General features: G+C 39.1%; 3 protein-coding genes and 1 pseudogene across 9 annotated transcripts; 2 read left to right on the forward strand and 2 right to left on the reverse strand.

Annotated features, from left to right (window-relative positions):
- Nucleotides 1-15,234: 15,234 nt before the first annotated feature.
- Nucleotides 15,235-98,534, reverse strand: LOC118670320. The gene is made up of 3 exons (XM_036337379.1): nt 98,047-98,534; nt 15,651-15,747; nt 15,235-15,288 (listed from the first exon to the last, which is right to left on the reverse strand). Exons 1-3 carry the CDS (start codon nt 98,520-98,522, stop codon nt 15,235-15,237), a joined length of 627 nt encoding a protein of 208 aa, XP_036193272.1. The 5' UTR covers nt 98,523-98,534.
- On the forward strand, nt 98,389-133,515 carry PHYHIPL (phytanoyl-CoA 2-hydroxylase interacting protein like). The gene is made up of 5 exons (XM_036336805.1): nt 98,389-98,706; nt 124,668-124,864; nt 125,998-126,172; nt 130,236-130,353; nt 132,370-133,515. The coding sequence occupies exons 1-5, from the start codon at nt 98,601-98,603 to the stop codon at nt 132,902-132,904; spliced, it is 1,131 nt and encodes a 376-aa protein (XP_036192698.1). The 5' UTR covers nt 98,389-98,600; the 3' UTR covers nt 132,905-133,515.
- LOC118670029 lies at nt 121,948-122,532 on the forward strand (annotated as a pseudogene).
- Nucleotides 133,516-133,705: 190 nt separating the features above from the next.
- FAM13C (family with sequence similarity 13 member C) lies at nt 133,706-260,693 on the reverse strand. 7 transcript variants are annotated; one of them, XM_036336804.1, is made up of 16 exons: nt 260,554-260,693; nt 260,377-260,415; nt 253,515-253,571; nt 247,527-247,722; nt 211,869-211,987; nt 190,472-190,535; nt 173,018-173,102; nt 154,985-155,195; nt 153,740-153,878; nt 149,620-149,661; nt 148,352-148,433; nt 146,680-146,885; nt 141,812-141,907; nt 139,837-140,033; nt 138,018-138,119; nt 133,706-134,935 (listed from the first exon to the last, which is right to left on the reverse strand). In XM_036336804.1, the coding sequence occupies exons 4-16, from the start codon at nt 247,599-247,601 to the stop codon at nt 134,812-134,814; spliced, it is 1,542 nt and encodes a 513-aa protein (XP_036192697.1). In that variant the 5' UTR covers nt 247,602-247,722; nt 253,515-253,571; nt 260,377-260,415; nt 260,554-260,693; the 3' UTR covers nt 133,706-134,811. The 7 variants fall into 7 exon arrangements, with proteins under 7 accessions (XP_036192697.1, XP_036192691.1, XP_036192690.1 ...); XM_036336798.1 differs by lacking the exon at nt 260,554-260,693 and having other exon boundaries at nt 139,837-140,030; nt 260,377-260,512; XM_036336797.1 differs by lacking the exon at nt 260,554-260,693 and having other exon boundaries at nt 260,377-260,512.
- Nucleotides 260,694-427,454: the final 166,761 nt, after the last annotated feature.

Consider the following 427,454-nt stretch of genomic DNA (forward strand, 5'->3'; position numbering starts at 1 on the left):
GTGAATTGGACCCACTTTATTTGACTTTGTATCAGATATTCTGGGGGTGTTAGAAGGGACTTGTTGACTACAATGGTTCATTATTAATGCCCAAAGGGCAAGAGTCATCAGCATTCATTTATGATTGACTCCTAAAGGGAAATTATGTGTGTATCCTGCTGAGAGTTCTCACTTTTAGTGAGAACTAGGACTTAATGATGTTTATCAATCCAACCGTTTTTCTCTTGTCCATTCTCACTCCCACACACATAGATGACTAATTTGTACCTTCTCCTTTCTCTTCAGACTTAAACACCTCCTCCACAACTTCTTAGCTAATGACAATGAATTCTTATTTCTCCGAAGAAACCAACACAATGGCAAGAGAATATTGACACATTCCTATAGCCTTACTAATTCACCTACCTGCATCTGTTCCAATTTATTCTGTCTTCTCTTCTGTCAGGATAGATACGGATATCTATATCCAGATATACAAGGAGGATTGGATATATATCACTGTTGTCTATCAAGAGTTATGACTTTAAAGCTAGCTATGGGATAGTGACTCTACAATCTAAGCCTACCCTCTGAAATCCAGATTAATATATCTAACTGCCTATTCCATATCTCCTCTTGAGTGTCTTACAGCCATCTCAAGCCCAGTGGATACAATACAGAATTTCTGATCATCCTGTCCTTAAACCTGTCCCTCTGACATGCTTGCCAATTGCATAAAATGACAACTCTATTATTCTAGTTGATTAGGCCCAAATCCTTGCTTCTGCTCTATCTTTTATATTCCACATTTCATCGGTAGTGAATTCTGTTGGTTCTATCTTCAAAATATATCCAGAAACCAATCACTCTTCACAACCTCTGCTGTTGACAGTTTGGACTAAGCCACCATTATCTCTTCCCAGATTATGATATAAGCCTCCTAAATGGGATATCTGTCTCCACTCATTTCTTTTCAGTCTGTACTCAACACAGAAGATCCTATTAAGACATGTCAGATGGTGTCATTCTTCACACTGAAAACTCTCCAAAGGCTTTCTACATCATTTAGAGAAAAAGCCACAGTCTCTACAGGATCTTTTGTTCCCCATCAAGTCTTGGACTTCAGTTTCTGCTACTTTCCCCCTCTGTTCCCCTGGCCTTCCATTCTTCACTCCAGCTACAATCATACCTTATGTCCTTTGTACTTATGGTGGAACCTCGGTTCTCAAACTTAATTAATTCCAGAAGGCTGTTTGAGAAGAAATTTGTTCGAAAACTGAATCATTTTTTTCCCATTAGAAGAAATGTAAATTGAATTAATCAGTTCCTGACCACAAGTGATTCCCAGTTTTAACTTTTCTTATATATAGTGCATGCCTAATGTACTGTTTAACCTATAATTATTTTCTTAAATTTATCAAACCACCCTCTTCTAACCTTAAACAAATCACTTTCAGCACTTGTTCCAGGGGTGTCTTTCAGGTCAGCATGTGGCATCTTTGCTTGTTCAGATATCACTGCCTCTGAAATGCTGTCACTGGCTAACTGCTTTACATTTATGCAAATCAACACAGTTTTTCTACCTCTTCAATTGCCTGTGATCCTTGTTTCTTTCACACCCTCAGCAACATTAAAACTCATATGGCCCCTTTATGTTTTAAAATTGTGCTAATCTTCTATTTGGCCAGCAACAAAAGCATTCTCTCCTTTGTTGCCTGAGAGACACTTTTTGTTATGTTGAGGCATCAGCATGAAAGGGTTGTCAGGCCAAACCTAAGTTTGGTTCCATAGCTGAGACATTTTTCCATGAACAACTTGGTTGAGAACTGAATTGTTCAAGATGGGAGACGTTTGAGAATTCAGGTTTGACTGTACTCTTCTTTCTGTGCATTTTCTCCCAGATATTCTCCTGGTTCCTTTCCTCATCTCTTTTACATCTTTGCTCTAATGTTAACTGAACAAATAATTGTAAGTGGAAAGCACATGCCCATCCTGAATGCTTCCTATGTACCTTGTAACCTTATTTTGTATCAATAACATTAACTACAATCTGATCTAATGTATACAATTGATTCTTGTCATTCAGGATAGTTAATGTCACTATGAATGCTGAGTTAGCAAATACTGAAAAATTACTTTTAGGGTGAGTCTTGGTCAAAACGTTTTCTTCAACCATCAACACATAACCTTGTTTTATGTGTGCTTCGGTTTAAAGACACTGCTTAATGTGCATTTTTGATTGGTTAACATTGAACTTATAACTTATGCCTGAATAAAGCTTACCTAACACATATTTTCTCCATAAGGGACATCACAAACTTCTTGTACTAAGAAGTACTAGACAGCATGTTAGCACTCTTCTTAGGGGCCATTTTAAACAGCAAAATCATTAAAAGTACCACAAGCATGGCACTAAGTAAACCGAGAAGAGAAGACTTGTCAGTATGAGAGTATGACAGCAGAAACAGGAAGGCAGAGTATTGCCTTGTTTGGCATCACCTGTTGGGAGATTCAAATTTTTCATAGCTCTGAACTGTTTACAAATGACCATGAAGCACTATTTATTTTGGAGTTACAAATAACTTTTAGCAAGCAGGAGGACATGCATATATGGAATCTTCAAATAATGAGAATGGACTGTGTTTGTTACATATATTACTTATGTGTTCATGTATGTAACTGTTATGTTTACTGTGTTTCCTCCAACTAAAATGTAAACATCAGGCTGGGGATTTTTGTCAGTTTATCTCACCCATATATCCCCAATGCCTAGAATAGTACCTGGCATACTCAGTAATGTTGAATAAATAAAGGAAGGTACAGTTTAGTTTCCAGGTTGGAAACTACAGTGCCTTTGAGGATTTCAAAGGCAAGACTGTTGATGCTGGGGGAAAGAGCTTCAGGGTCACCAAAGCCCTGGGAGCATTTACAGCCAATTTCCAGGGAAAATGTGAGGTTGGCATGCCAGAGAGAGAAGTCCAAATAGATCATTAAACCCACAGGGAGAGAAACAGATTTGGAGAAGTAGGGTGAAGCTGGAGGGCAGAGGGACAACAGAAGAGTTGCACTGAGCACTGGACTGAGAGATAAATTGGGTAGCAGTTAGGAAAATCTCTGATATTATAGTGAATGTCTTTGGCTGGATATTTCATAACCATGGTAGTGAGGTTTGTGGGAGGGCCAGATGGTTATAAAAATCCAGAAAGATTAAATATGCAGCTAGCTGTGAGCTGCCTGAAATCATCACATGTGTCTGATCCAACTTTGTACTTCCAGCTTCTGACAGTACCTGGCATACAGTAGGTGCTGAAAATGTTTATTGCACTAAAGAAACCTCTATTACCTATCACAGTCTTCTTGGGCCAGAGAGAAGAAAGCATTTCTGCAAACTCTTGGGTCTAGGAGTCTTATGAAGAAGGCCTCCGTTCCTCCATGCTAACCAGGGCCTTGACTCAGGGGTGAGATTCTTCTTCCCTGTTCTCAGCCCCACTCCAGCTCTCGGAGCCAGATTTCTCTGTATTTCCTTAGCCTTGTTATGTCCTTGTCCTTGGAGAAGACCCATCAAAACAACTTGTTTGAAGTTGATGGACTCAGTTACCTTTTCCAGGCTAGTAGTTCTTAATTTGGAATATATAAATTGGCTTGAAGTCCTTGAAATTCCTGAAATGTAAAATATGTTTATGTGCCTGTGTGAAATTTTCTAGAAGTCATTAAGGGGAACTCATTATTCAGAAAAAAACTGAGAACAATTCATTAGAATGACCCTCATGGTTCCTGCAGATCAGGGAGAGAATAAAATATGATCAGAGACCTCAAGCAGATACCCACATAGGTGACTGACTGCTCATTCATATACAGAGGGGTTCACAAACTTCGGCATGATATATAGAGGGGTTCACAAACTTCGGCATGATATATAGAGGGGTTCACAAACTTCGGCATGATATATAGAGGGGTTCACAAACTTCGGCATGATATTAGAGGGGTTCACAAACTTCGGCATGATATATAGAGGGGTTCACAAACTTCGGCATGATATATAGAGGGGTTCACAAACTTCGGCATGATATATAGAGGGGTTCACAAACTTCGGCATGCATAGACATCTCTTGGGGCCTCTGACAGAAAAGAAATTTCTAAGACTGAGAAATTCAGATTCAGTAAGTACAGGTGAGGGTCCTGGAACTGCTTTTAAATAAGCTTAACAGGAGATTCTAGTGGAGGTGTTCCGCAGAGCACACTTCTGGATTTCTAAAATGTTTGGCCAAGTAAAGACATGGCTATCCTGTCCTCATTGATCAGCTAGAATCACTTCCTTGCTCTTGGCAATGGTTTCCAAACCTGGCTGGGCACAAGAATCACTCAGTGAGATGGTGGTTACTGTTGTTGGTGTGGATGGTTCTAAAATACAAATGCTCAAGACCACGGTGAGGGTGTGAGGGGTAGGGGGTGGGGGGGAAGTGGAAAGAAGAGATCAACCAAAGAACTAGTGTACATATAAGCATAACAAATGGATACAGACAATGGGAAGGGAGGTGAAGGCTGGGGTTGGGGGGCGGGGGCAGGTTGGGAGAGGACAATGGGGGGAAAAGGGGACATATGTAATGCTTTAGACAATACAGAACTAAAACACACACACACACACACACACATACACACACACACACACGCTCAAGGCCATACCCCCATACTGTATTCACTAGAGCTGTGGTAGAGGCTGAAGATAACGCTTGCAAAAATCCCCCAAGTTTATTCCACACACAGCCATAATTTGATCCACTGCAATAGAGACCAGGACCCAAAATATCCATGTTTAAATAATTCTACACAGTGAGTAAAGCTTTCCTTGTGGACCTGTTCCAAGAAATAAACTGAAAGTTAAATATTATAACCAATCTTTGCTGAGGAAACATTTTCATTTATTAACCTTTGGACTCCTCTTAAAAAGTCAGGTAAGCACGTAACAATTTAATACATTAATGTTTTACTTGCACAGAAGTCAGTGAAGGAAAACAGAACTCATGGACTGAATTTCAACATGAAATATTAGCCATGTGAATGCCAAAGTGAGATCTATAGTGGGACATCCTATGGTATTTTCATAGCTCCAAGCAACAGTTTGATTAAAATGAAAATTATTCAATTGAGGAGCTAAGCGAAATTCCAGAAGGTGCAATGGTGCCAGGAATTCCAACTTTTTAGAACAGCATGTTCTCCAAACACCAAGTAAAAACAACTAAAATGCATCATTAATACTGAAAATCACCTCCAGTTATAGAAAAAGTCTTAAGTAATTACTTTTGCTTCTATTACTCTCAAAAGTAGGAAGAGGCACTAAATAGCCAATATCCAATAACAAAAAAAACCCACAACCACTAATTACCACTTATATAAAGGACAGGATGAAACTAAAACTCTGAAGAGAGTTTTTCTATCATATAAGACATTCAGGTTAACTGAATAGATGCTTGTTCAGTACTTATTTACAATGATTCAAATGAGATAATGTATATAGAGCCTTTACCATGGTATCTATTGTATAGCAAATGTTTAATAAGTTATCACCCCTAACACCTTAGGATTCTTGAAGCTTGTGACAAGTCTGATATGCATGAAAGCTCCCAGGTGACCCCGGACGAGACTTTCTGACTGATGGCCGGGCTCCTAAATATCTCAATTCAAATTCCCAGACCAAAGAGAGATGTAGACTTCCCTAATCTCTACCCCAGGAAGATGGAGATCTTTTCTAGAGTATGAGTGAGTTAAGACACATATTACCAATCTTAGAACACAGCTCTAGTGTTGGTAAAAAAAAAAAAAAGGCTCAAGTAGTTTCAGACTATTAGTTCCAAACCCCCAGGAAATGCTGTATGAAGTACCTAAACAGAAATATAAACCATAAAAAGAAAATCCCCCCTCCCCCCCTGGATTTGTCTGAAATAATATCATAGGTGGAGGGAAACATCTCTTGGAAATATCTCCAGGTTTCTTCATCTCTCACTCCTATTTCTCCTGAGAGCCCTCTACTAGCTTTTTAATTACCAACCACCTGACCCCTGGATTTAATGCTTAAGGCTCTTCTTTGCTTTCCTAATTCTCATCACCAAAGAATTGCCATGGCCTTGTTCTGAGCAATGCCATCTCAGAGCTACTGAATCCGAACCACATTTTATCAAGATCCTCAGGTCATTCATATGTATATTAAAGGTTGAGAAGCACTGGCCAAGCTACATGATTTAGTTCCCCTTTGCTTCATGGTGCCCATGGAGAATTTGATATTGCACATTAAGAAGTTCATGGTTAATTCAGTAAATAACAAGGAGAGGGAGTCATGGAAAATTTTTGAGCAGCAGAGTAAAAGAGTACATGCCGGAAATTTGTTCATATTGATAGCCAGATAGTCTTATTGCACTAAAGTTTCTAAATTACTGTACTTTGGCTTAGGAGGCAATATGAATGGAAGCTGAGGACTTTATAGAGTAAATATGATGCACCTTTCAAAAAAATTAACTGGCTTAGAATCTTATAATTGAGAAAGAATAGAGCTATGTCAGGTTACGTGTTCCAATTAAGACAACATCTACCTACCTTCCTGCCAGGGGAAGAATCCTCACTGTAGCATGTTAATCATTTTCAACTGCAACCTGAAGGGGTCATAATAGTTATTTTTTCTGACATGCTTGTGATTTAGCCTTATGAGTCATCCTAAAACAGAAATTGGATCCGGAGCCATGGAATTGTACAGAAATAGCTCATGTTCAACTCCCAGATCTCTCACTCTGCTTTGACTGTTTTTGAAAAGCAAAGTTTATGATTTTTGACCCTAGAAACCACCAAGTATAGGTCCATACCATTTAGCCCCCTTTTCAATGAACTGACCCCACTGATTTAGCAAACAAAAGCAAAACCCACCAACAGCAGACATTAATAGGTGGTAGGAAGAAACAATACGTACAAGCAATGGGAAGAACAAGAAACAAAAGGTGAAGAATTAAATCCAGAAGATAAAGGGGATGAGGACGTTTCCATCCTAGTCAGAAGGGAGAACAGGAGCAGTGGTGATAGTGTAAGCTAAAATTCTAAGCCCCCGCTAACGTAAAATTAGTAGTTATAATTTGTTGCTTAAGTACCAGACACTATATTTCCTAACAAACTTGCAAGGTGGGCATCATTATTTGCTCTTCATAGATGAGCACATCAATGCCCAAAGTTTACCTAACTTTGCCCAAAATTATAGGCATACAGAATCAGGACAGTGTTTCCAGTTTGACTGGCTCTGCAGCCCATGACCTGTCCACTATACCACGATGTCTCTTTTGAGGAAAGGCTCTCCTTCTGTTTTTCTATCTGCTAAGAGAGGAAAGTGTCGAGAGGAAGAGCTCCCGGACCTCCGGAACCAGCATTTCCCACACCACACTCTGCTCAATGGAAAACCAGTCTTGAGAGGTCATTTGTGAAAAAGAGATTACTTTGAGGACCTCAATGCACATTTAAGAAGGCCTTGTGAATTTATTTCTCAAAACATCTGTCATACCTCTATTTAGTATTTAAAGAACACTATAGGAAGTCTTGCCTCAATCTCTTTGAGTCACCCGTGTCTAGGTGATTAAAAAAACAAAACAAAAAAACCTGAAGCATAATGGTAAAACTAGGAGCATTACCCTTGGAGCCAGATAAAGAACTCACACATTTGTGAAGGGCCTTCAAGCTCAAAACTAACTCCGGAACACCTCCCTCTCCCACTTGTCTCCCACTTCCTGAACTTATTTGGACTCTGGATTCTGATCTTTCCATGACCTTCAAATCTGACCTCTTTGACAGGGATAAAGTATCCCTGTTGCTACTGCTTTGTTTCAGAACCTTTATTTCCACATTTCATCTTCCACACTTCATTGTTCAATCAACTTGATTTTCCATACTTCATCTAGAAATCTTTCTAGAAAATTAAATCTTAAAAAACAAATCTGCTTGAGCCAAATTTTGTTTTAACACCTCTACTGTCTGTCTGCTGTTCACTAGATGAAGTTTAAACCTTTTATTGGCACATGAAAATGTCACACTTTGGTTCCAGCATTTATCTTGATATTCTCCAATCAAGCTGAGCCCACCATTGTTCCCATCACATTTCAGGTCCTTCATGATTCCTTAGTGCAGGGTGTACCTCTGTCCAGAATATTCTTTCTTCCCTTCTTTGCATAGCAAACCCCATTCCGCCTTCACACCCAGTTAATTACTATGTCCTTATTTACACTTTTAGCTCTTTGAGGCAAAGTTTTTGTGCTCTTATAGACTTTTGTTATCATCTTTATAGGCTACCAGGTAGTTCTTAATTTTATTGCTTCCTTGTTTCTCCTCCTCACTAGACTGTAAACTTGAAAGTAAGAATTCTTTCTTATTTATTTTGTAGCCTTTTCTTTTTATCAGGTGCTCATTAAATGTAGCAAAAATTTAGAGCTTGTATGGAGCACCCAGAAATAAAGATTCAGCTATAGCAGCCGCTCTGTTTGCTCTCTCATACGTTCTCATTTTGATGTTAAACTTCTTCATACCCTAAATCTCTCAGATTTCTGTGACTTTTCAAGTGTCACAATTATTCCTTTTGGACTCCTGCCTGAAGTGTGACAGTCTATCACACTATTTCTTTGATCATCCAGAGCCTCTTGAACCAGGCTTGTCATTTCTTGCACAAGTGTTTATGATCTAAACCTTGTTTTTCATGTAGAAGAGAAGCTTTTCCTTTTGAGAGGCAGCCAAGCAGTTTTCCAAGAACTTGAAAATCCGTGAATGGGGCACAGCTTCTCCCACAGTGATGCATTTGTCCTATGCTTATCTCAGAAATCTTTGGCAAGATAGCATGGTGTATGTGTAAGACAGCAGTCCTCAAAGTGTGCTCCCGGAAGCAGCATCAGCAGCACCACTTGAGAACTGAGAAAACTCCAAATTCTCTGGCCCCACCTCTCACCTAAAGAATAACATCTCTGTTTTTTAAATTAAATTTATTGGGGCACAATTGGTTAATAAGATTATATAGGTTTTACGTGTACATTTCTAAAATACATGATCTGTATATTGCATTGTGTGCCCACCACCCGAAGTCAAATCTTCTTCTGTCACCATGTATTTGACCCCCTCTACCCTTTACTACCCTCAGCCCCTTCTCTCTGGTAACTGCCAGACTGTTGTCTGTGTCTATGAGTGTCAGTTTTATATCCCACATATGAGTGAATCACATGGTTCTTAGCTTTTTCTGACTGACTTATTTCACTTAGCATAACATTCTCAAGGTCCATCCATGCTGTTGCAAATGGCAGTATTCCATTTTTTCATACAGATGAGTAAAAATAAATAAAGCCCAGGTGAACCTGACGCACACTAATATTTGAGAGCCACTGCTCTCCGAGGTAGGGTTTGGAGTCAGACTACCCAGATTCAAACATTTGTCCTGACTCTGCACGTTGTGGGCTTCCTGACACTTCCTATGGCCCATCTCAAATCCTCCCGGTCTGCGCTGTAACTCCTGTCATGGCTTTGATATACATGTTTGACCACTCTTTACCTTGGCTGCACTCCTCTCTTGCTCTGCTCTGTCACTGCCACATGGGACACCTGTAGGAACCTGTTTAACACTCTATTGCATGTGCAGGGGGTTGGCCACTTATGGAGCAACCTTTAACCAATTGGAGGATGGAAACCACTTATTAAATACTCCTTTATTCTGTCTCTTCTGGTCAATTTTGTGGCTGCTTCTTCTCAGCTCCTTAGAGAGTCCAAGGTGGATTGAAGCCCAGTTGGCCATTCAGTGTCCATGTTAGCTACACAGCTTGGACTGGCTTTTCCTGCTTCCCTTTCTCACTCTCCCTAGTCCCCTATTCCTGTTCCTTGGGATCATTTCCCAAAATGAACTCCTTGGCCAGCAACCCCTGTCTCAGGCTATACTTCAAGGGGATTCTAGGCTAAGACATTAAGGCAAGTTCCTTCACATCTCCAAACAAGCCTTGGCTTCCTAACCTAAATGAGCATAACTATATTTACCTTTTAAATTCAGAGAATTTAATGTGATAATGCAGGTAAAGTGCTTAGAACAGCACCTAGAAAAAAAGTACTAACAGTATTTAGGGTTACTAGTATTTCCTTTAATTTTTCATAATTATTTGTCTCCAATTCTGACACCATTTTTATTTCTTACGTTATAGATAAAACATCTCCAGAAATCATCATTTTATTTGCAGGAAGAAGTCAGCTTTAAGAGCAAATCTCATCTTTTCTCCTTAGTCTCTCAGGGATGCTAAAGTTGAAATGGAAAAGACTAGTTTGTGGAGTTGGAAAGCAGTGAATTCAAATCTTGGCTAGTTATAGTAGCTGAATGAATTTCTGATGCCTTATCTATAGACTTGTGATAAGCTTACCTACCTTTTAAGGTTATCAGGAACAGTAAGTAAGTTAATGCCTGTAAAGTGTCAGGCATATGATAAGTAATAAATGCTGGTTCTTTCCTCACCTCACCTCTTGCTAGATTTTCACAACAGCCTTCGGTTTCTTTTCTCACTGTAATCTTTATAGCCTTTAATCCATACTGTGTACCCCTATGGGTTCCTCTAGAACATTACCAAATTTTACTGCCTTTGACAATCTAGTCCCAACATATGTATGCAATCGTATTTTTCATTACTTCAACTTGTATTTAAATTTTTTTAAAATATATTTTATTGATTTTTTTTACAGAGAGGAAGGGAGAGGGACAGACAGTCAGAAACATCGATGAGAGAGAAACACCGATCGGTCAACTCTTGCACACTCCCTACTGGGGATGTGCCAGCAACCAAGGTACATGCCCTTGACCGGAATCGAACCCGGGACCCTTCAGTCCACAGGCTGACGCTCTATCCACTGAGCCAAACAGGTTAGGGCAAATTTTTTTAAATTTATATTTATTGTTGAAAGTATTATAGATACCCCTTTGTATGGCTTCTCATATTGTATTTTTCATACATTCATTTCCTGTCCGATACCCAAACTGTGTATGCCTCAGTCCCCCCACCCATCCTCACACTCCTCCCAGACACTTGCAGTGGTTCTCAACCTTCCTAATGCCGTGACCCTTTAATACAGTTCCTCATGTTGTGGTGACCCCCAACCATAAAATTATTTTCGTTGCTACTTCATAACTGTAATTTTGCTACTGTTATGAATCGTAATGTAAATATCTGATATGCAGGATGTATTTTCATTGATCGGGACCCACAGGTTGAGAGAACTACTGGAGAGAGAGCGAGAGAGAAAGAGAGAGGAAGAGAGAGAGAGTACATTGATGTGAGAAACATCGATCAGTTGCCTCCTGTACGCACCCCAACCAGAGGGAGACTGAACACTGAACCTGCAATTTGGGCATGTGCCCTGACCAGGAATCAAACTGGTGAGCCACACTGGCCAGGGCCTCTCAGACACTTTATTTCTGATCATTCTTTCCTTCAAACTCCCTCATCAGGAATGTTCTTCCCTTTCTCTCTCAAACTGTATCATCCTCATTTCCCAACTGCCAGCATCTCCAACTGCTTTTGTGTCTTCCTCCTCTGACTCCTCCTGCATTTGTGTGCAGTGACACACAATTGGGTGCCTAAGAGTCCCCACTTCAGGCCCCAGGGTTCAGTGACAGGGCACAGGAACAGTACCAGGAACAACGATAAGAGGTCACCTAAATGTGGGGAAGTTAGAGTAATTTATCTTCACTGTCATTTTGATTTCACACAGCCATTCAGTCTAAAAGCAGGATTTGAAATAAGAAATTATTACTTATCAAGCAGAAACATACAAAGGTAAACTTTCTGGGCTGAAGAACATTCTAACTATTGCTCTCACTTCACTCCTGCTCATCTCAGAAACTGTTTTAAAAACTGTGCAACCGTCTGTATTCATTTAATTTAAGGCAAAGCAAAAGCCACAGTTTTTGGCTTCCCTTGCAGTTAAGATGCACACATTCATGGCTCTCTCTCCCCGGTCACTCTGGGTTATTATATTTAAGCACCACCCAAGGTACAAGTGATTTGTTCACAGGGTAAGAGCTATAGCAGCTTAGTGTTTCCTGGTGCTTTTTCATGGCCACTTTGTTTTGATGGTAGGTAGAATATATGTCCTAGGTATGATTACTGAAATCTTAATGTCAAATATTTATAATTCATGACTATTTTATTTATCATTTATGAACTCCCTTCTTCCAAAAGTAATTTTAAGTATCTTACAATAAAAAATAAATACTCCTACATAGAGTTTAAAATAAATAAGAAAAGGGCATCAAATATCACATAGAGAAAGGCTCCAAGTCTCCACAGACATTACTAAGAGAAGCAAAGCTTCCTAAAAAGATTGCTGCTTTTGGGATCTTGGCTGACTCCCTGCCTCAACCAGATGATCTCTCCATAGATGGCCACTTCCTCCCCAAGAATCATATGGGAAGTTTGGGGGAACAAGATAAAAATTAAAGAATTAAACCAAGGGTGAGCCATTGACAGCAATTAAGTAGTGAGTTAATGCCAAGCTCCTGGAAGGGGGGGGGGGGGGAGAGAGAGAGAGAGAGAGAGAGAGAGAGAGAGAGAGAGAGAGAGAGAGAGAGAGATAGAGATACCTCTCATTCTAATAAAAGGAAAAAATACCTGATTTTCAGAAGAGATGAAGTTTCTTTTTTGACATCAATTTTTGGAGAATTTAGTCATAAGAATAAATATCATAAAAACAAATCATGGGAAATATCTTCAATAGCAATTCTCCAGAGGGTGCATTTTCATGGCCATTTTTCATATAAATTCACTATTTTTTAAAAATACGATATTATAAATGGAAAAGTCCAGAAATAAAAACATATATTAAATTGGACTTCTATAAAAATATTTCTAGTACAGATATGTTTCAATGCCACAGACAGACACTGATTTACAATGACTTGATTTAACGATTTTTCAATTTTATGATAGTGCAAAAGCAATATACATTCAGTAGAAAACATACTTCAAATTTTTAATTTTTATCTAGAATTGTACGTTAAGATACCATATCATGATGCTGGGCAGCTGCAGTGACCTCAGCTCCTAGTCAGCCATGAGATTATGAGAATAAACAGCTGATAGTGTTAGGTGATTTTGCTCAACTATGGGCTAATGTAAGTGTTCTTAGCAGGTTAAGGTAGGCTATGCTATACTATGATGTTCCATTGGTGTATTAAATGCACTTTCAACTTATGATATTTCCAACCTATGATTGGTTTATAAGGCTCGAACCCCATTTAAGTCGAGGAGTATCTATACAATGTTGTGCTTAGCGTATGGGAAATCAAGATGACAGCCCTCAGACAGTCTTTGTGAGAGAACAGGATGCATCAAATTTACAGTCTGATAGTGACTGAGGAAGGCATCGAAGAGTAGCAAGGCATATTTGTCTTCAGAAGCCAGCAAAAACACACAATGAAGCCCTAAAACCATCAGGATCAACACTAAGGCAAACCCATACCCCAATAGGACTTTTCTCCTGAAATCTGCAGGGCACTCCTTTTGGACATTTCCCTCCTCCCCCGCCCCCCCCCCCTTAAATTTATTTTGTACTTAATTTTATCTACATAAGAATGTTGGTGGGGGTTGGAGGGTGGTCATGCAGTGAAATTCTGCCCCAGAGCCACACCCTTATGGAGATGATGCTGAGCCCTTTAAAGCTTAAACCAGTGGATTCCCCAGGATTCACTGTAATACACTTTGTGAAATTTCACTCTGGCTTTTAGAGGCGATTTATCAATACCAGAATATTCTATAGGTTCCTACAGACTTATAGAGGGGAAACAGCTCAGTTGGGGGTACTCTCAACCTGAGAGTGTTCTGGCACAGCTGATTACAAAGTACTTAAGTGGAAATAGTGTTAAGGAAAGCAGTATTTAGTTGGTCAAAAGATATAGTAACTACTTTTATTATCCTGGTTAAGTCCTATTACCCCTTTGGACTCAATCTCCTCAACATTAAAATAAAAGGCTTGAATTATATCATCTGTAAACCCTAGCTGTATTATGACATGATTATTTATAAATTACAGATATGAGCATGGTGTGTGTGTCAGTGGTGGTGGATGGGGGTATGTTGTATGTGATCATGTTACTCCACTATTTAATATCCTTCAGTGTCTCTTGGGATAAAAATCCAAACTCTTTACACTTGGCCTATAAAACTCTTCATGATCAGAATGTGGTTTATGTCTCCATCGCATCTCCTGCCATTTATCTTTTATATACATACTATATGTATACCACATATGCATTCTATATATACCATATATATACATACATATGCAATATATGCACATTATATATGTATATGTATACTATGTATATAGCATATACTATGTACATTTTATGTATATAATAAATGTCCAGTAAGCCCCAACAATGATGTCTCTTGCCTGCAGCCTCTCACACATGCTATTTCATTGTCTAACATGATCTCCATCCTCACCTACACATCCTTTAAGTCCCAAATAATTACAAAAACAATCAGAGTGGTAATATTATACTAGTAATAATAGTTAAGAGTAATAATAATAGAAACAATAGTATCAATTATATCTTTGCAGAGTTTACTATGTCCAGTAACTATACCAAGAACCATATATATATAGTAAGATGATATATATATATAGTAAGATGATATATATATAGTAAGATGATATATATATATATATAGATGATATATATATATCATCATGGAGTAACATGATCACATACATCTTACTTAATCTTCACTTCAAATTTATGAAACAGTAAAAAAAAATTATGAGACAGTAAACGTACTTTATGATACAGTATTATTGCTCCCATTTTAAAGATGAACAGAGGTCCCAAAAAGTGATTTACCTAAAATTATTTCCTCCTGAAAGGCCCTCCTGATCTGATCTCTCAAATCTCCATTAGCTGCCCATCGTATAGACTCCCTTAGCATTAATAATAGCAATTAGCACACTAGATTATGACACTCACAATGTTCCATCAAGGAGTCTTGCTTACTATTACATTTTCAATGTCTGGCATAGTACTTAACAAATACCTATTGAATGAATGAATGAACTAATAAATTCAGAGTGAATTAGGCCTAATGAGGCATTAATGTGTCTCATTCTCTACTCTTTTGCCTATCTTCCCTTTGCTCTGCTGTTCCTAGTTACTTGGTGGATACAGCCATACTTCAGAGGTATTGCAGGTTGGGTTACAGACCAATAATACAGCGAGTCTTAATATTTTTGCTGGTGGAATATCTTGCCTTCGATTTGTAAAATACACAGTATCTGTGAAATGCAATAAAGCAAGGCACAATAAATTGAGGTATGCCTATACTATTCATCAGTTTTTGCTACTCAGCTGTTCAATGGAAGGTAGGGCACTATCTCTAATTATGGATGCCAAAACGCTTGTAAAAATGTTATTTCAACCATGGCTGAACACTGGTTGCCATTGTAGATATAGGATATGGAGCTGTTCCTGGTTATGTTGCTTTGTGAATAATAATTATCTATGTAACATTACTTCCTGAGATATGGAATGGCAGCCGGAGAGAGTCATGTATAGCAGCCTCCCACATGTTCCACTTTGTCCCCTTGTCTACCCCCCAATGAACAGGACAATGTGAAAACTTGAAGACTCTGCTTGCCTTGCCTCTGGAGTGGTCCTCGGTGTGGGCAGAAATGAATATTCCACTTGGCAGAAATACCTCATAAATCAATGTGAGCTGGATACAATGAGTTTCTCTGTAAAGGAATAAAATAACATGCAAGGTTTGTCCTCATTTGAGGTAGTATATCTAACTAATTTCCTTTTTTTTTTTTTTGCAATTGGACTGCAACCAGACCTTTTTTTCCAAAACCCAGAGATCCCACAACTTGATGGGATAATCGATCCCACTGGTCATCAGAAGCCTCAATTAACTGTGCAGTCTGCCACATTCAAAAGGAAAGTTGGCAACCTCTTTAAGCTGAAACTTTAAACATTTTCTTTTTCGGAGATACAGGTGCAACAAAAAAGGGTATTCCAGTTATATTTTCAGAATCTACAGTTTATAAGCATCATTTCACTGGGCATGTAGAATAATTCACTAAGGATTCTACCATAGCAGCTGGTTCATATTATGAAATTGAAGTAAAAAAGAATATCAGAAATAAGAAGGTGCAGTGTAATAGGAACTGGTGGGTGGGATCTGAGATCCTAAATGTTGTTCTTGAGTATGTCGTGGATCTGATGGTTCCTTAGGCCGCCCCCCCCCCCGCCCCACCATTAGCATCTGTTTCCAGATGAAATTGGGCAACGATAAGGGTCCAAGGCAACCCCTGAAAGGCAAATAATTTCCCCAGTGTCATCTGAGAAGTATGGAAGGAGATAAGGCAGCTGCATACCATGTTCTGGTGGTCACAGGCAGAGAGCATTCTTAGCATTATCTGAAGCTCTAGGCAGCCCAAGTGTGTGGTCTGTGAAATGCACCTACCATTCTATCCCCAGGAGAAGCTCTGAGTACCAGTCAACCTTCCTGGGAAAGTGCTTTGGCAAACTAAAGTGAGAAAAACACTGCCTGTGTGAATCTATACTTTCCAGCTCAAAGAGGTAAGTGAAGAGTCCTAAACCCAGATATGTTGTCCCCAGTGTTAAACAGTGAAATATTGGGAAACAGCTGTCTCTTGGATTGATTTGTCTTCCCTAATTTTTAATCCAGATGTGTGCCAACACTAAGATCCAGCTGGGAAATCTGATTGCAGTCTCTCTTCTTCTCATAACTACTCTGCAAATACTGGCAGCGAAGTAAAGCTATGGGAATGGCAAGCCACAGCACTAAGGTGCTTTGAAAAATTGAAACAGGGCACGATCACCTCTGGTCTGCCACGTGACACCTTAAGGAGAGAAAAAGCCTGGGATGCCTGACTCCACTGAGCTTTCTTACTAGAGTCAGTAGCTGTTTGGAACATTTAATCTCAACCACAACATTTGTGAGACACAGTAACCTAGAAGCTCTTGATAAAAACACATATTCCTGGTTCCTGCCCTTAATATATGGAATCAGAAATTCTGTGTAGGGAATCTGCATTTTAAACAACTTCCTGATATGATTCTTACATATGCCAAAGTTGAGGACTTCTGACGCTCACAAGTTTAGGTACTATGTTCCAAACACTGTTCTACTCAACTGCTTGACCATCATAATATTTTTTAAGTCAGAAAATAGTTCCCAAGTCACTCAGTGGGCTCTCCATTCTGCCAGCTCTTGCCCCTAAATTCCAATCTGCTATTGCTGATTCTCATTCACATGTTATTCCTTGGGTCTTGTCCAGCCTTAACTGGTATCCTGGCTTTGCTTTTCACGAACATAAAATCTTAGAATATTAGAGCCAGAAAGAACTTTAGAGATCACTTCTGACATCCACAATTCATGGAGGTTTGGCTTTGGTGGCATCCCACTGAACCTTCTCTTGAGAGAAAATACTATTTAGGGAAAAATCAGTATGTTCTCAATAAAACGCATATTTCTCTAATTTGACAGATAGGTGCTGAGGATCTGGCCTTGTCTTAAAAGGCATATATTGTCCTCTTTTTCTGCTTTCTGCTTCCATTTGTGAATAGTTCTCCCTGGTGCAGGTTTTATTATCAGCATTATATTCCTGAGTACTCACCATAGGCCAGCATATTGTAGGCTCCTGTCAAATATCTGTTTAATGATGGAAAGGAGAGCGAGAAGGAAAGGAGTAATTCTTCTCTAAAACAGAAATTAGAACTGCTTTTGATCAAGAGCTACCATCAGTAGTCTTCATGTGGTAAAGATTGTTGGTATTAATATTCATGTTTTTAAAAGATATATTTTTATTGATTTCAGAGAAGAAGGGAGAGGAAGAGAGAAAGAGAAACATCAATGATGAGAGAGAATCATTGATCGGCTGCCCCCTGCACAACTCAGTCCGCAGGCCAACACTCTTTCCACAGAGCTAACCTGGCTAGGGCTCATGTTCTTTTCTTCATGGTCGCAGAGCAATGCTTTCTAGTCTCTTCTATGGATAGATGTGTTCATCTAAGTGAGTTACAGACAAAGGAATGTGAGTAAAAGTGTGACCACTTCCAGGCTTGGCCCATGAAGACTTCCTACACAGGATTCTTGCTCTCTTTCTCCATCTACCAACTAAATGGAGTCAACTATAAGGTTCTAAAGCAGTGATTTTCATTGTGCAGCAAGAATTTTTAAAACATGCAATACCTGACTATTTAGTCAGGGGCACTGACCTCTTTTCCCTTAGATTGTCAAAAAATAAAAATAAAAATAAAAACAAATGACAACAGCCAACACAACAATAGCCGTCCAGTATGAATGAATTAAAAGCATACCTATTTTTGTCAGATAGGCAAAATATATATTTTGGTGTGCCACAGAATTTTAGTAATTAGTTTATGTGTACCATGAGATGAAAATCGTTTTTCTAAAGTAAGGATGATCAATAAGACTGAAGGGTCTTTGGTCTCTATGTGGAACCAAAGCTTCACAGGTCTTCACTAGACTATGATATGAGCAAGAAACTTCTGTTGCTTCTGCACCCATTGAAATTTTGCTTGTTTGTTGCATCATTTAGCTCATTCAGCTAATCATGCCTGGAAACAATGATGCTTATTCTCACAGTGTTTGCCACTTGCTATCAAGTTTCATTAGTGAGGTGTCATTGAAATCATGTTTCTCTGAGTCTTAAGTTTCCAGGTTCCAGAGAGTCTGTACTTAACAGGTCTATGGTTATCAGCCAAAAAGCCAATTATTTTCCTATCTTTCAAAGTGTATTTATAGGTGAATAATTCAAGTGAGGATCTGGATGAAATAGAGGAAAGTAATACTTAGGACAAGTTTCACCATTACCAAAGTGACCCAGGATCAGGGCCAACTTCATGAGCACATGCTTAAATGTTTACCTGTTGCCACCTTGAAATTCTTAATACTTTGTGAACAAGGGTCCTTACCATTTAATTTTGCATTAAGCCCCCCAAATCATTTAACCAGTCCTGTTCATCATACTTAAGGGAAACAAGGAGTTGCCCTTTGGCCCATCTTGGACTTCTACCTCCTGGATGAATGGAGACTTTTTGAACTATAGAGTGTGGACTTAAAGACTAGACCTGGCCAGGAGTTGTCTATGTGCACAACCTCATCTATCTGCTCTGTAACTTGGACCACTCTCTAAACTCTGACCTTGCCTTTCTTTCTGGAAGGTGCACAGGTGGTGGAGGTGATGACATAGTTCAGTGCAATTTCCCAGCAAGAAAATGGAAGCCCTCCTTTATAAAAACTGGGCATAAGTTACACCACCATTTTAAGGGCTTCCTGTTTCTTGATTTGCCTTGATATAACTTTGTCATCATCTTTAAAGTTTGAATTATCTCCTGTCCTTGTAATGTTACTGGTTTCTGATTCCTGGCCTAGAGACTAACCTGATTTCTCATTACTGATTAGCAGCCTCAAGTACCTGCTTCTTCAAATATTTCAGATTCTCCTCTCTGTGGCAATGTACTTATCCATCTTTGGCTGGCTCCTTATACACTGAGTGTCCAGATTATTATGACTAGCCAGATTATTAAGACCACCCCATCAGTACTTTGTTGGGCCACCTTTTGCCTTCAATACTTTGGCGATTCTTCTTGGCATTGACTCCACGAGATGTTGAAAGGTGATGCGAGGAATCTGACACCATGCCTGATGAATAGCACTGTCCAGTTCTGTGAGATTTGATGGTTGTGGAACCAGCTGCCTGATGGCTCTTTTAACTTCGTCCCACAAATGCTCAATTGGGTTGAGATCTGGTGATTGTGGGGGCCACCCAAGCAAGGGAAAGTCTCCCTCATGTTCTTGAAACCACTCCTGCACAATACGAGCACCATGGCATGGCGCATTGTCTTGTTGGAAGGAGCCATCTCCATTGGGATACGCCATCAACATGATAGGATGAACTTGATCAGCAACAATACTTAGGTATGTTGTGCTATTCAGACATTTATAATGGTCTGGCCCTCTAGCAACTTCAGCATGAAATTATGGCTAATTTTCCAACAAATGTCAGGTAGTTATAATAATCTGGCCACTCAGTGTAGATGTTCTGCTGAACCTTCTAATCTGTCTTTCATTCAGGTCCTAATATATGCCCTCCAGTTCTGTTTTGACTATCAGTCCTTGATACAGGTTTTTTGACTCAAGTCCCACCTTAGTTCTGCCATTACCATTTAAATGGCCTTAACCAGTGGTGCAGCTGAATGTTTAACAACCAGCTCTTTGGGGAGATGGGTGATAAAAGCCTGATTGGTAGTATTTAATGATTTCTATGGTGTAAATACCTACCCCCCTTGACCAATTTCAAGCTACTAATGTGATGTCATTGAACTCAGAGTTAGAAGAGATGTGTGCATTTGACTGGACTTTTCACAAGCTTTGTGAGGCACCTCCAGCACACCACTGGCTGAACGTTTAATTTGCCTTTTTCTGAAGAGTAATTGTACCGTAAGTCACCCAGATGTCCAAGTCAAAATCATCCTGTCATCCAAAGTTCCCTTGAGGATGAACAAGTCATTTTACATAAGGGAAAATAAGGACTATACAAAGACTAAGGACCCGGTGCACAAAGATTCGTGCACTGGGGAGGAAAGTGGGGGGGGGCGTCCCTCAGCCTGACCTGCACCCTCTCTAATCTGGGAGCCCTCAGGGGAGCCCTCTCCAATCCGGGAGTTTCTGTCTTTGCAATCATATGAGCGAATTGTCTGAGACCCCCAACCCAGTTTGGTTTGTTGTTCACAGAATAATAGAGGCATTTTTTTTCTTTGCTCCATTGTTGGAAATTTCCTGGAAATTTTAGGATATCTTCCCTTTAATTTTTCCTAGACACTCTGATTTTACTTATGTCTCTCACCTTTGCTTTCCCTCCATCCCCAACCACAATAGTAACTTGCTCCATGCTCACTTTGCTCTAGTGTCTAGGTCTCTAGGAGATCTGTCTGCCACCAGAACTATGATTCCCAGCATTCTTGTTGCTCCCTGCGCTCTGGGATTCCACTTCTGGTCCTGGAGCTGCAATCAGAACTATGATTCCCAGCATTCCTGGTGCTCCCCACGCTCTGGGCTTCTGCTTCCAGTCCTGGGGCTGCCACCGAAACTACTATTCCCAGAATTCCTGGTGCTCCCCATGCTCTGGGTTTTCCCGGACCGAGGGAGCCAAGTCCCCCCAAGGGAGCAACCAAGGGAGTGACTGAGGGAGCTACGTCCCCCAAAGCTGCCAGCTCTCCCACTTTGCTCTGTGTATGCAAATTACCCGCCATCTTTGTTGGGTTAATTTTCATACTCACTCCTCATTGGTTGGTGGGCGTGGCTTGTGGGTGTGGCTTGAGCATAGCAGAGGGATGGTTAATTTGCATGTTTCTCTTTTATTATATAAAAGAGAAAATTAAATTTGATGGTGGGGTGAAAATTTGACTTCTCTTTCTCCTCATCCTTACATTAATTGCTCACTAAATCATATATAGCTTATTTTCTTAATATCTGATAAATTCACACCATCTTCTCCATTTCTTCTGAGACTGTCATTTTTGGCTACATTATTTTTCACCTGGGTTGCATAGTTGGCACTTTTGACTCTAGTCTTGTGTCCTTTCTAATCTCTTCTCTATATTACTTTCTAAAATGCACTGTGACCATATTATAACCTGAGTTAAAAACCTTTAATAGTATTTCATTGCCTATAGAAAAAAAATCATACATGGTTTTCTGTGAACTGGTTCAAATTCACATCTTCATCCTCCATCTCTTAACTTATGCTCCACCTAGGCTGAAAGATTGAAGTTCCCTCACAATGTATTTATCTTCTCACTTGTGAGCCTTTTACATATGATTCTCTTCTCCCTGAAATGTTCTTTCCCTGCTTTTTAAAAATTGCTAATTCTCATCAATTTCAGGTAGTCGTTTATATACTGCATCCTCCAAAAAGTTTCCCTGACATCCTTCAGGATAGTTTTACTTTATTTTTTAATATGTTTTTATTCATTTCAGAGAGAGGAAGGGAGAGGAGGAGAGGGATAGAAACATCAATGATGAGAATCACTGATTGGCTGCTTCCTGCATGCCCCCAACTGGGGATGGAGCCTGAAACCCAGGCATATGCCCTGACTAGGAATTGAACCCTGACCTCCTGGTTCATAGGTTGACGCTTAACCACTAAGCAACACCAGCTGGGCTGTATAGCTTTATTTTTTGTTCTTTCTCTGATCTCATAGTACCTTACTATCTACACTAATAAGGACATATGTTTATCAGGATCTCATAGAAAACAAATGCCATATATCAGCTGCACAGTTTGACAAGTTTAATAAAACAAAAGTATAAGCAGAGTTTGGAGGAAGCAACAAGTGTGCTAGTGGCATCAGAAAGTGTTATCACTCTAAGTCTGATAAAGGATAGGGAAGAGTCAGTTACCACGACTTTGAGGGAGAATACCTGATGAAGGTACTTCACCCTATGAAGGCTGTGTGTAGAAATAGCCATAGCAACTCCACATGGAGGGAGCTCAGGAAATACATACTCCAACCTCACACCCTTCATACCCTCCAATCTATTGCCAATGACTATAATTGGCTAAATCCAACCAAAGACAAAGAACAAGTAGAGGAAGATGTAATTTGTATGTATAACTTATAATGGTCAGCTTTCTAGTTCATAGAACCAGGTTGATAGAAGTTTATATCCAGAGATACAAACATAAGTTATCTAGCATAGCCAATGCCCACTTATTGAACACTGACTTTACTTGACAAATGGTATTTATAGTTCATAAAAGTGCCCTTCATTATATAGATAGTTGTCTCCATTTTACAAGTGACAAACAGGTTCAGCTGGTTAGGCTAGCAAATAGGTACAGGGTAAGGATGCAAATCCAGTTCTGACTGGGTCTAAAGGCTGTTTTTCCACTTTCCCATACTTTCATTGTTATAATATTTTGCCTCATCCACTGGACTATGGTCTACTTGAGTATAAAGTTAACATTTTATTTATCTTTATATCACCAGTGCCTTGCACAATGGCTTGCCCATAGGAGAGAATAGATATTTGTGGAGTTGATTTACAAAATTCACAGAATGATTCAATAGTTTGAGTGGGGAATGGGGAATGGGAACATGCCATGGGATGTTAGTGAATTATATCTGGCACTAAGGCACCTCTTTGTAATTGTTCTTTATAAATAATTGCCCTCCTGTTAGCATCATAGGGAGGAAGGAAGTTTATCTGATTCCTTAACCATAATGGTGTATAACAAAAACTGACAAGTGGGTTCTTTTTATGCTGATCATTTCCACCTTCCCCCTAATTTGGCTAAGAGTCGTAGTTAACAAACAATGGATTTGTTCTCCCTACTCCTTCCTCTATGACTTTTCTTCTGAGCTTCCATGTCCTTTTCTAATGGTTCACTTAACTTGGCTTTTCCTTTCACTTAACTTAGCTTTTATACATCTGTCTATCACTGACTCTCTACCAGCTAGGATGGCTGGGCATTTTTTAAAGAAAAACTTTCAAAGGAAGCTGCCTGTCCTGAATGTGTGATGCTAGAGAGTGGGTTTTGGTAAGTCCTTAAGAACAGTTGTTTATGTTCTTTCAAAGGTTGCCAAGTAATAAGTAGTTGTTTGAAAGTGAAGGGTGAAGTGGTATTTCATCACGCTGTTCTCGGTGGTTCTTGTGATGGCTCAAATCGTAAAACAGTCTGTTTCAACCTTCATAGGGAGAGCTCGTCAGCCTAGCATTACTGAGTGGGCAGAGACACTCGCTTCCCTACTCAGTGCCCAGAGCACTACTCAATCCCAGCCCAGCTGGAACTCTGTGGGTAGGACCTTTGAAACTCTGAGGCTGACTGAAGCTTGTGAGCCAACAAAAGAGTCAAAGGGCCTTTGTACTTCGGCAAGGAAATGTTCCAGTGCTTTTGCACTTTCCTAATGAAGGCTGGCCCAGCAGCCCTGGTGTCCCTGGCGCACAGAGGGGGGTTGTAAGAAATAAAGACAACTTGACTCTTTGGGGTCACTCCTCTCTTCCCAGGGACTTTCACGGCAGGCCTTCCAGCTGTTGCTGGGTTTGCTACTCATTTGGACTTCACAGCTTTGGATCCGAGTGGGGGGTGGCGGGGAAGAGCTATCTTGTGTATGCTGCATTTCATCAAACAACAATGTGTGAACTCTCGCACATGACTTGTCTCATTTCCATTAGTCCCCACCTAGCTTCATCCATTTAGGTCACCTGACCAACGTGCAGGGATTTCAGTTTGCCATCCTGAATTTAATTTGTAAATTACAGGCCTATGGAGGTATCAATTATTTACTGCTGTCGCTATTGCTGGATTAAATTAAAGTACTCCACAGTACGGATTCAGGTCTTAACCCCAGCACCACATAATGCCTCCAGTGGGCCTAGTGAAGAGAGTCTTCCCTCCTGACACAATTCTAGAAAATGTGAGATTTTAGAAAGCTGAGGACCCAAATTCCAAATTCCATTGTGACCTGTTGTGTTATATAGCTGGATATGGAAATTAAGGAAGCAGAATTGCAAACAGCAGGCCTGAACAGAGCTTCAGAATTGGATCCGCAATCCTTGACTTTATAAATAAGCTATTTGAGACCCAGAGTGATTATTGGATGTGAATTACGGTGTAGGGTGATAACGGTGTTCTACTGCTCATCAATCAGAAATCTTCAACTTTGCAGAACCCATTAGATTAATTATGATATAGCATCTGAACTTACAATGAAAGAATACAATGTAAAAGGTGGTTCCAATACCACTTAGAAACTTTCGCCCTAATCAGATTCCAATTTTAGATCTAGTCCTACCTAAAGTTTCCTATAATTTCTTACATCGGAAGACTCAAAGAGTTATTTTTTATGCAGAGAAAATTGGACTCAAGTAAAAGTTATTTTCATCACTTCATCTAATTATAAAGCTGAGCACAGAACTATGACTATTCAAACATGTTGCAATATTACAAAGAGAGTGAAATAAAAATGAAGGATGATTTTGACTAGCTGCCAGGGTAAGAAAAGGTGGGAGACATGACTCTCATGATTGGAGGGAAAAAGTAAGGAAGCAGTAATTTCTTTTCAGAATGTTTATACACTCTGTTTTGTTAGGTATTTAAAGGTTTTGTGCTAAATACAACAGTGATTATTCCTTAGCAGCATGTAGCTTATCCAAGCAATAAAGGGTGTTTTTATTGCAACTGATTTCAAGTACTATGGTCTTCCATTGAGAAAAAGAGATAGACTTATGGCCTGGCCAGGGAATGTGAATTTGAACAAACATTGTCTAGATTCGGGATAACACAAAACCACATCAACATTAAGGAGAGAAAATTTAGGCAAAAACAATACCTTGAGTTTAAAAGTGAAGCAAAAGAGAACTTAGCATGAGTTAGAAGAGCTCTTAAGTCAGTCAACTATTTTGAATTCTTTAAAAAAAGCAAAGAACCCTATTTGGCCTAGAAAAAAAGAACTTGTAACTGCCTCTCAACTTTCAATTACCTCTGGGGAGATTAACTACATTAACTTATCTAGTTTCCTTCTAATACACTGCTGCTGAGAAACAGTTGGTGTACAAGTTCGAGAGACCCGGAAGTAATTTCAAACCACGTATGCAGTTTACAAAACCAAATCATAATCTCTCTAAACCTCAACTTCCTTATCTGTTAAATAGTATAAATAGCAGCAATTTTTAGGGTGGGCCTGAGAGGTAAGTGCAAAAAGATAAACCTCAATCAATAGTTTTTAATTTCTGATGAACAGATTGTTGTCTAAGACACAGCACTGTCAGTATATTTCCATTGTCTCTGGAAGTGACAATAAGTTATTCTCTTATTCATTTAGTTATTCTTGCTGCCCAGAAACCAAACAATTTAGAAAAAAAAGGGTATTCCTACTCAAGGTGAGAGTTGGTATTGGTCAAAGATATATTACCTCCCAGAAAATGGAAGAGGTTGAAAAGAGGTGGAGAGAGTCATTTTCAGGCTCCTGTGAGCTAAAATGTGTTGTGCTTGCAGCTAGGCAAATTCCCAGGATTTCAGAAGCAGGCACATATATCAATATATTGTAATGCGAACATAAATGCCAGTGTGTGAGAAGTGAAAGGAATCATTTCAAGAGCATGGACATTTTTTTTTATTGATTTCAGAGAAGAAGGGAGAGGCAGAGAGAGATAGAAACACGAATGATGAGAGAGAATCATTGGATAGCTGCCTCCTGCACACCCCCCACTGGGGATCGAGCCCACAACCTGGGCATGTGCCCTTGACTGGAATCGAACCCGGGACCCTTCAGTCCACAGGCTGTTGCTCTATCCACTGAGCCAAACCAGCTAGGCTGGACATTTTGTTTTAAATTCTTATCTATTGAGCATCCACTATGTATTCAACACACATAGTGTTTAGGTACTTTATATATGCCATTTCACTTTATTCTCACCATTATCCTATGGAAACATATTATCCTCATCCTGTACCTGAGGAGACTAACAGAGAGGTTAACCCGGATGAGTAATGTGTATATTGTAAAGCAGAAGTAGGAAGGACAGTTAGGATTCTTTTGCAGTAATCTAATTGAAAGGAATTGTTGGTTGGTGAGAATAGAGAGAAGTAAATCTTTTGAACAGATTTTATGATGTTGTTTTTGCCCCAATGGCTTATTAAAGAAATCAATTACAGTTGACCTTTGAACAACACAGGGGCTAGGGCACTACCTCTGAGTAGTTGAATATCCACATATAATTTTTGATTCCTACAAAACTAACTACTAAGAGTCTACTGTTGAATGGAAGCCTTACCAAAAATAGTCGATTAAACACGTATTTTTGTATGTTATCTGTATTATATACTGTGTTCCTACAATAAAGTAAGCTAGAGAAAATAAAATGTTATTAAGAATTATAAGCTGCCGAAACCGGTTTGGCTCAGTGGATAGAGCGTCGGCCTGCGGACTGAAGGGTCCCGGGTTCGATTCCGGTCAAGGGCACGTACCTGGGTTGCAGGCACATCCCCAGTGGGAGATGTGCAGGAGGCAGCTGATCGATGTTTCTCTCTCATCGATGTTTCTAACTCTATCTCTCTCCCTTCCTCTCTGTAAAAAATCAATAAAATATATTTAAAAAAAAAGAATTATAAGGAAAATAAAATACATTTACAGGATTTATCGAAAAAAAAATCCATGTATAAGTGGACTCATGTAATTCAATCCCAGGTAGTTCAAGGGTCATCTGTAATTCAGTTATAGCAACTAAGTGTTCAAACATGTTCTTATGACTCTTCTGGATCATATCTTATACTTTCTCTTTAATAAATGTGATTTATAAATAAATTAAACGCACTTGAATTTAGAGACAATGTCCAGATCCCCATCTAGTCTCTATTTTAAAGATCTTTAGATAGTAAGGTTGAGAAATCACCCTTGTGAAGTGTTCACAGTCATGATGGCCAGGACCTACTTTCGGGAATCTGACCAATAAAACAGCCTATGGTTTCAAGCATTATGTTGGCCCTGAAAGAATTCCTGTAGTCTCAATAATTTACCCTTTATCATGAACCTATCAAATGAAAATGGCCAATATAGTTTTGTTTTATTTAGCTGTTACTTTCATGCTGCCTCTTTCTTCTCCATGATGAACCATATATACACACAGCTATAAATAAAAACTACCTTTAAAAATATTTTTATGAACTGCACTTTGAATAAATGCATGACTTATCTGTGACCAGGTAAGTTGTATGTTTGGTGACTGAAAACATTTTCTCCACTAACTGGATGCTAAAGTCTTACATTTTATCATCAGAGAAACTTTGCACATCAAAATGCTCATTACTTTAGATCAGGGTTTCTCAAACTTGACATTCGAATTGATATTTTGGAACAGATAATTATTTGCCGTGGGGTGCTGTCCTGTGCACTGTAGGATGTCTAGCAATATCTCTGGTCTCTCCCCACTAAATGCCACTGGCAATGCCCTCTTCCTTTTTACAAAATTGTGATAATCAAAATGTCTCCAGACCCTGTCAAATGAGGAGGCAAAATTGCCTCCAATTGAGAATCACAGCCCCAAAGACAAGATTATGTTACTCTACTTCCAGTCATAGACAAAATGATTTTGTTTGCTTTTCTATGTGGACAATCTATAAGAATAAGCCTCAATAGATATTTTGTCATCAACATTATTAAAAATAAATTTATCATTTTTAAAGAAAATAATATATGTTCAATTGCAGATAAAAGCAGAAAATACAGAAAAAAATAATAGAAAATAATATTTAATCACTCTTATTTTATATTTCAGGGACAACTTATATTATTATTTATGTATTAACCTTGATCACACTCTTTAAAATGAGATTACACTGTACATACTCCTTAGTAACCTGATTATTTTTAAATAATTATCTATCTATAGCATTAATTTTAAATAGCATACCAACATATGGTTTTATGGCTTTACAGTTGTGAATCATTCACTCATTTAATAAACATAGTACACTAAGTGCTAGGGATAAAATAGTGAAGAAGACAAATGGGCAAGAAACTGCTCTCATGAAGTTGAAAAGACCAACAAAGAAAATAAATGCAGCAAGAAAGAATAGGCAATGGCCTAAAATCCTCTAGAAAGACAGGTCTTGGCAGCCAGGGGAGGTTGGTCAAGATAGATGAGGATAGAAAAATAAAGAATACCTAGTGTTGAAGACAAGCTGCTATCCTATTGAGCTATGTTTCCCTCCACACATTCATCACTATAATGCTTAATAAATGATTGAATAATTTAAATTTTTACATTAACTTGAACAATCTTCAATCATTTCTCCTCCTTGATGGTAACCTGTTATTCTTTCTCTCTCTACAATTCCCCAAGATGTGAGGCAAATGTTTGACGTCTTATGGTTGTGTTCTTAACAGGTATGGAAACTCTGACCCTAGTGGAATCATTCAATATGTGAAAATGATGATTTTTTTTTAAAGTATTAGAACTCAAATAGATATGATTTTCTAGACTAAAAGCCTTTTTTTTTTTTTACAGTGTTTCTTCTAAGTGTAACAATAGCCCTAACCCTCCTGATTCATATAAATATCCCTACCAGGATAGTCATTTCTCCTCTTGCCAGCTTGTCCCTTGATAAAAGGAACCTTGGAAGAAGAAGTCTGATGGGACTTTTGCCATTCCCCCTGTAAACCTGCAGAAACCAGAGTTGTGGGAATGGTAAGTAAAACTTTCCTGAGTAGGTCACTAAAAGTGACCTGTTTCCCATCTTATTCCTATTTCTTGGTTCCTGAACCCATGTATTTTACCACTTGAAGATACAGCACTGTATAATAGTCATTGACTTAGAGCTGGGGTGGGGAACGTCCAGCCTGTGGGCCATAGAAGGCACGCAAAATCATTTGTTCTGGCCTTGCCGAGGCATTAGGGGTGAGCTAATTAAATGTTTGATCAAATATAGCAGGCTAATTTTTAAGCTGATAATTTTGTATGGCCTGCAAATAATGTTATAAATATATCATAATAGTCCTTTGTAGAAAAAAGGTTCACCACCCCTGCTAAAGACTATATACTGAATTATTGAAGATAGTGTCCCATCCTTGTTGGGTATCATTTCCAACCTGATATCATAACAGCTATTCATCACTCTTTCAGGCTGGCAGCTTCACAGGTGTTACAGTATGAAACAGGACTAGTAATGTGCCTACTGCTGCACTTCCTTTGCTTTAAATAGTCTCTTGCTCTGTGCAATGTTATGTGGTCAATAGATCAAACAATCGTAAGCCTCTAGCTGTCTGAGGAACTAAAGACAAGAAAAGAAAAACTTATACCAAGAAAAATTGTCAACTCTTATCAAAATGAAACACATCACTCATATTCAACATTGTACTGTAGATTCCAGTCAATGCAATATGACAAGAAAATGAAATAAAGACATTCAAATTAAGTTGGAAGAATTAAACCACTTGCAGAAGACATTCTTATCTATGTAAAAAATGCTAAAGAATCTACAAAAATCTCTATCAGAAATAAGAAGTAAGTTTAAAGAACATAGAATGTGCATATAAACATTTACAAATTAAATAAAAACAAATTATAATAAAAATCAACAGCATCATTTTATTTTATTTTTAATATATTTTTATTGATTTCAGGGAGGAAGGGAGAGGAAGAGAGAAATAGAAACATCAATGATAGAGAATCACTGATCCCCTACTGGGGATTGAGCCCACAACCTAGGCATGCGCCCTGAACGGGAATTGAACTGTGACTTCCTAGTTCATAAGCTGACGCTCAACCACTGAGCAACACTGGTTGGGCAACAGCATCATTTTAGTGTAGTGAGTTCTTTTCTCTGTTTTAACATAAATATGAGATCCACTATAACAATCTACATTGTTTTGGATGAGCATGCCTAACATGATCTTATTTCATGGAATAACTCAAATTCTTCCACTCTTTCTATTTCAACTATTTTTACAGTCTTCTAAAATCAATTTGTTCTTTAATTGGCTTGAATGCTTTATTTATTTGTTAGTTCTTGATAAGTAAGCACAAATAAAAGTGATACAACTTGTACTTCACACAATCATAATCACAACTACCAATATAAACTTTAACACTGAACTATTGTGGCAATACTCAGTTATATGTTATCACCAAAATCATATAGAAAAATAATTTTTAAGTATTTTTACAAAAATTATATAGGGATCCTCCATAATAATACATCTGTGGGCTATAATGAGATTTATGGAACTCAGTTCTGAGAAATATTGATGAACACCACTCATTTGTCAGTAAGCCCTATAAAGTCTGGTATGTCTTGTATTGTGTCCTATACATTAAGGCCAAGAATTTTTCAAGCTTTTATAATACAGAGAGTATACTCAGTGAGGATTTAGATCTTTACTAACACAAAGTGGGTATTCATCTGATAGTTATGGATTAAATTATACCCAAACATTTTTTAATGATTTGAGTGGGCAGCTGTGGCATACTAGTGATGTGCTAAGAGCACTAACATACTTATGTTAGGAACCTGGCATTTTTAGTAAAGAAAGAGATGATTTTGATTTTTTTTTTTAATAATCAAAACTTATCCCTCCCCATTCAAATACCCATTTGGATATAATTAAAGAGTGCACTGTGTGAATATGTTGGTGGTTGCATTGCTGAGGGGAATTCATTTTAATGGAGAGAACAATAGATTTGGAGTCAGGAATTCTGGTTTCTTTCTGGCTTCTGTCACTAATTAGCTTCTCACTCTGTTTTTCTTTTAGCAAAAGAAAAGAACATCTCTTCTGCTACTTCACTGGGTTTGTGATCAAAATACTAAGTCATTTAGAAATCACTGAAGAATGCAGAAGAATCATTCAAAAAGCAGAAATCACTAAAGAATGCAGAAGGTTCTTTTATTATAATACAGAATTTAAACAATGATTGTGTGTGTGTGTGTGTGTGTGTGTGTGTGTTTACAACATTTAAGGTCATACAATAACTAACACTCTTTCTCACTTGTGACTCCTTGATTGGACCAAAGATGGGAGCATGGCATTGTGAAGCTCTAATTCGGAGTCTAGTATTCCTATATCATTTTCCTCAGCCATAGATGATCTCTATCATGCAATTAGAGATTGTCTTTATTTGCAAACTTCCCCTACACTTCTGATTTCCTTCAGGTTTCAGATGTTGAAGTATTCATGCATGTTTGCAGGAATTCAAAATTATTATTGATTCTATACTGGGCTGAGGATTACGAAACAGTCTGAATGAGAGAGAAATAATATCCACAGAGCTTGCGATTAGCCAGTAGTGGCGGGGTGGGGGTGGGGGGTTGGGGGGGAAGACCCGTTTTTCTTAGAGGAAACTTCATCTGGATTAAATAATAGCAGTGTGCAGTTCCCTGAGTCTGGCCCCAGTTTGGAAGTATAGTAACTCTGCACAGAGTTTACATTTAATAAAGATATTTGTGGCCATTCTTATTTCATGGCCAAATATTTGGATATTTGGAATTAGGAGTGTGTACTTAAAAAATGTCAACTGTTCATTAAGCAGCCCTCAGTAGGAGGTGTAAAAAGATTTTGTTTTTCTACTTATATTAGACCAGTCTTGCTCCTTTGGGAAGTCAGAGGAAAACAGACTAAAGCAAAACAAAGAACAAGTGTAAAAACACCAGCACATGAGCACTGAAAAACCAGAAGCATCAATTTTTTTTTCCCCCCTAAACCCACTCTTCCAGGAAACAATCTAATTAAATAGCCGGAAAGCATATTTTCATTAGTTTTCTTTCCCAGCATCAAACTTTAATTTTATATTTGAAAATTTCTTATAAAAAGATTTTAAAGTATTATTACAAAGATAATATGTATTCTCTGTAGAAAAGCTTTATATCTATTGAGAAACAAACAAAAAAAAATGAAATGGGAAAAAAAAAGCAACTTGGTCAACTCATGGGGTTAATTACTATCCTTGCTGAATCAATGAAAATTCAATCAGGTAAGTAATGTGACTGCCCTTCAAAAGTGTCCAGTTGAATACAGAATAGTGAGAGACAGCCCTCACTGAGAGCTTACTGTGTGCCAGACACTATTCTGACCCCTGTGCCAGTGCCCTTTCAACAATCCCAGGAAGGTACTTTTACCCCCATTACAGAGATTAAAAAACAAACAAACTAACAAAACAAAAACTAGATTCTACAGGCCAGTGATTAATCAGATCAACATCAACATGTGTTTATTAAGCCCTGCTTTGAGAGCTATAAAGCAGATATGAGAAAGATAACGTCTCAATTTTTAAGAAGCATACAACCTTGCTGTATTAAAGTTTATTCTCTTCACCCACAGGGTTTCTGGAAAGTACACAATGCACTGTTTAAAGCAGACACTTCCCAGTTATTCCACTCTATGGGGACTTGAGTCTTTCATTACTTTTGAACTATTTTACAACACTGTAAATTATAGGTAACTTAACAGCAGTACAAAAGAATTCTTGTCTATAGATATGCAAATAAATTATGTCCAGTGGAAGTCCAAGACTTCCCTCCTCCATTGTGGAAGCAGCCAGTTTTGGGTCCACTTGCAAATTCATTTAGACATTCCTGACCTATAATCATGTCTGCTCTTTGGATACTCTTTTGAACTGGTTATAACATCTTACCAGTTCTCTCATTATTCAATGAGCTGAATAAAATTGCTGACGTGTTCATTTTATGTTTGTTAAAAAATTATCCTTTAGCATGACCTTAGGCTCTAGAGCAGTGGTTCTCAACCTTGGCTGCACATTAGAATCACCTGGGAATCTTTTTAAAGGCCTCTGAGGATGAGGCTCAGAAATCAGGATTTTAAAAAGATTCCCGGGTGATTCTAATGTGCAGCCAAGGTTGATAACCACTGCTCTAGAGTCAGCCAGGCATAGATCCCAATCCTAGCTTGGCTATTTACCAGCTGTGTAATATCAGGTAAAATCTTAGCCTCTCTATTCATAGTACCTTCCTCATTGAATTTTTGTGGGATATGTGACATGATACTTCTATTCTGAAACTTAGAAGCACTCTACACTTTTTTCCTTTTATTTAAGAACCAGCAGAAACAATGTATAGAAGTACAATCAATGTGACTTTTTTTTTTTACACCTCTAAAGTTCTTGATTTAAGTCTTATGATTCAACTACCTATAATAGGTCAAAATATTTTTCAAAGCCATGTAAGTGAAACAGACTCATGACTTTCAAATTCCAGTTAGGCATATTTAATATGCAAAGGTTAATCAGTGAGTAATCTTTGCAATCATGTTTGTAGAGGAAGACACCCATAATAATCAATTTCATACATTTTCGCTCTAAATACGTTTTCATGAATTTCTTCCTTTCAAATGCAATTCTTATCTAGTGCACTACACAGGCTGTCCTCAAAAGATTAGTAATCCTTAATTTTAATTCCACCTAAATCATGAATATTATCAATTCATTCTAAAATTATACTTTGCCTTTTACATTTAAAAATATTTTTAAAAGCCCCCTTTTCTGAAATTGGAATCATTAAATACTTTTTTAAGTGGTGAAGAACCAGTTGACAAATGCCATTTATGTAAATAGCCATTAACTGCATTTTGAAATCCCTTTCAAAATCCTTCAGAGATTAAGATCTCTAGATTTTAGAAGCTTTATTACCAATCTTCTTAATTTCTGGAACAAACTTATTCCACCCACCCCTTTTGAACATTCCCCATGGACCTAGTGATTTCTATACTTACATATATACAAGTAGTATTTCCGACATAAGAAATATGAGAGTCTCAATAAGCTCTTGGTAAAAGTAACTTTGGAATGTTGTATACGATATACTTCTCAGAGGTTCATGAAATTAGATTGTTAAAGAGCAAAGAAACCTGTTTCATTTTTTTAAATCCAGTGTTTCCAAAATCCCAGGGCTCACTGCACACAATGCTCCTCTTTCCCATCTCCTTCTGACCACATTCACCATCTTTTATTCATATATATACTAGAGGCCCAGTGCATGAATTTGTGCACCAGTGGGGTCCCTCAGCCTGGCCTGCAGGATCGGGCCAAAACTGGCTCTCTGACATCCCCCAAGGGGTCCAGGATTGCAAGAGGGCACAGGCCAGGCCGAGGGACCCCACCGGTGCATGATCAGAGCTGGGGAGGGATCGAGGGAGGGCTCCAGGGTGTGTCTGGCCTGTCTCACTCAGTCCCAATTGGCCAGGCCCCAGCAGCAAGCTAACCTACCAGTCAGAGCATCTGCCCCTTGGTGGTCAGTGCACATCATAGCGACTGGTCAACCAGCTGACTGTCTGCCTCCTGGTGGTCAGTGCATGTCACAGCAAGCAGTTGAGTGGCCTTAGCATATCATTAGTATATTACGCTTTGATAGGTTGAACAGCTGACTGGACGACCAGACACTTTGCATATTAGGCTTTTATTATATAGGATATTACCACAGAGCCCATACAAATGCTGTTTTCCCACTAGACCCACACTAGATCTCAATTCTGGTGCACAATAGAATCCCAATCCCCAGTGTAAAGTGCATCAAGTACCAATATTTAGTTTAAACGCCTCAGGTAATTCATGTTTAGCCAGTGTGAGAACCACTACCCTGACCTCCAAGCTCTACGAAGGTGGGGCCTGCATCTGATTTTGCTTACCCTTATTATTCACATAGTAAATTAAAAAATTGTCAAATAAAGAATAAATAAGTGAATTTTTGAAATAAAGGGATAAATGAATGAAAGGGGCAAATAGTGCGCCTTGGGAAACACTGCCTTAGGAAAACATTTGCTGAGCAACCATATTGCTTGGTACACATTATTTTGTAGGCAGGGAGGGCAAGTCCAATTTTGGCATTTTATGAAGAACTCAACCCTTTGGACTTCTTCCTGCTGAGCAGTTCTAGATTAAGCCACTCAGATTTCAGCTCGAAGTCCAGAGCAAAGTATGATTCTATTTATACTCTGTGGTTGTGGGTTGCTGTCAGAGGAGACCTTGGGTGTTTTCTGCAGCCACTGTTGATCTCATTTCTTTAGGGGCTTCCAAACCATGAAGACTCATGTGATGAGTTTCCCCACACCTAAACCCCTTATTTATATTTGAAATTCTTCCCAGGGCCAGCTGAAATCACACCACCACTGGTGTGACTGCTTTCTTTGCTCATTACATCCACACTGCTCTCTTTGAAATAGAATAAATGCAAAACCTTTGTAAATACTATTTGTTATTTCTCTAAAGTTTCCATTCTCAGACCAGTTCCTGAAGGTAATGCTATTATTTTCAGTTTAAGACACTGACACTTAGAAGAGGTGACAGCTTTAAAGAAGTGTTGTATATCTGCAAGTGCACACTGGACTTGAGAACAGGCAGGTAACCTCTGAGAAACTCATATTCAGACCACTTGCCAACATTGCTTAGAAAAGTCATTCTTCCTTTTGCCTTTTTGGAGTCTTCCTAGGTCACTCAGAAGGGACAAACTTCCCCATAAGTAGCTGGGCAAGCTCTAGTGACCAGGTCCCCTGTCTAGCAGCCGGCAGCCTCCTCTTATTTATTTGCAAGTAGCACTGAAACTAGTCCTTGTGCTGATCTTGGTAAGAACCAGTATAATGTCATCTCTACTCATTTCAACACAGTTTCTTTGCTATTGGACCTAAGAGTTTTATGCAGAAAAAAACCAACCATTGAAATTAATGTACATTTTTGTCTCCTTTCAGGAGTATCTTTTTTATACAGGGAGTTTGAGATATCTGGACTTTCATTTCTGAGAATCACACTTTTGTTACACTTTAGTCAAAAGAAACTCATTAATTTTCTCTAGTGGAAAAGTTAGAGGCCTGACATACTTATTAGAAGCCAAAGTTTTATTCTAACAGAGGACCCTGTACATCATATGCTGTTTGACTTGACATCCTTTTGTGGGGGGGTCTGACCCCAATTACTGGCATTTTTGTGTGCTTCAGTGCTGGTGTTTCAGAATAAAAACCAATAATATAGCCCTATGGAGAAGCTTTATGATCTCCCCCAGTGAGTCTGCAGCTCATTTTCTCTTTTTTTCATGGTCACTGAATTGATTTTTCCTTGTTGGTTGTACATGGCATTCAATTACAGTGAATTGCCAGAAACAGATGACAATCAGGTATCAGAGAAACTTTAGAGCTTGAGGGGAAAACACACATTTTTAAACCTTCTTCCTTGAAAACATCCCAACCTTTGGCTTTCTCATCAGGAGAACTTGCCAACAATTTTAGGTTGCTCTATCAAGTAGTTTTGACTTTTCCTTTTATGAGAACATATCAGTTGCCAATATTAAGGGTAATGTATAAGTTGGTTTAATTTTCTATTTAGGGGTACCTCTACAATATAAATGGAGTAATTATTTTTTTCAGGGGTCCTCTGAAATTTATCTTAAAATCACACCCTTAAAAATGAGTTAGCCTTCACCACCACCACCAACAACATAATAATAATAACACAAAAAGAAGAATGGGCCCTGGTTACAGGATCCAACACAAGGGAATGGCAAAGATTATCCTCTCCCATTCCCCTGCATTGGATCCTGTAATCTTCTTGAAAACCAGTTCAAACTGAAAGAAGAGCCCCAAATTAACTCTAGAAAGAAAGTTGCTAGAAAAAATGGAAATGAAAAATTATCTGACCATTTCTATTTGTGAGCAATTGAAATGCTGGCTGCCAAAGGATAGAGAAAGACATAAGTGTAAATAGAGAAAAAGCCAAATCAATTCTTTAAAAAGTTGCAATGGCCCTAACCGGTTTGGTTCAGTAGATAGAGCGTCAGCCTGTGGACTCAAGGGTCCCAGGTTCGATTCCAGTCAAGGGCATGTACCTTGGTTTCGGGCACATCCCCAGTAGGGGGTATGCAGGAGGCAGCTGATCGATGTTTCTCTCTCATTGATGTTTCTAGCTCTTTATCCCCCTCCCTTCCTCTCTGCAAAAAATATTTTTTTAAAAACGTTGCAATGAATAACTCTTGGAAAAAAACAAAACAAAACAAAAAACTATGTTCAGTGACAGAAATGAAATTATGTGCATTACCTGGCCCAGTAGTGAATTAGATTTACATAGTTAAATAAATTTAATCCTTGAAAACATGGAGATAAATACCGGAAGAACAGATATTTGAAAGTAGTTGCTTTTGGAGAATGGGATTAATGTGGCTGGGGTGGGGAGAAGCTGTCTTTCTTAATATGAGCTACTTAGCACTATTTGACTTCTAAAACATTATACTTGTAAAATTTTAATAAAAATAAATTTTAAACACTTAAAAACACAAGTTTGTATTTCTAGCTAATTTTAGCATAAGCACAAGCTTGACATGCCTTTCCCAATGTTTTTGTGGAGCAATGCTACAGGGGAGATGGCTTTGGTGGGCTTGATGGGAAGGAGGAAGAGCCTTAGGATTGGGGTCTGTCTGAAAGGGCTCTGGTCAAATCTTGTTTAATGACCTCTATGGGCACTGATCCAGCCGTAATGAATAAGTAGAGGGAGTTTGATAAATCTCAGGAGATTGAGCTCTGTGTGCTCATTTGGGCTCTGATTTCTCCTTACCATTACTGACTATTGTCCCAAACATATTTTTCCTTTTAGAAGATGTTCCTCTGGTCTGCTTTGGGCTTGTATTTAAATCCTTGATATATCCTTTCCATGAATATGAAAACAAGAGACTGAGGACTCAGAACACATGTTGAAAAAATGGTCAAGGATTTACCTTGCACAGAAATGCTCTGTCCATCTTACTCATTTTCAGAGCAAAATTTAAAAATAAGTCTGGGTTAATATTTATGTTTTCTTTTTATTTGAATAAGTTTCAAAACCTTACATCAGCTGGCTTTTGTAACATGGCTGATTATATGCAGGAATAAATGTTCTGTCATGCCTTACTCATTCAAACATAGCAAAAATGTTTCTGAGACTAGCACCTGGCCATTTGAACTGAGGTATGTGATTTTTTCCAATTTTAAAAATGTGGAATTGTTTACACTCAGGTTAAGAATTAAGAGAGAAACATATTCTAGTTTAGGCTTAGATTAAGAAGGAACATAGTATGTTTGGGGAAGGAAACTAACATTAGTTAAGCATCTACTACGTACTAGGCACTTTACAATACATTTGTTCATTAATCCCTACCAGAAACCCTGCATTATTCTTATTTTATAGATGAGATACAGCGGTCATATGACTTTTTAAAGGACTTTTAACCAGTAAGTTGTAAAACTGGAATTTTCAATTATAGTTTACATATGAGTTTTAAATGTATAACTCAGTGATGAGACGTTATTAACCTATTTAGTGATCATCCCAATAAAACTCATATCCATCTGACACCATACATAGTTAATAGAGCATTATTGACTATGCCGCATTTTACATTGCCATGACTATTTTGTAACTACCAATTTGTAGTTGTTAATCCCTTCACCTTTTTCACACCAATCCTCAAATCTGGAAACTGTCAAAGTATTCTCTGACTCTATGAGTCTGTTTCTGTTCTGCTTGTTCATTTATTTTGTTTTTTAGATTCAATTGTTGATAGATAAGTATTTATTGCCATTTTATCTTTCTTTTTCTTACTGGTGTGGTGGTGATGAACTCCTTTAGCTTTTTCTTGTTTGGAAAGCTCTTTTTATGTCCTTCAAGGAGTTTGCCAGGCTCTGCTTGTGTTTCTCCTCAGTGGAGAGGCCTAGAAACTCTCAAAAGTAACAAGTTTTGACAATCACAGGGTTTCCTCATTTGTTTGCCATCTCTTAGAGATCACTGTCCTCCATTGCCTGATATCCAATATCCTGAAAATTGTTTCCTCATTTTTTTGTTGTTGTTTCAGCCAAGAGGATAAATTCAATTCCTGTTACATTTTCTTAAACAAAATCAGAAGTCTTCTTCATTTTTTTAACCTGAAAATGCTAAATACAAGTGAGGGTAAGAGCACAGAAACTACTTGGGGAAAAACTTCTATAGCGTTTTGGGAAAATAACCCTAATGAGTCTAATTGAACAAATGTTTGTTTCAATGTATTAATAAAAGAAGTTATTATAGGCTTTTAATCCATTTTGCAAAAAGGTTCAAGAGTATCTTCAAGAAACATATCATTTACAATCATACTTTATAAGTTCCTTCTCAATGTCATTATTTTTATATATTCTCAATGCAAAATATCATTCCAGTCATAAAACTGTGCAGTTTTAAAATATGTGACTATTTCTCTGCCTCAACTTGGCTGTGCTGATTTATTTACTATGCTTTGGGTAACTTGTATCTAAGGACAATGCAGAAGGCAATCAGGTTTTGAATGCTTATATATATATATGATACTCAAGTCTCATCTTTGTAGTATGACGCAAGTGATCATTACTTCTGATGAACTTTAAATAGAGTAATCATTTTGATTGCTCTATAACACAGCACAAACATTTTCCCTATCATCCAGACTCCCCAACAAATATCAAATTTCTGCCATTTTAATGAGAAAATATGAAAAATGTCCAGGGTTTTACATAGGACTGCCAGGTCAATGTGACCCATTTTTCTTTGTCTATGGGCATTAAATGGAAAGAGAAAATAGATTACTAAAGAATAAAGTTAAGGTGATTAAAATAAAACCTCAAATTTCAGAGTTGACTCATACTCTTTTTTTACATTTTACTCTTGTTTTCCTATCTCTTTTGTGCTTTTTTTTTTTTTTTTTTTTAGCTTTTAAAAGTTATTTTTTGTGCATCAAATTCTTTTGGAAAGGAATGGGCAATAATGCATTTCATACATGTGACCAGCAATCTAATTGGTTATGGTAGGTGACTGATCTGCTTGGAGAGCAAACACTTCACATCTTCAGTAAGTAGAGAATCAACTAGAGTCTGATGTGATGCTAGAACTGGAAAGACCTCAGCAATTGTCTGGTCCAGGGATGGCAAGCAGCTGTCATGAGGGCATCATTCCTCTATCCCAAACATACAGCTAATTTATTATAAAACACTCTCCCATTGCATCAAGTTTCAGTTCACCTATCTCAACTCAATACCCCAGGCAGCCACTACCAATCACTCAAAGTAGGACTGTAAGACCAATCCTATTTGCAATTCAACATCTAGTCCATTCCCTTATTTTTGCAGAAATGGGAACTAATCAGTGGCAGGGCTCAAATTGGGACTAGGCTCCTAAAAGAGTACAGTCATTCCAGAATGTTTCCATAGCCCTAGAGAACCAAACATTTTTGTGTGAATACATGATGATAAAGCCGATGTCGTAACATTGCTGACTTGGAAATAAAGATTAAGAGACTTTCAACCTGTTCGGCTTATTGTCAGACTGAGCCCAGGTAGGAAATGGAAACTTTTACCCAAAGAACAAAAATATTTCCCACTGATTTAGAAACTAATCCTGTTTGTCAAGCAACCCCAGAGGTCAATGGGGAAAAAAGGAGACATATGTAAGACTTTCAATATAGATTTTTTTTAAAGAACAGCATGAGATTTTTGTTTGTTTGTTATTTGCTTTTGCCTATCAGCTTATATAGAGCCAGAGAAGAAGAATCTACACGAATAAAAGAGAAACATGCAAATTGGTGTCACTCCACTACGCCCACCAGCCAATCAGGATGAGTATGCAAATTAACCCAACAAAGATGGCAGTTAATTTGCATATGCAGGTGTGGAGTGAAGACTGAAGGCTCCACCCGAGCGAAGACTGAAGACAACTGAAGACTGAAGAGGGCTGGCTTCTCCACTGCGGCCAGAGTGGAGAAGCCTCCAGGCTTGGCCTCTCTGCTGCGGCCAGAGCAAAGGCCTGGGTCCCGGGTGCCAGAGGAAAACTGATTCTGGCAGCCAGGGGAAGGAAGGCCTATTGCATGAATCTCTTCGTGCAACAGGCCTCTAGTATCCTATAAAGTAATTTCAGAGTCATTACTTCAAAACCCATCTCCCATATCAGTTTCTGATAGTGTGAAGTTCCTCTAGTAAATATATAGCCAGCCTATCAGTACCCACTGAATGATTATACTAAAAAATAAATTCCTGTAGAGAGAAAGAAATCTTGATTAAGGTGTCAACAGTATCAACAGATGATTTTTTAAGGGCAGTTTGTAATAAAGAGAGGGGAAAAAAAGAAAGCACATAGCAAGAGAAAGGATGTGGAAAAAGGAGGCTGGGGCAACAACTGGTATTTTATTTTTAACAATATTGAGGATAAGTAAGAATTAATTGAATTGCTCAAGGTCTTTCAGGTGAAATCAAATTTTGATCCTAAATCCCCTGACCTAATTTATATTATATTCTACTGCACTGCACCCATCTCTGGTCATTCCTCAGAGGCCCTGTCCATAACCAAAATTTACCTAATAAAGTTCTAGAGAATTGCTAATGTGACCACCCTGCATCACGTAAGGCTGTCAGTGCCATTTTTCCAACAGCATTATGTCTCTGTGTCACATTGTTGTAATTCTCCAATATTTCAAACATTTTCATTATTATATTTGTTATAGAGATCTATGATTCATGATCTTTGATATTATCATTATAATTGTTTTAGAGTGCCATGAACTACACCCATATGACATCAAATTTAATCAATAAATATGTATGTTCTAACTGCTCCACTGACTGTTTGTTCCTCCATCTGTCTCCCTTTCCTTAGGCCCCCCTATTCCCTGAGAAACTGGAATATTAACATTAGGCCAATTGCCTGGCTGGTGTGGCTCAGTAGTTGAGCTTCGACCCATGAACCAAGAGGTCGCTGGTTCGATTCCCGATTCCCAGTCAGGGCATATGCCTGGGTTGCAGGCTTGATCCCCAATATGAGGTGTGCAGGAGGCAGCCAATCAATGATGTTTCTTTCTCATCAATGTTTTGATCTCCCTATCCCTCTTCCTTCCTCTGTCTAAAAATCAATAAAAACATACTTTAAAAAATTAGGCCAATTAAAAACCCTCTATAATCTCTAAGCGTTCAAGTGAAAGGAAGAGTCTCACATCTCTTACTTTAAACCAAAAACTAGAAATGATCAAGCTTAGTGAGGAAGGCAAGTCAGAAGGTGAGACAGGCTGAAAACTAGGTCTCTTATACTAAACAGTTAGCCAAGTTGTAAATGCAAATGAAAATTTCTTGAGGAAATTAAAAATGCTACTCCAGTGAACACATGAATGATAAGAAATCAAAACACCCTTATTGCTGATATGGAGAGATTTTTAGTGGCCTGGCTAGAAGATCACATCAACTACAATATTCCTTGAAGCCAAAGCCTAATTCAGAGCAAGACCCTAACTCTCCTTAGTTCTCTGAAGACTGAGAGAGGTGAGGAAGCTGCAGAAGAAAAGTTGGAAGCTAGCAGAGATCAGTTCGTGAGGTTAAGGAAAGAAGCCATCGCCATAGCATAGAAGTGCAAGGTGAAGCAAGTGCTTATAAAAAAGTTGCAGCACGTTACACAGAAGATCTAGCCAGAATAACTAATGAAGGTGGCGACACTAAACAGCAGATGTTCAATGTAGACCCCCCAAAAAGCCTTATATTAGAAGAGGATGCCATCTAGGACTCTCATAGCTAGAAAGAAGTCAATTCCTGGCTTCAAAGGACAGGCTAATTCTCTTGTTGGAGGCTAATGCAGTTGGGGACTTTGAGTTGAAGCCAATGCTCATTTGCCATTCTGAAAAGCCTAGGGCTCTTTAGAATTATGCTGAGTCTACCCTGGCTGTGCTCTATAAATGGAACAACACAGCCTGTATGACAGCACACCTGTTTACAACAAGGTTTACTGAATATTTTAAGCCCACCGTTGAGACATACTGCTCAGAAAAAAACAAAAAACAAAACAAAACACAAAAACAACACAAACCGATTCCTTTCAAAATACTGACAATATACCTGGTCACCCAAGAGCTCTGGTGGAGATATACAATGAGATTAATGTTTCCATGCCTGTTAACACAACATCCATTCCGCAGCCCATGGATCAAGGGGCAATTCCCACTTTCAAGTCTTATTATTTAAGAAATACATTTCATAAGGCTATAGTTGTCATTGACAGCGATTCTTCTGATGGATCTGGGCAAGGACTGAAAACCTTCAGATACAGAAAACCTTCCTATAAAGAAAGGATTCACCATTCTAGTTGTCATCAAGAACATTCATGATTCATGGGAAGAGGACAAAATATCAACATTGACAGGAGTTTGGAGAAAGTTGATTCCAATCCTCATGGATGACTTTGAAGGGTTTGAAACTTCAGTGGAGAAAGTAACTGCAAATTTGGTAAAAATAGCAAAAGAAGTATAATTAGTAGTGGAGCCTGAAGATGTGACTTAATTGCTGTAATCTCATGATAAAACTATCATGGATGAGGAGTTGCTCTTTACAGAGGAGCAAAGAAAGTGGTTTCTTGAGATGGGATTTACTCCTGGTAAAGATGCTGTGAAGGCTTGAAATGACAACAAAGGATTTAGAATATTAAATGAACTTAGCTGATAAAGTAGCTGCAGGGTCTGAGAGGACTGACTCCAATTTTAAAACAAGTTCTACTGTGAATAAAATGCTATCAAACAGCATTGCATGATACAGAGAAATTGTTTGTGAAAGGAAGAGTCAGTTGATGTGTCAAACTTCAATGTTGTCATATTTTAAGAAACTGCCACAGCCACCAACCTTCAGCAACCACCCTGATCAGTCGGTAGCAAGACTCACCACCAGCAAAAAAGTTAATGACTTGCTGAAGTTTCAGATGATGATTATGGGTGTGTTTTTTTTAACCAATAAAATATTTTTAATTACAGTATGTACACTGATTTTTAGACATAATGCTATTGCACATTTAACCGACTACAGTGCAGTGTAAACATAACTCTTATATGCACTGGGAAACCAAAAAAATATGACTCGCTTTACTACAATATTCCCTTTATTACAGTGGTCTGGAACCAAACCCACAATATTTCTGAGGTATGCCTGTATATTTATTGCTTCTCATATGTATTAACCTTACTTAGTTCTCATAAAAAACTGGAAAAGTCAACTCTTTCATCATGTTCACTTTATGCATAAGAAAAATGAGTCTTACAGAAAGTAAGCAATTTGCCTAAGGACTGTTGGCTAGAAAGTGACAGAGAAGAGATTTAAAGCAAAGTCTATCTGATTGCTAGTCAAACTTCTAATCACTACACTAATGTACTCCCAGTTTTACTAGAACCTAATAGAAACATCTTAGCCTTGTTTTGTATGTTCCTAAGAATTAAGAATTCAATTATGGAACAATCCTATATAATAAAAGGCCATTAACCATAATGGTGTAATGACCAGAATGACCGAGTGACCAGTAACTATGAGGTGCATTGACCACCCCTTGGTCCCTCCCCCCAGCCCACAGGCTCCGATCACCAGATGGCAAACGGAGAACCATGGGGAACCAGGGTGGGTGTTGGCAGCAGGGCAGGACTGGGGACTGGGAAGCGGGTGGAATGGCCAACCTCTTGGTCTCTCCTCCTGGCCTGCAGGCTCTGATAGATCGCCAGATGGCAAACAGAGAATAGGGGAGGGTGCTGGTGGCGGGGCGGGACTGGAGACTGGTGAATGGGCAGAAGATGGCCCTGATCACAGGCTAGGCCTAGGGACCCTGCCCATGCATGCTTTTGTGCGCTGGGCCTCTAGTATATTACAATTCTAAGGAGTTTAAAAAATTTAAAAGGCCATCTTATGTAAGACTGTGAGACACCTAACTGTAGAACTAATGTCCTTGATTAAAATCATGACTTTTTATACTTAATTCTCTGCTCAATGATACAGTTTATTGTTAAATATATTTGTTATAAATCTCAACCTCATATCTGTTTACACACATATCTATTCACACACATAAGTGTAGTTCCAAAAATAGCCCAAAGGTCTCCTCACGGAATTTCTGGGAGCCTCTTTCTGGCTAGTTGAATGGGCAGAGTTCAGCCTGGGAGCTTTTAAAAGGCTGAGGAAAACATGCACCTAAATGTTTCATTGAAGCTAAAGTCTTTTGAATACTGGTGGTGATTTTCTCTAAATGGAAATTCTCAGCAGGTCAGTTGTTAGAAGCGAGAGGAAGTTGGAAGAACCAAAGTGAAATGAAAAGCAGTATTTGGAAATGAAGAGCTGGAATCTGGGGCTCTACTGTTACAAGAATTAGTGTTATTTTCACTTGTCTGAAGGAAAGGTCAACAATTTCTTAATCTGAGTAACTATCAATAAAGGAAAGCTTTTGAGAAATGTGCCCATTTCTCTGCCCTCGTGGACTTAATCACGTCCTATAGGCTCTAGCTTCAAACCATCACATTGGGGATCAGGATTTCAAAATTTGAACTTTAGGGGGATAGAATATTCAGTCTATAGCAGTCCTACCAGTGGTTCTCAACCTTCCTAATGCCACGACCCTTTAATACAGTTCCTCATGTTGTGGTGACCCCCAACCATAAAATTATTTTCGTTGCTACTTCATAACTGTAATTTTGCTACTGTTATGAATTGTAAATATCTGATATACACAATGTATCCCCAGGGGTCGCGACCCACAGGTTGAGAACCGCTGCAAGCCTTCCAGCACTGTACTGTCTGGTAAGGCAAGAAAGAATATCCATTGAAGGTTTAGGCAGAGGACATGTCTGTTCCTCTGTTCTGGGCAGTGCTCTGAGGAGGATGAAGTCACATGGGAAGGGGAGTGAAGTTACCACCTGATAAGGCATTACTAACTCTGAAAGTTGGTAAGGGCTATTCTTGTGTCTGGGAGAAATATTAAAACCCTAAATTTCTACTTTTACAGAAATATAAACAGGTAAGTTGAATGATCCAAGTCTCTGTTAATTCAAATAAAATAATTTAATATTAATATCTTGATCATTTGTCCCAAGATACTAATGTTGATATAGGACTTCAGGTTCCTTGCAAGATTATTCAAAAACAGTGATGGAAATGTGTGATATTAGATAGTGGTGATAATGAATATACTAAAAGCCACAAGTATACACTTTAAAATAATTAAAATGGTAAATTTTATCTTGAAAAAAATTCCCTCAAAATATTTTCAGAATCCCTAAAACTATGTTTCACAAATGCTTACAAAATCAGTCCAAGACTCCTACTCACTTCTGGCTTCTACTGCATGCCACTGCTTTTTAATTTTTTAAAATATATATATATATATATATATATATATATATATATATATATATATATATAAAATATTTTAAACATGCAGAAAAAATGCACAGAATACAATATCCACAATTCAAAATTATATCATCACCAAGAATCAACAAATATTAACAATTTGCCATATTCAGATTTTCATGAGATTTTTTTCATTATAAATGAAATGTAACACACAGTTAAAGACTTTTTCAATCTCATTTGTCTCTCTCTCCAAGGACAGCAACTCTTCAGAAGCTGTTTTGCTTCCTTTCTGTTAACACATTTAACAATATTTATCGCTCATATTTTTTCATATATTGTACACAACTTTTACAAGTTTAAATGATAAATGGTATCTTATAGTACACAAAATTTTATTCCACACTGTTTCCAAGATTTTTATTGAAACATGTAAATGTGTTTAATTCACTTTAACTACTGTGTACTATTCTATCATATGTGTATACTACAATTATTTCTCCATCCCTTATTAATGGACATGTAGAGTGTTTCCAGATATTTGTTGTTTCAAACAAGATAGCACTCATCATCATTGTTCATATCACCATATACACATTTCTATGAGTTTCTCAAAGATATATAAATATGAAATAAAATTTATATATTACCAAATTCCTCTCCAAAGAGGTTGTTGCTATTTTCTCACATTCCTCCCCTCCCCTACATTTGGTACATTTGCACTCATTTTGTTTCCCACGTGGATAAGAAATAGCATACATTTCATTAATTATTAGTGAGTTCGGCCATTTTTGTCTTAAGGTATTTGGCCATTTGTGTTTCTTGCTCTGCAAATGTGTAGTTCATAACTTTTGCCAGTTTTCTGTCTGTTGTCTCTCTTATTAATTTGTGAATGTTCTTTATATAGCCTGAATTCCACTTCACTGTTGATTATACATCTCTAAGTTTGAGATTACAATAAAAAGATTAAATGTACATAATCAAGTTTATCAATCTCTTCTTTATCGTTTCAACCTTTGCATCTGTTTGAAATTCTTTCCTACCTTGTCACAGACACTATTCTACATTTTATTAAGAATTTTAATTTTTTACTTTTAACATTTAGGCATTTGTTCCTCATGATATTTTTTTTGGCAATCGACCTAGTGTTTTTCTCATGTAAATAGACAATTTTCTGAGCAAGTGTTACAAAATAGTGCATTTTTTTCAATTTAACATGTCATTTCTCACATACATCAAGTTCTGTTTCTGCACTCTTTTTCTGCTTCATGTGTCTATTCATTTATCCTGAAATCAGTACTGCATTATCTTAAGTACTATAGCTTTATTATTAATAGGTTTTGATATCTGAAAGAGAAAGTCCTCAGTCATAGGTTGGATTCCCAAGGGGGAAGTAAACCCTGAGATAGGCATTAGCATGCATGGAGGTTCATTGGGGATTCCTCTTGGGATTAAAATATGTGGAAGAGAAAAGAAGTGGAATTGGGCAGAAGGAGAAGTTGATGCAGTCCCTGTGAAGGTTGCAGCCAACTTCACTGGGACCTCTGGAACTGAGATCACCCAAAAGGGGATGAAGGGCTGGGCCTTGAACCCCAACACTCGTCAGTAAACTACTCTGGACATGGGACATAATCTTGGGTTGGATGGCTCTTTAAACTTTGCTATCCCAAGGCAGTTGACAACTAAATGTCTATCAGCAGCCCTCTCAGCATTTGGAGGCATTGGTTCCTTCATTCCCATAGAGGGACCTGTATGGCACCTCATATCCTCTGATTTTTTTTTCTAATTCAAAATTATTTCAACCATTCTTGGTTGTTCACTGTCAATATAAATTTTACAATCTTATCATAAAATTACACAAAAATAAAATAACACCTGTTGGGGTATGTTTAGAATTCAGAATGCTTAAATTATTTGTGAGATGACGTTTATGATACTGAGTTTACCCATTCATTGACCCATAATCTTTCTATTTATTTGTCTTCTTTTCTGTCCTACAAGAGTATTTCATAATATTTTTATAATGGTTGTGTGTATAATTTATTAAATGTATTCCTAGGTATATCAATGTTTTTGTTGTTGTTTCAAATGTGACTTTTATTTTTATTACATTTTTAAAACTGTTTGAAGTGGTGCATAAGAATTCAACTAATTCTTCTATCTTGAACTCATAGCCTGGCAACCTGAATAACCCATTATTATTTCTGTTTGTCTGTAAATATTCCCTTGGAATTTTTATGTAGAAAAAATACCATCAGTGCTATTTCTTTTTTCTTAGCTAGCTATTGAAAGGAATTTTAGAGATAAAATAGGCAGGTTTAGGGAATAAAGAAGGAATGCATATTGTGAAGGACAGAGGTATCTCTGGCCTGAGTAATTAAAGCAATTATAAGGTAGATCAAAAGCAGTCCTGACCTGAGCAGCTTGGAGATGCCAAAATGCTTATCTTACTTGTACAAAGGATAGAGGAACATTTAAAGATAAGGGGAGAGAAACAGGGGGCACCATGTGGGTTTTGGCCTTTGAAACTGATACTATGCAACAAAATAACCCATGAGGAGAGCATGGGGCTCTAAACTAATGAAAGGTTCAATTAGGAATGGTCAGGTTCAAACAAAGAACTGCGGCATGTATAAACTGGAGACAAAGGGACATGAGGCAGGATTTTTTTTTTTTTAATATTTTTTATTGATTTTTTACAGAGAGGAAGGGAGAGAGATAGAGAGTCAGAAACATCGATGAGAGAGAAACATCGACCAGCCGCCTCCTGCACATCCCCCACCGGGGATGTGCCCGCAACCCAGGTACATGCCCTTGACCGGAATCGAACCTGGGGCCTTTCAGTCCGCAGGCCGACGCTCTATCCACTGAGCCAAACCGGTTTCAGCGAGGCAGGATTTTTTAATTTATTTTTTCCATAAGAGAGAGTGAGCAGGTTTTTCCCACTTGGGGGTCCTTCCTCAGGAGGTCCCCTTTGGGGACACCTCTTCCCAGATGAAGTTTGTATATGCTTCCAATAAACGTCTACATTTTTATTAAAGAAATCCATTAGTCCATGAATTTACTCTTCATCTTCATTGAACAAGAACCCACGAGAAGTCTGTACCCCATACCCAGCGTTTCACTATGACAATCAAGTGCAACCCTGAATGAATGCAATAATACGTGTCATTCTTATTCTGTTCTTGACTTTAAAGAGAATGCTAAGTAATGTTAATGAGGTTAAGTTCCCCTTAAATCCTAACTGCTTTCCTAAAATGGTTTTTAAAATCAATATGCTAAACATTGTAGAGATATTAGTAAGTTAATACTGATGATGCAGGCACTATTATCTAATTTTACCAATGAGAAAATTGAAGTAAATAACTTGTCCAAGATCACACAGCTAGTAAATGGGAGAGCTGGGATTTGAACACCGATGTCTGTTTTCAGAGTACATGTTCTTAAATGGGATACTTACTGCCTCTCTCGAGTTCTCTAGCAAGCTCACCCAACTTCCTTGACATTATTTCATAGTACTTATTTCTACCTTAATGTTCTTCCCAACTTTTTTTTCACCCAGAGTCCCACACCAATGATAAGATGCCTTGCCACTTCCAGACTCAGTTTGATAGAGGGGGCAACCATTTTGACGTCCTACCTGTGAGATTCATGAAAGAATCTCTGTTCCAGCTCTCAGCCTTTGACAGGGGCAGGATACATTCATGGCCTTTGCCTGGGTACTAAAACCCAACTTCTCAGCCATGAGGATTATATTTGGGAAAAATACCTCATTGGTCAGTAGTCATGGCACTAGCTCATGTTTACTATCCTGTTTTCATGTGTTTTTCTTTCCATTTTTTAACTTGTAATATTTTTCTTTTTTATTGATTTCACATACTTTTTTGTTTTACCCAGAATTTCTATGAATTTGAAACCATGAGCTGGGAGGGTCTCTCTCAGTGTCATCCCAGTCTCAATGTTACTGGAATTCCCACTGCCTTTTTTTAAATATATATATTTGTTGTTGTTGTTGTTAATACTCATCCAAGGATATTTTCCACTGATTTTCAGGGAGAATGGAAGAGAGGGAAAGACAGAAATATCGGTGTGACAGAAACACACCGAACGGTTGCCTCCTGCGCGAGCCCAGACCAGGGCCCGGGCTGGGGAGGAGCCTGCAACCTAAGTACATACCCTTGACTGGAATTGAACCTGGGACCCTTCGGTCTGCAGACTGATGCTCTATCCACTGTACCAAACTGGCTAGGCTAGGGCATGAATTTCGTATACCAGGACTCTAGTAAGTAAGTTCTTTGGTTTATCTCTTATCTTCCCCCACTGCTTCTTTAGTCTCTTCTAAGCTCTTAGCATTTCCTGGGGCTCTACCTCCAGTCACTTTGTTAAACTGGCTCAACCACTCCCATTTACTTAATGATACTCAGTTTTGCAGTTACTTGTGAAGTCAGAGGGAGATTCTCTCCTCTGTGTGACACTTAGGTGCTGGTAGAAGGACAAAGCAGGTCCCTAGGCCTAAATGTGGCTCTTTCAGGGTGTTCCTCATTGGAGCAGGCTTCAGCTGTACTCCAACCCACTGCTCCTCTCTTACCAGATTTTTCCTATCTAATGATGAATTGGATATCAGCGGTACTGTCATCTCTTCCACCCATGCTTCTGCTGGCACCTCACCCTCCCACATCCAGAAGACTCAATAGATGCTAATAGGTACTTGAACAGGGACAGAGGTAGGATGGAGAGGACTGCCATTTCACTTTGTATTGTGGACTTGCGCAATTTCATCTCTGGCCCACCAAGGTCTGCTACATACTAAAAACAAAACAATCAAACATGCGATGTGAATTTTAATTTAAGAGAATAAGTTAAAACTTTTGTTTCATATGAAGCTGCTTTCTTTGCAGCAATGAGATTTCCCATCAGTTCTTCCTTCAGAAAAGAGAAGTAGAATGGCCAGAACCGGTTTGGCTCGGTGGATGGAGCGTCGGCCTGCGGACTGAAGGGTCCCGGGTTCGATTCCGGTCAAGGGCATGTACCTGGGTTGCGGGCACATCCCCAGTGGGAGATGTGCAGGAGGCAGCTGATCGATGTTTCTCTCTCATTGATGTTTCTAACTTTCTATCTCTCTCCCTTCCTCTCTGTGAAAAATCAATAAAATATATTAAAAAAAAAAAAGAGAGAGAAGTAGAATGACTACAAAAATGCTGATTCTAGGTCCTACCTTTATAAGTCTTTAAGTCAGCATTTCAAGACAGAAAAGGTAAGCCTAAATAAAGTGTGAATATCTACAATTAAGGAGCTTATCTGAGTGAGGACCAGTTCTACTGATTTGGTAAAGACAAACTTCTTTAATACTTATTTATTTATTTATAATTTGCATTCCTTAAACTCACCTATTTTTGAGGAGGATATGGTTCTGAGTTTTAATACCAGTCTAGATTCATGTAACCATGATCACACGCAGGACAGTTCTACCACTCACCAATTTCCCTTGTGCTGCCTCTTGCAATCATACCCTTCCCTGAACTATAATCCCCAGCAACCACTGATCTGTTTTATTTCTTGTCACTATAGTTTTGCCTTTTCCAGAATGTCATATAAAACAATCATACAGTAAGTAATTTTTTAAGGCTAGTTTGTTTCACTTAGCAGACTTCATCTGAAATCCATCCATGGGTCAATAGCTTGTTCCTGTTTAATGCTGAGTAATATTTCATTGTATGGGTTTACTATAGTTTGTTTAGCATTCACCTATTGAAGGAAGTTTGTTTTTCTGTGTGTGTATAAATGTAAGGGTTCATTTCTCCAGGGAAAATCCAGGAGTGGGATTGCTGGGTCATGTAGTAAGTGTATGTTTAACTTCAAAAGAAACTGTCAAATCATATATTAGAGTAGCTATGCAAAAAACACTATATGAAAGTTCCTTTGACTCCACATTTTTTTGCCAGAAGTATTAATATTTGTGGGTTTTGTTATTATTTTTAAAACTTAGACATTCCATAATAGGCATGAAGCAGTATGGATAGCAAATAAGCACATAAAAAGATGCTGAACATAGTTAATCATGAATAAAATGCAAATGAAGCTCTTTAAAACTGTTATGAAAGGGGTATTAGGTTTCATAATAAAGAGATAAAAAATATTTCCTTTTGGGAGGTATACAGTGTAGCAATGTTAGCAATAAGACTCTCAATTACATATAGCCTATGGGTGGAGGAAGAAAGAAAAAAAGAGTCTCAATAAAGATTCTGGAAGAATGCCTGGTCCCAAAATACGAAAAGTCCACAGTGTCCTGAAAGTACACCGGGTATCTCTAATCTGTTGGAAATTGGTTGTAGAATTGATTTTCTAATAATGGATTTTTGACAGTTGTTTTTCTTTTTAATAAAAGGTATCACATTTGCAGTTGGAAAGTGCAATTCTTCTGTGCTGTCTGTAAACTCAATGGTCCTTTCCATACAGAAAGAATGTATTACAACAGACAGAGGGAAACTGAGTTATTGGGCATCAGTCCCACCAATGGATTTCATAAAATTGAGACCCTTCAGTGGTTTGTATAGTGTTAGAAACTTGAGGTGAAATTACAGCCATAGACTTAAACTCTTGCTAGAAGCCCTTCCCCCCATAAGTTACCTTCTCTAGAAAGTTCCAAGAGCCTCTGTTCTCTTGGCCTTCTCTAGTTTCCCCTCAGCACTATGGAATTCTGGACCTTTCTTTCCTACTTCCTTCTTCCTAAGACTTGAAGGACTCCTAACTCCAGGTCTCCTGGTCTTTGGGTCTCATCTTGCCCCCTGCTCTCCCTAAACTCAGCCCCAGGCTTCTAGCCAGACATCTCACTCTTTTAGCCAGGCAGGCTTCCCAGGGTTGCAGGGGCATTTTCTCTGTGGTTCCTCTGAAGGTTCCCAGAGTCCTCCGATTTTGCCTTGCTACACTGATGATCTCTTCTCCTTTTTTTTTTTTTTTTGTCAGTCCAAATGACATGTTTCTCTATTCTGAGCTTTGGCCTCACTGTTTGCTAAACTCCACAACATATTTGAGTCTTGAGTTACTTTTCTTTTATTTCAGACTGCAGTTAAGTTTTCAGTTAGTTTCTTTCTAACCTTTTTTAACCTTCTCATCAGCTCTTTGACCACCTTGGTGCCCATACACACTGTCGATTAATTATTTAAAGTTATTTAAGTCCAATCCTAAATCAAGGACCCCACTGTTGAATGAATGATTAGCGCTTTAAGAATGCTTATGTTTTTCATTTGCTTTGTTATAGGGCCATTTCGATGGTACACAGGAAGGTACTTTGGAGTCAATTATTTTTATCTATTTATTCTGGAAATAAGAGATAATATTCTTTGAGAGGAAGTATGGCCTGAGAGAATTTATGACAAGAGCTTGGCACTTCAGGCACAAATTCTAGTCCTTATTCTATTTTGACCCATGATAGGCCCTCAAGAAAGCCATTTAGAAGCATACTTATCTGTTAAGTGAGGATAAACCACCTCACAGGTTTCAGATGAGGAAAACATTGCTAAATTACTTTCCTAACACATAGTGTTCTGCAGCTCATCCATTCCCAGGGACCTGAGCCAAGAAGTGGGAAAATGGCTCTCCAGATATCATCACATATCCCTCCCTCATAGGTGAGTCAATTCTTTTAGTCAACAGAACTCACGCACAGAACCTAGAAAAAAAATTTTACCAAAAACACAAATGAGTCAATACTTTCAAGCAACTATCAATTGGTGTGTGCAGACAGATACAGATTTTTAGATGAGTTTAATCTAATTTTTAGTGAGATGGAAGTTTCCTTTTCCGTGTGTGTGTGTGTGTGTGTTTAAGTCTTCTAAGTGGAATTTATTTAATGGCCTACAAATGTTGGACCTGAGCCCTAAAAACATAAAAGGCTATATTTACATGGGAAAATTACATTGGAGGTCTAAATTGGGTTAGGTCCACAGAATTAATCAACAGTGAAAAATGCCTATTTCTATCAACTTGGCTGCTCCCCTCAGTCATGTTTGTGGAAGCACCTAACTTTTTCTAACGTGTACTTGAGTGTATGCAATAAGTACAATCTCTGCCTACCTCCAGGGTTTTCTTGTTATATGCCACTGGAACTACAAAGGATTCTAGCTCTATCTGTTTAGCACCTCTGGGCACAGCTGAGGCTCTGCTGGAGGTTGATCATTAAGCCCCAGGATCAGGCTGCACTTGTTTTAATCTCATTGCTATAGTAGTCACTGACTTGGCAGGTCAGGGAATAACCTCTCTGGTGGTAATCTGCCATGGAAATCCCATATCTCCCATATCAAAGCAGAATCCTCACTTTGTTATGCACTGGTCTCCAAGACGCTCTCTTGCCTTCCTCAAATGCCTTTAGCAAGTTGCTATTTGTCCCTCTGCCAGCCATCATCCCTTTCATCTTCATAATAAGTTTTAATAACTCTTTCAACTCTCTAGTCTAAATGTAATCCATAATTTAAAGATAAAAAATACTCAACACTGCTTCAGATCATAACCTCAAACTCTTGTACATGAGAAAGTGTCATTCATGTTGAGATGGAAGACATGAGTAAAATTAGAGAGGCAAAAGGAAGAGTTGAGAGAGAGGAATACAACTGTCTAAAGGACCAATGAGTGAAAGAGAGTCTAGTTCTTTTAAGGAGCTGAAAGACATGCAACATAGCAAGGTAAAGATGAGGGAGTAGAATCAAGAGTTTAAAGAGGTGGATAGTGAAGGGAATTGGGAACCTTGGAAGCCACAATAAGGAGTTTGGACTTTATTTCAAAGCTATTGAAGGATTTCCAGCAGGGTTGTAACAAGATAAAAAATTTTATTTTGAGACCATCAATCTGACTCACATGCAGAATAGAGATTTGAGGGGGATAAAATATGTAGTCAAGGGACCTGTACGTGTATGTTGTAGAAATCTGGAAAAGCCATGATGTTGGCCAGAAGAGAAATGGATGAATTGGGTAGAATTTCAGGAGAGAGAATTGGCAAGTTTGGGTGATAAGTAGAATCACAGGGTGAAAAGAGAAGAATCTGATAAGACTGCTTCCCAAATATGTAGGTTTAGGCAACTGGATGGTGGAGAAATGTGGTTACTTTTATTTTAGAGAAGTTTGAGGCACTGTCAGGAATCCAGGTAGAAATACTCATTTAAAGAGCTATATCTGCCTATTATAGAAGAACGGTTTAGGTTAGAGATGTAGATCCAGAATTTCTCTGTAAATAGATAATATTTGAAATGAGGGGAGTAGATGAGATTACTAATAGAAGGAAGGAGAGGGCGTAAAGGAGGGAGGAAAGGAGAGAAGAAAAGAGAGAGGTAAGGAAGGAGAGAGAGGAAGGGAACAGAGGAGGAGGAGGAGGAGGAGGAGGAGGAGGATGAGGAGGAAGAGGGAGAAGGGGGAGGAGGATGAGGAGGAGGTTGCTTATATCTTAGCCTCAGTCAGGAACTTGCAGGAGTTGAAAAGGAAATGAGTCAAGAATGAAAGAAGGTCAAATAGGAGTTCACTTTACCCAGCAGGCTCCTGCTTAGTATCAATGGGACTACTTTTCCAGAGACCTTAGCTCAGCACTGTATGGGAGAGGGATCATAAAGGAAGAAGAATATATAAATCATGGTTCCTATTTCCCATGAGTTGGTTTGCCCAGTTAACTTTCATGGATTTCCTTCACTTCTGGGTTGCTCCTTGGATAGGTGACCAGTAAGATCTTCATGATATCTTGTGAGTCATTGGCCATCAGAAAGCCCCACATTGGAAGGCAAGAGGCACATAGTGGGCATAAGGCAAGGCACTGCAGGTTGGACCCATGTTCAGTAGGGCAGCAACTGGTAAAGTCCACCCAGGGTTGGTTACTATAGCTGTGTCAGGGCTGAAAAAAAGTGGGCAAGAACTTCAGACAAAGGTGAAGCCAAGAAGCCTTAAGTTGGTTCATAAAAAGTGTCGATTCACTCTAGAACAGAATGTAGTCAACACTAATACTTAGGGGATAGGCAGAGGAAACAAAGTGGTAAAGGAGACTGAAAAGATTGAAATGAACTGCTAGAAAGATGAATGTGGGAGGGGCTGAAAGTGGGGAGTGGCAAGTAGTAGGTATGCTACATTCCAGCAAAATGAATGATTCTGCAAGTTCTTCTCTCTTTGTACCATTGCTAATGACGGTCCCTCCTTTTATTTTCCCCCCTCAATCGCACTGCTGTCCAGTCTAATCTTGTGATTTAATCCATCTGGCAAGTAATGGATTACTTCTGCACTAAAATGTATTTTATTATCTTTCTCCATCTAAACCAGAGGTCATTTCCCTGCCTCAGCCCACTTATGGCCCTTACAATACCTTCCTTTTTGGCCCTAGCCTGTTTGGCTCAGTGGATAGAGCATTGGCCTACAGACTGAAGGGTCCCAAGTTCGATTCCAGTCAAGGGCACATGGTTGGGTTGTGGGCTCGATCCCCAGTGGGGGTTTGTGCAGGAGGCAGCCAATCTCTCTCTCCTTCTCCCTTCCCCTCTGAAATCAATAAAAAAATATTTTTTTTTTTTAAAAAAAAACACCTTCCTTTTTGGACTATTGCTACCTGTGTATATGTTGTAACCTCCTGGTTATCTTCTTCCTTGCTTTGTCAGTCACAGAGAACCTGGGATACTTGTTGATTGTAAATGATCTAAAGGATAAAATCATTATTGAAAAGCTATACTCAGAAGTGAATAATGCAGTTAATATTTCAACTGAATTAAAAAATGAAAATTCTGCCCTAACCGGTTTGGCTCAGTGGATAGAGTGTTGGCCTGCGGACTGAAGAGTCCCTGGTTCGATTCCGGTCAAGGGATCGATGTACCTTGGTTGAGGGCACATCCCCAGTTGGGGACTGTGCAGGAGGCAGCTGATTGATGTTTCTCTCTTATCGATGTTTCTGACTCTCTATCCCTCTCCCTTCCTCTCTGTAAAAAATCAATAAAATATATTTTTTTTAAAAAAATGAAAATTCTCAAAAGCCCAGATTATGAGTATTTTCTGGGCCAGGAAATGAGAATCAACTGGGCTTCATCCCTTCATCTTCCTCTAACTCATTTTTATCTTTCTCCTTTAGCTTCCTTGTCTACACTTTTCCCACATGCTTACTCATTTCCCATCATTCTTTTTCTTCATTCTTCTTGACTATCTCTCATTCTTTTCATTTCCTCTTTAGCCCATCTGTCATTTCTCCTTTCCCCTTATGCTCCACCTTTTTAAAGGTTATTAAACACAGATTATATAAAAGGCACTTAAAAGGAATCAAATTACTGACCTCAAAGAAAAGAAAAGAAAATCTAATTAGGTAAATGGAACACACACATCTTAATACAATCGTTTAGTCTGGAATGTGCCTTCCTATTCTTACTATTTTTGCTTCTCCTTCTCACTCCCATTGCTACCCTTATTCTTTTTGTTTTTTAAATCCCCACTCAAGGTTATGTTTTTATTGCTTTTTAGAGAGGGAGGGATAGAGGAAAGAAAGAGAGAAAACAAACAAACATCGATGTGAGAGAGAAACATCAACTGTTTGCCTCCCATACAAGCCCTGACTGGGGATCAAACCTGAAGCCTACGTATGTGCCCTGACTGGGAATAAAACCCATAACCTTTTTGTGCACAGGAGGACATTCCAACCAACTGAACTACCTGGCCAGGCTCCACCTTATTCTTGCATGAAATACCTAACAACAGCAGCTTGTTTTCAACTAGTCATTGAAGTGTACTATAGCTTTGGGTCTGTGACTTTGGGCTTTCATCCATATGCAGGCCTTTGTAGAAGACCAGCTGTGCCAATTGCCACTTGGTTAATTGTGGACCAATTAATTAGGCCTCAGAATCCTCATCAGAAAACTGAGAATGATAATAGTGGGTTTTTTTTAGCATTATGGTTAGACTTAGAGATAATGTATGTAAAGTACATAGAGTATCTGATACAGAGATACTGCTCAAAAAAAGAACTACGGTAATAATAATAATCATAATATATTAAGTATTATTGAATCACATTCTGCATTTTATGTTTAAAAACTGGATTTGAAATTAACCCTTTATAGCTATTGAAATAATACACAAGTAAACGAAGTTGCTTATATATCAAATGGCTTTTGACAGGGACAACAGTATGTAGAAGGGTTATCTCACTCTGTGGGAACCAGCATAGAAGCATTTTGCCTGAATATTAAGTGAAAGGCAATATTCCATCTTTCATCCCCTAACCTCACACCTCTCCCTCCCAATGACTAAAGTATGCCTTCTCAAATGAAAAGAAATAATATTTTCTTTATGTTTAAATTTAGTTCCATGTTTTAAAGTTCTTACTCTACACAGGGAAATGGGCTGCTTTCTATTAAGGAATGGGGAACATTCATTCCGTGGGTCATATAGGCTGGGGAAATCATTTGGTCTGGCCCTGTCAAGGCATTAGGGGTGAGTTAATTAAGTGTTTGACCAAATGTGGCAGGCTAATATTTAAGTTGATAATTTTGTATGGCCCATGAATGATGATATAAATATCCAAATGACCCTTCACAGAAAAAAAGGTTCTCCACTCCTGTTAAGAAGATCCCATGAAAGGGTCAAGCTAATTTGTGTGGGTTTGTTTTTTTTTCCAGAATTGCGATCTTAGTATGCTGTTGGCACCGACAGTCCCTATGGTTACACACTCTGTTAGCTAGAGCACTTCCCGCAAGCACGCAGAGGAGTAGGGACCAGAATGGAGGAGGCAGCAGGCAAATGCTCAGCAAGCAATTTTGTCAAGGGAAAGTAATAGGGTAGGAATGATAGATGAAAAAGAATGGTTTGTGAAACAGAGGCAAGCAAAGGCAGGAGGAATAATAATAACCAGGCTGAAAAGGACTCTGGATATAAAGAAAAAAAAAATTTACAGCAAAAGAACATAGGGATAATAAGACAGTAATTATTACTAGAAAGACAGATCAAAATGAACTTTTAAGTTCCTAAATTATTATGTGGAGAAGAAAGAATATTTATTTTGTGAATTTAAAGCATTTAGAATTATTTTACAGCTTCAAGTAGTTTTTGCATTAAACTTCAGAAGTCAAACTTATTTAATGATGCCAATCCTTCCCCCTCCCCCCACCCCTACCACCCCAGATCCAGAGAAATAGTTCTTCAGCTTTTTGAAATCAAGAGATACTTTTATAAAAATACTAGAGGCCCAGTGCATGGATTCATGCATCGATGGGGTCCCTTGGCCTGGCCTGTGGACATCCCCTGAGGGGTCCCGGATTGCAAGAGTGCGGTTCTCAGGTGACGGACCCCAGAATCGGGCTCCCTCCTCTCTAGTTCTGGGTGCATCGCCCAAGAACCACAACTGCCAAGTCACCGCAGCTTGGCAGCTCCTGCATTGAGCGTCTGCCCCATGGTGGTCAGTGTGTGTCATAGCTACCGGTCAGACGGTTGAAGGGTTGGATGGTCACTTAGGCTTTTATATATATAGATTGCACGCATAATTCTATTAATGCAGAGACATGCTAAAACCTTAATGTTATTAAGTCATGGGCTCCACTATTCTCTGATAAAATGACTGACATAAAACCTTTTGCCCTCATTTGAATAATGCCTTAATTAAATGAAATCATATTTTCAGAAAAGAATCATGAGATTCTCAAATGGTAAACAATGAGAAGGACAAAAAGTTATTATTTGGTCCTAAATTCTAAGAAAATATCAAAACCTTCACCCTGCTTATGTTACAATACAAATTAAATATAACATTAACAAAGCTGTCAGATTGATTTGACAACCTCTGCCCATGTGTTTTCTCTAAGGGCCAGAATTATGTAAAAGAAAGTGAAAACTGTACATTTCAGCTGACTTACTTTAGTAGATTGCCTGTCCAGTCAGAGGCAAGGGGTCTTCAGAAATAAAAAGAGGCAGGGCAGAGAGTAAGGGGGCCAAAGAGTAACTGTGTACTGGGGAGAGATTTACAAACCTATTCTGTATGGGGAAACGAATGATGAATGCAACAAGATCAGAGAATTAAAATCAGGAAATGGCCAAAACATACAATAGACATTATATAAGGGCTCTGTACAGCATAAATATTAAGACTCAAAAGTGAAATTTAAGAAACTGTGAATTGCTAAATGGATGTAGAATCCTAGGTTGGAACCTAGAATAGAAATAGTTCATCAGTGGAAAAGCTGGGGAGATCTGAATAATGTCTACGGTTTATTGGCTAGTGTTGTAGTAATGTTAATTTCTTAATTTCCATAAATATTATGGTTATGCATAAGATTGAGATTGGGGGAAGTTTCGTACTATCTTTGCAACAATTCTATAAATCTAAAAATATTCCAAAATAAAAAAGTTAAAACCATTTTTAAAGAATCCTGAATAGAGGAAATGAAACACCTTGAAAACATCAAATGTGATTTTAGAAAAGTGCTGAGCCATCCTACTTTGAAAGAAAGATTCTACCCAGATTCTCAGTAAATTTACCCTCTTATTTCAACTCCCATACTATCAGTCCTACTTTATATTTAACTTGGTCCCTCTAACCAGGCTTCTTTTCATTCACGAGAAAAGGAAAATGCCAGTTGACCACGCTTAGCCTTTCATATTCTTTAATTAGTTCTTCCATTTCCTGGAGCAAAAGGATTCCTCTTTAGCCTTTCCCATAGACAAAAGTTACCCAGCAATTAATCATTTCCATACTGTTCAAATTTGCTTGAAAATTCAGGTCCTCTTAAGATCCTATCTAATGCGTACTCGGTTTAATTAGGTGGAAAAATATCTATTGTGTTCTATTAAGTGGATGCCTTGGAGTGTGAGCAATAGGGGAAGAAAATACTGCTTTTCCAATGTTTAAGCAATATTAGCTGGCTTAGTAAAAACAGATCCGCTGAACATTTTTAATGTAATCCAATACAACAAATGTTAATTGAGAGCCTTTTATGAGCCATGTGCTGTGCTAAATGATGGAAAAAGAAGGCTAAGATTAAATCCCTGACTTTAAAAAGATTCCATTTCTGGAAGGACACAAACAGGGAAAGAGGTAATTTCAGTGCATTAAGTGGTATTAGAGAAGTATGTATAACGTCTTATAGGATTGTATGAGAAAGGCATTGGGACTACAGCCAAATGCATATTTAATCATTCTTTTGCCCAATGTTTAACACCTATAAAACAGACTAAAATGGTGTCTTTCCCATGGCTTAAAAACCCAAACCAGATGCTTTTCCCCTTCACATAAAGGATATTTAGATTGTCCTACTCTAGACACAATACATCTATGCCATGACATTTTCTATGAAACACACTTGCATTTTGTTTAACACGCTATTTTCCCAATGGCTCTATTTATCATCTGCTCTATGTTTGTCTAATGAACAAAAAGTGTGAGGCGACAAAATAAACTTCAGTGTAACAATGAAAAGGCAACCATGCATCATCGATTTAGCAGGGGTAAAAAAGGAACAAATGAAAAGAGCATAGAGACTCAGCTGCTTCTGAATACCAGGAAAAGGCATCTGTGTTTCTGAACAAGCTAATAGCACCAACTGTGCCAACTAGCTGGAATCACTGAGAAAAAAGTCATAGACAAAGCTAGCCAGGATTTCAATACCAAAATAAACCCAACAACTATTCAGCTGTAATGAGGTATTTCAACAGTATCCAGTCAAGCAAAAAGCCAACAAAGCAGCTATAAAATTTCACGTGTCCACACACAGTAATTTCTCTTACCACTACCACTAATTCAACCAAGAGAAATATACCAACATCTAGAACTGCTCATGCACCCAAAGTATGTTGTTACGGCCACTTGGCTCCCATAACAAAATAGCACAGACTAGGAGGCTTAAACAGAAATTTATTTCTCACAGTTATAGAGGCTGGGAAGTCCAAGATCAAAGTACCAGCAAGGGGGGTTTCGTTCTGAGGCCTCTTCTCTTGGCTTGCAGGTGGCTGCCATCTTACTGTGTGCTCACATGGCCCCTTCTTTGTGAATTGGGTTGGGGAGGCAGCCTCTCTGGTATCTCTTCTTATAATGACACTAATCCTATCAGAGCAGGGCCCTACCCTTACCAACTCATTTAACTTTAGTTATTTCGTTATAGGCTCATCTCCAAATAGAGCAGTGGTTCTCAACCTTCCTAATGCCGTGACCCTTTAATACAGTTCCTCATGTTGTGGTGACCCCCAACCATAACATTATTTTTGTTGCTACTTCATAACTGTAATTTTGCTACTGTTATGAATCATAATGTAAATATCTGATATGCAGGATGTATTTTCATTGTTACAAATTGAACATAATTAAAGCATAGTGATTAATCACAAAAACAATATGTAATTATATACGTATTTTCTGATGGTCATAGGCGACCCCTGTGAAAGGATTGTTCAACCCCCAAACGGATTGTGGCCCACAGGTTGAGAATGGCTGAAATAGAGACACACTGGAGGTTAGGGTTTCAACATGTGAATTTGGGGGGAACAAACATTCAGTCTATAACAACTCACAAAAGAAAAGAGAGGTGGGCTGGGGAGTGAAGAATGCAAACCATCAGCTGAAAACTATAAAATTACAGGTTAAAAAGTTAGTCCATGGATACACATCTTCTGAAAGCAATGTCAACTTCAGGAGCACTTTTAGAGATATCAGAGTCTTAGGCATACCTTTCCTGATTGTCAGGATGAATGGAATGTCCTTGGAAACTAGCATATCCCCCATGATAGGAAGTAATATAGTGGTTGGATTAGGGTTAGAAAAAAGGCAGTGGATGAAAAGAAGGTACCTCGTAGGTGAATAATATTCTGCAGGAAAGTATATTTAAAAATTTGAGGAACAGTAACTTTCTAAACTTGTATTTGAATTACAATAATATGTTGATGACTTTCTGAAAGTAGCTCTGAAAGTATGTTTAAATGTTTTGGAAGCATCAGAAGAGAGACTATGGGGGTGGTGTGTGTGTGTGTGTGTGTGTGTGTGTGTGTGTGTGTGCGCGCGTGCACACGCGCGCGTTAGTTCCCCAGTTCTATCCTCAATGTGTCGAGTGCCCTAAGGTAGAACATTTTACCTTCTCTGTGTCTAAGTCTCCATATTTATTCTATAGAATATTACTGCCAAATATTTTCTCATAACTTACCATAGTAAGACAGAGTAACTTTTTTTTTTTTTTTTAATTTGGGGAAAGGAATTCTTAGCACACACACAAACAGATACAGCGCATACATTTGAATAATGCACTGAGCGTCACTAGTCATTAGATTCCTCAATTATAAAACAAGGACATTAAAATAAAATCTGATCTAAGATCCCTGTGAATTTTAAGAGTATGTTTTTTATATGATCTAACTTACAAGTGTAAAAACATACTAGGAGATCTTTATTCTTAGATAAAACTTTACACCTATTTTCTTATGATTTTACTTAAAAATACCATTTTCCCTTTGTGTATATTATAGGCTTTATAAATCATTTCCTCTAATTTTATATTTTTCCTCACTATACTCTGTGAGAAGGAATTCAATCTTCATTTTTCAAACAATAGTCCAGAGACATGAAATTAGTTGCTAAAAGTTATATCCCTAGTAAACAGCAGAGACTCAATTCATCCTTTTGACTCTAAATCCTGTATGCTTTCTACTCACCCTGTTTGTAATACACTTTACTTTACAGGCAACATAAATAACATTTTTCAAGTGGAAAATGGAAAATTATTCTTCAATCAACCATATTATCACATAAATATTCCACTTATTAAATGCTTATCATATACCTGTGCTGGGCTTTGCGTATATATAACAATTAAATCAGAGCCCTTGCAGGATCCTTCTCAACAAAGCAAATATGAATCTAGAGACATGTTTGTAAAACTGAAGTTTCCACCAGTTTAATATTCTCCACGTACCCATCTCACTAATTTTTATTCTTCCTAAATTCTACCCCTTCCATGTGCTATATAAGATATCATCTTGACATTATTTAGAATACAAATGTGCCTTGACTTAAAGATATGGCAAGAGGTAAATACAAAAGGGGAGGGGTAGTGTTACACACTTATTTTCTGTGTGGGTGCTTCTTGGCTCTTAAACATGGGAACTGGCTGCTTTGTGCTATTGGACTAATGTAAAATGATGGAGGATAAAGATAAACTCTTTGTTGCATTGGCAGCCATTCAAATAAGAGTTCTAATGATGGTGGGAATTAGAAGAATTCTGATGAAATGGAGCACTTTCATAAATAAGAATAATTCACTGAAGAAAATTCCATACATTACACTGTCTTGAGGTGATGGAAAGATCTCCTGATCTTTGCATGTTAGAGACCTCAAGGTTGAACACGCAGTGTGCTAGTATAATTACTGTACAGGATTTCTGTTGTCTAAGCTACCAGCAGCTGGGAAAATTTAGAAAGGCAGATCTTAAATGATATTTCTCTATATTATTAATAGACAACTGAAAACATAGGAACTTTGAGAAAATAGCTTGGTAGTTAAGAGCTCTAATAATAGACACAAAGATATTCTGAATGATGGGCTGAGAGTGGAGTTGGATTTGGAAGTGGAGGACTTGTTAAACTGTAGGGAAAGTTAACAAGCTGAGGTGTATGGACACTCTCTAGGTTCTGGACTAGGCTGTGGCTGTGGCTGTAGGGTTGACAGGAAGGAATAGCCTAGACTTGAGATAGAGGTCACCAATTAGGCTAGATAACTGGGAATTCTCATACCTCCTCAATTAAATATAACTGGGAATTCTCATACCTCCTCAATTAATAGCTGATTAACATGTACTAAGATGGGCCACATTCTGTTCAAATATCTCCACATATCCAAAAGAAGCTTTCTAGGAGGACTTCAGGTAAGACAATTACATTCTTATGTTAAATTGGCAAAAGAAGTCAGAGGAATGGTTGCTTGGGTTTTCTTGAGGTCAAGGCATATTTCTAAAGAAGTATTTCACTTTTGGCCCATGGGATCCTTAACATTAAAATGAACTACTAGGTTTCATTTGTACATAAAGATCACATTTATATTGCTGAACCAGAGCAGAGAAGCATTTCTGTCAAATAATTCTTAGGTATGAAAGAAAATATATGAAAAGTGCCCTCAATGAAAGGTAAGGGTTACTTTATTAGTATTCACTCTTTGTAATCATTGGTTCATGGCAAAACTAGAAAAAAAAAATGAGGCAGGGGAAAAGAAACTGCTAGTGGCTATTGTGTTTGTTTTGTGTTTTTATAACACATATTACATATCCCTAACTATACTTAAACTAGTGGCCCCGTGCACGAAATTTTTGCATGGAGGGGGGCTCCCTCAGCCCAGCCACAGGGATCAGGCCTAAACCAGCAGTCAGACATCCCTCTCGCAATCTGGGACCACTGGCTCGTAACCGCTCGCCTGCCTGCCTGATCGCCTCTAACTGCCTCTGTCTGCCTGCCTGATTGCCCCTAACCCCTCTGCCTGCCTGCCTGACCATCCCTAACCTCTCTGCCTGCCTGCCTGATGGCCCCTAACTGCCTCTTCCTGCCTGATAGCCCCTAACTGCCCTCCCCTGCTGGCCTGATCTTGCCCCCAACAGCCCTCCCCTGCTGGCCTGATCCCACCCCCAACTGCTCTCCCCTGCCGGCCTGATGGCCCCTAACTGCCTCTGCCTGCCTGGTCCCCCCTAATTGCCCTCCCCTGCTGGCCTGATCTCACCCCCAACAGCCCTCCCCTGCCGGCCTGATCTGTCCCCCTACTGTCCTCCCCTGCCAGCCAATTTGGTTCTGATTGATTGGTTTCTACGCTAGTCAGCATCAAAAGCTCTGCCTTCTAGGCAGCCATTGGCTCCTCACAGTTCACCCAGATTTGGTTCTGATTGGTCGGTTTCTATGCCAGTCAGCATCTCTGGGCCTATCTCCAGGCCTGATCAGAGAGGCAGGGCTGATCAGCACCCCCACAGATGCCTGGAGAGAAACAGAGGTGCAGCTGCTGACAAAGCTCAGAGAGAAAGAGAGAGGCAACGGCTGATCAACAGCTGCCACAGAGGCTGCGGATCAGATCCTCTCTCTCTCTCTCTACAGGCCTCTCTCCGGGCCTGATCCGCAGCCCCCTTAGCAGTCAGTGCTGGGTCACTACACCTACACTGGCGGCCGTCAGTGCTGGGTTGCAACGGCAACAACCCAGCACTGACTGCAGGACTGACTTCTGGTGTTCAGTCGAGCCTTCGAGCGGTCGTTACGGACCCTGGGTTTTTATATATATTAGGATAATAAAGACCTTATGTAATTTTTAGCCAGGTTAGATAGTCTTATGTTTACCATGGAAATATCTATATTCTGTTCTATGAAATGCTATTTTATGCCTTGAAGGAGGCAAGTAATGAATAGGCTAGAAATAAATTTTAATTTTCTTAGAATTCATAATTGATGATTTGTTGGATGTCCTCAAACTTCTTTGATAAAAGAAACAGTCTGATTAAGGCAACTCCACCCACATAAAAGACATATGTTTCCTCTCTAAAGAAACATTTAAATTTTTTTCTAGTGTGATTAGCATAAATATAAATAACCCTATTTTTTTTAATTTCAGTACATTTATAATTAAACTTTTTGGTTATTAATTGGATTTATCAGAAATTTAAGATTTCTTTGTGCTTATTTGGATTTCTTTTACTGTTTGGACTTACATTTGAAAATATTAAAAGCAAAATGTATTTTGATTTTGCTCTTTACTGTATGTACTTTACTTTGTAAATGTTGAGGTCTTATTTTAGAAACTTGGTAAAATAACCAAGAGCGATATCAATATTTACCATAATTAAGCCATTCTTAGGGAAAGATCCTAAGAATTAGTTACTTAAGTAAATTCTGGAGCAGCCCCTGGAAATAATAAACTAAACTGTTAATGCCATGACCCAGGGAATCTAGCCAAACCTGTGAAGGTGAGCTGTGACCATAGCTTGGTCAGATATTAACTCTTCAGAAGGGTGAATAGGCTCTAGCTTTTATAGGATACTAGAGGCCCGATGCACAAAATTCATGCAAGAGGCTCAGCCCTCACAGCCCAGGCTGCCTCGACCAGCAGTCGCAGCCCCTTGCAGCCTCGGGCAGACCTCACAGCCCCAGCTTCAACTGGAAGGTCGTCTGGATGGTCATTCTGCTGTTTGGTCTAATTAGCAAATTAGCTCTTTATTATATAGGATTTTCTAGACATGAAAAGCAAAATACATGAATGAATCTCATATAATATTTTAGTTCAACTAATGGAACTTGGGTCTTTCAGTGTTAAAAGTGAGAAGGTCCTAAGCAAATCAGGTGGAGTTGGAGGCCCCACCAATTGTCCTTGCCTTTTCTCCTACCTGGAAAATGAATATACTGGTAATGTACAGAGGTATAACTTTCATTTTGAGACTATACAGACAAAATCTTTATGCAGATAAAAGTACAAATAGGTAGGGAAAAACCTAGGTCCCTAATGCCCTATCTGAGCTACTATTTCAGTTTTGAATTGCTCTACATTTCATATTAGATAAGAAAACTTACAGTGGTTTTGTTCAAATCACTGTAGTAGTATTTCCTGCTAAATGCAGCCAAATGCATTCTGAACTCATGGACACATCCAGTTGAATAGAGATTCAGAGATGCTTTTTAGAAAATATAATGACGAAGTTGAGTCATGATCAATATGTAAAAATTAACAAGGTTAAAAAAAAAAAAAAAAACCTTTTAGCTTGAAGTAAAGCCACAGCATACACTTTATGGCCTAAATAAAATTCCAGTAGGAAACCAGTAGTCTCTCTGACATGAAGACCAGAGGACAAAGTCCAGGACAGCTACAGCCATTGGACCGTAACCATGTGTGTGAGGTGAGGGAGGAGGAGTACACAATTCAACAAAAGAGAAAGCCAGAAAACATTAAAGTCAGCTAGAGGAAAATGACCTATCAGCACAGGGAAGCAATGATCAAATGACTACTCACTCCTCCTCAGAAACAGTGGAGACTAGAAGATAGTGGAACAAAATTTTTAAAGTGCTGAAAGGAAAAAACCCACTAACCCAAATGCTATATCAAGTGAAAATATCCCTCAAAAATAAAGGTAAAATAACGAAATTTTCAGATAAGGGAAGACAATTCACTCTCAGAAGATCTATATTACAAGAAATTCTCAAGGAAGCTCTCAGAGTGATGAAAAATGGTATTAGATGGAAGCTCAGAACTTGAATAGAATCTAAAATTGTAAATATATTGGTAAATATAAAAGACTATATCCTCTCTTGTTTATTAAAATAAGTGACTGTTTTAAAAATATAATACCATTGTGTTGTAGGGCTTAATTCTGTATATGTAATAGTCAGAGAAAGATAAATATCATATGATCTCACTCATTTGTGGAATATAATGAACAACATAAACTGATGAATAAAATACAGATTCAGAGACAGAGAAGCATCGATCAGACCATCAAACCTCAGAGGGAGGGCAGGAGAGGGATGGGAAGAGATCAACCAAAGGACTTGTATGCATGCATAGAAGCATAACCAATGGACACAGACACTAGGGGGGTAAGGGCATGAGTGGGGGGGGCAGGAGGCAATGGGGGGATACGGACACATATGTAATGCCTTAATCAATAAAGAAAAAAAATAATAAAAAGAATGACCACAGTATAAATCATGGCGAGTTGCAATATATGGGTCTCTACAGGTACAAGGTTTTTACATTTTCTATTAAATAATGCTAACTCTAAGCATGCTGTTGTGTACTGTGTTTATTTAGAGATATAGCTAAAAAGTCAATAGATACACTAAAATGGAATTCTAAAAAATTTCAAGCAATCCAAAAGAAAATAGTAAAGGAGGAACAAAGAGAAACAGAACAGAGGGGGGAAGCAAAAGTCAAATAAAATATGAAATCTAAATCTAACCATATAAACAATTATAATAAACTAGAGGCCCAGTGCACGAAATTCATGCATTCGGGGGTGGGGGGTTCCTCAGCCTGGCCTGTGCCCCCTCGCAGTCTGGGACCCCTCAGGGGATGTCCACCTGCCAACTTAGGCCCAATCCCCATTGGGCCTAAGCCAGCAGTCAGACATCCCTCTCGCAGTCTGGGGCTCTCACAGTCCTGGATCCCTCGCTCCTTACCACCTGCCTGCAGCAGAGGCAGGAGAGGCTCCCACCACCACCTCTGCACTCGCCAGCTGTGAGCCCAGCTTCTGGCTGAGCAGTGCTCCCCCTGTGGGAGAACACTGACTACCAGGGGGCATCTCCTGCGTTGAGTGTCTGCCCCCTGGTGGTCAGTGCACATCATAGCGACTGGTCATTCCGCCGTTCGGTTGATTTGCATATTAGGGTTTTATTATATAGGATGTTAGTCAACTAAATGCTCCAATTAAAATTAGAGATCATCATAAAGGGTTGACCAAAAAAGACCCAAATATATGCTATCTACAAGAATAACCTTTAAAATACAGATACAAATAGGCTGAAAGTAAATTGACAGAAAAGATATATTATGCAAACAATAAATATAAGAAAGTGGGGGACTTGATAACAGATAAAATAAGACTCAAGACAACCAGAGATAAAAAGGAATATTTCATAAAGTTTAACTCATAAGAGAGAAATAAGTCATAAATATGTATATGCCTAATAATCCGGTTTCAAAACATATGAAACACAAATTGAAAGATTTAAAGGAAGACATAGACAATTTCATTATCATAGTTTGAGATATCAACACCTATGTCTCAGCATTTGATAGATGATATAGACCAGTGGTCAGCAAACTGCGGCTCGCGAGCCACATGTGGCTCTTTGGCCCCTTGAGTGTGGCCACGAAGTTTCAATCACACTGTATGTGCATGCCCACACGTGGTATTTTGTGGAAGAGCCACACTCAAGGGGCCGCAGTTTGCCGACCACTGATATAGGCAAAATTCAGTAAAGGCAAATGATGTGAATGGCACTATACATGATCTGGCCTTAAATGATATTCCCAATAACTATAGAATACACATTATTTTCAAGTGTACATGGCATGTTCACCAACAAAGGACATTATTCATACAAAGTATGTTTTCTCACCACAGTGCAACTAAAAAAAAAAATCAGTAACCATAAGATATCTAAGGATTTTCTAAACAGAGATCGGAAAGATATAACACAAGCAATATGGACTGAAAAGATAGCAGTATTGAAATGTATGATTAAACACTGTCACATAGAATTATTTTTATCAAAAGAATATAAAACAAAATAATTATTTTAAAAGCCCAAACTCCAAATTTGGAGTAATAATCAAAGCCTGCAAAGGATATCTAAGACTTTAAAATTAAAAGTGGAAGGAAAAGAAACAAACTATTAAACAGGTTAAATAGCACTTAGGATAAAAATAAACATTTCTAGGACAGGTCAACAGTGGCCATTTCATTCAGAAACCCTTGTAGAGTGTCTATACTGAGTAAAAGGAGCTTTACAACTCTGGTTCCTGTTCAATTTGGGGAACCCGGAGTGCATCAATTCAACGCTTTGTATTTTAGTTTCCTGTTTATTCTTATCAAACTTGGCCACAGCTCTTAGGAGAATTAATGAATTAACAATCTGAAACCATTTCGGGTTATTTGAGAAGATGGTGTTCATTTAGGTTTAATGTCCTTAGAGTAGAAGTGCTACTGGATGTTTAGCGGTTACTGTATGCTTTTCTTCTAGAGCAGAAGTTTGAGAATACAGTCTGATCACAGACCCTTCTATTTGGTGGTGCATAAAGCTAACATTTATTTTGAGAAGTCTACCAGTACAAGGGGAAACCCTAAGGATTAAAGGCACAGACTTTAATTCTCTTCTGGCTTACAGACTGAGTTATATTTTTGTAGCTGGGCAAGTGGTAGTTCAATTCTCATGTCTACAATGGGTTCCATCCTACCCTGGCCCTATCTCTTCAAGAATCCTTGTTAGCCAGTCCTTGACCAAAGGCTAGAGAGCATAGAATCCTGATCCAATAAATGATGACATTATAGAGACACACAGTGCTGTGCATAGAAATTAAGCCAAGTTTCCATTTCTCCCTTGGAAAACTTATTTAATTACAAAATTGTAAGTGTGGTTTGAAAATGCTTATTGATTCCTTAATGTACAACCATATTTGGGTGAAATAAATTCATAAGACAGATTTAAGCAAGGTAACTGTGCAGTTTGTCTAAAAACCTGTAATCAGAATTACCTGACTAGATCAAATCTTTCTTTCAATGTTTTCATAGTACCATATTCCTTGAATTTGTTGCAGTTTTTCAGTTGCTTTTATGATTATTTTAATAATATTTTTCTCCTCTTCCAGACTATAAGTTATAAGGGCAGATAATATGTTTGTTTTGTGAACAATTATATTTCTAGCACTTAGCATAGTGACATTCAGTAACTATTCAGTAACTATTTTTTCAGTGTACATTCAGTAACTATTTTTCATAGAAAAATAATGAACAAGTTACAATCTTTCAGCCCCATCCATATTTCCTCATCCATATAATGTAGATAATAAAATACCATTAGCTGGTGTTAAAAAGATTAGATAACATATATTATTGTTCCTTATAAACAGCAAATTGATTTGCAAATCTTATATTTTATTGTTTTTGTGATCCTTAGTCCCCATACCCCTTTGTCTTACCAAGAGTTCTTATCATTTCATTCCTTTCTCTATCTCTTCTTCCTTTGCTATGTCCTCCTCTCTGTATCTCTTTTCACTTACTCTAAAGTAGTAATTCCTAAAAACATGAAGATATTTATGGGTAAAAAATTAAGGTAACAAATTACATTAGAACTTGATACATAGACATATTAATTATAAAATAGAATTACCAATATAATTATGAAATATCTTTTACTTTTTTTTTCCTTTCTATCTTAAGGCTCTAACTCCTTGGAATGTACATCCAAATTACTGAGTTTTATAGATACTTGAAAGATTTATTTTTTGTGTGACTAAGCTACCAACCTGATATCTAGTTAGTCTTATTTGTTTGGAATTTTTAAGAGAAACTTGTTTTTCAGATTACTTTGATCAAGGTTGATTATATACACACTGTTTATGTGGTTATGTTTTTAAAACAACTTTGAGATATAATTCACATAACATACAATTCACCTATCTAAAGTGTACAATACAATGCATCTTAGTGTATTCAGTGTTGTCCAACCACCACCATAATTTAAATTTACCTAGAAGTGAAATATACATCTTTAAAAAGTACCTTTTTATTATCATCAAAGAAAATAGTAGTGATGCTATCATTTGCCATGCTATACAAGACCTAATACTAAGGAAAAAGTATCTTACGGAAGTTGTACCCTCTCTCATATTTAGTAGGTGTCCACATCTGCCTCAACTCAGATTTTTTACATGATTTAGCTTTTTACCCACAGCCCAGAAACACTTTTCATGGATAATCATTTGTATATCTTCCTCCTGATTGACCCAAAGTATCAAAGGGTATTTACTTAAGTATGTAGACAAAATGAAGAATCCCATTGTGGAAAAGGTATGTGGCTGAAAATCAAAGATCTGGGTTCGCATCATAATTCTGCAACTCAGTAACAATGTTACCAAGAGTAAATTACTGAACTCTGTGCCTGAGTTCCTTCTCAATAAAAAGAAGACGAATTAACAACACAGACCTTGTTAATCTTGTAAAGGTTAAATTTAAATGTTATAAAGTGTATAGCAGGATGCTTCGCAACATATATTCTATGTACCTGAAAAATACTAGTCATAATTATTTTTATTGCATAATTTCAGTTTGAAAGTAATATAAAGATTTTGTGAAAGGAGTTTAGTAACTGCATTGAATTCTTAATCTCTAGGCTACATAATTTATTATCACCAATTCAACAGAGGTTTAGAACTGGCACGGTAGTGGGTTGTAACACTGGCTGCCTTGACAAGTTATTGTGGGAAAGTTGTAAATATTCTGCTTTCAGTGATTTGTTTTCCTTCCTTTCACATACAATTAATAAAAAACTTGGAAGATTTGAGGGGACAGATGAGAAGAAGGTGTCCTTAAAAATGACTATAGATAAGACTCAAGGAACTTGGCTCCTGCCCAGTGTTTCCTATTAGTTAAATGTAAATACCTCCATTCAGCTTTCTCCACTGAGACTTAAATCTCTCTAGTAATAGCATCTTCTATGCCTATTATCTTTAGGAGAAAAAAAAAAATGAGGGAGAAACCAAGATGGCGGCATAGGTTAACGCTGGAGATCGCTGCCTCAAACAACCACTTCAGAGATATAACTAAAGGACAGAACGGACATCACCCAGAACCACGGGAAGGCTGGCTGAGTGGAAATTCTACAACTAGGAGGAAAGAGAATATCATACCCAGACTCAGAGGAGGCACAGTGCTGAAGTGAAATACTCAGGTGCGGAGTGTTCGCGCGGAGCGGGCTGGCGGCGGAGGGCGCGGTTGTTGTTTTTAATCGGGAGGGAGTTTCAGACTCTGAGCTCCAGATCCGGGCGAGTCTCTGGGGACCGAGACTCAAACGGGAGAAACGGGACTGTCTGGCTGCGGTCGGAACTCAAAGGCAGCTTTCTCTCCGAGGTTTGCAGCCATTGCTGGGGCTCTGAGAGGCAGAGCCCCTGGGGAAGGAACTGAGAGTCGCCATAACTGCTTGTTCCGCCCGCCCTGTAGATCCCCTGGGGACCCGCCCCGCCCAAGCCCTGCACAGAACCATTTGCTGGATAGCCTCAGGCAAACGCTAGATTAGCACCGCCCTAGAGATCCAGCACAGAAGCCCTCCCACTACAGACACAGCCGACTCTCATAGCCAGTTAGCCTGGAGGTCAAATCACCCCGGTATTGCCGACATCAATCAAGGCTTAAAGGCAACAAGACTGTGGACAAAGACCACTAGGGGGTGCACCAAGAAAGCATAAAAAATGCGGAGACAAAGAAACAGGACAAAACTGTCAATGGAGGATATTGAGTTCAGAACCACACTTTTAAGGTCTCTTAAGAACTGTCTAGAAGCTGCCGATAAACTTAGTAAGGCCCTCGAAAAGACTGGTGAGACCGCCGATAAATGTAGTGAGATCCTCAAGAAATCTAATGAGACCCTCGATGTTGTGATAAAGAACCAACTAGAAATTAAGCATACACTGACTGAAATAAAGAATATTATACAGACACCCAACAGCAGACCAGAGGAGCGCAAGAATCAAGTCAAAGATTCGAAATGCGAAGAAGCAAAAAACACCCAACTGGAAAAGCAAAATGAAAAAAGAATCCGAAAATATGAAGAGAGTGTAAGGAGCCTCTGGGACAGCTTCAAGCGCACCAACATCAGAATTATAGGGGTGCCAGAGGATGAGAGAGAGCAAGATATTGAAAACCTATTTAAAGAAATAATGACAGAAAACTCCCCCCACCTGGTGAAAGAAATAGACCTACAGGTCCAGGAAGCGCAGAGAACCCCAAACAAAAGGAATCCAAAGAGGACCACACCAAGACACATCATAATTAAAATGCCAAGAGCAAAAGACAAAGAGAGAATCTTAAAAGCAGCAAGAGAAAGAAACCCAGTTACCTACAAGGGAATACCCATACGACTGTCAGCTGATTTCTCAACAGAAACTTTGCAGGCCAGAAGGGAATGGCAAGAAATATTCAAAGTGATGAATACCAAGAACCTACAACCAAGATTACTTTATCCAGCAAAGCTATCATTCAGAACGGAAGGTCAGATAAAGAGCTTCACAGATAAGGAAAAGCTAAAGGAGTTCATCACCACCAAACCAGTATTATATGAAATGCTGAAAGGTATCCTTTAAGAAGAGGAAGAAGAAAAAAAATAGGTAAAGATACAAATTATGAACAACAAATATGCATCTATCAACAAGTGAATCTAAGAATCAAGTGAATAAATAATCTGGTGATCATAATAGAATCAGGGACATAGAAAGGGAATGGACTGACTATTCTTGGGGGGGAAAGGGGTGTGGGAGATGCGGGAAGAGACTGGACAAAAATCGTGCACCTATGGATGAGGACAGTGGGTGGGGAGTGAGGGCGGAGGGTGGGGCGGGAGCTGGGAGGAGGGGAGTTATGGGGGGAAAAAAAAGAGGAACAAATGTAATAATCTGAACAATAAAGATTTAATTAAAAAAATATATATATAATTTCTCTCTGTTAAGTTCCTATTAACAGCATAATAGGTCCAGGTATCCAATCACTGAATCTAAGTCAGTGTGTCATGACCTAGCCCCATTTGTTTCAAATTATAATTATGTTTGCCAAGTTAAGTTTATTCATAAATCTTCCAGATGTCCAAAGGTCTACACGATGCTCATATAAATTTGTTAAGAATTAAAATGCGAATTTAAGCATAGCATCCTTTTACATTTTATTTTCATTTATTTCATATAACATTGTGCACTGCAGAACTGGCAATAAGCCAAAGTATCTTCCAAATTCTTACAAAATCATTATGTTTTACAAATTTGCTCTCTAGCTGGATTTCCTTGTTTGATAATAGAATAAAAGATTTTAAATAAAATTTATTCTATAGCAATAAACTTTTCAGAGACCTTATCATTGTTTTCATAATAAAAAATATAAAACAATCTGTAATGCCTTATAACTGGTCCATTGACAGAATTATTGCTTATCTCTTACAATAAAATTTCTCATGTAAGAAAATAACATTTTGCAAAGTCAAAATGCATAATTTTAGGTTTTTTGAGGTATAATCAAAATTTTATACATTTTGACATATATATGTAGCCTATGAAACCATCAACACAATAAAAATAATAATAATTATTTCCAATAGTTTTCTCATGCTCCCCCCTTCCACTCCTCTCCCCACTCTCCCACTGCTGCCTCGTCCCTTGGCCATCACTGATTTGCTTTCTGTCCCTATAAATTTGTTCATAATATAAATGTACTATTAAAATGAAATTAAAAAGTACTCTTTTTCGTCTATTTTCTGTTACTTCACATAATTATTTTGAAATTCACCTACGTTATTATATATCACAGTTTCTTTATCTTTTAGCCTATTCATAAATACTTGGATTACTTTCAGTTCAGACTATTACAAATAATGTTGCTATGAACATTTGTCATAGGTCTTTGTAGGATCACACCCTATTTTTCCCCCTTAGGAGGAGCAGAGTGGCTGAATCATATGGTATGTGAATGCTTAACTTAAAAAACAACAACCAGCTGTTTCTCCCAATGGTTGTACCATTTTACATTCCCATTGGCCATGTATCAGAGTTCTAGTATATCCATATACCTTAAAAAAAACACCAATTAGTTTTTTTAAAAAATTTTAGCCATTCTCACAGTGGTTTGAATGTGAATTTCCCTAATTCATAATGTTGAGCATCTTTTTAAGTGCTTATTTGACATCTGTATATCATTATTATGTTTTTGGTTTCCCCAGTATTGAGTTTTGAGAGTTATTTATATGTGCTGGATACAAGTCGTGCATTTTAAGTCTTTTCCCCCAGTCTTTTCATTTGCCTAAGAGTGCCTTTTGAAGAGCTGCTGTTTTCTCATTTTGTTAAAGCTCAATTTTTATGGATTGTGTCTTTGGTGTCATGTTGAAGAAATATTTGCCTAACATGAGATCACAAAGATTTTCTCTATTTTCTTTTATAAGTTTTATAGTTTAGGTCTTATATTTAAATTTATGACCCTTTTTAAATTTTTATTGAATTTAGAGAGGGAGGGAGGGAGGGAGGGAAGAGAGAGAGAAAAAAACCATTTACTTGTTGTTCCACTTATTTATGCATTCATTGGTTGCTTCTTGTATGTGTCCTGACTGGAGATTGAACCCACAATTTTGGCATACTGGGAAGATAGTCTAATCAACTCAGCTACCTTGGCAGGGCCTGACTTGATTTTTGTATATAGTGCAAGGTACAGACTGAAGTTCCTTTGGAGGAATGGATATAAACTTCTAATTGCCCGGTACCATTTGTTAAAAAGACTTTCTCCACTGAATTACCTTTGAACCATAATCTAAAATCAGTTTTCCCAATGCATGTGTCTCACTTTCTATTGGAAAAATGAGATAGTTGCTTCCAGTCAATCCTTTAGCTCATACATTTTCTGATTTCCCACTTGGTCCTCTTTTCCCTAGGTAAACACAGAAGTTTATTTTGATTGCTGTCCCTTATCACGATACAACAATGGATATGTATTTTTTCCTGGCTGGGAGTGAGAAGAATGAGAAAGAAACAGCAATTTATTTATTGTGGACTCTAATTCTGTCCCCTTTAGGTATTGGTTGTTATTTTATTTAATTATTTGTCTGTATGCAACAATTTGGTGTTTCTTGCCCTTATGTGTATGATTATAGCTGGATGCATCATCCTGTGTCAGTGAGATACAAACTGAGCCATCAAACGCCCTCTTGCACACAGATGACATCTCTTCAGAAAAATAAGACTGATATGGCAGGAGGGCACACATTTCACACACTTTTTTACATGTCTGCTTCCTGAACCAGCCATGTAGGTAAGTCCTCCCATATCAGGACAGGACAAACACATGCACAGAACTGAAAGTCTGCAGACAGAGAAATAGGAAAGGAGGTGCAAAAACTAAGACAAAGGCATAGATAGGAAGAGGGCATAGTTAGTAATGTGCCTATTCCTAGACCAGGTGGTTTTATAGATTGTCTCCTAGAGAATCAGCAATCCCTGATATCATATTACTAGTAATATAGTCAACCTTTCACAGGACAATGACAAGATCATGGGTTATTCTAAGACACCACTCAGAGTACTCCTGTGGGTATGTGCACATGTGTGCACCCACGTGCACACCCCCCCCCCCGAGTTTCTGAAACAAACATTTAGCTTTAACTCACAAGAAAGCTGCTGAGTCACCTAAGATTAAAATTGTAATATGTAATGACATTAAATTGATAGCTCTGTGTTTTTTTTCAGGGCCTTTGCCATATCCCTACACAGTATTCATATTTGAAAAATATTTCTCCCTACATTTAAGTGCCTAGTTGATGAAGAGTAAAGAAATAAAGAGAGAACCCTACAGGTGAAACAAATTAAATAATTTATTTAATTCTGATTATGTCTCCGAAATGCCTGGTGGAAGGGAAGAGCCTCCATATAAATAATATAACTAACACCTCCTAAGTCATCCACATGTGCACATGAGTCATACTGGCTGTACTTATAAATCAGCCCCCAAATCATTGACTAAGTGGAGTTTTCCTTATCTATGTTTTTCATTATCCAAGGTATTTTTGCTCCTTACCACAAAAAGTTGAGAGTTGGTATCAGAATAAAAAATCTGTATTATCATTACAAAACAATAATGATAATGAGTTTGCCCACTATTTTCATATCTAAACTTGGTCAGGTGATAGTTATATGATTGGAATAACAATGTATGAGATTTTTGTTTAGTACAACTTAGTGCAAAAGGGTCTATAATTTTCCTCATATGGAAACATATCACCTAGGAAGCCAGATATACTCAAGACAAGCTAATAATCATAATCTCTAAGTAAGAAGAGTATAAAAACAAATTTTAGTTGCAGCTAATGGGTTTCTTAATAGCCTAGAACAAAAGTAAATAGTACATTTGCCATTGTCATTAGTATTTCATGAAACACTACTAAATTGTCCTTTGCTTTATGTTTTGGTTACATATAAAACCTCAAATCAAATTATTCTCACCCATAATTACTTCTCAGTCACTAGATAGTAGAGAAATGTGAAAGAATAGGGACAACTCCATTGGGATCTTGTATACTTAATTATATAATAAGTATTAAATAAGGATTCACAGTTCTTTAATCATATTTTTAAATATTAGCATTATATGCTTTAGGACAAGTCAATTGTCTCTTTTGGGTCATCCCAAGGGCTTTGTCTACATATGGCCAAAAAACCACCTGCTCACACCAGGATGTCATTTAGTTGGCTCTCTTAAACGATCCAAGTAGGTCACTGCACAACTGATTTGTAGGCAGCACATTCAGATAGATTATATATATTGGCCAGTTCCATTATGCTTGCCCATTTTCCAACTGCAACTACTTATGTAATGTGTGAGTAATTAAACCTTGAGGAATAGTAGTTTGGGACACACTTGATCCAAAGTTTAAATTTTTCTATAAAATAAATATATGAACTACCTTAGATATTATTAACTAAACAGAGTCTTGACTGAAAGTGTGTAAGAAATGACAGGCCCACCTTCCTGTTGTTTTGGGGGGTAGAAAACCACCCTTTGTATATAAAGAGAAAATAGCTATAAATACTTACATTATATCTATCATGTACCAGGTAATTATCTGCATGTTTACATTCATTACATTTATTATTGCACATCTATAAGAAATGGACTCAATTATTATCCTCATTTTATAGAGATGAAAACTAAATCACAGAGAGGTATGTAACTTGTCAAAGTCTCACAGAAGTAATTGGCTGAGATGTAATTGGGATTCTAGGAGTATGACTTCAGAACCTGTGCCCTGAACCATTAGGCGACAATGCCCCTCCTTTCTTTTGACTCCTTCATATAGTTTTCCTCTTGGAAAGTTTAAACTTCCCTCTGATTTCCAGAGAGACTTTTCACCACTGTTATCCTTTTATCAATGCGGCCTCTTGCACAAAGGTTGGGATGGGGGATAGACTAGAAAATAGTTGAGTTGAAAAGAAATGAGTTCAGTGATCAAAAACAATTTTTATGAATTAAAATAAAAAGATAAATTCAGAGTAGGAATAATAAGTTTTGGTAAGTCATAAATGAAAGTTGATGATTAGTTTCTCCAAAGAAAAGGAAACATTATCTTTCTGGATTTGAAAGAAAATAAAATGGGGCAAATTAATGACCTATCTGAGATGGCACAGAAGGCCTAATTAAGCAATGTGGGTATCTAATAATGCCAACTGCTGGCAAATCATGTTTTAAATATAATTCTGAAATGCTACAAATGGCAATTCAAGTGATAGCATTAAGGTAAGGATCAACATTGTGGTAGTCTGTTAAGTTTGCAGTGAAGTGCTGATAAAGGTTAAACAGACAGCTAGGAGGGAGAAGATGCCTGATATGTAGTGTTAACTGATATGTGGAATAAATGCTCCCACTTCAACCAATTTCAACTAGCCACTCGATGTTACTGAACACAAAATTTAGAAGAGATGTGTAACAGCTTTCTGTTCTTCGGTGTTTCCTCAATATAAATACAATAAATGTCAATAACCTCAAGAACATAGATAATAGTAAAGATGTAGCAAAATGATGTGTTTTCATAACCTTTATATATATTTTCATGTTTATATAATTTAATTTTTGTTATTAATTAAATTTATTGGGGTGATACTGGTTAATAAAATTATATAGGTTTCAAGTGTACAATTCTATGATACATCATCTGTATATTGTATTGTGTGTTCCAAGTGTCCCTTCCATCCTCACCCCTCTTTTCCCCTTGTGAGCTGATATGAACTAACTACAATAATCTGCCACCAAAAAATGTTTAAATTACTTTGTAGGCTATACTGTCAAAAAATAAAAAGTCCAAATTTCTCAGGCCTGATATAAAGTAACTAAATATAGGACATATAACCCTTCTACTTGAGTTCTAAATCCATCTGTGTTCCCCTTAGTCTTCCAGTTTTCCTCCTCAAACCTCCAAGTCACTAAAACTATGTTCTAGGTTTCATCTGGTTCCCTCAATCCTGCTATACAAATCTGTCTCTGAGGAGAACAGTTGGTAAGCTTCACTGTATCTTGGCAAGTTTACTGATACATTTTAGATGCTTAAGCCTGGAAGGGAGCACACATTCCAAATGACAATTCAATTTTAGGCCCATAGATTCATACCATACTCCACATTTCATTAAATAGTTATATACTACCCTATTTTTCTCTTCCTCCAAGAAGTGGCAACTTGAGTCCAAACACCTATTATTGACCATGTCCCCCCACCACCACCCTTGTCTCTGAAGGAAGGAATATCAAGCCATCTTCAGAATGTATGAATTCACAATGAACTATACTAAATTTCTACTTTCTATTTTGTGGCAGGTTCTGCCCCATGTTAACCTCTTGAAACTGGTTTTTATTGCCTTCTATCTCCTGTAATCTTTTTTCTTTCTGACTTGCTGATTTTTTTTTTCAACAATCTGAGAAGCTTTATCCTGACTCATAAACCAGAGTCATGCATTCCTCAAGTCCCTCAGTTTCCTCCTTAGCAAGAAAGCTAGTTCCCATGAATACGCTAGAGAGGAAGGCAAAAGCATCACATCCCTGCTAGCAATTTAAACAGAACCCCTAAATTTATGCTAGTGGGTCCCAAGTTGAATTTTCTCCTGAGAAACTATTAGAGTAGTGATTTGATAGGCCTGTTTTCTGGAGATTGAAGGGACTCCTACAAACATCGCCTTAATCTGGCTTGGCCACTTTGCTCCCCTCTCAATAATCTGTGCTAACATTAAAAAATAAATAATTATTATAACTAATTTTACCAGAATATCAACCTCATTTTTCCTTAATAAACAAATAGCTATGTTACATGATACTTACCATTTAATGAATATCTATTATGTGCCAGGTGCTTTATTTCATTTATCAAATTCTAATGTAGATCTTATACTGGAGGCCTGATGCACGAAATTCGTGCAAGAGTAGGCCTTCCTTCCCCTGGTTGCCGTCACCAGCTTCCCTCTGGCACCCGGGACTCGGGCTTCCCTCTGGCCCTGGCTTCATCTGGAAGGACATCTGGAATTACGACCGGAAGGATGTCTGGTCTAATTAGCATATTACCCTTTTATTACTATAGGTGCTGTACATGAAAACTTTATAATTCTAAGTGCTTTCAAATATTAAAATGATAAAGCTAGGAATCAACCCCAGGCAATCAGATTCTAGACATGTTCCCTTAATCCCTTAAACTGCTCCATATCACTAGAACAATTCATCATAAAGAAAATAAAACCTTATTTTCCAATTGCATCAACATAAGTAGTTTTTAACTTTTGCATTCTGCTTTTTGTGCCAAAGTCACAATCTTCCACTCAAGATATAAATCTATCTGTATTTATATATACTGATAGAAACACATGTCTGTCTATATATAAAAGCCTAAGCGACCAGCCGACCGGCTGACCAGCCAGTAACTCTGACATGCAATGACCACCAGGGGGCAGATGCTCAATACACAGGCATGGAAACATGGGACAGACTGATGAATCTCAGAGGGAAGGGGTAAGGGGAAAAGGTGAGAAGAGATTAACCAAAGATCTTATATGCATACTAGAGGCCTGGTGCACGTCCCTGGCCTGGCCTGCAGGGATCTGGCCAAAACTGGCCCAGTGCATGGATTCGTGCACTGGTGGGGTCCCTTGGCCTGGCCTGTGGGGACTGGGCCAAAACCGGCTCTCCAACATCCCCGAGAATCCCAGATTGCGAGAGGGCACAGGCCAGGCCAAGGGACGCCACCAGAGTACAAATCCATGCACCGGGCCTCTAGTATATAAATATAATCCTATCTAATAAAAGAGAAACATGGTAATTGGCGTACAAACGCTACCCTTCCCATTGGCTAATCAAGGCGATATGCAAATTAACTGCCAGCCAAGATGGCTGCCAGCAGCCAGGCAGCTGGAAACGAACATGAGGCTTGCTTGCTTCAGTGACGGAGGAAACCAACGTTCCCCGCCTGCCTTGCCGGCCTCTGAGCTTGCAGTTTGAAACATTGTAACAAATATAGAAGCTAAACAAAACCCCAGAAACCAGCTTTCAGCTGGCGGGGATCTCAGAGCTGGAGATGATACAGTGTTTCAATTATAGAACCGAAACAAACCAGATACCTGCTTTTAGCAGTAGAGGGCTCAGAGCTGGAGCCAGAGCTAAAGTTGGCCCAGAATAAAAAAAAAAGAAAAAAAGGAGCGGTTGGGAGCTTTGGTCACCCACCAACCTGAAAACAGCCCTCAGCCCCTCACCCAGACTGGCCAGGCACCCCAGTGGGGACCCCCACCCTGAAGGGTATGTGACCAGCTGCAAACAGCCATCATCTCCTCACCCAGGCTCTGTGCATGACAGGGGGGAGCTCCACAACCCCCTGATGGGCCCTGCTCTTTGGGTGACAGGGGGGAGCTCCCCAACCCCCCTGATGCGCCCTGCTCTGTGCGTGACAGGGGGTGGTGCCGCAACCTTCCCATCGACCCTGCCTTGAGTGTGACAGAGGGCAGCGCCCCAACTTCTCAATCGGCCCTGCTCTGAGCCCGACCAGGGGCTGCACCTAGGGATTGGGCCTGCCCTCTGCCACCCGGGAGCAGGCCTAAGCCATCAGGTCGTTATCTCCCGAGGGGTCCCAGACTGCGAGAGGGCACAGGCAGGGCTGAGGGACCCTCCCTCTCCCCCCCCCCCCCCGAGTGCACAAATTTTTGTGCACCAGGCCTCTAGTTACATTATAAATATATATACACTTATATATTTAACTTTCACAATAATCCTGCAGGGCTAATTTTCCACACTTTAAAAATGAGAAAACTTAGGCAGAGAGTGGTTAAATAAGTTTCTTAGGGCTATCCACCTATAAGTGGTAAATTTCAGATCCAAAACTAAGCTTCACTGATCTCTTTTCACAAAGCACACTGCCTCCTGTGTAAATTCTCATCATCCTAATTAAAGCTTGACAAATAATAGTATCATTGTATCAGTTATCTATTGACAAAATAATACTACATAACAAACCACCACAAAACCTCAATGAACACCTTTTTTAAAAATATATATTTTTATTGATTTCAGAGAGGGTGGGAGAAAGAGACAGAAACATCAATGATGAGAGAGAATCATTGACGGCTGCCTCCTACACGCCCCCTACTGGGGATTGAGCCCACAACTCAGGCATGTGCCCTTGACCAGAATCGAACCCAGGACCCTTCAGTCCACAGGCTGACACTCTATCCACTGAGCCAAAACAGCTAGGGCTGGACACATTTTTAAAATGTATTTATTTCACATTTCCATGTGGCTCTACTTGGGCTGAGCTTGCTCATGCATCTGCACTTAGCAGTAAGTCAGATAATCCTGACTGGGCTCACTCACATATCTTGGGATTGGCTGACTGTCAAATGATTTAGGATAATATTTGTTGTAATGACAAAAACAATGTTCTAAAGGCAATGGTAGAAATCCAACAGATTGGGGGAGACATGAAGGTCTTTTTCAAGCTTTTACTTGTGTCATGTCTGCTAACAACCCATTGTCAAAGAAAGTCACTTGGCTGGGTCCAGATTCTCAGTGATAGAACACTACTAGTATAAGGTTGCACAGCAAAGGGTGTGGATATATGAGGGGTGAAGCATTGGGGCCATAATACAACCAATCTCCTGCAGGCATTATCACTGGGGCTCAGTGAACAAGTCATGGCACTATTCATTTAGTTGTATGTGAGAACTGATTACTAAACTTTCAGGAATTTTGCAAGCCAGTTGTTAAAAACCATGGCTAGCTTCAAGTAAGTCCATAGTGAGAGTATTTCTATTACAAAAACTAGTCAAACACTGCAAAATCAGGGCTATCTCTAGTCCGTTTATCAGCACACTGCTGTATGTATCTCAGAACTTTCAATCTAATGTTTCTTCTACATACAGAAACTATCAAATTACTATGTCAAGTTACTTTTCTATTATGCATCACAGAAACAGTAAAGACATTATGATCAGGTTGTTATTTTGTTTTCCTTATTTGCCTTTTATGTCTGCAAAGAGCCTAAAATTAATTGTTCTGAAGATAGATGGCTCATCATTTCTTGAACAGGTACATAAGAACATTAATTAGAATCAAAGAAATTACTTATGAGTCTAATATTCCAATTTTCTATTTTTAAGGGTATTTTAATTCTCATTCATTTTGTGTTTCCAGTAAATCTGCTATAGATAATCTCAGAGGCAGCATCAGGTTACAGAATCTATGAATTTTTGTCTGTAGATAGTTGAAGCTATAATTTATGTTGACCTAGAATCAAAAATCATATATGGAGTTCCTTCTATCACTGAAAGGATTTGAGCATAGCTGTGTCTTTTTTCATAAAAATAAAATAAAATTTCATTCTATTTCAAATATAAGCAAGTGTTTCACAAACTCTGACTGATGAAACTGAGGATGCAGGAAATGCGAATCTTTCTATCCTTTTAGTCATTTTCCAAGTCTCTAGTATCTCATCACCATCACCATTAAAAAAGAAGAATAACAGGAAAGAAAAGAAAAAAATAGTTGCCTTGTTTCAAGAAATTATATAATACTGGAAAGCGTTGAAAATGACTTGTATTTGTGTTTTTCTTTCCTCAGAAAAGGTAAAGAAAAAGAAAAAATAGGGCAAGAAAAGTGTGAAGTGATTCTTCCTTTTGTGAGAATTGTAACTATAGTAGTAAATTTTGAAATTGTACCCAGTATTTCTTTCTTATTAAGAAATGAAAACACTGAATTTGAGCACATACACATATCTTCTCTCTCTTTCTCTCTCTTTCTCTCCGTATAGTATATAATTTCTTTGTTGTTGTTATAAAATGTAAACGATTATGCCTTAAGCCAAAGTGTTTTAGTTCAAATATAAGCTACAAGCTCTGTGACTTTATTTCATTTCTCTGTGTTGATTTTCTCCAATCTACAAAATGTGGATACAAATAGTTTCTATCTCATAGGGTTGTTATAAGTATTAAAAGAATTAACATATGTAAGGAACATAGAACTGCCTATAAATTATTTTAAAATGCTGCCTGCTATTATTACATGAATCCAAAATCATTTTCACCCGAAGTAAGTTTTTAAAAACTAATCAGTTAGCCCTAACCGGTTTGGCTCAGTGGATAGAGCGTCGGCCTGCAGACTGAAGGGTCCCAGGTTCGATTCAGGTCAAGGACATGTACCTTGGTTGCAGGCACATCCCCAGTAGGGGGTGTGCAGGAGGCAGCTGATCGATGTTTCTCTCTCATCGATGTTTCTAACTCTCTATCCCTGTCCCTTCCTCTCTGTAAAAAAAAAATCAATAAAATATATTTTTAAAAAAACCTAATCAGTTAACTCAGAAAGTATAATAGTATTAGTTGTAATTATTTCAGATATTGCTTTACTTCTCAAGGACTTGTGTGCTACACTCATATGGTTTAGGAATGTGCAGACACCGTCTGAGGAGGGCATCAGCAGCACAGGCTCAGGATAAAGAAAAGGACCTCTCACTTCAGCTTTAAAAGGCCAAGTATATTGATATATGTATGGAAGTGTACATAATAAAGGCCTTATGAAATCATGTGATATCTGTATCACTTATAATTCCATAATCTCTGAAATTATCCTTATCTCAGATATCTTTTAAAAAGAAAAAATAAATTATATGTACTAGAAATATTTACCTGTATTTTTATCTTTTAATAATTCTAACTTCACATTTCACACTGGGGTGAAGGTTAAAGTGAGAATTGTTATCACTTGATGGTATACGCCTAGCAAAAGCCCAGGAGACATATGGAAAAAGAGAAGAGTGTATGGTCCTGATATGAATTACTATAAAAGATGACTTCACAATTTTATAATGTACTAAGCTGAGAATCAAAAATGGTTTTATATTCTTCAAGTGTGGAGCTTAATTATACAGAATAGGTAATTGGAAATTTCATGTGTATAAAGACATGCATCTCTCAACAAAAACACAGAGGTAAAAATTGAAAAGTTATATTCTATAAAATGACTTTATTATGCAGTACTTATAGGACATCAAAATAGGTATAGACTAGTAATGCTATTTACAAATCTGGGAAATCATATGCTGTTATAATATTAGGTAGCATCAATAAAACAGGTCCAGTTTGTTTTTCTAGGCTTTATCTGAATATATATATATATATATATATATATATATATATATATACACACACACATATAGTTATATAATGTATTTTATATATTGGTACAGAATATAATTTATTCTTATATTTATATTTTAATTATCAGAAATATAACTCATATTTATAGATTAAATAGCTTCAATTTCAATATAATAGTCATAAAATATATTGTAAGAAAACAATAATCTATAATTTTAATTTAAAAACTAAAATCTATGGTGTGATAGCTCCTCATTCAAAATCAACCAGAGTTAAGTCAATATTTAGAAGCTTAGATTTTCAAATAGCACTGACAGACCAACTTGAGTGATCTTGACAGACAAAATCAGAAAATAAAGAATACTTCAAATATTATCCTTTATAATAGTAGGGAGGTATTCCTTCTATCACTGAAAGGATTTGAGCATAGCTGTATACACAAGTACTTCCAGCATATTAAGTGAAATTAAAGTTGTCTATAGAACTGGTCTCATTATTCATTATTGTTAAATGGCCTCTGCACACAAAGCGCTCACCCTCCCTGCTCATCATTAAAAGGACCCAATCTAAAAGAGCGTATCATGTATGTTAACACTGGGCCATTTAATCAAACAACCTTTTTGCTGAAATATCTATCAAAAAAAGGGGGGGGGATGCTTTCAGGGGTAAGGTAAATGCTTTTGTGGATCCCTTCACAGGTTACAACGGCCACTCAGCAGCACTTTGAGTGCAATGCAGGGCCTACAGAAGCAATCGATCCAATGGCACTTTAGTCTACTGTACTTAACAGCACTCAGAACAAGTGTTATTTTCACATGGATTTCCCCGAGCTGAAATGAATTTATCCCTTCTTTGTGCTTACACAGCACATGATTTCTTCTCTCCTACATTTGCCACATGTTGCCTTATTCTAAGTTCTACTTTTTTGTGTAAAAAGGTAAAATTCCAATCTTACAAATGTCTTCATAAAATTAATTTTTTTCCCATTTTCCCCTCCTGTACATACCCTTCTTCTAAATCAGTAATTTTCAACTGTCATGCTGCAAGAATTTTTAAAACATGCAATACCTGATTATTTAGCCGGGGCACTGACCTCATTTCCCTTACATTGTCAAAAAAAAAAAAAGACAACACAGCAATAGTCGTTCAGTATGAATGCATCAAAATTATACCTATTTCTTTTGTCAGACTGGCAGAAACTACATTTTTGGTGTGCTGCATAATTTTAGTAATTAGTTTATGTGTGCCATGAGATGAAAAGGTTGAAAATTACTGTTCTCAATCAATACTGTAAAGCACATGCTTGCTACACAAAATGCTAAGCTGTAAATCAATTGATACCACTATTTAAAAAACAAGTAAGATGGAAAAGGAAAGAAGAGTGAATTCTAGAAAACTAGAATAAAGGCACAATGTCATATTTTATATACTTTTAGTCTGTACACTGGCATAGAAAACTACCAGTGTTTCTTTCTTTCTGACCAAAAAATGTTGGTAGAATATACCATGCCATGAAAAGTAAATTATTTGTGTGAATTTGAGGTCTACTCAATGGCAGTAGACTGCTCTTCTCATGGGTAAATTCAATCGCAGAATAAAGTCTTATACTTCTCTGCTCCTAGTGCCACATGGGAAGTACTAAAAATCTTTAAGTTGCATTAATGAAACCAATGGAGTTTACATTTGTTGAAAAACTTCCTGTTAAAGAAGTCAGTATCCACCGGCCGCTATCACCCCCCCCCCCAAAAAAAAAAAAAAAAGAGGAAAAAAGAAAGAAAAGGTTTTAACTGACCTAGCTTTAGTTTTTTGTTTTTTGTTGTGTTTTTTTAAGCCTGGAGAATTGAGGAACAGAGAGCAGACAGTTCTAGTTAAAAGGTCATGGATGAAACTTGAGAGCTTTAAATTATTTTATAATTCAGCTGTATAAACAATTCTACAAGTTTACTCTTTCAATCATTTAGAAGCTATCCTATATAAAAATCATTTAGAAGTTACATATATCCTATAATGCAAATACACAACGACCAGTCACTACGACACGCACTGACCACCAGGGGGCAGATGCTCAATGCAGGAACTTCTCCTAGCCCGGAGGCCCTAAGCCAGCCAAGGCAGGTGCCAGCAGGGGCCCCCTGATCAACCCACCAGTCTCCTCCCACAGATCAGCCCTGATCACTGGCCAGGCCTAGGGACCCTACCCATGTATGAATTTCGTGCACTGGGCCTCTAGTTTATTATAATAAAAGGCTAATATGCAAATTGCCCCCTTGACTGGGAATTCGACCAGGAGTTCAACTGGGAGTTTGACCAGGGGATGTGGCCAGCTGGCCAACCGCCCATGGCCTCTCCCCCTGGCCAGCCCTGCCCAATCAGACCTAATCGGGTTGGGTCAGCTGGACCCCACCCATGCATGAATTCGTGCACCAGGCCTCTAATTATCTCAATAAAGGCCCTGAAACCTTAGGAGTGAAAAAAAAAATAAGAGCTTTGAAAAAGAAATTAATATATCCAAATTAAGTCTGCATGTGAGGTGACAGGAAAAAAAATCAATCACAGGTTTTGACCCATGAGTATTTTGCTGCTCATCCATAAGAAGGTGAGACCATTAAGTATCATGTGTTCCATTTACTACTACATATTTGCATCCTCTTATGAAGACATGGGATACAGTCATTAAGAGCTGTGCTTTAAGAAACTCTTAGCATGGTTTCAATAAGACACTCAAAAAAAGTACTTTAAAAATATAAAAGAAATTAGATGCTGGGTTTGTTCACGTGACACCACCAGACAAATTACTCAGACTAGCTACATACTGATATATTTCCAGAAGTAAAGAGTTGTTTGGTGTTACATATAAAGACATCCTTAAGAGAAATAAGAGGGAAATAGAGAAACTAATAACAGCCTATAATGGTCCCATTTCTATCATGCTACAAAAAAAGAAAGAAAAAGATCCAGAGAGAATGACTGAATCATGGATATAAGAATGTGACATAATATAAAACAGAAAGCAGACGATGGAATGTAGTGTGTGGCAAGAATGAAATTAAATGTGCCTTAGTCTGTCTTGGAAAGCTAAATTTTGCCAGGAGATGGCTTAGAATTTAACTGGTTCCTTGGAAGAGTACCAACTTGTCTGTAAGCTTACAGTATATATAGTGTCTCTATAAACTTAGTCTATCTTTGGCTCTTTTATTAAGGGCCATTTACTCCTCAGTTTTGTGATATATTAAATAGTCAAACTACTCTTTTAAATGAGAAACATTCTTATGGAGGAAAAACTAAAGTAAATATAGGAACACATAAGAGACAAAAGAAGTCATCTCCCTTATCATCATAGCAGCACCAACTAAATCCTTATAAGGCTGTCAGGCTTGCTGCGTGAATATCTGAAATAAGACTTCTTTATTGCAACTGTCAACACCTTCCACACCAGGATCTGCCCCACAAAATGTGTGAATCTACAGATACTTTGTCATTATATGACACTTATTATAAACAGAAAATCTTATCAAGATTCATGACATATCCTGATTTAAAGGTCTCAAAGACCATAGAGTAATCACATAAAATGTAACTACACTGCAGTAATTATTTCATTTTTATATATTATGCATAATTAGCTTTAATATAATCTATCAATTGTAAAAATAAGACATACAATCATTTCCTTCAGCTTAGAAATACAAAACTTCACAAAGGTTGTCATGAGAAATAAGAAAGTTACTATAAAGGACTTTACAAATATGAATAGCCATACACTGTCAAAAATTATCAAAGAACATTATTTAATGTGAATGAACTGGCAATTTATGTAAAAGTACTTATTTGTAAATAAACAGTTTAAATGAGTTGCTTTAGTGTAATCAGATCACACCATTATATTGTGTTTAGTTATGGGCATTACATTCTAAAAGGAAAGTATACAATTTTAGAGCATATTCAGAGAAAAATAATATGCCCTATCCTTTAAGGTAAGCAGTGGTATTTGGGAAGATTTAAACTGGAGAAAAGATGAATCAGAAGAGACATAATGTTTTGAATCACATATATGGCTGTCATGTGAAGAAGAATTGTTTTCTGTGTCTCTAAGATAAGGGAATAAAATAAAGAAAAAAAAAGATAAGTTGGGAAACACTGACAGTGGGAGGAAGCTTTTTATTCTATACTAGAGGACCGGTGCACAAAAATTCATGCACTCTGGGGGGGTCTCTCAGTCCAGCCTGTACACTCTCATAATCCGAGACTCCTCAGGTAGGGTCCAGTCCCATGGCAGCATGGCTCTGGTTCCCTAGAGCCTGTGGGTAGGGGGAGGGACCAAGAGGCCAGTCCGATGGCTACATGGCTCTGGTTCCCTGGAGCCTGCAGGTGGAAGGAGGGACCCAGAGGCCAGTCCAATGGCAGCATGGCTCTGTTCCCACAGCTCCCTTACGCCTCCGTGCCGCGGGCGGCCAGGACCTAGGACTGACTCTCACCACGGGTGGCTGGGACCCAGGACTGACTCCTGCTGTGGGTGGCCAGGACCCAGGACTGACTTCCACTGCACTGGCTGAGACCCTAGCCTGGTGTTCAGTCGTCAGTCCAGACGTTTAGGTTGTGACGGACCCTGGCTCTTTATATATTAGGATGATGTTGAGTCTGGAGCTCTCTGTGAATAGAATAAGCTATCTACATACTGATATATTTCCTGAAGTAAAGAGTTGTTTGGGGTCACATATAAAGACATCCTTAAGAGAAATAGAGAAACTGACTAATGACATCCTATAATGGTCCCATTGGTATCATGCTATAAAAAAAAGAGAGAAAAAAGATCTAGAGAGAATGACTGATACATGGATGTAAGAATGTGACATAATATAAAACAGAAAACAGGCGATGGAATGTAGTGTGTGGCAAGAATGAAATTAAATGTGCTAGACATATTCACATACAACTTGGTTTAACTACTGTGGAGAAGTTTCAAACATAGGAAAGGTAGTGGCTAAAAAAAACTATCTTCCAATCATTAAAGCACTTAACACTTATATAAATACTAGAGGCCTGGTGCATGAATATGTGCAGCAATGGGGTTGCTTAGCCTGGCCTGCGGGATCGGGCTGAAACCGGCTCTTCAACATCCCTTGAGGGGTCCCGGATTGAGAAAGGGCACAGGCCAGGCCGAAGGACCCTACCAGTGCAAGACTGGGGCCGGGGAGAGTTGCTGGATGTTGGCCAGCCAGGGAGGGACCGCAGGAGTGCTCCAGGGTGTGTCTGGCCCGTCTGGCCCAGTCCCAATCAGCCGGACCCCAGCAGCAAGCTAACCTACTGGTCAGAGCATCTGCCCCCTGGTGGTCATTGCACATCATAGCGACTGGTTGACCGGTTGTCTGTCTGCTCCCTGGTGGTCAGTGCACGTCTTAGCGAGCGGCTGAGTGGCCTTAGCATATCATTAGCATATTACGCTTTGATTGGTTGAACAGCTGACCAGACACTTAGTGTATTAGGCTTTTATTATATAGGATTATACAATGAACATGAATATATATTAAAACAATAAATAATCTAATTTATGTGTCCTATGATGGGGACATTCTTATGAAGAAAAGAAGGTGATCGTTATCTGTCTCCATGGCACTCACTATTTCCACTTTCTACTTGAAGCCCCTCCTATGAATAGCTACTGTGCTAATTTTTATGATCCCACTCCTCTGGATAAAATTAGTTAACCAGAAGCAGTTCAATTTCTCTGCATTCTAGAATAACAGCAATAACTTAGGGTAGAGAGAGATGTTGGCATGGACAGTGCCTCTCTTGTATCATCACAGAAAACCTAACGGCCACTCAATAATGCACATTGATTTCATCCATACCTACACATCTCTCTCTCTCTCTCTCTCTCTCTCTCTCTCTCTCTCTCTCTATATATATATATATATATATATATATATATATGCATACCTGCATACATATAGTACATACATAGCACTGAATCATCATTCAGATGTTATTGACTGAGTAATCTCTTTAATAAGGCTCTACCCACCCTGAAGTTTTTCTCATTATGGACCTTGGAACAGGCCCAGTTTGGATGGAGTTAGGAAAGTTAAATTCCAATTAAATGCATGCTACTGTCCTAGTCTATGAATACCTTATAATTACTTGCCTGAACTATAATACTCTCCTAAACTCCTGTCTTCCTCCATTCCATTCAGCCTATGAGATATGGGCAGATTAATCTTCCCATATCACTGCAAGTGACATATATCTGCCTACAAAGCTTTAGTAGCTTACCATTAACCACAGAACAAAAATAGTAGCTATTGTAATTTATTGATTACAATGTGTTTTAAAGATTTGATTTTAGTAGCAGTATAGACTTTAAAAGGGAGGTAGAAAGATTATGTACCTGAAAACTTCAATAATCTGGTCAAAACATTGAGAACCTAAATGTGTTAGTAGTATTTACCAGTATAATTTCAGGGGGGAAATTACACATTCAAGAAATGTTGAAAACTTTTAATTGTTTTGAGGCTAGTTTGATTCACAGAGGAAAAGAAAAAACCAAGTTGGGTGATATTAAGGGACTAAGCGGATACTGCTACTGCTGCCAGTTACTATAATGAGGGAAATTAGAACAGGCGATCAATTTTGGGGAGGAATAGTTTAGTTAGAAATGGTTATGGGATGTAAATTGTTCATTAATTGAAAATAGGGCAAGGGCTTTGTTTATCGTTGGGGACTTGAGATAGGGATTTGATCATAATGGTGAGAATTTAAACATTAAGAAGACGTTAAAATTCATGGGAATACATGCATTATCAGAGAAAAATGGCTTTAACCAAGGAAGAACATAATGTCAGAGGTTGAACTTTAAATAATACCTACACTCAAGAGGGCAGCTGAGAAGCTAGAGTTGGTAAACATTAAGCACACATATAGGAAGAGATGCAGCAGAGTTCAGTGCTATAGACGTTCAGCAGAAATAAACTGTTGTAATATCAAAGAGGATGCAGATGATAAAAGGCCTTTATATTTGTGATGTGAAAAATTTCATCAAATCCAAAGATGACATTTGAAGGGTAAGAAACAAAGTGGTGAAGATAGATGACAAATTGCATGAGGATTAAAAGGAAATGGAGGTAATGAATAACTTTTATAGCACACCATAATTTATAATGGGCACTTTACATACCTTAGAACATTAAGAAAATGGATAGAAACTGTTTGGCTCAAGTAAGATAATTTTTAAAATTAAAGAGATTCGGCAATCTTTAAAGACAGAAAAGGAAAAAAAAGACTGATGCAGCTGGAGGAGGTAAAAATAGGAAGCAAATTCTATTCTGCAGTACACTGAATGGAGAGAACATATGAGGGAAGGAAATGTAGCAAGTTTTACAGGACCCACTGAACTAAAAACAACAACAAATTAGAAATAACACTTTGTCTTCACTTTTTTCCCCAGGAAAGAGAGGTGAGATCATCTTTTGAAATTGAGTGTGGATCAGGGGTTTTCAAAGAGACAAGTCTGCAATAGCCATTCAACTAACAAGCAAGCTGAATTTTGACAGCATGAACTTGTAATGGATCAAGTCATCCTAGGTCTCCACCATCTCCCATCATGTGATAATAAAGAATTAGGAATGTAGGAATCAAATATTGTGGAGAAATTCAATATTGAGTATTTGCTTATGAGCATGGCAAAAATTTACTACTGAGATAAAATCAAAAACAAACATAATCTGATGTAATTTTAAAGGGCCCCTACACACTAAACCAACAATTTACAACTTCTTTTCCCTTAGACTGTCTACAAAAAAATCCCCAAAAAACCAAACAAACAAAAAAAACAGTGACAACAACCAACACAACAATATCATCTGGTGTGAATGAATCAAAATTATACCTTTTTTTGTCAGATCAGCAAAAAAATATAATACCTATTTTGGTGTGCTGCAGAACTTTAGTAATCAGTTTATGTGTGCTATGAGGTAAAAAGGTTGAAAATCACTGCACTAAACTATGGAGATATTCTAAATATGTAAGTTCTTTTAAATTAGCTATATAGGTATTAAAATATTTCCAGAAATTTCTAGTGTAAAATTGACCAGATAAGCTTTCTTAGTGTCCCATAATAACAATACCCTAACTTTGTGAGGTGCTTTACAGTTTATACAACATTTTCATATGTATTACCTCATTTGGCATTCACAAGTCTCTTGACAATGTCTCGATCTGAAGTCTAACAACTTGCTAAAAAAAATCCTATATTAACTCTTTCTTTTCTATTTCTTATGTAATCTAAATCCTCAGCAAAAAGGTGCTTTGGATTGAATAGGTCTTGTGCCCAGAAAGCCACATTAATGTTTCTCAAAACATTACCCCCTGTTCCCATTACAAAAATATTCTGGCCCGAGAACCTAATCATGTGAACTTGCCATTTAAAGACTTTCAATAGTTTCCCATTCCCTTAAAATAAAATCCTTTTAGATGTCTTCATGACTAACCAGACTAGGCTAGGACCCATCTTGTGCTTCCACAAGTTCTCATAATACCCATCTACTTTTTGTTGTTATTCCACATCCACCTGAGGATATTTTTTCCATTGATTTTTTTAGAGAATGTGGAAGGCAGGGAGGGAGGGGGAAGAGAGAAACATCAATGTGAGAGAGAGACATCGATTGGTTGCCGTCCGCACCTGCCCCAGGGGATCAAACCTGCAACCCAGGCACGTCGTGCCCTTGCCCAGAAATCGAACCCGTGACCTTTCAGTGCCTGGACCCACACTCTCACCCTGAGGAACACCAGCCAGGGCTCATAATACTCATCTTAATTTTGTTTGTTTTTTCAATGTCTGCCTTTCCTAGTAGACCTGAACTCAAAATTTCCTCTACCTAGCATATCGTCCTTGGACATACCAGTAGCAGGTGATTAATACATATTTGTTTGCGGTACAGTTTAATTATAAGCAGGAATGAATAGTTTTCAGCTGTACATCAATCAATTGATAACCTAGCTCCCTTTGAGATTTGTAAAATTGGTACTAGTATTCTGGAAGACGAACTCACTGTTGATTGGGCTGGTGGCATCGATGTGTAGTCCTCCAGAGCCGGGGTTTATAGAACACAGGGACCTCACCAGCAAGTGGCATCTGGTCAGATTGTGTGAGAGTAATATTTACCCTTTCCTGGTGGACACCCCCACCTTACAAAACTACACAGAGGAGATCCATCTTCACTCAAACCTAAGTTCACAACGAGGACACTTCTCTTTAAGAACACAATGATCTTCCACAGACTTTTTAACAACTTGCAGTTGTGGCAAGTTTTCTCTCGGGCTTATTACCTTAAGCTGGTCCTTCTGTTTTACCAGCTTCAATTAACTATACACTGACTGGCCAGATTATTATGACCACCCCATCAGTACTTCGTTTGGGCCACCTTTTGCCTTCAGTATTGCGGCAGTTCTTCTTGGCATTGACTCCACGAGATGTTGAAAGGTGATGCGAGGAATCTGACACCATGCCTGATGAATAGCACTGTCCAGTTCTGTGAGATTTGATGGTTGTGGAACCAGCTGCCTGATGGCTCTTTTAACTTTGTCTCACAAATGCTAAATTGGGTTGAGATCTGGTGACTGTGGGGGCCACCCAAGCAAGGGAAAGTCTCCCTCGTGTTCTTGAAAGCACTCCTGTACAATACAAGCACCATGGCATGGCGCATTGTCTTGTTGGAAGAAGCCATCTCCATTGGGATACGCCATCAACATGATAGGATGAACCTGATCAGCAACGATACTTAGGTATGTTGTGCTATTCAGACGTTTATAATGATCTGGCCCTCTAGCAACTTCAGCACGAAATTATAGCTAATTTGCCTACAAAAGTCGGGTGGTCATAATAATCTGGCCACTCAGTGTATTTAATTCTGTTATGACTACATGGATGTGGCTAGAAAAGAGCACATAGCAATCTATATGTAAATTGTTACTTTACGGGTTAAACATTTTTGAAATTGGAAAATCAATAAAAAGGAACCTTAATTTCAAACACAAATACACACCGCAAAGGGGAGGGAGGTCACTATTTTTGGATCCTGCGATGGCCACACAACTAAACACTACTCCAAAGAAGCAAATGGTAACAGAGGTCAACACGCTGTGTGACCTGCAACTACTGAATGTTTTAAAGCATTTGTACCTTTACTAAGTGCACTGCACACTCTTAACTGTCGCTGAAAACAATGGGCAGACAAGTTCAGGCTACCTTGCAGAAGCACATTTCCTATTGCAGAGAAGGGAGGGAGGCGGGGAGGGGGACTGGTTCTGTCCCTGAACCGTGCCACCCCGCAAATAACCCACTCATTCCTCACACGGACGAAGCTGACCAGAAAGGCCCGCTGAACAAGCAAGGTTTGGGCAGCGAGCAGCCGGGGACCTAGAGCGGGCGAAGGCAGCCCGCTGGTTCCAAAGCGCCCAATACAAAAGGTCTGCACTCGCCTTATTTTTCCAGCCCCTGACCACCAACCTGCTCACCCTCACCTCCCCGCGCAGAAACGCCGCAGTGCCAACCTGGGCTCCAGCTGACACTGCGAGGAGGGAAAGGACGCCAGGTCGCCCTCGCCAGGAGCCAGTGCCAGGTGAGCGCGCACGCGGCACCCCGGCCTCCAGCCGTTCCCGCGCGCTCTGCCGTCCGACGCCTCACCCGCGGGGTTACGGGGCCCGTGGCGCGAGGGCAGCCGGGGGCGCGTGCGCGCGGGAGTCCGGGCGCCTCGCGCCGGCAGGTGGGCGCGTCCTCTCGCAAGCGTGCGCGCGCCGCGCCGCGCCTCCTCCCTCACGTTCCGGGCACTCCGCGTCCCCTCCCCGCCAGGAGCGCGCGCCTCCCGCCCTCGCGCCAGGTCCCTCTCGGTCTCCCGGAGGCGCACACTCCCCGCGGAGCTTCTGACGCAGCCGCCGTCTCCGCCGCGGCTCTCTAGCCCCGCGGCTCGAGCCTCGACCCCTCCGCGCCGCGTCGCGGTCCTCTCCTCCCTCCGCCACTCCCCTTCCATTTCCCGCCCTTCGCTGCCACCCGGTCCGCGGAGAGAGCCTGGCTGCGAGGCAGGTGGCTTGAGAAGGGGGTTAGGAAAATGGAGGTGCCGCGCCTGGATCATGCTCTCAACAGCCCCACCAGCCCCTGTGAGGAGGTGATCAAAAACCTCAGCCTGGAGGCCATTCAGCTGTGCGACCGGGACGGTAAGAGCGGCCGGGACCGGAGGGAGAGGGGCCGAGCCCGCGCGCGCCCGGGAGCCGCGGCCAGTCGGGCTCCGCGGACCCTGCCCACTCGGGCGGCAAGGTCTTTTGTTGTCCCCTCGGTGCAAATAAATGCAGGTGGGGGTTCCCCTCAACCCCGCCGCCCTCCCTTCAGACCCCAGAAACAAAGGGACACCGGGGCTGGCGCGTTTGGCACGGGAAGGCGGCGGCGGCGTCCCCGGCCGCGGCGCCCCTCGCTGTCCTCGCCCAACGGCCCCAGCGAGGAGCTGCCCGGCGAGCGCGCCGCTCCCGCCCGGGTCGAACCGCGACTCGGGTCTTTGCCGCAGTCCCGACTCCCTGGGTCTCCTGGCACCGAAAGGGAAATGCCCTCTAGAGTCGAGATGTTTGCAGCAACCCCTCCCCACCCCCACCCCACTAGTTGGCATTTTCTGGCCAGAAACTTAACAGTTCCTTTTAAAAACCTCCCATCTTCGGCCATCATCCCCCGTCTCGCCCCCATCCCCAACACACACAATGTAGAGTTGTTTTTATCCTCTCCAAATGGGATTGGGACCACAGGGTTTTTTGTGGGGTTTTGTTGTTGTTTGTTTGTTTTCAGTGAAAATGCAGAAAAAGAGTGAGTTTCAGCACCAAGGACAGCCACAAGCCTAGTGGTTTGGGGCTGTCATTCAGAAGCGAAAAATCTGCCCAGGTGTCAGAATCTTATTAACCATTGTCACCCCCAAAATTTAATATAAAAATAAAAAGTTAAGACAGGAAAAAACAATCTGTAAAGGAAGTGGACTCGCATATCTGCTGTGATTCAGAATATGTGCCTTGATATTATTATACGGTGCCTTCTATTGTTAAAGTTGACCAGCTCCCAAAGAAGGAAATTGATGGGACGCAGACAGGTCTGAGCGTTACAGAGAAGCTAGTACCCTGTACAGTGTGGGTAGTTCTAGCGCTTCTGTGTTAGTCGGAGTAGTTGCAGAGTCACTGCTATTTCAGTAATGCGGAATAAAACTTCATTTGTAAAGAAGTCATCTGATTAGTAACCACTGGCCAAATATATGTGAGAAAGGAGAAACAATTGTGAGAAAGAAAAAAACAATTTATATTGTCAAGATGACCCTGAACACTTTTGGCTGTAAATTAAATTAATGTTTAACTCTTTATAATGTTTAACTGGTGATTTAAACATGTTTTAAGCTCAGGCTATGTAGAGATACTGATGTGCTCACAATAAGGTTGTAAAATTTATCAGTATGTAAGCCAAATAGAGGACATAGGTCTTGTTTCCGAAGTCATTTACATGGTAGTAACTTGGTTAGGTGTTGCTATACAGTACAGTTTAGGTCAACTGAACATTGATTTTCTGTTTATTAATAAGTATAGGACACAGAATAATTGTTCTTTGAAGCCAGAGTCACTTTAAATAATTTCTGAAATAGGTGTAGTATGGATAAATAAATACTCTCGCAAATGCTGCTTATAGTATTTCCTTTATCCTTAGACTATTTTGGTCACCATAATAGGTGCACATACTTATGGCATCTAAAAGTCATTATTTTGGTATTTCGTATATAAGCTTGCATTATTAGACTATAAAGATTATTTTTAATATACCACATAGGAAGTCATGTGGGTTATAGTTCATGCTTCTGTGAAATGACTTTTTGTAATGTTACCATTGTAAATATTTTATTTCATTTTCATTTACTTCAATGATATACCAAAAACTCATTACTGTAGTAATTGGAAATAGGCAATTCACGGTTGCTCCTCAGAACCCAGTAATCTTAATACTTAATACTGCCTTTACCATATGTTTAGAGATATTCGGGAAAATAATGTTTTTTTACTTTTTTATGAACTTAACAAAGTTAATAGTGTAGAGTGCAAAAATAATGCTGCATATATTGTGGTCTCTTTTAGAATGGTAGCTATTATATTTTGGTGGTATTTTTTAGTTGTATCAGTTCACAATATTGATTCTGAAAAATGAGTAAGTTATGTAACATTTAATTTTGAGGTGGGGTGCTGGCACTAGGCAATATCTATGAAAATTACTACTTATTTACAGACTTTTAGTTGATCAAATATAAATTAAATAGGGTTTCATTTTATAAAATAGCTTATACCTACAAATCTACCTACGCCTCTATTAAAAGATGTGTAAAGTTAGGAAATAGGTTGCTCAGAGATGTTTAAATGTTTACTTTTTTGCTTTGTGACTATACATGTCAATTCCAAAAATGTTAAGTTGACTTCATAAGAATAATTTAAAAGAGGTACTATAGTTGTTTTATAGAACAATTTAAAAATGTTGCATTAAATTTGTCAACCAGACCTTATTTATCATAATTTTATATTGAGAAATTTTCAGCTAGATAGATGCTGTTTGCTTCCTTCACTTCCAACCTTTCACTTCTTCTCAGGTCTCATCATTTTACTTCTGTAAATATATAACATAGAAAGATTAGGATGTGGCAAAACATTTATGTGCTTAAGTACATAGTAAGTGCTGTTTGTCATAATTTTATGATCATAGAAACACATTTGTCTTATCTGCTCTTTACTTTTCTCACTATTTCACTCTATTGACCTGGCAATAGGAAAAATGGGAGCAACATGAATTTCTTGGAAGTGGAATAAAACAGAAAAGGAGAACATATTATTATTAAATATACTTTCCTTTTACCCTCTCCACTTGTAGATGTTTTAATTTTATGATGTTTTGCATATTACATCAACTAAGAGCTATAGTTGTGGTAAACATACTGTATGCCTTATTTTTCCTTGGCTCTCTTTTATATTTTTTTGTCTGTCACTTGCCTGTTTTCTTATAAATTAACATGTGCATTATTAGTTACAATTCACGATGTTTCTTTATTTCATAGTTTCTCAAAGTATTTAATAGTCTGTGAAATAGTCATATAATTTTTTTAATGAAGTTAGAGGGTTCTTATACACTCACATATTATCTCATTGTGCTTTTATCCTAGGCATGTGATCTTTGGTTCCTAGTTCATGGTCCCTGCCTGGATGTTACTTGTAGTTCAAAATGATGATTCCTGATAGACTTCTATTGGGAAAGCTAGGTAGATGTGCTGTAGATATAGTAGTTTGCATAATCTCTATTCCAAGTACAAGAGTATTTCTGTTCCTCCTTTCTGCTGTGTTGAAGTATCCTCAAGTTGCATATGTAATATACTTTAATTGTGGCTTTCAAAAAAACTGAAGAGGAAAAAAAGCATTAACTTCTCATATGCAAGCATCAATAATATGAGAAACCATCTCCAGTTTGTTTCTTCATATAGATACTTCAGACTCTAATTTACAGATGATAAGATAAAATAGCCCGTACTCACACATAAATTCTACATTACTTGTACTTTTCATTGTTTTTATCATGCACATGTATATAGAAGCTTTCTTTTCTTGCTGAAAGGAATGATTTATCCATATGTTGCTTTACATGCATCCTAGCTCCCTGTACTCTTGTGTGACTGATGTGTCTGTTGTAAGTATAATAGTAAGGGAGAAAATACAAAAATAATTTGTTGTATAGCATTTAAATCCATCCCCAAGGTTTCCTAGCTTTAACAGTATTATTTCCATGATCTAGGCATTTTATGACTCTCTAGGTATGGTTCATGGAGTTTATGATGCTAGTAGTCAGCAAGGGAACATGCTTTAAAGAAATTGTACATACAGACACTGACAGATTTCCCTGTCTTTGTCTCTAACAATAGTTTTGTGGAGGAAATGAAAGGTTTCCTCCTTTTTACATAGTTAAAAAATGATAAATTTCTTTAAATTTGTACATTATTCTATCTATTTAAGTTATAAATCAGCTGGGACTTCCTTCTTTATGCTTATTGACATGTGAATTAAATAAATTTTAACTTTGGAAACGTAAGGTAACATGAAATGCTTAGTAGCATGTTTAGTTTATCTCTGCTGTATTAGGTAATCCTTAGTGACATTTTCTGAAGCGCACATCTAGGAGGAGTTCCCATAACTGTTACCTTTAATAGTACAGGAATGTGAGGTCTCACTGGTAAGCATATAGCATAGTGGTAATACCATCTTAGAATCAGAAAGACCTCTACAGAATATTGACCTTTTTATAGATATGTTTGTTATCTTAAGCAAATTACGTAACCTTTGTTTAGCCTCAAGCTTTCTCATTTTAAATGGATATAATAATGTTGATCCTGTAGGATTGTTAAAATAATTAAATGAATTATTACGTATCTTTTCTCAAGTTTTGACACAAAATAAAGAATAATTATTATTATAAATGGAATATTATTCTCTGCATACATTCCTGAGGTGAACTGCTTTTTATTTTATTTTTTGCCAATGTTTTTATCCTTTTTTTCATTTCAGTTGTATTTTATTTACTTGGTAAATACTTCTTATGTCAATTTAACTTCATGAGTAATAAATGGAAACTGTAAATCTGAATTTTAAAAGGATAGTTACAATATTCTATCCTTTGCTTACATTTTCCTATCCCATCAGACATATCCTTGTCAGCCTTAACCTTGCAAGCTCTTTTCAGCTTTTGCTTCACATCTACTGTTTGCTGCATTTCATGTGCCTTGTGACTTTGATACCTGCTTTGGGTAGGTGTTTGCATCCGAACCGTTCTCTGTTCTCGATTTAACAATTTTTTTCCTTATGATTTTTTCCTAAAGACAGCTCTGCACTACCATATGTGATCTCTGTATTCATTTCTTTGACCCAGATATGACTGTAGAGATACTGTAAATTTTTATTAGTGACGATGAAACAAAACAAAAATAAAATAAAAACGAAAAGAAACAAATTTGAAAACAGCTCTAAGACCATCAGATTATGTTAAACCAATTCACATTCCTAGTAGGGTTTCTAATTCATTCCCAGTGAAGAACAGGAAATTATTAGAGTAAAAGTCACATCAAAGGATATGTGACCAGACTCCCTCCAGTGGTAGAGTGACTGATGTGTCATGAGTAGTAACACTGGCAACTTCCTTTGTTGCATAGGTAAGCCAGTCACAAATTCTCTCCATAGAACACTATCTAGAAAACCTACAAGTCACTTGTTGTTGTTTTTTTTGCTGATACTTCCCCCTCTTTTTATTGTTTACGAATTACTTAAATTCAGTTTACTACTCTAAACCATTTCCCTCATTCTGTAACTGTTTAAAATATTTTATTATTACTAGGCATTAGTTAAATTGTCTTATTTAGCCCTAGCTGGTTTGGCTCAATGGATAGAGCATCGGCCTGTGGACTGAAGGGTCCCAGGTTCGATTCCGGCCAAGGGCACATGCCTGGGTTGCAGGCTCGATCCCCAGTAGGGGGCGTGCAGGAGGCAGCCAATCAATGATTCTCTCTCATCATTGATGTTTCTCTCTCTCTCCCTCTCCCTTTCTCTCTAAAATCAATAAAAATATATATTTAAAAAAAATAAATTGTCTTATTTATCAGGCTATATTTTATTCAAACATTGGAAAGTAAGGTTAATATTTGGGGAAGATTTCTAGCAAAAATGTATAGAAGTGTTGAAGAATCTTGACAAAAAACAGGTAGGCAGCATTGTGTGTTCTCTATATGTAATGACAGTGAGTGGCAATGGTATAAAAGAAATAACAAAATAATTACTAAGACTTTGTGATTGAATTTTCAAGCAAATGGAAACTTATCAGGAGTCATTTTAGAATTTTAAGCCTGGGAAATCAGAAGAGTCACTGACTGGAAAGAAAAAAAGGAGAAATAAAATAATATTAAGACCCCGTGATGACAGTTTTTTTCATCTCAAATTTTAGGTCTCAGTGAACATGCAAATGTGTCCTAAGCCCTTTTCCAGGAGCACTTCCCTCTCTCACAGAAATCATATTTGCAGAACAATAGTACATACTGCCTTCTCATTATTGTTTCAATGTGAATGCCCGTCAGAGAATCCACTTATATTCTTTTTAGACTTCTTTCACTTAATTCCTGTTCTTCAAAGGCAGTTACTCATAGTCCAATGCTAACATTTTTGAGAATCATTACTAGACAAAAACCAACTACTTGATACTTTATAGAAGAGTGTGAACTAGAATTTTTTTTAGTAATCTCTGTAAAGGTAGTTTTAGAGTCAGGAGAGTTTTCAGAGGGATTTAGCAATAATGTTTACGTTAAGACATTTTGAATCTAACTGTAAGACTCCCTTGGAAACCTATTAAACATTTAGCAATTTCTATTGTGTTCTGAGGGAAAGAGTTGTAGAATGAGGAAGAGAATTGTTCACAGAACTATACATTCCACTAGTGGGACCAGAACTTAGGTGTAAAAAGGGAGGTTAGGATTTGACTTGAGTTTTAGAGTGTCTCACCTCTTGAAGGAAAGGAGTGAACATATGCTGGGGAACCCCAAAGGTGAAATAAATCTATATTCCAGGTTTGTTAAAAATGGAAACAAGAGCTCTGCATTTTGAAGTTGCCCAATAGATAGAGTTAAGCAAAAAGCATCCTACTCTGAATTGTGGTTAGTTTTGTCTGTGATGTTATGACTGTTTGGGCCAAGTTTGTGATTCACTTTAAAAGGGCTGCTCTGTGGGGATTATTGCACATATATTACTTGTTGCAGTGGTGTGGCAATTAATGTAAAAAAATCTCTAGATCTCTTTTTTTATGGCCAGTGGGAGTGCTGCTATGTAATAATAGTATGAAAGGCTTAAAGCTTTCCTAGACATATGGTATTAAAGAAAAGGCACAATATTTTTTTCATTATACTTACTTTGAGTTTCTTGAAAAATAGTGTCTTATCTTCTGTAAGCCTGAATATTGACGAATGTCTCAAAGTCTTTCCATTTAAAAAGCTGATGATAAATGCAAACAACAATGATAATTTTTGAGCACCTACTGTGTGATAGTTTTTTTTTAATGATTGTACATTTATTTGTATTATAAATAATGATGCAGAATAGGATCAACGAGTTATAGTACTTGGGCCAAATCTGAAAACCTGTTGCCAGTTTTTGTAAGTAAAATTTCATTGGAACACAGCCATACCCATTTGTTTACATATTGTCTATGGCTGTTTTCTTGCTACAACAGCAGAGCTGAGTAGCTGTGACAGCAGACCACATAGCCCACAAACCTCAAAATACTTATTATTTGCTTCTTTACAGAAAACAATTGCCAACTCCTAATGTCGAGGATTGAGAAAATAAATTAATCTCTCTTGATAGGAATAAATATATTGAAAGAAGAGTTTCTGAAGAAAAAAAGTACAATTATTTTGCTTTTATATGTTACCAGGGTTTTGAGATTATGCAGATTGGGCAGAGAGCTGAAGAAAGCTGAAAAGCTTTACCAGGCAATAGGATAGCTCTTTTAAAGATGGAGTCAGTTAAAGATGGGTAGCCATCTGTGCCATTGTGTCTGATAGGCAGTAAGAGAAACAAGTCCTAATTATAACTAGAAATTGTCTTCATATGAATAACTTTAGAAGTAAATATTAGTTATGCATTAGTATTTTCAGGTATAATTATAATTCTAGTAATAGCTATGTTTTAAAGTTGAAAAATTATGATGTAAACTTTCAGAAATATGGATAGTTTTGATGCATATTACAGAAATTTATATATATATTTTTTCCCTTCTAAACAAAATACTCATTGAAAGAGTCAAACAAGATCTTATCTTTCTCTCTTTTATCTCTACTATAATACTTCTCAGTCTGCGTTTTTGCGGTTTCTAATCTATTATTGACTGATTACTTATAAAAATATAATTAAAATGAATTATTAGAGAAATAAAATTTAAAAGATCCAAAAAGATTCAATCGATATAAAAGTTCCTGTCAAATTCCTAAGAAAGTCTCTAAATGCTTAATCATAACTTTTATATTTATCACATCGCAGACTGGCAAATAGGTTGCAGATCATAATTTGAGTACATTGGCTAAAGACAGTACCATTCTATTCTTATTCACTGATTAATTTTTAGGTACTAAACTTACTCTATTACTATTCTCACTTTATTTCCTTTTGTTATTTTACTTACCTTGTATTTTTACCATTTTTTGTACATGTATTCCAACCTTAAGGTATTAAGAACTTGAGGGGGAAAGGGGTGCAAGAATGAATATAACTTGGATCCTGCATTCAAAGGATTTGTTGGCATTTAAGAAGACAATATATTTAAATAACTGTAATAATATGTAGTGATAAGTACTATAATAGTGTATAGAAGAGAAAGTGGTTAAGTCTGTCTTGAGTTTCACAGAGGAGAGGAACATTTTTTTCTGGTTATTAACTGAACTACCAAAGAAAATAGAGACAGACTCATAGATAGAAAGCAGACAGACAGTTCTGGTGGGGGGAGAAGTTGTTGGGAGGGGTGATGGGATTGAACAAAAAAGGAAAAATAAGGGAACTCATGGACATGGACAACAGTGTGGTGGTGGTGGAGGTGGAGGTGGAAGAGGGCATAGTGGGGATAAATGGTGTTGGAAAAAATAAAATAAAAATGAAAAATAAAATTTGCCAGAAGTGGGATAAGGCCATTTCTGGTATAGAGCATGTATAAAGGCATAAAATCATGTATATTCCAGGAATCATGGCATTTAGTATTGCTCAAGGAAAGAAGTGGTCCTTATGAGAAAATAAACTGAAAGGTAATTAGGACTAGCCAGATTATGGCATGAGTTTGGATTTATCTAGTCTGAAATCCCATTAATAGATTTCAAACTTTTTAATTAGTAGAGAGTCTTTTAAAAAAAACAACAACACACATTTTGCAGAAGTAAAAATAACACTTTATTAGTATACTTTTATCCTGTAATTTCAAACTCCTAGCATTCTTCAGATAAAGTCAATCAGGAATAATGAGAAATTAAAATTGCAGTTATACTTGAAAGTTGCTATTTTATATCAGCCTCAACACCTGCTTTATTTTTGTACTAGAGGCCCAGTGCACAATATTCATTTACTTGTGGGGGGTGGGTCCCTCAGCCCAGCCTGTGCCCTTTTGCAGTCCGGGACCCCTTGGGGGATGTCCGCCTGCCAGATTAGGCCCGCTTCTGGCTGAGGCACACTGACCACCAGGGGGCAGTTCCTGCATTGAGCGCCTGCCCCCTGGTGGTCAGTGCGCATTATGGCAACCGGTCTTTCAGTCGATTTGCATATTAGCCTTTTATTATATAGGATTTTATTTTTGCTGAATTGTTCCTAGGAAATTCTGGTTCATACAGATAAGTAGTGGCAAGTGGTAATGTTTTAAAACTCATTTTACATTCTCACAATACTCTTCAAATAAACTGATACAGATTTAAAGAGAAACAGTAAGATATTTTTCAATATATTTTTATTAGTTTCAGAGAGGAAGGGAGAGGGAGAGACATAGGAACATCAGTGATGAGAGAGAATCATTGATCAGCTGCCTCCTGCACACCCCTTACAGGGAACTGAGCCTGCAACCCTGGGCATGTGCCCTGATGGGAAATCAAACCCTTGACCTCTGGTTCATAGGTTGACACTCATAGTAGAGTAGGTGTATTTTCATAGTAGAGTCAAAGAGTAAGTGTTCCTTTTGGAGGGAGGTAATAGGATGGAGTCATCAGTGAGTTTAGTTTTTCATTGTTGTGGGTTTTGATTTTTTGAGAAAATAAGTATTTTGTGATATCCTGAGATATTTGTTGATAACATTAAGAAAAAACTCATAACTTTTTGCTGATCTGTTAAATTTCAGGCAGTGGAATTTATTTTACTTTCATAGTGAATCTTAAAATTTTAAGAATCAATTTACCTACATTCATAAGTTTGGTAACATTGTAACTATATTGTCAAATTGCGTTTCTTCAACATATTAAACATCTGGATTATCAAATTAGTTTTCCCCTTATCTTTATTTGAAAGATATCTATCAAAGGTTTTTTGATTTAATAAATAAAGTATTTTTGTTTCTTTTGAAGTATTTATATCTTGCTTCAGGATGCACGCCCACCTAAATTTGGTATAAAAAATGAATTTGGAAATTTTATATTCATAACATTATAATTAGTTTAAAAATCTTTAATTTAAGCAATAGTCTGCATGTGATTATCTAAAACTATTTTTAAACATCTTAATATTCAGTCCTTAGTAGTGAACAATTATTACTTCATGAAAGCTGGCAATAGCTTTTACAGGAACTACCCCCCCCCCCCCGATTTTAAAATTTTATTCACTTCCCTTAATGTAGTCGTCTCAACACTTCTAACAATTTAGTTGATGGTATGTTAAAAACTGATTTAGACATTAAAAATTTCTTCTCCGCCCTAACCAGTTTGGCGCAGTGGATAGAGCATCGGTCTGCGGACTGAAAGGCCCCAGGTTCGATTCCGGTCAAGGGCATGTACTTTGGTTGTGGGCACATCCCCAGTGGGAGGTGTGCAGGAGGCAGCTGATCGATGTTTCTAACTCTCTATCCCTCTCCCTTCCTCTCTGTAAAAAAATCAATAAAATATTTTTTTGAAAAAAAAAATTTCTTCTCCATTGTTTGTCATTTTACCATTCTTGCATTTTGCATTTACCTATTTGAGAAACTTCTACTCATGTAATGGAGAGACCTGCCACATTCATATTCTCATTCGGTTAAATTGGAAACATTATGTCAGCATTTGAATTAATCAAGTATAGGTGATGAGTAATTTTGTACTCTCAGCATTTCAGACATGTACCAAGGTTTTATTTCAGTTTTTGGATAACAGTTTTATTAATTTAATATATTTATTGCAATGTCAGGCACACTTTTTTTAAAACCATGGAACTTGTCAGAGACCATATTTGCAAAACCTTGTATGAACACATATGTAATACCTTAATCAATAAAGAAAATAAAAAACAAAACAAGAAATCTAATGAAAAGTGATCACTTTTTATCAGTACAGTGTAAATTTTACTGATAGATGACTATCAATGAAATTTAGCATTGTATTTTAGCTTTTGTGAGAGCTTCCAGCATATTTATTTCATTTTGAACATAGTTGTCAGTGTAGTCAATATTAGCTGAAAAATCAAGTGGTACTAATTAATAGTAAGACTTTGAGACATCTTGGGCCAAACCAGTCTCGATACATACATGTTAACGTTTCTTAAACGTTTCTTGTAACTAGGTAAGTTTTATAGGTAAATTGCCTTTACTGGAAAAAGTAAAACTCTGTCCCAAACTTAGAATAACTTCATCACAAATATAATTAGAATAATTAGAGAAATACACAAAATTCATAGAAAGCTCTTCTATTTGATTTGGGCTGAAAGGCCAAATACATGCACCTGAATCTTGCATGAAATGAATTGAACTCTGCTTGCAGGTACAGGTGTACACCTCAAAGATAATTGCAGGTTTGGTTTCAGACCACTACAGTAAAGTGAGTATTGCAGTAAAGTGAGTGGTAAACATTTTGCTGGTGAAGGGTCTTGCCTTCAGCTTCGAAAAAAATACATAACATCTGTGAAGCACATTAAAGCCAGTGCAAAAAAAAAATAAGATGTGCCTGTAATAATGTGTTCATAAAATTTTATTTGAGCTTATACTTGCTGACTTGAGTTAAACAAACAAACAAACATGAAACATGAACAGAGCCATAACCTTTTTATACATTATGCCATTTCTTGCTCTGAGGTAGCAGGCAAACTTTTGATGTTATCCAAAATCACATAATACAGCACAATATAATATGTGCTATTTGTATTGCAATTTTAAAAATAGTTAAAATAATTTAAAAGGAAGATAAGTGATAACGTTTGCTGAACCCTTTAATGAACTCTGTATTTAAAAATATCAATAAATCATTGCTCAGGACCAATTTAAACCACTGATTCTCACCTGCAGGGCTTGTTAAACATAGATTGTTAGGTTCCACCCCCAGAGTTTCTGATTCATTAGATCTGGGGTGGAGTCAGAGGACTTGAATTTTCTAGCAAATTTCCAGATGATGCCAATATTGGTGATTCAGAGACCACACTTGAAGAAGCACTGCTCTAGGTAGCGTGACCAAAGAAATTCTTAGGTAAGAAAGAGATACTACGTATTTGGTTTTAATAAATAGTATTCTGGTATCCATCTGCGGAATGAACTGGGATAGTGAGCCCAGAAGTTTAACCACTTAAAAGGCGATTATAGATACTAGGATTGTTAAGACAAGGCAGATAAAAATAGGGAGCAGAATTGAACAACATATATCTTAAGTAAAAATTGGTTGACTTTGTGATTAAACTAGAAGTGTGAAATACCAAAAAGGAGTTTTTGTTGATGGCTAAATTTGCTAGATTGGGTATATTTTGACACCAGTAAATAAAGTAGTAATTGTTGGTTGGAGGGAATGTGAAGGAGTGGCATTGATAACAAGCTCTTCCTAAGGTGTTTTGGGGACAAGTTAAGTTTTACACACTTGTGAAATGATTACATGAAAGAGTCCAGAAAGCATGATTAAAATATCTGTGTCCCATAGGGAGAGAGTTTGAGGATAAAGATGAAAATTTGGTAGTCCTTTTCAAGCTATTTTGTTGTTGTTGCTGCTGTTTTTATCAAGTGTTCTTTATCTTTTAGTCAGTATTTCGGATCTTGTCAAATTGTTGAATGAGCTCATTAGAGTGAGTAAATTTGAATTCTTTTTGTTGTGTCTAAAAGCACTTAAAAATTAATTATTTTTGATATAATAATAATTTTGACTTCAGTGTGGTTATTTGGGGAAGTTCACATGGAAGAAATAAAGTTGATCCAAGCTCTGTATTTGTTAGATGTATCCCCCTTATTTTGACTGGAAAGAGAATTAAGTACATGATTTTCCATGTTTACTGTGGAAATACACTGGAATATTTTTTTTTTCTCCTTGGCAACATAATCTGCAGTACATAAAATAAATGAACTGCTAGAACTTAAATTAGCAGGAAAAAAATGACACTGTAGCCAAAAGAAAAACTAAAATCTTCACCAAAGCTATTTCTAAAACTTTCATACTGCACATGTATTTCCAAGGTTGTTTTTTTTTTCTTTGAACCTACTAATTTAAATGTTTACTAGGATATCTATTTAATACTGGCCTAAACATGACATAGTCTTTATTACACTTAATTTTTGTGTATTTTTGCAGATTCTTTGTATTTAAAATTAGATAAACCTTTCATTTTAATAAATACAGTTTTGTGTAACTTTTTCAAAATATGCTAAGTATGAATGTTTGAGATTATCCTTATGTATTTTCTTCTGTTGCAATTCAGTATGTCCAATATTAATTTCCATGGAATTTTTGTTATTTTTAGTGATTTTTTAAAGGAAAGCTTAATGACTAAAAAGCAGTGGTTCTGGAATTTGCTGTTTATACTACTTGTTTTGCTAAATGCTCTACTTATTGAAATTATAATGATAAAATTTACGGTAATAATATTTGACCTTGAAGTAGTGATGTGTTTCAAATACCATTTAGCCACCTCTACTAGAATTTCTATTCTGCACCATGTGTTGTAGAAGTATATCTTCATCTATATAAATATTTCTAAAAACTTATTATAGATCAACATTCACTGAACATTTTCTTCACTGACTTCATAATAATTTGAAGAATGTTTCCCCAGGTTTTTTGTTGTTTTTTGCCTGTAGCATTAATACTTTTTTACAGTTTAAACTTTCTGATTTCAAAGACCACTTAGTTTCATTATCATGTACTAATATTTTCATGAAAATCTTAAATATATTTCTCTGGATACATGCATTATGCTATTTATTTACCACAAATAATGTGTGTGTGCATTTATGTATTTACTTATTTTTATTTCATTTTAAAATAAAGATGTGCTGTCCTTTAAGAAAATGTGATATAAAATCTAAACTTAACAAAACACATTAATCAGGGAATAAACATTTTTCCTATAGTAGTGTTCTTTGTCATTTCTCTAATGTTTTCATTGTTAAGAACTTGACAAAAAGGCAAAATGGCAGTGAAATGTAATACCAACTAAATTGTCTTAAACAATGGTTTCTTAAATTTTGTCTGAAATTTTTATGAGGGGAAGTATATACTAAACATTGGGAATGCAGATTTAACATTTTTAGCAGCTTCTATTAATAGGCCATGTAAAAGGTAGCTCCATTATAATTGTGCTGACAAATTTCAAAAGCACTGCTGCATTTGTATCATTTCCTTACGAGTTTGCGCATTTCTATCAACATTTCTTTATTTTTTTTCCTTTGAACACCCAGAACTCTTGTGAAATGTCAAAAACATTGTTTTGAAGTAAATAATGACTCCTAAGAAAGCTAAGTGTGATGATGTAAGAAAAAAGAAAGGAGAAAAAGGATTTCACCCAAAATAGTTTTTGTTAAATTAAAAAGTAGTTTTGCAGCACTGGCTGTCTGGCTAAGTTGGTTAGTGTCAACCCATATACAAAAAAAAAAAAAAAAAAAAAGGTTGCAGGTTCAATTCACAACCAGGGTACATATCTAGGTTTCAGGTTCAGTCCCCAGTTGAGGCACATACAAGAGGCAACCGATAAATGTTTCTCACTGGCATTGATGTTTCCCTCCCTTCCTCTCTCTCTGAAATCAATAGAAACATATCCTTGGGTGAGTATTTTTAAAAAATTTGCAAATTTTTGTTTTTGACTAATTTTATTATATTAACAACATAAGGTATCATAATTTATTTTGGCAGCAGAACTTATTTTGCTTTTAAAATAAACTTTATTGTCTTGTATTATCAGTAAGGGTCTGTGAATGGCTTACTTCCATTTGTTGTACTTGATTTTTTATGGGGGAATTATATACTTTGCATTTACAATGTAAGGAAATTCAAAAGTGTTGTGTAAATGCCTTGAGTATATTTTGTATGAATCCAAGGTCACATAAGATAATCAATTGGACCATAGAATATAGTAATAGAACTTCCATTAATATTTATTTTGTCTTAAGTTTGATTAGTCTTACCTACATAGGTTAGTACTTGGTACATCAAATAACCATGTAGACTGTATGTACATGGAGTACCCTTGTATAATTAGAGTATGGAATTGAGAAATGAAAAATATTAGTGTTTAGTAGAACACCTACTGATGTACTTTCCTGCATTCTGATGTACCTGTTTTTTGTGTGTGATATCTTCTCCAATTGTGATTGCCTTAAAACCAAGTATTTAAATAAATTGAATTTAGAGCTGGCCATTTGAATTGCTATATCACAAAATATTAAACCAAGATTATCAAAATAAAAACACATATTTGTATACTTTTTAAGTAATAAATATAAATTTAAAGAATTATGTATTTTATCATTCTAAATTTTTATTTTGTCCATAGTCTATAATCTTTAGATTGCTTTGAATAGTATGAACATATTAATAATATTAACTCTTCCAATCCATGAGCATGAAGTATTTTTCCATTTATTTGATCTTCAATTTCTTTCATTAGAGTTTTATTGGTTTTTACTGTACAGATTTTTCCCATCCTTGGTTAAATTAATTTATATTTATTTCATTCTTTTTGATGCATTTGGAAATGGAATTGCTTTCTTAACTTCTCTTTCTGTTTCTTTTAATTTCTTGTTATTAGTGTATAGAAATACAACAGATTTCTGCATATTTGATTGTGAATCCTGCAAATTTACAGTATTTGTTTATTCAAACAATTTTATGTAGCCTTTAGCATTTTTCTTTGTATAATATCATGCCATCTGCAAATAGTGACAGTTTTACTTCTTTCTTCCAATGTGGGCGTCTTTTATTTTTCTTCTTGCCTAATTACTCTAGTTAGGCTTCCTAGTGCTGTGTTGAATAAAAGTGATGAGAGTAGGCAGTCCTTGCCTTGTTCCTGAGAGATACAGTCAGGGGAGAACTGAAATGCATCCATTGGATTTGTTACCATGGAGTGTATTGTGACATGACAAGAGGACTTCTGTTGGAGTGGTACAGGCAGAAACTAGACTTGACTGGTTTTAAGAGTGCATAGGAGGTGAAGAAATGGAGATAACACATTTTGGATGATGTTCTCAGAGAAGGATGTATAAGAGTAAGTGTTTTAAAAATGTATGTGTGTGTGTGTGTTTTCTAGATTGTACTATATGCTACTTGAAAGTATGAACTCTAGTGTCTCTAACTCATCTTTGAATCTTCTTGCACTTATGCATTCAATAATGATTATTGAACATACAGGGTGGGCAAAAAGTAGGTTTACAGTTATAATACAAATAAATAGTGCAATAATTAATAAATAATAAAAGAATAAATTGTTTAATGTACTCACAACTGTAAACCGACTTTTGTCAACCCTTGTATGTCAATTAGCCTTCTAATTATGAGAAGAGTTTTATTTTGCTATTAATATTTATTTTGCTACTCTTGGAGGAGATTCTAATACTCAAAATTTATATAGTTACTGATGGAAAATTGCTTTTGCCTTTTCATAACCTTGAGATGAAAAGTAATATATACAACCCTACGTCTTAAAAAACACTATCTCCAATATTTATTTTGTAACTGAGACACTTTTTAGTCTTCAGGTATAGAGAATTTGAAGTGATGAGGGAAGTGGTCTATTTTTATTTAGGAAAATAAATTTCAGTGTGCTGATCAACTTTATAATAATGCTTTAATACAAATAAAGTCTCAGTTTTAAAAAACACATTATGATACAATAGCTTCTCTACTGTTTGCAATTATACTTGCTAGTGAAAACAAACAAAATAAAATAATTTGTCAATAACTATTATGTATGTTTTGAAACTCCAATTTTTAAATTTCTGGTGCAGAGAAAAATACACCTTTCTTCCTAATTTTTCTTCATGAAATACAATTGTGGTATCTGTATTTCAAAGAAATGTTTGCTCTTGAAATGTTTTAACTGTTTCTGTGCATACTGATAACTGATTATATTGTCAAGTTATTCTACATTAAATTTTTTTGCATAAAGTTACTGTATTTAGTTACAGTAACTATTTGTAAAGTTATTATATTTAGTTACAAAACTTTATTTGCGTAAAGTTTTGTATAAAGTATTGTGCATAGCAATGAAAGGACAAATGTGGAGAAAAATAAATTATGGCACATAAATTATATATTATATATCACTATTCAATTTATAGAATAAAATTTAGATAGCTTGAATGTACTTATGACTCATAATAAAATGTTAGAAAAATGGAATGTATAATAATGCTTCCTACTAAATACATTTAATAGCTTTCATCATTCTTACCTTCACTTGAGAAACAGTTCTTTTTAAGCAGGCCTACCAGAAAAACAAAGAAATTCAGGTATTATGTCAGCATAAACTTTCTGAACTTGAACTAAGATAAAATACTCTCTTTTCACTAAATGTTACCTTCTAGTTGACTACTGAACGAATAATTTTATAAGATTTGTATAAATTTCATTGAAATCAAACTCAGAGGTGCCACTTCCAGTTCTGTGAGTCACCCAAGTCTCCAAGCTAAGATATTTGCTTAAGTAGCTGTCCTTGTTTCTGAATATGTTGGGACTCCATATATGAATTTTTTTCTTATTATAGACATGGATGGATCCAAATTTTGAAGTGTCTGAAGTTATACAGTTTGGGGTGTCCTATTTGGGAAAAAAAACAATACAAAATTGGGGGTACAAAAATCAAGTACTAGAAACAAGTACAAGTGAAAGGGCCCTTGGAGCTTAAACTTAGTTTCCGGATAAATTCCTCTCTCCTGATATATTGAATATCATTCTCCCCATTTTTAATGTGAATCACTTGAGTAAAAATAATTTAGGCAACCTTTCCTAAGATCAGATAACTAGAAGTGGCAAAGATATGAAAGATATGAAAGTCTTGTTTTATTCCATGCAACATAGACATAGGGTAAAATAGAAGAATCTGACAAAACGTTTTAACAGTTCTGAAGAGAGCTATCTGGATACTCTGGAGTCATCAGGATGGGCTTTCAGAGATCTGGCTTGAGATTAACTTTGAAGAATAAATTACATTTTTTAGGAACTTTCAAATAGCTGTCCTAATAGGTGTACGATGATTATCTCATTGTGGTTTTGATATGCATTTCCCTGATGATTTGTAATGTTGAGCACCTTTTCATATGCCTGTTGGCCATTTGTATGTCTTCTTTGGAAAAATGTGTATTCAAGTCCTTTGCGCATTTTCAATGGAGTTATTGTTTTTGTTATTGAGTTATGAGTTCCTTACGTATTTTGTATATTACCCTTTATCAGATATTTTGCTATTGAGTTATGAGTTTCTTATGTATTTTTATATCACCCTTTATCAGATATATGGTTTGCAAAAACTTTCTCCCAGTCTGTAGATTGCCTTTTCATTTTGTTGATGGTTCCTTTGCGATGTAGAAGGTTTATATTTGAATATAGTCCCACTTGGTTATTTTTGCTTCCATTGTGTTGGCTTTTGGTGTCTAATTCAAAAAGTCATTGCCGAGACCTATATGTCAAAGAGCTTTTCCATGTGTTTTCTTCTTGGAGTTTTAGGATTAATCATAAAGTTTAAGTTTAATCTATTTTGAGTTGATATTTGTGTATGGTGTAAGACAACAGTTCAATTTCTTTCTTTTGCATATGGATATCCAGTTTTCCCAGCATCATTTATTGAAGAGACTATCCTTTCTGTATTTATGTGTTCTTTATAACCTTGTGGAAAATTAGTTGACCATATATGCTTGGATTTATTTCTGGGTCCTCTATTCTGTTTATTTGTCTGTGTGTCTGTTTTTATGACAGTGCCATGCTGTTTTGATTACTATAGCTTTCTAATATAATTTGAAATCAGGAAGTGTGGTGCTTTCCACCCTGTTCTTCTCAAGATTGCTTTAGCTATTTAGGGTCTTTTGTTGTTCCATATGAATTTTAGATTGTTTATTCCATTTTTATGAAAAATGCCATTGTAGTTTTGATAGGGATTATGTTGAATCTGTGTGTCATTCTGAGTACTATGGAAATTTTAGCAATTTTTCAAATCCATGAACATGGGATAATTTTCATTTATTTGTATCTTCAATGTCTTTCATAAGTGTTTTATACTTTTCAGTGTACAGATCTTTCAATTCCTTGGTTAAATTTATTCCAAAGTATTTTATTCTTTTTTGATCCTATTGTAAATGATAATAGTTATCATTTGCTGTAGTTACTATTTTGAGTTTTATTACTGTCTTTTTTATTTTATTTTCAGATCATGTAAAGAAATGCAAATAGTCTTTGTATGTTGATTTTTTTCATCCTACAACTTTACCAAATTTATTAGTTCAAACAGTTTTTTTGTGTAGATTTTAGGGATTTCTACATATAGGACCTTGTCATCTGTAAACAATGGTAATTTTACTTCTTTCTTTCTGAGTTGGATACCTTTTACTTTTCTCTTGTCTGATTGCTCTTCGTATCATATGATCCAGCAATCTCTATTTTGGCTATATACACAAAGGAAAGGAAATCAGTATTTTGAAGAGATAGCTGCATTCCATGTTCACTATAGCATTATTCACAATACCCAAGTTATGGACACAACCTAAGTGTCTGTCTATGGATAAATGGATAAAGGAATCGTGATATATATGTGTGTATATATATGTATACATATATATATATATGTATACATACATATATATACACACATATATACACATATATACATACATACACATGTGCAATAGAATATTATTCAGCCTTCAAGGAAGAAATCCTGCCATTAACAACAATATGGATTAACCTGGGGGACATTGTGCGTGCTCTCTCCCCTCCCCCTTTCCTCCCTCTCTAAAAATCAATTTAAATAAATAAATAAATAAATAGGTAAGGTAATTGGGAATACAGATTATGAAAACAAATGTGATTCAACATTTGCACTTTTGGGGATTTATCCAAATCATAGCTATGTACAAAATTTCTATAGAATAGTGGTGACTGGAGAGTTATGGGAAGAGATTAGAAACAATATGTCCACTATTAGGACGACTGATTAATAAAGTAAATCAAGATTAGAATTATGTGTAGACATGGAAGAACATTCACAGTATATTAAGAAAAAGATAGGTTACAAAACAGTATGCACAGTATGATAATAGTATAGAGATTACAAGTGATTTTTATTCTCTTTTTTTGTATTTTTTCCTAAAAGTTCCAACAGTATTCAGTGTTACCAATGTTGAGATTGTAAATAAAGCATTTTCAGGTTTTGCTGTAGTTACTATTTTGAGTTTTATTACTGTCTTAATTAGTTTTTCTTTCATGACTTTAAAAGTATTATAGTATTTTAAAGTTGTTTTTATGAAGAGGAAAGTACTTTTGACTTTGTAATGGAAATTAGAGATACGTTTATTTCAACATATGTATGTATATATATTTATGCATACATGTGTAATCTTAATTATAAAATCAATTCTCCTAGCTGTAGTTTGGTAGTATTTTTTTAAATCACTAAATTTTAGGAAGAAAAAAAAGATATTACATAAGAAAATTGTTCCTGGTTGTTTTTAGGTGAAGTGAATCTAACCTCTGCAATTTTTTTCTTAGGACAGCTTAAGTCTTATTATTAAAACTAATTACCTTTATTACCTTTTAAAAACACTCTCTTACTTTATTCACACTGAGTTATTTATGCTTTTTAAGTACTGTAACTAAGATTTTAGATTGGTTTCTATTATCAGCACATCTAGGGAAGATATTATGAGGAAAAAAATTACTAGTTCTTTTCACAACAAAACTGGTGGGGCTAAGGGACAATGGTGCAAAAAAATATGCCAAACTTTCAACATAATTTTAAGATTGAGAATATAGAACTTTCAAATTACCTCTAAGTTAAAAAAATTCGGAAATACCTCCCAAACTCCTGCTCAAAGTCCAATTCTAGAGCAAGTAGAAAGAGAAGGGAGGATCCAGGGAGACTGCGGGAATGAGAAAAGAGGAGAATGGAGGGTCTAAGATTGAACTATTAGAGAATCTGAATAAAAGGTATGGGAGCTCTTAATAGTATTCTTGCAAATTTTCTATAAGACTGAACTTATATTAAAAGTATTATCAAGAAATTAAAAGGTGAATTAGGTAGCAAGTAAATGATACAAAAATGGCAAAATGTTGATAGTTGTTAAACATGGGCAATATGCACATGAGTATTCATTATGTTATATTCTATGCTTGGTGTATTCTTAACAAAGTTCCATAATAGACTTTTTAAAGGGAGTGAATCTGCAGTGATCATTTTATAGATAATATAAATTTATTTATTAAACAGTGTTGCTTTTATGACACTTAAAATCAGAACATGTTGAAATAAACTAACGGCAAGATATTTTATGTTCATAGATTAGAAGACAATGGTCAGATGGCTATACCACTCAAATTGACCTGTAGGTTAAACTCAATCCTTACCAAAATTTCACCTGTCTTCTTTGCAGAAATTGACAAGCTGATCCTAAATTTTAGGTAGAAATTCAAGGGACCCATAATAGCCAAAATAATCTTGAAAAAGAGCAAAATTGGAGTACATCATACTTTCCAATTTTGAAACATACTGCATTGCCTTACGGTAATCAAGACAGTGTAGTAATTGAATATGGAAAGAGATATAGATCATTGGAACAGAATTGAGAGTGTAGAAAAGTGTAGAAATAAACCTTACATTTATAGCCAACTGATTTTTTTGCAAGAGTGCCAAGTCAGTTAAATAAGGAAAGAATAAATTTCAATAAATGATGCTAGGGCAACTGCATATCCGCATGAAAAAGAATGAAATGGGTGTCTATTTCACACCAAATACAAAAATTAACTAAGAATGGACCAAAAACCTAAATATGAGGGGTAAAACTATAAAGTTCTTAGATTAGAAGAAAATTTAGGTGTAAATATTTGGGGTCTAAGATTAGGCAATGGTCTCTTAGATATGACACCAAAAGTACAAGCAACAAAAGAAGATAGATAATAATACTTGGGGATGAAGATGTGGTGAAGTTAGAACTCTCATACACTGCTGGTTGGAATGTAATATGGTACAGCCAATTTAGAAAACAGTCTGACAGTTCCTCAGCCAATCAAACATAGAGACACCATATGAACCAACAATTTTACTCTTAGTTATATGCCCAAGAGAAATGAAGACATTTGTCCACACAAAAACTTATACATGAATGTTCATTGCAACATTACTTATAATAACCAAAAAGTAGACACAAACCAAATGTACATCAGCTGATAAGTAGATAAACAATAGATGGTATATTCATACAGTGGAATATTATTCAACAATAAGAATAAATGAAGTGCTTATGGATGAAACTTGAAAATATGCTAGGTGAAAATATACTAAAAGTGGAAGAGGGCAGTCATGAAGAACAGCATATTAGTATATGATCCATTTATATGAAATGTCCAAACAGGCAAATATATAGAGACAATTAGTGATTGCCTGGGGCTGAGGAAAGGGGATAAGTAAGGGTTGGGATATGATGGTTAAGGTGTGGCGTTTCTTTTGGGAGTATAATAGAGTTCAATAATTGATTGTGGAGATGGATATACAATTCTGAATCTACTAAAAGCCATTTATTTAATTGTATACTTTAAATTAGTGATTATATTGTATGTGTATTATATTTCAATGAAGCGGTTATTTTAAAAATCTGGTCATTCTTTTGTAAAGCATTTTAAGTTTTGTGAGAGAACAGTCATACATACCAAATATGTCAGTATAATCTGTCAATGTTTCCAGCTTGCATTTCAATAACTGCTGTTAGAAAAATACTTTTGAAATGTCCGAAAAGCAATCTTCATATTTTGGACAAATATGAGTCATTTACTTTTTATTCAGTATTACCAGCACTATAGCCATAGATATTAGAATAAGTTGGCATGTAAAGTAGAAAAATGTAGCTAGAATTTACCCTTAATATGAAGTCTTACTAAGAAAGGGAAGCTGCATTGGGAAGTACACTTGATTATGCAGATCTAAGATAGTACTGGTTGGTTACTGAATATTAGTGTCACGCAGATCACTGTTGTTTCACTGATATTATAGAGAAAATCATTGTCTTCTGTCACTTATCTCAAATTTCAGTTAAATATTGATTTTCAGAGTGTGAGGAAGAAGAATGTTACATGTAATTTAGGACTAATTTAAGTTCAGTTCTTTCCCTCTTCTGCCCCAGTAAGAAAGCTGTATAGAGAATAATCTGGTGGCTTTGTAAAGAACTGTGGTCTATGAGCGGTTACGTCATGGGCAATTTGGCGGTTGATCCTAACTTAATCCAGAATGGCTACTGTGATCCCTGTGGATAAGAAAAATGGGGAAGCAGGCCCCCTTGCGGCTCCTAAGAACTGGCTGAAGCTGATATTGGGGCCTTTCAAATTTGGGATAATTCAGGTTTCAACACCACATGTTGGCAAAGTGCTTGATGCTTCACCAGCTTTACCTAAAGTTCCCAGAAGCCTTTGAGAACTGTCAACAGAGCTACAGGAAAGTCAGTAGAGACTAATGGTCCTCTCAAACAGAAACAGACAACTTTCTCTGCTAAAACGGTGACCAAGAAGACTATTTATTAAAGCAAAATGCTCTGCTCCTGCATCAGATGGCACCTATTGAGAAATAGAAACATTCTCTCCCTTCAGTCCTTTAGATTTTGAGAGTTTCGACCTCCCTGAAGAACGCCAGATTGCATAGCCCCCCCGCCTTGAATGGAGTACCTCAAACATTGAAAAGCTGTTAACACCTTGCCCCCCTTCACCTCTAAAGAGGCCCTCTCCGCTGGGGGAGTCCAATCCGTTGCAGTCTCCCTCGAGCATTCTGTGGACTGTGAATGTTGAGTTGCCACCTGTTTGCCATGACTTAGAGATTTAAGTTTCTTAGAGATTTATAGTTTGTGTGTATGTCTTAATAGTTTAACAGATTCTTCTTTTACAAAAAAGAACTGGGACTATGATAAGGGACTTGAAAATGAAGATTCTTGATAGAACAAATCCTTTATATAAGTTTGAGCTTTATATTGTTCTGAATGTGTAAATGAGCAAAAGTTTCCACATTTCAATAATTTATATCTCAAGTTTTAATAATAAGTACAAATGTATAAAAAAAGTATTCTAGGAAATAATCAAGTATTTGTTATTTTAAGGTTGAATAAAATAACAATAGGGTAAGTATAAGTGGCAAAAGGTAGTGGTTTTTTTTTTTTATTTTATTGATTTTTTTTACAGAGAGGAAGGGAGAGGGGATAGAGAGTTAGAAACATCGATGAGAGAGAAACATCGATCAGCTGCCTCCTGCACACCCCCTACTGGGGATGTGCCCGCAACCAAGGTACATGCCCTTGACCTGAATCGAACCTGGGACCCTTCAGTCTGCAGGCTGATGCTCAATCCACTGAGCCAAACTGGTTAGGGCAAAAAGTGTTTTATATAGTGTTAATATTTCAGAGTACTTTTATTAAATTGCATCAAATGCAAAATAGCTTTACTTTTCTCTATATGATCTTAAATAACAATTTTTTCACTCAGTTGTGAAATTATATGGACAGTCATAATCCAAACAAGTTCTACAGATATTTCTATCATTACAGTCCAGAAAGATTTTCATTAGTGTTGCTTATATTTTAAACATAATTACAATCAGGATAACAGGTTTAAATATAGGCTTTTTTGAATAGAGCAAAAATTACTAACATTCAAGTATTTATTGCCTTTCCCTTTCCCAAGGCCATTAAAAACATTTCGCTTGCTATCTTCCCTTCCTTTGACTTTTGAATGACTTTCCAAAAGCAATTTGGAAATTCTTGAGGTCAGGTGGGGGGGGTGAAAAAGATGGGGGAGTAATTTTTCTGGGAGTTTTACTGGAGAGGGAATCTGGTAAAACTGGAGTGTGAGGGATGTACATAGAAGAAATAAGGATTTTAAAAAGTTTTGTTCAAAAAATGATTTTTTTTTTCAAAAAAGTTATTTTGAAATTAGTTTCTATTGTCATTGGGTACCTCTGGCTACAACACAGCTTGAAATGAAACAACATATGTCAAAGATTTAATAATACTGGGAATTGTCAAAAGTTTTATATCAGTAATTGAAATGGGAGTGTGGGGGCACACTTTTATTTATGTTGGCTTGGGGGAAGGGAGCATGGGAAGGATGAGTGGAGTAAAATTTGATTCAGGGTGTCGTTCCAATATATAAAACAAACTTGGCAAATCTGTTTCCATCATACTTTTAGCCAAATTGATAGCATTTGCTCTAAGTGGAAATGTAGGATGCAGTCATTAAAGTGACCAGATGTCAGATCAGTTCTTCAGGATTTTAATATCAATCAAGATAGCAGTTTTTTCTTTCCTAGCTTTATCTGTTGTTTTAGCACTCAGAATTAAATTTATCCAGCTACAACAAATGAAGAGTCCTAGAGTAATTCTTGACAGTAACTTGCAAGGGAATGGTCTTTAATATTACTTGTATATGTAGTATAAATATTACATGCTATTCTGTATATAAATTTCCAAAAGGGAAAAGGAGAAGCAATTTTTATAGACTGCCACTGGTACCTCATAGATTTTTTTAAAAGAAACATTTTTTTGACTGGACTCTTCATATCAACATTTCTGACTTCATCTAGCTTAAAACACCTTATATTTAATTTAGAACAGAATTCATTAGTCATACGGGAATAATGGTCTCTTGGGGCTTTTCAGATGGAAACTACCATGTGAGGCTAATCTTTTATAGACTAGAAAGATAGATTACCACTGTTTTTATTTTCATTCTGTGAAAGCAGAAATTGGAAAAGTAAATTGAAAATGTAGAGTTGGTAAAGACTAATTAGTTATGCTTTTTATTGGTAATATGACCTTTTACTGTCATTAACACTCAGATTACTTCATGAGCAAAATGAAATCTCAAAGTTAGTAATTAGATAGTTGAATTCAGAAATATGTACACAGCTTGCAAACTGTAAAAATCCATTGGTTGGAAACTAACTATCTGTGCATTGTTTTCTTGCAGGGAACAAATCACAAGACAGTGGCATAGCTGAGATGGAAGAACTTCCAGTACCACATAACATCAAAATAAGCAACATTACATGTGACTCATTCAAGATTTCATGGGAAATGGATTCCAAATCAAAGGACCGTATTACACACTATTTCATTGACCTCAACAAGAAAGAGAACAAGAATTCCAATAAATTTAAACACAAGGTAAAATCCTAATACGCTTATATTAGCATCTTAAAAACTTTCTAAGTATGAGGACATTTTCAAAGAAGGAATAATGTTCTATTAATTACTTATATATAATGCATTTAACATGGGGAAAAATAAAAATTACATCTCATTTAAAAAACCTATCCCTCTATGAAATTTTGTAAGAAAATGGAATGCCAAGTATATTGTTAAAATATAATTTTTCTCAAAAAAAGGTAAAATCATAACTCACACAGACATAAAAAATAACATATGTTAAAGATTTTATTTCACTTATTGATGAGGTCTAACAACCAGTTCAAAGAGTAATCCAAAGAAAAGACAATCAGGATATTGAAATAAATGTGTAAAGTAGAGACAAAACTGTTTGGGGTTGGAGGAGGAAGCAAAGGCAGGAGGGGAGGGTTGTGTGTACTCCCACCCCCACTTAACAGAATTCATTTGCATGTATTTAGACAAGAATAACTGAATTGTTATAAGCTATCTAAAAATTACAGAGTGGTAAAATATTTTCCACAGAATCAGAAGAAGATAGCCAGAAGGGTGTGAGATAGGTGATATATAGTTTTTTATTGAAGCACACATTTTTCCCTATGTTAACTGCCGAAAGAGGAATGTGAGAGAGCTTATAAACTTTAGGGTGTTTGTTAAAATACTTTAGGGCTAAAAATTGTTTTATGTAGTCTTTGTTTTATGGTTTGAGAATGAAAATTATCGTTTAGTTGTTTCAGAAATGTAACACTTCTCTGATATTCTCATATTACCTACTTAACACATATCTTTTCTGTTACATATCTCCCTTCATAAGTAACTACAAAAAGAATAATAATTACCTGGTTGAAGTATTTTTTCTTATGTTTCAGTAATTTGACTGATGATGGTGTGGTTTTTTATACTGATACTAAGTTTAATTTGACAAATCTTTTGAAAGAACTGTCTTATTTTGTCTGGAAATTTTGCATTTTACTAGATATAGTTATACATACTAACTATAAATGAGGATTATACTGCAGATAATGTGATAGAACAAGAGAAGTCATTATATTTACTGTGTTCCAATTCTGATTATGCTTCCTTTGCCCCTGCCTCCCTCCGTCCCTCCCTCCTTCTCTCCTTCCCTTCCCTAGGATGTTCCAACAAAATTAGTGGCAAAAGCTGTTCCCTTGCCAATGACTGTCCGTGGACATTGGTTTCTGAGCCCAAGAACGGAGTATACGGTAGCAGTGCAGACTGCCTCAAAACAAGTTGATGGTGATTATGTTGTGTCTGAATGGAGTGAAATTATAGAATTCTGCACAGCAGGTAAGAGAAGAAGAAAAAATGTTTAATAATTCCTATAAAGCTAATTATAGAAAAATTTATTTTTTGTAATTATATGGTGATGTGTATCGCATAGATTGTTACTGCATTGCCAGTAATATTGTATAACAGAACAAGCCGTGTTGTATTGATTGGAAGGAGCTGAGATTCTTAACAAAAGCTGGATAATGGCATTAAATGACTTCTTTGCTACGTACATAGTTTGATTTTTCAAAGTAAAAGCTTTGCAATAAAAATGGATGCAGTTTGAAAATACACTCAGCATATTTTGTGGAAGAACATTGTTTTTCTTCCTTTTTACTTCTTTTTTTCCACAAGTATTGAAAGGAAGCAGCAGCAAGAAACATCCTTCTCTCATTTAGGGGAAAAGAGGCAGATCTCAATGACTGTACTTAATGAGAAACGTTACTGGATTTTTTTCACTTGAGTGCTGAAAATCTCTCTCTAACCTAGTATCTTGTGTGTGTGTGACATGTACTCCTTTACGTCATTAGAAAATACCTCATGGCTGGCATGGCTCAGGGTTAGAGTGTCAGCCTGCAAACCAAAGGGTCCCTGGTTCGATTCTGGTCAAGGGTATGTACCTGGGTTGCAGGTTGCTTGCCTGGTTGGGGCAAGTGTGGGAGGCAACCAGTTGATGTGGCTCTCTCACATCGATGTTTCTCTCTCTCCCCCTCTCTCCCTCTCTTCCACTCTCTAAAATCAATGGAAAAAATATCTTCTCCAATGAGGATTAACACACAAAAAGAAAATGCCTTATAGCTATTTGGCATTGAGATATCTGATGTGGAGAGACCATCCCCTTTGATCTTGAACTTAACCTTAATATTCTTATTATATTGGAGATGTTACCAATCATCTTATTCATTCGTTTATTCATTCAATCAAGAAACATATTTATTGAGGATTTAAATGTGTTGAAAGGATACATCTGTCATCCTCCCCTTTTGTCTATCAAAATGGTGCTTTGTTTCCTCTCTATCTAGGTCAGTGGTTCTCAACCTTGGCTGCACATTAGAATCACCTGGGAATCTTTTTAAAATTCTGATTTCTGGGCCTCATCCTCCAGAAATTCTGTTTCTTTGTTATGGGGTGAGGCCACAACATTAGTAACAAAGAAACAGAATTTCCTAATGTTCAGCCAAGGTTGAGAACCACTGGTCTAGGTCAGTGGTCGGCAAACTGCAGCTGGCAAGCCACATGCGGCTCTGTGGCCCCTTGAGTGTGGCTCTTCCACAAAATACCATGTGTGGGCGCACATGTACAGTGCGATTGAAACTTCATGGCCCATGCGCAGAAGTCAGTATGATATAGCAAGTGGTTGAGTGGCCTTAACATATCATTAGCATATTATGCTTTGATTGGTTGAACGGCCAACCGGACACTTAGCATATTAGGCTTTTATTATATAGGATGTGCTTAGCTACTGCTTAATCTCAGTATCTTCTGTTTTTTCTTAATCTAAAACTGAGTATAAAACTTCAGTAGGTATGCTGAATGGATGGAATTTAATTCTGTGTTATTTTGATTTTACCTTTAACCCTTTTTATGAGAAAGTTGCTAAGTATTGTGACATTCTTGGTTGCTAAGGATTTCAGTGTTTTAGAGCAAGGAAAATATCTCTCTGGTACCATATTTCTTCCCATCTAAGATGTCATTGATTGTAAGAAAAAAATATTGCCAATTAAACTATGAAATTGTGTTTTCTTAGCACATTTGTCACACTCAGGTCAGACATACTAAAATGTTTTTTAAAATACATACTAGAATAGATGAAATATGGCATTGATCATAGACCAGTAATCAGTAAGGAAGTAGCTGAAGATTTCTATATTGTATTAATAGTGAGTAAAGAATTTTCATTGACATAACTTTTACCTGTATTTGATGTCATGTTGAAATTAATATAGCCCCTCAATTTCTTTCCTGAATTAAAATTCCTATTTGGAATCTACCTTGTGTTTACTTATAGCATTTCTGTCCCTTACTTTAATTGTGCCTTCCCAGGGAGATTTAAGTAAGATACAGTAAGACACACACACATTCTCTTTGACAATGTTTGAATTCATGCTATTTTCCATAAGACTAAATTTATCATAGTATTTGTCCATTAAAAAGAGCTGTAGGCCGGCTGGTGTTGCTCAGTGGTTGAGCATCAACTCATGCACCAGAAGGTTGCTGGTTTGTTTCCCAGTCAGGGCACATGCCCAGTTGCCAGCTTGATCCCCAGCAGGAGGCATGCAGGAGGCAGCTGATCCATGTTGATGTGTTTCTATCTCATCGCTGTTTCTATCTCTCTCTCCTTCTCTTTCCGCTCTCTCTAAAAGCAATAAAAACATACAACATTTTTTAAAAAGAGCTATAATTTACCATTTGACATTAGGGAAAGGTGTGAAATATTTATCTTACGGAAACCCTTTGGCATTTCTAGTTCAGAAACATATATATCATCTATCAATTGATACACACATTTATTCTATAATCTATTTAACTATATGTCTGCTTTATTTCTATGTATATGAAGGAAAACCTTATGTCTTTTGTTTAGAGTGATCTCCTTGTTGCTCTTATATTGAACTAAGTCCCATAATTCTTCTATAGAAGTTATAGGGTAAATAATAAGGAAAATGCCAGCTTTTAAATGTGCCACAAAACTTTTCTCTATTTTGCATCTTTATTTCCATGAGTAAAATGTAAGAGGAACTTAAACTGTTTAAAGCTTGTTTCAATTTATCAAAATAATTCAGAGACTATTTCACCTATCTAAGCTTTATCTAGAACCTCGACTGTAAATTTTGAGAGGGCTGTTTTGTATAAATAATCTTTTAATCTGGACATTTCATTCACTCAACATTTATTGAGCACATACTGTGTGCTATGCACTGTGCAAAGTATTGGAAGTAAAACAATACCACAGACTAATCTACTTCTAGCCGCCTGTGACAGATAAAACCCTGTGTTTACCCCATAATAAGTCATAGTTGTCTGTATATTTATCTCCTCCTTTAGACTCTGTGTTCTTTGAGAGGAAGAATACATTTTTATCGTTTAACCTGATCATCTAATTTTGCATGGTACTTTGTACATCTTATGGTCTAACCTAAATAAATGTTTGTTGATCCAGTGAGTAAACAAACCATGAGCAATTCAAGTAGGCTGCTTTTATTTGTAATCTTTGTAGATGAAAACTTCTGCTCACCTTCTGGTACGGGAGTTTGACAGTAATCCTCAATTTCAAAACAGAAAGTTGGTGAAAAGATCAGGTTATTTTGAGAGATGATTTAGACTTTCATAGAGTCTTGTATACTCGAAATTAAAAGCCAACCAGATCTAACCTCTAAAATACTAACTGCATAAACATTTGGCAAATCATTAAACTCATAAGCCACAATTTCTGCATCATTAAAATCACCATATTTAATCTACCTTGCCAGCCTTATAGATTTAGGGAGTAAATTAAATGAGTATTATTTCGACTCCCTTACATTCTATTTGCTGTTTATTTCAGATTATAAGCTTTTTAAATTCAACTTATCAGCTGATAGAAGAAAAGCTTTCATGGTGCTGATTGACATTACTTGAGTTATGCAGAGTCTGTATCCCTTAATATTTTGTTTTAGGATCTTTCATTTTAAAGCATGAAAAAATGCAGGAGTATTCTAAAAAACAACCATAAACCATAACAAAAATATTTTTGTAGAAAGAAAAATGTGCCACACAAAGACAGTATTTTCATTCTTAAATGTAATTTCCTGTTTTCTAAGATGAATTTCCTAAAGGTGACAATGGTAACAATCTTCAATTTATTAAGTACTTACAATATTTTTTTCTCTAATCATCATTTATCCCCTCTATGCCCTCTTCCATCTTCACCAACCCTCTTCCCCGCCACAATCACCACACTGTTGTCCATGTCCATGAGTTCAGTTTTTTTTCTTTTTTTGCTCACTTCCTCCATCCCCCCAGCAGCACCCCCACCAGAACTGTCGCCTGCTACCTATGAATCTGTAACATTTTAATAACAGACTTTTTTTGTTATTTTCAGACTATTCAAAAGTTCATCTAACACAACTTTTGGAGAAGGCTGAAGTGATTGCAGGACGGATGCTAAAATTTTCTGTGTTTTATCGTAACCAGCACAAAGAATACTTTGACTATATTCGGTAAGGATCAAATATATATATTAGCTTTATTAAATTGTATTCAAAATTCTAGGCTTAGGTTTACCTTGAGTCTAGTTCTGGGAAATAGCAATTTTAGTTTTCTTTTCAAAATAGTGAATTATACTCTGATTTTATTTCCCAGAATAATTAAGTAGAAAAAGTTAGATCATAGGATTTTTTCCACTTCATTTAGATTCCTTTCCATAATCATTTGTAATACCAATTCCTGTCTATTTGAGTAAAAGATCTTAAACCTCCAGGACTTATATTGATGATCATTTCATGTACACACTCCTCTAATTCTCAATAACTCAGTGCCTCTGTCTCATATCAACTACTAAATCTTCACCTCTTCTGTGGATCTCTTTAAGATGTTAAAAATGAGAGAACAAAAGAGTGATTATTTCCTGAAATATGGTGAATCAGGTGGGATTTTTAGATTTCTGCCTAGGTGGAAAGCTATCATCTGTTTTCTTAAATTATTCATGAGGATGGTTTCCTTCTTTACATTGTTGGTTTGAGAGAGAGATCCACTTACTTATGGATTCATTAGCTGATCTTGTGTGAGCCCTGACCGGGGATCGAATCCTCACCTTGGCATATCTGGACTATGCTCTAAACAACTGAGCTACCCGGCCAGGGCTCTTTTGTTTACTCTTGAATTACAGAGCTTGGCCAGTATTTCTAAGACAGCCTATGTGTAGTCTTGGGAGCAGTTTCCAAGAATTCAAAAGAATTTTAAGCAATGGGTAATTTCAATACTTACAGCCCTTTTATATTTGTATGAGAAAATTTCAGGAGAGTAAATAGGCAGATGTGTTTTGTGAGACTACGTCTTTTAAAATAAATCCTATATATAGGTTCTAAAACTTTTAATTTATAATTAAAAATTATAGTAATCCCTATGTTATTTCTAAAAGCCTTGGTTTCATGTTAAACTCTAAAGCATTCTCAAATTGACAAGATTGTTTATGAAAAATTAGGAAACTTTGTTTCATACTAGCTTCATTTTTCTTAAATCAAGATCATGGTTTCAGATTTAGATCAGCTCCAAGTTGTGAAAAATGAAAAAAATAAAGATCATAGAGAGAGAAACTAATTTAGGTGGCCTTATTGTTCAAATGAAGTACTTTGCAATATCATATATGTTTATATATTTTGATGTCAAATCATTTCTGCCTTATATGTTTGAATATTTTATGAATACCAAGTTTAGTTCATGACTCTTTTAGCTGGTAAATTTTCTACCCTTAAGTCTATAGAACTCATGGTGGATGCCATTCACTTAATTTAGAGAGTACAAAATGAGAGATACAACAAAATTATACCTGTCAACTGTTGGATAGAAATGACCATATATACTCACCAAGAAAGGTATTTCTTTTATTTGTTAAGCATAAAATTTTGGGGGAAAAAGATCCACTATTGCCATTTTCTTTAATAGAAATAAACACATCTTTGGTATTAGGTTTAGATTCCTGGGATACTGCCAATGTCTATTTTAGATGGCCACTGGAGGTCAGTATTCCTCTGATTGTCTCTGTTCTTTGGGCCCTGACCTTCTGTTTTCAGGTCCTTGAATACTCTAAAATTAGCTTCATCTGTTTCCAAAAATTCTTCCAAGAAAAAAAAAGGCAGAGCATGGAATATGCAGAGTTACTATATATGTAGTTATTCCAATATGCTAGTATTAAAAATGTATTTACTAATAGGGAATTTTTTGCTGGATTTTTCCATGACAGTTATAAATTCATGTAAATTCATTTGTTTTTTTCTGAGCACGAAATTTATTATGTTAAAGACCTCCAAGGTTTGCAACAGAACATTCTTACCTATGGTCAAGGCTAGAACTTAGCCATCTATAGGTAAGGTAAAAAATGCATTCTGCTTGATGTGATATAGGACAAACATTTGGGCTCTTGACAGTTGACTTTTAGGCCTATCACCATTCAAATCTATAAATCAGGAGCTTTCCCACTACTGTACCAAGCATTAACCGTTTCTTCTCTCTTGCAGAGAACATCATGGGGATGCTATGCAGCCCTCTGTCAAGGATAACAGTGGCAGCCATGGCTCTCCTATCAGTGGAAAATTAGAAGGCATCTTCTTCAGCTGCAGCACTGAATTCAATACTGGGAAGCCACCCCAGGATTCTCCTTACGGAAGATACAGGTTTGAGATTGCAGCAGAAAAACTTTTTAACCCCAATACTAACTTATACTTTGGGGACTTCTACTGTATGTACACTGCTTATCATTATGTGATTCTTGTTATTGCCCCTGTGGGATCACCAGGAGATGAATTTTGTAAGCAGCGTCTTCCTCAACTAAATTCCAAGGATAATAAGTTTTTGACCTGCACAGAAGAAGATGGGGTGCTGGTTTACCACCATGCCCAGGATGTCATTTTAGAAGTCATTTACACTGACCCTGTGGATCTTTCTCTGGGCACCGTGGCAGAAATCACTGGTCATCAGCTCATGAGTTTGTCTACTGCAAATGCAAAAAAAGATCCCAGCTGCAAAACCTGTAATATCAGTGTTGGACGTTAATGCCCACTTTTCTTACTCTTATTCAGTCCCTTTCTTTCCCTTAGAAGCATTGATCCTCTGTTGTCCATTTTCATTACCAGATGTTTTCCACTGAAGCATGCATTTGCCGCTATCACCAAAAGCAAACTTCCACTTTTCAAATTTCATTCAGAGCCGTTTTAGTGTTTCCTATTCCCTACCCTTCCCATGACTTTCTCTGATGAAATATCCTGTTCTCCTTCTGACACTTTATTATCTAGATGCTGCAATGTTTTTATTTTTCCTTTATGCCAAACTTAACAAAACAGTTATATAGACCGCTTTAGCAAAATACAAAAATAATGGCTTATAAATGGTGTTTAAATATGCATTCATTTTTATCTACTGAAAAAATATTGGGATAACTCCAAACCGCATGAAAAGGTGTAATTGCAGCATGAGTTAAATATTGAAGTCTAGAATTGTCAGCACTTCCAACTTGTTGTTTGACAGTGTTATTTATGTTATTTATATTTGCTAACAGGAAACAATTACTGTTTCAACATAATAAATATAATAGAAAAATATTTTATTTGTATTGTATAAAATATTTACAATCATATAGAATATATAGTTACATTTTAATAGCAATTGTACACATGTCATGAAACCATTTCCTTTATCAAAGATGTAGTTTGTAAACCTCAAACAGTTGTGTATCTATCCTGTGACAAGTAGATGACTTTAATTAAATTATGAAGGACATTATTCTGATTCATAAAAGTTACAAAATACCAGGTAAATACAGAGAAAACAATTAAGACTCTGAAATAGTCAATATTCTTCCCACCCAAACTATGTGAATTTGTTCAACATCATGCTTAAACATTACAGAAAATAGAAATACAAACATGATTGGTACAAGAGAAAACGACGACTTTTTACTTATTTTTACAAAAGCAAAAACACAACAATATAAAGTTGACGAAACAAATAAAATATTCTGGCTTTTTTTCCAAGGTGTCATAGCAAACAATTTTCAAATCTTTCATTTTATAGAGAATGAAGAAAGCTCTTTGACTTGACTTTACAAAGTATAGACCTTGGAACATTAAGAAAAATGCATATTCCCAATGAAAAAATAGTTATATAATCTTAGTTATAGTAAACAAAAAGATTAGCAATCATAGCTATAATCACATTAGATATATACTGCAGACACTTACCTATCCAAAATACCTATTTTCAAATTTTAATACAATATTTTATTTTAATATAAACATCTGTCAGTTATAGACAAAGATAATTCACAAAGTACATGCTATCAGAATGAACTTTGGTAATCAGAAATGTAAAATTTCAATTAACATAAAATAATGTGCTATTTTTATATAGAAATAAAAAATTAGCAGTGACACATTCTATTATATTTTAGGGTACTAAAAGCCTAAGCAGACAAAGGGGACAAGGTAGATTTTTTTTATCACTTAAAAATCTATTAGAAGTTTCAAATAAATTACTTTCTTACTATCTATATTCCTTCCTACCAAAAAAGAAGAGTTTCTTTTCCTCCTCTTATTGAGGAAATCATACTTTTTCCATCAGCATATGCAGTCTTTGGACACTAAATAGACTTCCCTGAACCAACGGGTGTTTAGATTTGATAAAATATTAGATGTTTTCCGAAAATATTATACTGAACAAGTTTTCTCCTTGGCATAGAGGAAGTTGACTTTTATTTTTCTAATTATACTGTTACATATTGTATTTCCCCCCCACTTAAATCTCTCATCATTTTTAATTACACTTGCCATCCCTTCTTAAAAATAACTATTACTACCACTAAAGTGCTTCAGTTTTCGTTATGTCAAGACTACTTACTCAGCAAGAATGGGAGAGGAAAATAAACTTTATCTTGGATGAAAATGATCACAAACATTTCTTAAACCTCAAATAGTTTTGGCCACATCTTGCTTGCTGATTAGGACCTCTAGTAGTCTCAGTTTGGCTTTTATGTGCTTATATTCATAGTACTCATCTGCCATGGGTATCCTATCTTCCTTTTGTGGACTTCTGCAAAACAGAAAATACCATCTATTAGTTCACAATGAAGCAAGTCATTACAAATCCTTTCATAATTCTTGAGAAAGTATGGGGTAACAGTTTCCACTTGGTTTTTGCATTATGTCTTTTTTTTACCTTCCCTTTCACCTTCATTCACTCCCTCTTCCATGTATTATTTAATAGTAACCTTTGAGAACTTCAATGTCATAGGTATTTGGCAAATACACAGTATAGTCCAACACACAGACATATCAATAGGGCAGGTGAAAGGGCTGAGGGAAAAAAACACCAGAACAAGACATTCCTTGACTAGTCATTCTCCCATTGTCCATGCCACAGGTCCATGCCTATACAGAGTGTTCCACCTTTACAGTGATAATGGTTAAAAAATATCAAGTGAAAACACTACAGAAATCATAGCAACAAAAATAGTTTATAAATGTATGGTAATATAGGGAAAAAAGCTCAATGACTATCTTACAAACATTAAATATTTCCAAGTTTTCTTGAAATCATAATACCTGTTTCTGCAAAAGTATAGTAGAATCACTGAGTTCTGTAAGAAATTTATGAGTGTACATTTCAGTGGTTCTCTTAGCAAACTATACTAAGACTAGACATGATAATGCATAGATTTGTATACATATGCATTCTAACTAGTACATGTTCTTGCCATGTACTTTGAACAACAATTGGGAAACATATGCAGTTAAAACCATTTGCCTTCCCACAAAAATGTTGCCAGGACATGTTCCCTAAAATGCAATAATTGCTTCAGGATCTCAGAAGACTCTTGCTTGATAAGATGGCCAATTGCTTTTAAGACATTTTTATCCATTACTTTGAAATACAATGGGTAGAAAACATGTGAAGTCACCACAACTGCTACTTAATATGCTGAATATAGAAAACAAATACTCTCCAATATTACTATGACTGAAAATGGGTAAATAGCAAATATTTAATGTTTTACCTATACCCCCTTCTATTTTCTCAGTACTGATAAAGATATATTTATATCTCAACAAATAAAAAAGCTAATCCCTAAAAGGTAGTTATCTACTTGTATTGCACCACTATACAGTGTTCTGCAATTTCCAGTACAGAACTCAGACTAGTACTCAAATCTATAGAGAGGGTTCCTTTTAAATGTCAAAATTATGTACCATAATTCCTTTGCCTCCATTCTGTATTATAGGTCAAATTTATCATGACTGGGTGTCTAAATGCTGCCTTAATTTGTGTACATATATATATATAAGTGAATAAATTATCTATTTTATAGGAAAACAGGAATAATCCATTCTGTGACCTTCCCTGGTTCTGTATACTCCATTCTGGCTAATAAATAAGAGTGCATTGGCCCAAATGAAAAATTTTGCTAGTATTTCCTGAAGCAGTTTTACCATTATATAAAAAAATTCTTAAAGTGTTTATTAGCATAGTTCCTGGCTCATAATTGTTAATAATGTAAAATCAACATATAATGTCTCATGCATGATAAATATTACAAGAACATTTATATTAGCTTAAAATTTTTAGTAATCCATGGTTATGTTACCTTATGGATAGTTAGGCCTTTCCAATAAAATGTCTTATGAAAACAAGTTTAAGATACATATTTTGTAGCCATGCAATAATTTGTATTATATCACCACTTTTGCATTTAGTTGAAATGTATTACCACAAGAGGGCATACAACCTCAGTCAAACAGGATTATCTGAAATGGATTCAGGACTAACAGGTTCAGGAGAATACTGTATGTGGAACATAACTAACTTCCCTGTATATCAGAGGTTATGCCAAGTACCATTGCAGATCGACTAGGCAAGACTACTAGTACAAAAAGTTCTCAAACTCTTTATAGTAGACTCCTTGGTTCAAATAGGTAAAAATATAAATGTAAAAGTTGTATGGAAATTTTATAAAAGGAAAAATGGAAATTGCAAAAACAAGAAATTATGTTTTATAGTCTAAGTTTTTAACAGCTATGGAATATTCTCACTAGATTAGTTAGCATCAGCAAAAAGTAAGTAACTTGGACTTGTACCAATCAATTGGAAAGGAAGATTCCAAGCAGAAAACTAGGTTGGTTACATCTGTATTTGCTAAATGCATAAAGTTTCTGACTTAGTAGGTCCAGTTTTAGTGAACAGCCCTGAAGAACTGAAATGGAAACGCGGCTAAGAGGTGAGTAGACTTACACTTTTCCAAGATGCTTTAGAAAATAGCCTCTCTCCGTCAGGGCAACCCTCATTCTGCTGAAATGAAAGTTCAGGAAAGGCGGATGTGTAGATGGAGAGGACTACCAAGGAGCCAGTGCAGCACTGACTCCCACCTCTGCCACCTAAATAACTTTGTGACTTTGGGAAAATTATACCCTTTATTATTTAGGACTGATGACCCCTATGATAGCTATGGCTTCCCAAAATATTCCAGGAAGTGCAGTCATTTCATCATGGAAACAGGCTCAAGATAGTTAAGTGATTTGTCACTGTCTCTTCCAGAAGTAGATCAGTAACCCATGTGTATAATTTTGTTGACTATACACCAAAATTTAGAGGAAATTAATGGAGTACATAATGAGACACTTGGGACAACACAGAAAAAGAGAAGACAAATAGAGGATATAGCTAAATATTTTTGAAGGGGCAGAAAGAATCCTGACTAAAATCCTGAAATAAAAGAATTAAGGGCAGATCCTAAAGTTTAGAAGAGATATTTAAAGGAAAGGAAGAATTATTTAATAAATTAGAGAATAACTTGTAGAACAAATAAGTTATTTGGGCTGAAAAATCAGATTTTTTTAAAGGTTTAGGTAAATTCAATAGTTATTATTTAAAGTTAGGGATTTTTGGAGTTCATCCTTTATTTTTAAACTCTGATGTCATACTTGATAGTTACAGCCTTCCATAAAACATACCTAATAATGGATTATCAGAATGTTGCATTAGACAAATCCTGGGACTAAGTCATTATGGGAATTGTATATATCTTGCGTAGAGTCACTGTTCCTTAAAAACTTTTAGTTCATTCTTAACAATAGTTCCCCAGGAAATATTAACTTAAAATATTCCTCTGCAAACTTACCTTCCTGTTTGTTTAAAAAATTGTTCTTCAAATTCTCTTAAGGCTTTCCGAAGTCTCTTCTTGTCAGCCCTAGTTTCTCGGAGATGGTCAAGAAGTACAGGCCTATATCAAGTAAAATATATATTTGCCATAACTGAGCTCTGGCATAATTGAGAGATCATGAGTAGATTTATCTATTTAGCAAAAGCATATAATGATACAGAAATGTTCTGCCTAAAAGGGTATCTTTGAATCAGTATGGCACATGTAGAGCTGACCATAGGGGAGCACAAAAACGGAGGAAAGTACTTAATGAAAACAATGTCATGGGAAAGGAGAGAGGACAAGGACAAATAGGAGGTAAGCAGACTGAGTCCATTTAAAAAGTGGTGAAGGTAAAGGGCATATAAGTCAATGTGGAAGAAACAAGACATTTTGAAGGAATACTCATCAGTATTTGGTGATAGACTGAAGAGGAAACGATTTTAAAGAAAACTGTATCCTTAACTAGAGTATGGGGAGAAGAGCAAAATCCTTGAGAATGAAATCAAGATCCCCAAAAAAGCTACATTGCAAATTCCACCCATTTCATTCTAAGACAAGAGAGAAAGTCATATACTTTAGAGAAGGAAATTGTATTTGGTGAACTTGTGTGTGGTTTCAGAACTCTGAGCTCTGAACTCCGGGCATTTTGATTTAAAAAAAATTCATTGCATTCAAAAAAAAAGTCTACCACCCCAAATAAGAATAGCTGCTTTAGAACAACTAACCAACCAACCAACAAATAAAGGAAAGGAGGGAGAAAGGAAAAGATGAAAGGAAGGGAGGGAGAAAGAAAGACTGATTTTCTGCTTCCAAACAGGTCACTCATCTGTGAGCTGAAATTCATGTACCAAATGCTTCTACAAGCACACTAAAGTCTCAATTAATACTTTAGTCCTTAATCTCACCTCATATATTTGCAGGGATTATATCCCTATCTTGGAGCATACAGTTACCACATTATAATACACATTAAAGAAAATCTCATAATCTGGCTAGTAATATACAAACCAAAGGAAGGTCAAATGATCAAGAGGAATGCCCTCTACTGAATGATGATAATGACACCACTAATGAAAAACCAAATAGCTCCTGACTGAGGGGCCATTAAGAGACAAAGGGAGGCTTATTTAACTTAAGGTCAAGGGGATTCCCAATCTGGAGAAATCATCTTTTGTAAATGAAGTGGACTATGATAAAGGTTTTAACAACTATTGACTCAAGATCTCAATTCCTTTTCGTCCAGTATTTTCAAAGGGCAAGAATTAGACTGGTGCCAGGCCCCGGGGAAAAGATGTGCAACTGTAGCCAACAACCTGAGCATTTATGGCATCTTTAGGGAGCCTTGGTTCCGCATGGCATTGTCTTCTCACTTCTCCAGTTAAGAAGACAACCAGATTATGTTTTGAAGGCCACTCTCTGATGGCGTTTTTTAAAGTCTAGCCCTGACCGGTTGGGCTCAGTGGATAGAGCATCAGCCTGCGGACTGAAGGGTCCCGGGTTCGATTCTGGTCAAGGGCATGTACCTTGGTTGCGGGCACATCCCCAGTAGGGAGTGTGCAGGAGGCAGCTGATCGATGTTTCTCTCTCATCGATGTTTCTAACTCTCTATCCCCTCTCCCTTTCTCTCTGTAAAAAATCAATAAAATATATATATATAAAAATAAAGTCTAATAGCGCTTCTGAATTTCATATATATATATATATATATATATATATATATATATATATATATTACCACAGACCAGAAGGCGTTAAAAGGTGACCCCATTCATTCATTTTTAGGTTTCACACTCACATGGTGGCTTCATGTAAATTGGACATGGAGAGGGCTGGTGGTTTGATTTCTTTCTTTTCATCTGGTAGCAGGACCCTTATAGGTTCAGTCTCAGAGTAGGTGAGGTGATCACCACCAGGAAGGTAAGATGCTGGATTTGGCAAAGAAAACTGTTGGCTTCTTTGTGTACAGTCTTCATCAGAGTCCTCTTCCTCCTGCTTATTGTGGGCAGAGTTAAATGAAGTCACAAAATGCTAAGTGCCTCTTGAGCAGTGGTTCTCAACCTTCCTAATGCCGCGACCCAGACCCTTTAATACAGTTCCTCATGTTGTGGTGACCCCCAATTTCATTGTTACAAATTCAACGTAATTAAAGCATAGTGATTAATCACAAAAACAATATGTAATTATATATGTGTTTTCCGATGGTCTTAGGCGACTCCTGTGAAAGGGTCGTTCGACCCCAAAAGGGGTGGCGACCCACAGGTTGAGGACTGCTGCTCCTGAGGAAGCAAAAACAGGATGGGGAACCATAGATAAACACCATGGAAACAGTAGATAACCCTTATGCCTACTGAGAGCCAAAAAGGAAAAACCAAGAGGAACTCTTCCTCAGTTGCATCAAAAAATTTACAGAAGTTAATGAGCAAAGAAATGCCAATGCTGGGCTAAAATGCTCACCAAGTTCATCTCTGTTTGTTGGGCCAATGAAGGCATAAGCATCCAAGACATGCAACAATCTGGGCTGCATTGCCTAGTAGTCCCTCCCTTTTATCCAGACCTTCTGGGCCACAGCTTCATACGTTATATGGGTCAGGATGGCAAAACACTTCTTGTCATCCAGAAATACTTAAATCAGATCTTAGTGTGGGCCATAATAAAATACAGAGGATACTCAGAAAATTGACAAATTCAGGAAGAGTTCTATGAAAGCCAAAGCAAAATGAAGTTATTCATTCCTTAAGCTGTTCTGGTAATGCTTATCACAACCAAAAGACTTTTTTGCAGAAAAAGTTCTGAAAATCATACCCCATTTTAAATTATATTTACTTAATGAGAAAATTCCAAAGATTATGAATCACTATTGTCGTCTTTAAAACTGTGGAAGTATAAATGTACTCAAGTATATTTAAATTTATATTTGTTAATATTTCCTTTTATATTGACCAAGTGACTGTTTGAATATTGATGGAGTAGGGTTTGTGGTGCTTTTCTAGTTCTGTATTCCCATAAATCATTCTTTATTAAAAGTAGTCTAACTCAATTTCAGTAGTCATATTTTCTATTGAAATAATCTACTTATATCTTTACAGTGATGGTCAGATGATACCAAAAACAGATGTTGCATTATATCAAGTAACACTGCCAATTATCTTGTTAAAGTTAACTAACATAACTTTATAACAGAATAGAAAGGCATGCCAAAACCGGTTTGGCTCAGTGGATAGAGCGTCGGCCTGCGGACTGAAGGGTCCCAGGTTCGATTCCGGTCAGGGGCATGTACCTGTGCACTTCCCCCGGTGGGGGATGTGCGGGAGGCGGCTGATCGATGTTTCTCTCTCATCGATGTTTCTGACTATCTCTCTCCCTTCCTCTCTGTAAAAAATCAATAAAAATATATAAAAAAAAATTTAAAACCAATCTGTAAAAAAAAAAAAAAGAAAGGCTGTCTAGCTGTGTTGTAAATTAGACAATGCCAAACTGAAATCCAAGGTTTGTTCTCCTCACCCAAGCAATGGAACAAATGTTAACACTGACTTCCAATATTACAGTTGCCATAGATTCCTGTTTCATAATAGTTTTAATCATCAGCCACTATTAAGTAGAGTATCGGGGTGGAGGGAGACCACTCTCCTAGTTTTTGAAAATAACTGGCCTTTTTAGCAGCATATACTGCCAAGAAGGCTCCTTTATAACTTCCATAGTGCTGCCTCCCTAACCAAACATCACTCCAAAGCACAAGTACAGGTCTGGTTAATGCAAGCGTCCTGACTCACAATTGTTGGAATCAGGGAAGGCGTTGACAAGATTTGCTTGATAATCCGGCATCGATCATAAAGAGGCTTTATGAGGTTCTTGTCTTGCTTAGTTACCTGGAAAAAAAACAACAACACATGAAATTAATTACTGTTCCTTTCTCACATAGGAATTAAATTGATATTTTTAGCAGGCAAAAAAAGTTCTGAATCCTCAAAGTAAGGGATTATAAAATATAATGCAACAGTAATTAGAAAAGGGGAAGTCATTTATAAGATACTGTATAAGGCACATGCCAATTTTCTTCTAGGAAAAGTTTCTTAAAGGATAGGTCCTAGTTTAGAAAGATGTTTTTAAAGCTTTTTGAAGGAATCTTCAATGTGTAAGTGGTAAGGAGTCTGTTCTTTAATTATTTTTTCATTCTTAAAAAACCAATGGGTGATCAAAACCTATTGATTTTTCTTCTGAAATGTTTTGTATCTGGACCTTTGTGATTATATTCACAAACATTTACCTCAGGTCTTCATCACTATATGCTTAGATTATATACTAACTTACTGGCTAGCTCTGACATCAAAACTATTTTGGATAAGCAATTAACTTCTCTGAATCCTCAATTTCCTACCTATACAAGGAGGTTAGAGTTTCAAAGCTCTTTCCAAATAAAAAATTCCATGTCTTGTTCCACTAATGCATTCTATTACCCCTCTGCTATATGACCCATCTCTCAACACTATTTTCAACAGGTTACAGGTACATTGTGCACAGAAGTTTAAATAGCTTCCTATTTACCTATGTATCCACCTTCCTACCTCTTCCATCCAAAGTGACCAGACTTCTCTGTTTGCTTTGCTTTCCTCCCTGTTGTATCCTATGTTAATTCACGACATATCTACCACAACCACCCTTTCATTCTGGACCAATGGTTCTCTTTTGGCACATAGTGGGAGGGGATGATAGAAATTGCCCATAGCCCATAGGTATCTTATCAACGTACAAGACATATAAGGGGAAGAAGTAAAGGTCTGAATTTTCAAAGGGGGTGGTTTTTTAGATGCATTAAAAAAACTACTGTATATATGAAACTTTCTTTTTCATAAACTTAATGGTAATCTCACACAAAAACCCAAACTGAGACATGTAACTTAAAGGAAAAAGAGGCAACTGACCAAATTGGAGATGATATTTGCAAACAGATTTACTGTCAAAAATATATAAAGAACTCATAAAACTCAACATCAAACAACCCAATTAAAACATGACAGAGGACCTGAACAGACACTTCTTCCAAGAAGACAAATGGCCAGTAGATACATGAAAAGATGCTCAAATTCACTAGCTATTAGGGAAATGCAAATCAAAACTACAATGATACCACTTCATACCTTTAGAATGGCTATTATCAATAAGACAAGTAATAAGTGTTGGCGAGGTTATGGAGAAAACGGAACCCTCATTCACTGGTGGTGGGAATGTAAACTGGTACAATCCAGCAATCCCTCTTCTGGGTATCTACCTGAAAATCTTGAAAATATTTATTCCCAAAGATATATGTACCATTATGTCCATTACAGCATTATTCGTGGTGGCCAAGATATGGATACAACCAAAGTGTCCTTAGAGGATTGGATAAAGAAGATATGGTACATATATACAATGGAATACTACTCAGCCATAAGAAAAGATGAAATACTGTCATCTGTGACAACATGAATGGACCTTGATAATATTATTCTAAGTGAAATAAGTCAGAAAAAGCTGAGAAACATGTAATTTCACTCATATGTGGGATACAAAACTAAAATGCAGGCACAGACAACAGTATGGTGGTTACCAGAGCAAAGGGGGTGGAAGGGTAGAAGAGAGTACAGAAGGCAAAATATATGGTAACAGAAGATTATTTGACTTTGGTGGGCACACAGGCAATATACAGATAATGTATCATAGAAATCTGTACTTGAAACCTATATGATCTTATTAACCCTAATAAATTAAATGTAAAAAATAATGAAATGTATTAAAGGGGGAAAAAGTGGGACCTAATGAGATAATTTCAAATGCTAAAGAGCTAATTGAGCCAGAAATAATACTAGCTACTTTGAAAATTTACAGTCCTCCCTTTGATTGTGTTGTGGCTTCTGGACTCCCTCTTAGGACACACATTATAGCTGAAATAGCCACTTCATGGTTTACTATGTTAAAGCTCTCTCAGGAGCAATACTGAGGCTTTAGATAGGCCTAGATGCTAGTGCAGATGCTCTCTAAAGGACCGAACTTTAGCCTACCACAGAGATACTTGGTTTATTTGAAGGGGCTTCTGACATTTATTAAATTGTTCAAAAGATACTTTATTGTAAATAATTAAAATAAATTGCCACTTAAACAAAGATGACATTTGAAGAACTCTTCGATTATTCTTTGATCTTCAGACTCTCATTGCATGTCCCTGTTTTACTTTGATGCCTCAGTAGGATAACCAACCATCCCAGTTTGCCCAGGACTGAGGTGTTTTGTAGGATATGGAATTTTCAGTGTTAAAACCAGCACAATCCATGGAAACCTGGGGTGGTTGGTCAACCTGTTCCTCAAAGATCTTAAAATTAACATGTCCAGAACAGACCTCTCGAGTTGTCACTCCCACTCCCAATGAACCATCACCAACTTGGACGCTTCCTTTTCTTCACTTTCTCCTACCCAGTAATTCAGCATGTCCTTTGATTTTATGTTCCAAAAATACTTTGAATATATCTATTTCTTACCATCTCCAAGGTTACCATGTTAATCCAAGCCACCTGTTTTATTCTCCCCTTTCCACTCTTTCCCCCTATGATTTATTCTCCATGCAGCAATCAGTAAGATCTTTTAAATGTAAATCACACCAAATCACTTTTCTGCTTATAACCACTCAACAGCTTCCCAATACTTTCTACACCTGAAAGGTCCTGTGTGATGGGCCTGGGTCTATCTTTAACTTCATCTCATGCCAGCCTGTGCTCTAGCCTTCAGACTCGAGATTTGCAAGTAGACAAAGCTCTTCCTTCAAGGCCTTTATACTTGCAGCTCCATCTATCTAGAATGTTCTTTGCTGCTCTCTTAGCTTAATTCTTCTTTATTAAATGTCACCTATTGGTCTTCTTTACCACTCTTATTAAAGTAGAACGCATACCTATTATTTCCTATTATGTCATCTGGTTAATTTGCTCAGTACGTATCAAAATCTTTAATGACTTTGAATTGTTTATTTGTTGTTGCATCCAAACTCCCAGAAGAACATGAGCTCCATGAAGGCAGTGAACCTACCGTGGCTTCTATATCTTGTTTATTTTTTATATCCAGCATGTATCAAAGTTCACAATACATAGTAGGCACTCAAATCTTTCTGCAATGAACGACTGCCCACAAGTCACCTAGTATCTCCCTTTATTGTCACAATAATATGAGTAGGTGTTACCTGTATTTTATAGAGGAGCAAGTTGTATCTCAGATAATTAGTTCACTTGCCAAGTATACATGGTTAGAAATGTCCCATTCAAGTGCTGAGTCCTGCTCTATATTGTCCCAATCCCAAGTCATCCCTCAGTGCCTTAGTCAACTGACTAGAGCATAGAATTAGGACTTTGGTATTGACTAAGCTGCCTTTAAAAGTGTGGTCAGGGTAACTATAAAATACAGGAAATTCCATCAGAGGCACTGAAGAAAGGAGACTCACAGATGTGTTATCCTCTTACTGGCTAGCATACAAGTCTAGAATCTGCAGGAGAGAGGATAAGTGAGCTGAGTAGGTGAAACCTATTCACTTGTCACAACATATATTGGTAATTTTTTAAGTCTAAAACTACTTCATAAATATAAGGTGGCCTTGGGCCCATTTCCACTTATAGATCACATGTCCCAATGTAAAGGACTAGTCCAGGTACACATGATAAACATTAGGATTTGGCTTATGTTGCCATATTATGATTAAGACCAGATAATTTACAATAGAGCAGGTAAAGGCAGCACTCTCCTCAAGAAGACTTCCTTCCAAAATTAAATATGCTAGTTTGGTCATTCATCTGTCCATTCACTCAGGGAATATTTATTCAATACCTACGTATCATCAACAACAGACAGCCCTCTACCCAAGAAGTTTAAACTACAGTATAAGAGACAAAATGGCATAAAGCACGATTAGAGCGGTGATAGGCTAGCTACAACTCCTAATAAATGAAAGGGAACCACACCACACTTAGAGTTGACACAGGAAGGATCATAAGGAAAGTTCCTTGGCATAAGTGAAGTGTAGCATAGATATGCAAGATGAGGAGAGATTAAGCAGGTAAATGATAACTGCCATGTTTTTTTTTATAAAATATAATACATCTTTTTTGTTGAGCTCCAGGCTCATATATCCAAATACCTAATTGCCAACTGTATTTGGATGTCACATAGATTTCAAAACTAAATGTCTAAAGCTGAAGACATCAGACATCTTACCTAACACTCCTCTAAAAACCCTACTTCTCTATTCTTCTGTAAAATTCTACCTCATCCCTGCTTTGTTATTTTTTAATGGAATATGGAAAAATGGGATTGTGATCCTAGTTTTGGGTTTATTTACTAATTTATTGGGGGAAACCGGGGTGGGGGGTGCGGAGAAAGAGATATGATAGACACTGTGCCTGCCATTTGCTTCCCATTAACAGGCAGTGCTATAACCTGGAATCATGTGGCGACACCCACAGGTCATGGCCAATGACGCTAGGAACTCATCCGACTGAAATTTCAGAGCCATTCTCCCAGAGATGTGTATGTGGTGCCAGAATGCTCTGATACTTTGGTCAAAACCACAATCCAAGCGGTCAAAACCACTGTGCAGTGTTGGTCCCATGAAGATGTGGTGAGGTACCTTAGAATCGTCCTCAGAGGGAAGCTGCTCTCTCTTCTCCAAGCAAGTCAACACGGCATCTGGAGTCTCCTCTCCCGAGGAGCTTGGCTCAGGGCCCACAGCTTCTGGCCTCCCTTCTCTGGGGACCGTGGGTTGCCCACAGGACAGGTTTCTAGGTAGGCCTTTGGGAGCAGCTCCTTGTTCCTCCGACAGCTTCAATTTTAGTTCTAAGAGAAATGCCAGGAGTTACCATGAGCAAGGTAACTGGCCCTTATAAGAGCACAGACACTTTGAGGAATTCCCACTCCTTATGCCAAGTCAGCAGAAATGAAGAGTGCTGACAATGGCTTTCCATAGGGCAAGGGCAGTCTTGATACCAGGACTAAAAGCATTAGCTCCCAGTGACGTGAACGCAGAGGGACCTCATGGAGGCTGGGATCTCATGGAGGTGAAGGATCATGTGTGGGAGCAACTCAGTGGTTTACATGTTAAAGTAGGAGTTCTGAAGGTAGACCAGTGGTACCTGGCCCCAAAGTTTTCACCTGTTACCTACTGTAGCAGCTGAAATTCTACACTTGTAGATTCATTTACTTGGGTTTTGAAAGTTTTGCAGTGATTAGGAGCCCCTGTGGAAACTCAAGTACTTTTAGAAGGCATTACACATGCGACTGTCAGAGGACATGCAAGAGGGATGGGAAAGGGGATGTGCAAGTGCCAGCCCCCACTTCAGAGACATCATAGTTTGTCTAATGCCAGCTCTTACAATCCAGGAACCACCACTATTGCCATATGGCTTTATATACACCTACATAATTTAAAAAGCCACTTGGGACTTATCAGGGAATTACATTTCAGAATATGTTAGGGGACTGGTTGTTTGAGCGAGGCTATTTAGATTGATTTCTCAATTACATGGCGCATTTTCTTTGTTTGATGTTTGCTTTTAGCGAGACACTGACGTGGTGTTTAAACACTGCATATTTTATAAATCTGCTACATCATTACAGTTTAACACCACTGAATTATTATGCCCTTTCAATTCTTTAATCACCATACTTCTAGAAATGTGGAAACTCTCCCATGTTTCTAAGTACTAAGTGAATGTGGAGAGAGGAAGAAAATAAATTATTGGGAAATAACTACAGTCCTTTAAAATGGATTTTAGACTTAATTAACACTCACACCACCATCTCCAGAGAAAGAACAACACTGGATTATGAGGCAAGAGAACTGAGTTTTACGCTTAGCTCACCACTTCCCAGCTACATAAACTGTGGGCATAAATGCCCTCATCTGCACAACGTGGTATGTGAAGTAAATGACTGCTGAGACCTCTTCTGGTTCTAACATCCAAGAATCCAATAACCCAGGGAAGTTAATGCTCCACATACTGAAATGTGCCTGGCACTGAAGCGCATCATTCCACTTGGGAGTCTGGAGTTCCTCAGCCTACTTATAAAAGATTTATTAAATGGGCCCAAACAATGAAGGAGACCCAGATCCCTTCATTTTCAAAACGGGGCCTCCAATCTCAGTGGGAGACAAGGTTAAAGGGGGGCACAGTTGAAACAGAATTTAAAAAATGCCCTAGGGTACATTTGTCGTTACTTTACCTGCTGCTTTTCTCAGAAAGCACATTGTCATTATTTTAACTGCTTCTTTTCTCAGAAAAGAGACCCTTGGCTGGTTTTACCTTTGAGTTGTTTGCGACCTTTAGCCAAATCATTCATCCATTTCAGGACTTCGGGATTAGAAGTCTTGTCACCATGTGAAGGCTACCAAAGGAGGAGAAAATGGGGATGGGAAGGAAGGAAAGAGAGAGAGAAAAAGAAAAGCAAGTTTTTAAAACAGCAAAACACACAAAGACAGTTTCAGAACAAAACCTATAAAGCTGGGAGATGAATTCAGGCATTAAAAACTCCAGGTGATGAAGTTGCTTCCTCCACACCTTCATTCTTGTCATGGACATTGTTTCTAAACATGCTGGTTACCCAGCATTTTCACAACCTCCTAACCCAGTGGTTCTTAACCTTCCTAATGCCGCGACCCAGACCCTTTAATACAGTTCCTCATGTTGTGGTGACCCCCAATTTCATTGTTACAAATTCAACATAATTAAAGCATAGTGATTAATCACGAAAACAATATGTAATTATATATGTGTTTTCTGATGGTCTTAGGAGACCCCTGTGAAAGGGTCGTTCGACCCCCAAAGTGGTCGCGACCCACAGGTTGAGAACCGCTGTCCTAACCACACCAATGCCCCTGCAGTCTAACCCTCAGTCCCCTTGTGGGCCACTCCCCCCCACACACACATTGCCACGACTTTGTTTGTATCGATGTGGATGACTGCACTGATACAAACCAGCATTACTTACTTCCTTGTGCTCACATCCATGACTTATGACCACAACCTGCCTGGAGAATACTGGAATATTTAGCTCCTATCAGTCATATCCTCCAAGCTGAACAAAGGAGACCCCAGGTTCTCTAAAACCTGACAGTAGTCTGGGAAGTCAGGATGTCACCCAGACTTCCAATCCTCCCACTGTTTATAGACTCAGTAACTGGGCTAATGTTAACATTAAGCTTAATCATATGTGTGTGACCTTGAGAAAAGTATTTAGTCTCTCTGTCCCTCAGTTTCATCCATCAAATGAGAATTATAATAGGGATGATGTGAGGAATAAATTAGTTAATATATGCAAAACACTGAAAAACATCCCAGGCATACACTAAACACTATAGATGTATTAGTTAGAATTACAAATATTATTATTATTACTAACAGGGATGGTAGGTAGCAGTGCTACTACCAGACCTTCAAAGAAACACTAAATACATCTTCACCAACAAATACATAGGGGTATGTTTGTCCTACCAAGTAACTAATCATACTAGGGTGTGGCAATAACAATATATGTTTTATTTTAAATGGCTCTGTTAATATAAATCATTCACCTTGATTTCTGAATTTCTTCGCAGAGCATAAAAGTGGATTTTCTACAGAAAAGAGAAAGTAGGAGATAAGAAGAGCCAAACATACAGAGCCTCCATCCCCATAGATCAGTAAGAAACTTTCTTAAAAGAGTTGAGGCCACCCTGTTAACTGAAATGCAGGCTCAACAAGATTAATAGTTACTTTGAATTGAATATACAGAGAAATATTGAGTAATGTTCATGATAACATAATCATAAACATCATAATAATAGTCAGAAACACTGCTTTCGGCCAAGTCTAGGGGCTCTGCCATGTTTCTTTATGGATCCACTAAATCCATGTAACAGAGTTTTTGGTGAGGCAGAGGCCTAGGGAGATGACTGTGTTCCTCTCAACTTCAAAGGGAAAAACTGCTTGTGTGACAGGATCATCAAATGTGTAAGGGATTCATTAGATTAATTGTGAAACATAAGACATGCTTCTAATACTCCTAGAATGATGTAAAAACCATACTTTCCAAATCAGGATGGAAAAGATGATTGAAGGAGATTGACAGTGATTATTTTTCCCAGGGAAGTTTGGAAGGGATACTATGGTTTCCAAAAGGGAAGTCCAGGTTTCAGGACCATGGACAGTGAGATGAGGGCACACCTCCAAAATACAGAACTTAGCTTGGTCCTATCCATGGTTGGCTAGAATGATGCCCTGTGCTACTTCCTTGATATACAGTCCAGGGCTTTGGCTTTGGAATGTATATCAAGTCCAAATCCCATTATATGGACAATCAGTGTACATTTTGTTTCTCTAAATCCTCACAGAATTCTCCATTCTGATCTGAAGAATCAGTGTCTTTGAAACTTGTCTTTTTTCACTGGATATGCTCCACATAGTTAATGCCATCTTTTGAAATACTGTTAAAAACAAAATTTTCTGACAAAATATTTTAAAGGCTGAAATTTTCTGAAATGAATTTTTTATTTCCCTGCTCTTGGGGGATATTTCAAAAGAGGTTAAATCAAGCTCACAAGGGTAGCAGCTTTCAAATCACATGGAAAGTTTTCATACACAGGCTTTGAATCTTTCAGCCTTCTAATTTTGAACTGAATAATTCCAGTTTAATAGACCCCCAAAAGCCATACACTCAGATACTACATTGTAGATTTTGTTCAGGGAAATAAAAATGGGGTTCCAGTGTTATATACCGATGATACCACTGGGCCAGAATTGTGGTCTGCTAAAGGCAGTTCAGAAGACAGTTTAGAAAGATTTCTGGATTAGGGATGAAAATACCTGAATTGATGTCTGGCTAGATCAAGTCTTTGCTGTGTGATCCTGGAATAGTCACTTCCCTTCTCTGGGCCTCAGTTTCTCAATGGTCAAGTAAGAAATAAGACTGCCTGAACTCTTCTCATTCTAACTTCTTTAATTACAGTGAAAGTGGACATCTGGCTAAAACAGCCTTTTCTAGATCTATGAGTCTAACAATAGTTAAATGTAAAATCGGTTGTAGGGAACAGCATGGTTTTGGATAGGAATGTAAGGTGGTTATACTTGACAGAGAGGAAAAGATATACTGTATATTATACCAGGGCCTCAGACTTGCAAGCACAGAGGCTTGGCAGGAACTCAGATTCAAAAATTAGCACTGGGTGCTATTAATTCCATAGTCAGGATGCCAGAAGGAAAGCCTTACACACAGCAACCAATTAAAGCCCACTGACATGTCCAGTCTCTCAGCACAGCACTGCACCCTGACAGGAAGGCAGAGGAGAAGCCCTGTTTCCTGAGACAATGGCAGGTTCTGATGACCCCACAGACTGACACACACTGAAGCAAGGGTGAGCATGAAGCCTTCCAGCCCAACGGTGCCGGATCCGTCCATGTGCATGTGTGAGTGTTTACCTGTGTGGGCCTGTGTCTGCTCTGGCACCAAAGCTCCTCTAGTCAAAGGCAGGAGGCGCTAGGAGACATTCTCTTCTAAAACAGGCAGGTGCTAGGTGGCCACTATAGTTGAGAAAATTAACAGGGTCTGTGACTGCATGTAGAAATGTCCAGCAGAGATCTAATGTGTCCATTTCTGCCTGTTCCAACATCACTTAAATAGATTCAAAAGTGGATACTATCTAGGACCACTGACTCCCTTTGTGCTAAACACTGTAATAAGTTTATGTGCGTGCTTCTTCTCTTAATGCTCACAAACTTCTGAAGTCATTAGTGATATTAACTCCGCTTTACAGATGGATAAACTGAGACTCAGAAAAGCAAAGAAACAAGTCCAAAGTTATAAAGTTGCTAAGTGTCTGTGCTGGATTCAAATCCAGACCAGTCTGATTCACGAACTGCTGAGTAGGAATTACTAACAGAGCCTGGGAATGGAGCCCCCTACTTGTCACTCAACAGTTCCCAACGTGAGGGCATCACAGATCCAATAACACTCCAGGAGCAAACAGGGAACGTCAGCTTCTCTCAGGAAACCTGGAGCTTTCCAAACGTGGATATTATGAATTTGGCTTCTACTCCTCCATTGTAAAACCTACTCAAACTCAGTCTACCACCCAAGCCTGAGCTGACAGAGCAGAACTACATTACAAGTTATAAGTCTTCACTGGGCCTCACTGCCTTACCTGTATACTCCCAATGTGTAGAGCACCCTCCTGCTCTATAAAGGACAATACGTAGCTGTGACTCCCTGGCTTCAAAGAAGGGAATAATTTTTAGTACCCCAACTTAGGCTGTCCTGAAAATCAGATTTTCTCCACTTTGCAAAGCTAAAAACCATTCCTTTAGTAAATTTAAAGCCACTGTGGGAAATACAAGACAGAACAGGAGAGTGGCACATCACCCACTCTCACCTTCCTCCCCAGAACTTATCCTATACTCACAGAGGCCTGCCGATTACCCCGTACCAAATGCTTAGTGAGCCTTTCAATATTTCAAGATGTATTAGACGTTATTCCCTGTTCTCTTTTATTCTAATAACTAGCTGATCTGGGCCCTCTGCCAAAGACCCAATAACTTTGTGCATTTCTACATGAACATGAATTTTCTCTATGACATGGTCACCATTAGAGAAAATAAATAAAACTAGCATTGCTCAGGCCAGTGTGGCTCAGTTGGAGTGTCCCATATACCAAAAGGTCACAGGTTCGATTCTTGGTCAGGGCACATACCTAGGATGCTGGTTCAATCCCCAGTCAGGCTGTGTACAGGAGGCAACTGATTAATGTTCCTCTCTCTCTCTTTCTATTTCCCTCTCCCTTCCTCTCTCTCTAAAATCAATTTTAGAAAAACATATCCTCAGGTGAGGATTAAAAAAATAAAACTATCATTGACTACCAAGACATGTACCTCTGACTCTACTGTTTCTTATGTAAGAAAACAATGATTGGACGAGGAGAGATAAAACAAAGATCTTTTATATACATAGATCATGGACACGAATAATAGGGTGGTGAAGACCTAGCGGTTTGGGTAGGGGCTGGGCAGAGGGAGTAAAAGCGGAGGGGAGGGGGGTGGGTAGGAGACATCTGTAATACTGTCAACAATAAAATAAAAAATGATTAAGCTTTTTTTTAAAAAAAAAAAAATGATTGCTACACTGCAGCACCAGCAGGCAGCCAGCGTCTCTCTGCCAGGAAAGGACGGATCAGGGTGTTCTTATGAGTGGCCTGAACAGATGTCACTTGAGAGGCTCTCATCCGTCAACCAGGAAGTACTCTAATGTCAAAGAAAACTCTCCCTCATTCTGTCCACAATTAGAGATTCTGTCCTTTAGGTCACTGATAGGTTCTTATCAAAATGCAAATGAAAAAAGGTTAAAGGAAAAATAAAAACATAATTTAAAAGCTTTTAAAATTTTAATTCCTAGGAACACTAGTGATAGTAAGGTTCCTTGAGGGGAAAGGGGGGGGGGATCAGTGTTTGAAAATAGCATTATAATTAATTAGTAGATAACAACCAATGACAGAATGTGAAAACAAGACAGACCCAAGATGGGAACTCCATTTAGGATGGCTCCTGGGTTGGCCAATGAAAAGGGAGCTGTCCTTCATACAGAATGGTACTGAAAAGGAAGGAGAGAAAAGCCAACGCATCTCTTCACATAACCCATGCTCTTATTTTAAACCCCATAGTCCTTACCCGGTATTTCTTTTCTTGTTCAAATTTTTCTTCAAATTTCCGAATTTTCCTCTTGAGGCTCTGGATGTGCTTGGTGAGCTGGGCAATGGTCTGGGGCTCCTTGCCACCACTACAGCTGCACCGTGAAGAACTTCGGGGCCTGCAGTGATCACAGGGAGGGGGAGAATAATCAAAACCAATGGTCTTCCAGTAAATACCGCTGCTGATCTACAAACCACGCTTCCTGGATTACCAGAGAAGTCCAGAGGGCAGTTCATTTTTTGATGAGTCTGCCATGGCATCTGCTCATCAATGGAGGCCTCTGATCACAGCACTCCATTATGGGAAAATGTCACCAGGGATTTAAACGTACAATGTCAGAATATTAGCCCTGGAAATGCATTTCCTAAAGCCTGGAGGAGACTGATCTAAAATTAAGAAGAGACAGCCCTATTGTAGCATTATCTTCAACAGAGTGCATGAGCCACACCTACCAACATTTTCAGGGAAGATTTAGGTGCGTAGTTAACATTTCTTGACATAACAGAGCCTTTGTGAATCGGATGAAAGGAATGGGCCTCCTCTTCAGAAAATGCATCCAACCTCTCACATGACACACATAATAACAGTAATTCACTAACTCCCTCAAGTCTATCAATATACAGTCCATGGCCCCAGGTTTGAATAAATTCATGAATAGCAACAGAAGTTATTAAGAAGATACTAGAGATTTTCTGCAGGTATTTTAGCCAAGGGAATCTCATTTTAGCTCTGAATCAAAATTATTTGTGGAACTTAAATGAAAAAGGAAAGAGCACGCAGTTCCACACTTTTTCTTGGGGTTGGGCAGCTATTTTAAGCTCCCACTTAAGGAGAAATTGGGGTGGACAACTAAACATTGCTACAGTCCATCCACGGAAGCCACTGGTGGATGTGGAAAGAATACTGAACTCATGAAGACTGATATTCCTGATATTTGCACATACATATACATACCTAGGACTCTAGTCATTTCACCAAAAATGTTCAAATAGGCAAGCCCTGGGGTGGCCTGTATATCATGACCATTTCCTCCTGAGGTAATAAGGCCTGAAATAGCATTCCCAGCTGGAAAGTACACAGATATTTGCCATTTACTGTTCAGGTCTCACAGCTGCATTTGGTAGGCACGTTTGCACTATTTCAGACACACTTCATTTGATTTGTACATGTAGTATTTAAAAAACTGCATGAAATGAAGACAAGAACAAAACAAGGTTTGCTCACATCATAAACTGCTGAGTGCTGGGTGGAGAAGGGGCTGATTCAGGGTCTAAGTTGAATCTCTGGCTTTGGCTGAAGATGGAGCATCGCGGTGACAGCAGTGGGTTGTCACCATCAGTGATGTGATAGAGCAGCCGGCTGGTCCCCATAGGCTGGAGGTCTTCCGGTGCACTGTCTGCTCCATTCTGCCCATCTTTGTGGACTGACGCAGGGTCTGAGGAAACAAGATAAGTCAAGACTCAGAAGGGAGAGAGGGCTTGAGACTGTCATATTCCTAAATAAGGATCATCAACAGTCATTATGTCTTACTTTGTTATTTCTTCCTTCTGGGGATATGAAGGCTTTCAAAATACTGTCCTGGTTGTTCTCACAGAACCATGATAAAAAAACAATTGTGTACAAAGCCACCAGTTACAACAAGATGGAAAGACAAATTATTTCAGTATGAGTAATAGAATCAGCGTAGCCCAAACTACAAACATCCTCTATTTCATATTATCTATAATAATAAAGGCATAATATGCTAATTAGACCAGATGACCTTCCGGACGAAGCTGGGGCTATGAGGGAAGCCCGAATACCAGGTGCCTGCCAGTGGCTGGAGGGAAGCCCGGGTCCAGAGGGAAGCCAGTGCCAGTAGCTGGGTGAAGGAAGGCCTGCTCTTGCACGAATTTCATGCATCGGGCCTCTAGTTTGTATTATATTGAAGGATGAATTACAAAATGTTTAGTGAAAGAAAAAACAACAACAATAAAATGAAGCTGGAACAAAAGATGATAGATTAGGAGGAAGAAAACAGGTAACACAATTGCCAGTGAAGGAAGAGAGAGAAGACAAAAAAAAGGAAGAGAGGAGTCCCTAGACAGAAACGTGTTCCAGCAGTCATTACAATGATGGAGAACTCTGCTTATCAACATGGACTAATGTTCAAAATATGCTACATGAAAAACACAGATTCCAAAACAAAACAGGAATTTTTATATATATAATATATTTGGGTGTAGAAATAAATGCACTGAAAGATCAAAGAAGTTACACAGCACCTACAAAGCATGGTGAAATTCGAATGATTCTGTTTCTTCAAAATTTTAGGAAACATTTCATTTTGGACAAAAACAAAACCAAGAACAAAACCTTTTCCAAACACTCTCTGTGCTTAGACAGCCCTGTGCCTGAATTCTCACTGTAATTATTCATTCCTTTTTTGAATGAGCTCATTAGCTCCCCACCCAAGGGTCGGTCTAGACGTGGAAGTCAGGGCAAGCAAAATGAGGAGCATTAGGACATGAGTCTCTCCCTCACAGGGCTCTGTACAGAGTTATTCAGGAAGCAACCAAAACCAGCTCTTTCTCAGTTATAACCAGCAAACCAGTCAGGACAACCCAAGGCTTTCTCTTACTCCTACTACCCCAAAGAAAGAGGAAAACAAAGATTATCTGGGTGATAAGCAGAATCTGAAAATACTGATAATCCACTTTTCCAAAATAAACACTGATCACAATTTGGTACCAGGTAAATCTTAGCCAGGTTTAGGATGACTTGTGTTCTGTGGAGCCTGAAATGCAATTTGCTTTGTGTCAGCATCACAGGTCTGATTAGGTTCTTGTGTGTGTTTCCAGTTGGTGTCTTCCCTGTTGGACTGCAGACCATAAGGGTGATTGACACCTCCTAGTGTGCCTTTGAAGCTCACTGACAGCACTTCTGTCAGTGGCTGAGGCTGGTCAGAACTGGATAGGATGAAGGCTGGGGAAGAGTTGGAGGTAGATGGATACCAAGGCCCAGACCCACAGGCAAGGAGTGCTGCTGTGACTGACACAGCTCACCACAGGCAACACTCTTGCTAAGAATAATTTACTCAAAAACAGTGTGGTTCTGGCAGGAGCCCTAAGGAATTACTAATCAATAAATCACAGCATACACTAACAATCACCTTCAAAACCCAGGAGGCATATGGGTTCCAACCATCTAAAAAGAAATGGATTTTATTCATATTACCTGTTTCTATAGTATCTTTTGATGATAATGATGGGGAAGAAAATAATCTTTAGCAAGTACCTGGAACTGGCATGTTTTCATTGAAATGGGAAAGGTCTGAGGCCTTCAACCCTTCAGCTCAGCTGTGACCACCCAACCCCTGCCTCCCCAACCCCCTACTTCCCACCCCCACGTTAAAACTCACAAGAGTCTCTTGGTACTGTTTTCTAATGCCACATGGGGGTACTTGGGTTGCCAGCCATATGACTGAGGTGGAGGCAAGAAAAGAGCTCAGCTACTAAAACCCAGAGTCCCAAGATGTAACTTCATAGAATCAAAGATTACTATGAATGGCTCTTTTAACTGCACTGCAATAGTAGCTGTAAACCTCCAGTTACATGGCATCTGCCTCCTCAGGGTGCGAAATTTACCAGTGCTGCCTAATTAGCATCCTGATCCTGAGGCCCCTACCTCACCACAGACAGAAGCAGTGAGCCAGAAAGGTCTCAAAGTGACCAGATGAAAACCAACAGAGTCAAAAACTCGTCATTTGGAATCATCTCAGGCCTTTGTCCAAACTTCCCATTGGAGCTGAGAAAGCTTGATTAAATCAGCTGGTGCATGTTCACGTGTGCGCTTGCGCAGACAGAATCACTGCGCTCCTCGTTCCGGAGAGGCCAGAGCAGATGCAGAGCCAGCCATCGCTGCTGCCATCTGGGAGCAGAGCCCAGGCCACCACGGAGACTCGTCCCCAACAGAAGCTGATGGCAGTATTAACTCGGGTGGCTGCTGATGGTTCCCTGGGGGCACATGAATTTTCCTTCCCAAGGAAGGGACAGCTTGGCCAGGGCCCGTGGTGTGATGCAGTGTGGTTTAGAGGGAGGGGTCGGGGAACCAGGAGTCACGGTGTGTCTGTGCTCTCTCACGGGGCTCCAGCGGGGTCACCGACCTCCTTCGGTGTCCTGGTTCAGCCCTGTACAGGGCTGTGATAGAAAAGGAGACCTGCTTTGTACCAGTATCTTGCCTATAGTTAACAGTACTGTATTGTACATTTTAAAAGTTGTTAAAAATGTAGATCTCATGTATGTGTTCTTACAACAATAAAAAAAATGCTTTTTCTTCTTTTTCCTGCTTTGTATTTTCTAAAATTTCTGTAACAAAAAGTCAATTTTATAGGGAGGAAAAAATAATAAAATATTAAAATTTTTTAAAAAGTAAATAAGCCTTCTTGAGAAAAGAAGTGAGAAACCACCGCAGAGGGGGCACAATAGAGGGCAAAGATAGTTTGAATCCCACGTCTACGACTTGAGAGACTTCACAAATAATGGACCTTTTTGAACCTCAATTTTTATACCTGTAAAATTAGGAGAATAATGGCGTCTGCCTCAAAAGACTGAGAATGAAATGAAACTATCTTCCACAAATTTTTGCTATATCACATAAGTCGCTTTTTTTAACTATATATCTCTCTCTATATATATATATAGATATATATACACACACACATATATATACACATACATATATATAGTAAAAAAAATGTTATATACATATAAAGTTATATATTTATTATGTATTTTAGATAGATTAATTTCAAACTACAGATTTTTTTTTAATATATTGATTTCTTACAGAGAGGAAGAGAGAGAGGAAGAGAGAGAGATAGAGAGTTAGAAACATCGATGAGAGAGAAACATCGATCAGCTGCCTCCTGCACACCCCCTGGGGATGTGCCCGCAACCCAGGTACATGCCCTTGACCGGAATCGAACCTGGGACCTTTCAGTCTGCAGGCCGACGCTCCATCCACTGAGCCAAACCGGTTTCGGCTCAAACTACAGATTTTTAAAATTTCAGCTTCATCCTAGGTCACAATGGCCAAGAAATCATGAATTTGATGTGCTAGTTACATTTTTTTCTACCAATACACATTAAAAGAAATTCCTATCAAAACTAATAATGTTCACCCATGCATCCTTTGTATACCTATGTTTTTGGTGAAACATTGAAATAGGGCACAGAAACTGCTAAAAAAATATGTAACCATAAGAACTATCATTTTAATAATATCATCAAAGTAAGAAAACTGAATATTACCTTCTCTTATTGAACAACAACTATGCCCTGTAGGAGTCTCTATGGGATTAATATTTGAAATGAGAACCAACATGCCCCTCAGCATACTGTCCTTCTACCAGTTCTTATTTATAAATTAGAGGCCCGGTGCACAAAATTCATGCACTCGGGAGGGGGGTGTCCCTCAGCCTGGCCTGCGCCATCTCAGGGTCCAGGAGCCCTCGGAGGATGTCCAACTGACAGTTTAGGGGAGCGGGCCTAAACTGTCAGTCAGACATCCTTAGCACTGCCACAGAGGCTGGAGAGGCTCCCCACCACCGCTGCTGCACTCGCCAGCGGTAAGCCCGGCTCAGGGCTTCTGGCTCAGCAGCGCTCCCACAAGGGAGCGCTGACCAACATAAGCGTCTGCCCCCAGGTCGTCAGTGCATGTCATAGCAACCGGTTGTTCTGCCATTGGGTCGATTTGCATATTGGCCCTTTATTATATAGGATAAGAATAATAATCATATATACTATTTATGAAGTGACTCTCTATGTCCTCCAACTTGTCATAAGAGTTTTTGCATGTATTTAATTTTCATAACAGCCACATGAGACTGGTAGTAATACGATCTCCATTCTAAATGCAATAGGGAAAGTGGTGTGACTGTGGTAAGTTCATTCAGGGAGGGTTTGACTAGTGCCCGTGGTAGAAGACTCCACACCTCTAACCCTGGGAGCCAAGGAGTGTGTCTGACAGCTCACTCACTGAACCACTGGGAACATAGAGAAGTAATTATCATTAGTGTTAAGGCCAAGAGACCACTTCTGATCTGGCTGCAACCCCAGGCAGAAACAGATGCTGTATTACAGCTGTTAAATGAGTTAGTCATACTTAAAAAAATCTCTTTCTAATGTACATTTTTAAAGCCTTTCAAAATTTAAGTAAACCTCTATCTGCAACCCCTTGAGATGGATTGTTGAGATCTAACTGAGTAATAAATTAGTCATTGTCTTGTGGATTTGTTAATTTGTACTCTTGGGTTTGCTCATCATGGTGCTCACAAGTAGCATTCAGGTACTTTCCAAAATGTCAAACACTAACCTTTGCTGGTTTTAAAAGCCAAATGAGCCCAAAGCATGACTCTAATGAGGATCCAGCATCAGAGTTCCCAGCCAGCCTCACACAGAGCGCCACCAAGACAAAACACAAAATAACCCAAAACATCTGATGGAAACACAAGAGGTTGGTTTTGGGGTATGTTGAACTTGAGTGCCTAAAGGCAGTAGGGGTTAAATACAGGGTCATTAGAGAGAACACAGGTAAGCCTGAAGTCACCCCAATAAGTAACCCTGGGGAAACTGATGAGCTCTTTTGCTCAGAGGCCACTGAGAGAGGAGAAGTGCCATCTCCAAGGTCAGGGTGGACAGATGAAGAGGGGTTCCGGGTTAGTGAGGCTGACCAAGTAGAGTGGTGGGAGACTGGCACTTCAAGCAGGCTCCTGTGTGCCAGCAGAAACATCATGGAGCTAGAGGCCTGGGAAGTTTGCCACCCTGAAAGCAGGGCTGGGCCTTACAACAGGCACCCTGTAGGTAGATCCCAAGAGGCAGTTTTCCACCATGGACAAAAGCATAGGCTATGCACTCAGAAACACCTAGACTGAAACCCCAGTTTTACCATATGTGTGACCTGGGAGACATTACTCAATCTTTTTCAAACACAGTTTTCCCATCTGTATAAAGGGAATTCATTCATTCAACAAATGCTTATTGGCCATCTACTATATGCCAACTCCTGTTTGAGATGAGAATGACAACATCTACCTCATAAATTGTTGGATTAAAAAAAGGGCATCTCAAGTGCTTAGGACAGTGCCTAAGGGAAGGGCACATAAATGATCCATCAATAAATGTTCATTGTTCTTTTGTACTTAATGGTGGTATCTTTTATATAGTTAGAGAACTCAGAAGGGGAGCCTGCCAGGGGAGGGAAAGATGAGTTCATTTCTGGATGCTTTGAGTTAAGAAGCATTTGGGGTTAACCAGCTGGAGATGCCCAGTAGGCCCTGGATATGTGTGGTTATGGAGCACAGGAGACAGAGCCTTACTGGGTTCAAGGTCAGAACACACTTCCCCAAAACCCACTTCTAGAGTGGGGTGAAGCAGTGGGCCTCATTTTCATTTTGAAGGAGCCAATGTACTGATTTCAATTAAAATGAACAGGCAATAGATTAGGGCACTGGGTTAGTTGAGCAATGAGAAATTCCAAAATCCTTCCTAAAAACCAGAAAGCTGAATGGACCAAGAAGCTTTGGCTCAGATTTAAACTTATTCCTTGCCTCTGCATTTTTGGATACAATCTTGTAATTAAATTTCAATCAGTAAAAACAGATCCAGGTTTTGTTTTTTTGAGTAGTTCTGAAGGTAAGTTTAATCCAATCACTCCTGTTTCCTAGAGAATTATAGGAGAATAATTTTGGAATTTTTTTTTCTTGAGTCACTATTACACCTAATATACAACACTTTTTACCAAGTAAACATAACATTTAAATCTCAGAAATGCATAAATACATAAACCTTGAGGGCATATTGTAACTGACTACTTTCAAAATCCAGTAGTAACTTACATACACTTTGATAAAAGACTTTTAAAGTTGTTGTTTTTTTTTAGTATTTTCATTGCCTCAGTGGTAAAAATAAGGATAAATAACCTCCAAAGGCCCAAACAAAGGAAAATCACATTGTTATTTGCATAGCATATTGTTTACAATATTGTTTTGGAAGGTGTCAACAGTTTGAACTCACACAAGTTTTGCAGGATGATAACAATATGCAATAACTAAGTATCTAGATACAATTCAATAATTATCTTAACTATGCTTAAATTTCACACCATAATCAGCTTAGCATAGGAAAACTCCCAAAGGAAAAGCAAGGAGGCAGTGACGACCCCTGGATGGCATGGAGACAGAGGAAGGCAGAGGCCAGGGAGTGGGTGAGGAAGAGCATCAGCCAGAAAGCTGTGGAGTGAGAACGAGGAGGAGAACAGAGACACCATGGTGGTGGGGGTGGCCGGAAGAAAGGTGAGGCAGGGTGACAGAGCCGAGTCTGCTCTGAGGAAACATGCAGTGGAACTGACTTCCAGCCTGTAGAAGACTGGTCTTCAGATGTTCGTGACTTCTACCCTAAATCAGAACCGTACTGCGGGCTGTGGAAACATGACTCATCCTGAGGGCAGGTGGGAACACTCCTGTCCCAGCGGGATGGGGAAGAAATCCATCCTTCACATTATTCTGTAGAACATCTCAGGCAGGGATAACTCATATTTTTAGTGGCAATTTCTATACTGCACCAAACCAAATGCCCAACTTGGGGAGGAAACGAAGAAACAATCTTGTAGACAAACCTACCAAGCTACTAGCTGAATCTTTTCCATTTCCTCTGATTAGTCAAGACTTACTCCTTTGCCTCTATGCACACTGTCAAAGAATGGCTGAGAAATAAGCAAGGGAGTGGCCTATGAACAGTGTCTCATCTCTAAAAACATCTTTTTTTGCTCCCTGTTACACAGAAGTGGAGCCACATGCTCAGTTTACATAGCTCTGCCTGGGCTGCGTGGCCAGGAAAAGAGTGCACATCACCACTGACAGTGTCCGAGATTCGGACCGCCCTCTTGGGGAACAGAAAGCTGGGTGTTGTGATGCTGATCACTGTTCAGCCTAAAGGACCCCGGGTCTTCTAGTTGACACGCGCACACTGATCACCTCAGTGGGTCCAACTAATAAAAATGTGCTTTTAAGATAACAAGAGCCATTTTCAAAGGAAAGTTTTCATTTATGAGCTGATGTACTTTGCAGAAGGAAACTGCAATATACAAAACAAACAGGAAGTCTGCTGAAGGCAATTCCAACTTTCCATGGGGGCTGGATCTATACTGGGCTCCCACACCAGTCAGATGAGAGCAGTCAAAAAAATTGGATCCCTGCCCCACATAGACAGAGCCACAGAAAAGTAAGATTCTTGGGGAACTGAAGAGACAGGAGAGGTTGTCCACCGTGAACCAGCAGGGCGGGGCTGGGGGCATGGCCAGAGGATCTAGGCATGGTCAGACACCGAGGATCTAGGCGTGCCATCTGGTCACACCCAGACTGTACTCTTCATAAGTGTGGAAGGAAGAATGACCAGCACGAAAGGTTTAAAATGACTCTAATATATGGGAAATTATGTGCAGGGAAATTGGGTATGTGAGAATTCTCTGTACTGTCTGCACAATTTTTAAAAATCATAAAACTGATCTTAAAAATAAAATCTATTAATTTTTTAAAAATGACTAGAAGCCTGTTTGTTATGCTTGGGCTGACATGCCACTTGCTCACTGTTGTTATGTCCTGGGCCAGGCAAGCCTTGTCACTCAGAATCCTCCTTTGTAAAGGGTTGTAGTGAGGAAAATGGAAAAATGTGTGTTACCATAGTCCTTGCCAGCCTTAAAAACCGAATTTTTAAAAAAAATTTAAATAATCATGTAGAAGTTTCAGCTGTAGAATTGATGTTTTCCTTCCCTCCAAGGCAATTACAGAAACAGCTCCAGAGAATTATATTGTCATCTATGAATTTTGAAATCACTTAAAAATACTTTGTTTGGAAAACAAGTGGTTAACACATTGCGTACCGCATAGAAATCTCTAAGACATACACCAGGGACCAGATGTTTTTGGGCAAACTGCACGTTACTTAAATCATAATGCACTTTAGGTGTTGTTTTTTAATAATTATAACATTTTTATTTACAACAACAATTAAACAATTAAAGTTCCTAGTACTTTTTTAACGTATGGTACTGCGTAAAACATTTTCCTCTATGAAGAGGGACCAAACAAAATTTACCTAAGTATCTAGATTCGCTCCTTTTTCCATGGGCGTGAAAACGAGAACACTCATGAGCAGTCCTTAACAGATGGCGCGTGAAACACGAGAAAACTCCTGAGCGGTACGAAATGTGTTTAATATGAAGTTCCCTCTTTCAGAGACTACGAAGCATCAGAGAAAAAAATTATTAACAGTAAAGATCTTTCCAGCCAAGTTATGTCATAGTTTTATCAAGGATAGATTTTATGGTAATAAATGTAGTTTCAACTGTAATAGAGGTAATTATTCAGCCATCACCTGTATAGATCATTGCTGTTAGAAATACCTTTTGCTTAAGGGAGACAGTATAATGTCAATCATATGCAAACTCTGGAGGGGACCTAGGGAATGAAGAGTATTAATAGCATATAGACACCTTGAAAGTAGTTGGAAATTATGATAGAGTAGATATTTAAAGACAAATGTAAGCAGTATCAACTGGAGGAAAGGCAACCTAAGCTCTGACTATTGCAAAAATGCCCAGCTTTTAAAATAATGAAAGCTGACATTTATTGAGCATTTACCATGGGGGATATGCTAAGAGACTCATACGCATTTCACTACATCATTCTCACAACAGTCCTAAGAAGTAGATACTATCCTTTTCCCATTTTAAAGAAAAGGAAACTGAAGCAGAGAGAGATCAAATAACCTTTCCAAGATCACCCAACCTGTACATCAAATTCTACAAAGATCTGTTTCTGAACAAGGCAGAACCAAAAAATATAATTTACTTGGGCTTTCAAGAAATCTATGACATGGGGGAAAAAGGAGACATATGTACTACTATTTGTAATACTTTAAACAATAAAATTAAATTAAAAAAAGAAATCTATTGCAGTTTTCCATATCAGACGTTGTTTAAAAACAAAATCAAATGATGATTGGGCTAAATGTTCTGCAATGGATACAAAATCTACTTAACAATATGCAGCAAAGCACAGGGATGAATTCGTATCTTTATGTTGAACAGGTCAGTACTAACACTTGCAAATGGATCCTGGAATAATCTTATTTTTACATTTCAGAAATGACATGAAAGAGGAAGTTGAGCCATGAGTTTGAGTCTGTAGATGATGTTGATATTTTTCAAAGAGTAGAATGCTAAGAAACCACAGAAAAAGTCCACAGACCATGAGGAGGCTTAACAATACAGATAACCTTCACTGTGGGCCAGCAGGCAACCTAGCTGCAGAAAACGAATCTATGTGCTCTTAAAAAATAATAAGCACTAAACTATTAATGTGATAGAAAATAGGATTTTTTTGGAGATCTTATGGAATACACAGATATAACAAAAAAGTCAAGAAAATAGTGAAAATCTCTAGGAAGAGTTTGGAAAAAATCCAACAAACATAATTACTTTGTAATCTTATATAATAAAGAGGTAATATGCAAAGTAACCCTCACGCCCTCAGAAGATGGCTGCCTATGACCAGGCTGGCAGAGGGGTTAGTGTGGGATGACCAAATGACTGAACAAGCAGGCTGTGTGGGGCAACCAGGTCGGCAGGGGGATTAGTGAGGGATGACCAAACGACTGAGCAGCAGGCTGCGTGGGGGGGGGGGGGGGGGGGGGGGGGCAGTTAGGAGTGACCAGGCCAGCAGGAAGAGGGCAGTGGGGGGGGGGCAGTTAGGGGCAACCAGGCCAGCAGGGGGGAGAGTTAGGGGCAATTAGGCTGGCATGCAGAGGCAGTGAGGGGCAATCAGGCTGGCAGGGGAGGTGGGGTCAGTTAGGGGTGACCAGGCAGGCAGGCAGGTGAGCAATTAGGAGCCAGCAGTCCAGGATTGTGAGGGGGATGTCCGACTGCCGTTTAGGCCTGATCCCTGGGATCAGTCAGACATCCCCCGAGGGGTCTCGGGTTAGAGAGGGTGCAGGCTGGGCTGATGACCGCCACCCCCCCGCCCCCCGCACAAATTTTGTGCACCAGGCCTCTCGTTCTTTTATAAAACATCCCAAGCCAATATTGTTTTTTAGGTATCCATTTCTTTTTATGAAGATCATTGTAGTTTCACATAAAATTTTTAAGAAATAAATCCCTTGTAAACTTTGCCCAATTTCCCCCAATAGTAAAAGTGTAACACCTGTGCCCATATGCACAAATGAGATTCTGTTTAACTCCACCTGGAATACATGGTGCAGGTCGGGTAAATGCATATCAGAAAGGCATAGGGGCCTAGAGATAGTTTAGACCAAAGAAACTGAAATTACAATGGTACAGAGGGGCTGTAACAGGTTAACCAACTACAAATCTAGGTCTCTTTTGTCTGGGATGCTAAACAAATAGAAGCTAAACAAATTCTGTTTCTTTGTTACTAATGTTGTGGCCTCACCCCATAACAAAGAAACAGAATTTCCGGAGGATGAGGCCCAGAAATCAGGATTTTAAAAAGATTCCCAGGTGATTCTAATGTACAGCCAAGGTTGAGAACCACTGACTTAGACTATGGAGTCCGAATGAGGAAGGCCCCATTCATTGCCTTTCCTCCCAACCCCCACAACTCGGCAGCTGTGGGACCAGCAAGTTGCATTAACTCTTCAAGTTTACTTGCTCATCGTGCATCTGGGGATAATAATGGCACCTACCTCATAGAATTTTTAGCTAATGCTGATGTTATTAGTTTAAAATCTTTTAAAGTAGTTTCTAAGCCTTGAAACTATTGAGATTTTAGACCAGATAGTTCTCTGCTAGAGCAGTGGGGGTGGTGAGGGGTCCTGTGCCTTGTAGGATGTTCAGTAGCATCCCTGACCTCTGCCCACTAGATGCCAATAGCACTCACCCTCCAACTGTGACACCAAAAGTGTATCTACAGATTGTCAAACATCCCCGAGAATATTGGGGGGAAATCAGCGCTGGTCAATGTTTTGAAAACCACTGCTTTTAAAGAAACCAATTTAAGACATAAAGATGAAAGACTAGTTTCCACAGTGCAAGCCGTATTTTAGTTAAAGCAATCAGTAGTACATATCCTATCTAATAAAAGAGAAACATGGTAATTGGCGTACGACTGCTACCCTTCCCATTGGCTAATCAGGGCGATATGCAAATTAACTGCCAGCCAAGATGGCGGCTGGCAGCCAGGCAGCTTGAAACTAACATGAGGCTTGCTTGCTTCAGTGACAGAGGACTCCAACGTTCCTCGCCTGCCGCTGCAGGCCTCTGAGCTGGCAGTTTGAAACATAGTTACAAAAATAGAAGCTAAACAAAACCCCAGAAACCAGCTTTCAGCTAGCCGGGATCTCAGACCTGGAGTTGATACAGAGTTTCGATTGTAGAACCTAAACAAACCAGATACCTGCTTTCAGGAGCGGAAGCCTAAGAGCTGGAGCCTCAGAGCTAAAGCTGGCTCAGAATAAAAATTAAAAAAAAAGAAAAAAAGGAGCAGTTGGGAGCTTCAGTCACAGCCTGAAAACAGCCCTCAGCTCCTCACCCAGACTGGCCAGGCACCCCAGTGGGGACCCCCACCCTGAAGGGTGTGTGACCAGCTGCAAACAGCCATCATCCCCTCATCCAGGCTGGCCAGGCACCCCAGTGGGGACCCCCACCCTGATCCGGGACACCCTTCAGGGCAAACCAGCCAGCCCCCACCCATGCACCAGGCCTCTAGTCTATATAGTAAAAGGGTAATATGCCTCCCAGCACCGGGATCAGCGGAGCCGCGAGGTCTCCCAGCACCAGGATCAGCATGACAGGGGGCAGCGCCCAAACCCCCTGATCGCCCTGTGGCTCTGTGTGTGACAGGGAGCAGGGCCACAACCTCCCTATCAGCCCTGCTCTGTTCCTGACAGGGGAAGGCGCCCCAACCCCCTGATCGGCCCTGCTCTGTGCTTGATAGGGGGGAGCTCCCCAACCTCCTGATCGCCCTGCGGCTCTGTGTGTGACAGGGTGTAGCGCCCCAACCCCCCCACCCCACGGGCCTTGCTCTGTGTGTGACAGGGTAGAGTCATAACCTCCCCATTGGCCCTGCCCTGAGAGTGAGAGTGGCGGCGCCCCAACCCCCTGATCTGCCCTGCTCTGTGGGTGATAGAGGGTGGCGCCCCAACCCCCCCACCCCACGGGCCCTGCTCAGTGTGTGATGGGGTAGAGCCATAACCTCCCCATTGGCCCTGTCCTGAGTGTGACAGTGGCGGCGCCCCAACCCCCTGATCGGCCCTGCTCTGTGGGTGATAGAGGGCGGCGCCCCAACCCCCTGATGGGCCCTGCTCTGTGCGTGACAGGGGGCAGTGCCCCAACCCCCTGATTGGCCCTGCTCTGTGCGTGACAGGGGGTGGCACCGCAACCTCCCCATCGACCCTGCCTTGAGTGTGACAGGGGGCGGTGCCCCAACCCCCCAATCAGCCCTACCCTGAGCGTGACTGAGGGTGGCATCGCAACCTCCCAATCTGCCATGCTCTGTGCATGACAGGGGGCAGCGCCCCAATTCCCCAATTGGCCCTGCTCTGAGCTCGACCATGGGCTGCACCTAGGGATTAGGCCTGCCCTCTGCCACCCAGGAGCAGGCCTAAGCCAGCAGGTTGTTATCTCCTGAGGGGTCCCAGACTGCGAGAGGGCACAGGCCGGGCTGAGGGACCCCCCCTCCCCCCCGAGTGCACAAATTTTTGTGCACCAGGCCTCTAGTTGAAAGTATAAAAAGGCTCAAGGAAGATTTAGAAATCTCTCTCTCTCTCTCTCTCTCTCTCTCTCTCTCTCACACACACACACACACACACACACACACACACACACGCCCATAATGAATAAAGTTTCTCAAAGATATTTGGAATTCTGTGCACTGCTGAGGTTGAAGTAATAGAGACCACCTCTTACTGACTTTCAAAGACTGTCTGAGGCTGCTGCCAGGCCCAATAAAACATCAGACTATGGGGATGATCAGCCTCACCTATTGGGATGCCTGAGATGCTCCCCTGCTCCAGAAATCCAATTATAAACTGCACCTGCAACTAGAGCACATTCACTGCACCCTTAGAGGACCACCATGTTCTAGAAAGTGCTCCTGAATTTTCCTGCACCGAAGATTCACCAGGGGAGCTCTTCAAACCTCATCTTTATATTTTAATTTTTTTAGTTTAAGAGGGTGAGCTCAGACATTTGTAAGTTTAATAAGTACTTCCAAGTAATTCGGAAGTTCTGGTCAAGTGGACAGTGTCTTAAAATGTGAAAGAGAAGGGCCTCTTTGGCTCTGTTCTGCCTCGGCTTCAACATTAGGAAGACACCTATGGACCCGGCAGGATCCTTTATGGGAATAATTATAGAGTCTAAATTGATAGACTATGTTAGTGGTTCTCTAATGATCAACATCAACAACAAGGCTCCTGCCCAAATGGAAAGTTCCACTTGAAAAATTAAAATTTTATAATAAAAATTAATTAGGTACTTCTATTTCTAGTAATAAGTCTTCAGTTAACTTGTGATAGCTTTTGCTATAAAATCTGTGCCATCAGTCACCCGTGGTCAGACAGAACTGGGGTTACTCTGCTTAGTCATGTGAAACATCAAACAGTCCTCATGCATACTTAAAAAGACAATCCTCATTCCATTTTTCATTTACATCAGAATAGGTGCTTGCTAATGCCACAGAGGAAACATTTGCTTCAGCTGTAAGAGGTTGTTCATTCAGTTAGAGGAATTTTGAGCCCAAATGTTGTATGTGACTTGCAACCTACAAGTGGGGTGGCTAGCTGTCCTGGATTGCCTGGGACTGAGGATTTCCCAGCACGCAGAACTCTTAGTGCAAAAAAAAAAGTCCTGGACAAAGAAGACTTTTGGTTACACTGTGGACAGTTCCAAAGATGCCTTGTAGCTGGTTCCCTATCACTTTTCTTTAAGGGCCTCTACACCCCTCAAATCTGTGTCTGTCCCCATCCTTTGTCCAGGTCCCCATCCCATCAATTTCTGGCCTGCAGACTTGGGTGCCTAAACACCTTTCTCCTCCTGATATAAATGGACTAAGCTGACTGGTCACAGACCCTAAGTTATATGTCCTGTGGTCTGTAAGCCTCTTCCCGTTGATGACATGGATGACACTGAGGTGAGGCAGAGGCAAAGAAACCCTGAGAGAACCTGCCCTTCTCTCTCAAAATTCAAAATACTGTCACTTGAATAGTGGTTCCCAATATTAGGGAGTAAGTTTATGAACTGTAAAGAGTCCAAGCCTGTCAGGGATGAGGACTGAGGACCCATGTTTGAAAAACCTCCCGGTCATCATGATGTGCAGGAAGGTTCAGGCACACTATCCAGAACCCAGTGCCTCCCAAGGCTGCCAGGACTGTGCTCTGACTGCAAGTGTTGTGTTTAGTTGGATTTCTAGAACAGGGAGCATTTCAGATAATTCACTAAGGGGGACTGACCTTTGCAACCTATAAATCCAATTAAAAGTCAATATTTTGATCTCAAGATATAGAGACTACTATACTTTGCTCAGACCATCATTTCAGATGCCTACTTCAAAGGTTAAGTTTTACTTAAATCATGCCCTAATTAATTCTAAAGTAAGTTTGAAATCTACTTAAGTAACATCAATTTATATTTATGAATGTTTGTTTTTAATGGTTAATTAATAGTATATTTATAGCAAGGTATTCCTGTAAATATCACTTGGATTTTGTCTCTGTCACTAATTATTGATATTAACAATTATTACTTGAATATTCATATGCATGTAAATCTCAGGGCTAGATGCTAGACTTTTAGATAAAATTTTAAGTGACTATAATCTTTTATAGACTTATGGCCATCTGTGCTAATTTTATGCAATCACACTCTCAATCGGGAATTTATATACACATACAAACAACTAAAGTTTCAAAGATCACTCCAGATATCCATTCACAGGCCCCAAATTAAGAACTGATCTATTATGGGAAAAATTTTTTTCCTTTTGAAAAAAGGATTATAAAATGTATGGCCTTCCTGTGTGTCTTGGAAACCAAAAAAGACCAAACCACCCCATAACTTGAAAGTCTCTTCCAAACACCTGTCACTCATTTTATATCAAAGGGCTTTACTTTAAAATTAGAGAAAAACAATGTGTCAAAGTATTGCAAGGTCCAATACAGGGGATGGAGTTTCTTCACTTTCCCCACATCAACTTCCATTCAATCATTTTAGTTCATGGAGACTCCTTATGCATAAGCTTAACAAAGATGAGAAACATCAGGATGGGTCTGATCTTTGAAAAACTCATGCAAGAGCTGCTGCTGCCCACTGCACATGGAGAGAGGGAAGGAGGGAGAGAGGGAAGGAGGGAAGGAGGGAAAGAGGGAGGGAGGGAGGGGGGCAGGGGGAGAGGGGAAGAGGGGGAGAGGGAGAGGGGAAATCTTTTTCATAGACTCTCTTAGGACTCATATTTCTCAGATTAACCTACATTTTGGAAAATCCAACATCCAACCCACAAGCCTCATCTGTGAGGAGCCTTCTGCCCGTTTCTGCAATTTGACACTTAACATGGAATATATTGACAGGTCCTTTGTATGAGCAATTCTGATGTAAATTCAGTATGTATTCCCCTTTGACAAGGAGTGCTAATAAGCTTGTTCAAAATCCAGTTCATCTAGAATGAGAAAATGCAAAACTACTAGTATTCTTGAACTTTTGAAAAAATAACACACCTATACACACACAAAACTCATGATTAAAAATACACATATAATGGAGGGAAGGGGGCATCCATAATACTCTCAACAATAAAAATTAAAAATACATATATCCGTATCTTATTAAACACTCTTTCCCAGACACTTGTGTACAATACAAAACATCATCAGGTAACTCAAAAGTTAATCTGTATTTGGCTTGAGTCTTCTCTACAGTTTTGAATGCTGTTTGTTGGGGTTGGTGAAAGAAGAAGGGCATTGTCTAACAATCTGAATAAAATCCCTGACTGGATTGACACTGGCTCCTGCCCAATTTTATTTGCATCTTATCCAAACACAATGGCCAACAGAGCAGGGGAGCCTCACTAGGCAACAAGGACAGCCAGCTGACCACCTGCACCCGTGGGGAAAACACTACTTGCTAGCAGGATTATCCTAGGCCTCAGTGTCCTTATTGTACTGAATAGTTTTATTTCATGGGTCAGTTTAAGAATTTAACATAATAGATATAAAATGCTCAGGCCAATGCCTGGATCATAGAAAATCTTCAGTAATAATAGTAGCTACCAATCAATAGCTATTAACCACTGTTACTAATAAACATTCCAAAACTGGAGAAGAGTATTTTGCCTGTTTATACCACGTGGGCCTGTTTTAAACAGTAATGTCTTGAATGTATTATCAGTAATGGTTCTAAAATAGATCACTTTGTAAATCTCTCCCTTCAATTCCTGGAGATAGGGGTCATCTCATGAAGCAAGCTCACCTACTTCTACTATCAATCCAGACACCAGCCTGCAAACCTGACCCATTTGTGCTCTCATATCTACTCATATAAGTTAGTGTTTCTCTCCTACATCTTCCTGGGAGTATTAATTTGTCTCCTGCTTATTAGCCACCTTGCCATCCCCTAGATTAAAACTAGAGGAACTAACAGACAAATAAGATCCAATGTTGAGACTTCTCACCACAGAAATTAATGCTAAAGAAATGAGACAGAACAAGACAATATGGGATCAGAATGAGTGTATCACTCTCCTCCACTTTCCCTGTATTGACGGACCATCTTACGAGCAATATAGAAGAAAGGAAGCAGCAATGTTGAAATTCCCCCATCCCTCAACACCTCAAAAATGTCATGAGTCTCAAAACTCAGGAGTTGCAAGCAAGATTATCTAAGTCCAGCAATACAAAATAAGGACTTGTTTGCCACAGGATACCACAAAGGAAAATGAAGTCTAGAAGTTGTGATGGGTGTTTTTTCCCTGACACCACCCCCCCCCCATTTATGTAAGTCTGACTCTTGGCCCCCAGCTGAAGAGAAGGTTCTATGTCAGCGCACATCTTAATTCCTCTTGCTCCCCCTCAGCTCCCCTGGGGGTAACTCAAGCACCTCTTCAGCTTTCATGTTGCACCAGACACCCTTTCCCACAGGGGTTTAGGATGAAGCAGCGAAAGCTAAACTATCCTGAGAGTACAAATGAGGACCTCCCCCCGCCCAGCCTCTTACCTGCAGCATCTGCCCCTTCAGCAGGCACACTCTGGGTGGACGCTGGGGCTGGGTCCTTGACTCCATGCACCTGAACAGCTTCTTCCTGGTTTGTCAAAAATGCAGAGCACAGATCAGTTTCGAGGGCTTGGAGCTTCAGCAAGGAATTCTGCCAGCAAAAGCAGAACATCGGGCTAGCTAAGTAGATGGCTAATGCACAACAGTGGGTCTGCAGCTCTTGCAAACAGCTTTTTCCAGAGCGTGCCAGGACGAGGGTTGTGGGCACAGCTGCTTCAGGCTGAGGTGGTTGTGCCAGGATCAGCTGTGCATTAGTCCTCATGCAGCCTCAGTTTCTGCCTCATTTAAAACCTAACGTACGTGGGTTATCAGGGACACATGGGACTAGTGATTTCGTCAGCAAGAGACGCTGCAGCCAGAGAGCCAATCTGAGAAGGTGTCTGCTTCCCGGGTGCTGGAGGCTTTATGTTCTGCAAGTGTTTCATTCATTGTGCTGACATCAGGAGCAGATGACATTGGCCCCTCCCAGGCTACCATTCACAAAAGCCAGCATCCCTACACTGCAGACTGCAGCAGAGCGCAGTGCACGAAGAGTTACTGCTGCAGAGGCCACCTGGCATCTGGGAGCTGCTTTGGGGCTCCCTTATCTACATTTGTATGTGGGAGTCGTGTGCTTGTGAGTGTGTGTGTGTGTTTTCTGAAGTTACTTCTCTCACATGGAATGTTTGCAGTGGCCTTTGATCAAGAACAGAATAGGTGGAGTGAGGAAAATTATCTTAGTCATTTAGTGTGGGCCAAGGAGAAGCAATTTATCTTTCATAGCTCCCAGCACAAGCTCTCCCATGGTTCTTAAAAAGAACAAAGTCATAGAGACTGACGCACATATCCTGCCATGATGCAGATGCCCAGCAAATTAATTCCAACCAGGTGAAAGTGAGTCACGCCTGAGTCCCTAGCAAGGCACTACTCCCCCGCAGCTGGGAAGCTCTGCAGGCCTCAACAGCTCCTCCACCCACCAGGCTCCTGGCAGGAGCAGCTACCTGGAGTGGAGCCACTGGTCCTTTCTTTACTATGACCCCCCAACACACACACACACACACACACACACACACACACACTCTGACTCGCACCCCACCATCCACATATCCTATTCCCCACACACCCTCACATCTGCCTCACCTCCATACCCTATTCCTACACATACCCATCCCCAGCCTATACATACCTTTACCTCCATCTGCCTACTCAACACAAATATTCTAACCCCCAAATACCTCACATCCACTCCACATACATACTTATTCCTTCTCACAGTCATCCCTTCTATCCCCTATTCCACACACATACACACTACCTACCACACACCCTCATCCCTAACCTCCACTCTCACACCCTATTTCACACACACATCCTTTCCCCCCAAACACACCCTCATATTTTGCACCACATAAAGACCTACCTCCAACATCTCTTCACACCCCCAAGCCCTCCCTCCATACAACACCCACTTCCCCCACACACATACCCCAAATTCCTTCTATTACTGTGAGTCAATATGAACCTACAGCAGTGTTAAAGCTGCTTATTGAGGAACATCTTAAATCTAATGTCTCTTGGCCATTTTGAAGGTGGCAGGTGCCTAAGCAAGCTCAGGGTCCCCTCTCTGCTAGCTCAGAGATGGGGCGAGACCTGGCACAAACCCCCTCTGTGCTCAGAGGCTGCTGCCTGAAGGCCCACAGCTCGGATGAAGCATCTAACTGAGACCAGGCCATTTTTCACTGCTTCCCCCTCCTTTCTGGGATGTTTTCCCAACAGTTAAGTATGGAAGCAAGAGCCCAAGGTTGCTGACAGGACATACAGCAGGAGCAAGGGCACCAAGTTTCTGGAAAGATTTAGTAACCAAACATCTGGGAGGCAAAAACAAAACAAAATCAGTTCCAGGCTAGCTAGCTCCCTACTGGAGGACCTTGGATATCAGAGTGACCTATAAAAACAGAGCAAAACTATTCAGAAAATTAAGAAATAATGCCCTGAGAATGTAAAATGGTGTAGCTGGTACAGAACAAAAACAACAACAACAACCACACAGTATAGTGGTTCCTCAAAAAATTAAAAATAGAATTATTACATGATCCAGCAATTCCACTGCTGGCTATATACCCAAAAAGTATTAAAAGCAGAGACTCAAACAGACATGTGTACACCCCTATTTATAGCAACATTATTCACAATAGCCAAGAGATATATTATAGACTGAGTTATGTCTCTCCTAAGTTCATATGCTGAAGCTCTAACCCCCAAGTGACTGCATTTGTAGATGGGGCCTTTAAAGAGGGAAATAGGGTAAAATGAGGTCCTAAGGGTTCAATATGACTGGGGTTCTTGTTGGAGAGTTTGGGGGGGAGGAGAGAGAAAGAGAGAGAGAGAGGGAGGGAGAGAGAGACACACACACACACACCAGAAAAGCACAGGCACAGAAGAAAGACCATATTAGGACACAATGAGGAGGTAGCATACAGTTTCAGATTGGAAAGATGAATAAAATTCTGGAGATAGATGGTGGTGATGGGTACACAACAAGGTGAATTACTTAAGACCACTGAACTATATGGTTAAAATGGGCCTGATGGGTGTGGCTCAGTAGTTGAGCATCAACCTATGAACCAGGTCATAGTTCGATTCCCAGTTGGAGCACATGCCCAAGTTGTGGGCTGGATCCTTAGCAGGGGGCATGCAGGAGGCAGCCAATAGATGATTCTCTCTCATTATTGATGTTTATATCTTTCTCTCCCTTTCTCTCTCTGAAATCAATAAAATCATATTTTAAAAAGTTAAAATGGTGTGTGTGTGTGTGTGTGTGTGTGTGTGTGTGTGTGTATATATATATATATATATATATATGAAAAAAAGAAGGGAAGAAAGAAAGAAAGGAGAAAGGCCAGTCCCTCCCTACAATCAGAAGGAGGATATGGAACAAACTGAGCCAACTGAGCCGCCTCTCATAAGCTCCAGTTGCTCCTGTATACAAAGCAGAAGAGGACATGACCTTCACACAGAGCCAGAGGCCCTGTCAGTTCTCCTACATACTATGCATCTGACTGTGGGCAAGCACCTTGGTTATTCTAAGCCTTATTTCTTCATCTGTAAAAAGATGTAATAACAATAGTGACAACAGCACCTGCTCTAAGAATTAAATGAAGGCAAGCATGGAGAACACTTTGCACAACACCAGCGTGTGGCAAACTCTCAAGGACTGGACACGGTGGTTATTATACATATCTCCAAACCCCAGAAGTGCTGGGCAGAGCCAAACTCTGCTCCAACTCTAAGGCCTTGACTCATCCCTTTACCTCCCAGGGCCTCACTTTCTGCATCTGTCTAGTAAGGAGCCAAGACTAGGTGACTTCTAAATATCCTTCCAACTTTAAAGCAGAGAAAGACAGATGTGCACCTATCCTGAAGATCTGGCACGGAATCAGTGCTTAGGCAGTGTTTGTGGAACTGAACCAACTATTCATGCAACACAAACAGCAAGTAATTCACAGCATAGCAGTATGGCAGCTCACATTCAGAAGATTCTAAACTCCCACAGAGAGTGAGAAATAATGTGGAGACCCCATGATGGTTAAAAGTAGTAATGGGCTGTTCTCACTCATCTTCCTCCCCCACCCCCACCCCCCTGTACTCATATGGAAGCAGAAATGAGACTCTAAGCTTCAAAGGAGATGTTTACCTAGCTGGTTTATTCCTCTGAGATACTAAATAGGAGTAAGCTTAAAAGAATGGGGAAGGGGAAAAAAAGTTAACTAGAACAGGAGAGAGAAGATGAGGGTCTCGAGGGACAAGAAGACTCCACATAGAAGGCTAAACATTAACTGTGATAAAGTGAGGACAGGATGGCAGAATGAAAGAAACTCTGCAGACCACCTGTTACTGATGATCTCCTTCACCACACCTATGACCTATGACCTAAGAACAACCTGATGTTTCTCAGCACACAGAGGGTGGGGACTCGAACACTCTGTGTGGGATGGGGTCATAAAGGGATATCCCAGGACGGGGGCCTTTACCTATGAGCAATCCATGCCACTGTCACATACATGTCCTGCTAGTGGGTGAGGAAGTCATGCCACCAGAGCTGAACACAAAGAGCCACCGGTGAGAAGGCCCATGGGCAGTGTGTACCATGCAGGCAAGGGCCATGCCCCCTGCAGATGTCATACCAGTACACCGCTCCCTGGCTCTGGCAGCTTCCAAAATACAGAGAGCTGCACTAGGCTGTGGAGTATGAAACTGATGTCAGCCCCTTCCCTGTGGGACTTACAGTCTAGTGGGGAGACAGTTAATATACAGGCAAATGAATCAAATGATAAGCACAGTTATTAGTGTCATAAGGCTATGCAGGAAAGAAACAATAAACCCAGGGAAAGGCGAGTAAGCAGCTCCAAGATCATGCCTGACTTAGCTACTTTTCATGCATGACTATGGTTTCCCCCTACAGAAAAACAAAGGGCAGTAAATCCCTGTGGTCCTAATGCTACCTCATTCTAGCCCTTCTCTTCCTAGGACCTCCACTCCCTGTGAGGCTATTGCCAGCCCATCCCTGGGGGCCACCCTGCTACTGCTTTTCCAGATTGAATGGCAATGTCTCTCTGAATGGGTTTCTAGGATCTGCAGGGAAATTGAGCAAAGGTTGATGGATCCTAGTCTCAAGAGCAACAAGTATCTCTGCTTCCCCAATGCTCCCATCTGGTTACGAAAGAAGCCAGAGAGCAGTCCATATAACCTAGGTGTGGTTTTCTAAAAGCTACTTTTTCCCTTTTACATAATGGAAAATATGCTGCTTGTTTTAGAAAATACTCCACTCATTTTCTCTCCTCTACAATTACCAGGTCCCGCTTTAATTGGGTTGAAATGGAGAACACCCACACAGGCTGATGGTTAAATGCTATTTTCGGGTGCCCTGGTCTGCAATTCACCAGTTGCAGAGCAGGGTCAACTTCTCATTTCTATGAAGAGGTTAGTGGCCCTCTTCCATCCCTTTATCTATCCAAGAACTGTATACAGATTCTCTATGGTGATAGGAAGCAAACTCAAATTGGGAATCTGCTCAAATTTGGGAATACAACGTGGTCTCTGAATATCTCCATGTCTATTTACCACTTTTCTTCCCCGAGTTTTTATGTTTTCTGTACATATTCCCCTAACACACACACACACACACACACACACACACACACACACACACACACACACCCTTCCTTTCAACCTCCTCCCTGCCCCAACCTCCCCAAGCCCAATTCAGCTGTCATTGCTTCACAGTCAAATTCCCATCAAATTCTAGAGCCAGTTCTGATTACCTTATCTAAACAGGGCCCCCAATTTCTTTGTTGCTGCCTTGTTTATTTCCTTCCTAATGTTCACTATAATACGTCACTTATATTTGCCTAGTTGTTCATTGGCTCTTTCCAGCTCCAGAAGGGCTGGAACCATGCCTCCATTGTGCACTGCTGGACCCAGCACAATGAGTAGGACAGGAGGCAACCAATAAAGAGACTGCCACTGTGTATCAGTTTGTTTTCCTGGACCCTTTAGGCAGTACAGTACTTGGGAGGCTCTTCTGAATATCCAAATTCAAGACCCCTGCTGCCGTGGTTTGGGAATTTAAAAACACTTATAAATCACTGGGGAGTTTGTTAAAGATGTGCACTCCCAGCCAGGAATCATCCCAGAGACTTGGATTCTGTGGTTTGGGGCAGGGTCATTTAGGTGCAGGAAGTCCAAGGTCTGCACTTTTGAGAAATATTTCGCTAATCCCTAGGGCCTTGACCCACTCGAAATATTGCCTTGCTTGACTGCTTAGCTCCACCTTTCCCAGGGACAATAGTGAGAGAGTGGCTCTAGGGCAGCCGTGGGCAAACTATGGCCCGCGGGCCGGATCCGGCCCATTTGAAATGAATAAAACTAAAAAAAAAAAAAAAAGACCGTACCCTTTTATGTAATGATGTTTACTTTGAATTTATATTAGTTCACACAAACACCCCATCCATGCTTTTGTTCTGGCCCTCTGGTCCAGTTTAAGAACCCATTGTGGCCCTCGAGTCAAAAAGTTTGCCCACCCCTGCTCTAGGGTCTAGCCTAGGGCTGACCTGTGGCAGGGCCACAAACAAGTCCCAGCCTGGAGGTCAGAGCTCTCCTAGCATAATTAAGCCTGACCTTGTAGCCCTCCCTAATTCCTTCCTAAGTAGTTAATGGGCTGAGGGAGGTGCAGCAAGTGTTGTGAAAAAATAACATTTGTATACATGTTAATCTACCCTTGTTTTAATCCTATATAATAAAAGAGAAACATGTAAATTGACCGTCCCTCCACTATGCTCACCAGCCAATCAGGAGTGAGTATGCAAATTAACCCAATAAAAAGTGAGGGTTAATTTGCATACACAGGTGCAGGGCGGAGAGCAAAGTGGGAGAGCTGGTGGAGAGTGGAGAGGCTTAAGGAAATTGGCTCCCTAAGCCGCCAGACAGAAAGCAGAGAGGGAGAGCTGGCGGCTTGGAGGACTTGGCAGAGTGGGAGGCCATGGGACAGAGACAGAGCAGGAAGGGAAAACCAAGATCATGGGGAGCACCGGGAATTCTGGGAATAGTAGTTTTGGTGGCAGCCCCAGGACCGGGAGCAGAAGCCCAGAGCTCAGGGAGCACCAGGAATGCTGGGAATCATAATTTTGGTGGCAGAGGGATCTCCTAGACCAGGGGTGGGCAAACTTTTTGACTCGAGGGCCACAATGGGTTCTTAAACTGGACCGGAGGGCCGGAACAAAAGCATGGATGGAGTGTTTGTGTGAACTAATATAAATTCAAAGTAAACATCATTACATAAAAGGGTACGGTCTTTTTTTTTTTTTTTTAGTTTTATTCATTTCAAATGGGCTGGATCCAGCCCGCAGGCCGTAGTTTGCCCACGGCTGTCCTAGACACTAGAGCAAAGTGAGCCTGGAGCAAGTTACTGCTGTGGTGGAGGATGGAGGTAAAGAAAAGGTGAGAGACATAAGTAAAATCAGAGTGTCTAGGAAAAATTAAAGGGAAGTTATCCTAAAACTTCCAGGAAATCTCCAATGCAGCAAAGAAAAAGAAAATGCCTCTATTATTCTGTGAGCAACAAACCAAACTGAGTTGGGGTCTCAGACAATTCGCTCTTATGATTACAAAAACAGAGAGAAACTCCCAGATTGGAGAGGGCTCCCTGATTGGAGAGGGTGCAGGTCGGGCTGAGGGACCCCCACACCCCCCAACGCATGAATGTAATGCACCAGGCCTATAGTCAGACTATAAAATAAAGCATTGACTTGAAGGCTGGGTTTTTGTGTCCTCATCCAGGCATGAGAGATGAGCCCCAGCTGTATTCTCTTATCTGTCTTTTCTTCAATCCTTCACCGCCCCTCCTCAGGTTCACCCTTGGCCTTGCAGCACAAATAGCTTTTCCCTGACCCTCAGCTCTCTGACATCCTCATTTGCCTCCTGCCTCAATCTCTCCTTAGGCGCTGGAGTTGTGTATGTCCCAGCATGCTTTGCAGCCAATTCTAACTGAAGGATGACATACCTGGCTCAGCCCATCCCAGTTTCCTCTGTGTGGGATGGTTCTGTAATACCCAAAGGAGAAACTCAATGTAAAAGAACCAGCTATCACTTCAAGTAGCCTCTGTTGACAAGAAAACCCAAGTCCTAATGTAGTGCTAGCACCACTTACACAAAAGCAATACCACCACACACTATAACCAAAACCAAATTATTTCAACCTGGGAAGGGGGATTCCTATTCTTAGCAAGACTTCATCGTGATATCCACAGTCAGTTCGCTTTATTAAATAAACAACAAAAGCAGGATGTTTGAGAGAAAATAATAGTTTTGTGAACTAAAAAATATTTAATTCAGGACTGTTTCTAGAGAAGACCTTGATTTTCTAAGAGTAGAATGTGTACCATTTCAACTCATAGAATGGGCTTTAATTGTTTCTCTTTGCAGTTTTAGTACTTAAACTATCCAAAAGCATAGGTATTAAGATGGACAAACCCCTAACAAACCATTTTTTTCCAGAACATCAATGATATCCTACAGGCTAAGTGCACTAATCTAGTCTGTGTTGTAGCGCATATAATTATTATTTGTAGCTACTTAAGTTCCAATTATTTTAGCCCTATTATTCTGCTTGAAAACTACATTTAATAAAATGTTTGTACATTAGAGGGTCCACTGGTGCTTTTAATCCCAACTCTACCATTGGCTCATTTTGTATTGATTTGGGGAAAACCATCCAAGTATGCTGGCCTGTAGGCCCTTTTTTTCTCTCATGAGACTACTGTAAGTTCTAAAATTGAATGGATATTAGAAATTAATAACCATCCCACTGGAAAATGAAGTAAAGTACCTACCTATGCCTCTAAAGATGGCAGGTCACACTGAAAAGCATTAGCCATTCTCTCAAATACTAGTATTTTTGTTAGAAAGAAAGAAAATTAAGCTTTTGCTTGCCTTAAAATCTGAGTGTTACAGCTCTAAGAAAACCAACAGTGTCCTGAAAAGGGTAAGAGATACCAACACGAGCAAGGCCAGGCTCTGGAATATGAGCTGATGTGTGTCACTCACTATAAATCCCTGAAAAGCAGGATGATAAATTTAATTCTTCTATTGCAGTCCCCACACACCCCACCCCAGCACCAAACCTGGAGTTGGATACACAGTTGCTTCTCAGTAAATAATGTTGAAAGAAAAAATATTTAAAAAATCAGTTTTCAGGCAAAATTTTGGTCTTATGACTGGCAGAAATATTTTTTAAAAGCTGGCAGGGGTTGGGGGTGCAGAATCCTATATAATAAAAGCCTAAAATGCTAAGTGTGCAGTTGTCCACTCAACCAATCAAAGCATAATATGCTAATGATATGCTAAGGCCACTAAACCGCTCGCTATCATGTGCACTGACCACCAGGGGGCAGATGCTCTGACCAGTAGGTTAGCTTGCTGCTGGGGTCAGGCCAGTCAGGACTGAATGAGATAGGCCAGACATGCCCTGGAGCCCTCCCACGGTCCCTCCTCAGCTGGCCAAACTTCCGCGTCCCTCTCAGGCCCCAATCATGCACTGGTGGGGTCCCTCGGCCTGGCCTGCGCCCCCTCACAATCCGGGACCCCTCGGGGGATGTCAGAGAGTCAGTTGGTTTCGACCCGATCCCACTCAATGCAGGATCTGCCCCCTGGTGGTCAGTGCACTCCCACAGGGGGAGCGCCACTCAGCCAGAAGCTGGGCTCATGGCTGGCGAGTGCAACAGTGGTGGCAGGAGCCTCTCCTGCTCCCATGGCAGTGCTAAGGGGAAGCAGGCCTAAGCTGTCAGTTGGACATCCCCCGAGGGCCAGACTGCCAGAGGGCACAGGCCAGACTGAGGTACCCCACCCCCCGGCAAGTGTACGAATTTTGTGCACTGGGCCTCTAATCTACACTAATAAAAGAGAAATCTGCAAATTGACCGTACCTCCGCGATGCCCACCAGCCAAGCAGGAGCGAGTATGCAAATTAACCCAACAAAGATGGTAATTAATTTGCATATGCAGGCGCCAGGCCGGGGTGGGGGGTGGGGAGGGGGACGCGCACATCGTCGCCATAGCGACGACGCAGGCATTCTACACTGCCCCAGCCACTCTGGGCCTCTGGGCAGTGTGGGAAGGCGGAAGGCGGCTCTGGCAGGAGTGAAGGCAGTGCCGGCAGCCAGGGAAAGGAAGGCCCATTCTTGCACGAATCTTCGTGCATCGGGCCTCTAGTATATTACATAAGCTGTCAGCTTCCTATTTTGCCAAGTGACAACATGTGGGAAAATAAACAAAACAAAAAAAAACCATTTAATTACACAATGACATTTTAAAGAACATTCTCTAAATTAAAGAATTTTTAGTAGACATTAGCTTCATAGAAAACTCACTACATGGTTCTTTTCTCCTTTAACTACAACACAGGCTGACTCCTGGGAGCCACTGAACTAGATACAGCTGCTTCCAGCCTTCCATGAGGGGGGCAGGAAATTAGTAGTGTGAAGAAGATTAAAAGAATAGGGTGAAGAAGATTAAATGACAGAGTGAGAGACAAGGAAAAGAAATGAGATGCCATATAAGAAAAAGCAGAGGCCAACAGGACAAAGCTACAGTGGAGTGTGGGACCCGGGGAAGGCTGGTAGGCAAAGGCAAACACAGGTGGGTCAGCGTTGGTTAAGTCTTGCCACAACTACTCTGTCCAGCCCAACACCTCTCAAGTTTCTCCAAGTTAATTCTCAGACAAGGAAAAATATGGGCAGCTGCTGGCATGGCTTGTGCCTTTTCTGCCAATACCACTCTAAGGATTCCCTGGACAATGAGGTCTACAGACCTGACTCCCCTGGAAACAAGAAGCCAGACTGGATAGTTGCCTCTGAATGATGGGCCAGAATAAACCAGGCCTGGAAACAGCTCAGAGTTTCTTTGCTGTGCAGTTCATTCAATTGGAAATTAAAACTAGGGTTCACACCATCACCATATTGGCCAAGGGATGTCCTCACAAACAGTGACAAGAAAACTTGGCTTAAACTAAATGAGTCATAGGACACCATTTCAGCTTCCAGCTGAGTAAGAAATAGTAGTAGCGAAGTAAGGTGACATTATCTCAGCTCAGAAAACCACACCAGAAAAAATGCCAAATGGCATCCTACAGTGGTCCAGCAGACAGGAAAATTACCTTGGATATTTTGTTTCCAGAGACCAGTATTATGCAGCCCAGCATTCATTCATCCACCTTCTGATAACAGCACTCCCAGAACCAAAATGGGAAGTGTGGTCTATGTCTCGCCAATCTAGCCAAACCCCAAGGTCATGGTGACTGGGTCAAAAAAGGGCTACATTCCCCAAGCCAGGAAAATGAGACTTACCTATGGAACTTTTCAAAGCTTAAAAAGAAGAACTTTCACTGTAGAGTAGGCAGAATCCTAAAGATATTCCCAAGATACCTATACCCAGGTATTCAATCAAACATTAGTAGGTGCTGCCATGACAGGATTTTGCAATTTCAAAACAGGATTTGCAACTTCAAAACAGGATTTTGAAGTTTTAACTCAATTGACCAAGGATACAGAGATAATTTGGGTGGGCCTGACCCAATCAGGTAAACCCTTTAAAAGCAGAAAGTTCCTTCCAGTTGGTGGAAACTAGACATCATCTGAGAGATTCAGTGCACTGAAGGATTTAGTGTTGCTGGCCCAAAGGCGAAAGGATTCATGTGAGGAAGAATACGGGCAACCTAGAAGCTGAGAGATGCCTCCAGCGGACGACCAACAAGGAAATGGGAATCACATTCCTACAACTTCAAGGAAATACATTCAGGCAACAACCTGAATGGGCTTGGACATGGATTCTTCTCCCAAACCTCCAGATAACAGTCCATTGCAGCCAATGCCTTAATTTCAGTCTTGTTCGACCTTGAACAAAGACTGCAATGGAGTCTGCCCAAGTTTATGACCTCTATTACTATGAACTGATAAATGGGTGTTTGTAGCTTCTAAACGTTTTTGGTAATTTGTTACACAGTGATAGAAAACTAATACACACTGGAATTACCAACTGTAAGAATAATGTGTCCCTAGAGAGAGGTTGACCTAAAGATAAAGTCCATATAGGGAGGCAGAATCAAGATGGCATCTATACAAATCTTTAATCCCTGGATCTAGCCATGCATGGAGCCTATTCCAATCCTAACGTTTCAGCTGTGTGAAACAACAATATCCTGTCATTTATTAAAGCCAGGGTGACTTCACTTTCAGTCACAAGGAAAAAAAATCCCTGAAGCAGGGAAAAAAAGAATCCTCAATCAATCCTAAACTAAGGCCCAACCATATAGCCTGGGTTTGCATTTCAATAGAAAAATACAGCTGCCTACTCTATAAAAACAATGCCTTTCAGCATACTCAGGACTATCAAAGGACTAAAAAAAGCTCTTGCTGGACCTTTTTTTTTTTTTTTCCCCCTCCAAAAAAAAAAAAAAATTAAAAATTTTTTTAGGGAGAAACACATTCTTGAACCAAACAGCAAGTATCATCTTGAAATGTGATATGTCCTGATGCCAAAATATATGCTAAAACCATGCCTGGTTATAAAAAGACAATCAAATCCTTCACATGGAGACACACATAGACACATGCATATAGGCTCAAAAGGGGGCACCAGAAATATGTAAATTGGTCTACTTTAAATAAAATTAAATTTTAAAGGATTCTTCATAAACTTTAAAGAGGAAGGTATTTTTAATGTTAAGGCTAATGTTGAGCTATTTTGACCAGCATATTTCAAAAAATAAGGGGTAACAGTAGCATGTGAAGGAAAATAAATTTTTCATATTGATGTTAGGTAAATAATCTCTTTCATAGTCACCTAAATAAAAACAGATGTCTCCTTCATAGAATAAGAACCATGATAAAAAAATTAAATGTTTACCTTGTTATTGATGTTAGGTCATTATTGAGCATTTGTTGGTTTAACTGGTTACCAAGGAAAATGGTGTTTCTATGCCAACTTTTCTCTTGAGGGAGCAATGGAACTAGAATTTTCTCTAACTTCAGCAACCATTTCCTTTTCCTACTCCCCACCTCCCAGAATTAGAAAGGTGGTAGCAGGGTGGGAAGGATGGGTTAGCATTACCCTTTTGACTCTCACTGCTAAGTCCATCAATTTCTTCTCCCCTATAAAAGGCAATGTCTTCTTCTCCTATTCCCTGACCTGGATGCATATGATGCAGTGACTTCCATTTAGGTTGGTTTCTTCCTCTCCATCAGGGCCCTTCCTATATTCAATTACTTCAATATCAGGCTGATAAACATACTAATATCTGGCCCCATAATTCCTCAGTCCCTTCAATTATAACACCATTTCCACTTAATTATGGCTGGCCATTTCAGCAGGTTGACATAAACTTCCAGGATCTCAAACCTTCTAAGAACAACCTCTATCTGTTCTCTCTCTTCTTCTCAACTCTGAAAGTAACCTTATTCTATCCTCTTAATTATGGTAAAGTTCTAGATTTCTCTGTTCTAATGATTAATCATTCCACTTAGAGTCTTAGTTAGTGAGAACCATACATCTCCATAGTTTGATTCTGGGGGCACACACACACACACACACAGACAAAAAAACAAACAAACAAAAAAAAGTATTTCCCTCAATTACCCATTAACACTTAGCTACTTTGAAATCCTCACATTAGAGCTAGACTTATTCTGAGCAAAAGACTAGTGTAGCTTTTGTTTATTTTCCCATTACAAAGTTGAGTATCTGCTTCATTGTTCTTGACATACCTCTCTTAGGTAAACTTATTAAGCCATTGCAAACTTTTAAAAATATATTTATAAACTGACAACTTAGGCCTAAAGAGGATAAACTGTAGATTGGTCTATGTCAGCATAAGACAGTTTCATAGCCAGCAAGCCTCAAAAGGAAATGAAAGAAGAAATCCATAGCAGGGCAACCAAAACCATATTTGTCTTTTAGGGCCAGCTGCCTTGTGGCTGACCTTACCTCTAGGACTGTTAAAATTCCAGGTAAAATGTGAATGGAAACAAACTCTTATTCACACAGCAGAAACTTTCTTTATACAAAGGTTAAGTGCAGAATACCTTCAAAATATCTATCAGTTAAGAAAATAAAATATATTTCCTGAGCACATAAGTCATGGACATTTTTTTAAGGTGCCCATTTCCTTCTATAGGATGATGACATGAGTTGAGCAAGTATAATGGCAGAACTAGACAGAAGGTCCAAATTGATCCAAAGTTTCAGTCTGTTTCTTAGGAGGACTCTACTGTTTCAGGCCCTCAATCAGCTTCAATTCTTCACCTAGGATCACATAGCCCTCCCTCCTCCTCTCATAAGATTGATAAGAATGTCAAGCACATGTGTCACTTTTATAGTACTATTTAGTATTCACTCCCCAAAACTGTCCTCAGGTGCCTGCCCTTGAGGAGGCCTTATCCCAGAGTAACCCTAGGGCAACTCACCTCATTCCATCCCTGATGGAAACATATGACTAAATTCTATAAGCAATGGGAAAATGGGGGTGAAGGGTTCAATAACTGTTCAAACTGAAATTCAAAACTACCTGCCCCAATTTTACAAATGAAAAACTAAAGGAGCTGATAATGGTACTTTATGAAATGCAGTCTGGGAAGTGGAAAAAAGTACTTTGAGACAAGTTTTCTCAGGATATGGAAGACCCATTAATTTTCTTTATACATCTGTTATTTTTCTTATTTGGAACTGAAACTAGGAATGGGATCTATTAGGATGTGGAAAGGGAAAACAATGTTTTTCTTCCTTTTTTTCCTTCAATAACTTTTTGATCTATCGAATGCTTATCAATTACATGGACTTGGGGAAATAACTAAAACCAAGGATTAAGGTGGATGAGACATTGACAGATCTCAAGTCTAGAATATTTTTCAATCAGGATATAGGAGACACCACAAATAAAATCTCCTGATACCTCAGAGGCAGAATCTGACAGCTCAGGTCAATGGCAGTTATTCAGAAACCAACTCCTATAGCATAGTCCCAAAGATGCCAAAACTCATCAAATAGAGATACAAGTTCTATTAAGGTACCCAAGGTCAAAAACTGGGAGCTTGAGACTAGCAGAAGAAACATGAGACTGGCAGAAATCAAATCTATACACAAGCCAAGTAAAAACAAGAAGTGAGTTTTTTAGTTCACTGGGAAAATATGGGGGACACAGACAAAGTCAGATGCTCATATGTAGATATGCTACACCATGAATCAATCTTAGTGGGTATAGGAGACCTTGGGGTTAAATACCAGCTCTGGAACCAAACTAAGCTGAGCTCTATCTATTATTCAGAAGGTAGAAGTGAAATAGAGTGAAATTTTGGGAAAATATAAGGCACATATGTAGGATTTCAATTCATTATTATTTAGGGTCTGGAAAATATTTTGGGACCATGCTTCATGAAAGGCTCAAGAAACTCTTTTGGCTTTAGACTTGCAAGTTGGAGTGGAGAAGGAGAGCAAATATGGAACTGGTGGGTTTCTTTTAGAGAAATGGAAGTCTGGGGGTGGGAGTAAAGAAATAAAGAAATAAAGAACAATGAAGAGAGCTAACATAAAAAAATAATTCTACCTTACGTTTCCATTTAGAGATGGAAGGAATACTCTGATAAAAAGTCAGCTGTGCAAGGAGACCAAAAAACAGTTAATGAAAAAAAAACACAAAACTATGATCAGTAACAACTGATCATAATTGTCAAAAATTGGAAACAACCATACAAGGGGTTACAACAAGGAGAATAAAAACTAAAAGTACATGCCGAACACTTATAATTCTCACAAACTTAATACTGAGTAAATAAAACCAGACACAAAAGAGTACACAGAGTCTGTTTCTAAAAAGCTCAAAAATAAACAAAACAAACCAATGTCAGTAGGAAGAGCAGTTATCCTGATAGGAGAGTAGTGAATGGGAGAAAGTACAAAGGGCCGTCTGGGATGCTAATATGTTCTATTTCTTGATCTAGGGACTTGTTATATACTTTGTGAGAATTCATCCAGCTGTGACTTACAGTATACACACTTCTATGTCTTTTCTATTTCCATTAAAAATATTAAAGCATGTTTCCCACCTGTATCCTTTAGGACTCGGATGCCTAAAGAAATGTTATTATGGGGTTCTTTCATAAAAGAGTGGTTTCCGTAGGTTTGGGAAATGATGGGAAAGATGCAGTTAAATATATTTCTACTGTATAGGAGGTCTCCATCAATAAGTCTGAACACATGGTCTGGACCCACTCATGATGCCTTCCACAAGCTTTTCTAAGGTTTCCTCCTGTCCCAAAATTTCAGTCACAACAGAAACTTCATGAAAGGATGAGGGCCTGCACACACAATTTACCCCGATTGGAACAAAGCCACTCTGAGCCCACTCACTGTTATCGATCTGTCTGGATCAGCATCACCCCTTTTCCATGGAAGAGTGCACATTTAAAACATGGCACTGACTGTTCCTTTGGCTGCATGTCTCCATTTAGCATTCTTGTACCCATGGAATGCCAGAGCAATGAGCTGGCACATACCATGTAATTTGCAAATACAATAGTGAAGCAATACAGAAAAGCCTATTTTCAAATAGAGCTTTTTGCAATTATCAAGTAATCTCATGGGTTTCCAACTCACAAACCAGTTTCTCCCAAATATTGGGAACCTATCACAAGTTGACTCTTACAACCACTTCATTTTTCTAGTCATTTGTGTCAAAGCAAAGCATCATTTCTTTACAACCAGCACTTTGCTTGTTCACAGTGGGGCAAAAAGCTGTGTTCACTGATTCATATTCTTGCCTCTTTCTCTTAGATTCTTAAATTCTTTTCCACTCTTGCTACCATGAATGAGATTGTGGAATTTGAAGGCTGTCTCCAGGCACAAAGAAATAACAAGCAGTGTTCTGTATTGTTATCTTTAGGAGATTTCCACAACTTTAGTAATTTATTTAACTTGATTCAATCAGGCAGCTGGTTTACCTTTAGCTATTCATTTCAGCTAAGTTCTACAGTTTAAAAGTATCACCTAAAGTCAGTCCATTACTTTTTTCCTCTTTGGAAGGGGAAGAGAGATGCATCTTTAAATGACAAATGAAAAATTTGCCTGAAGCCCATCATTTCTCTTCCTGGCATCTGAACATCAAGTCTTTTCATTATTTTTGTTATGATCCTAATCAGATATACCACCCACTGCTCCTTAATTATACAATGAGGACAAGAACAACTAGGCAGTATTACACACCAATGTCATAAGCCAAGGCATTCATAACAGAGATCCCACTTTTATTATACTGATTTCCAACAGAAGAATTAAATTATACATTTCAAAGAAAATCTAGAACAAGCTTATTAACACTGCGATATCCAGTTTGGTGAGAAACCATCTGGGTTGGAAAAGATGGCTTCATTGTCTCAAAACACACTAAGGCTGTGTTGCAAGCACCACACTAACTCATGTTCCATGGATAAATAGCAAGCGTGATTGATTATATTTGAGACCGCAAAAGCTGTTAGAATAAAGAGAGATATGAAATCAAATTAAGAGAAAAATTTTACAAATGTAACTGTCAGCCATGGCTATCCAATCCTGAAGCAAAGTTGAAAAGAGTGTAATGAAATGACTGCTGGACTTGGTTCAGGTCCAAGACATAGTGAGCAGCCCTACAAATAATATTTTAAATGTGTCTGCTCCAGAGCAAGGAATAACATTACCCAAAGAAGGACAAAGGAAACAAGTTCGCTTAAGAGCAAAAATACTTAAAAGTTTTTATCAGAGAGAATTCCTAGGCCTAGGAAAAACAGTAATAGCTTTCATAATTGGCAAATTCATGTTTCTGCAACCAACGATTGCACCTACCTCATTTAAGTCCCGCTGAGTTTCAAAAGCATCCTTTGGTAAAATGGCAGCCCTCTGGTCTATTCTATAAAATACAAAGAAGAATTATTTCAATTTAAAAGAAACCTTTCAACAGGGCACATTTAAAGCTGGTGGCTACAGATCTGTCTATACCCGTTAGAAACCTTCAGTGGTACCCCACTGCCCATAGAAAAAATTCCAGACTCCTTATAATGGTCTGCAACACATTACAGTGTTTGAATCCTGCCAGCCTCCCTGGCTCCACCTCCTATCATGCTCATCCTTGTCCCCTATACTCCAACCTCTCTGGCCGTCTGTTTCTTTAACACATAATGCTGGTTCCCTGTTCAAACCTTCACACTTCCTGTCCCAGAAGGTCCTTCCCGCAGATCTTCATAGAGGGACTCTTCTCAGCATGGAATGTGATCTGATACAGTTGTTACAAAATGACACATTTTGTTCACTGAAAACAGCTTTTGGAAATTTCGGCCTCTCAGCTATCACAATAAATGGTATAGCAATTGCTGGGTAATACGGTGACGCTGGCTTTTGCCACTATAGAATTAACAATAGAAGAAAAAGAACTTGAAACAGACAAATCTACTCTATTGTTTTTGTGGGATGTTTTTTTGTTTGTTTGGGTTTTGTTTCTTAGCTTAAAAATAAAAAAATAAAAAAACTCTACAACTGGTAGATGCTCAACTCCAACTCATGATTCATCAAATGCTATGGTCCAATGGCATCTATTTTATAACATTCAAGTTTTTCTGCAGCAGTTTGCAGACTATTATATAATAACCTTAGTAAATGACAGTTCTTATCCACATTAAAAAGCCTGCTATCTTAATGAATGAAAGATTTACTCAGTGTTAAGTCATTTATAAAAAGATTTATTTGGGGACATAATTATTTACAGTTGTTGTTGTTCTGCCTGAAGAAAGCATACATGTCCTCTAAATGATTTCTAAAAGTCAGGATGCACATTTAGAAATCCCACGAGCCTCACTTTGAAATAGTCTTAAGAATGCAGGGTTCTTTCAGTCCACAGGCATTGCTAACTGTGCAAACAATTTATTTCTAACGAGAAAGGTAAAGAGATGGTCAAACAAAATTGTAAAGGTCATGCTGATGTCTCCCATGTCTGCACAAGCCAGTAAGTCCCTCCCGAGTACAGTAGAAGGCTAAGGGTCCCAACCAGGAGCTCGGAGAGAGAGCGTTCAAGTGAGAAAAGCAAGGATGTAAGGAAGAAGACCTCTGGCACACCCATCCTATGCCCATCAAGTCTCTGAGCCACAAACACAGTGATTTCAGGGCTTCAGAAAATACAAAGTAGTCTTTCCTGAAAAATGGGGGAAACCCTCCTAGGGATAGGGATTAACTTATTCTACCCTGTAATATCTAAAACGCTGCATGGCTCATAATTTCTTTGTAATTTACAGTGGTTCTCAAATTGTGTTTCTATAAATTATGGTAGCACCAAAAAAATGGAAGTGTTGTTCTTTAATGGAAGCAATATTTATGTTTTTTTAAAATATATTTTTATTGATTTCAGAGAGGAAGGGAGAGGGAGAGAGAGATGGAAACATCAATGATGAGAACCATCAATCAGCTGCCTCCTACACACCCCACACTGGGGATGGAGCCCGCAACCTGGGCATATATCCTGACCAGGAATTGAATGGTGACTTCCTGGTTCATAAGTTGATGCTCAACCACTGAGTCATGCTGGCTGGGCAATATTTATGTTTTCAAGCAGAAATTTTTCTAGGTTGTTGGTGCCAACAGATGGTAAAATAAATGCACAAGTAGTGAACATTAATGGGAGAAAGCAGATATAGACTTGGTTTTAAAAATATAGTATGGCCTGGCCAGAGTGGTTCAGTTAGTTTTGCATCATCCTGTGCAATGAAAGGTTGCCAGTTTGATTCCTGATCAAGACATATATCTAGGTTGCTGGTAACGGATTGATGTTTTTCTCTCTCAGATCAATGTTTTTTCTCTCACTCTCTATTTCTCTTGCTTCCCCTCTCTAAGCATGTCCTTGGATGAAGCTTAAAAATAAAATTAAAATATTCATTGTTGAGATGCACAGACTAGCCTACAAGTAATATACTCACATGATCTTCCAAAAAAATTCTCATAACCTCCAGATCAAGCTTGAGAATTGTGGTCTAAGTATAAAAGGTGCTTTAATTTATTAATCATTGGAGTATCTCCTAAGTGCCTGGTACATTGTTGAGGACTAATAATCGATAAGCTGCATTTATGCCTTTAGGAGTCTTACGATTAGTGGAATCTTAAGCAGAGCACAAAACTAACATTCAGCCTTATGCTATTTCAGTAAATCGGGGATCAGCACATAGGAGCTGGTGTTTGAATGGTGGAGAGGAACTGGAGAGGTAGAGACAGGTCAGAGATACGTTTCCAAAGATAAAATAATCAAGACATCCTAGGTGTGGATTCAAACTATAAAGTACAAGAAACTGAGTAATCAAAATTATTCCAAAGTCTTGAGCCTGTGTGACAAGAAAAATGACATGTGGTTTTCCTAATGGAGATATGAAAGCATGTAATTTTGGTGAGGAGCAGGCATAAAGACAGGTAATTCATGAGTTTAGATTTAGATATTCAAAGCTTGAGGTGAGGCTAAAATAGGGAACTGAAAATACCTAACCAAGGCTCACCCTAGAATGGGGCGCTCTACGGTGTGTTCAGCAGAGTGAGAGTGGTGACAGTCAGAGCGATGAGCAATCACAGGTTCTACATCGGTTTTTCCCTATTGTGCGGCCAGAGCTCAGCATCGTGACTGCCACATGGTCTTTCGGATGGATGGATAAATGAAGAAACAGAAGAACCAGATCTCAGAATGACTTCTCCATCTACCACTTAGGAGGGATGTGTACCCACGGGCAAGATATTAACATCTCTAAGCCTCATTTTCCTTATCTGTAAAGTGAAGATAATAATAACTACTACTCATGGGGCAATTCATCGTGGGAAGGACAGTTCATGAATAATGTTTGTTACTACTGTTAGCTACATTAAAGTAACACGTGCATTCTACAATCATATATAAAATACCATAATAATGATAAGTATACATTTTATTAGTAACAGTAATGGAAGCCAATGAATGAATACGCTGAGAGAGATAAAAGCTGGGACATCCTTCCTCAGGACCACTAACCAGGTTTCTGAAAGTGGCCAGTTATGGGACAGAAGAAAGAAGAGCCATGAAGAAAATGGACACATCACTAAGGAGGTAAAAAGCTAAACAGGGTGGCACTCTAAATGCTGAAGAGAAAGAAGTTATGGGAAAGAAGAGTGTCAAGAAGAACCGAACAATTCACCAGCCCTCACCATGCCAGGCTGGGACTGCCAGGCAGTTTACCTATCTTATTTTGTTTCATCCTCATGGTAATATGAGATTAGGCTTATAATACCCCTAACTCTGTGCCAGGTACCACTGAAGGTGTTGGGAATAAAACAGCGAATAAAAAAAGTTTCTGCCCTCATGGAATGTATATTCTTGTAGAAGGAGAAAGAACCCCCCAAAAAATAAACCAGTGATCTTTGGTGCACCAGATGCTAATATGGAGAAAAAGAAGGAAAGACAAGTAGAACAGCACGCACAGAAGGACTGTCCAAGCTCACACTGCTAGAAAATCTCCATGTAGAAATAAGAGAGTATGGACTGCAAAAGACAAAGGTCATGGCAGAAGAGGAAACAGAAACAAAAGCTTCTCACTGAAGAAGTTCAGCAACGACAAGCGAACTGAAACAGTAGCTAGGTATCTCAAATTCCTTTCTTTTAAGATCTTTAAAGATACTGCCTGGGCCATTTACAATCCTGGCTAGAAGCTGGCCTCAACTCAAAACTGGATCACAGTGTTTCAACTCCCTCCAATTCTCTTTCCTCCCTTTGCCCAAAACAACAACGAAAATAGATCAAATACGTCTCTATCAAATGCATGCTTCTGGAGAGGGCAATGGTGAATAGGGCAGTCAGAGGTCTCTGCCAACTTCAATACATCCCTGCACCCAGCCCAAAGTCCAGCAATGGGAAATGTAGTGTGGACTCCTGAGTCCGATTATGGCTCTCAATACTGATCAGAATGCAATGCCTTCAAACAACTCCACCATCACCACCATTATTGTTACCACCACCATTATCACCCCACCATCACCATCCCCATCACCACCCCACTGCTGTCCCACTGTGCCACCACATCACTGCTGCCAGCACCATGATGTAATTCAAAATAAAAGCACTTCTCAGCAGAGAAATACAAAACTGAATTGTTTGCTGATATTAAAAGAGCTTCCTGCTGGATTCTGTGACTGAAAAATTATGGCTAGCTGACTGAGGTGCAACTTTTCTAAAAACCTTCGGTGTTCCCACATTGCTAGAGCCCTAAAGCATGTGCTGAGCCAGCCTGCAGGGTCAGCCTGCAGTGGCCTTCCCCCAGGAGGTGGACTGGAATTCAAAATAGCACAACGCACAAAGCATGGAAACATTTTTCTTGGCCTAAGAATAATGTCAAACCACAGATGTGATAATTTGTGAAGAAGCAGTATTCAGCATAGGATTTTTGATTTATAGCAACATTTCAACTATCCATAATTAAGTCGGCAGATGAGAGTGTTCCCTAAGTCGGTGAAAGGCTTCCCCAACTGCTTGTGGAAGACATCTGAGTTATCTAACACTTTCCTCTCCCTCAAACCCAAGAGTTTTTTTTATTACCAAGTCCTTTAATTTCTTATCCCAAATAACCTTTGCATCTTGTTCTCTCCCCACCACCTTAGGCCAAGTCACCATCATCTATCCTCTGGACTGCCTCCCCGAGTCTCCCTACTTCTCTACCCTCCCCACATCATCCCATACAACAACCATGCCACTACCTTTCTGTACTGCACTTACAATAAAGACTAAAATTCTTAAAGTAAATTATGACATCCTGAAGGTTTAGCATTTGTTCACATCTTCAACCTCAGTTCCCATCATTCTCCCTCTCTGCTCCCGCTACACTGCATTCCTTCAGTTCTGTGGACACACCGTGCCCCTTTCCACCTCAGGCCTTTGTATATGCTCTTCCTGTGCCCTCAATGCTCTCCCCTCTCCACTTACCCTCCTAATGACCCCGTTCATCCCTTAGATACCTGTCAGCCAATCAGGTTTCCCTTTTATATGTCTTACTGTATTCTGGTCCTCTACATCTGCTGTGTGCCATCTCTTAGTCTCTAAATATGTATTTGTATAATCATTTGATTTGTCTCTTTCTCATGAGTCTTGCTTAACATTTATTCTAGGGCTAATCCTTGTATCTGGCACATAGTAGGAACTCACATGTGGGCAGCTACCAATTCTGATATATGCCTGAATACGTACAATGATCATGATAAAACTCATGCTCCCTCCTCCAAGTGTAGCATGCCAACAGGACTGACAGGAGGGATGGCTCTCATTCCTACAAGTAGATGCATTTCTTCCACAAGGAGGCCTGCTGAGGATTACCAAGTGTCTTTCCAACCCACACTTAGAAAACCTGGACAGAAAGAGTAAGAGAGTATCCAACACACTTTTCAGCGTGCTTCATAGAGTTAGAACCTGAAAGCCAGACAGCGCCTCCCGTGAGCCACATTATAAGAGTTCTAGATCATCTACTATCATAAATTGAGCCTCTATATTAGAAAGTCTGCATTAGAAAGCAACACAGGAAACACTAATGTATACCCGGATGACTGTCAGGAGGCTCTATGACTATGGTTTCCTGAAACTCTTTTGAAAACAAAAGGTATATCCCAAGAGGACAACCCTCTGAACAAAACATTCTTTATGAACAAACAATAGCTCTATATGCAGACACAGACAAGAGGCCAATTAATTCCAGTAATATTATTAGTAACAATAACAATCCTCAATGCCAGTAAATATAAAGTTTCTTTCTCTAGAGAGTTTAAGCTGTATTAAAGGCATTCTCTTACTGGTTTTCCCCCAAATTTCTATGCTAAAGGAATGAGATTAAATATTGGGCAGCCAACTTCAAAAATAAAGAAACCAAGGCACAGAGTTTAAAATAACTCTCAAAGAGAGCACTAGCAGAAAACAGAACTAGAAGTCAAATGTTCACGAACTGACTTTCCGACCCAATGCATGTACTTGTACAGGTCAATGAACTCCCTTAAAGGGGACTTGGGTGTCATGGCCAGAGGCAGAACATTGATCCTTAATACAAGCCCTCCCAGTAGCTAGAGCCCAAGCCCCACCCTCACCTCCCACCTTATACTTCTCTGAAGATTAGAATCAACCTGTTTTATTAAAAACAGATTCCTAGGCCCCACACTCACTGAAACAGTTTCCAGAGGAGTAGTCAGGTAACATATATTTAACAAGCGTCCCAGGAGATTCCTAATTGGGAAATATTAGCCCAAAGGTCTAGGTCACTGATGGCGAACCTATGATACGCGTGTCAGAGGTGACATGCGAACTCATTTTTTTTGGTTGATTTTTCTTTGTTAAATGGCATTTAAATATATAAAATAAATATCAAAAATATAAGTCTTTGTTTTACTATGGTTACAAATATCAAAAAATTTCTATATGTGACACGGCACCAGAGTTAAGTTAGGGTTTTTCAAAATGCTGACATGCCGAGCTCAAAAGGTTCGCCATCACTGGTCTAGGTGCAACAACCTGGGAAGGGACCAATGGCTAAAAAACACAGGTGAGGGACTTCTGTGAGGACAGAGTAACCTGGGTGTTTCTGGCCTGGCCTTTCAGGGGACACATTTCAGAAGAGGAAAGTGCTGTGTCCTTGGGGACACTATGAGAAACTCCAAACATAAAGCAGCCCAGTTGCATTGAAATAAATACCTCTCCTCACCTTGGTGGGCTGGGAACAGAGCCCAGAAACAGTCAGAACCACTCCAATGCCCAGAGAATGGGTGAGCTAGTGCGTCAGACAACGAGGCCAGCGTCAGAATCGGCAGAGGGAAGGAGGAGGAGGAGACATATGTATAGTTCAAAATACCCCGTGAACCAGGAAGGAAGAGTTTGGGAAGGGATGTCGAGGACAGGGAATTCAGTGGGAGCTGAGATCCCAATAATACTTTTTGATCAATAATAATTATAGCAGCACCTGGCCTGCTGAGCAGGAAATAAAAGCACTTTGCTCATATCATCTCATTTACTGCATTCATTTAATAAGTGATTATTAGACACCTGCTCCCTGTGCCAGGCAGGGCTGAGCCCAGGAGGCCCAGTGGTCGTAGCAGGTGCTGCAGCTCTGCTGACAATTCTGCTCACTCACATTATCCCTCTTAAGCACCTGCCAAGTCTCTTCACTTTCAACCTCAAGGATTTTGTGAGGCAGAGCTGGCTCCCTCCACCTGGAAGTGTGGGAGAGCTACCTCCCCCAGGGGAAACAGAGGGAGGAATGTATGGATAAACACTGCAGCCCCCAATTTTCAGAGGGATACATCTGAGAACTTTCTACAAAGTTCCTGAGAGAGGCCTCAGAGCACTAATTCCAGTCACCGGGAGTGTTCAGTTACACACCTGCTGTCAGCTCTTCCTCCTCCTGTGTTCCTGCTTCCTGGGGTCACCTCCCTGTACCCAAGGCCTCCTATGAGGCTCTCTTGTCTGTAAGAAAGTGAGCAATGTAACTAAGGAGACATAATCCCTGTCTCTCCGGAGTTTACAGTCAGGGACAGAGAAAAAAATAACACGCAAATGAAGAATTAGTTCAGGTGCAGTTGCAGCGATAACACAAATGAAGAACTGGTTCAGGTGCAGACACAGTGAAGGGTATAAGGGTTCACAAGTAATTGGGGTGGGGTGGCTAACTTGAATGATATGAATATTTGATGAATATTAAAGACTTATGGCACTGGGCACTGTGATATTACATCTGACACTCGGCCTCCCAACACTAACTTTTAAAGTCATAAACCAGGATAGCTCAACAAACAAGAGAACTTTAAAAAAGCACAGAGGACTTGGGTAGGCATTAATATTAAGCCTAAATGCTATGTGTTCCTCGTAAAAGTTTTCCTTCTTTCCCAAAAGGGAAAAGTCATGAGTCATCTATCTTCACCTGTCACATTCCTGCCTCTTTCATTGCCACCACCTCCTCCCACAAGGGGGATGCTTTCGCCTGCAAGATGTCTCCCCACAACACACGATACTTAGAGTGGTCTTTTAAATATGTAATCTGAGCATGCCATTCCCATTAAAACCTCCAACGGCTTCTCTTTGAACTTAAAATCCGAAATCCACACCCTGGCTACCAGGCCCTGTGCAGCCCGGACACTGCCGACCTTTCTGACACACATTCTCTCCGCAGTGCAGTATACTCCAGCCTGACAGACCTTGGTCTGTGTCCTGAACAAGCGGCACCTCTGTGCCTACTCCCAGAGTACATATGTTAGAATTCCCATTATTATTTAGAAGCAAACAACGAGTGCTATACATGCTTCAACACAAAGCTGTCCTTATCAATATGGTCTTGGCACAAGATCAATAAAACCTGGGTCAGTGTCTATCTGAGGGGCAAGGGAGGGTTAATGATCAGAGAGGCAAATCCACAGAATAAAACACTCAAACAAAAAAGAGTTATCAAGGACAGAAATTCTGGTTTTAAGCATCATCTGACCCTATAAAAGTCACCTTTAATATTTGCTTTCTGATCCCAACTGATTCAAACCATAAAAGCCTCAGGTACCACTGAAAATGCCTTGTTTCCTTCAGTTAACAAAAATTAAAAATAAATCCATTCTCTCTTAACACTCTCCCAATATTCCTGTTTACCTCAAATTGAGATAATAGTTCAAAAAAAAAAAACAACAGAAAATAAAATTACATCATATGATTACAGAGATTTTAACAAATATATTAGGGTTCCATAGCCTGAATAGTATACTATTTTTTTACTTATAATAATTTCTTAATTTACAAATTTAATATGGGCTCAATGGGGGAAATTTTGGAAATCAAAAAGAATCTTTTTTAAATCACCCACTGTCATCCCACCTGAAAGTAACCACCAATAAAATGTTGATTTGTGTCTCTCCAGTATATGTTTCTGTACATAATTATATAGTAAGCAAAAATAGAATCACACTCCAGCTGGGTGGCTCAGTTGGTTGGAGCGTCATCTCATGCACCAAAAGGTTGTGGGTTCAATTCCTGGTCATGGTACATATAGGGATAGTCGATGGATATATTCCACTCCCCTCCCCTCCCCTCTTCCATTCTCTCCATCTCTCCTTTCCTCCTCTTCTCTCCCCTTCCTCTCGCCCTAAAGTTAATAAAAATATCCTCAGGTGAGGATTATTGTTTAAAAATGGAATCACATAATACCATAATGTAACTAAATTTTTCCCCATGTATAGATCATGAACATGTACCTATGTTAATACTCTCCTAACACATAGTTTTAGTAATCCATCATGCAGACTGGCATTTCTCAAGGGGGGGGGGTACACCCCCTAGAAATTTAGAAAATTTAGAGACTATCTGATTGGCTCAGAGGCTGGGGGTGTCTACTAGCATTTAGTGGACTAGAGCCAAAGCTGCCAGACCCCTAAGATATGTGGGGCAGTCCCACACAAGGAATTGCTCCACATCCCACATGATTTCCAAGTATCCTCTGGGAATGTTAGAACCAGAGGCACTTTAGCCTCAGCACAGTCTGAACCAGAAAACTATGAGGGCTGGTGGATGAAATAGAAATATCTAGAATACACAAGTAGAGAGGAGGGAATTGGAATGACTCATCTCAAAGGTTCCATCCTGAGCCAACTATTCTATGGTTTCACCACATACAGAAATTCCGACACAATTTTCTACCTAGTTCTCTCAAAGTTATCAATTATCCATTATATTCCTATCTTCTTCCATTTTCAAATAACTGGAAAATTTCTATCCTAAGTTTTGTGTTGGTAAACATTTCAATTACAATGCCTAGACAGCTTTTCCCCTTAAGCACAAACCAAGAAAACTATTATGGATGTACTTAAAAATATTTTTAGACAATCAACATGGTGGCAGAGTAGGTGGAAGTTACACTCACCTGCTCCCAGGACTAAACCAGAATTGCAAGTAAATTATAGAACAATGAACATGAATTATCAAAAGAAGACTAGCTGAACAGAAATCTTATAACAAGGATTTATAGAACAAGTGACATTGAGATTGGTAGGAAGGGTACAGACATGAAATGGGCTGACCCCACATTGACATGCATCAGTTGAAAATCTGGAGGGATCTCAGTTGCAAAGTACCCCTCTGAGGAGCAAGAGGCCTCAATTCTATGCCATCACCCCAGCCCACAGTATCAGTCAGGAAGAGGAGCCCATATAATCTGGCTGTAAAAATCAGCTGAGATTTCATCTACCATGGACATGGGACTCTGCTAGAAATACAGGCACCCTCTTTTTTTTCTCCCTACTTTTTATTTATTTATTTTTAACTCTAGAGAGAAAACAGCACTTTTTATTTATTTATTTAGAGCAGGTAAGCCATTCTTTGTTTGTTTGTTTTTCTCCCATTGACTTCTCCCCGGCCACCCCACCCCCAGCACATGCCCACAACCCCCATTACCTGCCCCAATCTGTGTCCATTGGTTATGCTCATATGCATGCATACAAGTCCTTTGGTTGATCTCTTACCCCCTCATCCCCCGCCTTCCCTCATAGGTTGGACAGTCTGTTCGATGCTTCTATGGCTTCACTGGTGAATTTTACCAAACATTCCAAGAAGAACTAACCCTCATCCTTCTCAAACTACTCCAAAAAAGTCAAGAGGAAGGAAGATTCCCAAACTCATTTTAAGAGGCCAGAATTATCCTATTTCCAAATATCAGATAAAGACACTACAAAGGAAGAAAATTATAGACCAATATCCCTGGTTAACATAGAGGCAAAAATCCTCAACAAAACACACATTAGCAAATCAAATTCAGCAATGCATTAAAAACATCATACACCATATCAAGTGGGATATATTCCTGGGATACATGGTTGGTACAATACCTGCAAATCAATTAATGTGATATACCATATACACAAAATGAAAAATAAAAATCATGTGATCATATCAATAGACGCAGAAAAAGCATTTGACAAATCCAGCACCCATTTATGAGAAAAAAACTCAGCAAAGTGGAAATAGAGGGAACACACCTCAACATAATAAAAGCCATATATATGAAAAACCCATAGCTAACAACATACTCAACAAGGAAACACTAAAATCACTTACCTTAAGATCAGGAACAAAACAGGGGTGTCCACTTTCACCACACTTATTCAAAACTAGAGGCCCAGTGCATGAATTCATGCACCAGTGGGGTCCCTCGGCCTGGCCTGAGGGATCAGGCTGAAACCCGCTCTCAGACATCCCCCAAGGGGTCCTGGATTGCAAGAGGGTGCAGGTCAGGCTGAGGGACCCCACTGGTGCACAATCGGGCTGGGGAGGGATGCGGGAGGTTGTCCAGCCAGGGAGGGACCACCGGAGGGCTCTAGGGCGTGTCTGGCCCTTCTCACTCAGTCCTGATGGGCCAGACTCCAGCAGCAAGCTAACCTACCGGTCAGAGCGTCTGCCCCTTGGTGGTCAGAGAATATCATAGCGACTGGTCGACCGGTCGACTATCTGCCCCTGATGGTCAGTGCATGTCATAGCGACTGGTTGACCAGTCAACTGACTGCCCCCTGGTAGTCAGTGCACATCATAGCAAGTGGTTGAGTGGCCTTAGCATATTATTAGCATATTAACTAAGTTGGAGGTATCACGCTACTTGATATCAATTTATACTACAAGACTATAATACTCAAACATCATGGTACTGGCATAAAAACAGACCTATAAATCAATGGAACAGGACAGAAATCCCAGAAATAAACCCACACCTATATGGTCAATTAATATTTGACAAAGAGGCAAAAACATAAGAATGGTGTAAAGACAGTCTATTCAATAAACAGTGCTGGGAAAATTGGAGATACAGGTAAAAAAAAAATTAGACCACATTCTTATGTTATATACAAAAATAAACTCGAAATTAATTAAAGACTAAAATATAAGACTCAAAACCATAAAACTCCTAGAAGAAAACATTGGCAGTAAAATCTCAGACATTTCTCTTAGCAATATTTTTTCTGATATATGTTCTCAGGCAAGGGAAACAAAAAAAAATTTAAATGGGACTACATCAAACCAAAAAGTCTTTGCAAAAGAAACCATCAACAAAAACAACAAAAAACAACCTACAGAATATGAAAAGACATTCACCAATCATACATTTGGTAAGGTGTAAATTTTCCAAATTTAAAAGAACTCATACAACTTAACACCAACAAAAACAAACCATCCAATTAAAAAGTTGGCAGGAGACCTGAATAGACCTTCTCCAAAGAGGACATACAGATGGCCAAGAGACATATGAAAAGATGCTCAACATCACTAGTCATCAGAGAAATGCAAATTTAAAACACAAATATCACCTCACATCTGTTAGAATGGCTATCATCAAAAAACTAGAGGCCCGATGCACAAAATTCATGCCAGGGGCTCGGCCCTCGCAGCTCTGGCTTCGCCCAGAAGGTTCTCTGAAAGATCATCTGGAAGGACTTCCAGAAGGTCATTCGGCTGTCCAATCTAATTAGCATATTACATTTTTATTGTTATAAATGCCCAAATGACAAGTGTTGGCAAGTATGTGGAGAAAAGGGAACCCTTGTATACCACTGGTGGAATCCAGACTGGTGCAGCCACCGCGGAAACCTCAAAAAATTAAAAATAGAACTGCCTTATGACCCAGCAATTCCACTTCTGGATTTATATCCAAAGAAACCAAAACACTAATTTGAAAGAATATATACACTCCTATGCTCACTGCAGTGTTATTTACGACATCCAAAATATGGAAGCAACTCAGGTGCCCATCAATAGCCAAGTGGATAAAAAAGTGGTGGTATATACTATATACAATGGAATATTACTCAGCCATAAAAAAGAATGAAATCTTACCAATTGTAACAACATGGACCTAGGGGGTATTATGCCAAGTGAAATAATTCAGTAAGAGAAAAACAAATACCATATGATTTCACTATATATGGAAAATAAAGAACAAAATAAATGAACAAACAAAACTAAAACATACTCATAGATACAGAAAACAGACTGATGGTTGCCAGAGGGGAGAGGGGTTAGGGAACTGTTGAAAAAGGTGAAGTGATTAAGAAGCACAACTTGGTATTTACAAAAGTCATGGGGATGTAAAGTACAGCATAGATAGACAATATAGTTAATAATATTGTAATAACTATGAATGGTGCCAAGTGAATTCTGGAAATATAGGGGAAATACTATGTAAAGTATATGACTGTCTAACCACTATGCTGTATACCTGAAACTAATACAAAATATTTTAAAAATAAAAATATCACTATTTCAAAAAATATATTTTAAATGATTCTTACTACAGTATCCAGAAATATAAATCCAAGAAGTAACCAAAGTACTCAATAATTTGGAATTAGTTAAATAAATCATGTTATAGTCACAGAATGGAATATTTCACAGCCATCAATATTTGATACTATTTCAGAATATGGCAAAACTCAATAATTATATGAAATAAAAAAGTTATGCAGAAATGTGTTTAAATCTAGCACTAAAGATAAAAGAAAAAAGAGAGAGGAAGGGTTGGAGCTGTGTCACTATATATGATGTGTGTGTGTGTGTGTGTGTGTAGTATTTAACATAAGTCTTGGAAAGGAACATCCTGTTGATGAATACTACGACAGAAGCACTGGAGTAGTCACTGCCTCCTTGAGAAGATAAAGAGTAGGTTAAAGGAACAGCTTCATTCCCATGTTTTTAGGAACACTGACAATTTAACTAGCTGGTTAAAATTCTAAATTAGATTTTAAGTTTATACACATTCTACCAGATGTTTATACACATTCTATCTCCTATCATTATTACTGAAATTTCTCTCTTAAATCTATTCCAAATTAGGCCAAGAAGCTTTCCAAGATGTTGAGATATCAAGAACAAAGTTTTTTGTTCAATCCTCTAGAAATGTTTTTTCCATAACATGGCTGTCATGACACTAAAGTTTGTAAAACATGTTTCCTGTAGAAAATTATATGTTATGCCATTTGTTGAGTATATAAGGATAGACAAGACTTCCCCATCTAGCGGGAGGGATGAATATGATAACAATGTGGTGAATGTAGTGAGAAGGAGCTGTTTAGGGAAGTGTCAATGTCCAGCATTGGGCTTGGAAAGAGGAGACAAAGGGGGCTTTAAAAAAAAAAAAGAATTTGTTGCCCAGCAGTCCTGGCTCAGGACTCAGCACTGACCTCTGCACCAGGAGGTCAAGGCATTGATATTTTCTCATCATTGATATTTCTCTCTCTCTCCCTCTCCCTTCCTCTCTGAAATCAATAAAAATATATTTAAAAAATATTTTATGTTAGAGTATTTGTATGGCAAGTCAAATTTGTTCACCTTAGCCATAAATGAATTTACCAGCCTTGTGATAATTAACCCACTTGTCTATTATTCAGCTCAGAATGCATTCTGGCCCAGCTTTATGCTCTGGAATCTGCTTGAAATAAATAGTGCTTCTAACAGATTCAGTGCATCAGGAAGCCCCTTTCAGGCACAATTCTTTTTCATGCCCACATTAAAACAATTAACATAAAAATGTACGCTACAGTGGGAACAGTGGTTATATCTGGGTGATAAGATTATAAGAAACTTTTATGTCCTTGAAGTTTTCTGTATTTTCCAATGTAACCATGTTTAATTTATTTTATTATTGTTTTTTTAAAATGAGAGAATGTCTGAGTTTCCCTTTTATCTGTATGCTTAATCACTGTCCAATGAAAGTACTAAAAATTTATCAAGTGACCAAGGTCAGACTCCAAAAATAAAAAGAGGGTTTCATTCCCAGAATAACCAAGTGTGGGCTCTTTTCCCATCACAGTTTAGGGATTTGGTGTGGGATTCTTTGTGCTCTACATCAGAGAGGGGGAAACATTTTTATATGTGACTGCAAGAGCTTGTATAATTAAGCTAAAGTCTTTCCATGTCTAATCCTTTGAACACCTAGAATGTTGAGCATTTCCAGTGTAAGGGCCAGAAAGGGCCTTAGAAATCATCTGACCCAAACTGCTGTTAGAGGAGGGGACTTGGGGATTTAAGTGAAGCGACCTAGGTCATCTGATAGACATAAGATAAGACCCTGCACTTCTTGATCTGAATGTTCTTTCCATTCGCCAGACTGTTTCTGCACCCTTGGAGGGGAAAACAGGATAGGGGGTGAAGCCAGCCTAGCTATATGGCTCTCTTCCTATGTAGTATACACAAAGCAAGCTATTTTAGGACCCACTCATTACATAGCTGCACATCAGGAAGTCTTAAAACATTGTCAAGACAAGCTATTTTGTTATCTCTACCTCATCCCCTGCTCTTCCCCTCCTCCAGTATTCCCTCCCCCACTCTCACCTCTTCTCCTCCCCTTCCCCCCCCCCCAAAAAAAGAAAAGAAACCTACTAGTAAGAGCACACTAATGAGAAAGATCATGCTGGCAACAGGCAGAGCTCCTGCTCTGGTTCAGTCCAAGAAGGCAGACCTTGTTTTCTGTGTTATTAAAAATCTCTGGGTACTCAATCTATTCCTCATTATTTCTCTTTTTAGCAGAACTCATTAAGACTCTGCTTATTTCTATGAAAAACATTTAAATAAGAAACAATTAGCTATTAAAACACACACAAGTCATCTATCTCAAAAACAAAAGATGAAAGGATTTATCCCCCATGGAAAAGTTGCTGCCAACAAAACTTCCTCTTTCCATAGAGCAACAAAGCTTTTCCTTTCATCTGGAATGTCACAAAAATAGTCAAAGCCATCAAAGGCCATTTTCCTTACTGATACCCCCCTCTTCAACCCCCAATAACTGGGGACTTTGAGATGAAGAGGTCAATGAACTTCAATTTGCAATGTAACCACCGCCTTAATTAGTAGTAACAACGCTATAGAATACTCCTATTAATACAGAGGAGGTTTTAACAATATTAAAGGTTTAATGCTATCATAAATTTTAATGCAATATTTTAAACCCAAGTGAGTTAATCACTCTCAAATGTAAATTTACTTAGCTGGGTAAGAAGTCCCTGACTTCATTAGTTTTCTCTTATACTCATAAATTTCCTTTGTCATATCTGAGGGTTCACAGTATTGGCACTGGCTTTAGCTATAAAAATCAATCAAACTGCTACATATTCATTAAGTGACTGCTCTAAACAGAGTGATGGTGCTTATCTTGGTTCTATTACAAAGGGAGTGAGGGCTTCAGCAAATGACAGCCACAATGGGTGTCAAAGTAGAAAATGAGAAGGTTTTATTAAATGATTACTAAGGTTTCACTCTTGTTCTAACTAAATGCCATGCTATAATTTTACATGTTTTGAGAAGCTCCAGGTACTGAGGAGCATGCCAGAGGAGTGTAATATGCAGCCTCTCCACTCAGATGCCCTGAAAATCCAAGTTGAAATATACATGCACCATCTTGGGAAAGGAAGCATTAAGATAGTATCAGCCATCACCTTATTGGGGTTTAGCTCCAATCAGCTGGAGTCCCCAGGATGAGCAGCTGCTGGGAAGAAACAGATTGAAGTGGGCATTATAAATCAAATACCTGTAGGAGTTCAGGCAAAGAGCATAAAGAAATGGGGAGATATGGGTGGAAATGGTGTAAATAGAGTGCAGCTTCTCAGCTTCAGCTAATGGTTGCTTTGTAGGAATGGAGGCTCTGGGTCATCCCATCTTCAGATTTTTAAAAGAATGCCAAAGATCTGTAAAACCCGATTATAAAATACTTTACAAGCCAAATATATTTCCACCCTAGATATACCGACAGGACACCAAATTTGAGACCTCTGAGATGGGGCACTGTACTGCCAAGGAAGGTAACATAGGGATGAGAAGGGAATGGCAAGTAGGAGGGATGAAAAGAAAGAGGACAGAGGGGGCCACATTGATATATGAGGTTGGCTGTTGGAATTCAGAATAGGAAGCAGACTTAGAGGAGGAGGAACTGACAGTCATTCCAAACCTTTTGGGGAACATGAATACCATAGGAGATTCTGATAAATACTTTAAGAGGTTTTTCTCTGAAAAAAGTAAAACAGTAGGTAGAATAATGGTCCCCCAAAGTTTTCCATGTCCTCATCCCTTGCCCTCTTCCTACATTACCTTACATGACAAAAGAAGTTTTACAGCTCTGGCCAGTTTGCTAAGTGGTTACAGCGTCAGCCTGCAGACTGAAGGGTCTAAGGTTCGATGTCTAGTCAAGGGCACGTACCTCGGTTGCAGGTTTCCCAGCCCCGGAGGGGCACGTGCATGAAGGCATGTTTCTCTCTCTCTCTCTGCCCCCCACCCCCACTCTCTCTAGAAATCATTAGGGAAAAAAATATCCTCAGGTAAGGACTTTTTAAAAAGTAGTTTTACAAATATGGTTAAGTAAGGACCTTGACATGGGGAGATTACCATGGATTATCTGAGTCGGCCCAATCACATGAGTCATTAAAATCAGAAAATCTTTCCCAGGCATACTCAGAGAGATTCTATGTTGCTAGCTTTAAAAATGGAGAAGAATCCATGAACCAAGAAATGTAGGCAGCCTTTAGAAACTGGAAAAGGCAAAGAAATGGTCTAATTCTCCCCTAGTGCCTGCAGAAAAAATGCAGGCCTGCTGACCCCTTGAGTTTTCAGTCCAGTGAGACCCATGTTGGATGTCTATCCTATAAAACTGTAAGATTATACATGTGTGTTGTTTTAAGCCACAGGTTTGTGCTTATTTTGTTACAGTAGCTTCTGAAAACCAATACAGTACACACACTCTCTCAAACTTTTGCAAAAATATTCATAATCCTCCCTGAAGCTCATCCATAGACAAAGATAAAGGTTCCTTGTGCTAGAAAGAGCTTAAGATACAAAGGCTCTAAGAAGGTATTAAGCTATTTCTCCTTGGCAGGCATGGAAAGATCAATGCCCACAGCATAGCACAATCAGTTCCAAAATCTCACTTCTACAAGGATGGATTCATTCTCTCAAAACAATGCCTTCAAGTCTCACTTAAATGACACGAGACATTCGTCACTCCCCTGACTGCTCCTCGCTACAGAAAGATGTTTCTTCCCTTTCTCAAATTGTTTATTGCTAATAACATTTACTCCCCATCTTCAAGAAGATGGCATTTTACACCTGCTGAGATTTAGCCGGGCTTCTTTCCTCACTCTGAGCCAGGCCTAAGTCTTATGTGTCCTGTTACAGTATCATGTTTCTATCAAGATCTTATTGGGCATGATATGTCTGAAACTGACCATAGGCTGACGTAAAACGGAAGGTGAAGGTTATCAGGAATGTGAGCTACCTGACTCAAAGTTGTTTTTAGCCTCAGATCTCATTTCACCAGTTCATCAAGTTTCACAATCCCTGTCATATTTTGAGATGTTTTTAAGTACCATTAGAATATCCCTGGGTGATGCCACCACGGTTGTGACAAATAACTGTAGTCTGAAGGTTATCAGCCCAGTTTAAATACTGAATCTACCAGTGGCAGGCAAACTCATTAGTCAACAGAGCCAAATATCAGCAGTACAACGACTGAAATTTCTTTTGAGAGCAAAATTTTTTAAACTTAAAGGATATAGGTAGGTACACTGTTATTAACTTAATTAGGGTACTCCTAAGGCTTAGGATGAGCCACACTGAAGGGGCCAAAGAGCTGCATGTGCAGTTTGCTGACCACGGTACTAGCCCAACAGGGCTCCTGATCTACAACTTGACCCCAGACCTTGGGATGCCAAACCTGGGGCACGGAATTTCTGGAATACAGCTAGACCCCGTGAAAGTACAGCATGGAAGTTAAAGAGGAAAAAACAGACAAGAGCAACAAGGTCTTTAAGGTCTTGTGGACGTTTACTTAGGTATAGAGGAAGAGAGACCAGATCTGTCTTTGCAAGAAGTAGCCAATCTGTTGGGAAGACAAGCCAGACTTAATGAGGAAGGCTGCCCGATAACCTTATATCTGGTTCCTTTCCCTGGCATGCGGCGGAGCTCTGTAACTTCCTAAATTTTATACAAAACTATTGTGTGTGTGCATCTCTTTTTCTGAAGAAAGTTGCCACACATCTTTGCGAATCTGAATAAAACTATAATTCCCTATCCCCAAAGTAAGAGTTACTTCCCTCTGTGTTTCCTTATCAGGGGGGTCCTAATTCAATACTCTTAGTCTTACTCATCATATGTGAATGATACCCATCACATAATCCTATTAAATATCTGACTTGCCCTCTGATAAGAGTGATAATAGTAATATCACTATTTACCTCCCTCACTGTATATGGAATATGAAGTGTGGGGGTTTTTTCATTAACTTTTTTTTTAATATTTTATTTATTTTTTACAGAGAGGAAGGGAGAGGGATAGAGAGTTAGAAACATCGATGAGAGAGAAACATCGATCTGCTGCCTCCTGCACACCTCCCACTGGGGATGTGCCCGCAACCAAGGTACATGCCCCTGACTGGAATCGAACCTGGGACCCTTCAGTCCGCAGGCCTACGCTCTATCCACTGAGCCAAACCAGTTAGGGCTCATTAACTTTTTTTGTTGTTATTTATCCTCACCAGAGGATACTTTTTCCTTTTATGTTTAAAGAGAGCGAAAGGGATTGGGGGGAAGAGGGGGAGAGCAGGGACGAGGAAGAGGAGGAAGAGGAGGAAAAGGAGGAGGAGGAGGAGGAAAAGGAGGAGGAGGAGAGAGAAACATCGATTGGCTGCCTCCCACACTCGCCATAACCAGGGCCAGGGATTGAACTTGCAACCCAGGTATGTGCCCTTGACCAGGAAATCAAAACTTCAATCCTTTGGTGAGCAGGCCAATGCTCTAAACACTTAGAAACACCAGCCAGGACTAAAGTAATTTTAAGGTTACTAAAAATCAAGAATCTTTGAGAAGATTAATTGCTAATACTATTTTCCCCCATCAGCTTCTGTGGAATATCCACTTCAGAGGGCTATCATAATTCTACACACAAAAATTATTTAGTGAGGTTTTTTGCCTTTTATTATAATTATTTTTTTTTTTTTACTTTTTTTGAAATATGTATGTGAATATAGTTGGCCTTATTCAGGCTGAGAGAGGCAGTCACCAGTCTGGTTGGGGGAGACAGGATTACTGCTTAAACTGGTCCTAGTCAGCCCAAAACAGCTCTATTGCAATAATGCCTTAAATACGACAGAGAATGTGCTCGTCAGTGGAAAAATGACAAGGTTGAGTCTTACCTGGCTTGAGGTCAAGTAAGAATAAACAGACAAGAGATGGCGACTTGTGAAGAGGGTGATGAAAGGTGCCTTTGAATCCAACTGGATACTGGATCATCTTACTTTTGGGACCCCCTCTAACTCTTTGGGGTTCTATGATTCTAAATTTAGTATGCTGGATATTTAAAAGCACAATCACATTGCACAATCTTCTCTGTTATTGTTGATTCATTTAGAGTCTGAAACCTTAGAAAAAAAATTTCTAAAGGTCATGCTCAGAAGCACAGAACTCCCTTTCCACTGAGTCAGGGCTATGATTACACCGTACACAAGATCCTACAAAGACAGCTGACACAACTAGTGGTTGAATTCTTTCTTCTGTTTATTTCCAGAAGAGACGTTCCATAGACAGCTGCAATGCCAGGCTCCCATCAGAATGTGGTGCCAACCTTGCTGCAGACAGCTTTCTACCCACATCCTTGCCCTCGACCCACGGCTGTCTCCAGCAGGTCTAGCAGAAGTACTGGTGCCTAAGGACACCACTCAGATCAGCACAGAAGCCACACCTGCTATGCCATAATTAGACATCTGTAGGTTCAAATTCTGGTTCATCTTTTTTCACTTGTGCAACATCAGGCCAATACCTTAATTTGCCAGCCTCAGGCTCCTCCTCGGTGAAATGGGGCTATGAGTTAAGTGGTGAAGACTATATGATGTAACATGTGGAAAGCAATTGGCTTGCCATCTATACTGTCATCTCTATCATTATCACAGAGGAAAACCTAATCATTGTTTCTCTCCAAGGGCAGGACTAGCTCCACTCCTCTCTGAGCCTTAAGGCTGGTAATCTTCAAACTGAAGACAGAGAAAGTAGGTTATTTACATTTCTCTTAAACTCAGAATGAGTGATACTCCTAGCCCCCCTAAGCAGCTTTTACAGACCATAAGAAATTGCCAACAAAAGTCAGGAAGCCTAGATTCTACTGCGGGGGTGGCAAGCATACAGGAAGGAATCCCAGGCACAGGGGAACCCCAGACACCAAAGGGCCCACCTTGGTTGAAGCCACACCGTTTCTTGGCCCCTGAATGTGTGGTTTTGTGGACTCTCATGAGCTGGCGTTCCTGCTCTCCCCCGACACTCCGACGGGCTGGGGGCTGCATGCTCTGTCTCCTGTAAGAAGAAACAGCAGAAGTAGATGAGCTTTCAGCAGCCATCCGTTTCACAGCATTCCTAGGCTGGCATAGGTCTCTGGGCAGCAGAGCAGCAATACACAACACACGCCACCAAATTATAGTGGGGGCAGGGGGTTAGTGAGTGACCTCAAATTTAAAAAGCCTCTTTCTATCAGTAAGTTGCTGCAAGATAACAGAAGAAAAATGTAATAAAATAGCCTCATTTCAAAAGATATAGTCATACCACATTAAAATGACATTATAAAAGCATATTTAATCAATAAGTCTGAAAATATAATTTCTAGAATAGTACTTATAGGATAGGATCATTTTTGCAAAAACAAAACATATGTATGAATGTTCACACACACACACTCACACTCACACACACACACACACACACACACTATTGCCATTAGCTATACTGCATCCAAAGGAATTGCTACATTGGTCATCCTATTATGCAATCTACTAATTTAGGAAAGAAACCATAATGCTAAATCCTCTAGAGAATATCATAAAGACACCCAAGCTAATATGAATCTGGATTCAACATAAGGACACACAAACCAAAAAAGAAAAATTTGTATATGTTCAGCAGGTGAACCACTATAGTCTTTGAGCCATGTCAAACCTCTGACAAATTTCCCTTAGGATAAAGTAGTCTCTCTTTACCTAATAAATGAAATAACAAAGCCAAAATCAGTGAGAAATTCAGAGTCTGACAGCTATGATCTTGCAGTCAAAATATTCAAGTGACACCATGAATCTGGGTCTGACAGTGCAATATACTGTGTGGCCCTACAGACCAGTGGTTCTCAACCTTCCTAATGACGCCCTTTAATACAGTTCCTCATGTTGTGGTGAGCCCCAACCATAAAATCATTTTCATTGCTACTTCATATCTGTAATTTTGCTACTGTAAACAATATGTAATTATATATGTGTTTTCCGATGGTCTTAGGTGACCCCTGTGAAAGGGTCGTTTGACCCCCAACGGGGTCTCGACCCACAGGTTGAGAACTGCTGCTATAGGCCAAGCTCTATTAGGGTTGTGGGTGAGTCAGTAGTAGTGCCAGTATGTCAGGTATCTCAGAAGTCATTTTCTGCAATACTAGAATAATTTGGTGGAGCTATTTGCCAAATAGTCATCACAAGCTTCTAAAACAAAATTCTATTTGCCTTCCTATAAGAGGGCTAAATTGGGGTTGTGGGGAGCAGAGATGAGAAAAAGCAATGAGGTAGGCCTGCCAAGATCCTTTCTTTAATTCCATTTTTCTAAAGCCCTAGCTTCAGGCAAGAGGACATTTCACATGAAAGAGTTCCATTAGTAGACACTAGCTCCCTAGACTTCGCAGCTGCTGTGAAAATTTCTACAGCTAGTCAAATACTGGCCACATTGCCCTAAACAACAGTTTAAGTGAAATAAGTTGTGCTTGCTACTTGCTAAGTAGAACTCAGTTTCCTTGATTGTAAAATGGGGATGCTCCAAGCTCACAAGGTCGTTGAACAAGACCTTATTCAACCCCTTTCAGTGCCTGCCAACTGGAGGCATACAATCGATGGGAGCTCTTAATGATAATATTCCTTTTATAAAAATCCCCTTGAAGCACAGTATTCTGCAACAGTGTTAAGAATGAGTTCAGCAAATGCAAACCTATTTTTGTGGTGGAATGCTTATTTCAAGTTTCTATACAAACAATGATAATATTTTAAACATCATATTTAGAAGCCTCAATACATGAAGGCCTAAAGAAATAACCCTTTTAATATCTAAAATGTTTTAGGAAAATAATTACCATTTTATTAAAACTTTATCCTTTAAGGGAAGAGTAGGTGTTTTGCTATTTGCTTTTGTTTGTCTTTATTTTCAAGAACAGTATTTTATCTAATCCAGTGGTTCTCAACTTTCCTAATGCCTCGACCCTTTAATACAGTTCCTCATGTTGTGGTGACCCCCAATTTCATTGTCACAAATTGAACATAATTAAAGCATAGTGATTAATCACAAAAACAATATGTAATTATATATGTGTTTTCTGATGGTCTTAGGCGACCCCTGTGAAAGGGTCGTTCGACCTCAAAGGGTCTCAACCCACAGGTTGAGAACCGCTGATCTAATCCTTTGAACTCACAAAGGGTTTAAAAGGGTAAGAGGCCACAAACTCCTGGATTTCCCTGGATTTTACAATTTATTTTAGAGAAAGTGCTGCCTAATCTGCTCAAGGCTGTGATCTCAAAGCATTGCAGAAACAGAACATTTCTCTAGCATGGGTGGATAAGGAGTATTTTCGGACAGCTGACAAGCAAGTCCCTGATTCAAATGGAGGAAATAAATGGCATTGTCAGCAATGCTTCTTCTGCCCACCTAGAATTTAAAACTTAGACATGGTATGGAGAGGTGGGGAAGTAGTAGTAAGGAGTTTGGTATAAGTCATCCTGAATACCAATCAACAGAGTAGACCAAGCATGTCAAACTTGCGGGCCAAATGTGGCTCACAACGAATATTTTTGTAGCCCAGCCAATATAACGGTATGTAAGAAACATTTTAATAAAAATTTCATAACTTTTTTGTAATATTGTTATAAATAATTATTAATAAGGAACTACAACATTAACTAATTACTAATTACTAAAATCATATTGCATTCATTTCCCTTACGCGCCTTACACACCGGAGCACCATTCCTCTCTACTAAGACCAGCAGTGAATATTTTAGCAGCCAATTGCCACGCCATTAGTCTTGGACTGACTTTTTTGGTGTTCACAACAGGAAATATTTCACTTTTAGAGAACAAGAAAAATAGGTTTATTTGTGTTACGCTTATTAATTTGTGCAGTTATTCAGTGTCTGGTAAGTTAATGTTCAAGAAAAAATATTAATCTTTATTAAAATTTTCTATTACTTTATGTTAACAATTACTCATTTATTTCAGCCCTTTGTATTCAGCATGTCTCTATCAAAATAAACCTACATTTCTATGAAAATTGAAGCTTTTGGGGTTTTTTGTGGCCCACATAAACTTAAACCTTGTTTATTTGGCTCATCTTAGCCTTTGAGTTTGACATGCTTAGAGTAGACCCTGATGCAAAATATAGGCTTAACTGTAATGCTGCCCATTCCATTGAAAAAAATAGCAGGTCAACCCCCTAAGTGCTGACCTCCAAACCCCCCTGAGATCAGAGCCCAAGTTCAGCCCATTTCAGAAAATGCCAAATGGTTTCATCCTTCCAAAGCCCCCATGAATTTGAAAGTTCTTTTGTTCATAAGAAAAAGAATAAATATTTTCAGTGTAGTCAATTATCTCTTCATGGATTAGTCCTATGTCAATTAATAGCCCCAGCAAAGCTCACCTGGGAGTCAGCCTTCAGATGATTCTACCTTGGAGGCTACAAATCTTCCAGCTGAGGCTCCAGACAGCATGGAACAGAGACAAGACCTACCTATTGTCCCTAAGTCAGTGGTCAGCAAACTCATTAGTCAGACGTAGCCAGACACATGAGAAAGCAGGACTCACCCTCTTGGTGAGCTCCCATCTCTGTTCCAGTTGGACTCTACCACCTGGCCAGTGACAAGGTTAACGAGGACTGCCAAAGAAAGTCCTTATGGTACATAAGGTACTTGTGGATGATTGAGAGTTAACATTCTCCCCATCTCCCACCCCAGGTGACAACATCTGGACAAGATATAAAGAAAATATCGGATTACCTTTGCCCATTTAAGCTTCATTACACCTGTGTTCGGAATCTGCTGTAACACGCAGCTCAGAAATTCTAGAACATTAAAGCAGAGTGTTTGTCTTGAAATACTTAAGATACTTTTACTTAAAAAGAAGCCACCTACGACATACCAAGGATGTTAATAGTTAAGGGGGTTCTATAGTGAATGACATATTCCTGCCCCCAAAGAACTTTTAAATTCTAGTGTTTTTCAAAGACTAAAGTGTAAGAGGAAAGACTCTAACTTGCTTACTTCTGTGTTAATGCATCTAATGGGCAGACCCAAGCTGACCAAGGGGAATGGGGAAAGGAGAAGCCAAAATCTTCTCCTCCAGGCTGTCCTCCTGCGACTTGGCCAGGTGCAGTGTGGATGGGCATCTGCTCCCAGCCATCCTCCTCTCCCTTTGACTCAGCTCCCCTCTGTCCCAAGTCCAGCCTCAGTGATTTGTTGCTTCTCTGCTGCATGCAGGGACAATCAAATTGACTAAGCTCCAAGATATTTCATGAGAAAGCTGTCCATAAAACAAATGTTATTTAGGTTATTTTCTGATTCATAAGAGGAGGCTAAGAAAGAAGCTGCCTATTATGTTGAGAGGCTCAAAACCCCAGCTGAGATAAGGACATATTAACTGCCCCTAAGCAGAAACTGTGAAATATATTTTGTCCTTGTTAGGATTTCAGTGAGTTCAGCTGACTCTTGTAGAACTTGAGAGAACCTAGTTCTGATCCAACAGCACAGCCACTACTACTTACAGGTTCCCCATTTCGTACAAATGCAAGACCCAGAGAAAGAAACCGTTCCATCCTAATCCCAGTCCGTGTCCATCTTCTCTAGCTTGCCCAAGTCATAATGTTACCCTTAGGCCTCAAGGACAAATGCATCCTCTAAAACTTGCTTCCAAAATGTGGTCAACCAAAACATTAATTTTTTTCATCTTCTCGCCTTGAGTTTTATCTGGGTCCATTCTATTCCAAAACTAATAAAATGTTTTCTTCAACTGCTGGCTCAAATTTTTAATTAAATGGTTTTGTAACTAATCACTCCACTGCTAATAACAATACCTTATATTTATGAGAGCATGTTCTCCCCAAGAGCTCTAATTACTACATGATTAATACTGCTGATATCTCCATAGTTTAGAAAATCATAGGTATTCAGCGCTTAGATCAAACAAGGAAAAGTTTTATAAATCTATTCCTAGATCACCCTAAGAATAGATAGGGTGTTTGTTACAGACAAACGTTTTTCGCCTTAGACCTGCATTTGTCTGTAAAAGTGGCTTCAAGTCCTTTTGAATTTGGGAATTTTAAAGGCCTCTACTCCTGATTAAAAGAACTATTGGATTATCACATTCACTTAATAATTGGAAGAAAGGAGGACCAGGATGAGCTGATTTAAATTTCTCTTTAAAATTGTATGGCCCTAGCTGGTTTGGCTCAGTGGATAGAGCGTCAGCTGTGGACTGACGGGTCCCAGGTTTGATTCTGGTCAAGGGCACATACCTGGGTTGCAGGCTCGATCCCCAGTGGGGTGGCGTGCAGGAGGCAGCCAATCAATGATTTTTCTCATCACTGATGTTTCTATCTCTCTTCCTATCCCTTCCTCTCTGAAATCAATACAAAAAAATTTTTTTTTTTAAATGTGTCTGATTATTACAGACAAACCTTGAAATATCGTGGGTTCAGTTCCAGACCACTACAAAAAGCAACTTGTAACCTTTTTGCTGGTGGAGGGTCCTGCCTTCAATTTGCAAAAAAAACATAACATCTGTGAAGTGCAATAGAGCTAATAAGAACAATATAACGAGGAATGCCTGTATTTAAAATATTTTGACCCTTTATGAAATAGGAGACTGAGAGAACTGTTTCTTCAGACATATTTTTTAAAGAATGTCTCCCTACCTTAGTCACCATTTCAACACAGAAATAAAATAAATCATGGAGGAAGACTGGTATTGGTTCAAAATCCACAAAGCAGGATCTCCTCTGATCCTGTTTCCTTATCTGTGATACAGAGATATCCCCCAGTTTACTGCTTACAGTTGTGATCACTCCTAGTAGGAAACAGACATTCAAATTATGTTGTCTATCTTACCCACTTTCCAAATCAAATAACATTCACTGACTGCCTGATCAACACCAGCCACTAAACTAGGCACTTTATCTAAACTACAAGGTGGGTTTCACTCTTTACCAAGTTTCCCCAGTGGTGATAAACAAGTGCAGACAAGACAGGTGACTTACCGAGGCCAAAAAGACTGTCTTTTATGCAAGACATGCCCTCCTGAAGACCTTGCAAGATCTGACTGAGATTTGTGTAATTTAAGACTATTCCCATGACAAGGAATTGGGGATGTCTGTTCACTAGCTAAAGTGGAAATGTTTCAATAAATAAACACAGCTTTTTATTCAGTACACCCAAAGGCCTTAGGAATTATGCAAATCTTGATAAATTTGGGGGAACTTCAATAATTCAAATCATTTGCATGCAAATCTTAATACTTTATATTCAATATTTAATTCAAACTTACATAATAGGGAGTCACACTGTATCACTTGAGTGAGCCAGAGAACTCGGATCCTAAGTCCAAACCTTAAAATTCAGAGTCCTTTGAACTATGTTTCAACATCCCAAGTTTACTACTGTCAAATAGCAAAACTACAAATTCAGTAATGAGTCTGATTCCCCTTATTCAAGGGAATACAATCCGAGGACTGGGGGAAGTACGGTGCTCTTCCCAAGTGGAGAGATTCTGGGATTTCTGGAGTCTCTCACACCCAGTTTTCCACCTGGAAATATCGGGAAAAACAGACTCAAAGAGCTCAGAACGAAAAATAAGCGGAGCTCCATCCAAAAGAAGCTTACCGGAGATCCCGGAGATCCCAGAGGGCGGCCCAAGAGGCAGCGAACCAAAAGGCTCCAAGGCCACCTTCACCTGCATTGAGGAGCCGTCCCAGAATCCTCAGCAGCTGTCTCTGGGTCCCATCTCAGTGCCAAACAGTCAAATGACAAAACTAAACAATTCAGTGATGAGTCTGATGTCCGTTATTCAAGGGAAAACAATCCATGGATTGGGGGCGTGCAGGCCCACACAAGCAGTGAGGCGCTCTTCCCGAAGGATGTCAGGCAAGAGCGAGTTTTACTTAGGCGTGGTAACATGGAAGCAGGGCTTGACTGGCTGGGGGTCAGGGATTTCCTTTTAAGGCTAGCGGGTCCTAGTCTCCAGGGGAAGGTAAACCAGCTAAAGCTGAGCTGGAGGATTGTGATTGGTTAAGTTACCTTGACAGGTGTTTCCAGTAAGAGTGGGCTGACTGGTTTAGACTGATGATGTGGGCTGGGCCACTGGGGCAGCCTCCATGTGCTGAGTCCCAATATACAAATTAACGTTATCACTATAGAGCTGAGAAGAATCCTATGCAAATCAGCATGAACAGAGTCACATTTAACAAAATGTAACAGCTGGAGTGGGTGGTATTCAAGTGTACAATCAACAGAGCACATAATAAAGTATAAAAGAGAGTCATGACGTACGTGGGTTCTTAATGGTATTTATTTTTTTCACTCTATAGCAGAGGTTCTCAACCTGTGGGTCGCGATCCCTTTGGGGGTCGAAAGACCCTTTCACAGGGGTCGCTTAAGACCATCGGAAAACACATATATAATTACATATTGTTTTTGTGATTAATCACTATGCTTTAATTATGTTCATTTTGTAACAATAAAATTGGGGGTCACCACAACATGACGAACTGTATTAAAGGGTCGCGGCATTAGGAAGGTTGAGAACCACTGCTCTATCGCATTTGGATAAAGATACAGAGACTCTGCAGTAAGAGAGATTCGCAATGAAAGGAAGGTCTTCCTTTAATGAGCTTGCACAAACTTGGGATTGGAGGCAGGTGGGGAGTGGAAGAATTAACCAGCTTTGAGAGAGGCAAGATTAGCCGCTCTGGGTGTTGTGACTATGCAAACTCTATGCAAACTCTATCTCGCTGTGCCTCACTCCAAGAATTCTCACATTTCTACTTCTGCCCCACTGAGGACTCAGGACTTGCACAAGCCTCCAAATCTACCACTCACTCCAATTGTATTGTGTCGCTAAGTCTACAGAAGGTCCCAAACAGGACAAAGCTTGTAGGAAAGCAGAAGGCAGATTCTGGTCATGATCACTTTGCTCTACTCCCTAAAGCACTGGTATCCCAAAATGCCATGCCCAGACCTTGACAAGTGTTTCCCTCACCTTTGAACCAGCCTGCTCCCTCAAGGTGTGTGGAGCTTCTGACATAATCATAACTGGGGATTCTGGAACAGGCCACCCCTTCAATTCTATGGATTTCTGACTACATTCATTCATCACTCAAACATGTGGCCCCCATTGGGTGCTACATTCTATGCTCTTCCTAGTTCCAGCCCTCAGGGAGCTCACACTTCTAGTCGTGGCAATGGTGGTGGTGCTACTGTGGTGGGGGGGGGGGGGTGACATAGGCAGCTACAGTATAGTCTGACCAGTTTACAACATGAGAAAGCTCTGAAAACATACAGGAATGATGCTCTGGAAACATACAGGAATGATGCCCAACTCAGTTGGTAGGAGAAGTATCCCCGAACTGGGAAGATAATGCTCTATAGTAAATGGTATTTAAGGGGAGATGATTTAAAATATACCAGTAAATACATATTTAATTTATATTAAAAATCACAGAAATTGGCACTTCTGATTCTTAAAATTATAGTAATCTTTTCAAAAGTTGAAATAAGTCACTAGCTTCTGTAATAAGCTTGACAGGCCATTTGGCTGAGAAGGGAGTAGAGACTTGACAAGATGCTCTGGGAACATATAGGAATGATGTCAAACTCAGTTCCAAGGCAAGCATGTGAAGTCAGAACATGGCATGTTCAAGGAACTCAAGTGACTGACTGTGTTTGGGGTTAGAATCAAACATAGCTGGGGACGGTGACCAACAGGACAGGCCAGTCACAGGCAATGGCCAGATCATACGAGCCCTGAAAGTCTTAAAAAAGTGTGGGCTTTATTCCGAAGGCAATGGCAAGTCACTGAATATTCTCCAGTTTAGATGCGCACTGAAGAAAGATCATCGGGGCCTGTGAGGCAAATAGATTAGAAGGTGAAGAGGGAACGTGAAAGGAGAGAGGGCAGTTAGATCATTAGAACACCCTAAGCAAGTGGTGACTGGCATTACAGAGGTGTTACAAGGGAGAAAACTGATTTAAAAGATATTAAAGAGGTAGAAACAATAGGTCTGGTGATTGACAGGATATGGTTGAATTGAGAAAGAGAAATGAAGATGATGCCAACTCCTTAGCTTGGAAAATGGGATGAATGATATTGCTGCTCCTGAGATGGAGTCAGGAAGAGAAAGAGTATTCAGGAAGAGCTGAGTATTAGTGCCCATAAGGTATGCAAGTAGGCAATGATAGGTGAGCTGGAGTCCCAGAAGCAGAGCAGGGCTGGGAATATTTGAAAATGAGCATGAAGTTGACTAAACTACAAGTGGTATAACACCATTCAGAGAGAGCAGAGAAAACCTGGAAGAGAATGCTTATGTTGTTAAATCAAAAATGAAGTTGCAACATAGTATATATAGCGAGAGCTCATGCACAGAGGTGAAAGAGAAGACCAAATATGTGTGCATAATTATGTACTTATTTTTTTTGTAGCACGTGTTGTTATAAACTGCTGTATTGCTTAAATTGTTTAAGTATGTGTTGCTTGTATAATTTAAAGCAAGAATGCTTCATTTTAAAACATTTAAGACACAAGCAGATAGGAAGGAGATTACAAAGAAGACCAAGAAAGAGAGATGGGAAGAAAATGCAAAGAGAAAGCTTACTGCCTGACCCTACTTATATCTTAATGAATGGGATGCTAAAGGATTTTAACTTGGGGTAAAACAATAAAAGAAACATTAAATATTGTATAAATTCACTCAACTATATGACTTCTGTCTGAAGATGTTACAGTGTTCTTTAAAATAGGTGCCACTGCCCGGCCAGCGTGGCTCATTGGTTGAGTGTCAACCTATGAACCAAGAGCTTGCGGTTCAATTCCCAGTAAGGACACATGCCCAGGTTTCGGGCTCCATCCCCAGTGTGAGGCATGCAGGAAGCAGCCGATCAATGACTCTCTCATCAATGATGTTTCTATCTTTCTCTCCCTCTCCCTTCCTCTCTGAAATCAATAAAAATAAATAAAATTAAATAAATAAAATAAAATAAATAAAATAAAATAAAATAGGTGCCAGTTTCTTACAGTCTGCTTATGTTAAATATTAATAAAGATATCTAATATTCTTTATATGAAAAAAAGGATTAAGCAAAAAAAACAAAAACAAAAAACTCATAGACAACAATAATGGTGATTACCAGAGTGAAAGGTGGGTGGGGAAGGTAGGAGAAGGTAAAAGAGGGGATAAATGGTGATGGCAGGAGACTTAACTTGGGGTGGTGAACACTCAATACAATATACAGATGATGTATTATAGAATTTTACACCTGAAGCCTATATAATTTTATTAACTAATGTCATCTCCAATAAAAATAAAAATGCTAAACAAAAGGAAAAAAAAGATACATAATTTTCAGCAAGGAATCAAAAATCATGACCGCCCAGTGGGTGTGGCTCAGTGGTTGAGTGTCAACATGTAAACCAGGAGGTCATGGTTTGATTCCTGGTCAGGGCACATGCCCAGTTTGTGGGCTCAAACCCCAGTGTGGGGTGTACAGGAGGCAGCCGACCAATGTTTCTCTCTTTTCATCGATGTTTCTCTCACTCTCTCCCTCTCCATTCTCTTCTCTGAAATCAATAAAAATATATATATATATATATATAATGACCAAATGGGATAACTGGAACAGAGAGTCAACACCTCCTATAAATATGGCAACACAAGCCTAAGCCTTCCGACTAGTGCTTGGTCATATCCACAGAGCAGAGGCATGGAGGAAAGGCAAAAGGGCACCTTCATCAAGTCTGTACTCCCTTCTCAGCCAAATGGCCTGTCAAGCTTATTGCAGAAGCTAGTGACTTATTTTGACTTTTAAAAGATTACTGTAATTTTAAAAATCAGAAGTACTAATTTCTGTGATTTTTAATATAAATTAAATATTTATGTATATTTTAAATCATCTCTCTTTAAATACCATTAATTCTACAGCATTATCTTCCCAGGAAAAACCAGCTTTCATTACCCTTTTCACTGAGAAAGTGAACAGTCTGTTGCTATGGAACGTCTACCATGTTATTTTCTGAAATTATTAAACTATGTCTGTTATTCTTTACTTTCAAATATCCCTCAATGTTTCATTTCACAAGCTCCTTGTTTATTTTATTTAGTTTAGTAAGAATCAAATTATTCTTCTGTTCCCAAGGCAGTTATGAGAAAAATCCAAAATTACCATCATAACAATTATCCTCGTTCCTGGAGCTTCTCTGCTAATGTAAAGCACAAGGAGAATTAGAGATCCTCAAACTCAAAGAAAGTGCCACAACTAATGAGCAGTTGGGCAAAGTCTAGTTATTGACAAACTGTGGTTCCTTGATGGCAACTTACTAAATTTTTACTGAATAGTTTCTACAGTGCCAGGGATAGTTCTAGCTGTGGGACTATTGTGACAAGCAAAGCAGATTACCACTCAGGAAAATAACAAAAAATGAAGAAGAGGAGGAGTGGGAGGGGGAGGAGAAGAAGGAAGTTCAAGGTTTTTGCTAAGTCAACACAGATTCCTCCCCATTTCTGACCTTCTATAATAATAATGGATGATCAAATCTACAAAACTAAGAGCACCACAGGATGCAAAATATATTCTTAGGATTTCCCTTTGCACCCTGACTTCATTCCAGTGCAATTTCCTGATTCCAGGAATGCCTACCTTACTCCCATCTTATTTATATCCTATCTTAGTCAGGTCAGCCTGCTATAACACAAATACCATAAACTGGCTTAAACAATAGAAATTTATTTCTTGCAGTTCTGGTCACTAGGAAATCCAAGATCAGGGGCCAGCCAATTCAGTTCCCAGTGAGGACCCTCATCCTGGTTTACAGATATATGCCTTCTTGCCATATGACCGAGAGAGAAAAGCAGCACACTCTCTCTTGGCTCTTCTCATAAGGGCAATAACCCACCTCCCAAAGGCCCCATCTCCAAATCCCATCACATTGGGGATTAGAGTTTCAACATATGAATTTGGGGGGGAATGCAAACATGCATGGATCCTGGGTGGTCCCCCTCAAATCTCCTCTGATGACTTGAGGCCACAGAGAAACAGTCCTGTCTCTCTCTGGAGTCTCCTCTCATTCTCTATGTGTTTAATTCTGGACAGTCTTGTTTTACAGTATACACAGAATCTGTGTGCTTGGCTTGAGTCCCCCAAGTTAAAATGTGAGCACTTTGCCCGACCTGGTTTGGCTCAGTGGATAGAGCATCAGCCTGCGGACTGCAGGGTCCTGGGTTCGATTCCGGTTAGGGGCACACGCCCGGGTTTCTGGCTCATTCCCCAGTGGGGGTATTGACATTTCTTTCTCTCTCTCCCTCTCCCTTCCTCTCTGAAATCAATAAAAATATATATTAAAAAAATGTGAGCACTCCAAGGGAGGATATCTTTGTCTCGCATTTTTTTAACTTTTTTCAAAGTGCTTCAGCACCTTAAAAAATATAGGGTGTCCCAACAAAATGTATACACATACTTTAAATAATTATAAATTCAGTGTTTATTAAAATATATTTCATTTTCAAAATTGAGCTATCAGTTGTTAAAGAGTGTATACATTTTGGGGGGACACCCTGTATTTATTGATTCATTCCATCGGTCATAATGCGTCCACTGAGCACCAGTGCCTGGTCCTAAGGAGTAGTCTTTTGTGGATTTGAGAAACTTAAACACACACACACGCGCGCACACACACACACACACACACACACACACACGTCCACAGCATAGGAACTCTAAAGATAGAAAGTAATTTAAGGAAAATGCCAGTTTGAATTTCTGGAAATTAGTTGGACTGAAAAGCCAGTTTCTCATTGCTTACACACTCATTTCTGTAACTGGAATGAGGCTGAGAGAGTTTGGCCTAGGGAAGGGCCTTGAACAGCTGTTTCACTGATTTCATAAGAAATGGCCAAATAGAAACAGCAGCTTGCATTTGCGGTAGGTAAACTTTTCATATTGCTTTCCCATCCATTAGCATAACTTATCGAGTATGATTCTTCAATGAAGGCATATAAGTACTTGAAAAGAATCGGAGAAGAGCTTTAAGTGTTTCTCCTCTCTACATGATTATTATGTCTAACAATTTTTTATAGATGGTCATGTAAAATTCAACCCAGACCTTTTCTTACAAATTCTGAATAAATGAAAGCTTTAGGTCTTGCTATGGAATAAGAACTCCAACCAAGTGCTGAACAAAACACAGCATAAGAAAGGGGTGTTACAGCTTTCAACACTGGGCTATAAACATGTTCCTGTATTAACAGGGGATATGTGTCATTCATTCTGTTGAGCCAATCACGGAGGATTTTAAGAAAGTCTAAGAGTTTTCACAATATGAGGAACAGTTAACATACAGGAGAATCAAATCATTCCAACATTCTGCTTTTAAAGACCGTACAAGTATCAGATCTCTCCCATCTTCAAAACATATGATTCTGTTTTTGGTTTTTATTTTTTCTTTTGAGGGAGGTTATAGAAGGCAGTGGAAAAAGGAGGGGACATAATATTATCTCAGAAATGCCTAGATAAATTTTGATTTAACAGAAACTTATTTTAAAAAGCATTTTATAACTTGAACTAAATTGAGGTGGAAATAAAATACTATATATTGCACTATCTCAAATTAAAAATAAATAAACAGCAGTAAGAAAGTAAAGTCTGGCAAGAAAATTATTGTAAGATATTTAAAGAGAATAGACATACAAAAAACAGTGGTATCTTGTGAATGCTTAACATTCATTTGTTTTATGGCTTCTCATCTATTTTATTAAAGCCAAGTCTTTGATGTTAGGTGCCCTTGGTAATATCCCAGATACTAGACTTTGGAGCATGTTCCACAAAGGTGCAAATAGTAGCTCCCTCTTAAAAGATCTCCATCAACAATATTAGCACAAACCAGAACCCTCTCCAGAGGTATGCCCTATCTTATCAAAGGCCACACAAATAACTTCTATGTCTAATTTCCCAATTAACAGTGATTAGGACTGTTTACCTCTAAGTCTTTTATCAGACTCTTCAGCTACAAGTAAAGTATGTAAAGTTTTTGCTTCAAAGGGGGTCTCTATTTAGAAAGAATGTTTCCGTCTATACAATAAGACCAAATGACCCATGTGGACTGAATTGAATATTCCAAATAAAGGTAATCCACAAAAACGTTGTTATGTTGACATAGATTTATTAGACCCAAATGCTAATTGCAGCACCACTCATGCTGAGGAAGTTTTTAATTTGGAAATCCAACAATTATCTGGAATATAGAAAGAACTTACCACCCAGAACATAGCAACTCAAAAGCATCTTGACCTCAACAGATATCTAGCATCTCAAAGCAAAATGCCACAGCTCCCTGCTCTAAACTAATTTACATAGACCTTCAAGATACAGGAAACTGGTATGGGAGACAGGATTTCTTCCACCAAGCGAATCATGATGAGAATAACTGAAGAAAGCCTATAGGAAATGTTTCTGCACATCAGAAAGTTAAAATACTTACCAGCTCTCCATTGCCTGCACTGTGCTTCTGACATGGGCTCAAGTCCGCAGGGTTAGGAATGGCAGGCACTAGGCCCTGTGCCAGGGACATGCAAGCCCACAAGATGCATGTGAACTGAAAGCTCCACCTGGACTCATTCTTCATAAAATCACATGGAGAGTCTCCATAAAAATTCGTTGAATAATGAGTTATTAGCATCTGTAGTTTCTCAGGACATCAAATTTAAGTGAAGATTTAGGGGGAAAATATTTTCCTTTAAAATAAATATATTAATAAATTACAGCATTCTAAAGACTTTTTAAGATGACATGCATATACCAGTCAGGATTTTAAGCTTCAAACAATTAAAAACAAACTCTAGCCCAGCCAGTGTTGCTCAGTGGTTGAGCATTGACACATGAACCAGGAGGTGTCCAGTTTGATTACTGGTCAGGGCACATGCCTGGGTTGTGGGCTCGATCCCCAGTAGGAGGCATGCTGGAAGCAGCTGATGGATGTTTCTCTCTTATCGATGTTTCTATATCTCTATCCCTCTCCCTTACTTACTCTCTCTAAAAAAAAAAAAAAAAAAAAATCAATGAAAACATTTAAACACAAACTCTAATTTAAGCAAATGAATCTACTAGAAAACTTATAAAATAACCCAAAGCTCTGGAGAACCAGGCATGGGGCTATGAGGCCAAACTTATGCTCAGAACTGGTCCAACATGGATATTTATGCCACCACTGAACATTCTGCATCTTATTATTTTGCTTTTCAAGGAAAAAATTAGATGCTGCTGCTTATCAAACTCTATCACAACATTGCTTGCAAGGAGCACCCTGATTTCAGCAATATTAAGATACTGGGAATACGTGAATCTTAGGAAGATGGAAAGCCATGATTCTGCAGTGCGTGTCAGTCACACCACACACTCACAATGGGCACCATCACAACCACCACACACAACCCAGGTCTCCTCTCTTTCTGCATCCACTCCCACCCCAGGTTGTGGCCATGTCCTAGCTGAAAGGGAGGCTGAAAAAGTTGGCATTTCAGCTTGTACAGTGGAAACAAAAAGATTCTGCTTTTTTCCCTCCATGGAAAATTCTCCAAATACAACAACAGAGTTCAGATGTTGGGCAGCCAAAATAGAATGACAAATATCCCGTATACAGGAAGATTTCAAAAAAACTCCCTCTTATGGTAAAAGTTGAGTTGCCTTTGCAGTTAAGACTAGAAACTTCAAAAAATGTTTGAGAAGCACCAGAAGAGGAAAACTCCCTAGGATGGAATCCAAGGCCCTTACAATCCAGCCCCTGTAAACTGTTTCAGTCTAGTTTCCATCACCTCACCCTCTGCACACCCTACAGTTCAGGGATGACACATTAGGTGGCAGCCCTTCAACTGCCATTATCACTCATGTCTTCACTCACTGTGTGTGCCCTCAGAAGACCTGTCCCTAACCCCACAGTTTTTCTCTACTTTAATTAAAACTCCCAGTGCACAACTTGGACCAGAAGTCACCTCTCCTGTGAACTCTTCCATATAGCCCCATCTTTGTGTTCCCTTAGCATCTATACATATTTCCATCATTGAAGGATCAGGTGCCCACTCAATATCTGAACAAAGAGCTGAACTTATTGCTTGCCAAGCAAGGGAGAGCTGCACTTGAACAAACATTCTCCCTAAGCAAAACAGAAAGAGACTATCTCATACAGGGTTTGGAAACTCTTCAAGTTCAGGGCCTGGGAGACTTCAAAAGCTGGAATGTTCAGGTATTACCTGACCTATAGGTGCAGAAGAAAAGCTGGCGTGAGAGTGTGGTTGAGTGGCTGACTTGCAGAAGCGTGCACACTCGAATTATGCTGCTGCCTGCTGTCTGGGGACTGTTGTCACTGACCCGCCAGCTTACAGAAGCATGGGTGACTGCCACATTTGATCAACTTAAATAGGTACAAAACAGGTTCTGATGGATACTGGTAACCATGGTCACAAAACAAATAAGTCTTTTCCTAGAAGTATAGGAACTTATCATTCTCAACATTATGATAATACTAGAGGCCCGGTGCACGAATTCATGCACAGGTGGGGTCCCTTGGCCTGGCCAGTGATCGGGGATGGCCGGCCCGGGGCAGAGACTGTGGGAGACTGGCTGTGGAAGCGCACTGACCACCAGGGTACAGCTCCTGCATTGAGCGTCTGCCCCCTGGTGGTCAGTGCACATCACAGCAACTGGTCGACTGGTTGTAATGGTCGCTTAAGCTTATATATATATATATATATATATATATATATATATATATGTATTAGGATATAATAACCATACTAATTAGCTAACATTCTAATATTTATTGAGCTCCTACTAAGTTCCAGGTATTACAGTAAGTACTTTACAAGGATATCTCATTTAAAACCTGGAACAGCCTTGACCGGTTTGGCTCAGTGGATGGAGCGTCGGCCTGAAGACCCAAGGGTCCCAGGTTCGGTTCCAGTCAAGGGCATGTACCTTGGTTGCGGCACATACCCAATGGGCTGTGTGCAGAAGGCAGCTGATCGATGTTTCTCTCTCATCGATGTTTCTAACTCTCTATCCCTCTCCCTTCCTCTGTAAAAAATCAATAATATATATATATTTTTAAATAAATAAAAATAAAACCTGGAACAACTTTATGGAGGAGGGGGATACTATTATCCATGATTTCACAAATGTGTAGATAGCCTTAGGGGCCTCACTGGGATCCAAGTACAAACAGAATGACAACAGAGGCTGCCTGCGCACGATAAGGTGGTGGTTCCTGTTGCTGTCTCCCCAGTGATAATACACTCACCCAAGCACACATACCTCTGTCAAAGGGAAGTCAGAGCAGATAACACAGCAACAGACCTGTCTTGCTGCAACTGCCATCTGAAGTTTTACCCTGAGTGTCTGCCCTGTTCCTGTCCCCAGGTCCCCACTCTGAGCCCCACTGCAGTAAGTGGATCCCACTCGTAACACTCTATACCCACAGGTCTCTGCCCTGCCAGTCTGCTTAGGGCCCCACCTCCTCTCACCCGGCTGTTGCTCTTTCGGAGCAGGGAGGAGCCAGCCTGCGCACAGTCCGACTTCAGGAAGCCCCTTGCATTAGTTTCCTAGGGCTGCTGTAACAAACTATCATAACTTGGTAGATTAAAACAGCAGAAGTTTACTAGTATTCTCTCCCAGTTGTGTGGGCCATGAGTTCAAAATCAAAATGTTAGCAGGGCCACACTCTCTCCAACAGCTCTAGGGAAGAATCCTTGCTTGCCTTCTCCAGATCCAGAAGGTTCCTGGCGTTCCTTGGCAGCATAACTCCAATCTCTGCCTGTGTCTTCACATGCCTTTCTTCCCTGTGTGTCACTCTGTGTCCTCTCTTCTTCTTACAAGGATTCAGGTCATTCATTGGCTTTTGGGTCCACCCTATATGCAGGATGTTCCCTATGAATTCTTACCTCAATAACACCTGCAATGACTGTATTGCCAAATAAGGTCACACTTTCCACTGACAAGAGGTAAAATAGAAGCCCCCATCTGGCACACTCAGTCCAGCATCACTGATGAAACTGAGCCTTGTTTGGCAAATCAAGCAAAAATTGATAGACAGTTTTGCCCAGGAAGGGATCATTGGTGAAACTGACAGTTTGGGAAGTGAAAGAAAAGGCCAGGTTGGTGAGTGTGGGCCGGGCTATGTTTGAAATAGAATGTAGGTCCTATAATCGCTAAAACTAAAAAATATGACATCAAAATCAACCATTTTGAAATAAGGAGACAGATAATTTGTATGTGTGTTAAGACACGTTCCTTAGTCTTGTTTGCAATGGAAAAAACTCCTTCTAAAGAATACAACATTAAAAGGCTTTGAGTTAAATCACATTTAACAACTGGCTTACAAGTAAGAAAAAGCCAAAATAAGCTAACTTCAAAAGTACCATAGTCAACAACAAAAAAATGTATTCAGAGTTATGGCATTGCAATCAGACACTGTAATAAATTCTAGATGTGTCATTTCATAAATTGTAACCAAATAATGGAAATGTCATAGACAGGAAAATAAAATAATGCTAAAGTACAGTTGCAGCTGCTGCATTTTCTGATTTTTAAAAACCTTTAAAAATAACCTTTGTGAAGGTTTTCATTATTTTGTGATTAGGATTTTATATCCACTGCCCAGAGATTAGATCCCTGCCTTTTCCAGTGTGAACTCCCTGCTTCCGACTTATCCTGATGCCCACTTTGAGCACAATGCAGTCTCTGCATTGAGTTTTTTACCTGTTGTGCCTGGGCCCCTCACCTGTCACTAAGTCCTGAAGACCAAAGATGCATCTGCTACAACAGAGTTCACCAGGTTCCTGCCCTATATGTGGCCAGGGATGGCTCTCACCTCCAGACCCTGATTCCTCCAGACTCTTCGTCAAAGGGGGAAAAAAAAAGGAGACATATGTAGTACTCTTTGTAATACTTTAACCAGCGGTTCTCAACCTGTGGGTCGCGAACAATGAAAATACATCCTGCATATCAGATATTTACATTACGATTCGTAACAGTAGCAAAATTACAGTTATGAAGTAGCAACGAAAATAATTTTATGGTTGGGGGTCACCACAACATGAGGAACTGTATTAAAGGGTTGCAGCATTAGGAAGGTTGAGAACCACTGCAAAAAAACAAACAAACAATGAACCAATACCCTGAGTTCCCATGCTGTTTTTTAACATAAGGCGGAAGTGCAATAATTAGAAATTTAATTTATTTTTTCTCTCTATTTCTATCTCGATGTTTCACATCAGGTAGAAAAGGTTACAACTGTCAACGTTTTTTTAAAGTAACCAGCAAAAAAAATATATAAAATTTTTCAAAGAGCCTTAAATTATGAGTATTAGCCTACTTTTTATTTAGAGCTGAATTAATTCAGTCTTTTGATCAATCCTTTTGTCTTGAAGACAGAGTGATACCTGAGTCTTCAGAGTGCCAGCTCTCCAGGTTTCAAAATCAAATGTCAGTTTCAACTCAGCAGAGCCAACAACAGGAGAGAAACTGACAAGAGGGACCAGGTGGGAGGGAATGATGCCCTCCGGTGGATCCATAAGCACAACATGCAATGATTTCCCCCTGGCGTTTTTTTTTTAATCTTATAGATCATACCTTCAGTACTGTCAGTGTTTCTAGAATAAAACACACTAAAAGACAGCCACTTACCTCCATCACACTGGCAGATGGATTGAGAGCTTTATACCTTAACAGTATCCCTTTCCTTATTTAATGTTAGTTACAGCTGAAAAGCCTAAAAATCTAAGGTTGGGTGACCTTTCCTCGTGGAAATTTCCCTGTCACACAGCAACATCAGGAAGCCAAGCAATCATAACACTGCAGTTCAGCATGTTAACGAACACTGTAAAGAAGTGGAGCGGAACATCTTTGTTCCTTCAGGAAAGCCCCTAATTGTGGCTACCATTTATTAAGTAGTAAAGCAATAGGGGGGCTCAGCTACTAAAAAAAAAAGATTATAACAAAACCAAGCACTGGGCTTTGTTGTTCGGGAATGCAACGTTCCATCATGACCCAAAGACCATCAGTTACCTGGAGTCAAGTGCATAATAAAATAATACTTCAAATAGTAAAGCCATCCTTGCATGTGACACTAGCGTAAGCCTAGAGCAATAATTTTCAAGGCAGCAATCCTGTCTGTCGGCTTATCTCCACTAGGATTAATGTTCAAAACACAAGGCTATTGTTCTGTCTGTGTCTTATATCTGTTATGTTGTTTTTGATCATCTGAACACAGAAACAGGCTCATCAAAATCAGCCTTTCTATTGACTTGATGACAGCCATCCCTCACGGCAAGCAGGGTCTACTGGGATAAATGGTTTGCAAACTTTGAGGGCAGATTTTCAAAAGTTTTTACACTTCCATTCAATTTTTAAGGCTTTGTCATCCCAAGAGAATGGGCTGCTTTTCCGGAGTGTTTCATGCTATTGAACACTAAAAATGTAAAATAAATACTGCAATAAGCCTTCTAGACCTAGAGAAGCTGAGGACTTCTCTTCCTATGCCTTCTTTAATGATCCTAGAAGAATCAAACTTAAAAAAAAAAAAATTCCAGTGCTCTCAGGCTACGTGGGTACAACCTCTACCTTCGAGGAGAAGGTGAGGGAAGTTAAATGTTCATGCCATTCATTCTTGATATGGTAGCCAGATTTAGTAAATAAAAACACATGATGTCCAGTTAAAACTGCATTTCAGTTAAGCAAGGAATAATTTGTGCTTGCACAACACTCCCATTCCTGTTCAAAGCAGTATCTACATGGGGCATATTTATACTACAAAATTACTCGTTGTTTATCTGAAATTTAAATTTAACTGGGCATCCTATACTTTATCTGAGCAGCTACATCTCTTGCAAAAAAATTGGAGCCCAAAATTGCAGGCTTGAAGTTGATATGTTATGTCTCAGTCCCAAAGTGATATTTAATCATGTTTGAAAAAGTTTAGATTGGCAATCCTTAGTTACCCAAAATGTCAGTTCATTCTGTTTCTGCTATCCAGACTTCCCAAACAGCTTCCCTTCCAAGCTCCCAAACGGCTAAGTCCCTGCTAATCTGTTCTCTGCCTAAAGAACACCTTACTCTTGGATAAATATCACCAAGTACATGAGGATGTAAATTTGCATATCTGTGTATAGGCAGAACCCAGCTCCCACATCTGAAAATATCCAATTTGACAAATCCACTTTCTACAGAAGCATTATTTTTTTTTTATCAACTTAAAAAATGTCTCTTAATCATAGCCTCACAGGTTTAGCTAGCATAACCCAAAGTCACTACAATCTTCTAGCAAGTGTAAGACCAGAGTTATTCCTAAATAAAATAACATAATTAAAGCACTCTGAGGTTTCATTTGGCAACGGAGAAATCAATAACTAACCCTATTTCTTTTTTCCTGATAATAATGAAACAGGGGTTTAACTGAAGGAATGCTTACATAAAACTTCAATTCCTGTTCAAAACAATAATGTAATGGTATGTTTATACATTGCTGAGACTTAATTAGCCTAATTGATTTTCTTTTTTCTTCGTTAAGTCCTTGACATCAATAACATTAATACTTCAGTATTGTGAAGGGCTAGAAGAGAAAAAAAAACAATTTACTTATTGCTTAGGTTAAATGCTGGTTTGGGTAGGAGATGTGGAAGTCATTAGTGCTGTTGGCCAGTATTTCATTCCTCCCCTTAGGACACCTTGTAGAAGTATACTTCCTGGTCCCTTGTGTAATGGGGTTGTAGTTATAGGGGAAGCACATGACCAGCTCTGGCCAATGAGTAGAGGATGAAAATACTGTGTGTTGCTTCAGGACTGAAGCTTCTAATGATTAGTGCAAACACCGCCAGAGCTCTTTTCTCTGACTCAGAAAACAGCAGAATTCAAGATGGTAACTGCTAGGTTAGCGTGGTTTCTTAATTGCCCACTGCGAACCAACACTTCCTGGTGACCGTGATGGATATGTGACATCATGAAATGTACTTCAGTGGGTTTAAACTACTAAGGTTGGGGTTACTGTTATTGCAGCAGTTATGGCCTAACTCGGGACATGCAATTATTAAGATTTAAGTGTATATCCAGCCAAATGAATCTATAAAGTGTTCTAGGCATTATTTTTAGCTCCCTGAAAATGTTTAAGGTTACATCATTTTCACTTTTAATTCTCATCAAACTCTGAAGTAGATACAATTATCTCTGCTTTATAGATAGGAAAACTGACCCTTACAGAGCTTGGAGGTAGATGCTTGGAGTCATACAGAAAGTAAGGGGCTCAGAAGGAATTTGAACCCATACCTATCTGGACCCACAGACCATGCTTTTCACCACTTTACTTTACCTCCATTCAACTATTAGCTCTGGGATTTATTAAAGAAAACTTCTGCCTAGTAGAGCGAGCAAGTCTTGGAACCCCAAGGGGCAGCAGGTCGTAATAGGGACAAAGTTGTCCCAGGGCTGTTACTATTCTCTCCATGCATTATTAAGTCTAGACTATGGGCTAAATTCATAAGGTTATATAGTTAGAAACTGTGTTTGGAACTATGCAGGGAAAATTGGCAATTGTTTAAATCAGAATTTATTAATCTATGCAAAAGATGCAGAGGAAGAGGAAAAACAAGACAATTCCCATCCTATGTGGAGGCCATCTACATCTCGTCAAATATTCCAGTCTGCCTGCAAGTAGAGACCAGTCCTTGCCAGCTTCCACGGATTCTCACAACAACCAATAACACTGATACCTTCTTGTCCATTTTTTTGGAGAATTTTTCTGTAACTCCCATTGTAGGTGGAATATCAACTAGATCATGTATCCCCAAGTATTACAATGCCAAAGTTTCAAATTTCCCATTACTTGTAAACTTGTCTCAAACCAATTAGGGTTGTTTTGAACCCCAAATCCCTCCGAGTGACAATTTTTTTTTCTAACTTTTGAGATTTACTGCCCAGGCAAATGACTTATATCACTTTATTATAAGATTCTGTCAGGTCATTAGTTAAGCTGAATATTTGTTTATTTTTTTTTAAAGTAAAAAGTGATGTTATACACATTCCATGTTCCTTCCTAAAATATCTTTCTTCATCAATTTATTCATTTATGAATAGGTTGGTTGTTAATTCCAAGAGAGGCTTCAGAATCTGATAGATCATGAGAAATCAGTAAACTTAAATATTAACTCAGATGACTTCATTTTCAAGGTCCACAAATTTCTCAGAGCTCTGTCCCCTTGAATCTCAACCATTTTACTCTTGGAGGAGTAAAGGGGAACTTGGAAAACAAACCCAGAGGACCACCTTTCTTCCTGACCAGTAACAATTCTTCCAAAAAATCCAGACCTAAACAGGAATTGAAGTAAAATCTCTACACTAGAGCTGCAAAAATCAGGCAGGAGAAATAATGCAACACATACTGATGTGTCAAAAACAATTACCTAAGACCAATTGCTAGACTCACAGTGACTTCATGCTCTTGACACACTGCAAGAAGCAAGCCCTTAAAGGCATATTCAGAATTTGAAAGTCTTCCTCTCACTGACAAGAAAGTGAAATTCTATTTGAAGTTCACTTTAGCTTTACAATGCTCTCAATTTCAAAGTCCTTCAGCTGTCCTGATTTCCTTGCTTTTACCATTTGCACTTATTCAGTAGTTCACTAATATATTCAGAAAAAAATGTACAAAAAGTAGGTCTGTAGTTGGAAAAAAACTTTAGGTCCTTTTGGGGGGGAAAATTACCCAGAATTAACTATTGTCTTTCTACTACTTCAGAGTCTAACTCAGTAAAAATAAATACTGTTCTTATATAAATAGGAACCTTCTAAAAACAGAAATATAGTAAACACTTCATAGTTAGGATATTTTGCCTGAAATGTGTTTAGGAGGTTTTTATTTCTGCAGAAAAATAAAAATGTAAATTTCACAATCAGACCTGAATTCCTTTCTAGCCTCTTAACACGTCCACTGGAGCCAGTGGAAGAAACCTAATACTGATGTACACCAGACTGAACAGCTGGTCTCCCCAAGGACTTGGGTTAGCAGCATGATCACAGCACACAACTCCCTGCAGAAAAGCCCTCTATATAGCCTCCTACTTTTTGTCTTCTGCTAAAATAGCACCAGAAGGAAGGACAGAAGGAAGAAACATAGCCTGATGCCAGCTGCTAGGCAGTGAAGATGGTAAGGCTTGATCTGCCAGTGCTAACTAGGAGGTCCAGTGCAGAACGCTGGTTCTGTTAGTCAAGTCAGTCATCCCCAAATCAGGTTGTTAGGGATTAATACTACAACAATACAGTCAAAAATTATTACAACATATATAATCTATTACCTTTTTTAAAGCAGAATATGTTATTTTAATCAGTAGAGGAATATCAATAAATATGGATTTTTAAAATGTAATAGTGGGTTCATACATTTTTCAATTTTGCAATCAGAAAAGTGTGAATACAAAAACTTAATGTGAGGCAAGCAGTTTTGGGAAAAGGTAGTAGTTGTACTAAGAACAAGACTAATCAAGAGTGGTGGTCCCACACATTAAACAGAAAGTATGTGTGCATATTTTCCAAGATGAAGAATTATCCAAATATTCTAAAGCAGAGAGAGGAAACCTCTATAGCTCACTGTTAATCATAATGAGATATGATAAAGCACACATACATTTTTATTATATTAGTTTTAGGTGAGCTACATAATGATTCAATATGTATATATATTGTAAAATGATCACCACAATAGTTCTAGATAACAACCATCACCACTCACAGTTACAAATTTTTTTCTTGTGAAAAGAACTTTGAAGATCTACTCTCTTAGCAACTTTCAAATATACAATATAGTATTATTAACTCTATAGGCACCATGCTGTATGTTATATCCTCAGTTCTTATTTTATATCTGAAAGTTCATACCTTTCAACCATCTTCACCCATTTCACCCACCCCTTATATATTGTGCTATTTTTTACAAAATATTATGACATATATAATCTATTCTCTTCAATCAGTTCTCTTCCCTAGAAAAAGTGTTTTCTGTCCAATAAAACATTCCACACAATAGCAAACTGTTATCACTGGATTCTGCTTTGATAAGGAGTTTCTGTTTAGTACTAATTCACAAGTCTTGTTTTAACTTCATATTCATCATATCAATGAACTCTAGTATTAGCATCAATAAAACCTGACTTTTCAGGAGATAGGTCATTAAATGGCCCTTATCCAGGTCATTTTTTGCAAAGCCTGTTGTCTCAAGAAGAGGGGGATAAATCAGCAGAAAGGGAAACTGCAACTGCTCCTGTTAAAATAAACATACTCCTTATTCCAAACCAGTTAACTTCTTTGAGGACATTCTTTTTGATTCCTAGACTTTTATTGGACCAGCAAATATACTTAAAGCCCTCCTCTTTTAAATCATTCACAGTGGGTACAAAACTGAAATTAGTCATCCATGTGCAGTCAAAAACCTCAGATTCTGCTACTTTCCTTATGGTTCCTGCTCAGAGATGTGGGCAAGATCAAAATAATAATAATAACAATAAACCCTGGCCAGTGTGCTCAGGGGTTAGAGTATCATCAGCCTGCACACCAAAGGATTGTGGGTTGGATTCCCAGTCAAGGTCATGTACCTGGTTTGCAGGTTTGATCCCCAGCCCTGGTTGAGGCCTGTGTGGGAGGCAACCAAATTGATGTGTTTCTCTCACATTGATGTTTCCCTCTCTCTTTCTTTCTCTTACTCCTTCTCTCTCTTCTCACCTTCCTCCATCCCTCCCTTCCTTCCACTCTCTCTAAAAATCAATAGAAAAATATCCTCGGGTGAGGATTAACAGCAAAAAATTGCTCAAGGTGTAATTTGAATCTGACTCTCCAGAAGTGAAATTTCTGGTTCTAACTTTGGGCTGATCAGAAAACTAAGAAAGACAGAAACTTCAATGGTTACTCTCTGGCCCCTTCTCATTTGCTTCTATCCTCATTCCCAGCCTGGTTAGGATCAGACTGAAGCTCCACTCTGGGGTTCCGAACACAAATTATGTGACAAGAGAAACCAGAAATGGCAATAGCTAAACTCTCACCATGATGCCCTTCAGCTTCATAGAGGGCTGTTTTAAGTTTATAAAGACTGTGCCCATAGATTCTTTTTTAAAAAATATATACTTTATTGATTTTTTACAGATAGGAAGGGAGAGGGATAGAGAGTTAGAAACATCGATGAGAGAAAAACACCGATCAGCTGCCTCCTGCACACTCTCTACTGGGGATGTGCCCTCAACCAAGGTACATGCCCTTGACCGGAATCAAACCTGGGACCGTTCAGTCTGCAGGCCGACGCTCTATCCACTGAGTCAAACCGGTTAGGGCATACCCACAGATTCTTCACAGGTGTTGGGGTCCAGCCCCAGCAGGTCCAGGGGTTCCAAAGGTGTTGACGGAGTCGGCAAAGAAGGAATGACACGGAGACAACATTCAGTTGATCAGCATAGCTAGGTTCTCTAGCAAGGTTCTGTCTTTATTGTCCTGTTACATCTGTATTTATACCAGTTGATTTTAATCCTATCCATTCTATTCCAAAGGTTAGGGCATTTGTTATCTCCATTCCAAGGTCACTACTCTATTGTTCTCTTAAACTACAAGGAAGTAACTGAAGGAGATTATCCTAAATAAAGATTATGTAGTTTAAGCGTGATTGTTCATAGTTAAAGTGATTAACTACCAGCCTGGCCAGGGGTGGGCAAACTTTTTGACTCAAGGGCCACAATGGGTTCTTAAACTGGACTCAGAAGTAGGGGCTGTGGCCGTGTTTCCCGACGTTGCCATGTTAACACTGCTGCTGGTGAAGGAGCAGAGGAGAGAGCAAGAGAACCCTCCACTCTTTTGGCTCTGCGGGCCGGATAGAACAGCCAAATGGGCCGGATCCGACCCGCAGGCCGTAGTTTGCCCACGGCTGCGCCTGGCACTTAGTTAAGGGGTTTTACTGATTTATTCCCTTCCTTAGTCCTGTTAATCCCTAACTCCAGGGAAAAATCCCCACCTGGGGAAACAACCTTTCTTGGAGAGGTGACCTTGGTTAAAACACATAGTGCTAAGAAGGGGAGCAAACATATTAAGAACAGTATGCCATATACGCCAGGTCCCTTGAAACATATGCTGTGCAGATGTTTCTTCCCTACAGCGGCTGTGTCAAGCAGCAAGGATGGACCAGCTTCTGGCACACAGGTGCTTTGGGGAATGCTAATCTCATAACAAACCAGCTAGAACTGTGTCTGAGTGATGGCAAGAAGTGTCAGGCAGAACCTGTAGCATAAGCTCAAGTTCTCCCCAAAAACCCAACTTCACAAACAGAACCACTCTATCACAGTGTGTGGTAAACCTACTTCATGTGACATTTACCCTGTGATCAAAACTCATATGAAACAGATCTATCAATTTCTACCAGTCTTTTGTGGAGCTTTCCTGCTGATATTAAGCAAAAACCCTGTAGCGTTATCAGTGATAATTGGGATTATTATCCAAAATGTTGACTTGGCCAGAGCCTCACTTCTTTCATTTGAATCTAGCATCATTCAGGCCAGTGGTTTTCAATCAGGGATGCACATCAGACTTACCTACAGAGTTTAATAAAAATGCAGATGTCTAGGACCTACACCAGACTTAATCTTTTTACTTATTAGTTGTTTGCATATTCTCTTAGGATTATTAGGTTATATCTCAAGATTTTTCATCTGTAAAAATTATATTTATCCATTTTGGTAAAATCCAAAATAAATTTCCTGATTCCTTTTAAAACAGGCTTATTCATAACCCTTTGAGACATTTAATTTGAGGGGAATGACATTATTATCTGGTTTTGCACGCCACATTGTGCATTATTCTTATTATGATCGCTCATCAGGCTTTCACATTTGAAAATTATTAGCAGTAAATTAACCACAACCACACTCAATGTCTCTCATCTACGCATGTCTGTTTTCCGCAGATGCCTGCCTGATGTTTCTACCATCCGACTCAGGCCAGAATTTGTGACTTCAACCAAGAAGAATACTCTGAAGAGTCCCATAGTAAAGGCCCAGATACTTAACCAATGTTTCAAAGAACACTCTGGGCACAGGCATTTGATGATACCAACAGGCTGAGTCAGGATTTACAGAACTTGAGTCATGAAGCAGATGGCTTCATGCTACTGCTAACTCAAGATCCAGCTGAACAAGAATTAATTACATAGGATGGAAAAGACTGAGAAGGAAAATTTACTGTAGTTATCTGTTGGGAATGTTGTTATAATGCTCCATTTACTGAATTTATAAGAAAGACCTTTCTCTTTGTACTTCAACTATCTATAACCCAAAAATTTAGTAGGTTCTTGTATTAACTATATTTTATTATTTTCTATATTCTTGATGCTCTGGCATCTGGAGCCAGGCTGACTCACGGACTGGGAAGAGACTGCCTCTCCCAGGACTGGCTGATTCTCAGTGCTAGGAAGCATAGCAGATGACTTGCCCAGGAGCTGGCCTTTCATATGCAAACTAGTGGTCTGGTGCATGAAGTTGTGCACATTGAAAGGAAATTAATTAGAAGAAATATTTTAATATCGTTATTCACCCTTTCTCTATAATAGAAGTGTCAACCAAATTCATGATCGACTATGACAGATCAAAACACACACGTGATTGGTGCCAGTGAGCGCTTTATATGTATCGCACGTGCATGAGTCAACTTAGCCTTTTATAGATATAAAATAAACTTGCTTAATTAGACCTGCTTTCTGATTTAGCTAAACTTTTTCCAGCCCGGTGAAGCACCCTAACTTCTCTTTCAGGTAATTGTCAGCAACACAGCACTAAATATCAACATGAAGCAGATTATTATTGTAGATCACATAGGGAGAACAAAGGGTAAAATATTTAACTGCAGCAGTGTTTGACTGTATTTTGCACAGTGAGAAAACCTTAAGTCATTTTCAAGGTCAACCATTTCTTACTTCTTTTCAGTCGGGTCAAGTTTCTAAGCTAATGAAAAGAAAATAGGATTCAACCAAGTCTTCTATCTACCTACTCCAGGACTTCTGTGAGGATCAAATGAGATGAGGCACATGAAAATGCTTCACAGACATTTGGTTAAAGTGTAAAATGTTTGTAACTGGCTGTAAAGCAAGTCGTGTTCCTGGGCTGAAGAAACTCCATGGAGCCTAGTTGCTAGGGAGAGGACACCAGGCATTGCTACGTGGCATCATTACCCGGAGCCCACAGTGACTGTTTCCAGGCTGGGCTGGGCTGTGGGCCGCATTTTGCGCCATGGGGTCTTGGCAGCACTGGCTGTCATTTGGTGGGGTGTCGCTCTGGGGTGGTGGCCAGGCCTGTGTCCCACTTGGGGAAAGCCAAGTGTTGGTTTGTTGGTGCCAGGTCCAAGGTGCCGGCCAGTGCACGTCATGGCAGCTCCTGCATTGAGTGTCTGCCCCCCTGGTGGTCAGTGCACATCATAGCAACCAGTCGGACAGTAGGAGGGACACTGAGCATATTAGCCTTTTATATATATAGATTCACCAACCCAGAGCCCATACTCAGAACCACCTTCTTTTTCTGGCTCACACACTCCAGGGCGCAATACTCCTCTGCCTTAATCATCCCAGAGCCAGGTACCAGACTAGAGATACCCCTGTATCTCAGAGTCCACGGAATTATTCAAACTAGCCAATCCTAAACTTGCTCACCCTGCTTGCCTTGCCAATGGAAACCACAATAAAGGCTCCAGTTCTTACTTCCCCCTCCCCTCTCCTGTCTCCTGCCCAACCCTGGTGCTTCCCTGTATGGTCCTGCATGGCATGGCATGCCCCCACTCCTCCTGAGAACTGATAGTGGGAATCTTTTCAAATGGTAGTCATCTTCTGATCTGTCAGCCTCACCACACCTGAATAATAAAAAAACCTATATTTTAAAACCATTCTGTTTATGTAAACTAAACTAAACATTTTAAAAATGGTATATGTATCACACTGACCCTCAGAGTTCAGAAATTCATATGGAGTGAACTTCCTTCTCACGGGAATAGGGTTATTTGCATATCCTATCTAATAATAGACAAACATGGTAATTGGCTGTACCTTCTCTACGCCTCCCATTGGCTAATCAGCACAATATGCAAATTAACTGCCAACAAAACTCGGCCAGAGCGAAGGCCTGGGTCCTGGGTGCCGGAGGCAAACTGGTGCCAGCAGCCAGGGGAAAGGAAGGCCTGTTGCACGGGGCCTTCGTGGAACAGGCCTCTAGTATTCAATAATAATCTGTTTTCCTTTTTACCAGAGTAACTAGAAAAATGTGATATGCAACCACATCTTGCCTAAATGTCACAGTATTGAGAATGATGCTTATAGAATCAGATAGAACAAGCCTTTTCCTTTTTATCCCACCTGAGGATATGTTCGTTGATTTTAGAGAGGAGCTAATGTGGCTTTACTTATGGAGCCCATGCCTGAAAAGTTCTCCTAGGATAACTGGCTTACTATCTAGATTACAGTTCAATCGAGCTTACAGGCCAGGAACTGAAGGTTATTTGGGGGGCCCCCAAGAGGAGAATTACGCAGATGTATAGGTACTGCAGGTGAAATATGGTGGAGTTTCTTGAACTTGGTTTCCTTTGCCTTGGGATAGCAAATAATAGAGGTAGTAGAAGTGCAATCTGAGATTCCTTATGAAAACTTACAGAGAGAGAAAAGTTAATTTTGTAATTATTCAATACTATATGGCTCTAGATTTTGCAAAGCATACTTGAGAAGATGTACATGGTAAATTAACACGCTTACTATGTCTATGTAAATAATCAGGTCAAACCTAATGAGACTAGCCTTATTTTGTGATCAAGAATATCTTATTATGATCACAAGGGAGAAGGTAGGGGACAGTGGGAGGATGTAAGGAAAAATTATAAATTACTGAAATTTAGTGGCTGTCCTGGCTAGCTCATCCATCTGGACAATCTCTGCTTTTGTTCATCTATAACGAGGCTATTTTGCAAGGCTATACAGATAGAAGTAGACCTGTAAATAATGATAGCAATGCAAATAATTCCTCTCCACAGAAATGCAAATTGTGTCCAAGAAAAAGTAATTGATTATCACCCTATGGATATGGCAAGTGTTGCCAATTTTTAATCCATTTTTAAATTCATTTTAGCATTTCTTGTGAGACAACAATTATGTAATACTTAGCATCTCTTTTTTTAAATATGTATTAATTTTTAGAGAGAGAAAAAGGGAGAGGGAGAGAGAGAAAATAACATCGACTGGCTGCCTCCTTGCATGGCCCCCACTGGGGATGGATCCTGGGCATGTGCCCAGACTGGGGAATCAAACCAGTGGCCCCTTGGTGCATGGGCCATTGCTCAACCATCTGAGCTACACCAGCCAGGGCCTTTGCATCTCTTTTTTTTTTTTTAATTTTATCGATTTTTTTACAGAGAGGAAGGGAGAGAGATAGAGAGTTAGAAACATCGATGAGAGAGGAACATCGATCAGCTGCCTCCTGCACATCTCCTACTGGGGATGTGCCCGCAACCCAGGTACATGCCCTTGACCGGAATCGAATCTGGGACCTTTCAGTCCGCAAGCCGACGCTCTATCCACTGAGCCAAACCGGTTTCGGCTGCATCTCTTTTGAACTGGCTGTAATATCATATTGATTTCCTCTCTAACTAATGATTTAAATAAAATCTATGACATGCCTGTATGTGATATCTGTATGAGTCTTGATTATACCCTCTTTTAAAATGTAACTTTTCACCAATGAATAAAGATATGCTTACATTTTATTTAAAAAATGACACCAATCACATATATACCTCCCTTAGCAGTTTTGAGTCATTCAACAGATTATATTGACTAACTGAGGGCTAGAGATCCAAAGACAGACAAGGACTGAGTCACTGATCTCACAGAGTTTATGTCCTAATAGAGGTAATGTTCCCTCAAAGGACACTTGTCTAGCATTAGTGACCAACATCACAAAGCTTTAAGCAGAGGAAAAACAAACTTACAAAATCCTCTCTAAGTAATCCTTTCTAAATAAGTAATTACTGCTTAGCAACACAATATATCACCAAAAGGAAAAAAAATCTAGAGGGAAATCACAGGTTTTATATAAAAACTAGAGGCCCAGTGCATGAAATTCATGCATGGGGGGGTAGTCCCCTCAGCCCAGCTTGCACCCTCTCCAATCCGGGATCCCTCGCAATCCTGGACTGCTGGCTCCTTACCGCTCACCTGCCTGCCAGCCTGATTGCCCCTTACTATTTCCCCTTCCAGCCTGATCACCCCTAACTGCTTCTGTCTGCCAGCCTGATCGCCCCTCACTGCCCCCCCTGCCAGCCTGGTCACCCCTAACTGCCCCCCTGCCAGCATGATCACCCCTGACTGCCTCTGCCTGCCGGCCTGATTTCCCGCAACTGCCCGCCCTGCTGGCCTGGTTGCCCCCAATTGCCCCCCCTGCCGGCCTAGTCGCCCCACGCAGCCTGCTGTTCGGTTGTTTGGTCATCCCTCACTGCCCCCCTGCCGACCTGGTTTCCCCACGCAACCTGTTCGGTCATCCATTCGGTTGCGATGGCCACTTAGGCTTTTATATAGATAGATTATAGTGTGAGTAACATGAGATAGGTAAATCTCTAGACTCACAATTGGAAGATCTGGGTACCTTTGTTAGAAATACTGTGCTTTTATAGAAAATACATTCTGCTCAAGTTATTCCAAATCTGATTAAGCACATGTAATTCCTTTGAACCTTAGTTATTTATTTGTACAAGATAATAATACCAATTCCATGGGATTGTATTAAAACATGGTACATGCCTGGAACACAGTAAATGCTCAAATAAGTGTTAGTTGATTTTATTAATATAATTATTTACATAAACTCAATACTCAACACATGTTAATTATCTTTCCCCAAAGAAAACAGGAAGAATGAGTCATGTTTCAAATTTTTCTCAGATATGGAATACTTAAAATTATATTATCGTAGTTCCTTTTAGTCAGGGGGGGAGGGGGAATCTCATTGTGAAGATAGAGATGTTAGGACTGAACTGGAAATTTTACCTAAAGTCCAGGATTCCAATATTGTATTATAAGTGATGTTGTATTATACAAGCACAGCTCTCTCCTGCAATCTGCCCATATAGCCAACAAATTGGGAATGCCCCATTAGTACCTTATTGCAAGTGATGACTGTGCAATTTCTATGAGGCCAGACTATAGGATGACATAAGAAAGGGGCACTTCTAAAACAGATGGCTGGTCACCAAAGGCCAACAATGTCACAGGTGATTCTTTGCAGGAGATTCAAAGTCAAAAAGCTTCCCTATATTCAGACTCTGCAGGAAGCTCTTTGGATACCTATATCCTTCCTAGCACCGTACTCCTCCTAATCACACAAGTGCTGGGTGCATTCAGTAATAGGCAGGGTCTCAAGTTTACTATAACTTAAATGGTATGTCACACTCATCTCTTTCTGCAACTCAAGTCAGCTTAAAATAATCACAACTTGTTTCATGAATGCAGAAGGTATTTCATCTCATTGCAAAATTAACTGACAAAATAAGAAGTCATAATACCAAGGAAGAAATAAGATAAAAATCACAGGCCAAATAAGAAAACTACAAGTTCAAACAAACTGCCAAGCCAAAGTTTTTCTAACAGGAAGGTCACCTGGTGCCCATTTACTAACAGGACTAGATTTAAAGTCATAATTAACCTTTTACACTTAGAGCCTGGCACATTATTTTGAAAGTTAACAGCTAAGGGTTAACAAAAAGCAAAGTTAACATTAATGGAGCATCTATGTACCAAAAACTGTGTTAGGTGCATTATAAGTAAAATCTCAATGTTGGAACCATTAACCTCCTAGTAAGATTAATGTAGATTATATTTGTGTAATCCCTTTTGAAAGCATCATAAATTATTTGAGGATCCTTTTTAAGATTTAAAAAAATCACATTTTTTGCTATATCCCTCTACAACTAGAAAAATCTCATTTTGTAGATAGAGATGTTAGGACTGAACTGGAAATATATATATACTAGAGGCCCGGTGCACGAAATTCGTGCACGGGGGAGGGGGGGCGTCCCTCAGCCCAGCCTGCCCCTCTCAGTCCGGGAGCCCTCAGTGGATGTCCTACTGACGGCCACAGTCTGGCAGCAGAGGCTCGGAGCAGGCGTCCTGTGTGTGTGTGTGTGTGTGTGTGTGTGTGTGTGTGTGTGTCTGTGTATGTGTATGTGTCTGCTGGGGGCCTGCCCCCAGCCACACTATGGAGGTTTGGAGCAGGCGCCCCTCTGTGTTGATCTCTCAGGCTCCTGGCCTCCACTGCGTGTTTTTCTCTCCCTTGAGCTGTGGCCAGGGTCGGGTGCTGCCTGCAGGCTGTGCTTTCCTGCTCATGGATCACCGGATCACTTCAGAGACTGGGGGCAGGCCCTGCTGGGTGCTGCCTGTGGGGAAATTTCCTGCTCTGGGATCGCCATGGTGGGGTTGAGGTCCCTCAACCCGGCCTGCACCCTCTCCAATCCATGACATCCCTCTCACAATCTGGGACTGCTGGCTCCTAACCACTCGCCTGTTTGCCTGCCTGATCACCCCTAACCACCTCTGCCTGCTGGCCTGATTGCCCCTTAACTGCTCCCCGCTGCCAGCCTGATCACCCCCTAACTGCTCTCCCCTGCTGGCCTGACCGCCCCCTAACTGCTCTCCCCTGCCAGCCTGATCGCCCCTAACCACCTCTCTGCCACCGTGGCTTTATCCAGATGGATGTCCGGAAGATGTCTGAAGATGTCCAGTCTAATTAGCATATTACCCTTTTATTAGTGTGTGTGTGTGTATATATATATATATATATATATATATATTAAATTTATTACCCAAATCAAGTTGGAAAGATGTTTCATTCATTCATTTAAATATTTATTGACCTCGAAGAACCAGACACCACATGCACACACAAACAGGCACACACTTGAGTGTTTATTCAAGGCTGGAAACTGCAACCTAAGCAGAATAGCTCCAGGTAAACATGGGACTTTTGATTTGTTGAGAAGAATCTCAAAGTTTGGGACAAGAAATACATGCCCTAGAACAGTGGTCGGCAAACTGGCCCCTTGAGTGTGGCTCTTCCACAAAATACCACGTGCGGGCGCACAGTGCGATTGAAACTTTGAGGCCCATGCCACGGGGCCAAAGAGCCACATGTAGCTCGTGAGCAGTGGTTTGCCAAACACTGCCCTAGAAGAAAAAAAGATAGTAAGATATCCTCCTCTACCCTCCTCCCCCCCCACAAAGAGTAAGGCAGCTTCTCTAAGTCAGTGTCACAACCCAGTATTTAAGAATATACATTTGAATGGGCACTAAATTATTAGCCTGCCCAGAACACTCCACTATTAACCAACAAGAGCACTCATGTGTTTAAGGCCGGTGGTATGCGCAATAACAAGTCATGCTGGTCACCTTCTGCCAAAGAATGAACTCAAAACCATTTGCCAGAATTGTGCCCTCACCGGAGAAGCGCCCGACCTGGCAAAGGCCTGAGGAGTAGACACACTACCTGACTTTCTCCATGGCTCCTCCCGTTCTCTGCTTTGAAGATGGACTTGGGCTTCCTGGACTTGAAGTTGCCCATGCTGGGTCGCAGCACACCGTCCACCAGCACGGTCTGCTCTACATGCTGTGGCTCCCGGGAGGGCGCAGGCTCCTCTAGGAGAGTCCCGGCGTCGGGGTAATTTTCTTTATTGTCTTCATCTCTAAAACAGAAAAGACCCAATTTAGGAAGCACCACAAGAAATAATAATTGCTGCAGGAAAGAGGAGCTGGCCATACTCATTGCTGCCCTATTTATATGGACCTAGCAACATTTTTGTGTCCACCTAGCCAGTTTCACAGGAATAAAGTTTAAGAAATGTGAATTTCACTCTTTAGATTACTCCACATTCCCTTCTAATCTTTGCTAATGAATACAGACCTTTTAACTTTGTACATACTATCGTGATTTCTTTAAATCTTTTGCTTCAAGATGCTTTCATACATATATTTTCTCTTATAATAATAATGTATTCAGATTAGATAATATCACCCCAACTTTAGATTAAGACTCTAAAACTCAGAGATTAAATAAAGTGCCATAGGGCTAATTCACCTAGACCTGGACTGGTCAGGTAGGTCTCCTATCTCCCATGCACGTGTTCTTGGTTCAGGCATGATGCTTGCTCCTCACTAACAAGTCTACAACCATCTCCCTATAACTTTCAGACACATTTAGAAATTTAAAAGATCTATTTTAATAGGATACATGCTACCCAGTTAAAATATAAGACAAGGTTCAAATTTTGCCCAGCCAAGCCGTCTGAGTAACATCTTTAAGGCAAAGTCAAAGATCCCATTGCCTGGTTTCTATCCGTTGGAATTACTGGAGACAATCAAATGGGCTAGTGTTTCCTTTGTACATTCAGTGCGGGGGTGGAACTTTTAATTTTCACTCACCAATCAAATTCAATATAATATCATCGCACAGTTTCAATTTCCTCAAAAACAGTGGGCATAATAACACTTTTTTTTGAAATATATTTTATTGATTTTTTACAGAGAGGAAGGGAGAGGGATAGAGAGTTAGAAACATCAATGAGAGAGAAACATCGATCAGCTGCCTCCTGCACACTCCCCACTTGGTATGTGCCGGCAACCAAGGTACATGCCCTTGACCAGAATCGAACCTGGGACCCTTGAGTTCACAGGCTGACGCTCTATCCACTGAGCCAAACTGGTTAGGGCAATAACACTCTTAATTGAAATCACATCCCTCGTAAATCTAGGTGCATTTTGTTTTCTTATTTTCCTAAAAATTCAGCAAATACCATGGACAAAACCAAATGGGGCATCTCTTCATACGATCAATATCATCACCCTTAACCCATTGGCAATCATTTGTGTACTAGATCAGGAGTGGCCACGTGGTGTTTCCCAAGCACCTATGTAAGAGATTTTGGCAACATTAGCTAGGAAGCAATTCCTTGTGACTCAAGGGCACATAAAGCCAAGAGACAAGACCAGCAAAGGAAGGGTTTCTATGTCCACTGCTCAAAATGTCATTTCACAAATAAAAGGAATTAAATTTGCTAAATTTATTGGGAGGCTAACTTTTTCCAGTTAGCTTCTGGGAAAAGATCAGAGCAAACATCAGGATAGGAGGTCTGGAGCATGATCAGGATGCAGGTGGGCAAGGTGTGGAAATAAAACCATGTGAACAGTTAGACTAAAGCCTCAGGACAAGCTTAGTGCTATCTGGTGAAGGAGAACCAAACAAATGAAATAATTTTTCAATATTTCATTGGAACCTAGGTTGTCTTGATGGGGAATATAACACATGGGGGGGGCGGGGAGCAATCCGAATCTGTGCCAGTAACCTAATGTACATTCTTGATAGCCTATAATGAAGTCACTGCCCCTTTCTTAACACAATCTGGTCTAGCAAGACCTGTTTTCCTAATTACTCCCGATTTACAAAGGGGCCATAAACAAAGAATGTAACAGCTCAGCTGGAGGGGAGGTCACTGACACCACCCAGACCAGGGATTTAGATACAATCTATTAGGTTTGATCGAGCAATTAAAGTGATACCCTTCCCCCAGAACTGGTTTTTCAGGTCATTTCACTATGGACATTCCCTTTGCTGAAGACCACTTTTTACTTGCGGTGACCACATTCCATTCTCTCCCCTCCGGGTATGCATAAAGAAGTCTCTGCCCAGAAAAATCCCGCCCAAAGTCCTTTAAAAGCCTCTGACTCCCCTCACTGGCTGCTGGAGCCATCCAGGCTCAGCCACCTGATGTGCGGATGATCGAATAAATTCGTAATCCCTCACCACTCTGGCCTCGTGCATTCCCCCTTCAACGACCTAACACTAACTTCCCCATTTTAACTGACTCAGGAGGGGCTGTGGAAACCCACCAAAATGCCTGGTAGTCAGGAAACAGATAGAAAACAAAGAAACTGAAGGGCATAAAGGGAAAGCTTCCTCCATATTCACTCACTCAGGGATTTGGAGAACTGACCCCCTGAGTTCACTGTACTAGTACATCTGAAAGTAAATGGGTTTATCCTGGATCTCCGAGTACTCCCTGTGTATTTTTTGGTCACCTGGTAAATTCTGTAACACTAACTTAATTCATTCCGGAAGGCTGTTTTGAGAAGCGATTTTGTTTGAAAACCAAATCGTTTTTTCCCATTAGAAATTATGTAAATTGAATTAATTCATTCCAGACCCCTAAATGATTCCATTTTAACCTCTCTTATATACAGTACATATCTAATGTACTGTTTAATCTATCAGCAAACATTTCTTTTCTTAAATTTATCGAACCACTCCCTACTAGCCTTAAAGAAATCACTTTCAGCACTCATTCCAGGGGTTTCTTTTAGGAAGTCATTATGTGGCCTCTTTGCTGTCACTGGCTAACTGCTTTTCATTTATCTGAATCAAAAACAGTTTACCTACCCCTTCAATTGCCTGTGATTGTTTCTTTCATTAGCACTCTTGATGGCCTATTTATGTTTTAAAATTGTGCTAATCCTGCATTTCCCTAGCAACAAAAGCAAAGAAACAAAAATATTTACAGCATAATTTCCTGAGATGTTAGCAGTAAACTGACTATACTAGTGCATTCTCTCCTTTCTTTGTGGCCTGAGAGATACTTTTTGTCATACTGATCTGTCAGCATGAAAGGGTTGTAAGTTGGAAAACCAAAGCTTGTTCAACAATTGAGACATTTTTTACGTGAACAACTTGGTGGAGAACCAAATTGTTTGAGATGGGAGATATTCAAGAACCCAGGTTTGACTGTAGCTGGAAAAAAAAATCAATGCCAGTGAGACTAGTTAATATTTTCCCTTAAGATCATTTATAACTAAAAAAAAAAAAAAAATTAAGTCACTAATGGGTTTGGAAACCAGTATCGAAACCTGATTTGGAACTACACTCATTCACTTGAAATGTATTTTTCTCTGAGACAGGGCAAATATGTGACCCTAACATATGCCACTTTGGCATGTTGATTATTTCAAACTGAAGACAATCAAGGCCCAACAGACTCCAAAAGAGCTTTTTACCTTCCCCTTAACTGCCTACAAGAATTTATATCGAGGGGCTATACCAGGAGTGAGCTAATACCAAAGATAACTTTTTCTATCAGAATGACTTATCTACATGCCCTAGCACATCTGTTTACTAAAGATCTATTCTTCTCATCTTCTTGGGAATCATCTTCCTCCCCTTTGAGGCCCCTGAAACCTATCCTCTTCTCCTTAGCTGAGCTTAGTATATAAAGCCTCAATTACCTAACTGCCAAAGAATCTCGTATCTTTGGGGTTCCCATAGGTACAAAATTCATTTTTTTCTCCTGTTAATGTCATGCCAATTTAATTATTAGACCAGCCAAAGACCCTAGAAAGGAAGAAGTGAAACGTGTTTCTCCCCGACATCTCACTAGAAACTAATTATCATTCTCACACTCTACACTCCTAGATGAGAAACAAAAGGAAGGACAGCTGCCATTATGGTAACTTAAATGTTCCTCATTCAAGGAGGTTTCTGGAACACTCAAGAATAAGAAAAAAAAATGACTTTTCAAATCTAAATTGACTCTTCCTAAAATAATACCAGAACTTTGTTTTTATATCATATTTTCAAGATGCCCAAAATTTATTAATCTCATTTTCCCCATTGACTTGAAAATCAAGGAAAGTGGGTAAGGGGAGTAAAGAGCATTTTTTCTTTCCTTACACAAATATAAAGCCTAAATACAAAAGTCATCTTTAGAAACATATTTATTTTTTGTTTTGTTTTTGTTGTGTTAATCCTCACATCCCAGGATATTTTTTCCCCATTGATTTTTAGAGAGAGTGGAAGGAAGGAAGGGAGGAGGGAAAAGAGAGGGAGAGAGAAACATTGATGTGAGAGAGACATAGCGATTGGTTGCCTCCTACACACACCCCTACTGGGATCGAACCTGCAACCCAGGTATGTGCCCTTGACCGGGAATGGAACCTGCTATCCTTTGGTTCTTGGGCCAATGCTCTAACCACCGAATAACACTGGCCAGGGCTAGAAATATATTTTTAACCTATTACTGGTTCCTCACAATCCAAAAAAACCCAAAACACCAGAAAAGTACAGGTTATGTAATTTATGCCACTACTTAATGGGATCACTCATAACTTAGAATGATCATGATGTTAAAAAAGAACAAGAGTCTTAAGGATCCCGCCCCCCTCCCCACTTATTAGTTGAAGCCTGTGCCATCCCACTTCACTTCCCTGACCCTCATCCATAAGGAGGATGTCACCTCTATCTTACAGAGATAATACCGGTCTCTGTAAGATGCCTACCATAAAAGCTGGCTCAAGGCCATAACCCAATAAATGGGAGCTATTGTTACAAGACTTCTAAGTAATTATTTGCAAAGAACCAGCTAAGGCCTCTTTTTTAGTCTTCCCAAACCTCCAGGATAAATTCCAAACTCCTTAGCAAGGTACACAAACCCTTTGAAATTGGGCCTTTGTTTATATCTGGAGCTTCATTTCTTATCACTCCTGGCCTCCTCACTCCCCACCCAGCTCTAAGGATTCCTGCCATCCTGAAGTATTTGTTGTTCCTTTAACTTGAACAATTTTCTCTATACTCTTTTGGTTTTCTGATAACTTGCTACCCCTGCTTGATGGCATCATCTTTTTCTTGGCTTTATATCCCACACACACTTGAAAAAAAAAATTCATGTGCCATTTGTCATTTTCTTTAGGAATCCCAGAAACCTCTCTGACCTATTTGGTCTTTCTAAGTGAATCCTGTTTACCTCTGTTAAAATAGGACGTAAAGTGGCATCTCTATATTCTTGCCTATCTCCTCCAATGGACTGGAGCAGGGATTGATTTGTCTTTCTCTATCCCATATCTTGAATGGTTTCTGGAACACAAAACAGGTCTTCAATAAATGTATGTTATCCAAGTGGACTTCACAGTCAGACAGACTAAGTCCAAATTCTGCCTCATAGTGGCTATGCTATCTTGGATGAGCCTTATCCCTCTGAGCCTCAGTTTCTCCATCTACAGTATGAGAAGGAAAATATCAGCCTCCTTTCAGCTGTTCAGATTACATAATAAAATGTACATGAAAGTGCTTCAACCACTTTCATGGTTTTGCCATTAGATCATGAACACCTTGATAACCAACACTGTAACCCAGATACCCAATGAACCTTTGGTGAATAAATCTACTTAGGGTTTATGACGGGAACATTGAGATGAGTGAATCAATGTTGAACTCAACAGTCATTGATTTAGTATTCCCCATATAAAAGGCACTGTCTTGGATACTAAGGGAGGGGTATTCAAAAGTGGATATAATAAAACTTCCTTCAAACGCTAATAATCTATTAGAAGGAAGACACAAGGACAAATTATTAGAATTCAAAGAAGAGACTACAGACACCAGACCCAGATGGTTTCTGTCCCTCCTGATTAAGAACTAAGCAATGGTGGGTCATACCTGAGACTGGAGCAATCAGTCTGGTCTTCATGAAGAGAGACTGCGTCTTCCTCACACCTGGGAGAAGAAACAAAACCACATCAGATCCAACTGTCTGCTGCAGTAGAGGCAGCAATAGCCTAGAACTATCTTAAGATAGCGCGGTAAACTAAAAAATAAAATAATCCTCAGCTCTCTCTCCCAAACAGCTCAGATTCCCAACATGTCTACCAGGGAATGATATTAATTATGTCATTTCGGGTGAGCTTAAAAGCTCAGAACCAGAGGGAAGCTCTTTTTTCCCCCCTCCACTGCTCTGCTTCACCTAAGCTAACAAGATCTTAGCAAGGACTTAGGGTTCACAGCTCTTGAGAGGACACCTGACATTAAGACTGATGGCTTGAAAGAGACTCCACTACATGCCTTTTTGCCTTTCCTCTGACTAAGACAGTCCCAAAACACATCTACTACCCCTTCCTTTTTTTTTTTTTAATATATTTTATTGATTTTTTACAGAGAGGAAGGGAGAGGGATAGAGAGTTAGAAACATCGATGAGAGAGAAACATCGATCAGCTGCCTCTTGCACATCCCCTCCTGGGGATGTGCCCGCAACCAAGGTACATGCCCTTGACTGGAATCGAACCTGGGACCCTTCAGTCTGCAGGCGGACGCTCTATCCACTGAGCCAAACCGGTTAGGGCATACCCCTTCCTTTTTATAAAACTTCTGTAATAACCTTGTGAAAAAGTCTTGGCTATTTCATATTGAAAAACCTACAGTGTTCCACACTGCCCAAGGGAATCTGGAGTAGACCCATTCTCTGTCACTAGTGTAGGAGGGAGGCTTTGTTCCTGTTCTCAGCCATTCCCACCCCACCTCACTCCATCACACGCCAGCCTGAAATGCTTTTTTCATCGTCAACTCCTACTCATCCTTCACTGCCCAAGTCAAGTCTCACGAACTCTGAACCTTCCCAGCCAAGTTCATTCACACGCCACATTCCTACTTTAACCTTAATACGTAAATGTTTACTCTTCATTATAAGGTTTTGGTAACCAACTATATCTTGCCTCATACTGCTGTGTAGTTCTTTTGTACCTCTGAGATCTCTTTAATTCCATGAGAAGAAATAACAATAATTTCTCTTTCTAGATAGGCTGCCACAGTGCTGACAGTGCTTCCCCAGAGTAGACCCTCAGTGAGTGCTTGAATCCAGTCATTGACATTGGCCCCTCAGCTACTCTGATCCCTGAAATAACTTAGCAAGCATGTGTTGAGCATTTATTGACTTCCAGGTACTACATTAGGCATTGGACCTGTGCTTCTCAAACTCTTTAGAATTCAGGACTGACCAGTTTGTTTTCTACTTCCAATCCACAGTGGATAGATAGTTTTGTAAAAATGTCACAGGAATGTCAAATTCCTATAAGCATTATTAAATGCTTACTCCCTATCTCCCTACTGTTCTTGCATCAGACAAGTTACAACAAGTTACAAACAATTTGGAACCCACACTTCGAGTAGCACTACTTCTAAAGGACACAAAGTTGAAAAAGACTTGGGCCCTGCTTGAGAGATTCATTATGTAATGAGTAGGCAAAAATATCCCTACTCACATAAATATAACCATAATATGGTATTTATACTATATAAAATCATTTAAAAATTTTTAAAATTCTTTACCAGCAATGGTTTAGAACAAATTGCTAAAGTGTCATCTTCTTCCCTTATTATCCCTTTTAAATTATGGTTTTGTACAAAATTAAACAAAGGCCACCTACAGACTCTATCCTCTCTACCTGCTGAAATATTTTGCTCCTACTGGCAGTTAAAAAAAAGTCAGTTGATTTAACAAAATGCTCTTCTTAATTAAATGAACTAAATGTCCCTGCTTTCTCTTCTTTTTGACTGTCAATGACCCACTCTGTCCATCTCATGGAAAACAAGTTAAATTCCTAAGTATTGCCTCGTTCTTCTCCATCATCTAAGCCAGTGATGGCGAACCTTTTGAGCTCAGTGTGCCAGCATTTTGAAAAACCCTAACTTAACTCTGGTGCCGTGTCACATATAGAAATTTTCTGATATGTGCAATCATAGTAAAACAAAGACATATTTTTGATATTTATTTTATATATTTAAATGCTATTTAACAAAGAAAAATCAACCAAAATAATGAGTTCGCATGTCAGAGGTTCGCCATCACTGATCTAAGCTCTGTAATGCGAATAAAAATGTTTCCCAATAAAACTTACCTAGCTAAGTAGAAAAATCAATGAAGAACAGAAATCTAGAATTGTTGCTTCCAAAGAATTAGGGTTCAACCAGAGATTCAACCCTAGAGCTCAACAATACCTATTGTTTGGGAATTTGGCAAGAACTTATTCCCGCTGCCCGCCCCCCCCCCCGCCCCCCCATTAGATGTGTTAACCTTTCTTCTCAAAGTACAATTAGTTAAAAATGGAAACTCAGCACCAGCACATCCAAAGCTGCAGATGCTTTCTGAGATATGAGGCCAGACCTAATTAGCTGATCCCATTCTAAGGCCTACTGAACCACTTAAGTTGCCACTCAAGGAAACACAATTCCTTGCTCACAGCAATGCAACAGATCTCCCTACTGGATTACATGGCACACACACAAACTCTTGTAGTTCATTTGGGTTTTCATTTGCTTTGATGGAGACTGTCAAGTTCTACTTAATTAACATCTCCTTTCTGATTGTTCTACTGATTCCTTGCCCAGCAGCCACTGCAATGTACAATACTAACCCAATTATAAAACTGGGTTCTATGGTGGGAACTCATATCCAGATATCCCCACTCCTGGAAGAAAGTCAATTCTGACCAAGTGCCTAACTGGTCTTTTACATTAGAGCTCAATACAGGAAATTAAAGATCAATCTCTTTAATAATCTTCTTCTTCAATATTCACAATTAGGTATCTTTCTGTATAATGTTTTTAAAACTGTAAGTTGTAAATTAGTATGTTGTAAATTACATAGCAGCTACCAAGCAGTTTGCTGTTATTGTTAGAGAAACAGAATAGAAAATGTCACTATAGTAAGAGTTAAATGTTTTTTTCACGAAACTTGTTTGAATAAATCTTGTATATATGTGGGTGCTGGATTGCAATATAAAATGTTTTTCTTACTGTTTTTTGTAGTAAAAAAAAAAAAAGTGAGCAGCACTTCTATTAAATGACTTCGAGACATCAACTAGATTTTTAAGTCCCAGAGTTCTTGATTTGTGGTTGCCTAGACAATACTTGGATAATTTGTCCTTTCAATTATTCTTTGTGAAATGCCCAGGGTTGTTATCTTTTTCTCTGTTCAGACTTTTACTCCCTTTATCAGCCTCAAACAAGAAAAAGCATATGGTTCTTCGCAGCTCACTTTCCCTTTTACATTATCTCAATGAAGCCTGACAATGCTGTACAATAAAAATTACCTTCACACAAGAGACTAAGGACTTGCCCAGGGTTCCAGTGTGCACAGCAGGGACTGCTCCACCCCCCCGAGCCCACCAAATCCTCTCTTCAGTCTACATTCCCAGAGGCTCACAAGAGGGAGAACAACTTGTTACTTAGGATAATGGTGGTGAAAGAAGTGCCCCCTAAAAGGATCTCTTGTTTGACTTGTGGTAAATAAGAAGAGAGGCCTCAGGTTGGTTATTCGATAAAATGTAGTCGTGCCAGGAACGGGACTGTCACTCACCTTGAAGTACCGTGTACCTGAAGGCAAAGTTGCAGAGGTACAGCCTAAAATCCTGTGGGATTTCTCAGTGTGTCCCCAGCACCACTCGCATTAGCACCACCTGGAGTGCCTGGTTGAAAGAGCAGACTCTGGTCTCACACCCACACCAACCCCCCACCTCACCCTCAGATCAACTCTCTGAGGGTGGGATCCAGGAATGTGTATTTTAAAAACAGATTGCCCTTCCCTCTCCCTAACCATTATGCTTCTAAAAAGTTTAACAAAGACCTAACGGTTTACAACCCCAGACCAGCGCTGAGCTGACTCCAACACAATCACCCATTCTAGGTTTCCACTTTGGGATAAATCCTGGAAATCCTGGGAAGTTGAATTTTTCACAAGCCCCAACCCCCTTCCACAGTTGATATGGATGATTAGTTGGTTTAGAAAAGCATTGTTTTAGATGATAACTAATTCATTGATAACTAAATCAGAATTCATTGCTGGCCAGGCTTCATTTCAAATAGCAGGTCCGCCAGGAAACCTAGGAAATGACCATGGAAAAATAACAGATGAAAGAGCACTGCAGATACCAAGGGAAGGCCAAGGCCATTCTGATCTTGGAAGATTGGGTAGAAAAAGAAAGTGACTTGGTCCACAGCTGCACAGACAATGCCAGGCCTGGGAAAAACTGAGAAGAGAATAAAATCTGTCTTTGAGTCCCTCCCAATTCCCCTTCCCTTTGACACTTATAACCCACCCTCCTGCCAAACTGGCCAAGCAGAACCCTGTAGGTTAGACTATCTGATAACATAATTTATATTCAAGTAATAATGACAACTTGAAACTACCTCCCAGGGGCACAGACTTTTTAATTTCCATTTTAATAAGTGTCACCACCAGAGGCCTTAACCCAAAAGAAATCATCTGTAGGTGGAATTTCAGGCACCAAAGAAAACAAATGAGTGTGGGTAGGAAGAAGTAGGAGTGGGTTGGGGACAGGAGGAAGAAGAATTTATCTTGTATCCAAAACAACATATAAGAAAGGCAAGCACCCCAGGGTGGGAATGGCTGGCGGGAGGGGGGGAGGGGGGGAGGTATCAATTGGGGGAAAAGGAGACATATGTAAAACTTCAGACAATAAATTTTTAAAAATTAAAAAATAAAAGAAAGACAAGCACTTCCTCTATGGATGCCAAGACCATACCCCAACATTTACTGAGCACCTGCTATGTCTGTGTCTCAGGACAGTGCATCCTGGCCCTGCTGGCTTTGGGGTCTTGCCCAAAGAACCAAGGAAAATGGTTTGTACTACTGAGGGGGGGAGAAAACATTACATTAAACAACCACTAGTTTTAAAGGACCCTAGTCCATGCTGTGTTGCACCTATGAAGCTTTTGGTATGTTTTAAATATGCTCCTTAGATTTTTAGATCAGCCAGATGGCATTCTAATTGTCACTCAGTGCTTTTTTTAAAAATAAACCAGTATTCCTTCTCTGAAAACAACAACAGAAACTTATGCAATCAGAATTCCTTGGGGAGTGGCCAAAGACAAGGTACCAGACTTTCCCCAGCATTTAACTATAAAACCTTTACACACACACACACACATACACACGCGCACACACACACACACACACACACACAATTGTCCATGTCAAATTTGGAACTACGGGTTCCCATTTTGAAGAAGGCCTGTGGCTGACTCTGGGGATGTGGCCACACAGGGCTTAGGAGAATCAGGCCCAGAAAGCACCTGGTGCTTGTAAACACAGCAGAGGGAGGAGAGTAGTACCTGTGGACCTGAACCAGGAAGTCCCCACCTCATCATTGGCCAGCAGACTCTGGCAGGCATCTTCCCCCACTTCCAGGCTTTTAGAAAGTGCAAGTTGCACATGATTACCAAGCAATCTCATTAACAAGTTATAAGTCACAATGAGTATATTATATTGCATCTTTTAAATAAAGCCAACCCTGGGGGGGTGGGCGTGGGGTTAAAAATAACTCCACTTAAGTGAGCCCAACACTAAAGCTAGACACTAAGAGAGTAGCAATTCCAGAGAAACAAAAGAATGAGGGAAATAAAAGGGCCTCAGAAGTCCTGTAGAATCTTACCTTCCATCACCAAGTTATGACAGTAGTAAGACTTGATACTCACAAACTATCTACTCCCACATTTTTTTGCCTGTTAGGGACCTTTAGCAAACAGCTCCCAAGTTACTGGGCTTTCTCTATTAAACTTGCAGCATTTTCTTGCAGTTGAGTATAACACTTTATACACCCTTTTTTCCTAAAAAGCTGTGACAATGACTCCTACCAAAAAGTCCCAGAAGTAAACATCATGAGTTAGCCTAGATAAAAATTGTTAAATAAACTATAAATATTCCTTACATATATGTATATATGTAAATTACATATAAATTACATGTGGTGTTAGCATAATATGCTCTCAATTCTTAACATATATGTACAGTATTAGGAAAACATTCAGGAAGAGATGACAAAAATTTACATCATGAACTATAAATACTTAAAAAAATTCTGTGCCTGCTGGCCTTGAGTAAAATATTGCACTCCTTCATTCCATGTTTCAATGGTTTGAGCCTTCCCAATGAACACTCTAACCATAGGACAAAATGACTCTTTACTCCTATAGTCAGGTCTTTGAGGTCAGTAGACAAAAATGACAAAGGGCATGCAAGAAAAGTTTACTCTACTGTGTCTTAAGAATCTGTAGACAAGAGAGGGTTAGGATAAGTTTAGCCTGTTTATCACATGCTGGAATTCAACTCAAGTCATTTATATCCGTCTTCTATTTGCTGTAAATATATACAGTGTATTCCATGAAAACTGACACCAATACTGGCAAAATATAACAGAGCTTCCTTAATGACATGTCAAATAGGTTTCTTTTTTATCTGAGCTCCAAGAACACATATCTTGGTCCATTGAGCTCCAGCAAGCATCAGCTTGTTTTAATATCTCTCCCACAGCTGCTAAAACGCTGATTTCAACCTGTAAAAGATTTCTGGGCCCCATCAGTCAGCAAGTCTCCTGGTCTTTCCAGCCCCAGATTATAGGAAACAATGTATCTAATACGAAGAGTGACTGGGGACAGTAGAGGGTACGTTCGTGATAGTTGCTTCCAGAGAAAGGCATGCAAGTCTTGTTTTAGGAAAGAATCACTTACTCTGTTACAGCGGAGCTGCTGAAGGAATTATCCTGAAGGCTGAAACAGAAACAAGAAAACATCAGCCAAGTCCAGCGGGGGAGCCGCCTCCCTGGTCGCTCTCCGGGAGTTAGAGCACATACACAAACATGGCATTGCAAGGCAAATCTCAGGGCTCGCCCGGCACGCCAGCTCTACCTTGGGCTGCTGTCTGCACATGCTCGTAACGACACCCCCAGCAGGGGCCCAGCCTCACTGCGAACCACAAAGCCCGGCAGCCCCCGAGGCTGCGGGCACAGCTCTGGGTGGGGCGGGGTACGCGGTGGAGCGGGACTCCGGCCACCGGATGCCCGCAGGGAGCACCTGGAGAGTTAGAGCGCGACCCCAACCTTGTCAGCCCCGCGCCGCGTTTAATCCAAGCCTCTCGGTGCCAGCCACCCCCGGCGCTGGCAATAGGAAAGCCCAACTGTTTCTGCCTAGTGCCGAAACCCGCGGGGAACTTGCCTTCTTGCAGACGGCTCTTACCAATTTTACAGAGCTACCCCCTCTAGAGATGGAAGCTCGCAGAGATTCATCCATCGTTCAGAAAAAGCCGGGAGGGAACGAGCAGGGGGAGGGGACGAGAAGGAGGAGGGGAGATGGCTGCTGTTTTTGTTTTACTAGTAGTGTGTGTGTGTGTGTGTGTGTGTGTGTGTGTGTGTGTGTGTTGTTTTACATGTATTGCCCAGGAAAAAGAAGAAGGAGGGTTCGCAGCATCACACCCGATCTGCCTGCACTCTTGTTATTTCAGTCCCTGAGAGGAAGCATCTAGCCCCGGAGGACAGAGCTGTGAATGAGCCCACGAAGGGCGAGAGGAGAATTTATTCCAGGCATTAGCGGGTGACTGAGAGGGACCGTGCAAGAGGTGGGGCTTCCCACGCCCGGAGCAGCCCTCGGAGCTCCGCTCCCAAGCACCTTTACAAAAGATGAAAAATAGCATCCACAAAAGCTATCCCCTTTAAACAAAGGCAGCCCAGTTGAGTGAAAGGAAGGCTGTGAGCTGCCACTGGCTTCCCCCTGGGGATGTTTGTCCTGCCCTCTTTCCTTTGTTCATTTCTCCTGCCAGCTTGACCTTGATAGGGAATGAACAGTCATCTGTGAAAGACGCTGATTTTGAATTAGGAAGACCCCTTCCCCCACTTTTTAAACGTTCCACTCCCAGGAGCAGCTGAGATGGTGGATTTTAGTCCAAACTGTATAGGCAGATGAGTTTTTATTTATAACAATAACAAATACCATCAAATTTTTACTTTCAGAGACTTAGAAAATTACCCCAAACTTGGTAATAAGGGCGAAAGCATGAATTTTCAGTATCACACTGAGACACTGTTTCAGAGGCCCACCCCAAGGACCCCTTTATTCTCTGAGAAAATGTACTTGTGTTTGATTTTGCTATTCACAGTTGGTTCGATCCCAAACACTGTGGAGTTATGTGTTCACTTGCACCTTTTGTCCAATCTGTACGGAGGAAAAGAGCCTCGATGGTATGGTTTTATTGCCGTGTACAACTTTAACCAATTTTGCATCTAACCTACCAATCTGATACTAAAGTTCTTTCCAAATACTGGTAAAAATTCAGATCCTCAAAATGCTCCTGGAACCAAGGGCATCACCATCTTACAGTTTCTCTCATTAATACATGAGTAGATCTCTGATGTGTGCCTACATTTGTATGAAAGTCATGTTCTCAGCTGTTTAAACTTATACTTTCAAAATTGAGTTTTCAAAGAAAAGCAGGTTTAATTTAAGGTCCTTTGCAATTTTACTTTTCTCTCTTGGAATCTTTTAAAAAACAGCTAAAAACCTAAATGGTCTTAGACCTGAACTCTATTAACTACATAAGTTTAGAAACATTTATCCCCTGAATGATTAAAAATACTATAGACAGCCGCCAGCCTCCTCTGAGCTAAGGTTCAAGAATGTATGTGTGTTCATTATTTAGCCATAACCGAGGTCTATTCTTCCTATTTTCTTGAAGCTGGTAAAAGGTAAGTCTATATTCAGTCTTCTTGGCTTTAAAGATTCAAAGGTAGCCAGTTTTCAGAAATTCTTTTTACTCATTGTCTATGGTACTGATTCCAAATGTCCTAATGCAGAGAAAGATCATACTTTTCTCATTTAAGCGTTTCCCGTGGCCCATCTGGAATGGAAAACGGTTTTTAACTTTGAAACAGGACTTAGACAAGTATATAAAAAAATGTGGGCCCTTTGACTATAACATGAAATAACTACATAAAATAAATGCAGCCCTGGCCTGCCAGGGAGCTCAGTTGGTTAAAGTGTCATCCCCATATGCCAAGGTTGCAGATTTGATCTCTGATCAGGGCAAATACAAGAAGCAAGCAATGAATGCATCAATAAGTAGAACAACAAATCTCTCTCTCGCTCTCTCTCATTAATCAATAAAAAATAAAATAATACCTTGGCCAGTGTCGCTCAGTGGTTTAGTGTCAGCCTATGAACCAGGAGGTCACGGTTTGATTCCCTGTCAGCGTACATGCCTGGGTTGTGGGCTCCATCCCCAGTTGGGGACATGCAGGAGGGAGCTAATCAATAATTCTCTTGCATCATGTTTCTCTCTCTCTCCCTCTCCCATCCACTCTGAAATCAAGACAAATATATTAAAAAATAAAATAAAATAATAAATGCGGTATTCAATAATGTCCATAGAAAAGAAATAAGAATTCTCAGCAGCTCATGGCTGGTATAAAACAAAAGTAGAGTTTAGGTAGTATTCATATTCAATGAAAATAATTTGTTGATATAGCTCACCTTTTTAAAAAAAATGTCCCAGGAAAACAGTTATTTCGCAGTATGCAAAAAATAATCAACCATTTAATTTTATTTCTTCATCAGCTCTTCTGACATTATTTATTTTCATATTAAATCAGGTTTAGACATTATTTTCATAGTGTCCAAGGCCTTCTTTTATTTTGTTTTTATAATTTGAACTATGCAACTTGGAACAGAACAGAACTGATGAATGAATAATAATACAACATCTGGCTATTTTAAAGACCCTGCATAACTAAACAGCAGTTCAAGGTGAGTTCAAAAAGAAAAGCAGAGAAACCAATATTGGAGTTCTGGAAGAAGTAAGTTCTAGACCAGTGTTCCCCAAAGTGTCTTCAGTAAAAATTCTAGTCTCCCAGATGATCCAAGAAAAGAAAAAGGAAAAAGAGTTAAACATGGTCAAAATAAGTTTTTGAAAGGATGCATCTTAAAAATTCACATTGCACATTAGGCAACAAAAAAATGTCTTTTGTTGTTTTTTAATCAATATTTCTCAAACTCATTGAAGACCAAACATTTTGTTAAATATGTTAACATTATGTTGAACTGGGAATTTTGAGAAAAGAGTTCCTAGGTATATCAGAGGAAAAATACAAAACAGGTTAACTGTTATACTTATTCATTGAACAAATGAAAAGATGATGCCATATGCTTGTCACTAGTCGACAGCTATGAATCAGACAGACACAGGCCTGTCGTCATAATGTTTTGGAGTAATTGTGAATGTATGTATATATGTGTGCAAATATATAATACATAATCAGTATATATTACATATAACCCTATTTTGAAACTGTAAGTAGAATTAGGGGAAAATGAAAGTAATAGATTTAAATATGGTTAATTCACTTACATGTCAAATGTTATAATGTTTTACTTTATCAGTGCTCCTAAAACCAAACTAAATTTCAGATTTAATATGAATAGTCTCTTTATAGTAATTGAAAACTTTTTTATTCTAATTTATTGGATTGCCTTATGCAAAATCTAAACCAATAATGTAGTGGTCAAGAAGGAAATTTATAGAGTTGCCAGGGTGTAGACCCACCACTTTCTAGTAGTTTGAACTCCGATAACCACTCCATGCCCAAGTTTTCTCTTCTGTTAAGTGGAGATAATAATAACCTATGCCATGGATTCTAATGAAGAGTAAATGACATGACTAAAAACAACAACAACAAAAGGTCAATAAATGCTATTATCATCACTTTCATTGTTATAATAATAAACTAGAGGCCCGGTGCCCAAAATTCTTGCACAGGTAGGGTCCCTAAGCCTGGCCAGCGATCAGGGCCGATTGGGGCCTTCTGGCTGCTGGCTGGGGCCTCCCTTCCCTGGCTGCCAGCTGCCGGCTGCCGGCTAGGGCCTTCCTTCATTCCGCCCCTTGGTGATCCCAGCACATCATAGGGAGCAACTGAATTCCTGGTCTCCCAGTTGAACTCCTGAGGGGATAATTTGCATATTAGGCATATATAAAAATATATATATATATATATATATATATATATATATATATATATATATACACACTAGAGGCCCGGTGCACAAAAATTTGTGCACTCGGGGGGGAGGGGGGCCCCTCAGCCCGGCCTGTGCCCTCTCGCAGTCTGGGACCCCTCGGGAGATAACGGCCTGCTGGCTTAGGCCTGCTCCTGGGTGGCAGAGGGCAGGCCCAATCCCTAGGTGCAGCCCCTGGTCGGGCTCAGAGCAGGGCCGATAGGGGAGTTGGGGCACCATCCCCTGTCACACTGAAGGCAGGGTCGATGGGGAGGTTGTGGCGCCACCCCGTCATGCACAGAGCAGGGCCAATCAGGGGGTTGGGGCATTTCCCCGTCACTCACAGAGCAGGGCCCATCAGGGGGTTGGGGCTCTGTACCCTGTCACGCACAGAGCAGGGCCCATCAGGGGGTTGGGGCACCGCCCTCTACCACCCACAGAGCAGGGCCGGGCCGATCAGGGGGTTGGGGTGCCGCCACTCTCACACTCAGGGCAGGGCTGATGGGGAGGTTATGGCTCTACCCTGTCACACACAGAGCAGGGCCCGTGTGTGTGTGTGTGGGGGGGGGGGGGTTGGGGCGCCGCACCCTGTCACACACAGAGCCGCAGGGTGATCAGGGGGTTTGGGCGCTGCCCCCTGTCACGCTGATCCCAGTGCCAGGAGGCCTCACGGCTCCGCTGATCCCGGTGCTGGGAGGCATATTACCCTTTTACTATATAGGGTAGAGGCCTGGTGCATGGGTGGGTGCTGGCTGGTTTGCCCTGAAGGGTGTCCTGGATCAGGGTGGGGGTCCCCACTGGGGTGCCTGGGTGAGGGGATGATGGCTGTTTGCAGCTGGTCACACACCCTTCAGGGTGGGGGTCCCCACTGGGGTGCCTGGCCAGTCTGGGTGAGGAGCTGAGGGCTGTTTTCAGGCTGGGGTTGACTGAAGCTCCCAACCGCTCCTTTTTTTCTTTTTTCTTTTTTTATTCTGGGCCAGCTTTAGCTTTGAGGCTTGGCTCCAGCTCTTAGGCCTCTGCTGCTGAAAGTAGGTTTCTGGCCTTTGCTTACAATGTTGCGATCCTGCTGGCTGAAGCACGGCAGGTTTCTGGGGTTTTGTTTAGCTTCTATGTTTGTTACATAGTTGCTTGCAGCTCAGAGGCCTGCAGCGGCAGGCGGGGAACTTTGGAGTCCTCCGTCACTGAAGCTAGCAAGCAAGCCTCATGTTAGTTTCAAGCTGCCTGGCTGCCGGCCGCCATCTTGGCTGACAGTTAATTTGCATATTGCCCTGATTAGCCAATGGGAAGGGTAGCGGTCATACGCCAATTACCATGTTTCTCTTTTATTAGATAGGATATATATAGATAAGAAGGTATAAACATAAAATTGGAAACAGGATGAACAAACTGCTGTGCTTGGCTAATACACTTACAGATGATATTTTCTTTCTATTTCCCATAAAGGTTTAGTATTTAAATAAATAACAATAAAAATAAAAACTTTACTTAATGTAGATGGGCTGTTCTTAAAATAAAATGAGCTCTACCCTGAATGGCTTTGTGCTCACTTTACAACTCTTTGATTTAAAATACTCACACATCCCTGGAGGAACATTCAATTCTGAGAAATCACTTTCTACAAGACACTATGGCAAGGAGCCAGAATCTTTACAATGCCAGGAAGTCAACAGAGGCCTGCTCTACTGGCATGGACACAGTGACTTGAACCTTCCTGCCAGGACCCTTGGGAATGAGCAGGCTTCCCTGTAGAAAAAGAGAACTTTTGCCTAGAAATATAATTTTCCATAAAGAAAACTATCCCCAACTCTGCCCTCCAATCCTTTCCCTCACTAACTCCAATACCTGACTCCATAACTAGATAGGCCTCATTATTGGAGTGGTCAATATTGAGCTCCTGAAGACTCAAAGATGCCCAGGGAAGCAAAGTTGTGATGAAGGACTGGTTATGATATTGGTCTCTAATCATGCATCCTTCCCTAATTAATGCTAGTGTATAGCAAATCTACTTCTGTCTGACAATCTCTTTGAAACATCTGACCATAAAATGCAGATACAATATAAATTGAGTGAAATTTTAATTTTTGCAAAAGACTCAGGATTTCATGAAGTCAATGGGAGTGATGATGGAGAGCAGCTTGAATCACAAAACCAGTGACAAGTTAGGTTTTGGTGATAACAAACAAAGAATAAAAAAACTGACAAGGAGCCCTAACTGGTTTGGCTCAGTAGATAGAGCGTCGGCCTGCAGATTGAAAGGTCTCAGGTTCGATTCCAGTCAAGGGCATGTACCTTGGTTGCGGGCACATTCCCAGTAGGGGGTGTGCAGGAGGCAGCTGATCGATGTTTCTCTCTCATCGATGTTTCTAACTCTCTATCCCTCTCTCTTCCTCTCTGTAAAAAATCAATAAAATATACATTAAAAAAAACTGACAAGGATAGTGATATGTCACTTCTATGGTAAAGGGAATGAATTAAATATCAAAGGATTAAAAGTGGACCTTGGAAAAATTTATGAAGCCCTTAATTTCATTTGTTGTTAATCCTCACCTGAGGATATTTTTTTCTATTGATTTTTAGGGAAAGTAAAAGGGAGTAAAGGGGCAAGGGGGGAGGGGGGAGGGGGGAGGGAGGGAGGGAGGGAGAGAGAGAGAGAGAGAGAGAGGGAGAGAGAGAGAGAGAGAGAGAGAGAGGGAGAGAGAGAGAGAGAGAGAGAGAGAAACATCCATGTGAGGAAGACACATCCATTGGTTCCTCATGCACACACCCCAGCTGGGCCGGGAATCAACCTGCAACCCAGGTACAGAATTTAGTTATGTTGCAGAATTTACCAGGCAACCAGAAAACACACAACGGGTACTCAGAAGATTCAGGAAAAACCCTTTATTTGCAGATGTACTAGTAAGGTGACTCAGGGGAGTTGGCTTCCAAAGCCTGAGCACCAAATGTGGAGGGTCTTTCCCATTTATCCCCTTGGTTTCTTTGTCTCCCAAATATAGACCAGGCTTCCAGACTTTTTGTGGGCTTTGCAGTCCCTCTGTGGGTTGGGATGGGGGAAGTGAGATTACACTCAAAAGCCTGGCCTGGGTGGTGCCAGTTACCTCCCCTCTGGCTAAGCTGTTAAATTCTTGGTTTATGGCCCTGGTAAACTGGAAGTATTTAGGAAAACAGATTATTGCCTCAGGAAGGGGCAGTGACTTAATTATAGGCTAACAAGAATGTGCATTAGGATACTGGTTACTGGCACAGATTCAGATTGCTAGCCCCCAATTGTCTTATATTACCCTTCACATGCCCTTGAAGGGGAATCAAACCTGAGACCCTTTGATGCATGGGCCAACACACTAACCACTGAGCACCCCAGCCAAGGCTGAAGCCCTTAATTTTTAAATGTTACCTTTTTATTATTATGCAGTGAGTAGCCAATGTAAGATGAAAGTTATCATTTTTAGCTAAACTTTTTTCAGAAAAATTATACATATATCCCTTGCAATGAGCATGATTTACTTTTTATTATATCTAAGAATTAACTCACTATTACAATTATATCCATAATATAAATTAAGAACATTTTTTAAAAAAGAACATTTTTATAATGTCCTTACTATTTATCATGATCTACCAGGTCCTATGTGTTCTGGCCCTAGAGACAACTCTGAACTTATCTCCAGCCACACAGGTCTCCCTGCTGTTGTTGCAACAGGTGAACCTGATCCATCCCTAGGACTGTTGCACTTGGTCTTCCCTTTGCTGGGAACACCACCCCAACGCCTGCTCACATGTGCTTCCTCTGGGAAAACTTTCCTGTCTACACTCCCTAAATTAGCAGCTCCCATCACTTTATTCTACTTGATTTTCTTGGTGGAACCTGTCACTACATGATATTTAAAAGTTGTTTGTCTATTTGTGTTACAATTGCCTCTCCCAATAGAATGGGTGCTCTTTGAAGCCTGTATCCTCAGGGCTGAAATATTCAGTATATTTGTGGAATGAAATGAATGAGTGAATATTTAATTCCATTTTTTTTCAAGGTGAAGCTCTATTCCTCTCTTATTTTTTCTATTTATTTCAAAACACTAGCTCCTGTTTTAAGTGGTTCACTTTAGGTGGGGTTTTTCCAAGATAGCTTATCTTCAGGTAATGAGGCTTATCAGTATTGGACACACCTTCCTTTGCTTTGCAAGGGTAACAAACAAATATGCTATTATACCAACATGGTTGATAGTTCTGGCTGCCTAGGACATTGTCTCTGAGGTGTGGTCCAATCTAGTCAGAAAGAGCACTGGGATTAACTGGTTAGCAATGTTTGTTATGGCACTGAAATAGGAATTTTAGGGGAATATAGGCAGGTTTAGGGAATTTTTAGAATTGGGGATTCATGGAAAAAAACACAGGGCTACAGACTAGGAGAAGTTACATTTCCACAAGCCAGTGGTTCTCAACCTTCCTAATGCCACGACCCTTTAATAAAGTTCCTCATGTTGTGGTGACCCCCAACCATAAAATTATTTTCGTTGCTACTTCATAACTGTAATTTTGCTACTGTTATGAATCGTAATGTAAATATCTGATATGCAGGATGTATTTTCATTGTTATAAATTGAACATAATTAAAGCATAGTGATTAATCACAAAAACAATATATAATATACATGTGTTTTTCAATGGTCTTAGGCGACCCCTGTGAAAGGGTCGTTCAACCCCCAAAGGGGTCGCAACCTACAGGTTGGCGACCCACAGGTTGAGAACCGCTGCCATAAGACAAGAGAGCTGGGAGAAGGGACATTTCCAAGGGAGCAGCAACAGTTACATTTATATAAGACAGGGAACTGGGAGTAGCCAAAAGGTCTATTATTTGCAAAACAAAAAAGGAGGAAGAAAGCCCAGAATGAATAGGAGGACAATGAGGAAGGAGGGCCTTGGGAGTGACTATAGTAACCAATTCAAAAGGGAATATTGACCAATCAGAAGGGATGTCAGGACAGAGGGACTGTAGCCTTTATAAACCTTGGAAACAGGAAGTTAGTGGGACTCTTTCCCCCTCCCCTGTTGGGAGTCTGTACTTGTTCTTCAATAAATCTCCACGTTTGCTATACCATCTTCAGTCCGTGGATTCATTCTTTGACTCTGGTGGACAAAGAATCCAGGAACCATCCTAACCAGGGGAACACTGCGTGTTCCAGTCCAAAAATCACGTATCCGCACAGGATGGGGGCATGGAAGCAGAATTATTGAGCTAGAGTACCCTATTTAAACAAAAATTTTCTTGGGGGGAAAAAACCCACATTTCATTGTCAACATTACATTTTGAATTAATTTACAGATAACTGAATACATCTTCCTATTGATTCAATTCTTAGGAACGTCAGGAGTTATCTGGTCTAATTCTTTTTTAATACCTAAACTTGTGCCATGAGAAACCCTAACTGCCAATTAAAGTCTTCAAAGATCAGAAATTCACACCTCACTCTACTAATTCTTGAAAGAAAAAAAAAAACCCACTTGAGCCCTCCCCTGCCTCTTCTTACTCCACTGGTGGCTGAATGCCCCTAAGAATGATCTCACTTGCCCTAGCCCAGTGGTCGGCAAACTCATTAGTCAACAGAGCCAAATATCAATAGTACAATGATTGAAATTTCTTTTGAGAGCCAAATTTTTTAAACTTAAACTATATAGGGAGGTACATTGTTATTAACTTACTTAGGGTACTCCTAAGCTGGCCTTTGCTAAAAACGTCCTTAATCTGATTGAGGTACGTTCGCTGAGGTCGACCCCTCCCAACTCTCCCATCCACACTCATCTTGTATACTTGTTTTGTCTATCTTTTGTCACCCTCGTGCGATTTGCGGATGCGACTAGCACTAACCACTGCACAATGAGATTGCTTACTGACTGACTCACTTGACTCGTGCATGAATCACGCACGCCTCCCCTGCGCTGCGTATTCCGCGGCCTGCCTGCACGCACAGTGTCTCCCGTCTCCTGTCACCCGACCGACCGACACCCCCCACTTCTAATGCCACTTCTTCAAAATAGACTTGCCAAGGCCGAAAACCGACTTCTGCACATGGGCCATGAAGTTTCAATCGCACTGTACGTGCGCGCCCGCACGTGGTATTTTGTGGAAGAGTCACACTCAAGGGGCCAAAGAGCCACAGGTGGCTCGCAAGCCACGGTTTGCCGACCACTGTCCTAGCCAGTTTGGCTCACTGGATAGAGCATCAACCTGTGGACTAAAGAGCCCCAGGTTCGATTCCGGTCTAGGGCACATGCCCAGGTTGCCGGCTCAATCCCCAGTGGTGAGCATGCAGGAGGCAGCTAATCAATGATTCTCTCATCATTGATGTTTCTATCTCTCGCTCCCTCTTTCTTCCTCTCTGAAATCAATAAAAAATATATTTAAAAAAAAAGAATTATCTAACTCATTTTCTGGTCTCCTGGCCTAATAGTGCATTCATTCCTGTACTAGATGTCACATGGCATAACTTAGAGGCCTTTTAGCATCCTTCTTGATCATGTAGCACTGGGTAAAGTGTGAAAAGTCCTCTTAAAGTGCAGCTGCGAAACTATTGCTTCAGGTGTGGTTTGTTCAGTGAAGAGTGAAACGGGATTTGTACCTCCTTTTTGTTTAACATTATATATACTCTTGGAGGTGACCCAAGATCACTGTGAGTGGTTTTGGCAATTACAGCACACTGGAGATTCAGATTGTTGGAGCCAACTGCTATTCCAAGAGCCATATCTGTGCCATCCAGCAGGAGAACAATTAGTTTATTAAACCTAAGTCCCAGCTTTGCATATATTCAATGAAATTCTATATTCTTTTATCTGACATTTTATGCTATTAAATCCAACTTTTCAGACCTTTTAGAATATATATTTTAACAAATATTATGTTGGCTGTCATATCTAGTTTTGTAGAATAGGTGCTCTGTGGATACAGTCCTCAAAACTTAAAGCATACTATATATATATATATATATATATATATATATATATATATACATTTATTCAATTCACAGATTATTTGCTTATATAATCAGGGAAGTATATTAATTAACTAAAGGCCTGGTGCACAAAATTCATGCGCTGGGGGTAGGGGGGGTCCCTCAGCCTGGCCTGCGCCCTCTCACAGTCTGGGATCCCTCTCGCAGTCCAGGATCCCTTGCTCCTGACCGCCCGCCTGCTTGCTGCTCCTTACCGCTTGGCTTGCTGCATCTACCCCTGGTGGGGAAGAACCGTGGGAGGGCTCCAGGGCATGTCTGGCCCAGCTCACTCAGTCCCAGTCAGTCAGACCCCAGCAGCAAGCTAACCAACCAGTCAGAGCGTCTGCCCCCTGGTGGCCAGTGCACATCATAGCAACTGGTCAACTGATTGACTGTCTGCCCCCTGGTGTCAGTGCACATCATTGTGAGTGGTTGAGTGGCCTTAGCATATCATTAGCATATTATGCTTTGATTGGTTGAATAGCCGACCAGATGACCGGACACTTAGCATTTTAGGCTTTTATTATATAGGATTATTTAATATAGTAAAACTTAAACTACTTTAAATTATTTTACTTTAGCATTGGGAAGTGGGAAGAGAAGAAATGAGAAAAAAAGGTTTGGGCAAATATTTGGGGTGGGGCTAGGGAGAAAGGTAGCAAATTGAGGGACCCAGGGTTATGAGGTAGCAATATAAAGGCACAAATCAATTAAAGGTGGGAGTGACATTTCTATCCTGTTCAGCACCTTCTTCTTCCAGCAAAGGTACAGAAGGTCTAGTCAAATACAAATTGCAATTAAATGAGTCATCCAGTTGAAGAAGAACAGCCTCACACACAAGCAGGAAGCAGCCAAGATACCTGGGCCCACTTAGGAAAGCCTCTTCTGTTCTATGAAGAGTAAAGGGTATTTTTCTCCCCATAATTCCTCTTATACCTTCAAAAATCATTTTAAGTGTTTGTTCTTCCTCCTGTGATTCCATTTACTACTTCTCTGTTTTTAAATCTTGATAGCATTCAATTTACACATGCTGTCAGGGCTTTGGCCCATGCAAATCAGTCTGCATTTCAACTGGTTACTTACATACATAAATGCCTTTGCTGACATGATATTCTGAATCTCTTTAAAATTCTCTCCCATGGACATTGTTCTTGTTACTTACTGTCTTGATGACTTAAAACAACCATTTTATTTTGCGAGTTAGGAATTCTGGAAAAGTTGATCTCTGATCCATGTGGTAGCAGCTGGGTCAGGTGGGACTAGAGGACCACCTTCCAAGCTATGGCATCTTCAGTCACATAGCCAATAACTCAATGCTCCTGGCCTCTCTCTCCACCTGGCATCTCATCATTCAGGGCCTCTCTACGTGGCTTGAACCTCTCGCAGCACAGTGATCTCAGGATAATCTATCTTCTTACATGGCAGCTGACTTCCAAGAGACCAAGGCAGAAGCTTCCAGTTCATTTAAGGTTTGGCTTATGTGGCATAACATTAGTTCTGCCATACTTTATTGGCCAAAATAGATACAAGTCAGCTCCGATTCAAGGGCAGGATAATCGACCCACTTTTAATGGGAGGGGTATCGAAAAAATTTGTGATCCTCTTTACTCTGCCACAGATATTTACTTTGGTGCATCTAGGAATAATAATTGTTGGTTTCCTTATACTTAGAGTCATGATAGAAGATAGTTACACTTTTCATTTCAAAGGAGCATTAATCTATACTTCTGGGTTACCTATACGTGTGTGTGCATGTATTATATATCATATATAATTATATATTCTATACATGTGTGTACATACAGAAGATATAGCTAAGAAGAGAGGGAGGCAAACTCTGGCCAGTGTTATTCAATGGTTAGAGTGTCAACCCTCGCATGGAAGGGTCATGGGTTTGATTCCTGGTCAAGGGCACATACCTGGGTTGCAGGTTCCATCCTGGCCCCAACTGGGGCCCGTGTGGGAGGCAACCAATGTCTCTCTCATATTAATGTTTCTCTCTCTCTCCCCCCACCTTCTCCCTCCTTTTCACTCTCTCTAAAGAAGCAATGGAAAAAATATCCTCGGGTGAGGATTAAAAAAAGGAGAGGCAAGATTTTTGGTATTCTCTAGGAACAAAAGTCTAGCTACTTAATTTAACTAATTCAAGCAACACTCCTCGACAGTTGTTTCAACACCCTGACATGACATGATTAACTGTGAGGTGTGTTGCAACTTGCAAGTCATTTGTCAAATATTGACATTTGTGAATAGTTCAATTTCTAAATAATAAGTTTGAGCCATTCCAAGTTTTTTCCTACAACAGCATCATTCTCTCACATGTATTCCTAACTGCAATCTCCAATGGAGATTAAGGGGTGGAGTTGCTGCAGCTCTTTCCCTGGGAACTGCTCATAACCCTGGCACACCGATGGGAAAATTCCACACCCCAGCCATCATCCATCCTGTATGACTTGAAGGAGAAAAAAAAAAAAAGAAAGAAAGAAAAGAAAAATCAAGAACTCCTATCTTAGAGCATGTTGCTAATGGAGCCAGTACTAGTTAGCTAGATGAAAGCCGGATAAAATCCAAATATGAAGCACTTTTGAAGTTTATTTTGTTCAGTATCAATAGAGAAAAATCTTGTAGTGCTGTCCTTCCTTTTCTCTTCTGCCTTGAGCTTCTCTCTTCTGCCTTTCTCTCTTCTTCCCCCAGCCCTTCCCCAGTGGGCTCACAAATGAAGGCTAACAAAACTTAGTAAAATATTTATCAGCCACCAATCATGCTGGAAAAATAACTCAAAAGTCATCCGTTGCTAAGCTTGGACAAGGAATACTGTTTACTGAGACTGAAAAGAGCAGATGTATTTATAGTTCCAAAAGCATAATGCCTCACTCCGCAACTATTTCTAGTTACTAAGTGCATATTAGTATAAAATTTTCCCTTATCGCCTCCTTGAGACAATGACTTAGCTCCATTTTTCGATGGACCTTGTGAGCTGTCATGTGTAGGTGGTTTATACACATCCAGAGAGAGCCGAATGCCCTTAGCTCAGAGACAGTCAGGGCTGCTGTGATTCTATATTTGGTGTCAATCCCTCCATGCGAGATTCAACTCCTATCACTGTTGTGCCTGCTGTCTCTGAGCTTGACTTTGCCCAGAAATGACTAACTTCTTATTGGTCCTCAAGAAATCATTAAAAAGTAATTGATGACATTGTAACTTTCAACCAAAATAGTAAATACCAAGTCCTAGAACTAATAGGACATGCATTACTACTACTAAACTCATCAAAAATGGTCAATTTAGAGAGAAAAAAAATAGGATATCCAGAATCAGCTTTCAAGGAAAGATAAATTATAAAATGTATATCACCCATTAGATCTTTTCATCTAATAACTAAAATGCTGAAATCTCAAAAGCCTAGAGAGCAGCACAATACAAGAAAAAGTACAGACGGGGAATTCTGGAGACTTGAAGCGGCCTCAGTTCTACCATTAACACATTTGACCTCGTGTGGTGAGTGGCCTTAAAATTCTGTATTTGGGGGAAATGTATAAATAAAGTTGCATGGCCTATTTTTATAAAAAAAAGAATGGAGGGAAAGAAAGAGGGAGGGTGGAAAGGAGGGAGAGAAGGAAAAGAAAAAGAAAGAAAAAAGAGAAAATCTATATATAGGGGGAAAACACAGAAGTTAAAACTCTATCTTGGCAGTGATCACATCAACATAATAAATGACTAATTAAAGTGGTAAAGGACTGGCCAATGGTTAAGAATTTGAGTTAATGGTATTACAATACTAATAAACATAGATTGGCTCATTTTATAGAATGTTGACTTATGGGTTCTACTTATGAATTTCTAAGAAGCCCCAATCACCCATTTAGAAAATTGCTTTCTATTTTTGGAAATAGAATGGGACTGTCTCATACTGTTTGCCTCAGTTTTCCACTGAAAGTGACTTGAATTTCTGCTACATTATGGGTAAATTGGCTTCTGTGGGCTAGCCTGCCTACCTATGACTCTACCAATCATGAAGTTTATCTGGGAGGAAGTCAATGGGACTAAAATGACATTTCCCTCCCACCCAACCCCCATTATAATCACTGAAGGTCTGGGAGTACAAGTAGAGGAAAACTACTGGGTCAGGGAGAAGGCTCAGAAGGAGAACACTAAAGATGATCAAAGGAAGTGAGGAAAGAAATGACAGGCAAAACATCTGTGAATATTAAGAGCTAACAGGGGTGTCTGGATTTCCAGTCAGGTCCTGGGATTATCCCCACTGCATGGCTCCTACGTTATTTCATGACCTAAGGATCCCTTGTCTTATCTGTTTGTTATCCACCCTCTTTCTACCATCATGAGAAATAACACAGTGGAGGAAGGCTCACTTCACACTCTCTAAGCTCTAGAGTGAACACCACCACAGTGGATCATCTGCTCATAAGAACAGTGTTACAGCCGGAAGTCTGGCTGGTACCACTGAGTGGGCAGGAATGCTTTGTTGTGCTGCAGATTGTCAAGAACTGGGTTGGGAATTTTATGTTCACACTCCTCAGATTGATGGAGACTATGCCACAGGGCTATAGGAAGCTGGTACCACATTTTCCAGTCTCCTTATCACACTGTCTTGAGCTCTCATCACTCACTCAGCAGCTCCTGTCTTTGGCCTCTAGCCCAGGCTAGGTTTTAACTCAAGGATTTTAGCTTTTTTTTTTTTTTAACTTTTCCAACAAACACAAAAGTAGAGAGACTAATATTATAAAACCATATGCCTATCACCCAGCTTCACCAATTATCAGTATTCAGCCATATTTATTTTTTTGCCAAACATTGACTCCCCCCAAATATCATCAAAATGGCCTTTTGATAAGACAAAGCTGAGTTTATTCTTACCTGATAAGGGAGAATACTACCTTGCCAGAATCTTAAGTAAAGATGGCAAAGTTGGGATGTTTATGAAATCGTGGAGTCTGGTTTAAGGCGGGTCACTCGATGGGAAGGGAGTATGATTAGGAATAAGAAAGGGCAATGATATAATAAGTTATGATCCATTGCTATAGCAAGATGAAGACTTTGAGGTGAAGGGTCCAAAGAGTCTTGGGGGCATAAACAGTGACCTGATGCTATCTGTTGAGGAGTTGAATAGTTTGATGTTCATTTTGATGGGCTTTATGGGAAGTTCCTGAAACAATAAACGTATTTGCCACTTTCACTCCCTGCACAAGGGTATCCTGGAGTAGTGAAATCAAATTGTTGAAGGCAGTGGAGTAATATAGTTATGTTGGTAAAGAGGCTGGGTAGTAAAGTCATATTAAAACACACAGTAAGTCTGTGGGTGTATATCTTTTGAGTCATCTAGCCCCTGCTCACTTTTATTATTGTTATTTGCTAGAGTATTTTAAACTATTGCTTACTTTTTAAAGTTGTCAAATGGTATCCAGCTCACATACTCAGGCTGTAATTAGGTAAAGTCTCTAATCAAGAAAACCCTCATATACACACAATTTAAAATAAATCAGTTGTTCTGTTCTTAGCTTTACCAGGAAAGCCAAGGAAATAACTCTCATGCTAAGCATTCACTCTCACACTCTGGAATAAAAAGTGACCAGCACGATTCAAAATTTCAAAGAGCTTTAAACAGCAACAACAGCCAGTTTAAACCATGATAACAGAAGAGAGAATCGGCAAGTAAGTACACATTCAATGTGGGCTTTGTGGGGAAAGTGCTGGGTGAAGTCAGCTCCTTTCTAGTAAATTAAGCCATTCTTCTGAAGTAAAAAACTGCCTGAAGAAAATGTATCATGACTTTGTACATCTATTCCTTTACAGTTCTGGTGAAAACATAGGTATAGTTAGGCTACAAACATAAACAAACTCGTTTTAAATGCAGGGCAAGGAGGGGCTGTGCAGAAGGAAAACGCTGTCTCTGGGTTTCTGAGAAAAGCCTGCCTTGGTGGAAAAATCCCCACCTTGGAGCCAGATCTGGATGGGAATCTTGAAGAAATTGCTTAATATCTAATACCTTAATGTTTTTAATTTTTAAATTCTATTATAAACAATCTTGCAAGCTTTTAAGGCTGGCATCTAGAATTTATTGGGTTTTTAAAAATATATATATTTTATTGATTTCAGAGAGGGAGAGGGGGAGAGAGATAAAAATATCAATGATGAGAGGGAATCATTGATTGTCTGCCTCCTGCATGCCCCTTACTGGGGATTGAACCCACAAACCAGGCATACGCCCCAACCAGGAATCGAACCATGACCTCCTGGTTCATAGGTGGACGCTCGATCGCTGAGCAACACTGGCTGGGCTAGAATTTATTGTTTGTTTTAATTATAATTTCTGCCTCTGAGGAGACTGTTAGAGGCCAAGAGTAGGAGGGAAGTGCAGAAGGTTCTGTTGAGCTTCTAGGGCCCCAATGCCATAGTTTGACTGTATTCTGTGCATCTGTCAAGACTTCTGAGTGGTCTGACTAGAGCCATGCTTCAGGAGTATGAATGTGACAGCCAGTGTCACCCTTAGAATTAGGCAAGAAGAGGTTCTGTGCTGGGTCCATGCCTTAAAGTACTGTTAGTGAACACATGGTGACATGTGGGTCCTTGGGGACCTGGCACTCAGCAATGACTGAATATGAGCAACAGTTAACATAAACATTTCCTGCCTCTGATACCGCTCCAAGCCCAGGACAACACTCCTCCACATTTCTTGCCTAATATTCTCAAAAAGAAAAGTAACTGTGTCTATGTACCCTGGTAATTTGCGTGTCTTTCCATAGACATTTTTCCAGAGTACTGGGAGGATTTGAATGACAGGATAGCTTGAGTAGGAGAAAAGACGCATAGTTAACTTGTCAATCCTTCCTCCCAAATGTACTAGACTTGCATAACAAAGTACGTATTTCTCAGTAGTGCTGAGCAATCATTTTTGCCTCTTCTTTCCTAGTTGTAATTCCAAAGACACTTACAAATTAGTAAGGTATTGGCAGCTAAGGAATATTGTACAGTATGAAACTATTTATGTAACTTAAATATGTATCAGGCTGAACCATATAACATTGTCCTTTTTTTGGTAGTTTAACCATGAATCAGACACACATACATATTCACACCCCTATATCTAAAGACATACATGGTTGAGACATGATAGCAATTCTTTCTTTAACTGTATGAATATAAAATTGCTTTAAAATAGGGTAAAAGAACTAAGTCTTATAGATTTATATAATGAAATTACACTATTTTGTAATACTTATTACGGTCATATTTTACCATACACAACCCTAATCCTATGTTTGAACATGATATGCAAATCCGTGACTTTGATATGCTATGTAAAGTTTATAATTATTTCCAAATCAAAATAATTGCTTTTAGCATTTTTTTATAATCCCACTTGCTATTGTTTTAGGAGAATGAAATTTCTCTGAAATGAAATTAATTAAAACTTTCTCAGGCCCGGCTAGTGTGACTCAGTTGTTGAGCATTGACCTATGACCAAGAGGTCACAGTCTGATTCCCTCTCGGGGCACATGCCCAGGTTGCAGGCTCAGTACTCAGTGTGCAGGAGGCAGCCGATCAATAATCCTCTCTCATCACTGATGTTTCCATGTTTCTCTCCCTCTCCCTTCCTCTCCTAAATAAATAAAAAACATTTTTTAATTATCTTAAACCCTCAATGACTAAAAATGACTAAGACATTGCTGAGAATAGACCACAAATTATTTGCAAATCTTGATTATATCAATATAAGCATTTATTTTGCTGAAGACCAGAAACACAACTTTTATGAAATAAACATAAAATAATTTATAATTTATGCACGTCTTAATTTTACTCCTCTTCCAAACATCACTAGCTCATTCAAAGAGCAACCATATGTGCAAAAATAATTAAGTTCAACCATCTTTGGCATTTTGCTAGATTTAATTCTATTAAAACTATAAGTTAAAGGATATTCTTGATTCGTTATTATGAAGATATATTTGCCACAGTGCAAAGACAGAATGAATTTACTTATTTGTTAATAACTTGCTTTATTAATTTTAAATATCTGTATTCTTGCTCCAGTTCCCACTGATGTTAGAAGCAGGCCTGTTTCCAGCAATATCTTTAATCATTAATCACAGTTAATCATTGGCACTCATGATGTTTCAAGTAGACTGAAGAGAATAAATATTTAAAGGTGATTAGACAATAGAAGAGACTCTTACAAGAGTCTTCAATTGAAAAACCCAGAGGCCAGGAAGGTATAAGTCAGCGAAGCAGATGAGAAGAAGATAACACGGGTGTGATGACTGTGATGAACTTGACAGAGTTCATGCTCTGTCTGGAGGAGACACCTATTGCTCAGCTGCAGCCCCTTGTTGCCAGCAGAGAATGTGGGTCAAAGATTACCAGATCTTATGCTTTTTTTAAAAGTTAGGAATATGAACATTTTAATATAAAATTTCAGTTGGAAATTATTTTTTAATTGAACAGATCAAACAAAATGTTTCTATGGCTGGATTTAACTAATGAACTACTTACCATTTTGCAACAAGGTCATGAACTAAGAGTTGCCTTGTGTTCTTTGGCCATTTCTCATTTGTTTCCCTCACTGCTGAGTATGTTTTCTCCCCTCCTCCTCCTCTTCCTCTTCTTCCCACCTTTCCCCTCCTCCTCCTCCTGGCCTCTTTCTTCCTCTCCCTCTCCTGCCCTTCGTTCCCCTCCCTTTCTAGTCAGTCTCTTTATTTGACTTTCTTCATTTTTCTGTTCCCATTGTGAAATATGGCTGCCACACACATTTCAGTTACAATTAGAAACTAACTGGCTAAGGAGAGAAAAGGCTCTGGACACCATCTATGTGTGAAGAGGGAGAGGACTTCCTAGAGCATGATAGCAAATCAACTGATCCATGATTAAACTGCTTTGAGAAGGAATATTTGGAATAAAAAAAATCATAGGAATATTTTGCACCCAAATGACCAAATATTTTCTACTTCTCAAGTTTACTACTTTATACCAAAGTTACCAAACCTATCAACGTCATATACTCTTGCACTGGCATAACAAAAGCCAATTTGGAATAGTAATAATACTTATTATTCATACATGTATGTAACAGAAGGCATAATTTAATTATAATTATTGCATATACTCAGACCTGATGATCATTATCTGAGAAGATGTACTCTCTATGTCCATACCTGGCAGAGTTGAGTACATTTAGGGCTAGATACTGTGTGCAAACACATTTACTCTCACACAAAGGCAATGTGATAAAAAGCATATGAGGCAGAGAAACAAAAGTATGAAGAGAATCATCACAAAGAACCCAGCAAAAGAACTGGCAAGCTAAATGCCATTGGTCTTAAAGGGTAGCCACAAAAGACTGAACAGGATAGGAAAGTTGCATTTTGCTTAATGTTCCAACAATTGACTTTTCCAGATCTATTTCCCCAATTTCTTTTCAGATACTTCATTTAATTGTTTGTAGCAGGTACATTTCTTTGCTCTAAGCAGCTATTTATAGGAGATAAGGCATTGCTAGAAGAGGTCGATGGAGGAACAAGGGAGACATACATAATACTTTCAACAATAAAGATTTAAAATAAAATAAAATGTCAAATAATATTTAAGACAGCAATATTTAAACATAAAATATACAATTTATGGAATTACTCATCAGAAATTATAGTGACATGTTGAAATGCCCTGCTTTAAATTAAAAAATATGTGGAAAGTAGGGCATCAGTGTCTCCCTAAACTTCTCCAGTAAATCATTTTTCAGTCTCCCTTATCCCCTTCAGTAAATCAAGAGGTATTCCCATATATCTGATATAAATCCACCTTGCTGCAAGTTTACAAAGATTTCTTATGTATGTCCTCTCATAGCTTATAATACACCGTTGGTGGGTGTGTTCTAAGAATTATATAATCAGCAAATTTTATAGCTGCAAAGTCCTCAGACATCTAACCCCCATGGTTTATAGATGAGGAGCCCAAGATCCAAAGACATAAATTGACTTACCCAGGGTCAAAAAGCTAATAACTGGCAGAGCCTGGGCTTGAATTCAGAACTCCTTAGCTTTAGTACTTTCCTACTCTTTCACAGAATATTCTAGTAAGATGGATAGACCCTTGTGATGGTTAATTTTATGTGTTTACTTGACTGGGCCACAGGATGCCCTGATATTTGGCCAAACAATATTCCAATTATTTTTGAGAGAATGTTTTTGGATGAGATTAATATTCAAATTGGTGGACTTTAACATTAGATTAAATTAGCATTTTAATTGGTAGTGTAAGTAGAGGCCCACCATAACGTGGGTGGGCCTCATTCAATCAGTTGAAGGTCTAAATAAAACAAAAAGTCAGATCCTCTCACAGGTAAGAGAGAATTCCCTATCCAACTTCCTTCAGACTTTATCTATAACATGAGCTCTGCCTGCCTGATTCCTCCTCCACCAGCACACTTGCAGATTTTGGATTTATCAGCCTCCATGATCATGTGAGCCAATTCCTTATAATAAATCCCTTTAATGTATATACATATATACAGATCACATGTGTGTTTATCTGTATGTATATTTCCTATTGGTTCTGTTTCTATGGAAAACCATGACTAAACCAACCCTTTTCCCCTAAATGTCTCTGAATAGGTCTATTTTCCTAACAAATAGTCATTTCCAAGATTTATCTTCTTCCTTTTTCTAAATTTTCACATGGCAAAGTGGACAGTATGATGTTGTTTCACAGTGAACCTTACAAGCCAACTCTGATTGGCTGACTTCCCCCTGCTTATGATAAGGCAGCAGTCACCTCCTGGACGTACCGTGGCTGCCACCTTCACTAAAGTCCTCAAGATGGAAGGCGTGAGTTAAATTCTCAGGCCTCCATGGCCCTCATCTCCTTCATGCCAATCACCCTGGTCCTTCAGGACACAAACGTCACACAGTGGCTTCCTAAGCTGCTAAGGGGACTAATGGCACTGTCCAGAAACATGGGGGAGTGAAATCCCTCCAGAGTAAAACTGACCTGTGGGAAATGGGGCAGGGGAGGGAGCCAGACAGATCCATCTGCCCTCCTTTTCCATTTCCATGGACAATGTGGAGGTGCATGTTCTCGCAGCCCTTTAGAGAGCCCTCATGCTCAGTCAGCATGCCTCCTGAATGACCTGCTGTTTCTCTTTGTGGTTCACTGGGACATGGTAGCCAGCATGGAAATGTATTGCATCACATATCTTCACATCTTTCTTCCTTTTGTGTGTGTGTGTGTGTGTGCAGAGTGTGGGTTTTTTGGCCCCTACTGAGGATTGAGCCTGCAACCCAGGCATGTGCCATGGCTGTGAATTGAACCAGTGGCCTCTCAGTGCCCCAACCAACTAAGCCACACCAGCCAGGGCTTCACATCATTCTTTTTTATTTACTTCCCTTCTTCCTCACCCTTGCCACCCGGCTCATAGCTCCCAAATAAAATTTCAGTACTTTAACCCTTGCCTTAGGCTCTGTTTTCTTTCTTTTTTATATTAAAGAAAAAGTATTTACCTTTTCATTTTAAATTGCAACAAACTTACTTCTAGAGAATAATTCTCTCTATCCTGCTTATTTAGGTTGTCATGTTAGTTCTAAGCTTTTAAATCTTTGTGGCTTTATATATAAAATATGAACCACGCAAACTACAAATTTACAATTAGCCTACCACCCCTCCTCTGGGGATCCCAAAATCTGATGATGCTCAAATCCCTTACATAAAATGATGTAGTATTTGCATATAACCTATGCACATCCTCTCCTATACTTTAAGTCATCTCTAGATTACTAATACAACATATATACTATGTAAATATTTGTTAGATGGTATTGTTTAGGAAAGAAGGACCAGAAAAAATATCTGTGTATGTTCAGTATAAACAATTATCATAGGTCTAAATACCTAATGTATATCAGCAACAACATAAACATTGTTTTTTAAAAAATATTTTTATGTGTTGTTGCTTAAATTCTCAGATGTGGAACATGTGGGTATGAAAGGCCAACTCTACTGCATATTAAATCTGAAGGATCTAAAGATTTTTCAGTGTTTTGAGCAGCATTGCCACCATTTATCATGAGATACCGAACATGGGAAGCTGGGTAGCTGACCATCATGGGTAGTTTGAGATCTCTTTAACCAAAACAACATGTGATGTATCTCCTTCTCTTAAAGTGACAAGTTGAGGATTATAGTTGGTTAAGTCCCAGCTAACCAAAGTTTTCCTATTATGGGTTGAATGTTGGTGTCCAACCCACCCCAAATTCATATGTTGAAGCCTGAATACCCAATGTGATGGTATTTGGAGGTGAGGCCTTTGGAAATAACCAGGTTTAGAAGAGGTCATGAGGGTGGGGTCTTTGTGATGGGATTAATACCCTTATAAGAAGAGAACAGAGAGCTTGCCCTTTCTCCACCATGTGAAGACAGAAAGAAGATGGTTGTCTGCAAGCCAGGAAAATGGAATCTGCCAGCATCTTGATCTTGGACTTCCAAGCCTCCAGACTGGTGAGAAATAAATGTTGTTTAAGCCACCCAGTCTATGATATCTTGTTATAGCAGCCCAAGTAGACTAATACAGGCATAACTCATGGTATTGCTCTTCCCTTTACTGCGTTTCACAGATAATGTGTTTTCATCAACACTGTGGCAGGACCCTCCACCAATTAAAAGATAACAATTTGCTGAAGGCTTAGATGATGGTTAGCATTTTTTAGCAATAAAGTATTTTTTCATTAAGGCAGGTACATTGTTTTTTAGACATAATGCTAATGCATGCTTAATAGACTACAGTATAGTATAAACATAACATTTACATGCAATAGAACACCAAAAAATTCATGTGACTCACTTTATTGTGATATTCACTTTTCTGCAGTGGTCTGGAACTGAACCCGTACATTCTCCAAGGTATGCCTGTACATCACCACTGACAACTTACATGGATTCAACCTTGTCCCTGTTTCTCTCTAAACCACTCTACAAAAACAGTCAGAATCAGTGGTGTGAGAGCAAGAAAAGCAAATGACCAACGAAGTGTTCAGAGTAAAGTTGAAATGCAATAATTCTATCTGAAATATTCTCTAAACACAAACCATTAGAGAAATAAACTTCCTCTGAAACTCAGAATTGCTGATGTTGACCTTGGCCTCCCCAGATATCTTAGGACGTCAGAGCTGAAGGCCCTGGACTGAATCCCATGGAAACAGAATTTAATAGCTTCATCCAAAGTCATAGTTAGGGCATATTCTGGTCAGCAAAAGGAACAAAAATATCACCTGCAGCTCCTTAATTATATTTGCTCCAAGACTTCATTTAAATTTGTTTAGTGTATTATGCAAAGGAAAAAAATATCTAAAAATCCCAGCTTTTCATAAAGTCAGGGATCATAGAAGTCAAACCACGGATTCAGCCACTTACATCACCAATAATAGAGATTCTATAATTAGAGATTAGCCAGCTGCAATCATTTCTGATGTTCAGACAGCTGGATCAAGCTGATTTCATCTCTGTTGTGTCAAACTAGAATGTCCTACTTTTTCCTTTTAAAAAGCAATCAGCAAAAATAGTGTAACTCAGAAACACAGAGAATCTCTTTCCCCTACCAAAATCTGTAACAAAGTAAATTTTTTTTGTACCTATAAATTCATTTTTTTTCTAGTTTAAAACATCTCTCAGCTAAAGCACTTTTATTGCCATGTAGCTGCTGGGTCAGATGCCTAAAAAAAAATATTTCATCTAGATTTAAAATTGATGGTATTAGGAATGGCTGCTCTAAACTAAGTCATATGTTCAGTTCCACACACAAAAAATCACTTGGCTTATTTTCTCATCACCAGACAATTGAAAAACCCTAAGATTAATAACCACGGCAAGAGCAGTGACAATGATGACATTAATACTTTCATCATTAATGAAAAAGTAAGCCTTCTGGGCCGGATGTTCCTTCCTCCTAATTCTAACCCATTGGGAGCTCCCACCCAGTCTGCACTCTGTGCTTCAAAATCCTTTTTTCCATTAACAACTGGACCTGCTGATGCTATTTTTGCCACTATTCTCACCATTTTCTGGCTTGTGAAATGGGCTTTACACTTTAATGTAGATGACAAAGTAAGAACGTAGCAAAAAAGCATCGCTCAATGTTGTTTGCTTCCAAGATTGCATCAAAACACCAAAGAGCTTCCACAATTTAGCAATTTCCCTATTTCACAGTTGTTAGAATCAGGGTTTTTAAGAATAGCCAATGCCATTCTAAGGATATCCAGAAATATTCATAAGGAATACAGGGTGGGGGACAATAGTAGGTTTACAGCTGTTCATACAGAAAATAATATAATAATTAACAAATAGCAATACAAGAATAACCTGTGTTTCCCATTCTCACAAATGTAAACCTATATTTTGTCCCACCCTCTATTGTTTCCTTCCTTATTAAACTTCCAATAAAATATTCACCAGTTGACCACCTCCAAAAATAAAGTAAAGACTAAATATACCCCATGACACAGATATTAGAAGAAAAAGAATTAGCCAAATTAATAACCCAAATTATTTAAACAGGTGACGAAATAAATGTGTAACCTTTGAGAACACGGGTTCTATTGGATGGCCTACTATTTTTAAAGACTCTTTCACACAAGAGCAAATATTCCAATTATGTACATAATATGGCTTTATGCTCCCTCTTCCTCCAGTAAGATATCTCATGTTGCTGCTAAGACTGCATACAGGACCTGATTCAAATGATACTGCATTAAATATTAGAGTAAGAAGCATGTTCCTTATCATACAAGCTAGTGGTTTCCAAACTTTATCAAAGCCAGGAGTTCCATTTATTGAATTTTTCCCACAAATCTCATATTTTGAAAGGTTTGTCAATTCAACAACTTACTTATTAAATAATACAATTTTCCCATTTTATTTATTTTTGTTGTTGTTGTTAATCCTCACTCCAGGATATTTTCTCCATTCATTTTTAGAGAGAGTAGAGGGGAGGGGGGAAGACACAGAGAGAGAAATATTAATGTAAGAGAGATACATCTATTGGTTGGTGCACCCTGACAGAGGCCCGGATTGAGCCTGCAACAGAGGCACGTGCCCTTGACCGGATTCCAACCCGCAACCCTTCAGTCTGTGGGTCGGCACTCTAACCACTGTAGCAAACTGGCCAAGGCTCCCATTTTAGTAATCAAAGACACGTTTATTGTCACTCAAGGCAGGAGATGGGGTAGCTCTATTTAAATGACCTGGACTAAGAATGGGAAAGAGTTCAGTGAGTTGCTTGCTGGGCAAACAAAGACACATTCACCACATACCCAGACTTCCCTTATTTCCTACAAAATCCCTGCTCTGCTCTAGGCTCACCCACTATTCCCTCTTTCTTGTCCAAGCATGCCTTATCTTTGTTCCCTCAGTAAGGTGTTTGTACTATGGACATAAGATCCTGCTTACTCCCCTTTCCCACACTGTGTGTATTTTAAGATCAATTCTGTTGCCTTACTTACATCTTATCCCTAGAGTTGTGCACAGTACCTGACACAGTATGGTACTCCTAATATTTTATTGACTAAATAAACAAGTAAATGAATGAATGAGCAAATGTACACTATAAAAATTCACTGCTGTTGCTTAAAACGATAAATGTTCCAAAGGACTGTAAACCAGGCCTGAAAGTGGGCAAGATCTAAAAGATGAGCTATATACTGCAACACTCGAACATTGTGCTCTAATGGGACAGAGTATTGAATTTGTGGCTTTTGTAGCTAAGAGTATACTGATATTTGTTTCCAGGTACTCCTCCTACAATTTTCCACTTTAAAAAAATCTTTTACTTCTTAGCCAACAATGATACAGTACTTAATAGGCCACATTTTGCTTTTTATGCCCATTATTCCATTTGATTATTATTGATTTTCTTTTATAGGTCTAGAAATGAAGGCTCCTTTGCCCAAGGTCTCTGAGTTAATAAACACAAGATGGAGTTTAACCTTATGTCTGCCTTTTCCACAGACCACAAAATATACTTTATGCACCAACTACTTTATTATTATTGCTATGTAATTATAAAACTGGGCAAAGCAAGAGGACACAATGCAAGAAATGGTCCACAGAAAACTGCAGAGTAACTCATACACCCAGATGTGAAATGGTGCCACCAGCACTGGTCACTCTAGGATGACTTCCATAAACAAAATGCATATATAGTATAAGCTTGATTATATGAGGGAAAAGTACAAATATACACATGGAACTAAAAATACAACAAAAGGTTAAGCACAATACAGTTATAGATCATTTTAACATCAACTTTATTGTTCAGAATTTCCTGTTTTCCATATTTTTGAACAAATGTTTTATCTATATAATCAGAACATGCTGTTTGAAAAAAAATAAGATATACATTTGAATAAATGGATAGCTCTGTGAAAAAACTCAGTATCTGAGAATTTAGCACAGAAGCTCGCCTGCTTATCTTAGCGATCTAATCAGAAATAAATAAGAAAAACACAAACCAGGCCAATGTCCTTCACCTTTGCCTACCACCAACAGATGACACTAGTTCTTGCTGGTCTCTTTGGACTTAAAAATAAATGGATTTACACATAATCTTCAGAATTAACCAGTTAGTAAGTAGAGACTCCAAATATGATAAAACAAGTGCCACAAATAAATGGAAAGTTCTTTTTTTTTTATTAAATCTTTATTGTTCAGATTATTACATTTGTTCCTCTTTTTCCCCCCCATAACTCCCCTCCTCCCAGTTCCCGCCCCACCCTCCGCCCTCACTCCCCACCCACTGTCCTCATCCATAGGTGCACGATTTTTGTCCAGTCTCTTCCCGCATCTCCCACACCCCTTTCCCCCCAAGAATAGTCAGTCCATTCCCTTTCTATGTCCCTGATTCTATTATAATCACCAGTTCATTCTGTTCATCAGATTATTTATTCACTTGATTCTTAAATTCACTTGTTGATAGATGCATATTTGTTGTTCATAAATTGTATCTATACCTTTTTCTTCTTCTTCCTCTTCTGAAAGGATACCTTTCAGCATTTCATATAATACTGGTTTGGTGGTGATGAACTCCTTTAGCTTTTCCTTATCTGTGAAGCTCTTTATCTGACCTTCAATTCTGAATGATAGCTTTGCTGGATAAAGTACTCTTGGTTGTAGGTTCTTGGTATTCATCACTTTGAATATTTCTTGCCACTCCCTTCTGGCCTGCAAAGTTTCTGTTGAGAAATCAGCTGACAGTCGTATGGGTATTCCCTTGTAGGTAACTGAGTTTCTTTCTCTTGCTGCTTTTAAGATTCTCTCTTTGTCTTTTGCTCTTGGCATTTTAATTAAGATGTGTCTTGGTGTGGTCCTCTTTGGATTCCTTTTGTTTGGGGTTCTCTGCGTTTCTTGGACCTGTAAGTCCATTTCTTTCACCAGGTGGGGGAAGTTTTCTGTCATTATTTCTTCAAATAGGTTTTCAATATCTTGCTCTCTCTCATCTTCTGGCACCCCTATAATTCTGATGTTGGTACGCTTGAAGCTGTCCCAGAGGCTCCTTACACTATCCTCGCATTTTTGGATTCTTTTTTCATTTTGCTTTTCTGGTTGGGTGTATGCTTAATTTCTAGTTGGTTCTTTATCACAACATCGAGGGTCTCATTAGATTTCTTGAGGATCTCATTAAGTTTATCAGCGGCTTCTAGACAGTTCTTGAGAGACCTTAAAAGTGTGGTTTTGAACTCTATATCCTCCATTTCTGTCATTTCTGATCTGTTTCTTTGTCTCGGCATTTTTTATGCTTTCTTGGTGCACCGCCTTGTGGTCTTTGTGCGGAGTCTTGTTGTAGTTAAGCCTTGGTTGTTGTAGGTATTACTGGGGGGGATTTGGCCTACAGACCAACTGGCTGTGAGAATCAGCTGTGTCTGCAGTGTGAGAACTTGTGTCCTCTGGGGAGGTGCTAATCTAGCCTTTGCCTGAGGCTATCTGGCAAATGCCTCTGTGCAGGGCCTGGGCGGGGCGGGGCGGGTCGCACGGGATCAACAGGGCGGGCGGAGCGAGCAGTTATGGCTGCTCTCAGTCCCGTCCCCAGAGGCTCTGCCTCTCAGAGTCCCAGCAACCGCTGCAAACCTCGGAGAGAAAGCTGCCCTCGCGTTCCGACCAATGCCAGACAGTCCCGCTTCTCCCATTTGAGTCTGGGTCCCCAGAGACTTGCCCAGAACTGGCGCTCAGAGCCTGAGGCTCCCTCCCGATTGAAACAGATAACCGCGCCCTCAGCCGCCAGCCCGCTCCGCGCACACCTCCGCACCTTTGTATTTTCCACACTGCACCTCCTCTGAGTCTCAGTATGCTGTTCTCTTTCCTTCTAGTTGAAGAATTTCCCCGCAGCCAGCCTTCCTATGGTTCTGGGTGATGTCCGTTCCGTCTTTTAGTTGTATTTTTGAAGTGGTTGTGCGCGGCAGCAAACTCGGTGTTTACCTATGCCGCCAGCTTGGTTCTCCCCGGGAAGTTCTTTTTAAGAATACTGACTTTTAACAAAATAAACTGTTAAATGGAGTGGATCCAGGGACATGAAAGCATGAACAGAGTGTGGAACCTCAGAGGGAAGGCTGGGGAGGGTAGGTGGGTAGGAGGTAATCAACCAAGGACCATGTATGCACATATGCATAACCCATGGACACAGACAATGGGGCAGTGAGGGCCTGGGATGAGGGGTGGGGACGGGCTGGAGGGGGGTCTATGGGAGAGAAAAAGGATGGAACATATGTAATATTTTCAACAATAAGAAATTATTTTAAAAAAATAGTACTGACTTTTATGAACAAAAACAGTAATCATAACATTATTTATAAGAGCAAAAGATCTGAGTTTACCTAAATATCTAAAAATGGGATAATGATGAAATATATAAAAGACAATCTAGATTATAGATTATTACATGCCCATTAGCTATATTTATAAAAAATTTCAATGACTTAGGGAAATTATCAAGATGTGATGTTATTTTTAAAAGCCAGGATGCAGAATTATATATATGCATAAACTCAATTACATAAATATATTATATACAGAAAAGAAATTTACAGCTGACAGTGTCTCTGCATGGGAGAAAAATGAGGTAAATTTCATTTTGTATGAATATTTTTTCTATATTTTATAATTTATTTATTGAACATTTATCAGAAGGAAAAAATTAAATTCATCTCCCTCTGTTTATCTCTCTGTCTCTGTCTCTCTCACACACATACACACACCACACACACACACACACACACACAACTCTGAAGGGGGAAATCCAAAATTTGAATAAAAGTAGATTTAAAATAGAAGCAGATAACATACTAATGACCAAATAAACCCTTGGATGAGCCAAATCAAATGATTCCTCTATAAACAGTCATATCCTTGCCTGACCTTGGTTTTTATCTGCACAAAGGACCCAGAATCCCAGGGTTAGAGATAGATGTCAGATACAAGATCTCTATCATCCAGGCCAATCAAACTGCTGACCTCATGTCTTTTTACCCAGGACCTACTGCTTTTGTCAAGGAACAGATTTCTCCAAACAGCAATATTCAGAGCTCTAGTGCAGCATGAAAAAAAAGTTAAACAAGACGCCCTAGCTGGTTTGGCTCAATGGATAGAGCATCGGCCTGCAGACTGAAGGGTCCCAGGTTCGATTCTGGACAAGGGTACATGCCTGGGTTGCGGGCTTGATCCCCAGGAGGGGGCATGCAGGATGAAGCCAATCAGTGATTCTCTCTCATCATTGATGTTTCTATCTCTCTCTGCCTCTTCTTTCCTCTCTAAAATCAAGAAAATATATATATATATATTTTAAAAAAGTTTAAAAAGTTACCTTGAAATCCCTGTTAAAAACAAGAATGGAGCCCTAACCAGTTTGGCTCAGTGGATAGAGCGTTGGCCAGACTGAAGGGTCCCAGGTTTGATTCCGGTCAACAGCATGTACCTTGGTTGCAGGCCCATCCCCAGTAGGGGGTGTGCAGGAGGCAGCTGATTGATGTTTCTAATTCTCTATCTCTCTCCCTTCCTCTCTGTAAAAAAATCAATAAAAATATTTTTAAAAAAGAATGGAATTGTTGAATCACATTTATGATTTATGAATTATGGTTCCTAATTTATGAATGTGAGTTTCATGGCACATGCGTTATCATTACGTACTTTCCAAATGTACTTACTTTTTGCAAGTACTCACAGCTTTTTTAAGTAGCAGAGCTTGACTTGAACTGTCAGGATTTTAATTCAATTCTATGCTCCTTTCACTAGAGCATGATGTTATCCCTCAAAAATAGTCCTAATGCCTCCAACTAGAAATACATTTACCTCATTCCTCTTTGGAAAGAGGACATTGTCATGAACAATTTCCCTAAGATCCTTAAGATAATTATAACAGTGTTATAGAGTTATTGATGCTTCTACTACCATGCATCAATACGGGAGACTGCAGCACAATTTTATGAAAGCAGTTTTATTGGAAGATGAATGGATTGCATATCCATCAGATATTTTGCTTGTTCTATCAAATGTTTGAGTCTTAAATGGTATTAAACTTGGAAATCATGCTCCTTGTATTAGGCAGGACTTAAAGTTGAAAGTGACACAGACCCAATTTATCTGGCTTAAGCTAAAAGGAATTAATAACTTCACCATGGAATTATCAGAAGAAAAGAGGTGCAGGTGGGCTTCAGAAACAACTGGAACCAAGGCCTTGACCACAATCAGTACTCAATTCCTCTCTCATCTCTGCTTCTTAGAATATTAACCTTCATTCTCTCAAACCAGCTTCTTTCCCTCAGCCTAAATCCTTACCCTTGGCAACTACCGAATCAGAAAGATCCCACCTATGACCTCATTTAACCTTAATTACTTCCTTAGAGGCTTCATCTCCAAATACAGCCACACTGGAGGTTAGGATTTCAACATATAAATTTGGGGGAGTTGGCACAAATGTCCAGTCCATAACAGGGAGGGTCAGGAATTTTGTAATGAAGAAAGTTGCTACTTCCAGAATAAGGTAACAAGGCTTGACAAAGCAATAGTGCTTGCTGTCAAGACCTGGGCTGAAGTTCTTTGAGGTAAATGTGGAAATGTATATTTTAACAACCAAACCAAATGGAGCAGGGCTCACTGTCTCTTATGAAAAATGTAGAGACTGACAAACATATATCATATAGCTTCTGAGCCGAGAAAGGATCTTTACATTAGCCAAGCAGCCATTCAAAAGGTTGTATTGCTTATTTAGAATACACAAGAAAAGGTAGTGAAGCCTTCAAATTCCACACTACAGAGTATAGCCAACATAGTGTTAGCCTAGAACACATTTAAGACATCAGATACCTACCTGTACAATTAAAATGATAACTTTCAGGAAAACCAGAGAATATTTAAATTATGCATTCTGACATATCCTCCAAAATAAACCAGTCCCAAAATATAATATAACATAACTGAAGAGTTAAAACTTGCCATATAGAAGTATTGGCTAGAAAACAGTTAAATGCTAGAGTAAGTCTCATCCTCCCAAAACTATATCTTTGATATTAAAACATTTTATCTGAATCCCTTCTTTTTCTGGGCAGTAATTACAGAGCCAGGTTGGTTATTTATTAGGAGCACAGCTGGTTCATGATGATAAAATCATGACTCTGCATATCAAAGAACATTTATCTTTCTACACTCTTGGAGGAGACATGTGTCTCTATCACAGGCAAAAGTAGTTTCAGGTCTACGTCAAGCTTTGAATTAAAAGGAACAATGGACAGAACACTCTCCTGAAGTGAAAATTGCTATGTGATTAATCAAAATAACAATCAACCCTGACACTTACAGTCACATTAAGCTTACATGTATCCAAAAAAAGCGGGGGGGGGGGGGGGAGGATTTATTTAAGCTAATCAACAGAGCCCATACATAACTGGTATCTGTGCATAGACTCAGAAGCAAGATAAAAAGTGGATAAAAGCACTAAACCTGCTTCCATTAGTCCTACAACAATTCTCACCCAGGTGGTGATGAGTAAAACAGCATTTATTTGCTCCTTGATTAGAATCCTTACCCCCCCAAAGCCCAAACTTGCAATCAAGAAAGAACATATTTTAGATAAACTGTGTAATAAGGTAATAAATCTTTCATTTTTACAGAATAAAGGATGTCCTTTCAAAATGTGAAATATACTATTACTTTACAGTTTGAGCAATATATTGTGTTCTTTTTAAGAAAAAGAAATGTGCATTTGGCCCCTAATGTTGACTCTTGGGTGTGAGTCATGAACCAGCCCACTCTGCACACATATTTTAATTAAATTATATAAACAACTACAGCCTCTCCCCCTCAATCCCTCGCAGTGCTTTTGGTGATGAAAGAAGCACCTCCATTTTGCATTTGTGAAGGGGTGTGTGTGTGTGTGTGTGTGTGTGTGTGTGTGTGATTTACAGCACAGCTTTCTCTAAGTAAATTCTCAAAATCATTTCACTGAATCTCCATTCTTCTATCCTTTGCTATCTTTTATGTAGGTGAAGAATTCAAAACTCATGACCAATTCTTGAATATTTTCTTTGAAAATTTGCATATTGGTGGTTGGTCATCTAACCCCTTTTTGTTTTCTGATTCTACCACTTCTGGATATCTCAGTGTGAGTTTCCAAGTTAGCATTCTGCCACAAGGACATTAACACAATTGCCAATATGGGCACTGAGCGCCCCTGCATATCCTTGGTTAATCAGGATATCATACAGATAATCCAGACTGTAATTATTGGGGGCTTATTTAATATTATCTTTTTATTTTGTTGAAATAAATACAAAGTTTTCTTAAATTCTCCTACAAAATATATGGAATGTCTAGATTATGTGTCCTGACATAGTTTGAGAAACATTGGAACAGACCATATTTTGGGTCTAGTAAAATGAGACTTTGCCATTGTATTGGTAAAAGTGAATTCACTGGCAAGACATCTTCCATGGCATTTTATTTGGATTGTAAGATTTTCTGTTTGTCTGCTAGTTTGCTTAACTAATCAATGAAAGAGCTGGTTAGCAAGCAGTTTCAGATTCTCAAAGGTTGGAGTACTGAGTTTGATTTGTGAGACAGAAACTAAACACTTTCTGCCAAGTAGCCACTGAGATCTTAGCTTGACATATCCAGTACCCGCTCCTCATGGCAACTATGCTTCCAAACATGGTTCTTCCTACATCATTTAAAAACCTGAGGGTGTTTTAAGGTGATAAGAAATGTATTTAATTTTGACTTAAAGAAAAGGATTAGATGGACTTCTCAGGCCACTGTGAACCAGCCCCACTTTTCAAAACAGACATTTGGTTGACAACCACGTTTCCTGTGATACAATGAAGATGGTCCTATTTTAAGTTCAAAGAAAACACTGATAGAAAGGGTAAGAATAAACTTTCCACTGAAGCCTCAGATGCAGAGTTTTAAACAGGCTTTGAATAGCAGTAGGTCACAACAGAGTTTTAAAGTTTTGGTTCACCACACTTCTCTCAGCCCCTGGTCTGAGAATAAGTAATGGACTCTGGGATAGCTGGACTACACATTAAAATACTGTGTTTATTTTTTCTGAGGAAAAATTAATTATGCTGAGGATGGAGATAAGTAGAGAGGGTAACTTGACACAATAGATGGTCATCAAAATTAGACATGCAGATCACAGTAGTCCCACTTACAGTATGACTTGTGTGGTGGACATACCCTGAAAATTCTGCAAAGTGGTGGCCCTGGAAGGGGAACGCACTGAAATTTTTCCCTAAGCTACCATGTACACCACCATCATCAGTTTATAGGTATATTTTGTGAAAAATTTTTAATTTAAAGTAATGCATTTGATTTTAAAAGAATGTTACTACACTGGATCTTTGATTCTTAAGGTTTCTTGTGGTGAGAGAAATACTGCCTGGTCTGGTATCATCCTTACTAAGGACATTGATCATCAGTAAAAGAAATTAAAATGAAGAAAGAACTATCGACAAAATCAATTGCTGTGTGTTTGTCTTTCATTTCAATAAGCTAGTTTGTGTTTAATAATAAGCATCTGCTTTGATTGTTTCTATAAGCTATGAATTTTCTGATTCTAAATTAATTCTTCTAATCAATATATATGCAACTTATTTGATATGATTTTTTATTGGCCAGGAAGAAAAAAAGAGGGAAATTCCCATTAAGAAGCTATTATAGTTTATGTATTACACTTTTTATTTTACATACGTTTTTTCTCATTTAATTCTCATTGCAAGCTTATAGAGGTGCCATTTTCATACTCTTTTTTACAGGTGAGACAAGAGAGAATGAAAACAAGAATAAAACAAAAGCAAGCAAGCAAGAGAGAGAGAAACTAGAATCATTTACTTCTCTTATAATATTGCATCCAGAAGATTATATTAATTTTAAAAACATTTTGTCCACATTTTCATAAATGATAAATTCTACATTAAAGATGGAATCATTGAAACAAATAAATAAATATTAATAAGAGAATGTTTTCTAGGGAGTCATTCTTCTTGTTCTTTTTAATTCTACGTGGGACCCCATAAGAGCACCGCTCATCCTAAAATTCAGGTCCCAGAGAAAAATAACTCTGCTATAGGAAATATATAGTAAATAAATGCTAAATGCTCTTATGAAATAATAAGAAAAGAAAAAAAGGACTAATAGTCCAGAGAAAGATGGCAAATGGTATTAGTAAGAGGGGATCTGTGAAGGTAGGGTGAACAGAGAGAAAAGTTTCTAATTTCTCTCATTTCTAGTATAAGTCTTCTCTGTGGCTACTACCTCTTATGACCAGACTCCTTGTCAGCCACGATAAGAAAATTAATCATGAAAAAATATATGACCAACTTTTAATAATTAAGAAAGAATGAGAGGTTAGCAAGAGTAATATTAAAATACTATGGCAAATAAGAGAGAAAAAAGAAAAAGGAATAAAATACAGGTTAAAATAAAAATGAAAAGGCCGCCGAACCGGTTTGGCTCAGTGGATAGAGCGTCCGTCTGCAGACTCAAGGGTCCCAGGTTCGATTCCGGTCAAGGGCATGTACCTTGGTTGCAGGCACATCCCCAGTGGGGGGTGTGCAGGAGGCAGCTGATCAATCTCTCTCATTGATGTTTCTAACTCTCTGTCCCTCTCTCTTCCTCTCTGTAAAAAATCAATAAAATATATTTAAAAAAAATGAAAAGGCCAACAAAGATGAAAGATTAACAGTCAAAAATAATAAAAGAAAATAAATGACATTTAAAACAAAGTATAAAAGGCCAGAGGTCAATGAGATTAAAGTCTAAAAATCTAAAAGCAAAAGAGATAAAAGATAAAAACCCCTGAAATAAAATTTTAGATAAAACCCATATAAATATAGGAGATTAACGATTAAGAGCAAGAATTGGGAGATAAAAAGGCAAAAGTAAAAAATATATTTTAAAAATCAATATAAAGAGGATTAAAGAAAATTGTGTGCAAAGGCCTGAAAATGAAAAGTTGAACATTATAATCATCATCGAAAAGAAATGGTAGAGCAGGAGAGTAGACCCCAATAGAAAGAGGTGTAGAACCTATTAACAGCTCTGGGTCTGAGTCTTTTTCTCCTCATAAGGATCTTCCCTTTAAGTGAGGTATTCCTTGCAGGTAGGGCACAAACGGGGTAGAGAGCAACCTTATACATATATTCCTTGAGTCTCCCTAAGGCATAAATCTCTAGCAGACTGACCTCTAGACATTGGTAAGGCAAGCCCCACAGGGAAGTTTCAGTTCCAACAGACAAGGGCTGGCAGAGAAATGGCCAAAGTCGATAAAATAAGAAGTCTCCAAAACCATCCTTGAAAAAAGGCAAATTAAGACAATTTACAAAAAGGCATTTTTACACAGAGATGAACAAACATGGAACTCATAGCTCAAAGAATTTAAATAGTTGTCAAAAAGACTTGTAAGACATAAAGTTGGCAGAATATAGTAGGAAAGAATTTGCAGACATGCCCAGGTACTGGTTCTAGCTCTGACACTACTAGTTAGCTATGTGACCCTAAGTAAAGCATTTTATGTTCTTGCATCTTACCTTGCTTATGCATCTCTAAGAAGAATAAAAAGGGTTGGATCTAATATTTTCTAAAACTAACATTTGAGGATGATATTAAGAAAATGAGTTTTTGTCATACACTGAATATTTGGCTGCATGGGTCATGGATCTAGGTCTGTAAACACAGATTGAAAATACAATGCTTGGAAGGGCTGAAAGGTAAATGAGAGAAATGACAAATGACCAGGCATAAGGCAACAAGGGCTGTGAACAACTGGAAATGCAAGTCTTCTTTAAAGGTCAAAGTACTTCTCAGCTATATATAGTGGTGGTCATGTTGAAATGTAAGCAGCCAAATCTTTCAAGTTTTCTAGAAAAGTCAGAAATTTTTAAATGTGAAATCTCCAGATTTTTATATAACATCAACTTATTTAAAATTTTTAAAAGATCTTGGATGAGCACTGATTACAAATTACAATGATGTGTAATACCTCAATTATTACATCTGCCTCAAAGGTCAGCTCAGGTCTAAGCTTGACAGGCCCAAAGCAGAAGTGAACTTATGCAAGCTTCATTTCTCAAATCATTAGACTTATTCCTCTAAAGTCAGTAGTAATGCCTCCTCTGCCATTTCTGACTTTAATAATTTGGGTCTTATCTCTTTATTTCTTAGTCACTCTAACTAAAAGACTTGTCAATTTATTGATCTTTTCAAAAACTAACTTTTTATTTCATTTATTTTTATTGTTTTTCTATTCTCTATTTTATTTATAATCTTTATTATTTTTTCCTTTTGCTTGCTTTGGGTTCAATTATATCTGCTTTTTCTAGTTCTTTAAAAAGATGAAACATTAGATTGATTTAAGATATTTCTTCTTGTTTAATATAAGTGTTTACAACTATAAATTTCTCTCTAAGAACTGCTTTAGCTGCATCCTATAATTTTTGTTGTGCTTTCATTTTCATTTACCTCAAAGTATTTTCCAATTTGTTTTGTGATTTCTTCTCTGATTCATTGGCTATTTAAGAATGTGTTACTTAATTTCCACATATCTATGAATTCCCCAAATGTACTTCAGTTATAGATTAAAACAAGACAAACATGCCCACTTCAGTGCTTGTTTCCAATACTGACTGTAAATACTAGCGTTTTGTAATAAGGCAAGAAAAACGTATAAAGTGTGGAAAGGAAGAAGTAAAATTGTTCCCATTTGCAGCTGAATATGAATGTTTCCAGAGATAATCCCAGGGAATTTACAAAACAACTAAGAGAACTGATGTATGAATTCAGCAAGGTCACAGGTTATAAGGGTATATAAAAAACTCAATTGTTTTCTTAATAGATATCATCAAACAATTGAAAAGTAAAATTATGACAATTCTTTTGAAATCAGCAATAACAAACAAGCTAAAACTTTAGAAATAAGCCTAATAAAACTTGGCTAGTACATCTTTGCTGAAAGTTGTAAAACGCTGCTGAAATTAAAGAAGACCTAAAAAAGTGAGAATTTACCAGAGTCATGGATTGAAAAACTCAGATCAAACTAATAGATTCTCAATCACAATTCCAAACAAAAGTTTAGCAGGATTTGGGGGGATAAAAATCTTAACTACATAAAATGGAAGCCTAGATACACAGGGACTTAGAGGGATATGTCAGACTGTAAACTTCTTGTGGTTTTGGATGACTTTGTTCTTTGATTCTTGTGTTTTTCAGTTTTCTAATATATGCATGTGTTAACCTTAAAAAAATGTTATTTTAAAAACCTAAAAACAATGGTCAAGAAAATTGTAAAATTCATATGGAAATACAATGGACTTGGAAGAAAATAATGGGTGAAAAATATAGAACAGTAGAAAAATATATAGAATTAAGATATTACAGGTAGTCCAAAGTGTGGAACATGCAGGAAAAAAAGAGACACAAGAGATTAACAGAAAGTGTGCAACATAAATGTAATTGTAATCCTAGAAGCAGAAAATTAAGCAATGAGGCAAGGGCAATATTTGAAGATATAATCAAGAGAAATTTCCAATTGATAAAGAACATCAAGTTAGTTTCAAAGCACACTGCTAACTACAAGCAAGATAAATATATCCAACTATATTCAAATGAAAAACACACCATGTAAAAAAAATTTAAAAAGTAAACATTGCAGAGACCCAAGGAAAGCGAAAGATTACCTTTTGAAAGACCAACTATAACTATTTTAGCCTATATATTGATAGAAACAGTGAAAGGTAGAAGACTAAAATAAAGTTTCCAAGAAATTGAGTGAAAATAACTGTAAATCTAGAATTCTCTAGCCAGTGAAAATATCCTTCAGGGAGAAAGGCAAAAATAAAGATTATTTAAAATAAATAGTTTTGTTTGTTTATCTTTAATAGCTTCATTGAGGTGTGTGTGTGTGTGTGCATGTGTGCATATGTGTGTATAGAGTCTGATTACAATGAATATTTTCTCTTTATCTTTGGTTTTTAGAAATTTGAGAAGTATGTACTTAGTTTTATATTGATTTCAGAGAGAAAGGGAGAGAGAGAGAGAGAGAGAGAGAGAGAGAGAGAGAGAGAGAGAGAGAGAAACATCAATAATGAGAGAGAATCACTGATCGGCTGCTTCCTGCACGTCCTCAACTGGGGACTGAGCCCACAATCCTGGGCATGTGCCCCTGACCGGAACCGAACCCGGGACTCTTCAGTCCTCAGGCTGCCGACTAGGGCTTTGTTTGAAGACTCACTGAACTTCTTGGATCTATCAGTCAATATTTTTAAATACATTTAATCATTATTTCTTTACATATTTTTCTTCCTCAATTTCTTTATACTCTTTCTGGAACTCCAATTACCTGTATATGATATTCCTTGATATTATCCCACATATTACAAGAGTTGTCTTCTTTAAAAAAAAGTTGAATAGTTTCTATTGCTCTGTCTTCAAGTTCAGAGATTTTTTTTATGCTCTTGTTAACCCAGCTAGTGAATTTTTCATTTGTTATTTTATTTTTCAGTTCTATAATTTTTATTTGCTTCTTATAGTTTGCATTTTTCAGTTGAGATTCTTCATTTGTCTTCCTTTTGCTTTGCACCCTTAAACATGCTTACAATTGCTATTTTAAGGACCTTGGAGCTAATTCCAACAAGTGTAGCATGTCTGGTTCTACTACCTATCTTCTCTTCTGATTCTGTGTCACATTTTCAGGATCTTTGTATATAAAGTAATGTCTTATTGTATGGGAGGCACTGTAGATTCTATCCTGTCAGAAGTCTCTATGAGTTGGGGAGTAATGTCAGAAAGATAGCAAAATAGAAATATGCAGGCCTTTTCCCCCCATGGAAACACCAATGTTACTATCACATACAGGCCAAATTATATTTTTGAGACCTTCTGCTACCAAGTAAGAGGTTGTAGCACACCAAGTGAGCACAAAGCCAAGAAGAGCTGCATCAAAGTGTTTAGAAAAGTCCACTGCACTTGTTCTCCAGAGCCCCATACATGCACAACGTGATGTGACTGAGATAAAGCTCCCAGCTTCTCCCTCAGGAGGGAATGAGAGGAGTGAAAAGGGAGCCCAGTATTCTGGCTTTTGAAGGAATTCCCAAGGGACTGGTTTCTGAATATCCTGACTTAGAAGGCTGAAGGGAATGGTAATATACTTTGGGACTGCTGAGAACAAAAATGAGCATTATCACTTGTTACATCACCAGAAATGTTACAATACCACAGAAAGACACAAGGGGGAGCAAGAGATTACAGGCTTGTATTAGGGTTCTCCAGAGAAACAGAAATATATATATATATATATATATATATTAAGAAATTGTTTCAAGATATACAGGGTCAGATGGCAAACTGGAGACCCAGGATAGCTGAGGGTGTTATTCCAGTCTGAAGGTCAGCAGTCTGGAGACGCAAGAAGAGCTAATGTTTCAATCTGAATCCAAGGGGAGTAAAAAAGCCATGTCCCAATTTGAAGGCAGTCAGGCCAGAGAAATTCTCTTTTATTAGATAGAGGGAAGGTCAGGTTTCTTGTTCTATTCATGCTTTCAACTTAATGTATGAGGCCCACCCACATTAAAGAAATCAATTACTTTACTCAGTTTACTGACTTAAATGTTAATTTCCCTCAAAAACATTTAGAGTAATATTTGATCATATATCAATGCACGCCATGGCCCAGTCAAGTTGATATTACAATGTTATTCAGAAGAAATAAGGCAACATCTTGAACTGGGAAATTATAAACACAAGCCCAGAGAGAACACATGCCTGAAAAAGTTTACAAGGCTCCAGAATCTCTAGCTGGACTGATTGATAAGCCAGTCCATAAAGATTGGAATTAGTAGCTATTTTTTCAAATGCCCAAATCTCAACAAAGATAACAAAGCATATAAAGAAACATGGCTCGCCGAAACCGGTTTGGCTCAGTGGATAGAGCGTCGGCTTGCGGACTGAAAGGTCCCAGGTTCGATTCCGGTCAAGGGCATGTACCTGGGTTGCGGGCACATCCCCAGTAGGAGATGTGCAGGAGGCAGCTGATCGATGTTTCTTTCTCATCGATGTTTCTAACTCTCTATCTCTCTCCCTTCCTCTCTGTAAAAAATCTGTAAAAAATCAATAAAATATATTTAAAAAAAAAAAAAAGAAACATGGCTCAATCAAAGGATCAAAATAAATCTCCAGAAACCAACTCTGAAGGAACAGAGATTTATGAATTATTTGACAAAGAATGAAAAAGAATCATCTTTAAGATGCTCAATGAGCCAAAAGAACATAGAAAGTTAAACCAAATTAAAATTATGAAATAGTTCGTGAACAAAATAAGAGTATCAACAAAAAGATACAAGCTATTAAAAAGAACCAAACAGAAATTCTGAAGCTGAGGAATACAATTACTGTATTTTAAAGTTCACTAAAGAATTTCAACAAAAGACTCAATCTCTAAGAAGAAAAATATAGAAAACTTTAAGGCAAGTCATTTGTATTATAGAGTACAAGGGGCAAAAAGGAAAAAAAAAAGAATAAAGTAAAGTAAGAGAGCCTAAGGGACTTAACAAGATACCATCAAGAAAACCAATATATACTTTGTGGGAGTCATAGAATGAGAAGAAATACAGACAAAAAGGCAGAGAGAAATATGCAGAAATAATGGCCCCAAACTTCTTAAATTTGAGGAAGAAAATGGACAAACTCAACAAGTTCAACATACTCCAACTAGGATAAACCCAAAGAAATGCACAAGACACATTATAATCAAACATTCAAATGTCACACACAAAGGGAGAATGTTGAAAGCTGCAGGAGAAAAGTGACTCACACATATACAAGATTATAAACAGATTTCTCATAAGTCTGGCAGGCCAGAGGGAGAGGGATGATATATTTAGAATACTAAAAGAAACTCCCAACCAAGAATACTATATTAGGCAAAACCATACTTCAAAAATGAAGGAGAAATTAAGACTCTTTGGGATAAAAGCTTAGGGAGATCATCATCACTAGACATACCCTACCAGAAATGCTAAAGAGAGTCCTTCCAGTTGAAACAAAAGGATGTTAGATAATAAAAGTAAACCATATGAAAATATAAAGCTCTCTGCTAAAGACAAATATTAGACAAATATAAAATCATGTATTATTGTAATATTGGTGCATGAATCACTCTTAATTATGATATACTAGAGGCCTGATTCACAAAATTCATGCAAGAGTAGGCCTTCCTTCCCCCTGCTGCAGGCACCGGCTTCCCTCTGGCACCCGGGACCTGGGCTTCCCTCCAGCTGCCAGTAGGCACCTGGGACCCAGGCTTCCCTCACAGCCCCGGCTTCGTCCAGAAGGATGTCTGGTCTAATTAGCATATTATGCTTTTATTATTATAGATAATTAAAAGGCAAAAACATAAAAAATAACTATAAATCTATGTTACACAATTAAAAAAAGATGGCAATAGTAAGTCCTTGCCTATCAAAGAGTACTTAAAATATAAATATATTGCCAGAACTGGTTTGGCTCAGTGGATAGAGTGTCGGCCTGCGGACTCAAGGGTCCCGGGTTCGATTCCGGTCAAGGGCATGTATCTTGGTTGTGGGCACATCCCCAGTTGGGGGCGTGGAGGAGGCAGCTGATCGATGTTTCTCTCTCATCGATGTTTCTGGCTCTCTATCCCTCTCCCTTCCTCTCTGTAAAATAGATTTTTTTAAAAATAAAAAATAAATAAATATATTAAACTCTCAAATAAAAAGACGTAGATTGATTGAAAAATGATTTTAAAAAAAACAAGATCCTTGGTTATCTACAAGAGATTCAATTTAGATCTCAGAACATACATAGGCTGAAAGTGAAAAGATAGAAAAAGATATTCCATGCAAATGGTAACCAAAGAGAGCAAAACTGACCATATAAAAATAGACGAAATAATCTTTAAGTAAAAAATGATCACAAGAGGCAAAAGGTATTACATAATGACTAATGAAATATCATAGGAAAGGGGGTGGAGGGTGAGGGGAGGTGTGAAGAGATTAACCAGATAACTTATATGCATATGTGCATAACCCATGGACATAGACAGTAGTGTTGTGGAGGCCTGGAGAGGGAGTGGGAGAAGGGGGAGTTGGTCAATAGGGGGAAAGGGAAATTTATAATAGTTTCAACAATAAAGATAAATTAAAACAATCAAACAAAAAACCTGCCTGGGGATCTGAGAAGGTTTCTTAGAAAAAGTGAAGAACAAAGAATTTCAGTAGATGATGCGAGAGGAAGCAGTTTAAACTTTGCAGGAGGAAAAAGAAACAACCTGAACCAGAAGTTATGACATTTTCTGATTGGCTATTTTAGCAATGTCTGAAGGACTGGTGGGAATATAGGTTAGAAAGGCAAGCTTAAATCTCACTGGAGAGCCTTGAATATTGTGCTAAAGTTTGAGTTTTATGTTCAAACTTTTAGCCTATGGGAGCCCCTGAAAGTTTTTCAGTGGGGACTCGGTAAGATCAGAGCAGTGATTTTAGAATATAAAGTAGAAGACTAGAGAAATAAATGGAAAAAAGAAATAAGGCAACTTTAGTTAGACATTTTTTCTTGAAGAAGCACTTTAGGCACTTAGGTCTAGAAATGATAGAAAAACAGGTGGAAAGCTGTTTGTACTGGAAATTATTATATCTCTCTTTTCATCCTGCTGGAAAGGGCTTGCCTGTTGTTCATCTTCATTGTGAGAGCTACAGCCTGATATTACTGATGTCTACCTCCCTAGATCCCTTTGCCCCAACAGGAATTAAAACTTGTAGGTCTGTGTGTCTGAAAACTGTGCTACCTTCAAGTAAAAAAATCAAATGGAAAACCACCAATTTTCAAGAAGTAGCCCTTTTTTGCAATAAGAAAAAAATAGAGGATTACATTCTCCCACTCTGCTTTGTTTATGGGAATTAAATTGGATTTGGTGTACAGAATAAATCTATCTCAATAAAATTCAAGTGTCACACAGAAGATAAATAGCATTTGCTTTTACATGGAATTGCTTTTCATTTTGGCATCAGGGTGATTGGGCATCAAGGCATGTGTGCTTCTATCTTTCCACAGAGAGTCATCCTAAAGGTATATTTCAACTAAGGAGCTCTTCTGTAAAGAAGGACCTTGGGGTTAGATCTACAAAATTACTTCTAAGCCATTTCAAGTGTTTGAAATGTCTTTCAATTATACTCATTCAGATTGATTTGGTAATCCACAGGCAATAATTGTTTTGGGTAATACTCCACAATTTTAAAAAATAATCACTATACCTAGGACAATCTGAAAAAAGCTAATGGGATGTTATTTAATTTATGAGAAAATTCAGACTCTCACATCCCTGAACATTATATGAAAATATTAACATCTTTGTGTCCTTGTATGGCCTTAAATTGGCATAACTTAATTTACTATCTTATAAAAATGCCCACATAATTTTTATAGAGGCCCAATGCATGAAATTTGTGCAAGAGTAGGCCTTTCTTCCCCTGGCTGCTGGCACTGGCTTCCCTCTGGCACCCGGGATCCGGGCTTCCCTCGCAGGGCCATGGGTGATTGGCTGGATGGCCCCGGCCCCTAGTCCAACTCCCGGTTGAGGAGACAATTTGCCTATTAACCTTTTATTATATAGCATATGTGTATGTATGTATATACAGTATATAGGAAAGTGCTAATAATAATGATAATGATCACTTTTCACCGGTACATCTGATATTTCATATCTGATGTGAAATTTCTTCCAGCACATTTTACTTTCTTCTTTTAGTCACTATCTTTACTACTCACCTGTTGACCATAAATCAGTTGCAATCATTCCTCCCTATGGATACTCTAATGTGTTCTCTAATAGGTGAATATTTTTATTGACCACTTTAATCAATTCCTTAACTTGTGGATCTCTTCAATTCACTGTCTGAGTAGATAATGAAATTTAAAAGGTCCCTTAGGGAAAATATGACTGGACAAATATATAAAAAACCTAACGGTTGGGATATTTAACCTTCAATTCAAATTCATTCTGTAGACAATACTATTAACTGGGAAGGCATTAGCTATAAGGAGGACCCCCCAAAAATCAGACCACATACGATATGAAATATCAGATGTATCAGTGAAAGGTTCTCATTATCATTATTATTAGCACTTTCCTATTGTATGCATAGACATGTTGGGAAAATGTCAAAGAATAATATTTTAAGATAGGTGAAAATTACATGAAATTCAAACGTCAGTGTCTATAAATAATATTTATGGACCAAATATTTACAGCCACAGCCACATTCTTTCATATTTGTATTATATATGACTACTTTCTTACTACAGTGGCAGAGTTGTAGAATTGTACCAGACTTTGTAGCCCCAAAATTCTGAAATATTCTCTCTTTGGCCCTTACAGTAAAAGTCTGCCAAATCCTGCTGTAGAACAAGTGTCAATTGTTCATGGAACTCTTTTCATTGCTCTCAGGCTGGACTAGTTAGAACTCTCATCTGTAAAGGACAGAAACCCAACTCAAATATGGTTTCAGCAAACAGGAGGATTTACTGGATCATATAGCTTAGGAGTAGATTTGATAACAGGCATGTCCAGACTCAAGGATGGGCACCTGTCCTAATCAGGGACAACCAGTGATCTTTCCTGTGACTGATGTTCAGATCCTGAGAGAGAGATACTGATCAAGCTCTCCTGGTGTTGGTGTTGCTCCCCTGGAGTGCCTTAGGCTTGTAGCTCTCCCCAAGTGGTGACAAAGATGGCCACCAGGCACTTTAAATTACCAATGGGAAGAGCTCACCTGTCTTCTAGTGGTTGTAGCAGAAGTCCAAGGCTAACTCTAACGGTTGTCGATTGAGAGCAGTCCAGCATACCATCAAGCAAAGCATATGGACTGAGTATGAGGAGGGATATTTATGCAAAGAAAAATAGAGGATGAGAAATATCTACCAAGCAGGCAAAATCAGCAGATGGTCACTATAATAAGAAAGGAAGGCATTCGTTCTTCCTTTTTTTATAAGTAAGAATACCTAATCTCAAAAAAGTTAACAGACTTATTCAAAATTACCCAGATGGAAAATACAATCTGTCTAACTCTTGGTCGATACTCTCTACCAAATCCTATGCCTTCCCAAATAGTAGCATTCAGGTGCCAAGTGTGCATATATCAGCTTAATGGAAGTTTTGAGTCTTCCATAAATTCGGTTTCTCTGATATTATGTATTGGTAAGTATTTCTTGTCAACTACTCGGTCCTATATGCAAAACTATCTTTATCAAATTAACTTCAACCATTTAGCAAGGCCCAAGGGAGAGGGGCTTAGAGAACAGATAAGTTTGGTGCAAGGGAGGGAACCAGAGAATAGGGAAATTTTCAGAGCAGAAGATGTTACCCTGGAACAGAGCCACAATATCCCATCATCAGAACCCAAGAAATAATTGTTTAGGGGGGAGATGAATGGAAAGAGGAGGCAAGGAGAGGGGAGGGGAGAAGAAGGGAGGAGAAGGGTAAACACACACTGGAAAGGGCCTTGAGAAGAGCTGCTAGAAGACAATTTCTGCCTATTTCACAATTTTGCCCCAACAGGATCCTGGCACACTCCCCAGGTGTAAATTGGTCTTGATCCAGAGCATAAACTAGGAGTGGAATCAATATGCTAGACATTCCCACTTGCATTAGGCAAGCAATGAGATGATTTCTTGATAGCTAGGTTTCTGAGGATAATAAAAGCGCTCGGCTCAGCAAGGGTGACTCACTTGGTGAGTCAGTGTTTTAATGCTGTATTTTTATAAGTCATCACTCAAATCAAGCTCCAGTGATTAGGCCCCATCTCAGCCCAGCTCAGGAAGAATCTTCCAGCTCAACTCTCTGGCCACCTGCCAAGTTAATTCTTTACTTGGGAGAAGGTACTTGGCATTTGAATACATAGAACGTGACAATCTTGGGTGCTACAACCAAAAGAAATTAAAAAATGTCCTCTCTGCAGTTTTGTATTCAGTTCCCAGATGAGTGAAATGCCTTAGCACCTTCACTGTGAATTCAATCTAATTCCCAAACATTGAAAACAGCAGGGATGTAACAAAGCAGACATTTAGCTGAACAGTGAGCTGAATTTTGGTTTGCACAGAAAACATGAACTAGACGTTAAATAAATGTCAGTATTCATCAAGCCACTTTCCATTTCCAGACTGGAGAGTTTCAACTCCCTATAAATTTCTTAGGAGTAAAAGTATAACCATAAGCACAGTTTTTATTAATTCGGCTCCTCCACTTGTTGTCTCGTTTCATTCTGAGCTCTGACATTTCTGGAAAGGATGTAATTCTCTTAAATTTAAGAAAAATGTTTCAACGCCTATTAGACAAAGTTAAGTCTGGTACATCAGCACTGTAAATAGGTAAATCATGCTACTGACCCTTATATCTTCTGCCACAACAGCTGCTTGTACTGTATCAATTGCTCCAGACTGATGGAGGAATTAGACTTTCTGAGAAAAAGAAATGTAATCAACATGAATTCCTATTATATGTTGGGAGGAAAAATCATCTTTCCTGTTCATTTTCTGCTTACGCTCTTTCCTCTCAAGCTTAATAGTGGTGCACCCCAGGCAGGTTAGAGAAAATGGCTCTTTTAAAGACTGAGTGGGCTGTGATGAAACCAGCCAGGAGCAGACTAATAAGAGAAAATGTGAGCCAAAGACTCCAGTAAGATGGAGGGAGAGCAGAGGCTGCTGACAGCACAAACAGGGCTTCCAGGATCCATTTTGCTCCACAGGAGCAATGTCATTGGAAAAAAGAGTTTGCTCAAGGCCTCAGGCTAGCATTTTGGGTTCAAAAAATGGTAACTGGCAGACTACGCAGTTGCTCTTGCCTGCCCATCTCTTTTTCCCATAACAGAAAACATGGCTCTCCTCCCCTTCTCTCAGTCCATGTGGATCACCTACGCTGACCACAGCTTTTGCCCCACTCCTCACTACTCAATTTTGACATTCAATCAGACTGACTAATAACATAATCTATTCCTTTAACTTCAGTGGTTGATTCAGGGTTGGGTGTACAGCCCAGGGTGATCCAATGAGGGCCCAAGAGCTTCCGTGCATCTGTTGGGGGAGATCCAATGGCAGATTGGAAATTGGGTGCAGCAATCATTATCACTTTCAAGGAAGAATCTGCCACAGAATGAGACCAATATAGGGAACACTAGACCTGAGTGACAGATACACAGATACCAGCATCCTTTGAGTAAGTACCTGAATCAAACCTGGTTCCCCTTGAACTTCCTAGTTATATAAGCCAATAAATCACTCCCTTTTTAATCTTATCTGAGCTGAGATTTTGTTGATATTTTTTGTTACTTGCAGCTGACCTGATTTACACAAGTTATTTATATTCATTTTCATCCTGGATTAGAATAGGAAGCAGACAAAAGGAAAAAGAAGTACGAAGAGCATAAGGAGAGATTCTACATTGGTGTGAAATAACAGGTATTCTTCAAATAAATCTCATACTTGGAAAACCAAGATAAGACATTTATTTGTTTGTTTGCTTGTTTGTTTGTTTGTTTGTTTTTGCAGCAAGCTGTTTCTTTCCCTTGCAGCTGTTGCAGGAGGATTGTTATCTCAAGAGAATTTTCTTCTGTACATCTTATTAGTTATCCTATCATCTAGGGCAGCGGTTGCTAACTTTTCGGACCTCACAGACCTATTTGAATTATGACAATCTAATCTTCAAAATACTCTGTAGATTGTAAATGACACCTGGCTTAAGACTGAGTCATAGCATTGGGAAAGCTTATAATGAGTAATCACAATCTGTTATAATATGGCTCTAAATCTTATTTTTAAAAGCCTCTCATCTATAGTTATTCTTTCCAGAAATAACTATTATCAAGTTTCTCCTATGTATGAACACAGCAAAGAAGTTCTATTAGCATGAGATTTAGATAACAAAGATTTAAATATTGATGCTTTTCTAAGTAATCTATATTTGTTGTTGCTGTTATTAAAAAAGGAGAGGAAAGTGACCAGTTTTGAATAGAAACCAATATTTCCTTGGAATCTTGTTCTTTTCCAAGAGCTATGAGTCACAAAGCGAATGAGCTTATGAGTCACTATGCCTAACACAGAGCACATTTATGATGTCTGCCTTCAGTTGCACTTATTATTTATATTAAAAAGATTTTCTTAGAGCAATCCAAAACACTAGCCTATCTACCATTTGTAAACACTTATTAATTGGCTCTCAAGAATTAAAGCTAGTTAACAGTGGGAATTGGGAAGCATAGGTTCAAGTCTTGGTTCTGGATAAACTGCTGAACATCCCTGGACTATTTCCTCTCTGAATGTGATATAGGGCCAAATCGTACAGTGGACTTTGATTGTATCCATGACAAAATTAGATGTGGATAAAGGGTATGGTTGGCCTCATTTTTGTGGTCAAGATAGTGGTATTTAAATATTACTTCTTGAGGACTTGGATAAACAATTCAGTAACTTATTTTTATTAAACCTATAATCTCTGTTTACATAGCACCAAGAATCTAACTTAAAAGTGAAAGAAAACAAGTTAATTCAATTGGTTTTCCCATAACCCCTATTCAATAAAGTGACTGGCATTTTCCTTTAACACAGTGAATTTAACTAGTAATTAATGTTAAGGAGACTATTTTCGTTTAGTTAGGTTGGGTCCCCCCAGAGTTAAGCTTCATATCTGCTCAGGCATAAAATCATAACCTGAGGGCTTTCCAGCTTTTTTTCTAATATTTTTCTCTTAAATGATAGAAATTTTTCAGCTTATCTCTCATTTTCTACTATTAATCTAGATGTCTTAGATGTTTCTTGTATGTCTCCTCTGTCCCTCATGTGAATTGCCAATCCTTGGCATTCTCTACCTCTCTGGGTGATATGTCTTACTCTTATTTTCATATGTAGCTCCTCGATTTTGCATTTGGGCATGATCAGATCCTTTTCAGGAGCAAATGCTCTTACAATGCGAATAGCACAGGATTTAGGACAAAGAGAACTGGAGTGTTACCCTAGCATGGACTCTGCTCCCTATTGGCTTTGTGATATTAAGCAAGACCTGTGCCTCATTCACTTTTGATCTCATATATAGAAAATATGGATAACAATGCTATTCACCTTGTACCAAATGTAAAAGTATTCAGCAAAGTACAAATATGTTATACTGCATTAACAATGATGTTTGGTTGAAAATGCTAAAGTCCAGTCCACTGTACCCCAGAATGGGCTGATATTGCCATCTTGCAATAATACAACATGTTACTACTGATTAAATCAGAGCAGGTGGGTATACTGTGCCTCTGTTGCTTAGCATACTTATCACCCAAAAATTTTGAGGGGATCTCAGGAGCACTAGATTGGGGGAGCATATCTTTTTCTACATGGATCACCCAGTCATTTTTATCAGTCAACTCATATGGTCATAGTTTTTAAGTGCTTTGAGTGCAACTCCACATATAAAGGAAATGATTCTGATCTCAGAACCAATTTATATCCCATTTTCATAGCTATGTGACAGTTGTTTGAAGAATGGTTCCTGGTAGCCCTGGCTGGGGATTCAGTTGGTTGGGGCAGCATCCCTTATACCAAAAGGTTTTGGTTTTGATTCTGGTCAGGGCAATTAGGTTGAGGGTTTAATACCTGGTTCAGGGCGCATACACGAGGTAACCAATTGATGTTCCTCTCCTCTCCTCTCCTCTCCTCTCCTCTCCTCTCCTCTCCTCTCCTCTCCTCTCCTCTCCTCTCCTCCCCTCCCCTCCCCTCCCCTCTCCTCTCCTCCCCTCCCCTCCCCTCCCCTCCCCTCCCCTCCCCTCCCCTCCCCTCCCCTCCCCTTCCCTCCCCTCCCCTCCTCTCTTCTTCTTCTTCTTCTTCTTCTTCTTCTTCTTCTTCTTCTTCTTCTTCTTCTTCTTCTTCTTCTCTCTCTCTCTCTCTCTCTCTCTCTCTCTCTCTCTCTCTCTCTCATCAAATTTAAAAAAAATATATGGTTTGGTTCCTGATAGCCATCTCCCCCTATCTTGGTGGTTTCCAAAATGGATGCACATCAGAAATTACCAAGGATCTTGAATTCCCTGAATCACCTCTTCAACATACTGAATCAGAATCTTTTATACTGGAGTCACAAATATATTTAATTCATTTCTCAACTTTGGGATTACTCCTCTTCCCTTCAGGTCAAAAATCCATTTACTCTTTGATTATCATCCCAACATAACAGGTACATGGAGTCCATGAACCAGGGCATTGCTTTCAATTTCATTATTTCTGTTCCGCAGGGTAGAAATGGATACTCAGAAATGCTAAATGAATTGCCTCAAAATGGATAAAAAGAAGGTCACATGAAAACTTAAAAAATGTTTTATTAATTATGAGTATTTGTTATTCAATAGATAAAAATCTGGCTAATTGAATTTTTATTTCTTCAGCTGAACAGTACATGAGTGGGACTCATGCAATGAGAAACCAAAATATTTATATTCTCTGTTGTCTGTTCAGCCCTTCTCTTGGAGTTCTTTAAGTCCCATAACTTTCCTGGTGACTAACAGAGACCAAATCATCCTCTGGTCACTTTTAGTCCCAAGAGTACTCACTTCAGGCTTTAAAATGCTCAGTTCTGGCAAAAGTAGAAACCCAAAATGCCATTCAAATGTAGAACCTCTCCCTCCCCTCAGCTTGGGCTGCTGCAGAGGGGGAGCCTTCAGGCAGTAGAATTCTATTTCCCAGGAGGGTGTTTCTACTCCTCCCTCCCTGCTTACAAGGCTATGTGTGGGGTTTTTGGCAATTTATTAAATGTTTTCCTCATTCAACAATTATTCATTGATTATCTTTAAGGAAGGTAATTTGCTTTCACACACACACACACACACACACACACACACACACACACACACACCAGAGGTACCATGCCTCCTTTTTATAAACTACCACCTCATCCTACTACTTGGGTGACCCTCATCCAGAACCTTTCACTTCATTCTAATTATGTTTTTATTACAGATCTACTAAGAAGGAATTATGCCTATCTGCAAAGGGTTCCTTCTCTCAAAGGGTTTTTGACCATTTAAATTTATGGTGAACACTGTTTTGTTCATCCCTCATTTCTTCAGGAAACAACACTCTCCTCTTTCTTAAAAGTTTCTATAGAAGTTTTCATATTCTCAGGGGACTGAAATACATCCCTACCTCAGACAGAGTTGATTAGAACTTGGGGATAGGGGTAACTGAGCCAAGCTGGGTCAAAAGTCCCTTCCCTAAAATATTTGAACTTGGAAACTGAGGGGCTATCCAGACAATCTTCAGAACCTGAAGTTGTAAGGTGTAAATCTTGGGGTACTTTTGGCAGTCCTGTGGGAAAAGTTCACCTGTGGAGAAAGAGAATGGCACTCAGGTACAGGGAGAACCAGAGACAAATGTTGATAAGAGAACATTCTGGCAACGTCAGGATTGAGGGCTCCTGTATTTAGAGGTTTAGCTGAATCCCTACTCTTCCTGATAATTTTACCCTTCCATTAGTAAATTCCTTTTCTTTTTTTTGTCTAAGGTAGTTCAAAATGAATTATTAAAAAAATCCCTAGTTAATATATATTTGTTCCCTATGCGCATAGACTAGGAAATAAATTCAATAATCATCTAGATTCTGAGCCTAATTTTAAAGGTTACCCTATATACTAAAAGGCTAATATGCAAATCAACCAAACGGTGGAACGACCAGTCATTGTGACGTGCACCGACCACCGGGGGCAGAATCTCAATGCAGGAGCTGCCCCCTGGTGGTCAGTGCACTCCCACAGGGGTAGCGCTGCTCAGTCAGAAGCCAACCTCACAGCTGGTGAGCACAGCAGTGGTGGTGGGAGCCTCTCCCGCCTCCGCGGCAGCGCTAAGGATGCCCAACTGCCGGCTTAGGCCTGCTCCCCATGGGAGTCAGACATCCGCAGGCAGTCAGACATCCCCTGAGGGCTCCTGGACTGCGACAGGGCTCAGGATGGGCTGAGGGGACTCCCCCACCACAAGTGCACGAATTTCATGCACCAGGCCTCTAGTAATTAAAATAATAACAGTAGTTATTATTTACTGGACACCTGCCATATGGTCATCAGTATTTCATATATATGATTTGGAATATAATAGGTAACCAAGGTCTACATCCATATCTCCAGTTTATAGGTGAGGAATTTGCAGCCTAAACAGGTTTATTATTCAAAGGTCAAAAGGCAGTTATTGGAAATTAAGAAGCCTCAGTAGTTTCCACGGGTTATTTACTCTGCCGAGTCACATTAAATAAAGAAAATTTGTGATAAGGTCTGGTAAAGCCAAGTGAGTTGATTCACAACACATTAAATTCACCATAAAAATAGTAGTAGTTTGAAATAGAAGAAACCAATGTTAGATAAACTAACACTTAAAAAATTATTAACTCCACATCAAGATAATTTTACATCTATTAAATTGCACAACAGAACAAAACATAATTCTGAAAAACACAGTATACTATAAACACATTATATTCTGGGGAAATAATACTCTCATACATTGCTCATGGCTGTAGAAACGAGGAAAAGCTTTTTTGGAGAGCAATTTGAGAAAAACATTTCAATAGCCATTAAGTGCTCCTATCTTGTGACATGTGTAATTTTACTCCTGGCAAAATAACCTTAGGAAACAACCCAAAACTATATTCACCAAGATGTTTACTAAAGCTAAATTTATAACAAGACAAATTGGACACTTCTGAAATGTGCAAAAATCAAGATCTGTTTAAGGATGAATTTGTGGATTTATTAACTCATTTAATCATCAATGATGAAGTACTTACTGCATGCCAGACACTATGTTAGACACAGAGGTGTAGAAAGGTAAATAGGGCAAACACACAGCCCTTCCCTGTGCAAATGCTAGATGTTTATGTGAACAAAGAGAAAACTAGAACATTAAAAAATTATATTTTTATTTATAACTGTTTTTCTTTCTCAAAAGAGGCTTATAACACCATAAAATAGAATAAACAAATGCAGGATGAGAGAAAGTACATATTTTTAAAGGAAATCAAAGTTCAGGAGAAAAAGTACAGATACCCAGAGCCCTGCTTAGCCACTAAAGTTGGAGCTCAAACTTGGTTCTGAGATTCCAGGCAGGCAAAGGAAAAAGGAAGTATTAGTGAGTGATTGACCTTGTTAATGAAAATAAAACACAAAAGTTCCTCAGGAAAAAGCACTTACCCCTTGTATTTTGATAGCTCTCTTTTTGTAAATGGTCTATATGTGATACTATTGATATCTCTTAAGAGTTTGGAAGAGTTTTAAAAATAAAATATTTCAAGCATATGAAAATGTATAAAGAATAATGTAATGATCATATGTATATCCCACCCAAAGCCTAAAAAATTATAAAATTACAAACAAGTTTAAAAAATTGTAATTAAAGCCCTTTTGTACCTCTCCACAATTCTATTTCTTTGTATCCCTGCCCAGAAATAGTCATTTTCCTGAGTTAGGTGTATCTTTTTTTCAATTTAAGTTATTCAATTTAAATAAAATTTATTCAATTTAAATTTAATCTAGTTCAATTTTCAATTTAATTTATATGTATACATCCATTCAATATATAGCATTATTTTCATGAAATACATAGCATTTCTATAAATGAGAGGTGTGGGACCCCTAGCTCATTCACTTTTTACTGTTGAATAATATTTTATTTTATGAATATGCCGCAATTAACAATTGATCCAGTCTCTTCTTGATATTTAGGTTACTGTCTTTTTCTCCTTCATTTTTTTAAAACTATTGCAAAGCTGTAACAAAAATTTTGCTAAGTATCTTCTTGTCTAATGTATGGAAGTTTAGAAGTTTTTTCAGCACTGTATCTAGAGTGAAATTGCTAAAGAGAGGGTATGTGCTTTGTTTATCTTTATGTAGGATGGCCACACACCGGTGTAGTCATGTCATTTTAAATGGAGGATAATTACATGTGAAGGTACTCAGTGATGCTGGCCACCATCTCCCTTATGCCCCTGCAAGCTTCCTACTCAAGGGACATGAGTGGGATTGAAATTTTACAAGTACCCTCTGAGCCAGTATCTGATGGCACCTGAGGCAGAGGTAAGGAAACAGAATTGGAGCAAAAGGCATACGTCTGCTATGGCCTTCTGAACCTAAACTCTGATTTCTGTCAGACACATGTGTAGAGAGAAGTCCAAGTTTAGGGAGCAAATCCTCTCAACTCACCTACCCACCACCTGCATGGAGCAGAAGGAAGAGGGAACAAAGTCTGAAAGATGGGAGCCTGTGGTAAATGTGGTCTAACTGGTGGCCGCAGATACGAAACTGCTCCTCCCTGTAAGAGGAGCTCGCTCTTAGGGTGCTGGGGAGGCACAGCAGAGTCCCCGTGTCACTGTGGATATTTTATTTTGTTATCACATGGATAGTTAAACAACAATATATTTTTTAAAAGTTTTTCTTTAAGCATAGTATTGGCTGAGATTTTCCATCATGAAATTATAATAAGCCTCAGTGATGGAGGGATTGGTTGGGAAGTTCAGACACAGCCAACATTTCTGCTCTGGGAAGCTTCCATTTTCAAGTTATAGTGAAGAGTGAAATTTCATTTAGTGTAATCTAGAGTACCTTGAATGTGATTTAGCCTATTTTTTCAAACCATGATGACTTGATTAATTTCAGAATTATTAATTTATATCTTTTATATAATTGTCAGTATTCATCCTTCTTATAGGTGAATTTATGAGTTCACCATATCTGCAATGTCATTTCTACTATAATAAGAACTTTAAAAAAATTTCAGACAGCATGTATAATTGTAAAGGAAGAACATTTGTATAAAAAGACTTTTTACTCTGCTTCCTGCCCATTTGTGACCACCAAAGATGACCTAAATGACTCTCTTCTTAAGATATTATAAAGAAAAAAGATATGGTCATTGCCAAAAAATCATTATATTAATAGGCACTAAATAGTCATTACAAAATACATTTCCTATCCCTCACACCTTCCAACTCCAATTGCAGATACAATCAATAAACAACAAAAGACTTAAAGTGGTCTGGGACTGTGAGGTTTATGTAGCTTCTGAGTTTACACTTTCCTCTCTCTCAAGGTCATTCAAAGGATGGTGGGGACCTAGCCAAGTGTTACTTCTTGCTGAGAAACCCTTGAAAGTTCCTAAGGAAACTACACTGCCAGCCCCCCTTCCCTTTTGGAAAAAAAAACACCACATTTTGTATTTTGCATTTATGTCTCCCTATTCTTTATATATTTTAATCCTCACCTGAGGATATTTTTCCACTGATTTTCAGACAGAGTGGTGGAAGGGGAGGAGGGGGGACAGAGAGAGAAACATCAATGTGAGAAAGACACATTGACCAGTTGCCTCCTGCATGCTCCCCAATTGCACGTGCCCCAACTGGGGCCAGGGACAGAACCCACCACCCTTTGGTCCATGGGATGATGCTCTAACTGACCCAAACTGGCAGGGCTCCCTATTCTTTACTTTTAAAAGACAGATCTGATTCATAATAGCTCGATATTCCCATTTGAATTTTTCTGTAAGATCATAGGAAAAATTGCTTTGTGTGAATTCATAGCCATCTACCTTCAGTCTCCATGTTATAGGAGAAACTATTAATAATACTGAAATTTCTATTCTGTGTAGCAGAAATATAATCAATCTTAAATGATATATCCCCATATAGTGACTTATCTATTATGAGCCACTTCATATGGTCAGTATTCACTAAGTAAACCTTTTATTAAAACCCCACTAAATCATTCTTTCCCATAATAAGAAATCTAATTTTCCTCAGTAGTTTAAACCTAAAAACATAGCCTGCTATTCAGGACAGTCATCAATGTGACCCCCACCTGCCTTTCCACTCCATTTTCAACCACCCTTTATACTGTAGTCTGTGAGTCCACATCTAATCATCTAGTCAGAGTCCCCAGGACATCTCATTCCCACCTTTGTACATTTCCTCATGTCCTCTCCTCAATTTGCCAAATGCATACTCACTAAGCACTATGTAGAGAGCTGAAGAGGACAGAGAGAGAGCAAAAATGAATAAACCAAAGTCCATTCCTCCTCCTTTCTACCCATTTGTGACAGGGTGAATAACAGCCCTCAAAAGTCGTCATCCTAAGAACCTATGAATATGCTACCATATATGGCTAAAAGGACTTTGTAGATGTGATGAGGTTAAAAATCTTGATCTGGGGAGATTATCCTGGATTATTTGGGTGGGTTCTAAATGTAATCACAAGAATCTTTTTTAAAATATATTTTTATTGATTTCAGAGAGGAAGCGGGAGGGAGAGAGATATAGAAAGATTAATGATGAGAGAGAATCATTGATCGGCTGCCTCCTGCAAGCTCCACCCTGGGGATTGAGCCTGCAACCCCAGGCATGTGTCCTGACCAGGAATCAAACCATGACCTCCTGGTTCATAGGTCAATGCTCAATCACTGAGCCATGCTGGCCAGACACAAGAATCTTTATAAGAGAGAGGCAGGAGGATTGGGGTAGCAAGGGGGTTGGCTATGTCACACTGTGAAGATTAGAGTGAGGCAGCTAGGAGCCAAGGAATGCCAGGAGCCTCTAGAACAGGGGTGGCAAACTTTTTGACTCGAGGGCCACAATGGGTTCTTAAACTGGACCGGAGGGCCAGAACAAAAGCATGGATGGAGTGTTTGTGTGAACTAATATAAATTCAAAGTAAACATCATTACATAAAAGGGTACGGCCTTTTTTTTTTAGTTTTATTCATTTCAAACGGGCTGCATCCGGCCCGCGGGCCATAGTTTGCCCACGGCTGCCTAGAAACTAGAAGAAGCAAGGAGCACACTTATTCCTAGAGCCTGCAGAAGAAAACAGCTGTGCCAACACCTTGATTTAAGCCCCATCAGACTCATTTTAGACATTTCATCACTCCAGTAAGAAACCTCATGCTCCATGGACACTGGGGCAATGGGGGCTTGCCCTGGGGGGCGGGAGTGGCGGCGGGTGAGGGGAGTCAATGGTGGGGGGGAAGGAGATATATGTGATCCTTTAAACAATATAAAAAAAAGATACCTCATGCTCATTTTAAATTAATTCCTCAGATCTTATAACATAGAAACCCATTCCTATATGATCATATTAACCAATGTCACCCCAATAAATTTAAAGTAAAAAATAAAATAAAATAAATTCCTGTTGCATTCCCTGCTCCAGGAACCACTAATCTATTTTCTGTTTCTATAGATTTGCCTTTTTAGATATACCATCCTTCCTATGAATCTTTAGAGTACTATCAATCATGTTTTATGTGAAGAGTATATACCTGAAGACTTCACATAACTCAAAATTGATATATCTTCATATTAATATTCTCATAGAAGAGATTCATACATTTAATGTATAAATCTATAATCTTTACAAATTTTCTTTAATTCTGGTTATTTTTTCACTATTATCTCTAATCTTTAGAAGAAATTCCTGGATGGTAGGAATTTCTTTAGCTTCTTTCATGCATTTATTTGTCATTTTCATTTATTGTTCCAAAGATCTTGGTTTCTGGGAAACTTTTTTTAATGTTAGCATTAGCATACCAGCATGACCACATAATGAACACTTAGATGCCTTCGTTATAGAAAAAAAATTGAATTATAATAATAGTGTTAAAATAATAGTATAGTCATCATCAAAATCACATGTATATAAACAATAGTAAGCAACTCTGAAAAAGGATGTTGGGTATTTTTATTTACCACCTATAATGGTACCAACATTGTGCCACAGCTGAAAGACAAAACACAGTTTACAGTTCACTCAGCCATCTGGGAAATTTAGACACATTTAAAAAAATGGAGGGCAAAACATGAGTATTATTAATTTTTTATTATTCAATTCCAAATTCATATAAAATCTAAATCTCATTTATTCTATCACTTATTTAACACATAATACAAAACCTTTATTATCCTACCTGCCCAATTTTTTTAGGTATACCTGAAACTTTCTTAAATTTTATATTTTTCCTTTCCTATTATTTGCTTCCCCCCTCCCTCACTTCCTGCTCTCTGTCTAGGCTACTGAATAGCATTTTGCTCAAAAACTATTCAATCTACTGAAGACAAGTACCTCTTTGAAGCTCTACAAATAATCACTCTAAACAAATGGCAATTTATGTTACAGTAAAATAAGGTTTCCCTATTTCACTCATGTGCTTCTAAGAATGAAAAGAAGGAAAAATGAATCACTGTCAACTTATAAAATATTTTATGTGTCTCTGGTATCCTAATTTGGAAGAAGATTTCAAAATATTATCAGTATTAGTTCTCCAGAGTACTTATCTTTTTTGGTATGAAAAATCAAGTTCATATAAATCTAAGACCCTTTTTCCTTAGTAATGATAATGATCTTAAGCAGGAATTAATTTTTTGTGAGCAGAAATCTAAGCTTTAGCTCAAATTAAAATGCCCCCCATTGATATCAATCAATCAACAAGGTTATATCTAGCAAGACAAAGTGATGGCATTTTAAGTCACATATGTGGTTCTCCAAAGATATGAATTCAGTTAGCATTGATTTACAGGTGGAACTTCAAAATACTAGTATGAACTACAAGAGAATGGTTGTCATTAGTTCTTTAAATGCTACTCCCAATGGAACATTTTCACAGTGGTATATCATTTTCACAGTGGAATTTTTTCACATAATTTTGTTCAATAAAATAGGTGGGGGAAAAAAGATTATAAAGTTATTTAAATTCTAAATTATAGCTTTTGGCATTCAGCCTTGAGTCTAAGTTCAAAGGTCAGGTTATTACATACCCTTCTTTGATCTTCACCAGTTTCTGTGAACCAGGCTACATAAAGTGAACAAGGACAAGGGAATCTAGTTACTATGCTTCATGGATTTAGACATCTTGAGTAAAGCTTAGTTGTAATTTGTCATAATGGGGCAATGGAAATAGGATAGAATAGATTATCTGTGTGTGTGTGGAGGTGGTGGGAGGGGGGGTAAATAGTTCTCAGATACAAAGTTTTTTTGTGTGTGTTTGCTTTTGTTTTATAAAATTATACATCCAAAGAAAAAGAAGTTGCTTTTTTTGGAAACTCTCTCTTATGAAATGGGATTCTTGAATTATGTAGTATAAGAAGGAAAAAAAACTGAATCTTCATTTTCTCTACCCCAATATACAATATAGTTAGAAGCATGATTTGGGGTGAAAAGATATTAACCTTCAAACAAGGTTGTTATGTTTTAAAACAAAAATATCTAACTTTTATTTGGCTCTTGTTAAATGCCAAGCACTTTTACCTGTATGACCTCATTAAACCCAAACAATAATTGATGAAGTAGGTAATATTGTCATCATCCTCATTTTAGTGATATGGAAACAAAATTAGAGACATTGGAGAATTTGAATAGTATCATGGAGGTGAGCATGGAAGAGCTAGAATGTGATCCTTGGCTTTCTGCCTGCAGAGCCTGAGCAGGTAATCACTGTGCCACCTCTGGCCAAGGACCTAAAGGACACAGGTAGAGCTGCTCATGCAGAGAACACATGCCATCCTCCCTTCCGATTTTGAGATTCGTGTTAATGTTCCCATAATGATGTTATTTTTCCCAAAAGATTCACAGTTAAATTGTTACTGTGAATTGTACTAGTTGCCATTATAAGTTCATCTGCTAAGGAGTAGCTTTAATGTCCCATATTATAAATGATGAAACGGAAATTTAGAGATTTGGCAAAGAACATGACAGTGCCAAGGTTCAAAGGTAGAACTTCTCACTTCAACCTCAGTTCTCCATTTGTATACCAAAGTGGTTTAAAATTGGCTTGATATGCATTTGGAACACCAAATTTATACTTAATTTGGTTACTATAAGTAATTTAAACAGTTCTGAAGCTTACTCAAAGCCTGAATATAATGCCAGTTAAAAAAGAGCTGAGTTGCTACAGCTACTGCAGACTTCTTTGTATCAGCACAGAACAGTCTCTTTTTTGAAGGCATATATTCTTTTTTTCTTAGCTTCTGTGTGAGGAAAGATTAATGTTTCTTACAGCTACCCCAGATGTCTCTGTGCATTGATCGATGAGCCAACAAGCATTTATTGAACACCAACTGTGCAATAAAGGAGTCTACACAAAATAAATGTAAAAGAAAATCAAACCATTAGGAACTTAAAATGTAGGCAGATATGAAAGCCCATAGCACTAGCTGATGCCTTTGGGCTCAAAATGTAATCCCTGGGCTTGTCCTCATTGTGGTCTAGTCTTTCAATGGAATCAAATTAAAAGAAAAGCAATCTAACTCCAAAGGTCTGGAGGAACAATGTTCATCCTTATGGCTTTCCTTAAAGAAGCAAAGTGGAAATTTTACATAGCATCCCCAGAAATTCCCTAAAAAAATCTTTCATAAACATCTTTCTTCTTCTCAAATTACCCTGCTCATGGAAGCTGCTTGATTCTCTTCCCTCCCATCCCACTGTTTATTGTTCTCACTGCTTGCTGCTGTCCTAATTCACTCCCTTCTATCTCAAACACACAGGGCTCTAGACGTGTACCTGTACAAGCCCTACCACAGACATCCCCATCAACTTTCATTTTTCTCCAGTAGCAGTTCCTCATCTTTTTTTTATTATTAATTAATTAATTAATTTATTTTTATTGCTTAAAGTATTACAAAGAGTATTACATATGTCTCCTTTTTTTCCCCTCGCCCTTGACAATCCCCTGGCCACCCCTACCCCCCAGTGTCTTATGTCCATTGGTTATGCTTATATGCATGCATACAAGTCAGTTCCTCATCTTACTAGAATCAGTTACTGGGAATTGCAGTAAGGAATCGTTACAGAGGATGTTCAAGAGAGCTTCCATTCACGGTGCCATTGCTTTTTGTTAAAATGGTTTGAAGAACCAAGAAGGTATAGCAGCTGGTAACGGCAACAGGAATTCTTACTTCCAACAAGTCTCTTTCTTCCCAGCACAAAGGCTACAGGCTTCCTGATAGAAAGAAATCTGGATCTATGTTTCAGTGCCAAGAAAATTTCTTCATGATTTGTATCCTGCAGTCTTTTAGAGTCTACTCATTTTCTTACACCTTATGGATTTTCCCTGGTTATAGATTCTTGGCTTCTTACCATCGTTTTTATCTGATTATTTGTTTATATTTTTGTCTAGTCCTTTTTTTCTGTTTTAATTTTGTTTTGCCATTGTCATTTCTTTGTATACATTAAAAAGTGTTCATTAAAAAGCAGTTGCAGTGAGTAAAAAAGTAAAAATTTTCCCTCTAACTAACCCAATCTCCAGTTAGACACAGTTAATAATAGTTCAGGGTTTATCTGTATGTAGACATTTACATACAAACAAACAAACACAGACACATACAGAGACACACACAGACACAGACATTTAAAAACATTGTGTTTTTGCCTGGCTAGTGCAGCTCAGTGATTGAGCATCGACCTATGAACCAGGATGTCACGATTCAATTCCTGATCAAGGCACAGGCCCCGGTTGCAGGCTTGACCCTCAGTAGAGGGCATGCAGGAGGCAGCTGAGCAAATGATTCTCTTTCATCATTGATGCTTTTATTTTTTACTCCCTCTCTCTTCCTCTCTGAAATCAATAAGAAAACATATTTTTTACAAGACAATGTTTTTATTGGTAAGTAAACTTATTTACCTATTAATAAACCAAGAACAGCTTTCTACTTAAGTATGTATAGATTTATCTTATTCTCTCTAATAATGCCCTTTTGGAATAGGGCATTTTATTAAGTCTCCTTGGTTTTAGATCCTGCCTTTGTCACACAAACTGTTTCTCTTCCCTCATGCTCCATATTCCTTTCCCACACTCAGCTCAGGGCCTTGCAAACTAGAGGGACAGACCAGTGGTAAAGTGGACTTGGCTTTAACTATCTCATGAGAGACAATTATTAAAATTTTGGGAATTTTGGCAAGCTTATTAAACTTGGCCATTAAAAAATTAAATTATTCAAACTTAAAATTGAATAAATTAGAATTTTTTAAAAAAGTGTAATAACTCAAAGATTATCACTTTCTAATCATTTTATTGAGCTATCTGGCCTAGTGAGTTTTCATTGGCAGCTTGAAATCAGACATGATGAGAATATTTAACCTCTGGAAACTAATAAATGCTACAAATTGGAGCTTGACTTATATTTGTATTGTTTGGGCTTTAAAAGGTGATAAAGAAAATGTATATTGAACTGAAAAGTTTGTTGATGGTCATTAGACTGTCAATATCACAGTATTTGAAAATTATCATTTTCAGCCAAGATATCATTTACCTCATTGTCAAATGAGTTATTTCACCGTTGTATATTAAACATATATGTTGGAGCTACACTTGATTGTCAGTGAGGTGAGTAATTTTTTGGCCAAACTGAATAATCATCAGTTTGGTTTTGTGAAGCTAATGTTGGCAATAGCATTATAAAAACTGACAGATTTTGCAAGAAATAGCAAGTCACCCTGAAGTTATAGGTAAATGGAATTTATAATAAAGTGTACTGTACTATTTGATTATTTGTACATGGTGTGATATACATCCTTTAAACCAATAAAATATATAATAAAGTTATGTTTGTACATATATGCCTACTATTTTTTTGCAGAGCTGGTTGTTAAACGTTGGCCAGCACAACATTGCACAGAACCTTGGGCTCTACTTGCCTAGAAGGAGAATTTAGGAGGGAAGTATAATGTGTAATTTGTTACTAGCCTTAAGTGATGTTTCTGGATTTCAGTTTGTTCCTTTTTAAAATGAGGACTGTGAGTGATTTTTAACCAATATTTTTCTTTCATGGATTCTTTTGGGAACTGAATGAAAGCTTTGAGCACTGTCTACACACACACACACACACACACACACACACACACACACACACACACGCAAGTTATTTCTTGGGGCTTATGAGCTCCTTTAAGTTCATCTAAGTCAGTGGTTCTCAACCTTCCTAATGCCGCGACCCTTTAATACAGTTCCTCATGTTGTGGTGACCCCCAACCATAAAATTATTTTCGTTGCTACTTCGTAACTGTAATTTTGCTACTGTTATGAATCGTAATATAAATATCTGATATGCAGGATGTATTTTCATTGTTACAAACTGAACATATTTAAAGCATAGTGATTAACCACAAAAACAACATGTAATTATATATGTGTTTTCTGATGGTCTTAGGCAACCCCTGTGAAAGGGTCGTTCGACCCCCAAAGGGGTCGCAACCCACAGGTTGAGAACCTCTGATTCCAGGCTAAGGATTTATGCACTCTCTGAAAATCCCCTGGCTCCAGAAGTTAGAAATCTGTGATGTCAAAACCCAATCCAATAAAACATTTATAAAAATATTTAGAGAAACTAGTCTTTCCTCTGCTTCAGCAGCAAAATCAGAATAATGCAAGTCGGAGTTAAATCAGCAAATAGATTTATTTCCAAAAAAAGATAACTGAAGAACCCACAAGCTGAATCTACATGACAAGTCCTCCTACAGAAAAATCTTTGTTCCTAAATTTGAAATGTCCCATGTCTACTGCACGTAAGATAATATTATTATTAGCAGACAGAAAATTTGTCATTACATGGATTTCAGCAAATATTTATTTTGTATTTCTACGAAGTGGAATGTTTCTGTAGGGAAGGTAAGACCTATGTCGATAAATGTAAAAGTATTTCTCATTCCTTCAGTGTTAAGCAGGTTATGAAGTAGGAGGTGGAAAATAAGATACACACTTTTTTAAGCTGCCTGAAAAACTAATTTCAGTTTCTCAAAGAGCACTGCCCTACTTATCAGGGGCAGCAGATTCCTTTTCGAATAAGGTGACCTGAGAATTTAGGTATCTCAACAATCAGGTTCAGTGGCGGCCTAGGCCCATCATACATGGTGATCACACAATGACTTACAAAATTCACTCAGCATTCTCACTTCAGAGGCCTAAAAGCACATGCTAGAAGCAGGTCAAAAGCAAGGAGTTTCAACAAATTGTTAGTAGTAGCAAAACTATAACATGATAAATGTCCATCGCTACCTGTAAATGTGTGCCATGTAATTGCCATGTGGCCATTTAGATTGCTATCTATCAAAACGTAAAACCAAATGCAAATAGCACAAAAAGGTCAGTTATAAAACTGTATGTTTCAACATGACCATCTATACAAAAATTTTAAAAAGGATATACATGTCAATATTCATGGAAAAAATAAGACTATACAGCAAAATAATACTAATGGCTATTTCTAAATGATAAATGTAAAAACAACAACACCATTTTCATGTTTTTATTTTTTCTCCAATGAATGTGTTATTTCCATAATCAGAAAGAAAAATATAATAAATAATCCTCACCAGAAGGATAAAACGTCCTATTACATAAAACCTATCGCTGTCTAGATTTTTATATTGGTTTATGTTTTTACCAAAATGTTAAAAATCCAAATAGTTTTTTAAATGCGTTGATTTTTAACTCTCTTGGTATACTCTATTTTAAATATATGAGTTTTAACCCAAAATAATCTTCATCATCTCTGATAAATTGAAAGTAATCATCCCAGATAGCAAAAGGAACACCCCCTCTCAGTAAAATGAAAGCATTTTACAGTTCATTCAGCAAAATATTAGCAACCACTGAGGCTTCACTCCTGGCTTATCAGAGAGGAGTTGCCTCTCCTTAGCTCTCAAGTAGCCCAGCCTCACAACACAGTGAGTGCAGAAAGCTCATCCTTATTTGTTTTCCTTCCTATGCATTATTGGCTCTAGACTCCTGGAGAAGAAAATAATCATTATTGGTTTATTGGTTCCTGATGTTTGGATTCACACAGACACAAAAATTAGGACAGATGTATTTCTCTTTGATGAACAGAGCTATCAACCTTTATAACTCTCAATCACTAAAGAATTATTGAGCATCTACTTGTATTTAGTTGTATCGAAGCATACTTAAGTTTGTAAGACACAACCTCTGCTCTGAAAATACTACATAAGCTATAACTCCCAGATGTCAAACTTAAAGATAGTGCAGAATCCAAGCTCAAAAGAATCTGCTCCCAAAGGATTAACACTTGGACCCTTAAGTATACTTTATTTGAATATACTGCACCCAGAAGTTGTATATGCCAGTCTGAAAAAATTTCAGCTGTCAAATTCTATAAACAAAGAGAGTCAATTGTGCCTTAATTATAGGCAGACTGGGTGATGAATCACTTGGTGTAAAATGGTATTCAGTCCTATGACCAAAAAGAAATCTGTCTCCACCAAGACTTCAAGCAACCTGCAATTCTAGTATTAGAGCTTTAATGCTTTGAATTTTGAATATTTTTTTACCCTTTAAATATCTCCCTATGAATGGACAATGTCCTTTGGGTGACAGCAGCTAAACCACTATTAGCTCACAATTTGGAAAAATTAGTAAAGGCTTTTGTGTCTGGGATGCAGATATTCAAGGGGAAAAGGAAAAATAAATGGGATACCAGGAGAGGGCATATTGAAGGCACCAAAAGCAGAGGTGGACTGATGCAAACACACACCCACACATTCCCTCCCTCCCTTCTTTCCTTCCTTCCTTCCTTCCTTCCTTCCTTCCTTCCTTCCTTCCTTCCTTCCTTCCTTCCTTCCTTCCTTCCTTCCTTCCTTCTTTCCTTAGTCCAGGACTGGCTCAAGCTGGACAGGTTTATATTCACTTATACTTTATCAGTCAGTACTAGCTATTTAATAGATAATGATCAACACCAAAAATGACTAATGATTATTAAGATTTACCTGCAAAGGGGACAGGGGTGAGCAGGGGAAGGAGAGAGCAGTCATGCTATCTGCATTCAGAATGAAATAATTCAATATGTGACAAATGACACCAGGCAGGATAGTGGTAATATTATTAATAGTACCAGTCATAATAACCAGTTTAAAGTGCCAAAGATTAAAGATCACAAGTAGATTCCCATATGTCATCAAAGCAAGCACATTCTTATCTTCACATTTATGTTTTCAAAGAGTGTAAGACACCCAGCCCTTCCTAAAGGAAAAAGAAAAAAGCTCTAATAAACAAACGAAAATTTCAAACTTGAACACTTTCCTCTGTCTTTGTTATTTTTATCTGCTCTCTTTTCTAGAATGAATAACTGCTAACATTCTGGGAGATTCATAAGTTGGCCTCGAGCTATTATTTCCACTGGTTGACCTTCACGTGAATCAGAAGCAACTGAAGTTTTTTGTTTTTGTAATTACAGCTTCTGGAGTGGTCAAGACTTCATTTGGGTCAAGGCCAGTTGTGGAGAGTATGCAACCCAGACAAGTGAGGCATCTGTCAAAAAACAAACATGCTTCTCCATCCTAGTGACATTTGAGAAGAGGTCCTCCTTCCATTTAGGAAACGTGCTTCGCACATGTGTCAAGCAGAAACCAAGCCACTCAAGCCTCACAGCCTGCTTATACTTGAATGCCTGGACCTCAGGAAAGGCTGAGCCTGAAGAGAATGAGTGAATGGGGTTGGCAGTCTCGTTGTGAGGTCTCCAAACTTTTCCAAGCCAGAGAAAAAGAGTAAGGGTGTATATTGTGACTCTCCATCCTGAATTTACTAGAAGAGCCAACATTTTAAATTATCTCTCATTGTCCACAAAAGTATGATCACATTTGTCATGTACCCTGATTTGGGGTTCAAAAAGAAAATGGCCCATGTATTTATGGATTGAGTCACTTCCTGGACAATAGTTCATGATTATAAAATGATGCAATAGGATTGTTAACCCACTTTGTTTCATACACTGAATGTTACAGACTAAAATGTCATTGAATATAATCGACTTTCTATCTGACCATGATCCAGGCAAAAGGACAAGAGATAAAAGGAATACATTAACTAAAATACTAAATAATAATGGAATTTTAATGTTAATCAGATTTAATGATTACCTAAGGATTAGGGAGAAAAAAACTTTTATAAAAATAAAGTTTTTGGAATGTCTGAATCATTTGTAAAAGTATCAAACAGTGAATGTAATTAAATCTCTTTTTATGGGTTCAGGGTCAGCATTCTGTAATTTGTGGGGGCGGGGGGGGGGAAGAGGAGGGTTATTTCTGAGAACAGATTGTCAGACACTCTGTCAGACAATCCTGCTTTCTGCTAAAGTCCTCCCTAAGACTGCATGTGCACACTTGTGGTAATTTTCCAGCCAATGAACAGAGTATATTTAGTCATTGGATTAAATTTGGACTGTCCGTAAAACAGTTTCTAAACAGTATTTGGGACAGTGAGCTTTAAAAATTACATGCAAAACAATAGCTATTTTGTTTTTTAACTTGTCTAAATGATTTCAGTTCTACTTAAGATTGATGGTTTTATTTAGTAGGATGCTGTATAATAAATCTGCCTACTTTCTATGTATCAGGCATTTTGCTACCTGCTATGATCACGTGATCAAAGTTTTACTGCCATTTTTTCAGACTGCTTCTCTGAATTCTAGATGTTTGTTCTTATTTTCATGTGAATGCCTGACTATATCTTTGTCTGGTGTTTGTGGGAGGCGTTTGTGAACCTTGAATAAGAAACACCATCTGTAGTTCATTTCTTTGGCATCCATTTAGAGGGTCCATTTAAATGTTTTTTCTTGGTATTTAAAACCAAACTGCTGTGCTACCCTCTGGTTGCTTTTCATACAATCTAAGGGAAGTTTTGGCTACCTTTCCCCTCTACAGACCTTTCTCTGTCTGGAATTTCATGGTTTCTATCACAGCCTAGTTGAATATCCACTCATCTCATCAGGTGGACATGTTTTATTTTTCAGTTATAACTGCAGACACATTTTGAAACAAATTAGAGCAATCCTGCTTTCCGCTGAAGTCCTCCCTAAGACAGCATGTGCACACTTGTGGTAATTTTCCAGCCAATAAACGGAGTATATTTCCTAACAGTTCAGATATGCTGTTATTTTCCATTTTCAGTTCTCTTCGTTTGATGCCTGCAGATTAGGGGAGAACCAGGAAAAATCCCACTTTATTTGCTGTACATTTTGTCAAAGATTTTTCATGCTCCCTCATGCCAGTATCCAGGGGTGGGGGTGGTAAATAACCCATGCTGTGACACTTATAGTCTAATTATGATAAAACATCACATCTTTCCAATTAGCTTCACCTCAGATTCAGAAGGCTTAAATGTAATCTACACTGAGGGCATATCTTCATCAAGCCTAGCCAGGAAGCAGAAATACATTTCTTCCTTCATTATTCAAAGAGCAATTTCTTTCTTCTTTTTTTAAGATGACAATAGTCTATCAAATTCACAACATTTTCATAATAATTGGACCTTGACTACAATATAGAGGGCCATTCATCAAAACTTCTTGTTTGAAATTTTTAAAACTTAAAAGGTGAACATTAAGACAAATCTGGTTTTAACTCTGACACATAAAGAGCTTAGAAACTGTCACTCCCATCATTAGAATAAGGAAAAGCTGAACAAACTGAAAATCAATGGATTTGTTGGATCATCGGAGAATTGAGGTCACAGGGCAGACAGCCAATCTGAAATCTAGAGAGATAGAACACAAACACAACGAAGATCAGCTTATCCAGAGCAAAAGCCACTGGAGCCATAAATAGATGGAAATATTTAAATCATTATTTTGATGAATTGCTGGAGGCTGAGTGTAGTTTTAGGAATAGAGGGTCCATGGGGGAGGACTGCATAGGTGAGTTTTTGGAGCTGCCAAAAGGCATACATTCACAGAGATTTTAAAAAAAAAAGGTGCCCCAAGGGGAGAGAAAGACATCCATTCACAGAAGATGGGGGAAAAGCCACAGGGTATGGGGAGACAAAGGAAACAAACTTTCACAGAGGATAGAGAAATGCCCGACAAATGGGAGAAAGAGGAAAACAGATTTTCACAGGAGATAGAGAATTCTACCACTGAAGGGGGAGAGGAAAAAGGGGGCACTACATGGGTTTTGAGCTTTGAAGCTGATATTCTACCAACCAGCAGGCAGTATGAAGAGACAAAGAACTGCAGCCCTTATAAACATTGGCAAAAAGGCGCTTAGTGGGTTACCTCCTTTGGGACCCCCCACCCTACCTGGGAGTCTGTACTTGCTTTCAAAAATATTTCTACCCTTTTCATCTACCATCTTTTGTCCCTGGCTTCATTCTTCGAATCCATCTGGACAAGAACCCGGGAAAGAAATCACCCTTGCATCCTGCTCAGGAAAACAACCCATGAGAATGAGAAATTCCTGGGGGCCTCAGTTTTAGGGAGACCCCCACACTTTCATAGATATTACCTCCAAGAACCAAACCAGGTTCTCACAATGAAGAGCCAAGAAAAACACCTCGGATCTTTCGTAAGGGAAGGAAAAGCAATCGTCTAAAATCATGCTCTGTGTGTTCCCCATAAAAAGGGCTACTCTCCACTGAAAAAGACTGTAGCAGAGCCTTATGTCACATAGGCAGGAGACCAACTTGCCCACCCAGCCCTCTCCTGCCTCCTGTCTCACCCAGGGAGGGCAGGGAGGGGGGGAAAGGTAAGAAACTTCTGTGAAACTCATATCCCAAGAACAGAGGCTCACTAAAAACTGAGATTTTATCTTAAGAGTATAGAATACTACTCCTATCCCATTCCTTATCACCACAGCTCCAGTATAACAACAGATTACAGCTACAAGATTCAGACTCTTCAAGGAGTTTTTAGGGAAACCCAACAATAATAGTGGCAAAAATATTAAGAACACTAGAGGAATTTGAGGTTCACAGAACCTACAGCCATAACAAATATTAAATAGAGCCCAACTCATAGCCAGGTTCATATAAAACATCATGCTTAAGACAAAATATTGCAAATCATACATCCATAAGGGCTTAATATTCAAAATACATGAAAAACATACAACTCAATAGCAAAAACCCACATAATCCATTTTTTTTAAATGGGCAAAGGATAAGAATAAATATTTTCCAAAGGGAGACATACAATGGACCAACAGGTACGTGAAAAGGTTCAGCATCACTAATCATGAAGGAAATGAAAATCAAAACCACAATGAAATATGGCTATCGTCAAAAAGATAAGAAATAAGGGTTGGTGAAGATGTGGAGAAGAGGGGATCTGTGTGCTTTGTTACTGGTAACATAAAATGGTTCAGCCATTATGGAGAACAGTATGGAGGGTCCTATAAAAATTAAAAATAGAACTACCATAAGATCCAGCCATCGAATTTCTGGGTGTATATCCGAAGGAAATAAAAACAGGATCTCGAAGAGATATCTGCACATCCATGTTCACTGCAGCGTTATTTACAACAGCCAAGATATGAAAACAACCAAGTGTCTATCAACAGATGAATGGATAAACATGTGATAATCTCCACAACATGAATAACCTTGAGAGCATTGTGTTAAGTGAAATAAGTCAGATAAAGATAAATACTGATAAATATAATATCACTTATATTGTGGAATCCTAAGAACCCAAACTCACAGTAATGAGACTAGAATAGTGGTTACCAGGGACCGGAGAGTGGAAAAATAGGGAGATTTTGCTAAAAGTGTGCAAACTTTGAGTCATAAAATACCAGGAACAATGAAACAAAAGAAGATCTAACTAACTGGGGAGGTATTTTATGTTTATCTATTAGAAGACTAAATATTGTTAAGATGTCAATTCTTCCCAACTTGATCTATAGATTCACTAAAATTCCAATCAAAATCACAGCAAACTATTTTGTAGATATGGACAAATTGATCCTAAAGTTTATATGGAAAGGCAAGGCTCACAATAGCAAACACAATACTGAAGAAGCATGAGGAGGAAGAAAAGGAGGAGAAGGACAACAATAATAACAAACTCTGAGTCTTACTATAAAGACATAACAATCAAGACAGCACAGTATTGTCAATTGTATAGAACAGAAAGCCCAGAAATAGACCCACATAAATAAAGTGAATTTTAACAAAGAAGCAAAAACAATTCCATAAAGAAATAATATATTTTTTTAAATGGTGCTGGAACAACTGTCATTCATATGCAAAAAAAAAATTAAGTGAGACACGGACCACACTCCTTTCACAAAATTTAACTTAAAATGAATCATAGACCTAAATGTAAAACACAAAACTATAAAACTTCTAATATATTATTATTAGGAATTACAAATTAAAACAATGACCTACCACTACATATATATTAGAAAAGCTAAAATCCAAAACATTTACATCATCAAATACTAGTAAGGATGAAGAGCAACAGGAATTCTCATTCATTGCTGGTAGGAATTCCAAAATGTTACGCCAGTTTTGCAATTTTTTACAAAGCTAAACACAGTCTTTTTTTTAAAAAAAATCCTTACCTGAGGATATGTTTTTATTGATATGAGGGGGGGGGGGGGGAAGAGGGAGAGGGAGAGGGAGAGGGAGAGGGAGAGGGAGAGAGAGGGAGAGAGAGAGAGAGAGAGAGAGAGAGAGAGAGAGAGAAAGAAATATCGATGTGATGATGTAAGAGAGAAATATCGAACTGTTGCCTTCCCTATACACCCTTGGGATCAAACCTGCAACCTAGGTATGTGCTCTGACAGAACCTGAAACCTTTTTGAGCACAGGGCAATGCTCCAACCAACTGAGCCACTCGGCCAGGGCACTAAACAAAGTCTTAACATGTGATACAGCAATTTCATTCCTTAGGTATTCACCTAACTGATTTGAAAACCCATGTCTATACAAAACCTGTGTGCAAAGTTTATAGCTGCTTTATTCATAATTGCCAAACCACGGAAGCAACCAAAATGCCTTTCAATAGGTGAATGGATAACATGTGACACAACCATACATTGAAATATTATTCAGCAATAAAATGAAACGAGCACTAACATTCACAATAGCCAAAAAGGTGAAAACAACCCAGACGTCCATCAGCAGATGAGTGGATAAACAAAATGTAGTATATACATACAATGGAATATTATTCAATCTTATTTTAAAAAAATGAAATTCTGACACATGTTTTAGCATGGATGATCCTTGAAAATATTATCTAAGTGAAAAAAGCTGGACATAAAAGGGCAAATATGTATGATTTCACTTATATGAGTTTCCTAGAATAGGTAAAATTAGAGAGACAAAAAGTAGAACCTACTCGGGGCTTAGGGGTAGGAGAATGAGGAGTAACTGTGCAATGGGTAGAGTTTCAGTTGGGGATCTTGAAAGCTTCCTTGAAGTAGATAGTGGCTAGGGTTGCACAACAATGTGAATGTAACTGAATTATATTCTTTTTTTAAATATATTTTATTGATTTTTTTACAGAGAGGAAGGGAGAGAGATAGAGAGTTAGAAACATCGATGAGAGAGAAACATCGATCAGCCGCCTCCTGCACATCCCCCACTGGGGATGTGCCCGCAACCAAGGTACATGCCCCTGACCGGAATCGAACCTGGGACCTTTCAGTCCGCAGGCCAACGCTCTATCCACTGAGCCAAACCAGTTTCGGCCTGAATTGTATTCTTAAAAAATGATTAAACTGGTAAATTCTATATTATGTATATTTTATTACAGTATGTATGACAGTAAATATTCAATACACATTTGGTGAAAATGGAAAAAAATGAAATGACCTATCAAGCCACAAAAAGACAAATGCATATTGTTAAGTGAAAAAGAGGCATTCTGTATAATATACAATTCCAATTATATGACATTCTTGAAAAGGCAAAACTAGAGAGAAAAAAATCAGTGATTATTAGGGATTTGGGAGTGACAGGGAGGTTTAATAAGTGAAGCATAGGGGATATTTTGGGGCAGTGAAACTATTCTGTATGATACTGCAAAAGTGGATATATGACATTATGTATTTGTCAAAACCCACGGAAATTTATACCACAAGAGTGAACCTTAATGCATGCAAATTTAAAAATCATTTAGGTGGGTAGGAGAATTCAGGATAGAATGCAGAGTGTGACAAGAAAACTAAGTATATTAAAAGTATGAAACGATTTCACTGAAGGAGATGGGCAGAAAGTGCTGACCTAGGAGGTTTTATAAATGAGTGGAGTCTATAAAACTAAAGGCAAAAGGAATTGCACACAAGCACTGTGCTCTAGTTAATAAAGTTATTTCTCACAGGAGTATTGGTTCTGATACTACTATATATGAATATTGGATAATTGAGTAAATGTATTATAGATGGTAGGAGCCAGATCTTACTGTTGGAGTGGGAATTAACAGATAAGCAAGGAGAGGAAGCTAGAATAATTTATATGGCAATGGATTAATGTTCTGAATAGTAATAAATCATATTTTACTTAATATAGACATGTGTATGTCTATACATATGTGTGTATATGTGTGTGTGTGTGTGTGTGTGTATATATATATATATATATATATATATATATATATATATATGTATTAGCATTCACACATATATTCCCTTACTAGGTAAGCTGAGAGGACCTACAAGCAGTTATACCCTAGTAACAATGAACACACCTAGCACCAAAATTCTGGTTTCTAATACCAGTCCCCAATTTTTTAAAAAAGCAGTTCTTTGGAGAAACATCTGATTCTAGGACTGGGACAGGAAATATAGAAAAGACTTAGAGTGTTTTGTGAGTGCCATAAAGTAAGAAAGTGCTCAAAAACAAACCCCATACTGGTAGGTGTATTTCAAAGGGACACAGGAGCCATTGGAAGAGATCCCAATGGCCAAAGCTGGAACAGTTGAGCAACAAAATAAAGTAGTATTGTAATGTCACCCAAAGAATAAATGAATATCCCTGAGTTCTTGCTGATATAAATAATTGACTATATAAATAAACAGATACGGAAGAATAGATAAGTCTCCCATATAGAACAATTCCAGATCATTTATTCCAGAGGATAGAACTCCCCCTTTGAGGAATGGGTGCACAATTCCCCATTCCTTAAATATGAGATGCACACAGAGACTTCCTTCCAAAGAGGACAGCATGGAAAGGAAAGAAAATAATAAGTTTACAGTGGAGAAACCTCAACCAGGTGGTCAAGGTCAGTATTGACTCATAAATCATTCTGATGTAAATACTCTTGATATGGGATGATGAAATGGCCACTTTATGTCTGTGGTCTTTCTCCCCAGAGCCCATAATACAAGTCTATTTATGAGACAAACATCAGAAAAATTGTGATAGATCAGTACTCCTACAAAATATTTGAGCAGTACTCCTCAGAACTATCAAGGTAATAAAAACCAAGGAAAGTTAGAAAAACTGTCATAGTCTAGCGGAGCCTAAGAGACATGACAAGTACATGTAATGTGGTATCCTGGATGGGATTCTGGAACAGAAAAGGGACATTAGATAAAACTGAGGAAGTCTGAATAAACTATGCTCTTTAGTTAATAATAACACATCGGTATTAGTTCATTAGTATAACAAATGTATAACAGTAATGCAAGATGTTGATAATAGAGGAAACTGGGGGTGAGAGTATGCATCTGCTGGAACCTTCTCAGCTGTTCTAATGATGTGCATACCTAGGAGTATGAGCTACCCTAGATGAGTAGAATTCCCTGGGTAAAGTAAATACTTTAGTTTACCTGTCTTTGTTTCCTGTCAAGAAGGAACAATTCTGTGGTACATGCTATGTGGCACCTGAGGGGGTCTCAGCAGGACTGAGGTTCATTACCTCATAGCAGTGACCAGCTTTCCCAGCTTCCCAATTTAACTTTCTCCAGAAATCCCACTCCTGTCTGCCTTTGGAAGTCACTTCCCTAAATAAACAACCTCCACGTAAGACCTGGACACCACCTCTACATTTTGGGAAAGACATGGACTAAAATACTAGTTGAATGGGCTTTTCAGATGACAATACTAAAAGACTACAACAACCTCAAGATGACTATATATATATATATATATATATATATATATATATATATATATATAGATAGAGAGAGAGAGAGAGAGAGAGAGAGAGAGAGAGAGAGAGAGAAGAGTTTCTTCCCCTTTTTAATGGAAATATTCAAATATACACAAGACTCAAGAAAATAGCATGGACCCTCATGTACCCATCTCCAAGCTTTAATAATTATTACCCTTCTCCCTTTTCCAGAAGATTTTTAAAGGGCACCTTATTTACCAATAATAAACATTGTAATGCTCTATCATGACTACCTAAACTATTAGCATAAAAGTACCTGTGTATTGTAACAATCAGAAAACCTCCAGGATCTAGGATGGAAATTGTTGCTTCTCTGGGGCCACATGATTGGATCAAGGACTGGAGTGAACTGAAGGCCTTAGGGAGGGCATGGTCTTCTCCTCTTGCCCCCCACCCCACCAAGACCACCACCTAAGTCAGAGGCCATGCATTTGGTTGGGGGATGGGCAGACTAGACCTATTGGTCTACTCAGACTGGAGCTCAGCATTTTGGTAGATAGTAGTGGAAAGTAACCTTCTTCTTATTGGTGCAAACAAGGCAGCATGCATTTCCGCAAGCTACCTGCAGCCATCCTGTGTTCATGAGGCAAGCTGGCCTCAAGCCAACACCATAGAGAACAAAGTAGGGACACAGAAAAGTACTGGGTACTCAGTGACATCACTGACCCATTAGATCAATTCCTGTCTGACGTGCTCATATTCTAGACTTTGCAGTTATAAGAACCAATAAATTCCTATTACTATTTAAAACAACATGGGTTTTCCATAACTTTCATACATATACAGTCTAACTAATGTATTTCATTTTGAAGTCAAGTCATGGCATTTTGCAAGAGTTTTAGAAGTCTTTTCATCAAACATGGTTATAATAAAAATAAGACAATTTTAGTTACCAGGAGGATAAATTTATCTTTGCACTTTGACTTCAAAGTTAACAGATAAATGAAGTATTAGATAAAAAATGAGGATACCAGCCCAGCCAGTGTGGCTAAGTAGTTGAACATCAACCTATGAACCAGGAGGTCACAGTTTGATTCCTGGTCAGGTCACATGCCCGGGTGATGGGATCAATCCCTGGTAGGGGGCATGTAGGAGGCAGCAAGGCAATGAGTGATGATTCTCTCTCATCATTGATGTTTCTATCTCTCCCTTCCTCTCTAAAATCAATAAAAATATACTTTTTAAAAAATGAGGATACCAGAACTTGTCAGCATTTTTTAACCATAAAATTATCACTAATCACTAATTGTTTCAAAAAGGCTCATAAATTCTCAAGCATTATGAAAACCTTACTTAGAAAATGATGCATATATTGGCATCTTCTCATTATTGCTGTCTTTGTCAACACAAAAATATCACTGCCATCCCCTCCCCCTGCTGCTGGAACCACAACTCAAACTGTGACACTTTCCCTGTGCCATCCTGAGTCCTAACCAGAACAGTGACAAACAGTTGAATTAAAGAAATTGGAATTTACCTAGTTCACCTTCCCCAACCTAATGCTTTGAGACATCAAACAACTTTTTCAAACTTATTTTCTCCCCTGGGTTTCCTACAACCAACAATTTGTAGTACTAAAGGTGGAAGAAAAAAATCTATAACCTTAAGAATTTATGTTCTAAGCTTTATGGGATAAAAATAGAGCAACAATTGAAATTTATTTTTCTTCAGAAGGGAGCACAAATGGGGTCAGTACAGAAATACCCTCAGGAGTCTTGAAGCCAGCTCTCCCCATTACCTTACTAATTTTTATTGCTTTTTCCCCCCTTCAATATGGAATGTATTTGCAATGTTACTGCACACTCTGTTTGTAGAGAAATAAAGAAAGCAACAATTCCCACTGTGACACACACAAAAAACGGAAAACACTGTCAGCTGGAGAAGTTTATACAAGCCCTGCTGGAACAAGATCACCATGGGCTCTAAGAATAAGTATGAAGACAGGGGATGGAAAGGAGGGCATAACAGAAAAGCCAAGATGAGAGAGAGGGAGGACTCAGGGGTGGGGGAATAAAGAGAGACAAGGAGAAGAAGAAACAGGCAGGAAGAAAGAGAGTATATGTTTAGTGGGATAAACTCACTGTCTGTAAGACAGGAAGAGAATATATGGTGAGGATTTGCTTCTATGCAGGACATAGGTCCTGGTGATGTATTACTGAAGTGGTTCCATATGGCCTATGACACCAGTGATAAACACTAGAGTGATAGACATTGAAGGTGTTTCATAATATAGTTCCATTCTTCCAAATACAACTAGAAATCCCTTTATTTCCTACTGTGGAGCTCCACTCCCACCACACTGTTACTTCCTACAAATCCCAGGGAGGAATTTGTACCACCTCACCTTTGATGGCATTGCTGCTTCTCCCAGGATTGCCTTTCTCATTCTTCACTCACATCTCCATGTAAATCCTACCCAACCAAGAGGACTTGCCTCACATTTCACTTCCTCCCAGAAGCCTTCCTTTACCACTCCAGCCTCAACTGGTCTCTCCCATTCTCTAACCAGACTAAACTCAATCTGGATCATTCCCTTTCTGAAACAAGTTGGGGAATGAATGGATGAATGAATGGATGAATGAATGGAAAACACTGCACCTTTCATGCCCATTCTTAATCACCCATTGCCTTGCTCTATTGACTCTTTCATGCACAAATCTTTCTCTTGTCATACAGATTGCACACTCTAGAGAAATAAGAACATAATAAACTCAACATCAGAGAAAAGACCTTAAATACTGGGAATCTTCTGCATCTCTACCTTCAGTTGGATAGCAGTTCCTTAGCATAAATCAAAAGAGAAGAGTGTTTTGTATGAGAAATTCTTCCTTATTTAAACATCTTTGTGGAATTTAGAGTTTAGTAGATTTACTGCTTTAAAGAAACATCTTCTGCTTCAACTTTCAGGAGGCAGGAAGCAATCTCTGGTAATCAAAGGAGGTGTCTATTCTACACAAAATTCCTTCTGGAAGGAGAGGCAGCTCCTGGTCCGACAAGAAGAGAAGCACTGCCTGCTGAGCCACACGGAACCAGAAACTGAGGTGCCATCCCATGAGAGCTGCCCCACTGATGTGCCACCACTTTGTGCTACACTGTTTTTAAATGGTGTTTGAAGATCCACATTCCTTGAGATTAACTGGCACCAGAAAAGCCCATTTAGAGTAAATTTATAACAGGGACCACATTTGCAAGGTGACTTTCATGATTTAAAAATAAAAAGCTTTGATTCTGATATCATAAAAACCTTTTTAAATGTGTAAAATAAAAAATAAGTTTATTTTATCTTTGATTTAACTACATTAGACAAAATTACAGGTGCTTTTATATTTCCTTAAGAAACTTGATCATCAGCAAGATTCTTATTCAGCTGCCACCAACCACAGGACAGTAGTCTGAGAAATATCATCTTCCCAGGAGCATTCTCCCCAGCCCTCCGTAGGAGAAGGGCCATCCATTTCCATGCTACTTATGGAAATTCTTTCCTTTGTAAAAACTGTTTGCTATTTAAAATCCTCTTCTATTTGATTTATAATATATTTATTAGTTCACATTCTGTTTTAAAATAAGGTTCTTATGCTTAATACCCAAGTACAGATTTTCAAATGTACACTCAGCCTGATGCTGTCATCCACATCCCAAGGAGTCACCTCTCACCACCAGGCAGCACATGCAAACGCGGTGCCAATGCGGGGCAGACACAGCCCACAGTGTATCACCCCACGGGTGTTAGGATTCTTGTGATTCACTCCCATTTCTGTTCCTGAGGTGGCAGCAAGCACCACGGGTCAGGCAGGCTATTTTCTAACGTGGTCACTCTTTCTCCCAGTCCATGATATGCTGTCAAGTGCTGTTCACATTGCATCTGCTACAAAATAATTGTATTTGGATTTTCTGTTGTGATGGGGTGTTTTGTTTTCTGAGAATGAGCAGATGTTATCTAGGTCATGCCCAGGAGAGATTCCTTCTGGAAAGCCTTTGCCACAAAAACAGAGTGCACTGCAAACTGTGTGCAGAAAAATGAAAGGCCAGGTTGATTTTGGAAGAGCCAAACTAAGGCCCATTCTTTCTATAGATGCAGAAGGCTATTTTCCCTTGGAGGCATGTTCAGTGAAAATGAGAGATAGGGAATTATTTTGACTGTTAAAAACAGTCTTTTTCTCCTGGAAATTGATTTCAGCAATGACTAAGCATTCAAGAAATCTTATAACTTATTGTTGTTCTTATAATTTCCTACCAATAGTAAGACATTTTCTATTTCCTTTCTTTTCTTAAACATTCGGGGTCAGTCCTAGATAACGTCATGAAATAAAAGCTTAGTTTTAGCTCTTGTTAGCACTGTCTCCTGATCAGAGCCTCCACCCCAATTCCAGGCCCACTTTCCCTCCATGGTGAGCCAGGTGTCTCAAATTCCCAATTACATGTCAGCTGGACAGGCACCATTGCTGGTCTAAAGGCGTATTCCCAAAGATTTTTGGGTCTGTAACCATACATTCAAAAAAATACTTGGTCTTGAGCAACTTTTAGTCTGGGGTAGGAGGGTGTTGAGGGCCTTCAATAACTATTGTCTCTGTGCCTGAGTGAAGTGAAATGCACAAGATGTACTTTCATTGGATACTTAAGTCTATGGGGTACTCCTGGATCAAGAAAGTGGTCTTCATGATATATCTTGGCCAGCATAATTTCTGGGTCAAACCTTCAATCTTCTGATAAAGATTTTCTAGGGGAAAGACCTAGAAACATGAATTTTAAAAGCTCTTATCAGGCAAATTCAGAAACCCTACATATGGGACACTGTCTTTTGTTTTGGCATCCATTTTACAGAAAAGGGGTGCCATATACCCACCAATACCCAAGGTCTTAGAAGTAACAAACAATAGGACTTGGATTTGAGCTAAGGGCAAGCTCTCTCTCTCTCTCTCTCTTCCTAGTCTACCATTTTCTCTGCCCATTCCATTGCCTTGGTTCCCTCCCATTAGGAAATAGAAGCATAAGCATTGAAATAGAGCATCCTTCCTGATCTGAAATTCTCTTCCTTCTGAGGCTGGCATGCTAGTTACTATGACAAGCTTCAATGACTCAGCCTTGAGTCACACTGGAGGAAATGAGGAAAGGCACCCAGAAAATCACCTCAGTTGTGTCAAGTCCAACTGACATTTCAAACTCTCCTAACACACAAGCTACATTTAGGCCACCATTCCCTTTGACCTTTACCACTGCTATGTGAGAGAAAGTGGAGAAGAGCAGATAGCACACCTTATAGGCTCTGCAGTTGAATGGGCCTGGGTTTGAAACTTGACTGGCACATATTAGCTTCCCACTCCTAGCCTCAGTTCCTTATCTATAAAATTGAGGTAATAGCACATAGCTATTCTGTTGTGTTAGTAGGTGCTCTGGACAGTAGGTATTATTTCCCATGTACCCAACACCCAGGTCAGAGCAAAGGGGAGGAATAAATGTGTTATGGGACCTGGTGACGCACAGAGTCATGGAAAACTAAGGAGAGCACTTCTATCAACACTCTGTCTTCCCAGCAATAAAACCATCCTCCCCACCCCACCCTGTAAATACTGTTAAAATGCAGAGAGCCACTGAGCCCAGAATAAACAGAGGTGCCCAGTAAGTTTCCCTAGATCTTATTTGCAAACAGGGAGATAATTAAAGAGCTAATGACAGCTTTCAAGAGCTTGCATGCAATGGTGTTCTAGCTGACTTCACAGATGCTGGACTGAAAGCTCTGAAGGACAATAAAGCCTCTAGAGTTGGCAACGAGAGTCCAAGCCCTGTGCTTCTGGTTATTCTGCCCTCCCCTGCTTCCCAAAAGCAGAGGCAGGCCTCATTTGGAGTCATTTACCTAGAGCTACCTGACACATACTTCACATGTAACCAGACCATAGGAAACAGGGGTGGAGAGAATTGACAACACATAGCCTTTGATGGAGCCTTTGATGGGACTACATCAAAATAAAAAGCTTCTGCACAGCAAAGGAAACCATCAACAAAACAACAAGAAAGCCCACTGTATGGGAGAACATATTTGCCAATGTTATCTCCGATAAGAATTTAATCTCCAAAATTTATAGGGAACTCATACAACTTAACAAAAGGAAGATAGACAACCCAATCAAAAAATGGGCAAAGGACCTCAATAGATACCTTTCAAAAGAGGACATACGGAAGGCCAAGAGACATATGAAAACATGCTCAAAGTCACTAACCATCTGAGAGATGCAAATCAAAACAACAATGAGGTACCATCTCACACCTGTCAGAATGGCTATCATCAACAAATCAACAAATGACAAGTGCTGGCGAGGATGCGGAGAAAAAGTAAACCTCTTGCCCTGCTGGTGGGAATGCAGACTGGTGCAGCCACTGTGGAAAACAGTATGGTGTTTCCTCAAAAAATTAAAAATGGAACTTCCATTTGACCCAGTAATCCCACTTCTAGGAATCTATCCCAAGAAAACAGAAACACCATTCAGAAAGGATATACGCACCCTTATATTCACAGCAGCAAATTTACAATAGCTAAGATTTGGAAACAACCTAAGTGTCCATCAGCAGATGAGTGGATTAAAAAACAATGGTACATCTACACAGTGGAATACTACACTGCTGTAAAAAAGAAGGCATCTTACCATTTGCAACAGCATGGATGTAACTGGAGAGCATTATGCTAAGCGAAATAAGCCAGTTAAGAAAGATAAATATCACATGATCTCACTCATTTGTGGAATATAATGAACAACATAAACTGATGAACAAAAATAGAACCAGAGACACAGAAGCATCAAACAGACTGTCTAACCTATGAGGGAAGGCAGGGGGCGAGGGGGTTAGAGATCAACCAAAGGACTTATATGCATGCATATGAGCATAACCAATGGACACAGACAGTAGGGGGGTGAGGGTATGTGCTGGAGGTTGGGGGTTGCCAGGGAGAGGTAAATGGGGAAAAAAGGAGACTCATGTAATACTTTAAACAAGAAAGAATTTAAATAAAAAAATAATAAAGCAGCTTTACATATTCTAATATTAATAATCTTCTAGAAAATTAAATTCAAGAAACAAGTTGCATAACAGTGTGTATAATGTCTTACCATTTGTGTTTAAATGAATATTTAGATATTAAAATATATATATTGAAATTTATATTTAGATATATATTATCTACAGTAAGTTTTATGGCATGGACTAGAAACTTCTAAAAGTTCTAAAAACTAGAACTCTAGGTTCTGGAGGTAAAATGATGTAGACTCTAAGGTCTAAGCAGGAATTAAGAAGAAAATGAAATGACTGTCTTTAAATGTCTTCAGATTGGCTGATAAACTGTTAACACCATGCACCTTGCACTTCTCCCTTGCTCAACTCTTCAGCAAACCAGGAGGCCAAGAAAACTCAGCCTTGTCCTATTATCAGCTCGGATATAAAGGACCAGGGTCCTTTTCTAGTTATCAATTCAGTAAGAGACAATATGAAAATGGCCACACACATATGTTCACATACACAAAATGAAACCTCCTATCACCTTAGGATCTTAGGATCCTTGAAATAAATGTAAAATAGTTAAAGATATTTAGCTGGAGAACAGGAAACTTAAGGGGACACGACAATCTGAAAGGAAGATAAATTAGACAGATCTATGTTTAGACTCAGAGGACAGAAGTGGGGTCATGCATTTTTAAAATAATCAAAAGAACACAGATTTCAAATCAATATAAAAATGTTTCCAACAGTGAGAAAAAATGTTTTAAAAATAGACCTGGATGCCTCATTAGATAGTGAGCTCCCTATCACCAATATTTTTAAGCAAAAGCTGTCGTTGTTTTAAAAAGAATTAAAGTACAATAGTCCCCCCTTATCTATGGGGAATGCATTCCAAGCAGATATCTAAAACCATGAATAGCACTGAACCCTATATCTACCATGATTTTTCCTATACATACAAACCTATGATAAAGTTTAACTCATAAATTAGGCACAGTAAGAGATTAACAATAGCAACTAATAACAAAATAGAACAATTATAATAACATACCATGGTAAAAGTTATGTGAATGTGCTTTCTCTTAAATTTCTTATTGTCTGTACTCACCCTTCTTGTGATGATGTGAGATGGCATAATGCCTACGTGAAGTCATGAAGTGAGGTGAATGACCTCGGCACTGTGACATAGCGTGAGGCTACTACTGACCTTCTAAGGATATGTCAGAAGAAAGATCTTCAAACCATGAATATGCCATGTCTTCCACGGGCAAACTGAATGCTAGTTTCATCTTAACTAAGCACTTATCACTCGCTATGGCTATAACTTTTGCAGTGCAACAGTAAAACTAGCACAAATTTATTTTTCCTTCTTCACAATTTCATGGATAGATTTGTTCTTACCATAGATCTTAGCAACCTCAGCATACAATTTTTTTTCCTTCCTTATTACATAAAGAACTTTCACCTTTCACTTAAAGGAAGCACCTTAAGGCTTCTCTTTGTCATATCTGAATTGCCAGCACCACTTGGGGGACATTATTAAGTAAAATAAAATAATACTTGACCACAAGTGGTGCAATACCACTGCAGTGGATCTGATAACCAACATGGATGGCTACTAGTGACTAAAGGACAGGAGCATCTACAGCACAGAGACGCTGGACCAAGGGATGATTCATGCCCTAGGCAGGACATGTGAGATTTTATCAGGTTACTCATAATGGCATCAATTTAAAACATATCAATTATTTATTTTTGGAGTTTTCCACTTAATACTTTTGGAACATCATGTAACTGAAAGCACTGATATGGGGGGACTATTATATTAGGAAGATAATTGGATTATAACAGCTTCTAGTTTCTTTCATTTCTGAGATCCTTTAATTCTGCTCTATGCTGTGGCTATGGCCACAAAATCACTGGTGAGTAGAAACATTTGCTAAGTAGAGTGGGAACATCTTGTTCTTACTTATTCTGGACAAACCCTTGCTGTCCCCTGTTCTGATGGCACTGAAAGTGCATCATCATTAATTATTTATAAATCTCCCATCTGTGTAACTAATCAGCTTCCCTGAACACGGGAAATGTGACTCTCCACTGAGGGTAGGTCCTGAGAAATTAATATTCAACTTATAAATTAGGACTACTTGTCCAATGAGAGTGAGAGCTCTGTATAAGAAAGTGGGATATTTTGGTTTTTTATATTTAGGAATAAGAAGAATATATGAAATGTTCATAAGGAACATGAGTGAGGTCTTGGAGTATCTGAAGGACCACCACTTAAGAGAGCTCAAGTGGTCCTGAGGGTAAAGCTGGGGCCCACAGCACATGTGGCAAAAACTTTATAGCAGTTAGAGCTGCCTGAACTGGAATCGGGTCTTTGGGGAAGTACTGAGTTCCCTGTCATCACTGAGGTGTTCAATCTAACTACATGCCCACTATGAATTAGAATCAACTTCTAGGTTTTGGACCAGATAACCTCTAAGGTGCTGATTCTCAACAGGTAGGTCCACAGCCACTGGTAGGCTGGGAGGGTCTTTCTGACAGCCTAACACTGATCTATACACACAAGTCCTCCACCCTCTTCTAAGACAAATGATACACAGTTCATTTTACAAGTGCAATTAACACAATTAATACTAAGGAAGTTAAGGACAGCTCAACTTTAGTTGCTATAACATCAAATTAATTAAACAACTTATACCCACACAGATTTATATTTGTTTTATATTGCTGCATAGCAAGTTACTACCAACACAGTGGCTTAAAACAACATCCATTTATCATCTCAATATCTCTATTCAAAAGTCTGGGTGTGATATGGCTATATTCTCCTAGGGTCTGATACTTAATGAGAACTCGAATGCCAAAGTAATAAATTATATATTTCAATGCTCAAGGTATCACAAGGCTAGAGTCAAGGCATGGGCCAGGCTGCTTACTTCATCTAGAGCTCACATTCTTATTCCAAGCTCACCTATTTGGGGCAGATGAAGTTCCTTACAGTTATAAGACTGAGGTCCCTATTTCCTTGCTGGTTGCCAGTCAGAGACCATTCTCAGAATCCTAAAGGCTGCCTGCATCCTTGACATGTGGCCTCCTTCTCTAATGCAGAGTTCCTTACGTGTGAAACCCTCCCCCTTGCTTTGACTCAACTAACTTTTTTCTGCTTCTGTCTTCTAGACTCAGACTAAAAGGTCTCATAAAACTAGGTCAAGCCCACCTGGAAAAATCTTCCTTTCATAATCAACTGTGCCACAGAAAATAACCTAGTCCATGAGAATAAAGTCCATCAATTCATAGTTCCAGGTACTATACACAATGTGTACACTAGGGAACAGGGTCTCAGGAGGCACCTTGAAGTTTCTCCTATCATATTTTTTTTGTAAAGTTAAAATATTACAAAAACTAAAGTCCTAACTGAACAATAGTCACAACAACCAGAGATATTCACTTTACCCATTTGGCATTTATTATTCTAAATCTTTTACTATAAACTTATATACATATGTGTGAGTGAAACGCGGTGCATTTTTTAAAGAAAAGTATCATACTGTTTTATAGCTATTATATAGTTTTGGAGCTTGCTATTTCCTCTTAACAATGTACCTTAGAGGGTATTTTTGTAACAATACATAGGAATCTAGTGTTTTTATGCATTATATTGCTATGTTATAGTTTATATAATCATCCTTCTATTGATGGACATTCCTACCACTTGCCACTTTTAACTACTATGATCAATGTTGCAATGAGCATCTTTGTAGGTACCTCTTGGTGTCTGAGTATGAATGAGAAGTAGTATGCCACAGAAGTCTTATATTATACACATTTTAAATTATAGTAGATACTAACAATTGAGTACTGGTATACAAAATTCTTCATTAAAGGTTAAATTTCTCCCTTATAAAGCAACTCATATATGTATCCTTTTTATTCTTATCATTAAATTCCTTTTCCACTAGAAACGGGGAAGAACCAAGATGGCGGCATAGGTTAACGCTAGAGATTGCTGCCTTGAACAACCAAATCAAAACACACCTAAAAGACGGAACGGACATCATCCAGAACCACAGGAAGGCTGGCTGATTGGAAATTCTACAACTAGGAGGAAAGAGAATATCATACCCAGACTCAGAGGAGGCGCAGTGCTGAAGTGAAATACTCAGGTACGGAGTGCGCGCGGAGCGGGCTAGCGGCGGTGGGCGCAGTGCGGTTGGTGCTTTCAATCGGGAGGGAGTCTCAGATTCTGAGCTCCAGATCCGGGCGAGTCTCTAGGGACCCAGACTCAAACGGGAGAAGCGGGACTGTCTGGCTTCAGTCGGAACTCAAAGGCAGCTTTCTCTCCGAGGTTTGCAGCGGTTGCTGGGACTCTGTGAGGCAGAGCCCCTAGGGACAGAACTGAGAGCCGCCATAACTGCTCTCTCCAGCCCACCCTGTTGATCCCGAGCCCGAGCGACACACCCGCCCCGCCCAAGCCCTGCGCAGAGCCATTTGCCAGATAGCCTCAGGCAAAGGCTAGATTAGCACCTCCCTAGAGGACAGAAGTTTTCCCACTACAGACACAGCTGATTCTCACAGCCAGCTGGCCTGGAGGTCAAATCCCCCTAGTATTAACTACAACAATCAAGGCTTAACTACAGGAGGACTGCACACAAAGACCACTAGGGGGTGCACCAAGAAAGCATAAAAAAATGCGGAGACAAAGAAACAGGACAAAACTGTCAATGGAGGATATTCAGTTCAGAACCACACTTTTAAGGTATCTCAAGAACTGTCTAGAAGCCGCTGATAAACTTAATGAGATCCTCAACAAATCTAATGAGACCCTCGATGTTATGATAAAGAACCAACTAGAAATTAAGCATACACGGACTGAAATAACGAATATTATACAGACTCCCAACAGCAGACTAGAGGACCGCAAGAATCAAGTCTAAGATTTGAAATGCGAAGAAGCTAAAAACACCCAACCGGAAAAGCAAAATGAAAAAAGAATCCGAAAATACGAAGATAGTGTAAGGAGCCTCTGGGACAGCTTCAAACGTACCAACATCAGAATTATAGGGGTGCCAGAAGATGAGAGAGAGCAAGATATTGAAAACCTATTTGAAGAAATAATGACAGAAAACTTCCCCCACCTGGTGAAAGAAATAGACTTACAGGTCCAAGAAGTGCAGAGAACCCCAAACAAAAGGAATCCAAAGAGGACCACACCAAGACACATCTTAATTAAAATGCCAAGAGCAAAAGACAAAGAGAGAATCTTAAAAGCAGCAAGAGAAAGACAGTCAGTTAGTTACCTACAAGGGAGTACCCATACGACTGTCAGCTGATTTCTCAACAGAAACTTTGCAGGCCAGAAGGGAATGGCAAGAAATATTCAAAGTGATGAATACCAAGAACCTACAACCAAGATTACTTTATCCAGCAAAGCTATCATTCAGAACTGAAGGTCAGATAAAGAGCTTCACAGATAAGGAAAAGCTAAAGGAGTTCATCACCACCAAACCAGTATTATATGAAATGCTGAAAGGTATCCTTTAAGAAGAGGAAGAAGAAGAAAAAGGTAAAGATACAAATTATGAACAACAAACATGCATCTATCAACAAGTGAATCTAAGAATCAAGTAAATAAATAATCTGGTGATCATAATAGAATCAGGGACATAGAAAGGGAATGGACTGACTATTCTTGGGGGGGAAAGGGGTGTGGGAGATGCGGGAAGAGACTGGACAAAAATCGTGCACCTATGGATGAGGACAGTGGGTGGGGAGTGAGGGCGGATGGTGGGGCGGGAACTGGGAGGAGGGGAGTTATGGGGGGAAAAAAGAGGAACAAATGTAATAATCTGAACAATAAAGATTTAATTAAGAAAAAAAATCAGAAAAAAAAAATTCCTTTTCCACTAGAAACTGTGAAAGCATAAGTAAAGTAGGCCATGGGGCTTGCTGCCTACCTAAATTGCCCAAGATTCTACAAGTGCTACCAAGGAGCTTTAAGTATAACCATATACCTGGGCTCTATCATCACACTTAACGTGAGCTTATTGAAATGTGTGTGACTTGGGTATAGGTGATCATAGGTGACCCTTAAAATGTGGAAGGCCCACTTTCCCTCTGAGGTGGGGCAGGTATTCATTGCACATGTTTTCTCCCAGATGAGAGAGTCTCTGGGTATCAGATGCCCAGTTTTGCAGTTTTTTCATAACCCACATGGGTACACCACTGGGTATGGCAGCAGGTTCACCATCTCTTAATCATGACTTAACCCATCACTTGCCAACGTTCTAAAGGCTCCACAAAAAACTATTAAAATGCATGGATTCAGTAAAGTTGCAAGACACAAAATTAATATACAAAAATCAGTTGCATTTCTATACACTGCACCATAAGAAAGAAAAATTAAGAAACCAATCTCATAGTTGCATCAAAGAGAATAAAATACCTGGAGATAAATTCAAACAAAGAGGTAAAAGATCTGTATACTGAAAACTCTAAGATATTGATGAAAGAAACTGATGATACCAATAAATGGGAAGATATTCCTTGCTCATGGATTGAAACAATTAATACTGTTAAAATGTTCATACTATTTAAAGTGATCTACAGATTCAATGCAATTTCTGTCAAAATTCCATTGGCATTTTTCATATATAGAAAGAACAATTCTAAAATGTATGGAACCACAAATGACCCTGACTGGCCAAAGCAATTCTGAGAAAAACAAAGATGGAGGCATCCCAGTTTCTGGTTTCAAACTATTTTACAAAGCTATAGTAATCAAAACAATATGATATTGACATAAAGACAGACACATAGGTCGATGGAACAGAATAAAGAGCTTAAAAATAAACCTATACATATATGGTCACTTAATTTATGACAAAGGAGTCAAAAATATACAATGGTGAAGAAGGGTCTCTTCAAAAAAATGATATTGAGAAAACTGGATAGCCACATGTGAAAATATGAAACTTGGTCCCTGTCTTATACTATACACAAAAATAAGCTCAAAATGCATTAAAGATTTGAATGCAAGACTTGAACCTGTAAAACTTCTAGAAAAATACATAGGGGGTAAGCTCCTTGACGTCGGTCTTGGCAATGAATTTTTTTTTTTTTTTTTTTTTTTTGCATTTGACACCCAAAGCAAATGAGATAAAAGCAAAAATATACAAGCAGGACTATCTCCACCTAAGACGCTTCTGCACATCCAAGGAAACCATCAACAAAATGAAAAGTCAACCTTTACAAGGTGAGAAAATATTTGCAAACCACATATCCAATAAGGTGTTAATATCCAAAATATACAAGGAACTTATGCAACTCCATAGCAAAAAAAGACAAATATTCTGATTTTAAAATGGCCAAGGACCTGAATAACATTTTTTTCCAAGGATATACAAATGGCCAATAGGTACATGAAAAGGTGTTCAACATCACTAATCATCAAGGAAATGCAAATCAAAATCACAATGAATTATCACCTCACACCTATTGAAATGGCTATAATAAAAAAGACTAGACATAACAAGTGCTGGTGAGGATGTGGAGAAAAGGAAGCCCTTGTGCACTATTGGTGGAAAAGTAAACTGGAGTAGTCACTATGGAAAACATTATGGAAGTTCCTTAAAAAAAGAGAGAGTTTAAAAGTAGAACTACCGTATGATCCAACAATCCCACTTCTAATTATATATCCAAAGAAAATGAAAGCAGGATCTCAAAGAGATATCTGCAGCCTCATATTCATTCCAGCATTATTATCGATAGCCAAGATATGGAAACAACCTAAATGTCTGTCAATGGATGAATGTATAAAGAGGAATATGTGAGATATATACAGAACCAAGAAATTGAATATTTTTCAGCCTTAAGAAAGGAGGAAAATCCCGTAATTTTCGACAACATGGATGAACCTGGAGGCCATTATACTAAGTAAAATAAACCAGACAGAGAAAAACAAATATTGCATGGTAACACTTATAAAGTGAAACTTTGAAAAAGAAAAAAAATGTTAAAATCATAGAACCAGAATAGAAAAGTGGTTGTCAGGGGCTGGGAGGTAGACGAAATAGGGACAGGTTGATAAAAGTGTACAAATTTTCATATATACAATAATAAAGTCTGAGGATCTAATAGTGACTATAGCTGCTAACACTGTGTTGTATAATTGAAATTTGCTAAGAGAGTAGAACTTCAATGTTCACCACCCCCACCCCCATCCCCCGCCCCCCGCAACCTGCCCACCACACACACACACAGAAGGTAAATATGTGGAGTGAATGATGTGTTAATTAACTTGATAATGGAAATCTTTTCACAATATATTCATATAGCAAATAATTGTTGTACACTTAAATATCTTACAATTTTATTTGTCAATTAAACCTCAATAAAACTAATGAAAACATAACCCAAAACCCAAAAGAACTCTCTGAAGAAAAGTTGTCAGACCACGTAGCCACTTACAGGAAGAAACTATAATTTTCTTTCTCCCAGAGGCCTTAAGAATCTAATAAACACCCATTACTATATGAGGAAAAGCCGAGAAGGGAAAACTAAAAGCTTTTGATGACATGACCCAATAACCAGGTTGCTTCCTATTTTATACCAGCCAAAAATGCATAATATGTAATTTGACCTTTTCAGAGCCTTACAATTAAATGCAGTCCCAGCAGGCTCTTCCCACAGTAACTTATTGGAAATGGGTAGAAATTGATATTTGGAGTCCTTGTGAGTGCATCAGGCCTCCTCTCTTAACAACTCCTTTATTTCTTTGTGTATAAATGCATATCAAAGCTCAAGTGACCTTGACTTTCACTTGGCATACATGTAATTTTCTTCAGAGGTAACAACACTGTAGTCACTGTGAATTTTACACTCTAAGTCTCTACTAAAGGTGCTCAATCTATACCAATTTTAATTTTTCATAATCTGTCATTTGAATACTTTCCTAAAGAGAAAATAGTGAAGCTGAAAGAGTCCCACATTCAAAGCTAATTAGAAATTGTATAACAATATTCAAAGACTGCAAAACATCTGCTCATTCTAAACATTAGCTGACCCAGTTGCAAAATAAAGAATGTAATATATTACTTTAGAAGATAAAATTAGAAAAATAAAAAAAAATGCTGGTGCTGCCAAAAATATATTCTTCACTGTCTTATATACAAACATTTGACAGAATTTCAAAACTTTGTTATTTTATTTTTCCTAAGAGACTTCATTAGTAGGAGGCAACAGTGCTGGAATAGGAGTCAGTAAGCCAGAAATTCATGTTCCTTGGATGAGACACCCTGTTAGGGGTTCAGTTTTCTTTCTTGAATTGTAAAATTAGGGAGTGGTTAAATTTTTTTGAAGTTACTTCCAGCTCTGATAATAAAGAAAGATAAAACTTTTTAACAATTGAAAAAATATTTTATTACCAACATGAGCAGAATTTCATTGTAATATTCTATAGAGAGCATTTCTGAATGGTTGATCCTAAACCTGAGAGTGGGTCACAGTCATCTGGGGAGCTATTCTAAAATACAGATTCACTAGCCCCACTACAGACCTGCTCTAACTCAGAATATGTCAAATTTTCCAGGGCATCTGTTTGCTTATTGATGTTATTGTTGTTTTTAAAGTGCTTTCCAGGTGCTTAAGGTGTAAATAAGGAAACCTCTAGGACTTGACTGAAACAAAGGATACTTGGTCCCAACCCTAGTGCTTAATGCTGCATGAGTTTACATCAATTTTACTTTCTCTAGGAATCACTTTCCCAACTGTAAAAGAAAGAAAGAAAGAAAGAAAGAGAGAGAGAGAGAGAGAGAGAGAGAGAGAGAGAGAGAGAGGAAGGGAGGGAGGGAAGGAGGGAGGAAGGGAGGAAGGGAGGAAGGGAGGAAGGGAGGAAGGAAGGAAGGAAGGAAGGAAGGAAGGAAGGAAGGAAGGAAGGAAGGAAGGAAAAAGGAAGAAAGAAAACACACAGGGAAGTAAATGGCACGCTCTTTATGATTGCTCCAAATCTAATTTTCTATATAGCTAACAAAGTTAATAATCAGGATGCTAAAGAAATTAATTGGTGCCCTTTAAAAAAAGCAATGCATTAAGTCATTTAATGAACACATAAAGTGGCCCAGGGAATTAACTAAAAAATCATTAGCAGAGTGGGGGAAGATTGATTTATCTCCATTTTTATTTTTTTAAAAATTAAATTGAACTGTGTGTGTATATATGGAAGTGCATAAATTACAATGCAAATCAAATGAGTATATTAAATTTGCATTACAACTCTGTCCATACATTTGTCTTGTTGGAACAGATAATTTTTCTATTTTCACAGAGGTATATGTGCTATCTTATTAATCAAGAAACTTTTGGATATTAGCACTAAAGAGCATTCAAGGCTGAGAAGTAGTGGACATATTTCAGTAGGTCAATGGCTTAATTCTGAATATTAAAAAGTCATAGAGAGTTAAGTAAACTTATATTGAGAGTGAAGTGGCCAGCGGGTGGGGTCAGGAGGTGTTTGGGCCTTCCTGGGGAAGTTCATAGGTGTAAGCTCAAATGGAGTCAATGTCGAAGGAGTCTATAGTGAGGAGCTCCATGCTTAGGAGAAAGACAGACAGTGCTTATTTGGAAAATAAAACAAAAAGAGAAGGAAAATACTTGAAATTGGGCCTCATAAGGGAGGAACAAAGGGAGAGAAGTGAAAAAAAATGAGCAAGCAGCAAGCTAAATTTTGAAGCATGGACAAAACCAAGGGGTTATTTGGTACCATTTACTAAATAACATCATATACATGGTCCAGCAGAAACTCCAGGACTAGGAGTGGATTCCTAATGGGACCTAGCTGTCAAATAGACTGGACTGTGGCCTTTCCATCTGGGTTTGGAAAATAGCCCAACAGTTTGAAGTGACTCAAAAAGGTACATGAAATTCAACTAACACAAATGAAAAATCTTACAATTAGGTCAAATCCTCTAGCTGTACCAATATAGAATAGCAGAGAGAGGACACATGAAATCAACTTTGATTTTAAGTTGAGGCAGACTGTGGATGAAAATTTCACAGGGGTGCTGCCTCTTTGCCAATGAACTTGTGGAGACCAAAGTCCATGGAGAGTCTCTATTGGCATGACATTGCAATAGCTACTATGCATTGGGCCGCAATTATGTGCCAGACACTTGACATCATCTCACTGAATCCTCTTGAGTGGGGACTGCCGTTATCCTCATTTTATAAGTGATGAAGCCAGGATTGGGCAGAGATGAGTTTCTTGCTCAAGATCACACAGCTGACATGAGGTAGACAGGGTTCAAGCACAGGCCATTTGTCTCCAGGACCAACGTGCTCATCTATCACACTTCTTTCCTTCTCTGGGCAGAAATGGTAGAGTCATGATAAAGCAAGCTTCACATGCTGGATTAAGGACCCTAAGCACTCTGTTCACACTTTAACAGTGTATGATTCCAGACACTGTTCTGCCACCAAATTGTCATGTGGACTCTGACTGAGCCTTCCCCTGGACCTTGTTTGCCTTTCCTATAAAACTAGATATCGAAAAAGTCTCACACACTTGGTAGGCGCTGAATTCTTCAAACAGAATCTCGGTGAAACCCAATGTATATGTCAGATAAAACCAGGGCTGACTGAAGGAGGTGGGGGCCCACTCTGCCCAATTTAGAAGCCCCCAGTTCCCTCCCAGGGCTGCCCCGAGGCCCCTGCTCTGCAGCAATAGATTCTACTGAACACGTTTGAAAACCACTGGGCTGGGTTATTTGTAGGATTTCTTCCAATTGCAAGATTCATAGGTCCATGACCTATATATGATCAAAGTCACACAACTTGAGCAAACTGTGTGACTTTGATCACAATTTGGCCCTTCACATTCAGAGTAAGTCTATGGGTTATGTTGGAAAGCTCATTCCCTGTGTTCTTTCAAGAGCCTGGGGAGAAAACTAGTGGCAGGATTTGTTCTGAGAGATATTTGGGGGGAAAAATGTTTTGCATACTAAAAAGTGATTTACTCAGAACAGCAGCCGGTTACCAGGAACTCATGACAAAGAAGCAATAAGATTAATGAAACATGTGACTATATATATATATAAGCAACTGTTACGACCAAATGTCCGGACGATAGGATGACCAGCTGGTAGCTATGATGCACACTGATCACCAGGGAGCAGACACTCAATGCAGAAGCAGCCCCCTGGTGGTCAGTGCGCTCACACAGCCAACCTCCTGCAGTCCCTCCCTTCAGCCAGCTGGCCCCTATGGCCCCTATCAGGACTGGGCTAGAAGGCCCTGATCGGCCCCAATCACCAGCCAGGCCAAGGGACCCCCCCCCCCGCACCATGCACAAATTCATGCACCAGGCCTCTAGTGTGAGAATAAAGAAGTCATCTTTTCTGTCAAAGAACAGTTTAGACAGCCGCCATTTGGGACCATGTGACTTGGCAGCCACCATGTTGGCCCCATGACCTGCAGCTCCCCTGGGGGCCACCATCTTGAAATGGCAAAGGCCAACCCCTCCCTCTGAATTAGCCAATCGCAAAGACTGTGCGCCTGAGCTCCAATCAAGAGTGAGGGACAGGTCACTTGCATCAGGGATTATAAAGTCAAGCAGACCACCTGCTCGGTGTGCATGTGCTTGCTTGCTTCTAGAACATGTGCATGCACACCCTTCTACATAGAAGTAAAGATATTTGCCTTGCTGCCTGGCTCCCAAGTATGCTTTGTGTTCTACCGGGACCCCACAATTTGGGGGCTCACCTTATTTCTCATAAGCAGAAGGTAACACTCACTTCTTCAATGATAGAGCACAGAGCAGGAGTAAGCATATGACAGTTGACACCATATTTTTTTTGTTAACAATATTATTGAGATATAATTCCCATGCTGTGCAATTCATCTATTTAAAGTTTACAATTCAATCATTTTTAGGATATTCAAAGAGTTGTAAACCATCAACACAATCCATGCTAGAACATTTTCATCATGCCCCAGCCCCCCCCCCCAAAAAAAAATCCCTTAACTTTTAGCAGTCACTCCCAGCCCCCTCAGCCCTAGGCAACCACTAACCTACTTTCTGTCTGTGTAGATCAGCCTGTTCTGGAGATTTCATTTAAATGTAACCATACAATCTAAGCTCTTTTGTGATTGGCTCTTTTCATTTAGCATAATCCTTTCAAGGTGCATCCACATTGTAGCACATATCAGTACTCCATTCCTTTTCATGGATGAATAGTTTGCTCATACTTTGTGGACGTACCATGTTTTGTTTACCCATCCATCAGTTAGCAGACATTTGGGTTGTTTCCAACTTTTAGAAATGGAGCAAGTATTCATGGCTCCCCATTGGCTATCACCGCTGCCCTGAGAGATCAGATTAGGGGAAGGGGAGTCACCCCACACAGGCAGGCTCTCTGTGCTCTCTGCCTCAGGAGGTTTGTGGTAGAAAGGAAAGCAGAAATGGCCAATTAGATCCTTTCCTTTCCTGGCTGTTGTTTTCAAAAGCCTAAACTTGTTCATCAGGTATGCTGTGTTAATTCTTTCTCCCTGTTCCTAGGGACGGGAAGAGCAAAGTTTCAAAGAGTTGGGGTCTGAGGAGCAGTGGGGCCCTCCTCAGCAGTGCCCTGGGGCGCTCAGCCAGAAATGGTTACCACAGCAGCAGGGGAGTGCCCTGGGTCAGTGGGCAATTCCTGAGGGGAGATGCCCAGCAGGTTCTAAAGTTTATTTTCCCTTTCTCCCCCCCATACACACACACACACACACACACACTGCAGACTTACAGGCTCAGAGTTAATACCACTGTAGTTTAAAATTTCATTCAGGTTGGGTTTGTGGACCGAGATTCATACTCACAACACAACAGAAAGAAACAAGTCAAGAAGCAGACTAAATAAATGTGTAATTAGTATTCAAAAAAGAGCAGTCTCTGAAGCCTTCCCTATAGAAGCAAGCACGAGCAGAAGAAAAGCAAGTAATTCAGACAAATCCCGACCTGCTTCCACTCTCTGACATTTAGATGTGAGGCAGAATATCAGCCATGGTAGAATCTCCAAAACCCAACAGACTCTCAATAGGAGGCTGCTAGGCACCCTGAGCATGTCCTGGATGTTTATTTCTTTGTAATATATACTTTTTTCTGAGCTCCACTGAAGGTCTTTTTACTTAAGTAAATACTGCACTATAAAAGCTACATGTTGTCACCCCCAATAAAGTTAATTAAAAAAGAAAAAGATACATGTAGTATTAGAAACACACACACACACACACACACACACACACACACACACCCTCACGATCATAAGCAATTCCTTTGCTCTAGTATAGTGATGAATTTTTATAGTTACAGCTCTTTTACTCCTGCCAAAACCTATTTCACAGCCAGCTTGCAGTCATGGAAAACTAAAAGTAGGTGGATAAATGTGAATTTGGAAGTAAATTTCAGTAATGTCTTAAGATGTGCTTTTAACAGAAAATTCCCCTCCCACAAGAGGTAATGTCAGGGGGTGAGGGGGTAAGAGATCAACCAACAGACTTGTATTTATGTATGCATATGAGCATAACCAATGGATACAAACAGTAGAGGGGTGAGGGCATGTGTGTGTGTGTGGGGGGGGGGGCAGTGAGAGCATGTGTGGGAGGTGGAAGCAGCGGGGGAGAGGTCAATGGGGGGAAAAGGAGACTCATGTAGTATTTTAAACAATAAAGAATTTAAATTTTTTAAAAAACACGGGAAAAAAGAGGTAATGTCATTACTTTTGTCCTTTCTGCTACAGGAAAGTTTATTTATGTATTTATAATTTACTTTAACCACGAGTCTTACCTTTCCAGCCCATGACTCCCTCCACCCATAGTTTGTCAGCCAAAACAACCTGTTCAACGTTTCCTACTGACATACCAGTCCTCTGTGCCTTTGTGAAGAATGTTCCATTTGTTCCATCCGCTCCACAAACCCTCCCTTCTTGGTTCTCCCAGAGTACTTTATAGGTACTTCTGTCTCTGTCCAGATTTTTCTGATAAATCCAAATTCTCATTTTTTAAAAATATACTTAATTGAAGACTCAAATACAGGGTAGAACAAAAGTACATTTATAGTTGTGAGTATGCCAAGCACCGAGTTTATTCTTACATAATTAATTATTGTATTATTTTCCATACAACAACTGTAAACCCACTTTGCCCCACCCTGTATAAGCCCAACTTGAGGGCAATTGTATAAACAAACCAATTCTTTTTTAAAAAATATATTTCTTTATTGATTTCAGAGAGGAAGAGAGAAAGAGAGAGAGATAGAAACATCAATGATGAGAGAGAATCATTGATCAACTGCCTCCTGCACACTCCCTACTGGGGATCAAGCCCGCAACCCAGGCATGTGACCTTGGCCGGAATCGAACCTGGGACCCTTCAGTCCACAGGCTCACACTCTATCCACTAAGCCAAGCCAGCTAGGGCAACAAACCAATTCTTAAAATAGAGTCTAGAGACTAGAAGATCTTGAGGCCAAGGTCTTGTTCATTGTATTTCTAGTGCCTAGAAAAATGTCTGATGCATAGTTCAATAAGTATTTGATGAATGAATGAATGAATGATTTAAGTCCCATGTTTTACTCTAGTCTATTGCTTTACTCTATCCTTTTTTGCCTTCAGGGTTTTAAAAAGATCCCATTTTATGTTTCTTTTTTATCTAAGCCATCACCATGAATGTGTGATGGCTTGACCCACCCTTCTCTTTCCCACTCAGCCCCTTTCTCTCCTTGAGGAGTTCTCAGGATCTTATGTGTAGACAGATGACAGGTAATACTTGGAAGCTGACTGCCATTATGGAAATGTAAAATTTAGTACCATTATCAGTTATCTGAGAGAATAGAAAAAACTATTGGAAAGGCATGCCTTTAGCTTTGCATTCCCGACCTCAGATATATTCATCTCATCTCATTATTGTCCAACTGATACAAGTTTGTTTCCATCTCTGTGGCTTTTCTCATAGCTCAAATTATCCTTCATTACTTAGAAACCCATCATCCAACCAAGGCACTTTATTAACATGCAGCAAAACAAGAAGAATATTTTAACTTTGTCAGGGACCTCAAAGGGAAGAAAATAATTTGCAGTCTTCAGAGCTGCCCAGAGGCATATATTGCTTTTCATTAGAGAAAGGCAATTTTGGCAGGCATTATGTTGGCTCAACATTCCCTTAAACAAAACCTTGATGCTAATTTCTCTCTGGCTAGCAAATCCATTATGACAATTAGTCTGCTCAGCATTTCACTTTCCAAGTAGCAAGTAGCAACACAACTTGAGAATTCTCCTACAGATCATTTCCTGAAAGCAGAAATTCTGGCAGGCAGTTGGGCTTGGGGGTGTGCAGAGTGGTGACCCTGAAAAGCAGGTGAGCGAAGTATATGAGGTGGGGAAGGGGTACATTAGCAGCTTTCCAGCTCTCTTTTTGTCAGGTTCAGTTCCCCAACCCTTCACCCCAATTCAGAGAGGATACCCCAGAACTATGTTCTTTCATGCCCTTTCAACCTTTTTGCCCCAATCCCACTTACCATTTCCTAATCCAACAAATTGGTCAAGGAGTGGATTTGGTGTAGATCAGTATGGGTGATGCCATTCTCATTTCCCAAGATCCTCTCCCCTATAACCCTGAATGATCTTGATTATAGCACTTAAGTTCACAGATAGAGCAAACATCTTGAGATGGTGACTGAGATTCTGTTGAGCACAGGGTGAAAGCAACAGGGAGCAATGGAAGCCCTGGGTGCAATTCACAAAACCTGTGTTCCCAAACAAAGTTCATTAATCTCAGGTCTAGAGTTAGTCTGCAGCTGAGACACCTTGAGCAAGTCATGTATCCTCCTAAGCCACCTCCATTCCTCATCTGTAACATGAAGATAATAAACAGCCTTGTCCTTTTGTTAAGAGAATTCAGAAGACAACATGAAATTTAGTGACAGATAACTGTTATTATCTTATGTCCCTGATAAATGTGGCATTTGTAAATTTTATAGGAGGCTAAGAAATGATCCTCACTCTGTTCTACAAATTTTTTTTAATTGGGCTATAATTCACATATCATAAAATTTGCCATTTTAAAGTGTATGAGTCAATGGATTTTAGTATATTCACAAGGTTGTGCAATCATCACCATGATTTAATTCCAGTATGTTTTACACTAGTTAATTATAACAAATCTCAAAAGAAACCTCATACTCATTTGCAGTCACTTTTCCTTCTCTCCATCTCTAGGCAAGCAATATCCTACTTTCTATCTCTATGATAGACATTGCTTATTATGGACATTTCATATCATTTGAATCATATAATTTGGGATTATTGTGTATGGCTTTTCTCACTTAACACAGCAATTTTCAAATCTTTTTCATCTTATGACACACATAAACTAATTACTAAAATGCTGTGGCCAATCTGACAAAAAATAGGTATATTTTTGATTGACTTACAAAAGTAATAATAGTAATTACCTACCCTTTTTGCTCCAAAGTGACTTTTAAAAAAATCAGGTGCCTATACTTGCATGTAAGGATTCCTGATACCAAGAATTAACCAAGCAGGGAAAAGAAGTCACAACCCCTGACTAAATAGTAAGGTATTACATGTTTTAAAAATTCTTGCAGCACACCGGTTAAAAGTCATTGACTTAGCATAATGTTTTCAAGGTTAATTCATGTTGTTGCATGTATCTACTTCATTCCTTTTTATGGATGAATAATATTCCATTGTGTGGACACAGCACATTTTGTTTATCCATTCATCGGTTGATGGACATTTGGTTGTTTCCCTTTTCAGCTAATATGAATAACATTGCCAAAGATATTCACGCACAAATTTTGTAGGCACATATGTTTACATTTTTCTTGGAAATACACCTAGGAATGGAATTGCTGGATTATATGGTAACTATGTTTAACTTTTCAAGAAACTGCTAAACTGTTCCCTTAACATCTATATCATTTTACATTTCCACAAGCAATATATGAGGATTCTAATTTTTTATTTGCAACCAAAGAACAGCTAATTTCATCTCTATGAGAAATGATATGCATGTAGGATTCCTATCATTTTTATAGGTTTAGAAAAATGCAATGCTTTGAGAAATCAGCATATATTCTACTAAATGTTCTCTAAACTAGGAAAAATGTTTAAATCTTTTCTATAACCTCATCTGTCCACTTAGACATTGATTTTAACTTTGTTTGGAATTTTGTTTCCTCTGTTGCTTTTTTTTCTTTTTTTCTAACCTGGTCCCAAATAGCCAAACCCAGTCCTGAAGGATGGAGCCTAGCCCCAAAGAGCCGAACCCAGACTCAAAGAATCAAAGCCCAGATCTGAAAGGCAGAACCTCACCCTGAATAGCCCAGCCTAGCCCCTAAGCAATACCTATTCTTCCTGCAACCCCAAGGAAGCCACTCTCAATCTGTCAGAGTGATTTCCACAGGCACCATTCCCTACAGTCAGCAGCTCCTCTGTTCCTAGGCCAAGTATGCTCACTTATGGGTCCTTTCCTGTAACACAATTTTGTGTAACATCAATTTTTGAAAAACTGATGCTTCCCCATGACGTGGGTTAATTTGATTTTAGTGGACCTAGCCCGGAATAGCCCAACCAAGGCCTAAGAGGCGAACCTAGTCCTAAAGGGCTGACACTAGTTCTGAAGACCCAAGCCTAGACCCCATTTGCTTATTTTTTCTAAGCATTCTAACATTTCCAATTTTCTTTCTCTGTCTTAAGTTAAAGCCTGAAAGATGCAGTCATTTTTTAAATTGTATTGCTTCATTCGCCACTTTCTTAGTTCACTTTCCTTTTGCCTAAGCAAGAAGCCAGGTGGCAGGATTTTAACCATGTGAGAGAACATTAATCAAACCCCAAACTTTGAAATGATACATTTATAATGTAACCACAAATTATTAATAACATCCCCTTCATAAAGCAGAGTAGGACATTAACATGAAAAAATAAGAGAAATGTAGGAGGAAGAGTCTCGTATTGAAGTGGAATGTAAAAATTAACTTTACTTCTTAGAAAATGAAAAACTTCCACTAAATGTTTACATTTTACACATTTATATTACTTTAATCTTTTTTTTAAAAAAAATATATTTTATTGCTTTTTTTTACAGAGAGGAAGGGAGAGAGATAGAGTTAGAAACATCGATGAGAGAGAAACATCAACCAGCTGCCTCCTGCACACCCCCTACTGGGGATGAGCCCGCAACCAAGGTACATGCCCTTGACTGGAATCGAACCCGGGACCCTTCAGTCCACAGGCCGACGCTCTATCCACTGAGCCAAACCGGTTACGGCATATTACTTTAATCTTTAATCACATCTCCTGGAACCTATATTGGCCCATGTTTTTATTTAATGATTTAAGTTTTAGTATTTACTTTTATTTCACTTTGAATTCTCATCAGCTCTTTTCTGGGAGTTTACAGTGTTTACCCAAAGTATGGCAGAGACTGCAGTTGGGGTTTGTGACACTTATGAGAGCAAATCATTGGATGAGTACACTACCTAAACAATTCAGTTAGAGAAATTCCCATTAGAAATGTATCCCTCATTCTTTAATTATGTAATGCCATGCAATGGATAATCTTTGTAGCACCTTCAAAGGAATGGTGAATTAAGCAGTTACAGTTAACATAAACCCAATTTAAAACAGGTGAAACAAAAAAAAAGAAAGAGAACTTATTGACCCATGGATTTGGAAGGGAATATTTCTTAGGGGAAATAAAAAGTTTTATCTTTTTATGTCCTTCTTCTCTTTCTTCATTCCCTCCTCCGTTCCTCTATTTTACTATAAGTTTTTTTTCCCAAGTGTTAAAGGTGAATGTTTGTGTTCTCCCCCAAAGTTCGTATGTGGAAGCGCTAGCCTCCAATGTAATATATTTGGAGGCAAGGCTTTTGGGAGTTGATTAGGTTTAGATGAGTTCATGACGGTGGCACCCACATCATGGGTTTTGTGTCCTTATAAGAAGAGGAGGAGAGACCAGATCTTGTTTCTCTCCACCATGTGAGGACACATCAAGAGAGTGGCCATTTGCAACGTAAGAATAGAGACCTCACCAGAAATCAACCCTACTGGTATCTTGATCTTGGAATTCCCAGCCTCTAGAACTGTGAGAAATAAATGTCTGTTACTTAAGCCATCCAGTTTATAGTAATTTTTTTTTACAGTAGCCTGATCTAAGTAAAATACCTTTATAGTACTAATTTGAGCAATTGCTATTTTCACTCAATCACAGATAAATATGAAAATTAGTGAACTTTACACAGCAGAGCAATTTTTGAAAAACTGATGCTTACAGAATATAAGGATGAGTTTGAAGTCTGGGCCTCAGGAATTAGAACTGGGGACTGCACTCAATACCTATCTCTTATCTCAGCTTATTCTACACATTGACCAATCTTATCTCCTACCACAGAAGGGCCTTACCTGACTGGCAAAAACATGGCCACTGAGAGTTTGGCAACCCTACCACAAAGAAAGAATGTGTTTTTCCAGCCATCAAAAACCAATGTAATTCCAAGGAAGGCCTCTGATTGGCCTTGCTTGGGTCACATGGCCATTACTGTGGTCAGAATCTTTTGCAGAAAGGGGGTTGAAGGGTTTGATGCACAGATCCAATTACCATTACAGTCCACTATAAGTATAAGGTTTATTCATTCTCCCATGGTGCTAAATTAATATTTGACAAAGGAGGCAAGAGCATACAATGGAGTCAAAACAGTCTCTCTAATAAATGGTGCTGGGAAATTTGGTCAGATACATACCAAAAACATGAAACTAGATCACCAACTTACACCATACACAAAATGGCTAAAGGACTTGAATATAAGATGGGAAACCATAAAAACCCTACAAGACTCCATAGGCAGCAAAATTGCAGACATGTCGTAGCAATATCTTTATAGACACAGATCCTACAGCAAGAGAGACTAAGGAGAAAATAAACAAATGGGACTACATCAAAATAAAAAGCTTCTGCACAGCAAAAGAAATCATCAACAAAACAACAAGAAAGCCCACTGCATGGGAGAACATATTTGCCAATGTTATCTCCGATAAGGGTTTAATCGCCAACATTTACAGGGACATACAACTCAACAAAAGGAAGATAAACAACCCAATAAAAAAATGGGCAAAGGACCTCAATAGACACTTTTCAAAAGAGGACATTCAGAAAGCCAAGAGACACATAAAAACATGCTCAAAGTCCTAATCATCTGAGAGATGCAAATCAAAACAACAACGAGGTACCACCTCACACCTGTCAGAATGACTATCATCAACAAATCAACAAATAACAAGTGCTGGCGAGGATGTGGAGAAAAAGGAACCCTCTTGCACTGCTGGTGGGAATACAGACTGGTGCAGCTATTGTGGAAAGCAGTATGGTGTTTCCTCAGAAAATTAAAAATGGAACTTCCATTTGACCCAGTATTCCCACTTCTAGGAATATATCCCAAAGAAACAGAAGCACCAATCAGAAAGAATATATGCACCCCTATGTTTATAGCAGCACAATTTACAATAGCTAACATTTGGAAACAGCCTAAATGTCCATCAGCAGATGAGTGGATTAGAAAACTATGGTACATCTACACAATGGAATATTATGCTGCTATAAAAAAGAAAGAATTCTTACCATTTGCATCAGCAAGGATGGAACTGGAGAGCATTATGCTAAGTGAAATAAGCCAGATAGTGAAAGAAAAATACCACATGATCTCACTCATTTATGGATAATAAAGAACATTATAACCTAATGAAAAAAAAGATAGAGATTATTACTTTTTGGAAACTAAGATGGCAGCATAGATAAACACCGGGAAATTGCTGCCTCCCACAACAATTGAAAAATCTTCTAGGAACACAAAACAGACATCATCCAGAACTACAGGAAGGCTGGCTGAGTGTAAATTCTACAACTAGAAGGAAAGAAAAGCACACTGAGAGCCAGAGGAGCTGCGGAAGTAAAGTGCAGAGGTACGGGGGCTCACGCGCGCGGAAAGGGGCTGGCACCTGAGGACGCGGCTGTCTTTTTGAATCCGGAGGGAGTCACAAGCTCCCGATGGCTCTGAACTCCGGTTCCGGGAAGTCTCTGGGGACCCAGGACTCATACGGGGAAAAACTGGACTGTCTGGCAGCGGGTGAACTTGAGGGCGGCTTTCCCTCAGAGGTGCTTGGAGCCGTTACCAGGACACTGAGACTCGCGACTCCTTAGGGCAGGGCTAAGGATCCACCATAGCTGCTTGCTCTGCCCTTTGATTCCTTGAGACCCCGCCCCACCCAGGCTGCGGCAGAGGCTTTTGCATATGAATGCCCTGGCCCTTTGCAACCTGATAATTACCTAACTGCAGCCAGGCCAGACAGACCCAGAACTTCCAAGAGAAGGCCCAAGGCCCCACAGCGGCTTGCATTGCTTCACAGCTGAGCCTCATCAGGGCACCTGCAAACTCCAAAAAAGGAAGGGGAATCTGCAGTTCTCTTCGTAGCTCCTGCTGTGTAACCTCAGGCAGAGGCTAAATTAGCACCTCCTTAGATCCAAGAGCCACTGTACCCAGTGGTCAGAGGGGGACCATCCAGATCACAACTCCTCAGATCCATAAGGGACACACTCAGGGTGCAGACTCAGCGAGCACCAAAACCCCACTGAAGCAAGTCTTGCTCCAGAAGGGTGTCTCCAGCACAGAAGTTCTCCCACTGCAGACACAGCTGATTCTCACTGCCAATTGGCCTGGAGGTCAATTCCTCCCAGTGATCCTACAACAACCAAGGCATAACTACAACAAGACTGTGCACAAAGCCCACAAGGGGGTGCACCAAGAGTGTCCACCTCAGGTAACTGGGGAGGCTGAGACACTGGGCCCTACAGGACACCTAGCACACAAAGCTACTTTATCAACACAGGGAAGCAGCCAAAATGCGGAGACAAAGAAACAGGTCACAAATGGCAGAAATGGAGGAAAGCAAACGACTGGATATAGAGTTCAAGGCCACGTTTATAAGGTTTTTCAAGAATTTTATGGAAACCGCCGATAAATTTAGTGAGTCCCTCAATAAGTATAGTGAGACCCTGGAGGACATGAAAAAGGACCAACTAGAAATTAAGCATACACTGAATGAAATAAAGAATAATTTACAGAGATCCAACAGCAGACAAGAGGATCCCAAGAATCAAGTCAAAGATTTGAAATACAAAGAAACAAAAAATACCCAACCGAAAAAGAAAAAAGAAAAGAGATTCCAAAAATATGAAGATAGTGTAAGGAGCCTCTGGGACAACTTCAAGCGTACCAACATCAGAATTATAGGGGTACCAGAAGAAGAGAGAGGGCAAGATATCGAAAACCTATTTGAAGAAATAATGACAGAAAACTTCCCCTACCTGGTGAAAAAAAATAGACTTACAAGTCCAGGAAGTGCAGAGAACCCCAAAAAAAGGAATCCAAAGAGGACCACACCAAGACACATCATAATTAAAATGCCAAGAGCAAAAGACAAAGAGAGAATCTTAAAAGCAGCAAGAGAAAGACAGTCAGTTACCTACAAGGGAGTACCCATACGACTGTCAGCTGATTTCTCAACAGAAACCATGCAGGCCAGAAGAGAGTGGCAAGAAATATTCAAAGTGAAGAATAGCAAGAACCTGCAACCAAGATTACTTTATCCAGCAAAGCTATCATTCAGAATAGAAGGTCAGATAAAGAGCTTCACGGATAAGAAAAAGCTAAAGGAGTTCATCACCACCAAACCAGCATTATATGAAATGCTGAAAGGTATTCTTTAAGAAGAGGAAGAAGAAAAAGGAACTCTTACCATTTGCCACAGCATGGATGGAACTGGAGAGCGGATAAATACCACATGATCTCACTCATTTGTGGAATATAATGAACAACATAAACTGATGAACAAGGACTGATCCAGAGACGGAGAGGCATTGATTGGACTGTCGGGCCTTGGAGGGAAGGTAGGGGAGGGTGGGGGTAAGGGGGAAAGATCAACCAAAGGACTTACATGCAAGCATATAGGCCTAACCAATGGACACGGACAACGGGGGGGTGAGGGCATGGGGGGGGGGGAGAGGGTAACGTGGGGACAAGGACACATATGTAATATCTTAATCAATAAAAAATATATTAAAAAAAAGAAAAAAGAAACAAAGAAAAAGAAGATAGATACAGAGGCAGAGAAGCATCGAACAGACTGTCAAATTACAGCGGGAAGACTGGGGAGTATTGGGGCGGGGGGTAAGGGATCAATCGAAGGACTTACATGCATGCATATAAGCATAACCAATGGACACAAGACACTGAAGGGGGGGGGGGGGTAAGGACATGTGTCAGGGGTTAGGGGAGGCCGGGGGAAGGTCAATGGGGAAAAAAGGAGACATATGTACTACTATTTGTAATACTTTAAACAAGAAAATAAATTTTTTTTTTAAAAAAAAAGAGAAAAATAAAGGAGGAGGGGGTAGAGAAGAGGATGAGGAGGAAGAAAATTAAAGAAAGAAGTGGCTTTCAATGAATAAACATGTTTGGTTTGGAAGTTGGATATTTGGAGCCACCACGAAAGGTTCTACATGAAGCCTGGCAATTATTTTGAGGATCCAAAGCATCTTTCAACACAGCTCAATTGTGTTTGCAAGAGAATGATTCATCATTACTTTTAAATCTTTTTAAAAATTGGCATCCCATGACCACAAACTATCTTTTTTTCTAATGGTAGGGGCATTGAAAAAGTTACCAGCCCTTTTTTCAGTGGAAATATGATTTTCAAAGTGGCACAGCTGGAAGACATCAATCGACTGAGGAGGTTTCTGCTTCCCTGACACTGTTAGCAACAGTGAGTCAGACAGAAAACAGAGAGATCTGTCTTTCTGTCCAGCTGGACTACACTCCTTGAATAATAGATGAGAAGAGCAATAATCCTGGACTTCTCTCAATATAAGCCTTAAAGTAAAATAATAAAAAACTCCTACGCATATTGTGATATGAATATTACAGATCAGTGTTTGAGCAAATAGGTCTCTATTATAAAAGTGACAATGAATACATGACTTTGATTATTTGCAGCATTCTAAAATTAGCCCACTAGCTGAATTATTATGCTGAAGGTCAGACCAGCCCGGAAGGCTGGCCAGGATTTATATCCTGACTACATGCACTTCCCAAATGGACAGGGAGGGAGAAGCTGTGGCCTCCTGGGGGCTCCGTTCGGTGCCTGGCATGGCCACAGCTTTCTAGCTGGCTCTGAAGAGTCTTCTGTTTCATGCCCTGGGATGTGCCAGGCTATGGACCGCTGTGTTCCATCACCATGCATGCTATCTGATGGCAGCAAGTCCTTGTAATGTTTACTTTTTAGTTTTGTTGATAATAATGAACACCACTTCCATGTTTCATTCTGACAGGGACTTCCTCTGGGTCCTGGGTCTGTGTTTGTTGATTCAGATTTCCACATCACTTGCAAAGAGCACAAAAATCTCTTTTCAAAAACAAGGCTGCCTAGGCCATCAGGTGAATTCAATCAAACAGCTCCCTGACTTTCACATTTTATTTAAATAAAGATTTCTATATTTTCATCTCTTAGTTCTAAAGAATCAAACCTCACTCTTGAGACATTCCTATGTAAATCACAGCCACCAACGGCATTGTTGGTAATTTGAAAGGTTAGAGAATTGACACACCTGAGTGAGCCCGGGGTGAGCTGCAGATCACTGTCCTCTCTGTGTGTCCAACCCACTGTGTCCTCTCAGGTAAGGTTCTCAAACTCTCTGCTGTCATAAAATAAAGGGATTAAACTAATGTTCTCAAAGTTCCTTTCTGACGCTAAATCATTTTCCTTTTAACTCAACTAAAACTGGCCTCTATAGAACTCAATTAATTCCGTTTCTCATTAAGTAGCAAAATTATTATGTGAGATATTAGCTCTTGGTTACTTATTCAAGGGAAACAAACAAAAATTCATAACAAGTGGCATTTGAGTTATCTTTTTGTATTCAGGATGCTGGCTTTAATCTGAGAATCATTTCCCAAAATGCAAAATGAAAAAATTTAAAATGACAAGCAGACAATGATTCCTAGCCAAGTGACTGCCTCAGCATAATTTTGATTTCTAGATTTTACCCTGAGGTTGTGTTCTGGAAAATATGATTGAATCAATATGTCTTTTATGATCAGACTATGTCCTCTGGCTTCATCTATCATCTGCTCTAGAAAAAGCCATTAAGGCAGTAAAAAGAAGTTGTGGGAGGTTTTACTGCAGAGAATGAGTATTTTTCAATTCAAACACTGGCCCTACTGGAAAAGTTTCAATGTAGCAGTTTCAGAAATCAAAGTCAAATCACCTTAATGATCAACAGGATAAGTTGTAGCCCTGTGCCCGAGAATTGGTCTCATGAAGACGCTACCAATAAAACCTCTCTCTCCCTGGCCCTCACCTAACCTCAGACTACAACAGGAAATATCTCCTTTAGATCAGCAAGCATCTTATTTTAAAACATTAATATTGGCCCTGGTGAGGTAGTGCAGTTGGTCAGAGCATTGACCTGATTTATCAAGGTTGTGGGTTTGATCCCTGGTCAGGGCACATACACCCAACAACCAATAAATGTATAAAGAAGTGGAACAACATCATAGCAGAACAATTTACAATAACTAAGATTTGGAAACAGCCCAAGTGCCCATTAGCAGATGAGTGGATAAAAAAGCTGTGGCACATTTACACAATGGAATACTACGCAGCTGTAAAAAAGAAAGACCTCTTACCATTTGCAATAGCATGGATAGACCTGGAGAGTATTATGCTAAGAGAAATAACCCAGTCAGAGAAGGGTAAGTATCACATGATATAACTCATATGTGGAATCTAATGAGCAAAATAATCTGATGAGCAAAATAGATCCAGAAACATAGAAGCATGGAAGAGACTGATGAATATGCATATATGCATAGCCCATGGACACAGACAATAGAGTGGTGAAGGCCTGGGAGGGGCAAGTGTGGAATGGAGGGATTATTGGGAAAAACAAAGGGGACATCTGTAATATTTTCAACAGTAATTATAAATTTTTAAAAGAAGTGGAACAATAAATTGATGTTTCTCTCCACCATCGACCCCCCCCCAAAAAAATTAATAAAAATAAATAAACAAAAACATGAATTTTCTGCTAGGATGACAGAGAAGAAAATGAGAGCAGGGGAAGGAAGTGCAGGGCATTGCAGGGAGCAGGGCTGGGCATCTGGACAAGGACACCAAACAGCAGGAAAGAAAGTAAGTCCTGAGATAAACCTTCCACATTTGGGTAAGATTTCTTTCTCAACAACCTTGACATTTGTTTTTTATTTCAAGCCATCCTCTATATTTTGGAGAAGCAGGCACAGTATAAAATAGAACTATTGACTAAGGGTTGGTTCTGGCTGAAGCACACTGTTGAAATGAAAAGCCTTCATCTTCCCTTATTTGACAAGGTTCTGTAGCTACAAAAGCCTATTAAGGCGGAAACTTTGAAGGTAATTTCTTCTCCACCTTCCTAGGAGATGTGCCAATAAACAAGTGAGCACAATAATCCTTTTCTCAGTGAAGGTACCATCTGTCCAGATTCCACCTCAGGAAGACCTAGATGTAAGCAGTGAAATAGGAGGCTCAGTCCTTCAATGTAGGAACCATGTGAGCCCCACACAACCTGAGGCCCCACTCTGGGCACAGAGAGGCTCCAGGTACCCTGGGGATCCTGCAGAATGAGGAGTGGCTGCAGCACACTTGTTTTCTCCCCTTTCAGAGATGCTTCTCTTGGGGGAGTCGTTGCTCAAGCCCATTTAGCAGACAGAAACCTTAGCCATGTTGTAACCAGTCACTGTACCCAAATCTGTGTTCCACAGGGTCAGTGGTTGCCCACCTCCCACACTCCTGCAGGACAAATAGTGCCTCACAAGGAGCAGCTTTGAAGCTTTGATTTGGAGGAGAAATCAGCATGTGAGATGACTCGGTGGCATGGAGACAATCAACAGCACAGCCTCGCCTCACAGCTTCCCTGTGCATGCTCCAAGCTTTTGCTATGAGGCAGCATCCAGTACAAACCCCAGTGTGTGAACTGTACTTTATGTTCAGACCAATTCACCTTCTCCATGAAGCCTTAACCCGATCTCTGAAATCTGCATTCATCTCAACGTGGCTGCCTTCCTTCAACTTCTTAGACTTGGGGTTACATCTTACCTACCAATTCCAGCTGTTTAGTGTGGCTCTTTGGGGGACTGAGTGGGAGAACATCCTCAGCCAGCAGGGGGCTTAGTAGGAAAGAGTGTCATGGCTGAGTGGTGGACTGTCTGTCCTGAGAGCTATATTCCTACCACATTTCCCGGCAGTGTGCTGCTTGCATTCTTGTTTTCCTCCCCTTCCCAGTGGGGAGATGAAGGCCCTCAGGCCAGACCATGTATTCTGCTTCTCCTGAACCCTTCCCAACCCTCACCCCCCCCGCCCCCAGCGCCCAGCACAGTGCTAGATACATTCATTTACTCAGCTTGAACTCTAGAAGCAGGGGGGCAGAGTCAGCAGGGATGTCATGTGAGTTTGCTACACAATTGCTGTAATCATCCCAGAACCTCTGAATTCATGCACTGTTCCTGTCTCTTCCTCTCTCCCACTTGCTTGCTCTCTGTGTTAGCATAGATGATTGGGCTGATCAAATGACACACATCAGAAAGCATTACCATATGATATATAATCAAATGCTAAATTACGTGGCACACATTGCAGGAATTCAGAGATTAAATATAAACATGTAGGCATACTAGATTTGTGAGTGGATTCTCTTATTCCATAAGTGTTTATGAGCCAGGTACAGTGGCCATTGCTGGAAAGTGATGGTGAGTCAAACTAGCATGGGCCCTGCCTTTGTGGGTTTTACAGGCTCTTCCACTCCCTGCTATGTATACATAGATGGTTATCCAGTGTGCGAGGAGCAGATCTTACCATAGCCACCTCCCTGAACCACCAAAGGTCAGGGACCTGTGTCCAGTTCCAGAGTACTCACTGTTAAATTAGTTTTTCCTATTGTAGAACTTCATACATATGGAATCATATAGTATGTACTCTCTGGTATGGAGTTTTAACTGAGAATTTGAGATTCGTCCATATTGTAGCATTTTGTAGCTGAGTAGTATTCCATCACATGGATGTATCACAGGGTGTTTCTCCATTTTACTCTTCCTGGACATCTGGACTATTGCCATTGCCTTCCACCTGCCCATATGGGCTTCCTCCCATGATTAAGAGAATGGTCACTAGCGTCAAATTGACAAGGGTTAGAGCTACTTGCTGAGTGACATTGGGCAAGTTAACCTCTCTGATTCTCAGTTTGCTCCTGCAGGGGTAATAGTGATAATACCACAGAGAAGAAAACAGTTCTAAGACTAGGACCTGAAACACAGCCAAAGTTTAATAATAGGAGTCTTATTTGTTTATGACCATTGTATTCGTTTTCTAAGGCTGCTATCACAAAGTACCACTAGTGATACACTTGGTGACTTAAAACAACAGAAATGTATTTGCTCACAGTTCTAGAGGCTACAAGTTTGAAATGAAGGTGTCAAGAGGGCCATGCTTGCTCTGAAGGCTCGAAGCAGAATCTGTTCCATACCTTTCTCCTAGCTTCTGGTGTTGTGAGTAAACTCTGGAGTTCCTTGGCTTGTAGACACATCACTTTAATTTCTGCCTCAATCTGCATGGCATTGTTCCTTTTATTATATGGACACCAATCATACTGGATTAAGGGACAACTCTACTCAAGTGGTATGATCTCAATTTAAATAATTACATCATCAACAACCCTATTTCCAAATAAAATCACATTCTGGGGTTCCAGGAGGGACATGGATTTGGGGAGGGGAAATGCCTTCCAACCCTCTACAACTATCTCCCCAACTAAATTATAAAATCGTTTATCTAAAGGTTTGTTCTTATACAATACAGCTCTGTAGCCCTTACATACAGTCAGTGGTCAGTAAATGTTTGATGAAGCAGAAATTGATAATGATGATGAATTTAGGCTGTATTCTTAGGATAGGTTAAAAAAAAAAAAAGATCCAACAGCAGGATAGAGCATGGATGTTTAGCCTCACTTCCTGTAGGTTTCACTGTGCCTTTTGGAAGCTTTGGAGTCCAGAAACCAACACACTTCCATAAGAAATTAGCATTTTCATATAGCTAACTGGAGATCTATGTTGTTCCATCTAGATTTGATTAAAAATAAAGTTAGAAAAAGGCTGAAAATGACTTTCAGATTTTATTCCAGCTAGAGTAACACATTGCTTTAATATTTTTTCTCAGATACAACAGTACTATGACATTCTACTAGACCTGGCAAATTTTTCCTAGGAGGCAGAAACTGATGAAATATGCAAACACTTTCCCACATACATAATCATTGCCTTCTCTGTTCTTTAGTTAACAAGGGAAAAAAGATTAACTTCAAATTCCTTGTTTATAGAAGGATAGAAATAGAGATCACATCTGTTTAATTTCCTTTGTGCTTTCTCTGTCATTTATGTAACTTTTCTTTCAAGGCCTCAAAGTCCATAGGATGGAGTTTGTCAAGCATCAGAATTACAGTTAGATTGGATTGTTTATCTTCCTTTTGTTAAGTTGTATGAGTTTCCTATAAATTTTGGAGATTAGGCCCTTATCAGATATGACATTGGCAAATATGTTTTCCCACACAGTGGGTTTTCTCATTGTTTTGTTGATGGTTTCTTTTGCTGTGCAGAAGCTTTTTATTTTGATGTAGTCCCATTTGTTCATTTTCTCTTTAGTTTCAAGTGCCCTAGGAGCTGTATCAGTGAAGAAATTACTTTGGCATATGTCTGAGATTTTGTTGCCTTTGGATTCTTCTAGAATTTTTATGGTTTCCTGCCGTACATTTAAGTCCTTTATCCATTTTGAGTTTATTTTTGTGTGTGGTGTAAGTTGGTGGTCTAGTTTCATTTTCTTGCATATATCTGTCCAATTTTCCCGACACCATTTATTGAAGAGACTATCTTGGCTCCATTGTATGATCTTGCCTCCTTTGTCAAATATTAATTGAGCATATTGGTTCGGGCCGATTTCTGGGCTCTCTATTCTATTCCATTGATCTATATGCCTATTCTTGTGCCAGTACCAGGCAGTTTTGAGAACAGTGGCTTTGTAATACATCTTGATATCTGGTATTGAGATCCCACCTACTTTGTTCTTTTTCAGGATTGCTGCAGCTATTCGGGGTCTTTTTTTATTCCAGATGAATTTTTGGAGAGTTCGTTCTAGATCTGTGAAGTATGCCATTGATATTTTAATGGGAAGTGCGTTGAATTTATAGATTGCTTTGGGTAGTATGGACATTTTAATGATGTTGATTCTACCAATCCATGAACACGGTATGTTCTTCCATCTGTTTATGTCTTCCTCTATATCTTTTTTCAACATCCTGTAGTTTTCTGAGTAGAGGTCTTTTACCTCTTTAGTTAAGTTTATTCCTAGGTAGCTTAATTTTTTTGGTGCGATGGTAAATGGGATTGTTTTTATAATCTCTCTTTCTGAAAGTTCACTATTGGTGTATAGAAATGCCTCAGATTTCTTGGGGTTAATTTTGTATCCTGCTACATTGCCAAATTCACGTATTAAGTCTAGTAGCTTTTTGATGGAGTCTCTAGGGTTTTGTATGTATAATATCATGTCGTCTGCAAATAAGGACAGTTTTACTTTCTCTTTTCCAATTTGGATGCCTTTTATTTCTTCTTCTTGCCTAACTGCAATGGCTAACACTTCCAGTACTATGTTGAACAGGAGTGGTGAGAGGGGGCATCCCTGTCTTGTTCCTGTTCTTAGGGGAAATGGTGTTAGTTTTTGTCCATTGAGTATGATGTTGGCTGTGGGCCTGTCATATATGGCTTTTATTATGTTGAGGTATGATCCTTCTACTCCCGCCTTACTGAGAGTTTTTATCAAAAATGGGTGCTGAATTTTGTCAAATGCTTTTTCTGCATCAATTGATATGACCATGTGGTTTTTTTCTTTCAATTTGTTTATGTGATGTATCACATTTATTGATTTGTGGATATTGTACCATCCTTGCATCCCTGGGATAAATCCTGCTTGGTCATGGTGTATGATCTTTCTGATGTACTACTGGATCCGATTTGCTAAGATTTTGTTGAGGATTTTGGCATCTATGTTCATGAGGGATATTGGCCTGTAATTCTCTTTCATTGTGTTGTCTTTACCTGGTTTTGGTATTAGGGTGATGCTCGCTTCATAGAATGAGCTTGGAAGTGTTCCTTCCTCTTGAATTTTTTGTAGTAGTCTGAGGAGGATAGGTTTTAGTTCTTCCTTGAATGTTTGGTAAAACTCCCCTGTGAAGCTGTCTGGTCCTGGGCTTTTGTTTGCTGGAAGCTTTTTGATGACTGCTTCAATTTCTTCCATAGTTATTGGCCTGTTGAGATTTTTAGATTCTTCCCGATTGAGTTTTGGAATGTTGATATAAGTTACATAATAAAGGCTCAGCTTATTTTTTGTGATATCCACAGATAAGATATTATGAAACCTGCCTGGTTTCTTCTTATCTTCCTCAATAACTTTTTAATGGTGCTAAATCTCAAAGATGCTGGAATATTAAGATTTTAGTGGATCAAAATTTATCCTGTTTTCTCAAATCTTCTGTAAGCATTAATGCTAGGTTGTGAATACACAGAGGTGAGACACTATGTTTGACCATGTTCTCCCAGGGTAGTTGCCACTCTAGAAGTAGTTTTTAACTAGACCTACCAAGCTCTCTTTCTCAGGTTGGTCAGCTTGTACCCATCAAGGAAGGTCACATCGAGAGAAACCAAGTGTACCCGTGGTAAGAGTGGGACCATCCAGATTACAACTCCTCAGATCCATAAGGGACACACTCAGGGGGCAGACTCAGTGAGCACCAAAGCCCCACTGAAGCAAGTCTTGCCCTAGAAGGGTGTCTTCAGCACAGAAGTTCTCCCACTGCAGACACAGCTGATTCTCACTGCCAATTGGCCTGGAGGTCAATTCCTCCCAGTGATACCTACAACAATCAAAGCTTAACTACAACAAGACTGTGCACAAAGCCCACAAGGGGGTGCACCAAGAATGTCCACCTCAGGTAATTGGGGAGGCTGAGCCACTGGGCCCTATAGGACACCTACCACATAAAGCCACTCTACCAACACAGGGAAGCATAAAAAATGCAGAGACTAAGAAACATGTCACAAATGACAGAAATGGAGGAAAGCAAATGACTGGATAAAGAGTTCAAAACCATGGTTATAAGGTTTTTCAAGAATTTTCTGGAAACCGCCGATAAATTTAGTGAGACCCTGGAGGATATGAAAAAAGACCAACTAGAAATTAAGCATACACTGAATGAAATAAAGAATAATATACAGAGATCCAACAGCAGACAAGAGGATCCCAAGAACCAAGTAAAAGATTTGAAATACGAAGAAACAAAAAATACCCAACCGGAAAAGCAAAAAGAAAAAAGAATCCAAAAATATGAAGATAGTGTAAGAAGCCTCTAGGACAACGTCAAGTGTACCAACATCCAAATTATAGGGGTGCCAGAAGAGAGAGGGCAAGATATTGAAAACCTATTTGAAGAAATAATGACAGAAAACTTCCCCTACCTGGTGAAAAAAAATAGACTTACAAGTCCAAGAAGCGCAGAGAACCCCAAACAAAAGGAATCCAAAGAGGACCACACCAAGACACATCATCATTAAAATGCCAAGAGCAAAAGACAAAGAGAGAATCTTAAAAGCAGCAAGAGAAAGACAGTCAGTTACCTACAAGGGAGTACCCATATGACTGTCAGCTGATTTCTCAACAGAAACTATGAAGGCCAGAAGGAAGTGGCAAGAAATATTCAAAGAGATGAATAGCAAGAACCTACAACCAAGATTACTTTATCCAGCAAAGCTATCATTCAGAATTGAAGGTGAGATAAAGAGCTTCACAGATAAGAAAAAGCTAAAGGAGTTCATCACCACCAAACCAGTATTATATGAAATGCTGAAAGGTATTCTTTAAGAAGAGGAAGAAGAAAAAGGTAAAGATAAAAATTATGAACAGAAAATAGATATCTATCAACAAGTGAATCTAAAAATCAAGTGAATAAAAAATCTGATGAACAGAACCAGGGGCATGGAAAGGGAGTGGACTGATAATTCTTGGCGGGAAAGTGGTGAGTGGGTGCAGGAAGAGACTGGACAAAAATCGTACACCTAGGGGGGTAAGAGATCAACTAAAGAACTTGTATGCATGCATATAAGCATAACCAATGGACATAAGACACTGGGGGATAGGGGAGGCTAGGGGACTGTCTAGGGCGGGGGGATAAAATGGACACATATGTAATACCCTTTGTAATACTTTAAGCAATAAAAAAAAAATCGTACACCTATGGATGAGGACAGTGGGAGGGGTAAGGGCAGAGGGTGGGGTGGGAACTGGAGGAGAGCTATGGGGGGGAAAAAAGAGGAACAACTGTAATAATCTGAACAATAAAAATTTAATTTAAAAAAAAAGAAGGAAACCATAAAAAAAAAAAAGGAAGGTCACATCTTTTAACCACATGTTTCTCTAAGATAGTGAAAGAATAGAGGTAGGAGATACTGATCAGTTACCTGGGAGCTTCTACATCTACTTCTATTGGTTTGCACCATATGAAATTACCAATATCTGATGGTTTATAATCTTCATAGGGTTCAACCTAAAACTTCCAATGTTCAAGGACACTTGAGGAGACACTTAGGTTTTGCTACTTGGACTTCTTTTCATTTGCAGTTTTTCTGCTTCATTTGTAACTTGAGAAAGCCAGTTAGTTCCTAATATGGGATTCAAGATTTGAGGATATATTTTCTAAATAAAGATAACTCTTTTCTCAGACTCAAGCACTAGTTCAAATCGCTCTAAAAATAAACACAAGATAGTTGTTTTATAAATAGATGAGGAGGTGACTAGTATGTAAAATAACCCCTAGATGGTACAATTTGAAGAAAGGATGGACTTGATATTGAATATCTAGTCAATCAAGACTTAATTTTACTTTGTCCTTAAAATGTTTTAATCATCATATTTAACCAATTAAAAACAGCATCACACAAGAAAAAATAATGCAACGTGTATACAGTCATAATACAACAAATAGCAGATTTATTTCCTAGCTCTGCCCACTGAGAGCTTAGAAGAGTAATACCCAGTAGCAATGAGCTCACTCAGTACCTAGATTTTGTGATATCCACATATAAGATATTATGAAACCTGCCTGGTTTCTTCTTATGTTCCTCAATAACTTTTTAATGGTGCATAATCAATAAAAAGAGCCAGAAAATGTGGGAGAACAGCTGGCTATAGGGCTAGATCAGGAACAATGTAAAAACGAACCTGGAACATTTTGCGAACCAGAAAGTAAGGAAGTGTTCACAGAAGTGAATGAGTATATGATAAAAGACACAGGGAGCTCCCAACAGCAAAGCTTGCATAATTTGAACAGAATGAAAATGATAATATTAGGTAAGAACATAAATAATAAAAAATCATTTTAATGCTAATATTAATAAATAACTGCATAAGTAAATATGTGGGAGGGGGGAGAATCACTGTAGTTTACAGAAAATTCCTACTAATAAATATCGAAAATATGAGGAAAATAGGATATTATGATTAGAATAGCACAGTCATCATTGCTGCAGGCTCAATCCATCAACAGATACTAAAATTAGTAGGCAAAAGTTTAAAAAGAAACAAAGTATTTGCATAGTCTTAATGTATCTCCTTCAAAATAAATATTTATTAATTACAAAAGAGAAAATAGTAACTCTACAGTGGAGAAATCTAGCAGATACCATCTAAGCCAGTCGTCAAGGTTACCATCAGCAGGAACAAGAATTATGGACATCATGTACCCGTTTGGGAGATGATGCACTGAGAAGGGCACATCGCCTGTGGGGAACCCTTCCCAATGCAAAAATTTCAAGCTACTCAAGAGAAAGCATCATATTCCCAGATCAAAAGACTTCCTATAAAATATCTGACCAGAATTCTTCAAAACTGTCAAGGTCATGAAAGACAAGAAAAAAAACAGAAACAGATTTGAGGAGACACAATTAAAAGCAGTGTGGATGCTGAGTAAGATCATAGAACAGGAAAACAGGACATCAGTGAGAAGATGATGAGATCCAACTGAAGTCTAAAATATTGTCAGTGGGGTTTTATCAATGTTAATTTCTTAGGTCTGATCATTGTTATATGGATACACAAGATGTTAACACTCAGAAAAACTGAATGAAAGGCATATGAGGACTCTGTACTATATTTTCAAATCTTCTACACGTTTAAACTTATAACAGATTTAGTAGCCAAAAATACAATTCAAAATATACCAAAAAATGCATACTACAGTGGCACAAACTCTATAAAAGATGTCCCCAAAGTTGCATTCAAGTCTGAGTAGTGTCATTATTTTGTTATGTGCCTTTGGCAAGTCACTTCCCTTCCCTGGGTCTCGGTTTTCTCTCTCAAAATGAAGAAAGGAGACTAGTTGGTTTTTAAGATCCTTCAATTAATTCTAAGAGTCTTGTTCATTGTTTTATGATATGAAAATGTTGCCAATGCTCTCTACCTACTAGGTAATAACTTTGATTTTCTTTACAAAGAAACAAGTCGTCATTGTAGAGAAATTGATAAATTCACGAAATCAAAGCACAGCTATGATTTTGTAAAAATTTTTCCCAGTTCTTTGTGATATGTGCCTATGTGTGTGGTGGTATAATTTTTATGAAATGGGATCACAAAATAAAAAATATTTTTTCTGCTTCTAAAAACTTTCCCCCCATTTTACTGAAAATGTAAATGACATATAAGTAACTTCACATATTTATAGTGTATAATATGATGTTTTCACCAATTTTTTACACCAGTAAACTATAACCACAATTAATGCAATTACCATATCCATTCCAAAGGGTTTCCTTGTTCCTCTTTCTAGTCCCTTCCACTGACCTTCAATGCCTTTCCTTTTACCCACCTCTCCACTGCTTTGTGAGGCAACCACTGATCTCTTGCAATTACTATCAATTCCTTGGCATTTTCCAATATTTGACATAAATGGAAACACAAACTTTCATCTGGCTTTTTCACTTAGTATAAGTATTTTGACATTTACCTATGTTGCTATGTCGATCAAGAGTTCATTCCTTGTCAGTTCATTCCTGAGCAATATTCCATATGTGGCTGGAACACAATTTGCTCATCCATTCATCTGCTGATGGACATTAGGGTAGTTTGCAGTTTGGAACTGTTGTGATGAGAACTGATATGAATATTCAAGTATAAGCCTTTGGACCTTTCTTTTCTCTTGAATAAATACCTAATAGTGGAAAGGCTGAGTCATATCATAGGTGTATATTTAACTTGTAAACTGCTAACCATTTTTCTAAAGTGATTAAGCATTTTACATTCCAGTGCACGAAACTTCCAAATGCTTCATGTCCTCAGCAACAATTTGTATGGCCTGCCACTTTAATTTTGGATATTTATTGGAGTGTAGGAGCATATCATTGTAGATTTAATTTGCATGTCCTTGAAAACTAAAATTGGTAAGCCTCTTTATGTGTGCTTATTTGCCATTCTTATCTTCTTTGAATAAAAGTCTGTTTAAATATTGACCATTTTCAACTGGTTTGTTTTTTTCAATTTTTATTATTGAATTGTAAGAGATCTTTATATATTCAAGGTACACATCCTTGGTTAGATATATGTTCTACAAATATTTTCTCCCAGTCTGTGGTTTGTCTTTTCATTTTCTTAACATTGTCTTTTGAAGAGAATTTTTAAATTTTGATAAAATCCATTGCATATTTTTTTCTATTAGAGTTCATGTTTTTTGGATCATATTTAAATCTTTGCAAGCCCAAGATCACTAAGATTTTATACTATGATTTCTTCTGTAAATTTTGCAGGTTTAGATTTGACATTTGCATCTATGATCAATTTTAAGTTCCTTCTTATATTTGCATGAAATGTATTTTTTTTGGCATATAAATATCTACTTTCCATTACATTTCTTGAATCATTCTTTTCTTAATTTGACTGTCATGGCACCATTATAAAAAGTCAGTTTTTATCTATTGACTAGAGGCCTAGTGCACGATATTCGTGCAGATGCTCCACATGGGGGAGCTCTGCTCAGCCACAAGCCAGGCTGATGTCTGCCAGTACAGCGGTGGTGGTGGGAGCCTCTCCTGCCTCCTCAGCAGCGCTAAAGATGTCCGATTGCAGCTTAAGTCTGCTCCCCGCTGGCAAGTGGACATCCCCAGAGGGCTGCCGGGCTGCCAGAGGGATGTCTGATTGACAGCTTAGGCCCAATCCCCTGGGGAGCAAGCCTAAGCCAGCAGGTGGCCATCCCCTGAGGGGTCCCAGACTGCGAAAGGGCACAGGCCGGGCTGAGGTACACCCCCCCCCCCCCCGCACAAATTTTTGTGCACCAGGCCTCTAGTTTATTATATAGGATTATTTCTATACTCCCTATTTTGTTCCATTGATCTATTTGTTTAACACAACAAAATACCACACTATCTTGATTATGGTAGCTAAATAGTAAGTATTAAAATTAGGTACTGGTAACCATTCAATGTTGTTCTTATTTGTAATTTGTTTTGACTATTTGAGGCCTTTTGTACCTCTACATAAATTTTAAAATCAGTTTGTCAACATCTATAAAAAGCCTTTCAAGATTTCAATTTGAGTGTTCAATCAATAGGTCATTTTGGAGAGACTTTACTTCTTAACAATATTCAGTCTTTCAATACATGAACATATTTTCCCCAAAATAATTTGATCTTCTTTAATTTCTCTCAGTAATGTTTGGCAGTTTTTATTGTGTAAGTCTTGTACATCTTTTGTCAAATTAATTCCTATTTTTGTTTTCAGTATAAATATTTTAATTGTTCACCGCTAGTATATAGAAATATGTTAATTTTTGTATATTGACCTTACATTTTGCAACCTTGATAAATTAATTTATTGTGGCAGCTTTTTGGTAGATTCCATAGAATTGTCGACATAGATAATCATGTCACCTGCAAGTATAAAATAGTCTTACTTCTTCCTTTCCAACGTGTTTGCCTTTACTTTCCAAGCAACACAACCAGTCAGTTAATCAGAGACTTATCCTCTTTCTCCCTCCTCCCTGTTCCAACACAGTGAAGGGGTTAAAACCCAGCAAAAGGAAAATAGGAGGCTAAATGAGCTTATTCTGTTCCCCAATGTGAGGGATGCAGAATAAAAGATCAAATCATATTCCTACCTCTTTCCCCAGACACATATACACACTATAGTCACTATGATAAGGAACTGTGATAAGGGAAAATTTTGAATAAGATATAAGATTGAAATTTCAAACAAATCAGACTTCTAATAATCAGTGACCAGGAAATTATAATTTTTTTCCTAAGATGCCACTAATGGATCTGCTATCCAGGCGATAAAAGAGATTTAATGTAAGTCAATGGGGGCTGTAACAACAGAATAAACAGGTATCTATTAAATTAGTTGATGATTAAATATAAATAATGAATTTATCTACATCAAGCCTGTTAGAAGACCTTCCTATTTGATGTTAGAACATTAAGAGTGTTCTAGCAGATCCCATGACCTGAGACCCTTTAAAATGGGTGAGAGGAAGCACCTGCAAGCTCTTCAAGCAAGTGGTCCTACAGAAGGAGAAGATTCATTTAAAATGCATTTGTTGGGCCTCCATCTCCTTGGGAGTAAAGTGAAAAAAATTGGACTAAATACCTTTTGATCCTCTTAGCTCCACTATTTTTGCTTTTCCAAAATGAGTGATTCATATTTCCCTCTTGCTTCTAAATATGTGGGATTTATCTCAAAAAGAATCATCTATCTATTCTTCAAATACCGCATGCCTGTGCATGACTATAAATGTCCAATATGCCACTCCCTTGGCCTAGAATCCCTCATTCTCACTTTCCACCTGGAAAACACCCCCACCATCCTTTAAGATCAGCTTCTGTGAATATCCCTCTCTCACTCCCCAGGCGGAAATGGCTGCCTGACTTTCTCTGACTCCCACTGCACTCAGTTTATTCCTCCGTGACAAAGATTTAGAACAGATTGACTTGTGTCTGCTGTCTTCTCCCTAACCCATCTCTCCTTTAAGGAGAAAATCCAGCTTCCAGTCAGTTTCCAATCGCGTCTTCTTTATACAAAACTTGGATAGTGGGAGAACAAGAAAAATGACAACTATCAGAGAGGCTTAGCCACACTCTCTAGCATAGAGGTGAGCCTGAGGGACTGGACAGCAACAGGGAAGACTGCATGGGATAAGTTCATGACCTAGTTTAGTGGAGCTGACAGTGAAAGAGAGGAGAGCTTTGAACACATGGTGCTGGAACAACACAAAAATGGTACCTTTGTGCCACTAAAGCTACTGCAGGTGCGAGTTACATGGGGAGGGGAGGAAACAGATGTTTAGTTACAGTGTATAAATGGAATTGCTTTTGGCATTCTTAAAGAACACAGAGTTTAAATTGTTTTTCAGTCATTTTACAGGGAAGCTATTGTATCTTTGAGCATGACCATGTAGTGAGGCTAGGGCTTTATGCAGTGACACCTGACATAAGTCTCAGCAACTTGTAATTATATCTCCATGTCTGTTTTCTCCTGTCACTCTCCCCCACACCCCACCTCAAGAGCAAGCACTGTGTCTTATATGTTTGTTTTTCCTGCTCCTAAAAATGAACGATTTACTTAAAGAAGATTGTTTCTTAAACCTTACACAGTCCCTCGATGGGTTCTAGAGGCATACAAATGAATACATACGGAAGGTTTCAAAGCACTGGAGTCAAACAGATTTGGATTCTAGTCCCAGCTCTGCCACCCACTTTCTGTGGAACCTTGCACTCTTTAAATGCCAGTTTCCTTACCTGTGAAATGGTGGGCACCACTGTACCTGCTACATCGAGTTATTAGGATGATGAAGTGAGATTACATATGTTAAATACTAAGTAGTGCCCAACACAAACATATATATTGTAATATATAGATATAAGTAAACACAGCATATCTAAATATATTCAAACATACAGACATAGTACTCAGTTTTCATTCTGAACCTTCTCTTAGGAATATACTTATTTATTCAGTATGTACATATTAAATCTGGCATTTTCTTTAAAAAGGAAAAAATACATCAACAGTAACACTCTCACAATTATTACATGTTTAATTGACTGAAAGAGAGCATTGGGCACATGAAACCTGAATGTATACATCATCTCAAACCAGTAATCTAACTCATTTTGCATCATACACGTATCTGTCAGGCAAAGGTTAATAGAGAGTTTATGAAATTCTGAATGCAATTAAGTCTCACAGGAATCTCAGTTGGAGGCCAGGCCAGTTTCCATGGCAACCAAAGGGCTCAGACAAGAAGTGGGGGAAGGGGAGTTAATTTAAAGGCAAGATAAGCACATAAATATAGCTCTTATCTACCTTTTCTTCTGAGCTCCAACAGCAATCCTTGCTGCATTTAAATTATTATACAAAGGAAAGTATAAATCAGATTGGATTTTCACTTCTAGAATTAAATACATTTGTGCAAAATGTTTAAAGGAGTTCTGGTTTTAAAATATGTATCACTTCTCTGGATATCCAGTTTAAGAAGTGTGTCAGGTATGAGTGTCAAATTCTTCAGGAAAAATAGGAGACAAGATGACAAGAACAGAACAAGACGCCCAGGATGCCGGGAGTATCCTGTGAATAACCTTATCAAGGCCAGCTAATTAGGTTTTACTCATGATCTCAGAAGTTGCAATCAGTCCAGAGGGAGAAAATGTGGTCACAAGCAGACTTGGTTTTTGTGTCATGCATTTCACATCATTGAATTAAAGGAGACTTTAGTGATAACCTAGTCAAAAACTATTTTATCACCAAAAGCACTCACCTTGAGAAATTAACTTAGCTGCCTAATTTAGTTGAGGATGCTAAATACCAGCACAGCCATGACTGGACCTGAGACACCTACATACAGCTCACTCTGCATTCTCTACACGACTTTCTTTACTTCTTTCTTATATGCAAAATTTAGAAACTTTCTTGACCATTTTCCTTCCCAGGTGCTTTCCAACTGTTGAATTCTCTGATCTCTAGATTATTTCAGATGACCTGATTTGTCTTGTAAAACCAGATGAATCTTATTTTGATCCACCTAAGATCTTAATCTGGTTCACCTTTGACAAGCAACTTCAGATTTGCTGTGAACATTGTTTTATGGAAGTTCTGCAATTACTCACCTGTTTTATGCTGACATCCAGCAGCTCCATGTCCATTGGCAGCAACAAACACCTGTATGTGTTCTACTGAGTCTGTGTAAGGAGAGCCTGAAAGAGAGAAGGGGCCAGAGAAATTCACACAAGAGCCACAAGATAATAAAAAATAGACATCAAGCCTATTCTGAATACAAGTCTCGAAAGGGAAATATTTCAAGTAGAAGTCTTTCCCATGCTTTTAAAACTGTGTTTGGGCTGCACTTGTGGTGTTTTGAGAACCTCAAGATTTTTGATAGAGTAAAGGGGATGAGCTGCAGAAAGAACTATTTGTGATGACAGTGATCAGAGTTAAGATTTCAGGCTCATTTGGCTGTATCCCCTTTCAGAAACTTCTCCCCACTGTCTAGTGCAGGGGTGGGCAACCTTTTTGACTCGAGGGCCACAATGGGTTCTTAAACTGGACTCAGAAGAAGGAGCTGTGGCCGAGTTTCCCGACGTTGCCATGTTAACACTGCTGCTGGTGAAGGAGCTGAGGGGAGAGCAAGAGAACCCTCTGCTCTTTCAGCTCCGCGGGCCAGATAGAACAGCCGAACGGGCCGGATCCGACCCGTGGGCCGTAGTTTGCCCACAGCTGGTCTAGTGGTTGATCAGGGCCTCTATGAGGCAGGGCTGGCTTGAAAAGCTTCTGCTCTTTTCATTAGCACCAACATCATAGAATGTTTAAGACTGTTATGGACACGGACAACAATGTGGTGAAAGCCAGGAATGGAATGGGATGGGGGAGGGAGCAAAAAGGTGGAAGGGGGAGAGACATCTGTAATCATACCAACAATAAAAAATAAATAAAAGGCTGCTATGGGAACTTGGATAGGATGGACCAATCCTTGCCCTAGTTAAAATTCAGAGTCAGGAACACAGAACAGCTAAAAGCACTTGAGAAATTTAGGAAAATTCTATTGTATAGCTTCAGATTTTTATTCTGTAACCTCAAGCTATTCCTTTGTAAAAGGAAGAGAAAATGCAATAAGGAAAAATAGGATAGCATTATAATTCAGCCAGCATTGTTAGAACAGTAAATAAAAATCTGAAGTTTCTAACGTTGTTTCAAATAGATTCAATAGTGAACAATTCGTGGCAATCTCCCTGGGTCTCTGCATATGTGCAAAAAGAATGGCTGGTGCAAATGAGGGAACAGGTGGCTGGACTATCTAATTCTCCATCTCTAATATTCTGAGACTGAGAAAGAATATTGGATTTACAGATCAGATGCTGCATTTATCTCTACAAAGAACATTCTCTGAATATCGGTCTTCTTATTCATAAAATGGAGATAAGCCCAGCCCATCTACATCACAACATTATTGTGTGAGTAAAGTGAGGTCGTACATGGAAGTTTTGATTTATTGTGAAACTTACTCTAGGTGTAGTAACCACTGGGTTTTCCCTACCTCTACATCCCTCCGAGAAACACTCTCCCACCTACAGCCTCTACTAAATAGGCAGGCTTATTTCTTCATGTGAGCATATTGACTTTGAAATGCCCACTCAGCCCCAGCTAGTGTGAAGGACTGGCCAATGCCTGGCCAAAGGCCGGTGTGGTCTTACTTAAAATGATAAATGGAATCAATCATACTAACTTTCCCAGAAATTTGAACCAATAAACGAAAAAGAAAATAGCACGTGAGTAGTGGGAATCATAGCTAAAATGTTTGTGTGGACTGAACATGGTCAAGTTATAATAAGCAGGAAAAATAAGGAAGGAGGAGTCAGGTGGTAGAGGGACAGAAAAGACACCTGAGGAGGGTAGTTGAGTCCCACTGAGAGCAAAACACAGGAGCTGCCATCACCCGGGCTCCCCCAAAGCTTGCTGGAAACATCCACCAAATCTTGTTTATCTCACATCCTAAATAGTTCTCGGTATCTCTTCCACTGCACCGTGGTCCATTATGAAAATTAGTCAATCAATTAATTGGTTAATACTCCCCACATACACATCATTCAACTTTTTAAATTAATTTTCAGAGTTTATCTGAGTAAAACCAACTCAAATTGGGCAGCACCAAACCAGAAGTGGTTAGAAGCTCTCCACCCACAGGAGCCCAGGAAAAGACTTTTACAGAGAAAAGGGGGAAGCAAAGGAAGGCAAGTACTGATCAGCTAGAGCTTAAAGTTTAGCTGGCTGTTTGTAATTGGTTGTCCTTGGAGTTTTGATTTCGTAACCTTTACAGGCTTAGATTTTGTTTCACTTAGGTAGGAAGCCACAGCATTAGAGCCACATAAGTCTAATGGCCTCCTAGTTTAATTAGTTTAACAATTCCCCCGCTTTTGATCGTCCTCTTGTACAGGGTGGGTTAAAAGTATCGAATTCAAAGGGCCAAGGCCCCAAAGACTGACCCACCTCCCTACCTCTTGGCTGCTCCTTGAGGCCACACTAACTTGTTCAACTTCACAGACCCTCCCCCAGATCCTGCACTAACCATCCCAGGGATCTGTCCCACACTGCTGTCACCCTAGACCAGTGGTCGGCAAACTGCGGCTCGTGAGCCACATTCGGCTCTTTGGCCCCTTGGCTGTGGCTCTTCCACAAAATACGTGCGGGCGCGTATGTACAGTGCAATTGAAACTTCGTGGCCCATGAGCAGAAGTCGGTATTTTGTGGAAGAGCCACACTCAAGGGGCCAAAGAGCCGCATGTGGTTCGCGAGCCGCAGTTTGCCAACCACTGCCCTAGACCACCAGCTCCTCTGGCCTGCTGCTGACTGAAACAGTCTCCTAGGCACCCCTTCCTGGTAGACCCTGCCAATCTATTTTCCATGCCACAGCTGGAGCAATTTTATTCATAATTTTACTTTGATATAATATCAAACTCAAAGTTGCAAGAATAATATAAACAACTTACATATACCCTTTATCAGACACACCAATTGTTTGTATTTTGCCCCTTTTGTTTAGTCCGTCTCTCTCTCTCTCTCTCTCTCTCTCTCTCTCTCTCTCTCTCTCTCTCTCTCTCTCTTTCAAAATCATTTAAGAGTAAATTGCATATTGTGTCCCATTACCTCTAAACTCTTCAGTGTGTGTTTTCTAAAACACAGACATTCTCTCATGTAACCATAGTACAATTAGAGAGGAAATCATTTGAAAAGGTAAATCTGCTCACATCACTCTCTTTCTGCTCATAAAATAAAGATGAAAATCTTAAACCTGGCCTGTAAGATGTGCATGACCTAGCCCGCTCCCTCTTGCCACTTGCCATTTGCTTTTTGCTCCAGCCACATTGGCTGTCCTTCAATGCATGTGCAGCCATGTTCTTTCCCATTGTCAGAATTTTCCTGTGCAAGGCTCTACATGGGCCCAGGTCCACCTTCTTTCACTTAGCTCACTTATTGTTCAGATTTTGGTTTTCTCTTCTGCTTACTAACATATCCAATCACTTTCTAAATTGTCTTTACCATCAAATCACGAGCTCCTTAGGACAGAGACTCCATCTTTTGTGTTTGTCCCTATATCCCAGATCCTAGAGCAGTGATTGGTACATGGTAGGTCCTCAAGTAGTATCTGTGCAGGAGGGAATGGAAAGGTACTCCTGGATTAATGAGCAATGACTACTTATTTATTTTTGTTCCCCATGAATTGCAAACTCCCTGTGATGCAGAGGTTATTTTTAAATTTGATTTCTTTTATTTAATGTTAATACATGTCCTGAGATATGATGGGTGTTCAATGAATATTTATTGAGTGAATGACTAATAAACACGTATTTACTGAATGCTTAGTATGTACCCAGGCTGCACTAGGCATAATGATGGGCAATGTATTCATGATCCCTGAAAAATTTGAAATCTTGTATTTTTATATATTGTGTTTTTCAAGAATTCAATAAGTTTGTTAATAATATTTACTTCTTGTTTCAATTTACAATTTTCTCATTGAGGACTTGAACCAAAAGCAATATCAGTTCAAGGACTCTGCGGATATATATGTTTTACTTCCATAACTTTAGTACATATATGGATTGGATTCTGATTGGAGTAGTCAGGTATCTTGTTAGCAAATGAAAAATATAACTATTTCAGGCAAAAGGAGAAATTATCAAAAGCACTTGGTTATCTGACATAATCAAAGTTAACTGCAGAATTTCTCAGAGTTCAAGTGCATTGTGAATCCTTAATGAGGACATTATATTTATACATTTCTCCATCTTATTTGACCATGAAATTGTATTCTGTGGTTGGTATTTTCCCTGAATACTTATTAATATCTTCTAAAACACTGGAATTTCAAGGAACACATTCTAGGAAATTCTGTACTAGAAAGGAACCTCTTTATCATTTCTCAACTTCCCACCTATCTTATGGTCATTGGTATGTGTTTGGACTGTCTCAAATACTCAAAAAAGCACACCCACTAGATGTGTGTGCAGATGATCTTATCCCAGCTTGTGTGAGGGCCAAGAACCACAAATCAGACCTGGAGAATTTAGGGTTTGGTGTCACCTGACTGAACAGCATGATATAGTGATTCCTTTGTTCATTTTGTTTTGTTTTGCTTGCTTTGTTTTAGGTCATAATAAAAGAGCCTCTACTCTCTGCCTTGGAATAATTTACATATGATTAATGAGTCAATCTCCTTCAATAAAAAAGGGGTTTAAATTATATGAAAAAAATCCACTTTAATTGCATACTGCAATGGCCTAAACAGGTGATTTTCAATTGGTGTGCTGCAAGAATTTTTAAAACATGTAATACCTTAGATTGTCAAATAAAAAATGACAACAGCCAACACAATAGCTGCCCAGTGTGAATGAAATAAAAATTACACCTTTTCTTTTGTCAGATTAGCAAAAAAATATATTTTTGGTGTGCTGCAGAACTTTTGTAATTAGTTTATGTGTATCATGATATGAAAAAAGTTGAGAATCACTGATCTGAATGTCTGTGATCCCTCCCCCACCCTCCCCCTGCAAATTCATATGTTGACATTCCCACTGCACCCCGCCCCCCAATGTGATGATATTGGGTAATTTCGTCATGAGGGTGGAGCACTCATGAATGGGATTAGTATCCTTACAATAAAGAGAACCCAGAGGGCTTCCCTAGCCCCTTGTGCCATGTGAACTTACAGCTGGATGGTACCATCTATGAACCAGAAAGAGGGCCCAAAACAGACAGTGAATCTGCCAGCATCTTAATCTTGGACTTTGCAGCCTCCAAGACTGTGAGAAATAAACTTCTGTTATTTATAAGCCACCCAGTATATGGTATTTTATTATAGCTGCCATAATAGACTAAGACACATATGCTTGTAACTTTTGAAAGGGATCATCATTTTATGAACTTACTAGAGGCCGGGTGCATGAATTCGTGCACTAGTGGGGTCCCTCAGCCTGGCCTGCAGGATCAGGCTGAAACCAGCTCTCCGACATCCCCCAAGGGGTCCTGGATTGCAAGAGGGCGCAGGCTAGGCCGAGGAAACCCACCAGTGCACGACTGGCACTGGGGAGGGATGCGGGAGGTTGACCAGCTAGGGAGGGACTGCGGGAGGCCTCCAGGGCATGTCCGGCCCATCTCACTCAGTCCCAATCAGCTAGACCCCAGCAGCAAGCTAACCTACTGGTCAGAGCATGTGCCCCCTAGTGGTCAGTGCATGTCATAGCGACTGGTCGACAGGTTGACTATCTTCCCCTGATGGTCAGTGCACGTCATAGTGAGCAGTTGAGCAGCCTTAGCATATCATTAGCATATTATGTTTTGATTGGTTGAACGGACGAACGGACAACTAGACACTTAGCATATTAGGCTTTTATTATATAGGATAATGCAACAGGGACAGAATTCACTTTCCTATATAAAACAACTAAAAAAATCTACAAAAGATAAGAAATGATGGTTCTTAAGACATTCAATATTAGGCAACAAAAAATAGTGATACCAAGTCTCCCAGTTTACTACCTGGGGAAGGTTTTCAGGCCACAGAGAAGGGAGGAAAGACTCAGGTAGAGCTTTGCAATATCTATGAGGTGGGAAGACTGAAGTGGGCTTGAGAAGACCAAGGCAGCTACAATCTGCAAGTCACCATACCAGACAGAACAGAGATACCCAGAGAGAGAACTCTGAATACTTACGAGGGTTCCCTGCAAGTACCCATTGAGTACTGATCAGGAAGTACATGCGTGTAGGAAATTATGAGTCAAGTCATTCAGTCTACATAGGTTTACATGACACTACCAAGAAATAAGTTGGAAGCATTCAAGAGATAGTTAAGACTAAGTAGGCTTAGGCCCTCACAGAAATGTTGAGTTAAAGAAACAGTCCTAATTGGCCAGCTGCCTCATCTCTTCAGAGAAGCCTTAACTCCCTGAACTGGTGGTCTTCAAACACTGAGGTGCACAGAAATCACCTCAATAGTTAGTTTTCATTTGCTTCAGGCATGTTTATAAATACTTACTGAAGCATTTTTAAGATGTTTGCTTTAAAATATTAGATAACCCCAACATCTGTGTCATCTCCATGTTGGCATCTGTTGATTTTCTCCTCTCATTCAAGTTGAGATTTTCCTGGTTCTTGGCTTCATGGGTGATTTTTGTGTGTGTTGTGGACACATTTTAAGGGGGTTATGTTTTAAGACTCTAGATCTTATTTACATTTTTATTTTAGCTTGCCTAAGCTAAAACTGGGCCAGTGGTGGAAGGAACACACTGACTCTCTTCCTCGTTACCACTGGGAAGAGATAGAAGTCCAGACTCTCCCACTCAACCTCCACGGGCACCCCTATGGTGGGGAAGTGGGAAGCCACTCATTACCACCAGATGGAGTAGGACCTTCAAACTCCTGGTGGCCTCCAGTGAATGGAGAGGATGGAGGTCCAGGAAGGGGTGCCTCACCACCCCAGAATGGGGACAGAAACCCAGGCTCCCTACTTGGCTTCCTCAAACACTGCCTGAGCATGGAGGGGGTGGTGACCTCATTATTACCTCCAGTCCAGGGAGCGAGTCTAGGTCCTCCATCTAGACTTCTTGACCTTTTGACAAGGTAAGGGTGCAACATGGTTTCTTCCCTGGTGTTTTGCCAGGAAAGGCCATTTATTGTCCAAAAGTTTCTATCTTGCTAGACTACCCCTTTTCCCAACTTTTGACAAGAGTAAACAGGCTTTTCTTGGGACTTTGCTTCCATTGAAGTTTCTGGGTTGCAGGCTTCTCCAGCAACCAGTCTGGGATATATAGGAGGCAAAATGAAAACCCAGAGAACTCACGGTCATGTGATTCCTTGAAACCTGGGGCCCTTAACCAGTTTACCTTCTCTCCATCTTTCAGACACTTCTTGTGCTTGTTCTGCATGTAATGTTTTTAGCTGTATTCTTGGGAAAGCTGAGGGATGAAATGTACTTATTCCATTGTTTGAAACTGGAAGTCCCATGGTTTGTTTTTAAAAATGCAGATTCCTGCCCAGGACCCATCTAGGAAATTCTGCTTCCATTATATCAGCTTGAAGCCCAGGACACTTTGAAGAAGTCAAATTCAGAAAGGGGGAAGAGGACACTGTTTAAGGTTTATAAAGACAATAAAAGTGAATGGTATGTTTATAAAATGACCATAATAATACACATATGTGAAGCACAGCCTGTTTCAAAAGACTGTCATATCCCATGACCTTTGGTCCTTACACTATTTACAAAAGAAGAACCCAAGGTCATTGCCTGTCTAAAGTCATATTGATAATTAATAAAATAGAAGGAACTAGTTTTGTGATTTCTGGATCATTTTTTTAGCCTGTTTTAACTCTAGAATTCTTCTGTATTTACCGTTAGCTCCAGCACTCTGTATTTTCCTTTAGGTCAGTGGTTCTCACTCTAGTTACATATTGAAGTTATCTGAAGAGCTTTAAAAAATGCTTATTCCTGAGTTCTCCTTCCAGATTTCCCTCTATTCCAGGATATGGCCTGGACATCAGGATTTGACCTTAGGCAATCCTAATTTCTTTAGGCAATCCTAATGTGCAGCTAAGGAAGAGAACAACTGTTTGTTTGTTTTTGGTTTTGTTTTGTTTTGTGGCTTTTTTTGGTGTGTGTTTTTTTTAGGGGGGGGGGGAGAGGGGGGATTATTTTCTTCTACCTGAAACATGTAATTTAATCTACCTCCTGTAAAGAAAAACCCAATTGGTTTGCTAATAGCAACAAGGAGAAATGGCTAGAGGTAAAATATTGCCTTCTAGACCTCCTTGATGCTAAGCCTTTGTCACCATTGTGTGATGCTAAGCTGTCACAGCAAATCCTATCCCTATAGCATTCCTAAGGATAAAAAGGTTCAGAGGTAATAGTAAAAGAGGGTGCCGACACAAAGGAGTTGAAATCAGTTGGCCACCAAGTTTGCTACAAAGTGACTTTGCAGCTGGCAATCGAAGGGGCAGTCCAATTTTGTTACTATATGGATATTTCCGCTGAGATTCCCAAATTGACATTTTAAGTTACAAAAACAAGAGCATAGCAGCAATCAGGAGCACAATACTGACCCCAAGTGGAATGAAACCTAAATGACACCTCAATGTTCCTGCAGAGGTAAGAGAGCCACAGTTTCCCATGGAAATGAAATGCAACCTTCAGGACGAAGCTGCTCAGCTTTAAAGAGGATCCGAAGAAACAAGGGTATTATTTCTCTGTGTGGATTTTAGTGGTGATTCATAAGATAATGTTTACTTTTAGGTGAATATACAAGGTCATCCATCATGCACAAAATTCCCCACTCTCAGGATGTATAGGTAAGGTTAATAATGTTTCGTTTAGGTTATAATCTGAATTTTTTTGAAAAAACAAAATCAAATTCTAAGGAAAGTCTCACTAATATGATCTCAATGGAAATAAACTAATTTTTTACTAAAATATTTTGTCATGTGGTTTCAAAATTTTGTAACGCATTTCTGGGTTCATTGTTTATGAGTAGAGGCCAGACAGCAGAACAGACAAGCACTGTGAAGGGGAAGGTGGGATTGGCAGCTCCTAAGGCGAGCGCTGGAGGCTGCAAGCCAGCCTGGGCGTGCTTTTCCCTCTCATCATTTGTCACCCACATGTGTTCACTTTGCCTGTGTGTGCTAAGAATACAATGGAAATAATGGGAGACTTAAAAAGGGATTGTATGAGCTTTTAAAATCACTCTGAAAGGCTGTCTTTCTGCATCAGATTTAGCCCAGCCTATTGTTTGCGGTCCATTTCTTGGGAAATATTCTATAACCAATAAACTCTCTCAAAATTCTCCTGACCAAAAGCCCTGCCTGATTTGTTAGCCCAGGGGTCCTTGAGAGAAGGTCTGGGGGAGCTGATCTCAACCTCAACAGACTCTACAAATGAAAAGGACACCTACCAGCATCACTTGCAGAGACAGGAAGGGGATACCAGTAAAGCAGGTGTGATCAAGGAGAAAAGGTTCCTACTACAGGGGTAAATATTCTAATCAGAATGGATCAAAAAAGCAACATGTTATTTTTTAAAATGCAAGTCTTTCTACAAAAGATATGAAACAAAAACAGAAACTGGACATGGAAAATACTGTCTCTTCGCTCACTCTGCCAAGGCCTTGCTTCAAACCAATGGAGTCTGGAGTCTCGGGATCTACAGCAGCATCGGCCAAGTGTTCTTGATGATAAGAATCACCCGGGTACTTGTTAGAAATTCCAAGCCCCTTCCTCTCCAGTGCCTATCCCAGACCCACCAAATCAGAATCTCCAGGGCCTGGAAAACTAAATGTTTCACGTTGCCCCAGCTGATCTAGAGTAGGAGATAGACATTTACTAGATAATTATATAAATATCTGGTGTCACAACAAAAAGAAAACAAGGAGTGATGTGGGCACCTGACTTAGTCTGAGAAGTCCAGGAAGGCTCCCCAGAAGTGTCCTTTGAACAGTGACTTAATTATGTATTGTAGGGATGGTGGAGAAGGTAGGACATATATTTTGAAGGACACAGAATTTCCATCAGAGGTTTGGGCTTTCTGAGTCGAAGGGAAAGGGCAAGCAGAGACAGCGAGACAGGTGACCCCCAGGATTGTCCACGAGGTGGAGGCACAGAAGATGGGAAGAGGGCAAAGAGGGTGAAGAAGCGTATGGGGCTTCAGATATCAGGTTAAAGGACATTTTTTTCTCTCCTGAGTGTTGCCTCACCTCAAAACTACATTTCTGGTCTAGCCCTTGGAATAATTTTGCCTTTTATCAATATTTTTACTTAAAATCTTCTCATATCTTTCAGTCTTTCAAACTTCCAGTACATTTTATAATCATGTGAAAAGATTCAGGTGTGGCCAATCTCTCACCAACTGTCCTCAGTTTCCCAGGAAGAAACTATAGACTTGTATAGGTAGATGTGCATCCGTGTAAAAGCAGTGGTATAAATGGCACTTGCTGGTAATTTCCAATGTTGCCTGTATGTATTTAACTCAGCTTAAATTAACTATGATTTTATTTTCAAATTAGTGTTCTCAAAGGAAAATGCATTAGATTGAGGCTTTTCATTTGGAAAATCATAATATTCTCATTACCATTTAAATGTCCACTTGGTTATTAAAAGTGATAATTCATACTCACAGGCAGCAGCCCTGAATCAAGGCCAGAAATGAGAGAGCAGAGCATTGTTTAGGCTTCTAGGCTTCAGCTGCTAACCTCATCTAACCTCGCCACAATGAGGGTCTATTTTCTCATAGTGCCCAGGCCAGTCATGCAGATGCTATTGATGTAATCTGTGGTACGATGATGCTTACAATAGATTTAATGATGTAATGGGTCTCCTACTGTAGCTTAATTTAAATAGAATGAATAACTATTGGCTGAAACCATACTGATTTGTCTGGCTCTTTTATTTTATGAAGAGATTTATTCAGGAATAAGGAGTTTGGTTTAGGCATATATAGGGAGTCTGTTAAAACTAGAAACCATTCAACAATTGATGTGGATCTTAGGACCAATGGCTCCCTCTGTCCCTCTCCTGGACCATCTGCTCTCACTTGTGGTGTCACTGTTTCTATTTATGTGCTCTACCTCCACCCTCTACCCCCAGCCTTTGCAGCTCACTGAGTTTCAGCTTCCTCACATTTCAGTCTTGCTCAGAGCCCACTTTGGCCACCACTTTCTTCACTATCCTCTTAAAGTTCCAATTTCCAGTTAAAAGTCTCACTATCTTGTCTTGTAAGTATAAATTCTTGAGAAAGAGAATATGGTTGGTTCAGCTCATCCTATTGTGCCCAAAGAAGTGAATGTCAAACTGGGGTGACAAATTACTGGATTTAGCAATTAGCTCTGCAATTGCACTGAGCAACCAGAGGCCCGGATCAGGGCCATCTAAGCCCCTTAGCCTTCCAGAGGTTAACTTTTTAATTGTTGGATTGTAGGAAGAAGAGGGGAGACAGGGGTCCAGATAGCCAGGTCAACGGGAAAGCACTGGGCAGGCTCAGGGGTTTCCAACAGATACAGAAATATTTCAATATTTTAATAGCTAATATGGTCATACTGATGCATACTACTGAAAACCCTAAATCCCTGGGGGTGGGGAGGGACACAGACCTGAAAAGATGGTCTGGATTTAACAGGCATTTTCGGCTCAGCCCATCCAATAACTATGAGTGTATTTGAAAGAGTTATAACCGTGAGGGCAGTAAGGACTTAAGTGTTTAGTTCTTATTCAACCATACACACTCTCCTACACAGAGATGAGCCAATCAATTGTTTAATGCTATCAGCTGACTGATGTGTGAGGGCTCCCCTGAGGACAGTCCTAACTTTGCAAATATCTGACTATGGGGCTTAGACAAAGGGTCTTAATTTCCTTAAATTTAAAACAATGAGTTTATATGGGATAAACTCTGCAATCCCTTCCCCACTTCAGAATCTCCTCACATTCAGAGGGCTTGTTTTAAGATTTGTGTATAGATGAGGTACAGGTAGTGCCAACTTTAGGAGAGGGAGGAAAGGCAGGAAACTAACCTTATTTGAAAAAATTCAGCACAGTAGTTTGTATAACCTTGGACAGATTACTCATAGTCTCTCTGTCTCCCCTGTAAAATGGGAATAATAATAAGCTTTCACAGACTGTTACAAACAATAAGTAAGAAAATCTATGTAAAGTGTTTAAATCAGTGCCTGGCACATAGCAAACAATATTAGCCAATATTATTATTGGAAACCATACTAGGAAATTTCCATCAATTATATAATTTATTTATTTCAACAACCATACAAGATAGGTATTATTAATCCCATATTACCTATGAGAAAACTAAGGGGTACTTTAATTCACCTAAGTTAGGGAAAGGTAAACTTTTTCTTAAATGCAGATCCAGTTAGTAAGCATTTTGGGCTTGGCAAGCCATACAGTCTCTGTAACAACTACACAGTACTGCCATTATAACTGGAAATAGCCAGAGACTATAGTAAATTAATGGTTGGGGCTGTGTTTCAATAAAACTTCATTTACAAAAACAGGCTTCAGTCTTTTGCAAACCCCTTGCACAAGGTCACTTGGCACACAATTGCCAGTCAGGATTTGAACCCAAGACAACATATGCTCTATCCACTACAACAGAGATTTTCTAGTTCTTTTAGGAAACATTTTTGCGAATAAAATTTAATTTAGACCCTAGGTGATAAATTATAGCTAGAGACTCATACATTTTGTTCTTAACCATCCCAACTACTGCCCTTGAATAAGTCAGTGGTCCTCAAATCATGTGGTTAGTTAAAAATGCAGATCCAGAGGTCTCTACTTCCATACCTCTGGTTGAGATGGCTTGGGTGGTGCCAAGTGATAAACAATGCTTATAAACTACCCAAGTGATTTCGACTTAGGGGTTCTTAGGCCACTCTTTGAGAAACATGGATATAGGATATTCCAATAAATGTAAAATAATTTAATTCTTAAGGCTCATTTAATTGAAGAATAGAGCACAAAACAAGAGGCATCATTCCTTAGTATTGGATGAGGAAGCTACTAATCATTGCTCCCACTTTTTTGAGCACATTGCCTCTAACCCTCACAACAACTCTGAAAGGATGGCACTCATATCCCCATTTTACAAGTCAGTAAGCAAAGGCCAGAGCAGTGAAACAGCTTCCCCATGTGCCAAGTAAGTAAACAGTCCAGCCAGGATGCAGACCTTCCCTGCATGACAAAAAAATTATACCTTTCCCTCTCCACCATGTTGCCTCTGACCTCAGGGGATCATTCAGCTCTTAGTCAACAACTGACTTGACCCAACTGCTTACTCTAATGGGCATACTAACCAGAATTGAGTGTTCCATGAACTTCCTCCAGTCTGCTCTGAAGAGTCCCTGTTCTTGCCTAGCTCCTGACCTGCTTTGGTACATCCCATCTGTCCAGCCCTCTGAGGAGGCCCTAGGCTTTTCAGACCTCTGATCAACTGCCTTCTGATTTCCTGACCTCCTATGTGCTTCCTGGAGAGCCTCACCACCACCAGCTGCCCACTGATTACTGGTCATACCTAATCCTCTACAGGTCAAGATGCAGCCTCACTTGAAAACTCCCCAGAAAAGGGCCTGCCCACTCCCATCCCTTTTTAGATCCGAGGGCACTCATAAAGCAGTTTCTCATTACAATAGACGGTTAGGCCAGTTTCAGCACATTTTATTACTGCAACTGACCCATTCCTAGTGAGGGGGAAATACTGACATATTTGAAGCCCTGCCACATGTCATCTAGCTGAACCTTTCATTTTACAGTGGGGCAGTTTGAGGTCGAGAAAGGCGAAATCTGTTTTCTACCTTCTTATGCTCAGAAGATCTGTGTAATGGTTGCTTTGACGCTTTTGAAATAAAATTTTAGCTCATTCTATTATATCCTGAAACATTATCATTATTCATTTATTTAGTATTTATATTCAACAATGACACAAAAAAAAAACACCCACATAAACCCTGCAACATGTCTATTTCTCTAGGAAGCCCAATAGAATTATAAAGGCTTAAAGAGAAGATGAAGTGAAAAAAAAAAGAGAGAAGATGAAGTGGAAGAGGAAGAAACAGAAAGAAAGATGAAAAAAAGGAAGAAATACAGAAAGAATCTTGAATTTGTTTTCACCAATTCAGAAGAAATGAAGTTAATTAAAAACTTTCAACACCAATAGTAAAAGTAGCTACCATTTGTTGTGAATATGCTATACATTAAGCACTCTTAAGCATTCTCCAGCTATGACTTCATTTACTTCTTACAGCTCTAAGGGTACTGTTATCAGTTCCAAGAGGAAGAAAGTGAGTCTTAGTGGTTGAACAACGTATCCAAGTCAGTAAGTGACAGGACTGAGATTCAAACTCTGGCCTAAAGCCTGCCCTCTTCACCTTGAAACAACACCCTGAAACTTCCTCTCTATTCACCACAGACTTCCATAAGTGCCCAGGAATATAAGCTTTAATATGACCACGCTGAGCCCCAAACCAAGAAGCAAACAGTGAGAATGTAAGTAGGAGAGATTTAATTCGGAATAGCTTGACTAAAAAGGCAATATTCCTTCATCTCTTGGATTCTTGTGCTGCCGTGGATGCTTTGGAAATGTTGAACACTGCTCAATGCCTGCCCTTCCCCCTAGAAAACCAGAAGGTTCCTAGTTCCACATTAGCTGGTTTCTCATTATGTAAGAAGTCTGAGCCATCTTCATTCAATTTATTGCTACATTAGTCCCAAACCTGGCTAGGGAAATACATTAACTTTTAATAACATGCCTTCAATGACTTGTAGAAATCAGTCCCTGCCAGCTCCCTTCTTGAATGTATCCTTGTGACTCAGAGAGCAGTGAGGGAAAGTGGAAAATTACACCTAGTGTCCTTCTGCAGCTGAGGGAAAGGAAGGCATTTGGAATTCTTGGGAGAATTTTTAAAAATATTATCTAATGCTTATTTATCTTCTGGAAGCACACGGGAGTTAATAGTAACTTATTAGCAGTTTCCTTGTACTGCCCATGTCTTTTCTCAAAATCCTGGCCATGGTACCAACTAGCACCAGGAAAAGGGAGAAACTTACTTAGAACTTCTTTGGGAGTTACTCTTCCTGATCACAGCCTTGCTGTCTGAAGTAGGGAGCAATTTACATTTTATTAATTGCTGTCATGGACCTGAAATTAATTAAGACTCTAATCATAAGGAGAGCCTGGAGAATCAACCCAGTTTTCAGTCAACATCATTACCATCAGCATTAACAAATGTTTATTGGGCATCTAGGACATGCCGAGGATACAAAGAAGCCTGAGTCCCTCTTCCTGCTCTAAAGGGGCTTCAACAGAGAGAAAAATAACACATAGTAGAATTCACTGAAGATAAAAGGTGTTGTAGTCTATCTAGCTGGGACAGAAGGGTTAGGGGCTAGGAGAAAGCCTACAAGATTAAACGTTTGCTTGATTGATGATGGAACTCCAACAGTGCTTGCCTGGGATGTTTTCCTTCAGGACCAGAATATAAAGATAAGGAAGCTGCTAGAAACTGCCCTTGGCCTGTTGGAACTGACCAAAGGATCCTTCAGTGGCCTCAGCATAAACTTTTCTCATCATATCCTCATTATAATACTGAAATCTCTACCCAAGGCAGGCTTATTCACCATTTTCTGTACATGTTATATATATGTGTGTGTATAGCTGTCTGCTTAGTGTGCATGCTCACCTCAAACATACCTCAACATGCTATGATGTAAGCAACTAGCCCTATAATACCATGTGGTCTTTTGTTTACGGGGAGGCACTGCTTTAGGAATGATCCTCGGTGCACTCCTATCTTGCTGGTTTGCAATAAAGTTCCTCCTAACGAAATCAATTAGGAGTGTTCTTTTGGCTGAAAGGCTTTGTTTTAAATCCGATTTTCAGATCGGTAACAGTGTATGGGAGATAGGCTGGTACAGCAAAGGAAAGCCAGAAAGAGAAGGCAACATAGGCGGCAGCTGGGAAGTCACAATTCAGAGAGGATACCCACGAAGTAAAATTCTGGAGCAGGCCTGGGATTTATACAGAGTGCATTCAAGACCTGCAGTGGGCTTGTGCAGTATGAGACAGGAAGAGTTTGGGGAAATGGTCCCCAATTCAGTAAGGCAGATACAGACTCTAGGGGTGGTGGCCTGTGGGGATATCAAATAAAGGACCATGATAGATGCCAACAAAAAGAAATAAGAAACCCATAGTTCCCCTCTATGTACCTCTAAAATTATCTGCAATTTCCCACTGATCTTTCTACCTACCCATGAGAGCAAAATAACAGAGAAACTATGTTGAAACACTTCATTATCTCTCACTGATACTACATTTTCAAATACATTTCCTTAGATTTTGCTTTCTTCCCTGGGTGTATATTTTTAAGTTTTCAATGTTTTACCCTATTTGAAAAGAGGCTTTGTTTTAAACAATTCAATTTTTATAAAACATTTTCCTCAAAGAGAAGGCTGTTTATTGTTGACAGTATCGGCCAAGGATTTAGCACTCCTCTAAAGAAAGATGCTGGCTAATGCAAAAGCAACCACAGGGTAGGTTTGTTGCCCTGGGGATAACTGTGGTCTGTACGGGCTGATTTACTCCTCCAGTTAATGGCAAAGCCAAAACCATCTAGGTTGGACATCTCCAAGTTATGAAAAGGTTATGTTCTGGAAACATGTGAGCGTGTCATTTGATAATCAGGCCAACCTTCCCCATAGAGGGGGGAAAATGGTCCATAGGACAAGCCCAGCGCTACTGTACTCCTGTTCTTCTATGAACACTGTTCAAAGCTCTTCACATGGATTATTCCATCTATTCCTGAAGCAAATTCTGTAACGATAATGTAATGGTTATTTTTGTTTCCTGGGGGTTCAGCATACATAAATAACTTGCCTAAGATTATTCAACTAAGAAGTGGCAGTGCCAACGATTCTGTGCTCTTAACCAGTGTTTGATGCTGCAATCTCTGATTCCAAGCAGAGCAAGGACCAGAGTCAGGCATGTAAGGCACTCACCTGGGGGCTGCAAAATACTCGGGAGGCCAACCTCGGGAGGCAGAGCTAACCCGACCTGTTAATAGATCGATTGTGGGAAATGAAGAAAAAGGAAATTAACATACCCTTCATAACACAGTGCTTAGCCAACCTCGGCCATCCAGCATACCCATCTTGCCAAACTGGCAGTCATTCTCAAACATTAGTTAGTATCAGAATCCCTGGAGGTCCTTGTTAAACTCAAATTCATGCCTACAAAAAGAACCAGAATATCTGAAAGTATCTTATTTGGGCCTGAGGACTATAGCCTGAGAGCAAAGCTTCAAGAAACCTTGAAACAGTGTTCCAACATCAGAAAAATTAGCACTTATATAAGCTGAGACATAGGGAAAAGTGCCTCTGCTGTGTGACAAGTTTCAATTAGGGTACAAACAGTTCAATGATTAACAGTTTTACATCAAATGGAAGGGATGTTTAGGGAAGATAAGGTTGAGTCATTGCACCCCCTGGTGTCAGGGAGCCTGGGGATAGGGTCTGGAAGTAATTTACTTTGAAACTTTGAGGTGATTTTTATCAGGCGTATAAAGAACAAACTGTTTTTCTATAATCACTGGTCTAGTGTTGAAGCTGCAGAAGACAGACGTGACTACCCCCATGGTTTGTCTCAGTAAGGAATTTTAGAAAGTTCATTGTTTTCTCTTAGTTAATGATTAAGTAAGCAACCTCTCCTTTCCTTTGCAGCAAAAATGGGATTATTCCAGAACAACAAAGAATTGCTGCAGGGAACATACATGTCTGCTAAAATAAAGAAAACTCTTATAGATGTGAACAGGAAGTTGGGAGGAATATTATAGAGTTCTCCTAGTTGTGGGATCAATGTAGGGGATGAGAGCACTACCTTCTGTCCTCTCTACTTCATTTTCAATGAGGCTTCTATCCCCTAATTTTTTTACAGCATTATGAAGAATATTTTTTTTAATCCTCATCTGAGAATATTTTTCCATTGATTTTTAGAGAGAGTGGAAGAGAAAGGGAAAGACAGAAAGAAACATCAATGTGAGAGAAACACATCTGATTGGTTGCCTCCTGCACTCGCCCTGACCAGGGCCCGGGCAGGGGAGGAGCCTGCAGCCACAGTACATACCCTTGTGTGGTTCATTGGTTGGACTTCCCGTGCACCCGAAGGGTTGCCTGTTCAATTCTGGGTCAGGGCACATGCCCAGATTGCAGGCTCAATTCCCAGTAGTGGGTGTGCAGGAGGCAGCCAATGGATGTTCTGCTCTCATATTGATGTTTCTCTTTCCTCTCTTCCTCTCCCTTCCTTTCTCTCTAAAAATCAATTTTAAAAAGGGGAGGGGTTTGCTTGTACATAAACCTGAAAAGATGTCCTGGTCTGGGTTAATATTATAGAGATGGAAAGCATTGAGAAACATTAAAGGCAGAGCTAACCCGACCTGTTAATAGATCGATTGTGGGAAATGAAGAAAAAGGAAATTACTGCCAAGTCAAATGGAATCTGTCCTCAGCCACCAGCAGCTTCTGGAGGCATATGGACTAGCATTCCACATAGAGCATGACACTGAAACTCCTACATTATTTCTCCAAAGAAAGCTATACCCCAAAGAGAGAAGTGTCAATTACACAGTCATCAAGTGTTCTTTGGGTGCTAAAGCACTGCTGGGGGCACTGTGAAACACAGTGTAAAAGAAATGGAAAGAATGAGTCTTTTTGTCTTGAAGTTTATGAACTTATATGTAACACAGGACAAGAAAAGAGATAAATGTGATTTTTTTCACATGCTTAGCACTGACATGAACAAACTGATTAATCAAAGAGGCTGACATGCTTACTGAAATTTCATCAAGAATTTATGGCTCTAGTAAATTACACTCAAAAAATCCAACTCTGTGATTCATAATTACAAGATCAAAAAATGATCACAGTTAAAAATATTAATGCATAAGTGAGAGTCAGTTTCACATGCCTATCTTTAGCCTTCATATTCATATAATAGCATGTCACTCTGAATGACAGGATCATAGGTCTATTTCATTCTAGGGCTGGCTTTACCCAGCACCAAATAAATAAATAAAAGACCATCTGAATGACGGGCTAAATGTTCACTTACACATGTTTTGAATTCTTTAATATAGAATGAAAATAAAGAACAGAGGGAAATATAAGAAAGTTGCCTTCTAGAGAAGTTACCAAAGACAAATTTGCCATCAGAATAAACCAAAAGTAGAATTGCAAAAATTTCTGAGAATTGGGTGTCACCTGCGAGCTTGTTATACGTAAACATGAACTCTGAGAATAGAACAAATGAAAAAACTTAGGTAATTATGGCATTGTTTCTAAATTAAGAAACATTTTGTACTGATAAATCACTAGATTCTGGAAATTTTCACTCAGGCCCATAATAAAACCAGAGAATGAAAATAATTATCAAATTTAAATTTTTCATTCTACATAATTTAAACTACTGAATTTCAACAAGCTTCAGCAAATGATTAATCAGATTATAACTATTCTTTCTCTCCCTCATGGTTAAACTATAACTGCTAATTTTATTTTTCACATTTTAATTCACTACCAGGAAGAATAAGAATTTACCCACTTATTCAGTTCCCAAAGAACCTACAAGGCCAATATATTAATGACATCAGGAAGGTTTCCTTCCCTCCTGAGAAATAAGTTGTAAATAGACTTCAAGGGCTGGAAGACCAAGGTAGTCCATTCTTTTCTCGTCCTTGGAGCTGCTAACGATGGAATCAATGCAGGGTAATGGCTAATAACACAGGAATGAGCGTTAGGTATTGAGTTTTAAACCCTGCTACTCTGTGTACCTAGAGTGCAACCATTGGATTGCTACTTAAACTTCATCAGACATAAAATGGGAATTCTAAAAACCAACCTACAGAGATTAAGTAAAATGATGTAAGTGAAGTTTTGGGCACAGTGCCAAACATAGCAAGAGTTTTAAATTGGCTATAAGAATTATTCAAGAAACTCTCAAACTCTCTATATAGTGTACCATTACTATAGCCTTCTCCAGGCTACTATAGCTCTTAAAATGTACTTATTCCCTGTTCTTTTGTTTATGCCTTCACTTATTCAACAATGGTTTATTGAAACATGCTTATTGAGCCAGTTATGCATGCCAGATGTCAAGTGCTAAAGATACAGCCACAGATAATATAAATGAGTTCTCTACCCTTATGATTTTATAGCCTACTTATATTTATAATATAAATATAAGACGATATGACATTTGTCTTGGTGGAAAAAACCAGTCTATGACAAGAGAAAAGGATGAAAACTCAGAGAAAATCAGAGATGGGAGGCAGAAACTGAGATTTGCTTATGTTCTAGTCACTGTTTCTAGCTGTTACTTCCTAAGGTTCAATGGCACCTTTCTCATTTGCATGGCTTGCTTTTCCCATGACTACCCCAGTATTCTTCCAATAAATCCCTCCTTTTACTTAACCTAGTTTGAATTGGGTTTTTATCCGCAATTTTTTAAAAACTAAAAAATATTGATTGATTTTTCATCTAGTTTTTCTACTCAGTTCTCAAAAGAGTCTTATTTTGTGTTAAGTACATGGGTACTTCTCATTCAATAATGAAAGCAAAGTGACAGACAATTAAAAGAATTTTCCCTCCAGCCTGACTTATAAGAATGAGAGAGATTAGAACCCATCTCTACTCCCCATCATCTGAGAAAATTTCTTAGGATGAAGTATGGTAGTTTGTATAGAGCTGGCAATTAAAACTATTCCTTAATTATATGAGCCTTTGATGTATGAATTGGTTATGAGGGGTGCATATTGATTAATAGGCTTTCTGGCAGAGTATCATGTGGTTTTAATTTTCATTTCCCAGATGAATAATGAGGTTGAGTACCTTTTTGTGTTTTTATTATCCATATTCATATTCTTTGTTGTGAAGTGTCTATTCTAGTTCTTGTCCACTTCTCTATTTGTTTGTATGCTTTTGCTTTTATTTCCTTTTTATTGAATTTATTGGGGTGACACTGGTTAACAAAATTATACAGGTTTCAGATGCACAATTCCACAACACATCATCTGTACACTGTATTGTGTGTTTAACCACCCCAAATCAAGTCTCTTTCCATCACCAATTATTCTCCCTTATACCCTCCTCCACCTCCCCTCATCCCACCTCCTTCCCCACAATCCCCACACTATTCTCCATGTCCATGAATTTTCTTTCTCTCCCTCCCTCTCTCAGCAAAACTTAAGTAACTTTATAAAAATGTCTCTTAAAAACTATTGTTTAATACTAGGGTTATAAATAGAACCAGAGATTTATAAGTTGAACTTAAAAGCTTAAGAGAAAACTAGGTTTTAAAATTTTTACTTCCACAAGTTGAATTTTATTTAAAAAATGTTTAAAGGCTCTCTGACAAATTGTACAGTATTGATATCAGTCATTATAAACTTTGAAAAATGAGTCTTATTAGGAAAAGATTTGGAAATACATCTTGAGAGCTTGAAGTCCTAATGGGTTGTTTGTTTGTTTTTTCAAGTATTCAGAATCCTGATTAATGAATTTCCTCTAATAAAAATCTGTAAAAATAAACTTTCCATAATGTTTCAAAATTGATTGCTTTAATATAGAATTGATGGCACAATTCATTCAAAGGAGAGGGAAACTTTACAGATTTCCTTCATCTGTCAGTCACCTTATTCAGGCTTTCAGACATTATTACAGTTAATCATTACAACTCACTCGTTTATAGAGTAGAAAACTAAGTTCAAAGACGTTGATCTGCTTGCTGAAGGTCATTTAAGTGTTTAAGTGGGTAAGATGCAGTCTTTGCTATTCCAAAGCCCACCGTTGGATATAATAAAGGTCTAATGATTTGCAATTCCTATTCACCCAATCACCATTCAAAATAAACGGGTCAGTGGCAGGCCTTGAAAACATTTTAAAGTAAAGGTGGGGCAGTACTGTTCAGTGCAATGGGAAGCCTAAAAACGCACAGCTTAAGGGTGGCTTATTAAGAGCCATGACTCATAAGTCAGAAGTTAAGACCCAAGATGAAGTGAATATTTTAATTAGCTAATGATGACTATTTTTCATTGAGGTACTGGGGTTGGAGGGGGAGACAATGTTCACCATAGTGTTTTCATTTTTAACTCTTTGTTGCTTGCTCTGTTTAGGTTATGATATATGCTGCATTAAATCTTTGGGGGAGAGAAGATTTAATACTAACGAACCACAAGAACAAATGTGCCCCCTGTTTTACTTCTGTCCGCTCTAAGACAGTGATGGCGAACCTTTTGAGCTCGGCGTGTCAGCATTTTGAAAAACCCTAACTTAACTCTGGTGCCGCGTCACATATAGAAATTTTTTGATATTTGCAACCATAGTAAAACAAAGACTTCTATTTTTGATATTTATTTTATATATTTAAATGCCATTTAACGAAGAAAAATCAACCAAAACAATGAGTTCGCGTGTCACCTCTGACACGCGTGTCATAGGTTCGCCATCACTGAGCTCAGAGCATCGTTGTCACGCTGAAAAAGGTGAAACTCACACTGTTCAGAGGGAACTGAAGTCACAGAGAGACAAGGAAGGTGTAACAGGGACCCAGGTCCGCGAAATGAGTTTCAAGCTGGACAAAGAGCAAGGGCAGGGGCCACAGAGAGCGCTGCTGCGGACAACCTGTGAGGAGCTGAGGACGCCGAGGGAAGAAAAGCATCATCTCCGTTCTCGCAAAATAAAAGCGGGTTCTACAGACTCTAAGGAATTTAAAGATCCGACGAAAAATAAAAGGCTTAATACAATCTACTGCTGGGGTTAACGGATGTGTGGCTGGCTGGGAGGTGACAAAAGAAATCAAACATTCCTTTCCCTCCAATTAACTTCACCTTTGTGCTCCACGGAGGGGGGGGGGGGGGGTGTGTAAAGAGGAAGGAGACTGTTCACTCGCTGTCTGAACAAAAGGCAAAGATTTGGAGCAAAGACTCACAACATGGCTCCAGCAGCGAGCTCTCTGGGAACTGAGTGATGGCCGGCATCGGTCTCCGCCTTTCGTCCTCTAAGCACAACAGTGCACCCTTATCCGCCGGGCATACACTTCACGACCCCGGGTGCGCCTGGAACCGCGGGCAGCAGCGAACCCTGTACACAGTACGTGTTCCCTATGCGTCCATGCTTATAGTAGAGCTGAGTGTATAAACGAGTCCCTGTCAGAGATCAACAGCAATAACTGATAATAAAGTAGGGCAATCATCACAATACGTACCAGAATAAAGGTTATGTGAATATTATCTCTCTCAAAGTCCCTTCCTGTCTGTCCTCGCCCTTCCTGTGCTGTGTGAGCTGACAGTGCCTGTGCGAGGAGAGGACCTGAGGCGGGTGACGGGCTTTGCGCGGTGGCGTTAGGCTGCTGCGGGCCTTCGCGAACACGTCGTACGTCAACACGTCAGCACGTCATACGTCACACGTCAGAAGGATCACCGAGCTGTGACCATGTCCTGTCTCCCACCAACAAAAGGCGCTTAATGCCTTTTCCATCTTAACCAAGCACTGTCAATGCACCATCGCCGTAACGCTTGCCGTGTGAGGTGCAAAACTAGCACACGGTTCTTTTTCTTCTTCACAGTTTCACGGATAGAAGGTTCGTCCAGATCTTGGCAACCTCAGCATACGGTTGTTGTTTTCTTTCTCTATGAAGCAGAGAACTTTCACCCTTTCACTAAAAGGAAGCACATTCCGGCTTCTCTTCGGCATGTCTGCATTGCCAGCATCGCTACTCTTGTGCTTTGGCCCAATATTAAGTAAAGCCAGGCTTACCTAACTCCAGTGCCCAGGTACCGTGGCCAGCGGGTCTGACAACCAAGATGGCTCCTCCCGACTAAGGGGCGGGAGCATGCGCAGTGCGGAGGGGCTGGCCAGGGACGGTCCGGTCTTGGGCAGGACCTCGCGAGATTTCATCACAGCTCAGGATGGCTCCAAATTTAAAATGCATGAATTATTTTTAGACTTTTCCATTTAATATTTTTGGACCATGGTAAACTCCAGGTAACTGAAACAGCGGAAAGTGAAACCTTGGATAAGGGGGGGGGTAACCACTGTAAAGAATAGATAAAGCCCTTGAAAAATCAATATTTTGCCCAGCCGGTGTGGCTCAGTGGTTGAGTGTGGACCTATGAACCAGGAGATCACAGTTCCATTCCCGGTCAGGGCACATGCCTAGGCTGTGGGCTCCATCCCCAGTGGGAGGCGTGCAGGAGGTGGCAGATCAATGATTCTCTCTCATCGTTGATGTTTCTATCTCTCTCTCCCTCTCCCTCTCTGAAATAAGTAAAAAAAAATTTTTTAAAATATCAACATTTTATTCACATATATTTTTTCCTAAAATATATATGTGGCACGTTTTGCTAAAACTACTTTGGATACTGAAAAGAAAGGCTTGACAATTCCAGTACACAAATCTTCTAGCGTTTTATATGTGAATATCATCATAAGTATGTTACAAGGCCATTTGATGTAAAATATTCCTGCAAGGAAATTTTTGGTAAGGACAGATTGTGTCTGAACAAAATTAACAGGAAGATATTACTGTCAAGCTACCTGGCTGTTAGGGTCACCCCTCCAACAAGAGGTCCCAAGGCGTCTGCCATTTGTGGTGGTAGGTGAGACATTTATAATGTGTAAGATGAATTCTATTGTGTGTCTGCTTAATGCTGGAGAACTGTCAACCCCATTTCAAAGGAGCCTGGGGTCTGACTCACACTGAGAGCTGAAAATTATAACCTTTCAGTAGCATATTAGTCTTCATTTCCCAATTTATTTGTAGCATTTTCAGACTGCAAGGCATTTTTATAGCGTACATATATTACTGTGGTTACATAAAAGTCACATTTCATTCTACAGCAACGTGCATGATAGGTAGGCTGTCATTCTCTATTCCCCCAGAGAAAACAGATTGTGGAGTATGAGCTTACTAATATATTTTGAGATACCAATTGAAGTGAGATAAAGAGTAGCTGAATGAGTATCAGAATACTAATACTAATCAGGATGAAGAGGCACAGTTGCATTCCTAAAATTTATGATGTGACCTTCAACATGTTAATTTTTTTAGTATCCATCATTCTCTTTGATAAACTCATAACGATAGTCAAATCTTTCCTATCCCCTGGGGATGTTCTGATGCTGTACGGCAGTGATTTTCAGCAGGCGTGCTGCAAGAATTTTTAAACATGCAATACCTGACTATTTAGTCAGGGCCACTCACTTCTTTTGATTATCAAATAAAAAATGACAACAGCCAACCCAATAATAGCCTTCCAGAGTGAATGAACCAAAATTATGCCTATTTTTGCGTGAGATAGGCAAAAGTCATATTTTTTGGTGTGCTGCAGAATTTTAGTAATTAGTTTACATGTGCCATGAGATGAAAAAGGTTGAAAACCGTTGCTGCAGGGACTGAGACCAGAGCCAAGGAAGTCAGAAGAGATGTTCGAGGTCTCTGGTATTTCCTCCCCCCTTAACTTGCTCATCAGAATAATAAATTTCTTTTTGGTGCGCCTATGGCTCTTAGTCCATGTCTTGTATTACAATATTTTCTTAAGGATCATGTGTGTTGCTTTTATAATGACTTTCATTAATTAGCGTGCTTTTTTTTTTAATTTAGAGGAGAAAAAGTAGATCCTAACCACAATCCACTTATAAATTGGGATTGTGGGAGTAAAATAAATCCTGAAGTTAGCGGATGCAGAAATCCACTGATTCTCTGATACCTGTGGGTGATACTATGCCCAAATTTTCCCAAACTACTGGCTTTGTCAACAGTGTGGTTGGTGCCCCACACCCAGTGATCCTTCAGTGTTTACCATTTCGGGCATGCCTGCTCAATATCCGCTACTCTTTGCCTGGGGGCTTTCTCTGGCCACAGAAACCTACTGGGCTCCTCCTGGGCCGATCAGAAATGCCAGGGAATTAGTGCTTCCAGGACAGCTTTCAACCAACAACTGACAGAAACAGATGAATACTCCAACTCGGGCCTTGTTTCCAGACCAGAATCAGCTCTCAGATCACAGCCACTCCCCTGAAGCTACTGAAAGCATTTAACCTGCGATACCAGAGCAAGTCCATATGGAATAGTTCCTCTAATCCCACCCCAAAAGGACCTAGAGCCATTTACCCATCTGTTTGCACCCAGAGGATAAGGGAATGACCAGATGCCTTGAGGACTGTTTGGTAGAGGGTCTGCACAGATCACTGTATGCCCCCCTATTAGAGTGGAGGGAGTGAAGAGGAGACAAGGTGATAAACAGGAAACTGGCCCAAGTCAGTTTCTCAGTGGTCATTTTCTCACTTCCTACATGCATAATGAAGATGATATCCTTACCCCAGGTAAAACTCCCACCTTCATTTAGGTCTGGAGAATAAGACTGTGGATGGGCCTATGGTGAGAGGAATGCTTCAACTAGAGAAAACAATAAGGATTCCACCAAAATCTTTCATTGTGGGCAGGTAAAGAAAGGGGTTTCTATATTGCCAGAGATCATTGTCTGGTAATTATAGTAGGTAGGGTGGTCGCTATCTAAGTAGGTCTGGAGATCAGAGAATTCATCAGAGTCCCTCTTGATGCTTCCATGCCCCCCAGTAACTATAAATGAGCAAGTGTAAACCAAAGCATCACTAAGACATGAACCAGGGACCCAGGCCCCTCAGAGATGAAGGTGTAGGTTACCCTGCTGTGTAAGCAACCTCCACATGCGGAAGTGGTGGCTGAGGGTGAGAGGGACCTAGAATTGTGGAAGAAGAAGGTGATAATTATCAATGATGTCCTTGAAACCAATGGCAACAGTGAGGACTGTAGCTTGTCCAGTAACCCCTGTGACAAGCTACAAACTTGAAATAGTATGAGATAAAGTTAACATGGGCCACAAGTGAATGTGTGAGAGGCAAGAAACAGACTGTAGCAGAATCCACCCCTATGCCCTTGACACTTACCACGTTCTTGGTTATTTCCATTTCCCACTGCCAGCACCTTTAACTGCTTGCCTCAGGGTTCTCTCTGTCCTGGAGCTGATGGGAAGTGCCAGGGAATTAATTCACCCCCACTCTGGAGCACCCATCCACCAATACCTAGGGGACTTGATAAACACCCAGATCCCTGACTCCTTCAGTGAGACCACATCCACACTGCCTCCCAGACATTTTTTATTTTTTTTTGGGGGGGGGTGTGCCTTTCTTTTGTTTCATTTGTCTACTCCTCTCATATTTTCTTTGATCATATTCCAAATAAATTAAGTCCTTGTCTCAGGTTTGTTTTTGAGGTGACACAAACTTGTTAGGGATGCATATTCTGTTAACAATTGCAGCCAAGAAAGTATTTACGGGACAGCTTCTCTTCTGTAAATAAGCGAAGATTTGCTCCTCTTCTATGCACAAACCTATTGTTTTCATATCCCCTTTGAGGACCAAAAATAGATAGTACTTTTTCCTTTAGACATCCTTGTTCTCCTTAAAAACCTTGATTAGAAGGTGGGAGCAGCTATGGAAATTCTACACGTGGGGTGAAAATAACGTGAAAGTGAATGCATACAGAAAGGAGAGGGCATGATTGTAACAAGTGATATTTATTCAGCACACCTATGTACCAGATCCTCCGGAAAGTGCCAGGCATGCATTATTTCCTATTCTCCCAGCAGCGTTGTGATGTAGTCAGTACTGTTATCCCCACTTCACTGGTGAGAAAATGGAAGCATGCAGAGTTCATACAGCTTGGATTTGGATTTGGGCTTGGCTGCCTTGGCATTCTGTGCATGCCCTCTCCTCTGTGCTATGGGGACTCACTGAAATAAATCAAAACAGACTTTGTACATCTCGTAAGATCATAGCTTAAGGCTATATAAGACTGTTGAAAGCTGAATAAGGTCAATGGAGCGTATCAGTGTTAATTTCCTGGCTGTGATAGTATATTACAATTACGTAAGATGTTACCATTGGAATAAGTTGGGTGAAAGGTATATGGAATCTCTCTGTAATATTTCTTACAAGCACATGTGAATCTACATTTATATCAAAATATTTTTCAGTTGGTTTTAAATATGGGGGAATTGGACCATGAAATATATAGCAATTTTTATGTTTGCTTATATTGATTAAAATGTGGTTTTACTTTCACAAAATGATGAATGGGAAGCTTATTTACATTTTTTATGCCAAGGTTGGTCACTTATTTCTTTTTAATAAATAGAACAATGAGATCCAGCAATAAATGAAAACATATTGGGTCTCCAACAAGAATTCTAAGTTTTTCATACCTTCCATGTCAACAAGGCATAGTGGAAATGATCCTGTCACGGTCATTAGGAGCCCTACCTTGTAACACTAGTTTTGCCTCTTTCTAGCTTAGGCCATGTTCAACCTTTAGTAATCCTATGTAATAAAAGGTTAATATGCAAATTGACCGAATGGTGGAATGACTGGTCGTTATGATGAGCACTGACCACCAGGGGGCAGATGCTCAATGCAGGAGCTCCCCCTGGTGGTCAGTGCGTTCCCACAGGGGGAGTGCCACTCAGCCACAAGTCCTGAGCCAGGCTAATGGCTGGCAAGCGCAGCTGCAGTGGCGGGAGCCTCCCCCACCTCCACAGCAGTGCTAAGGATCCCTCAGGGGATATCCCACTGCCGGCGTAGGCCGGCTCCCCGGCCAGCAGTTGGACATCCCCCAAGGGGTCCCAGACTGCGAGAGAGCGCAGGCCAGGCTGAGGGACTCCCTCCAGTTCACAAATGTTGTGCACTGGGCCTCTAGTTAATAATAATTCAACACAAATATAATTTTATTTAAAACAACAGCATTTTGAATGTCCCTCCTTACTGAGTAGTCTTAAAGTATCTTATTTAATGTATAACAGCCAAGAACAATTTTTCTCAGATTTCTCTTCCTGAAATCATAGACCATGATCCAACCTTTTTTAATTTTTCAAACAAATGGATGGAGGACCTCAAATATATTTTAAAAAATTGAGACATCTGTTCAAATAGCCAAATGTTCCTCAGCCAGAACATCTCAAATCTCCTAGCAGCCTTTCTCCCTTACAAATACGGCTGATGTTCCAGTAGAGCAGACTTTCTCCAATAACTCACTCCCTCTTCAGCCAAAATAAAACTCACTTATCCCAAATGACTATGTCATTAGAGGAACATTTGCTAGCTGTGTGCATTGATCGAACTCTCCCTTTCAAGAGCATAGCCATGAGTAAAATAGCTGACACAGTCTCAGAGTTTTTCTCTGTCTTTGGTTTATATCTGGACAAAAAAGGTTATGAGTTTTAAAAATGCCAAATTGTGACTTTATCTTGCAATTATGTCGCTGTGTTCCCATTCTAATACATATCTGACTGATACTATATTTTCTGTCTTGACTGTTGAGTCACAGTATTGGCATGGGGTGGGTGGGGGGAGGGGGCTCCTACCCCAGTACATCTTGTCAATGACTTTAAATCAGGTAGGCTTTAAAGGAAAAAGAGATGACCATTCCAAGCAAATATAGGCAATGAAAGAAAATCTTTTTGGATTATTGTTCAAGAGAAGGTTTTGATTAAAATAGTTTGCAGCAAATCATTTTAAAGGTAAGAAACGCTTTGAATTTAGGCAAATACCATTTGAAACTTGTAAGAGGTGGTAGATACAAAGCGATATTTGAAATAAATTCAAAGATCAAAACAGAACAAAGTGAGCTGATGCGGGACCATATAAAGGCAACATCTTAAAGCTACCATCGTGAGAGTACTAACCAGGTATATTGTAGGGTGTCCCACCACCAGGATTTGTCTGATTTTTTTCTTATGATCTGACTAGGGCTGTAGGTTTCTGGGGGAGGAAGATCAGGGGTAAACTAACATTTTCATCACATTGTATCAAGGGTATATACTATTAGCATGCTATATAACTATGGATGTGGGGTTTTTAATATATTTTTACCTTTATTGATTTTTAGAGACAGAGGAAGGGTGAGGCATAGAGAGATAGAAACATCAATGAGAGAGAAGCATCATCAATCAGCTGCTCCCTGAACGTCCCCCACTGGGGATCGAGCCAGAAATCCAGGCATGTGCCCTGACCAGAAATTGAAGCAGTGATGTCTTGGTTCATAGGTCAATACTCAACTGCTGAGCCATACCAACTGGGCTAACTATTTTATTTTATTTTTTTTTAATTTTCTTTTTGTTTTGTTTTATTGATTTTTTACAGAGAGGAAGGGAGAGAGATAGAGAGTTAGAAACATCGATGAGAGAGAAACATCGATCAGCTGCCTCCTGCACATCTCCCACTGGGGATGTGCCCGCAACCCAGGTACATGCCCTATAACAGAATCGAACCCGGGACCCTTGAGTCCCCAGGCCGACGCTCTATCCACTGAGCCAAACCGGTTTCGGCCAGGCTAACTATTGATGTTGACCTTGATCAACAGGCTCAAGTAGTATTTGTCAGGTTCCTCCATTATACAGTACTCTTTTTCCTCTCTTCCTTTCCACGTTGTACTCCTAGAAAGGAAGTCACTGTATGCAGCCCACAGCTAAGGAGTAGGGTGTTAAGCTTCACCTCACTGAGGGTGGAGTATCTACACAGATTAGTTGGAACCTTTCTGCATAGGAAATTTGCCTCTTTTCCCCATTACTTAACTTATCCAACCATTTACTCGTATCAATATGGGCTCGTGGATATTTGTCTTATAGTTTGGGCTGAACCAGAATGCAGTCTCACAGCGCTATACAATACAGTGTCCAGAGGAAACCAGGAACATGGGTTCAGGCCCTGCCTGTACTGCTGAAACAATCAGTGCTATTTATTACAACAATTTCTTTCCATGTCCAGCTCTATCCCGCTGAAGATAGTTCTGCTGTAATGGAAAATAGAAAGGATTAAAAGGTAAATGCTGAGCCCAGCCTTCCTCATTTCAGCCATACCTGATTTGTGACTTCTGCCTGCAATACTCATTTAAGAAATAGCAAAATGATTAATCCATGAAAGAGTGAGTCCCTAAGTCTCTTATGAGGGTTATCTGAGAATCAGAGAATGTGCTAAAGAAAGAACACTTTCCCCAGGATGCACTGTGGTTGAGACAGAGCCCTTATTTTGTGTAGAACTCTCATTTTCCCACATGTCACCATTGGGTTATTGACTTTCCCAGTAAAGAGGCAGAAGGCACACTTTGCTCCTGTAACTGAACTATGATATTGAACTAAGACTCTCTTACCTATCATGTGGAAATTCATAGAAGCACATTTAGATGGTTAGTTCATTACCCAATAGACAAGGGTCTTTTGAACCCAGGGGAGGGCATTCTTGAGAAAAAAAGCTCTTCCCAATGAGGGGCAGGCCTACGCCACCATGTTCCCCCCAGTACCCGCATAGGGTAGATGATAAATATATGACAAGTGAATTGATTCATCAGAAGAAAGAAAATCAGACCTGTATCCCTGTCCTCTAACTGGCTCAGGCCTTGGGTAATCACTTCCTGACTCTTGGTCCCAGTTTTTCAGGGTCAGGAGTGGGGAGAGGCTGTTCGTTCCAACGATTAAAAAGCAAAAGCTTTAAAACGTGTTCCAGGAGCCGTGCTGAGAAAATGCCTTTGCTGGGTGGAAGTGGCCAGATTGATTACAGTGGCGTGACAGGCGCAGAAAATATTCAAGGCAGCCACTTCCAGCAGCACAACAATTGTTCCTTAGATGAAAGGAAGAGTGAGAACAAACAATACAGCTATTCATCATAGATATTCTCCTAGATCGAGCCAGATTTCAGCAAAATTGACAATTTAACAATCATGCTTTTCTATTCTCTCCCCCTTTTGTGTGTTTGGTTTAAGAATTTTTAAAACAACCTTTGAAAAAATGAGCTATTACTACAGAAGCAGGACATATGCGTTGGAAGAAAATAATAAAATACAAACAAGTAAAACTTTAAAAATAAAAACACATTTTTACCGTGCAGAGACCACCACGGTTAACACCTTAGTGCATGTCATTCTGGGTCATTTTCTACATATGTATCGACATATATGTGTGTACTGAACTGAAATGAGGTTGTATACTATTTTATTCTCTTTTTTTTTCAATCAATGACCTCCACATTACTATTTCAATGAATATCCAGACAATATTCATATTTTCCCAATTGATCCCAAAATGCCATAGCTCGTTTGTTGAAAACAATATCCAATTCAGAACAAAGATGGCATTGCATCTCTTAATTTTTTTACTATAGTCTCGTTTACCCTAATTCAGTGGCCCCTGCCTGGTGAAATAGGTGACTGCAAATATCCTGGAGAATTTCCCAGCTTCTGGATTTGTCTTTGCTGCTCTCCTGCAGTGTTGGTCAGCTTATTCTTGGACAATAGAAGTTCAGTCTAAAGACTCGAAGCACCATTGATACGGGAAGCCTGCCCCTGGATCAGTGTGATGAGGGTCTGCTATCACACTGCACTGTAAAGTTGTCACCTCACACCTAAGTGTGTATCCATGTGGTACTACTTTGATGCTATGGGAATGCTCGGTTGTCCTTCAACCATTTAGTGATTTGAACACAACTTGATCATGCCCGCCTGGATTAATACTTTCATTATGGTTTCCAAAATAATATTTTTCCTATGGTTTCTTTCTTTGAATATTATTTGCTCATCCCTCTTTAAGCATCACAACCATCCTAGCCTCACGTGAATTCTCAGGGAACCATGTCAAAGGTCTCTGTGACATTCCTGCCAAGATGGCCGCATATGAATGTCCCAACATCCACATTTCCCTTGTGCTGCTCAGCATGGGGGATGTCAACCTGGTCGTTTCTGCAGGGACTAGTGTCTGGTGCCTCTGTTTTACACCATTTGAACTGGCCCTGGAGGAAGTGCAGCTGGGCGGGGCTCATCAGTTTCCTAAGTGGGGTCGTGATGTAGGTCTTAGAAATAGGCACCTTCTGAAGTCCTGTGCACATGTCAATTAGAAGCCTTCAAAACCATTTTTCCCCTTGTGGAGTTTACCCTCTCCTCCTCCTTCTTCCTTATTATTGCCCTATCATGCTCTCATCCAGTGATGGCGAACCTTTTGAGCTTGGTGTGTCAGCATTTTGAAAAACCCTAACTTAACTCTGGTGCCGTGTCACATATAGAAATTTTTTGATATTTGCAACCATAGTAAAACAAAGATTTATATTTTTGATATTTATTTTATATATGTAAATGCCGTTTAACAAAGAAAAATGAACCAAAAAAATCAGTTCGCGTGTCACCTCTGACACACATGTCATAGGTTCGCCATCACTGCTCTAATCTAAAGTCTAGTAGGAAGGCGTCAACCCTACCTAAGTCAAATTCACTTGCCCCCATCATTTGTCCTCATGACCCCCAAACACATGACCACTGGGACAATGGACTCCTGAAATTCTTGAGCTATGGATACTGAAAGTGAAAGAACACAGTTTTATGGAGCTCATCTGGGGTATCAGGCATTCTGTTAGGAACATGTCTTAGTCAGCTCAGGCTGCTAGAAGAGAATCTCATAGAATGGGCGGCTTATAAACTATAGAAATACATCTCTCACAGTTCTGGAGGCTGGGAAGTTTAAGAGCAAGGTATCTGATGAGGGCCCACTTTGCGGTTCACAGATGGCCATTATTTCACTGTGTCCTCACCTGGAAGAAGGGGTAGAAGAGCTCTCTGGAGCCTCTTTTATAAAACCACTACTCCCAATTCATGAGGTTGGAGCAATGACCAAAAGGCTCCACCTTCTAATACCACCACACTGAGGATTAAGTTTCAGCATATGAATTGGAGGGTGGGGTGAGGCGCAAACATTCCGTCTATAGCAGACCATAGTTCTGCAACACCAACTTATGGATGAAGAAACTGAAGATAGAGATACTAAGGTTCTTGCCCTGTGTTTCAGACACTTAGTTGCCTATCTGACCACATTACCCTTTGCTGGCAGAGTTCACCTCTCACTCTGGAGGCTGAAAATGTCACAGCTAGGACAAGGGCCTGTGACCCATCGAGGCCAGAGGCCCTCAAAGAGAAGTCTCAAGGGGCTCCTGAGATTTCCCTTCCTTGTAAAAAAAGCATGTCTTAGAAGCAATTACTTCTCTCCACTTTCTTTTTCTTCCGCTGTAATTAGCAATTACTTCTCTCCACTTTTTTTTTTCTTCCGCTGTAATTGTGTGGGAATGTGATACCTTGGGTTACGGCAACCATCTTGCTACCATAAGATAATATGTTTGAGGACAAAAGCCAACATACTGATGATGTCAGATCAGAAGGATAAATAGAACTGAATATCTGATGGAATCAATGGAATTACTTTAGCAGCCTTGGAACTACCCAGGATCTCAACCTCCTCTTCTATTAAATAGTAATTATCATCTAAACACCCTAATGAATACATCTAGGAAATCAAAGAATAAGAGTTTGAACCCACCCCGCGTGTCTCCTTTGCAGATAGGGGTTTCAACTCCCCAGTTCTGGTTTGCTTCTACCAGCCGTGGGCAAACTACGGCCCGTTTGAAATGAATAAAACTAAAAAAAAAAGACCGTACCCTTTTATGTAATGATGTTTACTTTGAATTTATATTAGTTCACACAAACACTCCATCCATGCTTTTGTTCCGGCCCTCCGGTCCAGTTTAAGAACCCATTGTGGCCCTCGAGTCAAAAAGTTGGCCCACCTCTGTTAGACTCTAGAATTCAAAGAAGACTCAGAGACTGCTACCCCTGCCACATTCCACCCAGCTCCCTGCAAACATGTGGCCTAAATGCTCAGCTCTTCACATATTTTAGGTCTTGCATTCTAATGGTTTGTCTGTGATTTATTGGCTGATATTGGATCCAAGTCTTCCCCTCCATTGAGGTTTGAACAGGCCCTTAGGATCCAGCTCTGGGGAAGGCATTTCAAGCACTGAACATTCATTTTGTGCCTGCAAGGGCCAGCAGAAGAGCCTGGTGGCTGCCTGGTAGCCCAAGACAAATACATGCAAATCCTCCCAGTCTTCAGAGTATGCTCCTAAGCAGCAGTGCTTTGTGCTTGTAGCCTCTTCATGTGTGTGTGTGTGTGAGAGAGAGGGTGTGTGTGTGTGTGTGTGTGCGTGCTCCCACATGCAATGTTCCTATCCTCTGCAATATTGCATTTTGACATTTTCCTTCCAGGTGTATACTACTTACCCCTTCAAAACTCACTTTGCACAAAATCCATGTAATATGTACTTTTGTACTGTGGTTAAAGTGGTAGGTAAACACTTTAATTGCTCCCTTAGCAGAACTGTACTTTTAAGGACTGCCAATGCTTTAACCCACCGCAGAGAATCACACAGGAACTACAGGTGCTGAGGCCACCTGCTGGGAAGGAGTTTTTAGTTCTGAGGGTTTTTTCCTGTGCCCCTTAGTCCTTCCTGCAGCCACAGATGTGACTGGTATGGCAGCCCCAGAGCCTTAGCACAAATGTGAACAGTGTGGCCAAGAGCAGGCAGGACCCCATAGGGTTGCCTCCAATCCAGGAGCCTTCAAGTCAGGAGCTGTGCCTGTTTTTCTGTAGTATTTGGAATTGCAGGTGCCTTATGACCCTTTTGGAAGGAGGGAAAGAACAACACAGGAAATGATTAATTTGGGGAGCAGGTGGAGAGGGCATAAATTGCTTTACCCAGTTAATCACAATCATTACTCCTTGCCCTTATTGGAATATGTAGTCAGAATCCTGTAAGCAGATGTGCATTTCTTGATATGGAAGGATCTCCACTCAGGGTCATGGGACCCCCAGTTCACTTGTCAGACGCAAAGGGTCAGCAAAGCCATGCTCAGCCAATAGTCATGACTCGGGGAAGCTTGTGTCCAGGACCCTGCAGTCTACCCCTTCCTGGCTCACTCTCTCCTCTCCTCTCCATTCCAAGCCTGTTTACCTACGCAAGTCTCTTGCACTCTGTTTTTCTCCCCTGTTAAAACTTCCTCTCAGCTAAACCTTGGGAAATGTTAAGGATGAGGAAGAGCTTAATGGCTTGCTCTCCTGAGGTCCTCTCGTGTGTCCAGGAGGAATGAAGCCCTTATGGAGAAACTCAGACGGCAAGACCAGAGATGAAGCGATCAGGGCTGCCTGGCTGCTCCTCAACCCGCTTGGGACACACAATGACATGAACATGGACTGAATATTTGTTTAAAACTTACGTTAGATCCTAACCCCCAAAGTGATGGTGTTAGGAGGTGGGACTTAGAGATGGTTAGGTCATGAGGGTGGAGCCCCCATTCTGGGATTAGGGTCCTTATAAGAAGAGGAAGAGAACCAGCTCTCCCACTCTGCTCTCAGCCATGAAAGGGTACAATGAGAAGACAGCCATTCGCAAACCAGATGGTCCTCCCTTGGACCCAGCCATTGTGGCACACTGATCTCAGACTTTCAGCCTCCAAAGGCATGAGGAAAAAAATCCTGTTGCTTATGAGCCACTCAGGCTGTGGTACTTTGTTATGGCAGCCCAGATTGACTGGGGCAAACACCATGTGAGTACGGCTTCATCATCATCCTTGTCCTCGGGGCCAGGACAGAGTGAGCCAGTGAGGCACCCACCTGCAGAGTCATTTTGGACCCTCACTTAGTCACAGCCCTGATTGTCATCATCAGTGAATCCTTAGCAGGCCCTAGGCCAGGGGTGGGCCAACTTTTTGACTCGAGGGCCACAATGGGTTCTTAAACTGGACCGGAGGGCCGGAACAAAAGCATGGATGGAGTGTTTGTGTGAACTAATATAAATTCAAAGTAAACATCATTACATAAAAGGGTACGGTCTTTTTTTCAATAGTTTTATTCATTTCAAACAGGCCGGATCCTGCCCGCGGGCCGTAGTTTGCCCACGGCTGCCCTAGGCCCTGTTTCAGGCCTTTATGTGTATTAATTGAATCAGAAGAGGAAATTGTGCCCAAACTACACAGCTAATGAAGTGTGGAACTTGGATTTAAACTGGCAACAATAGTTAAACAGATCTCCTAAGGTTCTTTCCCACAACTTTATTGAGATATAATTGACAAATAGAAATTGTATCTATTTAAGATCTAAAATTTGATTATTTGATATGCGTACGCATTGTGATAGGATTAGCACAATCAAGCTAAGGTTTTGGTGTTGGGAGACTGGGACCCTCAGGATATTCACTCCGTTCCTCACTCTTAGCACAAGCATATCTCTGCGAACTTCGGACTTTAGGACATCGTGCGTTGAAGCAGTCCATTGTTAAGGATGATAAGTTGGTCAATAAGGGTCTACCAGTGACTAACAGTGTGACCACAGGCAAATCAGTCAACCTCTCCAGACCCGTAAGGAAATTGAAAACTCACACACCATCCCAGCAGAAGTAAATGATAAAGGGATTGAGGAGCAAGATAACAGGAAGTATAGGAGGTTATGGACGTCAGCAAAGGTCCTGCTCCACCTATCCTTTCCTCATGCCATTTGTTGTCAACCTGTACTGGCCAAACCAGCATGCTTGTTGGTGAAAGTCAGCTGCGGGTTGGGTGGCAGGTCCGTGAAGCGCACGCAGTTTCCAGGATGTATCATTGGTGGCCAGAAGCTAATTCCTAACTTGAAGCAACTGAAAACATTACCTCAACATTTTACAGTAACAGCAGACGCAGATGCCAAGCTCTCTGGCTGAGCCAAGACATCTGTGAAATGTGGACACAATTCAATTTAAGTAATAGAGTAGGAGCAGCCTGGACTTGTGTTTCTGCACGATTCTCTGCTTAGTTCAGATGGGACCCACTACACCGCCTGACTTCTCAGCAGGCAGTTTAGCCTACAGGAGACATTCCATATTCAGTAACAAATCTCATTTCCTCTCAGCCTGGAGGAGACAGCAAAAGCCAGATGGCCCTTCAAGGCTGTTCATTATGCTCAGGGATCCCAAGATGGATGCGGCCTACTTCTGGACTTTTCCTCCGAAACCACAAGGTGGTGCTAAAGCACAGAAAATGCTTCCTGAGGTTGCAGGTGTGACCTGCTGCGAGGAGGGAAAAGGGGAGCGCAAAGGTCCATTTTCCAGGTGACGGAACAAAAAAGGAAAATACAACCAAGGCAGGGTCTCCGAAGGAAAGCTTCAGCACACAGTGAATTCCCTCTTATCCTAGTGAAGCCACAGATATTTGGGTTTCAGGAATTCGAAGCTGCAGGTAATTTTGGTCTGAAAATTTAAAGGAGCTTAAAGAACAGTTTAGTAGTCAAACTGGTTGGTAATGAAGCCAGAACGAAGCAATGGGCCAGGCAATTAATGTAATTGACCTCAGAGCTGAAAAAAACCACCATGTCTTCATTTTATATCCTTCACCTACTGTTAAGGGCTGTGTGTGTTTTCAGGTGGGATAAGCAGTGAAGGAAACCCCCCAGGAAATTTTAGGCAACTACAAGTCACTTCCCCCAAAAGCCAGGGATCAGAGAGAGAGAAAGAGGACGGCCTTCCCACTTCTTTCTAGACCTACACTGACAATAGTGTATTCATAAGTGGCTGTTGGGTACATTCTGAGTAGAAATGGGCTATAATATTAAAATACACACTGGATTTCAAAAAATGTCAACTATATTGATAACATGTTGAAATGATAACAATTTGGATCTATTGGGTAAAATAAAATATAAAAATTAATCCTCCCTGTTTCTTTTCACTTTTGATAATGGAAAGTCGTTTAAAATGTAATCGGGAGGCCAGTGAGGAAGCAGGGCCTACCAAGTCTCCCGTTTCAGGTCTTGGAACTCTGGTTAAGTTGCTGACCTATTGCTAAACAATTCACGGTTGAACAGCAAACATCCTGGATCAATGATTGTTGTGTGGACATATATGGTCTTTAGTTCCTCCTCATCATGTTGACCAAACCATTTACATTCTCACCTTGAAAGAAACCAATCCAATTTGATAATCAGCATCTTCCATTTTCATAATGGTCCTAACCAATCCCAGCTGACCCAGCCAACAACCTTCACTGACATGGAGGACCTCATGAGAACTGCTTCTTGTGGTTTTACCCTTTATAAACCCTGTCTTTCTTTGTTCCATTTGCAGCAAAATTTAGGTTGCTACCTGAACCTATGCCCCAGATTATAATCCCTCCTTTGTTCAAATAAATACTTTTTTTTTCAATCCTCACCCAAGGATATTTTTTCCATTGACTTTTAGAGAGAGTGGAAGGAGGGAGGGAGGGAGAATGAGAGAGAAAAACATCCACGTGAGAGATACACATCAATTGGTTGCTTCATGAGCATCCTGACTGGGCCGGAATGAACCTGCAACCCAAAACACACACTTTTATTTGGTTCCTAAATTTTTAAAAAATTAAATATGTGAACTTGCATTGTTTTTCTGTAGGATATTGCTGCTCTAGGAACAGGGCACAAGATAGCACTTAAGATATTGAAATACTTCAATCCCAATGGAATGATAACCCTACCCTAGTACCCCAACCCCTCCTTGTGTCCCCATGGCCTTGACTGCTCTGTCCATCAGGCCTGAAGTGCCTGTCACCCAGTCAGCACCCTCATTCCCTGTGTCCATCCCACCACTCCCAGATAGGGCCTGGACTCACAGGACAGTTGTCATTCTTGGCATCAGTGCTGGCTCCCTGCAAATGTCCCATGTCCATCTGGCACCCACTTAGTCACCAGGCCATGGTTGTTGGTGAGAAATGAGACTTTGCAGTGACTACCAGTGGACAAATATTTTGCATCTCCCCACACTTTAAAACTTGCACTCATCTCTATCACGACATGTATCAATTTGTGCTCTAATTGTATGTCATTCTTTCTGAGTAGAATATGAGCTCATGGGTAGCAGAACAACCTTTACCAGTCCTTTATTCCCTCCTCTCAGTACTGTGAGCTTATGCATGTGTACATGTTGCACATATGTCCTTTGCATATATATATTGGCTTAAGGTGAGAAATGCAAAAACTCCTAAGTGGTGTGAGGAGGCCACGTAGCAGCCCTGCAGGTGAGCCTCCCACATCAGAAAGGAGGCTGACTTCCCCCAAGACAGTGGTTGGCAAACTGCAGCTCACGAGCCACATGTGGCTCTTTGGCCCCTTGAGTGTAGCTCTTCCACAAAATACCACGTGCAGGCGTGCAGAAGTCGGTTTTCGGCCTGGGCGAGTCTATTTTGAAGAAGTGGCATTAGAAGAAGTGGGGGGTGTCAGTCGGTCAGGCGACGGGAGACTCGGCGAAGGCGGGCCGCAGGATTCATGCACGAGTTGAATGAGCCAGTCAGTCAGCAGTCTCATTGTGCAGTGGTTAGTGCTAGTCTCGTCTGCAAATCGCACGTGGTTGACAAAAGTACCTACTTGAAGCATAAAGTTATCTGTATTTTTCCAACCAGCTGCAAATCCTACAGGTATTTTTGTCATCACTTTAAGAATTGTAATTCTTTTGTGTTGGTGGCTATATTATTATAAAATGAAACATTTTTTAGGTGCCCTGTTTGAGATGGCAACAAAGAAGAAGCAAAAAAAACGGAAGACGAAAACCGTGAATTTAAAGTGGAATGTACCTACCTATATAGTCTAAGTTTAAAAATTTGGCTCTCAAAAGAAATTTCAATCGTTGTACTGTTGATATTTGGTTCTGTTGACTAATGAGTTTGCCGACCACTGTCCCAAGAGATTCCGAAGTCAGTTTCCCCTGGGGGTTAAGCTGCTTGGGAAGAACAAAGAGCAGGAAATCTCTGAAGGGTTTACACAGTGTAGAAAGTTAGGATCTAAAGTTTAACTATTTTGTCAGAAATCCACGTGGAATAAAATGACTAAGTCACTTTCATTCTGTGCTTCAAGGTCTCAATCTGATATGGTTCTTTAGACTCTGGTTAATTCTGTTTCTAATTTATAGATGTCTGTCTCTCCAAGCTCTCATTTGACTCAGAAATTCTAGGAGACAGAATAAACCAGCTTTCTCTTCTGGGATTATAGCTCTTACATAATTTTTGCAGCAATGGGCCTTGGAAATGAGGCCATTTTCATCTAGATTACTGGAAGAAGAGCTGATATTGCAGCCCTGGCTCAGCAGTAATGAATCCCTTATTGGC

This window comes from Myotis myotis, unplaced genomic scaffold, assembly GCF_014108235.1.
Source record: "Myotis myotis isolate mMyoMyo1 unplaced genomic scaffold, mMyoMyo1.p scaffold_m19_p_15, whole genome shotgun sequence".
Taxonomy (NCBI): domain Eukaryota; kingdom Metazoa; phylum Chordata; class Mammalia; order Chiroptera; family Vespertilionidae; genus Myotis; species Myotis myotis.

Bases quoted from the DNA above. Each gene is read 5' to 3' on its own strand.
- LOC118670320 (XM_036337379.1), bottom strand. From the start codon at position 98,522: ATGGAAGGGGAGTGGCGGAGGGAGGAGAGGACCGCGACGCGGCGCGGA. The intron at 15,748-98,046 runs GTTGGCACTGCG...ATTCCTTTACAG, and splicing joins CAGTGTCAGCTGGAGCCCAG to AGAAACTCATTGTATCCAGC. The intron at 15,289-15,650 runs GCAAGCAGAGTC...TGCATTTCACAG, and splicing joins AGGACCACTCCAGAGGCAAG to ATACTGTGTATTTTACAAAT.
- PHYHIPL (XM_036336805.1), top strand. From the start codon at position 98,601: ATGGAGGTGCCGCGCCTGGATCATGCTCTCAACAGCCCCACCAGCCCC. The intron at 98,707-124,667 runs GTAAGAGCGGCC...GTTTTCTTGCAG, and splicing joins TCAGCTGTGCGACCGGGACG to GGAACAAATCACAAGACAGT. The intron at 130,354-132,369 runs GTAAGGATCAAA...TCTCTCTTGCAG, and splicing joins GAATACTTTGACTATATTCG to AGAACATCATGGGGATGCTA.
- FAM13C (XM_036336797.1), bottom strand. From the start codon at position 260,438: ATGTTTTCTTGTTTCTGTTTCAGCCTTCAGGATAATTCCTTCAGCAGC. The intron at 148,434-149,619 runs GTGAATGATTTA...CTCCTTTGGTAG, and splicing joins GAAGAAATTCAGAAATCAAG to CCTTCACATGGTGACAAGAC. The intron at 134,936-138,017 runs GTAAGTTTGCAG...TCTGTTTTGCAG, and splicing joins TTTTTTAAACAAACAGGAAG to AAGTCCACAAAAGGAAGATA.